Genomic DNA, 413,525 nt, shown 5'->3' on the forward strand with positions numbered 1-413,525 from the left:
CCTGACTCTGAACATTATGAAGAGCAGGAAGCAGAGCCCATACCTAGAACAGATCAAACTGCACAGCCAATAGGCTCTCTCAGACCAACGCTAAAGGCCACAGAAAATTACCATGCCACAAAACATGAGCTCAGTGATAATCTAGAACAGTTATGGGAATGAGTCTCCTCCCTCATGTCAAGCGTCCAACACTACAAAAATGAAGCAGTAAATTTACGGGACACTATTAAATGGCTGGACACAGCTCACGGAAGATACAAGAGGCTGTTTGCAAAGTATGCTACCTTTCCAAAAGAGTCTAATATCGATGAAGCCTTGTCAGAGCTAAGCAAGGCAGAATCAACAGAAAGGGAAAGATAAAGATAAAGCAGAACTCCACCTCACTGATTTGCAAGAAACCGGATCGCATAGGTCAGATTCATATAAACATTCTGCTCAGTCATACAGATCATCTTGCTCAAGAAGTTCAGCCCTGAGTGACAGTATGCTAGTGGCCTGTAGGTAACTATTTTTAACAGCAAACTGGTGTCAATAACTTCGCTAACACACTGCAAGAAAATTTAAATGGAGGCCAGAAATGGCAGAATTTTGAGCACAATTATATGTGATCTGTGTGACGGACAAACCCCAGTTTTAAATAGCTGGCCTGTAGGTAACTATTTTTACCAGCAAACTGATGTCAATAGCTTCGCTAACACACTGCAACAAAATTTAAATGGAGGCAAGAAATGGCAGAATTTTGAGTGCCATTATATGTGATCCGTGTGACGGACAAACCACAATTTTAAATACCGTATTTTTCGCTTTGTAAGATGCACTTTATTTCCCCCAAATTTGAGGGGGAAATGGGGGTGCGTCTTACAAAGCGGATATACCACTTACCATTACCGGCTGGGATGAGGGTGTGTCCGCCGCCGCTGCCGCTGCCCAGGGTGTCCGCTGCTGCCGAGGATAATGCTGGAGTCTCCGGTGCTGCGGGGGGCTCTGCCCACATTTTGTGAAAGGCCAGAGCCCCCCAGCAGTTCATCCATGCTTTCCTGTGCGACGGACTCCGGGAAAACCAAGATCTCGGGAGATGAGATTTCAGCGCTGAGATCTCATCTCTCAAGATCTTGATCCCAAGATCTCCATCTGCGCATGCGCCGCCTCCCGTGTTATGATCCGGTGACCGTGGAGCCGCATGAGACTTTCTCAGGAGTAGGTGGAACCTATACTGACCGCAATCCCTAAACTGACACCGCAACTAGAAGTAGCCGTGGGATGTACCTAACAATCCTAGACACCTCGACACAGCCGGAGGACTAAATACCCCTATAGATGGAAATGGGAATCCTATCTTGCCTCAGAGCAGAACCCCAAAAGATAGACAGCCCCCCACAAATATTGACTGTGAGTATTAGAGGAAAGACACACGCAGGCAGAAAACAGGGTTTAGCAAAAGAGGCCACTCTAGCTAAATAGGAAAGGATAGGACAGAATGCTAAGCGGTCAGTAATAAAACCCTGAAAATATCCACAGCAGATAATACAACAATTCCACATCTAACTAAAGACATGGAACGTATATCTGCATCTCCTGAGAATCCAACTTGACTGGAAAAATCCTGGCACAGTCTAAGCTGGACAAGAAAAAACAATGAATAGCACTGATCTGTAAAGCACACAGCGTGTGTGCTGCAGAAACAAAAACCAGACACTTATCTTTGCTGAATTGGCAGCGGGGCAGGAGGAACCAGACTGAGATCCAAACCTTCCAAGAACAATGGACAACTGGCCAGGAGTAATGAATCCTGCAACCTTAAATCCCCCAGTCAGCACTGCAATCAGCAGGGACACCTGCCCAGGATTGCAACCCAGGGACAACTGCATTACCACCAACAACCACCGGAGGGAACCCAAGAGCAGAATTCACAACAGTACCCCCCCTTGAGGAGGGGTCACCGAACCCTCACCAGAGCCCCCAGGCCAATCAGGACGAGCCAGATGAAAGGCACGAACCAAATCAGCAGCATGGACATCAGAGGCAAAAAAACAAGAATTATCCTCCTGGCCATAACCCTTCCATTTGACAAGGTACTGAAGCCTCCGCCTCGAAAAGCGAGAATCCAAAATCTTTTCAACCACATACTCCAACTCCCCATCAACCAACACCGGGGCCGGAGGATCAACAGAGGGAACAAAGGGCACCACATTTTCCGCAATAAAGATCTATGGAAGACATTATGGATAGCAAAAGAGGCCGGAAGCGCCAATCGAAAAGACACCGGATTAATAATCTCAGAAATCCTATAAGGACCAATAAACCGAGGCTTAAACTTAGGGGAAGAAACCTTCATAGGAACATGACGGGAAGACAACCAAACCAGATCCCCAACCCAAAGCCGGGAACCAACACACCGACGACGGTTAGCAAAACGTTGAGCCTCCTTCTGAGACAACACCAAATTGTCCACCACATGAGCCCAAATCTGCTGCAACCTGTCAACCACAGAATCCACACCAGGACAGTCAGAAGGCTCAACCTGCCCTGAAGAAAAACGAGGATGAAAACCAAAATTACAAAAGAAGGGCGAAACCAAAGTAGCCGAACTAGCCCGATAATTAAGGGCAAACTCGGCCAATGGCAAGAAAGCCACCCAATCATCCTGATCAGCAGACACAAAGCATCTCAAATAAGTCTCCAGGGTCTGATTAGTTCGCTCGGTTTGGCCATTTGTCTAAGGATGAAATGCGGAAGAAAAAGACAAATCAATTCCCAGCCTAGCACAAAAGGCCCGCCAAAACCTAGAAACAAACTGGGAACCTCTGTCGGACACAATATTCTCCGGAATACCATGCAAACGAACTACATGCTGAAAAAACAACGGAACCAAATCTGAAGAGGAAGGCAATTTAGGCAAAGGCACCAAATGAACCATCTTAGAGAACCGGTCACAAACCACCCAGATAACCGACATCCTCTGGGAAACCGGAAGATCAGAAATAAAATCCATAGAAATATGCGTCCAGGGCCTCTCAGGGACCGGCAATGGCAAAAGCAACTCACTAGCATGGGAACAACAAAGCTTGGCCCGCGCACACGTCCCACAGGACTGCACAAAAGAACGCACATCACGTGATAAAGAAGGCCACCAAAATGACCTACCAACCAAATCTCTGGTACCAAAAATACCAGGATGGTCAGCCAACACAGAACAATGAACCTCAGAAATCACTCTACTAGTCAATCTGTCAGGAACAAACAATTTCCCCACCGGACAGCGGTCAGGTTTGTCAGCCTGAAATTCCTGAAGAACCCGTCGTAAATCAGGGGAAATGGCAGAGAGGACCACCCTTTCTTTCAGAATGCCGACCGGTTCAAGGACCTCAGGAGAATCAGGCAAAAAACTCCGGGAGAGGGCATCAGCCTTAATATTCTTAGAACCCGGAAGATACGAGACCACGAAATCAAAAAGGGAAAAAAACAAGGACCATCGAGCCTGTCTAGGATTCAGCCGTCTGGCAGACTCGAGGTAAATCAGATTCTTATGATCGGTCAAGACCACAATACGGTGCTTAGCTCCCTCAAGCCAATGTCGCCACTCCTCAAATGCCCACTTCATAGCCAACAATTCCCGGTTGTCAACATCATAATTGCGTTCGACAGGCAAAAACTTACGGGAAAAGAAGGCACACTGTTTCATCAAGGAACCAACAGGATCCCTCTGGGACAAAATGGCCCCTGCGCCAATCTCAGAAGCGTCAACCTCAACCTGAAACGGAAGAGAAACATCCGGTTGACACAACACCGGGGCAGAAGTAAATCGGCGTTTAAGCTCCTGAAAGGCAGAGACAGCTGCAGAGGACCAATTCGCCACATCAGCGCCTTTCTTCATCAAATCGATCAAGGGTTTAACCACGCTGGAGAAGCCAGCAATGAAACGGCGATAAAAATTAGCAAAGCCCAAACATTTCTGAAGGCTCTTCACAGATGTGGGTTGAATACCATCATGAATGGCCTGAACCTTAACCGGATCCATCTCGATAGATGAGGGAGAAAAAATGAAGCCCAAAAAAGAAACCTTCTGCACTCCAAATGGACACTTAGACCCCTTCACAAACAAAGCATTATCACGAAGGATCTGAAATACCATCCTGACCTGCTTCACATGAGACTCCCAATCATCGGAAAAGATCAAAATGTCATCCAAATATATAATCAAGAATTTATCAAGATAAGTCCGGAAGATATCATGCATGAAGGACTGAAAAACAGATGGAGCATTAGAGAGCCCGAATGGCATCACAAGGTATTCAAAATGGCCTTCGGGCGTATTAAATGCAGTTTTCCATTCATCACCCTGCTTAATATGAACAAGATTATATGCCCCCCGAAGGTCAATTTTAGTAAACCAACTAGCCCCCTTAATCCTAGCAAACAAATCGGAAAGCAGAGGTAAGGGGTATTGAAACTTGACCGTGATCTTATTCAAGAGGCGATAATCAATACAGGGTCTCAAGGAGCCATCCTTCTTAGCAACAAAAAAAAATCCCGCTCCCAACGGTGAAGAAGATGGCCGAATATGCCCTTTCTCCAAAGACTCCTTAACATAACTCCGCATAGCGGTATGTTCAGGCACAGACAGGTTGAAAAGTCGGCCCTTAGGAAACTTACAGCCTGGAATCAAGTCAATAGCACAATCACAGTCCCTATGCGGTGGAAGGGAACTGGACTTGGGCTCATCGAATACATCCTGAAAATCAGACAAAAACTCTGGAATTTCGGAAGAGGAAGAAGAGGAGATTGACATCAAAGGAACGTCATTGTGAACCCCCTGACAACCCCAACTAGTCACAGACATAGACTTCCAATCCAACACAGGATTATGTACCTGCAACCACGGAAAACCCAGCACGATATCATCATGCAAATTATGCAACACCAGAAATCGACAATCTTCCTGATGGGCTGGCGCCATGTGCATGGTCACCTGTGTCCAAAACTGAGGCTTATTTTTAGCCAAAGGTGTAGCATCAATCCCCCTTAAAGGAATAGGATTCTGCAAAGGCTGCAAGGGAAAACCACAACGCCTGGCAAACTCAAGGTCCATTAAGTTCAAGGCGGCGCCTGAATCCACAAACGCCATGACAGAAAATGAAGACAATGAGCAGATCAAGGACACAGATAACAGAAATTTAGGCTGTACAGTACTGATGGTAACTGAACTAGCGATCCTCTTTGTACGCTTAGGGCAGACTGAAATGACATGAGAAGCATCGCCACAATAAAAACACAACCTATTCTGACGTCTGAATCCTTGTTGTTCCGTTCTAGACAGAATCCTATCACATTGCATTGGCTCAGGCATCTGCTCTGAGGACAACGCCACAGCGCGCACAGTTCTGCGCACTCGCAAACGCCGATCAATCTGAATGGCCAGAGACATAGAATCACTCAGACGGGAAGGCGTGGGAAACCCCACCATAACATCTTTAACGGATTCAGAAAGACCCTTTCTGAAAATTGCCGCCAAAGCATCATCATTCCATTTAGTCAACACAGACCATTTTCTAAATTTCTGACAATACAATTCTGCCGCTTCTTGACCCTGAGACAGGGCCAACAAGGTCTTCTCTGCTTGATCCACAGAGTTTGGTTCATCATATAATAATCCTAAAGCCTGAAAGAAGGCGTCTACATTAAGCAAGGCCGGATTCCCAGATTCCAGGGAAAATGCCCAATCCTGAGGATCGCCACGCAGCAGGGAGATGACAGTTTTAACCTGCTGAATGGAATCACCAGAGGATCGAGGTCTCAGAGCAAAAAACAGTTTACAATTATTTTTAAAACTCAGAAATTTGGACCTGTCACCAAAAAACAAATCAGGAATAGGAATCTTAGGTTCTAAAATCAGAGTCTGAACAATATAATCAGAAATAACCTGTACCCTAGCAGCAAGCTGGTCTACACGAGAAGCTAATCCCTGAATATCCATGCTAGCACCAGACTCCTCAGCCACCCAGAGAAAAAGAGGGAAGAAAAGACAAAGCAGGCTACAGAAAAAAAATGGCTCAACACCTTTCTTCCCTTCTTCTGAGATGCATTTAACTCATTGTTGGCCAGTTGTACTGTTATGATCCGGTGGAGCCGCATGAGACTTTCTCAGGAGTAGGTGGAACCTATACTGACCGCAATCCCTAAACTGACACCGCAACTAGAAGTAGCCGTGGGATGTACCTAACAATCCTAGACACCCCGACACAGCCGGAGGACTAAATACCCCTATAGATGGAAATGGGAATCCTATCTTGCCTCAGAGTAGAACCCCAAAGGATAGACAGCCCCCCACAAATATTGACTGTGAGTATTAGAGGAAAGACACACGCAGGCAGAAAACAGAGTTTAGCAAAAGAGGCCACTCTAGCTAAATAGGAAAGGATAGGACAGAATGCTAAGCGGTCAGTAATAAAACCCTGAAAATATCCACAGCAGATAATACAAAAATTCCACATCTAACTAAAGACATGGAACGTATATCTGCATCACCTGAGAATCCAACTTGACTGGAAAAATCCTGGCACAGTCTAAGCTGGACAAGAAAAAACAATGAATAGCACTGATCTGTAAAGCACACAGCGTGTGTGCTGCAGAAACAAAAACCAGACACTTATCTTTGCTGAATTGGCAGCGGGGCAGGAGGAACCAGACTGAGATCCAAACCTTCCAAGAACAATGGACAACTGGCCAGGAGTAATGAATCCTGCAACCTTAAATCCCCCAGTCAGCACTGCAGTCAGCAGGGACACCTGCCCAGGATTGCAACCCAGCGACAACTGCATTACCACCAACAACCACCGGAGGGAACCCAAGAGCAGAATTCACAACACTCCCGGCATCCATTTTTCTGAAGTCCACCGCACAGGAAAGCATGAACAAACTGCCGGGGGGCTCTGTTGTGAATTCTGCTCTTGGGCTCCCTCCGGTGGTTGTTAGTGGTAGTGCAGTTGTCTTGGGGTTGTAATCCAGGGCAGGTGTTTCTGCTGATTGCAGCTCTACTAGGTATTTAGGTTTGCAGGATCCATTACTCCTGGCCAGTTGTCCATTGTTCTTGGAGGGATTGCATCTCTCTCTGGTTCCTCATGCTCTGCTGCCAATTCAGCTAAGATAAGTGTCTGTTTTTTTTGTCTCTGTGCACACATGCAGTGTGCTTTGTAATTCAGTGCAATTCATTGTGTTTTTGTCCAGCTTAGACTTTGTTTGGATTTTTCAGTCATGCTGGATTCTCAGGAGTTGCAGATATACTTGCTATGTCTTTAGTTAGATGTAGTATATTTGTATTTTCTGCTGTGGATATTTTTAGGATTTTAATACTGACCGCTTAGAGTTCTGTCCTATCCTTTTCTATTTAGCTAGAAGTGCCTTTTTTGCTAAATTCTGTTTTTCTGCCTGCGTGTGTCTTTCCTCTTATACTCACAGTCAATATTTGTGGGGGGCTGCCTATCCCTTGGGGTTCTGCTCTGAGGCAAGATAGAATTCCCATTTCCACCTATAGGGGTATTTAGTCCTCCGGCTGTGTCGAGGTGTCTAGGACGTGTTAGGCACACCCCACGGCTACTTCTAGTTGCGGTGTCAGTTTAGGGTTTGCGGTCAGTACAGATACCACTTACTCCTGAGAAAGTCTCTCATGCGGCTCCTAGGTCAGCGGATCATAACAGTACAACTGGCCAACAATGAGTTAAATGCATCTCAGAAGAAGGGAAGAAAGGTGTTGAGCCATTTTTTTTTTCTGTAGCCTGTTTTTTCTTTCCTTCCCTCTTTTCCTCTGGGTGACTTAGGAGACTTGTCCTAGCATGGATGTTCAGGGATTAGTTTCTCGTGTAGACCAGCTTGCTGCTAGGGTACAGGGTATTTCGGATTATATTGTTCAGACTCTGCTTTTAGAGCCTAGGATTCCTACTCCTGATTTGTTTTTTGGGGACAGATCCAAATTTTTTAGTTTTAAAAACAACTGTAAACTGTTTTTTGCTCTGAAACCTCGTTCCTCTGGTGATCCCATTCAGCAGGTTAAAATTGTCATCTCCCTGTTGTGTCGTGACCCTCAGGATTGGGCATTTTCACTGGAATCTGGGAATCCAGTCTTGCTTAATGTAGACACCTTTTTTCAGGCTCTAGGATTATTATATGATGAACCAAATTCTGTGGATCAAGCGGAGAAGACCTTGTTGGCCCTGTCTCAGGGTCAAGAAGCAGCAGAATTGTATTGTCAGAAATTTAGAAAATGGTCTGTGCTGACTAAATGGAATGATGATGCTTTGGCGGCAATTTTCAGAAAGGGTCTTTCTGAATCTGTTAAAGATGTTATGGTGGGGTTTCCCACGCCTGTTGGTCTGAGTGATTCTATGTCTCTGGCCATTCAGACTGATCGGCGCTTGCGGGAGCGCAGAACTGTGCGCGCTGTGGCGTTGACCTCAGAGCAGATGCCTGAGCCTATGCAGTGTGATAGGATTCTGTCTAGAACGGAATAACAAGGATTCAGACGTCAGAATAGGTTGTGTTTTTATTGTGGCGATGCTTCTCATGTCATTTCAGTCTGCCCTAAGCGTACAAAGAGAATCGCTAGTTCAGTTACCATCAGTACTGTACAACCTAAATTTCTGTTATCTGTGACCTTGATCTGCTCATTGTCGTCATTTTCTGTCATGGCGTTTGTGGATTCAGGCGCCGCTTTGAATTTAATGGACTTTGAATTTGCCAGGCGTTGTGGTTTCCCCTTGCAGTCTTTGCAGAACCCTATTTCTTTAAGGGGCATTGATGCTACACCTTTGGCTAAAAATAAACCCCAGTTTTGGACACAGGTGACCATGTGCATGGCGCCAGCCCATCAGGAAGATTGTTGTTTTCTGGTGTTGCATAATTTGCATGATGGTATTGTGCTGGGTTTTCCATGGTTGCAGATACATAATCCTGTGTTGGATTGGAAGTCTATGTCTGTGACTAGTTGGGGTTGTCAGGGAGTTCATAGTGACGTTCCTTTGATGTCAATCTCCTCTTCCACCTCTTCTGAGGTTCCAGAGTTTTTGTCTGATTTTCAGGATGTATTCGATGAGCCCAAGTCCAGTTCCCTTCCACCGCATAGGGACTGTGATTGTGCTATTGACTTGATTCCAGGCTGTAAGTTTCCCAAGGGCCGACTTTTCAACCTGTCTGTGCCGGAACATACCGCCATGCGGAGTTATGTTAAGGAGTCTTTGGAGAAGGGGCATATTCGGCCTTCTTCTTCACCGTTGGGAGCGGGATTTTTTTTGTTGCTAAGAAGGATGGCTCCTTGAGACCCTGTATTGAATATCGCCTCTTGAATAAGATCACGGTCAAGTTTCAATACCCTTTACCTTTGCTTTCCGATTTGTTTGCCAGGATTAAGGGGGCTAGTTGGTTTACTAAGATTGACCTTCGGGGGGCATATAATCTTGTTCGTATTAAGCAGGGTGATGAATGGAAAACTGCGTTTAATACGCCCGAAGGCAATTTTGAATACCTTGTGATGCCATTCGGACTCTCTAATACTCCATCTGTTTTTCAGTCCTTCATGCATGATATTTTCCGGAATTATCTTGATAAATTCATGATTGTATATTTGGATGATATCTTGATTTTTTCCGATGATTGGGAGTCTCATGTGAAACAGGTCAGGATGGTATTTCAGATCCTTCGTGATAATGCTTTGTTTGTGAAGGGGTCTAAGTGTCTCTTTGGAGTGCAGAAGGTTTCTTTTTTGGGCTTCATTTTTTCTCCCTCATCTATAGAGATGGATCCGGTTAAGGTTCAGGCCATTCATGATTGGATTCAGCCCACATCCGTGAAGAGCCTTCAGAAATTTTTGGGCTTTGCTAATTTTTATCGCCGTTTCATTGCTAACTTCTCCAGTGTAGTTAAACCCCTGACCGATTTGACGAAGAAAGGCGCTGATGTAGCGAATTGGTCCTCTGTTGCTGTCTCTGCCTTTCAGTAGCTTAAACGCCGATTTACTTCTGCCCCGGTGTTTCGTCAGCTGGATGTTTCTCTTCCGTTTCAGGTTGAGGTTGACGCTTCTGAGATTGGGGCAGGGGCCGTTTTGTCTCAGAGGAATTCTGTTGGTTCCTTGATGAAACCGTGTGCCTTCTTTTCTCGTAAGTTTTCGCCTGCTGAACGCAATTATGATGTCGGCAATCGGGAGTTGTTGGCTATGAAGTGGGCGTTTGAGGAGTGGCGACATTGGCTTGAGGGAGCCAAGCACCGTATTGTGGTCTTGACTGATCATAAAAATCTTATTTACCTCGAGTCTGCCAAACGGCTGAATCTTAGACAGGCTCGATGGTCCTTGTTTTTCTCCCGTTTTGATTTCGTGGTCTCGTATCTTCCGGGTTCTAAGAATATTAAGGCTGATGCCCTCTCTAGGAGTTTTTTGCCTGATTCTCCTGAGGTACTGGAACCGGTCGGCATTCTGAAGGAAGGGGTGGTCCTTTCGGCCATTTCCCCTGATTTGCGACTGGTTCTGCAGGAATTTCAGGCTGACAAACCTGACCGCTGTCCAGTGGGCAAACTGTTTGTTCCTGACAGATGGACTAGTAGAGTGATTTCTGAGATTCATTGTTCTGTGTTGGCAGGCCATCCTGGTATTTTTGGTACCAGAGATTTGGTTGGTAGGTCCTTTTGGTGGCCTTCTTTGTCGCGTGATGTGCGTTCTTTTGTGCAGTCCTGTGGGACTTGTGTGCGGGCCAAGCCTTGTTGTTCCCGTGCTAGCGGGTTGCTTTTGCCTTTGCCGGTCCCTGAGAGGCCCTGGACGCATGTTTCTATGGATTTTATTTCAGATCTTCCGGTTTCCCAGAGGATGTCGGTTATCTGGGTGGTTTGTGACCGGTTCTCTAAGATGGTTCATTTGGTGCCTTTGCCTAAATTGCCTTCCTCTTCTGATTTGGTTCCGTTGTTTTTCCAGCATGTGGTTCATTTGCATGGTATTCTGGAGAATATTGTGTCCGACAGAGGTTCCCAGTTTGTTTCTTGGTTTTGAAGAGAACGAAGAGCTAGCACTCGATAGATCACAGAGTTCGATGGTGCATGTGAAAGGAACCTATAGTCCCATCAATACTAAGCATACAAATCACTGCATTCATCCAGTTCAGAGAAAAAGAAATTATTTGCTGAAGTGAATATTTTATTTGAAATACGGTGATGCTGATGAAACGGCAATTTTTAACGTTTCGGCCACACAGTGGCCTTGATCACAAATATAGTGCCTTAGTGATAATTCGTTTCTATCATAACTTGTTGCATCATTCGTATATAATCAAGGTGGAGATAGTTAAGTTTCTAGCCCAAACTAGGTATGCAGGGTCTGTTTTCCATTGGACGAGAGTCTGGAACAGTGAGTCCAGATAAATGTGGCGTATATAGAGCATACGGTTAATATGTTATACTGGTAGGGAAAAGATATCCGCATGGATACAATGGAATACAGACCCTGCATACCTAGTTTGGGCTAGAAACTTAACTATCTCCACCTTGATTATATACGAATGATGCAACAAGTTATGATAGAAACGAATTATCACTAAGGCACTATATTTGTGATCAAGGCCACTGTGTGGCCGAAACGTTAAAAATTGCCGTTTCATCAGCATCACCATATTTCAAATAAAATATTCACTTCAGCAAATAATTTCTTTTTCTCTGAACTGGATGAGTGCAGTGATTTGTATGCTTTGTTTCTTGGTTTTGGCGGGCCTTTTGTGCTAGGCTGGGCATTGATTTGTCTTTTTCTTCCGCATTTCATCCGCAGACAAATGGCCAGACCGAGCGAACTAATCAGACTTTGGAAACTTATTTGAGATGCTTTGTGTCTGCTGATCAGGATGATTGGGTGGCTTTCTTGCCATTGGCCGAGTTCGCCCTTAATAATCGGGCTAGTTTGGCTACCTTGGTTTCGCCCTTCTTTTGTAATTTTGGTTTTCATCCTCGTTTTTCTTCGGGGCAGGTTGAGCCTTCTGATTGTCCTGGTATGGATTCTGTGGTTGACAGGTTGCAGCAGATTTGGGCTCATGTGGTGGACAATTTGGTGTTGTCTCAGGAGGAGGCTCAGCGTTTTGCTAACCGTCGTCGGTGTGTTGGTTCCCGGCTTCGGGTTGGGGATTTGGTCTGGTTGTCTTCCCGTCATGTTCCTATGAAGGTTTCTTCCCCTAAGTTTAAGCCTCGGTTTATTGGTCCTTATAGGATTTCTGAGATCATCAATCCGGTGTCTTTTCGTTTGACCCTTCCGGCCTCTTTTGCCATCCATAATGTTTTCCATAGATCTTTATTGCGGAAATATGTGGTGCCCGTTGTTCCCTCTGTTGATCCTACTGCTCCTGTGTTGGTTGATGGGGAGTTGGAGTATGTGGTTGAGAAGATTTTGGATTCTCGCCTTTCGAGGCGGAGGCTTCAGTACCTTGTCAAATGGAAGGGTTATGGCCAGGAGGATAATTCTTGGGTTTTTGCCTCTGATGTCCATGCTGCTGATTTGGTCCGTGCCTTTCATCTGACTCGTCCTGATCGGCCTGGGGGCTCTGGTGAGGGTTCGGTGACCCCTCTTCAAGGGGGGGGGTACTGTTGTGAATTCTGCTCTTGGGCTCCCTCCGGTGGTTGTTAGTGGTAGTGCAGTTGTCTTGGGGTTGTAATCCAGGGCAGGTGTTTCTGCTGATTGCAGCTCTACTAGGTATTTAGGTTTGCAGGATCCATTACTCCTGGCCAGTTGTCCATTGTTCTTGGAGGGATTGCATCTCTCTCTGGTTCCTCATGCTCTGCTGCCAATTCAGCTAAGATAAGTGTCTGTTTTTTTGTCTCTGTGCACACATGCAGTGTGCTTTGTAATTCAGTGCAATTCATTGTGTTTTTGTCCAGCTTAGACTTTGTTTGGATTTTTCAGTCATGCTAGATTCTCAGGAGTTGCAGATATACTTGCTATGTCTTTAGTTAGATGTAGTATATTTGTATTTTCTGCTGTGGATATTTTTAGGATTTTAATACTGACTGCTTAGTACAGATACCACTTACTCCTGAGAAAGTCTCTCATGCGGCTCCTAGGTCACCGGATCATAACAGGGCTCTGACCTTTCACAAAATGTCAGCAGAGCCCCCTGCAGCACCGGAGACACCCCTGCAGCACAGGAGCCCCCCTACAGGACAGGACACCTGCACACCCACTCATCCCAGCCTGCAGCAATTCACTATATGCAGGTGCTTCTCACAAAATTAGAATATCATCAAAAAGTTAATTTATTTCAGTTCTTTAATACAAAAAGTGAAACTCACATAGTCATTACAAACAGAGTGATCTATTTCAAGTGTTTATTTCTGTTAATGTTGATGATTATGGCTTGCAGCCAATGAAAACCCAGAAGTCATTATCTCAGTAAATCAGGATACTTTATAACACCAGGTTGAAAAGTGTTTTTAACCCCTTTCTGACATTAGGCGTACTATTCCGTCTATGTGGGGTGGGCCCTACTTCCCATGGACGGGAATAGTACTTCATAGGTGATCGGCCATGCTCACAGGGGGGGGGCGCGACCGATCGCCGCCGGATGTCAGCTGATTATTGCAGCTTATTACTGCTTATTACAGCTGACATCCGGCACTATGTGACTGGAGTGGTCATGGACCGCTCCTGGCACATTAACCCCTGGCACACTGCGATCAAAGATGATCGCAGCATTCTGGCGGGATAGGGAAGCATCGCGCAGGGAGGGGGCTCCCTGCATGCTTCCCTGAGACCCTCGGAGCAACGCGATGTGATCGCGTTGCTCCGAGGGTCTCCTACCTCCTAATCCTGGGGTTAGGGATGTGGTTGGGATTAGGGTTAGGGGCATGTTCGGGTTAGGGGTGTGGTTAGGGTTAGGGTTGGGACTAGGGTTAGGGGTGTGTTTGGGTTAGGGTTTCAGTTATATTTGGGGGGTTTCCACTGTTTAGGCACTTCAGGGGCTCTCCAAAAGCGACATGACGTCCGATCTCAATTCCAGCCAATTCTGCGTTGAAACAGTAAAACAGTGCTCCTTCCCTTCCCTGCTCTCCTGTGCGGCAAAACAGGGGTTTACCCCAACATATGGGGTATCAGTGTACTCAGGACAAATTGGGCAACAACTTTTGCTGTCCAATTTCTCCTGTTACCCTTGGGAAAATAAAAATTGGGGGGGCTAAAAAAATTTTGATGACAATTTTTTTTATATTTTCACGGCTCTGCGTTATAAACTGCAGTGAAACACTTGGGGGTTCAAAGTCCTCACAACACATCTAGATAAGTTCCTTGGGGGGTCTAGTTTCCAATATGTGGTCACTTGTGGGGGGTTTCTACTGTTTAGGTACATCAGGGGCTCTGCAAACGCAATGTGATGCCTGCAGACCATTCCATCTAAGTCTGCATTCCAAACAGCGCTCCTTCCCTTCCAAGCTCTGCCATGCGCCCAAACAGTAGTTTTTCCCACATATGGGGTATCAGCGTACTCAGGACAAATTGGACAACAACTTTTGGGGTCCAATTTCTCCTGTTACCCTTGGGAAAATACAAAACTGGGGGCGAAAAAATAATTTTTGTGGAAATTTTTTTTTTTATTTTCACGGCTCTGTGTTATAAACTGCAGTGAAACACTTGGGGGTTCAACGTGCTTATGGAGCGCCCCCCAGGGCTAGGGGAACTCAGTACCGGGCCCTTCGGTTCTCGATGGGGGTGTCACGGTGGCTGACCCGGTCCGTGGCCCTAGGGACGTCCGTGGTAAAAGGGGAAGTGTTCGTGACGCCACCTGTGGTATTCGGTCAGGGTGACCGACGCTGCTAGAGGTCTGCTGGGGTGATGGAGTGGCAGCTAGATGGTATACCTTCCCACAGGTGAAGTATGTTCCCAGGGCTTCCCAGATGTGTAGGTGGTGATGGTGGACGATGTAAGGCGCAATGAATAACGAGGACACAAGGTTGCAGTCTCTTTACCTTTTACTGAAGACTTCAGCGTCCACAGTCCAGAGTACAGATCACAGGGCAGGCAGAGTCCAGCCGGTCCGAAGGCAAATCCAGAGTTCTCTTATCCAGGTGGAAATCAGTAGCCTTCCTACTAGCACCTGTGTGTTGTAGTACCTCCCTGCTGAGCACCACGGGATAGTCCTCACAACCTTTGTAGATGTTCTAGATGTTATTTCTTCCTCTCTGTCCCCCAGATGGTATGGATAGGACATTCTCGTATGACTGATGGCCTGAGGCTTGTTTATAGGGACCCTAGAGAAGCCCTGATCCCCACAATTTGCCACTGTGTCTTCTTAGGTTTTAAGGTCGGGCAGCCAATTTGGAATTGACTGTCCTGCCGGTCTTTGAAGTAATGTATAGATTTAATTACTCCCTCGGTGTTCCGGCCACCGGCTACGCGCCTCAGAAGGAGGCAGCCTCTTACAGGACAGAACTCCTTCTGGTGTTGTCTCCTTGTGCTGTGACTTCGTTTCTCACTCCCTGCAACACAATTCCTTTCTTTTCCTTCCTTAGGATGCTACCGCACGTGGGGCAGGCGCAACTCCGTATCTTTCTGTCTCGTGCTAGGCCTCTGTCAGGATCCCACCCCCAACAAGGGCCCTCTGTCTGCAGCTCAGATGTTCCTCCTTTCCCCCTGTCTGCCTGACAGGTCTTGCCTGGGCTGAGCCCAGTCAGCTTCTCCCTAACTTTCTATCCAGCCCACCAGTTTTACCCGAATGTGAGGAGTGTCCTAATAGATAGAAACAAGGCTCCCCCTGGTGGACTGGAGTGTGAAGTGTGTGTCTGTTTTGTGATACCTGGAAAGATGAACTCCTTTAGTACCATCAGACGTAATATCACTCCCCCTGGTGGAAGAGCAATATTACTGCAGCAACTAGGACTCTGGGGCGCTACACTTACCACACATCTAGATAAGTTCCTTAGGGGGTCTATCCAAAATGGTGTCACTTTTGGGGGTTTCAATGTTTAGGCACTTCAGGGGCTCTCCAAACGCCACATGGCGTCCCATCTCAATTCCAGTCAATTTTGCATTGGAAAGTCAAACGGCGCTCCTTCTCTTCTGAGATCTGCCATGCACCCGAAGGGTGGTTTACCCCCAATGTCTTCTGTTACCCTTGGGAAAATAAAAAATTGGGGGCAAAAATATCATTTTTGTGAAAAAGTATGATTTTTTATTTTTACGGCTCTACATTATAAACTTCTGTGAAGCACTTGGTGGGTCAAAGTGCTCACCATACATATAGATAAGTTCCTTAGGGGTCTACTTTCCAAAATGGTGTCACTTGTGGGGGGTTTCAATGTTGAGGCACATCAGGGGCTCTCCAAATGCGACATGGCGTCCTATCTTAATTCCAGTCAATTTTGCATTGAAAAGTCAAATGGCGCTCCTTCCCTTCTGAACTCTGCCATGTGCCCAAACAGTGGTTTAAACCCACATATGGGGTATCAGCATACTCAAAACAAATTGTACAACAGCTTTTGGGGTCCAATTTCTCCTGTTACTCTGGGTAAAATAAAACAAATTGGAGCTAGAGTAAATTTTTTGTGAAAAAAAGTTAAATGTTCATTTTTTTTAAACATTCCATAAATTCCTGTGAAACACTTGAAGGGTTCATAAACTTCTTGAATGTGGTTTTGAGCACCTTGAGGGGTGCAGTTTTTAGAATGGTGTCACACTTGGGTATTTTCTATCGTATAGACCCCTCAAAGTGACTTCAAATGTGATGTAGTCCCTAGGAAAAAATGGTGTTGTAAAATGAGAAATGGCTGGTCAACTTTTAACCCTTATAACTTCGTAACAAAAAAATGTTGGTTCCAAAATTGTGTTGATGTAAAGTAGACATGTGGGAAATGTCACTTATTAAGTATTTTGTGTGACATATCTCTGTGATTTAAGGGCATAAAAATTCAAAGTTGGAAAATTGTGAAATTTTCAAAATTTTCACCAAATTTCTGTTGTTTTCACAAATAAACGCTGGTAATATCAAAGAAATTTTACCACTAACATGAAGTACAATATGTCACGAGTAGGGTTGAGCGACTTTTACTTTTTTAGGATCGAGTCGGGTTTCGCGAAACCCGACTTTGTCAAAAGTCGAGTCGAGTGAAATCGGCCGATTATCGCGCAAAGTCGGGGATCGACCGAAACCCGAAACCCGATGTAAGTCAATGGGGAAGCAAAGTCGGCAGTGAGTGGAGGACAGGAAAACACCTACAGTGCCCATTTTAATGTCAAAAACATCAATTTGTGTCACTTAAGCTTGTGAATCCTAATTTACCTTATAATAATAGTTAGGCATTGAAAATTGGGGGTCATTTGGCTAAAGTTGTGGGGGGGTAGGGCCCAACCAAACTAGTAGGCCAAATGCAGTTTAATATCTGATATAGGCCGAAAGCCTGAAGATTGAAGCTCAGCTTTGTTCAGTGGAGGAGAACACCAAGGAGCAGCAGACTGTTGTGAATTCTGCTCTTGGGTTCCCTCCGGTGGTTGTTGGTGGTAATACAGTTGTCCCTGGGTTGCAATCCTGGGCAGGTGTCCCTGCTGATTGCAGTGCTGACTGGGGTATTTAAGGTTGCAGGATTCATTAGTCCTTGCCAGTTGTCCATTGTTCTAGGACGTTTTGGATCTCAGTCTGGTTCCCCTGCCCTGCTACCAAATCAGCAAAGATAAGTGTCTGGTTTTTGTTTCTGCTGCACACATGCTGTGTGCTTTACAGATCAGTGCTATTCATTGTTTTTTCTTGTCCAGCTTAGACTGTGTCAGGATTTTTCCAGTCAAGTTGGATTCTCAGGTGATGCAGATATACGTTCCATGTCTTTAGTTAGATGGTGGAATTTTTGTATTATCTGCTGTGGATATTTTCAGGGTTTTAATACTGACCGCTTAGCATTTTGTCCTATCCTTTTCTATTTTAGCTAGAGTGGCCTCTTTTGCTAAACCCTGTTTTCTGCCTGCGTGTGTCTTTCCTCTAATACTCACAGTCAATATTTGTGGGGGGCTGCCTATCCTTTGGGGTTCTGCTCTGAGGCAAGATAGGATTCCCATTTCCATCTATAGGGGTATTTAGTCCTCCAGCTGTGTCGAGGTGTCTAGGATTGTTAGGTACACCCCACGGCTACTTCTAGTTGCGGTGTCAGTTTAGGGTTTGCGGTCAGTATAGGTTCCACCTACTCCTGAGAAAGTCTCATGCGGCTCCTAGGCCACCGGATCATAACATTACAACTGGCCAACAATGAGTTAAATGCATCTCAGAAGAAGGGAAGAAAGGTGTTGAGCCATTTTTTTTTCTGTAGCTTGCTTTGTCTTTTCTTCCCTCTTTTTCTCTGGGTGGCTGAGGAGTCTGGTGCTAGTATGGATATTCAGGGATTAGCTTCTCGTGTAGACCAGCTTGCTGCTAGGGTACAGGGGGTTTCTGATTATATTGTCCAGACTCCGGTTTTAGAGCCTGATTCCTATTCCTGATTTGTTTTTTGGTGACAGGTCCAAATTTTTGAGTTTTAAAAACAACTGTAAACTGTTTTTTACTCTGAGACCTCGATCCTCTGGTGATTCCATTCAGCAGGTTAACATTGTCATCTCCCTGCTGCGTGGTGATCCTCAGGATTGGGCATTTTCCCTGGAATCTGGGAATCCGGCCTTGCTTAATGTAGACGCCTTTTTTCAGGCTTTAGGATTATTATATGAACCAAACTCTGTGGATCAAGCAGAGAAGACCTTGTTGGCCCTGTCTCAGGGTCAAGAAGCGGCAGAATTGTATTGTCAGAAATTTAGAAAATGGTCTGTGTTGACTAAATGGAATGACGATGCTTTGGCGGCAATTTTCAGAAAGGGTCTTTCTGAATCCGTTAAAGATGTTATGGTTGGGTTTCCCACGCCTTTCGGTCTTAGTGATTCTATGTTATTGTGGCGATGCTTCTCATGTCATTTCAGTCTGCCCTAAGCGTACAAAGAGGATCGCTAGTTCATTTACCATCAGTACTGTATAACCTACATTTCTGTTATCTGTGTCCTTGATCTGCTCATTGTCATCATTTTCTGTCATGGCGTTTGTGGATTCAGGCGCCGCCTTGAACTTAATGGACCTTGAGTTTGCCAGGCGTTGTGGTTTTCCCTTGCAGTCTTTGCAGAACCCTATTCCTTTAAGGGGCATTGATGCTACACCTTTGGCTAAAAATAAACCCCAGTTTTGGACACAGGTGACCATGTGCATGGCGCCAGCCCATCAGGAAGAGTGTCGATTTCTGGTGTTGCATAATTTGCATGATGCTATCGTGCTGGGTTTTCCGTGGTTGCAGGTACATAATCCTGTGTTGGATTGGAAGTCTATGTCTGTGACTAGTTGGGGATGTCTGTTGTGAATTCCGCTCTTGGGCTCCCTCCGGTGGTTGTACGTAGCACTTTTGTGAATTCTGCTCTTGGGCTCCCTCCTGTGGTTTTGAGTGGTATAGCTGCTTCTTGGATTTAGTATCAGCAGCTGCTTCCACTGATCTTCTTTCTGCTCGGCTATTTTAGTCTGGCTTTATCCCTCGATCAATGCCAGTTGCCAATTGTTCTTGCCTGGAGGCACGGCTCTTGGATTTCCCTGACACTCTGACCCGTTCAGCAAAGTTAAGTCCTTGTTTGTCCTTTTGCAGTCCACTTGTTGTGGACTTATTGTTCAGCACATTTATGTTTTGTTCATTTGTCCAGCTTATCAGTATGTATCTATTTAGCTAAGCTGGAAGCTCTGGGCTGCAGATTTTGCCCTCCACACCTTTAGTCAGGTGTGGAGATTTTTGCATATCTCTGCGGTGGACTTTTTCTAGTTTTTATTACTGACCGCACAGTGTTTCTTTCCTTACTGTCTATCTAGCTAGAATTGGCCTCCTTTGCTAAATCTTGTTTCATACTATGTATGTCATTTCCTTCTCCTCTCACAGCCAATATTTGTGGGGGGCTGTCCTATCCTTTGGGGATTTTCTCTGAGGCAAGATAGCTTTCCTGTTTCTACCTTTAGGGGTAGCTAGTTCTCCGGCTGTGACTAGATGTCCAGGGAGTGACAGGAACATTCCACGGCTACTGCTAGTGTTGTGTTAAGATCAGGGACTGCGGTCTGTATAGTTACCACCTGCCCAGAGCTAGTCGCATGTCGCTCCTAAATTACCAGTCCATAACAGTGCAACTGGCCAAGAATGAGTTGAATGCATCTCAAAAGAAGGAAAAGAAAAAGAGTTCTGAGCCATTTTTTTTTTCTTTAGTCTGTTTTGTCTTTTTCCTTCCTCTTAATCTCTGGGTGGATTTGGGTGCAGACATGGATGTTCAGGGTTTGTTTTCTCATGTGGATCAGCTTGCTGCAAGAGTTCAGAGTATCCAAGATTATGTTGTTCAGACTCCAGCCTTAGAGCCTAGAATTCCTACTCCAGATTTGTTTTACGGGGATAGATCTAAGTTTTTGAACTTTAAAAATAACTGCAAATTGTTTTTTGCTCTGAAACCCCGTTCCTCTGGTGACCCCACTCAGCAAGTTAAAATAGTTATTTCTCTGCTGTGTGGTGACCCTCAGGACTGGGCATTCTCCCTTCAGTCAGGGGATCCGGCATTGCTTAATGTAGATGCATTTTTTCAATCGCTCGGATTATTGTATGACGAACCTAACTCTGTAGAGCATGCTGAGAAAACAATTTTGGCCCTGTGTCAGGGTCAGGAAGCGGCAGAATTGTACTGCCAGAAATTTAGAAAATGGTCTGTGCTCACTAAATGGAATGAGGATGCTCTGGCAGCAATTTTCAGAAAGGGTCTTTCAGAAGGCCTTAAAGATGTTATGGTGGGGTTCCACACGCCTGTTGGTTTGAGCGAATCTATGTCCCTAGCCATTCAGATTGATCGGCGCCTGCGCGAGCGCAAAGTGGTGCACCATATGGCAGCGTCCTCTGAGCAGAATCCTGAGCCTATGCAATGTGATAGGACTCTGACTAGAGCGGAACAGAGGGGATACAGACGTCAGAATGGGCTGTGTTTTTACTGTGGTGATTCTGCTCATACTATTTCTGGTTGCCCTAAGCGTATTAAGAGGGTCGCTAGATCTGTTACCATTAGTACTGTACAGCCTAAGTTTCTCCTGTCTGTGACCCTGATTTGCTCATTGTCATCTTTCTCTGTCATGGCATTTGTGGATTCAGGCGCTGCCCTGAATTTAATGGACTTAGATTTCGCCAGGCGCTGTGGCTTTTCTTTGCAGCCTTTGCAGAGTCCTATTCCCTTGAGGGGTATTGATGCTACACCGTTGGCCAAGAATAAACCTCAGTATTGGACTCAGCTGACTATGTGCATGGCTCCAGCACATCAGGAAGATTGTCGTTTTCTGGTGTTGCATAATTTACATGATGTTGTTGTACTCCATGGTTACAAGTACACAATCCAGTTTTGGATTGGAAATCGATGTCTGTGACTAGTTGGGGTTGTCAAGGGGTACATAGTGACGTTCCTTTAATGTCAATTTCCTCTTCCCCCTCTTCTGATGTTCCTGAATTTTTGTCAGATTTCCAGGTTGTATTTGATGTGCCCAAGTCCAGTTCCCTTCCTCCTCATAGGGACTGTGATTGTGCTATCGACTTGGTTCCTGGCTGTAAGTTCCCTAAGGGCCGACTCTTCAATCTGTCTGTGCCAGAGCATGCCGCTATGCGGAGCTATGTTAAAGAGTCTTTAGAGAAGGGGCATATTCGGCTGTCTTCGTCACCATTGGGAGCAGGATTCTTTTTTGTTGCCAAGAAGGATGGCTCCTTGAGACCCTGTATTGATTATCGCCTTCTTAATAAGATCATGGTCAAATTCCAATACCCTTTACCTTTGCTCTCTGATTTGTTTGCTCGGATTAAGGGGGCTAGTTGGTTTACCAAGATTGACCTTTGAGGGGCGTATAATCTTGTTCGTATTAAACAGGGTGACGAATGGAAAACTGCATTTAATACGCCCGAAGGCCACTTTGAATACCTGGTGATGCCTTTCGGGCTTTCTAATGCTCCTTCTGTATTTCAGTCCTTCATGCATGATATTTTTGGCAATTATCTTGATAAATTCTTGATTGTGTATTTGGATGATATTTTGATTTTTTTCCAATGATTGGGAGTCTCACGTGAAGCAGGTCAGGATGGTATTCCAGATCCTTCGTGATAATGCTCTATTTGTGAAGGGGTCTAAGTGCCTATTTGGGGTCCAGAAGGTCTCTTTTTTGGGGTTTATTTTTTCTCCTTCGTCTATAGAAATGGATCCTGTTAAGGTCCAAGCCATTCATGACTGGGTTCAACCCACATCTGTGAAGAGCCTTCAGAAATTTTTGGGCTTTGCTAATTTTTATCGCCGTTTCATTGCCAACTTCTCTAGTGTGGTTAAGCCCCTGACCGATTTGACGAAGAAGGGCGCTGATGTGGCAAATTGGTCCTCTGAGGCTCTGGAGGCCTTTCAGGAGCTTAAGCGCCGATTTACTTCTGCCCCGGTCTTGTGTCAGCCTGATGTGTCTCTTCCTTTTCAGGTTGAGGTTGACGCTTCTGAGATTGGGGCAGGGGCCGTTTTGTCACAGAGAAATTCTGATGGTTCCTTGATGAAACCATGTGCCTTTTTCTCCCGAAAGTTTTTGCCTGCGGAACACAATTATGATGTCGGCAATCGGGAGTTGTTGGCTATGAAGTGGGCATTTGAGGAGTGGCGACATTGGCTTGAGGGAGCCAAGCACCGCGTTGTGGTCTTGACCGATCATAAGAATCTGATTTACCTCGAGTCGGCCAAGCGGCTGAACCCTAGATAGGCTCGATGGTCCCTGCTTTTCTCCCGTTTCGATTTTGTGGTCTCGTATCTTCCGGGATCTAAGAATGTTAAGGCGGATGCCCTCTCTAGGAGTTTTTTGCCTAATTCTCCTGGAGTTCTTGAGCCGGTTGGCATTCTTAGAGAAGGGGTGATTCTTTCTGCCATCTCCCCTGATTTACGGCGGGTGCTTCAGGAATTTCAGGCTGATAAACCTGACCGCTGTCCTGTGGGGAAGCTGTTTCTTCCTGATAGATGGACAAGTAAGGTAATTTCTGAGGTCCATTGTTCTGTGTTGGCCGGTCATCCTGGGATTTTTGGTACCAGGGATTTGGTTGCTAGGTCCTTTTGGTGGCCTTCCTTGTCGCGGGATGTGCGTTCTTTTGTGCAGTACTGTGGGACCTGTGCCCAGGCTAAGCCTTGCTGTTCCCGCGCTATTGGGTTGCTTTTGCCTTTGCCTGTCCCTGAGAGGCCCTGGACGCATATTTCCATGGATTTTATTTCGGATCTTCCTGTGTCTCAGAGGATGTCTGTTATCTGGGTGGTTTGTGACCGGTACTCTAAAATGGTCCATTTGGTACCTTTGTCTAAATTGCCTTCCTCCTCTGATTTGGTTCCATTGTTTTTTCAGCATGTGGTTCCTTTGCATGGCATTCCGGAGAATATTGTGTCTGACAGAGGTTCCCAGTTTGTCTCCAGGTTTTGGCGTTCCTTTTGTGCTAGGATGGGCATTAATTTGTCTTTTTCTTCGGCGTTCCATCCTCAGACAAATGGCCAAACTGAGCGAACTAATCAAACCTTTGAAACCTATTTGAGATGCTTTGTGTCTGCTGATCAGGATGATTGGGTGGCTTTCTTGCCGTTTGCCGAGTTTGCCCTTAATAATCGGGCCAGTTCGGCTACTTTGGTTTCGCCTTTTTTTTGTAATTTTGGTTTCCATCCTCGTTTTTCTTCAGGGCAGGTTGATGAGCCTTCTGATTGTCCTGGTGTTGATTCCGTGATGGACAGGTTACAGCAGATTTGGACTCATGTGGTAGACAATTTGACGTTGTCTCAGGAAAAGGCTCAGCGTTTTGCTAACCGCCGTCGGTGTGTTGGTCCTCGGCGTCGTGTGGGGGATTTAGTCTGGTTATCTTCTCGTCATGTTCCTATGAAGGTTTCTTCCCCTAAGTTCAAGCCTCGGTTTATTGGTCCTTATAAGATTTCTGAGATTATCAATCCAGTATCTTTTCGTTTGGCCCTTCCAGCCTCTTTTGCCATCCACAATGTTTTCCACAGATCGTTGTTGCGGAGATATGTGGTACCTGTGGTTCCCTCTGTTGATCCTCCTGCCCCGGTGTTGGTTGAGGGGGAATTGGAATATGTGGTTGAAAAAATTTTGGATTCTCGTTTTTCGAGGCGGAGGCTTCAGTATCTTGTCAAGTGGAAGGGTTATGGCCAGGAGGATAATTCTTGGGTGGTTGCCTCCGATGTCCATGCCGCCGATTTGGTTCGTGCTTTTCACTTGGCTCGTCCTGATCGGCCTGGGGGCTCTGGTGAGTGTTCGGTGACCCCTCCTCAAGGGGGGGGGTAGTGTTGTGAATTCCGCTCTTGGGCTCCCTCCGGTGGTTGTACGTAGCACTTTTGTGAATTCTGCTCTTGGGCTCCCTCCTGTGGTTTTGAGTGGTATAGCTGCTTCTTGGATTTAGTATCAGCAGCTGCTTCCACTGATCTTCTTTCTGCTCGGCTATTTTAGTCTGGCTTTATCCCTCAATCAATGCCAGTTGCCAATTGTTCTTGCCTGGAGGCACGGCTCTTGGATTTCCCTGACACTCTGACCCGTTCAGCAAAGTTAAGTCCTTGTTTGTCCTTTTGCAGTCCACTTGTTGTGGACTTATTGTTCAGCACATTTATGTTTTGTTCATTTGTCCAGCTTATCAGTATGTATCTATTTAGCTAAGCTGGAAGCTCTGGGCTGCAGATTTTGCCCTCCACACCTTTAGTCAGGTGTGGAGATTTTTGCATATCTCTGCGGTGGACTTTTTCTAGTTTTTATTACTGACCGCACAGTGTTTCTTTCCTTACTGTCTATCTAGCTAGAATTGGCCTCCTTTGCTAAATCTTGTTTCATACTACGTATGTCATTTCCTTCTCCTCTCACAGCCAATATTTGTGGGGGGCTGTCCTATCCTTTGGGGATTTTCTCTGAGGCAAGATAGCTTTCCTGTTTCTACCTTTAGGGGTAGCTAGTTCTCCGGCTGTGACGAGATGTCCAGGGAGTGACAGGAACATTCCACGGCTACTGCTAGTGTTGTGTTAAGATCAGGGACTGCGGTCTGTATAGTTACCACATGCCCAGAGCTAGTCGCATGTCGCTCCTAAATTACCAGTCCATAACAGTTGTCAGGGTGTCCACAATGACGTTCCTTTGAAGTCAATCTCCTCTTCTTCCTCTTCTGAAATGCCAGAGTTTTTGTCTGATTTTCAGGATGTATTCGATGAGCCCAAGTCCAGTTCCCTTCCACCGCATAGGAACTGTGATTGTGCTATTGACTTGATTCCAGGCTGTAAGTTTCCTAAGGGCCGACTTTTCAACCTGTCTTTGCCTGAACATACCGCTATGCGGAGTTATGTTAAGGAGTCTTTGGAGAAAGGGCATATTCGGCCATCTTCTTCACCGTTGGGAGCGGGATTTTTTTTGTTGCTAAGAAGGATGGCTCCTTGAGACCCTGTATTGATTATCGCCTCTTGAATAAGATCACGGTCAAGTTTCAATACCCTTTACCTCTGCTTTCCGATTTGTTTGCTAGGATTAAGGGGGCTAGTTGGTTTACTAAAATTGACCTTCGGGGGGCATATAATCTTGTTCATATTAAGCAGGGTGATGAATGGAAAACAGCGCTTAATACGCCCGAAGGCCATTTTGAATATCTTGTGATGCCATTCGGGCTCTCTAATGCTCCATCTGTTTTTCAGTCCTTCATACATGATATCTTCCGGACTTATCTTGATAAATTCTTGATTATATATTTGGATGACATTTTGATTTTTTCCGATGATTGGGAGTCTCATGTGAAGCAGGTCAGGATGGTATTTCAGATCCTTCGTGACAATGCTTTGTTTGTTAAGGGGTCTAAGTGTCTCTTTGGATTGCAGAAGGTTTCTTTTTTGGGCTTCATTTTTTCTCCCTCATCTATAGAGATGGATCCGGTTAAGGTTCAGGCCATTCATGATTGGATTCAACCCACATCCGTGAAGAGCCTTCAGAAATTTTTGGGCTTTGCTAATTTTTATCGCCGTTTCATTGCTGGCTTCTCCAGCGTGGTTAAACCCTTGACCGATTTGACGAGGAAAGGCGCTGATGTGGCGAATTGGTCCTCTGCAGCTGTCTCTGCCTTTCAGGAGCTTAAACGCCGATTTACTTCTGCCCTGGTGTTGCGTCAACTGGATGTTTCTCTTCCGTTTCAGGTTGAGGTTGACGCTTCTGAGATTGGCGCAGGGGCCGTTTTGTCCCAGAGGGATCCTGTTGGTTCCTTGATGAAACCATGTGCCTTCTTTTCCCGTAAGTTTTTGCCTGCCGAACGCAATTATGATGTCGGCAATCGGGAATTGTTGGCTATGAAGTGGGCGTTTGAGGAGTGGCGACATTGGCTTGAGGGAGCTAAGCACCGTATTGTGGTCTTGACCGATCATAAGAATCTGATTTACCTCGAGTCTGCCAGACGGCTGAATCCTAGACAGGCTTGATGGTCCTTGTTTTTTTCCCGTTTTGATTTCGTGGTCTCGTATCTTCCGGGTTCTAAGAATATTAAGGCTGATGCCCTCTTTAGGAGTTTTTTGCCTGATTCTCCTGAGGTCCTTGAACCGGTCGGCATTCTGAAAGAAGGGGTGGTCCTCTCTGCCATTTCCCCTGATTTACGACGGGTTCTTCAGGAATTTCAGGCTGACAAACCTGATCGCTGTCTGGTGGGGAAACTGTTTGTTCCTGACAGATGGACTAGTAGAGTGATTTCTGAGGTTCACTGTTCTGTGTTGGCTGGCCATCCTGGTATTTTTGGTACCAGAGATTTGGTTGGTAGGTCTTTTTGGTGGCCTTCTTTGTCACGTGATGTGCGTTCTTTTGTGCAGTCCTGTGGGACGTGTGCGCGGGCCAAGCCTTGTTGTTCCTGTGCTAGTGGGTTGCTTTTGCCATTGCCGGTCCCTGAGAGGCCCTGGACGCATATTTCTATGGATTTTATTTCTGATCTTCCGGTTTCCCAGAGGATGTCGGTTATCTGGGTGGTTTGTGACCGGTTCTCTAAGATGGTTCATTTGGTGCCTTTGCCTAAATTGCCTTCCTCTTCAGATTTGGTTCCGTTGTTTTTTCAGCATGTAGTTCGTTTGCATGGTATTCCGGAGAATATTGTGTCCGACAGAGGTTCCCAGTTTGTCTCTAGGTTTTGGCGGGCCTTTTGTGCTAGGCTGGGCATTGATTTGTCTTTTTCTTCCGCATTTCATCCTCAGACAAATGGCCAAACCGAGCGAACTAATCAGACCTTGGAGACTTATTTGAGATGCTTTGTGTCTGCTGATCAGGATGATTGGGTGGCTTTCTTGCCATTGGCCGAGTTGCTACTTTGGTTTCGCCCTTCTTTTGTAATTTTGGTTTTCATCCTCGTTTTTCTTCAGGGCAGGTTGAGCCTTCTGACTGTGCTGGTGTGGATTCCGTGGGTGACAGGTTGCAGCAGATTTGGGCTCATGTTGTGGACAATTTGGTGTTGTCTCAGGAGGAGGCTCAATGTTTCGCTAACCGTCGTCGGTGTGTTTGTTCCCGGCTTCGGGTTGGGGATCTGGTTTGGTTGTCTTCCCGTCATGTTCCTATGAAGGTTTCTTCCCCTAAGTTTAAGCCTCGGTTTATTGGTCCTTATAAGATTTCTGAGATTATTAATCCGGTGTCTTTTCGATTGGCGCTTCCGGCCTCTTTTGCTATCCATAATGTCTTCCATAGATCTTTATTGCGGAAATACGTGGTGCCCGTTGTTCCCTCTGTTGATCCTCCGGCCCCTGTGTTGGTTAATGGGGAGTTGGAGTATGTGGTTGAGAAGATTTTGGATTCTCGCTTTTCGAGGCGGAGGCTTCAGTACCTTGTCAAATGGAAGGGTTATGGCCAGGAGGATAATTCTTGGGTTTTTGCCTCTGATGTCCATGCTGCTGATTTGGTTCGTGCCTTTCATCTGGCTCGTCCTGATCGGCCTGGGGGCTCTGGTGAGGGTTCGGTGACCCCTCCTCAAGGGGGGGTACTGTTGTGAATTCTGCTCTTGGGTTCCCTCCGGTGGTTGTTGGTGGTAATACAGTTGTCCCTGGGTTGCAATCCTGGGCAGGTGTCCCTGCTGATTGCAGTGCTGACTGGGGTATTTAAGGTTGCAGGATTCATTATTCCTTTCCAGTTGTCTATTGTTCTAGGACGTTTTGGATCTCAGTCTGGTTCCCCTGCCCTGCTACCAAATCAGCAAAGATAAGTGTCTGGTTTTTGTTTCTGCTGCACACATGCTGTGTGCTTTACAGATCAGTGCTATTCATTGTTTTTTCTTGTCCAGCTTAGACTGTGTCAGGATTTTTCCAGTCAAGTTGGATTCTCAGGAGATGCAGATATACGTTCCATGTCTTTAGTTAGATGGTGGAATTTTTGTATTATCTGCTGTGGATATTTTCAGGGTTTTAATACTGACCGCTTAGCATTCTGTCCTATCCTTTTCTATTTTAGCTAGAGTGGCCTCTTTTGCTAAACCCTGTTTTCTGCCTGCGTGTGTCTTTCCTCTAATACTCACAGTCAATATTTGTGGGGGGCTGCCTATCCTTTGGGGTTCTGCTCTGAGGCAAGATAGGATTCCCATTTCCATCTATAGGGGTATTTAGTCCTCCGGCTGTGTCGAGGTGTCTAGGATTGTTAGGTACACCCCACGGCTACTTCTAGTTGCGGTGTCAGTTTAGGGTTTGCGGTCAGTATAGGTTCCACCTACTCCTGAGAAAGTCTCATGCGGCTCCTAGGCCACCGGATCATAACAGCAGACACCGTTAGTAGGGCCCAACCAAACTAGTAGGCCAAATGCAGTTTAATATCTGATATAGGCCGAAAGCCTGAAGATTGAAGATCAGCTTTTTTCCTTGGAGGAAAACACCAAGGAGAGGCAGACACCGTTAGTAGGGCCCAACCAAACTAGTAGCCTGCAATAACCATTCTGCCGCCTCGCCATCGCCAGAGCCACCGTCTCTCCATCGCCAGAGCCACCGCATTGCCATCGCCTCGCACCCTACCTTCTGTCTCTTCCCCACTATCCCATAGAATGTAAGTCCGCAAGGACAGGGTCCTCTCCCCTCTGTACCCGTCTGTCACTGTAAACGTGTTTACTGTAAGCGTGTTTACTGTAAACTATATCTGTAAGGGTACCGTCACATTAAGCGACGCTGCAGCGATAGCGACAGCAATGCCGATCGCTGCAGCGTCGCTGTGTGGTCGCTGGAGAGCTGTCACACAGACCGCTCTCCAGCGACCAGCGATGCCGAGGTCCCCGGGTAACCAGGGTAAACATCGGGTTGCTAAGCGCAGGGCCGCGCTTAGTAACCCGATGTTTACCCTGGTTACCAGCGTAAAAGTTAAAAAAACAAACAGTACATGCTCACCTGCGCGTCCCCCAGCCTCTGCATCCTGACGCTGACTGAGCTCCGGCCCTAACAGCAGAGCGGTGACGTCACCGCTGTTGCTTTCACTTTCAGTTTAGGGCCGGCGCTTTAGTGTCAGGAAGCAGAGGCTGGGGGACGCGCAGGTGAGTATGTACTGTTTGTTTTTTTAACTTTTACGCTGGTAACCAGGGTAAACATCGGGTTACTAAGCGCGGCCCTGCGCTTAGTAACCCGATGTTTACCCTGGTTACCAGTGTAAAATATCGCTGGTATCGTCGCTTTTGCTGTCAAACACGGCGATACACGGCGACCTAGCGACCAAATAATGTGCAGACCTTCTAGCAGCGACCAGCAATTTCACAGCGGGATCCAGATCGCTGCTGCGTGTCAAATACAGCGATATCGCCATCCAGGTCGCTGCAACGTCACGGATTGCTGGCGATATCGCCTAGTGTGACGGTACCTTAACTCTGTATGTAACTTCTTTCTCATGTACAGCACCATGGAACTAATGGTGCTATATAAATATATAATAATAATAATAATAAATGCAGTTTAATATTCTAAATACAGGCCGAAAGCCTGAAGATAGAAGCTCAGGATAAAAAACCAGGAGAACACCAAGGAGCGGTAGACACCGTTAGTAGGCCCAACCAAACTAGTAGCCCCAATGCAGTTTTCAAATTCCTATAGGCTGAAAACCTGACAATTGAAGCTCAGCTTTTTTCAGAGGAGGACAACTGTATTGAGTGGCTCAGACAGACACAGGTAGTAGGCCTTAACCAAAAAAGTTGGCTCAATGCAGTTTAAAAAAAGGTTACAGGGGTACACAGGCAGCATTGGTGTGGTCAGCGGAGGACAATTGGAAGGAGTGGCGCAGACTAACTAGGCCTAAAATAAAAAAGTAGGCTCTATGCAGTTTAAAATAGGTTACAGGGGTACACAGGCAGCATTGGTTTGGTCAGCGGAGGACGATTGCAAGGAGGGACCGCAGACAGACTTACTAGGCCTAAAATAAAAAAGTTGGCTCTATGCAGTTTAAAATAGGTTACAGGGGTACACAGGCAGCATTGGTTTGGTCAGCGGAGGACGATTGCAAGGAGGGACCGCAGACAGACTTACTAGGCCTAAAATAAAAAAGTTGGCTCTATGCAGTTTAAAATAGGTTACAGGGGTACACAGGCAGCATTGGTGTGGTCAGCAAAGGACAATTGGAAGGAGTGGCGCAGACTTACTAGGCCTAAAATAAAAAAGTAGGCTCTATGCAGTTTAAAATAGGTTACAGGGGTACACAGGCAGCATTGGTGTGGTCAGCAAAGGACAATTGGAAGGAGTGGCGCAGACTTACTAGGCCTAAAATAAAAAAGTAGGCTCTATCCAGTTTAAAATAGGTTACAGGGGTACACAGGCAGCATTGGTGTGTTCAGCGGAGGACGATTGCAACGAGGGGCAGACACAGTTAGTAGGGCCAAAAAAGTAATAGGCAAAATGCAGTTAAAAATAGGTTACAGGAGTACACAGGCGGCCTAGCTTTGTTCAGTGGAGGACAACTTTAAGGAGTGTCTGACACAGTTAGTAGGCCAAAATAATAAAGTGAGGTTAATGTCTGGCAAAAAAAAAATTTCACAAATAAACAGGTGGCATACCTAGGTACAGGGGTGGGCTCCTCTGCTGACTTGCAGACTGTGGTAGTTGGCACAAAGTATTAACTGGTGTAAATGTAGGACAGGTTCCCTGAATATTTTTACTAGCATCAATCATGTCAACAAATTGGTATTGGCAGTGCCATTGAAGGATTTAACAGCACAGACTAAACAGTGGTGGAGCAGTGAGAGGTAATTTTGCAAGTGGTAGAGCACTGTTTGAGCTGGGGGGGACACTCTCTCGTGGGCGGTGGTACTGGCCCAGGGCCCCTCATGTTACGACGGTGTGTCTGACGTTGGGTGTGCACCACCACCGCCAGAGACACTTCATTGTACTATGAGGGACCCTGTGCCAGTGCCGTCGCTCAAAAGTGGGCACACCCACCTGTTCAGCCAAACGGCACTCGCACGGGTGCTTGCGCCAAGTGGTGACCACGGCCCCGTCGGGGGAGTCAGCCCATTTAGGGAGGTGTAAAAATGGCCTATGGTGGACATACAGCAGCTGCAAATGGAGAAATTGGAGTAGTCAGTAAGACGAGTCCAAAAGCAAGACCTTTTTACAGGAAAGCTAGGTGTCAGCAGGGAAAGAGGGGGCAAAATAATTAGAAATCCATGATTGGTTCATTTTAATGAAGGTTAGATCACCAACATTTTGGGTAGCCAGACGAGTCCTTTTTTCGGTCAGTATTGAACCAGCAGCACTGAATACTCTTTCTGATAGCACACTAGCAGCTGGGCAAGCAAGCTCCTGTAAAGCATATTCTGCCAATTCAGGCCAGGTGTCTATTTTGGATGCCCAGTAATCAAATGGGAATGATGTGTGAGGGAGAACATCGATAAGGGAGGAAAAATAGTTAGTAACCATACTGGACAAATGTTGTCTCCTGTCACTTTGAATTGATGCTGCAGTACCTGTCATGTCTGCGGTCATTGCGAAATCACTCCACAACCTGGTCATAAAACCCCTCTGTCCAACGCCACTTCTGATTTGTGCACCTCTAACACCTCTGCCATGTTGCCCCCTGCAGCTCGTGTGAGAACCATCACCGCCGCTGTGTGCTGGGAATGCCTGAACCATGCGGTCTACAAAAGTTGCTTGTTTGGTAGCCAATATTTGCTCAAGGTTCTCATGTGGCATGATATTTTGCAATTTCCCTTTATAGCGTGGATCCAGGAGGCAGGCCAACCAGTAATCGTCATCGGTCATCATTTTGATAATGCGGGGGTCCCTTTTTAGGATACGCAAGGCATAATCCGCCATGTGGGCCAATGTTCCAGGTGTCAATTCACTGCTTGTGCTGGGTTGAGGAGCAGTTTCTGGCAAATCAACATCACTTGTCTCCCTCAAAAACCCTGTACCTGACCTTGCAACGCCACCAGTTTCTATTGCCCCCTGAGAAGCTTCCTCCTCCCATAAATATTCATCCCCATCATCCTCCTCGTCCTCCTCCTCTTCGTCCGTCACCTCGTCCAGGAGACTTCCCTGAGCAGACAATGGCTGACTGTCATCAAGGCTTCCCTCGTCCTCGGCTGCAGATGCCTGCTCCTTTATGTGCGTCAAACTTTGCATCAGCAGACGCATTAGGGGGATGCTCATGCTTATGATGGTGTCGTCTGCACTAACCAGGTGTGTGCATTCCTGGCAGACGCGGTACTGTATAAGGTGCGCGTCTCTGACTGGGGAGCACCTAGATAGAGCAGCACGGAAAGGTTGTCAGCATCACTCCTCCCCCCTCCCCCTAGTGATGCACTAATTGGAAGACCCCCGGCCGGCCAGTGGTCACTAGAGGGGAGGGGTCCTACGGCCACTCCTACAGGGGTTAAATCCAGGTGTCCGGCCGGGAACTTTCTCTTTTCCTCCCGGCGGACACCTGGAAGCTTTTGTGTCTGCCCCTGCAGTGGTGGTGTCGGATCCCCTGTTCGAGGCCTTACAGAGGAGAGTGGCGCAGGAAGGTGAGAACTGGCTTCAGGCCCTCTTTACCGGTATCAGGGCTCAGCTTCCTGCACCCTCTCCCGGCCCCCTTTCTCTCGATTCCCGTGGCTGTTTCGCCTGCGGCCTCCCTCGCGCCCGCTCCCCCGCGGCCCCTTGTGGCCTGCTCGCCTCTGCTGCTGGCCGGCTCGCCTGCTGGAGGGGGCGTCCTGTGCTGCGTCCCAGGGAGCCTGGGTCTGGGTCCCCTGCGCGGGACCCTCTCTCTGTTGCACGGGTGGTCTTGCGGCCACGGATGTCGGGGCGGCCTCCCGGAGGCGGCGGGGGAAGACCGGTGTCTCCTGCTCCGGTGACCGGCGGCGTGCAGACTGGCGGCGCCAGGCAGCGCCAGGCAGCGCTTGGCATTGCTCCCCCCCTGGCAGCTCCGGCGGATCTCCCAGCGGCGCGGGGGGGCAGGCAGTCTGTCCGCTTGTCCCGCGCCCCGGAGCGGCTCCAGGTTGGGGAGGGGGCGGCCTCGCAGCTGCCGGCGTCTTCCTGCTCCCTCCTCGTGCTCGGTCCTGCGCTTGGAGAAAGCTCCACCCACCCCACTTCCGGTTCCCGCCCACCCACTTCCGGTCCCAGCATCATAGCGCTGGAAACAGCGCTGGCCAGGCCTCGGTTGCACATATATGCCGCCCGCAGGGGGTTACCTGGAGGCTGGCGCTAACGCCACACCGTCCCCAGAGCGCACTGATCGGTCAAACCAGACCGATCAGGGTGCGGTTTTCTCACCAGGCCTGACCTCCAGCATACCCCCGGCAGATGCAGCACTGATGCCTGCTCGGGGGTATCAGGGGTCAGGCCGTAGAGGTCACAGGACAGCTGATGAGCGCATTGTTCGGTCCAATAGGACCGAGCAAGACGCTCAACAGCTGCACACCGGGAATCACTGCGAAATATCAGTAAACGCACCAAACACGGACACATTCACGCCCCCCCCCCCCCCCACTGCCCAAATTCCTAATAAAAATTACCCGCTGCCCAGCCAAACTCCAGCTATGGGGCTGAATACTGCTGCCTCCTTACCCCCCCCCTCTAAACAGCACTACGGGACCGTTTACCGCCAATATTCCCTCTAGTAATAATGTTAGAATCCCCCCCATTACACCGCTGAGCAACGGCAGACGAAGGCGTAGACGCCAAACGTCCTCCAAATCCTCCTTGGATAACTCCCGTCGCCATTCGCGCTACCCCTCTAAATGCCCCTCCCGTCACCGACGCAGACTCAGCTCCCATAGGAGCCGCTGCAGATCGCGGGCCTCAGGATGGCTGTTATCAGCAACATCCGAGGGGTCCGACGTATCGCAGAGCCCGGATCGAAGTTATAGGGCACGCGACAAAACTTAAAAATCGAGGGCACCCTCTAGGGCTTTCAGCCGGGGAGAACAATCCCCCGCGGCTTCCAGCCTCAACAACAACCATGCAGTCGCCGAAGACAGAGCCATTAATCCGCCACGATATGGTTGTAATCGGGCTCCAACGCACGGTACTCAGTGCCTCGGCCAGCACATCGGTCAGTCCCTCGCTGTTGCGGGAGCCAGAGTTTCCCCGTCCTGCGACATCACCCCGTCAACATCTGCGGGGGTTCCTCCAGGATCGGAGTACACTCGTCCAGAGTCGCACAGCGGTGAGTGTTCCAAGGGTGGCAAGGAATGGAGCTAACCTCAGCGGTAAAGGAGTTAATCCTACAACTATCACATTCTAGTGAAAAAGTGGTGAACAATACAGCACCACAGTCCGCTAATCTACACAAAGACGCCTTCTTCTGCGGGATCAGCCCGCCAGGCGCCCATATAGATCAGGAAACTAGACAGAAAACCTGGAGTAACGAGTACATTGACATATGGTCGCTGATATCAGCAGACCAACAAACGGTGGATAAAGCCAACGATAGGAATTTCGATAGGGGAGATCAAAAATTGCATCATGATATATAGTTCATACAAGTCGCACGGCGGTTCAGCCTGGCGTCGGTACGACGAGGAGTTCCGCAGGCGTCTGGCCCTACAGCCCGATCTAGGCTGGGGGGGTTGAAGCAACAGCATGTGGTTGTGACTGATGCCGTCCCAGAAACAGCCCCCCCCCTTTTCATCCACGACCACTAATTACTCCACAGCCGCAGGTCAGAACTCAGTGGTCGTGCGAAAACCCGGGGCCTGCTGGCTATTTAACGAGGGAAACTGCCGTTTCCATGTGTTATGCAAATTCAGACATGATTGCTCCGCTTGCGGGGGGGGGGGGGCACCCAGCGTCAAGGTGCACTCGTCAGCCATACAAAGCGCCAACACGGCAGAACCCCAGTGAGCGTAATTGCGATGGCCCCCTGGCTAAAGCTCTACCCCAATAAGAAAGCGGCTCAGCAGCTGCAGGCGGGATTCTCCAACGGGTTTTTTATTCCCTTTAGGCTAACAAGAATGCCAACCCTATCCAATAACCTAAAATCGGCTCGCGAATTTCCCCAAATTCTTAAGACAAAAAATTGAAAAGGAGGTAGAACTGGGTAGAATAGCAGGCCCCTTTAAGTCGCTCCCCTTCAAAAACATGAAAATGTCACCGCTAGGCAATAGAATCGGCATTCCATTTACTACCCGTGCACCCCGAATGTTTCCACCTTCTGAGCTGCAAAGTGGACCAACATTACTACTTCGACATGTGCCTTTCGAGGGGATGTTCCATCTCATGTCTATTTCAAGCTATTCAGCACCTTCCTATATTGGGTAGTTCAGTACGAGACAGGCAGTACATCCCTAATTCACTACCTCGACGATTTCCTGTTCGTCGGCCCCAGAAATTCTAATCTCTGCTCCGATTTACTAGAAAAATTCAAAGCTATCTCACACAAATTCGGAGTGCCATTTTCACCGGAGAAAACGGAGGGACCATGTAATGTATTGCCCCTTTTTGGGCATCGAAATAGATATCAATTCGATGGTTTTCCGCTTACCAAAGGATAAAATACTAAAAACCCAGCAAATGTTGAAAGGCTTCCGCGAAGTTAACAAGGTAACCATCCAGCAAATGCAGGCATTATTGGGCCTACTGACGTTCGCCTGCCGCGTAATGCCGGTTGGCAGAGCATTCTCGCGCAGACTTTCTTTGGCAACAAAAGGCGCTTCTCAGCCCGGCCATAGAATTATGCTCACTCGTTCGCTAAAAGCAGATCTGCTAGTATGCCAGACGTTCCTACAATCGTATAACGGTCACACGTGCGTCATGGCTAGAGAGATCACAAGTAAGGAAGTCGGGCCGTCAATAGGGTGGAACAAAACAGAGGGTCTTGCAGCAATCTACAAAAACCAATGGTGCAAATCTGATTGGCCAGAGCAATGGACGACAACAACGTGGGGGCAAGATCCAGCCCTATGGGAATTGTTTACAGTTGTAACGGCATTGGAGTTATGGGCCGATCAGTTGAGAAACATGAACATTCGTTTCCAAACAAAAATGCGAAAACAGCGAAGAGTTTAAATCACATGTCTTCTTCATCCCTGCCCAGACTCGCTCTCTTGCGCCGGCTAGCGCTGAGATGCCTTGAAAACAATATTTGGTGTAGAGCCACCATGGTGGCGGAAGTTGATGATAATATCATTAACCCACTGTTATTTTCCAATTGGCAGACTTTCAGAATCCAGCAGCCCAACGCGCAACCCTGGGGTATTCTGTGTCCACTGTCCCTGTGGGACGCAGTGGCCAATCATTGATGCCCTTAATCCGGGCCTCCGTTTTGCCAGCTACCTGGCAGGTGTATGGTAAGGCTTGGGAGGAGTGGTGCTCACTATTTCAGGGTAGGCCAGTCGATGAATGCGACGGAACATGAAGCGCGGTGACAACTGATTTTATATTACAGATTAGGGAAGGCGGGGCGTCGGGCACCTCGGCATAACGGAAATTATTGGGGCTAGCATTTTTCTTTCAATTATTGGGATGGGTAGACGTAACTAAGTCCTTCTGCATAAGACAAGCCACAAAAGGTTGGAAAAGGCTTCAGCCAAGCCAAGAATGTCGCCGCCCCATTTCTCTGAGACTATTGCAGGACCTGATTGCGATATCCCCGTCAGTCTGCTCATCGCAATATGAGGCGGCCCTCATAGCGGCAGCTTTTGCGACCGTATTTTTCGGAGCACTGCGAATCAGCGAATTGCTACTGCGGTAAAAAAAAAAACGCGTCGGAAGGAGGCCTAATTAATGAGGACATAGTAATATGCAGCGACGCCCTGCGCATCAGGGTTAGAAAATCCAAATGCGATCCCACCGGTAGGGGCACATGGGTCCTGGTTAACTCTACAGATGGCCCAGCTTGCCCGCTAAAAATGGTTAAAACATACGCCGTATGTAGACACGCTGGTAGATTTTTCTTCACTCATACAGACGGGTCCCCTCTGACCAAGTACCAATTCCAGGCAATGTTCAAGCTAGGCTAGGAAAAAACCGGCGCAAATCCAAAGGAGTATGGAACACATTCGTTCCGGATAGGGGCGGCCACAGAGGCAGCTAAGGCAGGAGTGTCAGAGGCCGAAGTGCAGAGAATGGGTCGTTGGAAGTCCGCATGCTTCGGTTAATATTGAACCAGCAGCACAAGAGTTGCTTGTTTGGTTGCTAATATTTGTTCGAGGTTCTCATGTGGCATAATATTTTGCAATTTGCCTTTATAGCGAGGGTCAAGGATGCAGGCCAACCAGTAATCGTCATCGGTCATCATTTTAATAATGCATGGGTCCCTTTTGAGGATACGTAAGGCATAATCCGCCATGTGGGCCAAAGTTCCAGTTGTCAAATCTGTGGTTGTGCTGGTTTGAGGGGCAGTTACAGGCAAATCTACGTCACTTGTCTCCCTTAAAAAACCAGAACCCGGCCTTGCAACGCCACTAATTTCTGTTGGCCCAGGAGAAGCTTCCTCATTAAAAAAGTACTCATCCCCATCATCCTCCTTGTCCTCCTCCTCCTCTTCGCCCGCTACCGCGTCCTCTACACGGCCCTGACCAGACAATGGCTGACTGTCATCAAGGCTTTCCTCTTCCTCGGCTGCAGACGCCTGCTCCTTTATGTGCGTCAAACTTTGCATCAGCAGACGCATTAGGGGGATGCTCATGCTAATTATGGAGTTGTCTGCACTAACCAGGCGTGTGCATTCCTCAAAACACTGAAGGACTTGACACAGGTCTTTTGGCTTTGACCACTGCACACCTGACAACTCCATGTCTGCCATCCAACTGCCTGCCCGTGTATGTGTATCCACCCACAAATACATAACAGCACGCCTCTGTTCGCACAGCCTCTGAAGCATGTGCAGTGTGGAGTTCCACCTTGTTGCAACATCGATTATTAGGCGGTGCTGGGGAAGCTGCAAAGATCGCTGATGGTTCTGCATATGGCTGGAGTGTACGGGCTGTACCATAGCGTCTACTACGAGTCTTGGGGGACACTCGCTTGGCACGGGATTAACGCACTCGGGCACGGTTTTCTATCAAAAACACAGTTTCTTAGGTTTATTTCGCACAACATAAACCACATCCACAGGAACTTAGTAACAGCTTGAACAGTATCTGGACATATTCAACTTTACCACAGTTCGTCTCTGACCCCGGTCAGCATTACACACGGTTTTCAGACCGTTACCCGTTGGCAACCTTCACGGGTTCCTGGACACCTCTTGGCCTCAGAGGTGCCCCAGACACAATGTCTCTCTCTTCTAACCCCGGTTAGCATATCACACGGATCTCCATCCGTTACCTGTTGGTGCCGCACAGGTTCTCGGATACCTCTCTTCACCAGAGGCATCCTTCAGATGTTCACACTCTATCTTTCCTTTTCTCTGACTCCGGTCAGTACAACACGAATCTCCATTCGTTACCTGCCATTGCCGCACAGGTTCTCGGATACGTCTCTTCACCAGAGGCATCCTTCAAACATTCTTTCACTCTGACCCCGGTCACTACAACACGGATCTCCATCCGTTCCACAGCCTGGTCTGTGCAAGGTCCAGAGCCCCTGCCATGTGCTCTTCAGGGAGCAGACACTCCCAACACATGGGGCTCTCTCCAGGACCTTCCAGCACAGACCATTCAGATCCACACTCAGAGCCCATGTGACCAAACCTCAGTCACATTATATGCTACCAACCACTCCCACAGGTGGAAGTGTGGATGTGTGGCTAGTTTGTCCCGCCCATCTCACACAACTAGCCTAGTAAGTCTTCCTTACCACTATACAAACTCTTGAGGGACTACAGGTCCCAGAACAACAACATTGCATCAGACTTACCACGCAGACTCCCTCTGCGACACATATCGGCCATTCACAACACTGCCAGTCACTGTTTCACTACCATTATCACAACAGATATGCCTCAATGCATATCCCAAGGAGCACACACAGCGCCCCCTAGCTGCCACAGGGGTCACTACACCACAGGGCGAACGGCGGATGTGCGAGCAAAGTCTTCGCACCTTCAGGAGAAGGGGGGTAACCCCGGATAACTTGTCAGGAAGCACTGCACCACCAGGTTCAAGGTGTGAGCCAGGCAAGGAATGTGTTTCGGTTGTGAAAGGGCTATGGCAGCCATAAAATTCCTTCCGTTATCACTGACTATCTTGCCTGCCTCAAGATGTACACTGCCCAGCAATGACTGAGTTTCTTGCTGCAAGAACTCGGACAGAACTTCCGTGGTGTGTCTGTTGTTGCCCAAACACTTCATTTCCAACACAGCCTGCTGATGCTTACCACTAGCTGTTCCATAATGGGACACCTCGTGTGGAACACTGGCAGCTGCGGATGGAGTGGTCGTGCGACTGTGGTCTGTGGACGAGCTCTCGCTTCTGCTGGATGATGAGGAGGAGGAGGGGTGGCGAATGCCTACAGCCAACTGTTTCCTAGACCGTGGGCTAGGCAGAACTGTTCCAATATGGTTGTCCCCTGTGGACCCTGCATCCACCACATTAACCCAGTGTGCCGTGATGGACACGTAACATCCCTGGCCATGCCTACTGGTCCATGCATCTTTTGTGAGGTGCACCTTTCTACTGACAGATTGCCTGAGTGCATGGACAATGCGGTCTTTGACATGCTGGTGGAGGGCTGGGATGGCTTTTCTCGCAAAGAAGTGTCGACTGGGTAGGTCATAGCATGGTACTGCGTAGGCCATCAGGGCTTTGAAAGCTTTGCTTTCAACCAACCGGTAGGGCATCATTTCTAACGATATTAGTCTAGCAATGTGGGCGTTCAAACCCTGTGTACGCGGGTGAGAGGACGAGTACTTCCTTTTCCTAACGAGAGTCTCTTGTAGGGTGAGCTGGACTGGAAAGCTGCATATGGTGGAACTAGCAGGGGTGGTGGTGGACATGGCAGACTGAGAGAGGGTTGGTGATGGTATTCTTGCTGTTGGCCTACATACAGTGTTTCCTACCAAGAACAAGTGATTCCCTGACTGCTTTGGCCTCGCGACGATACCTCCACATTTGCTGCAGGTGGTGTCGTAAACGGTGAGCTTACAGTGAGGGAAGGAATGTAGCGTTGCTGACTAGCTTCATTGTGAGCAGGTGCAACAACGTTATGGGACGTTTGGTAGTTAGTCCAGGCTTGCAAGTGCATGGTGGTTAAATGTCTACGCATGCAAGTTGTATTTACATTTTTGACATTCTGACCTCTGCTAAAGGTCCTTGAGCATTTCTTACAGATCACTTTGCACTGATCATTCGGATCTTGGTTAAAAAATTGCCAGACTGCACTCTTCCTACTATCGAATACCTTTTCAGGCATTGCACACTGTGCTACTTTAACCGGATGGCCACGCTGTCCTACAACTGTTTTTGGTTTTGACACACGTTTTTGGCCAGATACGGGCCTGCTAGATGAAAGCTGTTGCGATGTTGATGCCTGCTGTGGCTCCTCCTCCTCCACTTCAGAGCTACTGCCAGCGGCACCCTGTTCCCCCAATGGCTGCCAATCGGGGTCAACAACTGGGTCATCTATCACCACCTCTTCTATGTCCTGTGCACCTTCCTCTGTGTCACTGTGTAAGCCGGTGCTATAGCGTTCGGGACGGGGCACCATAGTCTCATCAGGGTCAGATTCTGGCTCAGTACACTGCGAGGGCAATGTGGTGATCTGAGTCAATGGAAAAGCATAATAATCTAGCTGTGGCTGTGCATCTGTGCACTCCATGTCCGATTAATCTTGTAATGGGCATGGCCTGTTAACAATTTCCCTTTCTAACCCAGGCACGGTATGTGTAAAGAGCTCCATGGAGTAACCTGTTGTGTCGCCTGACGCATCCTTCACTGTTGTTCTGGGTGAAGGACACAAGGAAGCGACTTGTTCCTGACCGGGAGCATCCACTGACGACGCGCTGCTTTTAAATTTTGCACTTTCCGAAGAGGAGGCAAAAGAGCTAGAGGCAGAGTCAGCAAGGAAAGCCAAAACTTTTTCCTGCTGCTCCGGCTTTAAAAGCGGTTTTCCTACTCCCAGAAAAGGGAGCGTTCGAGGCCTTGTGTAGCGAGACGATGACGCTGGCTCAACAACTCGAGACTTAGGTGCTATTTTGCTTTTCCCACGACCACCTGATGCTCCACCACCACTACCATCATTACCAGCTGGCAATGACCGCCCACGGCCACGACCTCTTCCACCAGACTTCCTCATTCTTGGAAAAATGTAACCAAACTAACAACCGTTATATGGTACTGTAAAACCAGGTAGAAGGTAAACTTGTTGTGAATTTAAATCTCCCTTTATAGGTGTGGGAGACTGCTGGGAAAATCAGGCCCACTGTATTACACTACACAGTTTCAGTGTCAGAAAGTGGCTGACAGATATGCCACAAACAGGACTGACGCAGATGCACTTAGTGGCAATAGAAATTTCCCTTTATAGGTGTGGGAGACTGCTTGGAAAATCAGGCCCACTGTATTACACTACACAGTTTCAGTGTCAGAAAGTGGCTGACAGATATGCCACAAACAGGACTGACGCAGATGCCCTTAGTGGCAATTGAAATTTCCCTTTATAATGCTCTGCTGGAATTTTAGACCATTCTTCTTTGGCAAACTGCTCCAGGTCCCTGATATTTGAAGGGTGCCTTCTCTAAACTGCCATTTTTAGATCTCTCCACAGGCGTTCTATGGGATTCAGGTCTGGACTCATTGCTGGCCACCTTAGAAGTCTCCAGTGCTTTCTCTCAAACCATTTTCTAGTGCTTTTTGAAGTGTGTTTTGGGTCATTGTCCTGCTGGAAGACCCATGACCCAGCTTTCTCACACTGGACCCTACATTATGCTGCAAAGTTTGTTGGTGGTCTTCAGACTTCATAATGCCATGCACACTGTCAAGCAGTCCAGTGCCATAGGCATTAAAGCAACTCCAAAACATCAGGGAACCTCTGCCATGTTTGACTGTAGGGACCGTGTTCTTTTTTTTGAATGCCTCTTTTTTTCTCCTGTAAACTCTATGTTGATGCCTTTGCCCAAAAAGCTCTACTTTTGTCTCATCTGACCAGAGAACATTCTTCCAAAACGTTTTAGGCTTTTTCAGGTAAGATTTGGCAAACACCAGCCTGGCTTTTTTATGTCTCGAGGTAAGAAGTGGGGTCTTCCTGGGTCTCCTACCATACAGTCCCTTTTCATTCAGACGCCGATGGATAGTACGGGTTGACACTGTTGTACCCTCGAACTCCAGGGCAGCTTGAACTTGTTTGGATGTTAGTCGAGGTTCTTTATCCAACATCCGCACAATCTTGCGTTGAAATCTCTTGTCAATTTTTATTTTCCGTCCACATCTAGGGAGGTTAGCCACAGTGCCATGGGCTTTAAACTTCTTGATGACACACGGTAGACACAGGAACATTCAGGTCTTTGGAGATGGACTTGTAGCCTTGAGATTGCTCATGCTTCCTCACAATTTGGTTTCTCCAGTCCTCAGACAGTTCTTTGGTCTTCTTTCTTTTCTCCATGCTCAATGTGGTACACACAAGGACACAGGACAGAGGTTGAGTCAACTTTAATCCATGTCAACTGGCTGCAAGTGTGATTTAGTTATTGCCAACACCTGTTAGGTGCCACAGGTAAGTTACAGGTGCTGTTAATTACACAAATTAGAGAAGCATCACATGATTTTTCAAACAGTGCCAATACTTTTGTCCACCCCTTTTTTATGTTTGGTGTGGAATTATATCCAATTTGGCTTTAGGACAATTATTTTTGTGTTTTTTCATTTAAGACAAATTAAATGAAGATAATAATAACAAAGAATTTGTGTTTGCAATCATTTTCAGGAAGAAACTGAGTATTATTTGACAGAATTGCAGGGATGTCAATACTTTTGGCCACATTTCAAAAAATAGACTAAGTGCAGCACACTGCAGCGCTAAAACATGCAAACATGAAACACGAAAAATGTAATTGCAACAGGTCCAGTACCCCTCCACAGAGAGAGAGAATGTTAGTCTCATAAGAGGTTTTCATAGGTACCCATTCAGATGGAGACGTTTATTCTCAGCGAGGAAAGGAAAACGTAGGACCTGGTATAAGAGAGATGCCGTAAAGTGGCTACCAGGTACACATAAAATTGGCCTTTTTTATGCGCTAAACGCTCTAATTTTTCATATTTCTAGTGCAGTAATGCAGTTCAATTTTCGTGTTTCATGTTTGCATGTTTTAGCGCTGCAGTGTGCTGCCTTATTTGCTTGACAATACTTTTGGCCACAACTGTATATACATTACACAGGATATCCAGCAGTGTATGTATAAGTATATTCACTCCGTTGTAAACATACATACAGATAGGAGAGAGAGCTGGATCTACAGGGAGAGCTTGCAGCATTCACAGATACTGAGTGAGCTCTGCTGATTGCAGCCCTGGCCCCCATCAGATTCCAGGGCCCAGAAGTGAGGGAGAATGTGCAATGACATCACAGCTAGAGATGAGCGAATTTGATCAGGTCCCTGCTCATTTGACAAGCTATAGCGCTGACCGAATAAGCTGCAGAGGGAACTTGGATACATGGAGCGCGTCGGCTAATCAGCTGTTCGGCTCCACAGCTCCATGTGTCGCGGCTGTGTGACAGTCACAACACATGCATGGAGAGCCTGTGTGTTGGGCTCTAGTCACAGCAAGCAGGAGATTCATCGCCAGAAACCATGTGCCCAGAATAGGAGCTCAGGTTATAGCAGTATCTGGCAAAGCAAAGTATTTAATGAAGTGCTTATCTATGAGAGCTAGGGCACATGAAAATTACATGTAAAGTAGTGGCTGACCCGTTTAAACATAGAGGGAACACAGATAGTGAGGAGAACTTGAAGAAGAGCTGTGGGAAAGGTGAAAGAGTAATAAAAATATAATATTCTACGTTTATCCTCCAGACGCCATAGCATTAAATTTGTTATTTTCTACAAATCGAATTCTTTGGTAAGAGCTGGTTGATTTGCAGAATCGATCTCTAGAACAGTCAGATCTAGAAATGCAGTAGAACAGATGGCAGTGTCAGGGCAGGGGGTAATGGGGAGATTGGCACTAAAGGATGAAATGGTGAGAACGAATACTGAACGTTAGAACCACTCATTACATGGGTCACACTTTGTTTCTTGTCATCAAATTACTTCTCAATGGATTCAGTTCTATAATATGTTTAACAAGTGCTGTAATATTATCCAAGACAAAAATTGTCTTGGATAAAATTGTGAATAATTTCTATTATAAAAAGGCCAATTTTGTCTCTACCTGTGCTCTAATGACATTCAGTAATTGGAGATTGAGGCTTGAGTGATCACAGAGAAAATAAAAAGAGATAACACGTCAGACAATATATGGAGCATTTATTGGATGCGGAGCAAGGTTATAGCTGAGATACAGACTTTAAGACCAGATTCTAAGAGTGTTCGTGATTTCTTCCACTTTTTTGATGAAACCAGTCATTAACAGGATCTGCTCTTATCTGTAAACCAGTCGGTCCTCAACTCTTCCTTCCTTTATTGGACAGTGCAGCTTTTTTTGTTTCTAGTGACTTTGTCAGCTTGCTTCCCGTCTTTCATCTTCTTCAGCGCTTCTATGATCTAATTACATAAGGATCAGAAGTATGTTACTTTATTACATGACATAAAAACAGAGAAGCTATACATAATGCAGCATACTGCACTTTGCTATACAACCAACCTTGTACAGGACATATGTGACATCTATCTAGTCTAAGGTCCTAATGCAGCCTCGTATGCCTCCACGAGTGGTATTCTACTAGCATTGCTATCTGAGATTGATGAAAATAGTTACTACACTTCCAGAGTCGGTGGTAATCAGTATGTATAAAATATATACGTATAATATATATACACACACACACACACACACACACACACAAAACACCACCAAATGACTGTGCTGAAGGAAAATAGGCATCAAATTTATCAGAACAATCTTTAAACCATTGGGTGGATTCGCAGGTGGCAATTTTTTTGTTACGTATGCTTTTAAAACTCCTACCGAATTAGGAGCATGTGTGTATAAATGGGCTTTACACTACTGGATAACTGCAGCCTATGGTGCTTTCACATTACGTTTTGCCACCCATTTGTTGGTCCCCTCGGTGCTTATATCCGAATCCCCTGCAAAATGGGATACGGGTGTATGCGCAGACAGGGCCATACACTATAATGGTTCCGACAGAGTGAACGCACTCTGTCCTGCATGTATGTCTACTTGAGACAGACACCAGACACAGTCTGCTACACATTCGCCCGAAATTCCGTTTGTGGGGTTTGGACGTAAGACCAATGAACGGATAACAAAGCGCAATGTGAAAGCACCCATAATTAATTCAGGACTCGTATTAAATTAGAAACAACTTATGCTCACCTCCTGTAATATTACCGTTCTAGCTGTTGCTAGATGGTGATGTGACTTGTGATGTCACTTGTCGGCTGCAGCCAGAGAACAGATGGTTGTCAGTTGCAGCTCAGGGTTGATGTCCACTCTGATGAAATAATAAAATTTGCAGCAGGCAAGTGGCTGGTCATTGGCTTCAGCCTGTACGTGACCCAACAAGCCATGTTGCTCTCCGGAAACAGCAGCACTGATATCGCTAGAATGCCGCCCCTCTAGGAGGTGTGTATACACTGTTTATATTTTAATTAGAGTCCTGAATTGGTAAAGATGGGGTTGTGCAGCAGTGTAAAACCCCTAACAGCCACAACTTGAAGTTGAAATTCGACCATGTCTGTTAACTATTTAGATGCTGCTGTCAACTGACAACTGGAATTAAATGGAGCAGATGCCGGTGTGTGTAGATAGAAACCTATCGGTCCCAAGGATGTGATCATGAGGTATCAATGGGCTACCATGTCAGCTGAGGGCCTACTGAAGGCTCCATGTCTGCCAAATTGGTACTCATGTCAAGTTCAGCAAGTGTGGAATTGCAATTTATAGTAAAAGCAATAAGACAATCACAGAATCAAGTTCTCTAAGGGATCTAAAAAAAATAATGTAAAAAAGAAAAATAAAGCAAAACGTTTTAACACATATGTTCAAATGACACATACAGTTAGGTCCATATATATTTGGACAGAGACAACATTTTTCTAATTTTGGTTATAGACATTACCACAATGAATTTTAAACAAAACAATTCAGATGCAGTTGAAGTTCAGACTTTCAGCTTTCATTTGAGGGTATCCACATTAAAATTGGATGAAGGGTTTAGGAGTTTCAGCTCCTTAAAGGGAACCTGTCACCACGTTTTTGGAAGATGGGATAAAAATAGCGTTAAATAGGGGCAGAGGTGGGCGTTACATTAGTGTGTGTGTTATGCGTTTATTACCCACCTAAGTTGCCGAAATAACTTTGCAAAGTCTCCGTTTTCGCCTGTCAATCAGGCTGGTCAGGTCACATGGGCGTGGTGTCTTCACCCAGATTTGGCGTAGTTTTCCGTTGGTGGCGTAGTGGTGTGCGCATGCCCAAAGTCCGGAATCCTCTTCCAGGGGATTTAAAATAGCGCGGTGTTCGTTATTGCATTGGTGATCGGTGGGCGCGGCCATCTTCCTTTGGCCGCGCGTGCGCAGAAGCGGCGCTCTGCTGGCCGCGGCTTCAGGAAAATGGCCGCGGGATGCCGCGCGTGCGCAGATGGATATCGCGGCGGCCATTTTCCTGAAGCCGCGGCCAGCAGAGCGCCGCTTCTGCGCACGCGCGGCCAAAGGAAGATGGCCGCGCCCACCGATCACCAATGCAATAACGAACACCGCGCTATTTTAAATCCCCTGGAAGAGGATTCCGGACTTTGGGCATGCGCACACCACTACGCCACCAACGGAAAACTACGCCAAATCTGGGGGAAGACACCACGCCCATGTGACCTGACCAGCCTGATTGACAGGCGAAAACGGAGACTTTGCAAAGTTATTTCGGCAACTTAGGTGGGTAATAAACGCATAACACACACACTAATGTAACGCCCACCTCTGCCCCTATTTAACGCTATTTTTATCCCATCTTCCAAAAACGTGGTGACAGGTTCCCTTTAACATGTGCCACCCTGTTTTTAAAGGGACCAAAAGTAATTGGACAATTGACTCCAAGGTTATTTCATGGACAGGTGTGGGCAATCCCTTCCTTTATGTCATTCTCAATTAAGCAGATAAAAGGCCTGGAGTTGATTTGAGGTGTGGTGCTTGCATTTGGAAGGTTTTGCTGTGAAGGAAACATGCAGTCAAAGGAGCTCTCCATGCAGGTGAAACAAGCCATCCTTAAGCTGCGAAAACAGAAAAAAAACATCCGAGAAATTGCTACAATATTAGGAGTGGCAAAATCTACAGTTTGGTACATCCTGAGAAAGAAAGAAAGCAGCAGTAAGCTCATCAATGCAAAAAGACCTGGGCGCTCACGGAAGACAACAGGGGTGGATGATCGCAGAATAATCTCCATGGTGAAGAGAAACCCCTTCACAACAGCCAACCAAGTGACCAACACTCTCCAGGAGGTAGGCGTATCAATATCCAAATCTACCATAAAGAGAAGACTGCATGAAAGTAAATACAGAGGGTTCACTGCACGGTGCAAGCCACTCATAAGCATCAAGAATAAAAAGGCTAGACTGGACTTTGTTAAAAAACATCTAAAAAAGCCAGCACAGTTCTGGAAGAACATTCTTTGAACAGATGAAACCAAGATCAACCTCTACCAGAATGATGGAAAGAGAAAAGTATGGCAAAGACGTGGTACAGCTCATGATCCAAAGCATACCACATCATCTGTAAAACATGGCGGAGGCAGTGTGATGGCTTGGGCATGCATGGCTGCCAGTGGCACTGGGTCACTAGTGTTTATTGATGATGTGACACAGGACAAAAGCAGCCGAATGAATTCTGAGGTATTCAGAGCCGCCATACTGTGTGCTCAGATCCAGCCAAATGCAGCCAAACTGATTGGTCGTCGTTTCATACTACAGATGGACAATGACCCAAAACATAAAGATAAAGCAACCCAGGAGTTTATTAAAGCAAAGAAGTGGAATATTCTTGAATGGCCAAATCAGTCACCTGATCTCAACCCAATTGAGCATGCATTTCACTTGTTAAAGACTAAACTTCAGACAGAAAGGCCCACAAACAAACAGCAACTGAAAACCACCGCAGTGAAGGCCTGGCAGAGCATCAAAAAGGAGGAAACACAGCGTCTGGTGATGTCCATGAGTTCAAGACTTCAGGCAGTCATTGCCAACAAAGGGTTTTCAACCAAGTACTAAAAATGAAAATTTTATTTAAAATTACTGAATCTGTCCAATTACTTTTGGACCCTTTAAAAACAGGGTGGCACATGTTAAGGAACTGAAACTCCTAAATCCTTCATCCAATTTTAATGTGGATACCCTCAAATGAAAGCTGAAAGTCTGATCTTCAACTGCATCTGAATTGTTTTGTTTAAAATTCATTTTGGTAATCTCTATTACCAAAATTAGAAAAATGCTGTCTCTGTCCAAATATATATGGACCTAACTGTATGTTCAAAAAAAGTATTAATTCTACACAATCATCTCTAAAGGCAGTATTGCTATTTAGATAAGCATAGCTTCCAAATATATATGTTTCCAATTAATACACTCCAATCCTTAGTCACTATCTTGACATATTTCGGCAGTCCAATTCAGGCCAGGCCATCAGAAGACATACCAAACGTTAATTCGAGAAAGCGGAAGATTTCATGTCTAGATGAAATGGAGTCTCATTTGCAAAGCAATACATGTGCTTTACCAGGAAAATGCTGCTTTATTGTAGCCCTGTATGTTACTTTGAAATTCTCAGAGAAAACAGAATAAAAAAAAGAGAGGTGAACAATGACTACAGTCATCCATGTGAGGGTGTGACCCCGCCTGATTGACAAAGAGACAACTGTCAATCAAGTCAAGCCAGGTGGGGACCCACCCAAGTTATTTGTTCTGCCTATTCTCGACCCCACCTTAAGCCATGTTTCCACTAAAACAAAACATTTCAGAGTAAACATGTAGTTATGTCGCCTAATTTATGCTGCATGTGTTTGGAGAAAATAAATTGCCCCAACAGGTTCTCTTGATTACCAGCCCAGGATAAAAACAAATTACAAATTGTCTGCGCTGCTGGAAAGAAGTCTCTTGCTGCGATATTCTTTGAAGGCTAATTTATTATCCATTACAGGTTTCAATGCCATACTGGAATCTTTATGAAGTGTAAAAAAGCAGACCTGTTTTTTTTTTTTTTTTTACAGTACTGTTTATCCACACTGCAGATAAGGAATGAAGATCCTGATCGTGGTGGAGTTTTTAAAACTGGATTTTTTGTCTTTATGGTTCTTTAGTCAACGCTTTTCAAAGTCATTCCAGACTGCTTCCTCAGGACAAAGACCGTACATATAGATAATGGAAAGTGAACATATTTATACTAAGGATTTGAAAAAAAAAACGGGAGCCAAAAAGACACATTACATACCAAATTTCAATTGCTTGCCGTTTTTTTAAAAGTTCAAAAAGAAGAGAAAATAGAAAAGAGAATTTCTTAAAAGGGACTAAAATATGTATCAGTATGCTTTTATTGTTGTGTCTCTTTAAAAGGTGTTATAAAAAATATATAAATAAAAATATGTATATAAAAATATTTTGAAAAGGTGATTGTCTCTTTAAAACTTGGACTCGAATTGGAATCATGTAAACCTCTTGGCATTTGCCCTTCAGTTCATATACACACTGAGCCACGGAGAACTGAGTCAGAAGAGCCGGTAATGGATGAGTAACCGTGACGAAAAGCTGCTGAGGTCCGAATAAGCGGTAGAAGATGAGTGAACGTGACAAAAAGGAAAGTTATTTGTGTGGATATTCTAGACTGTATTCAAAGTGGAATACATGTGAGAACTGATTAATTTGTGGCAAGTGGGAAAAAGGAATAGTTCTTTATTATGAGAAGAATGTAGATGTGATATAGAACTCAAAGAAAAGGGGTGGTCAGAGGAACTGTTTGTAGATCTACCTACGTGATTCACTGTGTGCAAAGGTTACCTGTCATACGGCCAGGAACCAGACCAGTGCGTGCGGCAGAAAAAGGAGGCTGAAAGAACATGAATGTATGATCATGTGCAAGATCGCGGCCTAACATAAATGATCATATTAAAAACATGCTGGTGTTATATTTTTTTTTCTTCTTTTCTCTCTCTTCTTTTTCCTCTCTCTCCTTGGATTTGCAGTGAGCTGTTTATTCCTATACATGGTTGTGTGATACACGACCTTCTCAGGTTGGTGGATCCTTTAATACATTCATTTATGCCAGTACAGCCTTGAAATGCGTAGTGGATAATAAAGAATCTCCTAAGAATATTGCAACAGACTTCTTTCCAGCAGCACAGACTATTTTTCAGCTTGTTTTTATCCTGTTTTGGTAAACTCCATCTGGCGAATTTCCCCAACGACGGGGCAGCGGCAGCTGGCTAACAAAACCTTTATATTGGTTGTGTCCTCACGTAACCACATAAGGTGAACCTATTGTAAATACTCCCTCTTATACTAGGGTTTGACCCTATGGTGCGCTTCTTTCTTCAGTCATTGTTTCCTCAGGTTCTCTGTATTATAATCTGCTCTTTCATACTAAGGCTTCCTTTACCAATTTCACTGAAAGTAAAATTAAAATATTAACACTTACATCTTTTGGATAAGGAAACCCTCCACATTCTAGTTTAGAGAAGATCAACTCATCATTAACTTTCACTTCGAAGCTTCCTGTAAGTGAATACAATAATACTATTATTATTATTAATAATAATAAAATAATAATTATGCCATTCTACTCAGTGTGCCGGCATGATCTGAATTCAAGACCAAGAGACCCAATTTCACATAGTGGAGAAATACCTGACATTCCTCACTAAAATACCATCCTGACATACTGCTCACTTGTTTATGACCCTTAGCACACGGCACACGCCATAACCGAAACTGGATTATTAAAAAGAAGTAATTTATGGCTGAAGCAGAAATAAGTGCTATATAACTCATAAACTACAGATAGTACCCCGCACTCCTTGAAATTCATGTGATCTGAGAGAAAGAGTCTTTTGGGGTTCTGGTTCATAGTGTTAGACAAAAAGTGAGTAATAAAAAAAAAAATAATAATAGCCAGTCACAGGTAGCAAACTCATGTAGAGCTGCAATGGCTACAGATGGATGTGATTTATGACCTAGTGCTCCTACCTGTCCACCATGGAAAGATAAAGAGACAATTATTCAAATTTGGTCAGTAACCTATACTAACAGCTTGGTCTGCCTGGAGGGTGTGGAATTTTAAACCCCATCCTCTCCAGAGCATAAAATGTATTGTGGGTAACAGCGCTTTGAATATTTTTTATCATTGCAACCGATAAACAATAGCCCATGTTATTTATTGTTATTAAAAAAATGTCTGTGCGAAATGGATTCTGAATTCATCCGTTGATGACTGGGAGATCTCCTAAGATAAGTAAGTGTGTGTATATATATATATATATATATATATATATATATATATATATATATACACATAATCTCTATCTGTGGTACAGTATATCCACACACAAGATGTCAAATACCCTACAGATTGGGTCACACATTTAGGGCCACCACCAAGATGATGGAGTCCAATCTCATGAAGTGGTTGCTATAGTCAATCTCTTGGCTACTATATTAGAAGTGAATGGAGGGGGGCGTACATGTGCAGCTACCTCCCCAACCACATTGGCATTAGCCTCTAGAGATGTGTGCTCCAAGAGGTAGAAATGTTAGGACATATGCTGTGGATGTATGAAATACCCCTTTAACACGCCAGGCAGCATTCAGAAGGTATAAAACTACATTGTGCCCATCTTGTAACGTAGGTGGTATATTGTGGTACTCTCCTATGGTGACAAATTTTCTCAATACTGACACATAGCAAAAACAGGCTTATTTATAGAGAAACGTAACATGTACTCACCGACTCTGCCAACACCACCACTAATCTCCGCATCAGGTACATGCTCCTTGATTTCAAAGGCAAGCTCCCGATAACGGGGCTCGTACCCTCACCTTCCACTACAAGGCAACGGGAGGAAAGTTTCATCAATCAAAGTTTGGATTGCGGGATTCACTTTTACATCTGTTTTCTGTTCTTTTAACTTGTGTGTAATACTTCACACATGTACTATTAATGAACTTCTAAACGCCCACAGTGCTGTATATCAGCGGGCAGAAGTGCAATGCTGAACAGGTGTCAGGAAATAAGGCTGAAATCAACTCAGAAAATCTTGAAAATGTTCAAGAAGAGACATAAATGTGCTCGAGGACAGAACCTGCCATCATTCATTTCTAAGAGAGCATATAATTGATAAAGATTGGGGCTCCAGTATCTGATCTATCAGCCATACATCTTACCAGTATTCTACGTGAATCTTCATGGCTTGTTTCTGCATGCTGAGGATGCCTTGTGATGTGGAAGGCTGTAGTGCTGGGACTTCAGCGCCTGATGGGAGTGGTAGAGGAGGACCTGGCTTTGGAGATCTGCCTAGTCATCCCACTAGTGTTTTCTCTGTCATGTGACTTGTAATTTGAAGCCAGCAACACAATACCCTGCTTGCTTAGATTCTGAGACAATAAAGGTCTAGAAACAATCTCTGAGGCGGCACAGATATGAGGCCTGACTTTACTATGGCAACTGTGTGTGGTAAATAGAAGCGCCTCTACGTAAGGAGCATTAATATGGAAAGCACATCCCAGACAGCTGTCAGTATATGGCTACACAGAACCCACGATCAATAGTATTCAAGGGCTGAACTCATTAACATATAGCACTACACAAAGAAAGTAGGAGAACCTACGGAGTATATATGCCCATTAAAAAATATTTTTATTATTAAAAATTAAGACATACATGAATAAGAAAATCTAAAAAACATATCCAACCAGATGCACATGCAGGGAACATAGGCAAATGCAGGAGGTGAAAAAACAGCAACAGCATGCATAATGTAGTATAAATATATGGTAATCCCCAGGGAGATGCTGGAATAACATGGTTAAACTTTCCATAACATGTATACAGCAAAGGGGAGACTTAAATAACCATATTATGACTTACATGCAGATATCACCTGCTGCCTGCAGCACTCCCACCGCCCCAACGCACGTTTCTTTAGCTCTTCATCACTACTCCTCATATCATTCAGAACATATTAGCTGGGTTATGTGTTATCAGTCCTTGATACTGAAGAGGTGGCAGACCCATTTTTAATTGTCTTCAATGAATCCAAAACGTTATATGTTTTCACATGGAATGAAGTAAAGTAGACTGAATATATGGAGTTTTGGTCAGTGACAGGACTATTCCTTTCTTCTGTGAATGCATGCAAAGAAAGCTGATACACATACTTTTTATAAAAATATTTACACCATACTGTATGTCACAGTTCGTAACTTCTGCTACCACTATTGCTACAATGTGTTGTATGCAACAGGATACAATGTCACTATAGCATTGCTGAACATTGAGTTACGCTCTCATATGTGGCCACAATATTTCAAAAGGCAAAATATAAAGTTATTACAGGTTGGGTTGTCTTGAGGTTACAAAACCATTATGGTAAATAGTTATGCTAAAATGTCAGCATACACACATTACAAGGCCAGATTCACACCTCTGAAGTTTGTGGTCGGGGTATGGACCGAAATACATGGACCTTTCACAGGGTTCCTGGCTCAAACTCGGCAGCCTCATACATGTATATGCCTATAAGTCTGTGAAGTTCAGGCCAGGAGACCCACGGTCAGTCCTGAGAAACACAGAAGATGTGTGAATCCTGCCTTAGTGTAATTTGTAGTTTTCTGAGGTTCACATGTCATGTGCTTTTATATTTTAGAAAATGTTTACTAATCATTAGTAATAATTAAACTGCATAAATGTTGATATCCTTGACTCTTATCACAATGGTTCATGGTGGCTAATTACTCTGGTGCATTTGTAGACTATCTAGTCTAAAACCTCCTATCCACCTTAAATGGCTGTTGGCCGAACAATGGTTTGGCCGGCTGTTATCTTGGCTGACTCTCTCCCATACACAGCTGACATTAGTCTAATGTGCATCCATGGGCATAAGTTTGCATAATTTATTAGGGCAATTTCACACGTTCAGATAACGCTCCCTGCATTTCATTCATTCCCAAGTCGTTTACAGCCGGGAGCGGCCGCATTAGCATAGCTCCCGGTTGTACAATGTAAACGCCCCCAGATATGGATTACTGTGTGGGACTTGACTGTATGGCGGACAGGTATGGTATATTGTTGGTTTTCTATTTTGACTTTTTCCCAGGAGATCGAGGGCTTCGTTTGGAATGGCAGAAGAATAAAGATGGAAAAACTGAGTATATTGTTTTATTTCATTAAAATACTTTTTTCTTACCGTGTGTGTTTTATTAACCCTTTAGCAACTGTGGGATTAGTAACGGATAGGTGTCTTATTGACACCTCGCCATTACTAAGCCGTCTTAATGTCACCTTACAATAGGAAGGTGACATTAACCCCTCATTACCCCATATGCCAATGCTACAGGGCAGTAGGAAGAACTGCGTAAAGCTCAAGAATTGGCACATCTAATAGATGCACCTTTTCTGGGCAGCTGCGGGCTGCTGTTTTTAGGCTGGGGGCCCATATCTATGGCCCCTTACCAGCCTGAGAATAGCAGCCCGCACCTGTGAGTTTTGCCTGGTTGGTTGTAAAATATAGGGGGGATCCCATGCCGTTTTTTTCTTTCATTCATTGTCCCCTGCTTGCGCTGCTCGCCAACAGATCAGAGGACAATGGATGAAAGCCGGATTCAGCACCACACGCAGGGGACAGCGGCTTACAGTACCGCTGTTTCTCCCGCAGCCGACCGTACGCACGTGTGCAGGCTGTTTGGCAGGCCATGTGTCCGGGTAAAAACAGACATGTCTACGTGTTTTGCACATGGACACACGGTCTGTGAAAACACACTGACATCTGCATAGATCCATTCATTTGAATGGGTCTACGTGTGTCAGTGTCTCCGGTACGTGAGAAAACTGTCACTACACGTACCGTAAGCACTGACGTGTGAAACCGGCCTTAGATGGATTACTTTTAAATTACTTTTTAGCCCACCTTTAATAAATTTGGTGCATATTACAAGCTGCACCCTGTTTTCGAGACACTTTCTAAAAGTGTCCAGTAAGGAGCAAATGGCAAGATCACCAGAATTCTGGGTGTATTTTAATTATTACATTTCCACCTTGATTTAATCTTCTTGCTATACTGTATCTAATAGCAAAAAAATCAGAAAGATCCACATATGATGTCACTAACAAAGCTGTCTTACTCCCGCATTAAGTATAATATGAATATTTTATTTCTGAGCCGGAATTATATTGGAAATTGTCGTTTCCAAAATTTGTAGGCGAACTAATTATATGCAATGTCAAATAGCATTATAATGTAAAATACTAAATAAACAAAGGCACCGCGCCAACTAAATAAATAATGCGTAAATGTACACAGTGAGCATCTACCTGAACACAACGTGACGCACAATGAAAATATAAAAGGTAACAATAGCAGAGTGGATGCCTGTTATTTCCAAAGCTACCACATAGAGTACATGGCTTGCTATTAAAAGAGAAAACACACTTACTGGCTAATGATGTAGCTGTTTGTGAAGGTGGGAGCACGTTTTCAGGAGAGCTGCAGTAGTAGGAACAGGATCGCCAGCGGCCACAAAAGTGAAAGTAAAAATCCAATATCCAGATTTGCGATGCCCAGGACAGTGACGTGGGGCGGCACAAACACCCAAAAGTAAAGGGAGCGTCCTCCCTGGTGAGTATGTGCCTGCCGCACACGTCAGGAACACCGCTTGCCGGCACACATGGACCAGGAGAAGCTGGTGCACAGAGCGGTGAAAAAGGGGCGTGGTAAAGGTGACGTCACCAAAACAAAAAAAAAAAAAAAAAAAAAAAAAAAAGAGGACGAATGCCGCACAGGACCACACTTGCCTACGCGTTTCGAAGGTCTACGGACCTTCTTCGTCAGGGCCCTGACGAAGAAGGTCCGTAGACCTTCGAAACGCGTAGGCAAGTGTGGTCCTGTGCGGCATTCGTCCTCTGTTTTGTTTTGTTTTTTTTTTGTTTTGGTGACGTCACCTTTACCACGCCCCTTTTTCACCGCTCTGTGCACCAGCTTCTCCTGGTCCATGTGTGCCGGCAAGCGGTGTTCCTGACGTGTGCGGCAGGCACATACTCACCAGGGAGGACGCTCCCTTTACTTTTGGGTGTTTGTGCCGCCCCACGTCACTGTCCTGGGCATCGCAAATCTGGATATTGGATTTTTACTTTCACTTTTGTGGCCGCTGGCGATCCTGTTCCTACTACTGCAGCTCTCCTGAAAACGTGCTCCCACCTTCACAAACAGCTACATCATTAGCCAGTAAGTGTGTTTTCTCTTCTAATAGCAAGCCATGTACTCTATGTGGTAGCTTTGGAAATAACAGGCATCCACTCTGTCCTGGGCATCGCAAATCTGGATACTGGATTTTTACTTTCACTTTTGTGGCCGCTGGCGATCCTGTTCCTACTACTGCAGCTCTCCTGAAAACGTGCTCCCACCTTCACAAACAGCTACATCATTAGCCAGTAAGTGTGTTTTCTCTTTTAATAGCAAGCCATGTACTCTATGTGGTAGCTTTGGAAATAACAGGCATCCACTCTGCTATTGTTACCTTTTATATTTTCATTGTGCGTCACGTTGTGTTCAGGTAGATGCTCACTGTGTACATTTACGCATTATTTATTTAGTTGGCGCGGTGCCTTTGTTTATTTAGTATTTTCCTTTATTATTCGACAGAATTAGCACAGTTACTGTCTAGGTACCTGCAGCCTTCTGCTTTATTCCCCTGGGAGCGCCGGTGTGTGTTTATTCTCTGGTAGCATTATAATGTGTCTGTGCAGCAGTTGCACACAGTAGCGTAGCTACTGGGGGGTAGAGGGGGCCGTCGCCCCGGGCCCTGTCACATGAAGGGGCCCTCCGGGAGCCAGGGCAGGGCCACTACTGTGAGGAGGCAGAACACCGCATAGGAGCAGAGCAGCATAATGTCTGCTCCCGTCTGACGGAGACTCTGCACGCTGCTAGCACAGTGGTAGGCTGCAGTCTCCCTCCTGCAGTGAATGGTTTCGCCCGTCTGACCAGATCATGAAGCTTTTCCCCGGCTGCAGTTTTCTTCACTCTGTGCACGCTGGGATTGGCTCAGGCACGCTGGGTCCTAGTGCCCACACCTTGCATTTCACCTAGACACTTCCTGGTCCTGCCTGCAAACTTTTATCAGTAAGTGGGGATGGAACTTACTAGTTTTATTAGATTCAGGTATGTCACTGTGATGTGAATGTTAGACCATTGGGGTATTGTGGGCGCTGAAAGTGGGTTAGGGGGACGGGGTACTGAGGGGGTGGATGTGAGATGATGGGGGGATTGGGTACTGAAGTGGGGGAGGGGGACAGGTCACTGGGGGCTGAATATTATAATGTTTTGTTATGATATTATATGTACTCCATCACATGTAATATTTGCTGGCTGGAGATGGGGGGATGGTAGGGGGCTTTTGATACGTACCACCTGGGTCTTTTATGAGTATTAGTATACGAAGCCCCCATACAGTAACCAAGAGCTGCATCACATTTACAGCACCACTCCAGCATTATTTTTTATTTCATTGCTGGAGCGGTGCTGAAAATCCGCGTCCCCTGCCCCCTGTCTGATACTCACCTTCTGGCGTTTTCATCTGTTTAATCTCCGCTCGGCTCTGTCTCCTGCGGTTTGTGACCTGTCCGAGGCTCCAGTGTTTTATGGAGCAGCACAGAGGTCACTAATCAATGTGAGTCTATGGGAGCCTCGTTCTGGCCTCTTTCTCACTCACAGGCTATGTGCACATGGTGAGGATTCACAGCAGTTATCCATGCGTTGTACAGTACCATGTAAACCTATGGAAAACCAAATCCGCAGTGCACATGGTGCGGAAAATACCACACGGAAACGCTGCGTTGTATTTTTCACAGCATGTCAATTCTTTGTGTGGATTCCACAGCGTTTTACACCTGCTCTATAATAGGAATCCGCAGGTGTAAAAACGCAGGCAAAATCCTCACAAAAAACGCAGGAAATACACAGTAAATCCACAGGTAAAACACAGCACGTTTTACCTGTGGATTTTGCATAAACGGTGCGGAAAAATCCACACACGAATCCGCAACGTGGTCACATAGCCTCATAGTCTTACATTGAGCGCTTGTGACATAGCTTCTATCTTCTGGCCAGTCAGAAGCTGCGCTCACAGGTTTGTGCCGTGGGACTGCAGCAGTGCCACAAAATAGCGAATACGCCGGAGGATGAGTAAATGACCAGGGCAGGGGACTTGCGCTTAAAACACCACTCCAGCGGTGGAAAAAAAACCTTGCTAGAGTGGTGCTTTAATAATTTAATAATAACAAATTTATTACTATAAAGTTGATAAAGGCTTGGAATAAATGTCTGCAGTCACTTTATGTGACTGCAGACTGCCAAATCATGACAGGGAGCTGCGGGCCCATCATACTGTGTATAAGGGAACTGCGGGCCCATCATACTGTGTATAAGGGAGCTGTGGGCCCATCATACTGTGTATAAGGGAGCTGCGGGCCAATCATACTGTGTATAAGGGAGCTGCGGGCCAATCATACTGTGTATAAGGGAGCTGCGAGCCAATCATACTGTGTATAAGGGAGCTGCGGGCCCATCATACTGTGTATAAGGGAGCTGCGAGCCCATCATACTGTGTATAAGGGAGCTGCGGGCCAATCATACTGTGTATAAGGGAGCTGCGAGCCAATCATACTGTGTATAAGGGAGCTGCGGGCCCATCATACTGTGTATAAGGGAGCTGCGGGCCAATCATACTGTGTATAAGGGAGCTATGGGCTCATCATACTGTGTATAAGGAAGCTGCGGGCCCTTCATACTGTGTATAAGGGAACTGCGGGCCCATCATACTGTGTATAAGGGAGCTGCGGGCCCATCATACTGTGTATAAGGAAGCTGCGGGCCAATCATACTGTGTATAAGGGAGCTGCGGGCCCATCATATTGTGTATAAGGGAACTGCGGGCCCATCATACTGTGTATAAGGGAGCTGCGGGCCCATCATACTGTGTATAAGGGAGCTGCGGGCCCATCATACTGTGTATAAGGGAACTGCGGGCCCATCATACTGTGTATAAGGGAGCTGCAGGCCAATCATACTGTGTATATGGGAGCTATGGGCTCATCATACTGTGTATAAGGAAGCTGCGGGCCCATCATACTGTGTATAAGGGAACTGCGGGCCCATCATACTGTGTATAAGGGAGCTGCGGGCCCATCATACTGTGTATAAGGAAGCTGCGGGCCAATCATACTGTGTATAAGGGAGCTGCGGGCCCATCATACTGTGTATAAGGGAACTGCGGGCCCATCATACTGTGTATAAGGGAGCTGCGGGCCAATCATACTGTGTATAAGGGAGCTGCGGGCCCATCATACTGTGTATAAGGGAACTGCGGGCCCATCATACTGTGTATAAGGGAGCTGCGGGCCAATCATACTGTGTATAAGGAAGCTGCGGGCCCATCATACTGTGTATAAGGGAGCTGCGGGCCAATCATACTGTGTATAAGGAAGCTGCGGGCCAATCATACTGTGTATAAGGAAGCTGCGGGCCAATCATACTGTGTATAAGGAAGCTGCGGGCCCATCATACTGTGTATAAGGAAGCTGCGGGCCCATCATACTGTGTATAAGGAAGCTGCGGGCCCATCATACTGTGTATAAGGGAGCTGCGGACCCATCATACTGTGTATAAGGGAACTGCGGGCCCATCATACTGTGTATAAGGGAGCTGCGAGCCCATCATACTGTGTATAAGGGAGCTGCGGGCCCATCATACTGTGTATAAGGGAGCTGCGGGCCCATCATACTGTGTATAAGGGAGCTGCCGGCCCATCATACTGTATATAAGGGAGCTGCCGGCCCATCATACTGTGGTAAGGGAGCTGTGGGCTCATCATACTGTGATAAGGGAGCTGTGGGCTCATACTGTGTATAAGGGAGCTGCGGGCCCATCATACTGTGTATAAGGGAGCTGCGGGCCCATCATACTGTGATAAGGGAGCTGTGGGCCCATCATACTGTGTATAAGGGAGCTGTGGCCCCCTCATACTGTGTACAGGGGAACTGAGGGACATCATACTTTTTGACGGAAGCTGCAGGCCCATCATACTGTGTATAAGGGAGCTGTGGACCCACCATACTGTGTATAGGGAACTGTGAAGGCATATTGTGCATATGCATACTTTCTATAGTGGAGCTCTGTCAGCATTATACTGTTTAAAGAGGAGCAGTGAGAACATCATACGGTGTATCGGGGAGTTATAGAATCATCATACTGTGTATAGGGGAGCTGTGGGGGCCTTATACTGTGTATATGGAAGCTTTGAGCTCACCATACTGTGTATAATGGAGCAGTACATGAGGGAACTTATGGGACATTATTAAATGTTAAGTGGGCACTTAAGCATTACTGTATTGTTATAGGGGCACTCAGAGTATTGCAACTATCAAAGTTGCATATGGTCACAATTAGGGTTGAGCGAAACGGGTCGTTCATTTTCATAAGTCGCCGACTTTTGGCAAAGTCGGCGTCTCATGAAACCCGACCCGATCCCTGTGTGGGGTCGGCCATGCGGTACGCGATCTAGGCGCGAAAGTCGCGTTTTGTATGACGCGTTTAGCGCCTTTTTTGCAGCCAATGAAGGAGCGGTAGAGTGCTGACGTAGGTGTTAGGGGGCGTACACAACAACAGGCATTTTTTTTCCGCGTGCATTACAGCGATGTGCAAAGTGTAAAATGAGCGCTCTGGGAGCGATGTGGAAAATCAGCGTTTAGGGAGAGAGAGAGAGGAGAGAGAGAGAGGAGAGAGAGAGAGAGAGAGAGATTTAAAAAATAATATTAAAAAAATTTCTTCATTGGGTTTCGACTCGACTTTTAGGACAGTCGGGTTTCACAAAACCCGACTCGACCCTAAAAAACTAAAGGTCGCTCAACCCTAGTCACAATATGGCGGTAAAATCAATGTTTGTTTTTGTATATAGATTTATTTTCAATAACAGAGCGGTCTTATTCTGAGTTTCCACTATATTCACAATAAGGGTCCCTTTCCACTTGCGAGATAAAAAACGGTCCGTAATCTGGACCGAAAAAACGGATGGAACGTATGCGATTTTCATGCGAGTGTCATGCGAGTACAATGCGATTTTTAATCGCATCATCCGTTTTTTATAATCGCATCATCCGTATGACATCCGTATTACTGTCCGATTTGTACGCACCGGTGTCCTTTGAAAAGCCGGCAATTCAGCGCGGTGTACAGTAAAATCACACTGACAGGTTAGAATAGAGTAGATATATACACATAGAATAGGTATATATACATATATATATGTCAGTGAGACACCTATATATGTATATTTATATTTAATGCAGCGCTAGATAGCATAAAAGCCGCTAATTCAATTGCCGGCTTTTAATTTCTCCTTCACAAACCCGACATGATATGAGACATGGTTTACATACAGTAAACCATCTCATATCCCCTTTTTTTTGCATATTCCACACTACTAATGTTAGTAGTGTGTACGTGCAAAATTTGGGTGCTGTAGCTATTAAATTTAAGGGTTAACTCGCGGAAAAAATTGGCGTGGGCTCCCGCGCAATTTTCTCCGCCAGAGCGGTAAAGCCAGTGACTGAGGGCAGATATTAATAGCCAGGAGAGGGTCCATGGTTATTGGCCCCCCCATGGCTAAAAACATCTGCCCCCAGCCACCCCAGAAAAGGCACATCTGGAAGATGCGCCTATTCTGGCACTTGGCCACTCTCTTCCCACTCCCTGTAGCGGTGGGATATGGGGTAATGAAGGGTTAATGCCACCTTGCTATTGTAAGGTGACATTAAGCCAGATTAATAATGGAGAGGCGTTAATTATGACACCTATCCATTATTAATCCAATTGTAGGAAAGGGTTAAAAAACACACACACACATGATTACAAAGTAGTTTAATGAAATAAAGACAGCGGTTGTTGTAATAATTTATTGCTCTCTCAATCCATCAGGAACACCCTCGCTTGGCAACATAATAAACGCACAAGATACATACCCTCAGATGTCAGATCACGTCCCACGATGTAATCCATCTGAAGGGGTTAACTAATATTACAGGCAGGAGCCCTGCTAAATGCAGCTGTGCTCCGTGCCTGTAATCCCCGGCGAATGAATGAAATGTAGGTCATTGACCTACATTTCCTTCAGTCGCGGTGATGCGCCCCCTGGTGGATGTCCTCATATGACCTGGAGCGTGGGAAAAAGTTCCCAGGCTGCAGTTTATGAGAACATCCACCAGAGGGCGCCTCACCGCGACTCAATGTAAGTACAGATCCTGCTTTCCTTTCAGCACCCGGGGGATTACAGGCACCAGTGAGTGGTTTATCGCAGCTCGTGCCTGTAATATTAGTTAACCCCTTCAGATGGATTACCTCGTGGGACATGATCGGACATCAGAAGGTATGTATCTTGTGCGGTTATTATTTTGCCAAGCGAGGGTTTCCTGATGGATTGAGAGAACAATAAATTATTACAACAACCGCTGTGTTTATTTCATTAAACTACTTTTAAATCATGTGTGTGTGTTTTTTAACCCTTTCCTACAATTGGATTAATAATGGATAGGTGTCATAATTGACGCCTCTCCATTATTAATCTGGCTTAATGTCACCTTACAATAGCAAGGTGGCATTAACCCTTCATTACCCCATATCCCACCGCTACAGGGAGTGGGAAGAGAGTGGCCAAGTGCCAGAATAGGCGCATCTTCCAGATGTGCCTTTTCTGGGGTGGCTGGGGGCAGATGTTTTTAGCCACGGGGGGGCCAATAACCATGGACCCTCTCCTGGCTATTAATATCTGCCCTCAGTCACTGGCTTTACCGCTCTGGCGGAGAAAATTGCGCGGGAGCCCACGCCAATTTTTTCCGCCATTTAACCCTTTATTTGAGCAGCTACAGCGGCCAAATTTTGCACATACACACTACTAACATTAGTAGTGTGGAATATGCAAAAAAAAGGGGATATGAGATGGTTTACTGTATGTAAACCATGTCTCATATCCTGTCGGGTTTGTGCAGGAGAAATGAGAAGCCGGCAATTTAATTAGCGGCTTTAATGCTATCTAGCGCTGCATTAAATATAAATATACATATATAGATGTCTCACTGACATATATATATGTATATAGACACATTCTATGTGTATATATCTAGTCTATTCTAACCTGTCAGTGTGATTTTACTGTACACCGCGCTGAATTACCGGCTTTTCAAAGGACACCGGTGCGTAAAAATCGGACAGAACTCGCATGGTGCGAGTGCTGTGCGATTTTTTTCTCGCACCCATTGACTTGCATTGGCGAGTCTCGTCCGAGAATCGCAGCAATACGCAGCATGCTGCGATTTTTTTCTCAGCCGATCCAGATTTTTCTCAGTCCGATTTCGGCTGAGAAAAAAATCGCAAATCAAAAGACACCTATTAACTAACATTGGTCCGAGTGCAATCCGATTTTTTATCGGATTGCACGCGTCCGTTTTCCTCGCAAGTGGAAAGGGACCCTTAGAGTGCGCAACCGTAACTGTAATCAGGGTTAACTGGTTAGGGGCCCACTCAGATGTTTTGCCCCCCCTAAGGGTATGTGTCCATGGTCAGGATGGCCGGCGGTATCGCCGCAGCGGCGAAGCCGCTCGGCGATAAGCCCCGCCCCCTTTCTGGGACGCGATCATGCCGGATGTGTTAACTGTACACATCCGGGATGATCGCTCTCTCCCATAGCGCCCTGTGATATGCCTTGCGGGGACGCTGCGTCCCCGCAAGGTGTACGGACATGCTGCGATCTGAAAAGACGCGCAGCATGTCCGGAGTCGCAGGGAAGACGGATGCGGGTTTCCACGCATAGTGGACACGGGATTTCCAAAAATCCCCTCCACTATGCTGGAACATCTGGACGCTGCGTGTTTGACGCTGCAGCTCTGCGCAGCGTCAAACACGCAGCGTTTACTGACCGTGGAAACTCACCCTAAGTTGAAACCCTAGCTACGCCTCTGGTTGCACACAATATATCACTGTGAAACCCAGGCTTATTATGAGGAAAACAGGCAATAAATACGGTAGTATATATCAGAATTTATAAAGAATATATATTTTGCAAAAAAAAGTATTTTATTTAAGTATAAAAATTATCAAGAACAATAGACAACAAAATTACACAAGCCGTCTTACTTGAAATATAATGATCTCTTTTTTTTTTTAAACCAGGTTTTATTGGTTTGGTAATCAGTACACATACTATGAACAATCTGTACATTTTTTTTGCTTTGATCAACACAAATTCAAGTGTTTCATGATAATACCTGTATATTCCAGTAATGTTTTTCATCTGTAAACTAATGCATATAATCCAGATGCTTGTAAACAATGCATTTACATGACAATGCAGTAAGCAGATAAAGGTAATCTGCAACTGAAATACATTAGAAAATGTAAGAAAAATAGAAAGAACACCCCCTCATCATAAAATCTAGTATCTATATCTTCATTCATACAGTTATTTTATCTGAAATTTAAAAAAAAATGCTAATGCTGGGATCTCCAGTGGCAGGAGGATTCCATGGGGATGATGATGTTAGGGAACATGTCAGTAGGGTTTATGAGAGTTATCCGGAGACATGCTAATATACTGGCAGCGAGGACATACTTACTAACATTACTGTTGGTATACAAGGGACATTTAGGTTCTACTTTGGAACGCCTCAAGCTCAAGGTGGGGATTACACAAAGCCAACCCCTTGTTTGGCTTGAGGCAGCTCAGAATTTACTTGCATACTTCTTAGCTGTCCCAAATTTGTTGGGGTTCTCAGAATTTTGCAGATACAATCTCGGTTAATTTAGTCCTGTTGTCAAGCATGCATGGTCCAGATAACTGGTTAGAGTTGTACATGGCGGCATAAGTGCTTTTGTTCAACATATTAAAGTGAATATGTCAGCAGGTTTTGCTATGTGATCTGAGAACAGCATACAGTAGGGACAGAGAGCCTGATTCTAGTGATGTGTCACAGCACACAGCCTAATAAGTCACACATCCCTGGAATCAAGATCTCTACCCCTACATTATGCTGATCTCAGAGTGGGGCAGGCAGCACAGTGGCTCAGTGGTTAGCACTGCAGCCTAGCACAACAAAATGTAGGTATGTGCTGTGACTTAATGGTGTTGCAATTTTCTCCATTTTACTAGCCAAAAAATGTAAGCCTCGTTACAATGCTTTTAATATCCGATAGTATAGTTTTTGTACAGTATATAGAACTGTATAGAATTCACATCAATGAAAAGTTTCCATTAACATCCCTGTAAATCATATCAGCACTTGATAAGAGATGAGTGATGCTACATAGATATCTACCCGTTTTGTCACTGATTTCCTGTGCCAAATGGGGTGTCTAATCATGAAGAATTTTTCAGGAAACGATGCAGTTTGTCGAAACCTAGCTGTGTGCAGAGTACACATTGTTAGGATTCAGCTCTGATGTGATTTGCACAGATTAATTATTGTACCAACTAGAGTCTTTGGTGCTTCCATCAATGTTCTATTGAGAGACCCGACTGAGACTCTAGAGGGCACATCACCACAAGTATGCTGATCTCATATGAGCGGTCTTGTGAGGAGCGGCAGGAGAGTAGAAACAGCAGAGTCCTAACAGTGAGCACATTACGCACAGCTAGGAATAGGCAAACTGCAGGGCTTGCCGAAAAAATTCTGCATGACTGCATATCCCCTTTAATAAACCGGAAACTCTTTTCTCTTCAAGAAGAGGTTCTGCAGCAGTTGCAGAGTAATTTTTGGTGCATTACGTTATACTATGAAATAGTGAAACTTTTGTCATATGCCTTTATAGACTGATAAACAGCTAACATCATCATAATTCTCATCAGATACAATTTGCTTTGTATATACCTGCACTGAGCCCGGTAATTGCCATCTGTTATGACGAAAGTAGTTTTCTTACTTGGTTACGACTATTGATGGGCTTGACTCAGAAACTGGTTGTACTGGTTAGAATAAGAGAGTAGATATGACGGGAATACATATACATATTCATAAGTGAGTAGATATGACGGGAATACAAATGTTGGTTTAATGTAGATTATTAGATACAGTTTACTTTTAGTATTTTTTATTTGTTTAAAGGGGTTTTCCAGGATTGGCTAAAATTAGGCTAAGGGTAGTAAATCGGTGAATAAAAAACAAAACGATTACTCACCAGGTAACTCCCCAGCCTCCCCAATTTCACTCTGGTGCCCTTCACTAATCTTTTGCAGCAATCACATCCTATGTACTTACATGACCCTGGAAGCCAATCACACGCCTGAGCAGAGTTCAGTATGAGACTGCAGAGGCCAGTGATTGGCTGCAGCAGTCACAGGGGTAGAGGACATGTGACCTCTGCAGGAAAGTACAACAAGACCAGCGCTGGACCGGCAGGGTATGTATCGGGTAAGTTACAGTCGCTTTGTTATTTTATGATTTGTATTATTTTTAGCCTAATTTTTGTGAACCCCAGAAAACTCTTGTAATATAGTAATCTCTATATGACTGAATAGCCAAGAATAATAATTCCAGTACTTTGGATGTACTCATATAAAACACAATGTAAACCTCCGGAAGGTTATAGCCTGTTTTATATATCTCAAAATCTTAAAACGCCACGATGAGCTGAAAAACCGTAGCTGGTGATGACTCTTGTGGCCTCCCATAGTGTGGACCTCACTAAACTCCCATATTTTCTTTCTGCATACAATGTAAACAACCTCTAATATCCTGAATTAGAGGCAGATGCGAAATACAACAGAATTGTGGGTGCAGATTGTCACGGTGACACGTCTTTCGCTGATAATAGGACACCTAGGAATATTCCCCAGGCAAGGTACGCAGCCAGCAGTCATCAGTCCGTGCATGACAGTGAGAGGTTGTTGACTTGAGCTTCAGTCCCGCAGCTTTCCATAGAGACTTGAGATTTCCCTCGAAGCAAAGCAGCATCTGTGATGTACTCATTTCTTTTCATTTCTGTGACAACAGAGAGCAAAAAATAGCTGAATAGTGTAATACCATTCAGTGTTCAAAGCATATATACATTTCCTCCATTCTAAGCAGATATAGCACTTAAAAGGGAATTCAGTGACCAGGTTTCTGCTGCCCCATCTGAGAACAGCATGGTATAGGGAAAAAAGACCGTGATCCAAGCAACGTGTCAATTTCTAGGCTACTTGCTGCAGTTTAGATGAAATCTGCTGATCTACCAGTTCTCTGAATGATGAGCTCTGTATAACCCCATCTACACCACTGATTAACAACTTTCTGTTCGCACTGTGCATGGGCAGACAGCTGGTAAAACATCAATGGAATCAAGGTCTGTGTCTCTACATTTTGCTGCCACTATCTTACATAATGAATATTATGGTTTTTTTTTTTTTAAATCCCCTTCTGCAGGCAGGCCCCAGCGCTGCACCCTAATCGCATCCATAATGTGCATTTAATTATTCTTTTTGATGGTATCCATAAAATTAATTTAAAAAAAAATTCAGTGTGAAAATGACGCCTGCCGCGCTTGCGCAGTAGCAGCTATCGGCGACCATCTTTTTTTTCTCTAGGGGGCAGGTCAGTGAGGGATCAGTGACTTGTCAGAAGCCATACTGGTGAATACCTAATCAGAGCACCACATGAAGACCCCCAACAGACCACACCACAGCTCGCCCCGAAGCACGAGCACATCGTTAACTGAAAATAAAGATTAAACAACAACCTCAAGATGGATTTCATCAACCAAGGTATCATTTTAATCAGTATAACAGCCCTAACCTGACACTGTCTGCAAGTTACTCAGCACAATTCTGCTGACAGGCTCCTTTTAAAGAAAAGCAATTAAAGATGACTTAGTTCCCTTTAAATTGCTGAATGTCCCTTTAAAATCTAAACTTGCTCAAGGATTTAATTTCACTTATTCTTTAGCAACCATGTCTCATTCGGAATCACAATAGAGGCCGGAAGTTGAAATTTTACATCATGTATCTTGTAATAATGAAATTGTTTTGCAATATGAAAAAAAAATAAAAACACTGGTGCGGATTTACAAAAGGAATCTAATTTTTTGACATTGAAGCTTTAGACAATTTTTAAATGTGCCAAATTTCGGAAAGTGTCTCCTAGAAGTCATTATTATGGGGGACTTCAACTACCCTGAAAAAGATTGGGGAACAGAAACCTGCAGTTCCAGCAAAGGTAATCGGTTTTTGACAACTATGAGAGACAATTACCTTTCACAACTGGTTCAGGACCCAACAAGAAGGGGGGCACTGCTAGACCTAATATTAACCAACAGGCCAGACCACATATCAAATATAAGGGTTGGGGGTCACTTGGGGAATAGTGATCACAAAATAATAAGTTTTCATGTATCCTTTAATAAGATGTGTAGTAGAGGGGTTACACGGACACTAAACTTCAGGAGGGCAAATTTCCAATGGATGAGAGATGATCTTGGTGCAATTAACTGGGACGACTGTTATGATTACCCCAATGGCAGGGGAAATAAAAATAACAACGGACTAGCTCTCGGGTGATGGAAACTAAAGTTGACCGTGACCTGAACCTGACACAACACTGGAAGTAGCCAGGGGATGTACCTACGATGCCCTAGACACCACGCGCCAGCCGGAGATCTAACTACCCCTATAAGAGGAATATACAGGCCTGCCTTACCTCCAGTGGTGAACCCCAAAAGGTGATAGTAGCCCCCCACAGATATTGACGGTGAGTTCAGAGGAAATGACATACGTAGGATGAACAGCAGATTTAGCACAGTGAGGTCCGCTTACTAGATAGCAGAAGGACAGGAAAGAGTTACTTCACGGTCAACTTAAAAAACACTACTCAAAAACACCATCCAGAAATTACCTTAAACTCCAGTGACAACTCATGCCACTGGAGTAGTAATTTTCCGTCCACAAGAGCTTCCAGCACTGAAGAGTCACATTGCAGATAGCTGGACAAAAATAGCATTAACAAGAAACAAAATGCAAACTTAGCTGAACTGGAACTTGAGGCAGGAGAATGCAACAGAATGCTACTGATACATTGTTGGCCGGCATATGACTAACAGCCAAGCAGCCTTAAATAGGAAACTCCCCTAAAGGGTGGCGACAGGTAATCAGAGATGGAGGAAGGCAAATACGAGGCACTACCATAACAGACCACCGGGGGAGCCCACAAACCAATTTCACAACAGTACCCCCCCCTTAAGGAGGGGGCACCGAACCCTCACCAGAACCACCAGGGCGATCTGGATGAGCACTATGAAATGCATGAACCAAATCGGGAGCATGAACATCGGATGCTGTCACCCAAGAGTTATCCTCCTGGCCATAACCTTTCCACTTAACCAGATACTGAAGTTTCCGTCTGGAAACACGGGAGTCCAAGATCTTTTCCACCACATACTCCAATTCACCCTCAACCAACACAGGAGCAGGTGGATCAGCAGAAGGAACAACCGGTACCTCATACCTCCGCAATAATGACCGATGGAAAACATTATGGATAGTAAAAGATGCTGGGAGGTCCAAACGAAAGGACACAGGATTAAGAACCTCCAGAATCCTATAAGGGCCGATAAACCGAGGCTTAAACTTAGGAGACGAGACCTTCATAGGAACAAATCGAGAAGACAGCCACACCAGGTCCCCAACACAAAGACGAGGACCAATACGCCGATGACGATTAGTGAACTGTTGAGTCTTCTCCTGGGACAACTTCAGATTGTCCACAACCTGTCCCCAAATCCGATGCATCCTATCAACCACAGCATCCACTCCAGGACAATCCGAAGACTCCAATTGACCGGACGAAAACCGAGGGTGAAACCCTGAATTACAAAAAAATGGAGAAACCAAAGTGGCAGAACTGGCCCGATTGTTAAGGGCAAACTCTGCCAATGGCAAAAAGTCAAGCCAATCATCCTGATCAGCGGACACAAAACACCTCAAGTAAGTCTCCAAGGTCTGATTAGTACGCTCAGTCTGGCCATTAGTCTGAGGATGGAATGCAGACGAAAAAGACAAATCGATGCCCATCCTGGCACAGAACGTCCGCCAGAATCTAGACACAAACTGAGTACCCCTGTCAGACACTATATTCTCAGGGATACCATGCAAACGCACCACATTCTGAAAAAATAGAGGAACCAAGTCAGAGGAGGAGGGCAATTTGGGCAAAGGTACCAAATGAACCATCTTAGAAAAACGGTCACAAATCACCCAGATGACAGACATCCTACGAGAAACCGGAAGGTCAGAAATAAAGTCCATAGAGATGTGCGTCCAAGGTCTCTTAGGAATAGGCAAGGGCAACAACAACCCACTGGCCCTAGAACAGCAGGGCTTGGCCCGAGCACAAACATCACAAGACTGCACAAACATGCGCACATCTCGAGACAAAGAAGGCCACCAGAAGGACCTAGACACCAAATCCCTGGTGCCAAAAATTCCAGGATGACCTGTCAACGCGGAAGAATGAACCTCCGAGATAACTCTACTGGTCCAATCATCAGGGACAAACAGTCTACCAGGCGGACAGCGATCAGGCCTATCCACCTGAAACTCCTGCAAAGAACGCCGCAGGTCTGGGGAGACAGCTGACAATATCACCCCATCCTTCAGGATGCCGGTAGGTTCGGAATCACCAGGCGAGTCAGGCTCAAAACTCCTAGAGAGAGCATCCGCCCTCACATTCTTAGACCCAGGCAAATATGACACCACAAAGTTAAATCGGGAGAAAAACAACGACCAGCGCGCCTGTCTAGGATTCAGACGCCTGGCCGATTCAAGATAAATAAGATTCTTGTGGTCAGTGAGGACCACCACCTGGTGTCTAGCACCCTCAAGCCAATGACGCCACTCCTCAAACGCCCACTTCATGGCCAGAAGTTCCCGATTTCCCACATCATAATTTCGCTCAGCGGGCGAAAACTTTCGGGAGAAAAACGCACATGGTCTCATCACTGAGCAGTCAGGATCTTTCTGCGACAAAACTGCACCTGCTCCGATCTCCGAAGCATCTACTTCAACCTGGAACGGAAGCAACACATCAGGCTGGCGCAACACAGGAGCGGAAGAAAAGCGGCGCTTAAGCTCCTGAAAGGCCTCCACAGCCGCAGAGGACCAATTAGCAACATCAGCACCCTTTTTGGTCAAATCAGTCAAAGGTTTAGCAATGGCAGAAAAACCCGCTATAAATCGGCGATAGAAATTAGCAAAACCCAAGAACTTCTGCAGACTCTTCAAAGAAGTAGGTTGTATCCAATCGCAAATAGCCTGAACCTTGACAGGGTCCATCTCCATAGATGAAGGGGAAAAAATATATCCCAGAAAGGAAATTCTCTGAACTCCAAAACTACACTTTGAGCCTTTTACAAAAAGAGAATTAGCTCGCAAAACCTGAAAAACTCTCCTGACTTGTTGAACGTGAGATTCCCAGTCCTCCGAAAAAACAAGAATATCATCCAAATACACAATCATAAACTTATCCAGGTATTCACGGAAAATATCGTGCATAAAGGACTGAAAAATGGAAGGGGCATTCGCGAGACCGAAAGGCATTACCAGATACTCGAAATGGCCTTCAGGCGTATTAAATGCGGTCTTCCACTCATCCCCCTGCTTAATCCGCACCAAATTATACGCACCACGTAGATCGATCTTAGTGAACCATTTAGCCCCCTTTATGCGAGCAAACAGATCAGTCAGTAAAGGTAGCGGGTACTGGTATTTAATTGTAATCTTATTCAAAAGTCGATAGTCGATACAAGGTCTCAATGAACCATCCTTTTTACCTACAAAGAAAAATCCTGCCCCTAGTGGAGACAAAGAGGGGCGAATATGACCCTTTTCCAAAGACTCTCTGATATACTCCCGCATAGCAGTATGTTCAGGTACAGACAAATTAAATAAGCGACCCTTAGGAAATTTACTACCGGGAATCAACTCAATAGCGCAGTCACACTCTCTGTGAGGGGGGAGAGATTCAGTTTTAGGCTCCTGAAAGACATCATAAAAATCTGACAGAAATGCTGGGATCTCAGAGGGAGTAGATGAAGAAATGGGAACCAAAGGTGCATCCCCATGAATACCCCGACATCCCCAGCTCAACACAGACATAGATTTCCAGTCCAAGACGGGATTATGAATCTGTAACCATGGTAATCCAAGCACTAAGACATCATGTAGGTTGTATAACACAAGGAAACGAATAATCTCCTGATGGTCTGGGGTAAGACGCATAGTCACTTGTGTCCAATATTGTGGTTTATTGCTAGCCAGAGGTGTAGAATCAATACCCTTCAGGGGAATAGAAACTTCCAACGGCTCCAAATCAAACCCACAACGCTTGGCAAAGGACCAATCCATGAGACTCAGAGCGGCGCCAGAATCCACATAAGCATTCACAGTAACAGATGATAAGGTACAAATCAATGTCACGGACAAAAGAAATTTTGACTGCAAGGTACCTGTGGAAAAAGATTTATCAACCTTTTTATCAAGCTTATTTATACGTTTAGAGCATGCTGATATAACATGAGCTGGATCTCCACAGTAGAAGCACAACCCATTTTTGCGCCTGTAATTCTGACGTTCGCCTCTAGACAAAACACGATCGCATTGCATATTCTCTAGTGCCTTTTCAGAGGTCACCGCCAAATGGTGCACAGGTCTTTGCTCAGAAGACACCGCCATATGGTGCACAGGTTTTTGCTCAGAAGATACCGCCATATGGTGCACAGATTTTTCCTCAGAAGACACCGCCATATGGTGCACAGATTTGCGCTCCCGCAAACGCCGATCAATCTGGATAGCCAATTTCATGGCATCATTCAGACCTGTAGGTACAGGGAACCCCACCATGACATCCTTCACGGCATCAGAGAGACCTCTGAAATTAGCTGCTAAAGCGCACTCATTCCATTTAGTAAGCACCGACCATTTACGGAATTTCTGGCAGTATATCTCAGCTTCCTCTTGCCCTTGGGAAAGAGTTATCAAGGCTTTCTCAGCCAAAATCTCTAGATTAGGTTCTTCATAAAGCAACCCCAAAGCCTGGAAAAACGCATCCACATTTAACAACGCAGGATCCCCTGGCGATAATGCAAATGCCCAACTTTGTGGGTCGCCGCACAGTAGAGAAATAACAATTTTAACTTGTTGTATATGATCACCAGCAGAGTGAGATCTCAGAGACAAAAATAATTTGCAATTTTCTCTGAAACTCAAAAACCGGGATCTGTCTCCGGTAAAGTATTCAGGCAGAGGAATCTTAGGTTCAGACATTGGAGCACGTATAACAAAATCTTGTAAGTTCTGTATCTTGGTCGCAAGGTTATTCAAACCTGCAACTAAACTCAGTGGATCCATGATTCAAATGGGTGTAACCCAAGCCATTCAGAGGTTAAGAGGAGAGGAGGAAAAAAAAAAAAAAAGGCTGAAGACTGCAGTTTAAGCAAGAAATACAAATGAGCAACCAGGGTGCACTTTCCAACACAGAGAAAAAAAAAAAACCTTTTCTCCTCCTTTCCTGCTTTAGTGCATATTTTAACACATAGATTTTTACGGGCCGGCCAAACTGTTATGATTACCCCAATGGCAGGGGAAATAAAAATAACAACGGACTAGCTCTCGGGTGATGGAAACTAAAGTTGACCGTGACCTGAACCTGACACAACACTGGAAGTAGCCAGGGGATGTACCTACGATGCCCTAGACACCACGCGCCAGCCGGAGATCTAACTACCCCTATAAGAGGAATATACAGGCCTGCCTTACCTCCAGTGGTGAACCCCAAAAGGTGATAGTAGCCCCCCACAGATATTGACGGTGAGTTCAGAGGAAATGACATACGTAGGATGAACAGCAGATTTAGCACAGTGAGGTCCGCTTACTAGATAGCAGAAGGACAGGAAAGAGTTACTTCACGGTCAACTTAAAAAACACTACTCAAAAACACCATCCAGAAATTACCTTAAACTCCAGTGACAACTCATGCCACTGGAGTAGTAATTTTCCGTCCACAAGAGCTTCCAGCACTGAAGAGTCACATTGCAGATAGCTGGACAAAAATAGCATTAACAAGAAACAAAATGCAAACTTAGCTGAACTGGAACTTGAGGCAGGAGAATGCAACAGAATGCTACTGATACATTGTTGGCCGGCATATGACTAACAGCCAAGCAGCCTTAAATAGGAAACTCCCCTAAAGGGTGGCGACAGGTAATCAGAGATGGAGGAAGGCAAATACGAGGCACTACCATAACAGACCACCGGGGGAGCCCACAAACCAATTTCACAACAGACGACATCCTGAGACATAAAAATACACAAAGAAAATGGGAGACGTTTCTTAGCATCCTGGATAGGACCTGTGCACAGTATATACCGTATGGGAATAAACATACTAGAAATAGAAGGAAACCAATATGGCTAAACAGAGCTGTAAGGGGAGCAATAAGTGACAAAAAAAAAGCATTTAGAGAATTAAAGGAAGTAGGTAGTGATGAGGCATTAAATAAATGCAGAAAATTAAATAAATTCTGTAAAAAGAAAATCAAGGCAGCAAAAAAGCTTTTGATACGGTGCCACACAAAAGGTTGATACATAAAATGAGAATAATGGGGATAGGGGAAAATATGTGTAAGTGGGTTAAGAGCTGGCTCAGGGATAGGAAACAATGGAGCACACTCGGACTGGGTCACGGTTAGCAGTGGGGTACCACAGGGGTCAGTATTGGGCTCTCTTCTTTTTTTTTTTTTTTTTTTTTTTAAATTCGTTTATTAATTCAGAATAAAACAAACATTACACAGATTTGCATTTGTCATTGTCAATTACACCATAGTATACAAATAATTGCAGAGATATATCCTGTCCACAATTTACAGAGGTATTACACTGTGCATGTTAAATCACTTGTACCTTATAAAATACTTATTATATAACTTTAACTACTTAACCCTCTATAGTAAGTCGCCGAAAGGAAAATCATACGTAAATCCTGCTCTGCAAACGGTGCCCCCAAAACCGCCCATCTATCTCCTCACACTTATATCTAGCCTGTGTAGATTATAGAGTATGGTGAGAGGAATTCCATCTACCCCCGATCTTTTCGAATTTACCTGGACATCCTCTATTTTGGTATAGTGTTTTTTCATACGGGATAATCGAATTCACCAAATCTATCCAAGCCCTGAGAGTCGGGGGGGAACCACCCATCCATCTTAACGCCAATACCTTCCGTGCCATGAAGAGCATCTCTCGAAGGAAGATCCCAGTATAATGATCCCAAGTTTCCACATCCCACACCCCAAATAAACAGGTCAGCGGCTCAGGTGGGACAGGAATCGACAATAAAGATGTTAGTAGTGTCGTCACCTCTTTCCAGAAATGTAGAACTATCGGGCACCTCCAAATCATGTGAATAAAGTCTGCATCACGTGCATGACACCGTAAGCAATCTGATGAGAGGAAGCGTCCCATTTTGAAGAGTCGTGTCGGAGTCAAATAAGTCTGGTATATAATATATAACTGGGTCATCTTATTATTTACTGAAGGAGAAACTTTAGTTGGAGACTCCAGAATCTCTTCCCATTCCTCTCCCAGTACCTCGGGAAGAAGTCCCTCCACTTCCCTTTGATAGAACTGATAGTGGACCCATCTCCCACAGATAATAAATATGTATATAGAGAAGAAATGAGTCCCTGAGGGCCCTGTGATTTGAGGATGCCTATTAGAGGTAAAGATGAAATCGCTCGACCTGTACCTACATTTCGCATGTGCGACTGAAAAGCTGACCTTAGCTGTAAATAACGGAAGAATTAAGATCTTGGGATGTTATAAGTGTTTTGTAGTTGTTCAAAGGATACAAAAACCCCCTGGGCATGTATGTCACCTACCGAGAGAACACCATGTGAGATCCAGAAATCAGTAGACGGGTGATTCAGTAGCTCTGAAAAATAACTGTTATTCCACAATGGCATTTCAGCTATTATATCTATAAATGTAATAACTCTTTTTATTTGTCTCCATATTAATCTCGCTAGCCGGAGTAAAGGTAGTAAACGAGGAGTACTGACTTTCTCTATCTCCAAGAACCCCAGTGGGCAATCAATCCGGGCAGAGTGAAGTAAATGACTCTCAGAGTTGGGCAAAGAATTATTGGGCATCCATTTATTTATCGCCTTAGCTTGTCCAGCTAGGTAATATAAATAAAAATTTGGCAGGGCTGCCCCACCCCCTTTTTTCGGTCTCTGCAGAGTAGATAATTTAAGTTTAGGCCTAGTTTTCCCCCATATAAAGGATGTGATTAAGGAGTTTAATTTTGCAAAAAAGACTTGGGTATTGGCATAGCACTATGTTGAAAGCAATAATTAAGCTTGGGAAGCAATATCATTTTGATTAAATTGATGCGGCCTGCAACAGAGAGAGGGAGTTTGCTCCAAGTTATGAATTTAAATTTGACCATATCCAGTAATGGGTAAAGTTGAAGGTCCAACCGGCTACAGTGAGACATGTGGATACCTAAATATTTAAAATTAGAAACGATAGGCAGAGGCGAGAGAGCCTCAAGACCAGGCATCGGATTATGAGATAGAGGCATCAGGGCAGATGTATCCCAATTTATATAAAGACCAGAGAATTTACTAAATTTATCTATGGTCGCTATTACTTGTGGCAATGTTTCCTCCATTTTATCCATAAATATTATCATATCATCGGCATAAAGTCCTATATTATCCACACGGTCTGCTATGCTTATTCCTTTAAGGTCTATAGAGGATCTTATGCGTATTGCCAAGGCCTCTATTGCAAGGGCAAAAAGGGCTGGGGACAGAGGACATCCTTGACGAGTTTCTCTATACAGGGCAAAAGAATCAGAGATAGAGTTATTCACAATTATACGTGCCCTGGGATTCTTATATAATGTGTCTATCCCTCTAATAAATTTATCCCCAAAACCGTATTTCCGTAGACATGCAGAAAGGAAAGGCCATTCAAGTGTGGTGCAAACCATGAAAAAACAGTTTTCCAGATTAAGCAAGATTATTGCTCCATGAAGCCCCATAGTCTCTACTTACCGGGTAGTTTCAGATGTCTGCAGCATGTGTTGCATTGATGTTTTGTACAGAAGTTTTTAATGGCATCATCCCCCAGGTTGGCTGGTCCAAATATCATATCTTGTGACCTGGGAAAAGGAAGAAATATGTAAAAAAGGGATGCAAGGAATTTGTGACCTTTATTATCATTCAGTTTTAATGTGCATTGTAGGCAAGCTTTGCATTCTTTCATGTTTCTCTTCAGGTTAGATTTAGATAACTATTTTGCCCCTGTTCATGACTCCATTGGGGGCTTCTATTTGAATCAGCAGAAAATAGGATTCAGACGTGCAGCTGAATGAGCTTTTGACTCAAATTAGGCAAGCAAAACCCAAAACATTAGAAAAAAAAACCCCCAAAAATTGAACTTTAGACACTGTTATTCTTCTTTTCACCAGTGTCCATCTCTTAGACGAGAAACAATAACATAGTAGATCACACTATTGTGTCCAGCTAAAATGATGGACACCACCAAAAAGAAGGTCAAGCAAAGTCCTAAATTCCATGTTGTGAATTTATTTGCCTAACTGATGCCAGCGGCTCCATCAATGGTATGGAAGTCCTCGTCAAAGACAGTGGCACAGATATGGTCTACTCCTGGTCTAAAGATATTATTGCAGCTTCCATTGATTCTAGTCATATGTACCTAAAACCTAAGACATGTACCTATTGGAATTAGTGTGCTGTCCTTTAAAGTGTTTTCTGAGATTAGAGAAAGGAGCCTGCATATTTTTCTGTAATTGGTTGCTATGGATAGCAAAGAAAGTTTTAATTTTAGACAGTTTTAATAGTCCCCCATTAGTCTAATAAAACATTAAAGGGTTAACCTGCAATAGATTTTATATCACATCCTATTATGGAGTAAGAAATGCAGCAATGTAAGAATATATTCTGGCCAAGAAAAGAGTACAAGATCAATTTTGCACATTCTTTCTACACCTTAATGTTCACAAATGACACTTATTTCTGGGTAGCAGGACAGGTAATTTCAGTCTTGAGTGAGATTTTTAACATTCCTATTAGAACATGTTATGTAACGTGCTGCAGACATTCCTCTTATATAAAGCCAAGTCTCACCTGTGCTCCCCTGCTTTAATAACAGATGGATCTGTCAGATTTTCACCGACACCTTAAGGAAACAAATGAATATGAATACAGGATAATATGTATGGTAGCTTCCCTAACACAGCCCCTCGCGTGACATACATCAGTGACCTTCACTCTCTAACTGCTTAATTGTCACTTAGTGAAGATAGCTAATGGTTGGAAAATGGCGATATGTAAGTAAGGTAACCTGGTAACCACGCAGATTCAGATGAACGATAGCTGATGTCAACACAATGATGTATGTTACTGCATATATTCAATTGCATGTTATTATTAAAGCCCAGGCAGGCATATCAACTCACCCCGTTTTACAGGGAGTCACCCTATTTTAACCCTATACCAACCGATCACCCTGGGAGAATCAGCTATCATCATGATTATGAGGTCCCACAGTTTAAGAAAAAGGAATAATAACAGAAGTCAGTGAAAGGGCTCACAGTGCAGGGATCACAGAATGGGATGTGGAAACATTTCTATGGCAGAGTGGGAGGATCTCGACAGGGAAAATCTCGATTAAAATGGCACAGAAAAGGTCTGAATTATTTCTGGTGCACAGAGTGTGTATAGGACCCCCAAAGCATAATGTAAGATGGGCCTTAGAGGAGAGGATGCTTGTCTGAGATGTAACGAGGAAGGAGCGGATTTAATATGTTTTGGTCTTGCTCCAAACTGGCTGAACTGTGGGGGAATGCTGGAAAATTAATGATGGAAGTTACTGGTATTCAAATTTCACTTGATCCCAAGATATGTATTTTGGGTTTGGTAGGGGATGAGATAGGGTCTGTCCCAACCCAACTGACCATAACCAAAATATTATGCCAGGTTAGAAAATCCATAGCCAAACATTGCTTCGCGCACAAGGCCCCCCATGATAGAATAAATAATCTGATGTCTAAACAATAGAATTCTTATGAAAAAGAAGGTTTATATTAAAGAGGGAGCAATAACGAAATTTGGTATGTGATGAGAAACCTGGATTAGATGTTCTAGGGTGGTCTCTGAGGAGTTGGCGAGAGATGTGGTCTTTAATTATCTATTTCTCGAATAAAAACATTTTTGAAACTTAGTTTGGTTGCACACCGGTAAGGGAGGGGGGATTAGTTGGGATTGGGTAGTGCTTTGTTCAGTTTTGTGGTTTCTTCCTCTTTTCCTCTTTGTCATTTTCTTTTATATACCGGTACAATGAAAAATGTAAATGATTTGTTGCAATGCAGTTGTTTGAGATACACAATGATAAGTTGTATGGATAATGTTGATTATGACAAATGGTTAAATGAATAGCTTTAAAAAGGACCATAATAAGACCCTAAAAAATCTCTACCTAGCCTTGTAGGTAGAGACAGCTAGGTATAAGTGTTACATGTATCGGGATTTTTGCATACACTGTCTCATGTTGTGGTTAGGCGTCTAGTGCATATTGATATCTGAGTTTACAAACATTACTTAGCCCAGAGAATTTAAATACCTTGCAAGTCCAGAACCAGAAATTCTCCTCTGGTATATTCGTAAGTCCAGTGACTGAAGGCCAGCATTGTCTTCTCCAGCTTGTTAGATGGTACACTTTCACTACCAGTGTTGTTATTGTATTTTCTAAACCTTCCTGCCATGTATTCTTCTACTGTAAACCACTGACTAACCGAGTGACAGTACAAGAGGAACACTTCCAAAAAGCTGCCAACAAAGAAACAAATGTAAAACAAATATAAAACATTAAGAATTCTTATACATCTCTTCTACTCCCTTTCTATTTAGCACTAATATAGGTGTCTTGGAGGGGAGCTACCACCACATTTTCCCTAGGTGTTGAGTGTCATTGGAGGGCGAAAAAGCAACTTTTCCAGACCCAAGGTATTTAGATACAGTGTGAGGCTACAGCTCTGGCTAATGCTCCTGTGATCCCCCCAGTCTTTATTTATAGCCACTGACATCTTACCATGTTCTGTACTACAGTTATCATGGTGCAGTGCTAAGATGTAGCTTAAAGAAAAGCACTTAGAGAAAACTTATTTTATTCCTATTGCTCCTTTGAGTATCCCGTTTTTTTTTCTTCTTTAAAATCCAACATACAGTTCCAGAGATATGGACCTTATTTGATGATATACATTTATGGTCTTTCCAAGGGGGCATGGCTAACTGGATCCTCTGGGGTCATGTATTTAGGCTGCTCTGTATTATTACTTTGTGAGCTACGCCCCCTTACAAAAAATAAAAAAAAATTGCATTAAATAAAAGGGCCTATATCTGTGGAACCATACAGTGAATTTTAAAAAGAAAAAAAGGAATACTCAGGGGAGCAGCAGGAATGAAACCAGAGCAAAAATTGGCCACTTTTGACCTTGTGACATGCCCACTATTAGCACTGCAGCTACTGATTGCCTGCAGCAGTCACATGCTGGCGACTGGTAAACAAAAACCATGGGATCACAACAGCATCTTCTCTGGAATGCCAGGAAAAAGAAAAGGGGAAAAGAGTTCAGTTTTTGTTTTCTAATGTTTTCAGCCATTTAAAACATTTTTAAAAGTTGGATAACCTCTTCAAATACTATAATAGAAGTCCACTGCTATACCACTTGTTGCTTCTGTGTATCAAACAACGCTGCACAAAACTTACCGTGGGGAGTACGCAATTGTTTTTGGTTTCATTTGATTGAAGGCATAAAGTAGTTTTTGAGCAGCTCTCTGTTGCTGGATTTCCTATGAAATGTCAAACTAAAGATGAGTTTATTATCTTCCTAAAAGGGCTTGTGTGATGCCTAAAAGGTCCTTTATAAATGTATTTTAAACTGCTAGAAACTTTTGTAATTTGCTGTACCTTCACTACTCTTTTGCCTATTTGGCTAATCCTTATATGTGCATTTTTTTCTTTATGTCTTGTGACACGTTGCTTGAGAGGTGGTCATCAGAAAGTGGTGATGAATGATGAATGACCACCGTGCCCCCACTGTCGACATCCTGTTCCAGGCGAGGTAATAGAAAGGAGAAGTGAGTGCAGGGCCATCCTATTGATGATGTTTGAGACTCCCGTTAACGCTAGCGTCACAGGACATAAAGTAGAAAAATATATATGGGGATTAGTTGTAAAGGGAAAATGAGAGGGTATTTTAAAATAAAGCAAACATTTTAAAATAATTATAAAAGTCGTTGGGGCTTAAAATAGATACAGTCATGGCCGAAAATGTTGGCACCCATGAAATTGTTCTAGTAAATTAAGTATTTATCCTAGAAAATTATTGTTTTGCTATACACGTTTATTTCCTCTGTGTGTATATTGGAACAGCACAAGAAAACAGGGCAAAAATGGCAAATTGGACATAATTTTAAACAAAACCCCAAAAATGGGCAGGACACAATTGTTGACACCGTCAACTTAATATTTGGTTGCACACCCTTTTTGAATAAATAACTGCAATCAATTGCTTCCTATAACCATCAACAAGCTTCTTACACCTCCTGACTGGAATTTTGGACCCTCAGAGTCAAAACAAAAGAAAGCCAAAACCGCACCCTTATATATATATAGATTGAAGGTCTCAGCGGACACAAGGGCACATGTCCAAAACCAGGGAGCCCATCCCGGACAGTACCAAGACCACAAAAAACAAAGAGACAGCGCCACAATGGATGGTGAAAAAATAGGAGCTTACATTTATTCTGCCTCCTGTAGCGACTAGGGTTGAGCGACCTTTAGTTTTTTAGTGTCGAGTCGGGTTTTGTGAAACCCGACTGTCTTAAAAGTCGAGTCGAGTGAAATCGGCCGACCACCGTGAAAAGTCGGGTTTCGGCCGAAACACGAAACCCAATGAAGGAATTTTTTTTTTTTTTTTCTTTCTCTCTCTCTCTCTCTCTCTCCCCTCCGTCCCAGCACAGAAGATTTCGTATTGCACATTCCAAATCCCTACTGCGCACAAGCGATAACATGACGAAAGGCGTTCACTCCCCTAAGACCTATGTCATCACTCTGCCCACGCTCATTCATTGGCTGAAAAAATGGCGCTAAACGCGTCATACGAAACGCGACTTTGGCGCCAAGATCGCGTACCGCATGGCCGACCCCGCACAGGGATCGGGTCGGGTTTCATGAGACGCCGACTTTGCCAAAAGTCGGCGACTTATGAAAATGAACGACCCGTTTCGCTCAACCCTAGTAGCGACGTTTCGGTCAACAGACCTTGCTTTTTGTGGTCTTGGAATTTTGGACCCTTTTTCTTTTGCAAACTACACCAGGTTTCTCATATTTGAAGGATGCCTTGTCCCAACAGCAATTTTAAGATCTTTCCACAGGTGTTCAATGGGATTTAGATCAGACTCATTGCTGGTCACTTCAGAGCTCTCTAGCGCATTGTGTCCATCCATTTCTGGATGCTTCTTGAAGTATGTTTTGAGTCATTGTCCTGCTGGAAGACCTATGACCTAGGACACAAAGCCAGCTTTCTGACACTGGACAATACATTGCGACCCAAAATCCATTGGTAATCTTCAGATATCATGATGCCTTGCACACAGTGAAGGTACCCAGTGCCAGAGGCAGCAAAACAACCCCAAAACATATTTGAATCTCAACCATATTTGGCTGTAGGTACTGTGTTCTTCCTTTGTAGACCTCATCCGTTTTTGTTAAACAGTACAATGATATGCTTTACCAAAAAAGCTCTATCTTGGTCTCATCTGTCCACAAGACACTTTCCTAGAAGGATTTTGGCTTACTAACGTACATTTTGGCAAACTGCAGACTAGCTTTTTTTATGTCTGTGTCAGCAGTGGGGTCCTCCTGGATCTCCTGCCATAGCGTTTCATTTCATTCAAATGTTGACGGATAGTTCACGCTGAAACTGATGCACCCTGAACCTGAAGATCTGCTTATCCACCATCCAGACTAGACTATCCTGCGTTGCAACCTTTCATCAATTTTTATCTGCCGTCCACGTAGAGGGAGATTAGCTATAGTGCCATGGGTTGTAAACTTCTTGATTATGTGGAACAAAGGAACATGAAGGTCTCTAAAGATGGACTTGTAACCTTGAGATTGTTGATATTTTTCAACAATTTTGGTTCTCAAATGCTCAGACAAGTCTCTTCTCTTTTTGTTCTCCATGCTTAGTGTGGAACACACATACACACAATTAAAAGATTAAGTCAACTTCTCCCCTTTTTATCTGGTCTCAGGTGTGAGTTCTATGTTGCCCACACCTGATACTTGCTATAGGTGAGTTTGAACGTGCTTGAAACAAAATTGTTTGCTTTAAGTTTTGGAAAGGTGCCAACAATTTTGTCCCGCCCATTTTGGGGGTTTTGTGTGAAACTATGTGCAATTTTCCTTTTTTTTTTCCTGTTTTTTTTAATTTTTTTGTATTATTCCAATACACACACATATTCTGGGAGAAATACTTCATTTTCTGGAACAATTTCTAGGGTGCTAACACTTTCGGCCATGACTGTATTTAAAAAGTGAATTTTAGGTATCAGACAACCCTGTTAATGATCAACAAAGTGAAATTTAAACTAATTTGCCCTGCTTATTCATCACTCTCCACAAACTTCTTTAGGGAGAGTCCCGGATAATCTGAGCTGTCTACTGAGTAACAAAGTTGAAGACAAAACAGAAAATATATACAACACTCACTCTGAGGCATAACTGGAGTACGGTTTCTGCCTTGTAAACTTTTGACCAGGTATCTATCACCTCAGGAAGGAAGGATTTGATAATGTAGAGGTGTCCAGCCTTGAGGATGTCATTATGAGACCAGGTACATGCTACTTTCACAGCCTTTCTTAATCCTCCTCCCATCTCTTCTTTACTAAGAACCTCTATTGTGGCATAGAAGCCATTATGTGACCAGGAGGACATGCTGTTATTTAGGATGCTAGGAGAACTCTCGTCCAGGCGATACACAGTGACCAGCTCTCCTGTAATAAGGCAGAAAAAATAAATCTAAATACGGTAATACCCATAACAGTCCATAGGGTTCAGCTGTAATGTCAGATGCAGACCATGGACAAGGGTCACACTGTATCCTTAAAGTATTTTTTTTCTACTCCCTAAAACAATTTTGGCAAAGATACATTGTCAACTTACCTACTGGAGGGAGCGGGGTAAAGGGAATACTCTGGGAAAGACGATATAAGTTATTTCTTTCAATGGCTGCAGGAAGAATGTGTCATTATTAATACCATCAACTCTAAAGAAATACTTGTTGAACATAATATAGTTTGCCTCAAACAATACTTACCAGAATAATAGAAAGATGTATCCATGGATGTTTTGAAATTACATCCAAACTCTGGAAAAAAAGCAGAATTGGTTCCAAATAATTTTTATTTTTAATTCCTTTCTCAGTTTTGCCTGTTTTTTTTTTTTTTAAATAATAAAAAAATATATACTTTCTATCTACATTTCTAATTGTCAATCTATTTTCAAATATTTTAAAATATGTTCATAAGAGGGAAGATACTGTATATTTTTCACTCTGCAGTCTGTAGAACTTTATGGGAGATATTAAAGGGAATCTGTCACCTGAATTTGGCGGGCTATGTAAATGCGCTGTTTTCGGTCTGATGGGCGGTGTTTCTTCTTTTTTCCTCCACCCTATCCTTCCCCGCTGTCCGCAATATTTTCCGGAATTGGAGTAGGTGTCCTCCATAATTCGCGCCTGCGCAATGCAATCTTGTCTCACGCACGCGCAGTATGCTTTGCCCATCTGAGGGCAAAGCTGAAAAGCGTTACTGTGCATGCGCCGGCGCACTATGTCCCGGAACACAGAGAAATACTACTACATAGAGCGCCGGCACATGCGCAGTAATGCTTTTGGGCTTTGCCCGCAGATGGGCAAAGCATACTGCGCGTGCGCGAGACAAGATTGCATTGCACACGCGCAAACTATGGAGGACACCTACTCCAATTCCGGAAAATATTGTGGACAGTGGGGAAGGATGGGGTGGAGGGAAAAAGAAGAAACACCGCCCATCGGACCGAAAACAGGGAATTTACATAGACCGCCAAATTCAGGTGACAGATTCCCTTTAAACAAGTTAAGCATGCTGTTACGAGAGTGACAGTAGGGATGCTCAACCACTTAGTCATCCTTACTGAAGGTCCCAGTTTCTAGTTATCCAGTGGTAAAACCTTCATTGATCTATCACCTTTAAAGTGAAAACCCCTATCTAAAGCTGTACAGATCCTCATGCAGTGAGCTCCTGTCCACCAGTCATAGCTGAACTGTAAAATCAGGAATGTTTCAATTCATGTTCAAAAAGGTCCCCCATCCCACACCACTGTTATTTTACACTATGAGACTTTCTCCAGCCACCAAGAGCACTCAACAGATCACTAGATTCCTCACTCAACTAACTACTCATTGGAATCTTATTTGTAACAGAAGAAATATAGTTTCTGGAAAGAAAAGTCTTACTTGTGAAACCTTCTTTCTGAAAAGACCTAAGAAAATGAGAATTTAAGTTAGAATATCAGTTAATAAATTTGATAAAAATCAAAGAAAAAAGATCTGCAGACCACATTGTTATATAAAAAAGACCTACATATAAATGGTACAAAAGCAGTCATAGATAGCCAGTGTACAAAATACTACTGTACAGTCTCAACTATACATATAAAAGTCCAGTAATGTTATCCAGATGGTTTGATAAGTATCCAATGTTGCGGTAAAACAAGGTCCCGTTATATCCAAAACTAGTTCACTAGTCTGTGTGTAGATCCTGAGGAGCGTACTGTTGTCGTAGAAGCGTCCCATAAGGCAATACCAAAAGAGGCTGACTGCAATCAAAAGAGCTAAAGACCCATACAGTGTGACGTCACCTGCTTCGAACAGAGACGTGGATCAAAAATAAAAAAGTTCATCCAATGTGTTTCAAAGGAATCATAAGGATCCAATGGACCTAAATAGGTCAGTGTCGCTCCAAACAATTACAAGATCAATTGCGCCTCTTTAGATCCATCTCTGTTTAGTCCCTAAAAGCAAAAAGTTCAATTTCACTGTTACGTCTGGTTGGTGGATTGGATCCTCAGGAGTCATGATCCCTGACGAAGAAGGAGGATTCCTTTGAAACGCATTTGATGAACTGTTTCCTTTTTGATCCACAGCATTGTCCATGGTGGGTGATGTCACAATGTATTGGCGTTTCACTCTTGATTGCTGTTAGTTTGTTTAGGCGACATTGAACGGGGCGCTTCTACAACAACAGTACGCGCCTTATAATCACACAGACTAGTGAACTAGTTGGGGACATATTTGGATCTTGGTTTACCACAAGATTGGATACTTATCGAACCATCTGGATTACATTACCGGCCTTCCAAGGGCCAATCAAGACACTGTATGGAAGATCAAAGTGTCTAATAGAGCAAGGAAGATGTGCCAAATCGATGATAAACTTTACACAATTTCTACCTGTCTGATCTAGGTATACACTGTAAATTTTGGACACTATTTGCTCCAACAAATTAAAAGAGGAATATTGTTAATTTATTAAAACTGTCTGCAAAAGGGTGCAAAAGCTAGTCAATATGTATCATATTCTTGCAAACAGTAAAATGGGGGACAGAAAGAATTTGGTCCAATATTATATATTGCCCAAATCCCTCAATGAGGTCAATTGCATTGTAGAAATGTGTGTTAGTACCAGAATTCTTGCAAATAAATGAGCTAATAAGTAGGCGCTATCCTATTATAACAATAATCTTTATTTTTATATAGCGCTAACATATTCCGCAGCACTTTACAGTTTGAACACATTATCATCGCTGTCCCCGATGGGGCTCACAATCTAAATTCCCTATCAGTATGTCTTTGGAATGTGGGAGGAAACCGGAGAACCCGGAGGAAACCCACGCAAACACGGGGAGAACATACAAACTCCTTGCAGATATTGTCCTTGGTGGGATTTGAACCCAGGACTACAGCGCTGCAAGGCTGCAGTGCTAACCACTGAGCCACCATGCTGCCCTAATAATGAAATAATAACTGAAATGTCAAATGCTAACGTACAAACTGAGTCAGTGAAAATGCATGACATTTTACTTTTTGTTCAGTGATAACTTATTAGGTGCCATAGTCTATTTAAATGGAACCTGTCAGCAGGATTCTGCACAGTAATCTACAGACAGTGTCAGGTGGGCACCATTATACTGATTAAAATTATATCTTGGTTGGTGAAATCTGTCTTGTGGTTGCAATTTAATCTTAACCTTTCTGTGTTTTATTCTTCTCTGTTTTATTTTCAGTTTTGAGTTAATGATATGGTCGTGCTCCGGGGTGGCCTGTGGCAGTGGTTAGGATCTTCATGTGGTGCTCTGATTAGGTATTTGTCAGTATGGCTTCTGACGGGTCACCTCTAAATACACCAATGACAACTACTGCGCAGGTGCGGAGGTGGGTGCCATTTAAAAAAAAAATTTTTTAATATCAGTATAACCTCAACCACAATAATTATATACACAGTACACATGCGATTATGCTGCAGCGCAGGTACCGTGGCCGGCGCCTGCCTTCAGAAGGATTTTTTTTTCAGTACGTATATATAATATTCATTATGTAAACTAGGGGGCAGGTCATTGAGGAAACAATGACCTGTCAGAGGCCATAAAGATGAATTCCTAATCAGAGCACCACATGAAGACCCCCCCACAGGCCGCCCAGGAACACGAGCATATCATTAACTCAAAATTACAAATAAAGATTAAACAACCACAAGACGGATTTCATGACCCAGGTATCATTTTAATCAGTATAACAGCGCCAACCTTACACTGTATGTCGGTTTCTGTGCACAATCCTGCTGACAGGTTCACTTTAACATCAACTTTGAAATACAGCCTGTGCTCATTTGAAGAAATGTTCTCCAATATTCAGAGATCATAAAAAAGAGGTAAACTTACAACTTGTGGCTTGAGGAGTATCGACTGTTATACTGCTCCTGTTTACAAAAAAAAAATAAAAATATATATATATATATAATCTGTCATAAGATTCATGCTACCTGAAACACGGGCAGTATGTATCAAAGTTTGGCTGCACAATTGAAGCCAGTATACATATAAGTCCATAGACAACCTAAACCACAAAGATTATACTCCATATGTAAATATGTTTATTAGAACCCAAAAATGAGGGAACAAGGAATGTACAAGTAAAGTCTTGTCTAAAGTCCACTTTAAGGGAGGATATTAGCGAAGGGAATGAGGATGTCGAGTCCATATGGGTCGAAATTCATGGAGGGAAAAATGGTAACAAAATTCTCATTGGGGTCTGTTACAAACCCCCAAATATAACAGAAATCATGGAAAGTCTACTTCTAAAGCAGATAGATGAAGCTGCAACCCATAATGAGGTCCTGGTTATGGGGGACTTTAACTACCCGGATATTAACTGGGAAACAGAAACCTGTGAAACCCATAAAGGCAACAGGTTTCTGCTAATAACCAAGAAAAATTATCTTTCACAATTGGTGCAGAATCCAACCAGAGGAGCAGCACTTTTAGACCTAATACTATCTAATAGACCTGACAGAATAACAAATCTGCAGGTGGTCGGGCATCTAGGAAATAGCGACCACAATATTGTACAGTTTCACCTGTCTTTCACTAGGGGGACTTGTCAGGGAGTCACAAAAACACTGAACTTTAGGAAGGCAAAGTTTGACCAGCTTAGAGATGCCCTTAATCTGGTAGACTGGAACAATATCCTCAGAAATAAGAATACAGATAATAAATGGAAAATGTTTAAGAACATCCTAAATAGGCACTGTAAGCGGTTTATACCTTGTGGGAATAAAAGGACTAGAAATAGGAAAAACCCAATGTGGCTAAACAAAGAAGTAAGACAGGCAATTAACAGTAAAAAGAAAGCATTTGCACTACTAAAGCAGGATGGCACCATTGAAGCTCTAAAAAACTATAGGGAGAACTATCTAAAAAACTAATTAAAGCTGCCAAAAAGCAAACAGAGAAGCACATTGCTAAGGAGAGTAAAACTAATCCCAAACTGTTCTTCAACTATATCAATAGTAAAAGAATAAAAACTGAAAATGTAGGCCCCTTAAAAAATAGTGAGGAAAGAATGGTTGTAGATGACGAGGAAAAGGCTAACATATTAAACACCTTCTTCTCCACGGTATTCACGGTGGAAAATGAAATGCTAGGTGAAATCCCAAGAAACAATGAAAACCCTATATTAAGGGTCACCAATCTAACCCAAGAAGAGGTGCGAAACCGGCTAAATAAGATTAAAATAGATAAATCTCCGGGTCCGGATGGCATACACCCACGAGTACTAAGAGAACTAAGTAATGTAATAGATAAACCATTATTTCTTATTTTTAGGGACTCTATAGCGACGGGGTCTGTTCCGCAGGACTGGCGCATAGCAAATGTGGTGCCAATATTCAAAAAGGGCTCTAAAAGTGAACCTGGAAATTATAGGCCAGTAAGTCTAACCTCTACTGTTGGTAAAATATTTGAAGGGTTTCTGAAGGATGTTATTCTGGATTATCTCAATGAGAATAACTGTTTAACTCCATATCAGCATGGGTTTATGAGAAATCGCTCATGTCAAACCAATCTAATCAGTTTTTATGAAGAGGTAAGCTATAGGCTAGACCACGGTGAGTCATTGGACGTGGTATATCTCGATTTTTCCAAAGCGTTTGATACCGTGCCGCACAAGAGGTTGGTACACAAAATGAGAATGCTTGGTCTGGGGGAAAATGTGTGTAAATGGGTTAGTAACTGGCTTAGTGATAGAAAGCAGAGGGTGGTTATAAATGGTATAGTCTCTAACTGGGTCACTGTGACCAGTGGGGTACCGCAGGGGTCGGTATTGGGACCTGTTCTCTTCAACATATTCATTAATGATCTGGTAGAAGGTTTACACAGTAAAATATTGATATTTGCAGATGATACAAAACTATGTAAAGCAGTTAATACAAGAGAAGATAGTATTCTGCTACAGATGGATCTGGATAAGTTGGAAACTTGGGCTGAAAGGTGGCAGATGAGGTTTAACAATGATAAATGTAAGGTTATACACATGGGAAGAAGGAATCAATATCACCATTACACACTGAACGGGAAACCACTGGGTAAATCTGACATGGAGAAGGACTTGGGGATCCTAGTTAATGATAAACTTACCTGGAGCAGCCAGTGCCAGGCAGCAGCTGCCAAGGCAAACAGGATCATGGGGTGCATTAAAAGAGGTCTGGATACACATGATGAGAGCATTATACTGCCTCTGTACAAATCCCTAGTTAGACCGCACATGGAGTACTGTGTCCAGTTTTGGGCACCGGTGCTCAGGAAGGATATAATGGAACTAGAGAGAGTACAAAGGAGGGCAACAAAGTTAATAAAGGGGATGGGAGAACTACAATACCCAGATAGATTAGCGAAATTAGGATTATTTAGTCTAGAAAAAAGACGACTGAGGGGCGATCTAATAACCATGTATAAGTATATAAGGGGACAATACAAATATCTCGCTGAGGATCTGTTTATACCAAGGAAGGTGACGGGCACAAGGGGGCATTCTTTGCGTTTGGAGGAGTGAAGGTTTTTCCACCAACATAGAAGAGGATTCTTTACTGTTAGGGCAGTGAGAATCTGGAATTGCTTGCCTGAGGAGGTGGTGATGGCGAACTCAGTCGAGGGGTTCAAGAGAGGCCTGGATGTCTTCCTGGAGCAGAACAATATTGTATCATACAATTATTAGGTTCTGTAGAAGGATGTAGATCTGGGGATTTATTATGATGGAATATAGGCTGAACTGGATGGACAAATGTCTTTTTTCGGCCTTACTAACTATGTTACTATGTTACTATGTTACAAGTGATTCTCAATAAATTACAATATCATCAAGAAGTTAATTTATTTCAGTTCTTCAATACAAAATGTGAAACTCATATTATCTAAAGTCATTACAAACAGAGTGATCTGTTTCAAGTGTTTATTTCTGCTAATGTTGAGAACTATGACTTACAGCCAATGAAAACCCAACAAATTAGAATACTTTATAACACCAGCTTAAAAAAATATTTTAAAATCCAAAATGTTGGCCTACTGAAATGTATGTTCAGTAAATTCACTCAATACTTGTTGGGTCTGGTGTCTCTCATCTTCCTCATGACAATACCCCATAGATTCTCTATGGGGTTAAGGTCAGGAGAGTTTGCTGGCCAATCAAGCACAGTGATACTGCTGTTTATAAACCAGGTATTGGTACTTTTGGCAATGTGTGGACAGGTGCCAAGTCCTGCTGGAGAATGATATCTCCATTGGCTGTAAACACTTGAAATAGATCACTCTGTTTGTAATGACTGTATATAATATATGAGTTTCACTTTTTGTATAGAAGAACTGAAATAAATTAATTTTTTTATGACATTCTACTGAGAAGCATCTGTATATAGCAATAATTAATTAATACATTAATAGAAAAATCAATAAAATGGATGCCTCATGTCAGACTAAAAAGGCACACCAACAGACAGACAGCCCTTCCAAGGATACATATAAAGTTATATTAGGCTAAGTGGTTGTTGTTGTTTTTTTTTTTTTAAATAGTCACCCACACATTTGCTTGAATGACAAACATTGGCTACATGGATGTATTAAACTATGTCGCACAGTGGGTACAACACCCGAATTAATGATATAGGGCAAAGTACCTTTTATAATATTCAAACATAGTTGCATGTGACCTTGGAAAAAAGGACTATAGATTATGCTTGTGCAGAGATGTATTCGTATCCACACTTATATAAACAAGTACTCACAGAGATAGCCCTAAAGTGCCTGAGTGCATGTGCAAACAGATATTACTGCTATTGGAGCAACAGCCAATATCATATGAGAAATGCACACTGCCTCATTACATATAGCATGTTCATCAATTGTAGACTAAAGGTTGAAACCAAATTAAATAAAGTGCATGCACACGCCCCCGGAAGAATCATCGGCAAAATGCGCGTTGGGGAGGGAGACACAGCAATCTCTGACTCACAACCCAGGTATAATTTGTTGTACATGCACTTTATTTAATGTGGTTTCAACTTTTAGTGAATGCTGCCCCAGGACTCACTGATATATATATAAAAATAAACCACAATACTCAACTCTCCTCCTCGCTCCCACGCTGATTCCGGCGGCAGCTCTGCTCCAATGTCAGGAGCTATGCTGCAGTTGGCCTGGCACACAGCAGGCACATCACTTCATGGCGCACCCGCTGTGTGTCAGAGGCAGAGGGGAATGACGGGAGAGGGAGCATCAGCTGATGCTCTTTCCTCCATTAGTGCGCACTGGGGGGTGGTGCTTACTCCGGGAACCCATGGCTTATGGCACTATAGTGACCGCGTGTGCTGGGGGCCCCAGTGGGGGGCGAGGGCCCTGATCTGCAGGCCCTGATAGCAGGCAGTGTTAGCGGCAGCCTGCCGCAAACACTGCCCGCTATTAATGTGAAATGAAGTCACTCCTCTCCACGCCCATAAGGGCGTGGGGAAGCGTGAATATTCATTTCACTTTAGCGGCGGGAACAGGCTTAGGCTTCCTGTCACCCACTGCTGCTCCGTTGGCACCAGCGACCCCCATAGCAGCTGTGTGGTGTGCTGCTATTAGCAAAACACCACTGGCTGGGGGGGGCCTGGAGTAGCGGGGGCCCTGTATGCCAGCAGGTGTCAGTGCCTGGGCCCACCGGAGAATTCTCCGGTTCTTTGGTGGCCCAGTCCGACCTTGGTGGCAAGGACCCATCGGTAACATTTACTCTGGGGGCTCACCGTTCAGCTACAAGCATAGATTACATGACCCTAACTCACAAATTGACTTCTGCTTCCATAAAATAGTACAGTAGGTAGCTTGTTGAATGAATGATGAGATGCTGCTTTTGTCTGTACATAATGTAAATGTATTGGGCCAACTAATGCTCATGTTGGGGAGTAAGTAGCTCATTCCGGCACAGGGGCCCAATGGGGTAATCGCTTGTTCTCCTGTAGGCCAGGGCAACCATGGGTACACTGCTTTAGTTGATAGGTCTCTTCTGTGTGTACATAGGCAGGGACCTGTCAATCACCTGGAGTGAGGAGATGAGAAGCCATTCGGGAGCCGCACTGAAACAGTCAGGTCTTTCCCTGTGGTCAATGGACGGCTGTTAAAACTATGTTATCTCTGAAATGTAGCAGTCCTTCAGAGAAAAATATACTTGGTTGTAATCACGCAGCCAGGCTCAGATTAATGCTTCCCTTGGTTCAGGCAGTATGAATCTAGTGACAGGTTATCAATAAAATAATGTTCCCCAGGTAGCAGGGCTATCTCCAGGCATATCAGGTAAATTATTTAATGTGATACTGTCATATCGTGTAATAGATGTTCACTATACAGACCTTTAGTAATGCTGCTGTAGAGTCTGTCTGGGGCAGGTCTTCACATGACATCGATCTACCATCCAAATCGACTACATTGGAGAGAATAACACCAGGAAAAAGAAAATGAAACCTAGATTGTCACTATTTTTCAAAAGAGGATTTACCTTAAATGTTTGACATGATCATTTGTTTTTAACTATATAGGTTCATCATTTTGTACTGATAAATTCTAGAATAGATCTTGATAGGTGTGGAGCTCAGCCTTAGGCTCTGTGGACATTGTGTATGAGTCTTGTGTTTGGTGTAATTGATTAAAAAAGCGCATCTTCATAGAATGTATTCATAGGGGTTCGTTCAAACGACAGAGGACAAAAATGTCTTATTCGTCTTTGTCAGGCAGGTATATGACGGTATACTTTTTTTATTCGTCTTTGTCAGGCAGGTATATGCCGGTATACTTTTTTTATTCGTCTTTGTCAGGCAGGTAAATGCCGGTATACTTTTTTTATTCGTCTTTGTCAGGCAGGTATATGCCGGTATACTTTTTTTATTCGTCTTTGTCAGGCAGGTATATGCCGGTATACTTTTTTTCTACTGTTCGGGAAAGCAGTTTGCACTTATACAACGGGGCACCACAGAAAAATCTATAACGTGAGATATGTCTTTTGACTTAAATAAAGACTTTCACACTGTGTGCACCTTCTCAGAGACAACTTACTTTAGATGGATTTATTCATCTCCCATTCAATTCAAGAACAAATTTGTCTTAGCAAGCTCTTCAGCAAATAATTTTTTAGATTTCTTGATACACAGGATTCCATGTAAACTTTAATTGTGTATTTAGGGGTATATGAGAACTAAAGCAAAGTTCTTTGCATTACTTGTTTTGTACTGATACTGAATATTAGGCTACATTCTCACAATGAGTATTTGGTGGGATTTTGATGTAGCAGATTTTCTGCAGCATTACTGCACCTACTAGGTAACTTAGGTTTTTATTCTATTTTTTACATTGCAATTTTAAGTGCATTTTTTTCCATGCGTTTTTATCACGTGTTTGACTTTGCAGTTTTTGTCTCTTTTTTATTGTGTCATGTTATAAATAAAAGTTGCTTTGTTTTAGATACTTCCTGGTATTTAGCTTTGACAAAACCTTATTTATAGTGTCATGTTTCGATATCATGGGCTACAGGTGCTTCTCACAAAATTAGAATATCATCAAAAAGTTAATTTATTTCTGTTCTTCAATACAAAAAGTGAAACTCATTATATAATATATAGAGTCATTACAAACAGAGTGATCTATTTCAAGTGTTTATTTTTGTTAATGTTGATGATTATGGCTTACAGCCAATGAAAACCCACAACTCTGTTATGATCCCAATGGCAGAGGATCTCTGATATTCCGGCAAGATAGCAAAAATATAAATACTGCTCTAGGGAGGTGGAAACTGGGCTAACCGCATACCTGATCCTGACACAAACAACTAAAAGTAGCCGGTGAACGTGCCTACGTTGGTTCTAGACGTCTCGAGCCAGCCGGAGAACTGACTACCCCTAGAGGGAAAAAATAAGACCTCGCTTGCCTCCAGAGAAATTGAACCCCAAAGATATAGAAAGCCCCCAACAAATAATAACGGTGAGGCAAGAGGAAAACACAAACGTAGAGATGAACTAGATTCAGCAAAGTGAGGCCCAATAGTCTAGATAGCAGAAAATAGATAGTGGACTATGCGGTTAGCAGAAAACCCTACAAAACATCCACGCTGAACATTCAAGAACCCCCACATCGACTGACGGTGTGGAGGGAGAATATCAGCCCCCTAGAGCTTCCAGTGAGTCAAAAATCAAATGTAAAGCAAGCTGGACAAAAACACTGAATAATGCAAACGATCCAAATAGAACAAAACAAACTTAGCTTTTCTTGCATGAGGCAGACTGAAAGGAATCCGGAGGAGACCAAATAGGTCTGGATACAACGATGCCAGGCAAGAGACTGAGTCCAGAGGAGACTCAAATAGGAAACACCCGCTGCTTAACGACACAGCTGGAGCTCAGGCCTGCAACAAGACATACCTAACACAATACCGTTAGTGACCACCAGAGGGAGCCCAGAAACACAGTTCACAACAGTACCCCCCCCTTGAGGAGGGGTCACCGAACCCTCACCAAGACCCCCAGGGCGATCAGGATGAGCAGCGTGAAAGGCATGAACCAAATCAGCCGCATGAACATCAGAGGCGACAACCCAGGAATTATCCTCCTGACCATAGCCTTTCCACTTAACTAAATACTGGAGTTTCCGTCTAGAGATACGAGAATCCAGAATCTTCTCCACCACGTACTCCAACTCGCCCTCAACCAAAACCGGGGCAGGAGGCTCAACAGCAGGAACCATAGGCACCAAGTACCGCCGCAACAAGGACCTATGGAACACATTATGAATAGCAAAAGACGCTGGAAGGTCCAAGCGAAAAGACACCGGGTTAAGGATTTCCAAAATCTTATAAGGACCGATAAAGCGAGGCTTGAACTTAGGAGAGGAGACTTTCAAAGGAACATGCCGAGAAGACAACCAAACCAAATCCCCAACACGAAGTCGGGGACCCACACCGCGGCGGCGGTTGGCAAACCGCTGGGCCTTGTCCTGTGACAATTTCAAATTGTCCACCACATGGTTCCAAATCCGCTGCAACCTATCCACCACAGAATCAACCCCAGGACAGTCAGAAGGTTCAACCTGACCCGAGGAGAAACGAGGATGAAGACCAGAGTTGCAGAAAAAGGGTGAAACCAAGGTGGCAGAACTAGCCCGATTATTAAGGGCAAACTCGGCCATTGGCAAAAAGGTAACCCAGTCGTCCTGATCAGCAGAAACAAAACATCTCAAATAAGTCTCTAACGTCTGATTAGTTCGCTCGGTCTGGCCATTAGTCTGAGGATGAAAAGCCGACGAAAAAGACAAATCAATACCCATCTTAGCACAAAAGGATCGCCAGAATCTGGACACAAACTGGGATCCTCTGTCAGATACAATATTCTCAGGGATGCCATGCAAACGAACCACATTCTGAAAGAACAAAGGAACCAAATCAGAGGAGGAAGGCAACTTAGGCAAGGGCACCAAATGGACCATTTTAGAAAAACGATCGCACACCACCCAGATGACAGACATCTTCCGAGACACCGGAAGATCCGAAATGAAATCCATGGAAATGTGCGTCCAAGGCCTCTTCGGGATAGGCAAGGGCAAAAGCAACCCGCTGGCACGAGAACAGCAAGGCTTAGCCCGAGCACAAATCCCACAGGACTGCACAAAAGAACGCACATCCCGCGACAAGGAAGGCCACCAAAAGGACCTGGCCACGAAATCTCTGGTACCGAAAATCCCAGGATGTCCCGCCAACACCGAAGAATGAACCTCAGAAATAACTCTGTTGGTCCATCCATCAGGGACAAACAATCTCTCTGGTGGACAACGATCAGGCCTATCAGCCTGAAATTTTTGCAGCCCTCGTCGCAAATCTGGGGAAATGGCAGACAAAATTACTCCCTCTCTGAGAATACCAGCCGGCTCAGAGACTCCCGGAGAATCAGGCACAAAACTCCTAGAAAGTGCATCAGCCTTCACGTTCTTCGAACCAGGCAGGTACGAGACCACAAAGTCAAAACGGGAGAAAAACAACGACCAACGGGCCTGTCTAGGATTCAGGCGCTTGGCAGACTCGAGGTAAATCAGATTTTTATGATCAGTCAAGACCACCACACGATGTCTAGCTCCCTCGAGCCAATGTCGCCACTCCTCAAATGCCCACTTCATGGCCAACAACTCCCGATTACCAACATCGTAGTTCCGCTCAGCAGGCGAAAATTTCCTTGAAAAGAAGGCGCATGGCTTCATCACGGAGCCATCAGAACTTTTTTGCGACAAAACAGCCCCTGCACCAATTTCAGAAGCATCAACTTCAACCTGGAAGGGAAGAGAGACATCCGGCTGGCACAAGACTGGCGCTGAAGTAAACCGACGCTTCAGCTCCCGAAAGGCCTCCACGGCCACAGGAGACCAATTCGCAACATCAGAACCCTTCTTGGTCATATCCGTCAAAGGTTTAACCACGCTGGAGAAATTAGCGATAAAACGACGGTAAAAATTAGCAAAGCCCAAGAACCTCTGCAGGCTCTTAACAGACGTGGGCTGAGTCCAGTCATGAATGGCACGGACCTTAACTGGGTCCATCTCCACAGTAGAAGGGGAAAAAATAAAACCCAAAAACGAAACCTTCTGTACCCCAAAGATACATTTTGAGCCCTTCACAAATAGAGCATTCTCCCGCAAAACCTGAAACACCATCCTGACCTGGTTCACATGGGACTCCCAATCATCAGAAAAAAACAAAATATCATCCAGATAAATAATCATAAATTTATCCAGATATTTCCGGAAGATGTCATGCATGAAGGACTGAAACACAGAAGGAGCATTAGATAATCCGAAAGGCATCACCAGGTACTCAAAATGACCCTCAGGCGTATTAAATGCCGTTTTCCACTCATCTCCCTGCTTTATGCGCACAAGGTTATACGCACCACGAAGATCTATCTTGGTGAACCAACTGGATCCCTTAATCCGAGCAAACAAATCAGACAACAATGGCAAAGGATACTGAAATTTAACAGTGATCTTATTCAGAAGACGATAATCAATACAAGGTCTCAGAGACCCGTCTTTCTTGCCCACAAAAAAGAATCCTGCACCAAGAGGGGACGAGGATGGGCGAATATGTCCCTTCTCCAAAGACTCCTTTATATAACTCCGCATCGCGGCATGCTCTGGCACAGATAAATTAAAGCGTCGTCCCTTAGGAAACTTACTACCAGGAATCAAATCTATAGCACAATCACAGTCCCTATGAGGAGGAAGGGCACTGGACCTGGCCTCATTAAATACATCCTGAAAGTCTGACAAAAACTCAGGGATCTCAGAAGGAGTAGAAGAAGCAATAGACACCAATGGAGAATCGCCATGAATCCCCTGACACCCCCAACTAGACACAGTCATAGCTTTCCAATCTAAAACTGGATTATGGGCCTGTAACCATGGCAGACCCAAAACGACAACATCATGCATTTTATGCAGTACCAAAAAACGAATCACCTCCTGATGTACAGGAGTCATGCACATGGTCACCTGCGTCCAATACTGAGATTTATTCTCTGCCAATGGCGTAGAATCAATTCCTCTAAGAGGAATAGGATTTTCCAAAGGCTCCAGGACAAAACCGCAGCGCTTGGCAAACGACAAATCCATCAGACTTAAAGCAGCACCAGAATCCACAAAAGCCATAACTGAGTAAGAAGATAATGAACAAATTAAAGTCACAGACAAAATAAACTTAGGCTGAAAAGTACCAATGGCGACAGGATTAACTTTTTTCTTTAAACGTTTAGAGCATGCTGAGATAACATGTGTTGAATCACCACAGTAGAAACACAACCCATTTTGACGTCTATGATTTTGTCGCTCGGCTCTGGTCAGCATTCTGTCACATTGCATAGAATCAGGTGACCGTTCAGACAACACCGCCAAAGGATTATCAGATTTGCGCTCTCGCAAACGTCGATCAATTTGAATGGCTAGAGCCATTGAAGCATTTAGACCTGTAGGGATAGGAAACCCCACCATCACATCTTTAATGGCTTCAGAAAGACCATTTCTGAAATTTGCGGCCAGTGCACACTCATTCCATTGAGTAAGCACGGACCATTTCCAAAATTTTTGGCAATATACCTCAGCTTCGTCCTGACCCTGAGAGATAACCAGCAACATTTTTTCAGCCTGATTTTCAAGATTAGGCTCCTCATAAAGCAAACCAAGTGCCAGAAAAAACGCATCAACATTCACCAATGCAGGATCTCCTGGCGCCAGAGAGAAGGCCCAATCCTGAGGGTCGCCGCGCAAGAAGGAAATAACAATCTTAACTTGCTGAGCGGAATCACCAGAGGAACGAGGTTTCAGAGACAGAAACAATTTACAATTATTCCTAAAATTCAGGAATTTAGATCTATCTCCAAAAAACGGCTCAGGAATAGGTATTTTTGGTTCAGACATAGGGCTATGGATAACAAATTCCTGAATGCTTTGCACCCTAGCAGCAAGCTGATCCACACTAGAAGTCAAAGTCTGGACATTCATATCTGCAGCAGAGTTTCAGCCACTCAGAGAAAAAGGGGATGGAAGAAGCTAGGCAAACTGCAGCAAGAAAAAAAAAAAACAACAACAAAAAAACCCTCAGAACTTCTTTTTAATCCCGCTTCTGCAATGCATTAAACATTTCCTTTTGGCCTGGCATTCTGTTATGATCCCAATGGCAGAGGATCTCTGATATTCCGGCAAGATAGCAAAAATATAAATACTGCTCTAGGGAGGTGGAAACTGGGCTAACCGCATACCTGATCCTGACACAAACAACTAAAAGTAGCCGGTGAACGTGCCTACGTTGGTTCTAGACGTCTCGAGCCAGCCGGAGAACTGACTACCCCTAGAGGGAAAAAATAAGACCTCGCTTGCCTCCAGAGAAATTGAACCCCAAAGATATAGAAAGCCCCCAACAAATAATAACGGTGAGGCAAGAGGAAAACACAAACGTAGAGATGAACTAGATTCAGCAAAGTGAGGCCCAATAGTCTAGATAGCAGAAAATAGATAGTGGACTATGCGGTTAGCAGAAAACCCTACAAAACATCCACGCTGAACATTCAAGAACCCCCACATCGACTGACGGTGTGGAGGGAGAATATCAGCCCCCTAGAGCTTCCAGCGAGTCAAAAATCAAATGTAAAGCAAGCTGGACAAAAACACTGAATAATGCAAACGATCCAAATTGTACAAAACAAACTTAGCTTTTCTTGCATGAGGCAGACTGAAAGGAATCCGGAGGAGACCAAATAGGTCTGGATACAACGATGCCAGGCAAGAGACTGAGTCCAGAGGAGACTCAAATAGGAAACACCCGCTGCTTAACGACACAGCTGGAGCTCAGGCCTGCAACAAGACATACCTAACACAATACCGTTAGTGACCACCAGAGGGAGCCCAGAAACACAGTTCACAACACAACTCATTATCTCAGTAAATTGGAATAATTAACAAAAAAAACACCTGTAAAGGCTTCCTAAGTGTTTAAAAAGGTCCCTTAGTCTGTTTCAGTAGGCTCCACAATCATGGGAAAGACTGCTAACTTGACATGTCCAGAAGGCAGTCATTGACACACTCCACAAGGAGGGTAAGTCACGAAAGGTCATTGCTAAAGAAGCTGGCTGCTCACAGAGTGCTGTATCCAAGCATATTAATGGAAAGTTGAGTGGAAGGAAAAAGTGTGGTAGAAAAAGGTGCACAAGCAACTGGGATAACTGCAGTCTTGAAAGGATTGCTAAGAAAAGGCCATTCAAAAATTTGGGGGAGATTGACAAGGAGTGGACTGCTGCTGAAGTCATTGCTTCAAGAGCCACCACACAGACGTATCCAGGACATGGGCTAAAAGTGTCGCATTTCTTGTGTCAAGCCACTCATGACCAATAGACAACGCCAGAAACGTCTTACCTGGGCCAAGGAGAAAAAGAACTGAACTGTTACTCAGTGATCCAAGGTGTTGTTTTCAAATGAAAGTAAATTTTGCATTTTATTTTGAAATCAAAGTCCCAGAGTCTGGAGGAAGAGTGGAGAGGCACACAAATCCAAGCTGCTTGATGTCTGGTGTGAAGTTTCCACAATCAGTGATGGTTTGGGGAGCCATGTCATCTGCTGATGTAGGTCCACTCTTTTATCAAGACCAAAGTCAGGTCAGCCGTCTACCAGGAAATTTTATAGTATATATGCTTTCCTCTGCCGACAAGCATTTTGGAGATAGAGATTTCATTCTCCAGCAGGACTTGGCACCTGTCCACACTGCCAAAAGTACCAATACTTGGTTTAAAAACAACAGTATCATTGTGCTTGATTGGCCAGCAAACCCGTCTGACCTTAACCCCATAGAGAATCTATGGGGTATTGTCAAGAGGAAGATGGGAGACACCAGACCCAACAATGCAGACGAGCTGAAGGTAGCTATCAAAGCAACCTGGTCTTCCATAACACCTCAGCAGTGCCACAGGCTGATCGCCTCCATGCCACGCCGCGTTGATGCAGTAATTAACGCAATAGGAGCCAAAGCAAGTATTGAATGCATTTACTGAACATACATTTCAGTAGGCCAACATTTCGGATTTTAAAATTATTTTTAAACCTGATGTTGTAAAGTATTCTAATTTACCGAACTTAGATAATGACTTTTGGGTTTTCATTGGCTGTAACCCATAATCAACATTAACAGAAATAAACACTTGAAATAGATCACTCTGTTTGTAATGACTCTATATAATATATGAGTTTCACTTTTTGTATTGAAGAACTGAAATAAATTAACTTTTTGATGATATTCTAATTTTGTCAGAAGCACCTGTATGTGTTTTTCACCTGCAGATTTTCTGCATCTAATGTAATTCTATGAGGAAAATCTATATATAAAACTCAATGTTGACATGTGAAAAATCTACACATAAAACCCAGAAATTGACATGTTGCGGATTTGAAACATGCACCGCAGGTCAGTTTACACAACGAAAAAAAAAAGCACAGCAGGAATGAGAGGTCTGTAAATCCCATCCACTTCACTAGATCTATAAGAAGCTGGTTTTTGATGAAGCGAGAAAACGCAGTGTCAAAAACTCACCAACAATTCATCGGAGAACACAACATTGAAGTCCAGAGCAGCATTCACAGTTTTGCAGACTTCAGAACTGAAATCTTTAAAATTTCTTGATTTCTTAATTTACAGGCACAATCAGCGCTTCACAATATTATGGTGTAGAAAAACTGTTACACCAGCATAACAAACACTTTACCCCTTTTGTGTTTTCGTTCTTTCCTCCTTCTTCCAAGAGCAATAACTTTTTTATTTTTCAGTCCACGTGGCTGTATAAGGGCTTATATTTTGCGGGACAAATTGTAGTTTTGAATGACACCATTCATTTTAGCATAAAGTGTAATAGAGAACAGGAAAAAAAATCAAAGTGTGGTGAAATTGAGAAAAAAAGAGCAATTCTGACATCGGTTTTCGGGATTATTGTTCCCGTTGTTCACTATGTTGCAAAATTACCTGGTATCAAGATTGTCCAGGTTAGTACAATTACAGAAACATTAAACTTGTCCAGTTTTTTTTATTCGTTTAGTGGTGAAAAAAAAATTAGAGATTTGGAAAAAACAAATTGTTTTTCTTGTGTTGTCATTTTCCAGGACCAATAACATTTTTGTTTTTCTGACAATTAATCTTTGTGAGGTCATTGACACCATTTTGGGATAGATAAAACATTTAGATAGTTTATTATTGCTTTTTATATGATGTTGAGCAAGCAAAAAAATGCAATTTTGGTCTTTTTAATTTTTTTCTGTTTATAATGTTCACTGATCTGGTTAAATAATTGACAGATTGAACTTTTATACTAAATATGTGCATTTTTCATTTTTTAATACCTTTATTTTTAGTGGGGAAAAATGGGAAAAATTGAATTGTTATTATTTATTTTTTTAATCTTTATTTTCTTTTACTTTTTACTGTATTTGTTAGTCCCTTGAGCAGACTTGCGCCTGCAATCGTCTAATAACTTATACTATATACAGCAATTAAAAATACATCTGTATTGTTTTATATAACACAAATCATCATCAAAATTATCATCAAATTTCTTTGAAGCCCATCCACTGGTTGGGTTTTAACCCCTTCACCCCCGGAGCTTTTTCCGTTTTTCCGTTTTCGTTTTTCGCTCCCCTCCTTCCCAGAGCCATAACTTTTTTATTTTTCCGTCAATTTGGCCATGTGAGGGCTTATTTTTTGCGGGACGAGTTGTACTTTTGAACGACATCATTGGTTTTAGCATGTCGTGTACTAGAAAACGGGAAAAAAATTCCAAGTGCAGTGAAATTGCAAAAAAAGTGCAATCCCACACTTGTTTTTTGCTTGCCTATTTTGCTAGGTTCACTAAATGCTAAAACTGACCTGCCATTATGATTCTCCAGGTCACTACGAGTTCATAGACACCTAACATGACTAGGTTATTTTTCACCTAAGTGGTGAAAAAAAAATCCAAACTTTGCAAAAAACAAAACAAAACAAAATTGCGCCATTTTCCGATACTCGTAGCGTCTCCATTTTTCGTGATCTGGGGTCAGGTGAGGGCTTATTTTTTGCGTGCCGAGCTGGCGTTTTTAATGATAGCATTTTGGTGTAGATACGTTCTTTTGATCGCCCGTTATTGCATTTTAATGCAATGTCGTGGCGACCAAAAAAACGTAAATCTGGCGTTTCGAATTTTTTTCTCATTACGCCATTTAGCGATAAGGTTAATGCTTTTTTTTTATTGATAGATCGGGCGATTCTGAACGCGGTGATACCAAATATGTGTAGGTTGGGTTTTTTTTTATTGATTTATTTTGATTGGGGCGAAAGGGGGTGATTTAAACTTTTATATTTTTTTTATTTTTTTCACATTTTTAAAAACTTTTTTTTTTTACTTTTGCCATGCTTAAATAACCTCCATGGGAGGCTAGAAGCAGGCACAGCCCGATCGGCTCTGCTATGCATCAGTGATCATAAGATCGCTGCTACACAGCAGATTTGCAGGTGTGCTGTGAGCGCCGACCACAGGGGGGCGCTCACAGCCACCGGCAATCAGTAACCATAGAGGTCTCAAGGACCTCTATGGTTACAATGGAGGAGCATCGCCGACCCCCGATCATGTGACGGGGGTCGGCGATGCGCTCATATCCGGCCGCACGGCCAGATGCGGTAGTTAAATGCCGCTGTCTGCGTTTGACAGCGGCATTTAACTAGTTAATAGGCGCGCGCAGATCGCGATTCTGCTCGCGCCTATTGCGGGCACATGTCAGCTGTTCAAAACAGCTGACATGTCCCGGCTTTGATGTGCGCTCACCGCGGGAGCGCACATCAAAGCGGGGGGGTCCCGACATGTGACGTACTATACCGTCACATGTCGGGAAGGGGTTAAAGGAATACAGTAATGACAAACACGGGGGTCTTCATCAGATCCCCAGCCACCATAGCAAGCCATCGTTATGCCGCAATAGCGTTGCGAGAGTTCGAGGGGCGATGGGCACTTAGAACGGCGTGCCCCTTGACTACATGCTGTAAATGCCGTTGTCAGAGATTGACAACAACATTTAGCAGGTTAATAATTGTGGGGGAAAACTCAGCTCTACATGCAGCTGTTAGGCCTCATTCAGACTTCTGAATTTTGTGCATGAGTGCTATCCTCAATTTTCATGGACAGCACTTGTACCTGTGATAGTCTATAGGGCCATTTAGGTATCCCACTTTTTCCTCTGACCGAGTGGCCGGCGGAAAGTTGTGGAGACGTCTGAATTTGATGGGAGGGTCAGATAAAAATCGTCAGTACAAATAAACGGGTCCGTGAAGAAAAAAAAATCAATTTTAACTGTCTGTTGGAATGGAGCAGGTGGAGAATTTTTTTTTTCCACATATAATAAAATCGGATGACACCCAGACCAAACTCGGACCACACTTTGATCAAACTCTGAATTAGGCCTTAGAGGAAGATCCTCTTAAACATCCACTACGGGGCAGGCTCAGTCTCTGAACTCTCTCCATAGACTCAATCTTGACTATTGCTTTCGATTTTCGCTGAATCTCAGGAAAGGGTTAAATAAGTTAGCTAAAAATGAGCCCATAGAATGCAGAATTCCTGTACAAATTCAAATGTACAGTCACAGGAAAAAGTATAAAAGTAAATCAAACTTTAATAGTATTATTAGTATGGAATATGGGAAAACCGATTTATATGATGCTAGTGAAAATGACCGTTGACGTGTTTGGCCAGCTCTTCATCAGGAACACGGATCCAGGACCCCTCATTTACAAAATCCATTCAGTTTTATGACAAAGGTATTCTTAAGCAATGAAACGTTATCTGCGAATGGTGTACACAAGGCATTAAATCATATGGCTACATGAAGTATACATTACATACATTGGCTTCTGGATGTCGGAGAAAAATGTTGTGGTAAGTCCTCTAATGCTGTACATGAATGTGTTTTTCTGAGATTTTCCTCGTCGTTGCAGCATGACTGTGATTGAGATTAAGATAAAAATTATCCTTGAGGTCATCCTATGATTTTTACAAAGAAGCACATACCCCTCCATTCCCCACAGTGAGATAGTTACTGAATTTGAATGAGGCATCTGAATATATCTGATTTTCCACGCAAACACGGGAAGAACATACAAACTCCTTACAGATGTCCTTTTTTGGATTTGAACCCAGGACCCCAGCGCTGCAGTGCTAACTACTATGCCATATATACGTGTCTGGCAGCGGCTATCTCCCCTCTCTTCAATGAAAATAAATGAACATAGTGTTTTCCTGTGGAGTGAATGCAAGGGCTGCCAAAAATGTGGAGGTACTCCAATGTCCCTTGGAAAAGACGTGGAGGAGTGCCTTATAAAAAAATGTTCCCATTAGAAAGGAGTCTCCTACACTTGTAATGCCCATGCACTAAGTGTATGGGCTGACAAATATTTACCCCTTGGGGGGTATACATGAACATACTGCAGCGCCCCAGAGTCCTGGTCGTTGCAGTACTGTGGCTCCGCCGCTAAGGGGGGCTATGGTACGTCTGATGGCACTGAAGGAGTTCATCTGACCAGGTATCACATACACCAATACATTTCACAGTCTGGCCTCCAGGGGGAGCTAAGGGTACTATTCATTAGGCCACTCCTCACAGTCTGGTAAAACTGGGGGTTAGGCAGGAAGTTAGGGAGAAAGCTGACTGGGTTGGAACCAGGCAACACCTTGTGGCAGAGGGTGTTGTAGGGGAAGATTCGGTAGGGTCCCTGTCAGGGGTGGGATCCTGACAGAGGCCTGGCAATCAGAGAGAAAGCTACGGGACCGCGCCTGCACTTCATAGCGGCAGTGCCCTAAGAAAGGACAAGAAGCGAGATTTATTGTGCTGAGTGAGAAACGAGATCAACGCAACAGGGAGAAATACCAGTAGGAGTCGTGCTGTTAGACCGAGGCAACATCCTACTGAGGCGTAAATAACCGGTGGCCGGAACGCCGAGGAAGTACAGAGCTCTAAGCATTACTTAAAACCAACGGCAGGACAGAGAGCTATAGGCTGGCTGTCTCACCTACATCACCTACGCAGACATAGGGGGCAACCTTTGGAGAGGGGCGACTCTAGGGTCCCGGAAGAGCTCCGAGCCTTCCCGTCATACGGGTGTGTCCTACCATAAGATTTGGGGGACGAGAATAAGAAGAACATCAGAATCGAGTTGTTGTGAGGGAACACGAGGAACAGACACAACAGTTGGGACTATCCCGTAAGCACAGCAGGGGAGGACCACAACACACAAGCGCTAGAAGGTAGGCACAGATTTCCACCTGCAACGGGAACTCTGAAGGTGCCATCGGACCGGCCGGACTTGCGCAGCCCGGTTAACCGTATTCCGGACTGAGGACCCAGAAGCCTTCAGTAAAGAGGTAAAGAGACTGCAACCTGGTGTCCTCGTTATTTACTGCACCGCACCACTACCACCATCCACACCTATTATTTGGGGCGCCCCTCAGCAGGGTCACGGACCGGGCCTAGCCACCGTGACAACCCCAGAGCAGAGACTCAGAGGCCCGGTACCGGGTACCCCTCGGCCCTGCGGCAGTGGGGGCGCTGCAAACTTGGCATCACGAACAGGATCTACTTAAGCCTGAAGAATCAGGTCATGTGTGCCTTGGAACTGTGATTTACTGTGCTTGGACTGTGATTTATTGCAAAGACTGTGCTGTGCCACTTGCCGCCAAAATCCGCCGCCATTATGGCGCTGAGGAGAGCGCAGGAGAAGAAGAGGGGCGTGAAGTGGGCGTAGACGAGCAGGAGAGCGCGAACAACAATGGCCGCCCAGTCTAAATATTTCTGCACTGTGAGGACGTGTCCGTCAGCAGCCGAGATCCGCCTCCTAATCCTCAATGGAGGGCGGAGACAACGAAAACGAAACCGCCCACGAAGGAGAGAGCGGGAAAAGAACCAGGAAGCGACTCACGTGGAGGACGCCATGGCCAGCAGCTCGGAACCCGAATGTGGGGTGGAAGCAGAGGTCTCCCCCAACTACCCGGACGAATACTGCAGCCGATTCTCCACGGACAGCGCTGATCTCTTGCCGGCTGAGATGGGAGACTTGATCCATCAACTTCTTCAGCTGGACATGAAGGTCCAAGCTCCGCACCAGGTAGCGCCGGAAGGAAGTCCTCTGGCATCGCGTCCTGTGCTGCTACTGGAGTTGTTGCTGAGGCCCTTGCCGACACCGCCAGCGGAACCCGTCGTGGAGGAGAAGCCTGCATTGGCCGGTGAGTCCGCCGACCCCGTCCCGCTAGCCGAGGGCTTACTAGTAGGCCCCGTGGCGGCACCCCCTCTCCCTGGGACCCATAGACGCCAGCGCCTGTTACCATGGGAGGAGGCCACGGGCATGGAACATCTCCTGAAAGCCCCGATGACGCCAACTACCCTGCTGTGTGAGACCCATGCGGAACGCACGGTCTGCGGCTGGGTGAACCCAAGATCCAACCTCATGGGATTCCCCGGGGTGAAGACACGGGAAGGGGAGATGGTGCAGGCCCTGAGTTGGGAGGAATACCAGGCCCAGCTGGAACAGCAGTGGAAGGAGAAGGAAAAGGCGTACCAGGCCGGGCTGGAGGCCTACCATCAGAAAGACCTGGCGGTCAAGGACCGGGCCCGCAAGGACCCCACCGCTCACCAGGCCCCGCGCAGGCAGGGCATCATCACCACCTTCAAGCTCCGCGGAGGCTGGGGCTTCATTAAAGAGCCGGGCCTGTATGCGGAGGTGTTTGTGAACCGAAGGGATGTTGAGTCGCATCTCAGAGAGGGCCACCCAGACCGGGATCTCTACCCGGGGGATGAAGTCTCATACATCAGGCACTTTGGGGAAAAGGGGTGGTTTGCCCTGAATGTCCGCAAGAGGCAGAGCCCTGTGATACCCCCGATTAAGGTGCCAGTGAAGCTAACCCCTGTAGCAACGGTGCCCCCTTGTGGTCAGCCCATGGTCATTACCAGGACCACCGAGGTCACCCCCACGTGCACTATGGTCAAGACCACGACATGCAGCATTGTCACCTCCACCACCCTCGTGGCCAAGGAGACACCTCTTCCGGTGGGTGGTGCCTGTGCTGCTCCAGAACTGAAGACAGTGGGTACGCAGACCCCCAGATGGGACAACACATCCCCTTATGCAGTACCAGGCGGTGCGCAATACCCTAGGGGGTTGCCTCCGCCGGTGCTGCCTCCTGAGTGGTTTAAGTAAATATCTTAACACTTTGCAAATGTAAATAGTTCATTGTTTTCCTCTGCTATGTTGCTGCTAAAACCCGTACGGGGTTAGTTAGTGAGTCCTCCTAGGAGCCATACAGCATACAGAGATGGCTCAGTGATCTTAAACTGAAAGAAAAATGATATGTTCTATACTGTGTATAGTAGTGGAAGGACAGTAGGCCCGGGCGGAAAGGGGCGGTCCTGTAACAGAAAGGAGAGGCAGTAGGTCTGGAGCAGTTAGGACAGGCGGTCCTGCAGACTTAAAGTAGGAGAATGTAGAAATGTTCAGTAATCTTATAATGTGATTATAAGAAGGTCTTTAGTGGATTTAGCAGGTACGTCCTTAAAGGCAACGTTGGATTAGTGTTCAAAAATTTTGCACTTAATGGAATACCCGGTTGGGTAAGAAAAGTTATTTATAGTAAAGTTATTTAAAAGTATTCAACCATGTTTGTAACGTTCAAGTGTCCTCACCTCCCATAAAGGGAAGCTCTGTTAAAAAGTTGACTTGTACTTGCATTTTCAAAATTGCATGTCTTTTTGCTGACATGTATTGTTGTTTTCTTCCCAGTCCAGGAGTACTGGATTTAACCGGGGGGGAGTGCAGCGCCCCAGAGTCCTGGTCGTTGCAGTACTGTGGCTCCGCCGCTAAGGGGGGCTATGGTACGTCTGATGGCACTGAAGGAGTTCATCTGACCAGGTATCACATACACCAATACATTTCACAGTCTGGCCTCCAGGGGGAGCTAAGGGTACTATTCATTAGGCCACTCCTCACAGTCTGGTAAAACTGGGGATTAGGCAGGAAGTTAGGGAGAAAGCTGACTGGGTTGGAACCAGGCAACACCTTGTGGCAGAGGGTGTTGTAGGGGAAGATTCGGTAGGGTCCCTGTCAGGGGTGGGATCCTGACAGAGGCCTGGCAATCAGAGAGAAAGCTACGGGACCGCGCCTGCACTTCATAGCGGCGGTGCCCTAAGAAAGGACAAGAAGCGAGATTTATTGTGCTGAGTGAGAAACGAGATCAACGCAACAGGGAGAAATACCAGTAGGAGTCGTGGTGTTAGACCGAGGCAACATCCTACTGAGGCGTAAATAACCGGTGGCCGGAACGCCGAGGAAGTACAGAGCTCTAAGCATTACTTCAAACCAACGGCAGGACAGAGAGCTATAGGCTGGCTGTCTCACCTACATCACCTACGCAGACATAGGGGGCAACCTTTGGAGAGGGGCGACTCTAGGGTCCCGGAAGAGCTCCGAGCCTTCCCGTCATACGGGTGCGTCCTACCATAAGATCTGGGGGACGAGAATAAGAAGAACATCAGAATCGAGTTGTTGTGAGGGAACACGAGGAACAGACACAACAGTTGTGGGGTCTATCCCGTAAGCACAGCAGGGGAGGACCACAACACACAAGCGCTAGAAGGTAGGCACAGATTTCCACCTGCAACGGGAACTCTGAAGGTGCCATCGGACCGGCCGGACTTGCGCAGTCCGGTTAACTGTATTCCGGACTGAGGACCCAGAAGCCTTCAGTAAAGAGGTAAAGAGACTGCAACCTGGTGTCCTCGTTATTTACTGCACCGCACCACTACCACCATCCACACCTATTATTTGGGGCGCCCCTCAGCAGGGTCACGGACCGGGCCTAGCCACCGTGACAACCCCAGAGCAGAGACTCAGAGGCCCGGTACCGGGTACCCCTCGGCCCTGCGGCAGTGGGGGCGCTGCAATACTGTATAACAATTTTTTTTATGGACATCATAAAATCCCTTTAAAAAAATTATGTGGGTGTTGCATCACGGACCACGGTCACCCTGGTGATGTGGTGGAGGATGAAGAGCAGGAGGAGGACAACAGCACATAGCAAAAATCAGGAAGCATATAACTATGTGTGGGTGTGAAGAGGTGCATGGGAATAAATCTCCCAAAAAAAGGACACTGGATTTGAGTTTATGTTATGCTGCTATCATTCAGTAGTGTTGAGAAGTCTGGCCCAATCTAGCCCTTGTTCATTTTTATAAGTCAGTCTGTCAGCATTTTCAGTTGACAGGTGGATGCGCTTATCAGTTACAATTCCACCAGCAGCACTAAGGTGTAGAGAGCCAGTTCATGCCACGTGTCCAGCTTGGATACCCAATAATTATAAGGCACTGAGGAATCACGGAGGATGTTGGTACAGTTAGCAAGGTACTCCCTCAGCATCTTCCCAAACTTTGCGCTCTTTGTGAGAGTACCTCGCGCCTCAGGGCTTGTGCAATGGGAGGGTCTGAGAAAACTCTCCCAAAACTTTGACAGTGTTCCCCTGCCTCTGCTGAATTAGAGTTGTGTCTCTCTCGCCTGTACTCCTTGGTTGCCCAACGAACTGTGACCTCTGCCGCCAGCGTTTCCAGATGGGAATTTTTAAATATTTCTGCAACAAGGGCCTTCTGGTAATGCCCCATTTTAGTAGACCTGTCCGCCTTAGGAATAAGAGATAGGAAATTCTCCTTGTAGTGTGGGTCTAGAAGTGTCACCAACCAGTAATGACTGTCACCCAAAATTTTGAGAGCGTGAGGGTCAGGGGAAAGGCAGCGTAACATAAACTCAGCCATGCATGCCAGACTGCTAACAGGTAAGACTTCCGTGTCCTCACCAAGAGGACAACTGACCATGCTCTCCTCCTCCTTCTCTTCCCTGTCCTCAGGCCATCCATGCTGATCCAATCATTCCCCTCTGCCTCTGACACAGCAATTGCACGATAACATCACTTCATTGCGTACCTGCTGTGTGTCGGGCAGACGACAGTGAAGATGCTGATACCAGAGCAGAGCCAAGAGCAGCGGTGAATGAGGAGGAGGGGTGAGTATTGTGATAATATATATATATCTTAATATATACTTACCTAGTAATGTCTTCACATCCTGTTCTGTCCAGATGTGTCCAGATCCCAGAATTTCAAGCGGCGGAAGTTCACCGACCTCCTTAGTGATGAGTGTCTCAATATGGAAACTGCTGGTGGTACTAGCCTCTTGCGCGGTACCACCAGCGGATCACCGTTGCACCACACACACACTGTATACACCATATGCATCACACACACAAACACACACTGTACATGCCGTACGCACCACACACACACACTGTATACGCTGTACGCAACACACACACACTGTATACACCGTATGCAGCCTCTTGCACGGTACTACCAGCGGAACACCGTCGTTAGCACGCCGCCGCTGGGATCAGCCGAATGATTCACTGACCACCGCTATCTTTGTACAGGAGGAGCGCATGCACAGTTTTAATGTGACGGCTGCTATCTGTCCGCACAAAGATGGGGCGGTCTGATTTACTGCGCCTGCGCAAATTCAGGCGCAGTGAATCATTCGGCTGGTCCCGGCGGCCAGAGGTGTATCTAGCCTTTCCTGCACCCGGGGCAAAGGATCAGTTTGGCGCCCCCCCAACCTCCCCCCCAAAACCTCACCCATTTGAACCTTAACTCTATTGAAACTGTATGACCAAGCCAAGGTACATTCCTGAATCCCCATAATGTTAAAATAGATACCAATAAAAGTAAAATTAATTAAGACATCAGTAGGTTAAGTGTTTTTGAATATCCATATTGAATCAGGAGCCCCATATAAAGCTGCATAAAGGTTAATAATGGCCCCATGAGATGCTCCATAGACACATTTGTCCAATATAGTGCTGCAGAAACGTTGATTATGGCTCCATAAAGATATTGGAACCATATCGTGCTGCACAAACATTAATTATGGCCCCATAAGATGCTCCATAGAGACATTTGCCCCATATAATACTGTACAAACGTTATGGCCCCATAAGATGCTCTATACAGACACTTGCTCCATACAGTGCTGCACAACCGTTATGGCCCCATAAGATGCCCCATACAGACACTTGCCCCATTTGCTGTTGCTGCCATAAAAAAAAAATCACATACTCACCTCTCCGTCGCTCAGGCCCCCGGCACTTTCAATATTCACCTGCTCCTCGTTCCAGCCGCCGCTCCATCTTCATTTTCTTCTGCACTGACGTTCAGGCAGCGGGCGCGTACTAACCACGTCACCGCGCCCTCTGACCTCAGCACCACTGCAAAACACACTGAAGACGGAGTGGCGCCAGAACGAGAGCAGGTGAATATTGTGCAGTGCTCCCCTCCCCGTTATACTCACCTGCTCCTGGCGCTGTGCAGTCCCTGCTTCCCCGGGCCGCAGCTTCTTCCTGTACTGAGCGATCAGCGTTACCGCTCATTACAGTAATGAATATGCGGCTCCACCCCTATGGGAGGTGGAGCCTCATATTCATTACTGTAATGTAATGAGCGGTACCATGTGACCGCTCAGTACAGAAACAAGCTGGGGCGCCGGGAAGCCAGGGACGTCCAGGGACCGTGCCAGGAGCAGGTGAGTATTATTATACAGCCCCCGCTTCCCCTCCCCTGCCAACCCCTGGGTATGACTCGACGAGGAGCCTCCTTGGACCGCTGCAACATCAGGTGACCCCCTGGCACCCCCCTGTTGGCTGCGCCCGGGGCACATGCCCCGGCTGCCCCCCCTGGATACGCCACTGCCGGCGGCAGATGTGTGACGTGTCTACAGGCAGAGGAGGCCGGTCACATTAAAGGGGTTTTCCCACGAACTAAAGTTCATTTTAAAAATTGTCTGTATCTGACCGTGTATGGAACATACCACATCTTCTGGGCACGGGAGGAAGCAAAACACAATACTGACATTACATCAGGGGATCACAGAGGATTTCTTTTGTCAGGTAAAATATTTCACTGACTGTTTTTAAACAATATTTTACCTCACAAAATGTATCCTCCCGCTGTAATGTCAGTATTGTCTTTTGCTTCCTCCCCTGCCCAGGAGCTGTGGTATGTTCTGTACACGGTCAGACACAGACAATTTTTAAAATGAACTTTCGTTCATGGGAAAACCCCTTTAAAAAGCAAATATCAACGCCAACATGGCTCCTCCTAAAAAGTACACCAATGTCAAAGAAGAGAGCACAGACGGGAGAAGTCAGCACATGGGAAAAGAGAGAGTGGATAGGTGGGTGAGCACATGGGGGGAGAGATTCTCAACACTGCAAAGCCTACCCCCATCGTGACATTACCGCCCTTCGATAAGATAGCATCGGACCTTCATCTAGTATATATATGTATATATATCAGTGAGTCAGTCCTGGTGGCCATAGGACTGTAGGACTGTGGGGCTAGATTATATTCTATGATGGTCTACATTATATTTTGTGGGGAGGGGCTGCATTATACCCTATGAGGGGGCTGCATTATACTCTGAGGGGGGTTGCATTATACCCTATGAGGTGAGCTGCATTATACCCTATGAGGGGGCTGTATTACCCTATGAGGGGGGCTGCATTATACAAGATGAGGGAGGCTGCATTATATCCTATGAGGGTGGCTGTATTATACCCTATGAGGAGGCTGCATTATATTCTATGTGGGGTTGCATTATACTCTATCAGAGGGCTACATTATACCCTATGAGAGGGATGCATTATATTTTATGGGGGTCTGCGCTATACCCTATGAGGAGGACTGCAGTATTCCCTGCATTATATGCTATGAGGGGGCTTCATAATACGCTATGAGGGGGCTGCATTATACTATATGAGGGATACATTATATTCTATAGGGGCTGCATTATACTCTATGGGGAGCCGCATTATATTCTATGAGGGGGCTACATTATATTTTATGAGGGGGCAACATTATATTCTTTGAGGGGGCTGCATTATATTCCATGAGGCGGCTATATTATATTCTATGATGGGGCTACATTATGCTATATGAGGGCTGCATTATATTATATGAGGGGGGCTACCACAACCCCTGCTGTATCATTAAGATGTGTACTACCATATATTATTGTCAAGGCTCCCGGGTGTAACTACTGCCGGGAACCTAACTGCTGCAATAAGGGAGGCCAGAGCAGAACAGCGGAGAACTCACCGGGTAGCAAGCAGGACCTGAACTATTTGACAGAGGGGGAGTGGCCAGGGGCGGAGCCAGGCGCCGGGGTGCAAAGGAGGTGAACGGTGCCGGAGAGTAGTCAAACGTGCCGAGGTCAACAACCAGGGGACAAGCGAGGTACTGGAGGGTGAAACAGAAGGATAGACAGGTGGAAGCCGAAGGTCAGAAGGCCGAGTAAGAGAATGAATAGAAACACAAAGCAGAGAAGCAGAGAGGATCAAACAGACCAGATCAAGCACGGAGAGCATAACGAACAACACAGTATGCTCACGCACACCAGGGGGGTCAGGCACACAGACCAAATGAAAGTATAACTGACAGAGAATCCTAGTCCAGCGTGGGTATAAATATCCCTACCAGATCCAAAAGGAGGCCACAATAATTAACCCTGACAGGGCAGGGCATTAGCCCTGTCCAAACCATGACAATTATACCCTGATATTAACGTGTTTTACCGCACAATTGGTGGTTTTGTGTTTATTTCTATGTAGCTACATAGTGGGCCCCAAGAGTGATTTTCTCTGGTGGGACCAAGGTGCTCTAGTCTGACGCTGGCTGCATGTGACACCCTTTTAATACATCACTATCAGACAGCATTGTTTTCCTGGATCATACAGTGCGAGATACTGGCTCAATAACCTGATATCTACAACATATCATTACATATCTTAGTATCATCCCCTGATTATTCTTTATCTGTTTAAAAAATATGTCTATTATAAAAACTAAAATTACCTCTATGACAGAAAACTCTTTCTTTGCTGCTGGAGCCTTGATTCCTACAGTGAAAAAAAACCCACAATATCATAAATGACATATACTCACCGTCACCATGGGTATTTAAAGGCATTATAGCACAAGTGGTACTAAAATTATTAGAAATTAGCACATTTTTTTACTAATCCACAGCTAAGACTTTTGATGAACCTTTGCATTTTAGCCTGCTTGCATCTGTACTGCATAGTTTCATAGTTTTTAAGGTGGTAGATTTAAGTACGTCGAGTTTAACTACCCTAACATGGTGATCCAGGTTACAGGTTGAACCCAATGTATACCTTAAACCTTAAAGACATGGTATATATCATGTGCTCCTTACATGAATCATAGGAAACTTGAGGTTTTCTCTACCAAGTTTTCCCTTGCTAAATAGGTTGTCCAGTGATAACTTGCAGGCGAGTGTCCCACCCCTGGGACCCGCACCAATTGACAAGTAGAATTTTTATCTCCCTTATTATATTCGCATTACAAAATGGTGCGGTAGGTCAGACATCCGACTGTTGCTCTACTAATTTTCTATAGGCCTGCTGAAAAAAGCTGAATTTAACACTATTGGAAATGAATGGAGCGCAGGTTGCAGGTTGATCATTTATTTTCACCGGTTGTTCCATATGAGTAGAAAGAATCACACTGAAATATGAAGATCAAATTTATTATGAGGATTTGTCAGATCTTCCTGGCCTGTGTTTTTTTTCTCATGAAATAACTATAACTATATATTTTCTTATAACTATGTGTTATGCCAATTATTCCTTCTACGAATTTATGAATACATTTAGAACTGGGTGTTACAAGCTGGGAGATGTATTCATACAGTCTAACATTGTCCAAAAGTTACATAGTTACATAGTTATTAAGGTTGAAGGAAGACTAAGTCCATCTAGTTCAACCCATAACCTAACCTAACATGCCCTAACATGTTGATCCAGAGGAAGGCAAAAAAAACCCATGTGGCAAATAGTAAGCTCCACTTTGGGGAAAAAAATTCCTTCCCGACTCCACATACGGCAATCAGACTAGTTCCCTGGATCAACGCCCTATCAAGGAATCTAGTATATATACCCTGTAACATTATACTTTTCCAGAAAGGTATCCAGTCCCCTCTTAAAGTAATGAATCACTCATTACAACATCATACGGCAGAGAGTTCCATAGTCTCACTGCTCTTACAGTAAAGAATCCGCGTCTGTTATTATGCTTAAACCTTCTTTCCTCCAGACGTAGAGGGTGCCCCCTTGTCCCTGTCTCAGGTCTATGATCAAAAAGATCATCAGAAAGGTCTTTGTACTGTCCCCTCATATATTTATACATTAAAATAAGATCACCCCTTAGTCTTCGTTTTTCCAAACTAAATAGCCCCAAGTGTAATAACCTATCTTGGTATTGCAGACCCCCCAGTCCTCTAATAACCTTGGTCACTCTTCTCTGCACCCGCTCCAGTTCAGCTATGTCTTTCTTATACATCGGAGACCAGAACTGTGCACAGTATTCTAAGTGTGGTCGAACTAGTGACTTGTATAGAGGTAAAATTATGTTCTCCTCATGTGCATCTATGCCTCTTTTAATACATCCCATTATTTTATTTGCTTTGTAGCAGCTGCCTGACACTGGCCGCTGAATATGAGTTTGTCATCCACCCACACACCCAGGTCTTTTTCATTGACGGTTTTGCCCAGAGTTTTAGAATTAAACACATAGTTATACATCTTATTACTTCTACCCAAGTGCATGACCTTACATTTATCCCCATTAAAGCTCATTTGCCATTTATCAGCCCAAGCTTCTAGTTTACATAAATCATCCTATAATATAAAACTGTCCTCCTCTGTATTGATTACCCTGCAGAGTTTAGTGTCATCTGCAAATATTGAAATTCTTCTCTGAATGCCCCCTACAAGGTCATTAATAAATATGTTAAAAAGAAGAGGGCCCAATACTGACCCCTGTGGTACCCCACTGCTAACCGTGACCCAGTCCGAGTGTGCTCTATTAATAACCACCCTTTGTTTCCTATCCCTGAGCCAGCTCCTAACCCACTTACACATATTTTCCCCTATCCCCATTATTCTCATTTTATGTATCAACCTTTTGTGTGGCACCGTATCAAAAGCTTTGGAAAAGTCCATATACACTACGTCCACTGGGTTCCCTTGGTCCAGTCTGGAACTTACCTCCTCATAGAAGCTGATCAAGTTAGTCTGACATGAACGGTCCCTAGTAAACCCGTGCTGATACTGGGTCATGATGTTATTCCTCTTCAGATACTCCAGTATAGCATCCCTTAAAATGCCCTTCAGGATTTTACCCACAGTAGAGGTTAAGCTTACTGGCCTATAATTACCGAGTTCAGTTTTTGTCCCCTTTTTGAATATTGGCACCACATTTGCTATACGCCAGTCCTGTGGTACAGACCCTGTTATTATGGAGTCTTTAAAGATTAAAAATAATGGTCTATCAATGACTGTACTTAATTCCTGCAGTACTCGGGGGTGTATCCAATCCGGGCCCAGAGATTTGTCAATTTTAGTGATTTTTAGACGCCGCCGTACTTCCTGCTGGGTTAAGCAGGTGACATTTAATGGGGAATTTTTATCACTAGTCATTTTGTCTGCCATGGGATTTTCTTGTGTAAATACTGATGAAAAAAAGTCATTTAGCATATTGGCTTTTTCCTCATCCTCATCCACCATTTCACCCAGACTATTTTTAGGTGGCCAACACTATCATTTTTTAGTTTCTTACTATTTACGTAGTTAAAGAATATTTGGGGATTCATTTTACTCTCTCTGGCAATGAGTCTCTCTGTCTCAATCTTTGCTGACTTGATTTGCTTTTTACAGAATTTATTTAATTTTCTGTATTTATTTAATGCCTCATCACTACCTGCTTCCTTTAATTCTCTAAATGCTTTCTTTTTGTCACCTATTGCGCCCCTTACAGCTCTATTTAGCTATGTTGGTTTCCTTCTATTTCTAGTATGTTTATTCCCATACGGTATATACTGTGCACAGGTCCTATCCAGGATGCTAATAAACGTCTCCCATTTTCTTTGTGTATTTTTATGTCTCAGGATATTGTCCCAGTTAATTGCACCAAGTGTTATAATCCGGTGACCTTGGAGCCGCATGAGACTTTCTCTGGAGAAGGTGGAACCTGTACTGACCGCAAACCCTAAACTGACACCGCAACTAGAAGTAGCCGTGGGGTGTACCTAACACATCCTAGACACCTCGACACAGCCTGAGGACTAAATACCCCTATAGATGGAAATGGGAATTCTATCTTGCCTCAGAGCAGAACCCCAAAGGATAGGCAGCCCCCCACAAATATTGACTGTGAGTATTAGAGGAAAGACACACGCAGGCAGAAAACAGGATTTAGCAAAAGAGTCCACTCTAGCTAAATAGAAAAGGATAGGACAGAATACTAAGCGGTCAGTATTAAAACCCTAAAAATATCCACAGCGGATAATACAAAAATTCCACCATCTAACTAAAGACATGGAATGTATATCTGCATCTCCTGAGAATCCAACTTGACTGAAAAAGTCCAAACACAGTCTAAGCTGGACAAGAAAAAACAATTAATGGTACAGAATTGTAAAGCACACAGCATGTGTACTGCAGAAACAAAACCCAGACACTTATCTTTGCTAATCTGGCAGCATGGCAGGAGGAACCAGATAGAGATGTAAAACCTCCAAGAACAATGGACAACTGGCAAGGGCTAATGAATCCTGCACATCTAAATACCCAGTGAGAGCTGCAATCAGCAGGGACACCTGCTCAGGATTGCAACCCAGGGACAGCTGTATTACCACCAACAACCACCGGAGGGAACCCAAGAGCAGAATTCACAACAGTACCCCCCCCTTGAGGAGGGGTCACCGAACCCTCACCAGAGCCCCCAGGCCTATCAGGACGAGCCAGATGAAAGGCACGGACCAAATCAGCAGCATGGACATCAGAGGCAAAAACCCAAGAATTATCCTCCTGGCCATAACCCTTCGATTTGACAAGGTACTGAAGCTTCCGTCTCGAAAAGCGAGAATCCAAAATCTTCTCAACCACATACTCCAACTCCCCATCAACCAACACAGGGGCCGGAGGATCAACAGAGGGAATCACGGGCACCACATATTTCCGCAATAAAGATCTATGGAAGACATTATGGATAGCAAAAGACCAATCGAAAAGACACTGGATTAATAATCTCAGAAATCCTATAAGGACCAATAAACCGAGGCTTAAACTTAGGGGAAGAAACCTTCATAGGAACATGACGGGAAGACAACCAGACCAGATCCCCAACCCGAAGCCGGGAACCAACACACCGACGACGGTTAGCAAAACGTTGAGCCTCCTCCTGAGACAACACCAAATTGTCCACCACATGAGCCCAAATCTGCTGCAACCTGTCAACCACAGAATCCACACCAGGACAGTCAGAAGGCTCAACCTGCCCCGAAGAAAAACGAGGATGAAAACCAAAATTACAAAAGAAGGGCAAAACCAAGGTAGCCGAACTAGCCCGATTATTAAGGGCAAACTCGGCCAATGGCAAGAAAGCCACCCAATCATCCTGATCAGCAGACACAAAGCATCTCAAATAAGTTTCCAAAGTCTGATTAGTTCGCTCGGTCTGGCCATTTGTCTGAGGACGAAATACGGATGAAAAAGACAAATCAATGCCCAGCCTAGCACAAAAGGCCCGCCAAAACCTAGAAACAAACTGGGAACCTCTGTCGGACACAATATTCTCCGGAATACCATGCAAACGAACCACATGCTGAAAAAACAACGGAACCAAATCAGAAGAGGAAGGCAATTTAGGCAAAGGCACCAAATGAACCATCTTAGAGAACCGGTCACAAACAACCCAGATAACCGACATCCTCTGGGAAACCGGAAGATCAGAAATAAAATCCATAGAAATATGCGTCCAGGGCCTCTCAGGGACCGGCAAAGGCAAAAGCAACCCACTAGCACGGGAACAACAGGGCTTGGCCTGCGCGCAAGTCCCACAGGACTGCACAAAAGAACGCACATCACGTGACAAAGAAGGCCACCAAAAGGACCTACCAACCAAATCTCTGGTACCAAAAATACCAGGATGGCCAGCCAATACAGAACAATGAACCTCAGAAATCACTCTACTAGTCCATCTATCAGGAACAAACAGTTTCCCCACTGGACAGCGGTCAGGTTTATCAGCCTGAAATTCCTGAAGAACCCATCGTAAATCAGGGGAAATGGCAGAAAGGACCACCCCTTCTTTCAGAATGCCGACCGGTTCAAGGACCTCAGGAGAATCAGGCAAAAAACTCCTAGAGAGGGCATCAGCCTTAATATTCTTAGAACCCGGAAGATATGAGACCACGAAATCAAAACGGGAAAAAAACAAAGACCATCGAGCCTGTCTAGGATTCAGCCGTCTGGCAGACTCGAGGTAAATCAGATTTTTATGATCGGTCAAGACCACAATACGGTGCTTAGCTCCCTCAAGCCAATGTCGCCACTCCTCAAACGCCCACTTCATAGCCAACAACTCCCGATTGCCGACATCATAATTGCGTTCAACAGGCGAAAACTTACGGGAAAAGAAGGCACACGGTTTCATCAAGGAACCAACAGGATCCCTCTGAGACAAAACGGCCCCTGCCCCAATCTCAGAAGCGTCAACCTCAACCTGAAATGGAAGAGAAACATCCGGTTGACGCAACACCGGGGCAGAAGTAAATTGGCGTTTAAGCTCCTGAAAGGCAGAGACAGCCGCAGAGGACCAATTCGTCACATCAGCGCCTTTCTTCGTCAAATCGGTCAATGGTTTAACCACACTGGAGAAGTTAGCAATGAAACGGCGATAAAAATTAGCAAAGCCCAAAAACTTCTGAAGGCTCTTCACGGACGTGGGCTGAATCCAATCATGAATGGCCTGAACCTTAACCGGATCCATCTCCATAGATGAGGGAGAAAAAATGAAGCCCAAAAAAGAAACCTTCTGCACTCCAAAGAGACACTTAGACCCCTTCACAAACAAAGCATTATCACGAAGCATCTGAAATACCATCCTGACCTGTTCTGTTGTGAATTCCGTTCTTGGGCTCCCTCCGGTGGTTGTAAATGGCACTTTTATGAATTCTGCCCTTGGGCTCCCTTCGGTGGTTTTAAGTGGAACTGCTGCTCCTTGGATTTAGCTTGGCAGCTGCTTCCACTGATCGTCTCTCCTGCTCTGCTATTTAGCCTGGCTCTGATCTTCAGCCAGTGCCAGCTGTCAATGTTTCTTGGTTGGATTCAGATTTCTCCTTGGATTTCCTTGATAGTCGGTCCTGTTCAGCAAAGATAAGTCCTTGCATGTTCATTTGTTGTCCTCTTGCTGTGGACTTAATCATTCAGCTAATTTTATGTTTGCTCTAGTCCAGCTTGTCAGTATTCTATATTCAGTTAAGCTGGAAGCTCTGGGGAAGCAGATTTGCCCTCCACACCGTTAGTCAGGTGTGGAGATTTTTTGTAAACTCCGTGATGGATTTTTTTAGCTTTTAATACTGACCGCACAGTATCCTTTCCTATTCTGTCTATCTAGTTAGAAGTGGCCTCCTTTGCTAAATCCTGTTTTCATTCTGTGTATGTCATTTCCCTCTCCACTCACAGTCCATATTTGTGGGGGGCTGTCTGTCCTTTGGGAGCTTTCTCTGAGGCACGATAGCTTTCCTGTTTCCATCTTTAGGGGTAGCTAGTTCTCCAGCTGTGATGAGATGTCTAGGGAGTGACAGGAACATTCCACGGCTACTTCTAGTGTTGTGTTAGGTTCAGGAACTACGGTCAGTAAAGATACCATCTCCTCAGAGCTTGTCCCATGTTGCTCCTTAACCACCAGGTCATAACACTGTTCCACATGAGACTCCCAATCATCGGAAAAAATTAAAATGTCATCCAAATATACAATCATGAATTTATCAAGATAAGTCCGGAAGATATCGTGCATGAAGGACTGAAAAACAGATGGAGCATTAGAGAGCCCAAATGGCATCACAAGGTATTCAAAATGGCCTTCGGGCGTATTAAACGCAGTTTTCCATTCATCACCCTGCTTAATACGAACAAGATTATATGCCCCCTGAAGGTCAATCTTCGTAAACCAACTAGCCCCCTTAATCCTAGCAAACAAATCGGAAAGCAGAGGTAAAGGGTATTGAAACTTGACCGTGATCTTATTCAAGAGGCGATAATCAATACAGGGTCTCAAGGAGCCATCCTTCTTAGCAACAAAAAAAAATCCCGCTCCCAACGGTGAAGAAGATGGCCGAATATGCCCTTTCTCCAAAGACTCCTTAACATAACTCCGCATGGCGGTATGTTCAGGCACAGACAGGTTGAAAAGTCGGCCCTTAGGAAACTTACAGCCTGGAATCAAATCAATCGCACAATCACAGTCCCTATGCGGTGGAAGGGAACTGGACTTGGGCTCATCGAATACATCCTGAAAATCAGACAAAAACTCTGGAATTTCAGAAGAGGAAGAAGAGGAGATTGACATCAAAGGAACGTCATTATGAACCCCCTGACAACCCCAGCTAGTCACAGACATAGACTTCCAATCCAACACAGGATTATGTACCTGCAACCACGGAAAACCCAGCACGATAGCATCATGCAAATTATGCAACACTAGAAAACGACAATCTTCCTGATGGGCTGGTGCCATGCACATGGTCACCTGTGTCCAAAACTGGGGCTTATTTTTATCCAAAGGTGTAGCATCAATGCCCCTTAAAGGAATAGGGTTCTGCAAAGACTGCAAGGGGAAACCACAACGCCTGGCAAACTCAAAGTCCATTAAGTTCAAGGCGGCGCCTGAATCCACAAACGCCATGACAGAAAATGATGACAATGAGCAAATCAAGGACACAGATAACAGAAATTTAGGTTGTACAGTACTGATGGTAACTGAACTAGCGATCCTCTTTGTACGCTTAGGGCAGACAGAAATGACATGAGAAGCATCGCCACAATAATAACACAACCTATTCTGACGTCTGAATCCTTGTTGTTCCGTTCTAGACAGAATCCTATCACACTGCATTGGCTCAGGCATCTGCTCTGAGGACAACGCCACAGCGCGCACAGTTCTGCGCTCCCGCAAGCGCCGATCAATCTGAATGGCCAGAGACATAGAATCACTCAGACCGAAAGGCGTGGGAAACCCCACCATAACATCTTTAACGGATTCAGAAAGACCCTTTCTGAAAATTGCCGCCAAAGCATCATCATTCCATTTAGTCAACACAGACCATTTTCTAAATTTCTGACAATACAATTCTGCCGCTTCTTTACCCTGAGACAGGGCCAACAAGGTTTTCTCCGCTTGATCCACAGAATTTGGTTCATCATATAATAATCCTAAAGCCTGAAAAAAGGTGTCTACATTAAGCAAGGCCGGATTCCCTGATTCCAGGGAAAATGCCCAATCCTGAGGATCGCCACGCAGCAGGGAGATGACAATTTTAACCTGCTGAATGGAATCACCAGAGGATCGAGGTTTCAGAGCAAAAAACAGTTTACAGTTGTTTTTAAAACTCAAAAATTTGGACCTGTCCCCAAAAAACAAATCAGGAGTAGGAATCTTAGGCTCTAAAACAGGAGTCTGAACAATATAATCAGAAATATCCTGTACCCTAGCAGCAAGCTGGTGAACACGAGAAGCTAATCCCTGAACATCCATGCTAGCACAAGACTCCTCAGCCACCCAGAGAAAAAGAGGGAAGGTAAGACAAAGCAGGCTACAGAAAAAAAAATGGCTCAACACCTTTCTTCCCTTCTTCTGAGATGCATTTAACTCATTGTGGGCCAGTTGTACTGTTATGATCCGGTGACCTTGGAGCCGCATGAGACTTTCTCTGGAGAAGGTGGAACCTGTACTGACCGTAAACCCTAAACTGACACCGCAACTAGAAGTAGCCGTGGGGTGTACCTAACACATCCTAGACACCTCGACACAGCCGGAGGACTAAATACCCCTATAGATGGAAATGGGAATTCTATCTTGCCTCAGAGCAGAACCCCAAAGGATAGGCAGCCCCCCACAAATATTGACTGTGAGTATTAGAGGAAAGACACACGCAGGCAGAAAACAGGATTTAGCAAAAGAGGCCACTCTAGCTAAATAGAAAAGGATAGGACAGAATACTAAGCGGTCAGTATTAAAACCCTAAAAATATCCACAGCAGATAATACAAAAATTCCACCATCTAACTAAAGACATGGAATGTATATCTGCATCTCCTGAGAATCCAACTTGACTGAAAAAGTCCAAACACAGTCTAAGCTGGACAAGAAAAAACAATGAATGGTACAGAATTGTAAAGCACACAGCATGTGTACTGCAGAAACAAAACCCAGACACTTATCTTTGCTGATCTGGCAGCATGGCAGGAGGAACCAGACAGAGATGTAAAACCTCCAAGAACAATGGACAACTGGCAAGGGCTAATGAATCCTGCACATCTAAATACCAAGTGAGAGCTGCAATCAGCAGGGACACCTGCTCAGGATTGCAACCCAGGGACAGCTGTATTACCACCAACAACCACCGGAGGGAACCCAAGAGCAGAATTCACAACAACCAAGATCCTCTCTCATCTGTTGGAAATTTGCCCTCCCGAAGTTTAGTGTCCTTGTCACCCCTCTACTACCCATCTTATTAAAGGTTACATGAAAACTTATTATTTTGTGATCACTATTCCCCAAGTGACCCCCAACCCTTATATTTGTTATGCGGTCTGGCCTGTTTGTTAATATTAGGTCTAGCAGTGCCCCCCTTCTTGTTGGGTCCTGAACCAGTTGTGAAAGGTAATTGTCTCTCATAGTTGTCAAAAACCGATTACTTTTGCTGGAATTGCAGGTTTCTGTTCCCCAATCTATTTCAGGGTAGTTGAAGTCCCCCATAATAATGACTTCTCCTTGGGTCGCAGCTTCATCTATTTGCTTTACGAGGATGTTCTCCATTGCTTCCATTATTTCTGGAGATTTATAACAAACCCCTATCAGTAATTTATTATTTTTTCCCCCTCCCCTTATCTCCACCCACAGGGACTCTACATTTTCATTAGATTCACCTATATTATGACGCCAGATGGGTTTTAAGGACGATTTTACATACAGACACACCCCTCCCCCTCGCTTATCTGTACGGTCATTTCTGAAAAGGCTATAGCCCTGCAAGTTAACAGCCCAGTCATGGCTCTCATCCAGCCACATCTCAGATATCCCCACCATGTCATAATTATGCTCCAACAACATTATTTCTAATTCCTCCAATGTTGAACATATCACACTGTGTAGGATTCACCCAGTGGTGTAACTACAATAGGTGCAGGGATTGCGATTGCACCCAGGCCCTGATACCTAAGACACCCAAAAAGTCCCTCTCCCATACTGAAAACACCGATACTATTAAAGACTTTCGATAATTGGGGGGTCAAATTGGAGTTTTTGCATTGGGGCCCATGAGCTTCAAGTTACGCCACTGGACACACGTCTTTGACAAGTTAAATGGTAATGTCAATGTATTCATAAATTGTCATGATGATTAACAGAGGAAAAAGAGAATGGACAGCACCTCCAAAAATCATACATTGATCTAATGCCACTAGGCAAAAATATATAACTGAACATGAGGTTCTTAGTTTAGCATTCTGATCAGACTGTATGAAGCCCACTGCTACTTCGTGGCGAACCTCTTAGTGGGTCTGTGAGGCAGTGACCGGTGTTATATGCTGAGAGGGTTGCTATGCGTCCCCCATGATGTGCAAAAAAGCATATGGAGGTCACGGGAGTGCATTGCAGTCACAGGCCTAGCTGTGATTGCAATGCAGAATAAAAGTGAACTTTGGTCTTGGGTAAGCTATTTGTCCAAGGCAGATTTAAGAAAACCCGCTCTGGGCTTTTATTTTTTAAATGGACTACGGGATGGTAGTGGGGCAGTCCGTTTCCTTCCCAGCTGGGTTTTCCATGTGGCCTATGGCCACAGGTTCCTTGTAAAACCCCCTGAAGTAGAGGTTTTGTTTGTGTCAGTTTAGGTTTTGCAAGTGTGCAGAGCCAACCTGTGTGAAGCAACACAGAGACAATCGGAGCCAACAGGCCTGGCACCCCTCAGCGTGCACGATGGTGCAGTCGCCCATGGCAACTGGTCCCGTTTACAGACGATTTTGTTTTCCCGGCTGCGATCCGGATGATACTGTCTCCTATGCATTTATGTGAGTTTTGGACATTAAAAACACATTTTGCTTTGAACTTTGCTGGGTCACTGTCTCATCAGTGCACAGTGTGGATACCGCTGCACTACAGGGTCCCTATCCACTTAACGGAGAAGTGCCGTGAGCCGACCACCGCCATAGCGACAATGCAGGAAAACTCTGCCTTACATGAGAACATGATCCTTAATTATTTTATGGGGTATTTAAGTATTTACTAAAATATATTAAAGGGAACCTGTCACCCCCAAAATCGATGGTGAGGTAAGCTCACTGTCATCAGGGGCTTATCTACAGCATTCTGTAATGCTGTAGATAAGCCCCCGATGTTACCTGAAAGAGGAGAAAAAGATGTTAGATTATACTCACCCAGGGGCGGTCCCGCTCCGATGGGCGTCTCAGGTCCGGTACAGCGCCTCCCATCTTCATTCCATGACGTCCTCTTCTGGTCTTCGCGCCGCGGCTCCGGCGCAGGCGTACTTTGTCTGCCCTGTTGAGGGCAGAGCAAAGTACTGCAGTGCGCAGGCGCCGAAAAGGTCAGAGAGGCCCGGCGCCTGCGCACTGCAGTACTTTGCTCTACCCTCAACAGGGCAGACAAAGTACGCCTGCGCCGGAGCCGCGGCGTGAAGACCAGAAGAGGACGTCATGGAATGAAGATGGGAGGCGCCCATTTGACCGGACCGCAGCGGGACCGCCCCTGGGTGAGTATATTCTAACCTCTTTTTCTCCTCTTTCAGGTAACATCGGGGGCTTATCTACAGCATTCCAGAATGCTGTAGATAAGCCCCTGATGCCAGTGAGCTTACCTCACCATCGATTTTGGGGGTGACAGGTTCCCTTTAATGGAATCGACCTATAGCCCCCTATTTTGTACAAATATAATTTGGTCATTCTGTTTAATTAACCCAGAAGCTAGAATTGATCAAAACTTAGCAAGCTGAAGAAAATAAAAAATAAAAAAGTCGTTATAGTTATATCATCATAACACAGTAATCAATAATGTTAAAATGCTAAAAAAGGAGTAATCAGGGATCAAAAAGGGATTGTTAATTCTCTCATTTTTTTATCCAAATTATATCACTGTATCCAAACAAGGGTAAACAAACACAACAGTAATGTTACCTGGACTTTTAGATTGTTTCCAGAGTTTTTGAAATACTCCTGTAATTTTATTATTACTACTGTGTTGATCTTTATATTTTTTTACAATAGTATCGCATTTAACGCCATTTGGTGATGCTACTGGCAATGGTTGTTCAGTTGTGTCAGATTCCAATTCAGAAGATAAAATAGAATATGGACCTTCATCTCCAGAATTATTTTCATAGATAACTTTGCCGTCATCATCAGTAAATGTACAATTAACAAATCCTTCCTCTTTGAATGTTTTATCAATCAATGCTAAACTGGATGAATCTGGACTTTTTGGTAATGGACTCTTTTTTGACTGAACAGTTGTTGATAGATTTATAACTTCAGAAACCCTCTTTGGTTTGGATTCAAAATTTGCAATTGTTACATGAGACCTGCTTTTTAGAGATTTTTGTTTGCCATAATCAATGTTATCATCATCGGAAGCTCCAAGCTGGAATTCCGGGAGATGGTCAGAGAAGTAAAATAAAGCTTTGTGTACAGGAGCAAAATCTGATCCATTGACTCTTTGCAGTGAATTTGAAGTTTTAGTAAACTTTTCTATACCAGATTGTGAGAAGGAGTGAGCCAAAATTTGGCTGCTTTTGCTCTTATTCCATGCAGTTGATTGTCCAAGTCCATCATCAGTGGTTTGCTTTGAGAGGCTTAAATCACAGGACATCATGCTGTGGCTCCTTTTGGATTCCATGGCTTTTTGTGCAGTGAGGGTCTTTATTGAATCCAATGTAAAACCTGAGAGATCCTGCAGATGGCCAATGTGATCATCTAAATGGTGAAGTAAACTTTTAATAAAGTTGACATGACCTCTAACATCCTTCATGTCTTCAAATACATCTTCAACTCTGCAAAAAATAGAAATAATGGAATGTAGTGGATGTACAAGCATATGAACAACCATGGAAACATAAACATGCTAATTTATAATGGAGTTATCAAGAATAGAAAGCATTACAGCGATCACCATGTACGTATAAGCAAATGTAAAACCTTTCAAATATACACTGCTCAAACAAAAAAAAGGAACACTTATTATACTATTATTTTATTATTATTATTATTATTATTATTTATATAGCACCATTGATTCTATGGTGCTGTACATGAGAATGGGTTACACACAAGTTACAGATATCACTTAGAGTAAACAAACTAATGACAGACTGATACAGAGGGGCGAGGACCTGCCCTTGCGGGCTTACATTCTACAGGATTATGGAGAAGGAGACAACAGGTTGAGGGTTGCAGGAGCTCCGGTGTTGGTGAGGCAGTATCTCCGGTAGTGATGAGGAGGCAGCGGGGTCAGTGCAGGTTGTAGGCTTTCCTGAAGAGATGGGTTTTCAGGTTCAGTCTGAAGGATCCGAATGTGGTTGATAGTCGGACGTGTTGGGGCAGAGAATTCCAGAAGATGGCGAATATTCTGGAGAAGTCTTGGAGGCGGGTGGATGAGGAGCAAATAAGTGTGGAGGAGAGAAGGAGGTCTTGGGAGGATCGGAGATTACATGAGGGAAGATATCGGGAGATTAGTTCAGAGATATATGGAGGAGACAGGTTATGGATGGCTTTGTAGATTAGTATTAGTAATTTGAACTGGATACGCTGAGGGAATGGGAGCCAGCGAAGAGATTTGCAGAGGGGGGGAGCAGGGGAGTAGCGAGGAGAGAGATGAATTAGTTGGGCAGAAGAGTTAAGGATGGACTGGCAAGGTGCAAGGGTGTTAGCAGGGAGGCCGCAGAAAAGGATGTTTCAGTAGTCAAGGCGGGAGATGATGAGGGCATGCACAAGTATTTTAGCAGATTGACGGTTGAGGAAAGGACAGATTCTGGAGATATTTTTGAGCTGGAGGCGACAGGAGGTGGACAGAGCTTGGATGTGCGGTTTGAAGGACAGGGCAGAGTCAAAGGTTACTCCGAGGCAGCGGACTTCCGGTACTGGGGGAAAGCATGATGTCGTTGATAGCGATAGATAGGTCAGGTAAGGAAGATCTATGGGATGGAGGAAAGATGATGAGTTCATATTTGTCCACATTGAGTTTGAGGAAGCGAGAGGAGAAGAAGGAGGATATGGCTGAGAGACACTCTGGGATTCTGGACAGTAGAGCGGTGACGTCTGGGCCAGAGAGGTAGATCTGAGTGTCATTAGCATAGAGGTGGTACTGGAATCCATGGGACTTTATGAGTTATCCCAGGCCAAGTGTATAGATTGAGAAGAGTAGGGGTCCTAGAACAGAGCCTTGGGGGACTCCAACAGAGAGAGGGTGGGATGAGGAGGTAGTGTGGGAGTGGGAGACGCTGAATGTGCGGTAGGAAATGTACGAGGAGATCCAGAATAGGGCGAGGTCTTTGATGCCAAAGGAGGAGAGGATCTGAAGTAGGAGGCAGTGGTCAACTGTGTCGAAAGCAGAGGACAGGTCTACAAGGAGGAGTACAGAGTGTTGTCCATTAGCTTTGGCGGTAAGTAGGTCGTTAGTGATTTTGGTCAGGGCTGTCTCAGTTGAGTGATGGGGGCGGAAACCAGATTGTAGATTGTCAAAGAGCAAGTTAGATGAGAGGTGGGAGGAAAGTTCAGAGTGGACGTGCTGCTCCAGGATTTTGGAAGCGAATGGGAGCAGTGATATTGGGCGATAGCTGGACATAGCAGTTGGATCGAGGGTTGGCTTTTAAGGATATGCAAGTAGAGGAGCTGCGGAGACACCATCACGTGTTTCTCAACGCAGGCAGTGAATAGCCAGGCCTTTCCCCGGGAAGGAACAACCAAGGGAAGGGCAGCATCCAATAAAGGAAAACATCCAATAAAGGAAAACCACCTATGCCAAGCATGGTATCCATCCACAGACAGCTGTTTCGGGGGTTTTGCCCCTCATCAGTGTGGAGTAGGAAACTGGCTATCAGGAGCAGTGCCTAGTAGAAAGACTATAAAGGCACGGATGATTGACCTCGTGGAGACCAAAACATCCAACACTGCGGAGACACCATCACGTGTTTCTCAACGCAGTGATCCAGAACACTGCCCCCAAATATGCAAATGCAAGTAGAGGAGCTGCGGAGACACCATCACGTGTTTCTCAACGCAGGCAGTGAATAGCCAGGCCTTTCCCCGGGAAGGAACAACCAAGGGAAGGGCAGCATCCAATAAAGGAAAACATCCAATAAAGGAAAACCACCTATGCCAAGCATGGTATCCATCCACAGACAGCTGTTTCGGGGTTTTTGCCCCTCATCAGTGTGGAGTAGGAAACTGGCTATCAGGAGCAGTGCCTAGTAGAAAGACTATAAAGGCACGGATGATTGACCTCGTGGAGACCAAAACATCCAACACTGCGGAGACACCATCACGTGTTTCTCAACGCAGTGATCCAGAACACTGCCCCCAAATATGCAAATGCAAGTAGAGGAGCTGCGGAGACACCATCACGTGTTTCTCAACGCAGGCAGTGAATAGCCAGGCCTTTCCCCGGGAAGGAACAACCAAGGGAAGGGCAGCATCCAATAAAGGAAAACATCCAATAAAGGAAAACCACCTATGCCAAGCATGGTATCCATCCACAGACAGCTGTTTCGGGGTTTTTGCCCCTCATCAGTGTGGAGTAGGAAACTGGCTATCAGGAGCAGTGCCTAGTAGAAAGACTATAAAGGCACGGATGATTGACCTCGTGGAGACCAAAACATCCAACACTGCGGAGACACCATCACGTGTTTCTCAACGCAGTGATCCAGAACACTGCCCCCAAATATGCAAATGCAAGTAGAGGAGCTGCGGAGACACCATCACGTGTTTCTCAACGCAGGCAGTGAATAGCCAGGCCTTTCCCCGGGAAGGAACAACCAAGGGAAGGGCAGCATCCTGATAGCCAGTTTCCTACTCCATAGGTGGTTTTCCTTTATTGGATGTTTTCCTTTATTGGATGCTGCCCTTCCCTTGGTTGTTCCTTCCCGGGGAAAGGCCTGGCTATTCACTGCCTGCGTTGAGAAACACGTGATGGTGTCTCCGCAGCTCCTCTACTTGCATTTGCATATTTGGGGGCAGTGTTCTGGATCACTGCGTTGAGAAACACGTGATGGTGTCTCCGCAGTGTTGGATGTTTTGGTCTCCATGAGGTCAATCATCCGTGCCTTTATAGTCTTTCTACTAGGCACTGCTCCTGATAGCCAGTTTCCTACTCCACACTGATGAGGGGCAAAAACCCCGAAACAGCTGTCTGTGGATGGATACCATGCTTGGCATAGGTGGTTTTCCTTTATTGGATGTTTTCCTTTATTGGATGCTGCCCTTCCCTTGGTTGTTCCTTCCCGGGGAAAGGCCTGGCTATTCACTGCCTGCGTTGAGAAACACGTGATGGTGTCTCCGCAGCTCCTCTACTTGCATTTGCATATTTGGGGGCAGTGTTCTGGATCACTGCGTTGAGAAACACGTGATGGTGTCTCCGCAGTGTTGGATGTTTTGGTCTCCACGAGGTCAATCATCCGTGCCTTTATAGGCTTTTAAGGATAGGCATGATTGTGGCATGTTTGAAAGCAGAAGGGAAGGTGCCAGAAGTTAGTGATAGGTTGAAGAGGTGGGTTAGGGATGGGATAAGTGTGGGGAGGAGGTGGGATGGGATGGGGTCGAGCGCACAGGTGGTGAGGTGCGATTTGGAGAGAAGACAATTAAGCCCCCCTTCAGTGATGTAGGATAGGCAGGTTATGGGGTTTGGGCATTGGTCTGGTATACAAAGGGGTTGTGGTGGTTGAACAATGAAGACTTGCCTTGTCTGGTCGATCTTATTTTTAAAGTGTGTGGCAAAGTCCTCCGCAGAGATGAGGGAGGTTGGAGGGGGCAGTGGGGGGGCAGAGGAGGGAGTTAAAGGTTTTGAATAACTGTTTGGGGTTATAGGATAGGGAAGATATGAGGGTTGTGAAGTAGGCCTGTTTAGCAGAGGTGAGAGCAGATTTAAAAGCGAGTGTTGCTTGTTTGAATACAGTGAAGTCAGCTTGCGAGTGTGTTTTCTTCCAACGCCGCTCTGCAACCCTGGACACTTGCCGGAGCTTTTTAGTGGTGTTATTGTGCCAAGCTTGTCTATTGATACGTCGCACTCTGCCATGGAAGAGAGGGGCAACCGTGTCAATGGCTGATGCGAGAGTGGCATTGTAGAAAGCAGCGGCACTGTCTGTGTCGTGGAGTGAGGATACGGATGCCAGTGGTAGGTGGGTGTCTAGGTGTGCAAGGTTTCTGCAGGGGTGTGCATGTTGCTGGACATGGGTGACCGGTGAGGAGGACAGGGATGAGAAGGTGAGCAGATGGTGGTCGGATAGAGGGAGAGGGGAGGTGGTGAAGTTAGATAGAGACCAGAGACGGGTGAAGACGAGGTCTAGTGTATGTCCGTCTGTGTGGGTGACTGTGGAGGACCACTGAGTAAGTCCAAAGGATGAAGTAAGGGACAGACGTTTGGAGGCTGTTGACTGAAGGGTATCAATGGGGATGTTGAAGTCACCCATTGTGATGGTGGGAATGTCAGCAGAGAGAAAGTGAAGAAGCCAGGTGGAGAATTGGTCAATAAAGGCAGTGGCCAGGCATGGAGGTCAGTATATGACGCCCACTTGGAGGTTGGAGGGAGAGTAGATGTGTTCAGATATCGCTGAATTAAATATTCCAGCTGCAAATCTTTATTCAATACATAGTGGAGTGCGTTGAGAACAATAAAAAATAAAAATGATCACTGTAAATCAAAAGTAATATCCCATGAAGGTCTGGATTTGGAATGATGCTCAAAATTAAAGTGGAAAATCAAATTACAGGCTGATCCAACATCAGTGGAAATGCATCAAGACAAGGAAATTATGCTCAGTAGTGTGTGTGGCCTCCACATGTATGTATAATGTCCCTTCAACGCCTGGGCATGGTTCTGATGAGGCAGCAACTGTTCTCCTCAGGGATCTCCTCCCAGACCTGGATTAAAGTACCAATCAACTACTAGACCGTGTGTGGTGCAACGTGACATTGGTGGATGGAACGAGACATGATGTCCCAGATGTGCTCGATTAGATTCAGCTCTGGGGAATGGGCAGGTCAGTCCATAGCATCAATGCATTCATCAGACAGGAACTGCTGACACGCTTCAGCTACATGAGGCTTAGCATTGTCATGCATCAGAAAAAACCTGGGGCCCTTTGTACCTGCATATGGTCTCACAATGGGTCTGAGGATCTCATCCCGGTACCTAATGGCAGTCAGGGTACTTCTGGCTAGCATAGGGAGGGCTTTATGGCCTTCAAAAAATGTGTTCCCACACCATTACTGACCCACTGCCAAAACTGGTCATGCTGGAGGATGTTGCAGAATGTTCCCCACGATGTCTCCAGACTCTGTCGTGTCTGTCACATGTGTGCAGTGTAAACTTGCTCTCGTTCATGAAGAGCACAGGGTGCCAATGTCAAATCTGTCAATCTTGGTGTTCTCTGGCAAATGCCAATCACTCTGCATGATGTACGTATCATGATCCAGGTCGGGGTTTGCCTCCTGCTTTTCGTTCCCCGGCCTGGTCATGTAAGGGTTAACCTTTTCTGCCTCTCTCAGGGATGGGGGTGGCTATTTTCAGCGCTGTTGCCGATAACTCTTGTCAGTGATAGTATCTGCTTTCGGCTTGAGGTGCTGACCCAGTTCGCCCAGTGCGTGTCCTTTGCCTTCTGACTTCCCAGCTTAGTGTGCTCCTCTCCCCGTCCCTTGTTTAGCGTGTTTCCGTGTGCCTGTTTCCCCACTGTGCATGTCCCGGTTTGTACTCTAACATGCCCTGCTGTACTCCGTGTCTGTTTCCTCTGGTCCTACCTGGCTCCGACCCTTGTGCTTGTGTTTGACTAAGCGTCCGTCTCACCCCGTTCTGATACTGAGCTCCCGACTGGCTTATGACCTTTGGCCTGTCTCCGACACTGCTCTTGTCTCTCTCTTTGGTACTATGTTCCCAGCTGTGTACGATTCGGCATGTTCGAACTCTCTCCTGCCATCTATCGGTGGTTTCCCCGCTACTGCAGGTCCTCACTTGCGGGGAGCCGCTGTTTTCCGCTCTTCCTTGCCCCCTGGTGGTTGTACCTGGAATAGCATCTCAGGTACCCACGACATTATCACTGACCCTATTTAGTTTAGTGGGGATTTACTTCTTGTTGCTGTTTTCTGTGGTATGGACCCCCTTCGCGCTCTGACAGAGCAGGTTGCTGGTCTGACCCAAATGATGCCAAATCTATCTGTGGAGCATGGGGCCTTGGCCACATCCCATCAGCAGGTATGGAGGGAGTTGGCTGAGACAGTTAAGGCGGCCCGGGGGCCTTCCTCTGCATCTAGCACTAATGATGGTTCTGTGTCTGTTGTTTCTTTGCACTCCCCTGAACCTTCTGTAAAACTCCCAAACACCTTCTCTAGAGAGAAGGAAAAATTCCGGGTGTTTAGGGAGGGTTGCAAGTTATTGTTTTCCATTAGATGATGAGAGTCAATAGGTGGTTATAATTATATCTTTACTGAGAGAGGGTCCCAGTCTTGGGCTTTATCTTTACCCCCAACTGCCCTGGAGAGAATGTCTGTGGATAGGATTTTTGAGGCCCTGGGGCTGATTTATGATGAACCGGACCAGGTCAGATTGGCAGAGGATACGATAATGGGTCTCTCTCAGGGAAAGCTCTCTGCTGAATTGTACTGTTCAGAATTTAGGCAATGGTTTCCGGAGGTGTCCTGGAACTACTCGGTGCTCAGGTGCCAATTCTGGAGGGGACTATCTGGCCATCTAAAGGATGCTCTGGCCCTCCATCTGCTGACCAGTTCTCTAGTGGAGGCTATGACGCAGGCTGTCTGTATGGACCGGAGACTATGGGAAGGGAGAGTCATGCAATGGAAGACTCAATTGATCCTGGTGAAGCCAGAGTTTGTGCCTCAAGCCGAACCTATGGAGGTAGGGTCCACCACCTTCAAGGAAAAGGAGAGGAGAAGGGAAACTCTGTTTCTATTGTGGGGCTCCAGGACATTGAAAGAAGGACTTCCCCTCCTGTTCTCCGACCTCTAAGATGTCGGGAAACGCCTAAGTCTGGGTAACTGTCGAGGAAGTTACCCAGACCTTCAGGTACATTTTTCCTCATTTTGTAAAGTACTGCTGAAAGTGGAACTTGGTGTGTAACCTTTTACGCTCACTTCAGCTTTTGTGGACTGTGGGTCAACTGTGAACCTGGTTGACTCAAAATTGGTGACCAAATGTAAGTTAGGGACAGTTAGGTTGAAGACTCCCATGAATGTTATTGCCATTGACTCTACCCCTTCACTAAAAATGATATCAATTTTGCATCTGAAGAGTTTGTTCTCAAGGTGGGGGCTGTACCCCAGTAGTGCATTTCATGTTTTGTCTTGGACAATCTTCTGGCGGGGCTGGTGTTGGGGTTTCCCTGGTTACAACTGCACAACCCAGTCACTGACTGGGAGTCCCCAAATATTGTAAATGGGGACCTAATTGTTCCAAAGATTGCTTTGTGTATGTATCTGTGTCATCTGGTCTGGAGGGTATTCCGGAGTACCTGAAGAACTTGGAGGATGTGTTCTCCGAAAAGGAGGCTGAGACTCTACCACCATACTGCCCATTTGATTGTACTATAGACCTGGTTCCTAATGCTAAATTGCCCAAGGCCCGTCTCTATAACCCAGGGTTGGCAAACCTCAGGACCCAGGGCCATATACGACCCTCGATGACCTTTTATTAGGCCCCGGGCAGATTCTCAGGGACCGCATTCTTAGGCAAGAAGCTGTATTTTGATTACAACCAGCTCATTAATTTCTTCTTGCTCTGTTGGCACACACACACAGTGTTCACTACTGAACACTGAAGGTCTTTCAACAAAAGATTACATCCTGAAACCAGTCCCAGAGTCAGGATGTACTTTGTGGGCGGAGTTTGTACGGCCCCCGAAGGATGGTATAAATATCCAAATGGCCCTTGGTAGAAAAAAGATTCCCCACCCCTGGTATAACCTCTCTGGTCCAGAGCGAGCTGCCATGAAGGAGTACATCTCTAAGAGTCTCCGTCAGGGACACATTCACCCCTCTGTTTCCCCTGTGACGGCAGGGATCTTTTTTGTAAAAAAAAAAGAACGGTGGTTTGCACCCATGCCTCAATTTTTGGGAGTTAAATAGAATTACTATAAGGAATAGTTATCCCACCCCACTTATCCCTGATCTCTACAATCAATGGTCTGGGGCCAAATGGTTTTCCAAGTTGAATCTCCGAGGGTCATATAACCTTATCCGGGTGCGGGAGGGGGATGAGTGGAAAACTACCTTTCTCACTTCTGAGGGACTGTTTGAGAATTTGGTGATGCACTCTGGTCTGACTAATGCAGACTAATGTGGTCCCACAAGGTTCAGTCCTTGGGCCCCTGCTCTTCTCCATTTACACCTTTGGCCTGGGACAGCTCATAGAATCTCATGGCTTTCAGTATCACCTCTATGCTGATGACACACAGATCTACATCTCTGGACCAGATATCACCTCCCTACTAACCAGAATCCCTCAATGTCTGTCCACTATTTCATCCTTCTTCTCCGCTAGATTTCTGAAACTTAACATGGACAAAACAGAATTCATCATCTTTCCCCCATCTCACGTGACCCCCCCCAACAAACCTATCCATTACAGTAAATGGCTGCCCACTCTCCCCAGTCCCACAAGCTCGCTGCCTCGGGGTTATCCTTGACGGTGATCTCTCCTTCAAACCACATATCCAAGCCCTTTCCACTTCCTGCCGACTTCAACTCAAAAATATTGCACGAATCCGTTTATTCCTCAACCAAGAATCTGCAAAAACCCTAGTCCATGCCCTCATCATCTCTCGCCTTGACTACTGCAACCTCCTGCTCTGTGGCCTCCCCTCAAACACTCTCGCATCCCTCCAATCTATTCTAAACTCTGCTGCCCGACTAATCCACCTGTCCCCCCGCTATTCTCCGGCCTCTCCCCTCTGTCAATCCCTTCACTGGCTCCCCATTGCCCAGAGACTCCAGTACAAAACCCTAACCATGACGTACAAAGCCATCCACAACCTGTCTCCTCCTTACATCTGTGACCTCATCTCCCGGTACTTTCCTACACGCAACCTCCGATCCTCACAAGATCTCCTTCTCTACTCCCCTCTTATCTCCTCTTCCCACAATCGTATACAAGATTTCTCTCGCGTATCACCCCTACTCTGGAACCCTCTACCACAACACATCAGACTCTCGCCCACCATCGAAACCTTCAAAAAGAATCTGAAGACCCACCTCTTCCGACAAGCCTACAACCTGCAGTAACCACCGATCGACCAAACCGCTACCAGCTCTACCCTCACCTACTGTATTCTCACCCATCCCTTGTAGATTGTGAGCCTTCGCGGGCAGGGTCCTCTCTCCTACTGTACCAGTTATGACTTGTATTGTTCAAGATTATTGTACTTGTTTTTATTATGTATACCCCTCCTCACTTGTAAAGCGCCATGGAATAAATGGCGCTATAACAATAAATAATAATAAATAATAATAATAATAATGTGCCTGCAGTTTTCCACAACTTCATAAACCATGTTTTCTCTGACTTTATTGGGCGTATTATGGTAGTTTATCTGGATGATATTCTAATTTACTCGCCGGATAAATAAGCTCATTTGGGTCACCTTCGTGCGGTTCTCCAGAGGCTCCGGGAGAACTCTCTCTTTGCGAAACTGGAGAAGTGCTCATTTTTTGTTCAGGAACTATCTTTTTTGGGATTCATATATATTGACCATGGAAAGGTTCAGGCCATTGTTGATTGGGTACAATCCAAAGATCTGAAAGGTCTCCAGCGTTTCTTAGGGTTCGTTAGTGCGGCGTCCAGGGCCGTATTTGCCACTAGGCACTCGAGGGCACGTGCCTAGGGCGGCGACATTGCGGGGGGCGGCACCTGAGCAAGGTTTTTTTTTTTTTTAAGTCCCAGGTCACAAACGCGACCGACCGCCCCGCCCCCCCGCCTCCGAGTCCCACCCTCCTTGAAGACGATACTCACCCTGCTCCATCGATGCCTGGTCTCAGCGTCTGTAGCGCGTCCTGAGTGAGCGGTTACGTGGTACAGTTGATTAAGGTCATGAATATGCGCATATTCATGACCTTTAATTAGCGATACCACCTGACCGCTCACTCAGGAAGAAGGCGCTGCGGCGGGACAGAGCCAGAGGGATGTCGACGCGGTGTGTGGGACAGCTGACAGGTGAGTATGGGCCCCCCTTCTAATACTCACCTCTCCTGGTTCCTGCAGCAGCTGCAGCGTCTTCACCGCTCTCTGACTCTGCGACGTCTCAGGGCAGAGGGTGCGATGACGTCATCACTGTGCGCTCAGCCTCTCTGTCCTGAGCGTTGCACTTGCAGAGCCGGAGAGACGCTGAGTGCACCGGACCTGCGCTGGGAACGGGAGAGGTGAGGATTTTACTTTTTTTTTTCTTTGTCTGACAGACCCTGGGGCAATGCTGGACACTGGGGCAATGCTGGACACTGGGGCAAATTGCTGGACACACTGGGGCAATGCTGCACACTGGGGCAGATTGGTGGACACACTGGGGCAATGCTGCACACTAGGGCAGATTGCTGGACACACTGGGGGCAATGCTGGACACACTGGGGCAGATTGCTGAACACACTGGGGGCAATGTGCTGGACACACTGGGGGCAAAGCTGGACACTGGGGGCAATGCTGGACACTGGGGCAGATTGCTGTACACACTGGGGCAGATTGCTGGACACACTGGGGGCAATATGCTGGACACACTGGGGCAGATTGCTGGACACACTGGGGGCAATGCTGCACACTGGGGCAGATTGCTGGACATACTGGGGCAGATTGCTGGACACACTGGGGGCAATATGCTGGACACACTGGGGCAGATTGCTGGACACACTGGGGGTAATATGCTGGACACACTGGGGCAGATTGCTGGACACACTGGGGGCAGTGCTGGACACACTGGGGCAGATTGCTGGACACACTGGGGGCAATATGCTGGACACACTGGGGCAGATTGCTGGACACACTGGGGGCAATGCTGCACACTGGGGCAGATTGCTGGACATACTGGGGCAGATTGCTGGACACACTGGGGGCAATATGCTGGACACACTGGGGCAGATTGCTGGACACACTGGGGGCACTGCTGGACACACTGGGGCAGATTGCTGGACACACTGGGGGCAATATGCTGGACACACTGGGGCAATATGCTTGACATACTGGGGCAGATTGCTGGACACACTGTCTGGGGGCAATGCTGGACATACTGGGGCAGATTGCTGGACACACTGGGGGTAATATGCTGGACACACTGGGGCAGATTGCCGGACACACTTGGGCAGAATGCTGGACACACTGTCCGGGGGCAATACTGGACACACTGGGGCAATATGCTGGACACACTGGGGCAGATTGCTGGACACACTGGGGCAGATTGCTGGACACACTGGGGGTAATATGCTTGACATACTGGGGCAGGTTGCTGGACACACTGGGGGCAGGACTGGAGGCATGGACAGAATGTAGATACGGGGCATGATTGGAGACACGGGGCAGAATGAAAGACATGGGGCAGGATGGATATGATAGAGACAGATGGGGCAGGATGGGGAGATCATATGGGGTAGAATGGATACTCATGAGGGCAGGATGCGAGAACATATGGCTGGAGCCATGAATGAGATAAACGGGGCCAGGATGGGGAATATTATTACCATAGGGGCTAATTAAGGGATATTATTACTGCAGTGATGTATTTATTTTATTTTTTGAGTATACTGTTTTAAATGGGGGGGCGGTCCTGTTACTGTGTAGAGTGACACTATGTCACCTTTTTTTCTTCATGTGGTGTAATGTAGAAGTTGTGAAAAATTAAGTAATGTGTTCTGCAAGCAGAGCTTGAGATAACTGTGTTATTTCCTGCAGAAACGAGTCCTGGCTGGAAGAAATGATGGCGGTCTGTGCTGGATGAAAGATGAAGGACTTCACCTAGAGACGTCACTGGTGAGTATGGAGTATCATGTGTGGCCAATGGCCATTATACAGTATTGAGCATCATGTGTGGCCCTTATACAGTATGGAGCATCATGTGTGGCCCTTATACAGTATGGAGCATCATGTGTGGCCCTTATACAGTATGGAGCATCATGTGTGGCCATTATACGGTATGGAGCACTGTGTGGCCATTATACAGTATGGAACATCATGTAGGGCCATTATACAGTATGTGGAGCCCTGCGTAGCCATTATACAGTATGGAGCACTGCGTAGCCATATTTTTGGGGGGGTTTAATTATTGTATATGAAACAGTGTGATCAGAAGTGCTAAATGGCTGTGGTTGGGACTTGGATATGGGTGTGATTAGTTGTGAAATGGGTGTGGTCAGAGGCGTGGCCTAAAATTTGCCACGGCGCACTACGTGCGCCGCAACCTTTAGACCTTTTTCCCTTCTTCAAAAGTTGGAAGGTATGGTACCGCATTTCCCAGATCACAGCAAGTGCTGCAAATCCCATAGGGAATGAACGAAACCAAACGCAGTCTTGCCGTAAGTGATCCGTTACACAGCAGATGCAGAAAAACTGCCCAATCTGCTGCAAAAGGCGACTTTCACAACAGCGATTCTTGCCAAAAGTCTATGCAGATAGTGTTATACTCACTCACCAATGGGGGAGGCAGCACTAAAAGTGCCTAGGGCAGCAGAAACTCTAAATACGGCCCTGGCGGCGCCCAAGGGTCCTGGTCATCGCAGTGGTATTGCTTTCCTCTCTGGGAGAGTGATGCTACGTTTGGAGGTAAAGAAGGATAATTGCATCCAGGTACCACAAACATGCAACATGTTCACCCTCCAGACCAGAAGGGGGAGCTCTAAGCCTGTTTTAGGTGAACTCCACTATATGAACATCCTGATCTGGAGTGAAGGGGGTCAGTTCCTGTCAGAATGACAGAGGGAAAGGAAGCAGAGGAGCTCTAAGCCTGCTTTAGGTGAACTCCCCTATAAGAACATCCTGATCTGGAGGGAAGGGGGTCAGTTCCTGTCAGAAAGACAGAGGGAAAGGAAGCAGAGGAGCAGTGTAGCCTGAAGTGCTACAGCTCCTGGGAAGAGACATTGAAAGGCAGAACTATATTGCAGCGAGCGTGCAAGGGAAGTCGAAGCAAAGGAGAGTATACCAGAGGGGGACCAGCCCTGCATAGGCTGCCTCCTTCTGAGGCGCAGAATCCTGGTAGCCGGGACACCGAGGGAGTAAGGACCTTTATGCTTTAATGAGAATATCAAAAAAGAGAAAAGTAAAAGCGCACTCACCGGTGATGAAAAAATGCGGTTTATTCACACATAATTATGTGGTGCAGGGAGGGTTGTGAACACACGCGGGCGACAGCCGTTTCGTGCTATCAAGCACTTCAACAGGTCCAATGACGGGAGGAGGTGAGCTGGGCCTCTTGAACTATCAGAGCTTTTTGGCCCCTCCCTCCTCCTTACACGTCTTAGTGGACAATTGGCCACTATCCGGAAACAAGTGAGTACAAATTTTTTTATTTTGTATTGCCCATGTGGATTTTTTTACATTGGCAAAACAATCCGCCCACTGTTTGTGCGTTTTAGAGAACATCTCAACTCAATACGCACAGGAAAAGGGGTTCCCTGTCTAATAAAACATATAAAAGAACATCATGATGGTGACGATCAGGCACTGCGTTTTGCAGGAATAGAAAAAGTTTCCTTGCCACAAAGCGGTGGTGACTTACACCGTATGTTGCTGCGCAATGAAGCTAGGTGGATCTTGCGTGCAGACGCATCCGGACCAATTGGATTCAATGAAAAAATAGATATGTCTGTTTTCTTGTAAAAGGTCCTGTTCAAGTGCGATTCATACTTCTTGTAGTTATATTTTTGCTACTTGTTATTGTTTTTAATCTTTTAAAAGTTATTTCACTGTTTTTACTCACTTGTTTCCGGATAGTGGCCAATTGTCCACTAAGACGTGTAAGGAGGAGGGAGGGGCCAAAAAGCTCTGATAGTTCAAGAGGCCCAGCTCACCTCCTCCCGTCATTGGACCTGTTGAAGTGCTTGATAGCACGAAACGGCTGTCGTCCGCGTGTGTTCACAACCCTCCCTGCACCACATAATTATGTGTGAATAAACCACATTTTTTCATCACCGGTGAGTGCGCTTTTACTTTACTCTTTTTTGATATTCTCATATGAACTGTTTTTTCTTAAAAGCGGCACCCAGGTGAAACATTTATGGTGAAAAAAGATTTTTGTTTGACAAAAAGGCTGATACGATATATCATCACATATTCCTGAGGAACGAGGGTCTAACTAATTACGGTGGTGCAGATGTGATATTTCTCCAGTTTGGATTTGTTCGGATCTTGTTTCTTCCACATCTAGCACGTCGTGTTAAGATTCCTTAATTATACCTCAGGTGGTGAAGCTACTAAGCTTTTTCAGTTTTGCTTCATTTTTTGAACCATGGAGACTGAAACCGTAGCCTTGTCAAATAGACTCCTGGCAGGGAGGGAAAATGTGAACTCATTTTTTTCGGAGTGTGAGTTACAAGAAGACATATTGTCGCTAAGCACAAAAACTTTGGAATATAAATTATTCAACATCGCAGAAAGAGAAGTAAATCTTTTTTGGACAAACAACTCTTTTCAGTCCTATATAGAATGTGGAAGGGTCCCTCGAGGCCTGAGAGTGATGAAAGAAATGTCTCAGTTCAAGGAAAATGAAATTTTCAAAAAAGAATGGGAAAAAATTCTCTTAAGATGTTCACAGGACCTTTTACAATTGGTATTGAAACAAAATATCATCAATTATGAATCCACCAAATTGGAACTCAACAAAACAATAGACGAATTAAAAACGAGATTATCAGAAACCCAATGGACTGTAATAGACAAATGATTGGACGCGAAATTGGTGCTTTTACAAAACGATATTAAACAAAGAAAGAGAGACAAATTCATCCGCGATAAAAGTGACTTTGAAAGTGGCAAAGCGTTCACTTGGAATAAAAACATTCAACCGCACAATTACCAAAAAAATCTGAGGAAAAAGTTTTTTAAAAGAGGACATACATGGAGGAAAAACCAAAATAAAAAAGATTACCTCACTACGGACTCCGACTCTAGTGCTGGGGAAGATTTAGGAGGAGCATTTGGACCATCTACTCCGGTCTCTGCCCGCTATTCAGACAATGCGTCTCTCCCTTTAGACGGAGGACACGCCGTGGAGGCAAAAGAAGGGGCAGGCAACAACGACCGAAAGAGGAAACAGGTCTCTTGGAGACCACCGCATTAGATGACAATGGGAATGCGGTTATCAATTTGACTGACTTTTCTTTAAATGAGGCACACTTGTCTGTTTTGTCAAAAGGCTTAAATTATTGCTTACCCGAAGAATTTAATATAGTGGATTTCAAAATAGATTTATACAAGGCTGTAAGAAAAATTCACCTGTTTAAATCATTTGCACAAAACACAGGGGAAAATAAAAAGCATAATACTAATCAAATTGTTTTTCCAGCGGAACAACCTTGCAAAATGGGTCCGTTAGGCTTTATGTTGCCGGATGATTCATCAGACAATATACGGCAAGATACAGAGTTGCTTTTAAGTCTCACAAATGAGCCTCTGCCAAGCCTAAATAAAAGGACGACTTCGATAATACCCTTCAGTAAAGGAGTAAAATCCACATTTGTTCCCCCAGTATCCCCTGGAAATCCAATTGATATCTTTGAGGCTCAGGTAATTAAAGATATAGAAGCCTTGATATATAATAAGTCTGCCGAAAATCTAAAACCAGCAGAACTAAAAGCCATAAAAGACATACAAAAACGCTCCGATATTGTAGTGCGCAGAGCGGATAAAGGCGGCAATACTGTTCTTTTGCAGAGAGAGTTTTATATAAAAGAAGCTTTAAAACAACTATCCGATAAAAAAACATATGAAGTATTAAAAGAAGATCCCACCTTTAACATTCAAAACTCATTGCGTTCCTTTTTGAGATTTTATGTTGAGAGAGGTACTTTGTCTAAAAAACAAGCGGAAAAACTGTTTCCAGAATTTCCTAGAAAACCGCATTGGTACCATTTACCCAAAATCCACAAATCTCTAAACCGCCGGGACGCCCGATTGTGTCCGGGGTGGGTTCAATAACGGAACCTCCATCAGCATATATAGATTGGCTTTTACGCCCCTGTTATATGATACACCTTCATATATAAAAGATACTAAAGATTTTTTAAAAGCTTTAAATGGTTTTGATTGGCAGGAAAGCTTCTCCCTAGCCTCAATAAACGTAGAAAGCCTCTACACCCGTATTCCACAAGATTTGGGAACAGAAGCTGTTCAAGAAGTCCTGAAAAGTACCCCAACAGATGAAAATACCATTTCTTTTATCTGTAAAGGCCTTATATTCATTTTGAAGAACAATACATTCAAATTTGATAATACCTGGTACAGACAGGTAGAAGGTACTGCCATGGGTACTCCTGTCTCATGTACCCTGGCTAACCTCTTCCTGTCTGTATTTGAGGAAAGATACATTTACTCTTCCAAAAATCCATACCTGAAGCACATGAAATTTTATGCCAGATTCGTGGATGACATGTTCGTGGTGTGGGACGGGAACCAGGCTTCTTTCACTCAATTCGTGGAATACCTGGAACTATCCAACACCATGAACATGAAATTCACTCACCAATTTGGAGGATCGGAATTGACATTCCTTGATGTGAATTTAAAAATAATTATGGGAAGTCTACATACAGAAGTTCATCGTAAACCATCTTCCTCTAATTCCCTGCTACACTTCAATAGCGCCCATCCACCTTATACAAAAAAAGCTTTACCCTATAGCCAATTTTTGAGGGTCAAAAGAATAAACAATAGCGCTACAGGTTTTCAAAAACAATCTCAAGAACTATATGAAAGGTTCGAAAATAGAGGCTATCCCCATTCTATTTTAAATGCGGCATTAGAACAGGCAAAAAAAGAAAATGTGAATAAAACAAGAAAAAGGACAAAAAAAGATAAAAAATGTGTTTTTTGTTTTAAATATGGGCCAATGGACACACAAATTAGAACCGCAATCAGCAAAAATTGGCAGATTCTTTGTCAGGATCCTTTCTTAAAAGAAATTACAGAAAGGGGTCCGTTATTTGCCTGCTGCCGGAGCAAAAACATAGGAGATTCTTTAGTTCGTAATCGAGTGGTTTCCCCTCGAGGTAATTGGTTACAAGCTACAGCCCCCAAAGGCAATTTTAGATGCGGACATTGCAACTTTTGTTGCTATCACCTAACAGGTACCTCTCTAAAAATTGGCCCAATAGTGCATACAGTACGAGATTTTATCTCTTGCAGAACAACACACGTGGTATATATTTTGTATTGCCCATGTGGATTTTTTTACATTGGCAAAACAATCCGCCCACTGTTTGTGCGTTTTAGAGAACATCTCAACTTAATACGCACAGGAAAAGGGGTTCCCCGTCTAATAAAACATATAAAAGAACATCATGATGGTGACGATCAGGCACTGCGTTTTGCAGGAATAGAAAAAGTTTCCTTGCCACAAAGCGGTGGTGACTTACACCGTATGTTGCTGCGCAATGAAGCTAGGTGGATCTTGCGTGCAGACGCATCCGGACCAATTGGATTCAATGAAAAAATAGATATGTCTGTTTTCTTGTAAAAGGTCCTGTTCAAGTGCGATTCATACTTCTTGTAGTTATATTTTTGCTACTTGTTATTGTTTTTAATCTTTTAAAAGTTATTTCACTGTTTGTACTCACTTGTTTCCGGATAGTGGCCAATTGTCCACTAAGACGTGTAAGGAGGAGGGAGGGGCCAAAAAGCTCTGATAGTTCAAGAGGCCCAGCTCACCTCCTTCCGTCATTGGACCTGTTGAAGTGCTTGATAGCACGAAACGGCTGTCGTCAGCGTGTGTTCACAACCCTCCCTGCACCACATAATTATGTGTGAATAAACCGCATTTTTTCATCACCGGTGAGTGCGCTTTTACTTTTCTCTTTTTTGATATTCTCATATGAACTGTTTTTTCTTAAAAGCGGCACCCAGGTGAAACATTTATGGTGAAAAAAGATTTTTGTTTGACAAAAAGGCTGATACGATATATCATCACATATTCCTGAGGAACGAGGGTCTAACTAATTACGGTGGTGCAGATGTGATATTTCTCCAGTTTGGACCTTTATGCTTTACTCCAGAGACTAGTTTAAAGAACAAGAAGTGCACTCTCGCTAGTAGTGGTGCAGACTGAACATGGAGGGATACTCCAGACTATAGTCATACAACAACAGTCGCACTCAAAGAAAGGTTTTCAGAGTTTTGATTTGACTGAAAAACGTGGTTTTCTTTATTACAAACACCAAAATAAAGGTATCACCGCAGTGTTTCAAGGTAGGTAACGTTTCGACCCACAGGGTCTTTTTCAAACCTTACTTTTGATTGTAGGAGCAGAGTGGAGGTCAAAGGTCCCTGGATGGGTGTAGGAGTCCCATTCGGGGCTATGGCAGCGAAAGTAATGGTGTCTGCGGTGGTGGTGTGGACACTGGCAGGACAGCTAATTGCAAGTTACCTGTCCGCACTTACACCCAGGAGGCACGGTGGCATCCCTCAGAGGCCGGGGCATGCTAGACTTCCTACAAACAGCCTCAAGCCACCAGTCATATGGGTTTTGTCCTATGGGGACAGAGAGAGAGGCACCACATCTGTGAGACCCTTATGTAAAGCAATAGGCAGTAAGGGACTACACCACTACAGCGCAAGGGAAGGCTATTGATTTCCACCTGGACAAGGGGACTCTTTACTTGCCTCCGGCCGGACTCTGCCTGCCCTGTGATCTGGTGCGCTGGACTGTGGATGCTGAAGTCTTCAGTAAAGGTAAAGAGACTGCAACCTTGTGTCCTCGTTCTTCTCTGCGCCTCTCACCATCCACCATCTACACACTGGGAAGCCCTGGGGGCATACTTCACCTGTGGGAAGGTATACCATCTAGCTGCCATAACATCACCCCAGCGGACCCCTTAAAGCAGCGTCGGTCACCCAGACCGAATACCACAGGTGGCGTCACGAACATAAACTCTATCCCTTTAAAGACCTTTCCCTTTTACATGGACCTCCCAGGGCCACGGACCGGGTCAGCCACCGTGACATCCTCCTGTGAACCGAAGGACCCGGTACCAAGTACCCCACGGCCCCATGGGGGCGATCCACTAATTATTATCGGAAGTTTATTAGGGGGTTCTCGCAGGTGGTAAAACCCCTCACTGAACTGACTAAAAAAGGGGCTGATATCAAGAATTGGTCAGTCTCAGCCGAAGTGGCATTCTTTTCATTAAAAAGATGTTTCATTTCCGCCCCTGTGTTGATTCAGCCAGATCCATCTGAACATTTTATTGTTGAGGTGGACGCCTCGGAAGTGGGAGTGGGGGAGGTGTTGTCCAAGGGTCCTGCCACCCTTACCAATTTAAGACCCTGTGCCTTCTTTTCTAGAAAATTTTTGCCGGCAGAAAGAAATTATGATGTTGGTAACTGGGAGTTGCTAGCCATTAAATTGGCATTCGAGGAATGGAGGCATTTTTTAGAGGGGGAGTGGTCCATCGAATCACAGTAATTACTGATCACAAGAATTTGTCCTACATTGAGTCTGCCAAAAGGTTGACTCCTAGGCAAGCTAGGTGGTCACTTTTCTTTTACGATTCCAGTTCTCTATCACCTTTTGGCCTGGCTCCAAAAATGTCAAGGCTGATGCCTTATCTCGTAGTTTGGATCCTATATCATCTCCTGAACCTCCCTCCTCCATTCTTCGACATGGTGTGGTTGTGGCTGGGGTTTCCTGGGGTTTCCATGGTACTGGAGTGGGAGATTCATGGGGCTCAGTCTCTTGCTCCGTCATCTAAGCTTGTCAATAAGCTTTTTGTGCCTGTTCAATTTTGACTCAAGGTGCTCCGGGAATTTCACAATTCGGCTCTGATTGGACATTCAGGAATCTCGGCCACCCGTAGTGCCATTGCTAGATTGCTTTGGTGGTCTTCATTGGCCTCGGATGTTGTGAAGTTTGTGTGTGCCTGTGAGGTATGTGCTCGTGCTAAAAACTCCCATAGCCGGCCGGCCGGGGAATTGGTGCCTTTGCCAATTCCAGATAGACCATGGACTCATCTGTCCATGGATTTTATCACCGATCTTCCTCCTTCTAAATGTAATAAGGTCATTTGGGTGTTAGTGGACAGATTTAGTAAGCATGCACATTTTGTGCCATTGACAGCTTTGCCCAATGCGGAAATCTTATCTAAATTGTTTGTGAAACATGTGGTACGGTTGCATGGTGTGCCTGAGAATGTTTCGGATAGGTGGGGTACAGTTTGTATCCATGTTTTGGAGGGCTTTCTGTAAAAGGTTGGGTATTTCTTTGTCCTTTTCGTCCCCCTACCATCCGGAGACAGTGGTCAGACGGAGAGGACCAATGAGTCTCTAGAACAAATTCTACGGTGTCTGACCACAGCACGGCAGGATGATTGGTGATCTTCTTCGCCTTTGGCTGAGTTTGCCTTTAACAACTGCATTAATCAGTCCATGGGCACCTCTCCTTTTTTCTGCAATATTGGGGAATTTTCTCCTTTGGATTCAGGGTGTCTGGGGGCATATCAGGCGGTTGGGGAGGTGTGGAGGGTGGCCCAGAGGAAGATTGGGGAGTGTCAGGACTCTGAACATTTTTTATTACCTTTTGTGCATTACTGCCCTTTTCCAAGATGGTGTCTTTGGTCTCATGTGCACTGTGTCTTCCTGCTATAAAACTCCACCCTAGCCTTCAGTTTGTGCTAGAGTATTCTGCCTTGCATCCACCTCCTGACCTCTGGTTACTCCCTGGCTATATACCTGCTCCTGTGAACCTGTGGGGTTATCCTGCTACTCTGCTCTGAGTTCTTGTTGCATACACCAGTTCCAGTAATCCTCCTTCATCTGCTGCTTGTGTTTACTTCCATCTGCATTTGCTGGACAAGTAAGCTGTTGCTGCTCTGCAAGAACCTGAGACTATTACCCAGGCCTCCCTGGTTGAGCTAAGATATTATTTGAACTGCCTTATAAGCATATCTATCTGTGTTTTGGACTAAGCAAGGACTTATTCGTGTCATGTATCCTCAAGAATAATTGTGCTTCATAGACTTTCTGCATGATTGCATTTTCCTCTGAAGTTTCCCATAGACTGCTAAGCTGCATTTAATATTTACTCCAAGTGTTGTGGACTTCAGCTTCTCTCTGCACCTGTTTGAATCACCGTGTGATAATATAGACTTTACCACTTATAAAACTGTGTCCTGTAGTTGTCTTGTTCCACGCAAAGAGTCTCCTGAGTTATCCCCTATAATTATTATAGGATAATCTAGCCTAAAAAAAAAAAAAAAAAAGGAAACTGCTGGAGCAATGACTGCAGAAAGCAGATTAGAGCAGGTGTTTTCCATAATTAGATCACTGCAGAAAGATGTGGAAGGTCTGCAAAAGAAGTTTGGAAGCTTTGAACACAATCAACAAGTGTTTGGACAGACTTTGCAGGACTTAAGCACCCGCATGGCAGCCCAGGAAAACAAACTTGCTGGCATAGAGTCCCAGTATGGATGGGCTTTTCAGGACATAAGCACGCAAATAGCTGCACAAGCGACTTTTCCCTCTGGGCAACCGCCACCTGCTAGCCCACCTAAGTTGCCCCGTTCAGATTTAATGGTGATCGCGACAATTTTCTTGGCTTTGTGAATCAATGTATGCTATATTTTGATGTGCATGCTGACCGTTTTCCTAATGATAGATCCAAAGTATTGTCTGTAATAATGCTGCTAACCGCACAAGCGCTCGCCTGGGCAAATCCGATGATAGAGTCTCGTGACCCACGGTTAAATAACTTGGATGATTTCTTGGCCACTATGGCATTAATGTTTGATGATCCTAATCGCCGTGCAACCGCTGAATCTGCTTTATTGTCTTTACGCCAGGCAAAACGTTCTGTTATTGAGTATGCCACTGAATTCAGGAGATTAGCAGTAGATACCAATTGGGACAGTTATGCACAATTGCCTATTTTTAAAAGGGGTCTGCCTAGTATTGTAAAAGATGAACTAGCTCGCTCTGAGTCCCCACAAGAGCTACAGACATTTATACAGCATTGTGTGCGCATTGACATTCGCCTTACTGAGCATAGGCAGGAGAAGTTTGCTGCATATAACCGTATTTCTAACTTTTCCCTTCCTTCCAAAGAGCCTGCAGGTAAAACATCTCGGGAGGTGGAGGAGGTGCCCATGCAAATTGATTCCGTTCAGAGGCGCGAGATCAATGAGCGCCGGGAGCATCGCCTTCGTGAAAGTCTATGTTTCTACTGCGGCCAGTCTGACCACTTCTTGATCAATTGTCCTAAGTGTCCTAGACGGCCTAACAAGGTGCTAGCAGCAGTAGGGGAGTATGACAACTGTGATGATGAATCTGACATCTCTGAATGTAGCCTGCCTTTAAACGCTGTATTCCATTCACTTTCTATGACTTCACCCCCCAAGGAGCTTAAGGAAAAGAACTCTCACTGTTCTCTCCCTATTAAGATCCTGTTTTCAGGACAGTGGATTTCCAGTGCAGCTATGATTGACTCTGGTGCAGGTGGCAATTTCATGGATATCGCATTTGCCAAGGAACATGGTATTGAAATTCAGCAAAGAGCCTCTCCAATTACCATCGAAACAGTGGATGGGTCACCTTTAATCTCTGGGCCTGTGGATCAGGAGACCGTACCCCTTGAAATTTTGTTGGAGCCTAATCATCAGGAGCAACTTTCTTTCTTGCTAATTTCTTCTCCTCATTTTCCTGTGATTTTAGGCATTCCTTGGTTGCATTCTCAGAACCTAATTATCAACTAGGAGACCAAGGAGGTTATCTTTCCAACAAGGAACAACTCAGCGTTAACAGAAGCTGTCCCTGAGTCCACGGCTACGGAACCACATGTACAGGTATTTTCTTTACCTCCAGCATATAAAGAGTTCTCTGACATCTGTGACAAGAAGAATGTAGATCAGCTTCCTCCACACAGGCATTATGACTGTCCCATTGAGTTGCTTCCTGGGGCAGCTATTCCTTTTGGTAACGTATACCCTTTGGCAGCACCTGAGCTTCAAGCCTTAAAGGAGTATATTGATGAAAATCTGGCCAAAGGCTTCATATGTCCTTCTTCCTCACCCGCAGGGGCACCTATCTTTTTTGTAAAGAAGAAGGATGGGACCCTGAGACCCTGTGTTGACTATCGGGAACTCAATAAGGTAACCGTACGAAACCGTTACCCTTTGCCTCTGATTCCCGAATTACTGGAAAGAGTCCGCCATGCTAAGGTGTTCTCTAAACTGGATCTTCGTGGGGCTTATAATTTGGTGAATATTCGTCCAGGGGATGAGTGGAAGACAGCATTCAGATACCGGTATGGACACTTTGAATCTCTTGTGATGCCCTTCGGGCTTTGTAACGCCCCTGCAACGTTTCAACACCTTGCTAATGACATTTTCAGAGATTTGTTGGACCAGTTTGCAGTGATCTATTTGGACGATATACTAATCTTTTCTGACTCTCTACAGAAACATGAAGAACATGTCAAAACTGTTTTAAGACTTCTGAAAGAGAACCATCTGTATATTAAGCCAGAGAAATGCGAGTTCCATCATTCTGAGATACAGTTCTTAGGTTATATCATCTCTCCCCAGGGGCTGAACATGGAATCTGGTAAGATTCAGGCTATCCTTGACTGGCCGGTACCCAAGAACGTTAAGGAGGTCCAACGTTTTATTGGTTTTGCAAATTTCTACAGACGCTTCATTCGAAATTTTTCTGATATTGTCCATCCCATTACTTCCTTGACAAAGAAGGAAAAGCCCTTTAAGTGGTCATCACAGGCTCAAGAAGCTTTTGATCGGCTTAAGATCTGTTTCACATCAGCACCGCTGTTGATACACCCAGATCCAACACTTTCTTTCATTGTGGAGGTGGACTCTTCTGATAATGCTTTGGGGGCTATTCTCTCCCAAAGAACTGGAGAGAAGGGTCTGCTACATCCTTGTGCTTTCTTTTCCCGTAGAATAACCTCAGCAGAGAAGAATTACGACGTGGGAGACAAGGAATTGCTGGCTATTATTGCGGCTTTCAAAGAATGGAGGCATCATCTGCAAGGAGCTGCACAACAGATCATAGTGCTAACTGACCATCGCAATTTAGAGTTCCTTAGATCCGCTACATGTCTTTCTCCTCGTCAGGCTCGTTGGAACTTATTTTCAAATCAATTTAACTTTGTTATCTCATACCGTCCAGGTTCTCGTAATGGGAAGGCTGATGCTTTATCCCGAATCCATGCTGCGGATTCCGTACCTGGAGCCCCGTCCAAGACCATTCTATCTGATGCCAATTTCATCGGAGTTATCCACGATCAGGACTTGTGGAAGGAGTGCAGGGAGGCCTATAACGGTGATGTATTTCTGGCCAACCCACCTGTGGATATTAATCTTGTCTTTAAGGGTGGCATGTGGTTCAGAGATCGACGTATCTACGTCCCTGAGGTCGTCCGTCTGCAGATCCTCAAGTTGGTACATGACTCCAAATTGGCTGGTCACAGGGGGGTACTGAAGACACAAGAGTTCCTGAGCCGATTCTTCTGGTGGCCAACTTGCCTGAAGGATACCAAGGACTATGTTCTCTCTTGCGAGGTATGTGCTCGTTACAAGACTCCTCATGTGGCACCTACGGGTCTTCTACAACCATTACCTGCTCCGTCCCACCCTTGGGGGTCTATATCAATGGACTTTATTGTGGAGCTGCCTACATCGGGGGGCATGAATACAATTATGGTGGTCGTTGATCGCCTGACTAAAGCTGCTCATTTTGCTCTGTGCACCGGCCTCCCCTCAGCTAAAGATACAGTGAACTTGGTTATACAGAATGTCTTTCGGTTGCATGGGTTTCCGGATTAGATCATCTCTGACCGTGGAGTGCAGTTCACTTCAAGATTCTGGAAGGGGTTTTGCTCTGCACTCAATATTAATGTCTGTCTCTTTTCTGCTTACCATCACCAGACAAATGGTCAGACTGAGTGTACCAACCAGACGCTGGAACAATATCTAAGATTCTATGTCAGCCATCTCCAGGATGATTGGTTGGAGTTGCTGCCGTTAACCGAATTTTCATATAACAATTCTCAGAGCGCCTCCACTAAATTTACACCTTTCTTTGCCAATCTGGGTTATCATCCGTGTATCTTACCTAGGTCTCCAATTAATTCTCCGGTTCCGGCAGTGGAGGAAAGGCTGACTGCGATGAGGCAAAATCTGGAGGTTCTGAAGGAATCCCTGACCACAGCTCAAGAACGTTATAAGAGATTGGCTAAAAGATTCCGTAAACCTGCACCCATGTTCAAGGTAGGAGATTCCGTGTGGTTAGCAACTAAGAATCTGAAGTTAAACGTTCCTTCACAAAAACTTGGACAGAAATTAATTGGCCCTTTCAAGATCAACGGTATTGTGAGCTCTGTGGCCTGCCGGCTGAAGCTGCCTAGGACTATGAAGGTACACCCAGTTTTTCATGTATCTTTACTAAAGCCTGTATCTCCTAATACCTTCCAGGGATGTGTTGTGCCACCTCCGCAGCCTGTGGTGATTGATGGGCAAGAACAATTTGTGGTGGAGGAAATTGTTGATTCCAGGATTCGCAGGAATCGGCTCCAATATCTGATAAGATGGCAGGGATATCTGTTATGATCCTAGTGGCTGAGGATCACAAAACGGACTAGCTAAGTTTATGAACATAGACACGAGCTCTAGGGAGGTGGTAACTGGACTGACCGCAAAACCTGATCCTAACCAAACACACTAAAGGTAGCCGGTGAACGTGCCTAAATTCCTAGACGTCTCGACGCAGCCTGAGAAACTTGCTACCCCTAGAGAGAAAGAAAGTAAGACCTCACTTGCCTCAGAGAAATAACCCTGTTGTGAAATTGGATTTTGGGCTCCCCCGGTGGCCACTGGTGGAATTGAACTGGTGTGCATCATCCTCTCTGTTCACCTGTTTCCATGGATGTGGGAGTCGCTATTTAGCCTTGCTCCTCTGTCACTTCCATGCCAGTCAACATTGTAATCAGAAGCCTTTCTGTGCATGTTCCTGCTGCTAGACAACTCCCAGCTAAGTTGGACTTAGTCCTTGTTTGTTTTTGCATTTTGTTCCAGTTCACAGCTGTAGTTTCGTTTCTGTGTCTGGAAAGCTCTTGTGATCTGAAATTGCCACTCTGATGTTATGAGTTAATACTAGAGTCTTAAAGTAATTTCAGGATGGTATTTTGATAGGGTTTTCAGCTGACCATGAAAGTGCCCTTTCTGTCTTCCTGCTATCTAGTAAGCGGACCTCAATTTTGCTAAACCTATTTTCATACTACGTTTGTCATTTCATCTAAAATCACCGCCAATATTTGTGGGGGCCTCTGTCTGCCTTTCGGGGAAATTTCTCTAGAGGTGAGCCAGGACTATATTTTCCTCTGCCAGGATTAGTTAGTCCTCCGGCCGGCGCTGGGCGTCTAGGGATAAAACGCAGGCTACGCTACCCGGCTACTGTTAGTTGTGCGGCAGGTTTAGTTCATGGTCAGTTTAGTTTCCATCCTTCCAAGAGCTAGTTCGTATGTTTGCTGGGCTATGTTCTCTTGCCATTGAGAACCATAACAGTTTGACCGGCCCAAAAGGGTTAAATTAATTGACAGAGAAAGGAGAGAAAAGAGAAGTCTGCTGAAGATTTTTTTTTTTTTTTTTTTTCTCAGTTCTGAGTGTGCTTGTAATTGAATCTCTTGCAAGTCTGCCTATATTGCAGCCTTTCTCTCTCTCTCTCCTTCTAATCCTGGAATGGCTCTGTGTTCACCTGTTTAAAATGGATATTCAGAGTTTAGCTGCAGGTTTGAATAATCTCACCACGAAAGTTCAAAACTTACAAGATTTTGTTGTTCATGTTCCTATATCTGAACCTAGAATTCCTTTGCCTGAATTTTTCTCGGGGAATAGATCTTGCTTTCAAAATTTCAAAAATAATTGCAAGTTGTTTTTGTCCCTGAAATCTCGCTCTGCTGGAGATCCTGCTCAGCAGGTCAGGATTGTGATTTCCTTGCTCCGGGGCGACCCTCAGGATTGGGCTTTTGCATTGGCTCCAGGGGATCCTGCGTTGCTCAATGTGGATGCGTTTTTTCTGGCCTTGGGGTTGCTTTATGAGGAACCTCAGTTAGAACTTCAGGCGGAAAAGGCCTTGATGTCCCTATCTCAGGGGCAAGACGAAGCTGAAATATACTGCCAGAAATTCCGTAAATGGGCTGTGCTTACTCAGTGGAATGAGTGCGCCCTGGCGGCGAATTTCAGAGAGGATCTCTCTGATGCCATTAAGGATGTTATGGTGGGGTTCCCTGTGCCTGCGGGTCTGAATGAGTCCATGACAATGGCTATCCAGATCGATAGGCGCCTGCGGGAGCGCAAACCTGTGCACCATTTGGCGGTGTCTACTGAGAAGACGCCAGAGAATATGCAATGTGATAGAATTCTGTCCAGAAGTGAACGGCAGAATTTTAGACGAAAAAATGGGTTGTGCTTCTATTGCGGTGATTCAACTCATGTTATATCAGCATGCTCTAAGCGTACTAAGAAGCTTGATAAGTCTGTTTCAATTGGCACTTTACAGTCTAAGTTTATTCTATCTGTGACCCTGATTTGTTCTTTATCATCTATTACCGCGGATGCCTATGTCGACTCTGGCGCCGCTTTGAGTCTTATGGATTGGTCCTTTGCCAAACGCTGTGGGTATGATTTGGAGCCTCTTGAAACTCCTATACCCCTGAAGGGGATTGACTCCACCCCATTGGCTAGCAATAAACCACAATACTGGACACAAGTAACTATGCGGATTAATCCGGATCACCAGGAGATTATTCGCTTTCTTGTGCTGTATAACCTACATGATGTGTTGGTGCTTGGATTGCCATGGCTGCAATCTCATAACCCAGTCCTTGACTGGAAAGCTATGTCTGTGTTAAGCTGGGGATGTAAGGGGACGCATGGGGACGTACCTGTGGTTTCCATTTTATCATCTATTCCCTCTGAGATTCCTGAATTCTTGACTGAATATCGTGACGTTTTTGAAGAACCTAAGCTTGGTTCATTACCTCCGCACCGGGAGTGCGATTGTGCCATAGATTGGATTCCGGGTAGTAAATACCCTAAGGGTCGTTTATTTAATCTGTCTGTGCCTGAACATGCTGCTATGCGAGAATATATAAAGGAGTCCTTGGAAAAGGGACATATTCGTCCTTCGTCATCTCCCTTAGGAGCCGGTTTTTTCTTTGTGGCTAAGAAAGATGGCTCTTTGAGGCCGTGCATTGATTATCGGCTTTTGAATAAAATCACGGTTAAATATCAATATCCGTTGCCACTGCTGACTGATTTGTTTGCTCGCATAAAGGGGGCCAAGTGGTTCTCTAAGATAGATCTTCGTGGGGCGTATAATTTGGTGCGAATTAAGCAGGGGGATGAGTGGAAAACCGCATTTAATACGCCTGAGGGCCACTTTGAGTATTTGGTGATGCCTTTTGGTCTTTCAAATGCCCCTTCAGTCTTTCAGTCCTTTATGCATGACATTTTCCGTGATTATTTGGATAAATTTGTGATTGTGTATCTGGATGATATTTTGATTTTTTCGGATGACTGGGACTCTCATGTCCAGCAGGTCAGGAGGGTTTTTCAGGTTTTGCGGTCTAATTCCTTGTGTGTGAAGGGTTCTAAGTGCGTTTTTGGGGTTCAAAAGATTTCCTTTTTGGGATATATTTTTTCCCCCTCTTCCATCGAGATGGATCCTGTCAAGGTTCAGGCTATTTGTGATTGGACGCAACCCTCTTCTCTTGAGAGTCTTCAGAAATTTTTGGGCTTTGCTAACTTTTATCGTCGATTTATTGCTGGTTTTTCTGATGTTGTTAAACCATTGACTGATTTGACTAAGAAGGGTGCTGATGTTGCTGATTGGTCCCCTGCTGCTGTGGAGGCCTTTCGGGAGCTTAAGCGCCGCTTTTCTTCCGCCCCTGTGTTGCGTCAGCCTGATGTTGCTCTTCCTTTTCAGGTTGAGGTCGACGCTTCTGAAATCGGAGCTGGGGCAGTTTTGTCGCAGAGAAGTTCCGATTGCTCCGTGATGAGACCTTGTGCTTTTTTCTCGCGTAAATTTTCGCCCGCCGAGCGGAATTATGATGTTGGGAATCGGGAGCTTTTGGCCATGAAGTGGGCTTTTGAGGAGTGGCGTCATTGGCTTGAGGGGGCTAGACATCAGGTAGTGGTATTGACTGACCACAAAAATCTTATTTATCTTGAGTCCGCCAGACGCCTGAATCCTAGACAGGCGCGCTGGTCGTTGTTTTTCTCTCGGTTTAATTTTGTGGTGTCCTACCTGCCGGGTTCTAAGAATGTTAAGGCGGATGCCCTTTCTAGGAGTTTTGAGCCTGACTCCCCTGGTAATTCTGAACCTACAGGTATCCTTAAGGATGGAGTGATATTGTCTGCCGTTTCTCCAGACCTGCGGCGGGCCTTGCAGGAGTTTCAGGCGGATAGACCTGATCGTTGCCCACCTGGTAGACTGTTTGTTCCTGATGATTGGACCAGTAAAGTCATTTCTGAGGTTCATTCTTCTGCGTTGGCAGGTCATCCTGGAATCTTTGGTACCAGGGATTTGGTGGCAAGGTCCTTCTGGTGGCCTTCCCTGTCTCGAGATGTGCGAGGCTTCGTGCAGTCTTGTGACGTTTGTGCTCGGGCCAAGCCTTGTTGTTCTCGGGCTAGTGGATTGTTGTTGCCCTTGCCTATCCCGAAGAGGCCCTGGACGCACATCTCGATGGATTTTATTTCGGATCTTCCTGTTTCTCAGAAGATGTCTGTCATCTGGGTGGTGTGTGATCGTTTCTCTAAGATGGTCTGTCACGATATGGTATGAAATATCATAAGTTAGTTTTCTTGCTAGCATGCGGGGGCTAAAACCCCCCCTCTCTCTGGTTCTCTTTCCTTCCCTGTGTTTCTATCTGTCTGTGTAGAAGAGCTTGCCTTGTGGGGGAGTTTTATTGACGAAAGGTATTTACGACGGTCATAGCTGCAAGGGAAATTTGTGTTAGCAGGAACTGTTAGAGAAACTTCTAGAATCATGAAAGTCTTTTGTTCCATTTTTGTAAGATATTACGCAAACCGTTTACGTTAAAAACACGAATATAGATGTTCTTATTCTCTCTCGGTGGATCTATCAATGACTCTAATCACAGGCTTGTAGCTCCCTCTGGTGAAGAAGTAGGGATTGCTCTGTAAATAATAGGACATATTTGATCTCATAAGAAAGCTCATGTTAATACAAGCTGAATGCTGGGTGTGCTATGATTCTGATATGTACTGGAACGGAGTTATAAGCATTAGACCAATTTGTATTCAAAGTACTCAGACTGAAAGGTAGGAGGATCTGGAAAAGCCAGCCCTTTCTGTGATGTCACTAGCTGTAGGTCTTAAGTTTGTGGCCAGATCCCCAGCTCCCTTCTTCTTGTCTTTTCCTGTGAAGCCTGAGCAGCACGACAAATGAGCTGGGATGTCTGGTTGCCTGCAATGCAATGATCTGAGAATATGTGAGTGTTCTCTTTTCTTCATTTAATCCTTTTATTTTCATAATTACCTTGTACATATTTGCAATTGTCTCATTTGTAACATCTTTGTAAAATATTTTATAAACACTGCCTAAAAATCATTTATGGGGTATACTCTTTAATACTAGTTCGTTCTTCCTGCCCTAAACCGTACCCTGTCTCTGAAGGGAATTACGCTACTATTTTGGGGGTTAGCAGCCGAACCCGTTTAATCGGCGCTGGTGGCAGCTTACCGTGTGCCGGCTGTTGGGGGGTCACTGTAGCGACTGCGGCTTGATAATTATTGTTCCTGCCTGAGTGGGAGTAGTTATCGCGTTGCTGTAGTGCGCCCAATAGCCAGTACATAGCAGGCAGCCTTTCTGGCGACTAATTACCCCAGGTGCAGTACCTAATCTGACCTGAGAGTAAGGGGGGCGCCAGAGAGCTGCAAGTGTTAAGTGGAACTGTAAGCGGGATAGACACAAATCCCTGCAGTTCATGGTATATTGAAGAGCAGTGGGATACCTAAAATAAGCCCCTGCTGTAAACAAGAGGTCAATAGCCTCGTGTGTGTTTTTTCATCACATTGTGGCAGGGGAGGGATAACTAGGATAAGCCCCCCTGCACATGTGATAGCCGTCTGCTGGTCTAAAGTCACCCCAATCCGTGACATATTGTGGGCAGCGGCTAAGGGATCTTGACAGTCACGGTGTGAATCGTGACAAATTGGTGGCAAGGCGGTGGGATATTAGAGCATTAGTGATTTGGTTTGAGCAATCATTCCTCTCACTAAAAACTTGCAGAAAGTTCTTGCGAGAACTCTGCGCAAATAAGTTTGGAGAACGAACTCAGTGTTTATTAGTTGTGAGACAATTGTGTACTGGTAATTATCCCTTCCCTTTTTCTTCGTTTTTCTATCCTATCTTTTATTTGGCAACCATGGTTGTGCTGGGAGAAACCTTTTATGAGCAGCAGACCAAAGACACCCTTGTGGCCTTGTGCAAGTCACAGCACATTGACTATGCAAACAAAAACAAAAGCCAACTGGTCGCAGTCCTGATGCAATGGGAAGCCGCTCTAGACCACTCACAGGGCCCAGAAGCCGCAGATGCCAGCACCCGCGAACATGGTGCTGCAGCAGAGGTCCAACCACTGAATGCTGGCCCTGTTAGCAATCCGGGCGAATTGGACCCCCACCTGCAGGCGGCCTTGAAAGAATTCCCCACTGACGACCATGAGGGACGTCGGCAGCTGATTCAGCAATACCGGCAGGAGGCTGAGGCCCGAGCTGAGCGAGAGGCCCAGCGAGAGGCAGAGAGAGCCGAGCGAGAGGCCCAGCGAGCCGAGCGAGAGGCCCAAGCGCAGCGGGAGTACCAGCTGCAGATGGCCCGACTGCAAATGCAGGGGTCGTCCCAGTCCAGTCGTGAGCCCAGCAGCGCTCAGACACCAAAGCCCCGGCCCGACCACTTTCCTGTTATGGAAAAGGATGGGGACTTGGACACTTTTCTGCGGGCCTTTGAGAAAGCCTGCAGACAGTACCAGCTGCCTACACAAGAATGGGCACGGTACCTGACACCAGGGCTGAGAGGAAAAGCTCTGGAGGCGTTTGCTGCACTCCCTCAAGAACAAGATGGTGACTATGAGGCCATCAAGCAGGCTCTCATAGCTAAGTACCAGCTTACACCCGAGGTGTACCGTAAAAAGTTCCGGACCCTCCAACGTGGCCCACACGACAGTTACAGTGATGTGGTGCATGGACTGGGGACCCACTTTGACAAGTGGACCCAAGGACTGTCAGTGACCACCTTTGCACAGCTGCGAGACCTGATGATCAAAGACCAGTTCTTCCGTCTTTGCCCAACTGAGGTGCGACAGTTCGTGATGGACAGAGAACCCAAAGACGTGACGAAAGCAGCGCAGATTGCCGATGCCTATGAGGCCAACCGTAGATCGGAAGTGCGGAAGCCAGTCACCTCCAGCTGGAGAGGGGGTAAGCCTGCAGCCAACGCCAGTACCCCTGCCAGCCAACACACCAGAGGTCCTGTCCCCGTGGCCAACAGCACCAGACCTACCACCGAACTTCGCCAGTGTTACCACTGCAGGCAGACTGGACACCTCAGTCACCAATGTCCAGCCAGGCAGAAGAACCCCTCATCCCAGGCCCCAGGGCCTAATGCAGCCGTTCTTTTGGTGGGTGGTGTGGTTGGGAGGGTGTGTGACAACGTACAGCCCGTCACTGTGGGAGGTCGTGTTGCTACAGGCCTCAAGGACACCGGGGCTGAAAGAACCCTCATCCGACCCGAACTGGCGGCCCCTGAAGAAATCATTCCGGGGAAAACCCTAACTGTCACTGGGATTGGGGGCATCAGCTGTCCCTTGCCAATGGCCCGGGTTTTTATTGATTGGGGTGCTGGGAGCGGGGTGAAGGAAGTGGGGCTGTCTGATAATTTGCCCACTGATGTTTTGTTGGGGACTGATTTGGGGAGGTTGGTTGCATACTTCGTGGATGACCCTCCTCCCCAATCTACTAATGAGGGTAAAGTTAACCCTGATGATGATGATGATGATGGGAAATCGCATGTGTTACCTGACCATGCTTTATCTTGTAGTGATGCATCTGCTAACCATTTTTTCCCTAGGATTGATGGTGAAAATGCTGTACCTGGGCCAACTGTATCTGATAATGATGTTTCTGTGAAAGTTGATGTGTCCATAGGTACAGGAGTGCTCAGCCACGTCGCTCTGCGGAGTGAGACGGCTGAGGAACCCCTAGCAGGGGCAAGTGTCGGTGCTACAAGAAATGGGGAGATACATGGGAACCGTGAGACAGGTGACGCCATGAAATTGACCAGTGCCACCGAGGAAGGTAACTGGCCCCTAAGTAGCAATGCTCCTGAGGTAATGGGGGAGGATGGGGAGGTAGAGCCCATAGCAGCGTCAGCTGATGGGTCTGTAGAAACCCCCGGGGAGACAGCCTACGTAGCTGCTGTCACCCGCAGTCAGAGTGCCCGGAACGCAGATACCTGTCTGCCTTCCGGACCCTCCTCAGTCATCAGTGTGACTGAACCAGAGGTGGACCCAGTGCAGGTCCCAGAGGGCTCCCGTGGGCAAGGGACCCTGACGTCGCTTCTGGCTTCCCCTAGCCAGGAGTTTCAGGCCGCTCTGCACACAGATGCGAGCCTAGAGAGTTTGAGACAACTCGCCGGGACGTCATTCTCCGAGACTGATAAGGAGAAGGTGTTCTGGGAAGGAGGAAGGTTGTACCGGGAGACAGTACCCGGAGAATCACAAAAGGAGTGGTTGAGGGAAAGACAGCTGGTCGTCCCGCAGCAATTCCGGGGTGAGTTGTTGCGGATTGCCCATGAGATCCCACTAGCTGGACACTTGGGTATCAGCAAAACTAAGGCCCGGCTGTCTCAACACTTCTATTGGCCTAAGATGGGGACAGATGTGTCAAACTACTGCCGCTCCTGTGTCACCTGTCAAAGAGTGGGGAAGGCGGGGCCTGCTCTTAAGGCTCCCCTGATCCCTTTGCCAGTGATAGAGGAGCCTTTCCAGAGGATTGCGGTGGACATTGTGGGCCCGCTGGCCGTCTCCAGCAGCTCTGGAAAGCGATATATTCTTACTGTGGTAGACTACGCTACCCGGTACCCAGAGGCAGTAGCTCTGTCGTCAATTAGGGCAGATAAGGTGGCGGATGCCCTGTTGGCCATCTTTTCACGTGTAGGATTTCCCAGGGAAATGCTTACTGATCGAGGGACCCAATTTATGTCTCACCTAATGGAGGCTCTCTGTAAGAAAATGCAGGGGAAGCACCTGGTATCGAGTGCATATCACCCACAGACCAATGGCTTGTGTGAACGCTTCAATGGTACCCTCAAACAGATGCTACGCATGCTGGTTGAGACACAAGGGCGCGACTGGGAGCGGTACCTCCCACCCCTGCTATTCGCTTACAGAGAGGTTCCGCAGGCCTCGACGGGGTTCTCCCCCTTCGAGCTCCTGTACGGCAGGCGAGTCCGGGGACCCCTTGGGTTGGTAAGAGAATCCTGGGAAGAGGAGCCGAACCCTTCTGAAGTGTCCATAGTGGAGTATGTCATGCGCTTCCGTGACAAGATGCAGACCTTGACGCAGTTGGTGCATGACAACATGACGCAGGCTCAGGCTGATCAGAAGCACTGGTACGACCAGAACGCCCGGGAGCGGACCTACCACATGGGTCAAAAGGTGTGGGTGCTGGCTCCTGTACCAACGGATAAGCTTCAGGCAGCCTGGGAGGGCCCGTACGTCGTCCACCAACAGCTCAACCCGGTCACCTATGTGGTCACGCTTGACCACACTCGGGGTAGGCGAAAGGCCTTTCACGTCAACATGATGAAGGCTCATCACGAACGCGAACCTTTCGTCCTACCGGTCTGCAGCGCACCCGAAGACGGGGAGGAAGACGCCCTCCTGGACATGCTGGCCCAAGCCAAGGCCCGTGGGTCCATTGAGGACGTGGAGGTAAGCGCCTCGCTAGATGAACCACAGCAGTTGCAAACCACACTGGAACCCTTCCGGGTCGTGTTCTCCAACCGGCCTGGAAGGACTGAGTTAGCCGTCCACGAGGTGGACACCGGGAATCACGCCCCACTACGGCGAACACCCTATCGAATCTCTGACCAGGTGCAGCAGATTATGCGCCAGGAGATCGATGAGATGTTACAGCTGGGGGTGATTCGACGGTCAAAGAGCGCGTGGGCCTCACCTGTAGTTCTCGTGCCAAAGAAGGACCGGACCACCCGGTTCTGCGTGGACTACAGGGGGCTCAACGCCATTACAGCCTCTGACGCGCACCCAATGCCGCGCATCGAGGAACTGCTTGAGAAGTTAGCTGGCGCAGAATACCTGACAATAATGGATCTGAGTCGCGGATACTGGCAGATTCCCCTGAGCCCCGAGGCGCAGGAGAAGTCCGCCTTTATCACACCCTTTGGACTGTACGAGTCCACGGTCATGCCCTTCGGCATGAAGAATGCCCCTGCCACTTTCCAGCGGATGGTCAATCTCCTGCTTCAGGGACTGGAGAAGTACGCTGTGGCGTACTTAGATGACATTGCCATCTTCAGTCCCTCCTGGGATGAACACCTGCAGCATCTCGAGGAGGTGCTCAGGCGAATTCACCGAGCAGGACTGACCATCAAGCCGGGAAAGTGCCAGATGGGCATGAGGGAGGTTCACTACCTGGGGCACCGGGTAGGCGGAGGCACCCTGAAACCGGAGCCTGACAAAGTGGGCGTGATCGTGAACTGGCCCACTCCCAGGAACAAGAAATAGGTGATGTCCTTCCTGGGCACTGCAGGGTACTATAGGCGCTTTGTGCAGCACTATAGTAGCCTGGCAAAACCTTTGACGGACCTCACCAGCAAGAAGCTACCCCACATCGTCAACTGGACAGATGGCTGTGAGGGGGCCTTCCAGGCGTTGAAAACCGCACTGTGCAACGCCCCTGTGTTGAAAGCAGTCGACAGCAGTCGACCATTCTTGGTACAGACCGACGCCAGCGAGTTTGGCCTTGGTGCTGTGCTCAGCCAGGTGGACTCGGAGGACCAAGAGCACCCCGTGTTGTACCTGAGCCGGAAACTTTTGCCGAGGGAAGTGGCCTACTCCACCATTGAGAAGGAGTGCCTGGCCATAGTCTGGGCCCTGCAGCGCTTGCAGCCCTACTTGTACGGGCGCACCTTCACTGTGGTGACCGACCACGACCCTCTGCGCTGGCTAAGCACCATGTGTGGAACCAATGGCAGGTTGCTACGCTGGAGCCTTGCCCTTCAGCAATTTGACTTCACCATTAAACACAAAGCGGGCAAAGAGCATGGTAATGCAGATGGACTCTCCCGCCAGGGTGAACCCACGGAGGTGCGCATGGAGGCATACCGAGAGGTCCTGCCGCCGTAGCGCACGCCAAAAGGGGGAGGTGTCACGATATGGTATGAAATATCATAAGTTAGTTTTCTTGCTAGCATGCGGGGGCTAAAACCCCCCCTCTCTCTGGTTCTCTTTCCTTCCCTGTGTTTCTATCTGTGTAGAAGAGCTTGCCTTGTGGGGGAGTTTTATTGACGAAAGGTATTTACGACGGTCATAGCTGCAAGGGAAATTTGTGTTAGCAGGAACTGTTAGAGAAACTTCTAGAATCATGAAAGTCTTTTGTTCCATTTTTGTAAGATATTACGCAAACCGTTTACGTTAAAAACACGAAAATAGATGTTCTTATTCTCTCTCGGTGGATCTATCAATGACTCTAATCACAGGCTTGTAGCTCCCTCTGGTGAAGAAGTAGGGATTGCTCTGTAAATAATAGGACATATTTGATCTCATAAGAAAGCTCATGTTAATACAAGCTGAATGCTGGGTGTGCTATGATTCTGATATGTACTGGAACGGAGTTATAAGCATTAGACCAATTTGTATTCAAAGTACTCAGACTGAAAGGTAGGAGGATCTGGAAAAGCCAGCCCTTTCTGTGATGTCACTAGCTGTAGGTCTTAAGTTTGTGGCCAGATCCCCAGCTCCCTTCTTCTTGTCTTTTCCTGTGAGGCCTGAGCAGCACGACAAATGAGCTGGGATGTCTGGTTGCCTGCAATGCAATGATCTGAGAATATGTGAGTGTTATCTTTTCTTCATTTAATCCTTTTATTTTCATAATTACCTTGTACATATTTGCAATTGTCTCATTTGTAACATCTTTGTAAAATGTTTTATAAACACTGCCTAAAAATCATTTATGGGGTATACTCTTTAATACTAGTTCGTTCTTCCTGCCCTAAACCGTACCCTGTCTCTGAAGGGAATTACGCTACTATTTTGGGGGTTAGCAGCCGAACCCGTTTAATCGGCGCTGGTGGCAGCTTACCGTGTGCCGGCTGTTGGGGGGTCACTGTAGCGACTGCGGCTTGATAATTATTGTTCCTGCCTGAGTGGGAGTAGTTATCGCGTTGCTGTAGTGCGCCCAATAGCCAGTACATAGCAGGCAGCCTTTCTGGCGACTAATTACCCCAGGTGCAGTACCTAATCTGACCTGAGAGTAAGGGGGGCGCCAGAGAGCTGCAAGTGTTAAGTGGAACTGTAAGCGGGATAGACACAAATCCCTGCAGTTCATGGTATATTGAAGAGCAGTGGGATACCTAAAATAAGCCCCTGCTGTAAACAAGAGGTCAATAGCCTCGTGTGTGTTTTTTCATCACATTGTGGCAGTGGAGGGATAACTAGGATAAGCCCCCCTGCACATGTGATAGCCGTCTGCTGGTCTAAAGTCACCCCAATCCGTGACATATTGTGGGCAGCGGCTAAGGGATCTTGACAGTCACGGTGTGAATCGTGACATGGTCCATTTGGTTCCCCTGCCTAAGTTGCCTTCTTCTTCCGAGTTGGTTCCTCTGTTTTTTCAAAATGTGGTCCGTTTGCATGGTATTCCGGAGAATATCGTTTCTGACAGAGGTACCCAATTCGTGTCTAGATTTTGGCGAGCATTCTGTGCTAGGATGGGCATAGATTTGTCTTTCTCGTCTGCTTTCCATCCTCAGACTAATGGCCAGACCGAGCGGACGAATCAGACCTTGGAGACATATTTGAGGTGTTTTGTGTCTGCAGATCAGGATGATTGGGTTGCTTTTTTGCCTTTAGCGGAGTTTGCCCTCAATAATCGGGCCAGTTCTGCCACCTTGGTGTCTCCCTTTTTCTGTAATTCGGGGTTTCATCCTCGATTTTCTTCTGGTCAGGTGGAATCTTCGGATTGTCCTGGAGTGGATGCTGTGGTGGAGAGGTTGCATCAGATTTGGGGGCAGGTAGTGGACAATTTGAAGTTGTCCCAGGAGAAGACTCAGCTTTTTGCCAACCGCCGGCGTCGGGTTGGTCCTCGGCTTTGTGTTGGGGACTTGGTGTGGTTGTCTTCTCGTTTTGTCCCTATGAGGGTTTCTTCTCCCAAGTTTAAGCCTCGGTTCATCGGCCCGTACAAGATATTGGAGATTCTTAACCCTGTGTCCTTCCGTTTGGACCTCCCTGCATCTTTTTCTATTCATAATGTTTTTCATCGGTCATTATTGCGCAGGTATGAGGTACCGGTTGTGCCTTCCGTTGAGCCTCCTGCTCTGGTGTTGGTTGAGGGCGAGTTGGAGTACGTTGTGGAAAAAATCTTGGACTCCCGTGTTTCCAGACGGAAACTCCAGTATCTGGTCAAATGGAAGGGATACGGTCAGGAGGATAATTCTTGGGTGACTGCCTCTGATGTTCATGCCTCCGATTTGGTCCGTGCCTTTCATAGGGCTCATCCTGATCGCCCTGGTGGTTCTGGTGAGGGTTCGGTGCCCCCTCCTTGAGGGGGGGGTACTGTTGTGAAATTAGATTTTGGGCTCCCCCGGTGGCCACTGGTGGAATTGAACTGGTGTGCATCATCCTCTCTGTTCACCTGTTTCCATGGATGTGGGAGTCGCTATTTAGCCTTGCTCCTCTGTCACTTCCATGCCGGTCAACATTGTAATCAGAAGCCTTTCTGTGCATGTTCCTGCTGCTAGACAACTCCCAGCTAAGTTGGACTTAGTCCTTGTTTGTTTTTGCATTTTGTTCCAGTTCACAGCTGTAGTTTCGTTTCTGTGTCTGGAAAGCTCTTGTGATCTGAAATTGCCACTCTGATGTTATGAGTTAATACTAGAGTCTTAAAGTAATTTCAGGATGGTATTTTGATAGGGTTTTCAGCTGACCATGAAAGTGCCCTTTCTGTCTTCCTGCTATCTAGTAAGCGGACCTCAATTTTGCTAAACCTATTTTCATACTACGTTTGTCATTTCATCTAAAATCACCGCCAATATTTGTGGGGGCCTCTGTCTGCCTTTCGGGGAAATTTCTCTAGAGGTGAGCCAGGACTATATTTTCCTCTGCCAGGATTAGTTAGTCCTCCGGCCGGCGCTGGGCGTCTAGGGATAAAACGCAGGCTACGCTACCCGGCTACTGTTAGTTGTGCGGCAGGTTTAGTTCATGGTCAGTTTAGTTTCCATCCTTCCAAGAGCTAGTTCGTATGTTTGCTGGGCTATGTTCTCTTGCCATTGAGAACCATAACATAACCCCAAAGATATAGAAAGCCCCCAACAAATAATAACGGTGAGGTAAGGGGAAAATAAAAATGTAGAAATGAAACAGATTCAGCAAAAGAGGCCCGCTAATACTAGATAGCAGAAGACAGATAGGAAACTGTGCGGTCAGTAGAAAACCCTATACAAAATATCCACGCTGAGAATTCAAGAACCCCCACACCAACTAACGGTGTGAGGGGGGAAACTCAGTCCCCTAGAGCTACCAGCAAGCGAGGAAATCACATATTAGCAAGCTGGACAAGGACAGATAATAAACCAAGAAACATATTGAACACTGATGATCAAAAAATGAACAAACAGAAACTTAGCTTCTCTTGAAGAGACTGATAACGAAGGACTGCAGGAGAGCTCCAAAATAGCACTGAAGACATTGACAGCAGGCAACAACTGAGAGTCCAGGTGAACTAAATAGGAAACCAGCTAACAGATAACGAGACAGCTGATCAAGCCTCAGACCTGCAGAATGACACAAAGAGCCACCAGAGGGAGCCCAAAGACAGCACTCACACAGTACCAGTTGTGACCACAAGAGGGAGCCCAAAAACAGAGTTCACAACAGTACCCCCCCCTTGAGGAGGGGTCACCGAACCCTCATCAAAACCCCCAGGGCGATCAGGATGAGCCACATGGAAGGCATGAACCAAATCGGCCGCATGAACATCAGAGGCGACAACCCAGGAATTATCCTCCTGACCATAGCCCTTCCACTTAACCAAATACTGAAGCCTCCGTCTAGAAATACGAGAATCCAAGATCTTCTCCACCATGTACTCCAATTCGCCCTCAACCAGCACCGGGGCAGGGGGTTCAACAGAAGGAACCACAGGCACCACATACCTCCGCAACAAAGACCTATGGAACACGTTATGAATGGCAAACGACGCTGGGAGGTCCAAACGAAATGACACCGGGTTAAGGATTTCCAAAATCTTATAAGGACCGATGAAGCGAGGCTTGAATTTAGGAGAGGAAACCTTCATAGGAACATACCGAGAAGACAGCCATACCAAATCCCCAACAAGAAGTCGGGGACCCACACCGCGACGGCGGTTGGCAAAGCGCTGAGCCTTCTCCTGTGACAACTTCAAATTGTCCACCACATGGTTCCAAATCTGTTGCAACCTATCCACCACAGAATCCACCCCAGGACAGTCAGAAGGCTCAACCTGACCCGAGGAAAAACGAGGATGAAAACCAGAATTGCAGAAAAAAGGCGAAACCAAAGTAGCAGAACTAGCCCGATTATTAAGGGCAAACTCGGCCAATGGCAAAAACGTCACCCAATCATCCTGATCAGCAGAAACAAAACATCTTAAATAAGATTCCAAGGTCTGATTAGTTCGCTCGGTTTGGCCATTCGTCTGAGGATGGAAGGCCGACGAAAAAGACAAATCAATGCCCATCTTAGCACAAAAGATCCGCCAAAATCTGGACACAAACTGGGATCCTCTGTCAGACACAATATTTTCAGGGATGCCATGCAAGCGAACCACATTCTGAAAAAATAGAGGAACCAAATCGGAGGAGGAAGGCAACTTAGGCAAGGGCACCAAATGAACCATTTTGGAAAAACGATCACACACCACCCAGATGACAGACATTCTCTGAGAGACTGGAAGATCCAAAATAAAATCCATGGAAATGTGCGTCCAAGGCCTCTTCGGGACAGGCAAAGGCAAAAGCAAACCGCTGGCACGAGAACAGCAAGGCTTAGCCCGAGCACAAATCCCACAGGACTGCACAAAGGAACGCACATCCCGCGACAAGGAAGGCCACCAGAAGGACCTAGCCACCAAATCTCTGGTACCAAAAATCCCAGGATGGCCTGCGAACACCGAAGAATGAACCGCGGAAATAACTCTGCTGGTCCATCTATCTGGGACAAACAGTCTCTCTGGTGGGCAACGGTCAGGTTTATCCGCCTGAAATTTCTGCAGTACTCGTCGCAAATCTGGGGAAATGGCAGACAAAATCACTCCCTCTCTGAGGATACCAGCCGGCTCTGAAACTCCCGGAGAGTCAGGCACAAAACTCCTAGAAAGAGCATCAGCCTTCACGTTCTTCGAACCAGGCAGGTACGAGACCACGAAATCGAAACGGGAGAAAAACAAGGACCAACGAGCCTGTCTAGGATTCAGCCGCTTGGCAGACTCGAGATAAATCATATTTTTGTGATCAGTTAAGACCACTACACGATGCTTAGCTCCCTCGAGCCAATGTCGCCACTCCTCAAATGCCCACTTCATAGCCAACAACTCCCGATTACCAACATCATAATTCCGCTCGGCAGGCGAAAGCTTTCTTGAAAAGAAAGCACAAGGCTTCATCACAGAGCAATCAGAGCTTCTCTGCGACAAAACAGCCCCTGCTCCAATCTCAGAAGCATCAACCTCGACCTGAAAAGGAAGAGAGACATCAGGCTGACACAAAACTGGAGCCGAAGAAAACCGGCGCTTCAGCTCCCGAAAGGCTTCCACGGCCGCAGGAGACCAATTAGTCACATCAGAACCCTTCTTGGTCAAATCCGTCAAGGGTTTAACCACGCCAGAAAAATTAGCAATGAAGCGACGGTAAAAATTAGCAAAACCCAAGAACTTCTGAAGACTCTTAACAGATGTAGGCTGAGTCCAATCATGAATAGCCTGGACCTTGACTGGGTCCATCTCAATAGTAGAAGGAGAAAGGCATTAGCACGCAGGACCTGAAATACCATCCTGACCTGCTTCACATGGGACTCCCAGTCCTCAGAAAAGACCAAAATGTCATCCAGATACACAATCATAAATTTATCCAGATATTCTCGGAAGGTGTCATGCATGAAGGACTGGAACACAGAAGGAGCATTAGAGAGTCCAAAAGGCATCACCAAGTACTCAAAATGGCCTTCGGGCATATTAAATGCTGTTTTCCATTCATCCCCCTGCTTAATGCGCACAAGGTTATACGCACCACGAAGATCTATCTTGGTGAACCAACTGGACCCCTTAATCCGAGCAAACAGATCAGACAACAATGGCAAAGGATACTGAAATTTGACCGTGATTTTATTTAGAAGACGATAATCTATACAAGGTCTCAGAGAACCATCCTTCTTGGCCACAAAAAAGAATCCTGCACCAAGAGGGGAGGAGGACCGGCGATTATGTCCCTTCTCTAAAGACTCCTTTATATAGCTCCGCATTGCGGCATGTTCTGGTACTGACAAATTAAAAAGTCGTCCCTTAGGGAACTTACTACCAGGAATCAAATTTATAGCACAATCACAATCCCTGTGAGGAGGCAGGGCACCGGATCTAGGCTCATCAAATACATCCTGGTAGTCCGACAAAAACTCAGGGACCTCAGAAGGAGTGGAAGAAGCAATTGATACCAAAGGAGCATCGCCATGAATCCCCTGGCAACCTGTTGTGAACTGTGTTTCTGGGCTCCCTCTGGTGGTCACTAACGGTATTGTGTTAGGCATGTCTTGTTGCAGGCCTGAGCTCCAGCTGTGTCGTTAAGCAGCGGGTGTTCCCTATTTAAGTCTCCTCTGGACTCAGTCTCTTGCCTGGCATCGTTGTATCCAGACCTATATGGTCTCCTCCGGATTCCTTTCAGTCTGTCTCATGCAAGAAAAGCTAAGTCCATTTTGAATAATTTGGATCGTTTGCATTTTTCTGTGTTTTTGTCCAGCTTGCTTAATATTGGATTTTCTGGCTCGCTGGAAGCTCTAGGGGGCTGATATTCTCCCTCCGCACCGTCAGTCGGTGTGGGGGTTCTTGAATGTTCAGCGTGGATGTTTTTGTAGGGTTTTCTGCTGACCGCATAGTCCACTATCTATTTTCTGCCTATCTAGACTAGTGGGCCTCACTTTGCTGAATCTAATTCATCTCTACGTTTGTGTTTTCCTCTTGCCTCACCGTTATTATTTGTTGGGGGCTTCCTTTATCTTTGGGGTTCAATTTCTCTGGAGGCAAGTGAGGTCTTATTTTCCCTCTAGGGGTAGTCAGTTCTCCGGCTGGCTCGAGACGTCTAGAACCAACGTAGGCACGTTCACCGGCTGCTTCTAGTTGTGTGTGTTAGGATCAGTTATGCGGTTAGCCCAGTTTCCACCTCCCTAGAGCAGTATTTATGTTTTTGCTATCTTGCCGGAATATCAGAGATCCTCTGCCACTGGGATCATAACAGTATGCCAGGCCAAAAGAAAATGTTTATTGCATCGCAGAAGCGGGATTAAAAAAGTTCTGAGTGTTTTTTGTTGTTGTTTTTTGTTGCTGCAGTTTGCCTAGCTTCTTCCATCCCCTTTTTTCTCTGAGTGGCTGGAGCTCTGCTGCAGATATGAATGTCCAGACTCTGACTTCTAGTGTGGATCAGCTTGCTGCTAGGGTGCAAAGCATTCAGGATTTTGTTATCCATAACCCTATGTCTGAACCAAAAATACCTATTCCTGAGCCGTTTTTTGGAGATAGATCTAAGTTCCTGAATTTTAGGAATAATTGCAAATTGTTTCTGTCTCTGAAACCTCGTTCCTCTGGTGATTCCGCTCAGCAAGTTAACATTGTTATTTCCTTCTTGCGCGGCGACCCTCAAGATTGGGCCTTCTCTCTGGCGCCAGGAGATCCTGCATTGGTGAATGTTGATGCGTTTTTCCTGGCACTTGGTTTGCTTTATGAGGAGCCTAATCTTGAAAATCAGGCTGAAAAGATGTTGCTGGCTATCTCTCAGGGTCAGGACGAAGCTGAGGTATATTGTCAAAAATTTCGGAAATGGTCCGTGCTTACTCAATGGAATGAGTGTGCACTGGCTGCAAATTTCAGAAATGGTCTTTCTGAAGCCATTAAAGATGTGATGGTGGGGTTTCCTATCCCTACAGGTCTGAATGATTCAATGGCTCTGGCCATTCAAATTGATCGACGTTTGCGGGAGCGCAAATCTGTTAATCCTTTGGCGGTGCTGTCTGAACGGTCACCTGATTCTATGCAATGTGACAGAATTCTGACCAGAGCCGAGCGACAAAATCATAGACGTCAAAATGGGTTGTGTTTCTACTGTGGTGATTCAACACATGTTTTCTCAGCATGCTCTAAACGCTTAAAAAAAAATGTTAATCCTGTCGCCATTGGTACTTTTCAGCCTAAGTTTATTTTGTCTGTGACTTTAATTTGTTCATTATCTTCTTACTCAGTTATGGCTTTTGTGGATTCTGGTGCTGCTTTAAGTCTGATGGATTTGTCATTTGCCAAGCGCTGCGGTTTTGTCCTGGAGCCTTTGGAAAATCTTATTCCTCTTAGAGGAATTGATTCTACGCCATTGGCGGAGAATAAACCTCAGTATTGGACGCAAGTGACCATGTGCATGACTCCTGTACATCAGGAGGTGATTCGTTTTCTGGTACTGCATAAAATGCATGATGTTGTCGTTTTGGGTCTGCCATGGTTACAGGCCCATAATCCAGTTTTAGATTGGAAAGCTATGACTGTGTCTAGTTGGGGGTGTCAGGGGATTCATGGCGATTCTCCATTAGTGTCTATTGCTTCTTCTACTCCTTCTGGGATCCCTGAGTTTTTGTCAGACTTTCAGGATGTATTTGATGAGGCCAGGTCCAGTGCCCTTCCTCCTCATAGGGACTGTGATTGTGCTATAGATTTGATTCCTGGTAGTAAATTTCCTAAGGGACGACTCTTTAATTTATCTGTGCCAGAGCATGCCGCGATGCGGAGTTATATAAAGGAGTCTTTGGAGAAGGGACATATTCGCCCATCCTCTTCTCCTCTTGGTGCAGGATTCTTTTTTGTGGGCAAGAAAGACGGGTCTTTGAGACCTTGTATAGATTATCGTCTTCTGAATAAGATCACGGTTAAATTTCAGTATCCTTTGCCATTGTTGTCTGATTTGTTTGCTCGGATTAAGGGATCCAGTTGGTTCACCAAGATAGATCTTCGTGGTGCGTATAACCTTGTGCGCATAAAGCAGGGAGATGAATGGAAAACGGCATTTAATACGCCCGAGGGTCATTTTGAGTACCTGGTGATGCCTTTTGGATTATCTAATGCCCCTTCTGTGTTTCAGCCCTTCATGCATGACATCTTCCGGAAATATCTGGATAAATTTATGATTTATGAGAATATTGTGTCTGACAGAGGATCCCAGTTTGTGTACAGATTCTGGCGATCCTTTTGTGCTAAGATGGGTATTGATTTGTCTTTTTCGTCGGCTTTTCATCCTCAGACTAATGGCCAGACCGAGCGAACTAATCAGACGTTGGAGACTTATTTGAGATGTTTTGTTTCTGCTGATCAGGACGACTGGGTTACCTTTTTGCCACTGGCCGAGTTTGCCCTTAATAATTGGGCTAGTTCTGCCACTTTGGTTTCACCCTTTTTCTGCAACTCTGGTTTTCATCCTCGTTTCTCCTCGGGCCAGGTTGAACCTTCTGACTGTCCTGGGGTTGATTCTGTGGTGGATAGGTTGCAGTGGATTTGGAACCATGTGGTGGACAATTTGAAATTGTCACAAGACAAGGCCCAGCGTTTTGCCAACCGCCGCCGCGGTGTGGGTCCCCGACTTCGTGTTGGGGATTTGGTTTGGTTGTCTTCTCGGCATGTTCCTTTGAAAGTCTCCTCTCCTAAGTTCAAGCCTCGCTTTATCGGTCCTTATAAGATTTTGGAAATCCTTAACCCGGTGTCTTTTCGCTTGGACCTTCCAGCGTCATTTGCTATTCATAATGTGTTCCATAGGTCCTTGTTGCGGCGGTACGTGGTGCCTATGGTTCCTGCTGTTGAGCCTCCTGCCCCGGTTTTGGTTGAGGGCGAGTTGGAGTACGTGGTGGAGAAGATTCTGGATTCTCGTATCTCTAGACGGAGACTCCAGTATTTAGTTAAGTGGAAAGGCTATGGTCAGGAGGATAATTCCTGGGTTGTCGCCTCTGATGTTCATGCGGCTGATTTGGTTCATGCCTTTCACGCTGCTCATCCTGATCGCCCTGGGGGTCTTGGTGAGGGTTCGGTGACCCCTCCTCAAGGGGGGGGGGTACTGTTGTGAACTGTGTTTCTGGGCTCCCTCTGGTGGTCACTAACGGTATTGTGTTAGGCATGTCCTTGTTGCAGGCCTGAGCTCCAGCTGTGTCGTTAAGCAGCGTGTGTTCCCTATTTAAGTCTCCTCTGGACTCAGTCTCTTGCCTGGCATCGTTGTATCCAGACCTATATGGTCTCCTCCGGATTCCTTTCAGTCTGTCTCATGCAAGAAAAGCTAAGTCCGTTTTGAATAATTTGGATCGTTTGCATTTTTCTGTGTTTTTGTCCAGCTTGCTTAATATTGGATTTTCTGGCTCGCTGGAAGCTCTAGGGGGCTGATATTCTCCCTCCGCACCGTCAGTCGGTGTGGGGGTTCTTGAATGTTCAGCGTTGATGTTTTTGTAGGGTTTTCTGCTGACCGCATAGTCCACTATCTATTTTCTGCCTATCTAGACTAGTGGGCCTCACTTTGCTGAATCTAGTTCATCTCTACGTTTGTGTTTTCCTCTTGCCTCACCGTTATTATTTGTTGGGGGCTTCCTTTATCTTTGGGGTTCAATTTCTCTGGAGGCAAGTGAGGTCTTATTTTCCCTCTAGGGGTAGTCAGTTCTCCGGCTGGCTCGAGACGTCTAGAACCAACGTAGGCACGTTCACCGGCTGCTTCTAGTTGTGTGTGTTAGGATCAGTTATGCGGTTAGCCCAGTTTCCACCTCCCTAGAGCAGTATTTATGTTTTTGCTATCTTGCCGGAATATCAGAGATCCTCTACCACTGGGATCATAACAGCAACCCCAACTTGACACAGACATAGCTTTCCAATCCAGAACTGGATTGTGAGCCTGCAGCCATGGCAGACCCAACACGACAACATCATGCAAATTATGCAGCACAAGAAAGCGAATCACCTCCTGATGCACAGGAGTCATGCACATGGTCACTTGAGTCCAATATTGAGGCTTATTCTCAGCCAATGGTGTAGCATCAATTCCCCTCAGTGGAATAGGGAATTCCAAACGCTCCAGGACAAAACCACAGCGCCTGGCAAACGACAAATCCATCAGATTCAGGGCAGCACCTGAATCCACAAAAGCCATAACCGAGTAGGATGACAAAGAACAAATTAAAGTAACAGCCAAAATGAATTTAGGCTGTATAGTACCAATGGTGACAGGTTTAGCGATTTTTTTAACGCGCTTAGAGCATGCTGAGATAACATGAGTTGAATCACCACAGTAAAAGCACAACCCATTTTGACGTCTATGATTTTGCCGCTCAATTCTGGTCAGAACTCGGTCACATTGCATAGACTCAGGTCTCTGTTCAGAAAACAACGCCAGATGGTGCGCAGATTTGCGCTCCCGCAAACGCCGATCAATCTGAATGGCCAAAGCCATTGAGTCATTCAGACTTGCAGGCGTGGGGAACCCCACCATAACATTCTTAATGGCTTCAGAAAGACCTTCTCTGAAATTTGCAGCCAGGGCACACTCATTCCATTGAGTAAGCACCGACCATTTCCGAAATTTTTGACAATACACCTCAGCTTCATCCTGGCCCTGAGAAAGAGCCAGCAAGGCCTTTTCTGCCTGGTTCTCAAGATTAGGTTCCTCATAAAGCAGTCCAAGCACCAGAAAATACGCATCCACATTCAGCAATGCAGGATCTCCTTTCACCAGAGAGAAAGCCCAATCTTGAGGGTCGCCACGTAACAAGGAGATAACAATTTTAACTTGCTGAGCGGAATCACCAGAGGAACGAGGTCTCAAAGATAGAAATAATTTACAATTATTCTTAAAATTCAGAAACCTAGATCTATCTCCAGAAAACAACTCAGGAATAGGTATTTTAGGCTCTGACATAGGGCTATGAACAACAAAATCCTGAATGCTTTGCACCCTTGCAGCAAGATGATCCACACTAGAAGTCAGACTCTGAATATCCATGTCTGCAGCTGAACACAAAACCACCCAGAGATTAAGGGGATGAGAGAAGCTGGACAGACTGCAGCAAAGATAGAGAGGAAAAAAAAAAAATTTGTACTCAGGGCTTCTCTTATCCCACTTCTGCAATGCATTAAACACTTTTCGGCCTGCTGTACTGTTATGATCCTAGTGGCTGAGGATCACAAAACGGACTAGCTAAGTTTATGAACATAGACACGAGCTCTAGGGAGGTGGTAACTGGACTGACCGCAAAACCTGATCCTAACCAAACACACTAAAGGTAGCCGGTGAACGTGCCTAAATTCCTAGACGTCTCGACGCAGCCTGAGAAACTTGCTACCCCTCGAGAGAAAGAAAGTAAGACCTCACTTGCCTCAGAGAAATAACCCCAAAGATATAGAAAGCCCCCAACAAATAATAACGGTGAGGTAAGGGGAAAATACAAACGTAGAAATGAAACAGATTCAGCAAAAGAGGCCCGCTAATACTAGATAGCAGAAGACAGATAGGAAACTGTGCGGTCAGTAGAAAACCCTATACAAAGTATCCACGCTGAGAATTCAAGAACCCCCACACCAACTAACGGTGTGAGGGGGGAAACTCAGCCCCCTAGAGCTACCAGCAAGCGAGGAAATCACATATTAGCAAGCTGGACAAGGACAGATAATAAACCAAGAAACATATTGAACACTGATGATCAAAAAATGAACAAACAGAAACTTAGCTTCTCTTGAAGAGACTGATAACGAAGGACTGCAGGAGAGCTCCAAAATAGCACTGAAGACATTGACAGCAGGCAACAACTGAGAGTCCAGGTGAACTAAATAGGAAACCAGCTAACAGATAACGAGACAGCTGATCAAGCCTCAGACCTGCAGAATGACACAAAGAGCCACCAGAGGGAGCCCAAAGACAGCACTCACACAGTACCAGTTGTGACCACAAGAGGGAGCCCAAAAACAGAGTTCACAACAGATATCCCCCTGAGGAAGACTCTTGGGAACCTGTGGAAAACATCAATGCCCAACAGAAGATTTCTCGTTTTCATCAGATTCCCTGAGAAACCAGGTCCAGGATCGTCCTGAGGCCGCTTCTAAGGAAGGAGCAATGTCAGGACTCTGAACATTTTTTATTACCTTTTGTGCATTACTGCCCTTTTCCAAGATGGCGTCTTTGGTCTCATGTGCACTGTGTCTTCCTGCTATAAAACTCCACCCCAGCCTTCAGTCTGTGCTAGAGTATTCTGCCTTGCATCCAGCTCCTGACCTCTGGTTACTCCCTGGCTATATACCTGCTCCTGTGAACCTGTGGGGTTATCCTGCTACTCTGCTCTGAGTTCCTGCTGCATACACCAGTTCCAGTAATCCTCCTTCATCTGCTGCTCGTGTTTACTTCCACCTGCATTTGCTGGACATGTAAACTGTTGCTGCTCTGCAAGAACCTGAGACTATTACCCAGGCCTCCCTGGTTGAGCTAAGATATTATTTGAACTGCCTTATAAGCATATCTATCTGTGTTTTGGACTAAGCAAGGACTTATTTGTGTCAAGTATCCTCAAGAATAATTGTGCTTCATAGACTTTCTGCGTGATTGCATTTTCCTCTGAAGTTTCCTATAGACTGCTATGCTGCATTTAATATTTACTCCAAGTGTTGTGGACTTGAGTTTCTCCCTGCACCTGTTTGAATCACCGTGTGATAATATAGACATTACCACTTATAAAACTGTGTCCTGTAGTTGTCTTGTTCCACGCAAAGAGTCTCCTGAGTTATCCCCTATAATTATTACAGGGAGGCTCAGGGCAAGTATACATTTTTTGCTGACAAAAGTGATCTGTGGGGCCTGTATTCCGGGTTGAGGATAAGGTATGTGTTGTGAAATTGGATTTTGGGCTCCCCCGGTGGCCACTGGTGGAATTGAACTGGTGTGCATCATCCCCTCTGTTCACCTGTTTCCATCAGGATGTGGGAGTCGCTATTTAACCTTGCTCCTCTGTCACTTCCATGCCGGTCAACATTGTAATCAGAAGCCTTTCTGTGCATGTTCCTGCTGCTAGACAACTCCCAGCTAAGTTGGACTTTAGTCCTCGTTTGTTTTTTGCATTTTGTTCCAGTTCACAGCTGTAGTTTCGTTTCTGTGTCTGGAAAGCTCTTGTGATCTGAAATTGCCACTCTGATGTTATGAGTTAATACTAGAGTCTTAAAGTAATTTCAGGATGGTATTTTGATAGGGTTTTCAGCTGACCATGAAAGAACCCTTTCTGTCTTCCTGCTATCTAGTAAGCGGACCTCAATTTTGCTAAACCTATTTTCATACTACGTTTGTCATTTCTTCTAAAATCACCGCCAATATATGTGGGGGCCTCTGTCTGCCTATCGGGGAAATTTCTCTAGAGGTGAGCCAGGACTATATTTTCCTCTGCCAGGATTAGTTAGTCCTCCGGCCGGCGCTGGGCGTCTAGGAATAAAAACGTAGGCAACGCTACCCGGCTACTGTTAGTTGTGCGGCAGGTTTAGTTCATGGTCAGTTTAGTTTCCATCCTTCCAAGAGCTAGTACCTATGTTTGCTGGGCTATGTTCTCTTGCCATTGAGAACCATAACAGTTTGACCGGCCAAAAAGGGTTAAATTAATTAACTGAGAAAGGAGAGAAAAGAGAAGTCTGCTGAAGATTTTTTTTTTTTTTTTTCCCTTCCCTTCAGTTCTGAGTGTGCTTGTAATTGAATCTCTTGCAAGTCTGCCTATATTGCAGCCTTTCTCTCTCTCTCTCTCCTTCTAATCCTGGAATGGCTCTGTGTTCACCTGTTTAAAATGGATATTCAGAGTTTAGCTGCAGGTTTGAATAATCTCACCACGAAAGTTCAAAATTTACAAGATTTTGTTGTTCATGTTCCTATATCTGAACCTAGAATTCCTTTGCCTGAATTTTTCTCGGGGAATAGATCTTGCTTTCAAAATTTCAAAAATAATTGCAAGTTGTTTTTGTCCCTGAAATCTCGCTCTGCTGGAGATCCTGCTCAGCAGGTCAGGATTGTGATTTCCTTGCTCCGGGGCGACCCTCAGGATTGGGCTTTTGCATTGGCTCCAGGGGATCCTGCGTTGCTCAATGTGGATGCGTTTTTTCTGGCCTTGGGGTTGCTTTATGAGGAACCTCAGTTAGAGCTTCAGGCGGAAAAGGCCTTGATGTCCCTATCTCAGGGGCAAGACGAAGCTGAAATATACTGCCAGAAATTCCGTAAATGGGCTGTGCTTACTCAGTGGAATGAGTGCGCCCTGGCGGCGAATTTCAGAGAGGGTCTCTCTGATGCCATTAAGGATGTTATGGTGGGGTTCCCTGTGCCTGCGGGTCTGAATGAGTCCATGACAATGGCTATCCAGATCGATAGGCGTTTGCGGGAGCGCAAACCTGTGCACCATTTGGCGGTGTCTACTGAGAAGACGCCAGAGAATATGCAATGTGATAGAATTCTGTCCAGAAGTGAACGGCAGAATTTAAGACGAAAAAATGGGTTGTGCTTCTATTGCGGTGATTCAACTCATGTTATATCAGCATGCTCTAAGCGTACTAAGAAGCTTGATAAGTCTGTTTCAATTGGCACTTTACAGTCTAAGTTTATTCTATCTGTGACCCTGATTTGTTCTTTATCATCTATTACCGCGGATGCCTATGTCGACTCTGGCGCCGCTTTGAGTCTTATGGATTGGTCCTTTGCCAAACGCTGTGGGTATGATTTGGAGCCTCTTGAAACTCCTATACCCCTGAAGGGGATTGACTCCACCCCATTGGCTAGTAATAAACCACAATACTGGACACAAGTAACTATGCGGATTAATCCGGATCATCAGGAGATTATTCGCTTTCTTGTGCTGTATAACCTACATGATGTGTTGGTGCTTGGATTGCCATGGCTGCAATCTCATAACCCAGTCCTTGACTGGAAAGCTATGTCTGTGTTAAGCTGGGGATGTAAGGGGACGCATGGGGACGTACCTGTGGTTTCCATTTCATCATCTATTCCCTCTGAGATTCCTGAATTCTTGACTGAATATCGTGACGTTTTTGAAGAACCTAAGCTTGGTTCATTACCTCCGCACCGGGAGTGCGATTGTGCCATAGATTTGATTCCGGGTAGTAAATACCCTAAGGGTCGTTTATTTAATCTGTCTGTGCCTGAACATGCTGCTATGCGAGAATATATAAAGGAGTCCTTGGAAAAGGGACATATTCGTCCTTCGTCATCTCCCTTAGGAGCCGGTTTTTTCTTTGTGGCTAAGAAAGATGGCTCTTTGAGACCGTGTATTGATTATCGGCTTTTGAATAAAATCACGGTTAAATATCAATATCCGTTGCCACTGCTGACTGATTTGTTTGCTCGCATAAAGGGGGCCAAGTGGTTCTCTAAGATAGATCTCCGTGGGGCGTATAATTTGGTGCGAATTAAGCAGGGGGATGAGTGGAAGACCGCATTTAATACGCCCGAGGGCCACTTTGAGTATTTGGTGATGCCTTTTGGTCTTTCAAATGCCTCTTCAGTCTTTCAGTCCTTTATGCATGACATTTTCCGTGATTATTTGGATAAATTTATGATTGTGTATCTGGATGATATTTTGATTTTTTCGGATGACTGGGACTCTCATGTCCAGCAGGTCAGGAGGGTTTTTCAGGTTTTGCGGTCTAATTCCTTGTGTGTGAAGGGTTCTAAGTGCGTTTTTGGGGTTCAAAAGATTTCCTTTTTGGGATATATTTTTTCCCCCTCTTCCATCGAGATGGATCCTGTCAAGGTTCAGGCTATTTGTGATTGGACGCAACCCTCTTCTCTTAAGAGTCTTCAGAAATTTTTGGGCTTTGCTAACTTTTATCGTCGATTTATTGCTGGTTTTTCTGATGTTGTTAAACCATTGACTGATTTGACTAAAAAGGGTGCTGATGTTGCTGATTGGTCCCCTGCTGCTGTGGAGGCCTTTCGGGAGCTTAAGCGCCGCTTTTCTTCCGCCCCTGTGTTGCGTCAGCCTGATGTTGCTCTTCCTTTTCAGGTTGAGGTCGACGCTTCTGAAATCGGAGCTGGGGCAGTTTTGTCGCAGAGAAGTTCCGATTGTTCCGTGATGAGACCTTGTGCCTTTTTCTCGCGTAAATTTTCGCCCGCCGAGCGGAATTATGATGTTGGGAATCGGGAGTTTTTGGCCATGAAGTGGGCTTTTGAGGAGTGGCGTCATTGGCTTGAGGGGGCTAGACATCAGGTGGTGGTATTGACTGACCACAAAAATCTAATTTATCTTGAGTCCGCCAGACGCCTGAATCCTAGACAGGCGCGCTGGTCGTTGTTTTTCTCTCGGTTTAATTTTGTGGTGTCCTACCTGCCGGGTTCTAAGAATGTTAAGGCGGATGCCCTTTCTAGGAGTTTTGAGCCTGACTCCCCTGGTAACTCTGAACCTACAGGTATCCTTAAGGATGGAGTGATATTGTCTGCCGTTTCTCCAGACCTGCGGCGGGCCTTGCAGGAGTTTCAGGCGGATAGACCTGATCGTTGCCCACCTGGTAGACTGTTTGTTCCTGATGATTGGACCAGTAAAGTCATTTCTGAGGTTCATTCTTCTGCGTTGACAGGTCATCCTGGAATCTTTGGTACCAGGGATTTGGTGGCAAGGTCCTTCTGGTGGCCTTCCCTGTCTCGAGATGTGCGAGGCTTTGTGCAGTCTTGTGACGTTTGTGCTTGGGCCAAGCCTTGTTGTTCTCGGGCTAGTGGATTGTTGTTGCCCTTGCCTATCCCGAAGAGGCCCTGGACGCACATCTCGATGGATTTTATTTCGGATCTTCCTGTTTCTCAGAAGATGTCTGTCATCTGGGTGGTGTGTGACCGTTTCTCTAAGATGGTCCATTTGGTTCCCCTGCCTAAGTTGCCTTCTTCTTCCGAGTTGGTTCCTCTGTTTTTTCAAAATGTGGTCCGTTTGCATGGTATTCCGGAGAATATCGTTTCTGACAGAGGAACCCAATTCGTGTCTAGATTTTGGCGAGCATTCTGTGCTAGGATGGGCATAGATTTGTCTTTCTCGTCTGCTTTCCATCCTCAGACAAATGGCCAGACCGAGCGGACTAATCAGACCTTGGAGACATATTTGAGGTGTTTTGTGTCTGCAGATCAGGATGATTGGGTTGCTTTTTTGCCTTTAGCGGAGTTTGCCCTCAATAATCGGGCCAGCTCTGCCACCTTGGTGTCTCCTTTTTTCTGTAATTCGGGGTTTCATCCTCGATTTTCTTCTGGTCAGGTGGAATCTTCGGATTGTCCTGGAGTGGATGCTGTGGTGGAGAGGTTGCATCAGATTTGGGGGCAGGTAGTGGACAATTTGAAGTTGTCCCAGGAGAAGACTCAGCTTTTTGCCAACCGCCGGCGTCGGGTTGGTCCTCGGCTTTGTGTTGGGGACTTGGTGTGGTTGTCTTCTCGTTTTGTCCCTATGAGGGTTTCTTCTCCTAAGTTTAAGCCTCGGTTCATCGGCCCGTACAAGATATTGGAGATTCTTAACCCTGTGTCCTTCCGTTTGGACCTCCCTGCATCTTTTTCTATTCATAATGTTTTTCATCGGTCATTGTTGCGCAGGTATGAGGTACCGGTTGTGCCTTCCGTTGAGCCTCCTGCTCCGGTGTTGGTTGAGGGCGAGTTGGAGTACGTTGTGGAAAAAATCTTGGACTCCCGTGTTTCCAGACGGAAACTCCAGTATCTGGTCAAATGGAAGGGATACGGTCAGGAGGATAATTCTTGGGTGACTGCCTCTGATGTTCATGCCTCCGATCTGGTCCGTGCCTTTCATAGGGCTCATCCTGATCGCCCTGGTGGTTCTGGTGAGGGTTCGGTGCCCCCTCCTTGAGGGGGGGGTACTGTTGTGAAATTGGATTTTGGGCTCCCCCGGTGGCCACTGGTGGAATTGAACTGGTGTGCATCATCCCCTCTGTTCACCTGTTTCCATCAGGATGTGGGAGTCGCTATTTAACCTTGCTCCTCTGTCACTTCCATGCCGGTCAACATTGTAATCAGAAGCCTTTCTGTGCATGTTCCTGCTGCTAGACAACTCCCAGCTAAGTTGGACTTTAGTCCTCGTTTGTTTTTTGCATTTTGTTCCAGTTCACAGCTGTAGTTTCGTTTCTGTGTCTGGAAAGCTCTTGTGATCTGAAATTGCCACTCTGATGTTATGAGTTAATACTAGAGTCTTAAAGTAATTTCAGGATGGTATTTTGATAGGGTTTTCAGCTGACCATGAAAGAACCCTTTCTGTCTTCCTGCTATCTAGTAAGCGGACCTCAATTTTGCTAAACCTATTTTCATACTACGTTTGTCATTTCTTCTAAAATCACCGCCAATATATGTGGGGGCCTCTGTCTGCCTATCGGGGAAATTTCTCTAGAGGTGAGCCAGGACTATATTTTCCTCTGCCAGGATTAGTTAGTCCTCCGGCCGGCGCTGGGCGTCTAGGAATAAAAACGTAGGCAACGCTACCCGGCTACTGTTAGTTGTGCGGCAGGTTTAGTTCATGGTCAGTTTAGTTTCCATCCTTCCAAGAGCTAGTACCTATGTTTGCTGGGCTATGTTCTCTTGCCATTGAGAACCATAACAGTTTGACCGGCCAAAAAGGGTTAAATTAATTAACTGAGAAAGGAGAGAAAAGAGAAGTCTGCTGAAGATTTTTTTTTTTTTTTTTCCCTTCCCTTCAGTTCTGAGTGTGCTTGTAATTGAATCTCTTGCAAGTCTGCCTATATTGCAGCCTTTCTCTCTCTCTCTCTCCTTCTAATCCTGGAATGGCTCTGTGTTCACCTGTTTAAAATGGATATTCAGAGTTTAGCTGCAGGTTTGAATAATCTCACCACGAAAGTTCAAAATTTACAAGATTTTGTTGTTCATGTTCCTATATCTGAACCTAGAATTCCTTTGCCTGAATTTTTCTCGGGGAATAGATCTTGCTTTCAAAATTTCAAAAATAATTGCAAGTTGTTTTTGTCCCTGAAATCTCGCTCTGCTGGAGATCCTGCTCAGCAGGTCAGGATTGTGATTTCCTTGCTCCGGGGCGACCCTCAGGATTGGGCTTTTGCATTGGCTCCAGGGGATCCTGCGTTGCTCAATGTGGATGCGTTTTTTCTGGCCTTGGGGTTGCTTTATGAGGAACCTCAGTTAGAGCTTCAGGCGGAAAAGGCCTTGATGTCCCTATCTCAGGGGCAAGACGAAGCTGAAATATACTGCCAGAAATTCCGTAAATGGGCTGTGCTTACTCAGTGGAATGAGTGCGCCCTGGCGGCGAATTTCAGAGAGGGTCTCTCTGATGCCATTAAGGATGTTATGGTGGGGTTCCCTGTGCCTGCGGGTCTGAATGAGTCCATGACAATGGCTATCCAGATCGATAGGCGTTTGCGGGAGCGCAAACCTGTGCACCATTTGGCGGTGTCTACTGAGAAGACGCCAGAGAATATGCAATGTGATAGAATTCTGTCCAGAAGTGAACGGCAGAATTTAAGACGAAAAAATGGGTTGTGCTTCTATTGCGGTGATTCAACTCATGTTATATCAGCATGCTCTAAGCGTACTAAGAAGCTTGATAAGTCTGTTTCAATTGGCACTTTACAGTCTAAGTTTATTCTATCTGTGACCCTGATTTGTTCTTTATCATCTATTACCGCGGATGCCTATGTCGACTCTGGCGCCGCTTTGAGTCTTATGGATTGGTCCTTTGCCAAACGCTGTGGGTATGATTTGGAGCCTCTTGAAACTCCTATACCCCTGAAGGGGATTGACTCCACCCCATTGGCTAGTAATAAACCACAATACTGGACACAAGTAACTATGCGGATTAATCCGGATCATCAGGAGATTATTCGCTTTCTTGTGCTGTATAACCTACATGATGTGTTGGTGCTTGGATTGCCATGGCTGCAATCTCATAACCCAGTCCTTGACTGGAAAGCTATGTCTGTGTTAAGCTGGGGATGTAAGGGGACGCATGGGGACGTACCTGTGGTTTCCATTTCATCATCTATTCCCTCTGAGATTCCTGAATTCTTGACTGAATATCGTGACGTTTTTGAAGAACCTAAGCTTGGTTCATTACCTCCGCACCGGGAGTGCGATTGTGCCATAGATTTGATTCCGGGTAGTAAATACCCTAAGGGTCGTTTATTTAATCTGTCTGTGCCTGAACATGCTGCTATGCGAGAATATATAAAGGAGTCCTTGGAAAAGGGACATATTCGTCCTTCGTCATCTCCCTTAGGAGCCGGTTTTTTCTTTGTGGCTAAGAAAGATGGCTCTTTGAGACCGTGTATTGATTATCGGCTTTTGAATAAAATCACGGTTAAATATCAATATCCGTTGCCACTGCTGACTGATTTGTTTGCTCGCATAAAGGGGGCCAAGTGGTTCTCTAAGATAGATCTCCGTGGGGCGTATAATTTGGTGCGAATTAAGCAGGGGGATGAGTGGAAGACCGCATTTAATACGCCCGAGGGCCACTTTGAGTATTTGGTGATGCCTTTTGGTCTTTCAAATGCCTCTTCAGTCTTTCAGTCCTTTATGCATGACATTTTCCGTGATTATTTGGATAAATTTATGATTGTGTATCTGGATGATATTTTGATTTTTTCGGATGACTGGGACTCTCATGTCCAGCAGGTCAGGAGGGTTTTTCAGGTTTTGCGGTCTAATTCCTTGTGTGTGAAGGGTTCTAAGTGCGTTTTTGGGGTTCAAAAGATTTCCTTTTTGGGATATATTTTTTCCCCCTCTTCCATCGAGATGGATCCTGTCAAGGTTCAGGCTATTTGTGATTGGACGCAACCCTCTTCTCTTAAGAGTCTTCAGAAATTTTTGGGCTTTGCTAACTTTTATCGTCGATTTATTGCTGGTTTTTCTGATGTTGTTAAACCATTGACTGATTTGACTAAAAAGGGTGCTGATGTTGCTGATTGGTCCCCTGCTGCTGTGGAGGCCTTTCGGGAGCTTAAGCGCCGCTTTTCTTCCGCCCCTGTGTTGCGTCAGCCTGATGTTGCTCTTCCTTTTCAGGTTGAGGTCGACGCTTCTGAAATCGGAGCTGGGGCAGTTTTGTCGCAGAGAAGTTCCGATTGTTCCGTGATGAGACCTTGTGCCTTTTTCTCGCGTAAATTTTCGCCCGCCGAGCGGAATTATGATGTTGGGAATCGGGAGTTTTTGGCCATGAAGTGGGCTTTTGAGGAGTGGCGTCATTGGCTTGAGGGGGCTAGACATCAGGTGGTGGTATTGACTGACCACAAAAATCTAATTTATCTTGAGTCCGCCAGACGCCTGAATCCTAGACAGGCGCGCTGGTCGTTGTTTTTCTCTCGGTTTAATTTTGTGGTGTCCTACCTGCCGGGTTCTAAGAATGTTAAGGCGGATGCCCTTTCTAGGAGTTTTGAGCCTGACTCCCCTGGTAACTCTGAACCTACAGGTATCCTTAAGGATGGAGTGATATTGTCTGCCGTTTCTCCAGACCTGCGGCGGGCCTTGCAGGAGTTTCAGGCGGATAGACCTGATCGTTGCCCACCTGGTAGACTGTTTGTTCCTGATGATTGGACCAGTAAAGTCATTTCTGAGGTTCATTCTTCTGCGTTGACAGGTCATCCTGGAATCTTTGGTACCAGGGATTTGGTGGCAAGGTCCTTCTGGTGGCCTTCCCTGTCTCGAGATGTGCGAGGCTTTGTGCAGTCTTGTGACGTTTGTGCTTGGGCCAAGCCTTGTTGTTCTCGGGCTAGTGGATTGTTGTTGCCCTTGCCTATCCCGAAGAGGCCCTGGACGCACATCTCGATGGATTTTATTTCGGATCTTCCTGTTTCTCAGAAGATGTCTGTCATCTGGGTGGTGTGTGACCGTTTCTCTAAGATGGTCCATTTGGTTCCCCTGCCTAAGTTGCCTTCTTCTTCCGAGTTGGTTCCTCTGTTTTTTCAAAATGTGGTCCGTTTGCATGGTATTCCGGAGAATATCGTTTCTGACAGAGGAACCCAATTCGTGTCTAGATTTTGGCGAGCATTCTGTGCTAGGATGGGCATAGATTTGTCTTTCTCGTCTGCTTTCCATCCTCAGACAAATGGCCAGACCGAGCGGACTAATCAGACCTTGGAGACATATTTGAGGTGTTTTGTGTCTGCAGATCAGGATGATTGGGTTGCTTTTTTGCCTTTAGCGGAGTTTGCCCTCAATAATCGGGCCAGCTCTGCCACCTTGGTGTCTCCTTTTTTCTGTAATTCGGGGTTTCATCCTCGATTTTCTTCTGGTCAGGTGGAATCTTCGGATTGTCCTGGAGTGGATGCTGTGGTGGAGAGGTTGCATCAGATTTGGGGGCAGGTAGTGGACAATTTGAAGTTGTCCCAGGAGAAGACTCAGCTTTTTGCCAACCGCCGGCGTCGGGTTGGTCCTCGGCTTTGTGTTGGGGACTTGGTGTGGTTGTCTTCTCGTTTTGTCCCTATGAGGGTTTCTTCTCCTAAGTTTAAGCCTCGGTTCATCGGCCCGTACAAGATATTGGAGATTCTTAACCCTGTGTCCTTCCGTTTGGACCTCCCTGCATCTTTTTCTATTCATAATGTTTTTCATCGGTCATTGTTGCGCAGGTATGAGGTACCGGTTGTGCCTTCCGTTGAGCCTCCTGCTCCGGTGTTGGTTGAGGGCGAGTTGGAGTACGTTGTGGAAAAAATCTTGGACTCCCGTGTTTCCAGACGGAAACTCCAGTATCTGGTCAAATGGAAGGGATACGGTCAGGAGGATAATTCTTGGGTGACTGCCTCTGATGTTCATGCCTCCGATCTGGTCCGTGCCTTTCATAGGGCTCATCCTGATCGCCCTGGTGGTTCTGGTGAGGGTTCGGTGCCCCCTCCTTGAGGGGGGGGTACTGTTGTGAAATTGGATTTTGGGCTCCCCCGGTGGCCACTGGTGGAATTGAACTGGTGTGCATCATCCCCTCTGTTCACCTGTTTCCATCAGGATGTGGGAGTCGCTATTTAACCTTGCTCCTCTGTCACTTCCATGCCGGTCAACATTGTAATCAGAAGCCTTTCTGTGCATGTTCCTGCTGCTAGACAACTCCCAGCTAAGTTGGACTTTAGTCCTCGTTTGTTTTTTGCATTTTGTTCCAGTTCACAGCTGTAGTTTCGTTTCTGTGTCTGGAAAGCTCTTGTGATCTGAAATTGCCACTCTGATGTTATGAGTTAATACTAGAGTCTTAAAGTAATTTCAGGATGGTATTTTGATAGGGTTTTCAGCTGACCATGAAAGAACCCTTTCTGTCTTCCTGCTATCTAGTAAGCGGACCTCAATTTTGCTAAACCTATTTTCATACTACGTTTGTCATTTCTTCTAAAATCACCGCCAATATATGTGGGGGCCTCTGTCTGCCTATCGGGGAAATTTCTCTAGAGGTGAGCCAGGACTATATTTTCCTCTGCCAGGATTAGTTAGTCCTCCGGCCGGCGCTGGGCGTCTAGGAATAAAAACGTAGGCAACGCTACCCGGCTACTGTTAGTTGTGCGGCAGGTTTAGTTCATGGTCAGTTTAGTTTCCATCCTTCCAAGAGCTAGTACCTATGTTTGCTGGGCTATGTTCTCTTGCCATTGAGAACCATAACAGTTTGACCGGCCAAAAAGGGTTAAATTAATTAACTGAGAAAGGAGAGAAAAGAGAAGTCTGCTGAAGATTTTTTTTTTTTTTTTTCCCTTCCCTTCAGTTCTGAGTGTGCTTGTAATTGAATCTCTTGCAAGTCTGCCTATATTGCAGCCTTTCTCTCTCTCTCTCTCCTTCTAATCCTGGAATGGCTCTGTGTTCACCTGTTTAAAATGGATATTCAGAGTTTAGCTGCAGGTTTGAATAATCTCACCACGAAAGTTCAAAATTTACAAGATTTTGTTGTTCATGTTCCTATATCTGAACCTAGAATTCCTTTGCCTGAATTTTTCTCGGGGAATAGATCTTGCTTTCAAAATTTCAAAAATAATTGCAAGTTGTTTTTGTCCCTGAAATCTCGCTCTGCTGGAGATCCTGCTCAGCAGGTCAGGATTGTGATTTCCTTGCTCCGGGGCGACCCTCAGGATTGGGCTTTTGCATTGGCTCCAGGGGATCCTGCGTTGCTCAATGTGGATGCGTTTTTTCTGGCCTTGGGGTTGCTTTATGAGGAACCTCAGTTAGAGCTTCAGGCGGAAAAGGCCTTGATGTCCCTATCTCAGGGGCAAGACGAAGCTGAAATATACTGCCAGAAATTCCGTAAATGGGCTGTGCTTACTCAGTGGAATGAGTGCGCCCTGGCGGCGAATTTCAGAGAGGGTCTCTCTGATGCCATTAAGGATGTTATGGTGGGGTTCCCTGTGCCTGCGGGTCTGAATGAGTCCATGACAATGGCTATCCAGATCGATAGGCGTTTGCGGGAGCGCAAACCTGTGCACCATTTGGCGGTGTCTACTGAGAAGACGCCAGAGAATATGCAATGTGATAGAATTCTGTCCAGAAGTGAACGGCAGAATTTAAGACGAAAAAATGGGTTGTGCTTCTATTGCGGTGATTCAACTCATGTTATATCAGCATGCTCTAAGCGTACTAAGAAGCTTGATAAGTCTGTTTCAATTGGCACTTTACAGTCTAAGTTTATTCTATCTGTGACCCTGATTTGTTCTTTATCATCTATTACCGCGGATGCCTATGTCGACTCTGGCGCCGCTTTGAGTCTTATGGATTGGTCCTTTGCCAAACGCTGTGGGTATGATTTGGAGCCTCTTGAAACTCCTATACCCCTGAAGGGGATTGACTCCACCCCATTGGCTAGTAATAAACCACAATACTGGACACAAGTAACTATGCGGATTAATCCGGATCATCAGGAGATTATTCGCTTTCTTGTGCTGTATAACCTACATGATGTGTTGGTGCTTGGATTGCCATGGCTGCAATCTCATAACCCAGTCCTTGACTGGAAAGCTATGTCTGTGTTAAGCTGGGGATGTAAGGGGACGCATGGGGACGTACCTGTGGTTTCCATTTCATCATCTATTCCCTCTGAGATTCCTGAATTCTTGACTGAATATCGTGACGTTTTTGAAGAACCTAAGCTTGGTTCATTACCTCCGCACCGGGAGTGCGATTGTGCCATAGATTTGATTCCGGGTAGTAAATACCCTAAGGGTCGTTTATTTAATCTGTCTGTGCCTGAACATGCTGCTATGCGAGAATATATAAAGGAGTCCTTGGAAAAGGGACATATTCGTCCTTCGTCATCTCCCTTAGGAGCCGGTTTTTTCTTTGTGGCTAAGAAAGATGGCTCTTTGAGACCGTGTATTGATTATCGGCTTTTGAATAAAATCACGGTTAAATATCAATATCCGTTGCCACTGCTGACTGATTTGTTTGCTCGCATAAAGGGGGCCAAGTGGTTCTCTAAGATAGATCTCCGTGGGGCGTATAATTTGGTGCGAATTAAGCAGGGGGATGAGTGGAAGACCGCATTTAATACGCCCGAGGGCCACTTTGAGTATTTGGTGATGCCTTTTGGTCTTTCAAATGCCTCTTCAGTCTTTCAGTCCTTTATGCATGACATTTTCCGTGATTATTTGGATAAATTTATGATTGTGTATCTGGATGATATTTTGATTTTTTCGGATGACTGGGACTCTCATGTCCAGCAGGTCAGGAGGGTTTTTCAGGTTTTGCGGTCTAATTCCTTGTGTGTGAAGGGTTCTAAGTGCGTTTTTGGGGTTCAAAAGATTTCCTTTTTGGGATATATTTTTTCCCCCTCTTCCATCGAGATGGATCCTGTCAAGGTTCAGGCTATTTGTGATTGGACGCAACCCTCTTCTCTTAAGAGTCTTCAGAAATTTTTGGGCTTTGCTAACTTTTATCGTCGATTTATTGCTGGTTTTTCTGATGTTGTTAAACCATTGACTGATTTGACTAAAAAGGGTGCTGATGTTGCTGATTGGTCCCCTGCTGCTGTGGAGGCCTTTCGGGAGCTTAAGCGCCGCTTTTCTTCCGCCCCTGTGTTGCGTCAGCCTGATGTTGCTCTTCCTTTTCAGGTTGAGGTCGACGCTTCTGAAATCGGAGCTGGGGCAGTTTTGTCGCAGAGAAGTTCCGATTGTTCCGTGATGAGACCTTGTGCCTTTTTCTCGCGTAAATTTTCGCCCGCCGAGCGGAATTATGATGTTGGGAATCGGGAGTTTTTGGCCATGAAGTGGGCTTTTGAGGAGTGGCGTCATTGGCTTGAGGGGGCTAGACATCAGGTGGTGGTATTGACTGACCACAAAAATCTAATTTATCTTGAGTCCGCCAGACGCCTGAATCCTAGACAGGCGCGCTGGTCGTTGTTTTTCTCTCGGTTTAATTTTGTGGTGTCCTACCTGCCGGGTTCTAAGAATGTTAAGGCGGATGCCCTTTCTAGGAGTTTTGAGCCTGACTCCCCTGGTAACTCTGAACCTACAGGTATCCTTAAGGATGGAGTGATATTGTCTGCCGTTTCTCCAGACCTGCGGCGGGCCTTGCAGGAGTTTCAGGCGGATAGACCTGATCGTTGCCCACCTGGTAGACTGTTTGTTCCTGATGATTGGACCAGTAAAGTCATTTCTGAGGTTCATTCTTCTGCGTTGACAGGTCATCCTGGAATCTTTGGTACCAGGGATTTGGTGGCAAGGTCCTTCTGGTGGCCTTCCCTGTCTCGAGATGTGCGAGGCTTTGTGCAGTCTTGTGACGTTTGTGCTTGGGCCAAGCCTTGTTGTTCTCGGGCTAGTGGATTGTTGTTGCCCTTGCCTATCCCGAAGAGGCCCTGGACGCACATCTCGATGGATTTTATTTCGGATCTTCCTGTTTCTCAGAAGATGTCTGTCATCTGGGTGGTGTGTGACCGTTTCTCTAAGATGGTCCATTTGGTTCCCCTGCCTAAGTTGCCTTCTTCTTCCGAGTTGGTTCCTCTGTTTTTTCAAAATGTGGTCCGTTTGCATGGTATTCCGGAGAATATCGTTTCTGACAGAGGAACCCAATTCGTGTCTAGATTTTGGCGAGCATTCTGTGCTAGGATGGGCATAGATTTGTCTTTCTCGTCTGCTTTCCATCCTCAGACAAATGGCCAGACCGAGCGGACTAATCAGACCTTGGAGACATATTTGAGGTGTTTTGTGTCTGCAGATCAGGATGATTGGGTTGCTTTTTTGCCTTTAGCGGAGTTTGCCCTCAATAATCGGGCCAGCTCTGCCACCTTGGTGTCTCCTTTTTTCTGTAATTCGGGGTTTCATCCTCGATTTTCTTCTGGTCAGGTGGAATCTTCGGATTGTCCTGGAGTGGATGCTGTGGTGGAGAGGTTGCATCAGATTTGGGGGCAGGTAGTGGACAATTTGAAGTTGTCCCAGGAGAAGACTCAGCTTTTTGCCAACCGCCGGCGTCGGGTTGGTCCTCGGCTTTGTGTTGGGGACTTGGTGTGGTTGTCTTCTCGTTTTGTCCCTATGAGGGTTTCTTCTCCTAAGTTTAAGCCTCGGTTCATCGGCCCGTACAAGATATTGGAGATTCTTAACCCTGTGTCCTTCCGTTTGGACCTCCCTGCATCTTTTTCTATTCATAATGTTTTTCATCGGTCATTGTTGCGCAGGTATGAGGTACCGGTTGTGCCTTCCGTTGAGCCTCCTGCTCCGGTGTTGGTTGAGGGCGAGTTGGAGTACGTTGTGGAAAAAATCTTGGACTCCCGTGTTTCCAGACGGAAACTCCAGTATCTGGTCAAATGGAAGGGATACGGTCAGGAGGATAATTCTTGGGTGACTGCCTCTGATGTTCATGCCTCCGATCTGGTCCGTGCCTTTCATAGGGCTCATCCTGATCGCCCTGGTGGTTCTGGTGAGGGTTCGGTGCCCCCTCCTTGAGGGGGGGGTACTGTTGTGAAATTGGATTTTGGGCTCCCCCGGTGGCCACTGGTGGAATTGAACTGGTGTGCATCATCCCCTCTGTTCACCTGTTTCCATCAGGATGTGGGAGTCGCTATTTAACCTTGCTCCTCTGTCACTTCCATGCCGGTCAACATTGTAATCAGAAGCCTTTCTGTGCATGTTCCTGCTGCTAGACAACTCCCAGCTAAGTTGGACTTTAGTCCTCGTTTGTTTTTTGCATTTTGTTCCAGTTCACAGCTGTAGTTTCGTTTCTGTGTCTGGAAAGCTCTTGTGATCTGAAATTGCCACTCTGATGTTATGAGTTAATACTAGAGTCTTAAAGTAATTTCAGGATGGTATTTTGATAGGGTTTTCAGCTGACCATGAAAGAACCCTTTCTGTCTTCCTGCTATCTAGTAAGCGGACCTCAATTTTGCTAAACCTATTTTCATACTACGTTTGTCATTTCTTCTAAAATCACCGCCAATATATGTGGGGGCCTCTGTCTGCCTATCGGGGAAATTTCTCTAGAGGTGAGCCAGGACTATATTTTCCTCTGCCAGGATTAGTTAGTCCTCCGGCCGGCGCTGGGCGTCTAGGAATAAAAACGTAGGCAACGCTACCCGGCTACTGTTAGTTGTGCGGCAGGTTTAGTTCATGGTCAGTTTAGTTTCCATCCTTCCAAGAGCTAGTACCTATGTTTGCTGGGCTATGTTCTCTTGCCATTGAGAACCATAACAGTTTGACCGGCCAAAAAGGGTTAAATTAATTAACTGAGAAAGGAGAGAAAAGAGAAGTCTGCTGAAGATTTTTTTTTTTTTTTTTCCCTTCCCTTCAGTTCTGAGTGTGCTTGTAATTGAATCTCTTGCAAGTCTGCCTATATTGCAGCCTTTCTCTCTCTCTCTCTCCTTCTAATCCTGGAATGGCTCTGTGTTCACCTGTTTAAAATGGATATTCAGAGTTTAGCTGCAGGTTTGAATAATCTCACCACGAAAGTTCAAAATTTACAAGATTTTGTTGTTCATGTTCCTATATCTGAACCTAGAATTCCTTTGCCTGAATTTTTCTCGGGGAATAGATCTTGCTTTCAAAATTTCAAAAATAATTGCAAGTTGTTTTTGTCCCTGAAATCTCGCTCTGCTGGAGATCCTGCTCAGCAGGTCAGGATTGTGATTTCCTTGCTCCGGGGCGACCCTCAGGATTGGGCTTTTGCATTGGCTCCAGGGGATCCTGCGTTGCTCAATGTGGATGCGTTTTTTCTGGCCTTGGGGTTGCTTTATGAGGAACCTCAGTTAGAGCTTCAGGCGGAAAAGGCCTTGATGTCCCTATCTCAGGGGCAAGACGAAGCTGAAATATACTGCCAGAAATTCCGTAAATGGGCTGTGCTTACTCAGTGGAATGAGTGCGCCCTGGCGGCGAATTTCAGAGAGGGTCTCTCTGATGCCATTAAGGATGTTATGGTGGGGTTCCCTGTGCCTGCGGGTCTGAATGAGTCCATGACAATGGCTATCCAGATCGATAGGCGTTTGCGGGAGCGCAAACCTGTGCACCATTTGGCGGTGTCTACTGAGAAGACGCCAGAGAATATGCAATGTGATAGAATTCTGTCCAGAAGTGAACGGCAGAATTTAAGACGAAAAAATGGGTTGTGCTTCTATTGCGGTGATTCAACTCATGTTATATCAGCATGCTCTAAGCGTACTAAGAAGCTTGATAAGTCTGTTTCAATTGGCACTTTACAGTCTAAGTTTATTCTATCTGTGACCCTGATTTGTTCTTTATCATCTATTACCGCGGATGCCTATGTCGACTCTGGCGCCGCTTTGAGTCTTATGGATTGGTCCTTTGCCAAACGCTGTGGGTATGATTTGGAGCCTCTTGAAACTCCTATACCCCTGAAGGGGATTGACTCCACCCCATTGGCTAGTAATAAACCACAATACTGGACACAAGTAACTATGCGGATTAATCCGGATCATCAGGAGATTATTCGCTTTCTTGTGCTGTATAACCTACATGATGTGTTGGTGCTTGGATTGCCATGGCTGCAATCTCATAACCCAGTCCTTGACTGGAAAGCTATGTCTGTGTTAAGCTGGGGATGTAAGGGGACGCATGGGGACGTACCTGTGGTTTCCATTTCATCATCTATTCCCTCTGAGATTCCTGAATTCTTGACTGAATATCGTGACGTTTTTGAAGAACCTAAGCTTGGTTCATTACCTCCGCACCGGGAGTGCGATTGTGCCATAGATTTGATTCCGGGTAGTAAATACCCTAAGGGTCGTTTATTTAATCTGTCTGTGCCTGAACATGCTGCTATGCGAGAATATATAAAGGAGTCCTTGGAAAAGGGACATATTCGTCCTTCGTCATCTCCCTTAGGAGCCGGTTTTTTCTTTGTGGCTAAGAAAGATGGCTCTTTGAGACCGTGTATTGATTATCGGCTTTTGAATAAAATCACGGTTAAATATCAATATCCGTTGCCACTGCTGACTGATTTGTTTGCTCGCATAAAGGGGGCCAAGTGGTTCTCTAAGATAGATCTCCGTGGGGCGTATAATTTGGTGCGAATTAAGCAGGGGGATGAGTGGAAGACCGCATTTAATACGCCCGAGGGCCACTTTGAGTATTTGGTGATGCCTTTTGGTCTTTCAAATGCCTCTTCAGTCTTTCAGTCCTTTATGCATGACATTTTCCGTGATTATTTGGATAAATTTATGATTGTGTATCTGGATGATATTTTGATTTTTTCGGATGACTGGGACTCTCATGTCCAGCAGGTCAGGAGGGTTTTTCAGGTTTTGCGGTCTAATTCCTTGTGTGTGAAGGGTTCTAAGTGCGTTTTTGGGGTTCAAAAGATTTCCTTTTTGGGATATATTTTTTCCCCCTCTTCCATCGAGATGGATCCTGTCAAGGTTCAGGCTATTTGTGATTGGACGCAACCCTCTTCTCTTAAGAGTCTTCAGAAATTTTTGGGCTTTGCTAACTTTTATCGTCGATTTATTGCTGGTTTTTCTGATGTTGTTAAACCATTGACTGATTTGACTAAAAAGGGTGCTGATGTTGCTGATTGGTCCCCTGCTGCTGTGGAGGCCTTTCGGGAGCTTAAGCGCCGCTTTTCTTCCGCCCCTGTGTTGCGTCAGCCTGATGTTGCTCTTCCTTTTCAGGTTGAGGTCGACGCTTCTGAAATCGGAGCTGGGGCAGTTTTGTCGCAGAGAAGTTCCGATTGTTCCGTGATGAGACCTTGTGCCTTTTTCTCGCGTAAATTTTCGCCCGCCGAGCGGAATTATGATGTTGGGAATCGGGAGTTTTTGGCCATGAAGTGGGCTTTTGAGGAGTGGCGTCATTGGCTTGAGGGGGCTAGACATCAGGTGGTGGTATTGACTGACCACAAAAATCTAATTTATCTTGAGTCCGCCAGACGCCTGAATCCTAGACAGGCGCGCTGGTCGTTGTTTTTCTCTCGGTTTAATTTTGTGGTGTCCTACCTGCCGGGTTCTAAGAATGTTAAGGCGGATGCCCTTTCTAGGAGTTTTGAGCCTGACTCCCCTGGTAACTCTGAACCTACAGGTATCCTTAAGGATGGAGTGATATTGTCTGCCGTTTCTCCAGACCTGCGGCGGGCCTTGCAGGAGTTTCAGGCGGATAGACCTGATCGTTGCCCACCTGGTAGACTGTTTGTTCCTGATGATTGGACCAGTAAAGTCATTTCTGAGGTTCATTCTTCTGCGTTGACAGGTCATCCTGGAATCTTTGGTACCAGGGATTTGGTGGCAAGGTCCTTCTGGTGGCCTTCCCTGTCTCGAGATGTGCGAGGCTTTGTGCAGTCTTGTGACGTTTGTGCTTGGGCCAAGCCTTGTTGTTCTCGGGCTAGTGGATTGTTGTTGCCCTTGCCTATCCCGAAGAGGCCCTGGACGCACATCTCGATGGATTTTATTTCGGATCTTCCTGTTTCTCAGAAGATGTCTGTCATCTGGGTGGTGTGTGACCGTTTCTCTAAGATGGTCCATTTGGTTCCCCTGCCTAAGTTGCCTTCTTCTTCCGAGTTGGTTCCTCTGTTTTTTCAAAATGTGGTCCGTTTGCATGGTATTCCGGAGAATATCGTTTCTGACAGAGGAACCCAATTCGTGTCTAGATTTTGGCGAGCATTCTGTGCTAGGATGGGCATAGATTTGTCTTTCTCGTCTGCTTTCCATCCTCAGACAAATGGCCAGACCGAGCGGACTAATCAGACCTTGGAGACATATTTGAGGTGTTTTGTGTCTGCAGATCAGGATGATTGGGTTGCTTTTTTGCCTTTAGCGGAGTTTGCCCTCAATAATCGGGCCAGCTCTGCCACCTTGGTGTCTCCTTTTTTCTGTAATTCGGGGTTTCATCCTCGATTTTCTTCTGGTCAGGTGGAATCTTCGGATTGTCCTGGAGTGGATGCTGTGGTGGAGAGGTTGCATCAGATTTGGGGGCAGGTAGTGGACAATTTGAAGTTGTCCCAGGAGAAGACTCAGCTTTTTGCCAACCGCCGGCGTCGGGTTGGTCCTCGGCTTTGTGTTGGGGACTTGGTGTGGTTGTCTTCTCGTTTTGTCCCTATGAGGGTTTCTTCTCCTAAGTTTAAGCCTCGGTTCATCGGCCCGTACAAGATATTGGAGATTCTTAACCCTGTGTCCTTCCGTTTGGACCTCCCTGCATCTTTTTCTATTCATAATGTTTTTCATCGGTCATTGTTGCGCAGGTATGAGGTACCGGTTGTGCCTTCCGTTGAGCCTCCTGCTCCGGTGTTGGTTGAGGGCGAGTTGGAGTACGTTGTGGAAAAAATCTTGGACTCCCGTGTTTCCAGACGGAAACTCCAGTATCTGGTCAAATGGAAGGGATACGGTCAGGAGGATAATTCTTGGGTGACTGCCTCTGATGTTCATGCCTCCGATCTGGTCCGTGCCTTTCATAGGGCTCATCCTGATCGCCCTGGTGGTTCTGGTGAGGGTTCGGTGCCCCCTCCTTGAGGGGGGGGTACTGTTGTGAAATTGGATTTTGGGCTCCCCCGGTGGCCACTGGTGGAATTGAACTGGTGTGCATCATCCCCTCTGTTCACCTGTTTCCATCAGGATGTGGGAGTCGCTATTTAACCTTGCTCCTCTGTCACTTCCATGCCGGTCAACATTGTAATCAGAAGCCTTTCTGTGCATGTTCCTGCTGCTAGACAACTCCCAGCTAAGTTGGACTTTAGTCCTCGTTTGTTTTTTGCATTTTGTTCCAGTTCACAGCTGTAGTTTCGTTTCTGTGTCTGGAAAGCTCTTGTGATCTGAAATTGCCACTCTGATGTTATGAGTTAATACTAGAGTCTTAAAGTAATTTCAGGATGGTATTTTGATAGGGTTTTCAGCTGACCATGAAAGAACCCTTTCTGTCTTCCTGCTATCTAGTAAGCGGACCTCAATTTTGCTAAACCTATTTTCATACTACGTTTGTCATTTCTTCTAAAATCACCGCCAATATATGTGGGGGCCTCTGTCTGCCTATCGGGGAAATTTCTCTAGAGGTGAGCCAGGACTATATTTTCCTCTGCCAGGATTAGTTAGTCCTCCGGCCGGCGCTGGGCGTCTAGGAATAAAAACGTAGGCAACGCTACCCGGCTACTGTTAGTTGTGCGGCAGGTTTAGTTCATGGTCAGTTTAGTTTCCATCCTTCCAAGAGCTAGTACCTATGTTTGCTGGGCTATGTTCTCTTGCCATTGAGAACCATAACAGGTATGGTTGTCTACTAGGAATATAAACAAAAAGCGGATAGGATCAGGCTCAACCACAGTTAGAAGCTCAGGGATAAAGCGGTAAGACAATACAAAAGATCTAACCCCGGCAAACTCCAAAATCATGAAGACAGAACTGTTGCTTTCAAAGTTTTTTTAAAATATCTTGTGCAAAAGAAAATGGTTTCCAACGTTTCGGCTCAGGCACGAGCCTTTGTCAGGAAGACAATCTTCTGGTAGTTGTATCGTATGTAGGTCCCGGGCTCTCAGATTGCCCTATGGAAGTCTGTCAAAAGTGGTCTTGATTGGCCAGCAGAATGGAATTAAATGAAACTGTTCACATCCATAGCAGGCTATCCTTTGTTATCAATTGCTAGGAATACAGTTGCATTGAAGTAGACTTAGCCTTTGTATCTTTAAGATTCAGCCTCCACACTGAAAGGGTCACTAACAAGGAAATAGGGTGGGAGCCACATGCCAGCTGCAGCCTTTCCTATGAACAGAGAATAAGGCTCATTGTGGTCTATCTACCTCTTACAACACCTTATGCGCATTCCATTACTTTTTAAAGATACAAAGGCTAAAGGTACCGTCACGCTAAGCGACGCTGCAGCGATACAGACAACAATGCCGATCGCTGCAGCGTCGCTGTTTGGTCGCTGGAGAGCTGTCACACAGACCGCTCTCCAGCGACCAACGATGCCGAGGTCCCTGGGTAACCAGGGTAAACATCGGGTTGCTAAGCGCAGGGCCGTGCTTAGTAACCCGATGTTTACCCTGGTTACCAGTGTAAAATGTAAAAAAACAAACACTACATACTCACCTTCGCGTCCCCCGGCGTCCGCTTCCTGCACTGACTGAGTGCCGGCCCTAACAGCAGAGCGGTGACATCACCGCTGTGCTGTGCTTTCACTTTACGGGCGGCGCTCAGTCAGTGCAGGAAGCGGACGGCGGGGGACGCGAAGGTGAGTATGTACTGTTTTTTTACATTTTACACTGGTAACCACGGTAAACATCGGGTTACTAAGCGTGGCCCCGCGCTTAGTAACCCGATATTTACCCTGGTTACCATTGTAAAACATCGCTGGTATCGTTGCTTTTGCTGTTAAACACAACGATACACGGCGATCTGACGACCAAATAAAGTTCTGAACTTTAATCAACGACCAGCGATATCACAGCAGGATCCTGATCGCTGCTGCATGTCAAACACAACGATATCGCTATCCAGGACGCTGCAACGTCACGGAATGCTAGCGATATCGTTTAGTGTGACGGTACCTTAAGTCTACCTCAATACATGTGTATTCAGTGGAGAGCGATCTGCTGCCTGCAACATCCTTTAGCATGATTGGTTTGGCAGTGGGTCAGTAAAGGTGTGGGGTGGCATTTCTTTGGAGGGCCGCACAGCCCTCCATCTGCTCGCCTGACTGCCATTAGGTAGCGAGATGAGATCCTCAGACCGCTTGTGAGACCATATCCTGGGTTCTTCCTAATGCAGAACAATGCCAGACCTTATGTGGCTGGAGTGTGTCAGCAGTTCCTGCAAGATGAAGGTATTGAAGCTATGGACTGTCTGTTCCCCAGACCTGAATCCAATTGAACACATCTGGGACATCATGTCTCGCACCATCCACCAACGTCACGTTGCACCACAGACTCTAAGAAAGGGAAAGTTAAAGGGAACCTGAAAGCTGATACATGCTGTCCAATCCACAAGCAACAGTCTCTGATTACATTATTTCAGCCATATATATTCTTCTCTGAAATAAAGCGCTGTTTCATAGAAAAGCATAGTTTAAAACAAAACGTGGTTTAATAACCCCCGTGGACTGAGCCACACAGGAGACTACTTGGAAAGGCAGGTCCCTGGCAACTTGTCCCTGCCCACTAGAATACCCCTGCTCCTGCTCTTTGTCGGAACTGTAGGCAGAGTTATCTTCCTGCTCTAGGCCAGAGAAACCAAGAAGAGACCTGCCAACAGGCCCAACCCGCAGCACAAACAGTCTCTCTCTTTGTCTATGATGATGGATATTTTTGTGCTTTTGTGCTTTGGGGCGAGCCTGTGGGTAGATCGCTTCTTGTTTTCTCTGGCTTACAGCAGGGAGATGCGGTCCACAGTCCCCGCAAACCCCCCCCCCCCCCCGGAGCACGGGCATATCATTAAAGGGAACCTGTCACCCCGTTTTTTCCGTATGAGATAAAAATACCGTTAAATAGGGCCTGAGCTGTGCATTACAATAGTGTATTTTGTGGACCCCGATTCCCCACCTATGCTGCCGAAATACGTTACCAAAGTAGCCGTTTTCGCCTGTCAATCAGGCTGGTCTGGTCAGATGGGCGTGGTGTCTTCCCCCAGATCTTGCTTAGTTTTCCGTTGGTGGCGTAGTGGTTTGCGCATGCCCAAGTCCAGAATCCACTGCACAGGGGAGGGAAAAGAGCGCGATCTGCGCTATTCCCCTGGTGATCGGTGGGGGCGGCCATCTTCCTGTGGCCGCGCGTGCGCAGATCGAGCGCTCTGCTACCCGGGGCTTCAGGAAAATGGCCGCGGGATTCCGCGCGTGCGCAGATGGAGATCGCGGCGGCCATTTTCCTGAAGCAGAGTTCGCATCTCTTTGTCCCTGTATATGGTATTATTCGGTCACTATGTGGTCTGGTCTTGGTGTGGTGGAATTTCTCCCTTGTATGTGGAATTATTTAGTCGCTATATGCTGGTAATGTGTTCTGGTCATGGTGTATTTCTCTCTTGTACAGTATGTGGTATTATTCTGTCACTACTTGGTGGTAATATCTAGTCCTGTCACGATGTGGAAATATTTCTCCCTTGTATGTGGTATTATTGGTCTTGGAATAGTGAATTGTGCTGTGTAGGGTGGTCAATTGCTCTCTCTGATATTAATTAGGAGAAGATTCTTTATTTCAATTAGTGATTAAATACTTGGAACAAGATGCACTTATAGGGGTTCTCTGGTGAAAACAAGTAATTATATCTCCACAGGATAAGTGATAAGTTATTGAGTGATGGGGTTCAAATGTGGAGCTTTTGTCCCCATTAGACTCGAGCGGCATGTTTGACTTGACCACTGATCTATTCATTCACTCAGTGGCTGGGAGTGCTGCTCTTGTTTTTTTCTGAAAGCTCCAAAGAGAATGAATAGAGCTGAGGTCAGAAAATCCCACCTGCCGCTGCATTTTCAAATGGGGATAAAAGTGTCAGGGATAAAATTTCCCAATTCTTCTGATCGGTACGGTTTCCAATGGTTGGACCCAAACTATCAATAAGTCATCACCTATCCTGTGGAGCCCATGGATCGGTGTGTTTTAACCAAAAAAGCCCGTTAATGTAAACTACTTTAATTGTAGATTCCAGTTATGGTGACTCACAGTAGATGTGCAGGAGCTGCCTGTGTTTTACAGTTGATGCTCCACTATAACAAGGATAACGGCTAACAGGTATTTGCATATAGCTGTAGGGTGGGACCCTAGGGTCAATTCCTTTTGTGGGCCCCAGACATCCCAGTCCGACGCTGTCTCCTAGAGAAGAAATTCTCCATATTTTGCGATCATTCAGGTACAGTGAAAGAAAAACCTGTAATCATGTAATACTGAGCAAAATCATCTAATTTGCAAATCTAGATATATATAATTGTCTAAGGGGTACTTCCATCTGTTTGTCTGTAACTTCCGTAACGGAAATCCTGGGTCGCTGATTGGTCGCGGCTGGCCACGACCAATCAGCGATATTGGGGCGGGAGTTATACACCGCTTCACTTTTTAGTATTGATGCTGCCTATGCAAAAACAGATAATGTTAAAAAAAACCATTATATTCTCGCATTCCGGCGTCTGCGGCACCCTTTCCCGCTCCTCACGACGCTCAAGAATGCATTGCGGCAATGACTCGAGATCACGTAGCGGTCTCGCGAGATGATGACGTAGCGGTCTCGCGAGACCGCTACATGATCATGGGTTATTGTCGAAAGGCATTACTGGGAACGGAGCGTCGCGAGGAGCATCGCTAAAGGCCTGGGCTGGATCCAGGGGCTGCCGGAATGTGAGTATATAACTATTTTTTATTTTAATTGTTTTTTTAACAGGGATATGGTGCCCACATTACTATATACTACGTGGGCTGTGTTATATCTACGTGGGCTGTGTTATATACTGCGTCGGCTGTGTTACATACTACGTCGCTGTGCTATATAATACGTGCCTTGTGTTATATACTGCATGGGCTGTGTTATATACTGCGTGGGCTGTGTTATATACTACGTCGCTGTGTTATATACTGCGTGGGCTGTGTTATATACTACGTGGGCTGTGTTATATACTACATGGGCTGTGTTATATACTGCGTGGGCTGTGTTATATACTGCGTGGGCTGTTATATACTACGTCGCTGTGCTATGTACTACGTGCCCTGTGTTATATACTGCGTGGGCTGTGTTATATACTACGTCGCTGTGCTATATACTACGTGCCCTGTGTTATATACTGCGTGGCCTGTGTTATATACTACGTTGCTGTGCTATATACTACGTAGGGTGTGTTAGATACTACGTGGCTGTGCAATATACTATGTGGCCTGTGTTATATACTATGTGGGCTGTGTTATATACTGCGTGGGCTGTGTTATAAACTGCGTGGGCTGTGTTATATACTGCGTGGGCCGTGTTATATACTGCATGGGCCGTGTTATATACTGCATGGGCTGTTTTATAAACTGCATGGGCTGTGCTATATACTACATGGGCTGTGTTATATACTACGTGGGCTATGTTACATACTACATGGGCTATGTTATATACTACATGGGCTGTGCTATATACTGCGTGGCCTCTGTTATATACTACATCGCTGTGCTATATACTACGTGCCTTGTGTTATATACTGCATGGGCTGTGTTATATACTGCGTGGCCTGTGTTATATACTACGTTGCTGTGCTATATACTACGTGGGGTGTGTTAGATACTACGTGGCTGTGCAATATACTATGTGGCCTGTGTTATATACTACATGGGCTGTTATATACTGTGTGGGCTGTGTTATATACTGCGAGGGCCATGTTATATACTGCGTGGGCTGTTATAAACTGCGTGGGCTGTGCTATATACAACGTGGCGGTGTTATATACTAGGTCTCTGTGCTATATACTACATGGGCTGTGTTATATACTACGTGGGCTATGTTATATACTACATGGGCTGTGTTATATACTACGTGGGCTATGTTATATACTACATGGGCTGTGTTATATACTCCGTGGCCTGTGTTATATACTGCGTGGGCTGTGTTATATACTACATTGCTGTGATATATACTACGTGGCCTGTGTTATATACTGCGGGGGCTGTGTTATATACTACGTTGCTGTGATATATACTACGTGCCCTGTGTTATATACTGTGTGGGCTGTGTTATATACTGCATGGGCTGTGTTATATACTACGTCGCTGTGCTATATACTACGTGCCCTGTGTTATATACTGTCTGGGCTGTGTTATATACTGCATGGGCTATGTTATATACTGTGTCACTGTGCTATATACTATGTGCCCTGTGTTATATACTACGTGTGCTGTGTTATATACTGCGTGGCCTGTGTTATATACTACGTGGCTGTGCAATATACTACGTGGCCTGTGTTATATACTACATGGGCCGTATTATATACTGCGTGGGCTGTGTTATATACTGCGTGGACTGTGTTATATACTGCGTGGGCTGTGTTATATACTATGTGGCTGTGTTATATACTATGTCGCTGTGCTATATACTACGTGGAGTGTGTTATATACTACGTGGCTGTGCAATATACTACGTGGCTGTGTTATATACTACGTGGGCTGTGTTATATCCTATGTGGACTGTGCTATATACTACATACATATTCTAGAATACCTGATGCATTAGAATCGGGCCACCATCTAGTGACATATATGTGGGAAAATTCTTACAATTTCATGTAGTGTCACTTTTTCTTCCCAATTGATATGTTCTTTTTAAGAATTATAAACAGTTTTTATTCTAAAACTCCAGTATTATAAAAACCAAAGAAAATAAGTTGAAATCCTATATTTTGCTTAGCAATGTTTACCAATTACTTTCATGTATGTAATCGGAGAACACTATCTTTAAAAAAAAAAAAATCAATATTGCTAAAATAACAGATAACAAGACGTAACAACTAAATATTATAGTATTTTCACTGTTACTGATGTGTGTCAAGAAGTAATTTCCCAATAAAATGTACCTTTCTGATGTTACACGAATTCTTTCATCACTCTTTGAATTGTTATCATCTTTTTTATCTTTAACATAGATCTGGACACATTCTTCTTCAAATTCATGCAGCCTTTTTTTCTCTTCCTCGGTCAAGAAGAGTTCTGTGGGCAAGTAGGAATAAAATAAAGGAGCTTTGCTCTGTTGGATTATGAAATCAGAAACATCGGAAAATAAATACTGTAGATTTAACTTACTTGGTGCCTGAGAACCTGATCTCTTTTTCCATCCACACAACCAGTTTATGACAGCATACAAATGGCTGAAGACAATAAAGGGTGGTGGAAGCACAGGCTTATTGTGGTAAAACATGACAAAATAATAGCGCTGAAACTTCCACAGATGATCAGATATGGTTTTGCATTCCATATACACGTTACTGTAAAACACAGAATTTTTAACACCATTAGTTGCAATGAATAGTACATATTTTAGTTACAGCGGGTGAAGCATCAATAAGTATTGAACACATCATTAATTTTTAAAATAAATATATTTCTAAAGGTGCTATTGACATGAAATTATCTCCAGATGTCATTAACAACCCCTCCAATCCACAGAGGCAAAAAAAAATCAAACCATAGATATCCATGAATTAAATTGTGTAATAGTGAGAAATGACACAGGTAAAAAGTATTAAACGCGCTTACTGAAACTTATTTCCTACTTCGTACAAAAGCCTGTTTTGCTTTTAATTTATTTTACACTGCTCAAAAAATAAAGGGAACACCAAAATACCACATCCTAGATATCACTGAATGAAATATTTCAGTTGCAGATCTTTATTCATTACATAGTGGAATGCGTTGAGAACAATAAAACATAAATATGATCAATGTAAATCAAAATCAATATCCCATGTCGAACTGGATTTGGAATGATACTCAAAATCAAAGTGGAAAATCAAATTACAGGCTGACCCAACTTCAGTAGAAATGTATCAAGACAAGGAAATGATGCTCAGTAGTGTGTGTGTGGCCTCCACGTGCCTGTATGACCTCCCAACAACATCTGTGCATGCTCCTGATGAGGATGGCGGATGTTCCCCTGAAGGATCCCCTCCCAGTCCTGGATTAAAGCATCAGTCAACTCCTGGACAGTGTGTGTGCAACGTGGTGCGTTGGTGGATGGAACAAGACGTGATGTCCCAAATGTGCTCGATTGGATTCAGGTCTGGGGAATGGGCAGGCCAGTCAATAACATCAATGCCTTCACCATGCAGGAACTGTTGACACACTTAAGCCACGATAGGCTTAGCACTGTCATGCATCAGAAGGAACCCAGGATCCACTGTGCCTACATATGGTCTCACAATGGGTCTGAGGCTCATCCTAATGGCAGTCAGGGTACCTCTGCCTAGCACATTAGGGCTGTTCGGCTCTCCATAGAAATGCCTCTCCACACCATTACTTTACCACTGCCAAACTGGTCATCCTGGAGGATGTTACAAGCAGCAGAACTTTCTCCATGACGTCTCCAGACTCTGTCGCATCTGTCACATGTGCTCTGTGTGAACCTGCTCCCATCCGTGAAGAGCACAGGGTGCCAATGTCAAATCTGTCAATCTTGGTGTTCTCTGGAAATTCCAATTGCCCTGTATGGTGTGGGGCTGTAAGCACAACACCAACTTGTGGACGTTAGGCCCTCAAACCATCTTCATGGAGTCTGTTTCTGACAGTTTGAGCAAACATATGGATGTCAGTGGCCTGCTGGAGGCCATTTTGCAGGGCTCTGGCACCTGAGCAATTTCTGTGGGTTGTAGACACCGCCTCATGCTAGTGTACAGTGTCTTAGGGGTGAGAGCAATGACAAAATGCAAAAGTGACCAAAACAACAGCTAAAAAAAATGAGAACAGAGAAATGGTCTGTGGTCACCACCTGCAGAACCACTCCTTTATACGTATTGTCTTGCTAATTGCCTATCATTACTACCTGTTGTCTGTTCCATTTGCACAACGCAGGAGAAATTGATTCACAATCAGTGTTACTTCATAACTGGACACGCTGATTTCACAGAAGTGTGATTGACTTGGAGTTACATTTTGTTTTTTTTAAGTGTTCCCTTTTTTGAGCAGTGTAGTAAAATATAAAAAACTATATAAATTTAGTAGAGCCACAGTTGTACTTTCCTACAGAATAAAATAGCATACCATTTTCACTGCACAGTGAATTCTGTCACATTGAAACTCTACCAACATAGCCGAATTGTTTTGTGTTTTATATTCTACCTGACAAAGTACGGAAGAATACAAATGCACAAAAATAGAAAATGGCCAAGGATTAAGGGGTGAGAATAAAGCTTACAATATGAATTTAATGTTTTTGCAAAAGTCTTATTAAGTGCACATGGTTTCCTTGGCAGCCGTACTGACCAGCAGGCTACTTGTGTTTCTCCATGTACAATATAGAGCCTCATTCACACATTCATGTTTAAACACACGTGGAAAAAATGATACCGGTGTTATCAGTGTTTTGCATCAGTCTGTCTGTAAATGGATCCAACACATTTGTGCATCATCGACGTGAGAATGAGGCCTAAAATTAGGCAGGTAAGTGATTGATGTCAATCCTATCAAACTCACCGAATAAGATATTGATGTCCATGAAAAAAAGTAGATCATAATTTTTTCCATGCCAGCTATAAGTAACCTCAAAGAAAAAAAGAGGCTAAAAAAAGCCACAGCCAGCTCACCGATCTATGCAGGTGCACGGAACTTCATCTCGGACTGGGATGAGTGTACGTAACGATACAAGGAAAGCGTTCCAGCTCCATAAAATATAGATACTTTATTTCTTCATTAAAAGTTGATACAGCATAATAGGTCCTTGCCTTGGTGCAAATGTGCCAGTACAAAGTGCATGCGACGCGTTTCGATCGTACCCGATCTTAGTCAATGCATAGTTTTCCAAAGTTCGCGCTAATTGTTATCAAGTGTTCATGGACCAATCCAGTGATCAAAACTGGTCACGTGATTGTTGCCACAGGTCCTGAACATATAAACTTCACCGCAGCTGCGAAAATTTCACATAAGTGCGGTGAAGTGATAACAATTGACAATACAATGCTCATAATAAAAACACAGTGATAATTACAATAATAAATACCTAAACATTACAAAAATTAATAACATTTAACAATAATGATACATGATCTCGTTTTTTCGGTTAAGACCAGATGGATATGTGGTTCGCAAATTGTAGATCCAAAAAGCTTCTCTGGTTAGAAGCTGTCTTTTGGTATCTCCACCCCGCTGAGACAGATTTATACGCTCTATGCCCTGAATCGTCATCATGGATGTATTTCCTGAATGGTACATGATAAAGTGTTTGGCAACAGCTGATAAATTCCTATTTGGAGTGTTACTACTCCCCAAATCCCTCAGATGCTCTGATATCCTGGTTTTTAACTTTCTCGTTGTGCACCCTATATATGCCAAATTACATTCCCTACAATCAATCTTATAAACCACATTATTTGAATGGAAGTTAATAAAAAATTTTATTTGAAAAGTTTTACTGTTGTCCCTATCCTGGAATGTGTTTTTCGTCAATGCATATCGACACGTGCTGCAGGCAGTGACACCGCACTTATAGAAACCCCTACATTGGAGCCATGTGCTAGAAGCCGGTTGGGGTGAAAAAAAGCTAGGTGACAAGGAGCTGCCTATAGTTGGCGCTCTTCTAGCCACAACGTTGAGACCATCCTTGAGAATATTTGAAAGGAAATCATCTTCCTGCAATATGGGTAACCTTTTTAATACTATATTTTTTATTGCGTTAAACTGGTTGCTGTATTGGAAACAGACATATGGTCTTTTCCCCTTCCCCTCTTTTTCTCTTTTATTTTCTCTTTCTAAGGTTAGAAGACTATCTCTTGGCTTTTCATCAACTATTTTTTGTGCCCTATTTAAAGTCCAGTCAGGGTACTCTCTTTCTTTTAGTCGCACTTTTAAACGATCAAATTCCTCCTTTCTTAACGTTTCCCTGCTACAATTTCTTTTAAGCCGTGTGTATTCTCCCACCGGAATTGATTTTATGGTGTCCTTGGGGTGACTGCTCTTCGCATGTAAAACAGTGTTCCCACTAATGGGTTTTACATGCGTTTTACTATCAATAATTTGATTTTCCACCCCCATCAGATCGGGAAAATAGGAGAACTTTTTACAAACCGTCAAAAAACGGAAAAGACGGGGCGGCAGAAAACACAAAAAGCATGCCGAGAATGACCACCAGATACAAGGGCAAGCAGAAAAGGAAATAAAATGTAATGTGATTAACCTGTCTACATTGGAACTATCGAATGATCAACTGGATGTTTTGTCCTTAGGCTTAAACTTTGTACCTGATATTGAATTTAACTTATTTACGACTATCATGGATGTGAATAAATTTATCCGGAACCTTACTATAAAAAAACATTTTTCTAACAACGAAGAGGAGAGAAACATTGAACGTGAGAAACGAGGGATCAATGAGTTTGCACATATGGATTTCAGTGAGCAATTAGCGCTTGTATGTCTCCAGGACTTATCCATGCAGGGTGCATCAGGATTTTCTGTGACTAATCAGTCTGCCTGCTTTTGCACAAAGAATCCATACTTCTACCCTATCCAGTCTAGGGTAGAATGTATGGATAAATTCCAGGATATGATGGAAAAAGATCTAAAGCATCTCAAAGATAATATTATAGTAAAAAATCAAAATAATAAACTAAATAATCTTACACATAGACAGAGAAAAGCCCTCAGGGAACTAAAAGAAATGAAAAATATCATCATTAAAAAAAGTGATAAGGGGGGGATGATAGTAATCATGAACAGGAAAGATTATAAAGAAAAAATGCTGGAATTACTTATGGACGATAAAACGTATGGCAAAATGAAAGGAAACCCATCTAAAAAATACAATGAGGAAATTAATATCATGATTAATGAAGGTTTAAGTTTGGGTGTTCTTAGCAAAAAGCAGGCAGATTATTTATATGTTCCTAGTCCAAAAATGCCTATATTGTACGGGTTGCCTAAGGTGCATAAAGGAGGGGGTGTGCCGGCCATGAGACCCATAGTGTCGGGCATAGGGTCAATGAATGAACATCTCTGTGAGTGGGTAGATTCCATCTTACAACCGCTTGTAATCAAATTACCGGGATATATTAAGGACTCCAGGGAAGTCCTTAAAACCTTCTCCAATAAAATATGGCAAAAAAATTATTCATGGCTATGCTGTGATGTCATATCACTGTACACGTGCATACCGCATACCTTAGCTATGGAGGCTCTGCGTGATCATTTAGATAACTTTAGCTCATATACACAGGACTTAATTAATTTTGTATTACAAGTTACTTTTTTCCTTTTAAAACATAATATTTTTTCATTTGAAAACACTGTATATGAGCAAAGGACAGGCGTTCCGATGGGGGCCAAATATTCTCCCTCATTGGCCAATTTGACTATGGCATATTGGGAGCGCAAATATATCTATTGTGTGAACAATCCCTTTGCTGGTTCTTTGGTCTGATACGGCAGATACATCGATGACACCCTAATTATTTGGGGTGGAGATGTATCTGCCGTGCCAGACTTCATTGATTACATCAATGGCAACGACTATGGCATCAAATTCACCCACAAATGGGACCACAGTGCAATTTCGTTTTTGGATTTAGATCTGATGGGGGTGGAAAATCAAATTATTGATAGTAAAACGCATGTAAAACCCATTAGTGGGAACACTGTTTTACATGCGAAGAGCAGTCACCCAAAGCACACCATAAAATCAATTCCGGTGGGAGAATACACACGGCTTAAAAGAAATTGTAGCAGGGAAACGTTAAGAAAGGAGGAATTTGATCGTTTAAAAGTGCGACTAAAAGAAAGAGAGTACCCTGACTGGACTTTAAATAGGGCACAAAAAATAGTTGATGAAAAGCCAAGAGATAGTCTTCTAATCTTAGAAAGAGAAAATAAAAGAGAAAAAGAGGGGAAGGGGAAAAGACCATATGTCTGTTTCCAATACAGCAACCAGTTTAACGCAATAAAAAATATAGTATTAAAAAGGTTACCCATATTGCAGGAAGATGATTTCCTTTCAAATATTCTCAAGGATGGTCTCAACGTTGTGGCTAGAAGAGCGCCAACTATAGGCAGCTCCTTGTCACCTAGCTTTTTTTCACACCAACCGGCTTCTAGCACATGGCTCCAATGTAGGGGTTTCTATAAGTGCGGTGTCACTGCCTGCAGCACGTGTCGATATGCATTGACGAAAAACACATTCCAGGATAGGGACAACAGTAAAACTTTTCAAATAAAATTTTTTATTAACTTCCATTCAAATAATGTGGTTTATAAGATTGATTGTAGGGAATGTAATTTGGCATATATAGGGTGCACAACGAGAAAGTTAAAAACCAGGATATCAGAGCATCTGAGGGATTTGGGGAGTAGTAACACTCCAAATTGGAATTTATCAGCTGTTGCCAAACACTTTATCATGTACCATTCAGGAAATACATCCATGATGACGATTCAGGGCATAGAGCGTATAAATCTGTCTCAGCGGGGTGGAGATACCAAAAGACAGCTTCTAACCAGAGAAGCTTTTTGGATCTACAATTTGCAAACCACATATCCATCTGGTCTTAACCGAAAAAACGAGATCATGTATCATTATTGTTAAATGTTATTAATTTTTGTAATGTTTAGGTATTTATTATTGTAATTATCACTGTGTTTTTATTATGAGCATTGTATTGTCAATTGTTATCACTTCACCGCACTTATGTGAAATTTTCGCAGCTGCGGTGAAGTTTATATGTTCAGGACCTGTGGCAACAATCACGTGACCAGTTTTGATCACTGTATTGGTCCATGAACACTTGATAACAATTAGCGCGAACTTTGGAAAACTATGCATTGACTAAGATCGGGTACGATCGAAACGCGTCGCATGCACTTTGTACTGGCACATTTGCACCAAGGCAAGGACCTATTATGCTGTATCAACTTTTAATGAAGAAATAAAGTATCTGTATAAGTAACCTCAGTCATATTTGTTCAGCATCAATAGTGGGGTTTTTTTAGGTGTTAAAAAGATTAATTAAAGAACATGCTATAAATGATTGTTTTACTTACTTAAAGATTGCAATGAGAAGGTTAACCATGATGATGTATTGTACAAATACATAAACAGCCTGCAAAAATCCATTCAGCCAACTTCCGGTAACACAGAGGTCTGGAGTGACTGTGTCATTCGCACAAGCTAAAAATAAAATAAAAGCAATAAAACAACAAAAAAATGAAAAATAATGAAACAAATAGATGTAGACTTATAAAATATATATGATATACATATACTGTATAACGTATTTTTCGCTTTCTAAGACGCACTTTTTTTTCCCCCAAACTTGGGGGGGAAGTGGGGGTGTGCCTTAGAAAGCGAACATGCCTTCCTGGGGGGAAGGTCCGGGTATCTCTGGGTGCCCGGTGGTTGCTGTGGGTGTCTCCGGTGCCCAGCGGTGCTGTGTGGGTGTCCAGCGCTGCCCGGGGCTCTGCCGAAATTTTGCGACAGGCCAGAGCCTGCGGCACATCCAGGGTACCACGTGCGCTGGTCTCCGGGAATATGGCCGCCGCATGCGCTGATGGTGATCTCGGGATCAAGATCTTGAGAGATGAGATTTCAGCGCTGATTGCAACCGCCAGGCACCCAGAGACACCCTGCAGCAGCACAAGAACCTCACAGCAGCACAAGATCCCCGCAGCAGCGCGCCACACATCGGAGCCCCCACTAATCCCTGCCTGCAGCCTGGAGTGTCACCCCACTCCTGCCTCCTCCAGCAGCGACCCTGGGATTCCGTTTCCCTGCAGCCACCACCCCCGGTAAGCAATAAGATGCAAGGATTGTAAGAAGCACCACCAATTTATAAAAAAATATTTTTTCCTATTTTTCGCCTCAAAATTTGGGGTGCATCTTATAATCCGAAAAACACGGTATATACTTTTTATATACAGTGGGCATGGTAAGTATTCAGACCCCTTTACATTTTTCACTCTTTGTTTCATTGCAGCCATTTGGTAAATTCAAAAAAGTTCATTTTTTTCTCATTAATGTACACAATCTTGACTGAAAAAAAGCAAAAATGTAGTCATTTTTGCAAATTTATTAAAAAAGGAAAACTGAAATATCACAAGGTCATAAGTATTCAGACCCTTTGCTCAGAATTGAGTAGAAGCACACTTTTGAGCTAGTACAGCCATGAGTCTTCTTGGGAATGATGCAACAAGTTTTTCACAACTGGATTTGGGGATCCTCTGCCATTCTTCCTTGCAGATCCTCTCCAGTTCCGTCAGGTTGGATGGTGAACATTGGTGGACAGCCATTTTCAGGTCTCTCCAGAGATGCTCAATTGGGTTTAGGTCAGGGCCCTGGCTGGGTCAGTCAAGAATGGTCACAGAGTTGTTCTGAAGCCACTCCTTTGTTATTTTAGCTGTGTGCTTAGGGTCATTGTCTTGATGGAAGGTGAACCTTTCAGCCACGTCTGAGGTCCAGAGCACTCTGGAAGAGGTTTTCATCCAGGTATATCTCTGTACCTGACCGCATTAATGTTTCCTTCAATGACAACCAGTTGTCCTGTCCCTGCAGCTGAAAAACACCCCCATAGCATGATGCTGCCACCACCATGTTTCACTGTTGGGATTGTATTGGGCAGGTGATGAGCAGTGCATGGATTGTCCACACATACCGCTTAGAATTATCACCAAAAAGGTCTATCTTCATCTCATCAGACCAGAGAATCTTATTTCTCATAGTCTGGGAGTCCTTCATGTGTTTTTTTATCAAAGTCTATGCGGGCTTTCATATGTCTTGCACTGAGAGGCTCCCGTCAGGCCACTCTGCCAAAAAGGACCAACTAGCGGAGGGCTGCAGTGATAGTTGACTTTGTGGAACTTTCTCCCATCTCCCTACTGCATCTCTGGAGCTCAGCCACATTTATCTTGGGGGTTTTTCTTTACCTCTCTCACCAAGGCTCTTCTCCCACGATTGCTCAGTTTGGCTGGACGGCCAGGTCTAGGAAGACTTCTGGTGGTCCCAAACTACTTCCATTTACGGATTATGGAGGCCACTGTGCTATTAGGAACCTTGAGCACTGCAGAAATTCTGTTGTAACCTTGGTCAGATCTGTGTCTTGCCACAATTCTGTCTCTGAGCTCCTTGGCCAGTTCCTTTGACCTCATGCACTGTGAGCTATGAGGTCTTATATAGACAGGTGTGTGCCTTTCCAAATCAAGTCCTATCAGTTTAATTAAGCACGGCTGGACTCCAATGAAGGAGTAGAACCATCTCAAGGAGGATCACAAGGAAATGAACAGCATGTGACTTAAATATGAGTGTCTGAGCAAAGGGTATGAATACTTATGACCATGTGATATTTCACTTTTTCTTTTTTAATAAATATGCAAAAATTTCTAAATTTCTTTTTTTTTTCCAGTGAAGATGGGGTGCAGAGTGTACATTAATGAGAAAAAAATAAACTTTTTTGAATTTACCAAATGGCTGCAATGAAGCAAAGAGTGAAAAATTTAAAGGGGTCTGAATACTTTACATACCCACTATATCTCTGTGATTTAAGGGTATGAAAATTCAAAGTTGAAAAATTGTGAAATTTTCAACATTTTCGCCAAAATTAAGTTTTTTTCACAAATAAACAAAAGTCATATCAAATAAATTTTACCCCTATCATAAAGTACAATATGTCATGAAAAAAACTATCTCAGAATCACTGGGATCCATTGAAGTGTTCCCTAATGATTACCTCATAAAGTCACAGTGGTCCATTTTGGTGTAAAAATTGGCCTGATCATTAATGTGCAAACCACTCTCGGGTTGTAAAGGGGTTATCCTGGTGACAGGTCCTTTTGAAATTTACAAATGAAAAAATACACATCAATGCACTTGTGCAGTGCAGAACTTACCATCTATTTCATATGCAAACATTTCACCATATGTCATCCAGTATGGACGAAACACTACATCTTTAGCAAGGGACCAAGAAGGTTCTTCATTAGGATAAAGGATCGCCTTTCTTGGCACGCCAAAGGAAAATACTACTACTCCCATTATAACTACAATGAAAAACATTCTTGTCATCTAAAATGGAAAAAAATATTGATTAAAAGAAATGTTAAAGGTAAGTCCGGCACTGCACATGTTATTTGTAAGTGACAATTTAGTTTCTTTTTACATGACAAATAAACTGTGCAAAACAAACTCCAATCGACGATATTGGAAGTTGATCGATGCTCCTTTAGTTAAATTTAAATGTGTCAATTATTTAGATTTTTTTCACTGCCAATGGCAGTTCACACAATCACCCACCCCAAAATATAGTTCATGTTATTATTGGCAGCACATTTATTGACAAGAGAGGATGTGCTACAAAGAAACATTTTTTCATTGTTTTATGTCATCATAAAAGACACATCTAGAAAACAAATTATTATTCAAGGTGATGTCTTGTAAATTGGCATCATCACTTAATTACATTTGTCTATGACTATGCAATAATTTGTTCTAAATAATCCCCCTAAGTTTTTTCACAAGTTTTTCTTAAAAGAGTTTTCAGGGAATAGAAATAAATAACTAACTAAAGGAAATATAATTATAAAAGGATTGAAAAAATATCTTTAGCAAATTACACTTGTTTTAGAGGCAATCACTATAGAATTAAAATGCCCACTGTTTTGTGACAAAGACAGAAACCTGTTCTAGCATGCTAATAGGACCGGTGTCTGTGAGTGCATGCAGTAAGAGTCTTAGCACCCTCTCTCCATGTATAGCAAGATGTACTGGAAATACCTGGGATGCTTAGGTAAGAAGAGACCACTCACACTGTTGTCCACCCTATCTGATCTGATACAGGAGATACCAGGGGTGTAGAGGTAAGAAGAGGCTGCTCACACTGCTGTCCACCTTGTCTCTCATCTTATACTGGAGATTCCAGGAATGCAGAGGAAAGAAGGGGATGCTCAAAATGAGGTTCAACTTGTCCTTCTGATGGAATACTGGAAATACAGAAGGCATCGAAGGTAAAAAGAGGCCGCTCACACTGCTGTCCATCCTGTCTACCTGATCTGATAGTGGAGATACTATGAATGCTGAGGTAAGAAGAGGCAGTTCACACTACTACCCACCTTATCTTGATGATCTAATACTGGAGATACCAGGCGTGCTGAGGTAAGAAGAGGCCGCTGACACTGCGGTCCATCTTATGTTTCTGATCTAATACTGAAGATACTAAGGCTAGATTCACATTGCGTCAAGTACATCGCGTTAAACGGATCCGTTAAACGCATGTACAGAAAAGGATCAAATTTGTAAAAAAATCGGCTTCACGTTAACGCTTGCGTTAACGCTTTTGACAGCGTTTTTCTCATTTTGATGTCCGTTCGCGATGTATCCGTTTGTCTGCGTTTGTCACTGTCAATAAAGTTTTTTTTTTTTTCTTCTCCTTTTGTCCTCGTCGGGGTGTGGGTGCAGACTCATTCTCCATTTTGAAAGCATTGAGTGAACTTCTGCTAGCAACATGTTTGTGTCTGAGCTGGTTCGATTTCGCTTGATGCGGTTGCGACTTCGGCAGAGAAAGCGTAGTTCGCAAAGGAGATATTGGATCCACGAAGTTAATTTCTTGCGGAGTACATATGGTGCCTTTCACACCCTGTATCTTCAGCTTCGGGATCACCCTTCAAAATTCCAACGCTATCTACGGATGTCCATTGAGACCTTTGATGTTCTGCTTTCACATGTGAAGGATGAGATACATCATCATCGCAGCACTTTCCGTGAAAGCATCTGTGCGGAGGAACGATTAGTAGTGACTGTGAGGTAATTATAAAATTTTTTCTCATTCTATTGACAAAGACTAGATCTAGGCATCGTGGGGCATAATGTTCATTTAGCAATTGTATATTCTATTTATGTAGCCTTTTAGTTGTCCTTTAAAATCCTAACATTTTTTTTTTTTTTTCTTTTTCAATGCCGACAGATATCTGGCTACTGGAGAATCTTTTGCGTCACTGCATTACCAATTTAGACTGGGGAAGTCAACAATTTGCCAACTGGTTCGGGAAACTTGTGATGCCATTTGGAACAACTTGCAACCACTTGTGCTACCAACCCCAACATCAGAAATGTGGCTAGCGATTTCCCAACAGTTCGAGGATGTGGCTAATTTCCCCAATTGTATTGGTGCCGTGGACGGCAAGCACATACGGATTCAGAAACCAGCGCATAGTGGGTCCCTGTACTATAATTATAAAAAATACTTCTCGATAATCTTGATGGCTATTGCGGATGCAAGATACCGGTTTGTAGCTGTGGATATTGGTGCGTATGGCCAGACTAACGATTCAAGAGTCTTCAGAGACTCCAACATGGGGAGATGTTTGTATAGCAACAATTTTAACTTACCCTCATCACGACCTCTACCGGGGACCGAAGACCCAAGTTTGCCCTTTGTTTTAGTTGGTGATGAGGCGTTCCAACTTGGGCAAAATCTCCTCAAACCGTACTCAAGCCGCAGTCTGAACTCCACCAAGCGCATTTTTAATTATCGCTTGAGCCGGGCAAGACGTTATGTGGAGTGCGCCTTTGGGATTTTGACATTAAAATGGCGAATTCTACTAACGTGCATGCAACTGCAACCAGAAAATGTGGACCGTGTTGTGAAGGCATGCATCTGTCTGCATAATTTTGTGGCCAGACATGAACCCCAGGTGGTTGACCCTGATGAATGTGAGTCGAACCTCATGAGCATTGAATCTACTGCTGTTCGGTCTACAGCTCAAATAATGAGGATTCATGACCAATTTGCACAGTACTTCATACATGAGGGGCATGTTCCATGGCAAGACAGACACGTGTAAAATTTATTTCAAGTCTGAAGCTGTGTTCTGATGTGTTTTTTGGTTTTTTTTTATTTCCAATATGTCTTGTAAAATATGTCTTGTAAAATGTTACATTACTGTTATGTTGTGTTCACAGTCATACAAGAATCAGATTTTAAACAGTTTACTTAAGTTTCCGAATTTTTATGAAAGAACAGTTGTGAACTTGTTACATATGATATCCCATAGGGATGTAAAAAAACACACACGAAATTGGGTGGTAAAAAAACAATAAACCAAAAAACGTGAAACACAGTTTGCACCTGGCTGGGGACACTGAGCTGTACTATAGACTCTGGTATTGCGCGGGTGTATTGTCCGCCCAGGTGTATGATGGACTGCTACTTTGTCTCTGATGTTCAATGCTCGGTTCACACCGGGCTCTATATTGAGGGTTGTAGGCCGGCATGTCTATGCTTCTGGTTCTCGATGGAGCTGGCTCCTGGGGTCCCACAAATTCCTCAAGAAGGTCATTCAGTCTTTGCCGAAACAAAAGGTTTCTGTGTGCCGGGATATTTTGTGCTACGGGAACATAGGACAAAAAAAATAGCTTCCATTCATTTGCAGAATATACAGACTCGCGATTGTAAGTCGGTAATTTCCCGCCTCAGGTCTTTCAGTTCACTCTGACACATGTCCTCAACCCGCTGAAGTCTATCGACAATAATGGCATCAGCTTCATCTTTTTGTGAAGCTCGCTTGCGTCCACGCACTGATTGCAACCGGGCACTCACACTTGAAGCCACAGTGCTTCTCTCCCCAGATCGTGGCTCGCTGATGACAGAGACGTCTTCAGTGCCCGTCTGCTGACTTGGTTCCAGTGGAGATGGCTCCAGTTCTTCTGCCTGTCTAGGCGCGGCGGTACTGCAGATCGTGCTGTAACCAAAAAAATATATATATATATTTTGCTGTAATTTTTTTAAAAAAATTTCTCGCACACAGACCAATTTGTACTTACGAGCGCTGAGACAATGTTTTTTGAAGAAAGAGCAATTGCTCGTAGTGCACATACGGGGTCACCCGTTTTGCACCTGCTCCGCTTGGTACATTTTGACTATTCCGGTAGTCACGGACAAAGCGGTCCCTTATTGATTTCCAGCGAGTATGGACCGCATCCGCTGTAATTTTTAAAAAAAGGTTAAAAAATTATATATATATATTAGTAGACAGTTCTTATATTGATAGTTTAAAAATTGTGTATAGTTAGTTTAGATAGTTGATATATAGCTAGTAGATAGATAGTTGATAGATAGTAATTATTATAGATGATAGAGAAATAGTTTAGTGTATAGGTAGTTGATAGTTTAGAGATAGATAGTAGACAATTTAACATCACCAATATTTACCAATTTTTTTCTTTGAGGTTGATGACTTCTCCATGTATCGGGGATCGAAGTGAGAGATAATTTGATCCCACAACTTGCGGTTCTTTACTATGTCATGGTGGGAGCTGTCGCTTTGGTCCCATATTGAGGGGTTGGCTTCCACAAGGTTGATCAGTGTCTCATTGTGAATGGTCAACGGCTCTTCGTCAACCACAATCCTTTTTTTTTTTTGGCTCGCTGACTTGGACTATGTAAACACAAAACGTTATGTTGAAAGGTTCAAATTCAGTTTATTGGTAGACTAATAGATAGATAGATAGATAGATACATAGATAGATAGATACATAGATAGATAGATACATTAGATACATAGATAGATAGATACATAGATAGATAGATACATAGATAGATAGATAGATAGATAGATAGATAGATAGATACAGCAAAAGATAGAGAGAGAGAGAGAGAGATAGTGGATAGATAGTTTATAGATATAGCAGATAGAAAGTGAATAGATTGTAGATAAATTTCTAGTTTTATATTTACCACTGGCAGTTGTGGAGACGACAGACGGCGAGGAACCTTCTTCCTCTTGTGTCCTCCGTGTGCCACAACCTATTGTGTATGTAAATGAAAAAAAAAAATTACATTTCTTTGATCAATAAATTTATGTTTGCAAAACTTAAAAATGTCTGCTATGTACCTTTGTTGGTTTTGCCTGTTTTTTTTTGGGGGGGCCTAGCAGCCTCGGGCTCCGAAGACTCCTATTTGCAATAGAAACATGATTATACATATATATATATATATAGCTTAATACACTGAATTTTCACACAAATTTTAGTGGTTTTTTAAAGTGCAAGCCTACCGACTGAGAAGAAAAAAACGCAGACACGCTGCTGCTGCTGCTGCTGCTTCCCTCACTATCCGACATCTGCAACAAAGCAATACATTTTTAGTACACACACATCCGTCGTACAATACAGAGTCCCATGATGTATACAGAGATATCTACTATATAATTGTCTAGGGAACTTCCGTCCTTCTGTCCTTCTGTCACGGTATTAATTCGCTGATTGGTCTCGGCAGCTGCCTGTCATGGCTGCCGCGACCAGTCTGCGACGCGCACAGTCAGAAAAAAAAGGGCCGCCCCGCACTCACTGCCCGGCGCCCGCATACAGCCCTCTGCTCACCGCTCACACAGGGTACTGTGACAAACGTCGCTGAGCAATATACTACGTGACTGGGTTCTGTATACTACGTCGCTGGGTGCTGTATACTACTTCACTGTGCAATACACTACGTGGCTCTGTGATGTATACTACGTCGCTGGGCAATATACTACATACTACATGGCTGGGCAATATACTACGTGGACATGCATATTCTAGAATACACGATGCGTTATCGGGCCACCATCTAGTATATATATATATATACAAATGTACTTACATTTCCTGTGATCTTTTGCAAGACACTTTTTCTCTGGTGTGCAGCAGGCCTCAGGATGTGCGCTGGGGACAGTAATGGCCGAAATCCTGTTTCCTGTCACATGACCACATGGACCTCCCTCAAACGCTATTAAAACGTATGGTTCTTTTTGGAAATTTATCAAGATTTGCGTCTGGCTGCGTTTGCCATAGACATCAATGGCAGAATTAACGCTTCCGTTAGTATTGCGTTAGCTTGGCCGGACCCGAAAACGCTGCAAGCCGCGTTCCAAGGTCCGTCAGAAAAAAACGTTATGTGACTAACGCATGCCAAATTTGGCATGCGTCACGAGGCGTCAGACAATGCAAGTCTATGGGCGCGTTAGTATGTGCGTTATATTGCGTTTTCACTACTTAAAAACGTGTCCGTTAGACGGACTCACCTAGCGCAATGTGAACCTAGCCTAAGGGTGCTGAGGTGAAAGGAGGCTGCCCACACTTCTGTCCATCTCATCTGATCTAATACTGGAGATACCAGGAGTGCCAAGGTAAAAAGCAGCTCTTACTGCTGTCCACCTTGTCTTTCTGATCAAATACTGGAGATACTAAGGGTGATGCTGTAAAAGGTGGCTGCCCACATTGCTGTCATAAAATCATAGTATGTTAGAGTTGGAAGGGACCTCCAGGGTCATTGTGTCCAACTCCCTGCTCAATGCAGGATTCATTAAATTATCTCATACAGATGTCTGTAGAGGATGCCCCCTTGTCCCCGTCTCAGGTCTACAAGTAAAAAGGTCATTAGAAAGGTCTCTGTACTGTCCCCTCATACATTTATACATTAAAATAAGATCACCCCGCTCTTCTCTGCACCCGCTCTAGTTCAGCTATGTCTTTCTTGTAGACTTCCGTAGATGTAATTTTTGTTTTTCTTGTCCAGGTGTAGAATCTTGCATTTTCCCCTCTTAAATACCATTCTATTAGTCGCTGCCCATTGTTCAAGCTTACCTAGATCCTTCTGAATCCTTTCTCTGTCTTCTCTAAGCTTTGCATGTTCTGCAAATTTGATCAGTTTACCTTCAGTTCCTTTATCTAGATCATTTATAAAAATGTTGAACCACACTGGGGCCAAGACACCCTATCTGATCTAATGCTGGAGATGCCATGGTTCTTATGAATGAAGAGGCTGCTTGCACTGCTGTCCACTTTGTCTTTCTGAATGCTGAGTAGCTACTGTGATCTACAGATAGTGTGACGTTATGTGGTATAGGACATCTGCATGACAGCAGCAGAGGAGCTTCCTACTGCACAGGTACCTGTCCTTTTAACATAAAACAGGTTTCTCCACTTTAACAAGCCGGCAGCTATTTCAAATCTATGATTACCTCCTGAGACAAATGTGTCAATTGCTAATTAAGGTATTTAAAATTGTATTTATGACATTTATTTTAGTTTTCTTTTCCCAGAGAACTCCTTTAATCCTATTTATTTAATTAATAAATTCTAGGCAAGTTTTAATAAATTGAAAATAGGCCTAATACCTGTATACCAAGGCTGTTAAAGGGTTTGTTCAGAAGTGTGATACTGATTTCCTTGTCCATAGCATAGGTCTTCAATATCAGATGTATGGGAGGGCTGACATTGGTCAGTTCCAATGGCGGATAGATGTAAATAGCATATAAAGCCAGAACACCACAGGTCGGTACGCTGTGTAGTGGTCACTTCCAGGTACTGTGTCTTCTTTTTAAAAATGAATAGAATTTGAACTGCAGTAACTGGAAATGAAAACTACAACAGTGTATGAAGCCATGCCGTTTTGTCACTGAACACTCTTTACAAGCATCCACATCCAGAACCAATAACAGCTGATCAGTGGGTGGGGTTGTCAGGAGTCTTATCATGCAAACAGGTAAATAATATATCATTACTGGGCAACCCCTTTAATTCCATCATTCTGGTCCCCCAAATGGAGGTTCTTCATACACTACATATCGTTAATATCACAGGTGATACAACCACTGCTCCGTGTTACAGGGCTGCACACCTGAAGCTGCCAAAACAACTCCTCTTTTCCTCCCTTCAGCTCTGTAATTATTGGCTGAAGCTGCACTCTTTACTCGTTTTCAGCTATTCCCATCTGCTGAAGATGAAAATGTTTGTGCACTTACACAAGATCCATAGGGTAGAGAAATACATTGCCATCACTTATGAGAGTTCAATGGATTGTATCTGATTTTTAACTCTGATATAATCACACAACATTTACACCATTAAAAAGCACTGCAAATCTTACAGATTCATGGACTTGAGACTTACTAATCAAAATCTTACCATTTTTCCAATCATGAAAATATATGGCCCAGCATCTTGACTCACATTTAATATGTCTAATAACTTTGCGAACCAAAATATTGTGTTCAGACAGCATATTAATCTTCCCGCAACAAACACTAAGTCTTCAGAAGTTTCATTTGTGACATTTCTGGAACCAAATCTCAAACAAAAACCGACAAAGAAAGTCAATATTCCCAGGAATTCATTAACATTGAAGTAGCTGCGAAGCCAAACTTTTAGCTTCTGAGTACTTTTCCCAGCTTCTGAAATAAAAACCTGGAACACAGAAAGTACAAGAATGCTTTTTATTTGTGTGGGAAAAAAGAACTATAATGAGTAAATTGTATTATATTACATTTAAGTGCATATAATGCAAGTGTATTTATTAAATGGAAAAACTATAGAACAGATTGAGAAAGATAAAGCAGCATTTCCACTGTGCTAGGCAGTGAGCGATGTGGGAGAAATAGTAATTCTTTAACTCCAGATTTCTGGTGTAAAGCTCCATAGTGTCATGGCTTCCCTTTATAACTTTGACTGAATGATCCCAGTGATATAGAATTGGAATCTGTGGTTTCTTTTATGTTTGTGTTGCTTTGAGACCAATAATAATACCGTATGGAAATTTTAAAGGAACCCGTGACAAAGAGGTTGTCCACCAGGGCCGGACTGGGACTAAAATTCAGCCCTGGCATTTGAAGTTACACAGGCCCACTTGTCACATGGTCACTGTATAATGTCTTTGTACACTTGTAGGCAGGGCCGGTTTTAGGCAAAGTGGGGCCCTACGCCTAGGCAAAGTTTAAAATGGGGCCCCAAATGCTAACATATTGCACATCACACAAAAGCATTTCGGTTGTATTTACAAGCGCTGAGTTCAGGCCGCTAAATGAGTTTGATCAACAATACTGAAGTTGTTCAACACTTGTTTCCCGGCCTCTTTCCACCAGCTGAGGAATAATGATGGGACAGAACGATCACTAATAGATCACTAATAGATCACTAACAGATCCCCATACAGTATCATGTTATCATCAGCACATCTACAGTTTACACCAGCGATGTGCTGCTGAGAACAATGATTTTTGTTCCACCAAAAACAATCTGAATATGCAGCATTTTACTTGTTTAGTAAAATACACCCCATAGTCCTCCATATATTATAATGTGCACCACAGTCCTCCATATAGTATAATACACTCCCTATAGTTCTCCATATATTAAAATACACTGCTCAGTCCTCCACATAGTATAATACACTCCTCATAGTCCTCCATATAGCATAATACACTCCTCATAGTGCTCCATATAGTATAATGCATTGCCATAGTCATCCATGTAGTACAATTCACTTCCCATAGTATAATGCACCCCATAGTTCTTCATATAGTATAACGTATTCCCCATAATCCTCGATACAGTATAATGCAGCCCACATATAGTATAATGCAGCCACCATCCTACAGAATATAATGCAGCCACCCCAGAGTATAATGCAGCCACCCCAGAGTATAATGCAGCCACCCCATAGAATATAATACAGCCCACCTCCCCATAATATAATGTAGCCCCCATAGAATATAATGCAGCCCCCCATAGTATAACACAGCCTCCCCCATAGAATATAATATACCCCCACAATAGTATATAACAGCCACATAGTATATAACATGGCCTCCCCATAGAATATAATATACCCCCATAGTATATAGCACAACCCGCATAGCAGATAACACAGCCCACGTAGCAGTAGACAGCACAGCCCATGTAGCAGTATACAGCACAGCCCACATAGTAGTATACAGCATTGCCCACATAGTAGTATACAGCACTGCCCACATAGTAGTATACAGCACTGCCCACATAGTAGTATACAGCAGAGCCCACACAGTAGTATACAGCAGAGCCCACACAGTAGTATATAGCACAGCCCACATAGTAGTATACAGCAGAGCCCACACAGTAGTATATAGCACAGCCCACATAGTAGTATACAGCACAGCCCACACAGTAGTATACAGCAGAACCCACAAATTAGTATATAGCACAGCCCACATAGTAGTATACAGCACAGCCCACATAGTAGTATACAGCACTGCCCACATAGTAGTATACAGCAGAGCCCACATAGTAGTGTATAGCACTGCCCACATAGTAGTATACAGCACAGCCCACATAGTAGTATATAGCAGAGCCCACACAGTAGCATACAGCACAGCCCACATAGTAGTATACAGCAGACCCCACATCTCTCCTCCCCCCTAGAATGGCCCCACAGTCCAGTAAAAAAAAACACTCCTCACCTCCCCTCTTGCCTGCGGTGATCCCTGCTCCTGTCTCGGCAGCTGCCGCTGCACTGCCTGGGACACAGTGATTGCGAGCGCATCCGCAGTGTCAGAGGCAGAGCGGGGAATGATGGGAGAGGGAGTGTCAGGTGACGCCCTCTCCTCCATTATTGCATTCAACTGTACCAGCATCATAGACGCCGGTATAGTTGAATGCGGCAGTGGCGGCGCTGAGGGGGGAAGGGTGAGTCGGCATGCAGCAGCCCACTACTGGCACCGGCCCTTCTGGCATTTGCCAGAACTGCCCGATGGCCAGTCCGGCCCTGTTGTCCACTACTTTATCATTGATCATCTATCCTTTCCATTGCTCCGTCTACCATCATTTAATTTACCTAGTAAAGGCTGTCCATGGTATTGTTTAATTGACGTGAATAAGATAATGCTGCTACTAAATAGACATTGTGCAAGTAAATGGACCTGCAAAACACAAAGTGTCCCGGTCTCATCAAACATCTGATCATCTGGGACAACAGCGATGCTAAAAGCCCCACCAATCAGTATTGTGATCCAAGAAAACTCCCCTAAATGAGTTTACAAGTCGATAAAGCATTTTAGAATGACAGTAGTTTAAAAGTTTTTTGCAACGTACTCACCTCCCGTATTCTTTCCACAGCAGTGGTGACTATAAAAGATAACACAATCCATTCTTGAACAGAAGGCATGCTTTCCATTTTAACCAGGACCACATAGGTGTAGAGCATTAAAAATGCCAGGTATGCCAGCTAAAAGAAGAGAACAAACCTCAAAAAGTTATCATTGAATATTATATGAAATGTATTGTATAGGCGTTCCTTGTAACAAACTTTGACAAGCCTTACACTATCAGCATTTTCTTGCCCGAACGTTTGCGGTTGAAATAAGGCTTTTATGCAGACAGTGAGGTTTTTTGGTACTTACCACAAAATCACTTTCTTGTAGTCTTTATTGGGGGACACAGAAATCATGGGTGAAGTCTGCTTTCATCTGGAGGTTGTCAGTAATAATACACCTTAAAAGAAAGTTGGCTCCTCCCCAGTAAATTACACCTAGTCTACCGGCAACAAGCGAGAAAGCAGTTTGAAAAGCTACATACCAAAAAGAAAGAACAACCACTTCAAGAAGAAAGCAACATAAATGCACACTTGAACGGGTAAACAATGGAAGGTTCACTGTCCCCCAATGAAGGCTAGAGATGTTATGGTAAGTACTAGTGATAAGCGAGTGTATTTGTTGCTCGGGTTTTCCCGAAGTATTTGTGACTGCTCGGAGATTTAGTTTTTGTTGACTCAGCTGCATGATTTATGGCTGCTAGCCAGCCTCAGTACATGTGGGGGTTGCCTGGTTGCTAGGGAATCCCCACATGTATTCAAGCTGTCTATCAGCTGTAAATCATGCAGCTGAGGCAAGGAAAATGAAATCTCTGAGCAGTTACAAATACTCGGGAGACCACCTGAGTGTGCTCGGGAAAACCCAGGCAACGAGTACACTCGCTCATCAAAATATTCTCATTTCTTGGGTGGGACTTATTAAAGTAGTTCCTGGGGTGGGGAATAACTATAATAATAATTATGCTACCACAGGAAGAATATTCATTACTCAGCTAACTTCCCAAGCAACTACTGCTTGCAAGAACTTCCTACCAAGATTTGTGTTTGCTGATGCAAAGGTATGTACTCTGGAAAACCTAGAAAAAGTATGGACAGATGAGGAAATAGCCACCCAACAGTGCTTGGTGACTTATGTCTAAGGAGGCTCCAACAGATTGGGTAGTGTGAGCCGAAACCCTGAAAGTAAGTAAGTGCTCTGGCCTTAACCTGATATTCCTCAAGAGTAGCAGGTAAATACAGCAAGCAATGGGTGATGTCAGGCCTCTGCAAAGGCCTTCTGGAATGACAAGGCATTCAACATCTAAATGGAGCTGTGATGTATCACTGCTCTGACCACGTCAAGCTTGTGCCAAGCTCTACAGAAGGATGAGGGGTCTAAGGAAAGAAGCAGAGAAGTATATTGTCCTTATTGAGGTGGAAAAAGAAACCACCGTAGGAAGCAGGGAAGGACTAAGTAAAGAATAAGGAATGGAGAGAGGCAGGAGAGGGCAGCCAGCTCTGAAACCTGCCTGATAGAGATTATTGCTGTAAGGAATGCCACCTTACAGGAATAGGCCCCTTTCACATATCAGTTTTTTTGCCATCAGTCGCAATCCGTTGAATTTTGAAAAAAATGGACTCATTGCAGATTGTGAAAAACTGATGCGACGGATCCGTTTTTTCGACGGATCCGACTAGGGGGGCTGGTTAAAGGATCCTAAAAAAATCTGAGCATGCTCAGTTAAAAAAATGGAGTTCATCACCGAATTCTATCATTTGACAGATCCAGCGCCCATAGTCGTCCTTTCTAACAAATGACTGATGGAGATGGATCTGTCGCTGTCCGTTTTTTTGACGGAGACAAAAAACGTTACTTTGTTGTCTCCGGCTGCCGGACAGACAATTTTCAACAGATCCGGCAAACGACGGATGAAACGTGAGGCCATCCATTGCTGATACAAGTCTATGAGAAAAAACGGATCCAGTGGCATCAGTCACTGGATCCGTTTTTTTCAAAATTCGACGGATTGCGACTGATAGCAAAAAACTCATGTGTGAAAGGGGCCATAGCCAGAATGGTGAGAAATACCTGATCATCTTAAATGGCAGGTACTGAAGATCGTTGAAAAGAAGATTGAGATACCAAGGATCCAAGTGGGGTGGGCCACCAACTGAAGAAAAGTCTTGACCTGAGGATTGAAAGCCAGATCCCTTTGGGATAGAACAGGAGATGTGGAAACCTGGCCTTTGAAGGAACAAAAATCCAATCCCAACAGCTTTGACTGCAAAAAGAAGAAAAGAGCTGTAAAGGATAAAGACATAGGAGCAAAGTCATTGAACTCACACCAACCAACACAGTCCTTCTAAATGTAATGGTCTATAGATAACAAGGAGGGGTTTTGTGCCTCGATCATAGTCTGAATAACTGGATCAGAAAGGTCTGATTCAACAGCCAAGCTGTTAAATTGAGCCACAGTGAATTCTGATGGAAGAGCAGAAACCATCTGAAAGTAGATCTGGACAGTCCAAGAAGCTCCACGAGGTGTCTGTGAGGAGGTTGATCACTTCCACGTATCATGACTTTCAAGGCCAGTCTGGAACGATGAAGATGACAGAAACCCTCTCTGTCTTGATCTTCATGAGGAGCATGGGTAGGAGTGGCAGTGATGGAAACCCATAAGGCAGGGAGAAATGTGACCCAGGGATTGCCAAAGCATTGGAAACAATTACCAGAGTGTCCTAATACCTGTCCACTAACCTTGGAACCAAAGACAAATCTGACTGATGAACTCCAGATGAAGCGACCACTCTCCTGTGGATAGCCCCTCATAGCTTGAAAATTCCACTGAAATCTACTGCACTCTGCTCTCTGCCCAATCCAAATCTCTACCAAGGCTAATCAACTTAGAGTTCCTCACAAATGCTTGATGTATGCCAACAATCTGGCATTGTCTAACTGGATCCAGACAGGCAGACCAGAAAGAAAGTGCTGCCAAAGAAGAAGAGACCTGCCCTCCTGCTTCTTCCAACAACCTTGAACGGAAAACTGTGTGAAAACTACTCCCCAGCTGAGTAGGATGGTGTCCATTGCCAGAATCTTCCACTGATACTACACAGATGAAGTCCAGCAACAATCAAGAGACTGGTGGATAAGAAAAGATAGATGGACCAACAGATCCAAGGAGACAACAATCCTGTATCAACAAGAAGGAAATGCACTATGCAAGGGTCTAGAATGAAGATGAGCAAATGTAATCGCCTCAAAGCTTGCCAACAACTTACCCAGGATGCTCCTGCAGAAGCAGAGGAGGTTTCTCAATGGCAATCTCAGGTAATGGATGAAGAGCCGATCTCTTATCTTCAGGGAGAAATACCCTAGCCTGAGCTGCTTCAAACAACATCTCAAGAAAACATAGACATTGTGCCAGGATCAGAGAGGACTTCGACCTCTTGAGAATCCACTTGAAGCCTGAATTCTGTAGAGTCTCTAGGTTTTCCATGTGGGAAGAAAACTTGATGAGAATGTCATCCAGGTAAGTGATAATAACGCCCCCTCTGATTTGAAGATGAGCTATAACTGTTGCCATCCAAAGGGCAGAACCAGAAATTGAAAAATAACCTGTTTGACCACAAAGTGGAGAAACCTTTGGTGAGTGGGATAGATGGAAATGTTGAAGTAGGTATCCCGAATATTCACTGAAGGTAGGAATTCCCAGGGAGGGACAGTGCGAAGAGACTCCATCTTGAAGTGACGCAGTTGGATCACATTGCTAAGTAACCTTAGGTTTAGGATGTGCCGAACTAACTCTAAAGCATTTCCTAGGCGGAACTGGGACAATGACTCCTGCCTGGAGAAGGGAGTCCTAGGAGGATGAGACCTGAAGAAACTGTCATTTGGAAGACTAGTGAATGCTATCCTGTAACCAGAGGAACCGACTTCTATGAGGGAAGAAACCTTGCTGATTGGCCTAGTATGGAGGATAGGATAGGATGGAGATGTGGCCTAGTGAGACAGTAAGGCTAAATTAGAGTCCCAGACATGCCAAAGACCCAGGGGCACTGTGGGCTGCACAGGAAAGACTGGAAAGGGAATTGTGCGGCCCCCTAACCATGGAGCCGGAGGGACCCGCATTCAGTTGGAGGGAATGCCCAGAAGACAGAAGGAAGAGCGCAAAAGAAGAAGAGAGTTAAAGAAACTTGTATGTCCTGCTACTAGACTGCCACGGGAATGCCATGACTCTGTGACAAAGATGTTGCAGAAAAGACTACAGGGAACACCAGTGTGACAAAGGGCCCCACTAAGGCACATACTTAGGCACTACTCCAGCAGTTTTTATTTCAGTGCTGGAGTGGAGCTTTAAATGTAAGCCCCCTGCCCCATTCTTATAGTCACTTTCTGACAGCTTCCCCTTTTACCAACACTGCTCCATCCTGCGGCGCCATCTTATGCCTGGAAGTCAGAAGGTACATTACAAGAGCTTAACGCAAGTCTATGAGAGCCAGAATGAGGCTCTCATAGAGAAGTATTGAAAAGTGACCTCTAGCGCGCTCCATGAAACAGTGGAGCAGCTGGCAGGTCACTTTTCACCGGAGGCCGACAGAAGCAACACTGGAAAAGGCTGAAGACAGCAGCAAGTGAATATGAGACAGAGGCCAGGGGAATTACATTTAAAGCGCCTCTCCAGGGGTGCAATATAGAAAAACACTGGAGTGGTGCTTTAATTGTCCTGAAGAGACTTGATTTTGTGGTCCTGGAAGTCCTGGCTCCATCTTCTCTTCCATACAGCGTGCTACACTCAGGGGGCAAGCAGGAGTCAAAATGCAAAAGGACAGTCCTACACGGTATCTGTTTACTTTGTTGAGGTACTATGGTCCACCCTCCTGACAAGAGAGGATACAGACTAACCACTACAGACTGTATTCTACGTCGCATAATGGGGTGAAGCAGAGTGGCCCACGCTGTTCTGTTACCCAATTTAAAGGAAAACAAGAGTGAGGTTAGTTCTTAACATGACAAGCCACAGGCAGAAACAGGTCTGAAACGCACATCCCTGTCTATCTCATATGTGACACTATGCTATAACAATTAGCTTGGTGTCAGTAGGCTAGGGGTAGTCTGCTAGGGAGGAGCCAAATTTTGTTTTTAATGTGAATTATTGGTGTTAGCCTCCAGGTGGCACCAGACTTCACCCATGATTTCTGTGTGCCCCAATTAAGAATCAAGCTTTGTAGCGAGGACTAGATATAACATGCTGGAAGGTTTTCAGTTGATTAGAGATGCACAATATAGAGAGAACATGTTGTGGACGGCCTTGTATGTCATTGTCACTAGAGGAGTTAGAACAAGAAGTGGGTTAGGGAGGAAGCCACAGAGGAGGATGTTACAGTAATCCAACAGGATATTATGAGGACATGTACAATCATTTTGGTTTACTCAAGATTTGTAATGGAGTGGATTCATTAAATATATTTTAGAGGTAGAAGAAGTTTTCTTCTACAGTATATGATATAAAAGGACAAAAAATTCTAAATGACGATTAAATAAAAAGTTGGTTTACCGTGTTAAACCAGAACTTCACAATTGGTGCGTGGTAGAATGCAAAATACTTCTGTGCCAGTGGAAGACGGTGAGCTTTTCCTTTCATTCTCAAGCCAGGAACATATTCTTCAAATCCATCAAACAATTGGGCTCCTTTTTGAATACCCTAAAATATACATCCTACAGTCTGTACTGGTATTTCTATAGATATACATAAAGATACTATAGTATCAAGAGTTGATACTGACCAACCTAATTAGATTTTACCTGACATGGTGAAAATTAATATTTTTGCTTTGAAAAATCTATTTAACTTTAAATTAAGAATAATGCTTCTATAATTTTTATGTTAGTGACTAGTTACATTGGGGGGGGGGGGGGGGGATGCAATTGAGAAGCATCCATAGCATATTAATATGAAGAACAAGAAGTAAAATGACTATTCACAATATCATTCTGCATCCTAAGCCAGATTAACAGTCAGAGGGACATATATTTGACATAGTGACTGCTTAATAATTAGACTTTACCTCAACACCTCCTTCTACAGAAAACTTCACCACTGGATTTTCATTTACAATCATCTCATGAGCATCCTGGGACACAGGAATATGGGACATTTGTGCTCTTGATTTGTATTCCAACAGTGGTATTACTGGTGGAAGCAGAATGCCAATAATCACCTGGTGAAAATGATGTAAATATGGTCAATATATTAATCCTTTTAGGACTCATGTTGGGTCCTCAGAACAAAGCATGTTTTGTTTGTTTATAGTTGCATTCAAAGGGCCATAACAATTATATTTTCCTTTGACCTGAAGGTTTGGTTTTTTTTCTTTGTGGGAGAAATTGTATCTATCGGTGGCACCGTTTTGGGTTCCATATGACTTATCAACTAACTTTTATTAACTCTTTATGTTAATTAACTCAGTTTTTAGTTAATCATACTTTGTGGTGGATGTAGAGACAATATACTGCGTGGGGCTATCATACTGTCTAGAAAGCTATAGGGGGGATCATGATGTGGAGTTTCATACTGTGTGAGGAGTTGTGGGAGTGATTATATTGTGTGAGAAACTGTGGGGCATCATAATGTGCGTGGGCTGGTGACTGGCGGCATCATATTGTTTAAGTGGTTACTGTGAGGGCATCATACTGTGGGAGAGGGCTACTGTAGGGGCATCATACTGAGTGGAGGACTGTAGGGGCATCACACTCTGTGTGAGTCACTGTGCTGGCATCATAGTGTGTAAGAGGGTCACTGTGCCATCATCTCACGGTGTGTGGGTTACTGTGGTGGTCTGATAATATGTTAGTGGAAACACTGGGGATATCATACTTTATGGGGACACTATAGGGGAATCACACTCATAATCATGTGTTGGGGCTCTGGGTGCACTATACTAAGTTGGAGGCAGGGGTGTAACTACAACAGGTGCAGGGTTGCAATCGCACCCGGTCCCTGGAGCCTAGGGGGCCCTAAAAGTCCCTTTGGCCTATAGAAAAAGACTATTGCTATTAAAGATTTAAAATATTTGGGGGCCCCGTGGGAGCTTTCGCATCGGGGCCCATGAGCTTCAAGTTACGCCACTGGTTGGAGGTATTGTGGGGACCTCATAATGTGTTGAGAGCATTGTGGGGTCATCATACTACGTGTGTGGTGGTACTGTGGGGAGAATTCACTGTGGGGGTATTATACTGGGTGTGTGTGCATTTTTGAGGGAATTACACTTTATGGGGCCATGAGAGTGTTATCTTAGTGGGTGAGAAAACCAAAGGGCTTCAACAGAGGCACAATTACGGTGTCCATGCCGCAATACATATCCTTCTCCCTGTTTGGAGGTATGTGCTTCTGTGATTTCACCTATGTGCTGTGACCCCGCCAAATAATTATTTACATGTCCACTCATATGAACACCCACTGTTCATGAGAACCTTGGTATAAACAAATGGACTGTAAACTTTTTTTTTATATTTCCTCATAAATTGCTGTTTTTGTATAGTAAAAATCCCCAAAGAAAACCATCACAGTTACCTTACACCAATTATTTTTCCTTAGATTCAGGCGTCCTATCCACATATCTGTCAGCAGTTTCTGAGTGCACGCGTGGGAAACAAATGATCGAAGTTTTCCAGAAACAGCGAGTTTAAGGCAGGTTAGATTACTCCAGTTGCTCAACTGATATGTTAGAAGTTTCATTGTCATTATTTCATTCTGTTTATAGGTTTTATCCAGGAGTTCTACTGCAAGGTTCCCAAATTCTCTAAATACAGGACAAAGAGAAAATATAAGAAATACATACAGTATGTCTATATATTAGAAAAATACATACAGAAACATACTATACAATGTAACCTCATTGAGAAGACCAAACAAAGTGTAATTAAAATGTTCTAACGACTATCTTCTCAGAGAGGACAGTCGGTATACATAGTATGTAAAGGTGCTGAAAGGTGTTACACACTGTCATGGTGTGTATATATAAGGTATATGTATATATATTTTAATAATTAGTAATGGTCTATTTTGCAGTAGTTGAACAGATAAAAACACTATAAAATATTTGCAGTTACGTGGAGTAGGCTTTTAATTTTTCAGGTGTATCATCAAAGAAGTCACACTGTCGAGCCTCATGGGACATAGCTTTGTAAAGACATCTTGCAACCAATGCCTTGGCCATGGATTCTTCATCACGCTGCCAGAAGAAGAGCGCCATCTTTTGTCTCTTCATTAACACTGCCCAGATCAGAAGATCATTAAATGGATAATGGAAAGGTCTCTCGTTATCATCCCCAGTTCCAAGAGTTCCAGCTTTACATGACATTTGCAGATTCTCTTTTTCACATCCACTATCCTATAAATAAGTAACCAGGAAAATTAGTTATATGTAGGGGATATCTGCTGGGCTGACTTGTATTTAGAGACATTGGGCCCAATTCATTATTGCGTTTGCAGCTGCTCTTTGTCTGATTTTAGGGTTTTATCACCTGTTTTTTATTTGCGCCTAATTCTTCCTTCTTGACATTTTTAAGACTATTTTATGAGTTTGCCTGTTCTTTTTTATGTTTGCAATTGTGGGCCGAGTTTGGGGTTTCCAGATGTTTTTGGCTGATTCATCAATTGCAAATGTACCCCAGTCTCCTCTTGTAGTAAATTTAAGTATGCCAGTTATTTTGCTGCAATTTTTGCATGATATTTTGTGAATTTTTACATTAAAGAGTCAAAAACAAAAGTTAAAGACAAAAATAAAAACGAATTTTGATGTTGCACACAATTTGCAAACCATTTTGAAGAATTTGGCGCAAAGAATACTACAAGCCAGAAAAGTGACTTTAAAAACCCTGGAAATGATGAATCATGGCCATTGTCTAAGTTTGAGCCATCATAATTCTTCAGTTGTCCGTGCTAGCTATCATTGTTCTGCAATACTTTTGGGTACCTTTGCTTTATAGGGCTGTGCTGTTTGAAGAAAGTGATTATGCCTTGTCTTTTCTCTTCTTTGTGTTTTGTCGAAGGTTTCTTTGCTTTGAGAGGCACCGACTGACTTTTGCATACAGTTCTGAAAAAAAATTGGAATAATTAAAAGCTATATGGCCTAAATACAAATTCCTCAGTATCTACCTTAAAGCTTTATATTATTCCCAGAATCAAATAAATCCCTTTTTTTACATCTTTTTGGAAATATCTTATTATTATAAATTTTTTCATTTGCTGTTATTGTATATTTGTATGCATCTGCATGGCTGTAAAAATGGGGATGCAGAAACTGCAGTCGCACTTGTGCCTGTGTAGGCCCTTATGCCCCTCTGCTTTATGTGTATGTACATGTTTTATCTGTTATCCCTAGTACCAAGTTTTCTCAACTCTTGTATTGGGAAATCACTGCATAAATCACTGCATAAGTCATTAATGTTAAATCAATGTACTTATAACCTACACATTTGGTCAAAATTGTTGGTACCCTTCTGTTGACACAGGAAAAACCCCACAATGGTCACTGAAATAACTTGAAACTTAGGGTGCGTGTCCACTGTCCGGATATACGGCGCTTTGGAAGGAGCGGAAAACCCGCTCCGCCCAAAGCGCCGCCCCCTTCTGAACGCTCGGTGATTCCGGATGTGTTCATTGCACACATCCTGAATCTCGGCACCCTATGCATAGGGCCCTGTGATTTACCTTGCGGCGATGGAGCCTCGCCGCAAGGTAAACAGACATGCTGCGTTTTAAAAAGACGCGCCGCATGTCCGTAAACGCAGGGCCGCCGGGTGCGTGTTCGCACACATAGTGGAGACAGGATTTCATAAAATCCCCTCCACTATGCTGTAACATCTGGACGCTGCGGGTTGAAGGCTGTGGTTGTATGCAGCGTTCAATCTGCAGCTAATCCGGATGTAAACCGGCCCGCGGACACGTACCCTTACAAAAGTAATTTTCAATTTAAATTTACTTAATATCAATTAATGAAAATCAGACATTGCTTTTGAATTGTGGTTCAACAGAAGTTTTTTGCTTTTTTTAAACAAGTGCAGCGCCCCAGAGTCCTGGTCGTTGCAGTACTGTGGCTCCTCCACTAAGGGGAGCTATGGTACGTCCGATGGCACTGAAGGAGTTTATCTGACCAGGTATCACAGACACCAATAAATTTCACAGCTGGGCCACCAGGGGAGCTAAGGGTTCTATTCACTAGGCCACTCCCCACCATTGAGGGTAAACTGGGGGTCAGGCAGGAAGTTAGACAGAAAGCTGACTGGGTTGGAACCAGGCAACACCTTGTGGCAGAGGGTGTTGCGGGAGAAGATTCGGTAGGGTCCCTGTCAGGGGTGGGATCCCTGACAGAGGCTTGGCAACTTGAGCGAACGTAACGGGACCGTGCCTGCTCAGTATAGCGGCGGTACCCAAGAAGGGACTGGAAGCGAGATAGATTGTGCTGAGTGAGAAACGAGATCAAAGCAACAAGGAGAATACCAGTAGGAGTCGTGCTGTAAGACCGAGGCAACATCCTACTGAGGCGCACAACCGGCGGCCGGAACGCCGAGGGAGTATTACAACATTCAGCTTCAAGCAATACTCTAAACTACGGCAGGACAGTCAGTCTAAGGCGGGCTGTCTCACCTAAATCACCTATGCAGTCTTGGGGGGCAACTTGTGGAGAGGGGCGACTCTAGGGTCCCGGAAGAGCTCCGAGCCTACCCGTCATATGGGTGCCGTTCCAACCGTAACATCAGGGAGGAACGGAGGATTAGCAGAACATCATCTAATCGAGTTGTGAGGGAACTTAAGAAACGGACACAACAGTTGTGGGGACTTTCCGTAAGCACAGCAGGGAAGGACCACAACACATAGCGCTAGCAGGAAGGCGCAGATTTCCACCTGTTAAGAGAACTCTGGAGGTGCCATTGGACCGGCCGGACTTGCGCAGCCTGGTTATCCGGATTCCGGACTGAGGACCCAGAGATCTACAGTAAAGAGGTAAAGAGACTGCAACCTGGTGTCCTCGTTATTTACTGCACCGCACCACTACAGCCTCACCACCACCATCATCCACCTACATCTATTACTGTACGCCCCTCAGCAGGGTCACGGACCGGGTCTAGCCACCGTGACGACCCCAGAGCAGAGACTCAGAGGCCCGGTATCGGGTACCCCTCGGCCCTGCGGCAGTGGGGGCGCTACACAAACTAATGACAAAAATTAAGGTACCCATAACTGGACAAAATGAAGGTACTCTTAACTTGATATTTGATTGCACAACCTTTTGAGAACATCCAAATGCCTTGATAAAGACTTATGTATGTTGTAAGGTCAAAAAGTTGCTTTCTCTCTGTATTATATAATGTATTAAAAAAGAAAAATATAATTTTTGCTATTGTGGAGGCTGTTGTCACTCTCTTCACCTTTTGGATATTCTTGAGGATTGGGATCATCTTCTTTTTGGCATACCTGCAACCACTATCTTCATATCAATTTATTTCGGGTGAGGTGCTGCCCTACACATGCTATTTTTAAAGTAATTTCAGTGACCATTGAAACCGTGCCAGTGCCGCACACGTGGCTGAAATCCAAACACTACCAGGAGGAATAAAGTTATCTTCCTCCCAGCAGCAATAGTCTAAATCCTAACGCAGAGCTATTAACATGCAGATTAACCACATACTTGAGGTTAATAGCATTTTTCATGTGACATGATCCCTTTAAAGGGAATCTCAGCAGGATTTTATACCACAAGCAATTTATATGCATATGTAGCTCTTTTAAAGACAAGTATGATAAGTTGATATGCAAATGAGGTTGAAGAGATATTGTAGATTTGAAGCCTCTGTCAATCCAGATCTATTCCCTGCCAGCGCCACCTCCTCCTGTTTGACTGACAGCCTCTATGCTGTGTGACAGCAGGCAAAGAAGCTATCAGTCAAGCAGGAGGAGGCAGCAATGGGCAGGGAATAGATGTGAATAACTTGTCTTGGAAAAAGCTACATGCACATGTAATTAGTTTGTGGTGTGAAATCCTGCTGACAGATTCCCATTAATCCACTAAATGTCACATCATTTTATTTCCATCTTCTTTGAAACCATTGACATAATTGTGAGTAAATTGTAGTGACATACTGTAGCCAGTGGCATAACGACTGTGAGAGAGGGGGCCCGCCGATGCCAGTGCCTATTACACCTGGATGTACCTCTCTTATATCACTGTTTTTATTATGTACTGTATGTTCTGTGACATAACTGTAATACTTATTCCTGTTTAGTGACATCAGTTTGTGCATCTTCAGTGTAAAGGTTCCCACTAGAGATGAGCAAGCACTAAAGCCAGAAGGAATATTGCCAGCAGCAGGCGCTCAAACAGGAGCAGGAGGACAGAGAGCGGGACCTCTGACGCAGGGCTATAGAGGACATATCCATTTTGACTCCCCATATATCCATCCTGGCCCCCTCATATATCTATCCTGGCCCCCTCATATATCCATCCTGGCCCTCCATATGTCCATGCTGGTCCCCCATATATACATCCTGCAGTATACTTATTCATATGCAAATACATCAAGCTAATGCAAGGATTTGAATTGGACAAAAAGGTAGCTTTTATTTATGCTAGTTAGTGATGAGCGAGTGTACTCGTTGCTCGGGTTTTCCCGAGCAAGCTCGGGTGACCTCTGAGTATTTGTTGGTGTTTAGAGATTTAGTTTTCATCACAGAGCTCCTGCGTGTAATGTCACTGGTGATCCCTGTATTACCTGTACACTGACACAATATACAGAGATTCTGGGTATAATGTCATTGTTGATCACCGTTATTACCTGTATACTGACACTATATACAGAGCTCCTGTGTATAATGTCACTGGTGATCACTGTATTACCTGTACACTTATACTTTTACTATACACTGTATACTAGACACAGAGCTCTTGTGTATAATGCCATGGGTGTAATAACAGTGTTTTTAGTATTGTGGTTTGTATTGATGATCGGTATTGGACTATTCGGTCTCTATGTGGTCTGGTCAAGGTGTGGCAGTATTTGTCCCTTAAATGTGGTATTATTCAATCATTATGTGGTGGTAATATGTAGTCCAGTCATGGTGTGGTGGTATTTTTCCTTGTATGTGGTATTATTTGGTTGCTATATACGTGTAATATGTGGTATGGTCATGGTGTGGTGGTATTTTCTCCTTGCATGTGGTATTATTCGGTCACTATGTGGTCTGGTCATGTTGTGGTGGTATTTCTTCCCTGTATGTGGTATTATTGGTCTTGGTATAGTGGATTATGTTGTGTTATGGAGGTGATTTGTTCTATCTGGTATTAATTGGGACAAGATTCTTTATTTCCATTGGAGATTAAATACTTGGATCACAGCGGCGGAGATGCACTACTAGGGTTCTCCTCTGAAAAAAAGTAATCACCTCTCCACAGAATAAGTGATAATGTATTGATTGGTGGGGGTCTGACTGCTTGGACCCAATTGGCAAAATGTGGAGCTTTTATCCAAATTAGACTGGAGTGGTGTGTGTGACTTGACCACTGATCCATTAATTCACTCTGTGCCTGCGAGGGTTGCTCTTGTCTGGAAGCCCCAAAGAGAATAAATGGAGCTGTGGTCAGACATCCCACCTGCCGCTACATTTTAAATTGGAAAAAACTTCCGCAGTCTTCCGATCTGTGCAGTTTCTAATGGTTGGACCTAAACAATCACCTATCCTGTGGAACACATGAATCTTGTGTTTTAACCAAAGAACCCTTTAATGTAAACTACCGTAATTGTACATCCCAGTTGTACATCCCAGTTATGGTGTGTGCACAGTAGATGTACAGCAGCTACCTGCGTTTTACACTCAATGCTTCACTATAACGGCTAAGGCTAGGTTCTCATTTCGTTTTTGTGTGAGCGCTAACGGACAGCGTTGCACGGCGAAATTAACGCCGTGCAACGCGTCCGTTAGCGCTCCCATTGCCAGCAATGTTAAAGCGCATTGCTAGCGCGTGTCATTTTCGGCACGCACTAGCGATGTGCCGTTCTTTTGTGGCCCGAGGTCCGTTCCCCGCTCTGGCAGATCGGGGATCTGCGCTAGCGGGGACGTTTAACGCGACCCCTAAAAAGACATTGCGTCTTTTGCATACGGCTGTAGAGTGGGCCCAAGATATCCCAGTCCAACCATGGACATTTACTTTTATAAAAATGCATCAAAGTATGTTTCTTAGCATCAACTCTGCACCAAATTTGCATCTACATTTATTTAACTATTTTCGCGAACTTTAATTATATTGTATGGCTCAGTACTAGATGATAGCTCGCTACACATAAGGTAGCGGTTAGCTGCTCTCTATAAAAAAGAGTGGGCAGCTAACTGTATACCTATAAATTCAAAAACAAGTTTGGTAAAACTTGGGGAGTATAAATACATCGTTGGTGAGATTTTGTGGTAAACGCCAATATTTTTGCTAGGATTTAAAAAAACAAAACAAAATAAGACAAAAAGCCACACACGTCAATGCAGACCAGGTTTCTTGCCTACTTACTAGACCATAGTTATTTAATTAATAATATACCTGCTTTAAAAGTTTGTACATAGCTCTGAAGCCTTTCTTGGTGTAGCTGCATCTAAATGTTCCACCCATAAGGTATTCAATAACTAGTCCGATGTCCATGAGAGTGATCTTGTATTCTGCTGATTGTTTACCCTGAAATAAAGTCCATGATTACTAAACTGTGTAATAAACATGAAAGGGAACCTGTCACCACTGTTGTGACATAGCTGCTAAAAATATCACCTTATTCAGCATCTGTGCTGCATTCCCTAAATCCATATATAATCTCTTGACTCCCCCTGTATGCCCCCGAAAAACCTTTTAATTTCTCCAGCGGTGTATCATAATCTTCTCGGTCCGGTCCGATGGGTGTTGCTTCGGGCTGCTCCATCCCTTCCCCGGCTGCTGCTCACTGTACTCCTTCTTTAATTGATGTGGACGATGTCTCCTGCGTCATCCACATAGCCATGTAGCACCTCAAGCCTGTGCAGAAACGTTGCATCTCACGCCTGCCCAATTGCAGGCAAACGTGAAAAACAGAAGTGCGCATGTGCCGCACACATATTTCCGGCTCATGTACCGGAACTACTCCTATGTACCGGAAATACGTTTGCCGGTGCATGCGCAGTTCTGGAGGAGGCGTCATCCACATTACTTAGGCTACGTTCACATTTGCGTTGTGCGACGCAGCGTCGGCGACGCAACGCACAACGCAAACAAAAACGCAACAAAACGCACGCTAAAACGCTGCGTTTTGCGACGCATGCGTCCTTTTTTGCCGAAAGTTGGACGCAAAAAAAAATGCAACTTGCTGCGTCCTGTGCGCCCTGACGCGTGCGCCCCAAAAAACGCATGTGTAAAAAAACGCAGCACAACGCATGTCCATGCGCCCCCATGTTAAACGCTAATGTGAACTTAGCCTTAAAGAAGGATGGTGAGCAGCAGCCAAAGGGAGAGATGGAGAGGCCTGAAGCAACACCCATCGGACTGGACCAAGAAGATTACCATACAGCGCACGAGAAATTAAAAATATTTTTTTTGTTGGTAAACAGGCTGTATTCTCTAAATCCTTATATAACCCCTTGACACACCCTGTTGGTAAACAGGGTGTGTCAAGGGGTTATATAAGGATTTAGAGAATGCAGCGCCGATGCTAAATAAGGTGATATTTTTAGCTGCTATGTCACTAAACTGGTGACAGGTTCGCTTTAATTAAAAAGAAAAATAGGAAAGAGAAAACAAAAAGCAAATGTATACTGGCACATTGGACATGTTTTACATGACATATGAAATATAAAATTGTCTATACATTGGTAAAGTTGACTTAGGCCATATTCAAACATTTAGTATTTGGTGAGTTTTTTACCTCAGTATCTGTAAGCCAAAACCAGGAGTGGGTGATAAATACAGAAGTGGTGACGTGTTTCTATTATACTTTTCCTCTGATTGTTCCTCTCCTGGTTTTGGCTTACAGATACTGAGGTAAAATACTGATCGTGTGAGCGTGGCCTTACACTGTGACCAAGCTGTTACCTGTTCAGCTATGTAAGGCAAATTCTTATTTAGAAGACTATTGATTTGATCATCCTAAATAAGCCTGACATCCAGACAAGTATGAAGATGAGCAAACCAAATAAATCCTTTGGGGAAAAAAAATTATTTACAATTTTTAGTTTTAAAAATGGAAATGGAATTACAGTAAACTGACACTGCAGCAAACTCAGCTGAAGTAGGTTGGATTTCAGCAAATGCCGCAATCTGTATTTAATTATCAGAAGGTGGCAAGAATTCCTATGACTACTTAGCAATTCAAATTAAAAAGACAGATTAAAAATTGAGTCAGTCTCTTCTCCACTACCCAGTTTTCCCTTTCTATTCTCTGACCTCGAAAGCTACGTTCCGATGAGCTTTTGGTACGTTTTTGACGTTGCGCATTTTTGCTGTGTCAAAAATGCAGGGCCTTACAGTTCTAGCAGGTAAAATACACCCATGTGTTTTAAGTGCGTTTCTACCCTGGAAATGTATCAAAAAGGCATGTAACCCCACCTAAATATGTCAACAAAGTTGTGACAAAGCCAAATAAAAGAAAGAATCAAAAACAAAGCAGCTTAAGGCTATGTGCACACGTTCAGGATTTTTCGCGTTTTTTTTTGCTATAAAACCGCAATAAAACTGTGAAAAAAACGCAGACATTAAGCATCCTATTATTAGAATGCAATCCGCAATTTTTGTGCAAATGTTGCGTTTTTTTCCGCGGCGGAATCGCATTCTGGAAAAAACGCAGCATGTTAATTTTTTGTGCGGAATCGCTGGGATTCTGCACACATAGGAATGCATTGATCCGCTTACTTTCCACATGTGGCTATGCCCACCATGCGGGAAGTAAGTGGATCATGTGCGGTTGGTACCCAGGGTGGAGGACAGGAGACTCTCCTCCAGGCCCTGGGAACCATATAATTGTTAAAAAAAAAGAATTAAAATAAAAAATCATGATATTTTCACCTTCCGGCGTCCCCGGCAGTATTCCCGCTCCTCGAGATGCTTCCGTTCCCAATAATACATTGCAAAAATGATCTGTGATGACGTGCGGTCTCGCTTGCAAAACGCTAGTGTTTAGCGGGAATACGCATGCCAATTCCGCTTGCGATATACCCGCGGCAAGAGTTGCGGAATTGCAGAGGAAATTTCCGCAAGAATTCTGCAACGTGTGCACTTAGCATTATTTAAAGCATGACACACCAACAAGAGACAAAAACTGAAGCGTCAAAAACACAATAAAAATGCTTGTTAAAAAAATGAACACAAAAAATTTAATGAAAAACAAGTAGCCCAGTTTAAATAATAATAAATTCTGCAGCCTCAAAACCTCACCAAAAGCTCATCATGAGAACATAACCTAATTCGTTAATTAGAATATTGTTCTACTCGATTGGAGAACGCAAGTTTAGTTTATTTAGACTACGTTCCCATGATGAGCTTTTATCGCATTTTTGATGCTGCGTGTTTTCCCTAAAAAGGCAGTGCTTTACAGTTCTAGCAAAGTGGATGGGATTTCTAGAAATCTCATGACCATGGAGCTTCTTATTTACTTTGTGCAAACTCACTGGTGCGTTTTGCAAATCCGCAGCATGTTAATTTCACTTGCAGGTACGCTGAGATTTCTGTGCAGATTTTCCCCATAGACATTTGATGTGGAAAATCCACAGGTAAAAAATACAGATGCACCTTTTAGCTGCATTTAGTACGCACCTCTGTATGGCAATGAAGTTCAGTGAAATCAAAATACCAGAAAGTATCACAAACAAGACAGCTTTATTTAAAGAATGACACACTAAACAGAGACAAAAACCTCAGTGATAAAAATGCATGTTATAAAAACCCACACAAACGCAATGAAAAAACGCTAGTTTTCTTAATAGGTGCAGAAATGGTGCAGCAATTTTGCAATATCAAAAGCACACCAAAAGGTCATTGGTGTCGTAGCTGTCACAGGGATAGCACGACAGAGATGGGCCAGAAAATCGTGGCGTCTGGTTACACAAAACCCTGCACGTATTAGATCTGCTTCTACTTCCTATTAGCAGGGCAGGTTTATTGCACGGGTTAATCAGGTTTGTCTATCTCCTGGAGCTCTCTATCCTGAATTGTCTCAGCTGTTCTGTATTGGCCACTCCTATCAGGTACACTGATGAGCAAAAGGGTAACAACATTTTGAACTTTTGACTTTCAGGCTCCATATCTCACCATCCACTACACCTTTGAATGTGAGACTACCATCATTTTATAGACAATCATCTTGCCTATCTCATACATAAAGTTGACCTGTAACTATTTAGCATATGATTGGTTATTAGATTCTGGTTATGTCACTGCATTCTAACTGTTATCCTCCTGGTGGTGGAAAAATCTTTTTCTTCAAGTATATTACAAAATATAACCTGTTATCACATTCCATAATAGCTCAGCATGTTATTAAGTTGATTCTCAAGCAAAACATCACTGGTTCAAATAAAGGAGCAGCCATGAAGAAGATTTCCCAATAAAAAAGGAACAGCATCTTCCTAGTCATCGATAGCAGCATCACGGCCATGCAAATTGCCAAACTGTATCATGTGAATGCTAGTTGGAAGAATACAAAATTATGTCCGTCAATGCATTCAAAAGCCAAGAGGTGGACATCCAGGCAAAATATCAGAGTCAACAAGTCGGCTGATCACAGTGTCTATCAGTTCTGGCACGACAAACACGCCAGTGGATGTGGCTCATATGCCTCGTAATAGTGGGATCACAGACGTCCATGCAAGCACCGTGAGACAAACATTACACATGTCTGGAATGGTGGCCAGAAAAAAAGATGAAGAAACCTTGACTTCAATATTGTCATAAGAAGCGTTGGTTCAAGTTTTCAAAAAAGTACTAAAAGTGTACACTAGCAGATTGAAAATGAGTGATTTGGAGCGATGAGATGAAAGTCAATAGATTAGGCTCTGATGGGGACAAATGGGTCTGGAAGAATCAAGGGAAAAAGAGGCTAACGGATTGAGAAATTGAAGGACCTGTCACGTTCGGTGGAGGAATAATGATGATATGGGGTTGTTTCATAGTCAAAGGCATTGGATACTTGATCAGGGTTTCAATGCTGAGCTATATGTGAGTATCCTACAAGATGAGTTACTTCGTACACTGAGTCAAGTACTATGGGTATGAAAAGGATGACAGTGTTCCAGCAGGTCAACGACCAGAAGGATACGTAAAGATTGGTGATGTAATGGATCAATCACAATGAAGTAGAGGTACTGGACTGACCCCCACAGTCCAACATCAACCAAATCAAACACTTTTGGGTAGAACTGAAGATAAAGCTGTATACATACCAAAGTGAGTCGAACATATATGCACAAACTTTGGGAACATGTAGAAAATATCTAGGATCAGATTTCGGTCAAGACATGTTTGAATCTGATAGAGAGCATGCCCAGAAGGATTCAGGCAGTGTTGAAAACCAATGATGGATATACAAAATATTATCAAAATAATAAAAACTAAGATTTTTAGGAGCAAAACAGTAAAAATGCAGTGACATAACATGAATCTGCATAACTAGTTATGTGCTAAATAGTTGCAAGTCAAATATATGTGTCAGATAGCCAAGATGATTGTCTATAAAATGATGGTAAATCAAAAATTATATGTTAAACCGCACATTATATAGCCAGGGTCCTACAGGACACTACTTGGGACACACGTCACAACCAGGGAGTTCATCCCGGAAAAAAGGTCATACCAAATAGTAGAAAAGACAGCACCTCAAACGTTGGTGAAAAAAAATAACATTTTATTCCGCCTCCTGTGGCAACGTTTCGATCCAAAAGATCTGTGCTTGAGAAAGAGCTTTTGGATCGAAACGTTGCCACAGGAGGCAGAATAAAATGTAATTTTTTTTCACCAACGTTTGGGGTGCTATAAAATGATGGTAGTCTCACGTTCGAAGCAGTAGTGGATGGTGAGTTATGGAGCCTGAAAGTCAAAAGTTCAACATTTTTTTACCCTTTTGCTCATCAGTGTATATACGCTCACCTCTTGCACTAGGGAATTACTGATGATAGTTACAACTTCTTGGTTTAGTAGTGAAGGAGAGTTCTGATTTAGTAGCAGTTGGTTGGTGTAGTTTACAGGAGATATCTGCGTGGATTTGGTATTGTGTATTTATCCTAATCCTCTCCCATTTGGTTTACCCCCTCCTACTGTTCTCTTGATTTCCACTCAATTGCTTGGTGAGTGTATTTTTAGAATTGTAGTTTCCTTTGATCCCTGTCTGTTTCTCCTGTCTGTGAGGTTTGTGTTATCCTATACACATCCATACATCCCTGGGCCGCCTCTCTCTATACAGAGCGGTGACTGAACCCACGCCGCCGTCACACCTATGACTGATCTTTGAATACTGCTGAAAGAAATAATGTTAATTTCCTCCCAGCAGGGGGGGTCTCAGACCATTATTAACCTGCAGATTAATCCAATATCTGCAGGTTAATAGCATTTGTCATGTGACATGTTCCCTTTAAGATTACTTTCATATGTTTTTGTGTTTTTTAAATGATTAAATCTGATTAAGCATAATGATTGATTGATTGAGTCAGTCAGTTGGGGAATTGATGCCTTTGCCAATTCTGGATAGACCATGGACACATTTGTCCATGGACTTTATCATGAATCTTCCTCCTTCCAGGGGCAACTCAGTGATATTGGTGGTGGTGGATAGGTTCTCCAAACAAGCCCACTTTGTACCTCTGCCGACATTGCCAGCTGCTGAAACCTTGGCCCACTTATTTATACAGCATGTAGTTCAGTTGCATGGAGTACCTGTGAATGTTGTGTCAGACAGAGGTGTGCAGTTTGTGGCCACGTTTTTGGAGGGCTTTCTGTAAGAAGCTAGGGATTACGTTCTCCTTTTCCTCTGCCTATCACCCAGACTCTAATGGACAGACTGAAGGCATGAACCAATCTTTGGAGCAAATTCTGAGATGTCTGGCCTCTTCCAGACAGCAGGACTGGTGTGATGTATTGCCCGTGGCAGAATTTGCGTTCAGCGGTCGTGTGAGTCAGTCTACTGGGAAGTCTCCCTCTCAGGTCAACTATGGGTTTAACCCACATTTTGGGAGTTTTCCCGCATGGATTCAGGTTGTCCTGGGGCCGAATGCCTGGTACAACGTTTGAGAACTGTTTGGAGGGAGGTTCAGAGGAACATCTCTAAGGCCCAGAAAAGGTACAAAACGGTTTGCAGACAGGAGGAGGGGGTCAGGTCCGGCGTTTGTAGTGGGGGAGAGGGTGTGGCTATCCACCCGTAATATCGAACTTAAGATACCCTCTATGAAGCTGGGCCCCAAATTTATTGGTCCTTACAAAATTGTGAGGGTTGTCAATCCGGTGGCCTACAGACTTCAGTTGTCCACCTCCTTTAAAATTTCTGATGTTTTCCACAGGTCCCTGTTAAAGCAAGTGGGAATGGTTAGGGAGGACTCTTCATCCCATGCTCCTCCAGTATTGGTAGAGGGGCATCTAGAATACGACGTGGGGCGTAATCATTGACTCTTGGTGGGTGCACCGGAAGCTCCAGTATCTGATACACTGGAAAGGGTATTCTCTTGAGGATTGCTCATGGGTCCTGGCCAGTTTGGTGCATGCCGATCGACTGGTGCGGGCCTTTCAAGCAAGATACCCAGAGAAGCCTGGAAGTCCCGTGGCCCCCCATAAAGAGGGGTGTACTGTCATGGTTTGGACAGGGTTCATGCCTGCCCTCTCAGGGTTAATTGTATGTGGCCTGCTTTTGGATTTGGGAGGGGTATTTATATCCACTCTGAACCTGGATTCCCTGTCAGTTATACTTTCATTCTGTCTGTGTGTCTGACCCCCTGGTGTGTGTGTGCATACTGCGTTTGTTTGACTACTTTCCTTGGTTCTGACCTCCTGGACTGTTTGCTCTGACTTCGTCACCTCGCGTCTCTTCTGGTACTTCTTTTCTTGATTTGGCTCCCTGATCTCCGGCTTTCACCTGACTATCCTCAATTGACCTCCCGGTTTTGACCTCGGCACGTTTGACTTCTCTCCGGCGCTGTCCGACTCCCTGGCACTCCGGTGCGTGTCTCCGCCCTTGGCTACTCCCCCTCAGTCACATGGTTCAGGTCCTGCTCGATGCCCGGTGATTTCTCCGCCACTCTGCTCATGTCTCCCCTACTGCGGCGAGCCGCCCGCCTTGCGGCAGGTACACCCGGGGTTCATGACAGTTGTGATGACATGTGACTCCAGCGCAGCGTCCAATCAGCGCTGATGTCACTGTCTCTGCTTTCTGTCGAAATGAACATGAAGAGGAAGTTAGAGTCGGGACTTCCTCTTCATGTTCAATTTTTCTGAAGACAGGGACAGTGACGCCAGCGCTGATTGGGAGCCGGGTACCATGTGTCATGCAACCGCACGAGAGCTCTGGTGAGTATAGGCTTTTTTATTTCACCAGGGCCTAGCATGGGGAATAAGAAGGTGTTGTCTTACTAGTGGACAACCCCTTTAAGGAGTCAAATGCCCTATTTTAGGCCCCATGATGTGGTTTACCACTCTTCTATCCAAAAGCAAAAAGCACTTATAAAGGTTTGGGGGGGGTTTTAACGGTGCTGGAAATTCTTATATTCTAAAATTCTTACACTCACTAAATAAGATACTTTATACATGACCTTGCATAGCTCTTGTACATTATACAATAACTGGATACCTTCTTAACATCCTGGATGAGATGTAGTATGGTGTCTTTACTTGCATTCTGTGTCTGAAACAGGTAAGAGAAAGCAAGTAAGTTCTAAAATGTCAGTTGTTAAAGTGCAAAGTTTTCATGGAAACACTACATAACAGGCATGCAATTTACATAAGAACATGACTACTTTGAAGCTTGGCTGCTTTGTGACTACTGTATGTTGAATAGGCCTCAAATAAAAGTTTGTATACAGTTTTTTTGTCTTTTGTCAATGTGACATGCAGAAGTAGTGTTGAGTGCTGTTGCTTCAAAAGCATCCAGCAACTAGAGGGGGTAACACAGTCACAGGAGACAGGAAGTGGTTAGTAGAGCCCTAGGGGGATTGAGGGGAACTTGTTTTCTATTCTGGCAGCAGCCGAATGGGTGTGTGTGATCCGGCTCTCACAAAAGTTCAGGCTAGTGAGCCATAGGGACACAGGATTCCATTAAAGAGTGAAGCTGGGCTGACCCCTGTACTGCTAGTTGAGAAAGTCTATCAGGAGCAGGAAGATAAGTACTGGAAGGAATTGCGTCACTGGAATCATCTCCCTCTATCTCATTGTCTTGATCTATGCTGAACTGTGCTATAAAAATTGTAGTCAATGTGTCTTTAAGGAGCAGTTGTACTGTTTATGAAGCCTGTGCAGAGACTTGAATTGTACTGGATGTACTGTAATATTAAACTACACTGTTCACTCACCTGTTCATGAGGACTCTTTGAATTGTGTTTGAGTGAGCAAGTGGATCCATCTTTTGCCTGAGGAAGCTACAGTGCATGGTCGCCCTGAGTAACGGTTCCCCCAGAGTTCATGAGACCTGTCCCTCCCCTATCTGAACCTAGCAGCGTACACATAACATCAACTCACTCTAGCGTCGGACTGGAGTACCTTGGGCCCTCCAGAGAAGAATCAATCTTGGGGCCCACCTTGCAGATATATAGAAATAATACCAATACTGTTGCAAAATGAGGTAATATCAAACAAAGTGTTTATTAGCATACCATGGTAACCTTCAAAAGGAACCTGAAGACCCACCTCTTCTGACAAGCCTACAATCTGCAGTGATCCTCAGTCTACTGAACCACCGCACGACCAGCTCTACACTCTCCTAGTGTGTCCTCACCCATCCCCTGCAGACTGTCAGCCTTCGCCGGCAGGGTCCTGTCTCCTTCTGTACTTGTGTTTGCCTTGTATTGCTCCTGTTTATTGTACGTGTCTATACCCCTTTTCACATATAAAGCGCCATGGAATAAATGGCACTCTAATAGTGAATAATAATAATAATTATAATAGTAATAATAATAATAATAATTAGCCAATAAATAACCAATTTAACTTAATGTATAAATAACAAACTAAAGAAACACTCCAGGCAAGAAAGAAACACTTATGTCTTGTTTAGGACCTGTTGGAAAGTTTCATAACACAACAAGGCTGGAGTCACACTAGAGTGGAATATGGACGAGTGCTATGCGACAAAAATCGCATAGCACTCTGACCAATGTTAATCTATGGGGCAGCCCCCATCATCCATTTATTTCTCCCTGTATTATACATGCGAGTGAAATCGCAGCATGCTGCGATTTGCACCATATATCGGCCAAGACTCGCCAATGCAAGTCTATGGGTGCGAGAAAAAAATGGATAACACACGGACCATGCGGGTGACTTGCGAGAAATATGCACTGGTGTCCTTTGAAAAGCCGGCAATTCATGTGTGGTGTACAGTAAAATCACACTGACAGCTTACAATAGAATAGGAATATACACATAGTATACAGTATCTGTATATATATATATATATATATATATATATATATATATATATATATATATATATATATATATATATATATATATATACAGTGCCTACAAGTAGTATTCAACCCCCTGCAGATTTAGCAGGTTTACACATTTGGAATTAACTTGGCATTGTGACATTTGGACTGTAGATCAGCCTGGAAGTGTGAAATGCACTGCAGCAAAAAAGAATGTTATTTCTTTGTTTATTTTTTTTTTAAATTGTGAAAAGTTTTTTCAGAGGGTCATTTATTATTCGACCCCTCAACCCCCCAGAATTCTGTTTGGTTCCCCTAAAGTATTAAGAAGTAGTTCAGGCACAAAGAACAATGAGCTTCAGATGTTTGGATTAATTATCTCTTTTTCCAGCCTTTTCTGACTATTTAAGACCCTCTCCAAACTTGTGAACAGCACTCAAACATGGTAAACATGGGAAAGACAAAGGAGCATTCCAAGGCCATCAGAGACAAGATTGTGGAGGGTCACAAGGCTGGCAAGGGGTACAAAACCCTTTCCAAGGAGTTGAGCCTACCTGTCTCCACTGTTGGGAGCATCATCTGGAAGTGGAAGGCTTATGGAACTACTGTTAGCCTTCCACAGCCTGGACAGCCTTTGAAAGTTTCCTCCTGTGCCGAGGCCAGGCTTGTCCGAAGAGTCAAGGCTAACCCAAGGACAACAAGGAAGGAGCTCCGGGAAGATCTCATGGCAGTGGGGACATTGGTTTCAGTCAATAATACCATAAGTAACGTACTCCACTGCAATGGTCTCCGTTCCAGACGAGCCCGTAAGGTACCTTTACTTTCAAAGCGTCATGTCAAGGCTCGTCTACAGTTTGCTCATGATCACTTGGAGGACTGAGACTGACTGGTTCAAGGTTCTCTGGTCTGATGAGACCAAGATCGAGATCTTTGGTGCCAACCACACACGTGACGTTTGGAGACTGGATGGCACTGCATACGACCCCAAGAATACCATCCCTACAGTCAAGCATGGTGGTGGCAGCTTCATGCTGTGGGGCTGTTTCTCAGCCAAGGGGCCTGGCCATATGGTCCGCATCCATGGGAAGATGGATAGCACGGCCTACCTGGAGATTTTGGCCAAGAACCTCCGCTCCTCCATCAAGGATCTTAAGATGAGTCGTCATTTCATCTTCCAACAAGACAACGACCCAAAGCACACAGCCAAGAAAACCAAGGCCTGGTTCAAGAGGCAAAAAATCAAGGTGTTGCAGTGGCCTAGTCAGTCTCCTGACCTTAACCCAATTGAAAACTTGTGGAAGGAGCTCAAGATTAAAGGGAACCTGTCACCACGTTTTTGGAAGATGGGATAAAAATAGCGTTAAATAGGGGCAGAGGTGGGCGTTACATTAGTGTGTGTGTTATGCGTTTATTACCCACCTAAGTTGCCGAAATAACTTTGCAAAGTCTCCGTTTTCGCCTGTCAATCAGGCTGGTCAGGTCGCATGGGCGTTGTCTTCCCCCAGATTTGGCGTAGTTTTCCGTTGGTGGCGTAGTGGTGTGCGCATGCCCAAAGTCCGGAATCCTCTTCCAGGGGATTTAAAATAGCGCGGTGTTCGTTATTGCATTGGTGATCGGTGGGCGCGGCCATCTTCCTTTGGCCGCGCGTGCGCAGAAGCGGCGCTCTGCTGGCCGCGGCTTCAGGAAAATGGCCGCCGCGATATCCATCTGCGCACGCGCGGCATCCCGCGGCCATTTTCCTGAAGCCGCGGCCAGCAGAGCGCCGCTTCTGCGCACGCGCGGCCAAAGGAAGATGGCCGCGCCCACCGATCACCAATGCAATAACGAACACCGCGCTATTTTAAATCCCCTGGAAGAGGATTCCGGACTTTGGGCATGCGCACACCACTACGCCACCAACGGAAAACTACGCCAAATCTGGGTGAAGACACCACGCCCATGTGACCTGACCAGCCTGATTGACAGGCGAAAACGGAGACTTTGCAAAGTTATTTCGGCAACTTAGGTGGGTAATAAACGCATAACACACACACTAATGTAACGCTCACCTCTGCCCCTATTTAACGCTATTTTTATCCCATCTTCCAAAAACGTGGTGACAGGTTCCCTTTAAAGTCCACATGAGACACCCAAAGAACCTAGATAACTTGGAGAAGATCTGCATGGAGGAGTGGGCCAAGATAACTCCAGAGACCTGTGCCGGCCTGATCAGGTCTTATAAAAGACGATTATTAGCTGTAATTGCAAACAAAGGTTATTCCACAAAATATTAAACCTAGGGGTTGAATAATAATTGACCCACACTTTTGTGTTTAAAATTTATACAAATTTAACTGAGCAACAAAACTTTTTGGTTTGTAAGATTTATGCATCTGTTAATAAATCCTGCTCTTGTTTGAAGTTTGAAGGCTCTAACTTATTTGCATCTCATTAAACCTGCTAAATCTGCAGGGGGTTGAATACTACTTTTAGGCACTGTATACACTGCTCAAAAAAATAAAGGGAACACTAAAATCCCACATCCTAATTAAATATTCCAGTTGTAAATCTTTATTCATTACATAGTGGAATATTGGAATATGTTGAGAACAATAAAACCTAAAAATTCTCAGCATAAATCACTAATCAACTAATATCCAACGGAGGTCTGGAGTTGGAATGATGCTCAAAATCAAAGTGGAAAATGAAGTTACAGGCTTATCCAACTTCAGTGGAAATGCCACAAGACAAGGAAGTGATGTTCAGTAGTGTGTGTGGCCTCCACGTGCCTGTATGACCTCCCTGAAATGCCCGGGCATGCTCCTGATGAGGCGGTGGATTGTCTCCTGAGGGATCTCCTCCCAGACCTGGACTAAAGCATCCGCCAACTCCTGGACAGTCTGTGGTGCAACGTGACGTTGGTGGATGTGCGAGACATCATGTCCCAGATGTGTTCAATCGGATTCAGGTCTGGGGAACAGACAGTCCATAGCTTCAATACCTTCATCTTGCAGGAACTGCTGACACACTCCAGCCACATGTGGTCTGGCATTGTTCTGCATTACGAGGAACCCAGGGCCAACCGCACCAGCATATGGTCTCACAAGGGGTCTGTGGATCTCATCTCACTACCTAATGGCAGTCAGGCTACCTCTGGCGAGCAGATGAAAGAAAGAAATGTCACCCCACACCATTACTGACCCACTGCCAAACCGGTCATGCTGAAAGATGTTGCAGACAGCAGATCGCTCTCCACGGCATCTCCAGACTCTGTCACGTCTGTCACATGTGCTCAGTATGAACCTGCTTTCATCTGTGAAGAGCACAGGGTGCCAGTGGCGAATTTGCCAATCCTGGTGTTCTGTGGCAAATGCCAAGCCTCCTGCACGGTGTTGGGCTGTGAGCAAAATCCCCATCTGTGGACATCGGGCACTCAGACTATCCTCATAGAGTCGGTTTTTAACCATTTGTGCAGACACATGCACATTTGTGGCCTGCTGGAGGTCATTTTGCAGGGCTCTGGGGGTGCTCCTCCTGTTCCTCCTTGGACAAAGGCTGAGGTAGCGGTACTGCTACTGGGTTGTTGCCCTACTACAGCCCCTTCCATGTCTCCTGGTGTATTGGCCTGTCTCCTAGTTGAGCCACTTGTGTGGGTTGTAGAGTCCGTGTCTTGCTACCACGAGTGTGAAAGCACAACCGACATTCAAAAGTGCCAGCCAGAAAGCATTAGTACTGAGATGTGGTCTGTGGCCCCACCTGCAGAACCACTCCTTTGTTGAGTGTGTCTTGATAATTGCCAATAATTTCCATCTGTTGTCTATTCCATTTGCACAACATGTGAAATTGATTGTCAAACAGTGTTGCTTCCTAAGTGGACAGTTTGATTTCACAGAAGTTTGATGTAGGCTAAGTTCACACGTTGCAGAATTGCCGCGGAAATTTCCGCGGCAATTCTGTGCCTCCTGCCGCGGGTATATCGCATGCAGAATTAGCATGCATATACCCGCAGAAAACTAGCGTTTTGCAAGCATAATTAGCTTGCAGAATGCTAGAGTTTTCCAAGCGATCTGTAGCATCGCTTGGAAAACTGATTGACAGGTTGGTCACACTTGTCAAACATAGTGTTTGACAAGTGTGACCAACTTTTTACTATAGATGCTGCCTATGCCGCATCTATAGTAAAAGATCGAATGTTTAAAAATAATTAAAAAAAACAAAACATGGTTATACTCACCTGCAGACCTCAGCGGCGTCCGTTCCTATAGCTGTTGTGCGGTGAAGGGCCTGTGATGACGTCACGGTTTGTGATTGGTCACGTGACCGGTCACATGCGGTCTCGCGACCAATCACAAGACCGTGACGTCATCGCAGGTCCTTCACCGCCCAGCAGCTATAGGAACCGAAGCGGCAGCGTGCAGCGGAGAGGCCGGAAGACTGCGGGGGACATCGAAGGTGAGTATATCGCTATTTTTTATTTTAATTCTTTTATTTTTTACCAATTATATGGTGCCCAGTGCGTGGAGGAGAGTCTCCTCTCCTCCACCCTGGGTACCAACCGCACATGATCTGCTTACTTCCCGCATGGTGTGCACAGCCCCGTGCGGGAAGTAAGCAGATCAATGCACTCCTATGGGTGCAGAATCGCCGCGATTCCGCAATTTTAATGAACATGCTGCGTTTTTTTCTGGAATGCGATTCCGCTCAGGAAAAAAATGCAGCATGTGCACAAAAAATGCGGAATGCATTCTGTTACATAGGATGCTTAATGGTAGCGTTTTTTTCGCGGTTTTATAGCATTTTTATAGCGAAAAAACGCGAAAAATATGCTACGTGTGCACACAGCCTCACTTGGAGTTATATTCTGTTGTTTAAGTGTTCCCTTTATTTTTTTGAAGAGTGTACTTCTTATTTCAGGCCAGAATTACTTATTGTACAGTGTATGGTGAATGCAGCTTTCTGATGAAAACTTCCTTGTGCTTTGTTTTACACATTGATTTCAATGTTGTCCACAAAATTACTAGGTTGGATTTCCATGAGATAAAATGGCTTAGGAACAGGATATAAAGTAAAAAAAAATTCTTCTTTTTAGAGACACAAATTAATCTGTATTGAGTGCCTGAGAGATGTTTCACTTCTGACTTCAATTTACTGTTTTATTACTATTTGAGAAATTTGGTATTTTGATAACTTGTTATACCATAAATTATCCTTTTGAATGAAAGCAGTAGATTCTTCTGATCCATTAAGCTGTCAATAAATGTTCTGAATTATTTTTTACTACAAGAAACTTCAGAATCTTCTCTGAAAAGAATAAGGTCCCTATCTGGTGTGCATGATGTTTTCCATTATTGGCACATCTTACTTCTACAAGCAGCCATAATTTGATAAACTGGATGATCAAAATTTTGGCTTCATTTAACAAAATTAAGCCAAGGAAACAAAGTGTCCTCATCACCAGAATTTAAGATAAGAGTACTTACTGCATTGTACAATTCTTCCAGCCTGGGGATTGTAAGAAACCTGTGCATACTGATGCCATGCTCTATAAGAAGTTGGACAAATGCCACTCTATCCATTACAAGTGCATCTAACATGGCTTGTTCCAGTGGTGCAGTCTGTAGAAAGAAATTGTCAATTAGAAAATTATTTTATTATAAATGTCGTAAATAGTGATATTATGTGTATCTCATTATGTGAGATTAAAGCTGTGCAAGAGAAACTTAGCATTAGTTATATTCATATTAAAATATACTGTATACATACCAACCACTGTTGTCCGTGTATAAAAATGTATTTTTTGGCAATATCTACTCTGTCCCAGGCCAAGGCAAGAACAAGTTGATCATAAGGAGACATATTTGTACCTGAAAGCACAATAAAACATAATGATAAACCTTTACGTCTGCAATTGTTATTAATTCGTCCATTAATCTGTATATTTTTAGTGTTACGTCAAATTTTATAGGTAAATAATACAATCATCCTGGAAAATAACCAATGAGAAGCAAATTATTAAAGCCTCATGCTTATAGAAATGTCAGTCCCGGGTAACTGAGTCAATGTTCTTCCATTTCTACCTCAAACTCATTCAGATGTCCATTTTACCACACTGATTGGCGCTTGAAAGTTTATAAACCCTTCAGAATTTTCCATATTTCAGCATAAATTGGATGTAAAACTATATCGGATTTTCATACAAGTTGTACAAGTAGATAAAGAAACAAATCAAACAAATGAGTAAAAATATTAGATTTTGGCACTTTTTAAATTAGTCAAACAATCCAGTATCACATTTCTATGAGTGTCAAAATTATGTGAACTTTTGCTTTCAGCATCTTTCTGCAATAATAGTTGTATCTAAACCTTTCTGTCTGACTGTAGATTGGTAGAGTCCATTCTGTTTAGACGGTTTTGTATCCTTTTGAGGCTGATGAGCAACAATAACTTCTCTTCTATAGTCCTCAGAAATCACCTTTGCATGAAGCACTGTACACTTCCACAAATGTGCTGTGAAGAGTAGACTTTGCGAGACCCCTGTTCTTTCAATAAAATAGGTCACCTACTCACACCGAATTGTCATTCCATTGATTGTAAATACCAGACTCTAATTTCATCTTCAAGTCAATTGCTAATCCTTTAGGGACTTTTGCCACTCACAGACGTAATATTTGATCATTTCCCTCAATTAAAAAAAAAAAGTCTAATATTTTTGACTCATTTGTTTAATTTGGTTGTCTTTACCTACTTTTATGCCTTGTGTAAAAATTTGATGTAGTATTAGGTAAAATTTATGCAGAAATATGGAAAATTCTGAAGAGTTCGCAAACTTTCACTGTATGTGTTCTACCCATATTTTTCATGCATAGAACACGTACCAGTTATAGCCCATGTGGATATTGACATGTGCCTGTTCTTTTGTGGACCAAGTGTCAGTGTTTTTTTAAGACAAGTTTGTTTTTAATTCAATTCATGGATCAAATCAAATCGTTCCGATAGATGCTATCATTTTTTTTCCATGCAAGTAAAACTAATGAAACACTAAAAACTGACACTCTGACCAAGCATTGATGATAATCTGATCCAGCACACTAATCGAATTAGGTCCATTTTTTCACATATAAGAAAGAAAAGCATGTCTGAATGAGGCTCAAACAAATAAAGTTGCACTCTGTAGTGCTAAAGCATGTAAATATGTAATATATGAAATATGAATAGCATTACTGCTCTAGATAATAAGAAAAAATAGAGACGCTTAGCACATGATTTGGCCAATTCCTGTATGCCCAGCAACCAATGACAAGGCGGTCTCAGATCTGCTGGGAATCTACGTGTCTATCTAGTGTGATTACCTCTCTTAAGCTGAAAGAGAGTCTCCAGCCTGTGGTGGTTTTAATTGCAGCAGGATCCTACCTACCCAGAAATTCAGGCTTCAGCCTAAGAGAGGTATTCACACTAGACACGTAGGACCCAGCAGATCTGAGACCGACTTGACGTTTTTTTTTTACTTTTACAATGGTAACCAGGGTAAATATCGGGTTACTAAGCGCGGCCCTGCACTTAGTAACCCGATGTTTACCCTGGTTACCCGGGTGCTGCAGGGGGACTTCGGCATCATTGAAGACAGTTTCAACGATGCCGAAGTCGTTCCCCAACGATCACGGCCAGGTCGTATCGCTGGTCGTGATCGTTGGTAAGTCGTTTAGTGTAACGGTACCTTTATGGTCTTCACCAATGGGCAGCCTCACAGGTTTCACTTGGGGGTGTCTGTCTTCGGCTAATCTGCATTATTATCCTGTGAGCTATGCCTCTTTCAAGGACCATAACAACTACTACTAGAGAAAGTGGCCTGATAGCTATGGAGAAGTATGGTGGGCTAGAAAAAAAATGGAATACTCGAGGGAGCAGTGGGAATAAAATAAAAGTAAAATATGCCCTATTTTGACCTGGTGACAGGTCCCCTTTAAAAAAACCAAGTCAGGCTTTGTAAACAATATTTTCAGAGCCCCTGAATCTAAATTGTATGATCATATCTTACATCTACTAAATGCAGTCACAAACCACATATTGTCATTTAGAGACTAACAACTCTCCTGAAAATGTCATTAGATACTGACTTTTTAGCAGTGATGTAAGGATTGCAACATCAATATCTTGTTGTTCTTCTGGCCCAGCATGGAACACAGTTATCTATAACAGGCAGATATAAAGATAAACAACATTAATTAGATTTAAATGGAATCTGCCAACAGGTTTTTGCTAGGTATTCTGAAGACAGAAGGAGATAGAGCCTGAAACACAGAATTCAGGGATGTATCACCTGTCAAAGTGCTGCTGTTGAGATTAATATTGCTGGACCAATCAGGCAACTAAGCAGCTCACTGTCTATGGAGTTTGTACACAGAGAGCCTGGTCAGGGCAGAGTTAGCTGTGGTGTGGGCAGGGTTAGCTGTGGTGTGAGCGGGATTAACTTTCCCAGCTCTGCTTAATTTCTAAGTCTAAAAACTCTGATTGTGTCAGAACCGCTGCACCCAGTAATCTAAGTGATACATCATTATATTCAGATTCTCTTTTCCTACATTAAGCTGCTCTCAGATGAGGTAGCAAAAACCTGCTGAGAGATTCCCTTTAATATTGTTAAAAAAAAAAAATGTTTAGGAAGGTATAACATTGAAAATAGTGTAAACCAATGATGATTCCCAGAATCTTTAATAGTTATCCATTGATATTAGCAGTTCATTGTATTGCACAAATTCAAATACATAAATAGGTGTATGGGAGAAATTAATATGTATGTAATGAGTATATATGTGTGCATCAGTGATTGGAACATTTGTAACTCAAACAGAGGTACAGTAAGTGGACCAGGTAGGAAAGCAACCTATCAAGCCTAGCTATAAAAAAGGAGACCGTCTTTAAAAGGTTTGTCCCCGCAACAAAGTACATTTTAATTAATAGATCTTGGAATAATAAAATGTTTCACAACTGGATGTGTTAAAAATTGTTCCTGTGCTGAGATAATGTGCCCCTGCCATGTACTGTGTAATGGCCGTGTCTGACCGTGCAGTGTTGCTCCACTTCATGAGCTCCAGGCAAGGTGAGGAAGTAAAAGAGTATACAGATAAGACAGTGCAGGATCACAGCTGATTCTTTCTGTGAGTTAAAATATGTTTTTGAACAGGCAGCGATATGTTTTACCTCACAGAATGTAGTAGCTGTGATCCCCTGCTGTAATATCTATATTTTTTTTTGCTTCCTCCCCTGGTCAGGAGATGTGAAATGATCAGACCATGTTCCTGCACAGTCAGACACAGCCATTACACAGTACACAGCAGGGGAACATTTATAAGATTATCTCAGCACAGGAACATTTTATTCTAACGCATCCAATTGTGGAAATTAGTATTATTCCAAGATCTATTGATTAAAATGTACTTTGTTAATGGGAGAATCACAAAACATGCCCCATGACAGTGAATAATCTTCCCTTTAAACTATACCTTCAATTAGAGGGATACATCAGTAATAATATAATCATAAGTTTTCCCGCTATTGGGGCTGCAGCTAATAAGGAGCTATTTCAATCATTTTTAGTTGCCTGGCAGCACGTGAATGTGTAATGCATGGAAGTGCAGCTGAAAATGGACAGAAAGCACACATAGGGTGTTACCTAGCTACATGAGTTTTTAGGTTTGCAGACCTTTTGAAAAAGCTTAGTAAAATATCCAGCTGCTACTCCGCTAGTTAGAAGAGTCAACGTGGATTCGGAAACAGAATAGGAAACATTGAAAATGCTGGCCTGCTGGTGGAAATAAAGAATTCCAAGATCCTTAATGGTCAGATAGTATGCGGTTTATCCTCAACACGTTTGAAGTCATGCTGACTTCTTCCTCAGGTGAACATGAAAATAGAGGGAACAGGAGTGAGGTGTCATTTTAAATAGATCAGTCATTCAAAAAATATGCTACTACTATATTTCTTGCGTTACTGTTGTGTTTTGCCCTGGCAAAAATTAAAAGACCACTGCAAAATGTTCAGTTTGTCTGATTTTTCTCTTTATAGGTATATTTTTGAGTAAAATGTAAATTGTTCTTCTGACAACATGTCTCTGAATTTCCAAGCAATAGATTTTGTATTTTTTTCTGAAAAGGAGAAATGGTCAAAATTAAAAAAAAAAATGCAGTGCTTTCAGACCTCAAAAAATGCAAAGAAAACAAGCTCATAATCATTTAGAAACAACAATACTAATGTTTTAACTCAGGAAGAGCTCAGAAATCAATATTTTGTGGAATAACCATGATTTTTAATCACCGTTTTCATGCCTCTTGGCATGCTTTCCACCAGTCTTTTACACTGCTTCTGGCACAAAAATTTAAGCAGTTCTTCTTTGTTTGATGCTTGTGACTATCCATCATCCTCCTGATTACATTCCAGAGGTTTTCAATGGGGTTCAGGTCTGGATATTGGGCTGCCCATGACAGGGATTTGATGTGGTGGTCTCTTAATTAAATAAGTATGAGGAGTAAGATATATACAGCTCTGGCAAAAATTAACATTAAAACAGAAACACATGAGCCATGCACACAGTGAACAGGCCTGTAGGGCATTGTTCACACCACCAGGAGACAAACCACACAAAAAAAGGCACATGAAAACAAAAAAAAAATAACAGTAAACACCAAGTGCTAATAAAAAGGTGGAAAGACACAGGGTATTTAGTTAATATGATATTTGCAAAAAATGTATATTAAGCTGCTCTACCAAACATCAAGGTATACCCATATTAGAGCAGTCCCAACTAATGTATGTAATCCCGATTTGATGTATGTAAAAACCTGGTCATACGTATAAAACCTGTATGAGCAGGATTCAGAAAGGTAATGTTCAATGTGGACATGCAGCATAGAATGACTTTTAAGTGCACGGCTCACAAGGAGGGGTGAACACCTCCCTAGTCTTGTAGAAACAAGAAAACAATAGATTAAAACAGAAACACATGAGCCGTGCACACAGTAAACAGGCCTGTAGGGACACTGTTATTTAATTAACATGTAGTTTTTTTTTAATTTTTATTCTACTTCATATCACTATCCACTTATATACATCTTTTTATAGTATAACACAAAAGTAAGTACACTCCTGACATTTTTGAAAATATTTTATTATATCTTTTCATGGGACAACACTGAAGATATGACACTGATACAATATAAAGTTGTCAGTGTACAGCTCGTGTAACAGTGTAAATTTGGTGTGCCCTCTAAATAACTCAACACACAGCCATTAATGTCTAAACCACTGCCAACTAAAGTGAGTACACCTCAAAGTCAAAATGGCAAAATTGTGCACAATTAGCCATTTTCCCTCCCCAGAGTCTTGTGACTCATTAGTCTTACAAGGTCTCAGGTGTATATGGGAGCAGATTTGTTAAATTTTGTGTTATCAATCTAAGACTCTCTCATACTGGTCACTGGATATTCAACATGTCACCTCATGGTGAAGAACCCTCTGAGGATCTGAAAATAAGAATTGTGCTCTATATAAAGATGGCCTAGGCTGTAAGAAGATTGTCAACACCCTGAAACTGAGCTGCAGCACAGTGGCCAAGACCATGCAGCGGTGTAACAAGACAGATTCCACTAAGAACCGGCCTCATCATGGTCAACCAAAGAGTTTAAGTGCATGTGCTCAGCGTCATATCCAGAGGTTGTCTTTTCAAAATAGACGTATGAATGGTGCGAGCATTTCTGCAAAATGTTAAAGGTGGGGGGGGGGTCAGCCTGTCAGTGCTCAGATTATACGCCATCGCACACTGCATCAAATTGATCTTTATGGCTGTCATCCCAGAAGGAAGCCTCTTTTAACGCTGATGCACAAGAAAGCCTGCAAACAGTTTGCTGGAGACAAGCAAACTAAGGACATGAACTACTGGAACCATGTCCTGTGGTCTGATGAGACCAAGATAATATATTTGGTTCAGATGGTGTCAAGCATGTGTGGCGGCAACCAGGTGAGGAGTACAAAGACAAGTGTGTCTTGCATACAGTCTATCATAGTGGTGGGAGTATCATGGTTTCGGGCTGCATTAGTTCTACCAGCTGTGGGGAGCTACAGTTCATTAAGGGAACCATGAATGCCAACATGTAATTTGACATACTGAAGCAGAGGATGATCCCCTCCCTCCAGAAACTGGGGTGCAGGGCAGTATTCCAACATGATTATGACCTTAAACACGCCTCAAAGATGACAACTGCCTTGCTAAAGATGCAGAGTATAAAGATGCTGGACTGGCCAAACATGTCTCCAGACCTAAACCATATTGACCATCTGTGGGGCATCCTCAAAGGGAAGGTGGAGGAGCGCAAGGTCTCTAACATCCACCAGCTCCGTGATGTCATCATGAAGGAGTGGAGGAGGATTCCGGTAGCAATCTGTGAGCTCTAGTGAACTCCATGCCCAAGATAGTTGAGGTAATGCTTGAAAATAATGGTGGCCACACAAAATATTCACAATTTGGGAACAATTTAGCTATTTTGACTTAGGGGTATACTCATCTTTGTTGCCAGTGGTTTAGACATTAATGGATGTTTGTGGAGTTATTTAGAGGGCACATCAAATATACACTGTGATACAATCTGTACACTGACTACTTTACATTGTATCAAAGTATCATATTTTAATTGTAGTACCATGAAAAGATATAAAACTTTTTCAAAAATATGAGGGATGTACTCACTTTTGTGATATACTGTGTATATATTTATAATTTGTTAATCATTTACAGTATATAATGGGTCTATTACAACTTTATTAAAGGGAATATGTCAGCAGGTTTTTGCTATCTCAATTGAGAGCAGACTGATGTAGGCAAACAGCAGCTGAATCCAATGATGTATCACTTAGATTACTGGGTGTAGCAGTTTTGACATGATTATAGTTTTAAAATTTAGCATGAAGCAGAGCTGAGAGAGCTAACCCCGCCCACACCAGGCTCTGTTCATACAATGTCTATAGACCCTGAGCTGCTTATCACAGGAGGGGGCATGTCAGACTAGCATACACGCACTTTTCTGTCTGAGCAATTATAAGTTCCTTAAAACAATTACTGCAAGTAAACAAAATCACGGAGCTTGATAAGAGAGGCATTGCTCAAATCTGTATTTTAACCCCTATCCCATGCTGTCTTCAGATTACATAGCAAAAACCTTCTGACAGACTCCCTTTAATGAAGTTTTTAACACAATTAATACCTGTGTTTTCAATCGATCCCACTGCATTCCCTTTTTATTTCTCATATATCTCTTACACACTTTTATATATATTAATCATATTTTTATCGTAATTTTTTATTATGCACAATAAATACACTGCTCAAAAAAATAAAGGGAACACTAAAATACCACATCCTAGATATCACTGAATGAAATATTCTAGTTGCAAATTTGTATTCATTGCGTAGTGGAATGTGTTCAGAACAATGAAGCATAACAATTATCAATGTAAATCAAAATGAATATCCCATGGAGGTCTGGATTTGGAATGATACTCAAAATCAATGTGGAAAATCAAATTACAGGCTGGTCCAACTTCAGTGGAAATGCCTCATGACAAGTAAAAGATGCTCAGTATTGTGTGTGGCCTCCATATGCCTGTATGACTTCTCTACTGTACAACACCTGGGCATGCTCCTGATGAGATGGCGGATGGTCTCCTGAGTAATCTCCTCCCAGACCTGGACTAAAGCATCCGCCAACTCCTGGACAGTCTGTCGTGCAATGTGACGTTGGTGGATGGAACGAGACATGATGTCCCACACCATTACTGACCCACTGCCAAACCTGTCATGCTGAAGGAAGTTTCAGGCAGCATATCACTCTCCACGGCATCTCCAGACTCTGTCAAGTCTGTCACATGTGCTCAGTGTGAACCTGCCTTCATCTGTGAAGAGCACCAGTGGCGAATTTGCCAATTCTGGTGTTCAGTGGCAAATGCCAAGCGTCTTGCACGGTGTTGGGCTGTGAGCACAACCCCCATCTGTGGACGACAGGCACTCAGACCATCCTCATGGAGTCTGTTTCTAACCATTTGTGCAGACAAATGCACATTTGTGGCAGCTGGAGGTCATTTTGCAGGGCTCTGGCAGTGCTCCTCCTGTTCCTCCTTGCACAAAAGCTGAGGTAGCGGTCCTGCTGCTGGGTTGTTGCCCTCCTACGGCTCCCTCCATGTCTCCTGGTGTACTGGCCTGTCTCCTGATAGCGCCTCCAGCCTCTGGACACTACGCTAACAGACACAGCAAACCTTCTTGTCACAGCTCGCATTGATGTGCCATCCTGGATAAGCTGCACTACCTGAGCCATTTGTGTGGGTTGTAGAGTCTGTTTCATGCTACCACGAGTGTGAAAGCACAACCAACATTCAAAAGTGACCAAAACATCAGCCATAAAGCATTGGTACTGAGATGTGGTCCGTGGTCCCCACCTGCAGAACCACTCCTTTATAGGGGGTGTCTTGATAATTGCCAATAATTTCCATCTGTTGTCTATTCCATTTGCACAACAGGATGTGCAATTGATTGTCAATCAGTGTTGCTTCCTAAGTGGACAGGTTGATCTCAAAGAAGTTTGATTTACTTGAAGTTATATTCTGTTGTTTAAGTGTTCCCTTTATTTTTTTTGAGCAGTGTATATACATCTTTATGCCTATTCACCTACACTCTTTGCCCTTCCTTCTCCCATATGCAGTTCATTTTCCGCTACTAAATATCTAGGCTATGGATTTTTACGAGATTAATGATATTTTATTTTTTTTTTCTTTTAGTGACAAACATTCTATTTTTTTTACTTATTTCCCTTATATTTCCCCTTCCTTTCTTCAGAAACATTATCATAATTTGGTAATAACAATATACTTTAACTATGAACACATATTCAGAGTGGCATTTCTTAATTTTTCTCCTTGTTTCTTAAAGGGACACTGTCACCTGAATTTGGAGGGAATAATCTTTAGCCATAGGGGCGGGGTTTTCGGGTGTTTGATTCACCCTTTCCTTACCCGCTGGCCAGAGGCGTAGCTAGGGTTTCAACCTAGGGGGGGCGAAACATCTGAGTGGGCCCCTAACCAGCTAACCCTGATTACAGCTACGGTTGCGCACTCTAATTGTGAATATAGGGGAACCTCAGAATATGACCGCACTGTTATTGATAATAAATCTATATACAAAAACGAACGTTGACTTTACCGCCATATTGGGACCATATGCAACTTTGATGGTCACAATACTCTGAGTGCCCCTATAACAATGATGCTTAAGTGCCCACTTAACATTTAATAATGTCCCCTAAGTTCCCCCATGTACTACTCCATTATAGACAGTATGGTGAGCTTAAAGCTTCCCTATACACAGTATAAGGCCCCCACAGCTCCCCTATACACAGTATGGTGATCCTACAACTCCCCTATACACCGTATGATGTTCCCACTGCTCCCCTATAGATAGTATGAGCCCAATGCTCCACTATACACAGTATAATGCTGACAGAACTCCACTATAGAAAGTAATATGCCCCCCAGAGCTCCCCTATATACAGTGTAATGGGCCAACAGCTCCCATATGCACAATATGCCTTCACAGCTCCCTTATACACAGTATGATGGGCCCGCAGCTCCCTTATACACAGTATGATTGGCCCGCAGCTCCCTTATACACAGTATGATGGGCCCACAGCTCCCTTATACACAGTGTGATGGGCCCACAGCTCCCTTATACTCAGTATGATTGGCCCGCAGCTCCCGTATACACAGTATGATGGGCCCGCAGCTGCCTTATACACAGTATGATGGGCCCACAGCTCCCTTATACACAGTATGATTGGACCGCAACTCCCTTATACACAGTATGATGGGCCCGCAGCTCCCTTATACACAGTGTGATGGGCCCACAGCTTCCTTATACACAGTATGATGGGGCCGCAGCTCCCTTATACACAGTATGATGGGCCCACAGCTCCCGTATACACAGTATGATTGGACCGCAGCTTCCTTATACACAGTATGATGGGCCCGCAGCTCCCTTATACACAGTATGATGTGTGCACAGCTCCCTTATACACAGTATGATGTGTGCACAGCTCCCTTATACACAGTATGATGGGCCCGCAGCTCCCTTACCCACAGTATGATGTGTGCACAGCTCCCTTATACACAGTATGATGGGCCCGCAGCTCCCTTATACACTGTCTGATGGGCCTGCAGCTCCCGTACAAACAGTATGATGGACTCACAGCTCCCTTATACACAGTATGATTGGCCCGCAGCTCCCTTATACACAGTATGATTGGCCGGCAGCTCCCTTATACACAGTATGATGGGCCCACAGCTTCTTTATACACAGTATGATGAGCCCGCAGCTCCCTTATACACAGTATGATTGGCCCACAGCTCCCTTATACACATTATGATGGGCTTGCAGCTCCCTTATACACAGTGTGATGGGCCCGCAGCTCCTTTTTACACAGTATGATGTGTGCACAGCTCCCTTACTGTGTACACAGTTTGATTGGCCCGCAGCTCCCTTATACACAGTATGATTGGCCTGCAGCTCCCTTATACACAGTATGATTGGCCCACAGCTCCCTTATATATAGTTATTAAGGTTGAAGGAAGACTGTAAGTCCATCTAGTTCAACCCATAGCCTAACCTAACATGCCCTAACATGTTGATCCAGAGGAAGGCAAAAAAAACCCATGTGGCAAAGAGTAACTCCACCATGGGGAAAAAAATTCCTTCCCGACTCCACATACGGCAATCAGACTAGTTCCCTGGATCAACGCCTTATCAAGGAATCTAGTGTATATACCCTGTAACATTATACTTTTCCAGAAAGGTATCCAGTCCCCTCTTAAATTTAATTAATGAATCACTCATTACAACATCATACGGCAGAGAGTTCCATAGTCTCACTGCTCTTACAGTAAAGAATCCGCGTCTGTTATTATGCTTAAACCTTCTTTCCTCCAGACGTAGAGGATGCCCCCTTGTCCCTGTCTCAGGTCTATGATTAAAAAGATCATCAGAAAGGTCTTTGTACTGTCCCCTCATATATTTATACATTAAAATAAGATCACCCCTTAGTCTTCGTTTTTCCAAACTAAATAGCCCCAAGTGTAATAACCTATCTTGGTATTGCAGACCCCCCAGTCCTCTAATAACCTTGGTCGCTCTTCTCTGCACCCGCTCCAGTTCAGCTATGTCTTTCTTATACACCGGAGACCAGAACTGTGCACAGTATTCTAAGTGTGGTCGAACTAGTGACTTGTATAGAGGTAAAATTATGTTCTCCTCATGAGCATCTATGCCTCTTTTAATACATCCCATTATTTTATTTGCCTTTGTAGCAGCTGCCTGACACTGGCCACTGAATATGAGTTTGTCATCCACCCATATACCCAGGTCTTTTTCATTGACGGTTTTGCCCAGAGTTTTAGAATTAAGCACATAGTTATACATCTTATTACTTCTACCCAAGTGCATGACCTTACATTTATCCCCATTAAAGCTCATTTGCCATTTATCAGCCCAAGCTTCTAGTTTACATAAATCCTCCTGTAATATAAAATTGTCCTCCCCTGTATTGATTACCCTGCAGAGTTTAGTGTCATCTGCAAATATTGAAATTCTACTCTGAATGCCCCCTACAAGATCATTAATAAATATGTTAAAAAGAAGAGGGCCCAATACTGACCCCTGTGGTACCCCACTGCTAACCGCAACCCAGTCCGAGTGTGCTCCATTAATAACCACCCTTTGTTTCCTATCCCTGAGCCAGCTCTCAACCCACTTACACATATTTTCCCCTATCCCCATTACTCTCATTTTATGTAACAACCTTTTGTGTGGCACCGTATCAAAAGCTTTGGAAAAGTCCATATACACTACGTCCACTGGGTTCCCTTGGTCCAGTCCGGAACTTACCTCTTCATAGAAGCTGATCAAATTAGTCTGACATGAACGGTCCCTAGTAAACCCGTGCTGATACTGGGTCATAAGATTATTCCTCTTCAGATACTCCAGTATAGCGTCCCTTAGAATGCCCTCCAGGATTTTACCCACAGTAGAGGTTAAGCTTACTGGCCTATAATTACCGAGTTCAGTTTTTGCCCCTTTTTTGAATATTGGCACCACATTTGCTATACGCCAGTCCTGTGGTACAGACCCTGTTATTATGGAGTCTTTAAAGATTAAAAATAATGGTCTATCAATGACTGTACTTAGTTCCTGCAGTACTCGGGGGTGTATCCCATCCGGGCCCGGAGATTTGTCAATTTTAGTTATTTTTAGACGCCGCTGTACTTCCTGCTGGGTTAAGCAGGTGACATTTAATGGGGAATTTTTATCACTAGTCATTTTGTCTGCCATGGGATTTTCTTTTGTAAATACTGATGAAAAAAAGTCATTTAGCATATTGGCTTTTTCCTCATCCTCATCCACCATTTCCCCCAGATTATTTTTAAGGGGGCCAACACTGTCATTTTTTAGTTTCTTACTATTTATATAGTTAAAGAATATTTTGGGATTATTTTTACTCTCTCTGGCAATGAGTCTCTCTGTCTCAATCTTTGCTGCCTTGATTTGCTTTTTACAGAATTTATTTAATTTTCTGTATTTATTTAATGCCTCCTCACTACCTACTTCCTTTAATTCTCTAAATGCTTTCTTTTTGTCCCTTATTGCGCCCCTTACAGCTCTATTTAGCCATATTGGTTTCCTCCTATTTCTAGTATGTTTATTCCCATACGGTATATACTGTGCACAGGTCCTATCCAGGATGCTAATAAACGTCTCCCATTTTCTTTGTGTATTTTTGTGTCTCAGGATATCATCCCAGTTAATTGCACCAAGATCCTCTCTCATCCGTTGGAAATTTGCCCTCCTGAAGTTTAGTGTCCTTGTCACCCCCCTACTACCCATCTTATTAAAGGTTACATGAAAACTTATTATTTTGTGATCACTATTCCCCAAGTGACCCCCAACCCTTATATTTGATATGCGGTCTGGCCTGTTGGTTAATATTAGGTCTAGCAGTGCCCCCCTCCTTGTTGGGTCCTGAACCAGTTGTGAAAGGTAATTGTCTCTCATAGTTGTCAAAAACCGATTACCTTTCCTGGAACTGCAGGTTTCTGTTCCCCAACAACATACTCAGTATGATGGGCCCGCAGCTCCCTTATACACAGTATGATGTGTGCACAGCTTCCTTATACACAGTATGATTGGCCCGCAGCTCCCTTATACACTGTCTGATGGGCCTGCAGCTCCCTTACAAACAGTATGATGGACTCAAAGCTCCCTTATACACAGTATGATGAGCCCACAGCTCCCATATACACAGTATGATGGGCCCACAGCTCCCTTATACACAGTATGATGGGCCCAAAGTTCCCTTATACACAGTATGATGGGCCCACAGCTCCCTTATACACAGTATGATTGGCCCACAGCTGCCTTATACACAGTAGGATTGGCCCACAGCTTCCTTATACACAGTATGATTGGCCCGCAGCTCCCTTATACACAGTATGATTGGCCCACAGCTCCCTTATACACAGTATGATTGGCCCACAGCTCCCTTATACACAGTATGATTGGCCCACAGCTGCCTTATACACAGTAGGATTGGCACCGCAGCTCCCTTATACACAGTATGATTGGCCCACAGCTCCCTTATACACAGTATGATTGGCCCGCAGCTCCCTTATACACAGTATGATTGGCCCACAGCTCCCTTATACACAGTATGATGTGTGCACAGCTCCCTTATACACAGTATGATTGGCCCGCAGCTCCCTTATACACAGTATGATTGGCCCACAGCTCCCTTATACACAGTATGATGGGCCCACAACTCCCTTATACACAGTATGATGACACAGTATGATGGGCCCGCAGCTCCCTTATACACTGTCTGATGGGCCTGCAGCTCCCTTATACACAGTATGATGGGCCAGCAGCTCCCATATACACAGTATGATGGGCCCACAGCTCCCATATACACAGTATGATGGGCCAGCAGCTCCCTTATATACAGTATGATAGGCCCGCAGTTCCCTTATACACAGTATGATGGGCCCGCAGCTCCCTTATACACAGTATGATGGGCCCGCAGCTCCCTTATACACAGTATGATTGGCCTGCATCTCCCTTATACACAGTATGATGGGCCCACAGCTCCCTTATACACAATACTGTGTATGGGCCCGCAGCTCCCTGTCATGATTTGGATGCCCCGGTCATTTACTCATCCTCCGGCGTATTCACTATTTTGTGGCACTGCTGCAGTGCCGAGGCTCAAACTTGTGAGCGCAGCTTCTGACAGGCCAGAAGTTAGAAGCTATGTCACAGGCGCTCAATGTAAGACTATGAGGCTATGTGCACTTGCTGTGGATTCGTGTGCGGCTTTACTGTGGATTTCCTGTGTTTTTTGTGCAGATTTCACCTGCGGAATCCTATACAGGAGCAGGTGTAAAATGCTGCGGAATCCTCAAAATGAATTGACATGCTACGGAAAATACAACGCAGCATTTCTGCGCGGTATTTTCCGCACCATGGGCACTGCGGATTTGGTTTTCCATAGGTTTACATGGTACTGTAAACCAGATGGAAAACTGCTGCAAATCTGCAGCGGCCAATCCACAACATGTGCACATACCCTGAGCGTGAGAGAGGCCAGAACGAGGCTCCCACAGACTCACATTGATTAGTGACCTCTGCGCTGCTCCATGAAACACTGGAGCCACGGACAGGTCACACACTGCAGGAGACGGAGCCGAGCGGAGACTAAAACAGATGAAAACGCCAGAAGGAGAGTATCAGACAGAGGGCAGGGGATGTGGATTTTCAGCACTGCTCCAGCAATGAGATAAAAAATAATGCTGGAGTGGTGCTGCAAATGTGATGCAGCTCTTGGTTACTGCATGCGGGCTCCTAATACTAATACTCATAAAAGACCCAGGTGGTACGTATCAAAAGCCCCCTACCCCCCGAATCTCCCCCACCCATTTCCATCTCCAGCCTCCCCAGACAGCAAATATTTCATGATGGAGTACATATATCATAACAAAACATTATAATATCCACCCCCCAGTGCCCTGTCCTCCCTCCCCCACTTCAGCCCCAATACCCCCATCATCTCACATCCACCCCCTCAGCCTCCTGTCCCACCTCACCCACCTTCTGCCCTCACAACCCCCAAATGGTCTCATATTCACCCCCCAGTACTCTGTCCCCCTCACTTTCAGCCCCCACAATACCCCAATGGTCTCACATACACCTCACAGTGACATATCTGAATTTAATAAACCTGATAAGTTCCATCCCCAGCACTTACTGATGAAGTTTGCAGGCAGGACCAGGAAGTGTAAGTGAAATGCAAGATGTGGGCACTAGGACCCAGCGTGCCTGAGCCAATCCCAGCGTGCACAGAGTGAAGAAAACTGCAGCCGGGAAAAGCTTCATGATCAAGTCAGACGGACGAAACCATTCACTGCAGGGGGGAGACTCTGCAGCCGGCCACTGTGCTAGCAGCGTGCAGAGTCTCCGTCAGATGGGAGCAGACATTATGCTGCTCAGCTCCGATGTGGTGTTCTGCCTCCTCACAGAAGTGGCCCTGGCTCCCGGTGGGCCCCTTCATGTGACAGGGCCTGGGGCGATGGCCCCCTCTGCCCCCCCAGTAGCTACGCTACTGCCGCTGGCTGCATGCTGGCTGCAATATGGGATTGAAGTTCATTCTCTGTCCTCCTTAGTACATGCCTGCACAAGGCAATCTTGCCTTGTGCAGGCGTGTACTATGGAGGACAGAGAATGAACTTCAATCTTGCCTTGTGCAGGCGTGTACTATGGAGGACAGAGAATGAACTTCAATCCCATATTGCAGCCAGCATGCAGCCAGCGGGTAAGGAAAGGGTGAATCAAACACCCGAAAACCCCGCCCCTATGGCTAAAGATTGTTCCCTCCAAATTCAGGTGACAGTGTCCCTTTAATTGCTGCCATTCGCTATATTCACGGTTCCCAAATAGGATGAACACCTTTATTTGTTTTCTGTCCCCCTCCTCTAACAAAATTCAACACATTCTCTCACATAATTTTTCACACATTTTTTTCTTGCGTGTTTTACACATAGCTTATATATATATTTTTATACCCGTCTTTTGTACATATCCTTCCTATAGCCCATTTCACACACTTTCATTCTATTATTTATTTGCATATAATCTAAATCACAGTTTTTACATAATTATTTATTTAGTGAATAAATATAATCCTATAATATTCTCTCATGTAACTGTATACTCTTCACTCACTTATGTATTTCCCTAACAACAATTTAATTTCCCTTCACTATAATTAATCCCACATATTCAACTACACACACACCAATCCTTGTCTCTCAAATAAAATTATCTTTTTAATGGATTCCCCTTTTTTCACCTTATCCTTTCCTCATATCTCTTCTCACTTCTTTGGAGTAGAACACCTATGCACCTTCTTCCTCACTATCTGAGCCATCATAAATCACAGCATTACATGTTGCCTCACCTTGATTCCTCTTGCAGACAGGCAGCGTACAGGAAAACGCAGGGAGGCAGAAGACATCAGGAGACGGCAGGCGGGCGGAGAGCAGGAAGCCGCAGGCAGGCGGAAATCATCCAAGTGTCCACAGGCAATAGCTGAGCAGATCAAGGTGTACAGAGCTAACAAAGGTCCAGCATCACTGAAGTCAAGGTGTGAGCCTTGGAGAGTATTATATAGGGCCGGGCTAATGCGCACATGGGATCACGCCAGGCTGTCTACAAAGCTTGACATGGAGCACGACAGACTCTAGTGGACCGGGATGAGAAAAGCAAGACACAGATCTAGAACAGGTGTGTAACGATATCACTCACATTCCCCAACTCTTAATATCTTTTCATTTCCGTTTCTCGCTGTTGTATTTTTCTATTTAGCTTTATTTATGAACAAAAAACACTAACCTCACCTCTAATGGGCAATTTTTTCTATTGTCTTGGCGCTAGTATTTTGAATGATAGAGCTATTTTAACTGACAGTTGCTGGTCCCTCTTTTTTGTGATTCTCCTGAGGAAGTAGTCAAGATGACTTTGAAAAGCATTGAGAATTAGACACATACTATCTGAAGATTGAGGATCTCGGAATTCCTTTTTTTTTTTCCACCAGCAGCCCATCATTATTTGAGTTTTAGATCCAGTTTTTAATGCATTGAAGTGACAGTTCTTCAAGATTAAAGACACTCTTAGTAGTCAGTCCCAGAATTTGTATTAGGGATTTCAAAATGTGTTTAAAAAACCAGACAACACATTTAAGACAAGCAGAAAACAACGCATTTAAGAGAAACAGAAGTACAGTCTGAAAGTGCAATGAAGACATTCAGGGATCATGGAACTCACTAGGTGCTTGGTCTTCATGCATGCCATTAAAGTGTGGAATATATGCAGAGCTTCGCTATGATTGAGGCCGAATGTTTTCTTTATAGTGGTAATAATATCACATTGTACACCATCCAAAAGATTTCTGAGAACAAACAAGGAAAATAATAATAAAATAATTTGTTTTTCACTATACCTCCCAATGGTGCAAATTACTCTCTTACCCTTGGCTCTCTGTCTGCTTATAAACATATACCAGGAGGTCAGCTGCTCTGCCACTTCCTTCACAGACCACCACTGGCACCGGAGGTGTTTGTTGAAGATAGTCAAAGACTGTAAATATAGTGTTGGGACCACCTTCTAGTATCAGAGCCACAACTGGAATTCGCTTGCCAGTCCCTAAAAAATACATATTTTATTTCAGCACTCCATAAAATTTGTTAAAAATCAGTCTTAGAAACTGTTCTAAAAGAATTATATAGATTAATTTTAAATATGTTGTCTTCTCTACATTTCATTGACGTTAACCACACAAAGCAACTTTTACAATCAGTATCAGTTAAAGGACAAATTACTGGCATGAATTTGCTGTAGAGAGATTCTGCTTTCTAATTCCTGTCGTATGCGAATGTCTGCTCCGTATTGTCCAACTGTTCCATCATCCACCAAGATAAAATGTGTGTGACCTCTGTTCAGTTTATGCAGTTTGCTCAGAGGATTCCGCAGTGTCTGATATGGAGCTTCAACCTTCAGGAAATAAAAAGCACAATATAAGTAATAAATGCAAAGAAATAGAAAATATGGGAAACATTGGAGAAATGTGGCTTACATTTTTTCCAAGCAGATCGTGTCTACCATCAATTAGACCCCATGGCGTTATTCCAATAGTGCACACTTTATGGCTCAGATGAGAAGCATGGTCCTTCAAAGCATCTTCAATGTGTTCTGCAACACCTTTAAAAGAACCTCTATAGATATAAGACCTGGCAGCCCAACCCAAGTCTACTCACAGGTCCAGCAGAATTTAATGACCTTTGCCAATGCATATTAATAATTATACAATTTTGTTTGATAAATTACCATTATTCACGCCTCCTGTCAGTATCCAAGCTCTTGTAGTCCCTGCAGCTTTAATAAATCCCTTGGACAGTGCATCTTTAATACGAGGGTGAAGGTCAAATTTCTGTGTACCACCATGTACAGAAATAAGCAGTTTTGGAAGTTGCATTCTCCATTCTTTGACCATGAGTTGAAGTATATCTTCAATCTTACTGTCACAAGACAATCTAACAAACTAAAAATAATTGATGTAATTGATGTAAACTTGACATAACCATAGATTTTTTTTTTCTACAAATTCATCCTGGTACTATTGGAAATAATGAAATCATCTGGTCAAACACTGCGTCTGCTTCAGTAATTGTGTAGAAGCTGGGCTCAGCAGTAGGACGCATGAGAAATTAAGCCTAGTGATTGCCTGCAGTGCTGTTGGCTAGAGATAAGCGAATTTGTTCGGGTCGCTGCTTATTTGGCAAGCTATAGCGCTTACCGAATAACCATAGCGGGAACCAGGATACATGGTGCGCTCTGGCTGATCATCTGATTGGCTCCGCAGCTGCATGTGTCGCGACTGTGTCACAGTCACAGCACATGCATGAATAGCCCAACAAACAGGCTTTGGAACATCTGCAAATGTGTATATCCTGTACATATTATAATATATGTCTAACTATAGGTTTTTTTTCTCATACTTGTGTTTCCAATTGTGAGAATGACTGTTCTGAAGACACATCATAAAATAGATATACCAAATTCCACTCATCATTACAATTTTTGGTCTACATGGTGTGAAGCAGTGAGAGGGATCATATGCGAGGGTCGATATGTGTCCCCCAGGATGCGGACAGAGTCTTATTAAACCCGCTGGAGCACCTTGTGTACACAGCAGACCGCCTGTGAGTCGCAAGGCAAAATAAAAGAAAGAGTGGATTGGGTCCAAGTAGTGACCCAGTCAGATTTTTAGGAAAACCCATCAAGAGCTTTTATTTTTAGAGGGATTTGCAGGTTTGGTAGTGGGGCGAATCCCTCTCTCCACTCTGGGTTTTGAAAGTGGCTCTATGGCCACAATTCAATATAAATCTTTCAGTTTTGCCTTGGGTGTGTCAGATTGGAATTTGCAAGCTAAAGAGCAGGAGGCTTTGTGGAACCCAGGTCTCTGTGAAGCTAACACAGAGTCAGGAACTTCAAGGCAGCTGACGCACCCAATAGACACGGCGGTGCCATTGTCCACGGCAACAGGTTTTGAACACGGATTGTATTTGTGGAAACCCAGTTGTGATCCAGAGGATATCACTCTTGTATGTGAGTCTGAATAAAGACATGGTTTATGTTGAACTTTCTGTGGTCCCTGCCTATCTATCGCACTGCACCAACCCCGCTGCACTACAGTGGCCAAGCATTCAGTTATATGATATAATACAGTAGAATATATTACGATATAATATACAATGTAATGAATTTACCTAGTTATTGATTCATCTAAGCAATGAGATAAGCAAATGTATTTACCTTGGCTTTACAGCCTTGTGAACCACCTTGAAAGTCAATGGTGCCATATGCGTTTGTAGGACTTTTGACTGTGTCTTTCTCCACTGTCCAAGTCTCTGATTGTGTTTGACCATCTCCAAAACTTGTGACAGCGTTTCCAGCAAAAGGTCTGTGTTCTTTAATCAAACGGCCACAACAACACCTATTGACACATAAATATTCTCCGTGTTGATCGAGGTAACTTAGATATCTACAGGAGGAAGATCTACACATGCCATGTAGTATTTATAGGGCTTTATAACTAACCGGACAAGCTGTTGGCAAATCTGACACCCGGGAATGCATCTAATGAAAGTAAACAAGAAATGGGTTATTAGGGTTATTAATTTCATTCTATGCTATATCTACAAAATTATTATTGTTGTTATTATTATTACTATTTTTATATGACTACTACTTTGAGGATTGGTAAATGGGGTTAACTAAAAGCATCGGAATTAAGTATTTTTACCACATTTCCCCCTTTTATATTGTGTATGACAAAAAATGTTAAATCACACCAAGCAATTTAAATGTATTTTCAGGTAAGCATTTGGGCAATATAAAGAATTAAATATGACTCTTAGATAGGACTTCCCTCCTGTTTTGCATCTATCTGTGCCCATATCTTCATTGATTGACAGGTCAGACTCTACCAGAACTGGAGAAGTGCAACGAAAGATGGAACACAAGTAGGCGGAAAACTACACTAAACTGGCTGACCACATCAAGGGTGCATGTCCTTGGTTTCAACAATCGTTTTATGTTGATAAACGCCCTTTAATGTTGTGTCCTAAACCTCAATTAATTACATGATTTATTTTTACTTCTATGTACCAAGATTTAATAGTTGCACTAATTTCATGTACATAGATAAGCCATTCCTGGTAAATGGCACACATTTGATTTTTTTTTATTATGAAAATCAGTTTGTACACTAATAGACTTTGGGAATTTACAAGAAAGCAATGGCAAAAGGCAAACTGGATAAATATACAGGTTTATGATAATTAACTTGATACTTTGAAAGGTCCAAAATCTGTTACAGTTTGTAAGGTGTGTCTGTTTCATCATTTATGAAAAGGTGATATTGACAGATTTCTTTAACTCTTGTCTACAGATTTCCTTTAAACATTATAACACCTCCTATGCATAAGAAACTTTTTACCTGTTCCATGAATAAGCACCATGTTAACAAATTATAAGTACGTTGTCTGAATTTGCACATATTTAATGATATAATAGCAGCTGGATGCTTACACATGTAGTATAAATTATATAATACTACGCGCAGAGGTAAAGAAGAACCCCAAGATCACTGTGGCTGAGCTCCAGAGATGCAGTAGGGAGATGGAAGAAAGTTCCACAAAGTCAATTATCACTGAAGCCCTCCATCAGTCGGGCCTTTATGGCAGAGTGGCCAGACAGAAGCCTCTCTTCAGTGCAGGACATATGAAAGCCCGCATAGAGTTTGCTAAAAAAAAACACATGGAGGACTCCCAGACTATGAGAAATAAGATTCTCTGGTCTGATGAGACGAAGATAGACCTTTTTTTTAATTCTAAGTGGCATGTGTGGAGAAAACCAGGCACTGCTCATCACTAGTGATGAGCGAGTGTACTTGTTGCTCGGGTTTTCCCGAGCACGCTCGGGTGCAGGGCCGGCGTCAGCACCCAGCGCACCCGGGCAAGTGCCCGGGCCCTGGTGAGACGGGGGGGCCCATTTATGGTAGTGTAACTACATCCTGGACCCTGCTGTGTGTGACTGACTCAGACTCAGTCAATCAAATCCCTCATGCCGGCGCCCAGCGGGCGGCGGCGCCTCGGCAGCAGACAGCACAGAGCTCCGACTGTGGTTTCGCTGGCACCTGGTGCTGCGCAGCTGCCTGCAATACTCACCACTCACCAGTCACCTCCGCCGGCCCGTCACCATGGATATACAATACAGAGAGTCACTTCCGGGCGACGCCGGGTCATCTGTCCTGTCACTTCCGGTCGCCGCCCTCGTCATCCTAAGAGCCGGCAAGAAGAGCTCCTCACACAGTCACAGCAGAAGATCTTCCTGCGTTCGTTTAGTTCCATTCCAAGTCCACCACAGCCACAGGTCCAGCAGCGGCAGCGCCAAGCAGGAGAAGAAGAGCAGCAGCTGCAGTCAGGTGCACGGTCAGTGCACGGTGCACCCTCTCCCTGTCTCCACAATGAGAGCGACGGACGGCGCCGAGTGAAGCAGTGAGTGAGTGACTCGTCTTCGATGATGGTCCCAATGCTGTACATTGCGGGGGGGGGGGGGAATGGGATGCAGCCTGCTGACTGCCTGCCTGCCTGGGCCTGCTGCGTGCATCCTGCCAAGCTGTATTGCTTCATTCAGAGTTTGTGAACCTTATCACGGGGCTGTGCTATACTACGTGCGCTGTGCTGTATACTACGTGGGCTGTGTTTCTTTGTTATATACTGCGCGGGCTGTGTTATATACTGCGCGGGCTGTGTTATATACTGCGCGGGCTGTGTTGAAAGGGGGGGCCCAGTGAGACTCTTTCGCCCGGGGCCCTCAAAAACCTGGAGCCGGCCCTACTCGGGTGACCTCCGAGTATTTGTTAGTGTTTGGAGATTTCGTTTTCATCACGGCAGCTGAATAATTTACAGCTATGAGGCAGGCTGAGTACATATTGGGGTTGCCTGGTTGCTAGGTAATCCCCACATGTAATCAAGCTGGCTAATAGCTGTAAATCATGCTGCTGAGGCGATGAAAACTTAACCTCCGAGCAGTTATAAATACCCGGAGATCACCCATGCGTGCTCGGGAAAACCCGAGCAACGAGTACACTCGCTCATCACTACTCATCACCTGTCCAATACAATCCCAACAGTGAAACGTGGTGGCAGCATCATGCTATGGGGGTGTTTTTCAGCTGCAGGGACAGAATGACTGGTTGCTATTGAAGGAAACATGAATGCGGCCAAGTACAGAGATATCCTGAATGAAAACCTCTTCCAGAGTGCTCTGGACTCCAGACTTAGCCGAAAATTGACCTTCCAATAAGACAATGACCCTAAGCACACAGCTAAAATAATGAGTAAAGGAGTGGCTTCAGAACAACTCTGTGACCTAAACCCAATTGAACATCTCTGGAGAGACCTGAAAATGGCTGTCCACCAACGTTCACCATGCAACCTGACGGAACTAGAGAGGATCTGCAAGGAAGAATGGCAGAGGATCCCCAAATCCAAGTGTGAAAAAGTTGTTGCATCTTCCCAAGAAGACTCATGGCTGTGCTAGCTCAAAAGGGTGCTTCTACTCAATACTGAGCAAAGGGTCTGAATACTTATGACCATGTGATATTTCAGTTTTTCTTTTTTAATAAATTTGCAAAATTTCTACATTTCTTTATTTTTCAGTCAAGATGGGGTGCAGAGTGTACATTAATGAGAAAAAAATGAACTTTTTTCAATTTACCAAGTGGCTGCAATAAAACAAAGAGTGAAAAATTTAAAGGGGTCTGAATACTTAAAGGGGTCTGTGAATTTCATGACTTAGAAAAACTGTTGCAGGTAGAAACTCTAAGAAGGTAATAATAAAATAAAATGGGTACCCAATTTTGTAAGTATCTATGACAGGCACATGTTCTATATGTAAGGTTTGCAAAGCATGTGAATCACTTACCTGTGAGGTTCTCTTGAGCTTGGTATGATGGAAACACAATCACGCTTATAAAATGTTCTCTCTGTCCACGGTAAACTAATCTGAAAAACAAAAGTGAAGCAGCACAAGATTTATTTATGCCGAGGCAAAGTCAAATTAGTCTAAGGCCATACTAAGCGTCCTCCTTGTGGGCTGTGACACTATTGTAGTCCCCTTATAAATAGAAAAGGTTAATTTTTGTGTGTTCTTTCACATGTAACATAATGGTAATATACTCACAACTGAAAGTGAACATGCACATATTTCAAGAAGATTTAGGGTGGACCTTTTTTATTTTTTATTATTTATTTATTATGCAGTGCTGATGTTATGGAAATTTGGTTTGGATAAATCTATCCCTGTGTGTGCAGCGGCCGTTCCCAATAAGACTGAGTATTTTGAGCGCTCAAGAATGAGACTGCACAACATTGTGACAATAACATTCCATCAATACTGATGATTTATTATACATACCGTATATACTCGAGTATAAGCCGAGATTTTCAGCCCAAATTTTTGGGCTGAAAGTGCCCCTCTCAGCTTATACTCGAGTCATGATCGGTGGTGGGGTCGCCGGGTGAGGACTGTCATATACTCACCTAGTTCCGGCGTTCCTGTCGCTCCCCCTGCCCGTCCCACGGTCTCCGGGTGCCGCAGCCTCTTCCCCTGAGCGGTCACGTGGGACCGCTCATTAGAGAAATGAATAGGCTGCTCCACCTCCCATAGGGGTGGAGCCGCATAATTAATTTCTCTAATGAAGCGGTGCCGGTGACCGCTGATAGAGGAAGAGGCTGTGGCACCGAAGACCAGCTGTCCGGGGGAAGGAGCGGGACGCCGGGGGCAGGTAAGTATTACATATTCACCTGTCCTCGTTCCACACGCCGGGCGTCGCGCCATCTTCCCGGCGTCTCTCCGCACTGACTGTGCAGGTCAGAGGGCGCGATGACGCATATAGTGTGCGCGCTGCCCTCTGCCTGATCAGTCAGTGCAGAGAGACGCCGGGACGGGACGCCGAGGAGCTGCAAGCAAGAGAGGTGAGTATGTGGGTTTTTTTTTTATTGCAGCAGCAATGGCACAGATTTATGTGGAGTATCTATGGGGCAACGGTGCAGAGCACTATATGGCACAGCTATGGGGCAACGGTGCAGAGCACTATATATATGGCACAGCTATGGGGCAATGGTGCAGAGCATTATATATATATGGCACAGCTATGGGGAAAGGTGCAGAGCACTATATGGCACAGCTATGGGGCAACGGTGCAGAGCACTATATGGCACAGCTATGGGGCAACGGTGCAGAGCACTATATGGCACAGCTATGGGGCAACGGTGCAGAGCATTATATATATGGCACAGCTATGGGGCAACGGTGCAGAGCACTATATGGCACAGGTATGGGGCAACGGTGCAGAGCATTATATATATGGCACAGGTATGGGGCAACGGTGCAGAGCATTATATATATGGCGAGCATCTATGGGGCCATAATGAACGGTGCAGAGCATCATATGTGGCACAGCTTTATGTCGAGCATCTATGGGGCCATAATGAACGGTGCAGAGCATTTTATGTGGCACAGCTTTATGTGGAGCATCTATGGGGCCATAATGAACGGTATGGAGCATCTATTTTTAACTTTGAAATTCACCGGTACCTGCTGCATTTTCCACCCTAGGCTTATACTCAAGTCAATAAGTTTTCCCAGTTTTTTGTGGCAAAATTAGAGGGGTCGGCTTATACTCGGGTCGGCTTATACTCGAGTATATACGGTACATAGTTTTATAATTGCATATAGAAAGGAGTGGTTAGGGGTGGTTAGTTAATTACCATATTGTCTAGCTCCTCTGTTATTGGTTATCTAAATATATATGGAATATTGTGATTAATGCACATATGAATGCTGATTAAGCAACTAAAATGTAGCTCTCTGCATCTACGACAAAGTTGAGACATCTGATCAGCACTTAATACATCTGGCACTGTTCTGCTTTTGCCTGAAAAACACAGAGGAACCATCTGGCCTAGCTCATGTGGTCAAATTGAGCAATTAATTATAAATTAGCTGTGGATACATGAGTATATATGATTATAGAGGAGTATACATGCAAGTGAGATCTACATGATATATATATATTTCCATCACACTTATATAGCGCCATCATATTCTGCAGCACTTTACACACATTATCAGTACTGTCCCCGATGGGGCTCACAATTTAAATTTCCTATCAGTATTGTCTTTGGAATGTGGGAGGAAATCGGAGTACCCCAAGGAAACCCACGCAAACACGGGGAGAAGATACAAACTCCTTGCAGATGTTTTCATTGGTGGGATTTGGACCCCAGCACTGCAAAGCAATAGTGCTAACTACTGAGCCACCGTGCTGACCTATTATTCAAGACGTTTACATCTTTTCCTTTATTACTCCCTTAGAAAAATCTGCAATATTACCCTACCTGCCTGTTCTTTGTTTCTTTAGCGAATCTTTTCTAACCCCTTTTCAGACCAAGTCTCAGAATGCCAAAAACGCAATGAAGGACAGCATCCAATCCAGGTGAAATATCAAAATCAAATTATTTTATTTGCCACGTGCAACGTTTCAACCACAAGGGTCTTTTTCAAGCTTGAAAAAGACCCTTGTGGTTGAAACGTTGCACGTGGCAAATAAAAGAATTTGATTTTGATATTTCACCTGGATTGGATGCTGTCCTTCATTGCTTTTTTGGTATGTACGCTGTCCATGGGGGTCCAGTGGAACTAGGACTTGCATCTATGTGTCTGATGTGCTGTCAACTATCTGTTATTTTTTGGTACCAAGTCTCAGAATGCGACTGCTAGTTATCCCTGCTACAGTCTGATGTTCTCAGAAATTATACAAATACAAATACACCACGTGCCTGATTTTTTAGACATTTTTTTTTTTTTTGCATCTTTGCATATATCAAGAGATTCAAACAGATCTTTCAGCTTTAAGTGGTTATCCATTTTAGAAAACTTATTTCTATTGGCTCACTTCATTGTAAAATAACAAATTGGGATTTACTTACCCTACCTAGGTCCATTGCTGTGCCTCCACCTTTGCCTTGGTCCCTAAAGTTTGGCTGCAGCAGTGGCGCCATGTCAACAGCGCCACAGCAAATCACTGAGCTCAGTGCCTCTGCTGATGTAAATGGCAAAAGCATCTGAGCTCAGTGATTAACTGCAGCGCCATCAACGTGACAAGACTGCTGCAGCCAGCAACGAAGATCGGAACAATGAGGAAGTGCTGAACCACCGTGCAATGCTGATGGGTGCCAGGCCTTTTGGCTTCCTTGGCTCCGTGTTACTTCACACAGGCTCAGCTTTGCTCTGCTCAGTGAGGTTTGATGGAGATCGATTGTGAACAGCAGTTTTCAGCTCTTTCCACAGATTCTCGATTGGATTGAGGTCTGGAGTTTGACTTGGCCATTCTAACACCTGGATACGTTTATTTGTGAACTATTTCATTGTAGATTTTGCTTTATGTTTGGGATCATTGTCTTGTTGGAAGACAAATCTCAGTCCCAGTCTCAGGTCTTTTGAAGATTCCAACAGGTTTTCTTCAAGAATTGTCCTGTACTTGGCTCCATCCATCTACCCATCAATTTTAACGATCTTCCCTGTCCCTGCTGAAGAAAAGCAGGCCCAAACCATGATCCTGCCACCACCATGTTTGACAGTGGGGATGGTGTGTTCAGGGTGATGAGCTGTGTTGCCTTTACGCCAAACATATCATTTGCCATTGTTGCCAAAAAGTTTGATTTTGGTTTCATCTGACCAGAACACCTTCTTCCACGTGTTTGGTGTGTCTCCCAGGTGGCTTGTTGCAAACTTTACACAATACTTTTTATGGATATCTTTGAGAAATGGCTTTCTTATTGCCACTCTTCCATAAAGGCCAGATTTGTGCAGTGTACATCTGATTGTTGTCCTATGGACAGACTGTCCCACCTCAGCTGTAGATCTCTGCAGTTCATCCAGAGTGATCATGGGCCTCTTGGCTGCATCTCTGATCAGTCTTCTCCTTGTTTGAGATGAAAGTTTAGAGGGACGGCCGGGTCTTGGTAGATTTGCAGTGGTATGATACTCCTTCCATTTCAATATGGTCACTTGCACAGTGCTCCTTGGGATGTTTAAAGTTTTGTAAATCATTTTGTATCCAAATCTGGCTTTAAACTTCTCCACAACAGTATCACGGATCTGCCTGTTGTGTTCCTTGGTCTCCATGATGCTCTCTGTGCTTCAAACAGACCCCTGAGACTATCACAGAGCAGGTGCATTTATACGGAGACTTGATTACACACAGGTGGATTATATTTATCATCATTATGCATTTAGGATAACATTGGATCATTCCAAGGTCCACAATGAACTTCTGGAGTGAGTTTGCTGCACTGAAAGTAAAGGGGCCGAATAATATTGCACGCCCCAGTTTTCAGTTTTTGAATTTCCAAAAAAATTTAAAATAAGCAATAAATTCCGTTCAACTTCACAATTGTGTTCCACTTGTTGTTGATTTTTCACCAAAAATTTACATTTGTTATCTTTATCTTTGAAGCACGATGTGTGGGAAAAGGTTGAAAAGTTCCAGGGGGCCGAATACTTTTGCAAGGCACTGTAACACCTGTCGCTGCCTCACAATGGCTATAAGACCATCTCCAAACAGCTTGATGCTACTTTCACTACAGCTTCGCATACAGTTAGGGCCGGAAATATTTGGACAGTGAGTCATCGTGATTTCGGCTATGCATGCCACTATTTTATATTTAAAATGAAACAACTGAGATGTAATTAAAGTGTAGACTTTAAGCTTTAATTAAAAGGGCTGCAAAAAAAAAATATCCTGTGAAATGTCTAGGAATTGCAACCATTTTTCTACAAAACCTCCTATTTCAAGGTAAGTAATTGGACAAATGAACTTTACCATAAATAAACAGTTCATTTTTAATACTTTGTACAGAATCCTTTGCAAGTAATGACTGCCTGAAGTCTGGATGTCATGGATATGGTTTCTTCCTTTGTGATACTTTGCCGGCCTTTACTGCATCTGACTGACTTCAGTTGTTGCTTCTTTGTAGGTCTTTCTACCTTAATTTTTGTCTTAAACATGTGAATTGCGGCTCGACGGGCCTGAGATCTGGTGATTGACTTGGCCATAGCAAAATATTCCACTTCGCTGCCTTAAAAAAAAACCTCATGGGTTGTCCAATCAACCTTGCCGCATTTGTCTGAATCTGAGCAAAAAGTATCGCCCTGTACACTTCAGAATTCAGCAGGCTGTTTCTGTCATCAGTCACATCATCATTAATCCCTTCCCGACATACCCGCTCTGGGAACTGCGTTCCCGCAAAATGCAGTACAAATACGGCACCACGAATACGGGGGCTCACGCTCAGCACCGCCGCGAGCAGGTGCAGGTGTCTGCTCTAGGTGAGAGCTAGAGTAATGTACAATCACTGCACACTCTTGATAGATGCTTGTGAGAATTTCATTGTACAGCTACAGATGCAGCAATAACACAATTCAGGTGCAGGGATAGAGAAAATGGTGAGGTGACAACAACATAACGTTTTAACCCTCACAGGGTCTTATTCATATAGTCGCTATTGACAAGGTTCACTGAACGGTATAAAGGATATTCTGATTGCAAAGGAAATCTGGGTCCAGGGGAGGTCCAGCGTACTTTCGCCTTGGATTAGGCTGTAACGTGAGAGCTGACACCATGCAGCAATGCCCATGATTGGTGCTAGCACCAATTTGTGGGCGTTTAACCCCTCTGATTACACTGTCAATAGTGACAACGACATTGCGGGGCATCGCACAGGGAGTGGGCTCCCTTTGTGCTTCCATCAGCACAATGCTATGAGATGGTCATCTTATGCCGCAAAATCAAGCTGCCATACAGCTCAATTGTCACAATCCCACTGGGGGTCAGTCAGAGGACGGCACAACACACACTCAACAGGATGGAAATGGGGAGAGGAAAGCCCTACCAATAACAAATGAGGGATGGGAAACCTCCTGAGCTCCAACCTGACCCTGCTCTGCACTCCCCTAACATCCTAAGTGGGTCCTTCTTCCCGTCACCATCACAAACCTCATCCCTCGCTGACACCTTGCACTGCCCTGGCTAGTGCACTGGCCGGCAAGGGCGCTAGCCTGACCATTGCAGATGGTACAACACAGGGGGGTAACAAGCACAAGACTGACAAAGTAAAAACACAACACTTAGCTTCCAGACTCCGCTGCCAAGCTCCACACCTGCAGAGGACATGGAAACAGGACCCCAAACTCCAGAAGTAGCTGATACAGTGCTGACACCAGAGAGCTGCAACTGAAAAGCTGGTCACCAAAGAATAACTATCACCAACAGTCAGCTGATGCATCAGGTGACTATTTACATTTAAAGGATGGTGGGAGTGGTCACCACCCACATCAGCTGACCTAGCTCAGCAGCTGAAGCATGCTGACAGAAAGGAAAACCAAAATAAACCCCTGCTGGCCTGAAAGGAAAAAAGCTACATTTAAATTATAGTGGAACTAGAGCTCCAAGAATCCAAAAATTGATCGACACACTATCCCCTTTCAACGAAGGGCCTCTGAACCCTTAACACTGGATCTCGAAACATCATACAGTGAGGATGCCTCGATCCAATAGGATTCACCTTGGCAGTCACCTGATCCTCAGGTTTACGGCCAATGCAGCCCAATGGAGATGACAATAACATAGGCTCTGGAGGCGCAACAAGTCTCCAGAGCGCCAATCTGTGGAATGCGCTGCGTACGTGCATTACTGGGGGTAACTCCAGCTAGAAAGTCCCCGACTGAGAATGGCCGACACACCCGATATGGCCCGATCACCTTAGAACTCCAGGTCCCAGATGCGTACTTCCATCTGATGTTTCTGGTGGACACCCACACGTACTCATTCATTTTGTTTGAAAAATGTGATTTTTTTTTAGTTTGTGTGATGCACATGGGAGTTCAACGTGCTCAATACACATCTAGATAAGTTCCCTGTGGGGTTTAGTTTTTAAAATGGTGTCACTTGTGGGTTTTTTCCACTGTTTAGGCACATCAGGTGCTCTCCAAACACAACATGGCATCCACTAATTATTCCAGCAAATTTTACATTCAAAAAGTGAAATGGCGCTCCTTCCCTTCCGAGCTCTGCTGTGTTCCCAAACAGTGGTTTTCCCCCACATATGGGGTATCGTCATGTATGGTCTATTTTCTCCTGTTACCCTTGTGACAGTAAAAAAAGATAGGTCTAAAGGAACACTATTTTGTGAAAAATAGTTAAATGGTTTTTTTTCCACATTCCATTAATTCCTGTGAAGCACCTTAAAAGTTAATAAACTTCTTGAATGTAGTTTAGAATGGTGTCACCTTTGGGTATTTTCTATCATATAGACCCCTCAAAGTCACTTGTCAGAAATCCCTCCGGATATGTCAGGGATCCCACAACTATGTCAGGGTTCACGGGAAAGATACCTTTATCATCCCCACCAATCACACCAATTTGTCATGAACCGGGGTGTTTGATTGCCCCTGGTTCCTTCTGAAGGGGATTTATCTATATCCCACTTCCCAGTTCCAGTTTGAAACTTGCAGCTCTCTGGCGCCCCCTTACCCTCAGGTCAGTCAGGGTACTGCACCTAGGGTAATTAGTCACCAGAAAGGCTGCCTGCTATGTACTGGCTATTGGGCGCACTGCAGTGAGGGCAATATAACTACTCACACAGGTGGGAACAATAATTATAAATGCCGCCGGTCGCTGCAAAGATGCCCAATTGCACAGGACAAAGTATGCTGCCACCAGCTCCAATTTTCCAAGTATGAATGGGTCCAGAGCCAACCCAAAATCAGTAGCGGAATTCACCTCAGAGGATGCGACAGTTCATTATAGAGCATGGAGAGACAAGCTAGTAGTTTTATATTTTACTCAAAAAAAAAGGTAGGAAGTGTTTACAAAGTATAAAAATATATTATAAGGAAGGCAAATCATGTGTACAATACAATTGCAAATAAAAAAAGGGATTCAAATTGAAAGGAACACTTACAGGTCGTTATGTCATTGCACCATTATGGCCAGCCGTGTGCTGAGGAGGATACACACATCTAGATGCATAGCAAATCTGTACAGCAGCTAGACCCCGGACACATACACCCCAAAAACTCCTGCTGCACACAGTTATTCCTAGCCTAAAACCAAAGCCCTCCCTGTTATGATCCTTAGTGGCTGAGGATCACGAATAGACCAGCAAGTGAATAAACTAAGGACAAGCTCTAGGGAGATGGTAACTGGACTGATCGCAAATCTGAACCTATGCAACACAACTAGAGGTAGCCGGTGAACGTGCCTAAAAATTTCCTAGACGTCTCGAGCCAGCCTGAGGAACTAGCTACCCCTAAAGAGAAAGAGAGACCTCGCTTGCCTCCAGAGAAATAATCCCCAAAGATATAGAAGCCCCCAACAAATATTAACGGTGAAGTAAGAAGAAGGCACATACGTAGGGATGAAATCAGATTCAGCAAAAGACGCCCACTAGTACTAGAAAGCAGAAAATAGAGCAGGGGTCTATGCGATCAATAAAAAACCCTTACAAAATATCCATCCTGAGATTTCAAGAACCCACGCACCAACTAATGGTGTGTGGGGAGAAACTCAGTCCACTAGAGCATCCAGCAAACGAGGGAATCACATTTTAGCAAGCTGGACAAGACAACATGATAAACACTGCTGATCAAAAAATGAGCAAACAAAACTTAGCTTGTCCTGGATGGACTGGGAGCAAGGTAGTCAGAAGGAATCTGAGTAGCACTGATTACATCGTCAGCCGGCAACAAGAGGAAGTAAAACAGAGCTAAATAGGAACCTCCCAGAGGATAACGAACCAGCTGATAGCCAGAGGCCAGCAGGATAACAAACAAAGCCACCAGGGGGAGCCCAAAGCAAAAGTCACACCATACCACCAGTGACCACAAGAGGGAGCCTGAAAACAGAGTTCACAACAGTACCCCCCCTTAAGGAGGGGTCACCGAACCCTCATGAAAACCCCCAGGGCGATCAGGATGAGCCACATGGAAGGCACGAACCAAATCGGCCGCATGAACATCAGAGGCGACAACCCAAGAATTATCCTCCTGACCATAGCCCTTCCACTTGACCAAATACTGGAGCCTCCGTCTAGAAACACGAGAATCCAAGATCTTCTCCACCACGTATTCCAATTCTCCCTCAACCAGCACCGGGGCAGGAGGCTCAACCGGAGGAACCACAGGTACCACATACCTCCGCAACAACGAGCGATGGAACACATTATGAATAGCAAATGATGCCGGGAGGTCCAGACGGAATGACACAGGGCCAAGGACTTCCAGAATCTTATAAGGACCGATAAACCGAGGCTTGAACTTAGGAGAGGAGACCTTCATAGGAACGAAGCGAGAAGACAACCACACCAAGTCCCCAACGCGAAGTCGGGGACCCACACAGCGACGGCGGTTGGCAAAGAGCTGAGCCTTCTCTTGTGACAACTTCAAATTGTCCACCACATGATTCCAAATCTGATGCAACCTATCCACCACAACATCCACTCCAGGACAGTCAGAAGGCTCCACCTGACCCGAGGAAAAACGAGGATGAAACCCCGAATTACAAAAAAAAGGAGAAACCAAAGTAGCAGAACTAGCCCGATTATTAAGGGCAAACTTGGCCAACGGCAAAAAAGTAACCCAGTTGTCCTGGTCAGCAGAAACAAAACATCTTAAATAAGTCTCCAAGGTCTGATTAGTTCGCTCGGTTTGGCCATTCGTCTGAGGATGGAAGGCCGACGAAAAAGACAATTCAATGCCCAACTTAGCACAAAAGGTCCGCCAAAATCTAGACACAAACTGGGATCCTCTGTCAGAAACAATGTTCTCAGGAATCCCGTGCAAACGAACCACATTTTGAAAAAACAGTGGAACCAACTCGGAGGAGGAAGGCAACTTAGGCAAGGGCACCAAATGGACCATCTTAGAGAAACGATCACACACCACCCAGATGACAGACATTCTCTGAGAGACAGGGAGATCTGAAATAAAATCCATGGAAATGTGCGTCCAAGGCCTCTTCGGGACAGGCAAAGGTAACAGCAAACCACTGGCACGAGAACAGCAAGGCTTCGCCCGAGCACAAATTCCACAAGACTGCACAAAGGAACGCACATCCCGCGACAAGGAAGGCCACCAAAAAGACCTGGCCACCAAGTCTCTGGTACCAAATATTCCAGGATGGCCCGCCAACACCGAAGAATGAACCTCGGAGATGACTCTGTTGGTCCATCTATCCGGGACAAACAGTCTCTCCGGTGGACAGCGATCAGGTCTATCCGCCTGAAACTCTTGCAGCACACGTCGCAAATCTGGGGAGATGGCAGACAAAATCACCCCTTCTCTAAGGATACCAGCCGGCTCTGAATCTCCAGGAGAGTCAGGCACAAAACTCCTAGAAAGAGCATCAGCCTTCACATTCTTCGAACCCGGCAGGTACGAGACCATGAAATCAAAACGAGAGAAAAACAACGACCAACGAGCCTGTCTGGGATTCAGCCGCTTGGCCGACTCGAGATAAATCAAATTCTTGTGATCAGTCAAGACCACCACACGATGTTTAGCTCCCTCGAGCCAATGTCGCCACTCCTCAAATGCCCACTTCATAGCCAACAGCTCCCGATTACCGACATCATAATTCCACTCGGCAGGCGAAAACTTTCTTGAAAAGAAAGCACATGGCTTCATCACAGAGCCATCGGGGCTTCTCTGCGACAAAACAGCCCCCGCTCCAATCTCGGAAGCATCAACCTCCACCTGGAAGGGAAGTGAGACATCTGGCTAACATAAGACCGGAGCCGAAGAAAACCGACGCTTCAGCTCCCGAAAAGCCTCCACAGCCGCAGAAGACCAATTAGTCACATCAGAACCCTTCTTGGTCAAATCCGTCAAAGGCTTAACAACGCCAGAAAAATTAGCTATGAAGCGACGGTAAAAATTAGCAAAACCCAAGAACTTCTGAAGACTCTTAACAGATGTAGGCTGCGTCCAGTCATGAATAGCCTGAACCTTGACTGGGTCCATCTCAATAGTAGAAGGAGAAAAAATGAAACCCAAAAAAGAAATCTTCTGGACCCCAAAAAGACATTTTGAGCCCTTCACAAATAAAGCATTGTCACGCAGGACCTGAAAGACCATCCTGACCTGCTTAATATGAGACTCCCAATCATCCGAAAAAAACAGAATATCATCCAGATACACAATCATAAACTTATCCAGATATTCACGGAAGATGTCATGCATAAAGGACTGAAAGACTGAAGGAGCATTAGAAAGTCCAAAAGGCATCACCAAGTACTCAAAATGGCCTTCAGGCGTATTAAATGCAGTTTTCCATTCATCACCCTGTTTTATATGCACAAGGTTATACGCACCACGAAGATCTATCTTGGTGAACCAACTAGACCCCCTAATGCGAGCAAACAAATCAGTTAACAATGGCAAAGGATACTGAAATTTGACCGTGATTTTATTCAAAAGGCGATAATCAATACAGGGTCTCAGGGAACCATCCTTTTTAGCCACAAAAAAGAATCCTGCACCAAGAGGGGATGAGGACGGGCGAATATGTCCCTTCTCTAAAGACTCCTTTATATAACTCCGCATGGCAGCATGCTCCGGCACAGATAAATTGAAAAGTCGTCCCTTAGGAAACTTACTACCAGGAATCAAATTTATAGCACAATCACAGTCCCTATGAGGAGGTAGAGAATTGAGTTTGGGCTCCTCAAATACATCCTGGTAGTCTGACAAAAACGTAGGGACTTCAGAAGGAGTGGACGAAGCAATTGACACCACAGGAGCGTCACCATGAATTCCCTGACAACCCCAACTTGACACCGACATAGCTTTCCAATCCAGGACTGGATTATGAGTCTGCAACCATGGTAGACCCAACACGACGACATCATGCAAATTATGCAGTACAAGAAAGCGAATCACCTCCTGATGAACAGGAGTCATGCACATGGTCACTTGTGTCCAGTACTGAGGTCTATTCGTAGCCAATGGTGTAGAATCAATTCCCCTTAGTGGAATAGGGAATTTTAAAGGCTCCAAATCAAAACCACAGCGCCTGGCAAATGACCAATCCATCAGACTCAGGGCGGCACCTGAATCTACAAAAGCATTAACCGGGTAAGATGACAGGGAACAAATCAGGGTAACAGACAAAATGAACTTAGGCTGTAAAGTACCAATGGTGACAGATTTATCAACCTTTTTTTTGCGCTTAGAGCATGCTGAGATAACATGAGCTGAGTCACCACAGTAAAAGCACAACCCATTTTGCCGTCTATAATTTTGCCGTTCACTTCTGGTCAGAATTCTGTCACATTGCATAGATTCAGGTGTCTGTTCAGAAGACACCGCCAAATGGTGCACAGGTTTGCGCTCCCGCAAACGCCGATCAATCTGAATGGCCAGAGTCATTGACTCATTCAGACCTGCAGGCGTAGGGAACCCCACCATGACATTCTTAATGGCTTCAGAAAGACCTTCTCTGAAATTTGCAGCCAGGGCACACTCATTCCACTGAGTAAGCACCGACCATTTCCGAAATTTCTGGCAGTACACCTCTGCTTCATCTTGCCCCTGCGAGAGGGCCAATAACGTTTTTTCAGCCTGGTTCTCAAGATTAGGTTCCTCATAGAGCAATCCAAGGGCTAGAAAAAACGCATCTACACTAAGCAATGCAGGATCCCCTGGCGCCAATGCGAAGGCCCAATCTTGAGGGTCGCCGCGCAAGAAAGAAATAATAATCTTAACTTGCTGAACGGAATCACCAGAGGAACGAGGTTTCAAAGAAAGAAACAATTTACAATTGTTCTTAAAATTCAGGAACCTAGATCTATCTCCAGAAAACAACTCCGGAATAGGTATTCTAGGCTCTGACATAGGACTGTGAACAACAAAATCCTGAATACTTTGAACCCTAGCAGCAAGATGATCCAGACTGGAAGCCAAGCTCTGGACATCCATGTCAGCAGCTGAACTCAGAGCCACACCAAGATTAAGAGGAGGAGAGAAGCTAGCCACAGCAGCTAGACACACGGCAACAAAAAAAAAAAAAAATTCTCAAGGCTTCTTTTCTCCTGCTTCTGCCATGCAATTAACACTTTATCGGCCGGCTGTACTGTTATGATCCTTAGTGGCTGAGGATCACGAATAGACCAGCAAGTGAATAAACTAAGGACAAGCTCTAGGGAGATGGTAACTGGACTGATCGCAAATCTGAACCTATGCAACACAACTAGAGGTAGCCGGTGAACGTGCCTAAAAATTTCCTAGACGTCTCGAGCCAGCCTGAGGAACTAGCTACCCCTAAAGAGAAAGAGAGACCTCGCTTGCCTCCAGAGAAATAATCCCCAAAGATATAGAAGCCCCCAACAAATATTAACGGTGAAGTAAGAAGAAGGCACATACGTAGGGATGAAATCAGATTCAGCAAAAGAGGCCCACTAGTACTAGAAAGCAGAAAATAGAGCAGGGGTCTATGCGATCAATAAAAAACCCTTACAAAATATCCATCCTGAGATTTCAAGAACCCACGCACCAACTAATGGTGTGTGGGGAGAAACTCAGTCCACTAGAGCATCCAGCAAACGAGGGAATCACATTTTAGCAAGCTGGACAAGACAACATGATAAACACTGCTGATCAAAAAATGAGCAAACTAAACTTAGCTTGTCCTGGATGGACTGGGAGCAAGGTAGTCAGAAGGAATCTGAGTAGCACTGATTACATCGTCAGCCGGCAACAAGAGGAAGTAAAACAGAGCTAAATACGAACCTCCCAGAGGATAACGAACCAGCTGATAGCCAGAGACCAGCAGGATAACAAACAAAGCCACCAGGGGGAGCCCAAAGCAAAAGTCACACCATACCACCAGTGACCACAAGAGGGAGCCTGAAAACAGAGTTCACAACACCTCCCGTTGTGATGACATCACTTAGAGGCTGAAACCTCCCCTTTACTTAGCCTTATGAAAACTATTTTTATGCCTAGCTCGCTGTATGAGTCTCGTACACGAAATACATGATGACCAGAATGTGCCCCACATCATGAGGATTCTTTTAAGCGTAAACACAGAGCAATTACCTGAACCGCTTACGGAAGAACCCGCACTTTGCACTCGTTGCGTTTAGCCACTAGCAGTTTCAGTGAGTGATAGATCTATCGAGGGACATCCAGAATATATAATTCTTATATCTCTAGCCCGGATCGGTGCCCATATATATCACTTTCATAGAACAATAGAAGCTCATAGTTTCTGTATACCAGTTTCAACCAGTACCAGTTGGGAGGGGGAATGAGTAGGGTAGGAGGACTCGTATGCTGCAGTTAAAAGCCATAAAACTTCTTCAGTGATTCTAGTGAGGGTTGCTAGCACACTGGGCTCACATTACACTATATAGCACCGGGAGTGGGAGGGGTGGCTAAGAATTCCAGCCTTGTCAACAGGCAGAGAAAAGAAGGGGGGGTTGAATCTGCAGCGGGTGTCTGTGCCATGGTACCTTCTAGAACTAAACTCACATTATGGCATTTTTACATTATCGTGACATCACTTCAAATGTGAGGTGGTCCCTAAAAAAATGGTTTTGTAAATACTTTTTTAAAATGACAGATGGTTGATTAACTTTTAACCCTTATAACTTCCCAACAAAAAATTACATTTCAAAAATTGTGCTGTTGTAGACATGTGGGAAATTATGTGCCATATTTGGAAACTATTTTATGTGACACATCTCTCTGATTTAGTTGTACAAGAATTTGAGTTTTTCACAAACAAATGTAAGTCATATCAAACAAATTTTACCATCATCATGAAGTACAATAAGTCATGAAAAAACAATCTCAGAATTAATGGGATCCATTGAAGCTTCCAGAGTTATGACCTCATAAAGTGACAGTGGTCAGAATTTAAAAAATTGGCCTGATCAGGAAGGTGAAAATAGGCTTCGGGGTGAAAGGGTTAAACACTAGTGACCCAGTGCCATTGAAAGTCATGCATGCTTAGGCCATCACACGGCCTCCACCATGTTTAACAGAGGATGTGGTGTGCTTTGGATCATGAGCCGTTCCATGCCTCCTCCATACTTTCTTCTTCCCATCATTCTGGTACAGGTTGATCTTAGTTTCATCTGTCCTAAGAATAGTTCTCCAGAACTGGGCTGGCTTCTTTAGATGTTTTTTGGCAAAATCTAATCTTGTTTTTTTTTAAGGCTGATTAATGGTTTGCATAGTGCTGTTATTGACTGCAAATAGTTGGTGAGTCCCAACAGGAATAAGACCTTTTGCAGATACCTATGTGACTAGGTGGTATGTTCTCCTTCAATTAAGGATACTTCCCCTGGACCCTTGACTCTGGCTTTAAAATATAATGACTGGGTTGATTAATGAGTCTAATAATTGCACCTTTATTTAATTATAATTACCACTGCACTTTAACCATAGTGCTATTTATATCTACAGGATATTTTTATATCCATTCTAGTCATATCTATTATATAAAATATTGTCATATTGGTGCTGGAGTCTCTGAACAGTAGAACAATGTACCACAACTTCAGTGTCTGCTAAATCTCTCCTAAAGGTCTTTTGCAGGGGTTCTGATTTGCTTCTCTAGTAATCATACTTGCAGATCTCACTGAAATTTTGCTTGATCTTCCAGACTTTATCTTGACCTTACTGTTAACTGCCAATTCTTAATTACATTTCTAACTGAGGAAAGGGCAACTTGAAAACTCTTTGCTATCTTCTTATAGCCTTCTCCTCCTTTGTGGGCCTCCCCCATTTTCATTTTCAGACTGCAACAAGGCAGCTGATTAGAAAAACCCATTGCTGCTGTTTTTGGCACAAGGTTAGAGAAGGCTGGGTTTCATAAAGCTTGGAAATTTGCATCACCTGGTCTTTGCTAATGATGATAGTGAACATGTCATAACCCTAACAAGCTAATTAAGGTCTGAATCTTTGGTCAAAGTTATCTGAGCACACAAATCTCCAAGGGTGCCCAATTTTTTTGCCCTTTCCCATTTTCAATTTTTAAAATGTAAAAGATGAAAAAAAATTTTTTTTAATAAAATACAAAGGAAATGTAAATGTTGAACTTTAACTCTATCATTTCATCTTCATCTTGCTTAACTCTTCACAATAACAGTAGTTTTGACCCAGGGTGCCCAAGCTTTTACATACCACTATATACTGTGTATATATATATATATATATATATATATATATATATATATATATATATATATATATATATACATATATATGCTGTATATATATTATTAGACATGTGGCATAAACCAACGCAAAGTGAACATAAACTCAGCCATTTGGGAAAAACAGTAAAGACAAAACAAAATAGTATGCAGTCTCTGTATCTGTGGGAACCCTCCCGCCCTGGATAATAACCACTAATTGGTTCAGTTTTTCCTTCCCAGGACATGAAACGCTGGAGTTCCTCTCTTGAGCCCTAAAAAACACCGAATGACTATGGAGGCAGAATATTTAAGCCCCAGACCACACCCTGGGGTGGTGATAAGGTGGAGAACCTGCCACCCACAAAAGCGCATCCCTTAAAATGGCCATTTAACCCCTCTTAACACACACTGTGCTCGAGGAAACTTCTGGGGTTTAAATCACTGAAGCTACCAGCCTCAGTGAAACATATCTTCCCTCCAGCACTTTACCAGTGAATTTGTCACAATATACATACATACAAAAATGAAGATCAATACAACAAAACCCAGACTCATATTTAGATAGTGCGCCAAAAGTGACGCAATTGATTACATATTACTCCAAGAACATCTCAAAAAGGAGGACAGATGGAGTTTTTTTAAATATATGTACAAAAATCTTTATTAACCCAATAATGAACATACAAAAAGACAGAAAAAAACATGTGCTGTAAAGGACACCACAAAAAGTGGGGGCGTTTAGTACAAAGTATAGCTCTATTCACAGTAACAAACAGTAATGGTAAGATGAGGACTTGCTGGCTGAGCTCAGAGAGTTACATTACAATGCCTGCTGCTGTAAGCAAAACGTGCCATCACAGTCATTATACTATTCCTATGTCTATACTAATGCCCAGGGTTGCATGGTTTGTGGTCAAGAGCCCAAGGTCCAAAATCAGTCTGACATTACAATTATCAAAGGTTCCCCAAATTCATTTGTATGATACACAGTCAGAAAATCATCTTACCCAGTACTAAAATGCCTGCGTCCATTAATTGCAAACTGCATGATCAAAGTAAACCAGCACTGAAGGAAAAAGGGAAGGGATCTAGCGTGTCTGTACATGTGTGTCCATCAAAATTGTAGACCAGCAATGTAAAAATACAAGAGAAAACAGAAGAAAACTGAATCATGTCTGCGCATGCGTGTCGGCCATATTGGAGACCAGCAGCCATCTTCTCATGTCCCAATCTATTATGCATGTCAGTGCACCTATCATCAGCATCTGGATTTTATGCATGTGCCATATGCACTTGAATTGCTTAATATTTTATCTGTATTCATAAAACGTAAGAAATTCTGGCGCACTCATGGGAATGGGAAACATATATAGTTATTACACTTAACATTGAAGTTGTAACACCAAGAAGGAAAAGTCGTTGCGTTATGAAAACCACAGGATTACTAGATTTGTTTAAAAATTTACAAATTATACAAAATGGAAACAAAATATTCAAAACATCTTAATTTATTGAGTACTGAGTAAGCGTGTCACACGCATAAACTCAAGTGCATATCTTTGATGCTATCAATGAGGTTATGAATGGCTGTCTGAGGAATGTTCTGCCACACTCAATGAACATGGCACACAAATCATCAAATCCACTGGTAGCAGCTTTGCAATTGCTGATCAATGATGTCACCGGTGTGCTTGATGTAAGACAAAACCTGAAATGCTGCAGGCTATGGTAGCATGTTTAAGCTACACAGGATGCTCACAGAAGCACGAACAACATGCGCCCTGTCCTGTTGAAAAGTGTCTCCTAGGAGACTTTGGAGAAATGGCCAAAACATTTACCAATCAACTGTCATTTATGAGCTTGTTTACATAGGCAGACCATAGTATATGCATTGAACGATCTGTAGTAGATTGTTCAATGCACTTTGGCTGCCACTGTACTTGGCAGAGAGAGTCTTGCTTACAAAGGATGATGGACTACTGGGAACAATGATCTCTTGCGCTGCACAAAAGATCTTTTCAATTGATGAATGAGTGTTTTGCTCATTCATCAGGTAATCAGCAGCCTGTGTTCACTGATAAATTATCATGAAACAAGCATTCTTAAAACTGCTCGTTTACATTAATCCTTCAGTGTAAATGTAACACTAGATTGCCCCTAAATGATCATCAAAAACATAGGTTGAATAGCTGTGAAGAAGGCTTCAGTGTGCCCAAGAAAGTTCAGCAAATAGCAGATCTGTCTCCTAAAGAGCATTTAGCTATAGGAGCAGTCTAACACCAATGTAGAGCTCAATCTGAAATATCAGCAGGTAGTTATCATTGTATCTGCACGCATAGTTGAGACAAAAGCTTTTGAAGACCTCCCAGTTGTCAAGAAGGGCAGCCAAGAAGCCACTTCTCTTCTGGAAAATCATCAAAGACAGACTTATATTCTGCAGGAATTACACAGATTGGACTGCAGAGAACTGAGGTAAAGATATTGTCTTTGATGAAGCCCCCTTTAAACTATTTGGGACATCTGGAAGAATGATTGCCGGAAAGAACAGGTGATTGTTACCCTGAGTCATGTCAACAGTAAACCATCCTGAGACCATTTATGTGTGAGATTTCATTTCATGCAAAGGAATGGGATCACTCACTATTTTGCTAAGAACACATTAGACATGAATAAAGAATGAATCTAAACATCCTCCAAAGGCAACTTCTCCTAACAAACCAATTTAGGAAGTATTTAGTTCTAAACAATATTTTTTCCCAGCATGATGGCGCACCATCTCACAAGCAAAAATGATGAGCTATGATAATAATAATAATCATTTTATTTCTATAGCACCAACATATTCCGCAGCACTTTACATTTTAGCACAGTCGATAAAAGACATTACAGAATAACAATAATCACATAAACAACGGATACCAAGAGGAGTGAGGGCCCTGCTCGCAAGCTCACATACTATGGGGAAATAGGGGAGACATGAAAAGTTGATGGTAACAATTGCTTTCATTGTACGATCCAGCTATCAATGTAATAAATAGGGTGTTTACGTACTGCTGCACAAACCGGTAACCAACCAGTATGTGCAAGAGTACAGACAGAGAGGGATATTAAATGCATAAAGGGTGTGAGGACAGATGATACGATGGTCCTGGTTTTGAAAAATATTTTAAATGGGCAACACAGGGATAGTTAGATAAATATGTTGAGGCGATAGGCCAGTATAAAGAAATGGGTTTTAGGGCACGCTTAAAACTGTGGCTATTGGGGATTAATAATAAATAATCTTTATTTCTACATGGCGCTAATATATTTTGCAGCGCTTTACAGACATTATCATTGCTGTCCCCAATGGGGCTCACAATCTAAATTCCCTATCAGTATGTCTTTGGAATGTGGGAGGAAACCGGATTACCCAGAGGAAACCCACGCAAACACGGGGAAAACATATAAACTCCTTGCAGATGTTGTCATCTAAATTCCCTATCAGTATGTCTTTGGAATGTGGGAGGAAACCGGATTACCCAGAGGAAACCCACGCAAACACGGGGAAAACATATAAACTCCTTGCAGATGTTGTCCTGGGTGGGATTTGAACCCAGAACTCCAGCGTTGCAAGGCTGCAGTGCTAACCACTGAGCCACTGTGCTGCCCATATTAATGGGGGGATTAATCAAATTGTCCTGGGTAGTGCATTCCAAAGAATTGGCGAAACTCGCGAGAAGTCTTGGAGACGGGAGTGGGAGGTTCGGATTATTGAGGATGTTAATCTTAGGTCATTAGCAGAATGGAGGGCATGGGAAAGGTGGTAGACTTAGACAATGAAGGAGATGTAGGGTGGTGCTGAACTGTGGAGCTCTTTGTGGGTGAGACTGATGAGTTCATACTGAAATCTGGAGTGGATGGTTAACCAGTGCAATGACTGGCAGAGGGTAGAGGCATCGGTGTAACAGTTGGTGAGGAATATGATCCTGGCTGCAGAATTCAAGACAGATTGGAGAGAGGGAGACCGATTAGTAGACAGTTACAATAGTCCAGACGAGAAAGAATAAGAGCTACAGTAAGAGTTTTTGCAGAGTTGAAAGTAAGAAAAGGTCGAGTTCTAGAAATATTTTTGAAGTGTAGATGACAAGAGCGAGCCAGTGATCGGACGTGGAGATGAATGAAAGATCTGAATCAAGTATGACTCCAAGACAGTGGGCCTGCTGCTGGGGAGTAATTGTAGAACCACACACAGGAATGGCAATGTCAGGCATAGGTAGGCTAGTGGAGGGAGGAAATACAAGTTTAGTTTTTGATAGGTTCAGTTTCAAATAGAGGGAGGAGATGATGTTAGAGACGGTGGTAAGACAATCACTGTTGTTTTGTAATAATGCAGGCATGATGTCAGGAGTAGAGGTGTATAATTGGGTGTCATCAGCATAGAGATGGCACTGAAAACTAAATCTACTGATTGTCCAATAGGGGCAGTATACAAGGAGAAGAGGAGGGGGACTAGGCCTGATCCTTGAGGAACCTCAACAGTAAGGGGAAAAGGAGAGGAGCAGGAGCCAGTAAAAGATACAGTGAAGGAATGGTCAGAGAGGTAGGAGGAGAACCAGGAGAGAACGGTGTCCTTGAAGCCAAGGACACTGATGGAGCAGAGCATAGTAAGAAGGAGATGGCGATCCATAGTGTCAGATGCTGCAGAGAGATCCAGGAGAATCAGCATGCAGTAGTGAAAATTAGATTTAACTGTTAACAGATCATTACAGACTGTAATAATTATAGGGGATAACTCAGGAGACTCTTTGCGTGGAACAAGACAACTACAGGACACAGTTTTATAAGTGGTAAAGTCTATATTATCACACGGTGATTCAAACAGGTGCAGAGAGAAACTCAAGTCCACAACACTTGGTGCAAATAATAAACGCAGCTTAGCAGTCTATAGGAAACTTCAGAGGAAAATGCAATCAAGCAGAAAGTCTATGAAGCACAGTTATTCTTGAGGATACTTGACACGAATAAATCCTTGTCTTAGTCCAGGCACAGATAGATATGCTTATTAGGCAGTTCACATCATATCTTAGCTCAAGCAGGGAGGCCTGGTTAATAGTCTCAGGTTATTGCAAAGCAGAAACAGCTTACATGTCCAGCAAATGCAGATGGAAGCAAACACGAACAGCAGATGAAGGAGGATTACTGGAAACTTGTGTATGCAGCAGGCACTCAGAGCAGAGTAGCAGGATCACCACACAGGTTCACAGCAGCAGGTGTATAGCCAGGGAGTAATCAGAGGTCAGGAGCTGGATGCAAGGCAGAATACTCTAGCACAGACTGAAGGCTGGGGTGGAGTTTTATAGCAGGAAGACACCGTGCACATGAGACCAAAGATGCCATCTTGGAAAAGGGCAGTAATGCACAAAAGGTAAAAAATGTTCAGAGTCCTGACACAGACCTTACTGAGGGCACTTTCAGTAGAGTGTAAAGAGTGGAAACCGGACTGTAGAGGGTCAAGAAGAATATGATCTGAGAGATAGCAAATTAGACAGGAATGGACCAAGTGTTCCAGGAGGTTAGAGATGAAGGGAAGATTAGAGACATGGTGAGCAGCACAGTTTTGGTCTAGGGATGTTTTTTAAGTAATGGATGTATGCTGGCGTGTTTAAATGAGGGAAAGATACCGGAAGAGAGAGAGGTTGAATATTTTTGTTAGATGAGTGGTGACAGCTGGGAAAATAGACTGTAGGAGATGTGAGGGATTAGGGTCATTGGTGCAAGTAGTAAGGCGAGAAGAAGCAAGGAGCCTGATCACTTCTTCCGTGACTCATTCAAAGACAGAGGATGAGATAGATGCAGGGGAGGAGGGAGGACAGTGCATGGTATAAGGGGATTGGGGGAAAATTTCCTGTCAGATATGGTAAATTTTTTCTTTGAACTAATTGACCAGATCACAGCTCTGAGATACGTGGTTGGGGCCTGCACTCTTGGTTTGAGGAGGGAATGAAAAGTGTCAAAAAGATGCTTAGGATTGTTGGATAGTGAGGTGACAAGAGTGTTGAAGTATGTTTGTTTGGAGAGGTGAAGGGCAGAGTTGGATGTTTTAAGCATAAACTTATAATGGATGAAATCTTCGGCCAGATTGGATTTTCTCCACACACCTGGAGCAGCGCTGTAGGAAACATGTTTGCAGTGTGTGCCATGGTTGTCGCCATCTGGGCTGAGTTGTTCTGCGTGTAGAAGGTGCAGCTTCATCCACGGAAGGAATTTTGCAGTGTTTCATTATAATGTTTCAGTGCAGAATCAGGTCATGAAAGGGATGAGATTGGGGCCAATGATGACTGCAAAGTCTTCATAAGTTTCTGGGTGTTAATGGCATGTATATTTCTCTAAGTGTGGAAACTGGGGGAGTTCCGAGCATGGTGACAGTTCTTAACAGAGAATGAGAGCAGCATGTGGTCGGAGAATGGGAGAGGGGAGTTGGTAAAATCATGCACTGAACAGAGACAGAAGAAGACTAGGTCCAGGAAATTTCCATCTTCATGCATAGGAGAGTTAGTAAGCTGTGAAAAGCCAAAGGAGGAGGTTAGAGATAAAAGGTGAGTGGCAGATGGGGAGAGGGGAAAAGCAATGGGGATGTTAAAGTTTCCCATGATAAGGGTGGGAATGTCACAGCATAGAAAATGTGGAAGCCAGGTGGCAAAGTGATCAAGGAACTGACAGGAGGGGCCAGGAGGACGATACACAACCACCACTCGAAGGGAGAAGGGGATGTAAAGTCTGACAGCGTGTACCTCAAAAGAAGGGAAGGTAAGTGAGGGTACTTGAGGGATAACTTGAAAGGTACATTTGGTTGATAGGAGCAGACCAATGCCTCCACCTGGTCTGTTGTCTGATCTTGGGGTATGACAGAAATATAGTCCACCATATGAGAGCAGCAGCAGCTGTGATGGTGTCTGACTGCTGGATCCAGGTTTCAGTAAGAGCCAGAATGTTAAGAGAATCATAAAATAAGAAGTTATGCATGTACGAGAGTTTATTACACGCAAAGCGAGAATTCCAGAGGGCACAGTTAAAAGAAACAGAAGGCATGCAGGGAATATTAATGAGATTTGAGGGGTTTCTCAGTGTAGTAAGTGAGGGGTTCGACTTACTATAACATGAAGGGCCACAGTTGGGAAAGATATCTCCTGCCCCTATGAGAAGGAGGATAGAAAGAGTGAGCAGATGGTTAAGTGATTTGTGAGAGCGTCTCTTGTGTTGGATGGTGGGACTGAATGGATATGTGCAATTTAGCATTGTGAAAAGGGCGTGAGTGCTGTGCATAGGAGAGGAGAGGACTGAAGGACTAATAAAGATGGAGTGTAAGGAGTCTGTGCAAGGATGGTGGATGTGAGTAAATGCAGCAGCCAGGGTATAAATTATACAAATGCATTTGGTGCATAGTTGTTGCAATCAAAATGTTCTGGAAATTGGTTTCTATAAATGTCTTACCTATCTCCTATATATATGAGATATTTGAAACAAAAGATAATTTTTATCAAAGGCTGTATAAAAAAAGATATTATTTTGCATATATCCCATTGAGGCATATATTCATGCTATAGGGTGATCTCTTTGTGATCCAGAGTTATTGATGATTATTCACAGCTCCTACTCTCGCAATCTTGTCCTGAATGGCAGTTTCTCTGCGGCAGCTAAAAAGTCTAACTCGTGCAGCTGATTGGTTGGCAAATCAGAAAATAAAACAAGTATTGCCACTTTGCCAGTCCAACAGGTCCTTAATTGTACAAGAAAATATAAAGGCACCAGATGGAAAGGTATCTCAGCATCTCCTACTATGCCCTTACATTCTTCCTGATAAAAGTAGTAGAAAATTTAAAGTTTCTTCTTTATGCTTTGAGCTTAAAGGAAAAACTAAACCATAACCCAAAGCTGTATTTGATTTTCTTTGGTCTGGGTGTTTGGGGTCATTATCTAACCATACAAGCAAGACTAAATTATAAATCCATCTTCTCTCTGACAGCACAAAGAGTTTGATGCCTAAACCCTGATGCCAAACAGTGCCAATTTATTTTTAATTTAGGATAGTCCTCCTCAGCAGTACAATCTCCACTAGAGTGGGTAGAGTAAAAAAAACTCCATTAAAGTGTCTTATAAAGTGTATACAAATTATAAGCAGATGACAACATTACAGGTGCAGGTGGAGCATATATTGAATATTCCGTACCTGTAAGGCAGTGATAAAATGGCCCAAAGGTGGCCCTTAGAGATTTAATAATTAAAATATAGTCTTACATAGCAAGACTGAAAAGAAAAACATAAATGTATCAATTTCAGCATATTTCCCTACAATGTTAATGCAGATGATAGTAAAACACAACAAGGTAGAAGCCAATTCTCCTTATTTTCCTTATCTTAGGTAACAATTTCTTTTACACTACAAATACAGCAATCAGAAGAAAACCCTAAATTATTAACAATTCTCCCGTAGACTAGTGCTTATAATTTGTCATAATTTGTATACTTTACGCTTAAATGGGTTCTGTAGGTTAATATTTAGGTAGCACGGTATTTTGACTCTCCAATATAAACTGTTACAATTTGGTCCTTATCAGCGTTGTCAACTTTATTTTTCATTTTTTTCTGGACAGCTTCTCAGAGAAGTCCTAGACAACTTTTTTTTACAGACACATTTGATGACCATAACAAACCATTAAGATTATAAGTGATACGTATCTACAGATGATATCTCCTATATGAAGATATAAGCTGCATTCACTGTGAACTGGAAAAGGGTGATAAATAGTTCTAAAAATCTGTACAAGTTTCTCTAGCTTTAAAAAAAAAAAAAAAAGCCTTATTTTTATGGACTGTCCATGACTTACTAGATGGTTGGCAACCTTGGTCTCTATTCTTATTTTTTCATTCCTGCACATACATAGACATTTATGTACATATGGTAGTATATATGATATGATAGTATATAGCAGTCTTTAACAGATAGACCCTCACCTTCCCACCTAATACACACGCTATAATACAGGACTCACTGTAAAGGTAATAATATTTGCTTAACCTGAAAGTAAAAACTGATAAGGTAGAAGCTGTGAAAGTTAAGTAACTGGGAAAACTACTTGTTCTACAATTTGTTATACAATTGCTGCTTCTGTGTCTTGTATATATCTACATATGCTTGATTGAATAGTCACAAAGTATCTCATTCACTTTGCACAATAAACCCCTACTAAATAAACTCTCTATTCAAAACCTTGTAGTACCAGGAAGGAGGAGCGCCCACGCAGTAACAAAGGGCATCCTACAATAAAGCAACAAATACAATAAATGAGCAGCATACCTCATTCATGACTCCAAATCTTCAATTGCTTGGACTGATTTCAAAAGTCTAAACTTTAGCCTCTCTTTAAGGTCTGGGACTCCAGCTCAGACCAGTCTAAAGTGGGACCTTGCTGCTCTGCACTTTAAGCAAATTCAGCTTAAATTTCAGAAATAGCATTTCAGGAATGTCCCTCTTTGCCATGTGGGAACTGCCAAAGGACTTTCTAAGCCATTGTCTGTTAGCGAGAAATTATCAGAAACCAACCAAACAGGTCTGAGTTGAGAGTTGAAAGTGCAAGATTTATTGGAACATAACATGTTCTAAGGCAATCTTTAACATAAAGGCAATTTACATTCTAAAAATAACTCTGATCATTAAATGCATAAATGTAACAGAACAGGTAGAAATGTACCCACAATTTAGGCAGGTTTTAAAAGTGTCTTTTATGCATTTTTGTATCAACCTTGTCTCCTTGTTAGGCATGGTGTCACCACATTCAGTATCAGTAACTTGCCCAAAAGCTTGAAAAATATCTCTTCTTCCCTTGTCAATTAAAAACATATCTTTATGTATTAAATTTAAATTATGTAACTGTTGCCTTATTATACATAACTGTAGAATGACTGTTGAAAAAGAAATGATGTACAAGCAGTTATGTGACACAAAATAACGTCTTCTGCAAACATTGTAACATTGTTGCTCCAAACGATCTACTAGACTGGAGATGATTAGCAAAAATACCTTTACTTTAATATATTGAATAAAATATAGATACTGAATCTGATCTGCAGATCATTCATTACTGGTAGGACAAAATGATTAAAAGTTACAGTACTTTAATATGTTTTCTTACCGAGACTCATTGTGTTTTACCTATTTACCGATTGCCTTTTATAACTAGACTTCTGAAGTCATGTAGGTAACGCCTCTGGCCAATGAAATAAAATCAAGGAATAATGTTCCATAGTTCATAAAGGTTTGTCACATACAGTATATTCTCAATGTCAAAATATAGTGAAAATAAAATATGCATTCTCAATATTCCCCAAATGCCACACGCCATTTAAAGACCAATTTGTTGCCTGTGAAACCACAAGGAATGTGAAATCCCTTGGGGAGGGAATGATAGTTATGTAATTTTCTAATAAGTAAGTGCGCCATCTCAAAAAGAGATTTATTGTATTTAAAAATACAACTAGTAAACTTAGAATGCCAAAAAAATGCAATATTCAATGGAACCCAGATCAATGCTTATTATTATTATTATTATTTTGGGCAGTTGTATAACCAGCAAAGAGGTGTCCTCAGAGCTACATTGTACTGAATGCATTAAAGGGATTGTCTCACCAGATTCTTGCTCCCCCATCTGAGAGCAGCATAAAGTAGGGGAAGTAGCCCTGATTCTAATGCTAGGCCACTTACTGAGCTTTTCACTACAGTTTTACTAAAACACTGTTTTACCTGATGCAGCCCTATCTGTCCACTCAATGACGAGCTCCAGCTATAACCCCGACCCCCCACTATTGACCGGCAGCTTCCTAACTATGCACAGTGTATTCAGATTGTTGTTAATCAATCGTGTGGGCAAGGTTAGGCAGAAGACAGGATGAGCTGCAATACATAAAATAATACTTTTTATCAAAACTACAGCAATGAGCCTAGTAAGTGACACAGAGCTAGAATCAGGGTCTCTTTAATTTTAATTACATTTCAATTTTACTTCCCTCAAATTGGGAGAGAGGTTTTTTTTAATAAATTCTTAAATTTAGAAAAAATCTCTTGACAATTTTATCCTGTGGCTAACTAGTAATGGATGCAGCTGCAAGACTAATCTTAATATAATTTCTTATTTATGCCAGTCACTTCAACAATTACCTTTTTCCTTGAGAATTACATTTTAAACTTTTATCCTATCATTGAAGACTGTCAGTAATCCTGCCCGGTATCTGTTTCTCCACTAATTCCTCCTTTTGTACCTATCCATGCACATCACAGTAGTCTTCATCTCCGGTAACCACCACCCAACACCATTATCAAAGACTTCTTTCTTTTCCTATGAAATGTTTTCCCGTTCCATAAGAATATCCACTAGAATGCAAAGTTTGAAGAAGTCCCCGAAAACCCATCTTAAAGAAGCCTAGAAAAATACAAAGCTACTAAACTGTTCTACTCCTTCCCTCCTTGTCTTATAGGTGTCCTCTCTTCCTTCAGGCTTTACATTGTTTTTACACCTGTAGCCTCCTCTGATCAGAGATCCATAATGAGTAGATGATCCACTTATCTGAGCATGTATACATATTTATTAGGTTAAGAAATGCCTTTGTTCCTACTGTGTTACCCACTCCCCTAGTAGAATGTAAGCTTTTCACCAGCACCCTTTTAATTTAATGTTTTTATTTGTGTGTTTCTGGGCTTATCTGGGACTTTTATATTAGGATAGATCCTCAATATCTGATCGGTGGGGGTCTGACACCCAGCACCACTGACGATCAGATGATCCCGGCTGTCCCTGATATCAAACTTTTCTCTATAATCCTATAAATACTTCTGGTGATGTCGGATGTGCTGGAAATATTGTTTGCTTTGCTTCTGTAACGTCATTCGATAACTTTTACAGTGAGTGTGTGTCAAAGTATAATTTTAGTACTGAATGGACTTAAATAATTTTGCGTCAGTCCAAATCTTAAAAGTTCACAGATAAATTGACTCTGGGGGATAAGGTGTACACCTCTAGAGCTCAGATAGTATTCTGTAGCTTGTGTCCCTATATCGTGTGGAATGCTGCTGTATAGGGCTTCTACGTCAGTTGGTGCCAATTGCGCATTTCCGCTCACTATGATATCTTCTAATTTGAGCAAAAGGTCAGAGGTGTCACATGTGTAAGATGGCAGTGCTGGTACAAATTGTCTTAGAACCCTATCAATGTATATACCTCAATTCTGTGGTTTTGCAGGTGTCTTTTGAAACATGAAATCTTTCTCATCTTTGGAGATCAGTTTAGAGCCCAGAGCAGAGTTGAGTATAGAGTTTTGTTTTGCATTAAAGGCGTCAGTGGGATCCTTGCGTAATACATCATATGTCCATTTATCTGTTAAGTGATTCATGATCACTAAATTGCCTCCTTTGTCAGATGCTTAAAAATAAGGTTATTATTTTCAGATAATAATTCCAAAGCCTTTCTCTCAAATGAGGATAAATTAGTTTTTTTTTAATTTCTCTCTGAGAACTCAATTTCTTAAGATCTGCTGTAATTAGTTTAGCGAAAATGTCAACATTTGTGTTATCCGATCCAGGAGGCATTTTAGTGGCACATGGTTGGACAGTAGGAAATTTGGCATCTTTTGGTGTGGTAATTGCACCTTTTGCAAATTTGTTGAGGTTGGTGATCAACCCACAGTTCCGCAATCCTCATTGTTGTCTCCCATAGAGATGAATGGGAGGCATAAAGGAAGCAGACGCAGTGGATAGTCAGTGTGGCTGTCCGCGCCAAATTTCTGCTTGAAGATCCGCCATGTAAACTGGCCCTATTAATTATCCGATATGTTGTGTATAGGGGAGAAGTGTTTGGTTACTAGAATATTCCCTTTAATACCGGAAACTGTACCATGTTGCAGGCAGTCAGTAGGGTTGAACTTAGTAGTTTGCAGGCAGGTAGCAGACAGAGAAGGCCTCCAACTTCACACTGCATGAGCAGGTAGGGGGGCACAAGAAGAGTAGCAGGTGAGTGGGCCAGAGGGTGGGCGAATGAGAGATTGGATGTAGGAATGGGAGGTCGGACTGGTGAGTAGGCGGGTGCCACCTAATCACTGTCGGGTCCTCAACTCCTGCATATAATGTGCAAGGGGCGCACCGGCAGTTTAGGAACAGAGGGCGGGTAGGCAATGTCTTATGACACTGATGTCAGACGCGGCCAACCCCATCCCCTATTTACCATACAATGTAAATAGCTTCGGCTGTGAATAACTGGGGCTTAATAAAGCAAAGTAAAGTAATTAGCCTCGGCCTCAGCATGCCACGCTGTCTGCGAGGCCGTTTATGCAGGAGCTAGGCTGTACTGCATCAGCGCAGACTGCACAGCGTGTCTCACCCAGTCCGGGCCTGCTTCTGCTCCCTGAGCCCCATACACCAGTAATAGCAGTAATGGCTTGATGTTGGCCCTAAGCTGTCCCATCACATATGGCAGACAATTTCTGAGAGGGCACCCAAAAACTTCTATATGCATTACTGAAAACATTTTTATGTTTTTGTACCACAACCCTGTACTTGTGTTTACTCTGTTCTGATTGTTTAGCTGGTATCATTATGAAAAGCCCATACACCTTCCTGTATGGCGTTATCCACAAGGATTAGAGTGGTAGTGAGAAACTCTATATGATCTCTGCTACCAAAGACAGCAACACTCTTGTCCACTGGTATTTCAGCTCAGCCCTATTCACTTGCAATACAGTAACTAAGTTCTTGAAATTTCAACAACCATATTAGATATCAGGATGCACTGATGGATTCCAATTCACCCAGAAATTACCGTAATAGTATAGCAACATATAGCTTTACATGTCTTGATTTTCTGTGTGAGTTCACAAGGTAACTGTGCTTACGTTCCTGCTATATTTTTTAACCATTTAACTTTTGTTCTTTTGTGGACCATAAATGTTTACTAACAAACATGCAGCTAAAATAAATAGCTTATTTTTAAAACCCCACCACTGCTCCAGAAACATTTTAGGGTGCTACCAAATAAAAATTATAAATTACTTAAACAGAATCTGTCAGAAGCAGAGGCGTAGCTAGGGTTTTGGTTCAGGGGGGTAAAGCTTCTGAGTAGGCCCCTAACCAGGTAAACTTGATTACAACTTGGTGACGCGCCCTAATAGTGGAGAACCTTCAGATGACCACGCTATTGATGAAAATAATCTCTATACAAAGACCATTATTGATATTACCACTATATGGTCAGTGGTAGATACCAGTCCTACAGAACATATAAAAGATCACTGCACAGTTACAGATAATGTCTTACCGCTGACGTTCTTTATGATGGAGTCGTCACTTTTCCCGTCTTTTCCATCTGGCCCAGACCGACAAGACGACTTCTTCCAGCCACGACTCAGCTGCAGAGATTACAACAAACACACATTTCACTTCTCATATTCCAGCCCCATCACCATCTATTCCCAACCTGCACAAACTCCTCATCCTGCTGATACCCCAATACTGAGCTACTGCTGCCGTATGTGTCCCTATTACTGCACCCGATACCCCAATACTGAGCCGCTGCTGCCATATGTGTCCCTATTACTGCCCCTGATACCCCAATACTGAGCCGCTGCTGCCATATGTGTCCCTATTACTGCCCCTGATCACCTAAGCAGACACAGGGGGCAACATTTGGAGAGGGGCGACTCTAGGGTCCCGGAAGACCTCCGAGCCTACCCGTCATACGGGTGCATCCTAGCCATATCATCTGGGGGACGAAGAACATCATAATCGAGTTGTGAGGGAACTTCAGAAACAGACACAACAGTTGTGAGGACTATCCCGTAAGCACAGCAGGGAAGGACTGCAACACACAAGCGCTAGAAGGTAGGCACAGATTTCCACCTGCAAAGGGAACTCTGGAGGTGCCATCGGACCGGCCGGACTCAGGTAGCCCGGTTAACCGTTTTCCGGACTGAGGATCCTGAAGCCTTCAGTAAAGAGACTGCAACCTGGTGTCCTCGTTATTCACCGTGACCTACACCACACCACAACATCCTCACATTGTCAACTTTCACTGGACGCCCCTCAGCAGGGTCACGGACCAGGCCTAGCCACCGCGACAACCCCAGAACCGAGACACAGAGGCCCGGTACCGGGTGCCCCTCGGCCCTGCGGCAGTGGGGGCGCTCCAATAGCATTTCAGAGTAAGACTATGTTCACATGCATCATTTTTTTCAGTAGCCAAAACCTTTTCTATTAGCAGTAAAAATGTTGACCTGTTTTTCAGCTTGTTTTGTGGTGTTCTTCACACTTTTTTTCAGCCTTTTTTTGGAGTGAGGATGTTTGCTTTGTCTACAGTATGTTTAAAACCACATTCACACGATCAGTGTTTGGTCAGTATTTCACATCAGTATGTGTAAGCCAAAACCAGGAGGGTGAGAAATACAGAAGTGGTGACGTGTTTCTCAGGGTCTGTGCACATGCTGCGGATTTTGCGGTGGATCTGCAGCAGTTTTCCATGCGTTGTACAGCACCATGTAAACGTATGGAAGACAAAATCCGCCATACACATGCTGCGGAAAATACCGCATGGAAACGCTGCATTGTATTTTCTGCAGCATGTCAATTATTTGTGCAGATTCCTCAGCGTTTTACACCTGCTCCTAATAGGAATCTGCAGGTGTAAAAACGCAGGCGAAATCCGCACAAAAACCGCGGTAATTCTGCCGTAAATCTGCAGGTAAAACGCAGGGTGTTTTACCTGCAGATTTTTAGGAATCTGCGTGGAAAAATCCACGGCAGATTCCGCAACGTGTGCACATAGCCTCATTGTTCCACTGCTGTTTCTGCATTACAAATACTGAACATGTGAACGAGACCTAATAGTTTAATTCACCAAAACCACTTAAAAAATTGCAGTGAAAAAATGCCAGTGGAATATCTGCAGTTTTTTTTTATTCTTTCATTGCTTTTTATGGGTGAAAACACACTGAAAGAAGTGACACGCTGCAGATTTAAAAAGCGCTACAGTTCTGAAATCCAGTCAGAAAACAAACAGGCGCCTGCAGGAGATTTCGGAAATCTCATGTTTTGCTGGCACTTTGAAAAGCAGCTTTTCGCCATGTTCAGATGCAGAATTTTTGCAGCTTTTTCTTCTCCAAATAAGAAGTTTACAGCATTTTACAGCACAAGCAAAAGCTGAGATTTTCAGAAATCTTCTGCACACCCTTTTATTTTCTCCTGACTGAATTTCACAACTGCAGCCTTTTTTAAATCGGCAGCATGTCGCTTTCAGCAATTTTTTTCACCCATAGAAAGCAATGAAAAAGTTTAAAAAATGCTGCAAATGTTGCAACGTTGTTTTTCGCTGCGTTTTTTGTGAATAACACTAACTTTACTAAACATGTATGTATTGCCAAGTTTTTAACACTAAGGTTCGGATACGGCTTTAAAGAAGGCTACTACTTGCAATATAACGCAATTTTATTTCAAAATACAAAATTAAAGGAATAATATGATTGGATAGTATGATTGCATACACATTTGTATATTTTAAGATACAAAGTACATACAGTATAAGGATTAAATTCATATAATGATTAAGTACATATAAGGATTAAATACATATAATGATTAAGTACATATACTCACATCATCCATCACCAAGGAGCTTTTAAACATCATTCGTCTGGAAAATCAGAGAAGCAACACCAAGACAGAGAACCCCTGGAAAATTCACAACACTGCATGGGCGTCCCCAATTAAGCAGGTACCACAACACTGTACATGTAAGTACAGGTACACCAGCTTATGCTTCTGTCTTAGTCATGTTTCTCTGGCCTTATATAGTGATTTGCACTATGTTTAATTTGGTTTCACCCTGCCCTTCAAGTGGCCAGCTTTCAAGATAGGATGAGACCAAGATATTAGTCATACATCAGACAATGGGTCATAAACCCAAAAGATACATAAAAGCCCACAAGGGTTAGATAAAACTACCCCAGATAGAGGTTAAATAAACCTTGTTTTACAATAACAAACAAACTTAACCCCTTAGTGACAGAGCCAATTTGGTACTTAATGACCGAGCCAATTTTTACAATTCTGACCAGTGTCACTTTATGAGGTTATAACTCTGGAACGCTTTATCGGATCCCGCTGATTCTGAGATTGTTTTTTCGTGACATGTTGTACTTCAAGTTAGTGGTAACATTTCTTCGATATTACTTGCGATTATTTATGAAAAAAATGGAAATATGGTGAAAATTTTTAAAATTTTGCAATTTTCAAACTTTGTATTTTTATGCCCTTAAATCAGAGAGATATGTCACAAAAAATAGTTAATAAATAACATTTCTCACATGTCTACTTTACATCAGCACAATTTTGGAAACAATTTTTTTTTTTGTTAGGGAGTTATAAGGGTTAAAAGTTGACCAGCAATTTCTCATTTTTACAACACCATGTTTTTTTTAGGGACCACATCACCTTTGAAGTGATTTTGAGGGGTCTATATGATAGAAAATAACCAAGTGTGACACCATTCTAAAAACTGCACCCCTCAAGATGCTCAAAACCACATTCAAGAAGTTTATTAACCCTTTACGTACTTCACAGGAACTAAAACAATGTGGAAGAAAAAAATTAACATTTTACTTTTTTTTGCAAACATTTTACTTCAGAACCATTTTTTTTAATTTTCACAAGTGTAAAAACAGAAATTTAACCACAAATTTTGTTGTGCAATTTTTCCTGAGTACGCCGATACCCCATATGTGGAGGTAAACCACTGTTTGGGCGCACCGCAGAGCTTGGAAGTGAAGGAGCACCGTTTGACTGTTTCAATGCAGAATTGGCTGGAATTGAGATCGGACGCCATGTCGCGTTTGGAGAGCCCCTAATGTGCCTAAACAGTGGAAACCCCCCACAAGTGACACCATTTTGGAAACTAGACCCCCCAAGGAACTTATCTAGATGTGTGGTGAGCACTTTGAACCCCCAAGTGCTTCACAGAAGTTTATAACGTAGAGCCGTGAAAATAAAAAATCGCATTTGTTTTCACAAAAATGATTTTTTCGCCCACAAATTCTTATTTTCACAAGGGTAACAGGAGAAATTAGACCACAAAAGTTGTTGTGCAATTTCTCCTGAGTACGTCGATACCCCATATGTGGAGGTAAACCACTGTTTGGGCGCACCGCAGAGCTTGGAAGTGAAGGAGCACCGTTTGACTTTTTCAATGCAGAATTGGCTGGAATTGAGATCGGATGCCATGTCGCGTTTGGAGAGTCCCTGATGTGCCTAAACAGTGGAAACCCCCCACAAGTGATACCATTTTGGAAACTAGACCCCCCAAGGAACTTATCTAGATGTGTGGTGAGCACTTTGAACCCCCAAGTGCTTCACAGAAGTTTATAACGTAGAGCCGTGAAAATAAAAAATCTCATTTTTTCTACAAAAATGATCTTTTTGCCCCAAAATTTTTATTTTCACAAGGGTAACAGGAGAAATTAGACCACAAAAGTTGTTGTGCAATTTCTCCTGAGTACGTCGATACCCCATATATGGGGGTAAACCACTGTTTGGGCGCACCGCAGAGCTTGGAAGAGAAGGAGTGTCGTTTTACTTTTTCAATGTAGAATTGGCTGGAATTGAGATCGGACGCCATGTCACGTTTGGAGAGCCGCTGATGTGCCTAAACAGTAGAGACCCCCCACATATGACACCATTTTGGAAACTAGACCCCTTAAGGAACTTATCTAGATGTGTGGTGAGCACTTTAAACCCCCAGGTGCTTCACAGAAGTTTATAACGTAGAGCCGTGAAAATAAAAAAATCGCATTTTTTCTACAAAAATGATCTTTTTGCCTCCAAATTTTTATTTTACCAAGGGTAACAGGAGAAAATGGACCCCAGAAGCTGTTGTACAATTTGTCTTGAGTACGCCGACACCCCATATGTGGGGGTAAACCACTGTTTGGGCGCATGGCTGAGCTCGGAAGCAAAGGAGCGCCATTTGACTTTTCAATGCAAAATTGACTGGAATTGAGATCGGACGCCATGTCGCGTTTGGAGAGCCCCTGATGTGCCTAAACAGCAGAAACCCCCCAAAAGTGACCCCATTTTGGAAACTAGACCCCCCATGGAACTTATCTAGATGTGTAGTGAGAACTTTGAATGCCCAAGTGCATCACAGAAGTTTATAATGCAGAGTCGTGAAAATAAAAAATATATATTTTTTAACAATAAAGATTTTTTAGCCCCCAAGTTTTTATTTTCACAAGGGTAACAAGAGAAATTGGACCCCAAAAGTTGTTGTCCAATTTGTCCTGAGTATGCTGGTACCCCATATGTGGGGGTAAACCACTGTTTGGGCGCATGGCAGAGCTCGGAAGGGAAGGAGTGCCATTTTGGAATGCAGACTTTGATAGAATTGTCTGCGGGCGTTATGTTGCCTTTGCAGACCCCTAATGTACCTAAACAGTAGAAACCCCCAACAAGTGACCCCATTTTGGAAAATAGACCCCCCAAGGAACTTATCTAGATATGTGGTGAGAACTTTGAATGCCCAAGTGCTTCACAGAAGTTTATAATGCAGAGTAGTGAAAATAAAAAATATTTTTTTTCCCACAAAAAAGATTTTTTTAGCCCCCAAATTTTTATTTTCACAAGGGTAACAAGAGAAATTGGACCCCAAAAGTTGTTGTCCAATTTGTCCTGAGTATGCTGGTACCCCATATGTGGGGGTAAACCACTGTTTGGGCGCACGGCAGAGCTCGGAAGGGAAGGAGCGCCATTTTGCAATGCAGACTTTGATAGAATTGTCTGCGGGCGTTATGTTGCGTTTGCAGACCCCTAATGTACCTAAACAGTAGAAACCCCCACAAGTGACCAAATTTTGGAAACTAGACCCCCTAAGGAACTTATCTAGATATGTGGTGAGAACTTTGAAAGCTCAAGTGCTTCACAGAAATTTATAATGCAGAGTAGTGAAAATAAAAAAATATATTTTTTTCCAACAAAAAAGATTTTTAGCCCCCAAGTTTTTATTTTCACAAGGGTAACAGGAGAAATTGGACCCCAAAAGTTGTTGTCCAATTTATCCCGAGTACGCTGATGCCCCATATGTGGGGGTAAACCACTGTTTGGGCGCACGGCAGAGCTCAGAAGGGAGGGAGTACCATTTGACTTTTTTAGCGCAAAATTGGCTGTCGTGTTTGGAGACCCCCTGATGTACCTAAACAGTGGAAACCCCCCAATTCTAACTCCAACCCTAACCCCAACACAGCCCTAACCCTAATCTCAACCCGATCCATAATCCTAATCACAACCCTAACGATAATCACAACCCTAACCCCAAAACAGCCCTAATCTCAACCCTAACCATAACCCTAATCAAAACCCTAAATCCAACACACCCCTAACCCTAATCCCAACCCTAACCCTAATCCCAACCCTAATCCCAAACGTAACACTAATCCCAACCCTAATCCAAACCCTAACCCTAATCCCAACTCTAACCCTAACTTTAGCCCCAACCCTAACTTTAGCCCCAACCCTAACCATAACTTTAGCCCCCGTCGTCACAAAAAAAGTTCAATGTAACCTTTTTTTTGTACGTCGCGTCCGCCATTTCCGCGGATGCGTGGCCGTAACTCTGCCCCCTCCTCCCCAGGACATAGACTGGGCAGCGGATGCGTTGAAAAACTGCATCCGCTGCCCACGTTGTGCACAATTTTCACAACGTGCGTCGGTACATCGGGCCGACGCATTGCGACCGCCCCGTACCGACGCAAGTGTGAAAGAAGCCTTAGGCTACTTTCAGACATAGCGCATTTTTGAGCGCTATTTTGCGGGCGCTTTTCAAAAATGCGCAATGTCATTTTCGTCTGCCGGCAAAGTGAATGAGGAATTCACTTTGCCGTTCAGACACACCGCAAAAAAACGCGGCGCTTTTGTCTGCAAACACGCCGGCGTAAAAAGAATTGACATGTCAATTCTTTACGCAGCGGCGTGTCTGCGTATCCCCCTAGGGCCCCATATTACCTTCCACACACAGCGCCTTTGTCCTGGGTGTCGGCGTCTTTGTACGGAGGGGTTGACACCCAGGACCGGACGTGACGTCGGACAGGAAGAGGGAAGCCCCCGCCCCTCAGTGAAGCAGCATGGAGTCCTTCTGTGTGTGTGTGTGTGTGCGTGTGTGTGCGTGTGTGTGTGCGTGTGTGTGTCCCCATGCGACGCTAGTGCCACCATTGTGCTAAGTCGCCGTATGGGACTACTACTCCCATCCGGTATTAGGATGGGAGAGTTGTCCCTGTGTCCGGCGACTTAGCACAATTGTAAAGTTACACAAAACACCTACACACAATACACATACATGACACACAGTACATACAACATATAACACAGAATATATACTCACCAACAGCACACTTGTAGGCGAAGCCCTCGATCCTCCAGGAAAAAATCCAAAAATAATAAACCAAATTCATACTCCCTGTCCGCAGAATCCATAAAACGAGTGTCCCACGCCGATCGGCTGCTCTCCGGCGATACACTGCCAGGAGCGAAGCTCCTAGCAGTGTATCGCGTACTGTTCCGGAGTTCAATGACTCCGGCGTCTCGGTTAACAGCAGTACAGCTGCGTTGAACTTTCCCACGCAGCACTGCCGTTAAGCGAGAGTGCCGGGGTCAATGACCGCCGGTAAACTCGCTCGCGCATGCGCAGTGACACACCGACAGGAACTATGGCTCCTGTCAGTGTGTTGCTGCAGCCGTGGAGAGCAGACATATCTCTGGATGTGTCTGTTCTCCATGGAAAATCTTGATACGTGGCACTTAAATATGTGGCAATTAAATACGTGACACGTGGCACTTATACGTGATACGTGTCACTTAAATACGTGGCACTGAAATACGTGATACGTGGCACTTTGATACGTGGCACGTGTCACTTAAATACGTGGCACGTGGCACTTTGATACGTGGCACGTGGCACTTTGATACGTGGCACGTGGCACTGAAATATGTGGCACGTGGCACTTTGATACGTGGCACGTGGCACTTTGATACGTGGCACGTGGCACTTTGATACGTGGCACTTTGATACGTGGCACTGAAATATGTGGCACGTGGCACTTTGATACGTGGCACGTGTCACTTAAATACGTGGCACGTGGCACTGAAATATGTGGCACGTGGCACTTTGATACGTGGCACGTGTCTCTTAAATACGTGGCACGTGGCACTGAAAGATGTGGCACGTGGCACTTTGATACGTGGCACGTGGCACTTTGATACGTGGCACGTGGCACTGAAATATGTGGCACGTGGCACTTTGATACGTGGCACGTGGCACTTTGATACGTGGCACGTGGCACTTTGATACGTGGCACGTGGCACTTTGATACGTGGCACTGAAATATGTGGCACGTGGCACTTTGATACGTGGCACGTGTCACTTAAATACGTGGCACGTGGCACTGAAATATGTGGGACACGTCGCACAAAAAAGTTACATGTAGTTTTTTTTGTGTCGACGGTCCGCCGAAGCACGACGCATCCGTCGCACGACGGATGCGACATGTGGCAATCCGTCGCAATGCGTCGCTAATGCAAGCCAATGGAGAAAAAACGCATCCTGCAAGCACTTTTGCAGGATGCGTTTTTTCTCCAACGACGCATTGCGACGGAAGCCAAAAAACGCTAGTGTGAAAGTAGCCTAACCCTAACCCTAGCCCTAACCCTAACCCTAAATTTAGCCCCAACCCTAACCCTAACTCTAACCCTAACCCTAACCCTAACTCTAACCCTAACCCTAACCCTAATTTTAGCCCCAACTTGTCTTCTCCTGCCGGCCGGCAGATGGCAGCAGATGGCGGGCGCACTGCGCATGCGCCCGCCATGATGAAAAAGCCGGCTGGCAGGAGAAGACAGAAGAGGACCCAGGGACCCCGGGTGAGTATGATAGGGTCCCCGAATCCCCCTATTTCTCTGTCCTCTGATGTGCGATCACATCAGAGGACAGAGAAATAACTGATCGCTTTTTTTTTTTTTGCGGTCGCCGGTAAACTGTTAATTACCGGCGATCGCAAAGCAGGGGTCGGTGCAAATCGACCCCGATCATGTTCTTTGGGGTCTCGGCTACCCCCGGCAGCCGAGACCCCAAAGAACATCCGGGTGCCGGGCGGCGGGCGCACTGCGCGTGCGCCCGCCATTTTTTCCCGGAAAAAAGATGGCGGCGCCCATGGGGAGACACGAGGAGCACCGGGGGAGGTAGGTAAGTATTGGGGGGCTATTGGGGGCCATCGGGGACCACATTTCTCTGTCCTCCGATGTGCGATCACATCGGAGGACAGAGAAATTAAACGGCAAATCGCGTTTTTTTTTTTTTTGTTGCGACCGCCGGTAAACGGTTAATTACCGGCGATCGCAACTCGGGGGTCGGTAAAAAACCCCCGAATCATGTTCTCTGGGGTCTCGGCTACCCTCGGCAACCGAGACCCCAGAGAAAATCCGACTCTGGGGGGCGCTATTCACTTTTTCCACAGCGCCGTTAATTAACGGCGCTGTGGTTTAAGTACCCTTAGCGGCCGCCGTTAAAAGGCGTATCGGCGGTCGTTAAGGGGTTAAAACTGTTTGTAACCTCAAAGGTCTTCAGACAATAAATAAACAGTTCTCAAGATTGTGTCACAATGAGCATTGTCTGTCTGTAAACATATTACAAGAAATGCTGCTCTGTAATGGTCTGAATGCATTCAGTATATTTCAAAATGGAGTCAAAATAGCCATTTTATATTCACATTACAATGTACTGTAGACAAAATGCATACTGTAAAAAACAAACAGCAAAAGCTCTAAGTGTGTGTCCACAATCAGTAAACGCTGTGGGTCGGCTGCTGTGTACTTGTGCAGCATCCAACCTGCAGTGGCCAGATGTTACAGTATAGTGGATGGGATTTCAAGAAACTCCACCTCTACTATGCGTGCACTGACACCTGCACCTCACCCGCAGAGACGGACATGGGGCGCTTCTGTCCAGGCTGCAGCATGTCAATTTATATGGTGTAGACGGGAGTCTTCACAAGAGAAATCTCACTCCTGCAATGTATAGGACGCAGGGATTCCGCACAGATCAATGAACACATGCGGAATCACCTGTGTTCACAAGATGGCAGCACTTTGGACACAGCACATGTCTGCTGCATCCAAAGGGCTGCCATATCCAGATCCTCTGCACATACCCTAAAAAAATAGGTGTTGTGAAAGCAGTGTTTTTACTGCCAAGAGAGCAGGTTTTGGCTGCAAAAAAATACACCAAAAACGCTGATTCCTATGCACACCTGTACTATATATGTGTATGGTTTACCCTTATTGTTTCACGTGGGAATTCATTTATTTCTTTATAATAAATACCCTGATTGAGCAGACAATATTCCTGTCTTGTGTCATCCAGACAGTAGTGACAGCAGGTTGCCCTGTCAGATTACAAGCAATGATTTAGTGACTGGTCAGAGCCTATGCTGATCCCTGCTGTATGTGACTGTGAAACCTGATCCTACAGCAATCAGCACAGAGCTCCGGGACGACTTGAGTAAATCACTGCACTGAGGGGGTCTCAAGGGGGGTTTGGGAGAGACGCTCTGAGACTACAAAGCAATGCACAGCATTATTCACTGCTTTACACCCTCTGGGCACTTCATACAGGGGTTGCAGATGCAGGGGCCCCCTTGTAGGTGGGGGCCCCAGGCGTCTGCCTGTGCCAAACGCCGGCCCTACCCCTACATGGTTTCTTGCAAACAAGACTTCTCATGGCTTGTTTTCAAAAGTTGCTTTCTTCTTGCCATGTTTTCATAAATGCCAGATTTGTGAAGTGTTATGATCCTTAGTGGTTGAGGATCACAAATTACTCCAGCTAAGTAACAAACATAGGACAAGCTCTAGGGAGGTGGCAAACTGGACTGACCGCAAATCTGAACCTATCCAAACACACTAGAAGTAGCCGGTGAACGTGCCTAAAAATCCTAGACGTCTGTTGTGAACTCTATTTCTGGGCTCCCTCTAGTGGTCACAAGCGGTACTGTGTAGTGTTGTCTTTCTGCAGGTTGGCTTCATCAGCTGGTTCGTTATCCTTGGTTGGTTTTCTACTTAGCCCACCTGGATACTCAGTTCCTTGCCTGCTATCAATGTATTCAGTGCTCTTCAGATTCCGTGTGTCTACCTTGCTCCCAGTCTCTCCAAGACAAGCTAAGTTTTTGATTGATCATTTTTTGATTATCAGTGTTCATTATGTTTTTAGTCCAGCTCGCTAAAATATGATTTCTTCGCTTGCTGGTTGCTCTAGGGGACTGAGTTTCTCCCCCCACACCATTAGTTGGTGTGGGGGTTCTTGAAATCTCAGAGTGGATATTTTGTAAGGGTTTTTTACTGACCGCATAGATTCCCTTTTCTATTTTCTGCTATCTAGTATTAGTGGGCCTCATTTGCTGAATCTGCTTTCACCCCTGTGTATGTGCCTTCCTCTTATCTCACCGTTATTATTTGTTGGGGGCTTCTATATCTTTGGGGATTATTTCTCTGGAGGCAAGAGAGGTCTTTCTTTCTCTCTAGGGGTAGTTAGTTCCTTAGGCTGGCTTGAGACGTCTAGGAATTCAGGCACGTTCACCGGCTACTTCTAGTGTGTTTGGTTAGGTTCAGATTTGCGGTCAGTCCAGCTTGCCACCTCCCTAGAGCTTGTCCTATGTTTGTTACTTAGCTGGAGTAATTTGTGATCCTCAACCACTAAGGATCATAACAGTATAGCAGGCCAAAAAGTGTTTAATGCATCGCAGAAGTGGGATAAAAAGAAGACCTGAATACATTTTTTTTTTCTCCTCCCGCTTTTCCTTTGCTGCAGTCTGTTTAGCTTCTTTCATCCCCTTGAACTCTGGGTGGTTTTGAGCTCAGCTGCAGACACGGATGTTCAGACTCTGACTTCTAGTGTGGATCATCTTGCTGCACGGGTGCAAAGTATTCAGGATTTTGTTATTCATAGCCCTATGTCAGAACCAAAGATACCCATTCCTGAGTTGTTTTCTGGAGATAGATCTAGGTTTCAGAATTTTAAGAATAATTGTAAGTTATTTCTATCTCTGAGACCTCGTTCCTCTGGTGATTCCGCTCGGCAAGTAAAGATTGTTATCTCCTTGTTACGTGGCGACCCTCAGGATTGGGCCTTCTCTCTGGCGCCAGGAGATCCTGCATTGCTTAATGTGGATGCATTTTTTCTGGCTCTTGGACTGCTTTATGAGGAGCCTAATCTTGAGAATCAGGCAGAAAAAGCGTTGCTGGCCCTTTCTCAAGGGCAGGATGAAGCAGAGGTGTATTGTCAAAAATTTCGGAAATGGTCAGTGCTTACTCAATGGAATGAGTGTGCCCTGGCTGCAAATTTCAGAGAAGGTCTTTCTGAAGCCATTAAGGATGTTATGGTGGGGAACCCCACCATAACATTAAGGATGTTATGGTGGGGTTCCCCACCCCTACAAGTCTGAGTGATTCTATGGCTTTAGCCATTCAGGTTGATCGGCGTTTGCGGGAGCGCAGATCTGCTCATCCTTTGGCGGTATTTTCTGAACAGAGACCTGAGTCTATGCAATGTGATCGAACTCTGACCAGAATTGAGCGACAAAGTCATAGACGTCAAAATGGGTTGTGCTTTTACTGTGGTGATTCTGCTTATGTTATCTCAGCATGCTCTAAACGCTTAAAAAAGGTCGCTAAACCTGTCACCATTGGTACTATACAGCCTAAGTTTATTTTGTCTGTTACTTTGATTTGTTCTTTGTCGTCCTACTCGGTTATGGCCTTTGTGGATTCGGGTGCTGCCCTGAATCTGATGGATTTGTCATTTGCCAGGCACTGTGGTTTTGTCCTGGAGCCTTTGGAATTTCCTATTCCTCTGAAGGTAATTGATGCTACGCCATTGGCTGAGAATAAACCTCAGTATTGGACGCAAATGACCATGTGCATGACTCCCGTTCATCAGGAGGTGATTCGCTTTCTTGTTCTGCATAATTTACATGATGTTGTCGTTTTGGGTCTGCCATGGTTGCAGGCTCATAATCCAGTTTTAGATTGGAAAGCTATGTCTGTGTCTAGTTGGGGTTGTCAGGGAATTCATGGCGATACTCCATTGGTGTCTATTGCTTCTTCCACTCCTTCTGAGGTCCCTGAGTTTTTGTCTGACTACCAGGATGTATTTGATGAGCCCAGGTCCGGTGCCCTGCCCCCTCATAGGGATTGTGACTGTGCTATAAATTTAATTCCTGGTAGTAAATTCCCTAAGGGACGACTTTTTAATTTGTCTATACCAGAGCATGCCGCGATGCGGAGTTATATAAAGGAGTCTTTGGAGAAGGGACATATTCGCCCATCCTCTTCCCCTCTTGGTGCAGGATTCTTTTTTGTGGCCAAGAAGGACGGTTCTTTGAGACCGTGTATAGATTATCGCCTTATGAATAAAATTACAGTCAAATTTCAGTATCCTTTGCCACTATTATCTGATTTGTTTGCTCGGATTAAGGGTGCCAGTTGGTTCACCAAGATAGATCTCCGTGGTGCGTATAATCTTGTGCGCATTAAGCAGGGAGATGAATGGAAAACAGCATTTAATACGCCCGAAGGCCATTTTGAGTACTTGGTGATGCCTTTTGGACTCTCTAATGCTCCTTCTGTGTTTCAGTCCTTCATGCATGACATTTTCCGTGAATATCTGGATAAATTTATGATTGTTTATCTGGATGACATTTTGGTCTTTTCTGATGATTGGGAGTCCCATGTGAAGCAGGTCAGGATGGTGTTTCAGGTCCTGCGTGCCAATGCTTTATTTGTGAAGGGCTCAAAATGCCTCTTCGGAGTACAGAAGGTCTCCTTTTTGGGTTTTATTTTTTCTCCTTCTGCTGTGGAGATGGACCCAGTCAAGGTCCAGGCTATTCATGACTGGACTCAGCCCACGTCTGTTAAGAGTCTTCAGAAGTTCTTGGGTTTTGCTAATTTTTACCGTCGTTTCATCGCTAATTTTTCTAGCGTGGTTAAACCTTTGACGGATTTGACCAGGAAGGGCTCTGATGTGACTAATTGGTCTCCTGCGGCCGTGGAGGCCTTTCGGGAGCTTAAGCACTGGTTTTCTTCAGCTCCAGTCTTATGTCAGCCAGATGTCTCTCTCCCCTTTCAGGTCGAGGTTGATGCTTCCGAGATTGGAGCAGGGGCTGTTTTGTCACAGAGAAGTTCTGAGGGCTCTGTGATGAAGCCGTGCGCTTTCTTTTCAAGAAAGTTTTCGCCTGCCGAGCGAAATTATGATGTTGGTAATCGGGAGTTGTTGGCTATGAAGTGGGCATTTGAGGAGTGGCGTCATTGGCTCGAGGGAGCTAGACATCGTGTGGTGGTCCTGACTGATCACAAAAATCTGATTTGCCTCGAGTCGGCCAAGCACCTTAATCCTAGACAGGCTCGTTGGTCATTGTTTTTCTCCCGTTTCAACTTCGTGGTCTCATACCTGCCTGGTTCGAAGAACGTGAAAGCTGATGCACTTTCTAGGAGCTTTGTGCCTGACTCTCCGGGAGTTTCTGAGCCGGCTGGTATTCTTAGAGAGGGAGTGATTTTGTCTGCCATTTCTCCAGATTTGCGATGAGTGCTGCAGAAATTTCAGGCGGATAGACCTGACCGTTGTCCACCAGAGAGACTGTTTGTCCCGGATAGATGGACCAGCAGAGTTATTTCCGAGGTTCATTCTTCGGTGTTGGCGGGTCATCCTGGGATTTTTGGTACCAGAGATTTGGTGGCTAGGTCCTTCTGGTGGCCTTCCTTGTCGCGGGATGTGCGTTCCTTTGTGCAGTCTTGTGGGATTTGTGCTCGGACTAAGCCTTGCTGTTCTCGTGCCAGCGGGTTGCTTTTGCCTTTGCCTGTCCCGAAAAGGCCTTGGACGCACATCTCCATGGATTTTATTTCGGATCTGCCAGTATCTCAGAGAATGTCTGTCATCTGGGTGGTGTGTGATCGTTTTTCCAAGATGGTCCATTTGGTGCCCTTGCCTAAGCTGCCTTCCTCCTCCGATTTGGTTCCTCTATTTTTTCAGAATGTGGTTCGCTTGCACGGCATTCCTGAAAATATTGTGTCTGATAGAGGATCCCAGTTTGTGTCCAGGTTTTGGCGAACTTTTTGTGCTAAGATGGGCATTGATTTGTCTTTTTCGTCGGCCTTCCATCCTCAGACTAATGGCCAAACCGAGCGAACTAATCAGACGTTGGAGACTTATTTGAGATGTTTTGTTTCTGGTGATCAAGATGATTGGGTGACTTTTTTGCCATTGGCCGAGTTTGCCCTTAATAATCGGGCTAGTTCTGCTACCTTGGTTTCGCCTTTTTTCTGCAAGTCTGGTTTCCATCCTCGTTTTTCCTTGGGTCAGGTTGAGTCTTCTGACTGTCCTGGGGTGGATTCTGTGGTGGATAGGTTGCAGCAGATTTGGAGCCATGTGGTGGACAATCTGAAATTGTCACAGGAGAGGGCTCAGCGCTTTGCCAACCGCCGCCGCGGTGTGGGTCCCCGACTTCGTGTTGGGGATATGGTGTGGCTGTCTTGTCGGTATGTTCCTATGAAGGTCTCCTCTCCTAAGTTTAAGCCTGGCTTCATCGGTCCTTATAAGATATTGGAAATCCTTAACCCGGTGTCTTTTCGTTTGGATCTCCCGGCATCGTTTGCCATCCATAATGTGTTCCATAGGTCTTTGTTGCGGAGGTATGTGGTACCTGTGGTTCCTTCTGTTGAGCCTCCTGCTCCGGTGCTGGTTGAGGGCGAATTGGAGTACGTGGTGGAGAAGATCTTGGATTCTCGTATCTCTAGACGGAGACTTCAGTATCTGGTTAAGTGGAAGTGCTATGGTCAGGAGGATAATTCCTGGGTTGTCGCCTCTGATGTTCATGCGGCCGATTTGGTTCGCGCCTTCCACGCAGCTCTTCCTGATCGCCCTGGGGGTCTTGATGAGGGTTCGGTGACCCCTCCTCAAGGGGGGGTACTGTTGTGAACTCTATTTCTGTGCTCCCTCTAGTGGTCACAAGCAGTACTGTGTAGTGTTGTCTTTCTGCAGGTTGGCTTCATCAGCTGGTTCGTTATCCTTGGTTGGTTTTCTATTTAGCCCACCTGGATACTCAGTTCCTTGCCTGCTATCAATGTATTCAGTGCTCTTCAGATTCCGTGTGTCTACCTTGCTCCCAGTCTCTCCAAGACAAGCTAAGTTTTTGTTTGATCATTTTTTGATTATCAGTGTTCATTATGTTTTTAGTCCAGCTCGCTAAAATGTGATTTCTTCGCTTGCTGGTTGCTCTAGGGGACTGAGTTTCTCCCCCCACACCTTTAGTTGGTGTGGGGGTTCTTGAAATCTCAGAGTGGATATTTTGTAAGGGTTTTTTACTGACCGCATAGATTCCCTTTTCTATTTTCTGCTATCTAGTATTAGTGGGCCTCATTTGCTGAATCTGCTTTCACCCCTGTGTATGTGCCTTCCTCTTACCTCACCGTTATTATTTGTTGGGGGCTTCTATATCTTTGGGGATTATTTCTCTGGAGGCAAGAGAGGTCTTTCTTTCTCTCTAGGGGTAGTTAGTTCCTTAGGCTGGCTTGAGACGTCTAGGAATTCAAGCATGTTCACCGGCTACTTCTAGTGTGTTTGGTTAGGTTCAGATTTGCGGTCAGTCCAGCTTGCCACCTCCCTAGAGCTTGTCCTATGTTTGTTACTTAGCTGGAGTAATTTGTGATCCTCAACCACTAAGGATCATAACAGACGTCTCGAGCCAGCCTGAGGAACTAACTACCCCTAGAGAGAAAGAAAAGACCTCTCTTGCCTCCAGAGAAATAATCCCCAAAGATATAGAAGCCCCCAACAGATAATAACGGTGAGGTAAGAGGAAGGCACATACACAGGGGTGAAAGCAGATTCAGCAATTGAGGCCCACTAATACTAGATAGCAGAAAATAGAAAAGGGAATCTATGCGGTCAGTAAAAAATCCTTACAAAATATCCACTCTGAGATTTCAAGAACCCCCACACCAACTAACGGTGTGGGGGAGAACCTCAGTCCCCTAGAGCAACCAGCAAGCGAGGAAATCACATTTTAGCGAGCTGGACTAAAAACATAATGAACACTGATAATCAAAAAATGATCAAACAAAAACTTAGCTTGTCTTGGAGAGACTGGGAGCAAGGTAGACACAAGGAATCTGAAGAGCACTGAATACATTGATAGCAGGCAAGGAACTGAGTATCCAGGTGAGCTAAAGAGGAAACCAACCAAGGATAACGAACCAGCTGATGCTGCAACCTGCAGAAAGACAACACTACACAGTACCGCTTGTGACCACTAGAGGGAGCCCAAAAATAGAGTTCACAACAGTACCCCCCCCCTTGAGGAGGGGTCACCGAACCCTCATCAAGACCCCCAGGGCGATCAGGATGAGCCGCATGGAAGGCACGAACCAAATCGGCCGCATGAACATCAGAGGCGACAACCCAGGAATTATCCTCCTGACCATAGCCCTTCCACTTAACCAAATACTGAAGCCTCCGTCTAGAGATACGAGAATCCAAAATCTTCTCCACCACGTACTCCAATTCGCCCTCGACCAGCACCGGAGCAGGAGGCTCAACAGAAGGAACCACAGGTACCACATACCCCCGCAACAAAGACCTATGGAACACATTATGAATGGCAAACGATGCTGGGAGATCCAAACGAAAAGACACCGGGTTAAGGATTTCCAAGATCTTATAAGGACCGATGAAGCGAGGCTTGAATTTAGGAGAGGAGACCTTCATAGGAACATACCGAGAAGACAGCCACACCAAATCACCAACACGAAGTCGGGGACCCACACCGCGGCGGCGGTTGGCAAAGCGCTGAGCCTTCTCCTGTGACAACCTCAAATTGTCCACCACATGGTTCCAAATCTGCTGCAACCTATCCACCACAGAATCCACCCCAGGACAGTCAGAAGACTCAACCTGACCCGAGGAAAAACGAGGATGGAAACCAGAATTGCAGAAAAAAGGTGAAACCAAAGTAGCAGAACTAGCCCGATTATTAAGGGCAAACTCGGCCAAAGGCAAAAAAGTCACCCAATCATCCTGATCAGCAGAAACAAAACATCTCAAATAAGTTTCCAACGTCTGATTAGTTCGCTCGGTTTGGCCATTAGTCTGAGGATGGAAGGCCGACGAAAAAGACAAATCAATGCCCATCTTGGCACAAAAAGTCCGCCAAACCCTGGACACAACCTGGGATCCTCTATCAGACACAATATTTTCAGGAATGCCGTGCAAGCGAGCCACATTCTGAAAAAATAGAGGAACCAAATCGGAGGAAGAAGGCAACTTAGGCAAGGGCACCAAATGGACCATCTTGGAAAAACAATCACACACCACCCAGATGACAGACATTTTCTGAGATACTGGAAGATCCGAAATAAAATCCATGGAAATGTGCGTCCAAGGCCTTTTCGGAACAGGCAAAGGCAAAAGCAAACCGCTGGCACGAGAACAGCAAGGCTTAGCCCGAGCACAAATCCCACAAGACTGCACAAAGGAACGCACATCCCGCGACAAGGAAGGCCACCAGAAGGACCTAGCCACCAAATCTCTGGTACCAAAAATCCCAGGATGACCCGCCAACACCGAAGAATGAACCTCAGAAATAACTCTGCTGGTCCATCTATCCGGGACAAACAGTCTCTCTGGTGGACAACGGTCAGGTCTATCCGCCTGAAATTTCTGCAGCACTCGTCGCAAATCTGGGGAAATGGCAGACAAAATCACTCCCTCTCTGAGAATACCAGCCGGCTCAGAAACTCCCGGAGAGTCAGGCACAAAACTCCTAGAAAGTGCATCAGCTTTCACGTTCTTCGAACCAGGCAGGTATGAGACCACGAAGTTGAAACGGGAGAAAAACAATGACCAACGAGCCTGTCTACGATTCAGGCGCTTGGCAGATTCAAGGTAAATCAGATTTTTGTGATCAGTCAAGACCACCACACGATGTTTAGCTCCTTCGAGCCAATGTCGCCACTCCTCAAATGCCCACTTCATAGCCAACAACTCCCAATTACCAACATCATAATTCTGTTTGGCAGGCGAAAACTTTCTTGAAAAGAAAGCACATGGCTTCATCACAGAGCCATCAGAGCTTCTCTGCGACAAGACAGCCCCTGCTCCAATCTCAGTAGCATCAACCTCGACCTGAAAGGGAAGAGAGACATCTGGCTGGCATAAGACTGGAGCTGAAGAAAACCGGTGCTTCAGCTCCCGAAAGGCCTCCACGGCCGCAGGAGACCAATTAGTCACATCAGAACCCTTCTTGGTCAAATCCGTCAAAGGTTTAACCACGCTAGAAAAATTAGCGATGAAACGACGGTAAAAATTAGCAAAACCCAAGAACTTCTGAAGACTCTTAACAGACGTGGGCTGAGTCCAGTCATGAATAGCCTGGACCTTGACTGGGTCCATCTCCACAGTAGAAGGAGAAAAAATAAAACCCAAAAAGGAGACCTTCTGTACTCCGAAGAGGCATTTTGAGCCCTTCACAAATAAAGCATTAGCACGCAGGACCTGAAACACCATCCTGACCTGCTTCACATGGGACTCCCAATCATCAGAAAAGACCAAAATGTCATCAAAATAAACAATCATAAATTTATCCAGATATTCTCGGAAGATGTCATGCATGAAGGACTGAAACACAGAAGGAGCATTAGAGAGTCCAAAAGGCATCACTAAGTACTCAAAATGGCCTTCGGGCGTATTAAATGCTGTTTTCCATTCATCTCCCTGCTTAATGCGCACAAGGTTATACGCATCACGGAGATCTATCTTGGTGAACCAACTGGCACCCTTAATCCGAGCAAACAAATCAGACAATAGTGGCAAAGGATACTGAAATTTGACTGTAATTTTATTCAGAAGACGATAATCTATACAAGGTCTCAAAGAACCGTCCTTCTTGGCCACAAAAAAAAATCCTGCACCAAGAGGGGAAGAGGATGGGCGAATATGTCCCTTCTCCAAAGACTCCTTTATATAACTCCGCATCGCGGCATGCTCTGGTATAGACAAATTAAAAAGTCGTCCCTTAGGGAATTTACTACCAGGAATTAAATTTATAGCACAGTCACAATCCCTATGAGGGGGCAGGGCACTGGACCTGGGCTCATCAAATACATCCTGGTAGTCAGACAAAAACTCAGGGACCTCAGAAGGAGTGGAAGAAGCAATAGACACCAACGGAGTATCGCCATGAATTCCCTGACAACCCCAACTTGACACAGACATAGCTTTCCAATCTAAAACTGGATTATGAGCTTGCAGCCATAGCAGACCCAAAACGACAACATCATGCAAATTATACAAAACAAGAAAGCGAATCACCTCCTGATGTACGGGAGTCATGCACATGGTCATTTGCGTCCAATACTGAGGCTTATTCTCAGCCAATGGCGTAGCATCAATTCCCCTCAGAGGAATAGGAAATTCCAAAGGCTCCAGGACAAAACCACAGCGCCTGGCAAACGACAAATCCATCAGATTCAGTGCAGCACCCGAATCCACAAAAGCCATAACCGGGTAGGACGACAAAGAACAAATCAAAGTAACAGACAAAATAAATTTAGGCTGTATAGTACCAATGGTGACAGGTTTAGCGATTTTTTTAAAGCGTTTAGAGCATGCTGAGATAACATGAGTAGAATCACCACAGTAAAAGCACAACCCATTTTGAAGTCTATGACTTTGTCGCTCAATTCTGGTCAGAGTTCGGTCACATTGCATAGACTCAGGTCTCTGTCCAGAAAATACCGCCAAAGGATGAGCAGATTTGCGCTCCCGCAAACGCCGATCAACCTGAATGGCTAAAGCCATAGAATCACTCAGACTTGTAGGGGTGGGAAACCCCACCATAACATTCTTAATGGCCTCAGAAAGACCTTCTCTGAAATTTGCAGCCAGGGCACACTCATTCCATTGAGTAAGCACCGACCATTTCCGAAATTTTTGACAATACACCTTTGCTTCATCCTGACCTTGAGAGATAGCCAGCAACGCTTTTTCTGCCTGATTCTCAAGATTAGGCTCCTCATAAAGCAGTCCAAGAGCCAGAAAAAATGCAGGATCTCCTGGCGCCAGAGAGAAAGCCCAATCTTGAGGGTCGCCACGCAACAAGGAGATAACAATTTTAACTTGCTGAGCGGAATCACCAGAGGAACGAGGTCTCAGAGATAGAAATAACTTACAATTATTCTTAAAATTTTGAAACCTAGATCTATCTCCGGAAAACAACTCAGGAATGGGTATCTTTGGTTCTGACATAGGGCTACGAATAACAAAATCCTGAATACTTTGCACCCGTGCAGTAAGATGATCCACACTAGAAGTCAGAGTCTGAACATTCATGTCTGCAGCTGAGCTCAAAACCACCCAGAGTTCAAGGGGATGAAAGAAGCTAAACAGACTGCAGCAAAGGAAAAGCGGGAGGAAAAAATAAATGTACTCAGGTCTTCTTTTTATCCCACTTCTGCGATGCATTAAACACTTTTTGGCCTGCTATACTGTTATGATCCTTAGTGGTTGAGGATCACAAATTACTCCAGCTAAGTAACAAACATAGGACAAGCTCTAGGGAGGTGGCAAACTGGACTGACCGCAAATCTGAACATATCCAAACACACTAGAAGTAGCCGGTGAACGTGCCTAAAAATCCTAGACGTCTCGAGCCAGCCTGAGGAACTAACTACCCCTAGAGAGAAAGAAAAGACCTCTCTTGCCTCCAGAGAAATAATCCCCAAAGATATAGAAGCCCCCAACAGATAATAACGGTGAGGTAAGAGGAAGGCACATACACAGGGGTGAAAGCAGATTCAGCAAATGAGGCCCACTAATACTAGATAGCAGAAAATAGAAAAGGGAATCTATGCGGTCAGTAAAAAACCCTTACAAAATATCCACTCTGAGATTTCAAGAACCCCCACACCAACTAACGGTGTGGGGGGAGAACCTCAGTCCCCTAGAGCAACCAGCAAGCGAGGAAATCACATTTTACCGAGCTGGACTAAAAACATAATGAACACTGATAATCAAAAAATGATCAAACAAAAACTTAGCTTGTCTTGGAGAGACTGGGAGCAAGGTAGACACAAGGAATCTGAAGAGCACTGAATACATTGATAGCAGGCAAGGAACTGAGTATCCAGGTGAGCTAAATAGGAAACCAACCAAGGATAACGAACCAGCTGATGCTGCAACCTGCAGAAAGACAACACTACACAGTACCGCTTGTGACCACTAGAGGGAGCCCAAAAATAGAGTTCACAACAGTGAAGTATAAGTCTATTAGTTGTCCTGTGGACATATTCTCCCACCTGAGATGTGGATCTCTGCAGCTCTTCCAGAGTGACTCTAGGCCTCTTGGCTGCTTCTCTAATTAGTGCTAACCTAGCTTTGGATGTCAGTTTAGGTGGATGGTCATGGAAGGTGGAAGGTTTGCAATTGTGCCATACTCCTTCAGTTTTTTGATGACGGATTGGACAGTGCTCAGTGAGATTTTCAGAGCTTGGGCTATTTTTTTTTTTTTTTATAACCTAACCGTGCATTACTCTTCTCCACAACTTTATCCCTGACCTGTCTGATGTGTTCTTTGTTTTTTTTTTTTATTGCTGTTTGATCTATAACACTGGTCAACAGCATTTTTGGTGCCAAAGATATTTCATCGAATTTAGGGTATTTTTGGGGTGCTGATTCTGAATATGTCATCAGTTTGGCCAGATTGGCTCAAGTTTTTGAGATTTTTGGTATCTTATTTATAGCACTTGTTGGTAAATGCGACGCATCATCTCATTAATTTCTTTGGATTAGTACTTGAACTGAGCAGTTCTCAATATAGTTTTGTGTTAATTAGTGTTCTAAAAGTTTGTTCATAGCTTGATTTTTGCACTAACTTTATGTTGTTGTCTGTTTTCCAGTGAAAAGCATGAACTCATCAAGAAGAAGTTGTCTTAACGATCCAGACTCATTCTGTTACATTTGTGGTGAATACACACTGCCAAAACATAGAAGAAACATAACAGACTTCGTAAAAAAAGTGTATTTTTCCTATTTTGGGTTTATGCTTGGGGACCAAGACAAGTTTTGGGCACCACACATAGTGTGCAAAGCATGTATCGAATTATTACGAAAATGGAGCAAAGGACAAAGAAAAAGCTTCAAATTTGGTGTTCCAATGGTGTGGAGAGAGCCAAAAAATCATCATGATGACTGTTATTTATGGTAAACACAGGTACAGGCACATCTTCACAATGAGGGACAGGCCTTCTTGCAGATTCCATGTTACTCCCATTTTCGTTTCTTATGCTTATTGAATCCTTGCACTTGCACTGCACAGAAATAACAGTCATTATGATGATTTTTTGGCTCTCTCCACACCATTGGAACACCAAATTTGAAGCTTTTTCTTTGTCCTTTGCTCCATTTTCGTAATAATTCAATACATGCTTTGCACACTATGTGTGGTGCCCAAAACTTGTCTTGGTCCCCAAGCATAACCCCAAAATAGGCAAAATACACTTTTTTTACGAAGTCTGTTATGTTTCTTCTATGTTTTGGCAGTGTGTATTCACCACAAATGTAACAGAATGAGTCTGGATCGTTAAGACAACTTCTTCTTGATGAGTTCATGCTTTTCACTGGAAAACAGACAACAACATAAAGTTAGTGCAAAAATCAAGCTATGAACAAACTTTTAGAACACTAATTAACACAAAACTATATTGAGAACTGCTCAGTTCAAGTACTAATCCAAAGAAATTAATGAGATGATGCGTCGCATTTACCAACAAGTGCTATAAATAAGATACCAAAAATGTCAAAAACTTGAGCCAATCTGGCAAAACTGATAGCATATTCAGAATCGGCACCCCAAAAATACCCCAAATTCATTAAAATATTTTGGACACCAGAAAAAAAAATTTTTTTTGTTGACCTGTGTAATTATTATTATACATTTATATAGTGCCCTTTATTCCATGGCGCTTTACATGTGAAAAGGGGCAAATATAGACAAGCACAATAAACATGAGCAATACAAGGCACACACAAGTACAGAAGGAGAGAGGACCCTGCCCGCGAGGGCTCAGTCTACAGGGGATGGGTGAGGATACACTAGTAGAGAGGATAAAGCTGGTCGTGCGGCGGTTCAGCAGAATACGTGTGTGGTTTTCCTGAGGATGAAGTCATACAGAGACTTCGAAACTCGTTGATTAAAGCCACAATTCCTTTGCAATAATACGTCCGGATTTTCATCTGTTCAGCAGCGCGGATTATATCCACTAATTTCCCTCATTTGGTTCCTGATATGGTAAATGTCTGACTTGTGGATCTGCGGCAGCTGACGTTTATATGCCCTTTCAAAGGGGCACCAGGTGAGCAGTTTTCTGAATAATAGATTCTGAAATTCTCGAATAAGACCCTATGTGCGCTTCTTCTCTCCTATAGTTTCTTTCTTTGATAAAATCCCAATAAAATATATTTAAGGTTGTGGGTGTAATGTGAAAGCATGTGGAAATGTTCACAGGGTATGAATCCATTTTCAAGGCGCTGTATGCACACATATTTGCATGCATATTCAAATTAGGTACACAATCAGGACATACAAAGAAAACATGCACATACAAATACATTACAAACATGCAGACAAGCAATATACATGTACACATAACCATGTGCTTATACACAATGAAACTTGTGATGGAGTTGTTCAGACACTTAGAATTTTTCCCCTTTTCACTTTCATAGCTATAAAAGTCATAACTATTTTTACATAAGCTTCATATTTTATTTACGCAGTTTATCGATCGACATAAATAATATATTGACAGGTTTGTACTTACAACTTCAGGAATACCAACTACGTTCATGTTGTTTACTAGTTTGTGATATTTATTTAGAAAGAAAATTTGTTTTAGTTTTTTTTTTACCTATAATGTACTGTTATTAATAACAATGGAGCCATATAAAGAACCAAATAAGGGGCATAACTCACATAGTATACCAAAAACCTACAGAGTGTATATACCCATAAAATAGACTTTATTAATTAAAACACAAACATATAAAAAATATATAGTACATCAGAGGCTGCTAGGCACACATGCAGAGGAACCCTAACACATACAGGTGGTGAATATAAATACATGTGTGTATTTTCCAAATAGAATGTGCCCTAAAAAGTTAGAGCAGACTGATACTGACAAACTAATGGCGGGTCTGATTTATCTTCTGATAGCTTTACTAAATGCAATTACCTCATTGATTATCTGAAACTGGAGTAACAGGTTTTCAAAAATTCTCCAGGTGGTACAAAGGTACTCAGCTTGACATCTAAATAATCAAATTCTTGAGATAACTCTAGACAAATAGTGATTTGTTCACTGGATATGGCCAAGAACTTCAGCCATGTAGAGTTGGAGGAACTGTGAAGGATGGGTTTTGGCAATTATTTTATCAGAACTGTTAAAAAGTAAGTAACCTGAAAATAAACTATTTTGCTGCTGTCCTGCAGCATCTTAGAGTGTGTGGGCTGGTGGATCAAGAATACAGTAAAACCATGTAACAGAGATTTCTGAATACAGAGTATTTGATTGACCATGATGATACATAAGGTGTGGTGGATTGTAAAGCTTGCCATAGACATTAAGTGGCTGTTGGCAGAATGATGGTTCTACTGACAATTTGACTAACAGCCATCTGAGCCGACTTTCCCATACACAGGAGCGCTCCTGTGTGCTCTACGGATTCTGACTAATATTATTATTATTTATCTATTTATTTAATATATGGGAGAACAATGCGATTAGCAGTCTGACAACAGGCTTGCATGATCGACATCCCTCCCAACCATCAGTTGGCCTGCGCCCTCCTACATATTTCACCGTCAGCTGAACCCAATGATTTTTTTTTTTTTTTTTTTGGGGGGGGGGGGGGGGTCACCAAACATTAGTCTAATGTGTATAGGGACCTTAATACATTTACTGGCATTGCGGACAGTTCGCTGATAATCCCTATTTGGGACACACCAAGACTAAACTGCCCAGCCTGGAGGGCTTTAATAGGTGGAAATACTGTATAGAATGTATAACATATTTGAAAATTTTTTGCAAATTAAAAACCTAAACTCTTCTCATAACTACAGTACAAACCGATTTCCATCCACGTCCAAGACATATCATTAGTAGCTGCAATTGAGGCATGCAATTAATATAGAAAATGCCAAAAAATGGAGAGACAAGTTAGCATTGAATCACTGTCCCATTATGGAAATTTTAAGATACTGTATGTAGACGGCTCAGGCATTTTATGTCTAAAACGAGATATTAGCCAAACATATTTTAATATCTTTATTTATGATTGGGAAAAGGGAAGTTATTATGTTTTAGGATTGATAATATAATTGTTCAATAGTTTTAAAAAATTTTTTTGTTACTTTTCACTTATGTTACTAGTCCCCCTACGGCAAAGGTCTCAAACTAGGTCAGGTGAATGGACCACACTAAAGAAAAAAAAAATTGAAGTTGACGGGCCACATTCCTTGCAGGACAAGATTACTTTTGCAGTGATACAATTTATTTTTCCATATGACCTTTTTTTTTTTTTTTTTAAATTTGTTTATTTTTCAATCACAAAATAGAATACAGCATACATATTTGTCCTTGTCATTGGTCTGCATGGTTACATTTACAGAGGATAAAAAAGACAGAGCATACATATGCCGATCATTTCACATAAAGAAAAACACATGAGTGAAATTATGGAACTGTCAGAACATAAGGTTCTTAAACTATAACTAAACTAAGCCTCTAGAACTACTAAGCTATTTAACAATAGCTGAATGTTTTCCCATTACGCAATACTTGCAGAACAAAGGATCAGATAAACCATGTCTCCATCAATTTGTCAGGTCACAGAGTGAGATGGGAGGTGTTCCATCTATCCCAGATTTTGTTGAATTTACCCGGGCAACCCCTATCTTGATAAAGAGTGCGCTCATAGGGGACAACTGCATTCACCAACTCGATCCAGGACCTAAGGGAGGGGGGTGAGTTTCCCATCCACCGCAAAGCTAACAACTTCCGTGCTAAAAAAAAGTGTTTCTCGTAGAAAAATCCCAGCATAATGTTCCCAAGCCTTCTCGTCCCATACTTCAAACAGGCAAACTTAGGGTTCAAGAGGAATCGGAATTGACAGTATTGAAGTTAATAATGACGTTACCCCCCTCCAATAGTGAAAGACAATGGGGCACTGCCATATCATATGTATAAAATCGGCGTCAGGTGAGTAGCAACGCAAACATTCCGATGTCGAGTATCGACCCATCCGAAAAAGTCTCAATGGAGTCAAATATGACTGGTGGATTATATATAACTGGTTCATCTTGTTATTGACCGATGGAGAAACTTTAAGGGGGGAGTCCAAAATATCCTCCCACTCCTCGTTTTGCATATCAGGGATAAGCCCCTCCCATTTGCCTCTCACCGAATCTATAACAGAGTTCGTTCCCGTTGATCGCAGATATGTGTATAGAGATGAGATAAGACCCTGAGGTCCCTGTGACTTAAAAATGCCTATCAGGGGTAAAGATGAAATATTACGGTTTGTTCCCACATTTCTAACAAATGACTGAATGGCTGATCTGAGTTGCAGGTAACGAAAAAATTGACACCTTGGAAGAGCATATTTAGCTTGCAGCTGTTCAAAGGACATAAAGACCCCCTGATCATATAAATCTCCCACCAAGAGGACCCCGTAGGAAACCCAAAAGCTTGTAGATGGGTGATTCATCAGCGCCAGGAGATAACCATTATCCCATAGAGGCATCTCGGCGATAATGTCCCCAAATCCAGTAACTTTTTAAATTTTCTTCCAGGTGGACCGCACCAATCGGAGCATAGGCAACAGACGGGGAGCGTTTATTTTTTCCGATTCTAGATGACCCAGCGGACATTTAGCACCGACAGAGCTAACCAGGTGACTTTCAGAGTTAGGGAGATAATTATGAGGCATCCATTTACATAGTGCCTTAGCCTGCCCCGCCAGATAGTATAAAAAGAAATCTGGCAATACCGCTCCTCCCCCTTGTTTAGGTCTCTGCAAAGTAGTTAATTTAAGTTTGGGCCTGCTCTTCCCCCACACAAATGAGGCAACATGAGAATTTAAATTGGTGAAAAAGAATTTTGGTACAGTTACTGCGCTATGTTGAAGACAATAGTTGAATTTAGGGAGCAATATCATTTTTATGAGATTAATGCGGCCTGCTACAGACAATGGAAGTTTACTCCAAGATGTAAATTTCGATTTAGCGTTTTCCAGCAGAGGAAGAACATTGAGTTGTAGATCCGACCTACTGCATTGGGACATATAGATACCCAAATACTTAAAGTTAGATACTATGGGTAACGAAGAGAGAGTATTAAGATTAGGTGCTGGGGGCTGAGACAGAGGTAATAGGGCAGATTTATCCGTTAATATATAGGCCTGAGAACCCACTAAATTTATCTATGGTAGCAATCACCTTTGGCAAAGTTTCCTCTGCCCTATCCATGAATACTATCATGTCATCAGCGTACAAACCAATGATGTCAGTGCGGTCCGCTATTTTAATACCATCAATACCAGGAGTAGAACGTAAACGTATAGCTAATGCCTCTATTGCTAGAGCAAATAAGGCTGGGGGGAGGGGGCATCCCTGACTGGTTCCCCTATATAATGAAAATGGTTCAGAAATGGAGCCGTTGACAATTATACGGGCCTTAGGTTTCAAATACAACACACCAACCCATTTCAAAAAATTTTCCCCAAAACCATATTTCTGCAGACAAGCAGACAAAAAGGGCCATTCAAGAGAGTCGAACGCCTTAGCTGCGTCTAACGACGCCAGCGCCCAGTTATTATCTGGCAGCAAAGAGCTATACTGAATTACCCTTTTGATATAAGAGGTCGTTGAAGACAGACAGCCCCTTAGATATGCCTTAAGGGCATCCCAAAATAAATTAATATTCTGAAGTTCTGATTGTGACTGAATGTAACAGTTCAATTGATCAACTGTCCTATCATCTGAGTCTATTAGTTTAAGCCAAAAGGGATACAACTTCCATACTCTACTATTATTTAATTTCCCAAACACGAGTTTAAGTATGATCGGGCTGTGGTCTGAGGTTCCTCTATTACCGTGTTCCACCTATCCACCCACTGCACTAAGTTGCCGGACCCGAAGATATAGTCTATGCGAGAAAGGGAACTTTTAGTGGATGAGTGGCAGGTATATCCCCTTTCCCCGACGCATCCTCCATAGGTCTATCCAGACGCTATTTCCCATGAATAGTGCCAGTTGAGTCGGGGCCAAGGGAGGGAGAGAGGACAAGGGTTCCCCAGGCGACCCATCTCCCAATCTCACTCTATCAAGACCACTGTCCATAACTAAGTTGAAGTCACCCATACAAATAACATGTGCGTCCGGGTAATTTAACGCAAAACTCATTGCCATCTTAAGTATTGAAGTATTAGCCGGAGGGGGGTTATAAATGCATAGTATGACATATTCGCGGGAATTGATTAATGCATGGACAAAAACAAAACGCCTCTCCATATCCCGCCGAGTCGTCCGGGCCTCCCATCGGACATCTCTGTGTATTAATAATGATACCCCTCTCGAGCAGCTAGTGTGAAACGCGTGAGCATGCCATTGTACCCAAGGTTTCTGTACACCTCTGGCCGTATCTCTGGTCAGATGCGTCTCTACCAGGGCCACGATATGAGGATGATATCGCCTGATTACAGAAAACACCTTAATTTTTTTCCGGGGTGATTTAATACCCCGTATATTCCATGTCATACATATCAACTCAGACCCCATATTCACCCAATGAAAACATGGTATGCATTGATGGTTAAGAAAGGTCTACAGATTACGCATAGACAGTTATAATAGTTTCGGGGGCGGCTTTTACCCAAATACCTACTGAGGCTAGTTAATACTAACAAGAAAAAAAAACCTAACAAGAACTGAACAATCCAGGAGCATAATTCAAAGCTCCCATCTGTTATGGACCTGGTGGTTAGGAGCACCCGGAATGACCTGATGAGTAAACTCAAAATCGGAACTAGCTCTGGGGAAGTGGGAACTCTGCTGACCGCAAACCCTACTCCTATCACACACACTAGAAATAGCCGTGGAGCGTACCTAACTCTCCCTAGACGCCTCTTCACAGCCTAAGAGCTAACTACCCCTAAAGATAGAAATAGAAGCCTTACCTTGCCTCAGAGAAATTCCCCAAAGGTAAAGGCAGCCCCCACATATATTGACTGTGAGTTAAGAGGAAAGTCACAAACACAGGAATGAAACAGGTTTTAGCAAAGGAGGCCAGATTTAACTAAATAGTCAGAGGAAAGAAAAGGGATCTATGCGGTCAGCACAAAAAACTACAAAAAGCCACGCAGAGTAAGCAAAAAGTCTCCCCACACCGACTCACGGTGTGGAGGTGCCACTCTGCACCCCCAGAGCTTCCAGCTAGCAAGGGAATATCATGATAGCAAGCTGGACTAGAATATAGCAGTACTAAGAAATATATTCAGGAAGCAGTAACAACAAATTAACTAGCAAAGACTTAGCTTCTGCTGGAGTAGACAGGTCCTCAGAGAAGTCCAAGAGAGATCTGAACCAATACTGAAACATTGACAGCTGGCATGAAGTAACGATCTGAGTGGAGTTAAATAGAAAAGACAACATAGCAATAAACGAGGGCAGCTGCTAAAGCCAACCTCAGTGACCAGCAGTTCCGCTCGAAGCCACCAGAGGGAGTCCAAGAGCAGAACTAACCAAAGTACCATTCATGACCACAGGAGGGAGTCCGAGAACGGAATTCACAACAGTACCCCCCCTTGAGGAGGGGTCACCGAACCCTCACCAGGGCCCCCAGGCCGATCAGGACGAGCCAAATGAAAGGCACGAACTAAATCGGCAGCATGGACATCGGAGGCAACAACCCAGGAATTATCCTCCTGACCATAGCCCTTCCACTTAACCAGGTACTGAAGCTTCCGTCTCGAAATACGAGAATCCAAAATTTTTTCCACCACATACTCCAACTCCCCCTCAACCAACACCGGAGCCGGAGGATCAACAGAGGGAACCATAGGCGCCACGTACCTCCGCAACAACGACCTATGGAACACATTATGGATGGCAAAAGAAGCTGGAAGGACCAAACGAAATGACACAGGGTTGAGAATTTCAGAAAGCTTATAAGGACCAATGAAACGAGGCTTAAACTTAGGAGAATAAACCTTCATAGGAACATAACGAGAAGACAACCAAACCAAATCCCCAACACGAAGTCGGGGACCAACACGACGACGGCGGTTAGCGAAACGTTGAGCCTTCTCCTGGGACAACGTCAGATTGTCCACTACGTGAGTCCAAATTTGCTGCAACCTGTCCACCACAGAATCCACACCAGGACAGTCAGAAGGCTCAACCTGCCCCGAAGAAAAACGAGGATGAAAACCAGAATTGCAAAAAAAAGGCGAAACCAAAGTAGCAGAAGTAGCCCGATTATTAAGGGCGAACTCAGCCAATGGCAAGAAGGTCACCCAATGATCCTGATCAGCAGAAACAAAGCATCTCAGATAGGTTTCCAAAGTCTGGTTGGTTCGTTTGGTTTGGCCATTTGTTTGAGGATGGAAAGCCGAAGAAAAAGACAAATCAATGCCCATCTTAGCACAAAAGGACCGCCAAAACCTAGAGACAAACTGGGAACCTCTGTCCGACACAATGTTCTCCGGAATGCCATGCAAACGAACCACATGTTGAAAAAATAATGGCACCAAATCAGAGGAGGAAGGTAATTTAGGCAAGGGTACCAAATGGACCATCTTAGAAAAGCGATCACAAACCACCCAGATGACAGACATCCTTTGAGAGACAGGAAGATCTGAAATAAAATCCATGGAAACATGCGTCCAAGGCCTTTTCGGGACTGGCAAGGGCAAAAGCAACCCACTGGCACGAGAACAGCAGGGCTTAGCCCGAGCACAAGTCCCACAGGACTGCACAAAAGAACGCACATCCCGTGACAAGGAAGGCCACCAAAAGGACCTAGCCACCAAATCTCTGGTTCCAAAAATCCCAGGATGACCGGCCAACACCGAGCAATGAACCTCAGGAATAACTCTGCTAGTCCACCTATCAGGGACAAACAGTTTCTCTGCTGGAAAACGGTCAGGTCTATCAGCCTGAAACTCCTGCAGCACCCGCCGCAAATCAGGGGAGATGGCAGACAGAATTACCCCCTCTTTGAGAATACCAGCCGGCTCTGGGACTCCCGGAGAATCAGGCACAAAACTCCTAGAAAGGGCATCCGCCTTCACATTCTTAGAACCTGGAAGGTATGAGACCACAAAATCGAAACGGGAGAAAAACAGCGACCATCGAGCCTGTCTAGGATTCAACCGCTTGGCAGACTCGAGATAAGTCAGATTTTTGTGATCCGTCAAGATCACCACGCGGTGCTTGGCTCCCTCAAGCCAATGTCGCCACTCCTCGAATGCCCACTTCATAGCTAGCAGCTCTCGATTGCCAACATCATAATTACGCTCAGCAGGCGAAAACTTTCTAGAAAAGAAGGCACATGGCTTCATCACAGAGCCATCAGAACTTCTTTGAGACAAAACAGCCCCTGCTCCAATCTCAGAAGCATCAACCTCGACCTGAAAAGGGAGCGAAACATCTGGCTGACGCAACACAGGGGCCGAAGAAAAATGACGTTTCAGCTCCTGAAAAGCCTCAACGGCCGCAGAAGACCAATTCACCACATCAGCACCTTTCTTTGTCAAATCAGTCAAAGGTTTAACCACACTAGAAAAATTAGCGATGAAGCGACGGTAAAAATTAGCAAAGCCCAGGAATTTCTGGAGGCTCTTCACAGATGTAGGTTGAGTCCAATCATAAATGGCCTGAACTTTGACAGGATCCATCTCGATAGTAGAAGGGGAAAAAATGAAGCCCAAAAAGGAAACCTTCTGAACTCCGAAGATACATTTAGACCCCTTCACAAACAAGGAATTAGCACGAAGGACCTGGAATACCATTCTGACCTGTTTCACATGAGACTCCCAATCATCCGAAAAGACCAAAATATCATCCAAATATACAATCATGAATCTATCCAGATACTTTCGGAAGATGTCATGCATAAAGGACTGAAACACAGATGGAGCATTTGAAAGCCCGAATGGCATTACCAGGTACTCAAAATGGCCCTCGGGCGTATTAAATGCTGTTTTCCATTCATATCCCCAACACGACCACATCATGCAAATTATGCAACACCAATAAGCGAATATCTTCCTGATGTGCAGGAGCCATGCACATGGTCAACTGAGTCCAGTACTGAGGTTTATTCTTGGCCAACGGCGTGGCATCAATTCCCCTTAATGGAATAGGATACTGCAAAGGCTCCAAGAAAAAACCACAGCGCCTGGCAAACTCCAAGTCCATCAAATTCAGGGCAGCGCCTGAATCCACAAATGCCATAACCGAGTAGGATGACAAAGAGCAAATCAGAGTAACAGACAAAAGAAACTTAGGCTGTACAGTACCAATGGTGACAGACCTAGCGATCCGCTTAGTGCGCTTAGGACAATCAGAGATAACATGAGTGGGGTCACCACAGTAAAAACACAGCCCCTTCTGACGTCTGTGTTCTTGCCGTTCAGTTCTGGTCAAAGTTCTATCACATTGCATAAGCTCAGGCCTCTGCTCAGAGGACACCGCCAAATGGTGCACAAGCTTGCGCTCACGCAAACGCCGATCAATTTGAATGGCCAAGGACATTGATTCATTCAGACCAGCAGGCGTGGGGAACCCCACCATAACATCCTTAAGGGCTTCAGAAAGACCCTTTCTAAAAATTGCTGCCAGGGCACACTCATTCCATTGAGTAAGCACAGACCATTTTCTAAACTTCTGACAATATACCTCTGCTTCATCCTGACCCTGACACAAAGCTAGCAAGATTTTCTCTGCCTGATCCACTGAATTCGGTTCATCATAAAGCAATCCAAGCGCCAGAAAAAACGCATCTACATTAAGCAATGCAAGATCTCCTGGCGCAAGGGAGAACGCCCAGTCTTGAGGGTCGCTACGCAACAAAGAAATAATAATTTTTACTTGCTGAATGGGGTCACCAGAGGAGCGGGGTTTCAAAGCAAGAAACAGTTTACAATTATTTTTCAAATTCAGAAACTTAGATCTATCCCCAGAAAACAAATCAGGAATTGCAATTCTTGGCTCTAACATCGGATTCTGAACTACATAATCTTGAATGCTTTGTACCCTTGCAGTGAGTTGATCCATACAAGAGGACAGACCTTGAATATCCATATCTACACCTGAGTCCTGAACCACCCAGAGGTTAAGGGGAAAAGAGAGACAAAACACACTGCAAAGAAAAAAAAATGGGTTCAGAACTTCTCTTATCCCTCTTTTGAGATGCATTAACACTTTGTTGGCCAGCTGTACTGTTATGGACCTGGTGGTTAGGAGCACCCGGAATGACCTGATGAGTAAACTCAAAATCGGAACTAGCTCTGGGGAAGTGGGAACTCTGCTGACCGCAAACCCTACTCCTATCACACACACTAGAAATAGCCGTGGAGCGTACCTAACTCTCCCTAGACGCCTCTTCACAGCCTAAGAGCTAACTACCCTGTCATGATCTCCATGGCCAGAGAACTAGCATAAGCCTCAATAGGAACAAGCTCTTGGAAGATGTAACTGTACTGACCATGAACTAAACCTACCGCATCATCTAGAAGTAGCCAGGTAGCATGTCCTACTTTTTATCCCTATATGCCCAGCGCCGGCCGGAGAACTAAATAATGCTAGCAGAGGGAAATATAAGACCTGACTCACCTCTAGAGAAATGCCCAAAAAGGAGACAGAAGCCCCCCACATATATTGGCGGTGATATGAGATGAAACAACAAACGCAGCAGGAAAATAGTTTTAGCAAATTTGAGGTCCGCTTTCTAGATAGCAGAAGACAGAAAGCATACTTTCATGGTCAGTAGAAAACCCTAACAAAACACATCCAGAAATTACTTTAGGACTCTGGCATTAACTCATAATACCAGAGTGGCAATTCCTGATCAACAAGAGCTTTCCAGACACAGTAACGAAACTGCAGCTGTGAACTGGAACCAAAATACAAAAACAAAACATGGACGAATGTCCAACTTATCTAGTAGATGTCTGGGAGCAGGAACAAGCACAGAGAGGCTTCTGATAACATTGTTGACCGGCAAGCATCTAACAGAGAAGCCAGGTTATATAGCGACACCCAGATCTAATCAGAACAGGTGAACAGGGAAGATGATGTCACAAGTTCAATTCCACCAGTAGCCACCGGGGGAGCCCAGAATCCAAATTCACAACAGTACCCCCCCCTCAAGGAGGGGGCACCGAACCCTCACCAGAACCACCAGGGCGATCAGGATGGGCCCTATGAAAGGCACGAACCAGATCAGAGGCATGAACATCAGATGCAGTGACCCAAGAATTATCCTCCTGGCCGTATCCCTTCCACTTGACCAGATACTGGAGTCTCCGTCTGGAAACACGGGAGTCTAGGATTTTTTCCACAACGTACTCCAACTCACCCTCAACCAACACCGGAGCAGGAGGCTCAACGGAAGGCACAACCGGTGCCTCATACCTGCGCAAAAACGACCGATGAAAAACGTTATGAATAGAAAAGGATGCAGGGAGGTCCAAACGGAAGGAAACAGGGTTAAGAATCTCCAATATTTTATACGGACCGATGAACCGAGGCTTAAACTTAGGAGATGAGACCCTCATAGGGACAAAACGAGAAGACAACCACACCAAATCTCCAACACAAAGCCGAGGACCAACACGACGGTGACGGTTGGCAAAAAGCTGAGTCTTCTCCTGGGACAACTTTAAATTGTCCATCACCTGCCCCCAGATATGATGCAATCTCTCCACCACCGCATCCACTCCAGGACAATCCGAGGATTCCATCTGACCGGAGGAAAATCGAGGGTGGAACCCCGAATTACAGAAAAACGGGGACACCAAAGTGGCAGAGCTGGCCCGATTATTGAGGGCGAACTCCGCCAATGGCAAAAAAGCAACCCAATCATCCTGGTCAGCAGACACAAAACACCTCAGATATGTCTCCAGGGTCTGATTAGTCCGCTCGGTCTGGCCATTAGTCTGAGGGTGAAAAGCAGACGAAAAAGACAAATCTATGCCCATCCTAGCACAGAATGCCCGCCAAAATCTAGACACAAATTGGGTTCCTCTGTCAGAAACGATATTCTCAGGAATACCATGCAAACGAACAACATTTTGAAAAAACAGGGGCACCAACTCGGAAGAAGAAGGCAATTTGGGCAGGGGAACCAAATGGACCATCTTAGAAAAACGGTCACACACCACCCAGATGACAGACATCTTCTGAGAAACAGGCAGATCTGAAATAAAATCCATCGAGATGTGTGTCCAAGGCCTCTTAGGAATAGGCAAGGGCAACAATAATCCACTAGCCCGAGAACAACAAGGCTTGGCCCGAGCACAAACGTCACAAGACTGCACAAAGCCTCGCACATCTCGTGACAGGGAAGGCCACCAGAAGGATCTTGCCACCAAATCCCTGGTACCAAAAATTCCAGGATGACCTGCCAATGCAGAAGAATGTACCTCAGAGATGACTCTACTGGTCCAATCATCAGGAACAAACAACCTATCAAGCGGACAACGATCCGGTCTATCCGCCTGAAACTCCTGCAAGGCCCGCCGCAGGTCTGGAGAAACGGCTGACAAGATAACTCCCTCCTTAAGAATACCTGTGGGGTCAGAGTTGCCGGGTGAATCAGGCTCAAAACTCCTAGAAAGGGCATCCGCCTTAACATTCTTAGAACCCGGTAGGTACGATACCACAAAATTAAACCGAGAGAAAAATAATGACCAGCGCGCCTGTCTAGGATTCAGGCGCCTGGCGGTCTCAAGATAGATCAAATTTTTGTGGTCAGTCAATACCACCACCTGATGTCTGGCCCCCTCGAGCCAATGGCGCCACTCCTCAAACGCCCACTTCATGGCCAAAAGCTCCCGATTCCCAACATCATAATTCCGCTCAGCGGGCGAAAATTTACGGGAAAAGAAGGCACAAGGCCTCATCACGGCGCAGTCAGAACTTTTCTGCGACAACACTGCCCCAGCCCCGATCTCAGAAGCGTCGACCTCAACCTGAAAAGGAAGAGTCACATCAGGCTGACGCACACAGGGGCAGAAGAAAAACGGCGCTTAAGCTCCTGAAAGGCCTCCACAGCATCAGGGGACCAATTAGCAACATCAGCACCCTGTCTAGTCAAATCGGTCAATGGCTTAACGACATCCGAAAAACCAGAAATAAATCGACGATAAAAGTTGGCAAAGCCCAAAAATTTCTGAAGACTTTTAAGAGAAGAGGGCTGCGTCCAATCACAAATAGCTTGAACCTTGACAGGATCCATCTCAATGGAAGAGGGAGAAAAAATATATCCCAAAAAGGAAATTCTCTGAACCCCAAAAACGCACTTAGAACCCTTGACACACAGAGAATTAGACCGCAAAACCTGAAAAACCCTCTTAACTTGCCGGACATGAGAGTCCCAATCATCCGAAAAAATCAGAATATCATCCAGATACACTATCATAAATTTATCCAAAAAATCGCGGAAAATATCATGCATAAAGGACTGGAAGACTGAAGGGGCATTAGAAAGACCAAAAGGCATCACCAAATACTCAAAGTGGCCCTCGGGCGTATTAAATGCGGTTTTCCACTCATCCCCCTGCCTGATCCGCACCAAATTATACGCCCCACGGAGATCAATCTTAGAGAACCACTTGGCCCCCTTTATGCGAGCAAACAAATCAGTCAGCAACGGCAATGGGTATTGATATTTAACCGTGATTTTATTCAAAAGCCGATAATCAATACATGGTCTCAAAGAGCCGTCTTTTTTTGACACAAAGAAAAAACCGGCTCCTAAGGGAGATGACGATGGACGAATATGTCCCTTTTCCAAGGACTCCTTTATATATTCTCGCATAGCAGTATGTTCAGGCACAGACAGATTAAATAAACGACCCTTTGGGTATTTACTACCCGGAATTAAATCTATAGCACAATCGCACTCCCGGTGCGGAGGTAATGAACCCAGCTTGGGTTCTTCAAAGACGTCACGATAATCAGACAGGAACTCAGGGATTTCAGAGGGAATAGATGATGAAATGGACACCAAAGGTACGTCCCCATGAGTCCCCTTACATCCCCAGCTCAACACAGACATAGCTCTCCAGTCAAGGACTGGGTTGTGAGACTGCAGCCATGGCAATCCCAGCACCAAATCATCATGTAGATTATACAGCACCAGAAAACGAATAGTCTCCTGGTGATCCGGATTAATACACATAGTCACTTGTGTCCAGTATTGTGGTTTATTATTAGCCAATGGGGTGGAGTCAATCCCCTTCAGAGGAATAAGAGTCTCCAAAGGCTCTAAATCATACCCACAACGATTGGCAAAGGACCAATCCATAAGACTCAAAGCGGCGCCAGAGTCGATATAGGCGTCCGTAGTAATAGATGACAAAGAGCAAATCAGGGTCACAGACAAAATAAATTTAGACTGTAAAGTGCCAATGGGAACGGATTTATCAAGCTTTTTAGTACGCTTAGAGCATGCTGATATAACATGAGTAGAATCCCCACAATAGAAACACAACCCATTTTTCCGTCTAAAATTCTGCCGCTCGCTTCTGGACAGAATTCTATCACACTGCATGTTTTCTGGCGTCTTCTCAGTGGACACCGCCAGATGGTGCACTGGTTTGCGCTCCCGCAGACGCCTATCGATCTGAATGGCTATTGTCATGGACTCATTCAGACTTGCAGGCACAGGGAACCCCACCATAACATCCTTAATGGCATCAGAAAGACCCTCTCTGAAAGTAGCCGCCAAGGCACACTCATTCCACTGAGTAAGCACAGACCATTTACGGAATTTTTGGCAGTAAATTTCAGCTTCATCTTGCCCCTGCGATAGGGACATCAAAGTTTTTTCTGCCTGAAGTTCCAAATGAGGTTCCTCATAAAGCAAGCCCAAGGCCAGAAAAAACGCATCCACATTGCGCAACGCAGGATCCCCTGGTGCCAATGCAAAAGCCCAATCTTGAGGGTCGCCGCGGAGCAAGGAAATCACAATCCCAACCTGCTGTGCAGGGTCTCCAGCAGAACGAGATTTCAGGGACAAAAATAACTTACAATTATTTCTAAAATTCTGAAAGCTAGATCTATTCCCTGAGAAGAATTCCGGCAAAGGAATTCTCGGCTCTGATACCGGAGCATGAATAATAAAATCTTGCAAACTTTGTACTTTCGTGGCGAGATTATTCAAACCTGCAGTTACACTCTGTAGATCCATTATAGACAGGTGAACATAGAGCCATTCAAAGATTAGAAGGAGAGAGAAAAAAAAGAAAGACTGCAGCATAGACAGACTGGCAAGTGATCCAATTAAGAGCACACTAACTACTAGAGAGAAAAAAAAAAAAAAAAATTTTCAGCAGACTTCTTATTTCTCTCCTTTCTCAGCCAAGGATTTTAACCCTTTAGTGGGCCGGTCAAACTGTCATGATCTCCATGGCCAGAGAACTAGCATAAGCCTCAATAGGAACAAGCTCTTGGAAGATGTAACTGTACTGACCATGAACTAAACCTACCGCATCATCTAGAAGTAGCCAGGTAGCATGTCCTACTTTTTATCCCTATATGCCCAGCGCCGGCCGGAGAACTAAATAATGCTAGCAGAGGGAAATATAAGACCTGACTCACCTCTAGAGAAATGCCCAAAAAGGAGACAGAAGCCCCCCACATATATTGGCGGTGATATGAGATGAAACAACAAACGCAGCAGGAAAATAGTTTTAGCAAATTTGAGGTCCGCTTTCTAGATAGCAGAAGACAGAAAGCATACTTTCATGGTCAGTAGAAAACCCTAACAAAACACATACAGAAATTACTTTAGGACTCTGGCATTAACTCATAATACCAGAGTGGCAATTCCTGATCAACAAGAGCTTTCCAGACACAGTAACGAAACTGCAGCTGTGAACTGGAACCAAAATACAAAAACAAAACATGGACGAATGTCCAACTTATCTAGTAGATGTCTGGGAGCAGGAACAAGCACAGAGAGGCTTCTGATAACATTGTTGACCGGCAAGCATCTAACAGAGAAGCCAGGTTATATAGCGACACCCAGATCTAATCAGAACAGGTGAACAGGGAAGATGATGTCACAAGTTCAATTCCACCAGTAGCCACCGGGGGAGCCCAGAATCCAAATTCACAACACTACCCCTAAAGATAGAAATAGAAGCCTTACCTTGCCTCAGAGAAATTCCCCAAAGGTAAAGGCAGCCCCCACATATATTGACTGTGAGTTAAGAGGAAAGTCACAAACACAGGAATGAAACAGGTTTTAGCAAAGGAGGCCAGATTTAACTAAATAGTCAGAGGAAAGAAAAGGGATCTATGCGGTCAGCACAAAAAACTACAAAAAGCCACGCAGAGTAAGCAAAAAGTCTCCCCACACCGACTCACGGTGTGGAGGTGCCACTCTGCACCCCCAGAGCTTCCAGCTAGCAAGGGAATATCATGATAGCAAGCTGGACTAGAATATAGCAGTACTAAGAAATATATTCAGGAAGCAGTAACAACAAATTAACTAGCAAAGACTTAGCTTCTGCTGGAGTAGACAGGTCCTCAGAGAAGTCCAAGAGAGATCTGAACCAATACTGAAACATTGACAGCTGGCATGAAGTAACGATCTGAGTGGAGTTAAATAGGGAAGCCAACATAGCAATAAACGAGGGCAGCTGCTAAAGCCAACCTCAGTGACCAGCAGTTCCGCTCGAAGCCACCAGAGGGAGTCCAAGAGCAGAACTAACCAAAGTACCATTCATGACCACAGGAGGGAGTCCGAGAACGGAATTCACAACACCCATCCTCAAATAAACCTGGGGATACCCCCGCTGACTCCAGCGTCCGGTATTGTTGGTACGTTGACGCTCGCAGGGAGAGCTCCAATTCGAAAGTTGAGTAGCCATTAATTAGTCGGGAACGTGCAGCGCCCCCACTGCCGCAGGGCGGAGGGGTACCCGGTACCGGGCCTCTGGGTCTCTGCTCTGGGGTTGTCACAGTGGCTAGACCTGGTCCGTGACCCTGCTGAGGGGCGCCCAATGAAAGGTGTGGATGGTGGTGGTAGTGCCGGTCGCGGTAAATAACGAGGACACCAGGTTGCAGTCTCTTTACCTCTTTACTGAAGGCTTCAGGATCCTCAATCCGGAATACGGTTAACCGGGCCGCGCAAGCCTGGCCGGTCCGATGGCACATCCAGAGCTCCCTTTGCAGGTGGAAATCTGTGCCTATCTTCTAGCGCTTGTGTGTTGTGGTCCTCCCCTGCTGTGCTTACGGGATAGTCCCCACAACTGTTGTGTCTGTTTCTCGTGTTCCCTCACAACTCGATTCTGATGTTCTTCCACGTCCCCCAGATCTTATGGTTAGGACGCACCCGTATGACGGGGAGGCTCGGAGCTCTTCCGGGACTCTAGCGTCGCCCTACTCCTGTTGTTACCCCCCTGTGTCTTCCTAGGTCAATTGGGTGAGACAGCCCGCCTATAACTGACTGTCCTGCCGTAGGTTTGAAGTTTGGCCTGGAGCTCTATACTTCCTCGGCGTTCCGGCCACCGGTTACGCGCCTCAGTAGGATGTTGCCTCGTCTTACAGCATGACTCCTACTGGTATTCTCCTTGTTGCGTTGATCTCGTTTCTCACTCAGCACAATAAACCTCGCTTCTTGTCCTTTCTTGGGGTACCGCCGCTATATCGTGCAGGCGCGGTCCCGTAACGTTCTCTCTGTTCGCTAGGCCTCTGTCAGGATCCCACCCCTGACAGGGACCCCTCTGAATCTTCCCCTACAACACCCTCTGCCACAAGGTGTTGCCTGGTTCCAACCCAGCCAGCTTTCTCATCAAACTTCCTATCCAACCCCCAGTTTTACCAGACTGTGAGGAGTGGCCTAATGCATAGTGCCCTTAGCTCCCCCTGGAGGCCAGACTGTGAAATGTATTGGTGTCTGTGATACCTGGTCAGATGAACTCCTTCAGTGCCATCAGACGTACCATAGCCCCCCTTAGTGGCGGAGCAACAGTACTGCAACGACCAGGACTCTGTTATAGGCGGGCTGTCTCACCCAATTGACCTAGGAAGACACAGGGGGGTAACAACAAGAGTGGGGCGACGCTAGAGTCCCGGAAGAGCTCCGAGCCTCCCCGTCATACGGGTGCGTCCTAACCATCTGGGGGACGTGGAAGAACATCAGAATCGAGTTGTGAGGGAACACGAGAAACAGACACAACAGTTGTGGGGACTATCCCGTAAGCACAGCAGGGGAGGACCACAACACACAAGCGCTAGAAGGTAGGCACAGATTTCCACCTGCAAAGGGAGCTCTGGATGTGCCATCGGACCGGCCAGGCTTGCGCGGCCCGGTTAACCGTATTCCGGATTGAGGATCCTGAAGCCTTCAGTAAAGAGGTAAAGAGACTGCAACCTGGTGTCCTCGTTATTTACCGCGACCGGCACTACCACCACCATCCACACCTTTCATTGGGCGCCCCTCAGCAGGGTCACGGACCGGGTCTAGCCACCGTGACAACCCCAGAGCAGAGACCCAGAGGCCCGGTACCGGGTACCCCTCGGCCCTGCGGCAGTGGGGGCGCTGCAAACTTGGCGTCACGAACAGGATCTACTTAAGCCTGAAGAATCAGGTCATGTGTGCCTTGGAACTGTGATTTATTGTACTTGGACTGTGACTTATTGCAAAGATTGTGTATTGCTACTTGCCGCCAGAAGTTCCCGCCAAAACCGCCGCCATTACAGCGCTAAGGAGAGCGCAGGAGAAGAATAAGGGCGTGGAGTGGGCGTAGACAAGCTGGAGAGCGCGAAAGACAATGGCCGCCCAGTCTAAATATTTCTGCCCCTTGAGGACGTGTCCGTCAGCAGCCGAGATCCGCCTCCTGATCCTCAATGGGGGGCGGAGACAACGAAAGCGAAACCGCCCACAAAGGAGAGAGCGGGAAAAGGACCAGGAAGAAGAAGTGAGCAACATGGAGGACGCCATGGCGAGTCACCCGGAGCCGGAGCGTGGGGCCGGAGTGGATGAGCTCGGCGACCAACTCCGGCGGATGCAGCTGAGCACTGAGGCCGGGTGGAAGAAGACCTTCATCGGGAGCCTCATCAGACGTCTGTTGGCAGCCTCGTCTGGTCCGGAGCAAGAAAGAAGTTCCAGCGCTCCGAAGCCAGAAAGCAAGGCCCTGCCGGAAAGCGAGATGCTGCAAACGGAGATGACAACTCCGCAGCGCAGGGCCCTGCAACCAGCGTTCCAGATACCAGCGGAGACGGAGCAGATCGGCACCGGAGGGACCGCGTCTGAAGCAGGTATGAAGAACGACCCTGCCTCGCCAGCAGAGGATCTGCTGATAGGCCCCGTTGCGTTACCCCCTCTCCCTGGGACCTATAGACTCCGGCGTTTTACACCCTGGGATCGGGCCACGGGTATGGAGCACTTCTTAAAGGCCCCGATCTCGCCGATCACCTTGCCGAGCGAGGTCTATGCGGAGCTGCGGCCGCCAGAGTGAGAGTAAACCTCGATGCCATGGATATGTAAATAGTTAACTGTTTGTTTCCCTGCTTTTTGCTGCTTTATACCCGTCTAGGGTTAACTCTTAAAGGGATCCTTTTGTTTACCCGGGATCCCGTCTTCTGCTTTTTGTTTTTGTTTTCTATTTTATCATTGTTGAAAGAACTGCTGGATCATGAACACTGCATGATTACAAACTCCTTGTAAATAGTTTGCACCTTCTTAAAGGTGCCCTCTACTGGTTTTACACAAGGAAAGGACTCTTTGCGAAGACACTGGTCTTGGAACCAGCACCGGAGTCCTTACTGCGAACAGACTTGCAGCTTGAGAAGTTGCACTACCTCATAGAGACTTGGTCCCCTCTTAAAGGGGATGTTCACATATTGCACTTATGAACAGTGTTGCCTTAAGATGGTTAAATGGCAATAATGTCTTGAAAGAAGAAGTTAAATGTAGCTAACTAGTTGATTGTGAGAAATGTTTAATGATGTTGATAGAAGAATGAGGACAGAAAGTGAACCCGTACGGGGTTAGTCAGTGAGTCCTCCTAGGAGCCATACAGAGATGGCTCAGTAATCCTGAACTGAAAGATTGATGATAAGTTCTATACCGTGTATAGTAGTAGAAAGGCAGTAGGCCCGGGTGGAAAGGGGCGGTCCTGTAACAGAAAGGAGAGGCAGTAGGCCTGGAGCGGATAGGACAGGTGGTCCTGCAGATGTAAAGAAGGAGAATGCAGAAAAGTTGATTAGCCTTATAATGTTTTATAAGAAGGTCTTTAGTGGATTCAGCGAGTACGTCCTTAAAGGCAAAGTTAAATTATTGTTCAAAAATTTGCACTTAGTAGAATACCCGGTTGGGTAAAAGAAGTTATTTATAGTATGTTACTTAAATATTTAACCATGTTTGTAACGTTCAAGTGTCCTCACCTCCCATAAAGGGAAGCTCTGTTAAAGTTTACTTGTTATTGCATTTCAAAAATTGTATGTCTTTTTGCTGACATGTATTGTTGTTTTCTTCCCAGTCCAGGAGTACTGGATTTAACCGGGGGGAAGTGCAGCGCCCAAACGCATCAGGGTTCTGTTCCATTAGACTTCCCACGGGAACGCAGCCAGTCTGCTGCCTCTGATGGGTCAGTGAAGAACAGGGAGGAGCCGTCGCTGACAACCCGGAGACGCACCAGGTAGATCATGGAGTAGATAATATTCTTATCTCTGAGTTGCTTCTTAACATCTATAAATCTTGCCCGCTGTTTCTGGAGCTCAACGGAGAAGTCTGGAAATATCAAAATTGTAGCATCCTTGAACTTGATGGGACTCTTTTGTCGTGCCAGTCGTAGGATAGCATCTCTGTCCTTACAATTAAGGATGCGTGCCAAGAAAGGTCTGGGTGGGGCTCCAGGAGGGAGGGATTTGGTGGGGACTCTTTGGGCTCTTTCCACCGAGAACATTGGAGAGAATGTATCTCCCAACAAGGATCTAAGCCAATCCTCCAGGAATTTTTCAGGCTGCTGGCCTTCTGTGCGTTCCGGCAGGCCTATGATGCGAATGTTATTTCGACGCATTATATTTTCTAGGTCTTCAGCCTTTTGTTTCCAGGCGTTTGTAGAGCCAGCAAATTTTGCCAATTTTGCCTCCATAGGTTTAATGGTGTCTTCTACCTGAGACACCCTTGTCTCCACTTCCGCCATACGTCCCTTCATAGCTTGCATGTCTTGCCTCAGACGCCCCACCTCAGCGTGTACGTCCTCTATTTGTTCAGAAAGGGACGTTCTAGTCAGAGATATAGCTTGCATTAATTGTGCAGATGCTTGTTTAAGAGTCAGTTCATCTTGCTCAACCTCGTCAATACCATCAGAAAGACGATTTTTCCCCCGCTGGGCTTGTGAGGAGTTATTTCTAAGAGATCTTGCACTATCCGGGGCATCACTCCTAGCAAACCCTTTTAGCCTGTCAGCTGCAGTCGTATTTTTTGTACCGTGCATGATTAATAGGTATGTGACACAGCAAGGTGATCCAAATTAGATCTGCAACAGCGTAATGCGGCCACACCAAGGCTGTTGTATATAATGTATGGCGTTGGCGGGAGCCTCTATGACCAGGAGGCGCACCAATATACTATCAGGAGGTGTAGGCTGAACTTTTGATGGTGATCCCTACAACAGGGAAAGTCTTAAACAGCAGTGATAGCAGCGAGGGGGGCCTAAGGAATCCCCAATCAGAGGTGCAGCTGGCCGAGCTATGGTTAATAGGGGAGCGTGGGGCTCAATTTTCCAGAGCACACACCGCGCTTCCCCTTAATCTGTGGAGAGTAGATATTTGCTTCTCAGCCGCGCTGCAATAATGATGAGCTGCGCCGCGCCTCCTGCTGCAGGAGCGTGCGCTTCAATAATGGCCGCCGCTCGCAGCCGCCTCCACAGCCGGTATATGCTCTTCTTCTCCCCCGTCGGGCCAGGGTCCCGCAGCTCTCACCTGCAGGTGCCCAGCGCCGCGCTGTCTGTTAGTGGAGCGTCCTCCCGGAAGATCGCCGCCGCCACACGTGGGGCTCACCGCACTGCTGTTGCTCTTCCCTCGCCGGCACTCTCCGGTCACCGCCTCAGCCCTCTCCAGGGGCCAGCAGCCTCCAAGTCTCCAGGGGTCTTGGCAGCAGTAGAATATAGACTTATAAAGGGGTCTAATAGGCAGGATGGTGACAGGATATTAGGGAGCTCTCCCAGTACGCGTCCTTCTTCTCTCACTCCATAGCCACGCCCCTCCATATGACCTTTTGATTACTTTTTCTTCAATTTTTTTGTGCGTCAGTATAATGAAAAAACTACATTTTTGCTATGCCTGTATTTTTTTTTTACTTTTACTGTGTTAAATCGTATTGGTTATGGCACAGTTCTATATCATAGGTCATTCCAGACGAGTCAATACCAAACGTGAACTTTTTTTGTTCATTTCAGTTTTTAACAGGAAAGAAGAGAAATCCAGCTCAGGAAGTAAAATCAAAAATTCTTTAATTCAAAATTTTAAAAACAAAAAAGAAAGGAAAAACGGCTGCTGAACATGAGCCCGGTGATTACCGGAGGAGAAAGGCCATAAGTAACTGAATGCGTTTCGAACACATGTAATGTTCTTAGTCCTCAGTTTTTACATAAAACTTTTTCTGAAAAATTTTATCTGTTAATTTTTCCCACCATTTATTACAAGTCTTTGCTTTTTTTCCCTTCTTTACTTAGTCTTTTACTTGCCTGATTACTGATCTAGTACCCAGGAACACTTCTGTACTGCAGGATGTTAGATCAGTCAGTTTCAGGTCACATTTAGTATTTGGTCAGTATTTTACCTCAGTATGTGTAAGCCACAACCAGGAGTGGGTGATAAATACAGAAGTGGTGCATATGTTTCTATTATACTTTATCTCCGATTGTTCCACTCCTGGTTTTGGTTTACAAATACTGAGGTAAAATATTGATTGTGGCCTTAAACTGACCCTTTGCCTGTTAGACCCTGCTTAATAAACGGCCTTACAGGCAAATGCAGTTAGCTGACCCTAAAAGCAATTATAATGTCCCCAGTTTTTAAGCTATTAATTGGAGATTTAAAATGTAAGGGGGTGAACCATGGGATCACTTCTGCTTGGCAAAATCCCCAAATGTTCTCATGACATCCCCCCCCCCAAAAAAAAAATAAATAAAATAAAATAAAATAAAATAAATAAAATAAAATTAAATAAAATCACAGTTTCTTTGGCCAAACTGGACAAGCAGAATAAGACTTTTTACACCTTGATCTTCCTTGTCACTATTGGGATTAGACTAGCAGTCACAAAGGCATACTGTAGCTTTTTTATTATTATTACTAATTATTATATCACCATTTACAGTATTCCATGGCGCTTTACATGTGAGGAGGAGTGTACATAATAAAAAACAAGTACAATAATCTTAATCAATCAATACATGACTGGTACAGGAGGAGAGAGGACCCTGCCCGCCACAATCTACAAGCCACAACAATACAAGTAATGCATCTCAACTGAAGTCCTAAACTAACTCCAAGAGGTCATGTTTTCGTGATTCCCTTAGAACTCTACAGATGATTTAATAATTGTTATACCTCAGAAATTGACATAGTCGCTCTCTCTAATAATGACCGATAGACAGAACTCGAGTACCTAACGTTTTATTTAACATCTAGTCCCTTCCAAAACATGTAGAAGATCAGTCCCCCACCCATACCTGGTGTTAACCCCTAAAGATACACTAAAGTATCAAGGAGTTCTGTAGATAGGTGGAACAGTCTACTACATGCCACTAGGAGCCCTCCCACATTATGCGAAACCTCTCCCTGGCTTGATTATCATGATGCAATTGGGGATGCATTAGTGGTTTTGATTCAGAAATACAGAGATAGACCAAGAAACCCTAGAGAATTACGACTCCTTCAAACCTGGTAGCACTGGCTTTTTCTCCTTGCCTTACCTCAGGGAGGTGACAGCCACTGCAATGATAGTTGAAAAGGTTACTGAGATTCTCCTGGAAAATCTACTGTTGTCTCATTCTGTGCATTCAATGCTGTCAACAGCATAGGTCTAGTGTCAGACTGAGCAAGCATGATTGTGCGCTCCTTGCACCCCCAACTTTGAAATTTTTAGGTGCACTAAATCCTGTCACTAATGTATCAGATTTGGAATAGATAGGGTAAATAAGCATTGTACCCCGGCTGAGGCAGAGCTGACATTTTATTGATAAATCTAGGCTTTATTATATGGGCACCCCCACACAACGTAGGCAGAGGTAAATGAGTAGGCTATAGTGGAGGCAAACCAGATACTCAGGCATATTTGAGCTTAGTTTGCTGAATTTATTGCCCTCACAGTACCCTGTTAACTGGCAAAGAAAAGGGATATGAATAGATCTATATAGCTGTGCTAAAGGTTTGGGGCAGTGCATCATTTTGGAAATATATGGCTGCAGAAATTATTACCCCAGAAAGATCCATGCACTATAATGAGGCAGCAGAGTTACTATGGACTCAGTCTGGTCTCTGTTCAGCATTGTCCTTCTCAGAGGTGCACAAAACTGTGGCAGAGGGCATTTTTATGCACGCCTAAAAAGATGGTGCCCACAGTGTCTCCATCTGCCTCATTATAGGTGTGATGGAAATATATATCATATAGATCTCACTTGCATATATACTCCTATAGTTGTGGCCAAAAGTATTGACACCCCTGCAATTCTGTCAGATAATACTGAGTTTCTTCCTGAAAATGATTGCAAACACAAATTATTTGTTATTATTATCTTCATTTAATTTGTCTTAAATGAAAAAACACAAAAAGAATTGTCCTAAAGCCAAATTGGATATAATTCCACACCAAACATAAAAAAGGGGGTGGACAAAAGTATTGGCACTGTTCGAAAAATCATGTGATGCTTCTCTAATTTGTGTAATTAACAGCACCTGTAACTTATCTGTGGCACCTAACAGGTGTTGGCAATAACTAAATCACACTTGCAGCCAGTTGACATGGATTAATGTTGACTCAACCTCTGTCCTGTGTCCTTGTGTGTACCACATTGAGCATGGAGAAAAGAAGACCAAAGAACTGTCTGAGGACTTGAGAAACCAAATTGTGAGGAAGCATGAGCAATCTCAAGGCTACAAGTCCATCTCCAAAGACCTGAATGTTCCTGTATCTACCGTGCGCAGTGTCATCAAGAAGTTTAAAGCCCATAGCACTGTGGCTAACCTCCCTAGATGTGGACGGAAAAGAAAAATTGACAAGAGATTTCAACGCAAGATTGTGCGGATGTTGGATAAAGAACCTCGACTAACATCCAAACAAGTTCAAGCTGCCCTGCAGTTCGAGGGTACAACAGTGTCAACCCGTACTATCCGTCGGATCTGAATGAAAAGGGACTGTATGGTAGGAGACCCAGGAAGACCCCACTTCTTACCCCGAGACATAAAAAAGCCAGGCAGGAGTTTGCCAAAACTTACCTGAAAAAGCCTAAAACGTTTTGGAAGAATGTTCTCTGGTCAGATGAGACAAAAGTAGAGCTTTTTGGGCAAAGGCATCAACATAAAGTTTACAGGAAAAAAAAAGAGGCATTCAAAGAAAAGAACATGGTCCCTACAGTCAAACATGGCGGAGGTTCCCTGATGTTTTGGGGTTGCTTTGCTGCCTCTGGCACTGGACTGCTTGACCGTGTGCATGGCATTATGAAGTCTGAAGACTACCAACAAATTTTGCAGCATAATGTAGGGCCCAGTGTGAGAAAGCTGGGTCTCCCTCAGAGGTCATGGGTCTTCCAGCAGGACAATGACCCAAAACACACTTCAAAAAGCACTAGAAAATGGTTTGAGAGAAAGCACTGGAGACTTCTAAGGTGGCCAGCAATGAGTCCAGACCTGAATCCCATAGAACACCTGTGGAGAGATCTAAAAATGGCAGTTTGGAGAAGACACCCTTCAAATATCAGGGACCTGGAGCAGTTTGCCAAAGAAGAATGGTCTAAAATTCCAGCAGAGCATTGTAAGAAACTCATTGATGGTTACCGGAAGCGGTTGGTTGCAGTTATTTTGGCTAAAGGTTGTGCAACCAAGTATTAGGCTGAGGGTGACAATACTTTTGTCTGGCCCATTTTTGGAGTTTTGTGTGAAATGATCAATGTTTTGCTTTTTGCTTCATTCTCTTTTGAGTTTTTTCATTTAAGACAAATTAAATGAAGATAAGAATACCAAAGAATTTGTGTTTGCAATCATTTTCAGGAAGAAACTGAGTATTATCTGACAGAATTGCAGGGGTGTCAATAGTTTTGGCCACAACTGTATATAATTATATATACTCATGTATACTCATATATCCACAGCTAATACATATAACTACAATCAATTGCTTAAAATGGCTGACATAAACTGATATAAGCCAGACAGACTGTTCGGGGATTTCCAGCCAAAAGCGGAACAGCACCAGATGTATTTAGTGATGATCAGATGTCTCAACTTTGTCCTAGATGCAGACAGCTACACTTTAGTTGCTTAATCAGCATTCATATGCGCATTAATCACAATATTTCATATATATTTAGATAACCCATAAGAGGAGATTGACAATACGGTAATTAACTAACCACCCCTTTCTATATGCAATTATAAATCCATGTATGTACAATAAATCATCAGTATTGGTGGAATGTTATTGTCACAATGGTGTGCAGTCTCATTTCTGAGCGCTCAAAATACTCAGTCTAATTGGGAACGGCCGCAGCACACACAGGGATAGATTTATCCAAAACAAATTTCCATAACATCTGGGGTCCAACGTGGGGCAATGGACGAAACGCACGGGGACCCTGCTGACCGGAGAGACAGAGGTGTTGGCCACGGCCTTGGTTCACGGGACGGAGACTGCGCAGCTCCATAAGTAAGGTAAGAGAATGTTATCATCTTACCTGAAAGTCCCATGTGCCCAGTCCGGGTCTATATATCTTTCTGGTGTGGTCATCACCACATTCCCAGGTAGTGTAAAAAGTCCAAGCCCGTATCCAAACCCTGGGATATGTCTGCTGTGTGCCGTGTATGTGTTCCATGTTTGTGTAGATCCGGGAGACAGTTGGATTGTTTGTGGTGGCTGGGTAGCAGATGGCAGGAAGTCAAATTGCTCGATAAACTATCACAGATTCCTGTGAGTATTTCAGAGAATTACACGGAAACCCCGGCGTAAGCGCTCAGCGCAAAATAAATGTGTTCTTTGGTAGTTAGAATGAACAAATCAACAGCAGATCAAGAATTGTATGTATTTTTTAATAAATCACAAAAAGAAAAAAGAAAGCTGCACAGCTGCAGGGTCCTGAGAAACGTTCAGCGGAGACTTTCAATCAAAGATAAATCCGACACATAGCAGGAAGTGCTCAGCGTGAGAAGACAAAAGGATCAAATGCTAGTAAGTCATAAAGTAACACGCGATAGCACTCACCAGTCCTGGAGTCAAAGATTCCTTTATTCAATATGCATGTAAATCTTCACGGCACGGGGGAGCAGGACAGTGAAAGGAGTGTGCAGGAGGAGACGATGGCCGTTTCGCGCTTCACACAGCGCTTCTACGGGTCCATGTTTGGAGGAAGTGACGCTAGAAGAAATAGGTGAGTATACAAACTCCACCTGCGTCACAAGCCAATCAGACATGAAAAAAGTGCATAATGTGAAAATAAAAACATTTAAAAACAATAAGCACAATTCACATAAGGTAACGGTAATGCAAACAAAACAGTATAGCGAGCTACATCTATTATTATGAGACTCTTGCTTCCATATTCTTTCTGCGTAACAACACTATATGCGTCAAGCGCCAGCTATAGAAAGGCGGGCTCACCGTATCTCACATATAATGCATGAGTTCGTGGACAACAAAGAAGAGCAAGTTATCGAAGCATACTTAAATAGTGTGTTGAACTATTGACTCTAAGGTATAAGTAAGAGATCACTATCAATATTAGAACTCACAAAGACTAAGGGTACCGTCACACTCAGCAACTTTCCAACGATCACGACCAGCGATACGACCTGGCCGTGATCGTTGGAAAGTCCTTGTGTGGTCGCTGGAGAGCTGTCACACAGACAGCTCTCCAGCGACCAACGATGCCGATGTCCCCGGGTAACCAGGGTAAACATCGGGTTACTAAGCGCAGGGCCGCGCTTAGTAACCCGATGTTTACCCTGGTTACCATTGTAAATGTAAAAAAAAAAACCACTACATACTTACATTCCGGTGCCTGTCACGTCCCCGGCGTCCGCTTCCCTGCACTCCTCCTGCATCCTGTGTAAGCGCGGCCGTAAAGTAGAGCGGTGACGTCACCGCTGTGCTCTGATGTACGGCCGGCGCTGACACAGGATGCAGGAGGAGTGCAGGGAAACGGATGCCGGGGATGTGACAGGCACCGGAATGTAAGTATGTAGTGTTTTCTTTTTTTTACATTTACAATGGTAACCAGGGTAAACATCGGGTTACTAAGCGCGGCCCTGCGCTTAGTAACCCGATATTTACCCTGGTTACCAGTGAAGACATCGCTGCATCGGCGTCACACATACCGATGCAGCGATGTCAGCGGGTGATCCAGCGACGAAATAAAGTTTCAAACGATCTGCTACGACGTACGATTCTCAGCGGGGTCCCTGATCGCAGTAGCGTGTCAGACACAGCGAGATCGTAACGATATCGCTGGAACGTCACGGATCGTGCTGTCGTAGCAACCAAAGTGCCACTGTGAGACGGTACCCTAAGAGTTAGCAATTAGGAACTCAGGGTCTGAGCACAGACAAAAAGGACATATGTATATCGGCTCTTAACCACCGAGATAAAACACTCTATAGGAAGACTGACATATCTATTCTGTCATTAAGGCCAGCAGGATCTGTAGCGTTTAAAAAACGTCCCTTCTTACATTAAGGACACCAATTCGTTTTTGGACCACGTTCAGACTTGTGTGGCAGCCGGGGTTCTCCCTGGCATCCATCGATGTAGTGAGTCTGTATACTAACATCCCACAAACTTTAGGAGTGGAGACAATCAGACGGATCTTGAAAACTGTGGATAGGAGCTCCGCCTATATTGATTTTGTCTGCAGGAGTCTCAATTTCATATTGATGCATAATGCGTTCACCTTTCTTGATGTTTGGTACAGACAGACCACGGGGACTGCCATGGGGACCCCAGCTGCATGCACTTTTGCTAATTTATTTTTGGCTGTTTTTGAGGAAGACTACGTATACTCAGCAAAGAATATTTTTCTGAAACACAAAATTATATCTCAGATATGTGGACGATATTTTTGTCATTTGGGACGGTACTGAAGACGATTTTAGAGCTTTTGTGGGTTTTTTGAATAAGGTCAACAATATGGGAATGTCATTTACCCATAATTTTGGGGGCACTAAATTGGAGTTCTTAGGTGTATCAGTGGATATTTAGGAGGACAGAATGCGTACTTCTGTTTTTCGCAAGCCCACTGCTGTGAATTCAGTATTACATTTCAATAGCTTCCATCCCAAACATACAAAAAAATCAGTACCCTTTAGCCAGCTACTGAGAACCCGTAGGGTTAACAACACAGAGAGGGGTTTCGAGCAGCAATCAAAAGAGCTATGTCAGAGGCTATATGAAAGAGGGTACCCCAACGAGTTATTGCAGTCTACCCTCGAACGTGTCAATCATCAATCCAGGGAGGCTAGAAAACCGGACCACGATTTGGCAGATCGACGGTTCCTAATTGCTAACTCTTAATCTTTGTGAGTTCTAATATTGATAGTGATCTCTTTATTTGTACCTTAGAGGCAATAGTAGTTCACCACACTATTTAAGTATGCTTCGATAACTTGCTCTTCTTTGTTGTCCACGGACTCATGCATTATATGTGAGATACGGTGAGCCCGCCTTTCTATAGCTGGCGCTTGACGCATATAGTGTTGTTACGCAGAAAGAATATGGAAGCAAGAGTCTCATAATAATAGATGTAGCTCGCTATACTGTTTTGTTTGCATTACCGTTACCTTTTGTGAATTGTGCTTATTGTTTTTAAATGTTTTTATTTTCACATTATGCACTTTTTTCATGTCTGATTGGCTTGTGACGCAGGTGGAGTTTGTATACTCACCTATTTCTTCTAGCGTCACTATCTCCAGACATGGACCCGTAGAAGCGCTGTGTGAAGCGCGAAACGGCCGTCGTCTCCTCCTGCACACTCCTTTCACTGTCCTGCTCCCCCGTGCCGTGAAGATTTACATGCATATTGAATAAAGGAATCTTTGACTCCAGGACTGGTGAGTACTATCGCGTGTTACTTTATGACTTACTAGCGTTTGATCCTTTTGTCTTCTCACGCTGAGCACCTCCTGCTATGTGTCGGATTTATCTTTGATTGAAAGTCTCCGCTGAACGTTTCTCAGGACCCTGCAGCTATGCGGCACTCTTTTTTCTTTTTGTGATTTATTGGACATTTTCCTGTTAGAGCTTGCACGCTTGAGCTGAGACGTAGCAGTACTTTTCCCTCGGCACCCGTCTATTTGCCTGAGGGTACGATGGAATCCGACACTGTACCTGTACGAGTCAGCCTACAAGCCGGCCGGGCGGGAGGATGCAGCGAATTATTTTAAGGAGGGTGAACAGGCAGAAGAGGTGCATATGTTATGCACGAAGTCCTTAGAATATAAACTTACTTCTCTCTCAGAAAGAGAGATCAGATTATTCTGGACAAATAACTCTTTGCAATCATACATAGATAACGGTAGAGTTCCGAGAGGACTACGAGTTTGGAAGGAGATTTCTCACTTTAACCAGGATACAGCTTTAAAATCCGAATGGGAGAAAATTATGCTTAAATGTTCCCAGGATTTATTGGAACTGGTGTTGAAGTCAAATGTGCAAAACTACGAGTTAGTGCCGAGATCTCCAAAACGCAAGTAGAATTGCAAAGTAGAGTGACAGATAGCCAGTGGGCGTCTTTTAATAAAAAATTGGACACGAGGCTGATTTTGATACAAACGGAAATAAAGCAAAATAAACGAGATAAATTTTTACGAGATAAGAGTGATTATGACTCAGGGAATGTTTTTATATGGAACAAAATGAATAAGGACAAAAAATCAACATATGTACCTGGTGGAAAATATAAAAATAAAAAACGCTTTTTAAAAAAACGCCACCATCAATATAAGAAAGACTATCTGACCACCGAATCAGACTCCAGCATGAGTGAAGGCACAGCCACTAATGCAGGATCATCAGAGGATTTAACATTGGATAACCAAGCGGCTTCTTCGGCCCCTTTAGGAGGAAGACCCGCAGGGGCAAACGCAAACCACCGTCCCGATTGGCAACGCAAGAGAAAATATGTGTCATGGAGACAGGAGCGGCCATACTAACTCACCTAGAAGATTATGTCATTAATCTGACACACCATTCTTTGGACCCAGCACATTTAACCCTCTTATCGAAAGGACTGAATTATTTTATACCTGATTGCTTTGATTTTTCCACATTTCACGTAGACTTATTTAAAGCGATAAGGAAAATCCATTTATACAAAATGTTTTTGTCTAGCTCTACAAATACTGCTATTTTGGAAGGAGAACGACCTTGTGAGGTGGGGCCACTGGGTTTTATGGTGGGTAATCAGACAGAGGCGCTTGCGGATATCCGAGAAGATGCTAAGCTTCTCCTTAGTCTTAATGACACGGCGCCAGATGCTAATGGGTTGGAAGTAGTTAATTACACCCCTTTTACTGGTGGAGTCCCATCCACCTATATGCCTCAAGTTTCCCCTGGGAATATGGTAGATCTCTTTGAAACTTTAGTTCTGAAAGACATGGAAGCCCTGATATACAAAATAGCTCCCCCTAATCTTACCAACAAAGAAATGAGAGCAATGAGAGAGATAGCTAGTTGGTCAGACGTCATTGTACGTCCAGCCGATAAAGGAGGAAAAACGGTCTTGATATCTAGAGAGGCTTATCTGTCAGAGGCAGAGCGTCAATTGTCAGACTCAACAACTTATGTTAAGTTGAAAGGGGATCCTTCACATAAATTCAAAGGGGAACTATGCACCTTCATCAGAAAAGCAGTAGAGGAAAGAATAATAACACAAAAAAAGGCTGAAAAACTACTCCCGACCTTTCCCACTAAACCACACAGGTACTATCTCCCCAAAATCCACAAGTCTGTCACACAACCCCCGGGGAGACCGATCGTGTCCGGGATAGGGTCGCTCACTAAGCCCCTGTCCCGGTACATTGATTGGCTCCTGCGTCCTCTTTTAAAAAACGTCCCTTCTTACATTAAGGACACCAATTCGTTTTTGGACCACGTTCAGACTTTTGTGTGGCAGCCGGGGTTCTCCCTGGCATCCATCGATGTGGTGAGTCTGTATACCAACATCCCACAAACTTTAGGAGTGGAGACAATCAGACGGATCTTGAAAACTGTGGATAGGAGCTCCGCCTATATTGATTTTGTCTGCGGGAGTCTCAATTTCATATTGATGCATAATGCGTTCACCTTTCTTGATGTTTGGTACAGACAGACCACGGGGACTGCCATGGGGACCCCAGCTGCATGCACTTTTGCTAATTTATTTTTGGCTGTTTTCGAGGAAGACTACGTATACTCAGCAAAGAATATTTTTCTGAAACACATAAAATTATATCTCAGATATGTGGACGATATTTTTGTCATTTGGGAAGGTACTGAAGACGATTTTAGAGCTTTTGTGGGTTTTTTGAATAAGGTCAACAATATGGGAATGCCATTTACCCATAATTTTGGGGGCACTAAATTGGAGTTCTTAGATGTATCAGTGGATATTCAGGAGGACAGAATGCATACTTGCGTTTTTTCGCAAGCCCACCGCTGTGAATTCAGTATTACATTTCAATAGCTTCCATCCCAAACATACAAAAAAATCAGTACCCTTTAGCCAGCTACTGAGAACCCGTAGGGTTAACAACACAGAGAGGGGTTTCGAGCAGCAATCAAAAGAGCTATGTCAGAGGCTATATGAAAGAGGGTACCCCAACGAGTTATTGCAGTCTACCCTCGAACGTATCAATCATCAATCCAGGGAGGCTAGAAAACCGGACCACGATTTGGCAGATCGACGGTTTACTTTCTGTTTCCAATATGGTCCTATGGATCAGGAAATTAGATCCATTATCAGAAAGCACTGGCATGTTTTAGAGAGGGATAAAGATCTGATGGGTAGAGTAGCTGGGGGACCTCTGATCTCCAATAGACGCGGTACTCGGATTAGAGATGTGTTGGTCCAGAATCGTGTCAAGAAAGAATTACTTGGTTGGACCAAGCTGCTCCCAGGGGTAATTTCCGGTGTGGCCATTGCCCGTTTTGTCAATCTCATATCCCAGGACAAATTCTGAATTTTGGACCAATAACACACACGGTACAACAATTCATTTCTTGCAAAACCGATTTTGTGGTTTATGTAATTTTCTGCCCCTGTAAGAGATTTTACATCGGAAAAACCATCCGTAAGATGTATGTCCGTTTTAGAGAACATTGCAAGTCTGTTCTCTCAGGAAAAGGGGCACCAAGATTGATTGCACATGTCAGGGAATCCCATGGGGGTGACCCTGCGGTCCTGACATTTGCAGGTATTGAAAGAGTTAAATTACCAATACAAGGGGGTGATTTACATAAACTACTATTGAAAAAAGAGGCCAATTGGATTATGCGTGCGTGCGCTACAGGTCCTGCTGGCCTTAATGACAGAATAGATATGTTAGTCTTCCTATAGAGTGTTTTATCTCGCTGGTTAAGAGCCGATATACATATGTCCTCCTTTTTGTCTGTGCTCAGACCCCAAGTTCCTAATTGCTAACTCTTAATCTTTAGGAGTTCTAATATTGATAGTGATCTCTTTATTTATACCTTAAGGTACCTTCACACTAAGCGACTTAACAACGATATCGCTAGTGATCTGTGACGTTGCAGCGTCCTGGATAGCGATATCGTTGTGTTTGACACGCAGCAGCGATCAGGATCCTGCTGTGATATCGTTGGTCGGAGCTAGGAGGCCAGCACCTTATTTCGTCGCTGGATCTCCCGCAGACATCGCTGAATCGGTGTGTGTGACACCGATCCAGTGATGTCTTCACTGGTAACCAGGGTAAACATCGGGTTACTAAGCGCAGGGCCGCACTTAGTAACCCGATGTTTACCCTGGTTACCAGTGTAAATGTAAAAAAAAACAAACAGTACATACTTACATTCCGGTGTCTGTCCCCTCGCCGTCAGCTTCCCGCACTGACTGTGAGCGCCGGCCGGCCGTAAAGCACAGCGGTGCCATGAATTGAAAGTGTTGTTCGTGAATGGAGAAACGCAGGAACATTTGGTGGGGGGGGAAAAAAAAAAAAAAATCGGGATGTGCAGGTAAGCATCTCAAATAATGATGGATGCTAGAAACTCCCTTTTTCCATTAAGGTGATGACTAAACACAGAGACTCCATGTGGAAATGACGGACCTTGACAAACTTGTTTAGAAGTTTGATGTCTAGTATGGGTCTCACTTTTCCGTCCTTTTTTGGGACAACGAATAGGTTGGAGTAGAATCCCTCAAACCTTTCATTTTCCAGAACCGAGACAATGACGCCATTGCGGCGCAAAGAGTCTATTGCCTGGGAAAGAGCCTTTTCCCTCGCCCTTGATCAGGGCCGGACTGGCCATAGGGCACTTCTGGCAAATGCCAGAAGGGCCGGTGCCAGTGGTGGGCCGCTCAATCCGCCGCCCCCGCCGTCGCATTCAACTATACCGGCGTATAGACGCCGGTACAGTTGAATGCAATGATGGAGGAGAGAGCGTCTACAGACGCTCCTCTCCCATCATTCCCCGCTCTGCCTCTGACACTGCGGGTGCGCGATGATGTCCTATCATCGCGCACCTGCTGTGTCCCGGGCCGACTGCAGCTGCTGAGACAGGAGCAGGAACCAGGAAGCAACGCTGGGCACGAGGAGAGGTGAGGAGAGTTTTTTTTTTTTCTGGACTGTGGGGCCATTCTCGGAGGAGGTGAGGGGAGGAAGAGAAGAGATGTGGGCTGTATATAGTTCTCTGTGGGCTGTGCTCTGTGCTGTATACTGCTGTGGGCTGTATATAGTTCTCTGTGGGCTGTGCTCTGTGCTGTATACTGCTGTGGGCTGTATATAGTTCTCTGTGGGCTGTGCTCTGTGCTGTATACTGCTGTGGGCTGTATATAGTTCTCTGTGGGCTGTGCTCTGTGCTGTATACTGCTGTGGGCCGTATATAGTTCTCTGTGGGCTGTGCTCTGTGCTGTATACTGCTGTGGGCTGTATATAGTTCTCTGTGGGCTGTGCTCTGTGCTGTATACTACTGTGGGCTGTATATAGCTCTCTGTGGGCTGTGCTCTGTGCTGTATACTACTGTGGGCTGTATATAGTTCTCTGTGGGCTGTGCTCTGTGCTGTATACTGCTGTGGGCTGTATATAGTTCTCTGTGGGCTGTGCTCTGTGCTGTATACTGCTGTGGGCTGTATATAGTTCTCTGTGGGCTGTGCTCTGTGCTGTATACTGCTGTGGGCTGTATATAGCTCTCTGTGGGCTGTGCTCTGTGCTGTATACTACTGTGGGCTGTATATAGTTCTCTGTGGGCTGTGCTCTGTGCTGTATACTACTGTGGGCTGTATATAGTTCTCTGTGGGCTGTGCTCTGTGCTGTATACTGCTGTGGGCTGTATATAGCTCTCTGTGGGCTGTGCTCTGTGCTGTATACTACTGTGTGCTCTGTGCTATATATAGTTCTCTGTGGGCTGTGCTCTGTGCTGTATACTACTGTGTGCTGTATATAGTTCTCTGTGGGCTGTGCTGTATATAGTACTCTGTGGGCTGTGCTGTATATAGTACTCTGTGGGCTGTGCTGTATATAATACTCTGTGGGCTGTGCTGTGTATAGTACTCTGTGGGCTGTGCTGTATATAGTACTCTGTGGGCTGTGCTGTATATAGTACTCTCTGGGCTGTGCTTTATATAGTACTCTGGGCTGTGCTGTATATAGTACTCTGGGCTGTGCTTTATATAGTTCTCTGTGGGCTGTGCTGTATATAGTACTCTGTGGGCTGTGCTGTATATAGTACTCTCTGGGCTGTGCTGTATATAGTACTCTCTGGGCTGTGCTTTATATAGTACTCTGGGCTGTGCTGTATATAGTACTCTGGGCTGTGCTTTATATAGTTCTCTGTGGGCTGTGCTGTATATAGTTCTCTGTGGGCTGTGCTGTATATAGTTCTCTGTGGGCTGTGCTGTATATAGTACTCTCTGGGCTGTGCTTTATATAGTACTCTGGGCTGTGCTGTATATAGTACTCTGTGGGCTGTGCTGTATATAGTACTCTGTGGGCTGTGCTGTATATAGTTCTCTGTGGGCTGTGCTGTATATAGTACTCTGTGGGCTGTGCTGTATATAGTACTCTGTGGGCTGTGCTGTATATAGTACTCTCTGGGCTGTGCTTTATATAGTACTCTGGGCTGTGCTGTATATAATAGTACTCTGGGCTGTGCTTTATATAGTTCTCTGTGGGCTGTGCTGTATATAGTTCTCTGTGGGCTGTGCTGTATATAGTACTCTCTGGGCTGTGCTGTATATAGTACTCTCTGGGCTGTGCTGTATATAGTACTCTCTGGGCTGTGCTTTATATAGTACTCTGGGCTGTGCTGTATATTGTACTCTGGGCTGTGCTTTATATAGTTCTCTGTGGGCTGTGCTGTATATAGTTCTTTGTGGGCTGTGCTGTATATAGTTCTCTGTGGGCTGTGCTGTATATATTACTTTGTGGGCTGTGCTGTATATATTACTTTGTGGGCTGTGCTGTATATATTACTCTGTGGGCTGTGCTGTATACTACTGTGTGGTCTGTGCTGTATACTACTGTGTGGTCTGTGCTGAATACTGCTGTGTGGGCTGTGTTATCTACTACGCGAGCTGTGCTATAGTATGCAGGCTGTGCTGTATACTATGCGGTTTGTGCTATATAATATGCGGGCTTTGCTATATACTATGGGGAGTATATTATATTCTATGGGGGAGGCCATGTTATGTACTATGTGGCTGTGTTATATACTATTGTGGGGGTATATTATATTCTATGGGGGAGGCTGCGTTATATACTATGGGGGGCTGCATTATATTCTATGGGGGGCTACATTATATATTATGGGGAGGTGGGCTGTATTATATTCTATGGGGGTTACATACTCTGGGGTGGCTGCATTATACTCTGTGGGGTGGCTGCATTATACTCTGGGGTGGCTGCATTATACTCTGGGGTGGCTGCATTATACTCTGGGGTGGCTGCATTATACTATATGTGGGCTGCATTATACTGTATCGAGGACTATGGGGAATACGTTATACTATATGAAGAACTATGGGGTGCATTATACTATGGGAAGTGAATTGTACTACATGGATGACTGTGGCGGTGCATTATACTATATGGAGCACTATGAGGATTGTATTATGCTATATGGAGGACTATGAGGATTGTATTATGCTATATGGAGGACTATGAGGAGTGTATTATACTATGTGGAGGACTGAGCAGTGTATTTTAATATATGGAGGACTATAGGGAGTGTATTATACTATATGGAGGACTATGGAGCACATTATAATATATGGAGGACTATGGGGTGTATTTTACTAAACAAGTAAAATGCTGCATATTCGGATTGTTTTTGCTGGAACAAAAAGCCTTGTTGTCAGCAGCACATTGCCAGTGTAAACTGTAGATGTGCTGCTGAAAACATGATACTGTATGGTGATCTATTAGTGATCGTTCTGTCTCATCATTATTCCTCAGCTGGTGGAAAGAGGCCGGGAAACAAGCGTTGAACAACTTCAGTATTGTCGATCAAACTCGTTTAGCGGCCTGAACTCAGCGCACGTAAATACAACAGAAAGGCTTCTGTGTGATGTGCAATATGTTAGCATTTGGGGACCCATTTTAAACTTTGCCTAGGGCCCCACTTTGCCTAAAACCGGCCCTGCCTACAAGTGTACAAAGATATTATACAGTCACCATGTGACAAGTGGGCCTGTGTAACTTCAAATGCCAGGGCTGAATTTTAGTCCCAGTCCGGCCCTGCCCTTGATGCTGGAAGTCAGGAAGGAAAGAAACGAGCTAAAGGACATGAAGAAAAATCGATTTTGTATCCGGAAGACACCAGGTCTGGCTCTCAGTCGTTCATGACACAGAAACATGAAACAGAAGTAGACGACCGCCTACCCTGCTGGTGTCGACCGGATAACCCTATGAGTCATTGGGCGGAAAATCTCTGGGACCTACTGTAGATCCCTTAGATCCAGACTGTTTGGGCCGACCCTGCCATTGCTGATTGGACCTAAAGGATGTCTGGGGTCCTCTGTTCCTACGTCGAGTGCATCCTGATCCTGAAGAGGTAGTGGTAGTCGACCAAACCGGATTGGCACGAAAAGGATCGGAAACGGATTTGTCGCTGATGCCAAAAAGGACACCTAAGCCTCTGCTGGGGAAGAAATTTGCTCTTTCCTCCCATAGAACCCGAGATAAGCTGATCCAGCTTCTCTCCAAACGCCCACTCTGGTAAGGAAGAGATGTCAGAGACTGTTTTGACACAGAATCCACCTTCCATTCTCTGAGCCATAAAGATCGTCTGATCGTGATTGCGTTTGCCGCCGACAGAGCCGCACAGTTGGCCACATCCAAAGAAGCGTGTACCAGGTAATCATCTGCCTGAGAAATTTGGCTAGCCAGCTGTGCTGCCTCCGGAGGAAGATTACTGCTCTGAATGGAATTAGCTAAGGTCTCCAACCAGGAAACCATTTCTTTAGCTACCCACGCTGCACCGAAGGAACGACCGCGCCGCACCTGAGACCTCAAAGACAGATCGAGCCAAATTTTCTAACTGGCGGTCGGTGGGATTTTTAATAGATTGTCCATCCAGCAGGGATAGGAGGATTTTGAATGCCAAGCGAGACACTGGCGGGTCTACTACAGGGGACTCGGCCCAATCTTTTCTCAAATCAGATGAAAAAGGGTACTTCGCCTCAAGCGGTTTTTGTCCTGTAAAGTGCTTATGTCCCCTCGCCGTCAGCTTCCCGCACTGACTGTGAGCGCCGGCCGGCCGTAAAGCACAGCGGTGACGTCACTGCTCTGCTGTTAGGGCCGGCGCTGAGACAGTGCAGGGAAGCTGAGGCCGGGGGACAGACACAGGAATGTAAGTATGTACTGTTTTTTTTTTTTTTACATTTACCCTGGTAACCAGGGTAAACATCGGGTTACTAAGCGCGGCCCTGCGCTTAGCAACCCGATGTTTACCCTGGTTACTCGGGGACTTCGGCATCGTTGGTCGCTGGAGAGCTGTCTGTGTGACAGCTCCCCAGCGACCACACAACGATGAAACAGCGACGCTGCAGCGATCGGCATCGTTGTCTGTATCGCTGCAGCGTCGCGTAATGTGACGGTACCTTTAGAGGCAATACTAGTTCACCACACTATTTAAGTATGCTTCGATAACTTGCTCTTCTTTGTTGTCCACGGACTCATGCATTATATGTGAGACGGTGAGCCCGCCTTTCTATAGCTGGCGCTTGACGCATATAGTGTTGTTACGCAGAAAGAATATGGAAGCAAGAGTCTCATAATAATAGATGTAGCTCGCTATACTGTTTTGTTTGCATTACCGTTACCTCTTGTGAATTGTGCTTATTGTTTTTATTTTCACATTATGCACTTTTTTCATGTCTGATTGGCTTGTGACGCAGGTGGAGTTTGTATACTCACCTATTTCTTCTAGTGTCACTTCCTCCAGACATGGACCCGTAGAAGCGCTGTGTGAAGCGCGAAAAGGCCGTCGTCTCCTACTGCACACTCCTTTCACTGCCCTGCTCCCCCGTGCCGTGAAGATTTACATGCATATTGAATAAAGGAATCTTTGACTCCAGGACTGGTGAGTGCTATCTCGTGTTACTTTATGACTTACTAGCGTATTTTTTTACATCGCTCCTCATGCGGTATAAATGATTTGATGACTTTATTGTTTGGGTTGGTGCAATTACAGCGATACCAGATTTATATTTTTTTATGTTTGGCTGCTGTCACACGCTAAAACAGGGATTTTTGTGTACTCACCGAAAATCCTTTTCTCCGAGCCACTCATTGGGGACACAGGACCTTGGTGTATGCTGCTGCAACTAGGAGGCTGACACTTAGTTAATACAAAGAAAGTTAGCTCCTCTGCAGTATACACTCTCCTGCTGGCTCCTAGAGAACCAGTTCAGTGCAAAAGCAGTAGGAGAAAACTAATAACATATGAGTACAACGTGTCAAACTAACCAAAAAACACCAGCCATTAGGCTAACAGGGTGGGTGCTGTGTCCCCCAATGAGTGGCTCGGAAAAAAGTATTTTACGGTGAGTACACAAAAATCCCTGTTTCTTCTTCCCCTCATTGGGGACACAGGACCATGGGACATCCAGAAAACAAAAGAAAACATCAGGCTTCACGTTACAACTGCCTAGATGTGCGCCACCGCAGCCCACAGAATTCTTCTGCCCAGCCCCACATCAGCCGACGCTTGAGTATGAACATTATAGTGCTTCGAGATAGTATGCAGGCTGGACCAAGTCGCGGCTTTACAGACCTGCTCTGCCGACGCCTGATGCTGAATGGCCCAGGAAGCACCCACTGACCGAGTGGAGTGTGCTTTGATCTCCGCTGGGATAGGCTTACCTGATGCGGTAGGACTCCTGAATGATGTAACGAATCCACCTATCATGGCCTTTTAAAAGGCTAGACCCTTCCTGTGACTCTCAGGAAGCACGAACAAAGAATCCGTCCTTCGGAAAGACGCCGTACTCGAGCCGTACCTTCTCAGAGCTCTGACTACATCCAGAGTATGGAGAGAGCCCTTTCCACCCTGTGGGCTGGAGATGGACAAAATAAGGGAAGAACAATGTCCTCAATTAAGGTGAAAGGATGAGATAACCTTGGGCAAAAAGTATGGGGACGGCCTAAGGACAACCTTGTCCTGGTGGAAAATAAGGAAAGGCGCCCGACAGGACAGAGCAGCCATCTACGAAGCCCGCTTGATTGATGTGATTACAAAGAGAAAGGCAACTTTCCAGGACAGAAAGGTGAGCGAAATGTCCTGAAGCGGTTCAAAAAGAGCTTCTTGTAAGACTCCCAGGACCAAGTTAACCCCTTCATGACCCCAGCTTTTTTCGGTTTTGCGTTTTCGTTTTTCGCTCCCCTCCTTCCTAGAGCCATAACTTTTTTATTCTTCTGTCAATATGGCTATGTGAGGGCTTATTTTTTTGTGGGACAAGTTGTACTTTTGAACGACATCAATGGCTTTTGCATGTCATGTACTAGAAAACAGGTAAAAAAAATTCCAAGTGCGGTGAAATTGCAAAAAAAGTGCAATCCCACACTTGTTTTTTGTTTGGCTTTTTTGCTAGGTTCACTAAATGCTAAAACTGACCTGCCATTTTTATTCTCCAGGTCATTATGAGTTCATGGACACCAAACATGTCTAGGCTATTTTTTATCTAAGTGGTAGAAAAAAAAAATTCCAAACTTTGCTAAAAAAAAAAAAAAAAAATGAACAATTTTCCGATACCAGTAGCGTCTCCATTTTTCATGATTTGGGGTTGGGTGAAAGCTTATTCTTTGCGTGCTGAGCTGACGTTTTTAATGATACCATTTTGGTGCAGATACGCTCTTTTGATCACCCGCTATTGCATTTTAATTTTAACAGCTGACATGTCCTGGCTTTGATGCAGGCTCACTAGGACCTTGTCTTGAGGGAGAATCACCAACCCCTAGGTGGAGTCCAGGGTCATGCCTAGAAAGGATATCTGCTGGGCTGGAACAGGGGAAGCCTTGGCTAAGTTTATCAGCAAACCCAGACTCGAAAGAGTATCGCAAGTGATACAAACGGACTCCGCGCAATCGTGGAAAGACGAACCCTTTACTAGGTCATCCAGATAGGGTAGGACGACCATGCCCCGAGAGTGCAGGATGGACATGACAGCCGCCATGACTTTTGTGAAAGCCCTGGGAGAGGTAGCGAGGCCAAAGGGCAAAGCCATGAATTGAAAGTGTTGTTCGTGAATGGAGAAACGCAGGAACATTTGGTGGGGGGGGAAAAAAAATAAAAAAATCGGGATGTGCAGGTAAGCATCTCAAATAATGATGGATGCTAGAAACTCCCTTTTTCCATTAAGGTGATGACTGAACACAGAGACTCCATGTGGAAATGACGGACCTTGACAAACTTGTTTAGAAGTTTGATGTCTAGTATGGGTCTCACTTTTCCGTCCTTTTTTGGGACAACGAATAGGTTGGAGTAGAATCCCTCAAACCTTTCATTTTCCAGAACCGAGACAATGACGCCATTGCGGCGCAAAGAGTCTATTGCCTGGGAAAGAGCCTTTTCCCTTGCCCTTGATGCTGGAAGTCAGGAAGGAAAGAAACGAGCTAAAGGACATGAAGAAAAATCGATTTTGTATCCGGAAGACACCAGGTCTGGCTCTCAGTCGTTCATGACACAGAAACATGAAACAGAAGTAGACGACCGCCTACCCTGCTGGTGTCGACCGGATAACCCTATGAGTCATTGGGCGGAAAATCTCTGGGACCTACTGTAGATCCCTTAGATCCAGACTGTTTGGGCCGACCCTGCCATTGCTGATTGGACCTAAAGGATGTCTGGGGTCCTCTGTTCCTACGTCGAGTGCATCCTGATCCTGAAGAGGTAGTGGTAGTCGACCAAACCGGATTGGCACGAAAAGGATCGGAAACGGATTTGTCGCTGATGCCAAAAAGGACACCTAAGCCTCTGCTGGGGAAGAAATTTGCTCTTTCCTCCCATAGAACCCGAGATAAGCTGATCCAGCTTCTCTCCAAACGCCCACTCTGGTAAGGAAGAGATGTCAGAGACTGTTTTGACACAGAATCCACCTTCCATTCTCTGAGCCATAAAGATCGTCTGATCGTGATTGCGTTTGCCGCCGACAGAGCCGCACAGTTGGCCACATCCAAAGAAGCGTGTACCAGGTAATCATCTGCCTGAGAAATTTGGCTAGCCAGCTGTGCTGCCTCCGGAGGAAGATTACTGCTCTGAATGGAATTAGCTAAGGTCTCCAACCAGGAAACCATTTCTTTAGCTACCCACGCTGCACCGAAGGAACGACCGCGCCGCACCTGAGACCTCAAAGACAGATCGAGCCAAATTTTCTAACTGGCGGTCGGTGGGATTTTTAATAGATTGTCCATCCAGCAGGGATAGGAGGATTTTGAATGCCAAGCGAGACACTGGCGGGTCTACTACAGGGGACTCGGCCCAATCTTTTCTCAAATCAGATGAAAAAGGGTACTTCGCCTCAAGCGGTTTTTGTCCTGTAAAGTGCTTATGTCCCCTCGCCGTCAGCTTCCCGCACTGACTGTGAGCGCCGGCCGGCCGTAAAGCACAGCGGTGACGTCACTGCTCTGCTGTTAGGGCCGGCGCTGAGACAGTGCAGGGAAGCTGAGGCCGGGGGACAGACACAGGAATGTAAGTATGTACTGTTTTTTTTTTTTTTACATTTACCCTGGTAACCAGGGTAAACATCGGGTTACTAAGCGCGGCCCTGCGCTTAGCAACCCGATGTTTACCCTGGTTACTCGGGGACTTCGGCATCGTTGGTCGCTGGAGAGCTGTCTGTGTGACAGCTCCCCAGCGACCACACAACGATGAAACAGCGACGCTGCAGCGATCGGCATCGTTGTCTGTATCGCTGCAGCGTCGCGTAATGTGACGGTACCTTTAGAGGCAATACTAGTTCACCACACTATTTAAGTATGCTTCGATAACTTGCTCTTCTTTGTTGTCCACGGACTCATGCATTATATGTGAGACGGTGAGCCCGCCTTTCTATAGCTGGCGCTTGACGCATATAGTGTTGTTACGCAGAAAGAATATGGAAGCAAGAGTCTCATAATAATAGATGTAGCTCGCTATACTGTTTTGTTTGCATTACCGTTACCTCTTGTGAATTGTGCTTATTGTTTTTATTTTCACATTATGCACTTTTTTCATGTCTGATTGGCTTGTGACGCAGGTGGAGTTTGTATACTCACCTATTTCTTCTAGTGTCACTTCCTCCAGACATGGACCCGTAGAAGCGCTGTGTGAAGCGCGAAACGGCCGTCGTCTCCTACTGCACACTCCTTTCACTGCCCTGCTCCCCCGTGCCGTGAAGATTTACATGCATATTGAATAAAGGAATCTTTGACTCCAGGACTGGTGAGTGCTATCTCGTGTTACTTTATGACTTACTAGCGTATTTTTTTACATCGCTCCTCATGCGGTATAAATGATTTGATGACTTTATTGTTTGGGTTGGTGCAATTACAGCGATACCAGATTTATATTTTTTTATGTTTGGCTGCTGTCACACACTAAAACAGGGATTTTTGTGTACTCACCGAAAATCCTTTTCTCCGAGCCACTCATTGGGGACACAGGACCTTGGTGTATGCTGCTGCAACTAGGAGGCTGACACTTAGTTAATACAAAGAAAGTTAGCTCCTCTGCAGTATACACTCTCCTGCTGGCTCCTAGAGAACCAGTTCAGTGCAAAAGCAGTAGGAGAAAACTAATAACATATGAGTACAACGTGTCAAACTAACCAAAAAACACCAGCCATTAGGCTAACAGGGTGGGTGCTGTGTCCCCCAATGAGTGGCTCGGAAAAAAGTATTTTACGGTGAGTACACAAAAATCCCTGTTTCTTCTTCCCCTCATTGGGGACACAGGACCATGGGACATCCAGAAAACAAAAGAAAACATCAGGCTTCACGTTACAACTGCCTAGATGTGCGCCACCGCAGCCCACAGAATTCTTCTGCCCAGCCCCACATCAGCCGACGCTTGAGTATGAACATTATAGTGCTTCGAGATAGTATGCAGGCTGGACCAAGTCGCGGCTTTACAGACCTGCTCTGCCGACGCCTGATGCTGAATGGCCCAGGAAGCACCCACTGACCGAGTGGAGTGTGCTTTGATCTCCGCTGGGATAGGCTTACCTGATGCGGTAGGACTCCTGAATGATGTAACGAATCCACCTATCATGGCCTTTTAAAAGGCTAGACCCTTCCTGTGACTCTCAGGAAGCACGAACAAAGAATCCGTCCTTCGGAAAGACGCCGTACTCGAGCCGTACCTTCTCAGAGCTCTGACTACATCCAGAGTATGGAGAGAGCCCTTTCCACCCTGTGGGCTGGAGATGGACAAAATAAGGGAAGAACAATGTCCTCAATTAAGGTGAAAGGATGAGATAACCTTGGGCAAAAAGTATGGGGACGGCCTAAGGACAACCTTGTCCTGGTGGAAAATAAGGAAAGGCGCCCGACAGGACAGAGCAGCCATCTACGAAGCCCGCTTGATTGATGTGATTACAAAGAGAAAGGCAACTTTCCAGGACAGAAAGGTGAGCGAAATGTCCTGAAGCGGTTCAAAAAGAGCTTCTTGTAAGACTCCCAGGACCAAGTTAACCCCTTCATGACCCCAGCTTTTTTCGGTTTTGCGTTTTCGTTTTTCGCTCCCCTCCTTCCTAGAGCCATAACTTTTTTATTCTTCTGTCAATATGGCTATGTGAGGGCTTATTTTTTTGTGGGACAAGTTGTACTTTTGAACGACATCAATGGCTTTTGCATGTCATGTACTAGAAAACAGGTAAAAAAAATTCCAAGTGCGGTGAAATTGCAAAAAAAGTGCAATCCCACACTTGTTTTTTGTTTGGCTTTTTTGCTAGGTTCACTAAATGCTAAAACTGACCTGCCATTTTTATTCTCCAGGTCATTATGAGTTCATGGACACCAAACATGTCTAGGCTATTTTTTATCTAAGTGGTAGAAAAAAAAAATTCCAAACTTTGCTAAAAAAAAAAAAAAAAAATGAACAATTTTCCGATACCAGTAGCGTCTCCATTTTTCATGATTTGGGGTTGGGTGAAAGCTTATTCTTTGCGTGCTGAGCTGACGTTTTTAATGATACCATTTTGGTGCAGATACGCTCTTTTGATCACCCGCTATTGCATTTTAATTTTAACAGCTGACATGTCCTGGCTTTGATGCAGGCTCACTAGGACCTTGTCTTGAGGGAGAATCACCAACCCCTAGGTGGAGTCCAGGGTCATGCCTAGAAAGGATATCTGCTGGGCTGGAACAGGGGAAGCCTTGGCTAAGTTTATCAGCAAACCCAGACTCGAAAGAGTATCGCAAGTGATACAAACGGACTCCGCGCAATCGTGGAAAGACGAACCCTTTACTAGGTCATCCAGATAGGGTAGGACGACCATGCCCCGAGAGTGCAGGATGGACATGACAGCCGCCATGACTTTTGTGAAAGCCCTGGGAGAGGTAGCGAGGCCAAAGGGCAAAGCCATGAATTGAAAGTGTTGTTCGTGAATGGAGAAACGCAGGAACATTTGGTGGGGGGGGAAAAAAAATAAAAAAATCGGGATGTGCAGGTAAGCATCTCAAATAATGATGGATGCTAGAAACTCCCTTTTTCCATTAAGGTGATGACTGAACACAGAGACTCCATGTGGAAATGACGGACCTTGACAAACTTGTTTAGAAGTTTGATGTCTAGTATGGGTCTCACTTTTCCGTCCTTTTTTGGGACAACGAATAGGTTGGAGTAGAATCCCTCAAACCTTTCATTTTCCAGAACCGAGACAATGACGCCATTGCGGCGCAAAGAGTCTATTGCCTGGGAAAGAGCCTTTTCCCTTGCCCTTGATGCTGGAAGTCAGGAAGGAAAGAAACGAGCTAAAGGACATGAAGAAAAATCGATTTTGTATCCGGAAGACACCAGGTCTGGCTCTCAGTCGTTCATGACACAGAAACATGAAACAGAAGTAGACGACCGCCTACCCTGCTGGTGTCGACCGGATAACCCTATGAGTCATTGGGCGGAAAATCTCTGGGACCTACTGTAGATCCCTTAGATCCAGACTGTTTGGGCCGACCCTGCCATTGCTGATTCGACCTAAAGGATGTCTGGGGTCCTCTGTTCCTACGTCGAGTGCATCCTTATCCTGAAGAGGTAGTGGTAGTCGACCAAACCGGATTGGCACGAAAGGATCGGAAACGGATTTGTCGCTGATGCCAAAAAGGACACCTAAGCCTCTGCTGGGGAAGAAATTTGCTCTTTCCTCCCATAGAACCCGAGATAAGCTGATCCAGCTTCTCTCCAAACGCCCACTCTGGTAAGGAAGAGATGTCAGAGACTGTTTTGACACAGAATCCACCTTCCATTCTCTGAGCCATAAAGATCGTCTGATCGTGATTGCGTTTGCCGCCGACAGAGCCGCACAGTTGGCCACATCCAAAGAAGCGTGTACCAGGTAATCATCTGCCTGAGAAATTTGGCTAGCCAGCTGTGCTGCCTCCGGAGGAAGATTACTGCTCTGAATGGAATTAGCTAAGGTCTCCAACCAGGAAACCATTTCTTTAGCTACCCACGCTGCACCGAAGGAACGACAGCACCGCACCTGAGACCTCAAAGACAGATCGAGCCAAATTTTCTAACTGGCGGTCGGTGGGATTTTTAATAGATTGTCCATCCAGCAGGGATAGGAGGATTTTGAATGCCAAGCGAGACACTGGCGGGTCTACTACAGGTGACTCGGCCCAATCTTTTCTCAAATCAGATGAAAAAGGGTACTTCGCCTCAAGCGGTTTTTGTCCTGTAAAGTGCTTATGTGTTCACTCCCTGTGCCAATTAACTATATCCTGAAACTTCGGGTGAATGGCGAATGTTCTATGAGGACGCTTAGCTTTTTTGCTGATCCGCCACAGAGCCGGAGTCTTCATCAACCTTCCGAGTTTGGTTGACAGCCTCAATCTGAGAATCAAGCATCCTCAAAGTCTGGCGAGTCCAGATCTAAGGAGACGTCCGATTCATACTCAGAATCGAGTTCGCTACCAACGTCTGGAAAGGGAGAACGAGAAACAGAGCTCATGGACACATGGCACGTGATTGTACGGGAGACGCACTATGTATTCATTTCCTAGACGCTTGTATGTTTCTAGACTTTGTGTGGCCCCTGCTAGCCGACTGTTCCCGTGTAGGGGAGGGATTCTCTGCGTCCGAAGTGCGAACTCCACGATCCCCAGAAGGAACACTGAAGGAATCAAGTGCTTTGGCCAGAGAAGTCATAGATTGAGAAAGAAATGAGACCCACTCAAAAGATCTAAGGACACTGGGCTCAGTGTCAGCGGGGGGGCTTCTGTGCACATTTGGGGTCACAGGCTTTGCAGGGCAGCGAACTCTGAGCTTTTAGAAACGCAGACTGGCAGGGGTTACATGAAGTGAAAAAGACTATGAGTCTTACGGGACTTTTTAGGAGCCTGAGACTGGGACGTGAAGTACTCCTATGTGCCCCCTTAATCATTGTTCCCACAGAGGATAGGATACTGAAAGTGAAATGAGCGCCAAGTGCAGCTGCAGCACTCCTTACCCAGGCCCTGTGTCCTAGCCACAAGAATCACACTCCACGTCATTATCTGGGCAAGCAGGCTTCCTGAGGCACTGTCAGCTTGCGACAGGGTGTAGTAAGATGACCGACGAGATTTCATGGACGCCTCTCATTCAGAACGAAAAGCGCTGAAAAAGTGGGCTGGGCCACCAAAACGCATCATAGCGGTGCGGAGCTTCGGCCTGTACAAGGCCAAAGCTGGGGACTAAATTTATGCCCAGGCCCAAAAAAAAATGGAAAAGTCCCCCCTGCCAGGAAAAGTCTGCTGCCTGTGCCCAGACTGCTCAGAGCCACCCCTTCTCAGCGCTTACCCGGAGAGGCTGGAGATGATGCAAGTACCTTCGCTGTAGTGCAGGTACCTCCGTTGTGCTGCGGTCGCTGGTGATTTTTTGGACGGTGCAGGGATAAGTTTAAAAACTTTCAATCCACTCTCCCTTTCATAGGGACATGGAGAGGAACCGTCCGCCTCCTTGCTTCATCTGCTACAGTGGTGGAACAGTGGGGGCTGCAAGGACGCCAAAACGGAGGGTGCCTCTGTGCATCTAAGGAGTTCCATCCTGGTGGACAGGGCTGGTTGTCCGACATTAGGCCTGGCTGCAGAAGAAGATACATGGAGGCGACACTCCATGTGCTCATCTGTTGATGGTGAGGGGAGATCGGTGCCCTTTAACCCCTTCCCGACCCATGACGCCTATGCGGCGTCATGGAATGATCGCATCCCTGCAGATCGGGTGAAAGGGTTAATTCCTATTTTACCCGATCTGCAGGGAGAGGGGGAGTTGTACTTCAGCCTAGGGGGGGGTGGCTTTGCCCCCACGTGGCTACGATCGCTCTGATTGGCTGTTGAAAGTGCAACAGCCAATCAGAGCAATTTGCAATATTTCACCTATGAAAATGGTGAAATATTGCAATCCAGCCATGGCCGATGCTGCAATAGCATCTGCCATGCCTGGAAATCATGTTCTGGCCCCCCCCACCGCCCCCGATTTCCTCCCCAGTCCTCCGTTCTGTCCGGTACCCCCCTCCGTCCCCCTGTTCGCTCCCCCGTGCTCCTGTCCGCTCCCCCCGTCCTCCGATCCCCCCCCCTGTGCTCCGATCCACCCCCCCCACCACCCCCTCATACTTACCGATCCTCCCGAAGTCGGTCCGTCTTCTCCCTGGGCGCCGCCATCTTCCAAGATGGCGGGCGCATGCTCAGTACGCCCGCCGAATCTGCAGGCTGGCAGATTCGTTACAAGTACATTTTGATCGCTGTGGTAGGTTCTACCACAGCGATCAAAATAAAAAAATAATAAATAAACCCCCCCCTTTACCCCCATAGGTAGGGACAATAATAAAATAAAGAAAATATTTTTTTTTCTTTTTCCACTAGGGTTAGGGTTAGAACTAGGGTTAGAACTAGGGGTAGGGTTACGGGTAGGGTTAGGGGTAGGGTTATGGCATGTGCACACAGAGCGGATCGGCCGCGGATCCGCAGCGGATCGGCCGCGGATCCGCAGCGGATCGGCAGCGGATAGGCCGCGGATCCGCAGCGGATTGGCCGCTGCGAATTCGAAGCAGTTTTCCATCAGGTTTACAGTACCATGTACACCTAAGGAAAACCAAATCCGCTGTGCCCATGGTGCGGAAAATTCCGTGCAGAAACGCTGCATTGTATTTTCCGCAGCATGTCAATTCTTTGTGCGGATTCCGCAGCGTTTTACACCTGTTCCTCAATAGGAATCCGCAGGTGAAATCCGCACAAAAAAACACTGGAAATCTGCTGTAAATCCGCAGGCAAAACGCAGTGCCTTTTACCTGCAGATTTTTCAAAAATCGTGCGGAAAAATCTCACACGAATCCGCAACGTGGGCACATAGGGTTAGGGTTGGAATTAGAGTTAGGGTTGGAATTAGGGCTAGGGTTTGAAATAGGGTTAAGATTAGGCTTGTGGTTAGGGTTACGGATAGGGTTAGGGGTGTGTTGGGGTTACAGTTGTGGTTAGGGTTGGGATTAGGGTTACGGTTGGGATTAGGGTTAGGATTAGGGTTGGAATTAGGGTTACGGTTGTGTTGCGGTTAGGGTTGTGGTTAGGGGTGTGTTGGGGTTAGGGTTGTGATTAGGGTTATGGCTACAGTTGGGATTAGGGATTAGGGGTGTGTTGGGGTTAGTGTTGAAGTTAGAATTGAGGGGTTTCCACTGTTTAGGCACATCAGGGGTCTCCAAACGCAACATGGCGCCACCATTGATTCCAGCCAATCTTGCGTTCAAAAAGTCAAATGGTGCTCCCGCCCTTCCAAGCCCCGATGTGCGCCCAAACAGTGGTTTACCCCCACATTTGGGGTACCAGCGTACTCAGGACAAACTGGGCAACAACTGTTGGGGTCCAATTTCTCCTGTTACCCTTGCAAAAATTAAAAATTACTTGCTAAAACATAATTTTTGAGGAAAGAACAATTATTTTTTATTTTCACGGCTCTGCGTTATAAACTTCTGTGAAGCACTTGGGGGTTGAAAGTGCTCACCACACATCTAGATAAGTTCCTTCGGGGGTCTAGTTTCCAAAATGGGGTCACTTGTGGGGTGTTTCTACTGTTTAGGCACATCAGGGGCTCTGCAAATGCAATGTGACGCCCGCAGACCATTCCATCAAAGTCTGCATTTCAAATGTCACTACTTCCCTTCCGAGCCCTGACGTGTGCCCAAACAGTGGTTTACCCCCACATATGGGGTATCAGCGTACTCACAACAAACTGGGCAACAAATATTGGGGTCCAAATTCTCCTGTTACCCTTGTGAAAATAAAAAATTGCTTGCTAAAACATCTTTTTTGAGGAAAGAAAAATGATTTTTTATTTTCACGGCTCTGCGTTGTAAACTTCTGTGAAGCACTTGGGGGTTGAACGTGCTCACCACACATCTAGATAAGTTCCTTGGGGGGTCTAGTTTCCAAAATGGGGTCACTTGTGGGGGGTTTCTACTGTTTAGGCATATCAGGGGCTCTGCAAACGTAACATGATGCCCGCAGACCATTCCATCAAAGTCTGCATTCCAAAACGTCACTACTTCCCTTCCGAGCCCCGGCATGTACCCAAACAGTGGTTTACCCCCACATATGGGGTATCAGCGTACTCAGGAGAAACTGGACAACAACTTTTGGGGTCCAATTTCTCCTGTTACTCTTGCAAAAATAAAAAATTCTGGGCTAAAAAAATATTTTTGAGGAAAGGAAACATTTATTATTTTCACGGCTCTGCGTTATAAACTTCTGTGAAGCACTTGGGGGTTCAAAGTGCTCACCACACATCTAGATAAGTTCCCTTGGGGGTCTAGTTTCCAAAATGGAGTCACTTGTGGGGAGTTCCTACTGTTTAGGCACATCAGGGGCTCTGCAAACGCAACCTGATGCCCGCAGAGCATTCCATCAAAGTCTGCATTTCAAAACGTCACTACTTCCCTTCCGAACCCCGACGTGTGCCAAAACAGTGGTTTACCCCCACATATGGGGTATCATCGTACTCAGGAGAAACTGGACAACAACATTTGGGGTCCAATTTCTCCTATTACCCTTGGGAAAATAAAAAATTGTGGGCTAAAAAATCATTTTTGAGAAAAGAAAAATTATTTTTTATTTTCATGGCTCTGCGTTATAAACTTCTGTGAAGCACTTGGGGGTTCAAAGTGCTCACCACACATCTAGATTAGTTCCTTGGGAGGTCTAGTTTCCAAAATGGGGTCACTTGTGCGGGAGCTCCAATGTTTAGGCACACAGGGGCTCTCCAAACGCGACATGGTGTCCGCTAATGATTGGAGCTAATTTTCCATTCAAAAAGCCAAATGGCGTGCCTTCCCTTCCGAGCCCTGCCGTGCGCCCAAACAGTGGTTTACCCCCACATATGGGGTATCATCGTACTCAGGACAAACTGGACAACAACATTTGGGGTCCAATTTCTCCTATTACCCTTGGGAAAATAAAAAATTCTGGGCTAAAAATCATTTTTGAGGAAAGAAAAATTATTTTTTTATTTTCACGGCTCTGCGTTATAAACTTCTGTGAAGCACCTGGGGGTTATAAGTGCTCACTATGCATCTAGATAAGTTCCTTGGGGGGTCTAGTTTGCAAAATGGGGTCACTTGTAGGGGAGCTCCAATGTTTAGGCACACAGGGGCTCTCCAAACGCGACATGGTGTCCGCTAACGATTGGAGCTAATTTTCCATTCAAAAAGTCAAATGGCACACCTCCCCTTCCGAGCCTTGCCGTGCACCCAAACAGTGGTTTACCCCCACATATGAGGTATCGGCATACTCAGGAGAAATTGACCAACAAATTTTAGGATCCATTTTATCCTGTTGCCCATGTGAAAATGAAAGAATTGAGGCTAAAAGAAATTTTGTGTGAAAAAAAAGTACTTTTTCATTTTTGCGGATCAATTTGTGAAGCACCTGGGGGTTTAAAGTGCTCACTATGCCTCTAGATGAGTTCCTTGGGGGGTCTAGTTTCCAAAATGGGGTCACTTGTGGGGGAGCTCCAATGTTTAGGCACACGGGGGCTCTCCAAACGCGACATGGTGTCCGCTAAAGATTGGAGCCAATTTTTCATTGAAAAAGTCAAATGGCGCTCCTTCCCTTCCGAGCCCTGCCGTGCGCCCAAACAGTGGTTTACCCCCACATATGAGGTATCAGCGTACTCAGGACAAATTGGACAACAACGTCCGTGGTCCAGTTTCTCCTTTTACCCTTGGGAAAATAAAAAAAATTTCGCTAAAATATCATTTTTGTGACTAAAAAGTTAAATGTTCATTTTTTACTTCCATGTTGCTTCTGCTGCTGTGAAACACCTGAAGGGTTAATAAACTTCTTGAATGTGGTTTTGAGCACCTTGAGGGGTGCAGTTTTTAGAATGGTGTCACTTTTGGGTATTTTCAGCCATATAGAACCCTCAAACTGACTTCAAATGTGAGGTGGTCCCTAAAAAAAATGGTTTTGTAAATTTTGCTGTAAAAATGAGAAATCACTGGTCAAATTTTAACCCTTATAACTTCCTAGCAAAAAAAAAATTTGTTTCCAAAATTGTGCTGATGTAAAGTAGACATGTGGGAAATGTTATTTATTAACTATTTTGTGTCACATAACTCTCTGGTTTAACAGAATAAAAATTCAAAATGTGAAAATTGCGAAATTTTCAAAATTTTTGCCAAATTTCCGTTTTTTTCACAAATAAACTCAGAAATTATCGACCTAAATTTACCACTAACATGAAGCCCAATATGTCATGAAAAAACAATCTCAGAATCGCTAGGATCCGTTGAAGCGTTCCTGAGTTATTACCTCATAAAGGGACACTGGTCAGAATTGCAAAAAACGGCAAGGTCATGAAGGGGTTAAGAGACCCGTTGCCCCTAAAAATCAGCCCAGACATGGCATCCCACGTCGCAGGAGAGGATACGTGGAGGCGATTGGATCAGGGAGATCGGAAAGCACCTGTCGCCCCTTTGTCCAGGTAAAAAATTTTAAGAATTAAAAATTAAAATAAAAAAAAAGTTTTTTGTCTGAATAGCAGACTCTTGTGCCTCCTATGGACACTAAGGAAGAATTGGTTCTCTAGGAGCCAGAAGGAGGGTGTATACTGCAGAGGAGGAGCTAACTTTCTTTGTATTAACTTAGTGTCAGCCTCCTAGTGGCAACAGAATACACCACAGTCTTGTGTCCCCAATGAGGCGAAGGAGAAAAGCCGGATTACTCACCGGTAATGCTCTTTTAGTGAGTCCACGACAGCACCCTACTGGAGAGAGGGATCCGCCCCGCAGGAACAGGAAACCTATTGAGAAATAAATGGGGGCGGTCCGCCTCTCCTCCTCAGTTTTGATTTCAGAGTACCCGGAGGACCGCCAGTATTAGGCAAATATCATTTATTTCATTGTTTAAACTTATTTGCTTATGATTAAAAGGATTTTACTCAAATAATATGTATTATATTAATCTAGGGAGGGATGTAAGAGGGTGCTATCGTGGACTCACTAAGAGCATTACCGGTGAGTAATCCGGCTTTTTACTCTTCGCCACGACAGCACCCTACTGGAGATCTTTCAGAGACCATCACCTAGGGAGGGGACCACCGTGCTGAGGACAGTCCTGCCAAAGTCTGATCCACCGGGATAAGGTGCTTTTTGTTACTCCATGACCCTTCTTGACACCCTGGAAGGAAATAAACAGAGCCCTACTCTGTCGCCAGCTGCTGGTCTTTTCAATGTATTTTAACACTACTCTTTTAACGTCTAGAGTGTGATATTTTTGTTCTTCAGGAGTGGAGGGATTACTGAAGAAAGTGGGCAAGATTATTTCTTGTGACCTGTGGAATCTTTTCGCTACTTTGGGCAGGTAGGAAGGGTCTGGTTTAAGAATTAACTTATCCTGAAAGGTTAACAAAAAAGGTGGATCTATAGAGAGTGCTTGGATGTCACTGATTCTCCTAGCTGAAGTCAGTGCTACCAAGAGGGCCGTATTTAGTGATAGACATTTAATTGGTATTGAGTCTATTGGCTCGAATGGAGAGTCTGTTAGGGCTTGTAAGACTAAATTTAAATCCCAGGGTGGAATCCTAGGTATGTTAACTGGATTCTATTTTAAATGTATAGTTTTCAATGAATGAATTGAGTTTTTTAAGGTTTATGATTGTCCTGAAAGAACCGTCGGGCTTAGAGATTAGGAATAGGGGAGAGTAGAATCCCTTACCCTCCTGTCCCACCGGCACTTGGACTAGGACCCGTTTTGATATTAGGGTTTGAATTTCAAGCTCTAGAGCCTGTTGCTGTATAGGCGAGCTGAGAGATGTTATAATATAAGACTCGTGGGGAACACGAGAGAATTTTAGTTTAATTCCATCTCGGATGATATTTAAAACCCACGAGCTAGATGTTATTTTCTCCCATTGAGTGGTAAAAAATTTAAGTCTGCCCCCAACTGGTATATCCTCAGTATTTGTTGTCTTTTGGGGGGTTGGGTCTTCTAAACATGGTACCTCTCTGCTTGTCGTCCTTAGGGGTCCATGTTGTAGACCTATCCGTTTGTCTCCTCTTGCCAAACGGCCTCCTCTTAAAGGCTCTCCTGTAAAAGGGAATAGAGGATTCAGGAAAAGCTTTATTCCTGTCCTTTGCTTTCTTGAGTATCTCGTCTAAGGTTTTACCAAAGAGGTACTCACCCTCACATGGGATTGCGCATATTTTGGATTTGGATTGCGCGTCCCCTTTCCAACTCTTCATCCTTAGAGCTCTTCTTGCGTTATTCACAAGGCCCGCAGATCTTGCTGCTAAACGGAGTGATTCGGCGGAGGCGTCTGCCATAAAGGCCGCTGCTCCTCGTATTAAAGGGATGGCTGCTCGTAGTTTTTCTCTCGAGCTTTTGTTTTCAATTTGCTGGTCTAATTGATCAATCCAGATGATCATTGACCGGGCCGCGCAAGTGCTGGCTACTGCAGGTTTGAATATTCCTGTAGCCGCTTCCCAAGAACGTTTAAGGGATGATTCAGCCTTACGATCCAAAGGATCGACTAGTAATCCTGCATCCTCCACAGGTAGAGTGGATTGCTTGGAGGTAGAAGCTACAGCAGCGTCGACCTTAGGGACTTTGGTCCATGTAAGAAGCTCCTCGTCACTAAACGGATATTTACGTTTTGACGCTGAGGGTAGAAAGCTTCTCTGATCCTGCTTCTCCCACTCTCTTTTAATTAATGTTTTCACTGCTGGTATAACTGGAAAACATCTCCTCTTTCTGTCTGCCAAACCCGCGAACATTATGTCCTGCGCGGTTTGCGCACCCTTAGACTCTTCACACCCCATGGTATTTCGGATTGACTTTACCAAGTTGTCTACACTGTCTAAGGGAAAACATGAGCGTCCCTCGATCTCTGATGAGGATGATGATGCTGAACATGATGACAGGGAGGCGTCTGACAGTACAGGTTGGTCACTGTCGGAGTCTGACACAAGTGTCGGTGTTTTAGACTTAGCACTACGCGGTTTGTCCTGGGTCATATTTTTTAGCTCCTCTCTAATAATGGCCCGTAGGTCCGTAATGGACACTGCTGCTCCCTGTGTTTCCTTAAAGCAGTCCTTGCAAAGCTTTTTGGGGTATGAGTCAGGAAGGGGCTGGTTACACAAGGCACATTCCCTGTGCTTCGTTTTTTGTCGTTTTTTGCTCTAAGCGTATAAGTAGAGAGAGAAAGGGAAAAGAGAGAAATAGGGAGACAGCGTCAGCTTAATAGGCAGAGTTCACAACTCACCCAGTGAAGCAAATAATACCGGATCAGAAGGCCGAGATCCTGTTCTGGAACCGTCACTTTTACGAGCGGTGTCCGAGGATCCTCTGGCGTGATCTTTGGCGGGGGGTACTGGATCTCCAGCTGTGGGGTCCATGGCACCTGGGGATGACATCTCTGCATCGCCGTTCTAATGTTTGTGAGCGATTAAAATAGTGCGCCAAAAATTTTTTTTATTTCTCAATAGGTTTCCTGTTCCTGCGGGGCGGATCCCTCTCTCCAGTAGGGTGCTGTCGTGGCGAAGAGTAAAAGATGCTTTTTTTTATTTTGAGAGCTATCATTTTTCCATATTTCGGTCGACAGTCATGCGAGAGCTTTTTTTTTTTTTGAGGGACAAATTGACAGTTTTTATTAGCACCATTTTCAGGCACATAACATTTTTTGATAGTTTTCTGTTCTGATTTGTGGGAGGCAGAATGAATAAAACCTGCAATTGATTTTGAATTTTTTTTTTTTAATGTTCCGAGTGTGGTAAAATTTATAAGGCAGCGTTATTCTTTGGGTCAGTATGATTACAGCCATACCACATTTATATAATTTTTCACAAACTATTTTATAGGAAAAAGCAGTTTTTGGCATCTTTTTATTTATGTTTTTATGGCGTTCACTGAAGGGACTAAGGAGTAGCATTATGGGGCGGGTCGTTCTGGATGCAGTGATACATAATGTTTACTTTTTATTTTTTTCCCATAAAAACTTATTTATTGGTACAATATATATATTTTTTTTTATTTTATGTGATACCTGAAACTATATATATATATATTTTTTTTACAGTTTTTTTTCTTCACTTTTTTTTTTACTTATTCCCTCTATGGGACTTCCACTTTTTGCAGTCTAATTGCAATTATACAGCATAGCAATTATCTAGAACGGTCAGTTCTGCACTGACAAAAACAAGCTTGTTAGACCATGGTCTGAGCATGGTCTAACAAGCTTGCTAGTGTCACGCTCACGCCCAGACTGGTTGGCGCGGGCGTGCGGGGGTGTGGCCCCACTGGACCACAGACCAAACTTCCCTGGAAGGAGCGTAACTAAGTAGCTTCCTAGGTGTTTGCTGGAGCCTCTGATGGCGAGGTCAGACTTGTGCAATAGGAAGCTACCAGGTACCACTCCAGGGTGGTGTCTGGCTGTGGCTGCTGATCCCACCGAGGAACGGAACAGACAGGCAAGCGGGCACAGCTGGCACTCTGGCAGACAGGCGGGCACGGCTGGGACACAGGCAGGCAGACGGGTACAGTAGACACACTGGCAGGCGGGCACGGCTGGCTCTCTGGTAGGCAGGCAGGTACGGCTGGCTCTCTGGCAGGACAGGCGGACAAGACTGGTACACTGGAAGAACCGGTAGGGACCGGTCTGCAGGCAGGTATGTAAAACAGGCAAGAACTTGTTCGTTCAGACAGGAGGACTAAATAATAGGTAGAGAAAGACCACGAGAGCGGATGCAGAGCAAAAGCACTGGATCTAGAGCCAAGAACAGAAACACAGGAGGCGGAGCCAAGAGCAGGAGGCGGAGCTAAGCACAGAAATGCAGAAGGCAGAGCCAAGTGCAGAAATGCAGGAGGCGGAGAAAAGAGCTGGAGGCGGAGCCAAGTGCAGAAACGCAGGAGGCGGAGCCAAGAGCTGGAGGCAAAGCCAAGTGCAGAAATGAAGGAGGCGGAGCCAAGAGCTGGAGGCGGAGCCAAGTGCAGAAACGAAGGAGGCAGAGCCAAGAGCGGGAGAAAGAGAACCGCAAGGAGCGGAGCAAAGTAGAACCACAAGAAGCGGAGCCGCAGAGCAGGGCCACAGAGTGTAGAGCAAAGTCAGAGTACAGAGCAAAGTGCAGAGCAAAGCTAGAGTGCAGAGCTGAGAGCAGAGCAAAGTCAGTGTGCAGAGCAAGACACAGAGTGCAGAGCCGAGAGCAAAACCAGAGTGCAGAGCAAGGTCACAGAATGCAGAGCAAGGAGCAAAGCAAGGTCGCAGGGAGCGTAGCCAAAAGCAGGGCAAAGCAAGACACAGAGTACACACAGCAGAAAAGGCAAACCAAGACAGGGATATAAACGGACACAGGAACGGGACTAGACAGACAGAGTCAGGAACGAGACTAGGCACAGAGACATAGAGACATGGACACAAGCCAGGGTACGTCGCCCCTCTGGGTGGCGGACATAGGCCAGGGTACGAAGCCCTGCTGGGTGGCTACACAGAAAACAGACCAGGGTACGACGCCCCCCAGGGTGGCGGACATGAGAGAAAGCGAGACAGGGCCTGGCACCTCAGCAGCTAAGAACTGACTGAGGGAGTAAGTTGCACAGGCCCCCACCAATGGGTGGGAATGTCTTAAATACAGGAAGCCTCATGGTGATTGGCCAGGGACACCTTAGCAAGGTGCACAAAGTCTCTATAAGACACAGGAGTTGCCGGCGCCGCCCTCTATGCACACAGACAGAGCATGCACAGAGCAAACAGCAGACATGAGGCACACAGCATGGAGCTGGCAGCAGAGAGACGTCACAATAAGGCCCAGAGAAGTAAGTGAGTTTGAGTATAATGCAGGTGGGGGATGGGAGGCCATGAAGTGATGCCAGCAGAGTTGTTACAGCTAGCCTGGTGACCTGGATGTAGTCATGGTAACGATCGGGCCCTCGCGATGATGTCTTGGGGTGCCGATCGGAGGGGAGAAGGAACCCGCGCTCTCTCCCTGCCTTCTAAATGCTGCTATGGATATTGCAGCATTTAAGGGGTTAAACTACCAGCAGGTAATTAATGGAAATCTTTTTAGAAATACCACAGACGCGCAGGGTGGCCTTACAGAATAAAACCGTAGATAATTATGTACTGGCTGCACTGGGTAGTCACCGGTGGCTTGACACAAGGAATGCGTCACTTGTAGCCCCATGTCCTGGATACTTTTTGTAGCTTACCCTCCTTGTGGAGTGTGTCGATAACTGCCTTCTCAACATCTGTCAAGGCAGCAGCCTTCTCCATGATTGTGGAGCCTACTGAAACAGACTAAGGGACCTTTTTATACTGTTAGGAAGCCTTTGCAGGTGTTTTTTTTGTTATTTATTCTAATTTACTGAGATAATGACTTTTGGGTTTTCATTGGCTGTAAGCCAAAATCATGAATATTAACAGAAATAAACACTTGAAATAGATCACTCTGTTTGTAATGACTATATAATATAAGAGTTTCACTTTCTGTATTGAAGAACTGAAATAAAAACTTTTTGATGATATTCTAATTTTGTGAGAAGCACCTGTAAGTGCCTTCTCTCCATTACAATAATGACAAATATGTGGCCGCTTACTGTGGTTTAGGCACAGTGAGGCTCAGATGGAGGGGGCATTTGGATTTGTGAGAACAGAATTCATTGGATATAATTTGAGGGGGTGGGGGCCATGTCGCTTTTCCAGGAGTCTTTGTCCCAGCAGTAAAGTGGGAACCCCCTATAGTTCCAGTGACCGATGACAGACCGGAGTGGGTTTTGTGTGTGATAAATTAGGGGTTTTATTAGTAACATTTTAGGGTACATAATATTTTTTGATTGCTTCCAGAATAAGGCTGGATCACATTCTTGCATTCTACGCTGATCACTTACATCGGGGTTTCCATGTGAATCCCACAAAAATGTGATTCAGACGAAACCACCCACCATGTGACAGATGGATACTCTTCGTACTCCATTTGGCATCTGCTCTGGTGGTCTCCATCTTTTTAGGCATGCACAGATCTGTGGTCGCCCACACTTCTGCTCTAAAAAGATGCCTAAAATGAGGGGACACTGCTAGAACAGACAAGTCCAAAGTGACTCCATCTGCCTCCTAAGTTAGTGGTTCTGTTGGGGTTTTGTCGGAATTTGTTTTTGCATTGCCATATTCTGAGAGCTAATTAATGAAAAAAGATGCAACAGTATTAAATTATAAGAGACTGACATATGCTAATACCTAAAACTAAATTTTATTTAAACATGAAATAGAGACAAAAAACAAATACCTGAAACCTGCAAAAACACTGATTTGAAAGTCTTAAGCATGCAGTAAACCCCTATATGGCCCTACCGGACCCTGCTACACCCTTCCTACCAGCGGAGGTTGTAAAAAAGCCTGATCTGGCTTGCCCTCCACTTACCCCAATAAGATTGTCCCTACCCTTGCTGCGTAGGTTGGCACCCTAGATCAATACGCAAAGTGGCGCCCCCGCTCCTGGCGGCTCACTTGTTTTCCCTTCACACTCACCCTCATAACTCTCCAAACAGCAGGAAAAAGATGGATAGGAGAGAATAGGGGAAACCACGTGTGCAAGGGATATCAAAAAAGTATCAAAAAATGTCAAAGAATGGGGTGAGTAATAGGGACAAATGATAGATCAAGATCCCCCAATTGAATAATGGTGCGCTCAAGGGTTATATTCGAGTGCCGTATCTTTTAATGTTTAGCCTGGGACAGAAAATCAACCGCAAGTGCAGTACACAATAGAACCTTCGAGTAAATAACAAATGCCAGACTGCTAGACTCCCTATATTATCACGTGCGGAGTCAAAACACCCCCAAACTAGCAGTGGATTGCTTAGGATACATGAACTAAAATCTGCACCTAGATCTAGGGTGCCAACCTCCGCAGCAAGGTAGGGACAATCTTATTAGGGTAAGTGGATGGCAAGCCAGATCAGGCTTTTTCGTTTCGTCCTCTACCCTTGTATTATGTCTAGGTATCCGATTTAATAATAATTTTCTGTATCTTTTGTTTTTTGAGCCTTGGTTTGGATTTGATTGTTCTGGTTTTTTGGGCTCCTGATGAGTAGGAGGTTGATTCTTAACCTGTGAGGACATCACTTAATAGTGTTCACTATTCATACCCCTTTTGTTTCTTCCTAATCACCACAGCACTATTTTCCCTTTTTTTGGGAGATATTTGTATATAACTGGTTGCATCCAATATCTATATATAGGGAATACCAGGGTGCATCTAGGGTTAGCCGTCGGTGAGTGGGGGCGCCACATTGCGAACAAGCTAGGGTGCTAACCTCCGCTGGTAGGAAGGGTGTAGCAGGGTCCGGTAGGGCCATATAGGGGTTTACTGCATGTTTAAGACTTTCAAATCAATGTTTTTGCAGGTTTCAGGTATTTATGTTTTTTGTCTCTATTTTATATGTTTAAATAAAATTTAGTTTTAGGTATTAGCATATGTCAGTCTCATTCTGAGAGCTGCAACTTTTTTTTTGCTGAACGAGCCATATTAGGGCTTGTTTTTTAGGACGGTTTGGCGTTTTCATTTCTACCATTTTTTATTTTTTTTAACACATGACTTTTTGATTGCTATTTATTCACCTTTTTTTACCTGAGTCACAATGATGAAAAAGTGAGATTTTTGGCATGTTTATTTTTAATACCGTGTTTGCCAAATGGAATAAATAACGTGCCAGTTGAATAGAGCGGGCCTTTACAGATGAGGAGCTATCAGTGTACTTTTTTTAATTTTATTGTAAACCCTGCGTTTTGAGTGGCGTTAACAGATTTTAGTGATTTGTGTGCACTTTGTGTTTTTTTACGATTTTACTTTGTCTCACTGTGGGACATGTATAATTTTTATTTTGATCACTTGTCTCATACACTGCAGTACACATGTACAGTAGTGTATGAGACTCAGTGCCTCACTGACTGTGCCTGTGAGACTCCGCTTGCAGCTGGATCTCACAGGCCACTGTACTCTGGGATCATCACTTTACCTCAGGGTACCATACTAACCATTGGGACCCACAAATCTCATTGCAGGGTCCCTATGGTTACTAAGGGGGTCTTGTGACCACCTTGTAACAAGTTAAATACTGCTGTTGTGAATGACAGTGGTATTTAAGGGGTTAATCCCCAATCTGTCACAAAACCCAGCGGGGGCAGATACCGCAGGGTGTCAGCTGTCACATACGGCTGACACCCGTGGGAATAGTCACCGCTTGGCGGTTCTTTTCCCTTATTCCTCAGCGCAGTTAAAAAGCGAACCTGAGGAATAAGGCCTCTGAACCACCGCAATTAAAATGCATATCAGCGATCGTTAAGGGGTTAATTTAGTGCTATGTGCTACAGTAAACAATGCCTGACCAATGTGTGAAATTGAACAATATCTGACCAATGTATGAAAGTAAATCGACCTTCAAACTGTCCTGCTAATGTGTAAGGTAAACTATTCCAGACCAATTCACACCCCCCCCCCCCCCATCGCTGTTTTTATATATGAAATTCTGTATTTTTTCATGAACTTGTGATCTTTTTTGTTCAGAATAGTCACTTTTTTTCAAACAAGAAAATCTTTTCCACTAAATAATTTGGTGAAATTGCTTTTCTGTATCAAAAATGTTTTATGGGGTCATATATGTTTATGGGGTCATGGACGTTTCCCAAATTTATCTACTTTGGGTTCCTTTTTAGCATAATGGAGCTGTTGTACATCCCCTACATTCATCTTCTGGGTCATTGTAGCCTGCGGAGGATAAATGTGATATTTTTTCTTTACGACACAGAATCAGAGTTTGCATTTTCCTGCGTCTTTGTAACTTCTATGGTGATGGAGGGGATTTATGCATTTTTCATGCTGAGGATTGGCCGACTGGCATGACTTTACACACTACAGTGCAGATTCCCACTGAAATCAATGGAAAAAGGAATACATGTGGCTCTAAGTCACAGAATACACATCAAAATCAGCATAAAATTTCCTCCGTGTGAACATAGCCTTATACACAAGTACTGCATGGTTGTGCATGGTTTGTATTTCTTCACAATCATTTTGCAGATGCCTTCATTCTCATTCAGACATTTTACACAGTTCATAAAGTCCAAAAATAAGAATATGGCTAATGTTAATGTACAACAAAAACACTTGTGTGAAGAATAAATTTATTTTAGATTTTTTTTTTTAAAAGATTTAAATGATATATAAAATGTATACATTTCATCTTCTTCAGCAACATAAAACAATTTAAACATCTAATTTGTTCGTGCCTTGTAAGTATTGTATCTATAAGATACACTACAGAGTAAAAATGTATAGGACCTTATTATTCATTCTTTAGTTAAAACCTGCATATAGTACCTTTTAAACAACAACAAAAAAAGTTTATGGAGACTCTCTGAACATTGGGAATAATTAGATTACAATTCATTGGCCATGTTGCATTGCATTGTCTCATAATTTACAACCACTTTAGTAATTCATTAAAACATGTACCACATGACAATAAAGATCTCTGTACAGACATTTAAATACATTGAAAAATTAAGAGATTTTGTACATTCTCATTTGATATACATGTTGTACAGTTTGAGGTCTTTGGAAGAGAACTTCAGAAGCAGACATATACTAGAAAAGCACTTATCATTTCAAGGCAACTTGAAGGGACACTTTCCCATTGTTCTAGAATACAATTATCTGCAGATCATGGCTTTACTAAAATGATAAAATTGAAATATATAAAATATAGCCACTGTACAGTTAAAACTCAAGGTCACCATCTTATGTTTGTTAGTTACCAACACATTGTCCTGTGATTTATCCATAGGCAGATGATACATGGGGAAGACCCAGAAGAAGACCATTTCACACTTCTCAGGCCATTAAAAAGTCATTCTCAAATTGCACTTTACCCAAAACTTGGATACGCAAACTGTTCAACCAGAGTTAAACCAGAGTTAAACCAAATCAATTGTCAGGACCTGGTCTGTTGTCCGCGTTGATAACCTTTGGCCAACCTAGGCTGGCTTATCAATATAAGTGCCATGGATGTAGTTAAATAAGGGGCAGTTCTCAGGACTCATGTCCAGGGGCCACACATTACCAACGTGGCTAATGGACTGAGTCATGCAAATTGATTTGCACCAACTCTGCTCATTAACACCTGTGTTTGGGAATTCTATTTGTCGGTTTCATTTTTTTTTCAAGCAAAAATGACATTTGTGGCCAGAACAGATCAGTTTTAACTGATGCACACTTTAAGCAGAAGGACACCATTCACAAATATGTCTACCTGGATTCTGTTATGTCAGTTTTAAAAACAAAAGAAAAAGTGCATCATGCGGAACTTTCTTCACCTTCTCTGAAAAAGGACATATCAGGAACGGAAAGGACCTCATAATTCAATGGAGACTCACTGCTATCGTTTTCATCATTCATGCAACATAAACATGTCAGGCATGAATTCTGTATCTGTTCTTAAAACGGAGCAGACAGCTGGAATTCCCGGACGCAGGTGTGTATAGAGCCTTAGGCCCAAGGCAGGACCTTTTAAAGTCACTCACTTTATAAAATACGTAGACCTACAAATAAAATCAAGGCTCCTAGCAGCATACACACATGTGCAATACCCATCTCATTTAGGGGGGTTTGAGAATTGTCCACTGTATCTACAGTTTTCAGCTACAGCATTAAACGGATGGAGTTTTTTGACTCTTTGGTGGGATCATCGGGATCGGTTGAGGATTCTGCAGGTTCATCCTGCGGAAATATCACTTTGTCCGGTGTGTAGTCATTCCTCCTAAGGTCTTTGAACAAAAAAAGGAGAGCGAGTCAGCACTTTAAGTAGCAGCAATAGAAAGGCTTCTGCATTAACCTTATGTACAAGTTTATTTCAAGACCATTTCTATTGTATCAATTTCTACACAAATTAATATGAATTGATGGCAATTCCCTTTGGTTTATGAAATGAAGAACGTTTAATTATTAACATCATCAAAATGCAAGAGAGGCCAAAAGAAAAAAAAGCCAAAAAGAGCAGCAGACAGACTGGCCATACGAAATAATAAGCAATTACAATAACCACAACATTTTACGAAAATATTTATATATACACTACCGTTCAAAAATTTTGGGTCACCCAGACAATTTTGTGTTTTCCATGAAAAGTCATACTTTTTTATCAAATGAGTTGCCAAATGAATTGATAATCTAGTCCAGACATTGACAAGGTTTGAAAAAAATATTTTTATTTGAAATAATTTTCTCCTTCAAACTTTGCTTTTGTCAAACAATGCTCCCTTTGCAGCAATTACAGCATTGCAGACCTTTGGCATTCTAGCAGTTAATTTGCTGAGGTAATCTGGAGAAAATTCACCCCATACTTCCAGAAGCCCCTCCCACAAGATGGTTTGGCTTGATGGGCACTTTTTGAGCATCATACGGTCAAGTTGCTCCCACAACAGCTCAATGGGGTTGAGATCTGGTGTCTGCGCTGGCCACTCCATTACAGATAGAATACCAGCTGCCTGCTTCTTCCCTAAATAGTTTGGAGGTGTGCTTTGGGTCATTGTCCTGTTGTAGGATGAAATTGGCTCCAATCAAGCGCTGTCCACAGGGTATGGCATGGCATTGCAAAATGGAGTGATAGCCTTCCTTATTCAAAATCCCTTTTACCTTGTACAAATCCCCCACTTTACCAGCACCAAAGCAACCCCAGACCATCACATTACCTCCACCATGCTTGACAGATGGCGCCAGGCACTCTTACAGGATCTTTTCAGTTGTTCTGCATCTCACAAAGGTTCTTCTGCGTGATCCAAACACCTCAAACTTGGATACGTCTGTCCACAACACTTTTTTCCAGTCTTCTTCTGTCCAATATCTGTGTTCTTTAGCCCATATTAATCTTTTCCTTTTATTAGCCAGTCTCAGATATGGCTTTTTCTTTGCCACTCTGCCCTGAAGGCCAGCATCCCGGAGTCGCCTCTTCACTGTAGACGTTGACACTGGCGTTTTGCATGTACTATTTAATGAAGCTGCCAGTTGAGGACCTGTGAGGCGTCGATTTCTCAAACTACAGACTCTAATGTACTTGTCTTGTTGCTCAGTTGTGCAGCGGGGCCACCTACTTCTCTTTCTACTCTGGTTAGAGCCTGTTTGTGCTCTCCTCTGAAGGGAGTAGTACACACCGTTGTAGGAAATCTTCAGTTTCTTGGCAATTTCTCGCATGGAATAGCCTTCATTTCTAAGAACAAGAATAGACTGTCGAGTTTCACATGAAAGTTCTTTTTTATTTATTTATTTTTTTTACATCAAATACTTTTTTATTGAAGAAAGCAGAAATGATAACATTACATACATAAGCATGCATTAGCGTACAAATGGTAATACTTTCCCCATTTTTTAATAAATGTAAATACACCAAACACATCCCTCCCCCCTCCCATAACAAGAAAGCCTCCTCCAACCCCCCCTCCCCTCGCTTCTACAGTCCTTATCCATGTATTACAATGTTATACACTCTTTTATAACCCTAATATCCTATTTATGAGTTCTGCGGAAGCCAATCCGGGAAAGTCCAACCAGCCCCCCCATATTCTCGTAGTGGTTCATCTTGCCTCTTTTCATGTATAATCTTCGATCCATAAGGATTACAAAATTAACTATTTACAAATTCCTTCCTAGTGGGAGGATTTTCATCTAACCAGTGCAATGTGATAGTCTTCTTTGCATCATAATGCAGTCTGGCTATTGCTAGCCTACCCCATTCATCCGACGCCACCTCCTCTACATGTCCTAAAATACACGTTAATGGATCTTGAGTAATAGTTGGTTCCGTCACTCTTTCCACTAAATTTAGGACCACAATCCAAAATTCCTGTAATCATGGACAAGACCATAGCATATATGCATGTGGGGGGTGCACTCAAGCATCCCAGAAGCAAAGCATCCCAGAAGCAAAGCATCCCGAAGATAAGCATCGAGATACAGCAGTTATTCCATGGCAAAGAACTAACATCCATCTTCTCTCTTCACACAGTTACAACTTCCCACCTCTGCTTGCTGTCTCATCTGCTGCAATAAACTAATGGTAACTTCCCACCTCTGCTTGCTGTCTCATCTGCTGCAATAGACTAATGGTACAACTTCCCACCTCTGCTTACTGTCTGTCATCTGTCACTTTACCATCTAGCAACATATTTTAATGTGTCTGCTTAATGATTGGTATAATTCATTTGTTGCATTGTACGTTTTACTCACTGTTTGATGTATATCCATGAAAGTGGTCACTAGATATTATCTGGTGGAAGTTGTTATAGCATAAAGATGTAGCCAGCCCCAATGTCTGATCATCTAACCACCTCCTGGTGTGCTGGCCCCAGCTGCCAAATTATCCCCAACCGGTTCCCACAATCCATCTCTTCTGACCCAGCATTCTGGACTATAAATTTAGAAATATCCTTAGGGGGTGCATGCATGTGGGGGTGCACGCGAGCATCCCAGAAGCAAAGCATCCCGAAGAGAAGCATCGAAATACAACAGTTATTCCATGGCAGGAGTCTGGTAACCCACATGCTGCTCTCCATTCTATCCATGTGCTTTATTCCTATCCTCCCTTGCCATCCACATCCCTCCTTCATCACGACTCCTATACATCAGCTCCTCTCTCCTTCCCTCTCCCATGTACAGCTTCCATGCACTTACCTTCCTGAAAAACCTCAGCCCATCTTGCCCAAATACACTGCACAAAAAAAACTTTGCACAATTCCAAAAACTACTTGCACTTTATCCTCCTACTCCTTATGATCTCAGGGGATTTCTCCCCCAACCCTGGTCCACCATCCCCCAATCTCAACACCTATCCTACCTCGTATCATAACCACACTAATCTTATTATTACTTGCACTCCTTCATATCCTTCTTTTAATTGTGCCCTTTGGAATCCACGGTCTGTATGTAACAAACTTCCTTTTCTGCATAATTACTTTCTGAATAACTCTGAATCTGTTGGCCCACTTCCACATCTGCATCCCAGCTTCTATCACTAACCACTTCTCTCGGCCTCTCAACCTCTGAAATACACAAAGACGGTAACACCCTTGACCTGGTCTTTGCCAGGTTCTGCTCAATCTCCTACCTAGATAACTCACCGCTTCCCCTATCTGACCACAACATTCTCCCTATCTAACTCACAATCCCTCGCCCACCCCAGTACACTCCTACCTACCACACATTCAGAAATCTACACGCCATTAACTCATACACTTTCAGACTCCTTACACTCATCACTGTCCCCAATCTCCTCTTTTTTCTGTCCCGATCTGGGTGTACACCACTACAATGACACTCTTAGAAGCACCCTGGACCAAGTAGCGCCCCTCACAATCAATCTCCAAGCACAGAGTAAAACAGCCCTGGCTCACATCGCAAACCTGATTCTCCAGCGATGCTCTAGGTGTGCTGAACATTTATGGAGAAAGAAAATCGCACACCAGAAGACTTCATCCACTTCAAATTTATATTAATAACCTATAATTCTGCCCTTCACCTCACTAAACAGACCTACTTCACCACCCTGATGATCTCACTATCCAAAAACCCCAAGAAACTTTTTGACACCTTTCACTCCCTCCTCAGGCCAAAAGCACAAGCCCCTATCACAGACATTTGTGCTGATGACCTGGCTTACCACTTTATAGAGAAAATAGATAATATCTGACAGGAAATCCACTCCCAGCCACTAAGTGCTGTGACTCCCATCCCTCACGGCATTTCCCCTGGCTCACTCTCCACATTCGATCCCATCACAGAAGTCTCCAAGCTCCTCTCTTCTTCACGTCCGACTAAATGCACTACTGACCCCATTCCCTCTCATCTCCTCCAGTCTCTCTCTCCAGTCACTACAACTCCCCTAACAACAATCTTTAATCTCTCCCTCTCCTCAGGCATTTTCCCATCCTCCTTCAAACACTATCATTACTCCATTACTAAAGAAAGCCACTCTCGACCCATCCTGCACAAACAACTACAGACCAGTCTCCAATCTCCCCTTCATCTCTAAACTCTTGGAGCGCCTGGTCTACCCCCCGCCTTATCCATTACCTCTCCACTCACTCCCTTCTAGATCCTTCACAGTCTGGCTTCCGCCCCCTATACTCGATAGAAACTGCACTCATCAAAGTGACCAATGACCTTCTGACAGCAAAGTGTAACGGTGACCACTCTCTGTAGGTTTTGACACTGTTGACCACCCTTCTACTCTCTAGGCTCCAGTCACTAGGCATTAAGGACACTGCTCTCTCCTGGTTTTCTTCCTATCTTTCTGACCGCTCTTTCAGTGTTTTGTTCGCTGTCTCCACTTCATCTCCTCTTCCTCTCACTGTTGGGGTCCCTCAGGGCCCAGTCCTTGGCCCCCTTTTCCTCTCTCTTTCTACACATGGCCCCAATTGGACAGACCATCAGCAGATTTGGCTTTCAGTACCATCTTTATGCCGATGACACACAACTATATACCACAAAGAACTGTGTGTCCTTTTTGTTCTTTGTGGTCTTGATACTGGCCGGGATGGGCTCCCTGGTTTTGGACGTGCGCCCTTGTGTCCGCTGAGACCTTCAATTTATATATGAAAGGGTGCGGTTTTGACTTTCTTTTGTTTTGGCACAACTATATACGTCATCCCCTGACCTTACTCCCGATGTAATACAGAACGCCAGTGACTGTCCGCAGTCTCCGACATCATGTCCACCCTCTATCTGAAACTCAACCTCTCCAAAACTGAACTTTTTCTGCTCCCACCATATACTAACCACCCTAAACTTGACATTTCCCTCTCCGTGGGTGGCAACATAACACCCCGGCAGCAGGCGCGCTGTCTGGGTGTTACGTTAGACACCAATCTCTCATTCACTTGCCATATACAATCTCTTGCCCGCTCATGCCGCTTACACCTAAAGAACATCTCTAGAATCCGCCATTTTCTCACCATGGAAACAAAAAAAAAAAAACCCTCACTGTCGCCCTGATACACTCCCGCCTACTGTAACGCTCTATTAATTGGCCTCCCCCACATTTGACTTTCCCCTCTCCAGTCTATCCTTAATGTAGCAGCCAGGGTCATCTACCTGGCTAATCGGTATTCAGATGCAGCCGCTCTTCGCCAGTCGTTACACTGGCTACCCATTCATTATAGGATACAATTTAAAGTGCTTGTTCTCACCCACAAAGGTCTCCACAGTGTGGCACCCCCTTACATCTCCGCCCTCATTTCTGTCTATCGGCCTGGCCGACTGCTGCGCTCTGCAAATGACTTGACTAACCTCTGCACTATTCTGTACCTCCCACTCCCGTCTCCAAGATATCTCCCGCACTGCACCAATCCTCTGGAATGCTCTACCCCAAGAAATTAGGACCATTCACAATTTGCATAGTTTTAGGCATGCCCCCAAAACATTTGTTCAGAGTGGCCTATCACGTTCCCTAATAAAAGTAATTTTAGGTTTGTGTGTGTAGCCCATTCACTACTTCCATCTATCCCCCATCCCCTGAAGATGGCTGGACCATCATAGTAAATAAATCATTGTAAATACACACCTATACTTTGTATCTCCCCGACGAGCAGGGTCGTCTTATTTTGCTTTAATTATTGTATTGTTAACGTTGTTACTTATGACTTGCGTTTGAAACTGTTAAACTGTAAAGCGCTGTCGAATATGTTGGCGCTATGTAAGATTATTATGAAGAATGTTCGCTTCATCCATCGTACATCTCGGGCATCCAGAGTCCGCCCTTAGTCCAGCCTTTTTCATCCACACAGGTGTCCTGTATACCCTATGTATATAGTGAATAACTGCGACCCTCCCAGATTCACCTATAGATACTCTAGGGACATATTGTAAAATCGACTCCCACTGGTCATGCGATGTCATACGACAAATCTCTTGTCCATTTGGATCAAGCCGTCAGTGGGTGTCTATCCAAAAACGCATCCAACAATCCCCTGTAAATTAGCAATATAAGACCCCTGGTACCCCTCTGGGGACCAAGTATATTCAACATACTGTCACTATCACTATCTGTGACCTTCTCCACTGTCTAGAGAATGCATGTCGCAGCTGCAGATACTGGTAAAACATAGTATGCTCAAAAGGGAACTCTTTCCTAAGTGTTTTAAATGTCTCACCATCTAGCAGCTGCGACATACCATATACCTACAGTCATGGCCAAAAGTATTCACACCCCTGCAATTCTGTCAGATAATACTCAGTTTCTTCCTGAAAATGATTGCAAACACAAATTCTTTGGTATTATTATCTTCATTTAATTTGTCTTAAATGAAAAAACACAAAAAGAATTGTCCTAAAGCCAAATTGGATATAATTCCACACCAAACATAAAAAAAGGGGTGGACAAAAGTATTGGCACTGTTCAAAAAATCATGTGATGCTTCTCTAATTTGTGTAACTAACAGCACCTGTAACTTACCTGTGGCACCTAACAGGTGTTGGCAATAACTAAATCACACTTGCAGCCAGTTGACATGGATTAAAGTTGACTCAACCTCTGTCCTGTGTCCTTGTGTGCACCACATTGAGCATGGAGAAAAGAAAGAAGACCAAAGAACTGTCTGAGGACTTGAGAAACCAAATTGTGAGGAAGCATGAGCAATCTCAAGGTTACAAGTCCATCTCCAAAGACCTGAATGTTCCTGTGTCTACCGTGCACAGTGCCATCAAGAAGTTTAAAGCCCATGGCACTGTGGCTAACCTCCCTAGATGTGGACGGAAAAGAAAAATTGACAAGAGATTTCAACGCAAGATTGTGCGGATGTTGGATAAAGAACCTCGACTAACATCCAAACAAGTTCAAGCTGCCCTGCAGTCCGAGGGTACAACAGTGTCAACCCGTACTATCCGTCGGCGTCTGAATGAAAAGGGACTGTATGTTAGGAAACCCAGGAAGACCCCACTTCTTACTCCGAGACATAGAAAAGCCAGGCTAGAGTTTGCCAAAACTTACCTGAAAAAGCCTAAAACGTTTTGGAAGAATGTTCTCTCGTCAGATGAGACAAAAGTAGAGCTTTTTGGGCAAAGGCATCAACATAGAGTTTACTGGAGAAAAAAAAGAGGCATTCAAAGAAAAGAACACAGTCTCTACAGTCAAACATGGCGGAGGTTCCCTGATGTTTTCGGGTTGCTTTGCTGCCTCTGGACTGCTTGACCGTGTGCATGGCATTATGAAGTCTGAAGACTACCAACAAATTTTGCAGCATAATGTAGGGCCCAGTGTGAGAAAGCTGGGTCTCCCTCAGAGGTCATGGGTCTTCCATTAGGACAATGACCCAAAACACACTTCAAAAATCACTAGAAAATAGTTTGAGAGAAAGCGCGGGAGACTTCTAAGGTGGCCAGCAAGGAGTCCGGACCTGAATCCCATAGAACAGAACACCTGTGGAGAGATCTAAAAATGGCAGTTTGGAGAAGGCACCCTTCAAATATCAGGGACCTGGAGCAGTTTGCCAAAGAAGAATGGTCTAAAATTCCAGCAGAGCATTGTAAGAAACTCATTGATGGTTACCGGAAGCGGTTGGTCGCAGTTATTTTGGCTAAAGGTTGTGCAACCAAGTATTAGGCTGAGGGTGCCAATACTTTTGTCTGGCCCATTTTTGGAGTTTTGTGTGAAATGATCAATGTTTTGCTTTTGCTTCATTCTCTTTTGTGTTTTTTCATTTAAGACAAATTAAATGAAGATAATCATAACAAAGAATTTGTGTTTGCAATCATTTTCAAGAAGAAACTGAGTATTATCTGACAGAATTACAGGGGTGTGAATACTTTTGGCCATGACTGTATTCTTCTCCACTGTCCAAAATTCTGTAGACTTAGCAGTTCAGTCAGCCGGGGATCATACCAAATGGCTGTGTATCTTGTGTATTCCCCTATACCCCTCCATAGCTTTATTTTTTTCCACAGTTTTTCAAGCAACGCCAAAGTTGGAAACCTTTTAGGATTCAGCCGAAATTTACCCGCCTTGAGAGCAGCTAGCAACAAGCCCCTCCCCACCACATGAGAAATAACCTTCCCCACTGAGCTGTTAAGATCATGATCCCCCCATCCTATCAAATGCTGGCATTGGGACCCACTATAATACACCCATGGACTGGGAACCGCCAAACCTCCATCTTTCGGAAGTTGCAACAGTTCTAACTTAATACATGCTCAACCTCCTTTCCATATCAGATCACGGAAAATGGCGTTAATTTTATAAAATCTATTTTGAGGCAGCCAAACCGGTGCATTGTGTAGCACATACAAAAGCTAAGGCATAAGTATCATCTTTATTAAGTTAGCACGCCCAGCCATTGTTAAATTTAATTTCCTCCATGCCGTAATCTTCTGTTTAAATTTACCTAACAGCGGGTTCAAATAAAGTCTTTCATAATCTTCAATATTATTTGACAACCTAATGCGCAAGTAAGTGAATTCTGTAACCACTTGAACTTGAGTTGGCTGATCTCCTACAGTAAGAGTCCCACCATCCAGCGGCAACAAAACGGACTTTCCCAGTTAATGCAGATCCCAGATATACCGACATATTCGTCTAGAACCTTCATCACGGTCCCCAGGGAACCCTCTGCATCTCCCAAAAATAGCAACATATCGTCAGCATAGAGTGACACTTTTTTCTCATGTATCCCATATTTAAATCCTACAATATTTTGACCCCTTCTAATCACTGCCGAAAGTGGCTCTATTGCTATAGCAAACAATAAAGGAGATAAAGGGCATCCCTCTCGTGAGCCTCTAAGCAAGGAAAACCCCTCAGACATTCGCCCATTAACACGTACCTTGGCCCTAGGAGGAGTATAAAACAACTGAACCCATTTGGTAAACACTTCCCCAAAGCCCATGTGCAACGTAGCCTACAAGTATTTCCACTCTACGCTATCGAATGCTTTGGCCGCATCCAACGACAAGATCTATGCCCTTCACTATCCACCTTCCCTTGCATGTTAATAAGTCTCCTCAAATTCGTCGCTGTGGATTTGCTAGGCATAAAGCTCACCTGATCCCCATGCACTATAGAGGTTATAACTTTATTAAGACGGTTAGCCATCATTTTAGTCAGAAGTTTTGCATCCGTCGTTCGCAGTGAGATTCGGTGATACGAGACCGGATCAGTAGGGTCCTTGCCTTTCTTAGGGATCACAACAATAATTGCCTCCCGCATGGACTGTGGGAGTTCACCTCTATCCATCCCTGCCTTATATACTTCCAGCAAAGCAGCGAGCAAAAGTTTCCTATATTTTTTGTATACTTCACCAGGCAAACCATCCACCCCTGGAGCCTTTCCATTAGCCATAGAGGCCAGCGCTACCTCCAACTCCTCCAAGCTAAACGGTCTATCCAATAATTGCTGATTCTCTGCAGACAATCTGGGAAGCTCAGATGACCAAAAAATCATTAATCTGTCGGCTATGCCTGTGATCTATATAGATTAATATAAGAGCCCTCCATCACCTCCAGTATGCCCGCAGCATTTCTAACGTCCTATCCATCCTCTCCCCTCAAGGCAATTACAGTATATAAGCACTCTCTCTGCGCAGCAGCCACTGGGGCCAAGAGATGACCAGCTCTCTCTCCTTCTTCAAAGTATTGCATAGTTCGGAACATCTTTTTTCGTTCTGCCATCTGCAAGGACAGCGCATTTATTCCAACCTGAGCCTTTTTAAGCCTCTCCTCCGCCTGAGTGGATGTTCAAGGTCAATGTCTCCTCTGCCTCTCTGTTCCCTGAATACCCATTGATCTTTCTGCTTAGTATTCGTCTGAACCCTAGATGTTCCTTTAATTCAAAGCCCCCTAAAGAAAGCTTTCATGGCCTCCAAAACAATTCCCTCATGGGCAGTACCACTATTAACCCTGAAGAACTCTTGGAGCTCTTTCTCTAGATCACCTCCTTTATCAATTGACTGCAGCCAAAAGGAGTTTAATCACCAAGGGTTTGTTATTTATTATCTGACCCTGCTCACCAACTACGACATACACTGGAGAATGGTCAGACACGGTTCTAATCAAATATTCCACATCTGTCACAAGTCTTTGCATCTGGTCATCCCCCAACGCCAAATCAATCCACGACAAGGAAGAAAAAGTAGTTGAGAAGCATGAAAATCAATGCACCCCGGGGTTACGGACCCTCCAGAGATCAATCATAGATGTTTCTCTCAACAAAGCACCAAATGGAGTACAGTTACCCCCCGTTTAATGTCCTCTCCCCTACCTCTATCCCAATGAGAGTCAGGTACAATGTTGAGATCACCCACCACCAAGTACGGGACTCCAAGGAAGCCAGCGATAATT

General features: G+C 44.5%; 3 protein-coding genes, 1 long non-coding RNA gene and 1 pseudogene across 6 annotated transcripts in view; all 5 read right to left on the reverse strand.

The window, feature by feature from the left end:
* Positions 1–44,811: 44,811 nt before the first annotated feature.
* On the reverse strand, positions 44,812–53,055 carry LOC143775488 (migration and invasion enhancer 1-like; annotated as a pseudogene). The gene is made up of 4 exons (XR_013215655.1): positions 52,901–53,055; positions 52,464–52,561; positions 51,159–51,235; positions 44,812–45,065 (listed from the first exon to the last, which is right to left on the reverse strand). The product of XR_013215655.1 is annotated as a migration and invasion enhancer 1-like (transcript).
* Positions 53,056–64,866: 11,811 nt separating this feature from the next.
* Positions 64,867–275,910, reverse strand: LOC143775485 (transient receptor potential cation channel subfamily M member 7-like). Its single transcript, XM_077263672.1, has 31 exons — positions 275,751–275,910; positions 261,279–261,351; positions 258,928–259,028; positions 258,645–258,779; positions 251,391–251,444; positions 243,152–243,283; positions 237,542–237,661; positions 236,676–236,956; positions 236,137–236,365; positions 234,632–234,784; positions 234,121–234,267; positions 228,590–228,718; positions 225,649–225,927; positions 217,599–217,773; positions 214,761–214,887; positions 207,825–208,006; positions 207,599–207,731; positions 128,948–129,819; positions 116,533–116,576; positions 106,444–106,540; positions 94,363–94,433; positions 88,871–88,908; positions 86,388–86,413; positions 85,209–85,259; positions 85,055–85,120; positions 84,602–84,885; positions 81,593–81,675; positions 80,447–80,652; positions 78,952–79,003; positions 77,857–77,963; positions 64,867–67,751 (listed from the first exon to the last, which is right to left on the reverse strand). The coding sequence occupies exons 1-31, from the start codon at positions 275,805–275,807 to the stop codon at positions 67,630–67,632; spliced, it is 4,626 nt and encodes a 1,541-aa protein (XP_077119787.1). The 5' UTR covers positions 275,808–275,910; the 3' UTR covers positions 64,867–67,629.
* LOC143773539 (uncharacterized) lies at positions 221,313–222,623 on the reverse strand. The gene is made up of 4 exons (XR_013215219.1): positions 222,597–222,623; positions 222,440–222,508; positions 221,527–222,140; positions 221,313–221,444 (listed from the first exon to the last, which is right to left on the reverse strand). It is a non-coding gene; the product is annotated as an uncharacterized LOC143773539 (long non-coding RNA).
* A 905-nt stretch (positions 275,911–276,815) lies between the features above and the next one.
* LOC143775487 (transient receptor potential cation channel subfamily M member 7-like) lies at positions 276,816–308,717 on the reverse strand. The gene is made up of 8 exons (XM_077263676.1): positions 308,522–308,717; positions 282,842–282,921; positions 279,449–279,487; positions 279,164–279,344; positions 277,676–277,889; positions 277,425–277,549; positions 277,171–277,342; positions 276,816–276,994 (listed from the first exon to the last, which is right to left on the reverse strand). Exons 1-8 carry the CDS (start codon positions 308,528–308,530, stop codon positions 276,816–276,818), a joined length of 999 nt encoding a protein of 332 aa, XP_077119791.1. The 5' UTR covers positions 308,531–308,717.
* A 92,598-nt stretch (positions 308,718–401,315) lies between these two features.
* LOC143775491 (transient receptor potential cation channel subfamily M member 7-like) overlaps positions 401,316–413,525 on the reverse strand; it is a 165,525-nt gene continuing 153,315 nt past the window's right edge. For both annotated transcript variants that reach the window (XM_077263678.1, XM_077263677.1), the window contains exon 39: positions 401,316–402,973. In XM_077263678.1, the coding sequence (XP_077119793.1) occupies positions 402,849–402,973 (125 nt within the window). In that variant the 3' untranslated portion in view covers positions 401,316–402,848. The remainder of the gene's footprint in view (positions 402,974–413,525) is intronic.

The sequence above is a fragment of the Ranitomeya variabilis genome, chromosome 5 (genome assembly GCF_051348905.1).
Source record: "Ranitomeya variabilis isolate aRanVar5 chromosome 5, aRanVar5.hap1, whole genome shotgun sequence".
Classification (NCBI taxonomy): Eukaryota; Metazoa; Chordata; class Amphibia; order Anura; family Dendrobatidae; genus Ranitomeya; species Ranitomeya variabilis.

What these genes read in the sequence shown, in the direction of transcription:
- LOC143775485 (XM_077263672.1), bottom strand. Translation starts at nt 275,807, where the DNA reads ATGTCTTCTGCCTCCCTGCGTTTTCCTGTACGCTGCCTGTCTGCAAGA. An exon ending in TACACGGACAACAGTGGTTG is followed by an intron (nt 258,780 to 258,927) that starts GTATGTATACAG and finishes TTCTTTCTACAG; the next exon opens with ACTGCACCACTGGAACAAGC. An exon ending in AAGAGTTTTCTGTCATAGAG is followed by an intron (nt 106,541 to 116,532) that starts GTAATTTTAGTT and finishes TCTCAATCACAG; the next exon opens with TCATGCTGCAACGACGAGGA.
- LOC143775487 (XM_077263676.1), bottom strand. An exon ending in CACAAGGCTGTAAAGCCAAG is followed by an intron (nt 277,890 to 279,163) that starts GTAAATACATTT and finishes AATTATTTTTAG; the next exon opens with TTTGTTAGATTGTCTTGTGA. An exon ending in ACGATCTGCTTGGAAAAAAT is followed by an intron (nt 277,343 to 277,424) that starts GTAAGCCACATT and finishes TATTTCCTGAAG; the next exon opens with GTTGAAGCTCCATATCAGAC.